Source organism: Ixodes scapularis, unplaced genomic scaffold, assembly GCF_016920785.2.
Source record: "Ixodes scapularis isolate PalLabHiFi unplaced genomic scaffold, ASM1692078v2 PGA_scaffold0__279_contigs__length_252992795, whole genome shotgun sequence".
Lineage (NCBI taxonomy): Eukaryota > Metazoa > Arthropoda > Arachnida > Ixodida > Ixodidae > Ixodes > Ixodes scapularis.
This window is the reverse complement of record NW_024609835.1, coordinates 239,692,524-240,269,239: the sequence shown is the minus strand read 5'-3', so window position 1 is coordinate 240,269,239 and position 576,716 is coordinate 239,692,524. Positions and strand designations below refer to the sequence as shown.

At 46.5% G+C, this 576,716-nt stretch overlaps 3 protein-coding genes and 1 long non-coding RNA gene across 4 annotated transcripts; 1 reads left to right on the top strand and 3 right to left on the bottom strand.

The window, feature by feature from the left end:
• Window positions 1-55,552: 55,552 nt before the first annotated feature.
• Window positions 55,553-61,595, bottom strand: LOC8034628. The gene is made up of 13 exons (XM_042291015.1): window positions 61,482-61,595; window positions 60,259-60,456; window positions 60,028-60,063; window positions 59,717-59,803; window positions 59,457-59,543; window positions 59,197-59,283; window positions 58,940-59,026; window positions 58,418-58,504; window positions 58,181-58,243; window positions 57,694-57,756; window positions 57,407-57,606; window positions 57,178-57,343; window positions 55,553-56,732 (listed from the first exon to the last, which is right to left on the bottom strand). The coding sequence occupies exons 2-13, from the start codon at window positions 60,380-60,382 to the stop codon at window positions 56,593-56,595; spliced, it is 1,227 nt and encodes a 408-aa protein (XP_042146949.1). The 5' UTR covers window positions 60,383-60,456; window positions 61,482-61,595; the 3' UTR covers window positions 55,553-56,592.
• Window positions 61,596-61,606: 11 nt separating this feature from the next.
• On the bottom strand, window positions 61,607-65,280 carry LOC120835954. Its single transcript, XM_040206627.2, has 2 exons — window positions 65,148-65,280; window positions 61,607-64,107 (listed from the first exon to the last, which is right to left on the bottom strand). The coding sequence occupies exon 2, from the start codon at window positions 64,060-64,062 to the stop codon at window positions 61,999-62,001; it is 2,064 nt and encodes a 687-aa protein (XP_040062561.1). The 5' UTR covers window positions 64,063-64,107; window positions 65,148-65,280; the 3' UTR covers window positions 61,607-61,998.
• Window positions 65,281-232,201: 166,921 nt separating this feature from the next.
• LOC8033550 (cubilin) lies at window positions 232,202-497,015 on the bottom strand. Its single transcript, XM_042291012.1, has 66 exons — window positions 496,949-497,015; window positions 468,930-469,056; window positions 460,080-460,127; window positions 457,968-458,060; window positions 435,860-435,904; window positions 435,759-435,797; window positions 434,082-434,183; window positions 433,537-433,640; window positions 431,056-431,182; window positions 424,776-424,944; window positions 417,015-417,146; window positions 414,329-414,415; window positions 408,472-408,641; window positions 399,995-400,184; window positions 399,446-399,558; window positions 398,422-398,662; window positions 397,669-397,853; window positions 396,744-396,912; window positions 388,258-388,448; window positions 386,200-386,356; window positions 380,231-380,412; window positions 373,656-373,824; window positions 372,765-372,984; window positions 372,123-372,253; window positions 371,391-371,577; window positions 360,884-361,044; window positions 360,642-360,823; window positions 359,526-359,685; window positions 356,868-357,052; window positions 351,652-352,002; window positions 345,869-346,040; window positions 341,296-341,477; window positions 340,718-340,874; window positions 326,489-326,599; window positions 325,980-326,198; window positions 325,786-325,918; window positions 325,522-325,721; window positions 325,276-325,454; window positions 315,513-315,705; window positions 314,031-314,249; window positions 301,261-301,440; window positions 298,896-299,071; window positions 298,506-298,646; window positions 296,301-296,506; window positions 295,409-295,605; window positions 292,066-292,284; window positions 291,840-291,986; window positions 291,612-291,781; window positions 286,275-286,431; window positions 280,430-280,618; window positions 279,544-279,663; window positions 271,766-271,896; window positions 270,996-271,209; window positions 270,098-270,285; window positions 269,879-270,041; window positions 269,649-269,804; window positions 267,930-268,118; window positions 255,691-256,056; window positions 253,911-254,101; window positions 248,715-248,868; window positions 248,451-248,647; window positions 245,529-245,688; window positions 237,819-238,015; window positions 237,142-237,540; window positions 233,336-233,447; window positions 232,202-233,249 (listed from the first exon to the last, which is right to left on the bottom strand). Exons 1-66 carry the CDS (start codon window positions 497,002-497,004, stop codon window positions 233,200-233,202), a joined length of 11,007 nt encoding a protein of 3,668 aa, XP_042146946.1. The 5' UTR covers window positions 497,005-497,015; the 3' UTR covers window positions 232,202-233,199.
• Window positions 497,016-509,231: 12,216 nt separating this feature from the next.
• Window positions 509,232-511,062, top strand: LOC115328720. Its single transcript, XR_003919985.4, has 3 exons — window positions 509,232-509,341; window positions 510,167-510,284; window positions 510,896-511,062. It is a non-coding gene; the product is annotated as an uncharacterized LOC115328720 (long non-coding RNA).
• The last annotated feature ends 65,654 nt before the right edge of the window (window positions 511,063-576,716 follow it).

The window sequence follows — 576,716 nt, the reverse complement described above, 5'->3', positions numbered from 1 at the left end:
TGACCAGCCTATACCAAGACATCACCAATATTGGAAAACTCTTGGCTTTGACAGTTTAATATTAACCAGCTTAAGCCAACATATATTTAATATCGGAAAGCCATTGGGCTCTGAGAGTTCAATATTGTACAGCTTATACCGGCGTATATCCGATATTGGAAAGCTATTGGCTTTGACAGTCTAATATTGGACAGCTTATGCCGGCGTATAGCCAATATCAGAAAGCCTGTGGCTTCGACAGTCCAATATTGGACAACTTATGCCGGCTTGTATCCAATATTGAAAATCTATTGGCTCTGACAGTCCAATGTTGACCAGCATATGCCGCCGTATCACCAATATTTGAAAACCATTGGCTTTGATAGTCCGTTATTGTCCAATGTGATTCCAATATTGGGAAACATATGGCTCAGTTGGGCCATTGTTGGACCATCATTTGCCACATCAAATCCATTGTTGGCCCAATACTGTGTGCTGCCTGGGAGCGCCTTGTTATACTTCGTTTCAGCTTCGGTCCAGACGCAGCCGATGCTACAAGCGCGAGCATGTGGCCCAGAACAGTGCTTGCACTGCACGAGCGCGCGCGCTTGGCAGGGATGCTGAAAGCCCGGAGCTCGCGCTTGTAGCTTTGGCTGCGTCTGGACCGAAGCTGAAACGAAGTATAGCGCTTCTTGTACGGCGGTTATTGCTGCGGATTAGCGCGTGCACTGCGGTTCCGGTTCCTGTGGTTGGGTGCATCAACAGTACTATGGCGGACATGTGGGACGCTGAAATAGAAACGCGACAAATGCTCTTACATACGCAATTAGTGCATATCTGTGTGGACGACTTAACGCCCAGAAGAGCCTTCTGGCTGCGCGAAATCTTGCGCCACAGAGATACCGACTGGTACCCGGCGAACCTTGTTCTTAGGCTGAGGGGCCGAGACACAGAGCTCTCTTGAAGGTGGTTTTGTTCTAACTGCGTGTCTTTGAAACCAGGGTTAGGCATATCGAATAGAAAGCGATGAGGTCATACCCAGACAATTAGTCGCTCAGAGTTCATGACACTGCATCGTCTGCCCTACCCTTTGCTTGGAGAACGGCTCTTTTACTTCCTCTTCTTTCAATGCCAAAGTAAAAACAACAACAGAATCGGCGTGCACGCGCTGTTCCGCAGCAGCAAGCACGGCACAAGGATAGTGAGAGCGCTCACACTGCGCTGCTTGAGCGCTAACCGAGCGCCTACTGAAGCGCTAACTGAGCGCTACGCCACACGCACGTCGGTGCCACATGAGCTCTGCTTCCAGCTAAAGCCCCTCGATATGTTTTCGTTTACTTCCAGCGCTCATGAGGCGCTATCGGTGGCCGATTTGGCGAGCGCACGAGAGCACGGAGCACGTGGAGCGAAAGCTCGCGCCGCAGAACCCAGGTGGTGGTGGTGGAAAACCTCTTTATTGGTCCTGCGAAACCCCTACCCCTCTGTCACCCCTTCACCAACACACCTACGCACAGTCTGCCGGTGAAGCAAGCGCCGGGTTCGCTGGACGAAACCCCTTTGTCCCTCCAAGTCCACACACATCACACCATCCTTGAAGTCCTCCGGCCAGTCCTGGGTCCCCGATGCCTCATGCCCCCGTTGTTCACAGTCCCACACAATATGCTGCAGCGTTGCCCGACTGTCCTTACATACCCTGCACAAGTCACTCTCAAAATTCCCTGGGTCCACATGTCTCCCCAACACACAGGGATCCTGGGTTCAGTCCTCACCCCTGCCCGATTCGATCTGGATGAGCAACGTACCGGCATGCGGTCGTGCGTTACAACTGCGTGGTACACGTTAAAGACCCCAGGTTAGCGCTTGTACTGCACTGGCCAAATTTCTCATCTACAGCTGGGAGACTCGTCGCCCGATGCGGCAGACTAAGTCCTAGGCTGTATAAACATACACACAACCCCATTTTTCAAGCGCTAACTGAGCGCTCCGCTGTATAGTAACAATAAAGAAGTCTCCAATTTTGTTTTGCTATTCTATCAACTCAGTATCGTAAGAAAATGTCACTTCTCATAAATATTTGGGCATTACCATCACATCTACTTTAAGCTGGTTTGTTCACTTAGAGAACATTATCGCGAAAGCGTCTCGTCAACTGTGGAGTCTTCGAAGGACTATGCGACATTGTACCCCGGAAACTAAGCTTGTTGCGTACACTACTTTCATTCGTCCATTATTGGAATACGCGGACATTTTATGGGATCCGTATTCACAGTCATTGATTGAATAACCTGAGGGAGTGCAAAAAAAGGCACTGCGATTTATATATAATGCGCGCGGCATGCATACGTCTGTGCCATCCCTTTATGCGTTATCCGGATTAACCCAGTTATCGACCCGCAGAAAAGTAAGGCGTCTGAATTTTTGGTATAAATTAATACACGATAAGATTGAATTGAAGTTCGAAAATTATCTTGTGTACAATCTCAGTCGAGTCACACGGCAGAAGCATGACACTCTTCTTCGAGAGTTTCAATCTAGAAAATACATTTTGAACTACTCTTTCTTTCCGTGAACTGTCCGAAACTGGAATGGCCTGTCTCACAACATTACAGGCAGTGCCACCTTCGACTCATTTGTCAGCGCCTTAGATGGAGTTTTAAATCCATTTTACTAATCATTTGCCAAGTGTTACCTCTGTTTATTGGGAAGTGTTTGCACTACATGCCTTTTACTTTTTCTCAACTATGTTTCTTGAAGCCATGTATAACTTGAGCTATGCTGTTGATATGTGACATGTGTACTCACATGCCTTGGCCCACAAAAGTAGGCCGGCATTTATCGGTCCTGCCCGCGGCACGAGCTTTTTCTACCTTCGACAGTGCTTCGGCGTTTCGTGAGCCTCTAGCGTGCACGCGCAGCCGAAGCACGGCGGAAGGCAAGGAGCTCGTGCCCGATGCCGGGCATTCGGAAGACACGCCCTGCCATTTCTGTCCTGGCGGTGACTACAACGAGGGTAGGGTACGCCGCGCTGCCTGCTGCCTCGGCGCCCCTTGCTCTTCCCGTTGAACGAACTCCCTTCGTGCGCTGCCTTGCATACTACTCACGCCACTCCTTTCATTGCATGCCGTCGATTTCATAACTGGAAACATGCCTCTGCAAATACAACGCCCCTCCCCCCCCCCCCCCCCCCATAAAAAAAATGAATATGTACAGTGATTTTTGTTATTGCAATAATAAGCAATGCATCGCAGAAAACTTATTCTCTCCCAGATGTAGCACTATCAGTCCGAACCAGATGCCCAAGTTTCAGCGCTAACCATCGTTTTATTCAATAGTTATCTGATTTTGTGTGAATTGCAATGAGACAATTAGGCCCATTTTCGCCCGTTTTCGGTAGTTGGCGCCATAAAGCTCTATCGGCCGCCATTTTCCCATTGAGAATGTGAGAGAAACACTTACAACCCTTGAACAAGATAAGTTAGTTAGTTAATGGTTAGTGCTGAAACTTTTGCATCTGGTTCGGTTCGGACCGTTAGCCCTACACTTGGGAGGTGAATGAGCGTTCGGCGATGAGTATAGTATATTATTGCGGAGAAAACGATCCCGCAAATTGTTTTTGACATTCTGTACACGGTTTCTCATGGGCCAGGAGGCGATCCTTCCAGGCACGTCATGTAGCTGGGTCCTACCTATACGCTTTCGCGGGCTCGAGCTCAAGCCCGCAGTATTATCTACGCTTCAAGTATAGGTATAAACCCGAGAAGTGGTATCCGTTCGTCGTCACAGCGTCTGTGGCGGTTAAATGGCGGAGCCCATAGGTCAAAGAGCAATCTATCACTGCACCTTGCGTCCACGGGCCACCCCCATCTTCCATCGCCAGGGAGGTTCAGTCGAAGGCCGTTGCAGTCGTCGGGCTATCCTAGGGTGCCTCCAAGTCCGTCACAGACGGTGTCCCCTGTGAAGTATACAACGACGCGACACCTGAATTCCAAGTTGCGCGGTTGGACCAGAAGACACCAAAACGCTCGTACCCTGAAAAAAAAAAAAAAAAAAAAGCGGGAGAGGCAGTTATGTTGGCCTGTCAACAACACCACGCGAAGAGAAGGTGGTCGCGTCTCGCGAACACGAGAAGGCAGCCCAGTCTCCCAAAAACTTCCGCACCCCGGCGGCTCCTTCGGCCGATGGCGAGAGGAGAGACTGCATGCCCTGTTGCTCGGCCGCTCAGGGACGGAGGCGGTGCCGGCAGGAAGGCGGTCCCAGCGGGGTGCCTTCTCTCGGAGGCGGCGCCGCTGTGGGCGCGGGCCCCGCAGAGCGTCGCCGGCGGCTCCCCGACACGGCCGTGTGATGCGAGCGATGGATGCACCCAAGCGGGTCCTCGGGCCTTTCTCCATCGAAGCCCTGATGAGCCCCTCGGTGCCCGCGGGGCCCGCGCTCCTCTGCAATCTGCTGTGGCCCGCCGACTGGAGGACCTGCCGGACGCCCGCGTCGAACATCGCGCGCGATGCAGCAGGTGAGACCGCACGTGTCCTCCCGAGTAACCAATCGGGGTGCACCACTCGCGCCCGGGGTCGAGTTCGAAATCTTCCGGTCTCCCGAAACGTGTGTCGTGTTGGCTTGACAGGGGCCATGGGTGCGCAGAAAAAGAAGCGTTACTGTAATGCAGCGACGCGACGAAAATGAAGGCGGTCCGTTCACCGGCTTATTTCTCTGAAATAATTGTGTTCGTTTAAACAGCCAAAGGTTAGCCACAGTCGGCATCCAATGTCTCCGCTGGAGTTGAAAAATTTAGCCAGAGCAGTACGACTGCCAGCCTGTGAGTTTCAACGTGCATCACGCACTGCAGTATTGAATAGTGACAGCATGCCGGTACGATGCTCATTCAGATCGAAGCGGGCAGGAAGTGGGGATGGATCTTTCTTTGTCAAATAAATGTCCAATTTAAAGAAAAAAAATTGTCTTTTGCGTGGAGCGTCGCTTATGTCGTTCGACGCCGTCTTCCTTAGCATCATAGACCTCTAAAGGGGCAGAAAACGTGGTCCTGCATTTATGAGATGATGAAACGGTTATAGAATTTATGTGAGACATTTCATGAGATTTGTTATATTTCCATTAGACAACCACGCAATTAAATTGGTGAATTTACTGCTCGCAAATGTCACTCTTCAAACTAGCTCAGGCCAAATTTCAGCCAGGTGCGACCGTTAATTGTCCACGTTCGACAGACGTTTTCAGCGAGCACTTTATCAGTTGCCAGAAAATGAAAAGAAAAATATCCAGTTGTGTTTAGCGATTAGACATTTTTATGTCGAAAAAGTGGAGGGTCGTACAAATCAAAGGCGAGTTGGATTTCGTTAATGGTGACCGTGCACCAGCCTTGAAGACTGTTTATGTATAAATGTCTCTAAATATGGCCCAAAACGTGCACCGAACAGCGCACTTCGTCTTCATCTTCACGACGGTCTTCGTCCCCATGACGGTCTTCGTACCCACGACGGTCTTCATCCCCGCGGCGGATATCGTTGAAACAAACCGTGGTATGTCTACAAAGCAATATTAAGTGAAAGTGAGGAATAATTGCACAATATCCTGTACCAAAAAATTGTACGTGTTTGTACGTGTTTGTGCGCTGTTTGTGCCGAACGTATTGGTGTGAACGACGAACGCTCGCGAAAGGATATTTGAATGCGGTGTTTGGAGGTGTTTAATCGCCATCGACGGGACGCACTGCGTCGATTTGTGACCGTAGATGAAACTTGTGCCGCGTAGTAATTAGGGCCTTTGCACCTCTTCGTTCGATTAGTCAAAATAAAGGTTGATTTACCAACTGACATAAAGTTAAGTCTTAGAATACACACTTAAGAAATTACACATCTGGGGGGAATACTTCTCACCTTAGGAAACTTTCTTGTTATCCTCCTCAATCACACCTTCAGCGGGTGCCCCGACCACAGCCAAAGTCGAGAAACAAAGGATCCACACAAAGGCGGCCGAGTCGAACTCCTCCAGAGCCATAAGGGGTTCCAAGTTTGCGAGTTAGCGGGTGGAAGACTCCACAGCCATAGGGGATCAGATGTGCAGGAGAGTCTCCAGAGGCAGGGTGACGTTCATAGCTTGGTATCCAGGCCCGAAGTCCTCTGCGGACCTTTGGCGGCTGCTTATATTGAGTTTCGCAGCATTCTGGAGCCACTTTGACAACCAACCACACAATATTTTCTTACAGCCAATCAAAAGGCTCAGAGCCCAAAGCAAATATGAGCATCCTAAAAACAAGCGCATACACAAGACCAAACACATTCCGAAGGAAGCTGGAGAGAGCAGCTATCAACAATGCAAAGCACATTCGTAGACCGATAAGTTATACGCGGAGAAAAACCACCTCCGAAATGGAGATCCTAAAAGCAGACATGCACAAGACAAAACATCTCCGACGCGGCGTTCTATCAACTAAGTGTACTGTTACAGTGTTCAGATTCGCCCCGACTTGGGTCCTCCCGACTTCGGTAGAAATCATAAGCCATGTCGTGGAGAGGAGCAAACCCTCAGAGAAGGTAAAAAGGTAAAGTAAGACTAATACTAAATACTCGCGCGAGCACAATTTGGCGATACTTGGGGTGGTATGTTGCGCTTTTTGGACTCCCAGGAGACTAGGGAGAGGGAAGTGACGTCAACGACACAGCAAACGCAGATTGGGTGTTGATTTCGTTTTCTTCTGTCAACATCCAATCTGCGTTTGCTCAAGTCGTTGACGTCACTTCCCTCTTCCAAGTCTCCTGGGAGTTCAAAAAGCGCAACATAGCCCCCTTGGATGCACCACCACACACCTGAATTGAAGCAACAGTGGAAACGGTGGGAACCACTTGGTGAAAGTACGCGAAGAATTCGAAGACTGTTTTGTCTGCGAAACGGTGTTGGCTGCTGTTTTAGAGAATAGTAGAGGAAGTATCCTTATCCTCTACTCCGAGAAGGACAATACAATAAGAGGCGCCACTTACTGAACGTTGGAGCAAAAACAAAAACAAACAAAAACAACACCAGGGTCCGCTTACAATTTCGCCAGGAGAACGCTGTGTGCCCCACAGATGAATCACCAGATAAACAAAATGGAATGAATTTGGCTTCGAACTGATTTCTCATCCACCCTAATCTCGGAACGTCACCCCTTGCGACTTCTTCCTTTTCTCCCGATCGGAAGTATTAGGAAGCTCTTATAGATCGTTTTACGGCTTTCGCTGGAAAACAGTATACTAGCTAGCGCTCTCTAATAATTCCGACTGCTTACATAGCGCTCGAGCAACAACCGGTTACTCATCGTCAGCAATTCTGGCAATTTATATTCTTAATATTTGATACGACGTTTCAAAGTGATTTAAGCCAATTTGATTGCAGTGTTAGCGAAACAGTTACCGCCAGGCACGCAGCGCATGGATTGTTTTTCTGGGAGAACGGAAGGAACGGCAGATCACTCATAGCACTGACGTTACAGCGCCGGCTTAGCCACTGTAGTTTAGGTGGATCGATCTGACCATCTGTTGTGATTGCGGTCCCAAAAATCTTCGTTATATTTCGTTTTGTTGAATACTTCTGAGACGCGAACCTGAACTTCGGTCTCCAGCTCCAGCTTGAACTTTCAGCAGAATTTCAGATAGTTCTCGGCACTATATGATAACTTTACTCAATGCGCAACATACGCAATAGAAACACACGCACTTACGCACATATATATATATATATACATATAGTTAGGAAGAAGAAGTGGTACCGCGGAGTGGCGCGCGCTCGACGAGCATTCAGAGAGCTCGGACTGTTTCCGGACGAATGTCACCCCTGCTATCCATCTTGTATCTAATTAGTCATCATTAAATCGCCCTATAATTGTCACCTGGTACTTGGTGGAGGTGCGGAAGAATCCCCGAACTCTCCAATCCGCTCATCTGACCTGGAGCTGCGCAGCTGCCGCTTCAGCTCTGCAACCATGTCCGATGAGAACGCCAATACAAAGGACCAGAGGCCTCCACCCATCAAAAATTACCAACGTGACCCCCCCGAATTTGCCGGTACCTCTGATTCTGACGGGCAAGACTGGTTCAAGAATTACGACCGCGTGAGTCAACATAATCTTTAGGACGACATTATCAGGCTCGCCAACGTCGTGTTTTTCCTAAAAGGCACAGCACTACAACGCATGGTTCGATAACCATGAAACCGAAATAAATTCATGGGAAGCATTCAAAGCCGCCTTTCCGGCTGTCTTTGACACACCTGAACGCCGCAGACAGCAAGCCAAGGACAAGCATTCCAAGCGGTACCAAGCCGCCTCTGAATCTGCGACCTCTTATATCGAAGACGTACTAGCCTCTGTGGCCGCGTCAATGCAGCTATGCCAGAGGACGAGAAATTCAGGCACTTCTTTAAGGGGTTGTCCCAGAAACTGTTTCTTGTCGTCGCGCCTAAATCGTCTCCGACCGTCTACCAGCTCATTGCGGAATGCAAGAAGTACGAAGAGCCCCAAAGCGGCCGGATCTTCAACGCTCGGTTTGAACGCCTCTCGGACGTGTCCGCCCCATCTACCATCGGTGAGCTTTCTACTCTTATACGAAGAATCATTCGCGAGGAATTACGTGAATGTGTGGCTTCCTTTCGTCCCTCCGGCGACATTTCACGCCCACAAACCGAGACTTCTAGTGTCCAGCAAGTCAACAAGGATGAACTTCGGGCTGCGCTTTACCCCGTCGCTTCGGTTCCTTGCCCTCACGTCCCGCCGCCTGCTTTCTCGCCGCCACTTGCGCCTTGAAGCACACATTCCCACACCTTTGCCCCGGGCAGCATTTGAATAACGTTTCCGCACCACCTCGACGTTACGGACCACTCCGAGGCACTGAGCCATATCGAACCAAAGATAACCGTCCGGTATGCTTCTGCTGCCACTTACCTGGCCACGTTAGTCGCTGCTGCCACCGCCGTATTGAGTCCGTGAAATACAATCGCAACCCCGCTTCTACCCCTCAGTTCAACGACCACAACCCCAGCCGCACCACCAATGACCGACGCCACTGGAGTGCTACCCTTTTTCCTGGTTCTCAGCGTGGCGGGTCCCTATCCCCATCCCCCTACCCTCGACGCCTCTCTGTCTCGCCGTTTCTTGACGCCACTGCCGCATCTCCACCATCAAACTCAACAACGCAGCCTGTCGTGACACTGGAGGTCGGGCTGCATCGCCGTCAACAACGCCAAATCCTCCTTCTGTTGGCCCTACCACTATCGCCGTCGAAATTAGAAAAGAAAAAGTCGCAGCTTTAATAGACACAGGTGCAGCAAAATACTGCATTTCTAATAAACTCAGCCGCCGTTTACACAAAGTGCTCACTCCACCATCTCCTGGACAGTGACGTCGTACAAACCTCTCGGTCACTGCACTATGCCGGTTCAGATCGGTGACACTTCATGCATAATTCTGTTCAGTGTACTGGAAAATTGTGTTGTCGACGTTATATATTGAGATGGGATTTTCGGTCACTGCACTATGCCGGTTCAGATCGGTGACACTTCATGCATAATTCTGTTCAGTGTACTGGAAAATTGTGTTGTCGACGTTATATATTGAGATGGGATTTTCTTTCGGCCACTGACGCGACCATTGACTTCGCCAGCCGGGAATTGCGCTTGAACTCTTCGCCGACTAATGACGCCACCAGTGAACTTTACCCCAGTTTTCTTCACGCTAGTGACGATTAGATCTTACCTCCTCTTTCAGCTACATGTATCACATTCGTGCCGAACCGTCCTCTTCCATGCACCTCCGGTCTTATCTAGCCCATCGCCAGCCTCGTCACAAAGTCCAGGGGCGGATGCAGGAATTTCCAAAGGGGGGGGGGGGGGGGGGGGAGGAGGAGGGAGGGGTCAGCTGTTGGTCAGCGTACCATATGTTTAGGAACCCCCTCCCCCTCTCTCTCGTTTCACGCCCTGAATTTTACACATGCAGAAATCAAGACGGCGGTCAGGACATAAGGACCTCCTCCCTCTAAATCCGCCTTTGAAGAAGCCTCTCATCATTCCATACTGCATCGCCGACACACTTCAAGGACACGTTTTTCTCTTTATCACCAACACCTTAGTTGAACCACAAATTCTTCCCCGTGGTGCCCGCTTGGCTACACTCACTACGTCATATGTACGACAACTTCGTACCCCTTTCTGACTCCATTAACATTCAGACCTTGTCAGCTCCTCCGGACACCAACATGCACGTTGCGAAGATGGTAGATACCCGTTTATTTGACGGCCAAAAAGAAGCTATAACCCAGCTTCTTCGAAGATGGCAGACGTTGGAGGTCTCCTATCACATCGAAACGGGCGAGGCCTCTCCCGTTCGAAGTCGTCCATATCGAGTTTCATCGGCCGAGCGCAAGGCCACCCACGAACATGTCACTGATAGCCTAGGCTTTGCAAGAAAACAATTGAACCCTCATCAAGCCCCTGTTCGTCACTTGCAGTCCTCGTAAAGAAAAAAAGATGGAACCTGGCGGTCTTGCGTAGATTACCGTCGCTTAAACAAAATTACCTTCAAGGACGTCTACCCTCTACCCAGAATTGACGACACTCTCGACACTCTTCAAGGATCGTCCTTCTTCTCTTCAATGGACCTTCGCACTGGCTATTGGCAGACACCCGTTGCGGATATTGACAAACCTAAAACTGCCTTCACTACATTCGCTGGCCTCTATCAGTTTAACGTCATGCTCTTTGGTTTGTATAATGCCCCAGCCACATTTGAACGAATGATGAACACTGTGCTGCGTGGACTGGCCTGGAATACATGCCTATGCTATCTAGACGATATCATTGTTTTTTCCAGTACATTCTCTCAACACTTGAACAAGCTGAAGCACGTGCTCGACTGCTTTCGATCAGCCCACCTACAGCTCAACTAAAAAAAAATGTCTTTGGAGTTCGCCAAATCAAGGTTTTGGGTCACATTGTCAGCGCTGACGGAATTCGCCCTGACCCATCCAAGGTTCCAGCCGTTTCCGAATTTCCAGTGCCCAAGCATTTGAAAGACGTGCGCGCCTTCCTCGGTCTTTGTACCTACTTTCGGAAACTCATAAGCGGATTCGCCCATGCCGCTGAACCCCTGAACTCACTTCTCCGTAACACTGCGATTTTCCAATGGAGTCGCGAAAGAAACGATGCCTACCAAGCCCTCAAAACTGCCTTGACAATCCTTCCAGTTCTTGATAATTTCGTCCCCGGTGCCGACACGGAGATCCGAACAGATGCAAGCGGCCACGGCATCGGCGTTGTGTCGGCCCAGTACGTCTCCGATGTCCAGCGTGCGATTGCCTATGCAAGTCGTACGCTTAAAAAATGTGAGCAAAATTACAGTATAACAGAACGCGAGTGTCTGGCCGTTGTTTGGGCAATTTCAAGATTCCGTCCTTATCTCTATTGTAAACCCTTTACTATCGTCACCGATCACCATGCATTATGCTGGTTAGCATCCTTAAAAGACCCTTCCGGACGTCTTGGACGTTGGTCCTTGAAGTTGCAAGACTACACATTTACAGTGTACTACAAATCTGGGAAACGACACCTCGACGCGAACAGTCTTTCAAGATGCCCACTTCCCCCTGTGTCGCAACGTCCACTTCCGCCGACGCCGACACAACGGGACTCCATCGACATTTCTGCCGCACAACAGTCTGACTCTTTCTTAAACCCGATCATTCACCACTTACTGGGCTTATATCAGAACCCTCCTGCGCAAACTCTACGCCGTTCCCGTCTATTCCATCTCAGGAATGGAGTCCTCTATAGGCGAAACTATGACGTGCACGGACGGGCGGGACTTTTGGTCATTCCCCGACAACTACAAAGAGATGTCATTCAAGCTCATTATGAAACAGCCGGACATCTCGGATTTACCAAAACGTACTTCCGCATAAGGAGTCGTTACTTCTGTACGGGCATGACCGGCACCATCAACAAATATGTTCGAACGTGTCACGACTGCCAGACGAAGAAAAGACCTACCATCAGGCTTTCTGGTAGACTACAACCGATCCCACAACCATATATCAACCATTCCCGCGTATAGGAATCGACTTTCTCGGTTTTTTTCTTCTGTCGACAAGTGGGAACAAGTCAATCATTGTAGCTATTGATCTTTTGACACGCTATGCTGAGGCAACTTCTGTAGCCGCCGCCAACGCCAATGAAGTTGCCAAGTTTTTTTTCTGCACTCCATTCTCTTGCCCGTCATGGAGCTCCCCAATTTATAATTAGTGATCGTGGCGCTCCCTTTCTCTCTCAAGTCCTCAAAGACGTCTTGCTGATTTCTTCCACGGTACACCAAGTCACAAGCGCCTACCATCCCCAAACAAATGGTTTGACCAAGCGCTTGAACCACACACTTGCTGACATGGTTTCAATGTATGTTGCCGATCATTACACCAACTGGGACATCATTCTTCCCTACGTAACGTATGCCTTTAAATTAATACGGCACGGCAGTCTACAACCGGCTACTCTCCATACTACTTCTTCTATGCCCGCGAACCGTTCACACCTCTTGACACCATTTTGCCCTTCACACCTGACACCTTGGTTCAGCCGTCCGCAGCAGAGATCACATCGAGTGCAGAGGACGCTCGCCAACTCGCCCGTATGCGCACCCAAGAATCGCAGCAGCACCAGAAGCTGCGTTACGATGCTTGCCATCTGCCTACCACCTACGACATCGGCGACGAAGTTCTCTTGTGGACTCCCTTGCACGCACCCGGCAAGTCTGAAAAACTTCTCAAGCAATTCGTCGGCTCTTTCCGTGTCGTCCTTCAACTTTTTTTCAACAACTACGAAGTTGTGCCTGTTACCCCGCCCCTTGATCATCGTTCCAGATCTTGTGACGTAATCTACATCAGCCGTGTGAAGCCCTACTATCGTCGCGAGATGCAAACCTCTCAAACGCACCAGATGACCGGTGCCCGCACCGACGGGGGGAATATTGTTAGGAAGAAGTGGCACCGCGGAGAGGCGCGCCCTCGACGAGCATTCAAAGTGCTCGGACTGTTCCCGGACGAATGCCACCACTACTATCCAACTTGTATCTAATCATTGCTCATTAAATCACCTTATAATTGTAAGCTAATAATATATATATATGGGTATATTTCCGCGAAAGCTACGAGCGAGAATACAAACTCTGTAGAAACGGCGATCCTACAAATGATAGCATTATGTGCGCATCAAATTATTTTTTTTAAATTATTTAAAGCGTTCATAAGGATTTACATAAGCGGAAGCAAATGCAATGCAACAAATATATTTATATAAAAGAAGACACAAGAAAGTTCTTAGTGTTTAGGAAATTAGGAAGTACATCTATGAAACCGGATGATTCCTGAATGGTGACAACATTATCAGGTAGACAATTTCCTTCAGAAATAAATAATTAAAGCGGTGAACATTTATAGGTTTGTCCTTGGTTCGATTAAGTGAAGTTTTTGAAAATTGTCAGTGCATAACAATATGTAGAATTAAGCCGAACAATACGAATCTCTCTCTGGAGTAGGCATTTAAGCCTGGATGCTTTCCTTCTCTTCGGGAAAAGTGAAAGATCAAGTTCGTCTTTTAGTTTCGTGATACTTATGCGTGTGTATTTTTTGAGAATAAAGCCAATGATGAGGCCTGGCATTTGTCACTTCCTTGCATTTCCACGCTCGTGAAAAGATGCAACCTTTTCAAAACAAACAATGGTGCTGGGCTACTTAAATAGTACACCCTTACAAAAATATGTATGGACACTTCTAGGACGTTCTATGGACCAGCGTCCATAGGGAGAACAAAAGGCATCTATAGGCAGGCCACGACCTCTGTTGCCTCCGTGAAGTCGTCCTATGGCTGACCTATAGAATATTGGCCAACGGACGTTCTATGGACGTCCTATTCTATGGATGATGTGTGGTCATCTTATACCCTTTCTATGGCAAGGCGCCATATAGAGTCCATAGGGACTCTATAAAGTGTCTACACAGGGTCTTTACAGTGTCTATAGGGTGCTTGCAGAAAACCCATACGAAGTCTACAAGGAGTCCCTAGGAGGTCCACAAGGAAGCCATACAAGGTCTACACAGGGTCCTCATGGGGTCTGCAAAAAGGCCATAAAAGGTCTACAGGGAGTCCCCACAGGGTCCGCAGAGAAGCCACTAAGTCTGCAGTGGGTCTGCTATGGGGTCCGCACTGACCAACGTTTCTAGATTAAGTCAGTTGGGAAACTGCTAAAAAGCTTGCTCTGAAAAAGCGGCACCGATCTGTACTCGAAAACCAAACAAATTGCGATCGCAACGCCACCATTCCACCCGCAGCGGCCACTCGGATAACTGCACGACTGCGTGTTTTGGTTTGGGACTATCGATATTCGACAGCATGTGACTGTTCTGCTTTGGCTTTAATCGGCCACTTTGGCGCCGAAACATATACGGTAGAAGAGGGGTTTCAGGGATGCCAACCCCCGTCTCCCAGGCGGACACGCCGCGAATTGCCACCGAAGTTAGGACGCACCAAAGTCGGGACGCTCTACCTGAGGTCGCCGGTGAGGCATGGCTGTAAAAAAAAAAAATATTAATTGTGCCGCAAAACCCTGTAAGCTAAAAGTGTTTGCAAACATCACGCTCTTGTCATTTTGTACTGATCTCCAATAAAGGATTCTACAAAAAGAGCTTTTCCCCATTCGTTTTTACGCAAAAACGTGCTCTGTAAAAGTCATTTTAAAGAGTGTAGGGTCCTTAGGGGTCTGCAAAGAAGCCATACAAGGTCTATATGGAGTACGTAAGGGGTTCACAGGGAAGCCATACAGGGTCCACAGGGAAGACATACAGGGTCTACACCGGCTCCTTATGGAGTCTGCAGAGAAGCCATACAAGGTCTGTACGGAGTCCCTACGGGGTCCATAGAGAAGCCACTTTAAGCGATGGTGGTACCGCGGTGTGAGAATCGCACTCCCTAGCTCCTAAATGATTGGCCTCATAATAAAATGGCTTGCCTACACATTCCTGACGTGAAAAAAAAATAAAGTAAGTCTCTGATACTGCGCGTATATAGCAAAACTACAATTACTTACGCGTCGCGCGCAGACCCAGCCTAGTATACCGCTTTTTAACGACGATCATCCAGATGACCGCAATTTTGATAGGCACCAGTGCGCCCCCTATGGGTTGTGAAAGTTGCGAATATCTACGGGGGCCGCAGCGACCCACATTTACCTACCTCCCACTGAGAAAATAAAAACATTATTCCGGCACATACTAAACACTTCCATCTCCACAATGAGTATACCCTGAAGTTGGATATGCCTCTAGACATCAATGTAACATATTGATACCCGGAACTTAATTAACAACTCTTTAACTCGGACACCTCACTACACCCAAAGAAAACGTCTACCCGGCATCACTTTATTAATGCACCAATATATAGCTCACACCATAGAGAGGAAATAGGATGACCATAGGCTCACCGGGACCATAGAACGGAAATAGGAAGGAATGAAAAACTTTTTCTTTCGCGAAGATCTCTATAGCGTTTTTGTGTCCATTCTGTGGCAAACCAATGGTACATAGACGGTCTAAGAACTGTCTACAGGAATCCATAGGATGGACAAAGAGGTAATAGAACGGCAACAGTATGGACATAGGACGTCCATACATATTTTTGTAGGGGCAGCTTAGCCGGAAAGGTGCTTTCGTGTAGGTATCTCGACGTGCGTTCACAGCAAACGACATTGAGATATCCACACAAGTGGATGTTTTTTTCAATATGAACCCCGCTGAAGGAACAGGATTCGACCTTGAGGAAAACATGTGTTGCACTGAGGCACCGTACAATAACGCACCCTTTCCCACTTTCCCAATGATACTATGCGAAGAAATAGACGCAGGTATTGCACAGGTTCTCTTGTGTAAACGTAGAGCCTATGGAGCATATTTCCATTCACGCTACGGCGATGATGATTAGGAACTCACTGCCCTGATCTCACGTCATCTGTTCATGTTCACGTTCCAAGACGAGTTTTGCGAGTTTCTCCTATACCGACATATGATGTTACCCGAAGATGCCCGTGTGTAGAACGTAGAGCGTCGTTCCAGTTCGTGTACTGGCCGAGAATGCCAGTAATTTATTTATTTCTCGTGTCACGAAGGAACGGCTTCACTGACATTATTATTATGCTCTTTCCTTTTTAACAGTAAAGTTATTATGTCCTAAAAATCAGAGGAAAGCTCAAGATAAGCGCTACTATTTATGGTGAGCAACGTTTCGCCGGATTTCTCGTTCACGTTGACCACTAGATCCTTAGACTGCCCTGAGCTGCGGACAAAGGCTGCAAGGATGTTGTGGCGGTAGGCTCAGGACGTTGTCTTCGAAAACCATCGTCGACAGGTGCATCATTAGAGGACTTCGTCAGTGGTCGTCCGTGCTTCTACTCGTTTAACAAAATACTTGGCGGGCACGTGCAAATTGTTTTTTGCTGACCCGTGGGGAATGTGATGCTCTCGAAGATGATCACCATGACTGCTCAAACGAGTGCTATCACTGAGTTTCTTCAACACAAATGACGAACTTGTTGGATGCAGCACATCTCCAGAAATCCAGAAAGAACCAGTCCTAAAATATCTGGCAAAAACAGCCTGCCCGGGCTGAGGAAGTGCTTCCTTACGCGCGCATCGATCACAGCATAGCTTCTGTTTCAACTGCTTCAAAAGTACTTCCCTCCGCATGTCCGGGTGCATCAAGCTCAGGGCTGTCTTTAGCTCTCTGCCCGTAAACAGCTCGGCTGGATGGTCTTTATCATCTCCACTCCTGGATGGCTTCATTGCAGTAAATTCAGCACTTGTTCTATCAGCTTTTCTGGAACGACCACTCTAGATCCTCAGAGCTAGCAGTCTTCCCGAACGTTGAGTTCAGTCAGCTATGCTCGAAACGGCAACCAGTCTCGTCCTCCTGGGAGGTTGCTACCAGACAGGCACGTAGCCAGGATTTTGTTTCCGGGGGGGGGGGGGGGGGGGCGCTAATGCAACACCTCCTAGACTAGGAAGGCCTCAGCGCTCTTCCCGCATGGGCGAGAGAAGAGGCCATCGGTGCCGCGAAAGAGAAGGCAACGCGCGGTGGTTTACCCTCAATGCAACGAGTTTCTTCATATCCTTAAATGCCAACTGTGCACACCATTTGGGTTAGGAACAGATTTTCTTAAACTAGCGAATTATTGTTGCATTAAATCATTGATGTAAAATGTAAGAACAGGGTAGGTGTGTATCGGGGTCTCGAGCTAGATAGAGTTTACTTTGAAGCACGTAACTGTAAATGATGTAATTATCCCCGCAAGATAAATTATTTATAAATAATACTTGCCAAAAATTACATGATAGAGAGTGATTAAAATGGCATTACACATCACAATGCTAACAAGGTTGATGTAGTAAACACAAGTATAATAAATGAATTTGTGCCTAAAACAAAGTGGTTTATTTAAAAGCAAAAACTAGTGGTCTGGTGTTCCTTTTCGCGTAGAGTTGTTATTTCGGCAAGGAATTTATACAAAGATTTTAATTTATTCTGAAGTAGGCTTTACCTCTTTTTGCAGCTAGAATTACCTGAAATCTTGTCATAAATCTTCTGATTTAAGGTTCCTAGATTTATCTTCTAATAAAAGTTTTTGAGCTTACACCACAGCGTTAACAGGATAAAACTACAGGGTCGTTAATCTCATGCCTGCAACAAAGTACTAAGATTTATGATAAGCCAGTAATGTAGTCATGACAACTGGGTAGTAGACAGAATGGTGTTCAAAATTTATTCTCTTTGTTTGTTTTATACAAGTCGCATCACATCAACTTATCTGTGTCTAGCAGCGATCCGTTCGACGAAGACTAAACATTTCTACAAAATATAGTACAAAACAGAGTGATCATTAATGGCATCTGGTTTAAGTAAGTCTGGGCAACATTGCAACCTTAGAAATCAATCTTCTTCGTGAATGCAAGCAGCTCAGAGAGCTTTTTGTCAAGAGCTACTCGCATCTACACTACAAATCAAGTTGAAATTGTGCTATATCTCACCTATGAATGCTGCGAATGAAATCCTGTGTATCCATAAGGAACGTTCCTCACACATCAAGTACGCGGCGTGTAGACTTGGTGTTGACGTACAAACGGAACAGTTCAAGGACGGCACAAATGTTTTGATTTAAATGTACTACATATCCCGGCACGTGAACAGGCGTGTGTACATCTTGCCGGAGGTCACCGTCTTGAGGAAACTTGAACACATGCACTTTTTCGGTATTTTTGTAGTTGCCGCGACATCCCGTAGCACAACATTTGTTCAGCATGTCGATCCGCCGAACAATCACTCGCGCGCGTACGTTTTAAAACAAGACAGGGCAGGCGGGGGTGGCGTCAGGTGAAAAAAAAACAAAGCAACAAGCCCAACAGTTGCGACGGCTCCTCCGATTTGAACAGCCACGCATGCGCAGTCAGCGGGTTGGCGGCGCTCCGCGCGCCACCACCGCCACCGTTGCTAGGCAACCGCTGGGCGCACGAAATTCGCCGACGGGAGCGTCGCCGGACACCGCCGCCCGCCGCAAAGGCCATGGCCTCGACCGTCCGCCATCTTTGCATTCCGACTAGCAAGCGCTGAGGCCTTCCTAGTCTAGGAGGTGTTGGCTAATGACAAAATGCTGTATGAAGGGGAGAGGGGAGAGGAGGTCCAAGCAAAATCTGAGATTTTGAGGGGGGCCCCCCTCCTGGCGACGTGCATGCTACCAGACCACAGTGTATCCTTCCCTGGTTACAATACTGGGTCGGTTTTGGTATGGTGGGAAACAACTGCAGCACAGAGAACCCGGAAGTACGCCCCTTTCAACTTGAAAACATCTGCTGGAATCGGAACCTGGAAGTTGTCTACGGGCAAAGGCAAATGACTCAAGGCATCTGCGTTGCCGTTGCTCGAGCGGGGCCGATAGACCTGCTTGTACATGTACGTTCCTAGCGTTACTGCCCAACGTATTACTCTTGGTGATCCTCTCTTTGTGATGAACTTGTCCTGGCCCAAAAGTCTAAGGAGAGGTTTATGGTCAGTGATGGTTTCAAACTAACTGTCCAAGAGGTACTGATGGAACTTTGTCACTTCGAAAACTAACTCCAAGGTTTCTTTGTCGAGCTGGCAGAAGACTTCTGGAGGCGAAGGCTATGGGCCCCTTTAATCTCGATGAGCGTGAACAGAGCCTATAAGAAAATCCCTCGCAGCTCAGGATGATATTCTTCCTTGGATCTAAGTGTTGAAGCGCTTGAGCAGATGTCAAGAGCTCTTTGCTCTTTTGAAATTGATACGACGCGTCCGAACGGAGACATGCTGGGTTGTGAACCACGTTTATTGTCAGGGACGTGATAATATAGGCAGCCGATGCTTCGGGTGCAAAACAGAAAGGCTGGTGATAAGAATGATAAGTACATTGGAGGATGATACAAAGTTTCCAAGAGTCATGACACAGCTCTGATACAGCATTCCTTCCCCCTAGGGGCTATAGCGATCTACAGGCTTCCTTTCTCTGGTTGACCTTCGCAACTCTGGCGGCTGGGTGGTGCTGATGGTTGGTTCTGCAGGTGTTGTATCTTGTACTGCATCTTGTCGAGCGCCTTGCGTTGTCTTTGCCGCTGTCCCTGGTACTTTGAGCGCCAGCGGCTCTCGAAAACGGATCTGGTCAATGTGACGTCGGACTTCTCCCGACGGTGTGTCCACTGAGACCATCCTTGCTCCGGTCGTTGTAGTTACCGTCCCTGGCAACCACCTTTCTCCTTCTCCGAAGTTCCGGGCCCAAACTGGATCTCCGGGCCACAGCTTGCTACGGGGTTCCTGCAAAGGCACCAATGAAGCACCAGGATACGGCAGGCAGGCGTCTAGACGAGATCTGATCTGGTAGCCTAGCAGTCGTTGTGATGGCGAAGAACCGTCAGCCAAAGGAGTTCGGCGGTACGCGAATAATATTTTAGCCAAACGCGTAGCAAGGTTACCATGCGTGACCTTTTTTAGACCATCCTTAATCGTCCTGACTGCTCTTTCTGCTAGCCCGTTGGACTGAGGGTGGTATGGAGCAGTGCGTAGATGTTCTACGTTATTTCCCGCGAGGAATCGAGAGAACGATTCTGCCGTAAATTGAGTCCCGTTGTCTGTCACGATAGTCTTTGGTATCCCAAAATGGCTGAACATTTCGCGCACAGCTGCTATTGTAGAATCGGCAGTCGAATTCTTCATGGCCACCGCCTCTATCCACGTTGAGTGAGAGTCCACTGCAATTAATATCATGGCGTCCGACACCGGTCCCGCGAAATCCAGGTGTAATCGCGACCACTTTTCTCCCGTCTCCGGCCACTTCACCGGAACATATGATGGCGGCATCGGCCGTGCCTGGATACACGCACTGCAACTCCGGGAAAGATGTTCAATCTCACCATCGAGCCCTGGCCACCAAAGAAGTGTCCGCGCGACCGCCTTCATCGCCGATGCTCCTTGATGGGTCTCGTGCAGCATTTTTAGCATCGCTCCACGTGCTGTCTGTGGCACGACGACCCGGTGTCCCCAGTAGAGCAAACCCTGGGCTACGGTGAGTTCCAACTTCCTGTGAAAGAAGGGTTGCATTTGTGGGTCGTCATCCTCTAGGTGCTTTGCCCATCCGTGCAGCACATAGTCTTATACCCTGGACAGTAGCGGGTCCTCCGAGGTTAGTGACCGCAATCGTTGTGCCGACAGAATAGTATCATCGAGTTGGTTAACTTAAAGCACATATCCTGGCAGCTCGTCCGTCTCCTTGTCAGGAACATTTATCGGTAAACGACTCAGTGCATCAGCGTTCTGGTTCTGGGGCCCCGGCTTGTATTCTATCTTGTACTGATATGCCCCTAGCAGTAACGCCCAGCGCTGAATTCTGGCCGCCGCCATGACAGGTGTAGGTCTGTCCTCCCTCAGCAACCCTACCAAGGGCTTGTGGTCGGTAACGAGCGTGAAGTCCCGCCCCAACAGATAATCTCTAAATTTGGTTACCCCAAACACTAGGGCTAATGCTTCACGCTCAAGTTGCGAACAATTTCTTTCCACCTTTGATAGCGTCCGGGACCTGAATCCTATTGGTCTGTCCACGTGTCCGAAACTATGGGACAACACAGCCCCTACCCCATAAGGCGATGCGTCACACTCGAGACGTAAAACTTTGGACGGGTCAAAATGCGTAAGAACATCTGCCGTACATAACACCCGCTTGGCCTTTCTGAAAGCATGCTCCTCTGCTTGGTCCCATTTCCAGCGTTGATTCTTCGCTAGAAGGTTGTACAGTGGCGCCAAGAGGGTAGCCATGTTGGGCAGAAACTTGCTGTAGTAGGTCAAAAGTCCTATGAAAGAGCGGAGTTCACTTACGTTCTTCGGGCTCCGTGCTTCCATTATAGCCGCCAGGTTCTTTTCCGTAGGGTGTAGGCCGTCCTTGTTGATGCGGTGCCCGAGATAGCAGATTTCGTCCTGCCAGAAGTTACACTTCCCTCTGTGCAGCTTGACTCCGTTCTCCTTGAAACGCTGCAGCACCTGCTTGAGCACGCTCCTGTCTTCCTTTCTTCTCTCCGAGACAATGACGTCATCGAGATACGCTTGTACGCCGTGTATTCCTCGCAGCAGGCTCTCCATCTTGCGCTGGAAGATAGCGGGTGCGGAAGAAATACCGAATGGCAGCCGGTTGAAACAGAAGAGACCACGGTGCGTGTTGATGACGGTTAACTTCTTGGATTCGTCATCGAGTGGCACTTGATTGTACGCATCTCGAAGGTCCAACGTACTGTACCTGTCGCCCCCATTGAGTGCCGCGAACAGGTCGTCGATTACGAGGAGTGGATATTGCTCGGTGCAGCAGGCTGAGTTCACGGTCAACTTAAAATCGCCGCAAATTCTTATGGTCCCATCCTTTTTTAGGACAGGGACAATTGGTGCTGCCCAGTCCGCGTGAGGAACCGCAGAGATAACACCGTTTTTGACAAGTCTGTCCAGTTCATTAGACACTTTGTCACGCATGGCGTATGGCAGAGGCCTGGCCTTGAAAAACTTGGGTGCAGTTCCTTCTTTCACATATAGATGCGCTGGCGGGCCTTTGAGCAAACCCAGTCCGTCACTGAACAACTCCTCGTATTCTGACAGTAGTTCTTTCAGCTCGACGTCCTGCGCGGTTTCGGTTGTCGCCGTTAACTTCAGAACAGGTGTTCCAAGACAGTTCAACTTTTGTATTAAGTCGCGTCCACATAAACTTGGACCTGCGCAGTCTAGGATTGTCAGTGTCGCCGTCACCTCTTGGTCACAATACTTGACGGCAAGCGTAAGCTTACCAGCCACCGGCAGCTTCCCCAGGTAGCATGACAACTTCAGTCTCGAACGTTCCATCTTCGGCCAGCCATGGCAGTGCCTGTCATATACGTCCCTTGAGATTACGCAGACCGGCGAACCTGTATCCACCTCCATGACGATGTCGGCGCCACCCCAACAAAATTTCCTGCGCACAGGTGCAACCAACTGTTCGTCTGTTGAGAGATACGACTTCAAGGTCAACAGCTGCAGTGACATGTCGCTCTCATCGCTGCTGGCTTCGTTTCCGTGTATCGCACAAGCTTTGGCTTGTTTCTTGGTTTCCGTGCGACACATTCGGGCTGCATGACCTTTCTTTCCACACTGGAAGCACTTCATGTTCATGAACCGGCATGTTTCCGTTCCGTGCGCTGCGTTCCCGCATCTTCCGCACAAGTTAGCCTGCACGCGAGAACCTTTATCCGTTTTCCGGAAGTTGAATCTTCGCATTTTTTCGGTGAGCGCGTTCAAGGCTGGGGCTGGTTCCTCTGTCGGCTCCGGTTGCTTAATTTCTTGCGCGCCGTGCGTGGCTGCTTCAGCGGCTCGCACGATTCTTTCAGTTTCTTGCAATGTCAGCTTCGGCTGTGCCAGCAGCAGCTTCCGAACATCCGTATCTCGAATGCCGCACACAATTCTGTCTCGAATCATCCGGTCTAGCATGTTTCCAAAATTACATTTGTCAGCTATGCGTCGGAGTTGCACGATAAACTCTTGCGCCGACTCCCCCTCTTTCTGGGTCCGGTGATAAACTTGAAACTTTCTGCTATTTCGTTTGGTGGTGGCGCGTAGAAATCTTCTAGAATTGTCACGACCCCTTTATAGGTTAATTCGCTCACCTTCCTTGGAGCACATCGGCCACTCAGTACTTCAATTGTTCTTGACCCGAGGGCGGACACCAGCAGGGCTCTTTTCTTGGCGTCCTCCTTGATTTCGTTTCCTTCGAAGTACGATTCAATCCGGATGGTGTACGAGGCCCACTTGTCTTTCCCATCGTCGAACTGCGGCACTTGATACGCCATGCTTTACCCAGGGTGGCAATACGCCACTACCCGCGTTGATTCGTTCTCGTCGCCACTGCTACGACGCGTCCGAACGGAGACATGCTGGGTTGTGAACCACGTTTATTGTCAGGGACGTGATAATATAGGCAGCCGATGCTTCGGGTGCAAAACAGAAAGGGTGGTGATAAGAATGATAAGTACATTGGAGGATGATACAAAGTTTCCAAGAGTCATGACACAGCTCTGATACAGCAGAAATGAAGTCTCATCTTCTTTTTGCCATCGCCATTTTGTGTTAGCAGTGATAAGGTAATACAACGCTCGAAGAGCTGAGGACAGGTTCGGAATAAAACGCCTGTAATAGGTGATACGCCCAAGGTTGCTTTGAGGTTGCTTGAGGTCAACTGGTTGCGGAGCGTTCATGACGGCTTCGACCTTTCGTGGCGTTGGTTTCAGTCTTTCCGCTCCGATTGCATGACCGAAGAACTCAACTTCAGGGACAAGGAAGGTAGACTTCTACAGCTTGATATTGAGTCTTGCTTAATCTAGACGCGCGAGTACTTCGTGCAGGTTATTCTAGTGGTTTTCGTCATCACGACCGGTCATCAAAATATTGTTGAAATACACGACGACATGGGTCATTTCCTCCTGCAAGTTTTTAATTTCTCTCTGGAAGATCGCAGGAGCGGAGGACACTCCAAATCGTAGTCGGGTGTATTGAAATATACCTTTTCGGGTATTGATGGTGACAAGCTTTTGGTACTTAGGCTCGAGTTCTACCTGTTATTATGCGTCCTTCAGCTACAGTTTGGTAAACTTGGCGAGTAGATCTTTTAATTTAGAAACTGGATACTTCTGAAGAATGGATGCAGGATTCACCGTGACCTTGAAGTGGAGTGAATGGGTGCTGCACTGCTCACTCCGATGTTCTTACAGGACGGATGATTTCGTCACGCTGGAGTCGCTGCAGTTCCTCAGCTGCCTTTTCCAATAGCGCAAACGGAATGGTGCGATGTTTAAAGGAATTTGGAGCTGCTCCCTCTTGAACTGCGATCTTCGCTTTCGCACCTGTAAGAGTGCCTAGCCCATCGCAAGAAGACTTCTCTGTGCTTTTCCAGCAGTGTGCTCACACTCGGAAAAAAACTATTTTTTTCCCTTCAACCGGGCTCAGTCTAATACCCGTGCCACACGGGCAACTCGAATGCCATTTACAACGAATGACATTCGTGGGATCAACGAATCGGCTGGCGATCTGTCGCGCGTGGAACGCCCCTCGCTCGGAGCAGGCTGATTGGCCAATCGTTCAAACGTCATTCGTTGTAAATGGCATTCCAGTTGCCCGTGTGGCACGGGTATAAGAGCGTTGATCAAGTTTCTTCCAAGGGATTTTGGTCACGTGCAACATACGAAGATAGCTGCACTTCTTTTTTGAAACATGAGACAGACACGACGACCTTCCCTTGAACTTTAGAAAGGTCACCGCGATAGCTTCATAGGATGACGTCCGAAGGTTCACATTGTAGGTCAGCGAATTGGTCCTGAAAGGCCTTTGTCAGAATAAGGAGACACTGGCTCCGGTGTCCACTCCCATTTGAAGCTGCTGCCCTGCCGCTTGAACTGTGGCTATGCAAAGAAATGATCTTCGAAGATTCTAAGGACCAGATGTCGTATGTCACGGGTTCATGACTCCCGAACGTTTCTTCTGAATTGTTAATGATATGTACGGTACGCTTGTGGTGGTCCCCTTGCTGTCCGGAACATCTGGATGACCCTTACTGCTTCTTATACTTTCACAGGCTCGCAAGGTGCCTCATAGTTTGCCATGCGTTGCATCTTCTTTTTGAATGCTTGCAAACAGACTCATAATGAGGTCCTCCACAGCGATAACAGGTGATACATTTTGACGGAGCTCGTGTGGCTACATTGATATTATCGACCTTCTCCTTTCCGTCTCTGGGTCTCTTTGGCCGGGTGCCGGCGCCTAATAGAGCTATTTATGTTGAAAGTCGAAAGATGTGCTGCTCTCTTTGTCCCTGTGTTTATTTTTAAATCTTATTTAACCCCACCAACGCGCTTACGTCGTTCTAATGCTCCTTGACCTGGCCTTTTTTTGATTAGCAAGTTGGAATCGTTCTTCGCGGGTTCCATCGGTAATGATTGCTGGATCGCAAAGTGGAACGTCGAATCAGGATCCCCAACTTTGCAAATACTAAAAAACTAATTGGTTCGGCGTATTCGTTTAAATAATAATTGCCAAACAAAGGTGGCGTAAAATGTTTGGAACTCACGAGTTTTCGCTTGGCGGTCTGGGACTGTCTGCCGCGTACCATGCGCTATAGAAGAAAAATGACAGAGTTGCAAACAAAACGCCTATTTTAAATCTTGTGATAACTCCTTACCATATACTCATAGTGATAAAATATAGCAGCGACCCCCTCCCCCCCTTCCCCCCCCCCTTTCCCTCCCCGATAATAAAAAGATTAAAAATAAAACAGCGAGAAGCAAGTAGAGAATGGTTCACAGGCAGAGCGATGTAGCCATGATGGGTCTATTTTAGCTTTTACTTTGCTTGGGTGGATGCCGTCACAGCCGCTACTCAAAGCTACGCTGTCTGCATATCAACCCCGAAATAACGCGAGACTGAGCACGATCGCTTCATCCGCATCTAACCCACAGGCTTTGTCGTCCGTGGGCCTTTTCAAGACTCAGTCACTTTCGGCGTCTTTATTCCTACCTCGGATATGTCGCGGATGTCATAATCACGCGCCCAACACCCAACTTGAGTTCTTGCTTGAACGAACAAATAACAGCAACGCTATCTGCATAGGCCAGTATATGCGTACGTCACACCGCCGTGGCGACACTTCGGACTGCACTTCAGATTGGGTGCGAGCAAAAAACGCCAGGTGAGCCTGATATTGCCATGCTGTTCTGGTAGAAACCAGTAGAAACCTGCCTTCTCGCCAAAATGCCGCGGACTTCTTTAGTATGGGGGTGCTACGAAATATCTGGAAAAAGGTGTCAAGATCAGTTTCACATGTTTCCTGCCTGCCCGATTCGTCCGAAAACGTGGAAAGGCGGAGTGAAATGATAAGTAGAGGCCGTCGGACCACGATCGCCTGTGCCAGAAGCACTTTGCCAAGGGTGAATTCACGGAGACTTGTCGCAAGAGTTATTTGTATTGCTTCAACGTGACCTTGGAAGCAGAGTCAAGTCGCATGACCACCAGGACTACATCCCAGCGTCTTCGCGTTCAAATAACAACTGCCCGTAGACCACGTCGACGGGTGCCGTGGACATGGGAATCGCGAGAAAAACTAACTGTAGTTCTCCAAAAACAGGTAAGCTTGAACGGCGCCTGGTGTAAATTGACTCGGCTTAAATAGTGGGCACAATGTGATGGTAATCCTAGTAAGCGATGGCAATCGCCGACTTGTATCAGATGGACATGATCTGGTTTTGTTTTTCGAGATTTTTATTTGCGGCGCCGAACACTTCGGCTTCCGCCCGCGCTTTTTTAGTACCACGAGCAATTCTTTACCTGAAAATCTCAATCCTAACCGCATCTTGTAAATCAGACCTTATCGTCCCATTTTGCGGCGTCCATATGCTGTGTAAATCGCCGTACGTTCACTTCATTCACGCGGATATGTGCTGTAAAACGAGCCTTTTTCGTTTCTCCTTGGCCACTTCAGGTGTCGGACATCGCCATAACAAAATAAGCAATCCCATTTCATAAAAAAAAAAAAAAAACACGACGATTTACATGGACGTCTGCAGCATAGCATTCGAATTGTTTTTTGGCGGGGGACGCTGCCCTTCTTGCCCACACCTCACGGCCTTGCTCGTAGCGGCAAGGCTGAGATGCCCTTACTTCTTGCCCACAGCGATGACGCATGCGCGGTGCTGCTAATGCCGACAGGGGTGCACCAACTGATTTGCATACACGAGTTTATGTATGCACGTTGTACCTGCGTCTAGATTCACTCGCTAAATATTCATGTCGGCCGAGGTTGTTTAACGCGGAAGTTATAAACATAATGAGGACAATAATGGGCGATTAACTACCCTTAACCTGATGATTTGACCTCTAATGTGTTGGTTTATGGTAGTTGAATAGTAATCGAGTGATTATGTGATTAATGTTCTTATTAAGAATCCTTAGGCGTAATGTTAAACTTTCCCTAAGGCGGAATCGCCGGACGAGAGAGAAAAAAAAAAAGTATGACAGCCTGTCCAAAGCTTTATGGAGGACTACATTGAGAAGCTCGTGGTGTTTTGACTGAGAGTAATAATGAAAAGATAAACACTTTCAGTACTGAAATGAGTCCTTCGGAATAACATTATTCACCGTGGAGGACGTTAGGTTACGAGTTTAAAGCGATAATTTTCGAAATAATTACCTAAAATTGCACTTTAACTCTTGAAATATTTGCCTTAGTTGGCGCATTCCCATTAGAGTTGTTTCCTCTGTCGTCAAGACGTACCATGGTTGTTCTTCAGAATACAGACAACTAAGTTCCGCGGCGCGTTATTCTTTGGAAAATCGAAGCCACGACGAGGGGAGCGAGATACCGAAACAAAAAGCGAGAGTGCGACGAAAGTCTCTCCCGGAATCGGGATCAGCCTCAGCAGCGGGAGCAGCGAGTCATCCCGAACCGATCGGACAGCGTCGGCTCAAGAAAGGGTTACGTGGTACGACGGAAAGGCCGGCCGAGGAGGAGGAAGCGGACGGAACGCTGTAGAAGAGAGGGGGAAACCTCCTTCTCTCTTTAGCGTTTCCTCTGCTTCCTCCTCCCCAGCTTTCTTCTCACTCGCCCTACCTTCTTGAGTTGCAACGGACTATGGAGAAGGTTTCTGTACGCTCTAATGGCCCGTTCACACGATGCATTTTTCTCGCGCATTTAGTGTCGCGAAACGTAGTTTCGCGAAATGGTTGCGCCGTCTGAACGAGTCCGAAAAGGATCCGCGTCCTTTTCGGACTCGTTCAGACGGCGCTACCATTTCGCGAAACTACGTTAAGCGACACTAGATGCGCGAGAAAAATGCATCGTGTGAACGGGCCCTTAGTGGTCCTCGGGCGCGCAGCATTCAGCGCTTTTTTTACCCCCTAATTTCTGTATGGTGGATCTTATGTACCCTAAGTTTGAATAGCGACGACAAAAAGTTTACATAATTACGGAAAACAATTCCGAGAGTAGGCTAAAAAAATGAAAGCCGCTTACAACTCCCTGTAACGCCGAATTAGAGCGCAGCTCTTGAGGAGGAGGAGGGAAGGGCACTGGGGGGGGTTAAACTAACCAGGGGGGGGGGGTCACGTTACCTTGGGGGTCACGTGACCCCCAATGCCGATGATGTCATCACTGACGTCACTGATGACGTCATCAGTGACGATGACGATGCGGGTACCGATGACGTCATTAGTGACGTCACTGATGACTTCACGAGTGATGATGACGATGACGATGCGAATGTCGGTGACGTCATCAGTGACGTCGCTGATGACGTCATCAGTGATGATGACGATGACGATGCGGATGCCGGTGACGACATCAGTGACGTCACTGATGACGTCATCAGTGATGATGACGATGACAATGCGGATGTCGGTGACGTCATCAGTGATGATGACGATGACGATGTGGATACCGGTGACGTCATCAGTGATGATGACGATGACGATGTGGATGCCGGTGACGTCATCAGTGATGATGACGATGACGATGTGGATGCCGGTGACGTCATCAGTGATGATGACGATGACGATGCGGATGCCGGTGACGTCATCAGTGATGATGACGATGACGATGTGGATGCCGGTGACGTCATCAGTGATGATGACGATGACGATGTGGATGCCGGTGACGTCATCAGTGATGATGACGATGACGATGCGGATGCCGGTGACGTCATCAGTGATGACGATGACGATGTGGATGCCGGTGACGTCATCAGTGATGATGACGATGACGATGTGGATGCCGGTGACGTCATCAGTGATGATGACGATGACGATGTGAATGCCGGTGACGTCATCAGTGACGATGACGTCATCGGGGGGTCACGTGACCTCGAGGAGGGGGCCACGTGACCTCAGGGGAGTCACGTGACTTCGGGGGGTCACGTGACCCCCCACGAGGTCACGTGACCTGGGTGGGGGGCTCGCGCGGTGCATTATGGGACATTTCCCATGATGCACCGCGCGGTTACGCCGACGCCGACGGCGACGGCGACGGCGACGCCGACGGCGACGCCGCTCAAGCCGGAAACGGGCCCCTAAGAGCTGCGCTCTAAAAGTTGAAAGACGCTTACATCTCCACGTAATGCCGAATTAGAGTGCAGCTCTTGAGGAGGAGGGGAAGGTGCGGAAAGGAGGGCACGCCCCTTCTCCTCCGTACCTCTCCTCCTCCTCCCCTCCTCTCCTCCTCCCCCTCGTCCCCCTTCCTCTCTTGCCCCTCGTGACGTCACTCGTGAAGGCCTTGTGAAGGTCGTGACCTTTGTCATCACGTTCGTGACATCACTCGTAACCCTCGTGACTGTCGTGACGTCACTTATGATCGTCGTGACGTCACTCGTGACCCTCGTGACGTCACGCGTGACGTCATTATGGGAACGTCCCATGATGCAACGCGCGGGTCACGAGTGACTTGCGCGTTGCATCACGGGACGTTTCCCATAATGGCGTCACATGTGACGTCACGCGTGACGTCTCCTGACTCTCGTGAAGTCAACTTGGATTACATCGAAAGATAAAACATTGAAGAAAAAACACAGAAACGTCACAGGGATAACCAACTTAGGACGACATTTGAAGAATTTTTCAACTCAAGACAGAAAAGGTTACTTTGGTAATGTCCTCATGCGGTGTGTGACGGAATTGCTTTTTTTATTTCCTCGCAGTAAGCGGCTTTACAACTACTTATAGTTAATGTAGAAGTTGTTTCTGGTCGCCTTAAAACTGTAGACAAATTTAACAAAAACTTTAAGCCTATTGTTACTGTGCCACATGACACGCTGGTAGGCTCTGCCAATGTCATAGACGGATCGCATACGCCGGAATTAGTTTCGTCGGAGAGTAGTATCTCCAATTTTTCTTTTGAATACCAGAAAATTATAAAGCGTCTAGACCAGATGTTATTCTGAAAGCATTCCTAAGAAGATATGCAGAGAGGATATCCCGATACGTACTCTTGATATTTGAGGCTTTGCTCCAACAGGGCAAGATAATGGCGGATTGGTTGTGTGAAAAAATGTGCCTGATTCCCAATCCCGCAAACAAGATGACTCTTCAAAATTATCGCCTTGCTTTGTATTTTTAAAAGCAACATGTTGCAAAGTTTTAGAATGCATTATGTCAAAACGTCTATAGATCAATGCTTTGAAAAAAAAACAAAAAACAAAAAAAACCTATTCTACAGACCAACACGCGGCCCTGACGTCAAGCAGCTGCGGTGGCGCTGTCGACGGCACTGCACATGCTCAGGCGCTTCACTTCACGAGAATGCGGTTTGTGCGCACGCGCAGTGCCCACACCTGGTGTGGGCAAACGCGGCATTGTTCGTAAACAGCGTGTAGGTCTATAAGCATCAGAATGGGTTTAGGCAGGGCTATCGAGAGTCACACAGCTACATGATTGCTAAAACAAATCTGCATCAATTAAAAATGGACGCTTTCAGGTCGACCTTGAAATGCTTTTCAAAAGCATTTGACGTGCGCGTCCTGCAAAATTAATGATAAATTGCTTAACACACTAGGTACATTTCTGGGATTGAATCATGGATTGATATTAAGAGCACGCTCCTACTTAAGTAGTCCAGTGCGAGTTGCTCCTTTCAATAATGCTTGCTCTGACCGTTGGCAGTTTACTCGGAAGCGCCCCAAGGATCAGCGGTTGAGCCATTACAAGCCGAGGGGGAAACGCGCTGTGTCAAAAAAATAATTGCACATAATACAGTTGAGGTTGAGCGCCTCAACTAAAAATCAGCGGAAAGTCGCCCTGATTTATGTAAATGATATAGCAACGGATTTGCCTCTTTTCTATTGAAGTTTACACAAAAGACTGTATGTATGTATCTTTTTTTAGTAGCCACAGCTTAGAATCAGGACCTGTTCTATGTGTTTCTAGGGAACATATGCTCATGGCGTAATAATGAAATACGCACTCCGTGCGACGCGACCGGCACCTTGCCGCGCGGCCGTTACGCAAGATAAGCTGTGAATACCTCAGTGAAACCAAACCATGCTGCGTAGATTGGTACGCATTGAAGTCCGAACGGTGCTGTTACGCCGGTACAGGAGTACGAACTGCTGCGTCGTTAAGTTCTCCCATAGTTGTGCGTCGTCTCTCGTGGCGACGAAGCTTCGTAATTTTTGAACTCGCCGTTGTTTTGTGGGGCAGCGACAACGATGTATGAACGCGTGCCGTGCGACGCGAGACATTTGGTCTTCCGATCATGCCTGCCGTTTTCTTGCGTTGTTTGTTTTTGAGTGACGCGTTCATATTTCAACGCCGGTGGGACTGACCGGAATCCCATACCGCACCCGCAGATATGCAGCGCCCATTTCTTTTGAGGGATGCCCTCTAGAGGCGTTTCGTTTTCTACGTACGTGTGGAGGGTATTTCCGGACCAGTATCGTGTGCGGTCTGCGCTACCCGAAGAAAAATTCACACGGTACAAAAGTTAAAAAAATTTATCCAAGAAAAAAAAAAAAACAAAAAAAAACGATGGAACTTGAAATTACTAGGCAATAGGCGTTTGTAACTGGCAGTTTAGGTGAGCTTTAGTTTTTAATTAACCTCGTTTAAGCCATGAAATTCGCCTTTTTTCACATTTGGGATTGCGGGTAAACCGCAAGAAACGGTAAAACAAAGCGCCGGAATTGTTTTTAATCAGAGTAAAGCGAGGTAACTTAAAACTTGGTAAAAAAAACAAACAAAAAAACAACAAAAAAACAACAACGTTATTTTTGAAATCAAATAATGTCTGTTTAATTCATGTAAAATATACGTAAATCAGATTTTGCTTAAAAAGAGTAATTCGGTTTTCCGTAGTTCTCTTGTTAAGCACAGGAAATTGATTCTTCGACTCGCCCATCACTCTGAAAGAAGTGTAGAATACACATGCAATGTAAATTTAATTTATACCATAAAATGCACTTGCATTCAATACTTTCTTCCTGATATAATTCGCGTTATACGAGACAAAAAGGAGCTTGATTTGTTTGGTTATTGAGAAATCTTCATTTACGGTAATACTTCAGCAAAACAAAATAAGAATCACTCTTCCCCCAACCCCCCCCCCCCCCCCCCCCCACGAAAAAAGAGAAAAAAGAAAAGCGCATGGAAACAGTTTTTTTTTTAATTTTTTCGCTTATTTATTTTATATTAGCTTCATGCATACAGAGTCAATGTTGCCATTGCTTGTGAGGCCGGTGCTGGGCAAACTATTACCGGATTTCAGGAGCGCAAAAAGTAAAAAGCGTCAAAATAATATATTAAACGACGTATAATTACTGCCTTTGAACTCGAGCACAGTTTCGCAGTTGTTTCATGAGTGCAACCTTTTCTCTTGGGTTTTAAACAGAGCAAGGCGGTGGTATAATCTTATAAAGAAACGACAAGCTTGTGTAAAACAAAACGGACATACCCACCTATGCAGGCGTACCATACATATACAACTCAGTCTGTCTGCTTATGCCTATCTCTTACAGTGACCCTCCCAACCGGTCTGTTGGCGCGTTCGTGCTCTCATACGTTCCTTGTTATTGTTTGTTTCTTTCGCATTATATTTGCTGGCATAAGACACATGGACATGAACGGCATCAAAATACAAACTGTGTACAAAAACGTAGTTGTAAAACTATCTTTGTGGGAAAGATTTTTTTTTTGTGAAAAAGGTGTTTTTGTGTGAAAATCATCATAGTGAAATTGGTCTGACCTAGACCACGATTTAAACATCTTGATTTTCATTTTTCACACTGAACTCAATAGATTCGGGGTAGATCAATTTCAAGTTGTAATTTTCTCGTTCTACTACTACTACTACTACTACTACTACTACTACTACTACTACTACTACTACTACTACTACTACTACTACTACTACTGCTACTACTACTAATAATCATCATCATCGTCACATTTATTAGCAAAACTTGAGGTAGTCTGGGTATGTCGCAAGGCTAGGCAGTTAGGCGGGGGCCTGTACGCGTGAGTGTGTGCTATTTCGTAAAAAGGTACAGTGGTTGCACCCTATCGACGCCGGGACGGTTTCTCGTCGAAGCACCTGTACTGCGATTAAGTGAATGAGTTAAACCTATTTCCTGGGAAATATAAGAAGCGGCGAACAGTTAGGTCAGTTTTGGCAGGTCTGCCCCAGCCCTCACGCAACGTCACCCTCATTGTGTCGGCTCGAAAAACCAAAGTTCTGACCGGGCGCACTTCCGCCGCCACAGCTTCGAAGGCGAAAACACGCCACGGACGGCTGAAATCGTCACACGGTTGAATGCCAGCTTCTCCGCGAGTGGCGTTACGCGCGGTTTTCGTATGATAATAATAATAAAAAAAAAAAAGTTGTGTTTCGCTTGCAAAAAAAAAAAAAAAAAGAAAAAAAAATTGTTTTTCAGTTTTGTTACAATATAAGCAGCGTGGAACTTAATAGAGTAGACGAATTTAGGTATTGAGGAACTAATTTTGTAGATTTCGATGTTGACACAGTCGTGTGAACCACATGCATCTCTGAAGCTAGCATTCTTTAGAAGACATATTAGACATGCGAATGAAGATATTCTATTAACCTGTGCGCAGGTTAGAGATAGAATCCATACAAAGAGCAGCAAGTCGCACTAATAGAGCTTAGGGGTAATATTGAACTTCAGTTAATTTTGTTTTCTGAACATACACACAAAGTCGGTTACTGCCACGAGGAATCAGGGGCGGCTTTGTCATGTAGACAAGAAAAAAATCAACGTTGAAATAATTGTACACTACACCAAATAGCCCGACAAAGGTGGATACTGAAATGTCAAAAGTCAAATTTATGGGTTTTAATTGGCAGATGCGAAACGCATCTGGCAATTAAAATTTGCTTGCACTTAAAACGATCCCCAGGCGGTCAAAATGATTAACAAGTTCTCCGCTGAGGCCTTCCAGATGCAAAAGCCTGGGCATCTTTTGACATGCAGCCCAATTTTCAATTACACGACGGCGCCTTCTGTGCATTAACCTCTGTCAAATTGCGGGAACCTCGGCCGGGATTCAAATCCACCAGCTGGGGATCCGTATTCCGGCGCCTTGCCTCGGAGCCACCGAGGCAGCGATACTGAAATGTACCTGTGACCTTAAAAACGCTCTCCCAGAAAACGAGAAACATTAAAGCAATTGCTCCTTACAACTACAGTGACCACTATCTTTCAATATTATGTTTCTCTCTGAACAATAACGGAGTGGAATAAGTAGGTAGGTATGCATCTATTTGGCGCCTTTTAAGCGCAGGTGCCACACAAACGTAGCTTTCCAGTTCAACAAGTGCTTGTGAGGCCTATCTAGAGGGTGATAATGTGTTCAGTATATATATATGAAGGAAGATGGCGAGATTATGAGTTCTGTCGTAGGTTCGCGCCAGCTTCATGGCAAAACTGCATGAATCTCGGGTCTGTCAGTGGCGGACATGCTAGTAATTTGTCTTGGTAGTGATCGGCACAGCCGCACCGCACGGAAAAGCCACGTGCCTGCGTGGCTTTTTGTTCGAGCTAAGACGGGCTCCAGTTGGCCTCTGCGTTTGTTTGTGAGAGGGACTGTCTTTAGATAATTATCGTGGGGTATCCCTGGTCCGAGTATAGCTGTCAGAATTCGCAGGGCGGCCATGTCTCGTCTGGTGGCGGAAGTTGTCCACCAGGCTGCTCTGAGGACTTACCTCGTAGAAATGTCCCTTGGCCTGACGCGAGGGGTTGGGGAGCCTCGGGCATATGGTGCAGCTTTTATTGTGTCCTCTCCAAAATGTCCCGCATTGATGTGGATGAAGTGGACCAGATCGGCGAGCGGTGTTCTAAGGTAGGTAGAACAAGGGAGGTGTATATTTTTTCATCACGATGGGTTTTAGGTCCTTGGTCACGCTTTGTATGAAACAAAGAAAACGCCAGGACCGTGATGCAATTGTTGATAAGGTTAATCGGTTGTTCAGGGTCACTCCAAGTATCTTGATATTGTCACTGCGGTTAATAGCTTGGTCGTTGATCCTCAGAAATGGAAGTGGCTGTGAGATCTTTCTTAGTTTTGTGAAGAATGTTTATTTGGATTTAGAAGAACCGAGGGGTAATCGTTTAAGGTGGTCCATATGTGTCACCTGTGAAGATCTTGCTGGAGGTCGTCATAGTCTTTGAGCGACTTGATAGGTCGGATAAGGGTAAGATCGCCTGCATATAGCACGAGAGTGAAGCTCACGTGCGGAACGAGGGTATTTATGAAGATGCAGATGAATGTGGGGTCAAGAACTCTACCTTATGGTATTCCCGATCTGAGATATTAAGGTTTTGATAGGGAACCGTTCATATATACACTTTATTGTCTGCTGAAGATGAAGTCGGTTAGCCCTACTAAGATTCAGTCCTGGAAACCAGCACGCTCAAGTATCTTCCGTTAGATGGTGTGGTAGACCTTGTAAAAGACTTTTGTGAAGTCTACCTGAATAAGTTCGCATGGTACAGTATTGTCGAGGCTGCCACTGATCTTCTACACTGTGGTAAGGAGGGAAGTCACGCATCTCCATCCAGGACGAAATCTATATGCTGTGCTGGCGGGAGCAGGGGAGGGGTGTCCAAGTGTTTGCGTATCTCCCTGTTCATTGCACGTTCCATGGTGCGGCAGACCACTGAGGTGTTGGAGATGGGCCAACATGACTTTAATTTTTGAGCTGGTGGTCTATTTTCCTTGCAGACTGGAGTGATATCGAATATTGCCTCCAGGTCATGATGCTCCAGGTCAAGTATCCTTGTACATATCCTATCTGAATTCACGACGAGAAGTACTTCCCCTCTAGACTTGTTTCGGCCTTTCCTATAGAATTTGAAATGGGAAAGGTCAACTAGCTGGCTGTGTTGGACCGAGGTATCCAACCGCGCTTCGCATGCCGCGAATATAGTGTCCAGTTGTGATTCGGTAAACACACGAAAGACAAGCAGTTTATTTTTTACTGTTCTTAGGCTCGAATACCAAATTTGGAACCTCGGTTTGGTTGTAGGATGGAGCATCCCGAGAAAGTTACTAGTTGTTGCAGTCCTATTTGAAATCTAGCGAGGAAATGCATTTCTTGGTTCAAACACGAAAATGTATGACTGCATATATTTTTATGTATTATTTTTTTCTTCCTGCAGACCGCAAGGCTCTCAATATGTCAAGATTGAAAAGAAAACAAAACAAAATATAATAAATTACTAACATATACATTGAACGCCAAACCAATCTTTAATTTAAACGTTTAAGATAAGGCGAGCATTGCAGGAATGTAATTAGGGTATTTTACTTGATTAGACTGCTGTTTATCCCTTCTAATTGTTACCCTGACGTCCACCGCTCTTGAAGAAGATTGTCCGAAGGAAGATATTATTTTTTAAACAATTATTTAACTATTTTACCTTGAATGAAATATATTCTACAGTTCTTATTCTATGGTAGCTTGTCGTGATTAATTCATCCTTTAACTGGTTAGGCTAACGGTCATATGTAACGAATCTTAACCCGCGTTAATATGCTTACTAAGACATTTTCGGAAATTTTCTAAGCAGCAGTTAATAAACCGAACTGCTGATTCCACTTGAACTGCTGACCATTGTAAGACGGCCTTTCGACAATGTGCACCGACGTGCTTCGTCCCTGCCGCTTCTGTTAAATCGGCGGGCCTTGATTCAGAAAGCAACAGAGGTATTTCATTTTAGCTGAATTTCAAACCAACTGTCCACCGAGAAAGTGGTCAAAGATCGGGCACGCCGGGGTTCAGCATGGCCAACTCAGTTGAGGCACCAGTTCCGGAAAAACAAGTTCTAAACACGATCGGATTACCCCTCCCTCCCCCCCCCCCCCCCCCCCCTTCCCGATCCCCCTCCCTCTGCGTTTTGCCGGGTCTCTTCCACATTTCCCCTTTCCTTAGAGTAGATTTATACCAAGACACGGTGTTCCCTTCATCGTAAAGCTTTCCCATCGCCCGCTGATTCTTACCATTCATCTGTGTCTTTCCGCAGGCGAGCAGTGCCCCTCTCCCTGCTCCCCGGCGTCCCCACCGTCGTCCCACCGGCCGACGTCCCGCTGCCATCCCGGCGCGGACTCCTCGGCCTGCTCAGACAGCGACGGCGAGTGCCCGGGCAGTGGCGCCGAAGACGCCAGCCAGCCGCCGCTCTGCCTGACCGGCCCTACGGGCGGAGTGACAAGCCTGCAGCGTCGCCGGCGGACGGCTTTCTCCAGCGAACAGCTGCTCGAGCTCGAGAAGGAGTTCCACTCCAAGAAGTACCTGTCGCTCACCGAGCGGTCGCAGATCGCGCACGCCCTGCAGCTCACCGAGGTCCAGGTCAAGATCTGGTTCCAGAACCGCAGGGCCAAGTGGAAGCGCGTCAAGGCCGGGCTCACGGCGGGGCGGGGACCGCACTCGCACCCGGACGCACCGCGCATCGTGGTGCCCATCCCCGTGCACGTAAACCGAGTGGCCCTCCGCAACCAGCAGGATGCCAAAGGGTACGTGCTGTCGCTCGCATCTCTTGTCCCCTATGTCCCGAACACGTGGACGTCTACGAAGACGTGACAAGAGCCAGTGACGTGTACCGCCACAGGCTGTACGGCGCGCAAATATGTTTCTGTTGAGATGTGAGCTGCGCTGGGACAATCAAAATCTGCGACATCAAGCTTAGCTTACCACACCACAGACCACCTTTTTCGAGGCAGGAACTTGTTTATACCTCCTTAGTGGTTAATATCCACGATCTATTTTCAGTGAATTGCTTTCCGTTTATTCCCAAAACTACTAGGCGCGATGTCGCGCTCTATTCCGCGCCGTCCAAAAAGCTGGACCTCAGCGCCTCAAACGCGTTTCCGACTGGTGTGTTGATTGTCCTAGTACCGGTCCCGAAGTGGCAACAAATGACGCCCCAAAAGCCGGCGTGCGATTCTGTCGGATGGCGCGATCCTGGTGGTTGGTCGCAGAAGTAATTGCAACAAAGGGGAGCGGATATGTGGGTTGCTATTGTCACAGCTTCCTAACTTGTGTCTGCTTTGATTTTCGCGAACCATGCGGCTGCAGAGCAAGCTGTGACAAAACAAGCGTCTGTCGTATACAACTCCGCTGCTGTGTTACCCCCAGCAACGCTCAGCAGCGGGCTAAAGCAAGACCATTTCATGACGTGACCGGACGAAAGTTCAGGGACAATAAATGAGGATGCGATGAACGTACTAGTCGGAGACGCGTTCCAGACACCGTGCGTACATATGCGGAGCGCAAGTTCGTCTGCTTCTTGCACAAGGGTCGCGATGAAGTAAGAACGGCGACCTTTTATTGGCTGACTGAAAAAAAAAAAATATAGTGGATAGACCTCAACGCATCTAGCATTGAGGTCTATCCACGATCTTTTCAAATCAAAGCCAATCAAAGCTCGGCATCACTCTGACGTCACCGCCCCTCCTGCGCAAGAAGTGGGTGACTCGCTCTCCGCATACACGGAGGCACGAAGGGAGCCACTGGCGTGCACGGCCGGAGGTTGTTACGACGCGAAAATGTGCCCCAATTCAAATGCGATATGCTCTAGCACAATCAGGACCTGAGAGTTGAAACTTTCCGTCCGAGCTCAGCGTGCATCTCTTGGTGGGAATTTTTCGTATACCTCGTTACAGGCGTCTCTTCTCAGCGAATGAGTGTCCGATTGGTACCACATAAAGTAGACGTGTGGGCGCTTTTCAAATTTATAAGCATGAATATTGCAGCCCTCGGCATATCTTGCAACTTGGACCACTCATAAAACGTGTCTCGGTGATCTACCGCGAAATTGAGTCATTAATTCGGGGGACAACTGATTTGAATTACCCATATTTCAAATTCACATTTCAAATTAACAGGCGTCAGATGAGAAATGCAATGGTCTCATCAACAAGAGCAAGACACTTTTTAAATGCGCATTTAAAAAGTGATGATAACACATTGTGATCAGCAGAAGTTTTCAGGTAAACGGAGCACGGATAATTTTTAGTCACCCTCGTATATTCTGATGAGACTGCGTCTGATAACGATGTTCAGTGCCTTGGTGACCTTTTTAGAAAATGAACTAAAGAGCGTGCTAGTGGTTTTCTGTAGACACAAAAAACAAAAACAAAAAAACAATCGTGACAAAAGGCGACGCAAGCCCAAGCTTCAATATTCAGCGAACATTCAATAGTTCGTAGAACGTGCCCTGAAGATAAAAGAAGGCAAAACCGTTCAAAGAAAGTAGAGAGAAGGGGTTTGCTAACAGTGTTTAAATGTTCGATATAAAGGTATCAAAGCTAAAGTAGAGCTGACTCAATAAAAATAGATCGTAAAATAGAAAGGGAAAAATAAGAAACAGCATATTGTTCCTTGCAATCGGTAGGCGAACATCAAAAGGTGTGTCAAGGCTCAGAAAAAAACATTTTCGTGCTAGGAGTTTTTTCTGTTTATTGTTTTATATGAGCATGGAGGGTCTAATATATATATTTAGCTTGAATATATGTCGCCATATTAGATACAAAATTAATAACGCTATTATACAAAACAATTTTACGAAAGGACAGAACGAGCGGGTTGGTATGGATAAATAAACTTGAGGAAGAAAACGAGAAGGGACGGACAAACACAAACTTCCAACTGGCAACTGGAAGTATGTGTTTGTCCGTCCCTTCTCGTTTTTTTCCTCAAGTTTAATTTTACGAAGGTACTGACTGTTTTGCTAGACAATAATAATCAAAACAAATCATCGACTGTGTTTTCCAAAATAACTTTACTCACTTCAGAAGGCTTTTTTTAAAATTTATTTCAAGGAATTTCAAGGTTTACAAAGGTGCTACGTATAGCGAAGTGTTAAAATTTTGTTCTTCTTGCCCGAAATAACCTTTATAATTTATATCAGCTCGTAATAATAGAGTAAAACAAGTGTCACCACCTGTGGAATCTGTTAGAAACAGATGCAAAATATAAAACACTCGATCAAATGTGCCTCATAAGACAACTACATCAGCAACTTGGAGTTCTTATCACCATATTTACTGATATTGAAATCATGTATCCCATACCTGCGGTGCAATTGGTAGTGGTATATTTTCGAACTAATTTTAAAGTAATGCTTTGTTCGAATAACCACACATTAAACACACTAAAACACTTAAAAATATGATATTTCTTTCTGTCATTTACAAGATTTTTGACCTGGTTTATAGAAGTTTTGGCAAAGTATTTGCCACAGAAGCAATCAGAAAAGCAGAAATAAAAGCAAGAAATAAAAATGTTCACATTCAAACATTTTATGGCAATTAGTGACAACATGCAACAAGATGTTGAACACAAAATTAAATTAAAGCGTTAAATTCATATACGATCGAAATTTTTGCTATGATTAATATTTGGGTGAGAATAATTTGAGATGACAGTATAATATAAAATTATGATAAAACAAAAAGTTGGCGTGAAAATTATCTGACATAACAATACTGTTATAGGATATCGTTTTGATATAATTATTTTTTTTTTGTGTGTGAACCGTTCAAATCTAGTCAGAAAATTATATGTTTACCTATTAGGGTTTTATTTTTAAACCGTTGACCATCAAATATTTTATGGTTGGACGACGATGGCCAGACACGATACTAAACCATATACAAAACGGCGTGAAAAGGCTCACCACGACCCTCTTTTTTAACTATCAATATGTTTTTGGTTATGCGTCGGCGGCTGAAGCACCCGAGGAAATGCTATAGTTGAAAACCTTACTTCATTGCATTACAACGCATACTTCCATTCAGAACAGCACATTTCTTGGAAACAAAACCACCAGGTTTCAGAAATGGCGGAAAACATACGGGAGTTTAATCAACTATAGTGCCACCATCGAAACCTTCGGTTGAATTTTCTCACCCGTTATAAATATGTTTCGACCGATTGGCAGCTGACTGACTGACATCATCGTCGATCAGCCAGTATAATGCTGTAAATCTTGTACTTCGTTCAAAACAGCTTTCTCCTTATGTTTAGCACTTCAGGGCTATAAAGTTAGCAGTGCACATTATCCAACTAAACAGTCTCCGATTTTCCCTGTATACTATAGGGCAGATTCCATCAGTTCCGTAGCCTGGAATTTTTATGGGGGAGGGGGCATCTCAAAAATAAGGGAAGAGAAGGGGGGTTGCTGCTCGCTGGCCATGAAGCTGGACGTGAAGACTTGGGAGGGTGGGACGTGACCGTTTCTCAGGGAGCGTTTCGACCCCAAACTATCTTCTCTCTCCCCCCTCCCTTATACGCCCCTGACAGCATCCTTGGCTCTCATGGATAGGGTGATCTATTATAATTTTGTTGTGGTTTGGGACCATGACCAGATACGTGAAAACAATATGAGAATAAATCAGAAAACGCTAGGCCCGATTCGCGGCCGACCCGCCACTCTCCTCCCTCCCTCTTGCCTCTGCTTACATACGTCTTCAAGTATTATCGATTTTGGATGACACGCTCTGTTGTTCATTGCAAGGATTCTTGTTTTTTGAGGTATTCAGGTTTGCTCGACCCTCGAGGTCCGCATGTTTGGTCCTTCCTATTCCATTTTTTACCGTAAAACAGCTCCTAAAAGCAGCTCAGCATTATTCAGGTAATTACACTCTATAACTCGCAGTCAATGAAGCATTTATTCAAAATAATATTACAAACGACTACAACTCTTCGATACGTTGAGCTAGCTGACGCGTGTTGAGGATCTAATATTTATGAAAAAAAAAAAAACATAAAATAAACTGCGAGAGGTGCACATTTGACCAATGTGCTGGGGTATATGTCCGTGCATGGTGGTGGTTAAAAATCGGCCCATTCTAACATTAAGTAAATAAAACGAAAAAATTATGTAAAACGATTCAGTGGAAGGAATAAAAACTTTTGCAAACTCGTATCGAAAAATACCGTGAATCATACCGCATTCAGTCGTGTAGCTGTTTTCTAAAGTACCTTCGATCCACTAGTTAGTTTATCCGTTTTCTGCTCTGTGTGCATTATCATTCTTGATACTGGAAGCGTCCCTTGAAAATTCGAAGAGAAACCTTGCGCCATCATCGCTCCCTAAAACACGCTACTGCCACTGAGCAAGGGAAGTACTCATCGAGGTACGAACGGCCGCTGCGTGTAGTATTCCATTCGACTGTTGCGATCAGTGGGCTCGATGATATTTTCGCCGTTCCTTCCTAAACAGGGAAGATACGTTCGCGCTCCTTCATCACGTCACCCCATCTGAAAAATACTATCAGGAGAAACCACAGCGCCAACGTCTATCATCTGTAAATTAGCTGACGATAAATGCCTCTAGTCGCGAGATACTCTTCTTTCAATTTTAGAAATACGACGAAAAAAAAAAAGCAGTATAGAGCGAAATAAGAAATCGAAGATGTTCCGAGCAACTGCCCTTTCTCAATTGGCAGGATTCGGAGCAGTCTGATAGGCAACAACGTGTGGGTTACAAAAGGGAGGAAGGCGAGGCCGGAAAGGGGGAGCGGGGTGCAAGAAGTCCAAAAATCGTGACCCCACAAGAGCGCATTTGGCACTTGAACGACCCGTATAAGTGAGATTGTATGCTTATAGAGGAAAAGGACAGGGGTTTGGAAGCTTAGATGGTGCACGATTCCTACGGGGCGTTTAAAGGGGCACTCGGGTAGATTCTGCGATTTTCTATTTATGGTGATAACTCGAAATACGAACTCTAAACCCCTAAAAAAATTACCCTAATAGGCGGATGATTTTGCTAATAAAAAACTAATCAGAGATCGATAAAGCGTGACACGCTACTCATTTTTTGTCTTGGAGCGGACACCAGGTGTCACGGTCGGTCGACGTTTTCCAGTCACGATTGCTGTATTACGCTCACCCAAATATTTGCTGTTTCGTCAAAATAGAGCGCACAACGCGCCTAAAAAAGTAGCCCTCCCAAGAGAAAATAGTTGCCCTGTATTTCCACTGCCCTGAGTTTATTAGGACGTCTTGGCGTCAACAACTGGTCCTTTTTATTGACTAAAGCCCAACAAGCAATACGCCATCAAAAACAAGCTTTTACGAAAAGCATTTGAGCGTCCCTTTAAGGCGACAAATACGGGGAAAATACTCGTTCGCTCACTAAGACGAAGAAAACGATGACCCTTTAGAGATGCTGCGTTGCACTTTGTTCTATTTTTGTGTGTAGTATCCGATACGCGGGCACAAACACGGTGGTACCCAACTTTTGAGCTGGCTGAAACTAATTTGCCTAACACGGTCACTGAATAGTTTCAATAGAGGATGTGTTTATGGGCTAAACTGTTATGCAAGGAGTGTCACGCTACAGTGGGACAAAAGACACGTTACACACAAGTCTTGGCAACATAAAATACCTACAACTGATCAGCCAAAACATTATGGCCTCCCACCTAATACCATGTTCATCCATTCTTGGCACGCAAAACAATTGCAACCCATCTTCACATGGATTCTAGAACTCCTTGGTAAGTGCTTTGAGTAAGATTGTGCCAGATTTGTAAGAACAAATCGCGCAATTTCTTTAGATGCCAAGAAGTTGGTTTGAGAGTTGTTAGCTGGCGCCCCCTCATACCCCACATGTGCAGCGTGCTCAATAGGATTGATATCTTACGAGTTAGGTGGCCAGGACATCAGATGGAAATTATCGTCATTCTCTCCAATTCACCGTAGCAGAATTCCGGCATTGTGATATATGGAGTGTTGTCCTGTTTAAGGTGCAACCCCACCCTGCATGACGCTTTCATGCTTTTTTGACGGCTTATAACTTTCTTTCTATGTGTCTTACATTTATAAATTTAATGTCAAATTAAAGATCTGTTTTTCAACGATACTTTAATGTCTCGATATTACGATTATATTTAGTGGTTAGTTATTTATTTAGCTTTTAATAGACCACAGTCTTTAATATTGAAAATTTTATTTTTCGAGTTATAACGTCCCATCGTCCACGATATTTTACGTGAGCGTTCGGTTGGATGTAATAAAGTAAAAACGTAAGCAACGAACTGTACAGATAATGTATATTTTAAAATAAAAAATAAAGTTTAAAATGGTTTTATTTTATGGCGCTATAAAAACGGAATCACGTCAACTGATCCAAATAACGAGACATTAAATTATGAAGCATCCTTCGATATTACAATTTCCAGAACTTCCATATTGATATATTACACGTTAATAATGTTATAAGACCTCAAACTTTTCCCATTCAGTTACGGAAAATTTAACTTTCTTATTATAAAATATAGATGACGACACGTGTTCAAGAAGAGCTTGATGTGCATTTTCCGTCGTGTGCCGCTTGGAACGCCACGTGAAAGACAGAAAAAGCGCCAGATGTCAGGGTGTCAGATGCCTGGATGCTCGCAGTGAGCGAGCCAGAGATGTCATAACAACAAGCGCGTGGCTGCGGGTGCACCACAGCTACTTTTGCGCGCGTTCTACTGTGCGTCGGTTCACATGCCCGACGCGATCCAAATGAAATGGGCGCCATGAAATGCATTCTGCCATCTCAGATTCCGCCACGCATGCGAAAACATTTTAATGTTTTTATCACTTGCAAAAATCATTTTCGCAATCAAGCTATGGTTGTCGGAATGGTTCGACTATATTATGTTTCAAAAACCAATTCGGTGGCTCTTAAGTAGCAATGATATTAAAACAAAACACAAAACATTAAATCGTCTCGGTGTCTCTGAGCCAACGTGCTGGCCCATGAATTCATATTTGTCGGATTTAAATATCGGCCGAGGTGCCCGCAATCCGACGGAGGCCAATCTGAGATTTCGGTTGCAGGTCAAAAGACCTCCAGTTAGTCAAAATCAACAAGCATTTTTTTTATTAGGCCGTGTTAAAGGGGCCCTCCGGAGCTTTCTGCGATCGTCTGTTTATGTTGTTATATAGCGTAGTAGGTGCAAGTTAATATGTATACAAAGTTTTAGATTACAAAACCGTTTATTAAGCAGATGGCAGAAGAAATATATCGGGACTACTTTTTCTTGGAAGACAATCCCCCATTCCCTGCCCATTGCTAAAACTTGATCAATGGAAATGCTGCATGCGAACGTTATTATTGCAACACTTTTTAAGCTTGTTGTAAATTAGAGTTTGAGAAAAACGTACACTGATTGTGGTGCGGGAAACATAGTCCGCAATTATCGCTTCAAAACCAGCGAACTATGTTTTCTCCCCGCAAGCGTGTTGCTAGGGGGTGATGCGTCGGCGCGTCGGCTCGCCTGCTTCCCGGGGCGCCTGCAGGCGTGCGTTTGCGGGACACGCGTTCCTTCTTCCCGTAGATCCCGACTCCGAAGCCAGCTTTGCGATCCTTCCACGTCAACGAGTCGAACTTCTCCTTGTCATCTGTGGAATGCGACTGCGTATTGCAGTAGCGGCGCGACGGTGCGGTGCGACGAACGACGACTGCCGAGCACAAAGTCCGGGCAGTCCGGGCTCCTTGACGACGGTCCGCGCGTGTTCGAGAGATTCGTCGGCGGTCGGCCGCATTGGTGACGCGCAGTGACGCCGGAATCCTTCGCTTGCTATTGGCTGACGCGTAAAGAGATGCCCCTCCCGTTTTCCGGGGTCATCTCAGAAAGGGGGGCCTGCCGGGGACTTTGATAGCAATTTTAATGGGGAAATCCGCCGCGCATGACCGTACTTTTATGATTTTTAGGATCCTTAGGGCCTGTAGATGGAGTTACCGCCATAAATAGACCATTGCAGAACGCTCCGGAGAGCCCCTTTAAGTGATTTTTGTTGGTTTGGCTTGTGAGAAACTAAGATCTGAAAATTTCCTTTGCTTTACCTTAGTTCGGAGCGCAGGCAACGCTACGGGCTGATGAAGCCACTGAAGCATCGCCAAGAGCGCGTGGTTAAGCTGTTCGTTATCTTTCTGTGCCTAGCGGTCGGGGAGCCACTAAATAAGCTAGGCTTCATACACATCTTGGTGGTTAAAATGATGGTTGTCAGTTATATGAAACTTTATCTGAAATCACAGGAAACGCTTTTACGTCCTCCACAAATGTTTAAACAGTTCGAGAAAAAGCAAAGCAATATTACGTGAGCTACCTGACACCGAATGCTGAGGAAGTCGCACTTTTGAATCATGACGATCGGCAGTTGCGTTTATTTGTTACTAACCAACAAGATGGCGGCGCCCACAACAATATCGGGGGGAAAAGTGCCGGTACTCTAAGCGTAGCTCATTTGGTTTACCTCACATGCTAAACCTAAAGCCCCTCTATCCTGGGAAAAGTGGCGCCATTCATTGTTGTAGAAATGCTCAAGGCACTTGCCGCACGCCACTTCTGGGAAATTCATGGCGTCTTAAATCTAGCTTTGTGCTGCGCTGTGCCGCCATGATCTTCCCAAGAGCTGCACGTTGCACCTGCCTCGTGTATCGACGAAGCTTGCGCTACTTTTGAAACATGCTAAACCAAGTGCGGTGGGGGATCGTTAACCGAGTGTGTTGTGGTACCGCAGACCAGAGCACGTGGAGAAATGCTCGAGCACGAGCTCCGTTCAGGGCACGGAGCTCACGCTGCAGAACCTGTAGGGACTAGATCCCCTCGATTCCGTTTGCGCTGGTCTTTCATGTAACCTCAAATGTGCCAGTACACGAGGCCCGTCTCTCGAGCAGCCCTTGGAGGCAAATGGCGGCGCAGCACTAAAATGACGGGCCCCTGAAAGAGATTGGCGGTGGAGCACCCACTCGTGGCACGTGTCTTGCGCGTTTCCACAACAATGGTTGGCGGTACTTGTAAAAAAAAAAACGCTTTTATCAAGGGGCTTTAGCAGGGACCCTGGGTTCAGTCGCCTATCTGCATCCTACCGTCGTGCGATCGTGTACCACATATACTGCGTAATGCACGTTAAAGACACCGAGCTAACAGTTGTACAGCACTTTTTTATATTTTTATAATCTTCAACGGGTAACAATGTCGCCGTACGAAACTTCTGCTCTCTAAAAAACTAACAACTAATTCTGAATGCTCCGTTACATTGCACTTTAATGTGTGTTCGCGTGTTCGTGTTTTTTTTTATATCTTTGATTATGCGGTTCTTACTTATGAAACAGACTGTAGTTGTCGGACTTCTGGAAAATATTATATAACTAAGAAAATGGCACGTGAAAGCAAAAGAAACAAAACATACACATAGGCGCACTTAATAAAAATAATTGAAATAATAGAATTGATTATAATTGTGTTTTCAGAGGTTTGAGCGCACCAAAAGCTATAAAAGCAAGCTCGATGCATTGGATGGTGCGCTTGTACACTGGAAGTGTAGTTCAGGGTAGTATGCTCGCACTTGTATGTTCCGCTTCGCTCGCACGATGAAATCAAATACTCTACTGGTAATGTATTTAGTGAAACAAAGCTACCTTCTGCATATGTGCAATGCCCTCAGTTTTCGCGTGATTACATGGACGCTTGTTTATCATTATTGTTTTTGTTTCCCACTGCGATTCATTTCGTGCTTTTTTGTGTGATACATGCCTTAGATACCAAGGTAACCCAAGAGCATTCTATTTCGCGGATTGTAAGAAAAGCCTATGCAACCAAACACGCGTGCCACAATCAATACAAAATATTCTATAAGCTTCACATGGTGACCGCTGGCCTGAGTAAACGTTGTTTGTCAAGAACAATTGTGATTGTATGAAATCACGTGGGAAAAACTCGTTCTAAGCACACGACCGTTAGCATGCAGTGAATACTCATAAATTCGCGCCGAGATGATTTTTAGCTGTCAGCGGGTGGAGTTTTTCTATCAACCCAGAGTTAGAATATTTCCATCTATCTGTTGTAAGCAAACAGGAGACAATTTACACCAAATCTTAGGGTAATAAAGTACTATGAACATTCAAACATTACTGCCTGAGCAGTATATGCGTGGAAGCTTTAGCTTTTGATGCACGCTTAACTTTCGATACGCTCAACGCTAGTGTAAAATGTAGCGCTGTTTCAGTCTTAATCAGCGTATCATGTGTATGCTTACACTGCATTTTATGCAACGTCATACTCTACCCGTTTGAATTTTTTTCACTTATGCACATCACTACTTGCGCGCATAAATCACCAAATTAAGATTGGTGCAGGATGTCACAAAAAACATTTACAGTTTTTTTTACCGCAAAATAAGCTACGCATTGCCTAACGCTCATTCTCCGCCCAAAGGTAGTGCTAGGTCACAACCAGATGCCAGAGTTTTATTCCGAACGGACACCTTATTCAAAAGTTATAAGTGATTTTCTGAAAATTTTCAATGGGAAAATGGAGCCCGTTTTTGCCCGTTTTCGGTTTCTGGTGCCATAGAGCCTCATGCATTCGAAAACTACGTCGGCCGCCATTTTACCATTGAACTTTTCAGAAAATCACTTATTTTTTTTAATAAGGTATCGGATCGTGCTTAAACTTTGACATCTGGTTGTGGCCTCTAGCGCTACCTCTGGGCGGAGAATGAGCATCTGGCGATGCCTAATTTATTCTTGCGGTAAAAAAAAAATCCTGCAATTTTTTTTTGTGACTCACTGTACATTGCTTAAACTCTGTGCAAACGCTATCCACAGGCCCAGAATCTTTGCCTGGCCAGTCCTGCATTTATCACTGGATTCGTATTAAAATTAATTTTTATAATTTATTGCTATGAATGAATTTTTAACTTCGGAGTTTTTTTTATTATGACTCCCGCACCAGTCCTACTTTAGGTTTACCAATCTCAACATCTAAACCTGAGTGTCATTTTTTTTGTGTTTTCCAGCCTCGTGGTTTTGGTCAAACTAAACACCCAGCTACCTAAATGAGACACCTGACCGATAGTTCATTTGTTTTGGTATTTTAGGTAGTTAATTCCTCAAGCTAGAATTTTGGAAACCCATGTCTATCACGTCATAACGTTTTCCTGGAAACCCACAAAGAGCCAAACATGCACGACAAAAGGGCCAGCCCGTCTTATTGCCGCCCACAGAGCCGGGAAAGCAACGATCGGTCACGGACTTCTAGAAGATTGGCGTTCATTCCTGCACCAGACTTAACTTTTGCCCTGCTTTCTTGTTCTTGAAAGTGCCAGTTCATCCTCGCCCCGAGCATGTGACACTCGAACCTTCTTTGCCGAACTTTCGAGATAGTGACGCACTGTAGATAAGCAGGTGCCCGCGACATTGTCGAGTCAGTCTCGCTCTCGCTCTCTATTACGCTGCCGAATCGCCGCCTGGTTTCTGCTGCCTCGACGCTCTTTCTATACTTTTTTTTGTTTATTTTATTTTTATTTTTCAGTTCACTGTTCGTCCTCTCGTCACCTTCATTCGTGACAATATAAATCTGATCACATTGAAATATGTGTAATTGGCCTCTGAAATCTCTGATAACGGCGCACGAGCAATTTTATATTTTTGAACACGTTGGTGGCTTTGTTATGCATGTGTCTCGCCATTTGGCTGAGGAAAATTTTCGCATTTTGTTCTACCCACATTTGCTGGAGACGTGAGCTCGGAGCGTAGGCAACTGGCCCCCTTGCACGAGAACTGGCGCAGCAGCGCCAGTTCCAAAAAAAGCTCGTGCAGAGAAGAACAAGCCAGGGACCAGGGATGTCAAATTCAGGATATAGAAAAATAGCCCACTGTATTGAAGCGCCACCACGCACGATTTCTTGCATTGATGTACAAGCCTGGAAGGCGATCCCACCGCCATCTATTGGTTCAGAATCACACTAACCAAGGGTAGGGTTGCACCTTAAAGGGATACTGAACCAAAAGAATTTAGTGCCCATAATAAGTGGCGCACGTTCTTTGCACGAGCCAGCAGCCGCCGGTGTGCGCGAGCACACGCAACGAATATGACGTCAAAGACCTCCATTCGCGGTTACGATGACAGTGAAATGCATGGGGTTCGGGCCAAAGGAGAATAAAGACAGGCTTTTCATCTCCACAAATGAAAGCTACCTGCTTGTTAGGCAATTAATCGCTTACCTTTTACACCAGACACCACTGTGTAGATGAAAAACTTGTCTTTATTCTCCTTTGGCTCGAAGCCCATGCATTTCACATTCCTCTTAAGCGCGAATGGAGGTCCTTGACGTCCTTTTCGTTGCGTGTGCTCGCGCACACCGGCGGCTGGTGGCACGTGGAAAGAACGTGCGCCACTTATTATGGACACTAAATTCCTTGGTTCAGTATTCTTTAAGATTCCACTTCCTATGAGAAAAAAAAAACCACAAATGCCTTGAACTGGTCAGAAATGACCTTAACATATGCATTATCTGTTGTTTCTCAAAGTCGCTTAAACCGGCAGCCTCTTCGATTACACGCACACATAGTTGACAAAGCAATCCCTCTTTATCCCCGGCATCCGTTATACCATTCGCATCAGCTGATGGTAGATAACGCAGATGGGGCATCACCTAGAGACGCTCATTCTTACAATATACGGGTGGCCAAAATATTTTGACTGATGTGTGTATTAGGCAACGCATAACTATTTACAGAGCACGCATTGTTAGTTATACGTAATCCTAATTAGGCGTAAATAATTACAACACGTGTTTCCTGAATGGGTGCAACATGTGTTCACCATCTTTGGAAAACAATATTAATACTTGAGTGGTTCAAAGAAAAGCAAACTCGCGAAGTGCTCGAGGCGTTTACCATCTTGGGTTTGGCCGATCGCTGCGTTAGTCAGCCATCAGTGGTTTGAAGTAAAAAAAAACAAAAAACAAAAAAAAAACCGCATCTCCACGTGGTGAATGATGTTGATTGGGGCGAAGCTCTGGTGGTGCTTGTCTGCGTAGACACTGAGCCGCAGCATGCCGAGCCTTTCATTCGTTTTCATCCATGTCACGCTGCGGTCAAATGCTCAAATGTGTATATAACCACGTTCCATACCGCACATTCTCTTTCTGACATCGATGAAAACGAACGAAAGGCTCGGCATGCTGCGGCTCACCGTCTACGCAGACAAGCACCCCCAGAGCTTCGCCCCAATCAACATCATTCACCACGTGGAGATGCGGTTTTTTTTTTTTTGCCGTACACGAGCACGGGAGCACGTGCTCACGTGCTCGTGAGTACGTGAGCTCACGAGCAGGAGCACGTGCACCCAAAGGCGGACAGACATACGGACATGGCTAGCCCCTAAGGAGCTCCGCTCCTAAAAGTTGACTTTCTGCAGTCATTTAGCTGCGACCACGGGCTGCGACTGAGCTGTATTCCCCCTGGTGTCGGTGTCCCCTGGCATGAGTCTTTCTTCATCTTTCTTTTTTTCATCTATTATATCAGAGTTGCGAATACACGCCTGTCTGCGTTCTGTGTACCCTTCCACTTTTGACCTTGTCTTTTTATACGCTATTTTTCATTACTTTCAACGTTTACCAACTTGTCCTGCTTACCACTTTACTAACCATACGCATGCATGACACACAAACAATGACACACAGCCGAGAAAAATGTTCATCTAATTATTGTTACTTTTGACAATACAGCCACCCGCTTTCACAATTTCAATGTGACGTTCTAGCTCCATCGTCAATGAAATGGTGGCATTATTCGTAGACCTTCACAGAGTCGTTTGTTAAAGTATGGTCTTATACGATTCACTATATTTCTGGAGTCGCAAGTTTTTATACTCAAGCATTCGACAATCCCCAGAGAGTGATATACCTCCATAAAACTCATTCATTAAAAAATATGTCACATTTTTATTTGCTGTTAAATGACTTAATGTGTATTGTGCCAAAGTGTATTGGACCACAACACTACGCTTCTTCCTCGGTCTTCTGCTCCCGCGTGTGCCGCATGAAGACGGTGCATGAACTCATAATGTATTGAGCTGGGTATGTTTACCTTTTTATTTCTGTGTGTACCTCCTAGCGGTACATCCAGCATAGTAAAACTATTTCTGTAACAGGTTGCTTGTCATCCGGTCGTGTGGTCCCTGAGAGGTGACTGACCTTGACGTGTACGGGATCTTCATTGGTAGCCGTTTGGAGATATTTCAAACGTCCCTTTAAGGCTGAAACATTGGTAGTCGAACACACTCACTTAAACGCTACGGGCTACGGGGCTACGGTACCCGGGGCTTGGCTACGGGGCTTGCAGGCCTGTAGCCAAGAATTTTTTTCAGGAAGGGTGGGGGGGCACCTGGCTAATGCCACATCATCTAAGCATTGTAAGATAGAGGGCCGGGGGGGGGGGGGGGGGGGGGGAGGAGGCGAAAGTGGATTTAGTAATAAAAGGGCATTTTAAAATTTATTGATACGTGATGCTATATAAATTTGATAGCATTTCTATCGTCCGTAGTTTATAGACTTTATTTGAGAGAAAGTCTATTCACTTTTTTTGTTTGGCAACAAATTCAGCGGCGCCGCCATTGGGTAGCCCTGGAGCACTTCCGGTCCGAGTATATTTTCTAATTTTTTACGCGACATTATTTCATCGCAAGAGTGAATTATGTGTGAGAGTGGCACAAGCGACCCCTTTCCCGAAAATGGCGCGTAGATTCGATCTCGCAAATACTGCGAAACCCGCCTTCTAGTCCATCACCGGAAGTGGTAGGGAGCTATTTGCACACTGGCGAAACTATTTTTCAACCCACGCGAGAAAGAGCGAATGGAAAGTCTATTAAAAATTGTCGGTACGACGTTAGTGAATAGGAGGTTGAAAAAGTCGTTAAATGTGAATAGTATTTCTGTAGACTGCCTGAAATATTTTTTGTAAGGGAAGGGTCTGTTAAATACTACGGCGTAGAGTTTTGAGCGCACACAGATACTGATTAGTCGCAGATAGCGAATTTCTGTTCGCGGACCATCAAAAGGCGCAGGCTCCGCGCTATGCTTCTTTCTCAGCACTCAACGTCGGAACTATTATGAATTTCGCGATACAAAATAGCATACCGGAAAGGGTAAAGGCCGGGGAGTCAGAAAATATAGTTAGTTGAGGTAGCTCAAAAATCGCCGGAGTACCCCTTAAAGGTGTATCCACACGACGGACCGAACTGCTCTTTTGGTCCGCGGGCCGCGCATCACGTGATCTTACGTCACCGGTTTTTGAGGTCCGCCGGCGGTCCGCGGCCCGCGCTTCTGAGAAATGCCAACTGACTTTTCTGGCCCGGACCGCGGCGGCGGACCGCGGCGTTTTTAGTATAATTGAAGCGCTAAGTCTGGCAACAAGCTGACTTTTGTTGTTTAGACTGGAATCCAAATGCAAAGTCGTTTTCTTTTGGCGCCAACTGTTGAAGACGAAGGAGACAAACCTTTTGTTGTGCGACGATGCAACTTTTTACTTCATCGCGCTCATGGAGCAATACCCCGCACCGTGGGACAATAGTCGCGACGACTACCCACATAATCATCTGAAGATGTTCCCCATGCCTTTTTCGGTTGACTTAAGTCGTCCTCGTCCTCAATATTCAACGCCAGGGCCACCGCGGCCAAACGTCTCTTTCGTTCAACCTCCATCTTGGCTCCTTACAAATAGCCTCAAAGCAGCTCGCTGCATGCGTTTGGCGGAGCTGTGAGGTCGAGGGTTAGACCGGCCCGTTCGCTCTGTCGTCTGCTCTTTTGGTCCGCCGTGTGGATGCTCATTGCTGCCGGGCGGCCCGCGGGCCGCGCATCACGTGATCAATCGGTCCGCGGCCCGGTCCGCCGTGTGGATACACCTTAAGGTGTATCCACACGACGGACCAAATTGCTGTTTTGGTCCGCGGGCCGCGCATCACGTGATCTTACGTCACCGCTTTTCGAGGTCCGCCGGCGGTCCGCGGCCCGCGCTTGTGAGAAATGCCAAGCGCTTTTCTCGGCCGGACCGCGGGGGCGGACCGCGGCGTTTTCAGTATAATTGAAGTGCTAAGTCTGGCAACAAGCTGACTTTTGTTGTTTAGACAAGGTTTAGATTGGAATCCAAATCCAAAGTCGTGTTCTTTTGGCGCCAACTGTTGAAGACGAAGAAGACGAACCTTTTGTTGTGCGACGATGGCGGCATGGTGCGACGATGCAACTTATTACTTCATCGCGCTCGTAGAGCAATTCCCCGCTCTGTGGGACAATAGATGCATGCCCTTTTCGGTTCACTTAAGTCCTCCTCGTCCTCAATAGTCAACGCCAGGGCCACCGCGGCCAAAAGTCTCTTTCGGTCAACCTCCATCTTGGCTCCTTACAAATAGCCTCAAAGCAGCTCGTTGCATGCGTTTGGCGGAGCTGTGAGGTCGAGGGTTATACCGGCCCGTTCACTCTGTCGTCTGCGCTTTTGGTCCGCCGTGTGGATGCTCATTGCAGCCGGGCGGCCCGCGGGCCGCGCATCACGTGATCAATCGGTCCGCGGCCCGGTCCGTCGTGTGGATACACCCTTAAGGGGTACAGAAACGAAACGTTTGCACTTCTACTTCTTTGTTTAGATGTGGTCCATGTTGTGCCGGCAGCCTATACTTCGTTTCACCTTATGTGCGAGCGAAGGCAAAGCTGGAAGCGCGAGCACGAAAGCTCCGTGCGTTCAGGCTTTGCTCGAGCGCGCGAGCTGGGGAGAAACGCAAAAAGCGCTGGTCTCGCGCTTCTACCCAGGCAGACAAAAATGGTTGGCAACATTATGGCCCAACATCCTTGGCCAATCCAAAAATCATTGGCCAATGCCTGGCCAAAGTGCATGGGCCATTCATGGGGATTGACACTGTCCTTTCAGTGGCCAATCTGTGGTTAGTGACTGGCAGGCTGACAAGGCCCAGCACATGGCCAATGTTGGCCCAGACCCATGCCGAACACAGGCAGCCAGCTCCAAAGCCTAGCAATATTGCTGGGCTTCGGAAGGCAAAATAATGTTCTAGCTTTCCCGAGCAGGACTAAAAGATTCCTTTCAAAAGTTTGCACTCTCCCGGCAGAGGTGGTAATACTGTATAAAGGTGTGTGCGAGACACTGTACAAATGAAAGCCCAGCAATATTGCTAAAAAATGAAGTGCTACAAAAATAATTGCTACACCTTTAGGAGTGCAATATTTTCAGCACTGTCAGGACAAGGCAGAATTTTGAAAGGTCTATAATTGGCTACAGTGGTAGGCACCTTCTGCAATAAGATATATCGACATTAGAACAGCAGGTGTCGACTGGACGCCTACATTTGCATATGCTGAAAGAACTAAACGCTGGATAACCACTACACAAATATTTTGCAATATTCATGGGCAACAATTGTTAGCTCCCTCAATACACGCTCACACATTATGAAAGACCCATTTGACAAGGCTGCAGGTGGCTGTGCTCGATTTGCTTTGTCCTGGATCACATTTCTTGAGGTGAGGAAACAAGTAAAAATCTGCTGTATCTACTCACTCAAAATAGAGAGAGTCTGGCCCATGTGGGCTTCGAACCACTGCATGCAGTTAATGGGTCTTTGATATTTGGGACACTGCACATCAAGAAATAAGGCAATAACGAGCAATGTCACAACCCAAACTTGTTTATTCATTCTAGAGACATGTCGAAAGAAATGGTGGACTAAACCAACAATAAAAAATAGTGGACTAAACCAACAATAAGAAATAGTGGACTAGACCAACAACAAATAAAATATTTTAAACAAAGCAATATCTGGAATGTTCAAAGTAATGGTGAGCTAAACCAGCAGTAAATAAAAAAAATTAAGATGAAGCAATATCTGCAATGTTCAACGAAATGGTGAGTTGAACCAGCAATAAACAAATTTAAAACACAATGTGATAATTGGAATGAAAAAATTAAAAGAAAGATGTCTTGAATATTGAAAGTAATGGTGAGCTAAACCAGCAGTAATTAAAAAAAATTAAAATGATGTTCAAAGAACTGGTAAGCTAAACCAACATTAAATAAAATATTCTAAAGAATTTAAGAGAAATGGTGACCTAAACCAGCAATAATTAAAAAAAATTAAACAAAACGATAAGTGCAACCTTCACTTCAGCGCATGGGAAGCCTTTCATTGATTCAATGTTCACTCGGGCGCACAGGAAGCCTTCCGTCGTCTGTTACGTCCCCCACGTCTGTCTCCCGCGCCTGCTAGCCAGGGTTTCACCACCTTCTTTACAGAGGTTAGTGTGGCAGTCCCGACACAGTCATGGTCCTTTACAGAGCCTGTAACAGTCATAAACCTTGTAAACAGCTTGGACTCAATAGCCTTGTCAGCCATCAGGCATTTTCAAGCAATCTATTTGCCCTCTGTGGAGTGATATGGACAACATGAGCTTGAAAGTAGAGCTCAGTCCTTCTAGAGCAGGGGTCTCAAACACGCGGCCTGCGACTCTCTGGGATGCGGCCTGCATCCTGAAGAAAAAAAAACTGCCATATGAAAATATCTTGAGTTTGAGACCCCTGCCCTAGAGCAATGATCTTATATAAATGTCAGTGGTTCACATACGTGGCTGCTAAGAGTCATCTTCAAATTGACTCATGCGAAACATAGGATCGGCCACAAGTAATTATTAATCAATGCTTGGCTTGCATTTAATTTTAAAGCCCGAGGAAACATTTAAGGTGACTATTGACAAGATGGCAATGTTCCCAAATTAGCAATACTTACTCAGTATGAGGCTCAGTATCTGTTCAAACTTCTGAAAGCTTCCTTTAGTGCCGCCAGACCCTTTCCAACTCAGCTGAAGGGCTGCTTCGTTGGCCACCAGATCCCCAAGAACCGCCCTGACGCAATCGTTGTGGTCATTTCCCCCTTTTTTCGAAAAGAAATGCACCTGGAACAGAGTGACAGCAACTTGGCAATCATACTGAAATGTCTTAAGAATTACTGCACTCACCAATGCCTCCATGTTGGATTCCTTTTCCAGGTACCTCTCAATGTCCAAGAGTTCACTTATGTTCGTTGCTGGGATTTTGGGGCAGTCCTCAGGAAGCCTGACGGGCTTCGAAGTTTTGCCGTGGGCCACTAACATCCTCCGAAATTGTTTAACTTCTGAAAGTATCTGGGCGTGGTTGTGAAGCACTTTCTCCTCAAAGGCTAAAAGAAAATAACAAATTTATACTAAAGTTACACATATGAAAGCTTGATTAGATTAGGAAACTCTGAAACATTTAGAATACACACCCAGCTGACGAGCCTGAAGCTTCAACAACAAATTTCTGATGCTGCAAGCGTTGTAATCATCACCTGTAAAAAGTAGCACTTTGGCATATATTTTCAACATTACACCATAACCTGATGAGGAATTGACGTCACATGGTTGCTGCCTTGCTTCAAATCTAGTTCCTACCAGTCTAAATATGTCTGTAGCTAGAATAAAACAGCAAAACGTTTGCAATGTACAAATCTCGTTGGGTAGCATATTGTAACATGCAATTCCTTTTACAACTGTGAGGACAATCAAAATAACACGTCTTTTGTTGATAACACACTTGAAGTTAACACATTGTATTTATCAACAGATTTTGTTCCAGCGCAGTATTCGGAGAGCACCATAAAGATCCAAGCTTTTTCATTAATCCTTAAGAGTGCTACAACAGAAAAAAAAAGCTATGACATCCAAGACCACCATTCTTAAATGTCACACCAGGGCTCTTATGGAACGACGCACCATGCTTCCTCGACAGGACTGGAGCACTTGAGTAGGTCGACATGGTCGGCTGGGAGTCTCTCTCTGCAAATACAGTGCCAGGCAACAAGACAACTTTATCAATGTGCTCTCTTTGAACGCTGCGTTTTAACAGCAGCACAGAATGAGGAGCCATGTTTTGTTTTAAGTGTTGAAGAATGGCACAACACAAAACAAAACCACAACATTCAAAATAAACATTCTCAAGTATTGTTGTACCAGAGCTCTCGTGGAACAACACTCCGTGCTCCCTCGACAGGGCCGGTGCACTTGAGTGGGCAGACATGGTTGGCTGGTAGCGTCGTTCTGCAAATACAGTGCCAGGCAACAAGAGAGCTTTATCAATGTGCTTTCTTTGAGCGCTGTGTTTCAACAGCAGCACAGAATGAAGAGCCATGTTTTGTTTCAAGTGTTGAAGAATGACACGACACAAAACAAAACTACAACACTTGTGATAAACATTTTCACGTATTGTCATACCAGAGCTCGCGTGTAACGACACTCCATGCTCCCTCGACAGGGCCGGTGCACTTGAGTGGGTCGACATAGTTGGCTGGGAGTGTCTCTCTGCAAATACAGTGCCAGGCAAAAAGACAGCTCTATCAATGTGCTTTCTTTAAGCACTGTGTTTCAACAGCAGCACAAAATGAAGAGCCATGTTTTGTTTCAAGTGTTGAAGAATGACACGACACAAAACAAAACTACAACACTTGTGATAAACATTCTGAAGCATTGTCATACCAGAGCTCTCATGCAACAACACTCCACGCTCCCTTGACAGGCCCAGTGCACTTGAGTGGGTCGACATGGTCGGCTGGTAGTGTCTCTCTGCAAATACAGTACGTGCCAGGGAACAAGACTGCTTGATCAATGTGCATTTTTTGAGCACTGCGTTTCAACAGCAGCACGGAATGAAGACCCATGTTTTGTTTGAAGAATGGCACGACACGAAACAAAACTACAACATTCGAGATAAGCATTCTCAAGTATTGTCGTACCAGAGCTCTCGTGGAACGATACTCCACGCTCCCTCGACAGGGCCAGTGCACTTGAGTCGGTCAACATGGTCGGCTGGGAGTGTCTTTCTGCAAATACAGTGCCAGGCAGCAAGACGGCTTTATCAATGTGCTTTCTTCGAGAGTTGTGTTTCAACAGCAGTATTGAATAAGGACCATGTTTTGTTTCAAGTGTTGAAGAATGACACGACACAAAACAAAATTATAACTTCCGAGATCAACATTCTCAAACGTTGCCATACCAGGGCTGTAGCGGAATGACACTCCACTCCCTTTCGACGGAATTGGTGCACCTGAGTGGGTCAACATGGTCGGCTCGGAGTGTCTTTCTGCAAATACAGTGCCAGGGAACAAGACGGCCTTATCAACGTGCTTTCTTCGAGCGTTGTGTTTCAACAGCAGTATTGAATGAGGACCATGTTTTGTTTCAAGTGTTGAAGAATGACACGACACAAAACAAAACTATAACTTCCGAGATCAACATTTTTAAACATTGCCATACCAGGGCTGTTGCGGAATGACAGTCCACTCCCTCTCGACGGGATTGGTGCACCTGAGTGGGTCGACATGGTCGGCTGGGAGTGTCTTTCTGCAAATACAGTGCCAGGCAACAAGACGGCTTTATTAATGTGCTTTTTTCGAGCGCTGTGTTTCAACAGCAGTATTGAATAAGAATCATGTTTTGTCTCAAGTGTTGAAGAATGGCATGACACAAAACAAAACTATAACTTCTGAGATCAACATTCTCAAACGTTATCATACCAGGGCTGTTGCGCAATGACATTCCACTCTCTCTCGACGGCATTGGTGTACCTGAGTGGGTTGACATTGTCGGCTGGGAGTGTCTCTCTGCAAATACAGTGCCAAGCAAAAAAAGAGAGCTTGATTAATGTGCTTTCTTTGAACACTACTAAACCATGTAGCGTTTTGTAGACACCACACAACACATCTATACATACCTTTTTTACTCGCAATTGTTTCATTCAAGAAACAGCACGTGTACCATTTTAACTGGAGTAGATATTATTAGAATAGAATAATCACCTGGTGGGCATGCGTAAGGTGGCGGAGAAGGCATCGGCCATAAGTCAAAGTCGTTGACTTCTTCACTTCCACTATCGTCGGATAGTACAATCCTTTTGCGCTTTCTCCTAGACCGCTTCTCCATTTCACTGTCTTCAGTTTCTAAGTCGGACGTTTGCTCAGCTGTGTCCAGTTTTTTCAAGGCATCTTCAAAAGTGTCTGTAAGAGCATAAAGATTTACAAGGCATTTTGTGAAATAAAACAGGGACCAATAAGGCCGTTAGTTCAGAGGAGCTGATGCAGCTAAGCCAAGGAATGCATAGGCATCAACAGATGATGCTGTAGAAGACATTGACAGCTTTCATGAACCAGCTTTTAACAAATGTTATTTCATTTTACTGGATGTCAACATTTTGATTACCGTAATTGCCCGATTCTAACGCGCACATTTTTTCAAGAAAAATACGGCTAGAAATGGAGTGCCCGTTACAATCGGATACGAAACCGAAACAAAACCGAAATCACGCTGCCGGCAGTCTCACTGTCATCGCTAATACAAGATGGCGGCGTAGCCTCTGCTCTAGCGATTTGCTTTGTTGTCAGTTGTCAGCGTTTGCGGAGCTGAAATGACCGCCGCACCAGCTAAGGCGCGGCGTTTTCATTACGAGGCCGAGACGACCGGCAACAGAGCCACTTCGCGTACTTTCGGTGTGCTCGAAACTTGTGTTCGTGACTGGCGAAGGCAAAGAGAAAAGATCTTCGCAGGCAAGTCGACCAGGAAAGGATTCAACGGGCCACGGACAGGGCAGCCACGGACAGGTGCTTTTTTGAGAAGTGCGGAATTTCGAACTCGCTGGACGGCACCGAGGACGACATGCTGTTGCACGTGGAGAGCGACAAAGAGCTGTCCGAAAGTGAGGACGAGTGTTATGCTTACGAGCGCAGTGCTTACATGTAGATGAACTTCGCTTGTTCTTTGTGCACAAGCACCGATTTTTCTTGCGCATGAAAACCGGGTGCGCGTTAGAATCGTGGGCACGTTAGAATCTTCATTTTTGGGCATGAAAACGGGGTGCGCGTTAGAATCGGGGGCGCTTTAGAATCGGGTAATTACGGTAACACCACAACGGTCCCCTCATTACAATATGGCTCTTATTCCACCTCAGACATACATTGTTGTGTGACGACAGGCCCTCCCCTATCGACTTCCCTTGAAGCAAAATGCATGAGAACCTAAAACTTACTTTTTGTGTGCAGAATCCTAATATCCAGTTGCTCCCATGTACTTTGAGTAGGGGCCTTTTTCTTGATTAGTTTACAGATGGTTAGTTTCGAAGCATCTGATGGCCATAAACAAGTTATTTTTTCTCCTTCATTTGCAGTCCACCAAGAGGGCACCACATATGTGCTCTTGTCTTTGAGAAATTCCACTATGTAGTAGCTGGAAAGTGGCAAAAGTCATTCAATAGCATTGTAGAAAAAAATGCTGTCGTTTAGGCAGCATGAGTCTAGTCTGCCAGGGCTCAGTGACATTGTCACGCGCTGGAGATGCGAAATTTCGCTAGAGCAGTGCCACCACTAGCCTAGGGTCTTCAATGTGCACCACGCAGTAGTGATTCCAGAAACATGTGCCAGTATGATGCTCATTCAGACTGAAACGGCCAGGGCTGAGGAAAGGCATCACCTTACGTAAAGTCTGTGTGTGTGTGTTTTTTTAACGTTGTAGACAAACTTTACGTTAGGCAGTGCCTTTCGGACAGCTCAAAGGAGATGAAGCAGAGGAAAGAATGCTTGCTTTCCTCTGAATGGAAAAAGCATCCCTTTGCAAAGAATGTCCGCAGAAGAGAAGGTTAGCAATCTGCTGTCTAGGCACGACACTAAGAATATTGACAGAAGGGAAGACCGACATGGATAGCGGTATAAGTCTTGCACATGTTTAAACTCATGTCCTACAAGCAGTACTTCATCCCTGTGTGTTAAAATGTTTGCAAGCACTACAACACGGCCTTCAGAAATTAGGACACAGTTGTCTCGCCCCTGGACATTCAGTTTAGAGCCCTTTAACAGTGCCTTGGTGAACTGCTGATCACAGCAGATCGCCAAGGCACCGGTGGGTCCACTCATGTGACAAGATGATGGTACCACGCAGAATTCACCCTGGGTGGAGGCAGCGGTATCGAGAGTGTGGCTTACAGCGCACGCCCTCTCCTCTAGGATCCTTCTGTGTAGCTGCTGAAGTGGCTTATTGCCTGATCTGACAAGGGTCTTCAGCCTCCCCAGGTAGTTCTCAAAAGGAAAACAGCTGAAGTTGTCAAGGGGTCCCAAGAGGCGACAGTCATTTGCGAGGTGAATGAGCAGATGCACATTGTACACGAGTGATGTCTTTCCATAAATTACAGAGCATTCCCTTACAAAAAGACGGAGCAGCTGCTCCGCATAGTCCAACATGTGCACCATCGACGGGGATACAAGAATGGCAATCCCCACATGAAGTAGAAGAAAATGTTTGTAAACTTCTGGCTTCACGACTTTTCTTATTGTGACAGGACCCGCATAAAGCAAAAAGAAACGAAACTCTGTCGCTTTCCAGCGATCAAACTCTTGGAGGCCTCGACATTTTCGCTGAAAATCCGTGGCACTGAGCTTCCCAAGTAGAGCAAGCTCACGAGACAGAGCTGAGACTGATGTTGAACCAAGTCGAACAGATAGGGGTCCTCTTAGCCACAAGCCTATCAGTTTTCGAACCACCCCGAGGCAGACACAGTGCATATAATCAATGGGAAATCTGCTGACCATGGACACCCCGATTGTTGCCAATGGAGAAGTCCCTTTGTGGTGCTCCTCTTGTAACTGAGCCTTGAATGAGTCGTCAGTACGCAGAGGAGCATTCAAGTTAGGAAAAGTCATGCGTCCATAATATACACCTGATGCGCAACACTTGTCACATCCATAGTACCCTCCATGACCTTTTGTGCACTTAACAAATGCTTTCGCAGGAGCATCACAGAGTACTGCTCGCACAGTAATGGAGTAATGCATCCCTTGAGAGTCCAGGCCACTCTGTAGCATGCACTCAAGTTCTTGAACAAATGGATGAAGATATTCATCCACAGAGCTTGGTTTTGAAGCCCCGCAAAAAAGGCCCACAACGAACACTCTGTCCAGCAGCTTATTTTGTGGGTGGTGAAGCAAACCTAACACAGGCCACACTTGTCTGCTACTACTCTTGAAGAGAGGAAGTCCATCCACATTAAAGGACACATCAAGAGTTCTGGTGTCCAGTGTGATAGATGGCCACATCTGCAAAGCATGGCGCAGGCCATCCTCCAAGCCGAAATGACAGTAGTCACCGTTTGACAAGGGCACAGAGGGAGTGCTTTTCGGCGTACCAAGCAGATTACGAGAATTGCTGGGAAGGCCACTTATGCGCCGTTTAAGAACTCCAAGAAGACCGTCCAAAGCTGCATGCTCAATGTTGAAAGATACTGCCCATGTACGAAGATCAGAAATAATATCATGACTGGGGTACTCCTCAGAGAGAGAAGCAGGTGACGTACCAGCTAGTTCTGGTTCGTCAAGTTCTTCTGATGCAACAGAAACATTAGTGAAAAAACTTTCTTCACTTGGTTCACGACGCAAAGCTGCTTGGTTTAGATCCGAAATAGGAGGATAAGAAACATGTTCAGTTCTCAGGCATGCGGTTTCAAGAGAGACTTCAGTCTCCAAAATCTGACTACGCGTGTCCACCTCTTTCATATATGATGAGGCAGCATACTTAATTAAGCGAAACTGGCGCCTTCTTTTTGAACTTAAATATTTTTCCATTTTTGTCACGTTACCTCATCACAGTGCTTGCATGTACTCCCAAACCTGAAAGGAATTAAAAATGGCTATGAGCAATGAATACTGGGGGCTAAACACATATAAGCCATAGGCGATTTTCAATAGGCGTCTGAAGGCATCTTTAAACTGACTCAATTGTTTCCTTATTTATAATTTCCACTCAGGTACACAAGCTTAACATGCTGATCGAGTATATGCGCCAGAAATTGGGGTAAGCATGGGGTGACCATATTCCTCAAGCTAGAAAACATGACATCCTAGCGGAAAAGGGGAGGGGGCAGGGGAGGCGCATTAAAGTTTGAGATTGGGAGAAAGATTTTAAAAAATTCTACATGCTTCTACATGTACAGCTACAGTACAAGCTACAGAAAAAGCTACACGATCCTACAACCGTGCAATATCCAGTAACAAAAAAAAATATTTCTACGCACGCGTCTTCGCGAGAGTTAAGATGTTTGTGGGCAAGAACAGTTCTAAATTTTACCCTCTGGGTAAAAATTTTAAGATACTTACGGTTATTTTTGGCAAATATACTTGTAACAAATAGACATAGTTTCGGTTTGCTTCTACTCGCTTGGTGCCTATTTCAAAACTATGTACTCCTGCGAAAACGGGACACGATTCTATATTGAAATAAAAAGACGGGACGGCAGAAGTGGGCATCAAAAACGGGACTGTCCCGGCCGAAACGGGACGTCTCCTTGCTACAACGTCGAGACATGCCGCAATATGGCTGACAAGCGTCGCGGTGTCTCAATATTCACGGACATACACCAATCCACGGCTAGCAATCGTACTTTACTAAATCGATCACATATAGCGCGAACCAACGTCACCACATCTCAAAGGCAGAGTGACCTTATGTAACCAAAATACGAGAAATTGGATTGGGCGTTATTGTGTCAGTTTCACATTTAGGCGGCAAGCTCGCGCCCAAATTCAATGAACGTGACGACGTAACGGCACTGCTCAACACTCTCGAAATGATGCAAGGCGAAAAAGCCTGCAGCCGGGAAACGCACTACTGGTGTGATAATATTCAGCTAAAAATCAAATTGAATACGCACCCCGGAGTTCGTTTTGGAAAACAGTGCGGAAGGAATTGGCGGGAACGACGACGAAACACGACGACACAACCAACACAACTGGCTTTCCAGGACAAGCTTGAGAAAACCATATACGGTAGAGCTGGTAGAGCCGTATGAGCCGTATATGATATACGGCCAATACGGTTCTGGAGAAAACCGGATAGACAAGTGGATGCTAACGGCTGTACCCTTTATATTAGGTGATAGCCTGTGCCACCTAGCTTAGCAACCAAAACAAGTTGCACATGTCCCTGGATCAACCAGAGCAAAGAAGTAGATAGCGCTAGGATTAGCGACACGCTCATACTTTAAGTAAAACACGCCTGCAAACTTTGCCTTTTTAAAATACTTTAGTCAAATAACATTGATAACTGCAAAAAAGTAGTGAATGCGGTTCGTTCTTTCTCAATTTTGTCCTAATTCAGAAACCGAAACTACGATACAGATCAGTGTACAAACGGCACGGGTATGGGTCCGCTTAAAGGACGCATGCAAAGGAAAAAAACTTTTTTTTTTTAACAGCTTAGATGGAAAAAGGATGTCATAAAACAATGTTACAACGAAGGAAAAAAACTTCGGAGCTATATTTACGGCGCTATACAAATTTTTAGTTGGCGCCGCGGAAAAGTGGCCCTTAATCTGGCCCTTATTTATCACGTGGTGCTCGCGCTCTTTCGGAAGCTAGAGCACTATATAGCTCCTTCGGAGCAGAGTAGCGCAATCTAGAACGCCGTCTCTCGGCGACTAGCGGCGAACGCCCGGAGGTTCCAACTGCGGTCAGAAATGCATGGAGAACGTGAGAAAATCGTAGTTTCTTCAGTTTTGTGGGGATGTGCGGAATGGAAATCATTTTTGACATAATAATGAAACATTTTGGAATAATATGCGATAAGTTTTGTGCCATACAAGGACGTAACTTTTTTTTAAAAAAATTGCCTGAGCGGCGTCATGCAGCAGACGACACGGCGACGTCACACCATTCACGTGACCCGCTCCGGCCAACCCGAAAAGCCCATCTCCGCTGCGAGCAAAAATCGTCTGCTCCAAACGCCATTGCCTTGGAAATTGCCTTCTCAAAATTTGCACACGCATCCGATATTATTAAAACTTTGATAAAGTGTTTAGCGCTTTACTAACTTCACGACAGGCTAGTTTTGAAAAATGTGAACTCGCCGTTAGTTTTTTAATTAGCCGCGTTATGTCGATCTCCATGTATTATCCCATAGGGCGGGCCGCCTCCTGGAACCCTGAGTACCACGTGACTCGCGCCGAGCCGCTCTGTCGGCCATGTTGTCGGCAAAACACGGGGTTCAAAGGATTGCGCTACTCTGCTCCGTAGGAGCTATATAGTGCTCTATCGGAAGCTTCGTATGGCGTCTAAAAGTAACTTATTCATCTTTGTTTGAAGTATAACAAAAAACTAAGATTAATAGGTAACTTTTAGAGCCCAAAAGAAACTCCTGAAAAAGCGAAAACAGACGTGATAGACCTGTGCGCCGGTCAGACGACGACGGCGGCGGCGCCCCGAAGCAGACGAACTTGTGCGGCGACGGCGGCGTGGAGAAACGCGTTGAAGCGGCGTTCGCACAACGCTCAGCGTGCGGCGGCGACGCAGCGCGGCGGCGCGCGGGCCTACCACGTGACCAGCGGCGGAATTTTTTTTCTTCGTTGGAAAATCGTGTTCTGACATCCTTTTTCCATCTAAGTTGTTTAAAGAAATGTTTTTTTCCTTTGCATGTGTCCTTGAAAGGGTGTAATAATCAGATGAGATCAACAAACATTCGCGCTTACTTCGGTTTCTTTCACGGTAAATTAAGCCCATTACAAAAAAAAAAAAAATTTTTTTTCCGTGTTTTAAGATTTATATTAAAATAAGTGCGCAATACTATATCTCAGAATGCCGATACGCATGTCATGCGATATGTTCAGAAATCGTCAACAGACAAATGTTTGGCAAGTCATGTTTGGCCAACCAATAGCCGATGTCTCATCTGGCCGGCTTTGGCCCGGATACATGCCAAACACTCCAGCCGACGATGGTTGGTGTCCCACGTTTTGCCAGGCCAGTGCCGATGTTGGGACCCAACCTACGTTGGGGGCCAAGCATTACCCAGAGCTTGGCCAATGGCTGGCCATTGGCCAGGTCTGCCTGGGTAGCTTTAGCTTCGCTCGCAGATAAGGTGAAACGAAGTATAGAAACACTAGCCTAGACTAGTGTTTCTTGGCTGCAGGCAGAAAAGTCAAGAAAATTAATTTTTAAACAAATGAACAGATTTCAAAATTGCGTCTGGTGGCGGTCTGTGAAGCTCGATGGAATGCCTTTATGTCATGAGTTTCTAAGAAGCAGCACCAGTTCGCGGCCGTGTTGCTCTCTCGTGGAGAAGCGAGGGGAGGAGGACACGAGATATCCTGACATCACGCGCCTCGTCGGTCTCGTTCAATCTCGACCTCTTTCTCCAGAAATACGGCCGTCCATTCAAGATATCGCCTTACGAGTAGTGTTGTAGAGATTGTAGTACAGCTCCTGCATTGCTTTCTGAAATCCAAATTTCGGTTCACCATCCCTTTAAAGGGATGGTGAACCGTTAAAGGGAAACGAAATGTTTGCACTTTTATTTCTTTTTTTAGATATGGTCCATGTTTTACCGGCAACCTAGAAACATTAGCCTAGAGTAGTGTTTCTGGGCTGGGGGCGGAGAAGTCTAGAAAACTAATTTTAAAACGAATGAACAGATTTCAAAATTGCGTCTGGTGGCGGTCTGTAAAGCTCTGTTGGAATGCCGTCACGCCATGAGTTCCTAAGAAGCAGCACCAGTTCGCGGCAGTATGACTCTCTCGTGGAGTTACTTGGTCCACCGTGCTTGGTCCTGACCAAGTAACTCCACGAGAGAGTCTTGGCGGAGAACACTCATAAACTGAGACTGCAGTCAAAGCTACAAGAGCGAGCTATGGTCCGCGCTGCTGGCTTTGACATGCATTTCTAGCGCGAGCGCTCGATCGTTCTCCGACACAACGCTTCAAAGCAGCGACCTCGAGCTCTCGTGGTTGTGGCATTGGCTGCAGTCTCAGCTCCAAAGGACTTCTGCAACGTGCCTTCTGCGACATCGAGATCGCCGTTCTTTGCAGACGTTAGGCAGTAGTAGCTTGATCGGAGGATGCGGGGACGTCTGTCAAGCGAACCATACGCTATTAGCGGCGAGATGTTTCGGCGGCGCCCTCGTTTGGTTACCTTTCGTGACGTCATTACCTTGTGAAGTACAAGTTTGATGGTGTTTGTAATGAGCATGGTGAAAGCCTGACATCGTAGCGCTCTCAAAGTAACACTCCGAACGCCGTCAAAATTGAAGTTCTTCCATTCCTCTTATTTGTGTCGCTGAAAAATCCTTTGCTAAAATCCTTGTCAGCATTCAACCAATTGGGGTGGGCCGACCACAGCGACGCTTTCGATCGCTCACGTTGGCAATTGCTGGGTACTGACGGCTATTTCTACTTACTGGTTTCATCGAGCCACTACTTCTGCGGTGTTAAACTACCACGGTGAAGCGAACGCTCGTGCACATAAAATACCGGCATGGCCGCCAATGATGTTACGAGCAAGCTGTGTATTAGCGGCGAGATGTTTTGGTGGCGCCCTCCTATGGTTCCCCCTTGTGACGTCATTACCTTGCAAACAACAAGTTTGATGGTGTTTGTAAGGAGCATGGTGGAAGCTGGAAATCATTGCACTCTCAAAGGAACACTGCCAACACCGTCAAAATTAAAGTTCTTTCATTCCTCTTACTTCGTCATTGATAAATCCCCTTTCCGACGTCATATTCAGCGTTCGGCCAATCGTGGAAGGCCGACCACAGCGACGCTTTCGGTCGCGCACGTCGCCAATAAGCCATAGGGTGTACAGTCCTCAGATATTACCACTAATCGAGATTGTCACACCATGACGCCAACAAGTGGCAAGGCTCGCAACTTCAACTTGAACGTGCGAGAACTATTGACGTCGCGAGCGCGATACGCATTGCGCTTCTCGCTGGCCGACATTGAAGTGAGGGGCAGAGAGCTCGCGCTCACGTCATTTCGTTTCCGTACCCCTCTAACCGCTCATTCACACTGGAAGCGGATCCGCGCTCGCGAAGCGGTTGCGAACGCGGTTGTATAAAGATCCAGTACAACTGCACGCGCACTCGATGACATCCAGTGCGCGTGCAATTGTACTGGATCTTTATACAACCGCGTTCGCAACCGCTTTGCGAACGCGGATCCGCTTTCAGTGTGAATGAGCGGTAAGGGTCCGAGAACGGGCGGCGTGTCATGTGATCGTGCTTTCTCTTTCACACTTGCTCTCATATTCGCGTGCGCTTGTTGCCGCGGCTCGGCGGTGTCGACACCACCAGATGGAAAGCCGTATAGTGTTGAATTTTTTATATCACCCTAATGCTGCGTAGGCGTTGCGCTGAAACAAATGTTCTCACTGTTAGAGTCTCAGGGGAACGCAGCCCTTGTGCCCGCTCCTTGACTCGCGTTGGCCTTCTTCGGGCGACGCCGACAATTTAGCACCGTCATCTCAGAGGTGTCGTGCCTCCTCATCTGGTGCTACGTTTAGTGCCGTGGAGAGGGAGCAGTGCAAAGGTGTCGTACCTAGGTGGTGTTGATTAGCCACAACTACGAGAAACTCGTGCCGACATCCGTGTCGCGGCTGAGTTCCACAGACCGAAACTTGGCGAGGTGATTTGTTATTGAAGAGAATTAAGTGTAGTCAGCTGCAGAAAGTCGACTGAGAAGCCGCCTCGCTTCAAAAGCTAAAGTCTGGCCACCGCGTTTCGAACATGCTTTGCTTGAGCGCCATCCTGGCAACCGTGGGCATGCCTTACCCGGATCCGTATATGTAGAGGGTTTGTCCATTTACTGGGAAGTGTAGGAGACAAATGAGGACGCGCCATCGGCCGAAAGTGGGCTGGGCGTATTCCAGGGCGTCTTCACAAATTCGAATGTAAACCAACCATAGCTGGAAATAATACCTTGGCGGTGGTCGCGAGAAACAAACTTAATAAGGGCATCGGAGTAACTCTCGGTCATTGAAATTATGGTGAACGTGATGTTTCAATCGCGGTCACCACTAATCATGGTGGAAGAGCACGACTTGCGCAACGATCGTCATAATCCGTACGCCAGGCACCGAGGGCCGGGAATCTGCCTTCCGAACGGTCACACTCTGTCCGATCAAAACAAAGTTCGAGCGGCACATTCGTTTCTTACATCTTTCTGCATGATCAAGATTCATGATCGACACATCACGTGCACCCAATTTTCAACCATGAAGGGTTATATTTACCTCTTACACGCTTATTAAAACCATATACCGATGATTAAAACTGTTTCTCGCTACCACCGCTAGGAGATTTTTGGGGGGCTTTTGGTTGGCCAAGGGAGCATTCCAAGCCTTCTTTCTGCGTCTGGTGCATGTCCTGGCCCTGACCGCGCCTCCCGTTGTCCAAACTCTCTTCACACACGGCTCTGGCTTTACCAGTCCTTGACTATCAGAAAATCTGCAGTCGCCAGCAGAAGATGGCGGCGGCCAAAGGCCGTATCTGCAAATATCTAAGTGGCGTTGGTCCTAGACTGCCATCAGAGGATGTGCACATTACGTAGATAAGGGCGGCCCGCACGACTGACCGAGAGTTCGGGCCTCCGGTGCGCGGTAATTTCCCGACCAGCAGCAGGGCACATCCGCGGTCCGAGCTGGCCTTCTCGAAGACTGAGATAAACGCGGCTCTTTCGATCGGGCTTTTTCGAACAGGCGCGAGGTGCGCCGTGTGGAGGTGGCAAGAGGTTTATTAGAGGCCTAATTGGACGGGGGCCGTCGACGGCCGCTTCGGCCTTGAGCTGTCAGCGGCCCGGCCGTTCAACCCGCCAATTACGCGGGCCTAACGACCCGCCGACAGATGGCCGAGGGTAACTCCGAAGAAGCGGGCCCTCCGAAAAGCGCCCGGGGATCAGCCGGCTGACCTGGGGCCCCCCGGACCCAGTCCGGACGGCCGGAATCCCTTTCGCCGATTATCGGCGGCCGCCACTCGCGAACGCCTTGTAATTTGGCCGCGCGAGAGGCATTTAACACTCGCGGAGACAGCGCTCGTTTTTCTCGGCCGCTGCCCGAGAGCCGTCGCCGGGCCGCCGCGCGTTTGCTGTGCCAACACGCCCGGCCCATTACGGCCGCCGTCGTCGGGTCCTCCGGCGGCCAAGTCCTCTCTCCCCGGCGTCGACCGTAGCACGGGAGCGGCTCCATACACGCGTCACAATGGACCATTAGCAGGCGCTGGGAAAAAGGCGGGCCCCCGGCGGTGCCTCGTTGTCGGCTCGTTGTCGGTGTCCATGGCTGGCTGTCGGGGGGACGTCCCCTGCGTGACCGCCCGATTAGCCGAGTCGCCTCGCCGGTCTGTGCTGAAGTTGGTCCTGGTGCTGGCTGCTGGCACCCCGACAAGGCGTCGTTGGAGCTAAGCGGGGATCGCACGCTTTTCTCGCGATATCAATTGTCTGATCCCAACAGAGGCTGCGAGCTCGTCGTTCTGTTCCATCAGCGCGTCTGCGTCAACGTCGACCCGGCGAGCATCAATGGAGCGTCGAGGGCGGGTAGCGCGAAACGGGCTTCGATCACTTCACGCCGCGCACACACCTGAACTCCATTACGATGCCGCGGTGTTATGATGTCTCCCGGCATTCTGTACTCCGTTCGCCCCTAAGCTGACAGCAAAGACCGAGCTACGCCCTCCCCGGACCGGTCTCGACCTTTTCATCGTCTGATGCCGCTTTCTGCGCTTGGGCACGATCACGTGTCGAAAGGTAGCTATATGATTGGTGCAACAAACACGTAACGTCCACCATACTGGCAGCTCAAAAGGAACCGAAATATAAGCGGTGGCACGAAATTGTTTGCTGGGAGCGTCCGCGATAAAATGAGAGGGGCAATGAAATGTCGCTATGGGTGCAGGCGTGCCGGTGACTTGCAGTCGAGTTTTCCGGGTTGTGGTACTTACGTGTGAAGTTGTGTTCCTCCGCAATCTCAACTTGCAGTATTCACTAGGTTGCTTAGCTGCATTCACTGGATCGAATCGTCTCACCGAGCCCCAATATCGCACTAGAAAAAAAAATTAACAGGAAAAGCAGACTTCTGTTTTTTTTTTTTTTTTAATTTAGACGTGTTGCGTTTTATTATCTCATATATTACGCTCATTTACCACGCTCATATTAACGAATGATCCATACTTTCCTTTTTTATTTTTAGTTATTCTAGATTAGTTATGTTGGGTATTTGAACAGTGAGCGAAAGTTACGAACTTAAACCAAAATAAACTTATGATTACAATCATGATCTTTAAACTTTGAGGCTGGGAAGCAGTTTTGAAGATAAGTAAGAAGGGACAATAGAAAGGGGACAGACAGGTGTTTCAAACTCAGCTAACAATCACGATTTTATCATTATTAATACGCATCCGCTCGCCTGCACTTTGACCATTTGTTTTTGGTTAAGGTTAGAGTTTGTAATTTTCGTTTGATGTCTTTCCCTAAACAGAATAGAGAGGTGCCGAACCCTTTATCTATTTCGACAGTAAAGTGAATACTTCTCCGCTTCGTGCTACCAGTTTGTGGCGCATGGAATGTTCCTGCAATGTTGAACACTATTAATTCGCCTCTACATATTTCCCCGTTCATGCAAGCATGCACTTCAATCCCACAGCGGTCATTGTCTCTGCCGGCACACCGTCACCGAACAGTGTATCATTGGCGGCAGCAGCCATTAGCGCCCTGTGCAGAAAGAAAGCTTCCATTGCGGTGACCGGTTTCATCTGCTTGCGAAAGTAAATTATTTCCCGATCGCTACCGTCGTTGGGCCCCTATTTGCTTGGCTTCAAACTCAGTAGCGCCGTCTATTGGGTAGCCCCCGCACCATTACTGGTTCACGTATATTTCCTATAAAATTTTGAATTTTTTACTCCTCATTTTTTTGTCATAAGAGCGAATTAATTCTGACGGTGCTATAAGTGGGAATTTACAGAAGATAGTGTACGTATCTCTATCTGATTTCGCAAATACTGCGTAATTCGGCGTCTAGTTCACGCTGCGCACTAAACGCGCTACAGGTTTTGGGAACATCATGTACTTCCTTGCCTCCGCAGCAAACTACTCATGGCGAGGAGTTAGAAGAGCGCATACATTGTCGTTATTTTCCGATGGGAGTTTTCGGTTGGTATATTGAAGGACTGAGGTTTGACTAGAAAGGGCGAAAGTACTCTTTTCCCGTTTGATTTTTTTTAATAGGTAATATACAGCAAAATGTACATTTCTAGCTAGGGGTGATCTTCTATATTAAATCAAGGACAGGTGACAAAAAAAAAAATGAAATCAGAATTCATTATTTTACTGCGTGTCTTAAAGGGATACTTCAACGAAATTTGAAATATTCCCGTCGTGTTCAAAAATATGTTGAATATGATCCACAATACCCGTAAATGACAATCGCACGTTTCTATTTTGAGCCTGGTGGCTATAGTTTTAGTTATAAATGGCCCACTCTGGCAAGCGCTCGGAGAAGGCCCAGCGGAGACCACGTGACATCCAACGCAATCGTGACGTAGGTCGTCTCAAGACGAGCAAAGCTACGGCGAGGCTGACGTCGAGAGGATGGCCTAGTCGTTCCAGCCGCCGAAGCGGCTGCTTTTGTACGAATTTTGAGCGACGGGTTAAAGGGATTCTTCAACGAAATTTGAAATATTCCCGTCGTGTTCAAAAATATGTTGAATATGATCCACAATACCCGTAAATGACAATCGCACGTTTCTATTTTGAGCCTGGTGTCTATAGTTTTCGTTATAAATGGCCCACTCTGGCAAGCGCTCGGAGAAGGCCCAGCGGAGACCACGTGACATCCAACGCAATCGTGACGTAGGTCGTCTCAAGACGAGCAAAGCTACGGTGAGGCTGACGTCGAGAGGATGGCCTAGTCGTTCCAGCCACCGAAGCGGCTGCTTTTGTACGAATTTTGAGCGACGGGTTCCAGGAGCTGCCAGGTTCTTTAAATCGACCGCGAAAATCGGTTTCGGAACCTATCGCGTACGGATTTTGTACACTGTTGGCCACAGGTGATGCATTTTTCTATAAAATTTGAGAAAGAGCCAACTTACACGAGGAAAAAGCAAAAAAGAAAACAAAAGTTTAACTCCTATGGAAACGCAGTGAAGCCACCGGTCTTCAAACCATACGGCCCTTTATGGTTTGAAGACGGGTGGCTTTGCTGAGTTTCCATAGGAGTTAAACCTTTTTCTTTTTTTTTACTTTTTCCTCAGATAAGTTCGCTCTTTTCAAATTTTATAGAAAGAATGCACCACCTTTGGCCAACGCTGTACAAAATCGCAACGCGTTTGGTTAAGAAACCGATTTTCGCGGTCGAATTAAAGAGCCTGGCCGCTGTTTGGGACACGGGGTATAGTTGCAGAGGCGGACAAGTTCGTCGATATCCGCTAAACGGATCGCACGGCGTTGCAGTAGCCTAGAGGAAGACATCCGCTTGCCCTTGCTTTGGGTTGCAAATCTCGCCCTTGTTACTTAATGTAAGTCTAAATTTCACCCAATTTTTTTTTTTTTTTATATATACTGGTGTGCCTATAAGCAGTTCCTGAGTAATACGAGAGAAAAATTCTTTTCTGCATCCGACCCCTGTCGCTGCTGCGCGCAGTTTCCATTATCGTAAATTTGGCGGTCATCAGAGAGGGTGCCGTGGCGGTTCCCTTTTTTTCTTTTTCTTGTTTTTTTTTTGTTGCAAAGTCTATGCCGGCCAATGAAGCGTCCTCCTCGGGCCCCGCGGCTGCCGACAGGTTCAACCCCGCTAATGATGTTTACGCGTCGCCCTGCTCTTTTGCTTTCCCTATATTTTTACGGAAAGCCTAACAAGAGTCGGCGGAATGTCCGAAATTGGCCCCGTGAATGACCAGTCATTTCTCTAGCTAAGCCGCCCTTGCTCTTCTGCCGGAACGTCGTCGCTGAACGACGCGACGCGTGACTGGCAACTTCTGAGTGAGGGTCATTTGCTTTGGGAAGAGTAGCCAAGTCACCGCGGTACTTATCCTGGTGATATTTGGTACCTAAAGTCTTTGATTAAGGTTGCTTGGCTTTGGTAAAGCCCAGCATCTAACTACTTGAGTAGAGGATGTCTCGGGTAAAGTTTGTGCTCGTGTTTGTTTGTCTTACCAGTTAAAGTTCTCCATCATCTATGTTGTAATTTGAGCGTGGTCCGTGGACGAAGATTCTGGTGTTTAGGCTTCGGAGAGCGCGGCCGTAAGTGAAAAAAGTAAAATGATAACATTTAATTTTTACTTTTTTTTTTTGGTTCGTCCGAATTGAGCCGAGTAAAAAAATATATCACGTTTAGAGCATGAACAAATAATTAATTAATTATTAAGTAATTATAAATTACTGTGCACTCTTTTGAGCGCTTTATAAAAGTGGAACTTCAGATTCCGTACATGTCATATCGTGCAATATGACATACATTTCTTAACAAGAAGAAATTTCATATCAATAGGGAAAACCGCGCTTGTTCACAGCGCGGTTTTATTTACCTTATTTGCTACACCAGCAAATAATATATATTTTTGTCCAAACATAAAACACTTTTTACACACTCGTATACACAAAAATGGGAGTCTAAAATAATTCAAGTAGACATTTATCGAATAAGGTTAACGCCGAATTAGGCTTACCGACGCTCTATACCCCGACGCCTAGCACCAGATTGCCAGCGGATAGCGAAGCAGAAGTTCGAACACGCGCTTAAATTTGGTTACAACTAGCCTTCCTCCAGCTCCTGGCCTTCGGCCTTCCACATGGCAACAAAGAATACAGCGATTGACCTCCATGGGAACATGGTTCCCGATCGCTACCGAATTACCCACATACAGGATCTCACCGCCACTTTGCACGCTGCTGAAATCCTGTATGCAAACACGATTTTACGAGCCTGCGTCCCTGGTCGCTACCCTATTCCCCACAAGTGGGGAATTGGGTAGCGCTTCAGGGACCGCCCTCGATAAAGTGGACCTGGTCAAAACATATCACCAAATCCGCGGTGAACGAACCGGCCAATGTTCCGAAGAACGCCATGGCCTTATTCGGTATGCGCGAATACCTCCGAATTTCGTTTAGCCCCCGAAATTTGGCACAAACCTTCCGAAGCTTCATTGACTAAGTACCAGATGGCGGGACCTTAACCTTTGCGTACATGGACGATATCCCTGTTCTTAGCGACAACTAGCATAAAGCATGGCACCTGCTTTAGCCCTTCGCTCGCCTCGAGGAATGTGAATTGGTCGTCCGCGCCGGAAAGTGTGCATTATAGGTCTGACGTTTCTGGGCCTCCGAGTCATGGCACACCACAACATCTTTACCACAGTGGGTGGAGGCCATTCGCAGGTTTCCGAAATTTCTAACAATAAATATCTTCGCCGAGTTTCTTGGGCTCGTAAACTCCTACTTCGTTCCTTGTCCTGGTGCCACCCCATAGCCTCTGCAGGGCGTCTTGCATGGAAGCCCAAGCAAGAACACAGTTCTGATCGTCCAGTTAGCGCGCGTTACTTGCGCGCTGACTGGTATGCCTGTCTCTTTCTCTCTCTATATTCTATTTTCCAAAGTTCAGCTGGCCTTTTATAGCATTGTGTTTACACTCTTTGAGAACCTTTCACGTCTCCTCGATTCGAAGCATGTCAACACCACATCCTATCAATCCATTTCAAGTTGAATGGAAAAATATATTACAGACAGGTTAAGGAACGACCGTGCTTTGGACGCAGATTCAATACCACTTATCATGCTGGGAATTCGAACATTTATGAAAAGTGACATGCAATGTAGCTCGGCAATCGCGGCATATGTAGGCCTCTTTGCATTCACTAGGAATTTTTAATACCAACCACCCTCACCGAACCCACCAGTGCTGAGGATTGCGCAAGCCGCCTGCGTTTCTCATTCGAGTAACTACGACGACCAAGCGGCAGTGGAACTTACGCAAGGTGTGTCTCATCCCAGTGTTGCCATGCTGTACACATACGTATTCTTGCGTACACACGCCTTGAAGGGACCATTGCGAAATAATTACCAAGAACCGTTCACAGTTTTAAACGATGGAACAGGCCCTTCATGCTTACTGTTCATCAAATGGCGTGAGGAGGCTATTTCACCTGACAGAATCAGCCGGAATATCTCGAACAGAATCAAGTGCACTCGACAATAAGCCCAACCACCGCGTGCGGGAGTTCAAACAAGACTCCTGATGTAATCACTCGTCTCATTGACCACCTCGCTACGAGGGGCACCTGTAGAGATCACAACCCTTGTACACGTCGTAGACGAACTGTTAATTGCCAGCTCATGGAGAGAGTGATCACACCGCACAAGCTCCACGGATCTTGTGGGTCGGTCACGCAGCCCACGTACCACTTTTACTTCTAATGTCCCCTTGTAATGCAATCCGCGGATGATTCCTCATGCCTGAAATCCGACAGGAGGAAACCAGAGCTGTTGCGAATTACCTTAGCGATTTCAATTTACGACTAATTTCTCGGAACCTCCTCCATCATAAGCTACCACAGGTGTGCTGACGCTTTCCTCGAGCTTTGATTTCGGTGTAAACGCCCGACCGGCGTCATGAACATGTGGTCTAGACTTCACTCGCCCGGACTTAAGAAAAGTGCGTTTATCAGGATTACCCTGTCAATGAGCACGGCGTATAAACGGTTAGGTCAGCCGGATTTCTGCGATACAGAGGCCAGATTCATAAAAAACCTCTTACCTACGACAACTTAGCTACGAAGTTCGTAAAGTTACGATCATCGTAAGACGAGGCGAGAACGGTATTCATAAACGCGTTCTTAAGTGAGAGGAGGAAAGTTACGACCTCTTACGGAGAAACGATGACTTCCGGTGCTGTTGCTATGGCAACGGCGTCTTCGGCAAAACGGACAACCAATTAGAGAGCTAGGCATAGTTCGGAGCACGTGGATTTTTAATAACAAACACAGGCTAACCACTCGTTGATAGACAGCTCTGTGTATGTCCTGTCCTGTCTGTGTGTAAATGTGTAGTGTTCAAGCTGATTCTCATAAACACGGGCGACCTTTCCACCACCGCTTGTCTGGGGTTCGTGTCCGTGCAGTGGTATATCGACGCTAACACGATTTAAACGCTTCGTCGACTGCTACAAACTCGATCGCTACGAAGTCAACACAACTGTCATCGTTGGTAAAAGCCCCGTGCCAGTCGTTTGCAAAGCGACGTAGAAGGAAACAAACCGCCGCGGTGTTTCTCGCGGCCTCGGAAATGCAGGAGTGAGCCGACGTTAAAAAAGATACGTTTGAACTACGAGAGTGTCAGCAAGAGTCACGCAAATACCTGTTCACACTCGGAGCGGACGCGTGCGTTTGATCGAAGTGCTGGATTCAGACTGCGTTTCGGTAAGCGCTTCGGGACCGATCTTCTACGATTGCAACTCGATACTGACGTGACACTCGGCAAAGAAAGGTTGGACCGGCGTCACGTAGCTCCCACAAACTGATACAGCTCGACAGTTAAAAATGGCATACTAATAACAAAGTGTACATACCGTGTTGCGAAGGTAATCCATACGGCGTTTATTTGGGCTCTATATCACACAAAACAAGGAGATAGAATCGAGGAGTCCCTTTTCGACGACAGCGTTCGTCACCGCTGCCTCGGAAAACAAGGTGATCGAGATGATAAGGGGAATCGGTTGATCTCTGAAATTTAGTTCAGCTATCAAACTATTCACACGGGGAGGGTCCACAAGGGTCGCGCGGGCATATTCCATTCAGCAAGCCAGCCGGTCGTGGGCAGACGGTCTTGGCCAAGGACCGTCTGCGGAGTGCCTGCTAGGCCTATATATTCTGCCGAGCTCGCTTGGTCGGTGGGATCGTCGCCTTTGTTGCCTTTTCCGGGTGTCTGGATCCAGCGTTCATGTTCGTCGTGGTCGGTTTCAAGTACTTCTTCATTTCTTTCTTGCTGCTTGAAGTCGGGACGCGCAAGAAGAGCAGGTAGAAAAATAAATGTCCGTTGGGTCGTCGCGACCGAGCAACCGAGCGACGTTGTCGGCCATGTTAATTTGATCGTAGAAAGTGCGTAAGACAGCTTCGGAGCTGTCGTAGGATTTTGTCGTAACCTGCGCAAAAGTTACGACAATTTCGTTTCGAGAATACGGATTTTCTCTCAAATTTGTCGTACGCATTTTTTTCGTCGTAAGTTCGCTTTGAGAATCTGGCCTCAGTTCTTCAGATGGGCTTACTTCTGGGCGTGAGAACGTGACGAGGAAAAGACTGAAAGCTAGCAACTTCCGCTTTACGGAGATTGGCTGCTTTCGGACGACTTACCGGTTTTTACGCAGGGTCTTAGAAAAAATTAGAGACTTTTAAAAAGAGTTGCACCACTACGAGCTAGCTGTCTGATTTCGACCATCTGGCTGTTGCAGTGGTAGTCACACTCGTGCATAACGCGGGAGCGCGTGGCTTTCTCCGGCGAGCGCTCGACTGGTGATACAACTGCCCTAGTCACGTGGGGGACCATGTAACAGCCGGCTCCAGGCCGGCTGTTACATGAGAGTTATGGGGAGTAATTTTCAATACTCAGAATTGCAATCTTCTTTTTTTCTGGATGGTGACATTGCTGACAAACCCTTGGGCTTTAGTTTTTGTTTCCTGTTGATAAGGCTTTATGACATTTTTGAGGAGCGTGATAGCAGCCTCCCTCGTCCGACGGCCCCGACAAAGCGGGCAGGATACCCCTAAAACTGGTGGCTTCATATTTGTCCACGTCACTAGATTTAGCTGCCGCGTATGCCACCAGTTTGATTACCACCATACATGGCATGTAAATAAACGAGAGTTCTACGAGAAATGCCGCGTCCTGACATTCATGTGGCCTGGGCTCGGTAGGGCTCGAGCCTTGGAACCTGCTCAGTCGCGACACCCTCAAGTGTAAACAATGTATATACATCGTTTGCAACTGAAACCGTTGCTATAGGCTCATCGCATCTGTGGCACTCCATCCAGTATTTTTGCCATTTCGGCCGCCATTCCGTTGTACTAGCTCATAGTATCACATCATGTACTTCGTGTGCGTTATTGACTGTGGCGGTTGCATAAGTTTCCTTTAACACCAGGATCGATGTTCCCCATATGTTTTGTACGATAAACACGTGAAACTCGTTTGAGCTACTTGCGGCAAGAGACATACTTTCTGAACTGATTTCCTTTCGTCGCATTGAGTTTATTCCCTTTCAGAATGTTCAAAATTTCATGTGCCACGAGTCACTTTGTTCCGAGTCACGAAGTTTCGCAACGACCGACCCCATCTCTGCTGCCCTGTCATTGGGAAACGAATCGATCGAAAACCAAAGTGAAGGGTTTGGCATGCCGCAGCTGCCGAACATGGTGGCCGCATTGTCGCCCGCGCGGCGGCTCGCTCGAGCCTGCGTCGAGGCGTCGCTTCTTTTTGGCGACACTATTTTTGTGCCGAAGACGGAGCGGGCGCGGGTCGTCCGGGGCCCCTGGGGGCGTTTGGCAACCCGGGTGGGCGGGGCAAGGCCTAAGCGAGGAAGGCGCTGGCGGCGTCAGCCGGCGACGAAGGCTCAATTAAAGCGCCGACCCGAAATGGGAGGGCTCAAGGGGTGCATGCCAATGTCCCGACGTCACCGGGCACCTGGGACGCCCGTCATGGAGCAGCCGCTCGTCCGGAACCGCCTTGTCGGAGGAGCAGAGAAGCCTGGGCTGGACCCGTGTTGGACACGTTCTTCTGAAAGGGGAACGAAAGCTGGTTCCTGGTTTCTTGTCACGGGGGAAACGAGTTCCTTTATCCAGTGCCAACGGTGTAAAAAAAGAACCACAAAAACGCGTTGTAGTTTTGCTTTTGCAGTTTGAACGTAGAGTTACGTTTACATTATATTTGTTTAGTCTTCGTAACATACTGCGCCGGGTTACATGTAGATGAAATGAAGGCAGATATGTTCCTTCTCTCTGACAATTCGAGTCATCTACTGCTATACACCAGGTGCTGTCAGCTTCGTCTTAGAATCAAGCACTCTGATAAGACATGAGAGACAACATGGCGTCCTCAATAGAAAGGTGAATGGCATCTGTGTTTTGTGGCAAATACATGCTCTAGGTTTTTGTACAATCCTCTCGCTTTCTTGTGGCAAGCTCAAACTGAAAAATAATGTCGTTTACTCCCACTCAAAGATGACTCCTTACCTCCTTTCTGAGAAATCTCAAGATGCCGCACATACGTTAGCATGTTAGCTATCACAGACATGGTATGGCGGCTCTTCCTCACCTTTCTTTAAGGTGCCTCGTTGAGTTGCTTGTGAACTATGTTCTTAGTGCCTTTTTACTGGTTCATCTTTCGGAGGGATCCTCGGGCCAGGATATTTTGGTCAGCCTGTGAGGCGGACTATGGCATGGAGTTGGTGTTCACGGTCCTTCTGGAGAGTTTTTTTTTTTTTTCCTGCTACCATAGCGCTCCATCATACACTTTTTTCTCAGAGGCAAATGAAGATCATCCAACAGGAGAAAAAGAAAACAAGAAAACAAAGAACACGGGTTAAAGACATGAGTGCGTCAACCATGGGGGAACTGGTTAAGTAATTGGACTCGAAGGGTTCTGTTTTCCCCCCCTTTTTTGTCGCAGGAAAGGTTTTAATCACTAGCTCCACTGGAATATAAAATGCTGTCATGGCTGCGTCAAATGGAATTTTTTCTTCATCTTGGAAAGTCGGGTTTTGGAGTCGTTTTTGAGGCTTTTAATGCGACAGCATTTTTAAGCTACTATGGTGTGAGATATACTCTTTAGGTGATGACTCTGCCCGACGCGGAGCTACCAGACAGAGTCCTCACACGATCGCAGGCGCGCGCCCCACAGCCCGCGACAAACTGGCACCGCTCGCTGGCGAAACGACGCAACTGTGAAAAAGATACATACATTATCTCTTTGCCTTGGTATTTCTCGTGCATCAGTCGCACATTCATGAGCAAGGAGCTCGTGCTCGTCTGATGCCATAGCAACGAGTTCGCCGCGGGAGGTTGGGTGCGCGCATGCGGTCGTGAGAGGTCTAGTCGATCACGTCTCATAGTTCCTCGCGCTAGTGTCCTCACCTAAAGAGTGTATATCCTACACCGTGGCTACTACTCACCGTTTTTAGCTATGTATATTCTGGCCTCGTAATGCCGTATAAGTATGCACCGCAGGCCAATTCAGCTCAATGTGCTTGCAGCCCGTTGCACCTCGTGTACCCGGAGCGGCAGTACGCACTTAGTCACATTCGCACCCTCTTCGAATAACCTGGTGATCTTGACGTCTTCCTAGAGGTCGCCCTTGAGGTCGCCTTAGACGTCGTCTTCAACGTCATCCCCTAGGGCGTCATCCTTGAAGTCGTCCTTAAGATCACCCCGGAGGTAGCCCTAGAAATTCTCCTAGACGTCGTCTTTGACGTCCTCCTCTAAGACGTCGTCCTCAACGTCGTCCTAGACGACGTTAAGGAGGGTGTTTAGGACGACGGCCTTGAGGACGACGTTCAGAGCGGTGCCTAGGACGACCTCAAGGATGACCACTAGGGTGATTTCAAGGACGACAAGGGTTTAGCGTCTTCCTAGAGGTACACTCTAGATTTACCGGACAAATTGACGTCACGACCTATACACCAAACCATCTTCATTAAATTTGGCGGTGCACAACGACAAATGCTATCGCATTCGTAGATAATCACCCTTGTGGTTTGTACAAACTTGCCTCGCCTATCAATTTGCAGCGCTGTAATTTTTAACCACGAATACGTCCTTAAATAGCTTTGTTTATGCGACCAGTCGAAAAGAAGAATTGCTCGTGATATTTTATTTTTACACAAAGTGGTTCACGGCCGTGTAGATAGTAATCTGTCGTCATCATTACAATTTCACGTGCCGGCTCGTGTTCCTATGCGTCCATGTATATTTTACCCATCTATCGAAGCGAAATTATCACGATTAGAAAGAATGCGGAACTGTCTGAACAGCCTGTCTCGTCATGTTGACGTATTTTCAGATTTCCGCGATCAAGCGCGGCGGTTTGAGGAACGATACTCTTTTCACTTAAAGCCTCACCGCAGCCGACACCGCCATCTGGCGGAGCCAATCAGGCAGCGTTTGCTATCGCCAGCCAAACCAATCACGAGCACTGAATGCGCCACGATCCTGCGTTTGTTTTTGTGCATGATTGGTATCGGCGACTCCATCGAAATCGACGGGCCCAATCTCCCAAAGGGAATGTGATATCCACAGCGCCTGACGGTCAACACACGAAGCCGTGAAAGTAGATTAAAAACCACGTGATCAAAAATCATCAACAACCAATAAACTAAAAAAAAAAAAAAAACGGTACGATGCATTTTTGACGCTGCTTGAAATGCGCAATCAGATCGTAGCGTTGACTGCGGTCGGACGTAGAGTAAAACGGTCTATAGACCAATTCTTCACGCCAATGCGGTGGCGCTGTTGTCAGTACTGCGCATGCCCAGACGCTTCACACCTCCCGAGTTTGGTTTCTGCTGACGCGCAGTGCCCACACCTGGTGTGGGCAAAGCGAACTTGTTTGTAAACAGTGAGTTGGTACATAGAGAGGCTATGTGGAGGTAAGAAACGAAGCGTATATCTATGCAAAATGAAGCACCTACGACCACTCCTGAAAATCATATTTACCCTGTTATAAAAGCTGGACGCGGTCAGTGTGTGCCGTGTTTTTGTTTTGTCCAATGCATGTGCATAGAACGAAAAATACATGTTCTTACTTATATAAAACAAAATGCCATCCCAATCTTCTCAATGCATGCATGAGTATGCACTTTTTTAACCTCCAACAGAGTGAGTTAGATTGTGCAGCATGACCCTAGCTGACTTTTGTCGAGAGGCAAGTCCACTAGGTCATCGAGGGATGCAGGAAGCAGAGAAAGCCGCCACCACAAAGGGTGTCCCACCTATAAAATGCTGTGTGTCTTTTTGCTTTCGATTTTATTTTCCGCAATTGAGAGAAAAAGGCAAATAACTCCTCCAACTGTTCTGACAACGGAAGTTGTCATGGCCACTTAAATGTCCATCAAATTCGTGCATAATGCGCGTACAAAGAAGAAAAAAAAGAACGGGGTTTTTTGTACCGTAGCTGAAAAAATATTAGGAGTTCCCATTTCAGTTCCACACCTGGAATGTCGGAATTTTCCCGTCTGTCCTAAAAGGAACGCTTTCGGTTCCGCGAAAGACGTCCGGCTCTTAAGAACGTCTTTCGGTCCGCACAAGGCCGGGTAGAATAGGCCACTTAATCACTATTTCAAAACTGATGAAAACCGGGCCGACTGTCCGGAAAGTTTATTTGTGCCGGCACGATCGAACGATTTATATTCGGGTTGTCTGGCGTTCTTAATTTTTTTTTTCTGTTTCTACTAAAATCTTTGCTTTCCAGACGATCGCCCTGTCCGGTGAAAAATCAAGGGTTAATTGTCGTTGACGAAGAGTGTAAGGTTGAAAAAGAAAAAAAGGAACAACAACGGTTTTCATTGTCGGATCCGGGCTCACCTTCCAGGGTGGCGTATCTGGGGGTGGTTGGGGGTCGGACCTTACAATTTATGAGTAAATGCAGAACAATCGTGTGAATTTGACATTTTTTTTCTTTTTTTTTCTTTTATCTTTTGAACAGAGAACTAGTTTGCATACGCATGCATTCCCTGCCAGTAGGTTAGGTTACTGCGCCTACTTTTTATAATATGAACATCATAAGGAATATTTAGTGAACTTTTAATGAAATCTGGAAAGGTGTTCCATGCTCTGTCTATTATCCTTTCACCTATTGATGCAAAAGCACATAGTATAGGTCTCTAATCAAACATTTCACGTAAAGATGCCAAAGTGCGTTTTTAATATAATACTGCGTATCTGATCACATGAGGCTCTTCTAGATCTAGGACTGACCACTTAAGGATACGCGGTGCAGGTATACTATATCTTTTCTATGGTGATCTTGAGCCACAAGTTTTTTTCGATTGGTTCCCTCCAAAGTCTATTTTTGTTTCCTGCTGAAAATGATTGCGAACTGAAATATTACCAAACACCTTGTCCAGAAGCTTAAGCCCAAAATTCGTCTGAGGCTTGTTGCACAGAAGGCGCCGTGTGACCGACATGTCGATATCACGTCAAAGAAGCCAAAGGTGGCCGAGATAAAACATCTGCCCTTCGCTGTAATGTGCCATATGCTTTTCATTGGTTTGGAACGTAAAAACCCAACTTTGTAGAAGCTTTATTAAAGAACTAACAACTTTCTATCGCTTTTTCTTCTTAAGCTGCTCTCAGAAAGTGGCGCTTCCTATAGCGCCATTTTAGAACGCAGCTCTTGGTCTCCCATTTCCGCGTTGAGTGGCGTCGCCATCGCCGTCGGTGTAACCGGCCCGCTAAATTTTGCGGGAAATTGAATTGGTGTTGAGGTCAGGTGACGTCAATTTTCCCTTTAAATCTAGCGGAGAAACTGAATTTGTGCACGGGTGACGTGACACGAAGTCAAGTGACGTCTAAATTTAGCGGGGAAGTTTTGGCTAAATTTAGAGGAAAATTTAGCAGGGAAATTTAACGAGAGGAGGAGAGGAGAAAGAATGGAGTAGGAGGAGGAGAGGGGGAGGAGAAGGAAAGAGGAGGAAGAGGAGGAAAGGAGGTAGAGGAGAGGAGGTGGAGTTGAGGGTACGAAGGAGGAGGGTCATACAGTATGACCCTCCTCCTCCGTACCCTCCCCTCCTCTTCCTCAAGAGATGCGCTCTAGATTGGCATTACAGAGATTTGTGAACGTCCTTCATTTTTTTTTAAATCTCAGAACTATTGCTGAAAGATCGTTGTCTTTGTGCAGGTTACTACTACCGTGCCCCGGATCGGCGACGTCCCGGCTGACCACGTCGCAGGGCACTGCCTTCAGCAGTTTGGAACCAGCCTGAGCTTTAAAACTCCCCCGTCCTAGTCAAGACACGGGACAGAGCTACGACTCTCTCCAGGGACACCTCCGACCAGACTCGCCACAGTCCATCTAGCAAGGACGCTTCCCTTTCCCCACCTTCATGGTTCATACCGAGTTCATCGTGGCCTGTGCGAGTACTGGATGATCCTCAGGCCAACACGTGACTGTGCACTGCGGCTGATGCAGCGGATATTATTGGCATGTGAAGCGGTCAGCGCCACCTACCAGTGATGGAAGGCTCAGCGCGGAGGACGGCCTACTTCTAAAGTGCCCCGGATTTCTTCCTGTGGAGGGTTCCAACCGCCGACAATGCCTCACACTGTGCCCAGTGCCCCTCGATCACTTCAGTGCGGACAATTATACTGGAGTCTGCGTACTGGCTGGGCCAAGCTTCGGTCTTGAGCGATCAGACTGAGCTCTTCGTGAGGCGATCGGGTTCACGACCGATTAGTACACCAGATTCGTTGTTTCCTTTGAACTCCCAGTTGCAAAGAACACCAAGTAAAGTTCAATGTTTTGTGAAGAGTACCCCGGTCACACTTCGAATGCTGTACGGGTTTTTTCTCTCCAATGAAGGATTGACTGCAATGTGAACTGAGAAAATTCTCTACCCCGCCGTGTTGCTGAAGGAAGCTTTCTTGTTGCGTGCTGTGTAATATACACATTACCTAAGCTAAGGCTGTGTGAACCTATCAGTTAATATTATTATTATTTATTAAGTTACTATTAAATTACATGTTATTTAAGCAAATGAACGAACCAATTTCCAACAGAGTGACGCGTGAAACCGAACGAATAAAATAAATATTCCTCGAAACCTGCGCACCTACTGTGCATTGTCCCATTGTTTTGCTACACCATCCTGTCTTGCTCCATAAGTTATCGTAAACAAATAAACAAGCTCTGTCGCTCGCGACTTCTGTAACTCTAAAGTGACGAAAAGGAGCCCTCGCGTCAGCGAGAGGATCGTCGACGACAATCTGCGATGTGCGTTCAGCTGCAGGTAAGTCTGTCACCTGTGCTGCTTAAGGAGCTGCTTAAAGGTAACACTGCAGCATTATCCACGTCTTTATACGGAAATTAACCCCACTGAGAATGCCATATACACACACGTGATCCATAACCACTATTACAATACGACAGGCCCACACGAAGAAAGGTGTGAGAAATAAGTAGTTCTATCAGTGGACATCACAATGTTAAGTAACTTAAGAGAACTTCCATTGTTTTACGCACGTATTATAGGCATAAAGCACAGAATATGGTCTGTGCTGTGCGCTTGCTCGATTTAATCATAATAATTAGGAAGTTTTAGACTAGCGCACGCTAAAGGAAGAATAGCGTCGTCGCCACTGCGCATACTCCGAACGCAAACCAGGTTTTGCGCTTTCCGTGCGCAATTTTAGCGTGCGCTATTTCTCAGAAATAGCGTGAGTAGGTACGCAAAGAGTCTTTGCGCTTCTCCAAGGAGGATTCGTGATGGGAAGTTGGCTAAAGCCAAGACAAGCAGAGTTAAAATATGGCGGCTTTCAGGATTATGTCGGCGGATATACGGCTGCCGCGGCTGCTTTGGCGGCGTCGTGAGTGCGACGTCGGCGGCATCTTGGCGACTACGATTCTCAATACGGGACGACATTGTACTCGGTTTGGCAACGATTACCGGCAACTTGATGCTTGCGACGCACGAACAGTTCTCGGCGAAGGTATCTACAATGTGCGAAGGTCAGTACACGAGACCTCTCTTGCCGAGGCGACGCAAGCGGACACGACTAATCAACCGGTCGCGTCGTATTCGCGTTTTTGAACAAACCTAAAATAATACTCCGGACCAAAGAACTTTTTTTTTTTCTAGAGTTACAGCATTTCGTGTGTGCATCTCGCAAGCGCGAGATGCTTGGGCTTTTGCGTCGCGACGGAGAAACGCTATTCTAAAACTCTCTTGCGTCGTGTGCGCTAATACAAGCGCTACATTTAGCGCTAGCGTGCGCTAAAATTAGTACGTTATTCGAAAACCCCCCTTTGAAAAATGAATAATATCAGGTGGGAGAAAACAGTACAATTCATCCGAGAAGGGAAGTGCTATAGTCTACTATGACCAAACATCAAATTGACTAGTGCGTTCTTCATTTAGAGAAAATTAGTGTAACATGCCGTTTGGTTATTTCATGTGGTAATAGATATAAGTGGTAGGGGTATACGTTTTTTAGTAGGGAACCAAAAAGGAATTTCTTGGGGGGCCTCAGAATGCCATGAGGTGTTCTACAAGGCGACATTGCTTTTGATGAGAGCCATATCAACTAAACTTCATTCTAAATGCACCGATTGAATTGTAACTTAAACACACAAAACTTGCAAACAACTGAAGTGGACCCCAAATATTTAAAGAAATTTCTCGTCAGTGTATAGAGATAGAGGGAGCAGAAGATGTCGAATTTTCTTCTCAAACAAATCAAACTTTCACTAAGGACGACCCTGACGAAAATACGTTATTCTTCGCAATGACAGGGCGAGGCCTACAACGAAGCGACGGAAGAATACCGATTTGAATCCCGATCATCTAGACAAATTGAATAAAAAGAAGTTTTAGACGATTGTGTTTTGGTTTCGGGAGCTGCCGCGACATCTTTATCATGCTTTGAAAACTGCGCCCACAGCAGGATCAAGCCCGTAAGAAAAACGATTTATTGAACTTAGAGCAGGCTTTGAAGGGCGCACTTCAAAGCCTCCTCTGCAGATGCAGATGATGTTTTCAAAGCTTCAATCTAAACCAATCTTTACTCTAGTATATACACGCGACTACGGATGGTTTAAGAAGTCGCATAGTCTTCTTTTAGCCCTTCCGCATGTGCTCGTGAGAGTTTTTCCGTTTTTTCATTAAACCAATGTTCCAGATTCGTTGTTTTCTTGTTTTTGTTTAAACGTTTTAGCGGGCGCTTATAAAGTTCTTGCGTATGGTGATCCAGGCGATGAAAAAATGGACCGGCTCTCCCCAGCTGCTGGCTCCCAAGATTTCCATGAACTGCATACGTGCTTTACATTTGGACTGCCAGACGGACCTGACGTTATTTATAGATGTAAACACTATCTAATAGTGTCGATTCGGAATAATTTACGGTATTAATGCTAGATTATGATATTGTTGTTCTGACAAAAATCGGGTACCGAACGTTTATAGAATTTGTTACAGCATATAATTTTCAGCAACATGTAATATTTGCTACACGGGGACAAATATTTTTGACTTTCTGTTATGCAACTTGACAAGCCTGCTCAGAAAAATAGTACTCGTGCCTGGTATTAGTGACCATGGCTGCAAATCTCTCAATTCAAAAGCCTACGATACAAAAAAAAAAAAGAGAGCTAGGAACATATATTTTCACATTCAAAGCTACTACAATGCTACATCAGCTGACCTCGAACGTTACATACTAATCGTTGACCCCAAATCAAGCTTAGATGATGTTCACTCCCTCTGGCACACCTACAAAGAAAACACAAAGCAATTAGTTGAAAAGTATGTACCAGGCAATATCATACAATATCATAAAATATGAAAATAGTAAAGTAAAGGCTGGGTCAACCGCAGTGTTATAAAAGCAATAGCCACTCGGAGAAGAGCCTATGAACGCTGCTGAAACAATAGAAGCTCCTCCAACAAAGTTAAACTTGCAACAGTGACCGCAAGCTTCAAAGAACAATTAAAAAAGTGCAAGGTGTTTTATTTCAAGGGACTGAACAGCAGCCTGACAGAAAATCAAAAGGATTGAATTCGTTAGGAGCAACAAGAAAACTGACACCTCTAGGCCGACATTGCTTCATGGGGATATTTTGGTTGGAGAGGACTTAAACACAACTACTATTTTTACAACCACTTTGAATCAGTTTTTATGACTCAAAAAGTCCTGTGAATGCACTTTTTTAACAAACCTGTTTATGACAAGATGACTCCAATTGATTTACAAGTAAACGAAACTCCGAAACTTCTTCAAGGAATAAAGACCTCCAAAGCAACGGGCCCTAACCTTTTGGCACATGTGCTGCAAAATTTTTTTGTGTCGTGGCTTGTTACTTATACATCATATTTGTGAAGAGTCTGGAAAACAGCTCATGTTATGCCCATTCACAAATATGAAGCTAAAGCTAATGTAGCGAACTTGGAGACAAACACAAAACACTACTAATCATCAACATGAATTTATAGCTGAGGCGCCATGTTAGACGCTGCTAACAGAATTTTATCATAATCTGTGTGTACCCGAAGGAAAAATCCATCAATGTAACCCTGTTTGGCAGTCAATGTTTTCTAGTGGACCGCTGACTGTGCCTGACTGTACGTCAAGCATGTCTGATTGGCCAACAGGTTACTCTGACCGACAGTCAAACTCCAGTCAGACCCCGCTAGTCGGCTTTCTGATGGTTTCCTGGTGGCAGTCGGCCGCCGCGAAATGCCATCAGGATGTCTTTGGTGGTGATTCTGATTGTACATCGATTGTCTCTGACTGTACGTCAGAAAGCTTTGACGTGCAGACAGACGTACGGTCAAAGGACGTAAAGTTCGGTCGGATACCACTGTTTCGTCAAATCTATGAATACGAAAAGTAATCTATGCACGAGAAAACGATTTCGGGACGTGAGCCCATAAAACCGCTGACGTTAGAGATATTACACGCAACCGACCGACAACCTTGATCAGAAGCCCGCCGAAGCGCCGAAAACGACACTTCGCACTTCGCTTCGCCCATAGAGGCTTCGCCGAGCTTTCATGAACGATCGCTCTCGACTCGTTTTGTTTTCCCGCTTGCTCCAACCTGTCGATCCTGCCCGGGCTCTACAATGTCTTATGTTTTAGTAGAATTTCTACTCGACAAGACCCAGCCTGTTGTGAGTTCCGACGATGTAAAGGACTTTAGCGGTGTAGTTGAAGACGACAAGGTGTACCAGGTCTACTGGGCCGGTGACGCGCGAACAAAAGGATCGTTCTACGACGCGAAAGTGCTCTACATGGCAGGTGAGTAGAACTGAAGTACGGCGAGTGATGTACGAGTGCTTTGCATAACATGCTGAAGTCTTAACTGCATTTGCAACGGAAGTATCTCGTATAAAACGGATGGTGAAATCTAGTTCTCTAAGGAGCGGCGTAGCATAGCGGTTGCCGTGTTCGATTTGTACGCAGGTGGTCGCGGGTTCGATCCGCGGTGGTCCTGCTTTTTTTTTTCTTTTTTTTTCTCGAACATTTTGTTTTATTGAGGCATTTGGCGATATTTATGAGTGCGTATAGCTTTACTCTTACATAAATGCTGCCCTTGTTGATGAAATTCCCTTGGCAGTGGCAGTCAGACGTCATCTGATGGACCATCAAGTGACGTCTGATGGTCCATCACGTTCCACCAAGGCTGCTGACTGGCAGTCAGTGTCCCAAATTACGTACCTTGATGGAATTTTCAATAGGGTAAGTGCTGAGTCTGGTAATGTGGCTGATTGATTTTTTTCGGACTTAAGCAAAAATTTTGATAAGGTAAGCCACCAGCTCTTGGTCAATCAACTATGGCAACTAAAACTTGGTTTCGATCTTACTCAGTTGCTGGAAACCTTTCTAACTGATCGAAGCCCGAAGGAAAAATCCATCAATGTAACGCTGTTTGGCAGTCAATGTTTTCTAGTGGACCGCTGACTGTGCCTGACTGTACGTCAAGCATGTCTGATTGGCAAACAAGTTACTCTGACCGACAGCCAAACTCCAGTCAGACCCCGCTTGTCGGCTTTCTGATGGTTTCCTGGTGGCAGTCGGCCGCCGCGAAATGCCAACAGGATGTCCTGGTGGTGATTCTGACTGTACATGGATTGTCTCTGACTGTACGTCAGAAAGCTTTGACGTGCAGACAGAAGTACGGTCAAAGGACGTAAAGTTCGTTCGGATACCACTATTTCGTCAAATCTATGAATACGAAAAGTAATCTATGCACGAGAAAACAATTTCGGGACGTGAGCCCTTAAAACCGCTGACGTTAGAGATGTGACACGCAACCGACCGACAACCTTGATCAGAAGCCCGCCGAAGCGTCGAACACGACACTTCGCACTTCGCTTCGCCCATAGAGGCTTCGCCGAGCTTTCATGAACGATCGCTCTCGACTCGTTTTGTTTGCCCGCTTGCTCCAACCTGTCGATCTTGCCCGGGCTCTACAATGTCTTATGTTTTAGTATAATTTCTACTCGACAAGACCCAGCGTGTTGTGAGTTCCGACTATGTAAGGGACTTTAGCGGTGTAGTTGAAGACGACAAGGTGTACCAGGTCTACTGGGCCGATGACGCGCGAACATAAGGATCATTCTACGACGCGAAAGTACTCTACATGGCAGGTGAGTAGAACTGAAGTACGGCGAGTGATGTACGAGTGCTTTGCATAACATGCTGACAGCTTAACTGCATTTGCAGCCGAAGCATCTCGTATAAAACGAATAGTCAAATCGTGTTTCTGTAGCGGTGGCGTAGCATAGCGGTTAAGGTGTCCGATTTGTACACAAGCGGTCGCGGGTTCGATCCGCGGTAATTCTGCTTTTTTTTTTTTTCTTTTTCTCGAGCATTTTGTTTTATCGTGGCATTTGGCGATACTTATGAGTGCGTATAGCTTTACTCTTATATAAATGCTGCCCTTGATGATGAAATTCCCTTGGCAGTGGCAGTCAGACGTCGTCTGATGGACCATCAAGTGACGTCTGATGGTCCATCACGTTCCACCAAGGCTGCTGACTGGCAGTCAGTGTCCCAAATTACGTAGCTTGATGGAATTTTCAATAGGGAGGCAATTTGTAGTTTTGAATGGTTGCAAATCAAACTCTGTATCACTTACATCAGGTGTATCACAGGGGTCAGTCTTGGAACCGTTGTTTGTTTTTTTTTCAAATTTATATTAATAGTATAGCTCAAAATATATCCTCTTATGTTAGACTGCTTGCCGATGATTGTATAGTTTATAAAACCATATGGGATGACAATGATCAACATACATTGCAGCATAACCTGTTCAGATTAAAAAAAAATGATTTACAGATGGGAAAATTTAACTGAACATAAACAAATGCCAACATATGCGTTCCCGAAGGAAATATTCATCAATGTAGCCCTGTTTGGCAGTCAATGTTTTCTAGTGGACCGCTGACTGTGCCTGACTGTACGTCAAGCATGTCTGATTGGCCAATAAGTTACTCTGACCGAGAGTCAAACTCCAGTCAGACTCCACTTGTCGGCTTTTTGATGGTTTCCTGGTGGCAGTCGGCCGCCGCGAAAGGCCATCAAGATGTCTTGATGGCGATTCTGATTGTATATCGATTGTCTCTGACTGTACGTCAAAAAGCTTTGACGTGCAGACAGACGTACGGTCAAAGGGCGTAAAGTTCGTTCGGATACCACTATTTCGTCAAATCTATGAATACGAGAAATAATCTATGCATGAGAAAACGATTTCGGGACGTCAGCCCATAAAACCGCTGATGTTAAAGATATGACACGCAACCGACCGACAACCTTGATCAGAAACCCGCCGAAACGCCGAACACGCCACTTTCGCTTCGCCGGCTTCGCCCATAGAGGCTTCGCCGAGCTTCCATGAATGATCGCTCTCGACTCGTTTTGTTTGCCCGCTTGCTCCAACCTGTCGATCCTGCCCGGGCTCTACAATGTCTTATGTTTTAGTAGAATTTCTACTCGACAAGATCCAGCCTGTTGTGAGTTCCAACGATGTAAGGGACTTTGGCGGTGTAGTTGAAGACGACAAGGTGTACCAGGTCTACTGGGCCGGAGACGCGCGAACAAAAGGATCGTTCTTCGACGCGAAAGTACTCTACATGGCAGGTGAGTAGAACTGAAGTACGGCGAGTGATGTACGAGTGCTTTGCATAACATGCTGAAGGCTTAACTGCATGTGCAGCAGAATCATTCTTTAGAGCGATGCGCTCATTGTCGGAATCTCGCGCTGCAATAGCAAAATGCTCCTGACTTGGTCCGAGAGGTTTGGGCTAGGAAGTTTATACCTTTCTGTCTGGCATCGGCTATTGGCCTTACGGCTGTGTCGCACCTCATTATTATTGCTTCATGAAGAGTGCAGACAAAAAGCATCCGCGAGCGTAGTTCAGATATGTCTGCTGCTCGCGTTCGTCCGTGGAAGCCAGGGCTGTCTGTCGTAGCACGCATGCTTGCTCTCTAGCTTCAACGGAGTCGCATAGGTTTTGGGAATTAAAGTGTATACGGTCGTCCTGAAAGGTTCAGACATCGAGGGCGTTTCTTTGAAACATGCTTACGGTGCATGTGGTCCCGTTTGGAAACGAATGTCCCTTTTGCCCGAAAAACGCAAATTTCAAAAGGGGGAAAAAAAAAAGGACGGGTACACACTTTTCCTGATTTTTGATGTCATGAATTACATTCATTTTAAGGATTTGTGAACCGTTTCACAGCCCTGCGAGAATGTCACCTCGGCTTGTGAACCGTTTCATAGCCATTGAAGATTGCCACCTCGGAAATTGAGCTTTATATAAAGAGTAAAGTTATACGCACTCCGGAGTGCACTCCGGACGAAAATGGCTATACGCACTCCGCTAAACTCGTATAAAACAAATGGTCGAATCGGGTTTCCTAAGCGATGGCATAGCATAGGGGTTAGGGTGTCCGCTTTGTACGCAACTGGACGCGGGTTCGGTCCGCAGTGGACCTGCTTTTTTTTCTCTTTTTTCTCGATCATTTTGTTTTGTCGAGGCATTTGGCGATATTTATGAGTGTAGCTGTACTCTTATATAAATGCTGCCCTTGTTGATGAAATTCCCTTGGCAGTGGCAGTCAGACGTCATCTGATGGACCATCAGGGCACGTTCCACTAGGGCTGCTGACTGGCAGACAGTGTCCCAAATTATGTATCTTGATGGAATTTTCAATATGGTTTCTCCAAAAAACTTGTAAAGTCAACACCTGGACGTCTGTGGATCCGTCGGCGTGCCACCAATGAGATAGCCAGACTGGCGCTGTCGACTATACGAACAGAGGTGGGAAGGGTTTACTTCCATCGTATTCTATACACGAACTCAACTCTCCTACGTCACGCCGCAGTGGTGGCGCGTCAAACGCACTTCTGGTCTGGGGCGGTGGGCAGAAGTCGCCTTGCGAGACATGCATTCTTGTGTTCTTTTCGAAAAAACCTGACAAAAACCTGCGTTCTCGTTAAAATGCTGCGACGGGGGCTGTACCGAAAGAGTCTGTAAAGGTTTGAAGATCAATTTTCATGTGTTTCTGCCCGCTCCATTCGTCCGAGTACGTGGATAGTAGCCGTGAAAAAGGTAAACCCGACGCTGTCGAACTACGATTGCTTGTGCGGGCAACACTTTGTGGTCACCCGATGTATTTGTTTTGTTCCAACACGAACGAGAGAAAACCGCTAAGTTGTCCGGGCCACCCGCGGGTTCAGTGCGTCTTCAAATTCACACGGCCGCCTGATCGTTCGAACTTTCGACTGCTCTTTTGAACTTGTCTGCTTTTTGTCGTCTGCTCGTTCAAACTAAAGCGGCCCGTAGGCCAAACTTTGACCCGGTGATTGCAATAAGAAGTAATTGCAGGCCTCAAACGACTTAAGTAGGCTTGGTGTAAACAGTACATACAAGATGTTGATCATTGGTACCAGTGGCCATCACCGACTTATTACGCTTGGTCTGTTACCGCTTCTGAATTTCAGTATTGACGTCGATCATCGCCGCTACCTTCTACATTTTTGCAGCACGAGCGACGTCGCGACCGAAAATATCTAAAATTCTCATCGTGGTTTTGGCGTCCATTCTGTGGCGTTCACGCGAATGAATCGCCGCACGTCAAATTATTTACGCAAAGTTTAGCGGTGTAACGAGCATTGATAGTTTCACTCAGGCGATTAAAGTGGTAAGACATTGCTATGAGGACGTAGAATCGACAATTCCAACGCGAAAGAGAGTATGCAGACTCACACAGACGCCGACAACGTGACATTCCAATGGTTTGTGGACGCGGGACGCGGTGCTTCTTGCCCGCACTCCATTTCGCATGCGTTCGAACTGTCGAGCTCTAGCTCTTTCAACTTGTCTGCTTTTTGTCGCCAGCACGTTCAAACGACAGCGGCCCGTAAACCAAACGTTGACCCGGTAATTGCGATAAGAACTAAGTGCAGGCGTCAAAACACTTTTGTAGGTTGGTTGGGGTAAGTAAGTTAAGTGTAAACAGTCGATACAAGAAGATGTTGATCATTGTTACCAGTGGCCATCACCAATTTGTAATGCCCGATTCTACATGCGGTTTTCAGTATCGACGTCCACCACCTCAGGTAGGGTCCACGCTTTTGCAGCCCGAGCGACGTCGCGACTGAAAATAGAGAGCAGAATCTCATCCTGGGAGTCAGGCTTTAGCGCCCATTCTGCGGCGTCCACGTGAAATGAATCGCCTTAAGTCACATTATCCACGCAAAGTTTTGTCTCGTTAATTTTGCTGAAGCCGCTCAAGTAGTTAGACATTGTTAGGAGGACGTCCAACGCGAGAAAGAGCACGGGGACTCCCACCGACGATGAAAACAACTTAATTCAATGGTTTGTTTATGGGCGACGGCGGGCTTCTTGCCCACCATCCACCGCGCATGCGCGGCGCCGGTGGCGTCCGCTAGGGGCGCTCCGGTTTGTTTGTAAACATGAGTTGGTGTATAGACCAGTGTCCGGAAGTGCTCTTCTTAGCCTCGACCGCAAGGAGCAAAAGCGTCCAATAATCTCGAACCCAGACGCTCACGGGGAGGGGGGCTGCTTCGGCCTGCGTCGGCCTGCGTCGGCTGTTTCCCGCCACGGGCTTCTTCGCTAATGTGACGACTGCTGTTTCGCCGGCATCGGTCTGTTTACCGCGATATGTGATTGTGAGTATAGTGCCCGTAATGTGAAAGCCGTTTGTCCATACGCCACTTTGCCGCTGTTGGTTTCCATCTAGCCGAGCCAGAAAACAACTCGCGACGATTTGACCGCGCCGCGAGTGACGAAGAAAAAGCAAACATGGCGACGGTTTGTACGATTGTTTTGGTGGCTCCGGTGTTGCGTGTCTTCAACGTCCTCGTGAGAAGATTGCCCTGCCCTTCGAAGTTATTGCAAGCTCCACGAGTGGCACGAAAGATGTGAAATCATCTTCTCAACTACAAATAAGCAGGCCTTCACGAGCAACGACAATGCCGAGCAGGCGCTCGGCACCGTTGTGTCGTCCGATGCTCTACAACACCGAGGTATTTTCATTTATCATTTGGAATGGCTTCAAGAGTGGGAAGTTAATCTATTTCGCGGATTGTTAACGCCGAAGCGAGTGCCCTCCGTTGCAGTGCCGTTGTCGCGCAAAGTGCAGAGAAAACCGGGTGGCGATGGCGGCGGTGCTCTTTGATCGCTTTGATCTTGCGCCGTCGGGTTCATGGAGTCCGGAGTAAACGCACATACGTGCGTCTGTTGGATCGGTGTTTTGGACTGCCTCAAAACTCTTCCTCATGCGCATTTACCTTGTGAAGCTTAGTAACTCATTACACCCCGTCGTCGACAGCGCTCATTAGACTATACGACGGACGAGCCTGCGTGATGTGAATTTCACTGCCTAAGATATTTGGTGTGCTGTAACGAGGGCTAATAAATTATCACCGCGAACTTCTGAACAAACGAGTCAAAGTTTCGTCTGTTATCATAACTGATCGCCTGTCACAATCTTAATCAGTAGCGTCCCTAGACTCCGCCCCCACAGGCACCCTGCTTCGTTGCCCGATAGTAGGTGTCTTCTGGTACCTCGTAGAATTCCAGCTCCCACTTCAAGTAAGTACCATCCTTTAGAACTGGCAATTTATAGTTTCGAACCCAGACGCTCGCAGCGTCTGTGTGTGGGGACGGGGGGACGCGTGTTAACATACTCGGAGCCCTCGTTTACGCCGCTTCGCGGCGGCAGACAATGCGGCACATTACAAATGAGAGCTAATCCGAGCTGTCTATGTAACTAGACCTATTCGCTAATATGAACGCCGCCATCCGCCAGTCATTCGATGAAACGTCGTGGTCTTGTTTTCATTCGCTAAAACGTCGTTCGATCAAGTAAACGCCTCCCACTTATTTCGGCTCGGGAGAGCTGCTTTGCCGCAGAAAGGCAAGCAGATCGCGAAAATCGGTCTCAAATGTGCCAAGAATGTAATGCCGTCTACAAGAAGCCAACAATCAACCATTTGAAAGCTACAAGAAAGCGGCAGCGAAATATTTATTACGCAATGAACCCGGACTGAAACGCAGATGTCAAAGGTCAGCAGACACCGAGAACATGTAAAACAAGAAAGGTTTTCCCTTGTTTTCTTGATCGAGATGGGTTCTCGAATGTTCACGACATCTTTTCTGTTGAAGAACGGGCCGCGGAGGCTTCTGGTGAAGACTTCCTTCACGATGTGTCGGTGCATTCAAACAGCCTGCCGCATCCAGCCCCCCAAAGCAACGCCGCCAACGCAGCCCCCCCCCCCCCCCCCCCTCCCTCCCTACTCCTGCCTGCCGGTTCTTTCCGCGTGGTGGCGTGAGCGTAGATAAACATGGCGGCGCCCTGGAATTGGCACGGACACTGGTCTATAGCCAAGCATAGCGGCCACGCAGGCCGCGTCACACAGGAAGAGGCATGTATAGATAACAGCACGGCAGCTATCACCATCGCGATTCAGTACGACGCATCCCCCTTTTTTAGGCCACAAGAGATACTATTATGTACAGCTCAAAGGCGATGATGGCACACATTGCTAAAAACTTTGTTCAAAGTTAGTTTTGTAGTCCAGACGCCGTAGGACAGCCGTTGCTCGTGTGGATCTTCTTGAGACCTGAGGTGTTGTGCTGGCGATGCCTGGAGACGTTTCGGGATTTTTATCGCACTGACGTCACTTCTTTCAGCATTACCGTAGTCGTCGATGTCGCTTTCGCCCGATGACTCTTGTTGGAAGGCTTCTGAGGCTACCAAAAGGTGCTGACGATTCCGCCGTAGTATTCTTCCGTTCTTTATGACTTTGTAAATTCTGGGAGCGGCAGTTCTAATCTGCTTAGCCTTGTGAGCCTAGGCCTGACTCCTCACTCGGACAGCCTACCCAGGTCGGAACTGGTGTTGTGACCGCCCTGCAGTCTTCATCTTGCGATGCTTCTTTACAGAGCACGGCGTCTGGTTGCTAAAGTCCTGCAGTCGCGAGCGCAGACATCTGCCCTGCAGGAGTTTTCCCGGCGCTCTACCATCTTCTAAGGGAGGAGAGCGATAACACATTAAACCTAACCAGAAGTCCGTATAAGCATCACTCTCATTAAAAAAAAAAATCCTCTTGATTATTTAAACGCCTATTTTTGCGAGGAAGCGGGGGGATAGACGTAATTGTTTAAAATCGTACCTGCCCAGAAACGCGACAAATTAAAAAAAAAAAAAAAAAAAAAAAAAAACAAAAAAACTGGGGATTTCCGTTTGTGCAAACTTTGAGAGGAATCCCGTATCTTGCAAATATGCGTTACGTCTGTCTATGACTGTGCATGCAGCTAAGTTGACATTCTTTTCTAACTCCGGGAAGTTGTAATACATGTCGAACACGGCAAGATACGAACATCCCGCGTAATAAAAAAGATCTGCGCCTACCTGGTACCATGTATGGTATGGAGTTTGACGCAGCATGCAGAGGATCGCTCGGCTGCCTGTACTCATATTTTAATCAAACGGCGCACTTCTTTAAGATAGCTTCAATGTCCCCACTGAGACCGGGCAAAAAAAAAAATATCGTCGTGCCCTTGTCTTACATTTGTAGATACCCAGATGGCCCTTGTGAATGCACCGAAACGCTTCGTGTCGTAGCTTCTTCGGAACAGCTACTTTACATCATTTCAGCAGAATTCCCTCTACAACAGAGAGCTCGGAAGCGACCGGTTTTAAATCCTCTTCGATGTTCTTGTGGCAAGGCATGTCTTTTTTACGATCGCCTGCAACTCTTTATCATTGCTTGTTTCCCGCGCAAATTGCTCTTTTGTTCCTTCACTTACTAAGAAGGAGAGAATGTTGACCCCGTGGTCAACATTCAACATCCATCATCAAAACCGGCAATGTCCCCTGATGCCGCAGGTCTCCCTCTTGACAGCATGTCCGCAAGGATAAGTTTTTTGCCTGGAATAAACTGTAACAGATAATCGTAGATCAGCAGGCGCAGAAAAAACCGCTGCAATCTTGGTGGCAACTCCACAATGTCTTTTGAGACAATAGCGTTCAATGGCTTACGGTTCGTTTCTAAAACCGGCGGCAGCAGCCAGGTGGCACCAGCAGGATGAGAGCCTACGGATGTAGCCTGTCTTGGTGTAATTTGTCAAAGGGTGAAAGATAAGGCCCACATTGTGTGCCAAAGGCTTCGATATACGCTACGTGTATACGAGCGCAACACATATTGGAGCTTGACGAGGCGAAGAGCCTGATACTTCTCCGCAGTAAAAGCGCGTTCCACTGTCACGTTCCAATTGGCCTGGGCCGTAGGTTCCACCGTACTTGCCTGTTATGCGATCACGGCTTCATAGCCTTCCAAGTATTTCTTGCTTCAGACACTAGGCTAAGCGGCGCCACCAGAGTAATAGCTCACGTTTGAAGAATGTAGCCGCCACTCCCCGACATACTCAATGTTTCTTGCTTCAGCCGCTAGATAGTGCCAAACGAAAGAGCCTTGCAGGCGGCCTATGAGGATACGTCGTCTATAAACAAAGTGATGGAACTTTTCGCAGCCATAAGCGATTCCCATGGATTCATTTGCAACCTGCAAATACCTTCTTTCCGCATCCGACATCACCCGAGACGTGTAAGCAACGGGACGCCAGTCAGTCACCATAATGACACTGCAGCAATGCAGATCCAAGGCCACCTTTTGATGCATCGGATGTTATTTTTGCTTCCTCCGCATGATCAGAAATGGCGATTTGCGAATTAGGGGGCCTTGCCGAGCGACTTGCAGATTTGAGTCCATTTTTTTTTACAGCGGAGCTGTTAAGGGCTAGTTTCCCCAGGATCGTGTCCCTCACAAAGAAATGTCGACACAAAACTCTGGTTGCCGCCGTCGCTCACAGATGGCGATAGCTGTCCAGAGTGTTGTGTTTGCCGGTTGTCTTGCCACCGTCGGTCATCGATTGCGGCAACATTTCTTTGGAGGAAGAAAAGCGGGAAGGGAATAGGGCGGCGAAGTGCGCAGCAGCGCGAATGGTTTTGTAACCGCCGGGAGGCTGCTAACGTCTAAAGTTTCACTGCGTCGAGCGCTCCAGATTCCCTTGGGAAAGAAGAGCAGATCGCTCGCCTGGAAAGCCACCGCCGAGAACAGAAGCTACAGCTCCGCTGCTCCTCCTTCTTCACTTTTTTTGGCTTTTTTTTGCATGGTTGTCTGTCCAGTTGAGCACCGTGTCCTTCCGTATAAGTTGACGAAGAAGCTTCGTTTTTTCCGTGACCGCGAGCAAATATTTCTCTAAATATTTGACCACCTCGAGTACGCGTTGCACAGCAAGCTTGTCGGTTTGCACGGTCATCTATCGCAAGCAGCTTACTGATGTAAGGCTGGGCAGACACCGTTCTTTCTAATTATATTGCCCAGGAGTGTTTTTTTCCCGCACACAATACTTGTACCTGGTCAAGTTGAACAATAAGCCCGCTCGTTGTGCTTCGTAAAGAGTGGCCTTTAGTAATGCGTCCTGCTCACATTTAGAAGACCACCCCCCCCCCCCCCTCCCACCAAAATGTCGTCTGTTTAGACCATGGGTGGCCAAGCTGCCGCTCGTGAGCGACATGCGGCGGCTCATGGCTCCCTCCCCCCCCCCCCCCCTCTCCCCGTTCGCACGAGCTCTTCCCCAAAAAGAGAAATGGAACGCGTTTTAAATAGAAAAAACAGGTTGCAGTTTGGTAATCTTGTGCTACTGCTACCTTACGTACGGTTGGACTGCTTTTGACTCGGTTAGATTGAAAGTAGTTGGAATTGCGTTTATTACTCTGGACAAAAGTTTGCTTCCCCCCCCCCCCCCCCCCCCCCCGTTTCTGCCTTCCCTCTTCCATGCGGCTCTTGGAAGTTTTTTGGTTTTGTTTTGCGGTTCTTAGGCCGGGTCAGCCTGGCCACCCCTGGTATAGACCTTCACCCCTGGCAACGTGTCAAACATTTCGCTCAGCATTTATTTTTTAATGACTTCGGGCGCCGACGAAATTCTGAGCGGGAGTTTAAGAAAACAATAGCCTCCGAGCGGTGTGCTGAACGTGCACTTCTTTTTATGTTTCATTATTCAGTGGAATCTGGTGAAATCCAGAGTTGTCATCGAGTTGGGTAAGAAACTTTGCTCCCGATAGCTCAGCCTGGATATCTTCGCGTCAGAGTATCTGGTAGTGCTCGCGCTTCGGGCTCACGTTGACGTTCCTCTGGTTAATAAATAGCCTGAGTCTGCACTCCTTTTTCTTTACAATAGCGAGAAAACTTACCCAATCAGGGGGATCAACCACTTTCAGGATGATTCTTGCTTGTTTTAGGCGTCGCAGTTCCTCCCAGAGAAGCCCCCACAACGTCAGAGGCACCCTTGTGCACGCTGGACCACCGCAACCGCGTCGTCACGTAGAACCATACGGTACTCTGACTTCACAAAACCCGTGCCTTCGAACAGGTTACGGAACTCCTCTAACATTGGAGCATTGCAGCCTGTGGACACACCTTTAACCGTTCGTTAGACTAGTCCCAGGTCCTCACTTGCTTCTAGTCCTAGAAAAGCCTGGCTTCGTTTGACGAGGAAGAATTTAATGCGGCATGGTGGTTGTTAATCGTCACCCCTATGTGATGACGCCGATATGTTTGATAACATTTCCGCTGTACCAACGAAGGACGGAGTTGCTTGGTTTTACATGCGGTTTGCTCCGCGATTTGTTATAGAAAGATAGAGGCAGCAAATTGGCCTGGAAACCTGTGTCCCCCTTCAGGAAAACATCTTGCTCCGCCAGGTGGGCCTTTCTCATCCAATCTATTTCCTTCTCAACGTAGCAAATGCTCATATCATAGATGTCTAAATCTTCGTCGACTTGATACTCTACTTCACCGACCTCCTTTTTTTTGTATCAAATTGCGAAGTGATTCTTTTCCTGACAGGAGCGGTAGGTTTTCCCAAAAGCGGGGCATTTACTTTGGGGCACCGGTATCACGTCGAGACAAGATCCTTTGGAAGCGACCGATTTCAGGTGCCCACACGCCTCTGCGAACCTCGCCGTGCCCAACTGCGCCAAAGTGCGGTATCGTTACTATTCCTCTTGTTGTGTATCCTCTGTATTCCCCAAGCTACTAAGTTTTTCTTGTATGCATCTTCCTCCTGACTTGAGACTGTGTCTGCATTCTGCTTTTATTGTTGTCACAATCTTATTAGCCTTTTATGAAATGTTTCTGGTGCTCTGTTTATCACGTGCCTTGTCTTTATCCTCCCGTCCCTGGAGCCCAACTACTGTGGGGCGTCCGAACCCTCGTTGGGGTCCGCGGCGAGTGCGCTTCCCCTCTCCCTTGGCACCTTGCCGTGGCACTAAGCATAGCGGCCACGCAGGCTGCTTCACACAAGAAGAGGCATGTATAGATAACAAGTCGGCTGCTATCACGATCGTCATTCAGCACAATACAACCTGTGCAAAATAAACAACTGTGTATCAAAAAGCGTGCCAAGCACGCTTTTTGATACACAGTCGCGGCTTGGGCATACTTTTTTTAAACTTAACTTGGAACTTACATGTTGATTGTCTAACTAAAAAAGCTAACAAAATGTGGGGGTTTTGAAAATAAACTTCAAGTATTGTAACAAAAAATCTAAAAACACCCCTTACGTTTATTTGATAAATTCTAGATTCTGCATGGCATTGTCGGGGACCCTGCTACAAACAATTTAATCGATAAAATAGAAGTACTAGAAAACCGCGGAGCGCTAGATTTGTATTAAATAATTACCAATATCGCCAAAGCTTTCCTGAAATGAAAGTTGAGCAGAACGGGCCATTATTAGATACCAGACCAAGGAACCTAAGGCTGGGGTTCTTTTACGCCATTTTCATAACGGGACAGTAATCAGAAAGAGAAAATACTTAACGAGCCCGCAATATGTATCCCACAGGCTAGCCTTTCAAAGTGCCAATCGCATCGTCATGCCAATCACTGTTGGTTTTTTCGTACAGGTGGAGACTGGAATTTGTTGTCATTTGCCACGTTTCCTGTGGCGTGTTCAACATGTGTGTTTTTCACCCGCTTATGTAACCCTCTCTCTGCAGGACCCAATGTAAGAAACTGTCAAGCCCATCCACTTCACGTGAAGACGGAGGACCAGCGAAGCAGTCATCTTTACGACAACTTTACGACAACTATACGATTTACACATGATTGCAACGAAGTCTCGCCTACGACTTCGTTGTTTAATTGCGTTTATTTAATTCTTATTGACTAAAGTGATCATTGCCTTATGGTCACTTATAGGCAAGTTCGAAACCCAAATTTTTGAGCAACACCTCGAGGACAGTTTTTTTTTTTTTTTTTTTTTTTGTGATTGAGCCCAGGTCTCTTGATCAGCATCGCGGAAGCGAAAGAACACAAGGTTAGATCGGCGCGTCTTGCCCCGAGCCTCGTCACAGCGCACTGTTAGCTGAGTCGGTTACCGTAGACGATAACAAGGTATATGGACCCCACTATCTACTAGTGCCAAGGAAGGCTGACTCACGCGGGCTGCCTCTTCTTTTTTTTTTTTTTTTTTTTTTTTTTTTTTGTTATACTTGCCACGACCGATCGGAGCGAAGGAGCGCCGTTCAAACGGGAGATTTTTTTTTTTGTTAACATCTATGTACGCATTTTTTTTCCAGACCCTAGCACCCCCCCCCCCCCCCCCCCATAACAGCTTCGCTGCAATAAATAAAATCTACTCTGACGATAATTAGTTGATTAGGGTTTTCCCACTGCACTAAGATAACAAGCAACTTAATTTTGAAATATGTGTTGACCTGTTCTGCTAACACAAATGTCACGATCAAAGGATGGGTTGAGCGAAACGACCAGATAAAGCGACTCCCATCAATCTGGCTGAAATGTATTTATGTAAAGCTTGAAAACAATACGATATGTCGACGGAACAAAAAAGCTAAATACGTTTTTATTTTGTGAAAATAAAGTACGCATCGTCGAAATTCATGCGAATTTCAACTGTTCTTGCGGAATTGGAGGCATGAAATCAAAGACAAACATTTTATACATAACTCAATTTCCAAAGAAACAATATATTTTATTGTGTGATGCAAATACAAGCCCGTTGACATTTATTATAAGTGAGTTCCCGATCCTGTCTTTTCGCTGGCTCACTTTCTTTATATCCTATAGGCTTTTTCTAATTAATATTTTCTTGGTCGTAGTATACCCATTCTATTTGGGTTTATTTGTTTAAACATGTTATAGTCATTGGAGGGGCAGTTTGGCAGACGCGTTTATTTTCTTTATGTTTGGCTCTCAATAAAAATATATATAGTCTGCTCCTGCGGCACAGACCAACGTTGCCAGGTAGCACGCAAGAGAAACGCATATTCTGGCATACGCTTGGCAATCCTAGGGTCGTAGCTTGGCCGCAATTCGGGTTTGCTCCACGGCCTAAGTAATGCCAGAGTACAGCTCTCTCTGGGGCTTTTGGCTTTTCTCTGGCTGCAGACTGCCAAACTTGAATAAAAATGCATTAACGAACCAAGGAACAAGCAGGGAAGTCTAAATCTGGCACTTGTTCGGCAATTTAGCCCCGAAGCTGTTACATAAGAACTGAACATCAAGAAGTGAAGCCTTACTCTGGTACTTGTGTGGTGATTTGATAGTAATATAGTAATAGTAATATTTGATGGCTTAGGAGAGTCACGGAACCGGGAAAAGGTGATAGCCGTACCATAGAAACCTAAGGTGCCGCGGCTGGTAAGGGTGAATATGGGCTGGTATAATATACGAGATGCATGGCAATGTAAAAATAGAGTTTGTGGGTGAGGGTGCGTGCTGATGTTGCGGGTGATGAGGGCTTCTTAAAGGGTCACTCAAGCGGTTTTTGGAGAAGCTACTTTTTGGTGCGATGGCGTTAAGGAAGTGTCAGTGAATGAGTATCTTCAGTTTTAGAAGGCAGAACCGCCTATTAATCACGCAGGAATAAAATACGTGCGGACTCTTTTCTGTACTTGCGATGACCAATGAAATTATCGTATGTTTGAAAATTTTGGCGGTCGTTGTAAAGTTTCGCTAAAGAAACAATTTTCAGTTCATTTAAATATGTTGTGCATGATAATTTCACAAGACGTAAAATATTTCTAGTTTAGAATACGCGATGCTGCAATTATCGTTTCACGAACAAGGAACTACGTTTTCTCCTTGCCGTCCTCCGCGGGGGGTGAATTTCCCGTTCCCCAGGGATGCGCGGAAACGCACGTATCTCCGGGCGTTGCAGGCCGGTCGGCTCCTTCTATCCGCGAACATGGCGTCGGTGGTGATCGTCGGCGTGGTCAAAGCTCATCGTTCCTCGTAAAAGCGCTATCCTTGACTGTGAAATTTCGTTGTGTGTCGCTATGATAGCCCAGCACGTACTAGAAGGGAAGATCCACCTACACGTGCGGCGACGTCGTGGCGGCACTCTCAAGACAGCAGAAACGCCCGCGCCGTCGTGTTCGCTTACTTCGACTACAGTGATGGTTTCTAAGCATTTGTGTCCTCGAACATCGCCCGGATTTCTTATTTGGCGCATGCGTGTGCTCAAGTTCAAGGTATTACTGGAGCGTACCGTATAAAGGATGCGAATTTTCACGCGTTTTCATCACCGGAGAAAGGTGATTAGTGTTAGCAATCCTGAACGCTCCGACGTCTATCTGATCACAAAATCAGATTTCTCCGTTGCTATATCGCTGCTAAGATTACATTGTAGTTTATAATCGTAGAAAAGGCGTGTGGCGAGATTTGTACTATTGCAAAGTCGTGTATCAAAGTCGTGATCGTCCAAGACGGCGGACGGCATATTTTTATTTTCTTTCTTTCATCCACTGCACCCTGCAAGCCTATCAAGAAAAGATAATAAATCTTTAGGCTATAGAAAACTGTCTGTTTATATTCTGTTACAGCGTTGAGTAGCAGTGCGTCCCCTTTTTAGAAGATGCGGTCGCCGTGCTGGCGACCCGCTGCGCTTGTTGTAGTGGTTGCAGGTGTGTGTACGCGCGGCGCAGAGCGGTCGTTCCGGTTGCTCCGGTTGCAACGGACGCAGTCGTAGGTACGCGCTCGTTGCACATGTCTGAACCAGCCTTCCCCCCGTCCTCCCGAGGCGAAAGTCAACGTGGCGACATCGTTTGACATCACGTACCAGAGGTAACGCTGCGATATCAAACGTTGGTTTGGTTACGACTTGCCCCAACCGCAAATCGAAGAACGCCCGAAAAGGTCTGCGTTTCGTCGTCTTCGGAACCCGAACATGACTCCGAAGCGCTGCTATCGTCCACATCGCACGTCGGAGTGGCGTCATAGGAAATCATCCCCAAGTTGGCTGTCCGCCGAAGAATTTCAACCTCTAACGGCGTCAGGTCCTCGAGCGTAGAGAACTCCGCCATCATCGAAGTTCGAATGACAAAGAGGTTCGGCCGATGCGGCTACCTCGGGATCACTGCGCCGACTGCGCGACGGAACGTCGTCCAACGCCATTGGCCCGAGATCCTTTTGATAAGCATGCGAGGACCAATGAGAGTGGTTTCGTTTTCGGATGAATCCGAGGTTTGGCGGCCTTCAATTACATTTTTATTAAAGAAATGATAACCGTATGACTCTACTTTTTGGTTTTTAGGGATACTTAGGGCGTCTAAATTCAGCTGTCATCATCAAAACACGAACTCAAAAACCACTTGAGTGCCCCTTTAACTGGATGTATTTGGGATGATGATGATGATGGGACAGTGAAGGACGTTAGGCCTAGATTGCCGGGCGAGGGCTCCCTGCGTGCACAGCTTGAAGACGAGCCGGCCGAATTTCCAGCGAAGCAAGGAGTCGGGCACTGCCGTGGTAAGGCTCCAGGGGTCTGCGTCGGTGTTGGCCGGGCGGCGCTATTCTCGAAAGAGGGCCCTGAAATTTCCCAGCTTGCGATCGAGCCTGTAACCGAGCAGCGCGTGCACCCTGTCGATCGAAGACATGGTGCGTGCCATGGCCCGGTTAGCTTTCTGAGAATGGAAAAAAAAAACATGTCTTAGCTGGCTTAGCTGGCTTCCTCTTCCATCATTATTTAAATAATTTAGACATAATAAAATCATTTAAGCTCCGAGATGCCAGCTGACAGCCGAAATGCCAGAAGTAGATTTTGCCACTTGGTTGGCAAATTAGGGCCGAAAGCCCCAGACTCTGGCCAAAAAAGGACAAGTTTGGCACTACCTTGGCTTCTTCAGGCTTTTAAATGGCTTAAATTTCCAGACAAAAACTAAATTATTGCCTAAAGGACCGTGCTACCTAAGCTTACCCAGCCCAGAATAATCAAGGCCTGGGAACGTCCTCCACTTTCTCCATGGAACGTCACCATAGTGGGTTGACACCAGCTTAGCAATTGGACTTGAGCCAGGTGCCGAACATCCATCGACGCGTGCAATGGACACAAAGCTCAGCCGAACCTTGACGCAGTACTCGTGTCCAACCTGTGTCTTTGCTAGATCTCACTGCGATGACGTCATAATTCGAATGCACGTGCTGTGACTATTATAGGTGGTTTTTTTTTCAGATGCCCCTCTCAGATTCTGTTTTGTAGATGTGCTTGCTCTGGTGCTTCCCGACGTAGTCCATCGACGTCACACCCCTGCAGTGCAGAAGCTGTCGGCTCCAAGGTGTTCTTCCTCCGGAGCGAGGTCTCCTTCTCGATAAGAGGAGAAAGGTACCCTAAATTCATCAGATTTGCCACACCACCCTCGTGACCCGTCCTCATCCTACCAGTTTACATAAGAGGACACTAAGAATTGGTGTTAATTGTTCAAGCAAGTGCGAGCTTTAAAAAGTAAGCTCACAAGGAAATGCTCAACTATCTTTTCTTGGCGCTGGAACGCCCTACAAGGGCGGAGTTCGAAATCCAATAGCCTACACTGACAATGCGTGATATCTTTACATCAGGCCTCCTTCAAGACGTTCCCACAGCCATTCGGAAGAAACCTCCCTAAGCTACAACTGCAAAAGCGTCTACACAACCCTAGATGCACAGTGGTCATCTTCGTGGTAGAAGGCCGTTTACCTGCGCGCCGACCCGGAAAGGCCGAACAAAAAGAAAAAAAGCTTTTCATTCTTATGACGCGTTTGAAAGAACAACTCTTTGCTACAATCGAAATGGCTCTTGACATGTGCGATGCCCTGCACGACCGGCCGGTAACAGCGCTTTTCGCCAGCGGCGTCTAATTTTGTGGAGTTGAGACCTAGACACTGCGGGGCACCATTCGAATCGTTGTGCATGAGGAGTTACCCAAGCTGCTCCCAACGGCACAGCAAGTTCAAGTGTTCTGCTAGTCCAAATTCATCCGGTAAAAGAAGCGATATACGTTCGCGGGCCTGTGTACATCCTCTGCCCCCGTCGGCAAGTGTCCTTACCTCACACCTTGCCGCCTTTCTCTCGTGCCACCTTACTTGCTCCTTCTGACGGAGTATCATGACGCCTTAATCACAGTCAATGTATCAAGTACATTGCAGGCAAAACGCTTGCGTTTAACACTTCCTTTTTCCCTACGCAATCGCCACCTGGAACTCCCTCCCGACAAAGTTGTGCTCATTACTGACCCAATAAGGTTTCGCCAGGAAATCTCCTTACACATCCACTAATCATGCCCATCTAAACCATATTGATACTTTGTGTTTTATTCTACTGCTAATTTGATTCTCTCCTTTTCTTTTTTTTTTGTCGTTTTCAAGTGTCAAAGTGCGTTCAAGTTCTCGTTTACTCCCCGCTTATGTAATGCTTCACCCGGGCCCTTGAGCATAAATATATGGAATGAAATGAACATCTGCCCTTTTGCAATGCGGCCCTCGTGCACGTCGGGGGATATCTGTCGCACCCCCGATCGCCACCCCTTCTGCTATCCCCGTGATGAAGTCCTTGCTGTCGACTTGAATTTCGAGATTTTCCCAGAGAGGTTTTACGCACCCAGACTAGAGAGCAACCACTAGAAACTGATCACTACCTGGTCGAGAGTGGGCGCCAACCTCGGCAGTTTACAAGGTTACTATCTTCTCGTTGAACTGCTTTGTACCGACAGGTCGTTACTCTCTGGGAGCAGCGAGGGGTATAGTCACCGAGAACCTGAAAGGAAAACTAAAAACATAAATGTCTGGAGACAGGGTATCTGTACACAAAGTCACGAAAATCTTCTGCACGTCTACACGCACCGGCGAAGCCGTGACCGGAGGAGCAATGCCATAGTTCAACAGGCGGCGAAGAAAAGCTCGCTGGAGAAATCACCACAAAACCGTCTGATGTGGAGAAAAGCTCACCTGCGTTTCGACATATGCTAAGAAAACCTCCCTTACAAAAATATGTATGGACACTTCTAGGACGTTCTATAGACCAGAGTCCATAGGGAGGACAAAAGGCATCTATAGGCGGACCACGACCTCTGTTGCCTCCGTGAAGTCGTCCTATGGCTGCCCTATAGAATATTGGCCAACGGACGTTCTATGGACGTCCTATTCTATGAATGATGTGTGGTCCTCCTATACCCTCTCTATGGCAAGGCGCCATATAGAGTCCATAGGGACTCTATAGGGTGTCTACACAGGGTCTTTACGGTGTCTATAGGGTGCCTGTAGAAGACCCATACGAAGTCTACAAGGAGTCCCTAGGGAGTCCACAGGGAGGCCATACAAGGTCTACACAGGGTCCTCATGGGGTCTGCAGAAAAGCCATACAAGCTCTACAGGGAGTCGCCACAGGGTCCGCAGAGAAGCCACTCAGTCTGTAGGGGGTCTGCTATGGGGTCCGCACCGACCAACGTTTCTAGAGCAAGTCATTTGGGAAACTGCTAAAGAGCTTGCTCTGGAAAAGCGGCACCGATCTGTATTCGAAAACCAAACTAATTGCGATCGCAACGTCACCATTCCACCCGCAGCGGCCACTCGGATAACTGCACGTCTGCGTGTGTTGGTTTGGGACTATCGATATACGACAGCATGTGTCTGTTCTGCTTTGGCTTTAATCGGCCACTTTGGCGCCGAAACATATACGGTAGAAGAGGGGTTTCAGGGATGCCAACCCCGTCTCCCAGGCGGACACGCCGCGACTTGCCAATGAAGTTAGGACGCACCCAAGTCGGGACGCGCTATATGAAGTCGCCGGTGAGGCATGGCTGTAAAAAAAAAATATCAATTGTGCCGCAAAACCTTGTAAGCTAAAAGTGTATGCAAACATCACGCTCTTGTCAGCTTGTACTGATCTCCAATAAAGGGTTCTACAAAAAGAGCTTTTCCCCATTTGTTTTTACGCAAAAACGTGCTCTGTAAAAGTCATTTTAAAGAGTGTAGGGTCCTTAGGGGTCTGCAAAGAAGCCATACAAGGTCTATAGGGAGTACGTAAGGGGTTCACAGGGAAGCCATACAGGGTCCACAGGGAAGCCATACATGGTCTACACGGGCTCCTTATGGAGTCTGCAGAGAAGCCATACAGGGTCTGCACGGAGTCCCTACGGGGTCCACAGAGAAGCCACTTTAAGCGATGGTGGTACCGCGGTGTGAGAATCGCACTCCCTAGCTCCTGGATGATTGGCATCATAATAAAATGGCTCTCCTACACTTTCCTGACGTGAAAAAACAAAACAAAAAACATAAAGTAAGTCTCTGATACTGCGCGTATGTAGCAAAACTACAGTTACTTACGCGTCGCGCGCAGACCCAGCCAAGTATACCGCTTTGTAACGACGATCATCCAGATGACCCAAATTTTGATAGGCACCAGTGCGCCCACTATGGGTTGTGAAAGTTGCGAATATCTACGAATATCTATGTGGGCCGCAGCGACCCACATATACCTACCTCCCACTGAGAAAGTAAAAACATTATTCCGGCACATACCAAACACTTCCAACTCCACCATGAGTATACCCTGAGGTTGGATATGCCTCTAGACATCAATGTAACATATTGATACCCGGAACTTAATTAACAACTCTTGAACTCAGACACCTCGCTACACCTAAAGAATACGTCTACCCGGCATCACTTTGTTAATGCCCTATTATATAGCTCACACCATAGAGAGGCAATAGGATGACCATAGACTCACCGGGACCATAGAACGGAAATAGGAAGGAATGAAAACCTTTTTCTTTCGCGAAGATCTCTATAGCGTTTTTGTGTCCATTCTGTGGCAAACCAATGGTACATATACGGTCTAAGAACTGTCTACAGGAATCCATAGGATGGACAAAGAGGTAATAGAACGGCAAAAGTATGGACATAGGACGCCCATACATATTTTTGTAGGGGCTCACCTGCAATTCTTTATATTGAACGTTCACTGAATTTCAATACGTCCACTTAATTGATGTATGTTCCGATGCCACATGCGCATCCGATGCTGTACTTCAATGGAAAACAATATATTTTTTAAGTATATTGTTATCTATATCACTAGCTCCCCATATCGGTTTGAACTTAACGAAATAAAGGCCAAGTACACAGGTCCAGCGCCATTCGGATTTCCACCACTCTACAACATATTTCATGTCCGCAACAAGAAAATTTCTAAGATATGCATTATGAAGATCGTCAGTTGCACAAAAATAACTAAATAAAATATCCTATAGCCGGTGAAAGTATAACAATCCAGGAACTACGTAAGCCGCAGGCCGCGGCTTACGTAGTTCCTGGGTTGTTATTGCATATTGACCTACCTTTCATGTAGTAGTTTAAACTGCATTTAAAAAGCTACATATTTGAACATTTAAGAAGGCACGCACCTAATTATAAGCTCATCTAATCGTCAAATAAAAGAAATGCATATAAACTTTCAAATACCCAATAAAATATTACAACTCACGTACAAACGAGGGCTGCAGAGAGCGCCTAACTTTGAAATGCTGCACATTTTGTTGTGCTGTACTGCTCTAAAACTTTCAACCCGGTCTCACAATACAGGAGAAAGTTGTTAACTTCATCAAATAGGTACCAAATCGATAAAGACCACCTTGCATAAAATTTATTTTAGGGTGAGGTTTTTTCCGGGAGGTTGGCCCTAGCTGCTTCATTATGGGCGGGTGGTTTGCAGTCATACCAAAGAGGTTACGACGGTGAAGTACACATGTGTGAAACCATCTCATAATTGCGATCAGACGGTGGACAGCGAGGGTTGAAATCCGGAATCACACCAATCCCGTACTGTGTCCGGCAATTATTTTCTTTGGAGCCCTGCGCTGCCATCGATATAAATCGAAACCTGTCACATTGTGCACGGACCGCGCCAGCCCGCCCAGCGTGCATGCGACTTTGCTCAAGCTGCTCGATCAGCACGTCACACTACCACTTCGTTCACACCTAACGCTATCGGTAGCAGGCTGTGTATCCACTGATTACGAGGGGGTCGTTGTTATTAACAGATATGCTGCATCGTGAAATATACATCGCGAGGATCATCGTTGGGTCTTGAATAATGTCATGCATACATTCCGCTGACAAGCTTCGCCGTCCCAGCACTTAAACCGGGGCACTTCACTTTCTTTATTGGCAGACATCGCCAAGGTTCAGCAATTATATCACTGTCGGCGATGTGCCGTCGACGGTCTCCATAATAGAGGAGGCGCCCCGACCTCCCAGGTAAATCGTGCGCTGCCCCGCGAAAACAAAGACCAGTTGCAGCACCAGGTCCTTCAACGCTATTACGACGGCTTCTGGTCTTCGCTGAAGATCTGACGAACCCCCTTTGCGAAGCATCGGACTAAGACAAAGATGCGCAACCCATTCGGCAATCTGATCGATTCTTGTTCCAGGAGAACTTCAACAGCGAGTCAGGAAGGTGCTTCCTGAAGGGTTTATTAGACCTTCATAAGACTCGCAAACAGTACCTGGTTCTCCTGGAAAAAAAAAAGGAAGTTTTAAGTTTATCGTATTGTAAAGTAAAACAGAAAAATGCAAAAAAAAAAAAAGAAACAACGTGTGTCTTCGGTTTCGAATACATGACGGGTTGAACAAACCTCGTCACTCGAGGAGTTATTGTTGGGCCTCAAGGGTGGATATTGGCAGAATGAAGTCGACAAGAAAAATCGGGAGAAGACGACAACTTTCATTGTCACGGACGGACTGTGTGATAAACTCACACAGTCCGTCATGCATTTTGCCTACTGCTTATTGTCATTAACGTTTCCAAAGACTAATTAACACTTTTTTAACAGAGCTGAAAGGCCAAACCCGTCTCGTCAATACTGACGGCGCCGCCTTTTTCTTTCTCCGCGGAATCATGAACAATTACAATTATAGGCTCAGTACGATGTATATGTGAAGTCTTAACTTTGCTAATCATACGTCGCAACAAATCGATAAAATACAAAAAAAAAAATTGAATATGAAGTGCGGAACACCGGGTCATGCAGGGTTTCACGTCTTCAAATAAAATTACGGGCGGAAGATGTTTCAATACAAATTACTCACGTTATTGGGGATGATGTGTTGAATTTACAAATTAGACGGTGTTGTGCAAATTTTACCTCTCAGAAATATCATTTTATTTTTGTAGAATATTATCATTTGTTTGAAATAAATGAATTATTCCTTTGTACATACATTTGCCCATTGTAGAATGCGGGGCATAATCAAGCTGCACTGTTGCAGCTTTCTCTTTTGACCCTGAACACCCATTTTTCATATGAGAGTAAATAAATTCAAAGCAATTAGTCTTAAAGACTAACGCTTAAGGCGGAGATGCGCCGCTTCGCTAAAAATAACTAGACTTTTTCGGCCACATCGTGGTGGGAGGGACGTTCACCCTCATCCACGACTGCAGCTATTGTGTGCTCTGGAGGACTCCTCTCAAATGAAAAACACGCCTGACAAGAAAAATAACGTCTTGCTTACTTGGGAAAAGGGAAACTGATGCATTTAAAGAAATTCAGCAGCGTCTACATTTCCCCCCCGCTATCGGCCCACTGTGAGCAGACCGCCGTACATCAGTTCATACCGATGCCAATTTTGTAGGCCTCGGCTCCATTCTCGTTTAACAGTACGATTAACTACGCTATTTGTTGCCTGTCTAGGAAATACCACTCCACGAAAAAAAGGCGGCATCGCCATCATATGGGTTACTTCTGAATTTCTTTCCTACTTTTATGGGATGCCGTTTAAGGTAATCACTGATCATAACGCCTTGTGATGAATCGCAAGTTTAAGATACCCTTCTGGACTCTTCACACAATTGAGCCTGATGCAACAGAAGTTTGACATCATGGTTGTGGGCAAGTCAGGACGGAAGCATTCCGACCCGACTGCCACTCGCTTACCCCCCCCCCCCCCCCCCCCTTTTTCACTAAAACAAAACAAAACAAAAAAAAAGTTAGTTTAGGTTTAAGCGATCTGATATTTACCTTGAGGGAAAAATTACCGCAGCCCAAAGATTCTTCAGCATTTTGTCGGCGAAATGACGTTCTCGGAAAACCGAAATGCATTTAATGTGACACAGTACATTTTAGTTGTCACGTCCGTCTCCCGTTTCTAAATTATTCTAGCACCACGTAATTGCCCAGCATCGGGACTCCTTGGATACACTCGTATTCTCGGAATGATTCAAGAATGCTAGTACGTGCCTGGCTTCCGACATCACTCACGTTTACGGACTTGCCGAGAAGGCCGACTCCGAGAAACTTCACCTAAAGATCCCGCTTGCCTATTCGGAGAGCAAGTCGTCTGCTTCTTGCGCAGAGGTTGCGGTGACGTCAGAAAGACGCCGAGCCGTTATTGGCTGATCAAAACAAATTGTGCGCAGACCGCGATGCAACTAACATTGAGGTCTACGCCCTACCCTTTTAATGAAAGCCAATCAGAGCTCGGTTTCGTTCTGACGTCGAGCTCCGACTTCCAAACGGAGAGCCGGAGCACTGTCAATACAAAGCGCTCGTGCCTGGAGACGCTCCTTCTCGCGCTTTAGAGAAGAAAGGACACGCACACACGCAAAACGGTGCGAGTAAAATGGGTTCTTGACACAACATTGTTCTCGCTGCGTTTAGTACTTTGAAGCATGACTTAACTGCTAGTTGATAGTCTTGGTGCCATTAAGGTTTCTGCCATGCAATGGAAGCTAGGAAGTGATTTCGGAGGGGCGGGAAGGAAAGCATTGCCTTTTAATTTATAATTAAAATAGTTACTCGTATCCTAATGTGTGCATAGCAACGATTTAGAATGAAATATAAGCTTGTGCCATGCATGCTTTTTTTTACTGCTTCAAAAGTAACTTTTGGTTTCTTCAACCGCTGCTTCAAAACGATGCAATCACATCGCATCACTATAAACTTTGCCATTAAATACTGATGAAATCATCCTGAAAGAAAAGATTTCATACTAAAAAATTGTATTTAATACATGAAAACGCTGATTTGTGAGCTTGATTGCAGCTTCTATTAAAAACGTAACTGAAGTAAAAGTTCGGACTTGCACAACTTATGATATGCACTCGAACTGTCTAACTACGAGCGGTGCTTGAGTTCTGAGGTCTGTTGGTCACAAGGCACATGCAATGTCGGTACTCACTGAGCCTTACCTACTTCAGGAGATGTTTTGCTTAGCCTGGTTTTCGACATAGGGGGATTCAGTGTAGCTAGATTGGCAAACAATGTAACAGACTAATCCAGGGGAATATGTCTGCAATACTTAAATATGTACTAAATAAATAAATAAATAGGGAAATCAATCAATCAATCAATAAAAGGCTTCTGACTAAAGAAGCAGAAATTAAAAGAGTTTATAATTTTCCCTATAACTAAACCCATTTTACATTTTAACATCTCATTTCTTGCAGACGACTCATGGGCATGAACCCGGAGGAGGGGTCCTGGCATTATTCACTGAAGGTGGCTCTGGTGCTCCCGAAGGACCAGGGAGCCCTTCAAGAACTTTCTAAGTGTAAGAAGTGGCAGGAGAGTTTAGCACTATCGTTTGATGCAACATAAGAAACGCAGGATAGGCTCCTCCCTTGACCAGAGCGAGCACTGCAGGGAGACAAGTGGAAAGGAGGATACCACTACTCATGGTAACCAGAGGGCTTTGTGGGAGGGCTTTGGGCCACGCTTCTTAACCCGCGACAAACTATAGGTCATATTTTTTATTTATATTTTCAATTTCTTTATGAACACAACTTGTACCCATAGGGAGATTTTAGTGTTGAACAGTTTTTGTTTGTTTAGTCATTAAGACAGGATTTTTCTGAATTTACTTTCCAAGGCAATTTCTGAGATGATAAGAGATTATCCTATCTAGCCAGCTGGTAGTATACATTTTGGAAAGAGACGTTAAGAATTTTGATGCAGTGAGCACTTGGCTTCTCTTCACAATGTGTTCGCTTTAATGGTTCAATACTATCAGGGGCCAATAATGCCTATTTCACCTTTCTCCGAATCTTTAGAATTTAGAAGTATATTATCCCCTTGGCATGCGGTCATATTGCAGGGTGCTACCGAAGTTGCTTGCTCAAAAGATGTGGCGTCCTCACACTGAGGAACTTCGGTTTCACCAGATAAATGTCCATCTATGTGTGACACGACAGGATCATAGAAATATCTTCACAAAATGGTACATGTTGCAGAACTGTACTTACAAAGCCTGTTTTCTGATACAAAAGATTTGTAGTGTTTTGTCACCGTAAAAGTAAACGATGCATTGCCAAATAATCAGTATACGCTCAAATGTAGCTCTAGAAGTCAGGAGCAGGTGCCAATGTTTCAGAACTAGCCACCCTATTAGAAAGTTATAAGTGATTTTCGGTAGGTTTCAGTGGGAAATTGAGGCCCGTTCCTGTAAGCTCATGCCATTTATCTTTATTCATTCGTGGACAACCGTTTTTTATATAAACATATCCGAATCACTTCTAACGTTTGAATCAAATAACGACAAGAAGTAAAACTTTGTCATGTGGTAAAGACTGCTCACGCTGAGTTTGGGTGCGAACTGAGCGTTCGACAATGCATAGTTTATTTTTCCAGTACAAAATCACAACATTTATAGTGAAACACCTCGTACAAAATGGTGAGTGTGCAGTCGCATGTAAAAATGGAACACGTGCTTAAATACTTTCCAACAGAACGTGTGCTGGTTTTGAACATATAATAAAAAATATATTTATTTTTGCATCTGTGTAGGTTAGAGACGCCAGAGCGATAGACAAAAAGTCGAAGAATGTTGACTTGACGGGGTCCGTGCCCCTTGCACTTTGAAGACAGGTACAGTTATAAAGCAAACTACGAAGATCTCGGCATAAAAAATAATACACACATGAAAGTGATAAAGGTTTCACAGCTTTAAATCTCTCACTATACAAAAAGTAGATACAATGATTTAGGATTTATGGCGTAAATATCGACGTTATTTATGCAATATTTATTGAGCACTGAGAGTGATTATGTTTTAAAGACTGGAAACTAGCATGTGCGAATAGGAAACACTTTCCATTCCTCGGGGCGGCGGGTGCGGTTGGTGGGTATATTTTTAATTAATCTTGAAGCTAACGAATTCAGGAGAAGAGAAATGATGCGACCGAGTCAAGAGGTACTTATAAAATCGATGTGTATTTATGATTTTGTAACGTTAAAATATATTTTTTATTTTTCTATTTCTATGAATATATTATTTCTTACGTCAATATATAAATATATTGAGCTAAGAAATACACGTTTCCAATAAAACACAGATTGTTTTTAATTATAATATTTTGTTACAATTTGCTTTTGTGGTCGTACCCCAAACAAGATGGCAATACGATATTTGGGACTTAAATAACGCATGATATATTTTTAGTTTTATTTCTTTTTCGGGGAGAATGGCTCGGCAACGTGCAATTCACCAACATTTTTTCATACTTTGCTAACGACTTAGTTTATGTGGTGATCCCACAACAGTAGACATTCTGAGAACATAGTACGTAATACTTAATTTTCTTTTACTAATTCAATCGGAATGAATTAAAAACGAAGAGTTTAATTTATATTTACACGTTTAATAAATAATTTGAATAAAATTGCCTTTGTTTTTGTTTCATTAGTATTTAGACTATTCGTTTTGTGACCACGAAAAGAATTTTGACAATATAAAATTTTCGTTGGTTATTATGCCATCCGCATCCGCATACTGAGGAGCAGACTGGTGTGAACGGCATAAAAGATAAAAAAGATGTTATCCAAAAATGTTAACAAGATAATTATCATAAATATTAAAGTGCAACGGACCACGAATTTCACCTTGTGGAACGCCGTACTTTATCTATAAGAGTGATCAAAATTAACCGTCGATGATTACAAATTGCTTACGTTAATTTAAGCAAGAAGACAACAGGGAAAGAAAGGGACCACGTACCTGCTTGGTTTGTCAAAAAGTATTTTGTGATTTAGGCAATCAAAAGCTTTGGGGAAATCTCCGAAGATGCCAAGTGTCAAACGTTTACTTTATATATTCTGTAATATGAATTAATTTTGTAATAAAAGCGCAGATTTGGTTGATTTGCCATTTCAAAAACCAAATTGGGATCCTAAGACTATGCTTGCAAAGAAAAGAAAAAAACTAGTAAACGATAAAAATTTGTATTTTCGACTCCCATAGACACAACATGCCAACAGAAATCGGTCTATAATTAGACATAACCTTTCTATCGCCACTCTTATAGATCACATACACATTTGCAAACTTTATTTTTTGTGGAACTTCTTTGCATGACAAACACGAATTAAAAATATGTAAAAGATATGGCGTTAATATATTAAGTATAAATTTAATGTGTTTCATTTGAAGATTGTCAATATCCCAACTGTTGCTGTTTTTAGGCTCATAAATACACGAAACACTTCATGCTTGTTTGTCGTATTAAGAAACAAAGCTTCGCTAATCCTCTTACATACGCCATTTACTGCAGCACGGTAATATGAGCTCGAAGCCAGGTTGACTAAAAAAGATTTAAAACACTCAGCCAGTGGGGCACCAGACGTACGTTTTCCATTGACCTGGAGTTCTATAGAATTTTTTGACTAGTTTTCAGCTACAACAATGAGTTGCAATCGTTTGCACAGAGGAATATGAAATTAGTGTACTAACTTTATATTTGTACAAAACAAAACCCAGACCAAAGTGTTTGCTTAGAAAAAGTTTAATGTCTTAAGTATATTTTAATGTGTACTTGGTATTTTAGAGGTGCTGTCCGTGCGTGGACCCAGTTTGGTAACATATAATAAATACTAAAAGTGTATTTATGCTACTTGTAAACGAAAACCATACTCTGAGTATACATTTTCAAGTGTTCGATAAACTCACAAAATTAGTACACGGAGTATATTACTTTTCACCAAAAGGAATTTAAACAAATCTGCGGGATTAGAAGAATGGAAACATGACGACAATCTTTCGGCTCCTCTTTACGCTCCGTCAAAACACAAAGTTTATTTGTCTGACGAGTCTAGCTAAAGGAGGCTTCTTTGCAGAAGAAGAAATGAGCGTGTTGACAGCTACGATGATTCCCGCCTCTACCATCCCTGGTACTTGGCACAGCGCGTTTGCGAGCTCTTTTCGCTTCACTCTCGTGTTGACAGCTCTCGAATTATAGAACCCACACATGCCTCAGCCTACAAATCAACAGCCTTTAAACGTTGCTTTGAAGAGGGAGCTAGGCCACAGTCGTCACGCACCCTAACATTTATTATGGGTCATAGGCCTGTTATTGAAGCGAATGTTCCTAAGGTTACGAAACTCCATTTTGTGGGCGGCGCAACCCCATCTGGGTTCCATTTGTCAGCGGAGTTTGTTGTAGGGCATTCTGAGTGGTCCAATTCGAATTCGCGGTGACAGGTTCTTGTACATAAACAATCGCTCGTACACTGATTTCTTTATACCCCTAAAATTGTTCACTGCATTCAACCAACGTTCAATCTTGATAGGTCTCTACAGAACTTACAGAAGAGACATGGGCGAAGTGCGCACGGGTTCACGCTGCACCCGCTTGAAGCCGTAACTCGCAGTGCTGAATTTCGGCAGTGGTGGCGGTATTAAAAGGTCACTTTTGCGGCAAGAAGAGATATGAAAGATAATTTTATTTCTGAACATTGGTTCAGTTAACAAAGTTTGATCAGGTGACTGCGGGCACCGATACAAATACGGTGACATTGTCGAGAAAAGATCTTTAGTGCGATAAAGCGTAACCGCGATCGATAGTTGTGTCAAATTCAGAGTGGGTCCAAAATTCCTAGATCCAACAACGTGACTGTACGCTCAACCGAAACAAAACATATCAAAAAGATTGTTGACCAACGAAAAAAAAAAGAAAGGGTACTCTAGAAGCTTATACCCAGCGGCTCTAACCTGATCGACGCCCCACTTTGAAGCGCAAGTTACGCGCGCTTGCATGCCATTTAAATATAAACTTCGGCGTTTTCGTGTTTTTTTTTTTTTTTTTGTTTTGGCATTGCTAGACTTTCGATTTTCATAGGGAAAGCAAATACTGTAAACAACTTATTTTTCGCGGGCTCAATGTTTCGCCATTTAGGTCAAAGCTGGAGTTTTGCAATAATTCGCGGATTCTAATTTTTGCGACGCGATGGGATCCCAGTATAGATTCCACTGTGTTTACATTTTGCCGGAATTGTTCGCGGGACCTATTTTTCGCGAATTGTAGGCGATTCGCGAAAGTCGAAAAAATTAGGTCCTCGCGAAAATTAAGTCGTTTACAGTATTTATCTCTGGATAAATATTGTAACATATTACATTTTTTTCTATGTTCCGAATATTGCGACTCGAACTGCTTATAGCTGGCGCTACTGATTTTTAAAGTTGACTGACATAGATATGGTCAAAGATTCGTAAAATATATTCCAGCCGCTGAAAATCTTTGGTACTTTGGACTCAATGAGCGACACAAATTATTCGCACTGCTACAAGAAACCTCAAGTATTTCGAGAAAGGGTACCTTTTCAACTGCGGCAGGACCGTAAGTATTGATTGAAAATGCGTTTATTTGTGCAAGGCGGATACGAACATCCCTCTTGCCCAAGGGCATGAGGAAGGAAGGGGTTGGGGAGTCAGGTTAAAAGGAAAGCCTTGGTATCACTAATACACAAGCTAACCTGTGCCGGCTTGATGTCCTCGTATAAAATGGGACGGTGCTATGAGTTCGGGAGCTGGGCCAGGACGATGGAGCGGTTTCGGGAGCTGGGCCAGGACGATGGAGCGGTGAGACGCTGTCGCCGGACATTTTAAGTGCACCAAGAGCACCGGTGGATCCCCGCTGGCAGAAAGCAGATATAGACGGCTCCCATGAAAGCAGCCTTGATTTAAAAGCAACTGAAGCCATGGAGAGCGTTTAACAAATGGCGGACGCCTCTGGCGCACATTGGTCGCAACTGCGCATGCGTTGCGTTGCCACTGCGTGAGGAGGACAGGGGGCGCAGGGGCGGGCAGATGATAAACACTTCCGACTCATCATAGAACCTGGTACTGCAAACGCAGTCCATTATCCACGTGACCCCATTCGAGCAGTTGGATACTCTGTAATTTGGGCCACAGACTGTGTCACATCCAAAAATCAGAGAGAGAGAGAGAGAGAGAGAGAGAGTTTTCTGGGCGTTACGTTGTTAAAGGGGGAACCACTGACCGAGTGATAGGTTCACGCTCTGGTAGAGAGTCTGACCAATGAAGGGAGACAGAGACGTAGGACGAAAACACAAAGGAAATTTTATTTGGTTGCAGTCGGAAATTTGGTTACACCGCATGCGCTCTGTACAAATTGCTTCAGTAATACTGGATATAACGCTTAAAAAAACAAGGTTCATAAATCTTGGTTTACTGATGCTTATACAATCACTAGTGAATCAACTACGATTAACCTAATCAAAATATGATAATTCCAGAAAGTAACGTCAAGTGCAGGAAGTCTCATCTGGCGTGTCAATGGGTGACGAAGTCTCCATGCCGGGTCCGTCCAAGGTAATGGAGTCCCGGCGGTTGACTGAAAGGAACTCATCAACCTTGGACATTTTCCGGCTAACAAGTTATGAGAAATGTACTTTATTTTTAGAGCTGAAACACCCTTTGTAAGCGCGATATTTTTTTCTAATGTATAGACTGCTATTTATTTCGGCACGGACATTATTAAACTGGGTTCATTTTAAGTCTAAGATGACACCCTTCTAGAACAAAATGATTTGTCAAAAGTATTTGAAGGTGTGATGGACGCTTGGGCGAGTTGGTGAACTTCTTCTACTTATCTCGTTCTGAAAATTCAACCCAGACGTTGAAGAGAAAAATGAAGTAGTCGAATACACAAGAGTTATAAGTTCAGCGCGTGTGCTTGTCTTCCTGAGCGTCTGGTGTAAGACTGTTTTTACCTGCGCTGTCACCGTCAAGTATTTGAAGATGACAAAGTACCCTCGTTGTATTTGTATCTTGTTTCTAATAACTCTTCTAAGAAGCGGAATTGAATTGGTAATAAAATGCATATCTGTCGAAGTACCTTGTGTTTGTATTTCAATACATTTTTGTAAATATTTTGCCCATCTGTGAGTACTATTCCCCTGATCTTACGTCGTTTCCGGCGGCTCTCCTCTTGATCTCTCTTCTCTTTCATTTCGGTTGACAAAAGACGCAGGTTTCCCAATGTCGCCACACTTTATTGAGTGCGCATTGGAATTAACTCCCGTATATTATGCAGGTACAAACTGAGCCACCTCGGTGGCTTCGAGGGAAAGCGCCGGCCTACAAATCCTCAGATCGCGGGTTCGAATCTCGGCCGAGGTGCCTCCTGGCCTCGGCCGAATCCCGGCCGAGGCCAGGAGAAGGTATCATGTAATAGAGCTTTCGCTTGCACGTCAAAAGATCCCCAGGTGTTCGAAATTATTCATCAGCCTTTCGTTGGGACGTTCCAGGTGTCGTTCTTTGCTCTGCACGTGTAACCTCCAAATTCGTTTGTTTGTTTGTTTCGTAAATATTGAGAGAGAGAGAGAGAGAGAAAAAGAAGGAGACAAGAGCACGTGTGGACGTCAAAGCAAAGAGCCTTGGTTGGAATAATTAAAGGTAGACGCAAAGCTGACCATAGGCGTGCGCAGGATTTTTTATTAGGGGGGGCGAGGTTTCCCCAAAGCGCCCCCGCCGCCCCCCCCCCCCTCCCCCTCCCCCCCCCCCCTTTCTATCAACGCACTCCCACTGATGTCCTTACGCTCATAGTGTAGTGCTGAGACGAGGTATGGTTATGAAACGTTAATTTTCAAAAATATTGAATTGTAACACATACAAAATATTATTAAGCAGTAGGTTTCACTTTCTCGTGAAACGTCCGCAAAGAAAGGCAGTCCCTGCGCAGCTGAGGCGTCAGTGACACAACGCGCATACAAAGAATTTTTGTTCTTTCTAAACTAGAGAAAGATACGACACATATGCCATCTTTAACAGCAAAGAATATTTAAAAATATTGCCTCACCGTGACTCTGCTAGTATGGAAAATATAGTATACAGGGCAAACGCATGGGTGCACCTACACATGGCGAAAGCTGTCATATGGCATCTGCAACGTCCTTGCGGAGGACGAAAAACGCCACCCAATACACAACGTAATAGCAACGCTTAAAAGCACGAGAATATACCGCAGATTAAAAATACGAGAAACAGCAAGTTACAATATTTAGTAATTATTGAAGATAAACGCTATGACATGCCATTTTTTTTTCTTCTGAGCATCCAAATGTACAGTTGATAATCTTACTTTTTGGCGCTTGATAGAAACATGTAATAGAAACAACAAGATAACACGCACGCGTTATGTGATGCTCAACAAACATTATACAAACTAATGGATATGTTATGTGACGGTAAAAATATTTTATGACTAGATTACTAAAAATGTGTAGCACGTGGGAGATATAGTACTTTTCACCAATCGTGAAAAGTCTAAAGCAAAATTCTACGCGATTTTGTCGCGAACTGTTCGATGACTGACTGCGTCACGGCGTCTTTTTATGGTTGTTTTTTTTTTTGGTTGCGCGCACTAGAGGGGCGGAACTTCGGCGTCGGTGTTGGCCTCCTGCGCTGCCCGGAGGGTGCTGCGAATGGGACTTGTTAGGACTTGTTTTCGGTAGTACAAATTTTAGCGTCTCAAACTGTCACGCATGCAGAAGCGTGCCTGCTCTGGTGCGGAGCGCGAGATCACGATGAAAATACAAAGACAGAACAAAAATTTGAACGCCGTCAAAACTAAGACGCTGAGAGCGTGAGCCAAGAGTTGCCGTTTCACGCGTTCCAAAGTAGACATCAAAAAGAAAGAAAAAAAAATTAAAGCGTCGCGACACAGGTGTTGTGACGTCACCACCCAGAGATAAGAGACGCGTGCCCTAGCGGTGGTGTCATGAATTTGTCACTTTCGATTCTCTTGCAACGTTGAGTTTGGCCGATTTGTGGCGTCCAAAAGTGTTTTTTCGTTCTTTAGCACCACACAGAATTGTAAAAGCTCGACCAACGTGCCGTAAGTAGTGCTATGCTCAATCAGGTGAGCTTGTACTACCCAAAATGATGGCGCTACAGTTTGTTCAAAGCTTCAGCGCAGGAGGCCGGCGCCGTCGCGCCTCGAGTCGGGCCAACTTTGCGCCCCCTCCTAGATGATTAGGGGGAAGGGCCGCCCCCCCTGCGCCCCCCCCCCCCCCCCCCCCCCCTGTGCGCACGCCTATGGAGCTGACTGCTTTTGCCTCTGTTCGAGCAGGTTCGAATGCGAACGCCGAACTCGTAAGCCGGTGATCGGCTTTCGAACGCGTTCGAAGAATGAGTAGGGACAACGGCAGAGAGCTTGGAGTCTACCCACCATAATTTTTCCAAATAGATCTCGGCACTCGGACGTCCTCTCCGTCAATTTGTATCAGTACCCTCTGTCAAGAACATCAACTATGACGGAGCCTCGGAATGGAACAAAGGTAGTAGAACATTGTGCTTGGGACGCGAGGAACGGTAACCCAATACACTCTCAAGAACAAAGGGTGTAAAAGGGTGTATTGTTACACCCGTTGTCCTTTATTATACACCCCAAAACTTCAATTCGAGGTACAGTGTCCTATAGTCGAACAGACGGCTCTAAATTTTACAAGGGGCTTGATCGCCGTGTGGTACAACTTATTATAATAGTTAATGTACGTGTTACTGATTAGAAAAAAAAAAAAAATTGGGTTTTCTTGGCCCTACTGTAAAAACTCGGTGTTTTCTTTATGTGGTCTTTGCTACGTACTTTAGCTATTGTAAAAGTTATATCGCACCGTTTTCAAGCCCCTTGTAAACTTTGGTGCCGTCTGTTCGACTGTAGTGCTCTGTACGTCGAAATGAAGTTTTGGGGTGTATTATATGGGACAAAGGGTGTAACAATACACTCTTTTACACCCTTTTTTCTTGAGAGTGTACACACACAGCTTTTGCCATGCATTGTCATGACACTACACATATTATACTCAATTCTAATGGCTACAAAATCAAGTTTTCATTTCTTTCATGACGTTTTGCTTTCTTATGCATAAAACCTTTGTTTTGCATTTACTCGATAACTGTGTTTACTTGACCAACTAGATTGTTGATACATTAATTTTTTTTGCTATTACTTTCTTGTTTTTTTGCTGAGGAATGTACAAAATTGGTGGGGTCTCGAAAGGTAATTCCTTTTTAACTTTTGCCCTTTCAACGGAACTGAAGAAGTGCAAATAAAGACTGTTACAAAGTGCAGTGTGCGATCTTTAGAGCCCAGCACGCAGATGTTCATCGATCAGGGGAGGGAACAAAGCATTTGCCCTACGCACGAACGCTGAAAATGACCCCATGCATCCAGAAGCCTTTTTGTGAAAAGGTCTATGCAAAACGGCCAGCAGGGAATCTGGCTATCGATGTCTGTACACGTACTCGTGTGAGCAAGCTCGTGCTATAGACTCATCCCACTAGCCAGTTTGGCTACGTCGCCGCCACCGCCACCGCCACCCCGATGCAGCGAGGGCAATTAAATCGTGAAACATATGTGTAAAAATCGCGGCGAGTTACGTCGCCGAGCGGCGTAACCGTAGTAACCGCCGCTGACGCTATGACATAACCGAATTCCGCGCCACCACGTCGCGTCATAGCGTAAGCGGCAGTTGCTATCTATAAACCGCTTGGTTTTCTCACATGCGAGCAACGAAATTTTTGTTGGCATGTGTTTCATGCTTTACGGCACCTCCGGTTTAGTCTGACCAGATCCTAGTTTTGATACCACAAACGGCAGCGCTGATGTGCAGTTAGCTGCTGCCCAGTGACTCTTCCTCCACCTTTCTGATGGTGAATTCCGCTCGCAGATTTGGCGCTCTTCAAAAGCGCCTCCTTTTGGAGCGCGCATATCCCACTCGCAGATCTGGATCCAGGTTTGTCATCTGCCGCTCGCAGATTTGTGACAACCCAAGCTCTGCGGAGCGCTTCCGACCGCGCCGCAACCGCTCCGTTCATTTCGGGAGATCTCCCCGGAAATCGACAGCAGCACGTCACTGGTAATGACTGCGTATGTGCGCCGCGAACCGAGCACGTCCTGTCTGGTCCGGTCGGTCGGTTCTTACGCGGGTGGTGACGGGCACTCGGTGCACCGTGACACTCCGTGCGACGCGACTGGCGCGCCGCCGCGCGGCAGGTACCGAAGGTAGGCAGTGAGAACCCCAGAGAAAACGAAACCGAAACCACGCCGCGTACGTTGGTACGCTTTGAAGTCGGAGTGGTGCGGTTGCGCTGGGTTCACAGCATGAAGTGCTGCCTGTGCTTCGTCATTAAGTGCTTCAATAGTTATGCGTCGTATTTCGTGCAGACAAAGTTTCACAGTTTTTCACCCCGCCGATGTTTTGTGGACAGCGACAACGATAGAGCCGTGCCGTACGACGCGAGAAATTTGGGCTCCCGATCATGTCTGCCGCTGTGTCGGCAAGGCTGACATATTCTACACTGCCGCTTTGCGCTCTGCGTTTGTTTCCGTACCAGTAACACCTACATGTGTCAGCGCCGATGGGACGAACTGAAATGCCATCCCATACTCGCGGGTATGCAGTGCCAATTTCGTTGGAGGAATGCCCTCCAAAGATGTTTCGTCCCCATCGGTGTCGATCATATTTCCGGACAAGTATGGCACGCAATCTGTACTTCACGAAGAAAGATTCGAACGGTAAAAAGTGACAAATATAAATCTAAAGAAAACAACAATGAAACTCGGAATCACTGGAGAATCGGCGTTTGAGTATGGAAGTTTATGTGGTGTGCTTTCTTTCTTGATCAGCCTCCTTTTGGATATGGAAACGCGGACACCCCGAGTTCTGTAGACAATTTTTTTCTCGGCTTTAGAGCCACCAATCGCAAAGTGGTTCGAACTGGAAGTACCGTCCACTGGTCCCTTCCTACCTGTAAATTGTGCATCTCCCACGATGAGTAGTATTATCTGACAGCCTTTGACGGTCAAAGCCAGTTCCCATTAAGTTACGCCGCCCAAACTAAATTTCCACCTGGTTTCGCTATGTCAACTCTTTTTGTTATAATAAGTGTTGTGCCAAGTGACGGTCATGTCAAAGTACCTGCGCGCCGAAAATTAGCACCTCGCACAACAGGTTATTACACAACAGCTGACTGCAAAAGCCCTTGGCGGCCAAACCGTGTGTTGGCCGACAACTTTGTTTTCTCGGCTTTAGAACCACCTTTCGTAAAGTTGTTTCAATTGGAAGTACTGTGCACTAGCCCCTTCCTACCTCTAAAGTCTCCACCTCCCACAATCAGTGGTATTATCTTGACAGCCTTTTCATGGTCAAAACCGGTTCCCATTGAGTTACGCCGCCCAAACCAAATTTTCACCTGGTTTCCCTATGCCACCTTTTTTTTTTTTTTTGTATAATAAGTGCTGTGTCATGTTACTGTCAAGTCCGAGCACCTATGAGTCCAAATCTGCACTTCGCACAGCCCGGTTATAACACAACATTTTTGGGTCCAATATTGGACCCAAAAATACAGCTTTATTTCTTTATTCGTTAGAAACATAACTTTCACACCTGCTGTTCTAAAAAAACTTGGCACTCTTCGTGCACAACTTTAGTGAACATCTCACTCGCCTCCAAATATCATCGTTCCAGCAGTCCTAGGTTTACAGCGACGAGCGAAATAAATTTCCCACTCAGAGCAATTATGGTGGCGGCCGTCTTGTTTTTTGGAAAATTGCTCCAACTCCTTTTCGACCGCAACTAGAGAAATTACCCCTAATAACGACTCAAACTCAATATATAAGAAGTGGAGAACAGCTAAATGCCCTTCTGCCCCAGCACTCATGCCACGTCACCCTCAACTTATCGGCTCAAAAACCAAAAGTTTCGTCCGTGCGCGCTTCCGCCGCCACAGCTTGGCATGCGAAAAGGCGCCGCAGGCTGCTGAACGCGCCTCGCAGTCGAACGCCAGCTCCTCCGCTAGCGGCGCTGCGCGCGTTTTTCAAAGCGCCCCCTATAGTTCCCGCACGGAGTGGATAGACGCTTTCAGCGAGTCAGTTACTCGAGCTGCCACCAGTCGGCGCGCCCTTCGCGTGCTTTCCGGGCCGCCATAGCCGACCTTCAGTTCCTCGCCGTTGCTCCGCGTTGTGTGCTGCACAGGCCACTACCGGAGCCTCGTTTTCGTGTTTTTTACGTTCCGCGTTGAAATCTTGTATTTTCTATAGGTCTTTTCTATACTAAGGACTTACATTTAATCATTTGATATTTATATTTCGACATAGCTCTTGTATTCCCTTAGTTATGGAGTGGAATCGGACAGCGAATGGGTCGACGATACAAGATTATGAGGCTTCAATGACCATGTAAGTTCATCTCATTCTTACGTTTTGGTCGCTAATAAAGGGAAGTCAACACTATTGCGACATATGCAAATTGCAACTGACGCAGTGAGGCTATCGCAGTCGTGCTTCTCGCTGCATGCGCACGCTCGTTTCTGTAAAGCCGACCCGCATATAAGCGATTTAGCGTGCGACGAGACGAGCAGCAGAGATTTTTCACTGTCGCCCGTCGCATTGCTCGGTTTTGGGATTTCTAGAAAACGTCGCTCACCGTCTTGGTCGCTTGCTCCGTCGCTTCCATGCGGTTTGCCTCGTCGCGCGACTGACTGAGCGACAGCGAAGCGGGTAGCCGTCGCTTATCTGGTCGCTCGCCAAATCGCTTACATGCGGTTTATATTCAATTAATTCCCATTCACACAGCACTGAAGCATTGGCGCCTTGATATTAAGTATAAACCGCATGCAAGCGATTCGGCGAGCAACGAGACACGCGACGGTGACCCGCTTCGCTGTCGCTCTGGCAGTCGCGCGACGAGGAAAACCGCATGGAAGCGACGGGAGCAAGCGACCAAGACGGTGAGCGACGTTTTCTAGAAACCCAAAAAATCGAGCGATACAACAGGCGACAGTGAGAAATCTTCGTCGCTGACTCTCGTCGTTGTCGCCGTCGCTCGTTTCGTCGCACGCTAAATCGCTTACATGCGGGTCGGCTTTGCAGAAACGAGCGTGCGCATGCAGCGAGAAGCACGAATGCGATAGCCTCACTGCGTCAGTTGAAATTTGCATATGTCGCAATGGTGTTGACTGCCCTTTATTAGCGACAAAAACGTTAGAATGGGATGAACTTACATCGTCTCTAAAGCCATAATCTTGTATCGTCGATCCATTCGCTGTCCGATTCCATTTTATAAATAAGAAAATACAAGAGCTAATGTTGACATATAGATACCAAATGATTAAATGCAAGCCCAAAATATCGAAAATACCTAAAGAAAACACACGATTTCAACGCGGGACGTAAAAAAACGCGAAAAGAAAGCTCCGGTAGTGGCCGGTGCAGCACACAACGCGGAGGAACGGCGAGAAACTGAAGGGCGGCTATGGCGGCAGGGTCACGTGACGCCAAGATGGCGGCGCCCATGAAATGTTGCCTGAAAGGGTCTATATACTGACAAACCCTGGCAGATTGCCACGAGAAGCGGCCGCCGAAATGGAAAAGGTGGAGCGGTAGACAACGGATGAGAGGAAAGCCACGTGACTGGCGCCGCGCTGCGGCGAGACGCCGAAACACACTTCTCCCGAGCGAACAAGTGTGTTTCGGGTCCTCGCCACTGCAAAAGCTGTGAGCTGACGTCCAGGTTCAACCGAGAAATGGCTCTTTGATGCTTTGTGCTACCAGTTCCTCGAGCTCCAAATCTGCGAACGGGCAGTTTATGGCTCCGTCGTCGAACTGCCCGGCTTTGTAAGTATAGAATTGGCTATGGCTATGGGCATTGCGCCTCATGCGTTTCTAACTGCATGGTTTAGGGGTGCCGAGGCAGGACAGCAGCGTGCCAAATAGTAAGCGCTGACATCTACCATCCAGAACGAGAACGAGAAAGAGCTCGGCAGACAGTCCGAAGAAGGGAGCAGACGCAAGATTAGACGTGTTCATTTTGCCGCAACTAACGGTTTACCTTCGAACACTGCATGCCGCCGGCGTCTTCTTGCGCAGTGAAGCAAGAACCAATTTTTCAACGACCGCGCAAGTGATGGTTTGCCACATCTGTCTGTTTAATGTCTTACCAGCGATCTGAGCTCCGCCGCTGGTAATGACTGCGTGACTCGCCGTTCCTGGGAGGCGAACGCGGATCTATTCCTTTCTGTTTGTTGCATGGTTCGAACCTGTGTCGGGTATTTCTTCTGCTGGTGGGCAGCAAGGGTATTGATTGGTTGTGGGGAATTTCATTCAGCTCGTCAAGTTCCAGCTCAGGCAAGTTCAAGCAGCGGCCATTTTGAACCACGGGACGGTTTCTGGCGGCTCGCTCCCTTAACGCGACTCCATCTTCCCCTCGTCAATTTAAAGCGGGTTCCACGGACTGGGGTTTCTCCTCCCTCGCGGATTTCGGTAACCGATCCGGACCTACCAGTGAAATCCACAATGAGCACTACAACCATAGGTGGTGTCATGCCTTACTGGAGAGGCGGTAAAGCCATGGTCACACTTCTTATAGAGTCTGTAGACACTGTCTGAGTTTCTTCCTTGGATGACAGTCACATTGGTCATACGAATACTGTCAGCAGAAATGTACGAAGCAAACATGGTTCGAACTTGCTTAAGGCTTGTTTGCAAAGAGTTAGGTCAGCGGGTCTGCAGCGAACAAGGTGTAAGCAGTGTGGGTGCTGCTTTAGAGAGCGAGAGTGTATCCGGCACGGTCGTGGTGGCCGGAATGGATATCCTCTCCACTGGCGGCTGCATTCGCCGCGAGAGTCTGAAATTAAAGAAACATTACCTCCCAGACTTTTGGCCCCCCGGCCCTTCCAAACGCACGGCTGCCGAGCACGAGAAGCGTAGAGATCAACTCGTCCAGTGTTACGTATATTATTAATAAAGTAAAAAAAAAAAAAAAAAAAAAAAAAGCAACTGGTCGAAACGGAAATTGAAGCTGGGCTGGGGAGGAAGAAGAAATGTATACACCAACTCATGTTACCGAACAAACCGGAGCGCCCCTAGCGGACGCCACCGGCGCCGCGCATGCGCGATGGAGGGTGGGCAAGAAGCTCGCCGTTTCCCATAAACAAACCATTGAAACGTGATGTCGTCGGCGACGGTGTGAGTTCCCGTGCTCTTTTTCGCGTTGGAACTCTTGATTCTACGTCTTCCTAACAATGTCCGACTACTTGAGCGGCTTCAGCAAAATTAACTAGGCTCGATACACCGTAAAACTTCGCGTGAATAATGTGACGTCCGGTGATTAATTTCCCGTGGACGCTGCAGAACGGCCGCTAAAGCCTAATTCCCACGATGAGATTCTGCTTGCTATAGCGTGGATAGTAGCTGAGATGGTGGACGTCGGTACTGAAAATCGCAAGTAGAATCGGACATTACAAGTCGGTGATGGCCACTCGTAACAATGATCAACATCTCTTTGTATCGACTGTTTACACTGAGCCTACTTAAACCAACCAACCTTTTTCTTTTTTTTTATTATTATTATTTATTTATTTCTGAACGAAAACATACAGATACGTACGGGCCCGCAAAAGCACGAGGGTGCTTGTGGGCGGGTCCCGACAGCCAACAGAAGTCAAAATTATACAATATCAAAATGCAACTGCACATGCAACCGCACACATATTAAAACATAACAAAGTCTGCACTGAGGCGCACGCACTGAACTAGTTAGTATGAGTAAGACACCAATATTTTAGGCATCTTTTAACAACACTGAATGACTGTAAACAAAATAGATCGTCAGGTAATTTATTAAAAAAGTATGGGACATAAATGATCTTACTCTTTTTCCGTAATTCGTAAAAATCCTAGGCTGAACAAACCGCTCTGTTTTCCTTAGTGTTCTTTGCTTTTTTAATGGTACCTTGAATGTGTCGTTGTAATAATGTTTTAGACAAACTACATAGATGTACAGTCGTTCAATTGAAAGAATTTGAAGAGACCTCATTCTTAAATCAGGATCTACACCGCTCCACCTTGTTCTGTACGCAATATTTTTGGACACATTGTGTAGAATATTATCTAATTTTGTTTTCAAAATTATCAAACTTTTCAAACTTAAAAGTGTTTTGAGGCGTGCGCTTACTTCTTATCGTAATACCGAGTCAACGTTTGAATTACGGGCCGCTGTTGTTTATTGAACGGGCAGACAACAAAAAGCAGACACGTTTGTAAGAGCAGACGACAGTTCGAACGCATGCGCAATGGAGTGTGGGCAAGACGCACTGTGTCCCGCGTCAACAAAACATGGGTATGTCACATTGTCGGCGTCTACCTGAGCCTGCGTATTCTTTTTTGAGTTGGAATTACTGATTGTACGTCCACATAGCAATGTCTTACCACTTTAGTCGCCTGAGCGAAATTATCAAGGCTCGTTACGCCGCTAAACTTTGCGTAAAAAGTTTGACGTGCGGCGATTCATTCGCGTGAACGCCGCAGAATGGACGCCAAAACCATGATGAGATTCTTCTAGCTATTTTCGGTCGCGGCGTCGCTCGTACTGCAAAAGTGTAGACGGTAGCGGCGATTATCGACGTCGGTACTGAAAATCGGAAGCGGGGACAGACCCAGTGAATCAGGCGTAACAAGTCAGTGATGGCCACTGGTACCAATGATCAACATCTTGTATCTAGTGTTTACACCGAGCCTACTTAAAAGTGTTTTGAGACCGGCAATTAGTTATCGCAATCACCGACTCAACGTTTGGTCTACGGCCGCTTTTATTTGAGCAAGCAGACGACAAAAAGCAGACAAGTTTAAAAGAGCAGACGACAGTTGAAGGATACGGCGGTTTTCCCTCGTTCATGTTGGACCAAAACAAATACATCTGGCGACCATATGTATCTGTGAATTCAACCCAAAGTGTTGCCCGCACAAGCAATTGTAGTTCGACAGCGTCTGGTTTACCCTTTTCACCGCCCCTATTCACGTTCTGGGGCGAACCGAACAGGCAGAAAACACACAAAAACTGACGTTTAAACTTTTCCCGAATCTTTTGGTACAGCCGCCGGGCGGCGGAGAAAAGCTCACCGGAGAAAAGCTCACCGGAGAAAAGCTCACCGGAGATAAGCTCACCGGAGAAAAGCTCACCGCAAAACCGGCAGATGTGGAGAAAAGCTCACCGACCTTTCAGCGGATTCGAAGAAATGCTCACCGTGTTTTTTTAGCTTAGCTTGATTCTGCGTCAAACGTGGCAATTGAACACAATTTGCATTCGTCACTGCATTAAAAATATGTCCTCGTTTTTGTAATATTGTTGAAGTTCATTGGGCATATTTACTAATTCCTCAGAAATTAGTAATCACCCATTCTGTAAATTAATGAAGCCGCAAGTATAAAATCAGAACATCGTACACCGGTAAAAAAGGCAACAATTTATTGACAGCTGAGGGTCCGCCGTCGGTAGCTCTGTCAAATAAAGAAGTTTGTTCTTTGTGAGCTAATATAAAGAGCGGTGTGTGAATCGCTTGAACTCCAAATATTGTATAGCGCCTAATAGATAAGGATGTGTTAGTTGTTGTAATCAGTGTCGGCTACGCTGTTTTCTTCCTGTTAATTTCACTAACAAAACTTTTGTTGCGAGAACAGCTTCGTTGTGTCGTGTTTGTTGTCTTCACTCCGTCGTCGTCGTTTGAGCGGCTTTTCATCATGTATAAAGTTTATCAACTCGCCCTATTCGCTACCTACCTACAAAAGACAAGCTCTTATATAGCTCACGAGTAACAACGGTGACAGTGTGCAGCTCTGAAGGTTGTGGGTGGCTCACCGTAGAAAGGCACTATTACACAAAGGGCACTATTACACAAAGGGAACGTGTGGAAACACCAGCACGAATGGCTAGAAAACGTGCATGTCCGTGGAAGAAAAAAGCATCAAAGAAAATTTCAGGCACCGCGCTGTTGCCCATGCACTTTTGAATTTTCGGCATTTACAGCTTTGATTTGTAGGCTTTAGGCAGTCATCATTAAGTTTTTTAAGTTTTTCCTGTTCTTCAAGTTCGTAAAGATTTTAGTTAGGCTTTCGTTGCTAGAGAGTAAGCCGCAGAAAGCACTCGCCCGCAATTATTAATTTGGGAGCAATATAGGACATTTTTTTTTTACAAAGGTGACGAATTTTAATGATAATAGATTGATATATGTTACGCATGATCCAACAACCTCTAAAAAAAAAAAATATCGGTGAGCTGTTCTCCGCATCCGCCGGTTTTGCGGTGAGCTTTTCTCCGGTGAGCTTTTCTCCGGTGAGCTTTTCTCCGGTGAGCTTTTCTCCGGGATTCGGTACAGCCCTCGTCGCGGCGTTTTGACGAGAAGGCAGATTTTTTTTTGTATGTCTGCTTTTTTCTAAAAGAACACAGGAACGCATGTCTTGCACGATGACTTCCGCCCACCGCCCCAGACCGGAAGGGCGCCCGACGCGCGACCACCGCGGCCTGACGTAACAGAGTTGAGTTAGGCAGTTACCAAAGTCACTTGGCTGTCGAACTTTTTTTTTTTTTTACAATCAACGTACTTGAAGTTTGTTAGACGCCACAAAAATGGGTATGATATTTTTGTCTATTCTTTTTGTACTGAGTGTGTGCCTTCGATGACCCACGACTTCGATTATCCTTGGTTGTTGTGTCTAAAACTCTAAACCATAAAAAAGGCACGTGAGCACAAGGAAGAGATTGAGCGTGATTCCAACGAGCCAGTTCTCGATCAGCGGTTTTCGGGCAAAGGGAAAGAAATTTCGAGCCGCAACTCCGGGTAGTTGGGCTCTTATATGTCACGTGCAAATAAAAACCCCGGAGAGCATAAATACCCCTTCAGTGTCCCTCTAAAAGATTTGTAACTCGGAGATGCAACGTGACATGCCCCTTTGAAAGAGGAACAGCGAGGCGCTGCTACGATGTCAACTATACGGCCACAATGTGCGCGCTCATGGATGCAGGATTCCCTGTCGGCCTACGAGTGGACTCCCGTCGGCGGGGTTCGGGCGCCGGCACTGGTGGGCGTGGCGCCACGCCCCCCTTCAATCGGACGCCTTGTCGTGGCCAGGATGCGGGCTCGATCGATGGCGTCACAAGGGCGCCTGTGCACCTAGGGCTGAGGCCGAGAGAACCAATCGCCCCGACCTGATCCAGGCTTTGTTCCATCTTACGATGGAGCGCAGCGGAAGCTACAAGCCATCGAAGCCAATCCGATGCAGTGTGATTGCGACGTGACCTCCGGGAGAAATGCAGTGACGCGCGGGAAGGTGGTAGCGTGGTCTATCGTCACGTGAAACTGGGTACGGCCGTCGACTTCTATCGGCTCCCGGAGGCAGCGAACAACGGAGACGCCACCGCATCTTCGCGGGAGTGGCACCGGTGACATCTCGGCAATACGACTCACTCCTTATCTCCCGGGTTCATAAAAACTGACCCCCAGTTTCTCGGAATTATGTTGACCTTTTTTGACCGGTCTTCAGGAGCGATGACCTGCGACAACTATTAACCCGCGCTCCAAACTTTGGGGCACTCAAACGACAACCAGCATGTACCATCGGGCAACTTTGTACCATGGAGGGGGGGGGGGGGGGGGGGGGGGGCGTGACATTACCAGGATGATGGCGCAATTACCGTTGCTCCGGTCGCGGACCTTGTTTTCGCTCATAGCTTCTACTGGCACCGCCTGCCGCATCCCAACACGATCGAGCAGCGGAAGATTCTCCGCCGCGCCCGCCAAATGTAGACGCATTGCTGCTCTTCCATTGGTTATATGAGGAGGACCTGCGCGGCAATCTTGTGGGACGTACACCAGCGGGACGGCACACTTACCGTTGTTGTACTTGCAGGTTACTTACTCAGACAACTGTACAGGTCGAGCGACTACTGTTTGTTCACGGTGTCATGCCCCTTTAAGAAAAAAAAACAAAAAAAACATTAAGAAGCGAATTTTTGCATTTTAGTGTTATTTGTCGTTTTTATTATTTTGTTTATCGCACCGACGGCTTTTTGAGGCAGGGGATGTAGAGTTTAACCCTGGACCCGGTACTCGAAGTGATATTCAAGCAACAATCTTAGCTACCGAAAAATGAATTGAAGAAAGTCAAACAAAAATCCTCAACAAAATAAAAAATGAAATAAACAGAAAACCACCAATTCAAAGCTGCAGGAGTTATCCGACGAAGTAGCTGCCATTGAAACCGAGCTTGCACAATTCAAAGCTCATTAACCCCCTTGTCTGCCGAAGCTATCCCATCACTCGAATCCAAAATTGGCAACGTGCAAGCTGGTTGTGATAATGTCGAAAACAGCCTTCGTCACTGTAATCCTATGTTTTACGAAACTACGGACTCTGAACGCAAGACGTCGGTCTTATCCGAGAAAAAAGATTTTGGACTTCCGCGTGCGGTAATTTAAACAAACAGTGCGTTCTGATTGTTTCCAAAGAGGCCAGCGCCTGGGACGGGTCTCAACGGAACAAAAATCGGATAATCATTGTGACAGTTTTCCTCTTCAAAGACAAAGATTTATCCTAACGTCGGGTCTGTCGACAAAAGAGACTCATTTTGCTGTTGGCGAGGATTTTTCTCTGGACGCTCGCCTTGCTAAGAAGAAAATGGTTCAGTTTGCAATATAAACTTTTCGTGCTCCGAGTGTGCGTAAACACAAGTGGATTCACAATATTTTCCGAAATATTGACATTACGGCAGGGTGCACAGCTTACAGAATTGTAAACTATAAACTTAATGCGAGGGCACATTATTAACACTGTACGGTGCTACCCGCGCACGACTCAAATTTTCTGCTATTTTGTTTGAATTTCCTGCGGACTGTTGCAATTTTATAAGGCCCCGAGAAAGCCGACCAGCGTTGGTTTTCATATTCTATATTGTTGTTATTTTTTTTTTTTAAATCCCCAGTCTTCTCACCGAGCTGCAGCACTACCCATGCATTTTTTTTAGAGCGGTGTAATGACACATCCTATCCCTTAAAAATTGTAGAGCCCTTCCAGTTCAAGTGAAGATGGAGAACCAGTGAAGCTGTTATTTTTACGACGTCTAGAACAATGCCTAAAAGGACGACTTCTTGGACGACCTCAAGGACGACGCCTAGAGGACTTCTAGGACGACCTCAAGAAAAACTTCTAGGACGACCTCGAGGACGAAGTTAAGGACTACTTCAAGGACTACTTCTCAGACTACCTCAAGGACAATTTCTGGGACGACCATGAGGACGGCACTTAGAGGACGACGCCAAGGACGACCTTGAGGACGACTCTAGGACAACCTCAAGAACGGCTTCTAGGACGACCTCGAGGACAACCTCTCGGACGACCTCTAGGACGGCGTTTAGGACGACCTTAAGGACGACTTCTAAGGCGACGCCTAAAGGAATTCATCCTTTCTACTCTGGTGAAGATGGAAGACCGGCGACGCTGTACTGGCTTGAGTTTTGTGCCGACACGCCGCTTGTCCGCGAACACGATAGTGGGGGAACTAGCCCCTAAAGGCCCTGTCACATTGAGGAAACACGGCGGAAACATAAACAAAACATGTTTCTCAACAGTCGGGAAACATGTCGGCTGTTGGCTCTGTTGCCCGACACCCCTGTCACATTGAGGAAACAGCAACGCAACATGGACGACAGCGACAATGTTGTCTCGGTGTGACAGCTTTTGGCAACGGAAACCTCGGCAACTTGTGTCGGACGACACGTGTTGCCCATTTCGGTGGCTGAGCGAATGTTTTTCCAGCAACACGGCAACATCTATATTTTTCAGTAAAGATAGTCGCACGAGAATACTTCAATAATTGGCAACTCCCCATTTCTCAGCAGCCCCATCAGTATTGCAATTACCACATCCCTTCTTGCACTGTGTAATTTGTCAGAGCGGTCGAGTCTATTCGATCAGTTCAGTGTTTCGCTCAAAATGCCGTCAAACCCTTGCTAGGAGATCCTCAAAGGAGCCGGTGTCCATCCGAATCCAACACCGGTAGGCCTCGGAATCTTCCCAAAGCCAGCTCCCACATCAAATTTTCATAGGCACCTTGTTGATGCACTCTTGCGAGCCACTCGCTGGTCCATTTTGAACGCGGCTTCTTGGGCGGCGGCAGGTGATCGTCAGAATCATCTGAATCGATGGCACAAAGAAGTACCAAAGCAGAAGCTGCTGCTGTGGCCGGCGCGTGTGCCATCCTGCAAGGGTCTAGCCCTGTAGCAGAACGCAACCGCCAAATCTAGAGAACACGAGATGGTTCGCTCGGCTGATAAATCGACTACGGTAGAGCGACGGCGATGAGACGACGATCCAAAATAGCAACGATTCAGGGGGCGAGCGGAGCCAGCGGATCTGAGCCTAGCCGCCTATACTTCGTTTTAGCTTCGGTCCAGACGCAACCGATGCTACAAGCGCGAGCATGTGGCCCAGAACAGTGCTTGCACTGCACGAGCGCGCGTGCTTGACAGGGTTGCTGAAAACCCGGAGCTCGCGCTCGCAGCTTTGGCTGCGTCTGGACCGAAGCTGAAACGAAGTATAGCCGAGCCGAGCCGGCCGGGCAGACGAGGGCGAGAGAGAGGCAGCGCGCAGGAGAGGAGACAATTTGTGTTCTTCTGACACGCTTTCCCGGTGTGACTGGATGTTTTCCGAGTGTCGGAGAACAAGTTGGGAAACATGTTTTTCGAACGACAGCAACATGTTTCCGGACTGTTGCTGTTTACGCAATGTGACAGGGTCCCCGAAAACATATTTTGCTCATGTTGAAGGACAAAGTTCTCCGACTGTTTCCGCAGTGTGACAAGGCCATAACAGCATCGCTGTAAAAACATCTGACCTAGCGCAAGCTGGACGAATCCTTTCAAAACGTCTGGCTTCCTTTAAAATATTTCATTTGTATCCTAGTTTTTTCTTGCTCTCTTTTCTCAGAGTTTATATGAATGGAGAAGTGTTGTAAGTTGGGCGAGTTGGTATGATGACATGGTGAACAGAACAGAGCACACAACGTCCTTTACATTGTCCTTGTCTTTTGTGCGCTGTTCTGTTCACCTTGTATGGATGGCTTTATTTTCTACTAGAACACCTTATCGGCCAGCATTGTTTCGTTTGGTTTCCTTTCTGATTCGTACATGACGATACCGGATACATTCTGGTAGAGAAGCTGCCCGGCACACACCCGAAAAGCGCGCACTCACCAACCTTTGACCACGCGAACGCTCTGTCGAAGATATGGCGACCAAAAAATGACCACCCGAATTAGTCATTAAACCAGTACAATTATACGTAAATCAAATCGCAGTTGACGCCATGACCCGATGTAACCCACGAAGCCGTGCAAAAAGTAACCGTCACGGCGCTTTTTTTTTCTTTTTTTTTTTGTGGATTTATTATTACTGGATACACAATTATGCAAGAAAAAATGGCCAGGACGACGGCGCCTTTATTGTGAGTGATTAGGTTCGTCCGTCATAACAGGTGTACCCAGATGGTTCATAAAGATGCACTTTTGGTATCTGCTCGATTTTCGAATTGTAGCGTCGGCTGCGCTCGAAGTTAAAGTGAAACAGACTTTTTGCTTTTTCCCGGGTGAGTTCAAACGTGGTGGTGCCAGCGTGCAAATAGCCCCCAAACCCTTCTGGCTCCCCCCTAGATGGCGGGTTTGACGGTGTTTGCGAAATTAAATCTAAGCGTTCTTATCGGTGAATGGTCGATTAAGCCACTCTTACATATAATTCCCCCTAATGATGAAATAATGATGCGTAAAATTTAGAAAATATACCCGGACCGGAAGTGTGCCGGGGCTACCGAGTGGATGGCGCCACTGAGTTTGTTGCCAACCAAAAGAAGGCGAGTAGTCTGCAGGTGAGCGTCGGTTCGCGCAGCTGGTCCCCGACTGCAAGGCGCTGCTCCCACTTGGACTCACAACATCACCTGGCGACTCATAACGTACCGAGGAATGATGCAGCGTTTGTATGCAGTCGGAACTCTAGACAAGGTCAGATTAATAAATAAAGTGGGCGATAAATTTCCTCTCCTGCGCGCGATTATTACTGTTACCAGAAGGGGTTACTCGCGAGCTAAGAGTAGTAAGAATTTAAAAACCCTAGACGCACCAACGGAAGGAACCAATTGAAATCTTCTCATTGAAGCACGTTCGGGATACACTCTACTCTCGAAAAAATGTAAACGCGTCTTTATCATTCTGCTAAACCCGGAGATCACGACAGTGCGACGTGTATGCGGCGCACTCGAAACCACACAGACCTCCCCGCAACCAAGCACAGAAAATCGCAACCCACGCATATTACACGCACGACACATTCTGTACTCCAGGCACGTAGCCAGGATTTTGGTTCGGGGGGGAGGGGGCCCGCCACGACAAAATGCTGTATGAGGGGGAGGGGGGAGAGGAGGCCCCAGCACAATGCAAGATTCCGGAGGGGGGGGGGGGGGGCGCCCCCCCCCCCCCCCTGGCTACGTGCCTGCTGTACTCACCTAATTTATCAGGGTGATCGAGGCTAGCTAAATTTTTCTTATGCGAGCCAACGAAATCGGTTTTGGTAGCCGAGAGACTACTGGCCGTGACGTCACAATTGGAAACATAAGAGAGAGAGACACCTCGTGCCAATAGGGGAGGAAGCGACGCTCGATATACGCGTGTTCCATCGCGGCGTAGAGAATCGACGTGAAAATGGCAGCATGCGCCGTTTCGGGAGCTGTCTCCAGAGCATTTTGAGGGAGGGTTGAGAACGAGTGTTATTTGTTTTCTCTGGAGGAACCCGCAATGATTCACGCGCCCGTTCTGTGGCTGGCGCGCGTGTTGTGTGTAGAGTCGCTTCTTGGCCGGACTGCCAAATATACTTCGTTTCTTCTTACGATGGACAGCAGCAGCCTCTCCGCCAGCACTCGGAGCCGACTCAACGCCTTGTGAGTGTGTCGTGACCTTTTGAAAGGAAGCAGCAACACACGGGGCACGTTGTCAAGTGACACGTACGCAGCACCTGATTGGCTGGGATAGCTCGTAGCGTCCGCTGCGGTCCATCGCAAGGTGAAATGGAGTAAGGGTGACTCTGCGCTAAACGGTGTACGAATCGAGGGCCGAGCGCAAGATGGCGCCCTCCGCGCAGGATCGCCGGGCGGCGGCGGCGACGCCCTCTGCCGGCGGCCCCGGCGTCTGGCGCAGGTGCTTGGCGGGGGCCATTAGGGGCCGTCGATCTCGGGGTCCGGCTGGAGCAACACGGCGCAACCTGTAATTTGGGCCGGGCGCGAAGCCGACGCGCTGTTTGCCTAACCGGGAGCTGTCGATGTGGCACCTCGGTCGGCGAGCGTGTAAAGGGCCGAGCCGGCCCATTTGCTCCCAAATTGCCCTGTCAGCGCCGGGATCCATGCCGACGCCCCCGGAGGCAAACCGGCCCACGGGATATCGTGCACTCGCACGGCCGCTCGGTCGGCTCACGCTGGCGGCCGTCCGACGGGGCTGCGAGGGGCCAAGCGGACAAGTGCTGCGGACAACCGGCCATTTGCCGAGGAGTGAAGCGACTCCGTCGGTGATGCTCGCGAACCCGAAGGTGCAGCTGTGAGAGGTAAACGAGGCATTCGGGAAACTTGCCAGCGCAAATACAGATGGACACGAACAAACCCTTCTCCGTGTCCCCGCCTCTTTGTGTCCCTCTCTTTGTGTGTTTTTCACGTTTCTTAAGCATGATGCACCCATTGGCCAAACAACACGCCTCCTTGAGCATCGAAATCGGGCGAACATAAAATAATTACATATTCGCAAACAAAAATTATGCATTGACCATGTAAGAACGAATTCAGTTAATTTTCATAGGATGGATGATTGGGCGAGTTGGTGAACCATATATTTGCGGTGACAGCGCAGAGAAACAAACAATCACCAGAAACTCAGGAAGAGAAGCATATGCGCTGAACTTACAACTCTTGTGTATTCGACTACTTTGTTCTTCTCTTCCATGTTTGGATTAACTTTCCAGAACGTGATAAGCTGCAGAAATAGCATAAAATCCAAGGGAAAAAAAAAGGCGCAAGACATGACAACAAAAAATGAGAAGACAAAAGAAAGAAAGAAATGGAAAAAGAAAGAAACGGAAACAAACATCTCCACGTGGTAAATGATGTTGATTGGGGCGAAGCTCTGGTGGTACTTGTCTGCGTAGACGCTGAGCCGCAGCATGTCGAGCCTTTCGTTCGTTTTCATCCATGTCAGAAAGAGAATGTGTGGTATGGAACGTGGTTATATACGCATTCGAGCATCTGACCGCAGCGCCCTCTCGTCTATAAACGTTGAGCCAATGCATGCAAAGTATGACGCGATTATATACGCATTTGACCGCAGCGCCATCTCCTGTATAGTCGTTGAGCGGCTACATGCAACGTTTCATCCATGACAGAAAACCCAGCCTTTGAGTTACTACCACATCTCAGAGCTCCCTACTCGTCCCGCAGTCGTGGCCGAGTGGTCAAGGCGATGAACTGGAAATCAATTGGGGTCTCCCCGCACAGGTTTGAATCCTGCTGACTGCGCAAAAATTTTTTCTTCTTTCATCTTTTTTTTTTCCCTGCACGAGCACGTGCGCTCACGATCACGAGCACGAGCACCACCAGCAAGATCGGACGGATAAGGCTAGACCCTAAGGAGCTTCGCCACTAAAAGAAACCCTTACAAGTATCCCTCTCCCTCACCGCTATTGTTTAGATAGGAATTGGAGCTTTTTGGTCGACTGCGCTATACAAGAACTACTTACACACTTGTTCTTCAGATGCTCTATTCTTTGCGCTTCCATTATTTCTCTTGTCAGTGGGTCTCGACCCCTACCTATTATGAAGCATTTTTCAAAATCTGCGACACAACCACAATCCCGACAGTGGATTCCCAAATGTCCAGCGACTACTCGGTGTGTGTTATAAAAATGCTCCCTTAAACGATCATTCAAACACCTGCCAGTCTGGCCTACATACACCTTACCACATGAGGGTGGGATAGAATACACGACTCCTTGAGTGCAGTTTACAAAGCTCTTTTGGTGCTTTTTTGAACAACCAACTTCCCGTTGCGCCAACCCATTGTCTTTCCTGCACAGGCTGAGGCTTATTTGGTGCTAAAAAAGCAACATTAACGTTAAGGCGGTTACCTATCTTCTTGAGACCGCGCGAAACTTTATGTACCGTATTTACTTGCATATTGGTCGATACGTCGTATAGGTCGACCCCCTAACTTCGGGACCCCCGAAAAAAAAAAAAAAAGTTGAAAAATATAATACCGGGATTCGCGTATTGGTCAACCCCCCAGTTTTGATGAGGCGATTTTTGAAAAACAGGTCGACCTATACGCGAGTAAATACGGTATATAGGGAACAACGGCCGTCCTTTTCTTTTCTGGATTTCGTTTAGGTAGTTTACTTCATCTTATTTTCTTTAATAAATCCCCTGCGACGTACGGCTATAAGTAAGGAACTATAGATATGCTGTTGACTTTAACCTGGCAATTCGAGCATCAGAGCTTACTTTAGGCGAATGACAACAAGACTTATTAAGGGCATTGATGAGACATAACTTAACAATGCCTCGCTCAACAAGCTTGTAGTGTGCTGACTGAAAATTAAGAGGTTTCTTCTCTCTCGGTTTGAATGACCAGTATGCATGATGCTCCGAAAAAAAAAATTAATCTAAGGTCGAAAAATCGCAAGGAACCGTTTGTGGATAGCTCATGAGTGATTTCTAGTGGATCTATACAGGATATTAGACAGGAAAGAACGTTAGAAAACAATATCTCAAAGTTATTAGCTGCACAATCTAGCATAATCAAAAAATCATCAAGAAAGTAAAACACCTTCACAACGGTAGAATCATCTAAGCTACTTGAAAGGATCCGGTCCCGATGCGCGAGATAAAGGTTGCTGAAAACTGGTGCAATACATGAACCAATGCTTACCTCTACTTGTTGCAGAAAGCTGTTATACTCCTTCATGGAAACGTAGATCTTAAATATGCGGTGAGCAATTCAAGGAAACTACTTCGGGAAATTGCTGACGCGGTCTGAAACGCAATAACACCAAAAGAGTCAACGCAGTTCTCCACACACTTCAACAGCTCATTCTGCGGAGGAGAGAAGAAGAGGTCCTTTATGTCCACTGAGAAGGCCTCGAGGTGCCAACGAATTGGTCGAGTGAAAGAGGGAGCTAGCTAGCTTCTAATCATAATCTACCTTTTCAAAGTAGCTAGCGTCCGCACCTCAGCTCTAAAATTAATCGTTCTAATTTGTAAAGCATCGTCATCTCGACCAAAGATGAAAAAAGAGCTTCCTTTTTTTTTTGGCTATACCTGTTATGTCGTACTAAACGTCGCGGGTGAATTCAGGACGAAGGAATTTTCTAGGATCACCCTATTATTGCCATTTGAGTTCAGTTTAGCCTTCAGTCATTTTAGTGCCAAATCATGCTCACTCAACACAGACGTCCGTTAGGACTGAGCACCGATTCAGTTTTATGGTATTCATCCGTGTTTTCTTGTAGATTTATTACTAGTTCCTTGCGATTAAAAATCGCAAGGAACCTTCTGTGGATAGCTCATGAGTGATTTCTAGTGGATCTATACAGGATATTAGACAGGAAAGAACGTTAGAAAACAATATCTCAAAGTTATTAGCTGCACAATCTAGCACAATCAAAAAATAATCAAGAAAGTGAAACACCTTCACAACGGTAGAATCATCTAAGCTACTTGAAAGGATCCGGTCCCGATGCGCGAGATAAAGGTTGCTGAAAACTGGTGCAATACATGAACCAATGCTTACCTCTACTTGTTGCAGAAAGCTGTTATACTCCTTCAGGCAAACGTAGATCTTAAATATGCGGTGAACAATTCAAGGAAACTACTTCGGGAAATTGCTGACGCGGTCTGAAACGCTATAACACCAAAAGAGTCAACGCAGTTCTCCACACACTTCAACAGCTCATTCTGCGGAAGAGAGAAGTAGAGGTCCCTTATGTCCACTGAGAAGGCCTCGAGGTGCCAACCAATTGGTAGAGTGAAAGAGGGAGCTAGCTTCTAATGATAATCTACCTTTTCAAAGTAGCTAGCGTCCGCACCTCAGCTCTAAAATTAATCGTTCTAATTTGTAAAGCATCGTCATCTCGACCAAAGATGAAAAAAAAGAGCTTCCTTTTTTTTTTTTTGGCTATACCTGTTATGTCGTACTAAACGTCGCGGGTGAATTTAGGACGAAGGAATTTTCTAGGATCACCCTATTATTGCCATTTGAGTTCAGTTTAGCCTTCAGTCATTTTAGTGCCAAATCATGCTCACTCAACACAGACGTCCGTTAGGAATGAGCACCGATTCAATTTTATGGTATTCATCCGTGGTTTCTTGTAGATCTATTACTAGTTTAATTGGCCCAAGGGGTGGAATCATAAATCTTCAAAATTTGAGAAAATCATTATGCATTAAAGGAATACAACTTATACAACTCGTACAGCCTTAGCGATTAAGGAACTGCCCGGTACAAAGAAGACGTTTCATTTCATTTATTGGTCTCTCTGGCATGTATCCAAAAGCCGTGTGCTAGTGACAAAAGTAAAAGAGAAAAGCAAAAATAAATGCTGTATATGCACGTTTTACTGACGGTACGTAAAAATATTTTTTTTACGTACCGTAAAAAAAGAAAATTTTTTTTACGCATGCCAGCAACGAAATCTTATCTCGGTCATAAAAAAACATGAGGTAGGTTTTACTTAACAATAACCTTTTGATTAAATTCAAATATAGAACTGCTAAACTAAAAATAGCAACGCGCTGCTTAAGAGGTACCTCACCCCGTGACTCTAGGAAGTAGCTACACGTCAAACGCAAGACAACGTTGATAAGAAGGAATGCACAACGGCGTAAAATAAGCTAGTATAGCTTTCAGACAAGTTCCCCTCAATATAATTTATTTCTGAGGAATTACTCTTTGAAGAATATAACAGACGACAAGTTTAATAACGCAGCTTTAGAAAGATAACTAACATCAAATAACAATTATTTATGCTATATCATTGTTTGAAATGATGAAAATGAATACCAGTGCGTACAGGCTTGACGAAGATGATGCTCATGACAAAGGTATAGAAGGGTATCTTTCACCGAATAAAGGGAACATAAATCCATCGGGGATTAATGCATCACTCGATTAGTTAATTGGTTAATCAATTTATTGTATAGCCCCAAGAATAATGCCAAATTACAAATTCTTTTTCACCTTTCAGAAAAAAACATGGAGAAACCATAACATGATATTGTTTCTTTCCCTATCTTTCTTAACTGCTTATTTCCTTTAATTTCATTCTCCACATAATTGTTCTACTCACTGAATGGAAAGAATATTTATAGAATAATGTGTTTTCTAAGCGACGGACATGCAACGATTGAATTGCGGCGTGAAACGATGGGCATTAACGATGATTTCAGGAAAACTGAACTCGCGATTGCTTTTCAACGAAACCCCTTAACAGAAAATAGGTTGCTGGTGAGCCCTGAAGGCTGTGGCAATACTCAAATTCTTTCTCTCGTTTTCGTTCTTCCTCGGTTCTCGGTTTTACAACTATATATGATTCTTGTCCCGTTACAAACAGGAAAAAAACCGATGGAACTGATTACCTAAAATCTTCGTCAATCTTGAAAAACTTTCTATTTTGGAAACAACGCCGATTTTCTAAATATAAAATCCAGCTTTATTTTTTTTTTTTGCAGTTTTGTGTAATTTGCAGATCAAGTACGTAGACATGCCGCAGTATCATCCGAGTCATTCTGTAAAATCCTGCGGTGATGCGCATAATTCCTTGCATGCAATATGGTGACCTGCCAAGCATGTATTGGTACGAGCGAGAAAATTTTAAATGGAATCAATCATCACCGTAGCTGAAAACCAAAACAGTGCTATGACAGCGCCACGTACCGTGACTCTATAATAGCACCGTTTTGACACAGCCCGAAGGGGTGTCAAATATTATCAATCGCCTTCAATTGGAAGTAATTAAAGCATCATGCTGCTGCCTAAAGGATGGGCTCATTTGCAAAATATTATCGTCAACAGAACAAGCATTATAAACCCTCAGCACTTGCAAGTAGTGATTGCGCATCAATTACCCAAATATACTCGATTTTTGTTTATATTGAAAATAAAGTTAACTTTGTCTCTAAATGAACGACTACATTTCTCATTGCAAAAAAAAAAAATACAAATGCTGATACCATTATAAGCATGTTTATTATGGTACTCGGCGATTTGGTTTTGACAACCGCTACGTGAAGGTATGAAACCTAAAATGAGTATTACACATTCGAGAGTGTCATTCTGGAAAATAAATGGGCGAGATGATTAGGCAAAAAAATGAAAGACGTTTACAATTCTTTGTAATGCGAAATTGGAGCGCAGCTCTTGAGGAGGAGGAGGGGAGGGCGCAAGGGGAGAGGGTATACCTCCCCTTCCCTCTATATCCCCGCTTCCAATCCTCACCTCCTGCCCTCCCATTTAGCGGGAAAATTTTTACTAAATTTCCCGCTAAATATAGGGAAAATATTCCCGCTAATTATAGCGGGGAAATTGATGAACACCAATTCAGTTTCCCCGCTAAATTTAGCGTGGAAACTGTGACGTCCCGTAATGCAACGCGCGCGGTTACGCCGACCCCGACGGCGACGCCGCTCAGCCCGGAAACGGAGCTGCGCTCTAGAAAGGTATCGAGAACAGGTGATTCCTTGCCGCAAGACGGGCGCAGGATGCATAAAGTATTTTCTCGCATATTGTCCCGCTTCTGCCTCGAACTAATGGCTATAGTACGCACCAGTGTTGCGGAATGGGCACCCCCATTCCATTCCAATTCCATTCCGGGGAATTAGAGTTTTCGATAATTCCATTCCTTTCAACTCCTAGGAATGGGGACAGTGAGCCCATTCCCACTCCTGGAATGGCTGAGTCGCTCCACTCCATTCCTCCAATTCCTTAACGTTAAAAGTGTCACTTGACAGCTGCATTACCTTGCAGGGTAGGGAAGAAATGTTCGGAAATGTATTTGGAAATACAAATACTGGGATAGATGAAAATAGTTGCTAAGATACTGATACTCAAGTCTCAAATATATCTATAAAAATGTATCGTGATACGTATTGGAAATACATTTTAAAAAGAGGCAAAAAGTCTTTGGAAATACAAATACAAGAATACATTTTAGGAAGGGCAGAAATATAGATTCTGATAATACAATACATTTTTCAAATTTCTTTGAGACGCCAACTGAGATGAGGCTTTAAGTTTGAAGTGGAAGTTTTTTTTTTTTTTTAGTCCCGAAATTTACTGTTCTTTGCTTTGACGCTTGTTTTTTGTATTGCATTTTTTTCTTTTGCGCATAAGTCTGGTAGGGCCTTACGCGGGTTCGCAGTTTTTTGCTCATTTTATTTCTGAACAACCGACTCCCTGACTGGCTCGGTATAGCTGAATGTAATAAATAAATAAATAAATAAAATATAAAAACCTGGCCCATTCCATTCCCATTCTGGGCAAAAGGCATCTAATTCCATTCCCATTCCATTCCCCTCACCGTTGCCACCATTCCATTCCCATTCCATTCCGGGGTCGCAAAAATGCGGAATGATTCCGGAATCATTCCAACTCCGGAGTGGCAACTCCGCAACACTGGTACGCACTCTCTCGATGTGTCTGTGGGACCGCTATCAAAAATGAGAACCGCTATCAAAAACGCTTCAGCAAGCGGGTAACTTCCCAGTCGGGTAGAAGACAGACAAGAGTGACCTTCCAGGCGCTCTGGGAGAAACGTATTTAGCGCTGCCATGTGTGTGCAATGTTTCTGCCAAGTTTCCACCATCTGCTGAGTATTTGAGCGTGGAGGAGGGTCCCCAGTAGGGCGGGTATTACGCGTCGATGGAGGCCAGTCTGTGCGGCTGACCGCGTCTTGCTCTGATGCTGTGCCTTAAAGGCTTAAAGTGCCCCTAAAAAAAAGTTTTTTTTTCAACACTTCAGTTGAGACACGCGTTTAAAAACAATTAATTTTATGTGAAAAAAAAACATGTTATAGACGGCGTGAGACGCTATTTAGTCGGTAGTCACCTTGTTTCCACCTGTTTTCTCTCTCGGCATTTCAGACGCGTGGAGGAGAGGTGGATCGGCTTTGCCTTCACGTTGAGGTGGAAAAAGCGAATTACCATCTCGTTGAGCGAATGATCATCCTGTGACGTCATGGACTTTGCACGCAGATTTTCAAATAAATCTCTCGCCGTCAATATTGCTCTCAAATTTTTTTTTGCTTTTTTTTGCTTAAAATTTATTTTTTGACACGCGTGTCCCAACCACATCGTTGAATAAAAGTTTTTTTTTTGTCTCAAGGGTCTTTTAAATGCTGCCCCTTCTACTCTACCTGGCGAACAAAACTGGATCAGCCGCTTGCATTGTTTACCTAGCAGGGAACAAGTTGCTGTTGGCCATTGACAGGTCGGGGCACTCATTTCTCAAAATGTCTCAATCGCTGCGTTTTTTTTTTTTTTTTTTTTTTTGTCCCCCCTGCCTTACCTGCCAATGCTCGGAATTCTGCGGGTAGGCTTCGTTGGCTTCTGGTTGCCAGATCTGGACGGCCTCCGACCAGACGCAAAATGAACGACCGATTACTTCTAGTGTACGTGCAATTTTCAATGAGGTACTTCAGCATTGCAGAAATTTCCTCAAGCCTTCATACCATGCATCGTCTCGATTGACTTAACGCTGATGCGCAATTCCTTCAGGTGGGCATCTGATAACATTCGGCTAGTTTTAAGTAAGCGGACCTTATCGACGAAGGGACTTCGCCCGAATGGCATTTTGTTAAATTCTAAGCTCAGATGAAACCAGGGTTCTATTCGACGCCGCTGCGAAAGAGCAAAAATAGCAGCAAATAGATAACTTTATGCTTGCCTAATCCGCAGTATATTCGCGCATTTAAGGGCACCATCTTCTTGCTATCCTACCACGCTGCTCCCTTTTCTACACAGAGGAAGGGGGCGTAAGAGCACCGTTTAACCCCCCCCCCCCTTTCCCGCTCCACAAATATACCCTCATCAATTTAAACCCAAGCCATTCGAGGAGGGGGGGGGGGTGGTTGGAGAAAGTTTAGAATACTTTTATTGTGTTGAGAATCGCCCACGGGCCTTGTCCACTCCGGAAATATATTGGGGTGATGTCGAGCAGAAATGCCATCTATGACAGCCCGTCGTGTCCGTACAGTGCATCCTCGCATGAGGTGCTCCGTGGTGGCGGGATCCCCGATCCCACACGGACTGCTGTCGCCGGTGATGAGCGGTCTTGGGTCGCCCGCTTGTCGGATTCGCTTTGTAGCGTCCAGGTTACCTTGCAGGGCTGGGGCTAGTGCCGAAATGGGGCGAGCATACGGCGGAGAATAATGCGGCCACCCCGGGAGTATTCCGCTGATAGTTCGCCATAGGGGCCACGGTGAAGTAGCCTATGGTGGTTTCACCCAAGGATACTCCCGGTAATCGCGCGTGGGTGGCGCAGCTTTGTCTGGTAGGGGTCGTGATAAAAGCGTCTGAATGAAATACATACTTTACATCAGTAATCCAATGTTTCTCAAAAAGATGCCCCCGAGCCATTAGAGTGAACAAATCTGGCACGACAAAACTTAGTAATGGCGTAATCACCTAATGACTGTAACACAGGTTCGTTGCCTTGCGCCAGGACCGTTACCGAAGCTGTATAGGCCGTGATCAACTCGAGAAGTTTTTCAACATTGCCGGTCATCTTGCCTGTGTTTTCGCGTTGCTATATTTAATTTCTAGCTTTATTCTTCTTTGGTTCCAACCTCGCTCTTCGTTGTACGTTTATGCTCTCGTTTATCTTTCAAACAAGACGCAGGGGAGACGCACCAAGAAGCCGGTGAGATGCTTCACCTCTCGAAATCCCGACCCAGTTCACACACCATTGAGTGCACTAACAACCGATATAGTTGTTGGTTAATCGAGATAATGCGAGGATATATTTGTTTAACTGTTTAGGTTACAATCGGTTGGTGTTACGAGAAGCGTCCTTTCAGGTCTGCGGCCTCGCGGAGCGTGCTTCTCCGTCTCGCCGCCCGGCTCTCCCGTCCCGGTGTCTCGGGTCGCATGGTTCGGGCTCAATAGGTCGTGTTCGCTATACACGCCGAACATGCGCATCATACACAACAGGTGTGAATTGACTCCGTATTGGTTTTGAGAAAATAAAAGATGACTTTTTTCAAGGTTGTACATTGTTAACCGGTGAACAATAAGCGAGCGATGTTTCTTGATATAAGCAGATGTGCGATCATTATAGCCCAGGAACTAGATGGATTGCTTTTTGTGGTTAACCAGAGCAATGGGCAGTAACGTAGAGGACAGTGAACAAGTGCATAGCAGACTTGGCAGTTCGGCCATGTTGATAATAAAAATGTCGATTCTTTTATTGTGCAAATTGATTTGCGTTCATACTCGGGCCTCAAGGCAATCCTCGTCTCCGGTTTTATTTATCTCTCTCTTACACACACAACGGTGCAGAACAGAGGAGCAATGAACGCGCACAAACATATGCGATACCCGAACAAAAGAGATACTATTTCTTTGTTATGATAAAGACCTATCAATGAGCAAATGATCCCGGAAGAGGTAAAGGCAAACGCGCGGTTTACAAGCAAGCCCACGATTGACCACAATAGATGTGTGCGCTGCGCATGCGCACAATCCAGATTCGCGTGAGGCGCAGAGTCTCTGCACGCGCGCGCCGTAGAGAGCCTGTGTTGCAGAGAGTTTCCAACTGTTCGGAGGTAGTCACGTGGTTTACGGGCTGCATTTTGCAATACGAGCTTCGAGGTGCTGACGAACGCGTTGATCGTTCGCGAACGTCTCCGACTTTCCTTCTGCTTTCTTCGTCGCCAAGCAAAACCACAACGCATGCGCAGCAGCCACCGCCATAGAGTTATTATAATGTACTCTAGAGGTTCAAGTGGCGCTAGTGTGCTGACGCAAATTGAAGCAGACAGCAACCAGTCGAAAATTGACTTCCGGTAATGCATTTCTATGGGAAAAAGTGAGTGCATTTTCTCCCTGCGCTCGATCATAAGAGCAAATATCCCAAATAATTCGTACGTACTAGGTAACTTGGAACATTTCTCAGTCAAGCCGACGAAAGAATTGGTCAGTTACGGCGTTTTTCTCTCGAATTCATCGAACTAAAAACGGTGCTATAACGGCTTCGTACGTGTATTTATGTGCACTGTCGGACACTGTTAGCGCGAACGCGGCGTCGGCGATTTCCAGCATGGGGGATATACATGCCAAACGAACGAAGGCCATCTGGAAAATCAAGAGCGGCGGCAAGAACTACGCAGCAACACCGGATCAGTAACTCGCAGTGCATGTACGATCAAAATAAATTGAAGGCCACGTAATCTATTCCGATTTTAAATAAGTGAGTACCGCTTTATTCTTTCTGTCCTGAGCGAAGCTGCGTGTTCTACGTTCAAAATATCACCCGCGCGCTAGACATCTTTGAGAACAAGTGCGCGATAAAAGCTGCCCGGCAGAGAAAACAATACGAAGAGACAACTTCCATATCCCACGGACTTTATTCTCTACGTTGAAGGTTTTTATCCGCTCATGCACGACGGGATCATTTTCATATGGTGACAGGACTGGCATATTAACAATATACAAGCGTCACCGGAATGCTGACGAGCCTTGAACACACTCTATATTCGTTTCGATCGTAATTTTGCTTTGAATCGTCGCTTGTTTTTACACACCTGCTGCGGAACACACGTTTGGGACTGAAATGCAGCGAAGTTAAACATTGCTCACTGATGAAGAAAAATGCACTAACTAAAGCAATTCCACTTTTACAATGTTAATTAAGACACATACTATTCGTTACGACCGAAATAACCAAAGTGTTCCGTGTTATTTTCCGGCGAAGAGACAAAATGCACGCGCGTTTTCCCATAGGAATGCACAGGAGCACCGCAAAAGTAGACTGGTTGATGTCTGCTTCAATTTGCGTCACGGAAGTCGCATAGACACTAGCGCCAGTTGAACCTCTAGCGTACATAATAATAACTCTATGGCCACCGCTCGCGGCAGTCCGCCATTAAATTTCAAACGTTCCCCGTGATTTGAGACGAGGCCTCTTCAATCTAGGCTCTCTAATGCGCCGTGCCGACTGCAGCGCCACCGCTGCGGCGCACTCTCAGAATATGCGCGTTGGTCTCGGGATATATATGTATGTTGAGTTTGAGTGCGTTTGAATGCGTTGCAACCACGCGTCAGCTGATACGACGATAACGTACGAGCGCCATCTATAAGGTAGCCCTGAAACGTTTTCCATCTACGTAGCCTATATAGTTTTCATATATTTGATGCATCATTCTCTCAACAAGGGGCATGAAACAATTCTGGCAGCGCTATGAGCAACCATTTGTTTTAGGTAGTACATTAATGTGATGTCGATATTACTGCAACATTTTTGTGAGAATTTTGAGTGACGTTCTAATCATCGAGGGAGAGATAAGTGACATAGGGGTTCAAAAAGAACGGTCCGAATAGCAGGGGAGATCCTCCTTCCACCCCTCCACAACTGCTAACGTTACACTCTCGCCCCTTTATCCTCGGTAACGCTTCGCGAAACCGGTGGGATAGGGATATAGAGGGAGACGCTGTGGCGGCAGTGTTTCAGGGCGTCCGGGTTTCGGTCTAAACAGAAACAACAGAAAGAGGTGAAAAAGAGGAACGCAAGTGGCGGTGATTAGCAGGCGGTCATTCCGGAGGATTCGTCCTCGGCGTCGCCCTGTGACTACTTATAAGCTCATCATGCAGCAACTGACTCCGCTACGGCACTGCTCTGGGACAGTCCATCCATCGGCTCAGATTCCTGCCGGTGCCGACGTCGCGCCAGGTGTAAACTGTTAGACGTGAGTCACTATACGACTGGAAAAAGACGACGCTGGCTGAGAAGTCTAGTTACAGGACGATGTTTACTTAATGTTAACTTATCCTTTTTTTAATCGTATTCTGTTTGCATGTTTGAAATAAAAAAAAAAAAAATATTATTTTTTATTTATTTTTATCTCTACTCCACTGATTTTGTGCGGCATTCCGGGCAAACCTGACGCTTTGAAAGTGTTGTACGGAACGGCGTTCCAAGCAACGACATTTCTAGAACGCGTTTCTCTTATGGGGAATGGAGGAACTTTGCCGTTCCATTTTTCGCCGTGGAACTGGAACGGGAATTCGTTACATCTTTGAGGAAATAACAAAAGGAACGGCGTTCCTTTTTGAAATTTTACTCGAGTTTTTAAGCATTTGGGTTCTTTGCTAGCGACTGATTGGTTGACTGATTCAAAACGCTTGGCGTTGTGTTTTCACAAAGCATGTCAGGGGACCATCATATTGAGTACTCGAAAAATTCATTAGCTAAGATTTTAGGTCTGGCATACGAGAATCGACATATATATATATATATATATATATATATATATATATATATATATATATATATATATATATATATATATATATATATATATATATATATATATATATATTTCTGAGGTAAGTTAAGTTATTACTGTATAAATCTCTATTTTTTGCTCATTTAAATTACTGCCACTTGCTTTGGGGTACTACCACGGCAACAACTCTTAAGATGAGACATTCCAAAAACGAATGTTACGTACAATTGCTAATGTGCCCTTCTGCTCGCATACAGAGAACCTGTTCAGAATGTATAACATATTGTCACGAATTAAGGCGACGAAAAGGCGAACAGTGAACTAAACAGAAAGTTTTAATGGGCGAACTTGTGCCAACCAAAAATAAGTAACGAAAGAGCGTCGAAGCAGCAGAAAAGCCGGCGGCGATCCGGCGGCGAATCAGAGAGCGCGAGCGAGACTGAGACTGACTCGACAAGGTCGCGGGAGCCGCTTATCTACCCTGCGTCACTATCTCGAAAGTTCGGCAAAGAAGGTTCGAGCGTCGCGCGCTCGGGGCGAGGATGAACTGGCACTTTCGAGAATAACAAAGCAGAAGGAAAGTTACGTCTGCTGTGGGAATGAGCGGGAATCTTCTAGAAGACCGTTACCAAGCGTTGCCTTCTCGGCTCTGCGGGCGGCATTATCCCCCTTTTAAAAGTGCATCGCCCCGATGCAAAACGAAAGGAAAACGGAAATGGCTAAAACAATTATGGCGAAACAAAACAGACATGCAGTTTCACAATCCTAACGCGCGTAGAACAGCTTGAGTCGAACTACGTGGACGACTTCGGGTCGTGGCTGGCGGCGTCCTGATGGTCGAGTTCCGTCGGGGAGCACCTCGTAGTTCAAGTCCCCAAGGCGGCGGATGACCTTGTAGGGTCCGAAGTAGCGCTTTAACAGTTTCTCGCTGAGGCCGCGGCGGCGAATGGGCGTCCACACCCATACCCTGTCTCCGGACTGGAACTCCACGTCGCGGCGGCGGAGGTTGTAGCGGCCTGCGTCGACACGTTGCTGGTTCTTTATTCGAAGACGGGCTAGCTGTCGTACTTCTTCTGCTCGTTGGGTGACCAGCCGGGCGTCGTCGGTGCCGTCGTCCGTTGGATCGTGGGGCAGCATGGCGTCGAGCATCGTCGTCACCTTTCTGCCGTGCACCAGCTGAAAGGGTGTAACGCCGGTAGTTTCTTGAATCGCCGTGTTGTACGCAAACGTGACGTAGGGCAGCACTTCATCCCACGTCTTGTGTTCCACGTCCACGTACATAGAAATCATGTCGGCGATGGTCTTGTTTAGTCGCTCCGTCAGCCCCTTGGTCTGCGGGTGGTATGCCGTGGTCCGGCGGTGGTCGGTGTGGCTCAGGCGGAGTATCTCTTGTGTCAGTTGCGCCATGAACGAGGATCCTCGGTCCGTAATCAGGACTTGGGGAGCGCCGTGTCGGAGGACGATAGACTCCACGAAGAATTCGGCTACTTCCACGGCGGTCCCCGACGGGAGTGCTTTTGTCTCGGCGTACCTGGTGAGATAATCAGTTGCCACGATTATCCACCGGTTTCCCTGCGCCGACGGTGGGAAAGGTCCGAGAAGATCCATTCCAACCTGCTGGAATGGTGCAGTCGGGGGCGCGATCGGTTGCAAGAGATCAGCCGGCTTCGTCGGTGGTTTCTTGCGTCGTTGGCATTCGTGGCACGAACGGACGTAGAGATGGACAGTCTTCGGAAGCTTGGGCGAGTAGTATTTTTCTCGGTTCCGTGCAAGAGTCCTACTATAGCCAAGGTGACCAGATGTTGGGTCGTCGTGGCAGGCTTGGAAGATCTCTTCTCGAAGACTAGCAGGAATCACTAGCAGCCACGTCGAGTTGTTGTCCACAAAGTTTTCTTTATAGAGGATACCTCTCCGGACGGCGAATCTTGGCAGGTCACGTGAGAAGGCTCGGGGAATCGTACCCCCTCGTCCCTCCAAGTGGTCGATCAATGCACGCAGCTCAGGATCGTCCCGCTGGAGCGCTGCCATGCCGTGAATGCTCACCGCGCCAAGAAAGTGGTCGTCGTCGTCGTCGTCCTCTTTGGCACATCCGGCAGCTGACTCGACAGGGGCTCTGGACAGGCAGTCGGCGTCGCTGTGTTTTCGGCCTGACTTGTAGACCACGGTTACGTCGTACTCTTGCAGTCGTAGGCTCCATCGAGCGAGACGTCCCGATGGGTCCTTCAGGCTCGCTAACCAACACAGCGAATGGTGGTCGGTGACCACCCGAAAAGAAGTCCCGTACAGGTAGGGGCGGAATTTCGTGATGGCCCAGACGACGGCCAGACATTCCTTCTCGGTCGTCGAGTAATTGCGTTCCGCGTTCGACAGCGTCCGGCTAGCGTATGCGATCACGCGCTCCGCACCGTCTTGTCGTTGGACCAGTACCGCTCCGAGTCCTGTATAACTGGCGTCCGTGTGGACCTCCGTTTCGGCTGATTGGTTGAAGTGGCCGAGAATCGGTGGTGACTGGAGCCGTCGCTTTAGTTCGTCAAATGCCTGTTGTTGTTCTTCACCCCAGTCGAAGTTCACGGCGTCTTTCGTAAGGTGCGTTAGCGGCGCAGAAAGCTTGGCGAAATCCTGAACGAATCGCCGGTAGTATGCGCAAAGTCCAAGGAATCTTCGGACGGCAGTTTTGTCGGTGAGCGGTGGAAAGGCCGCTACGGCGCGAGTCTTCTCAGGGTCAGGACTTACACCTTCGTTGCTCACCACGTGGCCCAGGAACTTCAGTTCGCCGTAGGCAAACCGGCACTTCGTCGGCTTGAGGGTGAGTCCTGCGGTCCTGATTGCCTCTAAAACGGCCCGAAGGCGTCGCAAATGCTCGTCGAAGTTGGCCGAGAATACCACGACGTCATCGAGGTAAATGAGACAGCTCTGCCACTTGAGGCCTGCCAGGACGGTGTCCATGACACGTTGGAACGTTGCCGGCGCCGTGCACAGTCCGAAGGGCATCACCTTGAACTCAAACAGTCCGTCGGGCGTGACGAAGGCAGTCTTTTCTCGGTCCCGTTCGTCGACTTCGATCTGCCAGTAGCCACTCTTAAGGTCCATCGACGAAAAGTATCGGGAGTGGCGCAGCCGGTCCAGCGTGTCGTCGATGCGGGGGAGCGGATACACGTCTTTCTTCGTGACCGCGTTGAGCCGCCGGTAGTCAACGCAGAATCGAAGCGTTCCGTCTTTCTTCTTTATCAGCACAACTGAAGAGGCCCACGGGCTGCTCGAAGGCTGAATGATGTCGTCGTTGAGCATCTCCTGTACTTGTTCATGAATGGCCTCTCGTTCCTTTGGGGAGACCCGGTACGGCGGCCGATGCACAGGGAGCGCGTCCTCGTTGGTAATGATGCAGTGTTTCGCAACTGTTGTCTGGCGCACCCTCGACGTCGTCGCAAAGCATTCGCCGAACTCGGCGAAGAGGTCTCCGAGCTGTCGTCGTTCCGTAGCGCTGAGCTTGGGGTTAACGTCAAGCTGTTGCGGCACTGTACTGGACGGCTGACATGGCGAGGGCTCGTCAGAGATCGCGGCGATTTCGGCGTCGGCCCGGAGTTCCTCGACGTGTCCTATAATGGCACCTTTCATTAGATGCTGCGCCTCCGGTCGAAAGTTCGTCACGAGGACCACACAACGTCTATCCTGCAGCTCTGCTACGCCCCTTGCGACGCCTATTCCTTTTCCGAGAAGCAGTTGGACGTTGCCTTCCAGAAGGACTTTCCCGCTGGCAACTGCGTCGGTCGCGACGGGCACAAGAACACTCGACCGTGGCGGCAGGTTCACGTGGTCCGCAATGACTCGGACGGCGGCTGGCGACGTTTTGGATTCCTCCGGAGGTAGCACGGGCTTTCGCAGCGTCAACCTGTTTGCTCCAAGGTCGATCACCGCACCGTACTCACAGAGGAAGTCCATGTCAAGGATGACGTCTCTCGAACAGTCTTTGAGGACGACGAACTTCACGGGGCAGGTCTCTCCGTGGATGTCCACGCGCGCAGTACACCTTCCCACTGGTGTGATGAGATGTCCGCCGGCGGTTTGTATTCTTGGGCCATCCCGCGGCGTCATCACTTTCCGAAGGCGGCCAGAGAGCTTCCCACTTAAAACGGAATAGTCTGCTCCGGTGTCGACGAGTGCCTTCGCGTCGTGGCCGTCGATGGTAACGTCGAGGTTATTCGACACCGTCACAGAAGCGTCGTTCCTATACGTCTTGTCGCTAGTGTGGGAGCCCTCCGACGTTTGTGGAGGATATTGGCGTCGTTCGTCACCGGCAATACCACCTCCCGGTATTGCCGCACTCAGTTTTCCCGGCGAGGCAGGGGGGACAGGCTTTCTCGGCGGGACCTACGATGAGGCGATGCAGGGCGTTGCGATGATGGCGATCGGTAACCGCGGCGGGGAGACGGTCCTGGGGATGGCGAACGGTGCAATTCGTCGATGTCCCTAGGTCGCTCTCCGTAGCGTGGTCGCGGGTCGTCGGGGTGGAAGCCTCGTAACCCCAGCTGCCGGTACGGGCAACGGCGGTAGACATGATCGGCTACCCCGCACCTCCACCAGAAAATGTCACGAATTAGGGCGACGAAAAGGCGAACAGTGAACTAAAAAGAAAGTTTTAATGGGCGAACTTGTGCTAACCAAAAATAAGTAACGAAAGAGCGTCGAAGCAGCAGAAAAGCTGGCGGCGATCCGGCGGCGAATCAGAGAGCGCGAGCGAGACTGAGACTGACTCGACAAGGTCGCGGGAGCCGCTTATCTACCCTGCGTCACTATCTCGAAAGTTCGGCAAAGAAGGTTCGAGCGTCGCGCGCTCGGGGCGAGGATGAACTGGCACTTTCGAGAATAACAAAGCAGAAGGAAAGTTACGTCTGCTGCGGGAATGAGCGGGAATCTTCTAGAAGACCGTTACCAAGCGTTGCCTTTTCGGCTCTGCGGGCGGCAATATTAAGTATCTCCAGCATGTGTAATTATAGGTTTTCAACAAAGTATAGAAATGAATTGTTCAGTAACCGTAGTTACGTAATTGATCTGCCTGGTTTAAACCAACGCGCTCCCAATTATCAATTTTGCAACCCTGAATTCTGGAATATACCTGCTTGCCGATTAAAGCTAGGAAAGGAAATTGAATCCTACAGATTACCTAAAGTGCTTAATTGTTTTATACTTAGCGATGTTCACTTAGATTCTATCGACATGAAAGAGTTGCATGCGTTGATGTGCCATTTTGTTATAGCAGACAGTGCTTTTGGTGTGCGTACGTGTTTTTTTAGTTCTCTCTCGCCCTGTCTGTGCTGTAAAATGCAATTCGGGGGCCGAGAGCTCGTCCAGCCGCTTCGTGCGGCTTTTTGTCTTGGCCTCCAGCACTGTAAATGGAAAAAAAAGATGTTATTATTGTAAGTTAAAACAACGAGAACTACTAGAACTGACGTTAGCAGTAAAGAAAGATGTGGTGGTCGGTTACAAGACAGTCCGGGGCAATGGCGAAGGGGCGGCAAGCAGACAGGGCATCACTTTAGTCCTCACAAGTTAATTTCCCAATTTAAAGAACGTAGATGCGACTAGGATGCTTAGTTTCAACGTTTCGAACGAAGGACAAGGGGACTCGGATGGAACGAGCAGAAATGGGAACCTTGCGGAGTTTCGAGAAGCAAAACCTGAAGAATGTGAAACCAAGGCACAGTCCGCCACTTGACTAGCCGGACATTTCGACCGGTGCCTTAAAATAGTCGGTGTGGACTAGACGTATAAAGCCCTCCGAGAATGAGTACTCAACGATCAGTTTCTACTGAGCTGTTCTAGTTATTTGCCCATGCCAAACGGTAGATGATGTTCCTTCCAAAGCTGGCCGACCTATTCTTGGAGTCCCACAGATCAAAAAATGCAAGCAAACCTAAGGCGGAAGAGCTGGTGAAGTATGACGAAAATAATCTTCACTTGACTTGTGCGTGACCGAAAAAATCCGCCTGGTCCAGGTATCGAACCCCGGACCTCTCCATTCCTAGTAGAGCGCTCTAATAACTGACCTAACCAGGGGTCAGACGTCAGTAGAGCGCACCAGTCACCTAGCTGTGTTCGGAGATTTGTGCTTGTCCTTTGCCCCTATTGGTCCCGTTCTCCAGGGATTATTTTTGTCATACTTGTTCAGCTCGTTTGCACCTTTGCATTTAATTGGATTATAAGCTGGCGAAGAATTCTACCTCGCCCGACACAATCACAAGGGCGGGTGGTGGAGGCCAAAAAGTTTTGCAATGGTTTATCTGCATTAAGCTTGACCATAAGTTAGAAAATTGCCGCTGCCCGCCACACACGTTCAGAAAAGTCACTCGCTGGATCCTGTGGCAAAACAGGATATCGAACGGAAAGTTGCCTAGAAGGACCAGAGGACCGACCCCAAGCTTTTTTTTATGTGAAGGGAACCGGGCGACGAGAGCGTGCCGAAATAGACGAGGCTTACGTCACATCTCAAAGCGGAACAAAAATCTCTGTGGCTAACGTTGCCGTGAGACGAGCGCCAAAATTTCCAGTAAAAATATACTAGTAGCGGAGACACATATAGGTGATGCGAAATAACTGTCCTTATTCATACTGTGTGCAACACTGTCGTACAAAAGGAGATGGTGCCTCCAGACGCATTCACATGATCGTCTCGTCCGTATTTATTTTGGGCAGGACTCTCCGAACTGGCAAAATGCATGATCAACCTCTCTGCAAATTTGTATTGGGCAACGAGTTAATGGCGCGGCGAGTCAAGGATTATGATCAAACCCAAGGTAGCACTAGTGCGTAGAGACGAAGCAGACCGAAGCGAAAAGGACGTACTGATCAAAGCAAACGATGAGAGCAATAAGAGGTGTTCCTGTAACATTGGTAAGGTCATCTCTATGCACGAAAGAAGAACGAAGTACAGGTTGTTGTAGAGGAGTTGTTTCCAGAGCTCTCGGAGGGTGACCGACTAGCTGGTTCTTTTAGAAAAGTTCAGACGGACAGTAGTCGCCATGGCACATCATGGCCTAATGTCTGTGCACTGGAGAGAAAACAACAACTCAATACAACCTGGTCGCGTATAAACTTTTCTAGTCAAGAATACCAAGGGAGATCCGAAGATATGTACGATTACGCGACACTTGCCAACGCACCAAGCCTTGGGCATCATGCCTACCACAGTGACACATTTCCAAAGGGTAGCTATCGACATCATTAGCCCCATTCTTCCACCCAAGAAAGATATGAGGGATAGGTGCATGCTATAACCATGATGGATGCAGCGGTACAATACCAGGACGCCGTAGCTTTGCAAACTATTGGGACATGAAAAGTGGTGAAAGAACTGATTGACATGTTTACGTTGTACAGCGTACCGGAGGAAATGGTCAGTGACCGAGGGAAAAGTTTTACCTCGGACCTGACGAAGGAGGTAAACAATTCGAGCGAAGCCGCTATGAGACATATTTCGGAAACGACTTGAACATGCAGACGAATTCGGCGGTTACCCGAGGCTCCAGAGGTATTCTAGGCAACGATCCCGAAAAACCTCGAGGAAAGACGTGGACTGAACTCGTGGACAGCCAGGTAGAGTTAGAGGTGGACCCGGCAGTGACCCGAGAATTCCCACGAATGAGGCGATCGAGCAACACGGATGCGGTGGTGCTACGAACAGAGGCTCCGGAAGTCTTTCTTTGGAGGGGGGGCTCGACATCTCCGAAATCCTTAAGGTTAGGTCGGTTTTAGGTTGACATTAATTGCCATGTTGGAATGAAAACATATTAATGCAGCGTGTTCGCATATTCACGCACATATCCATGGAAAACAAAGTAAAACGATGGTTCAGTAAAATAACAGTAAGAAGCTTGCACTGACAACTCATACAATGACTGGATAACCACTGATATCAGCCGCACCATCTGTTCTTTAATTTTTCTTTCCTATACCAACTTTTACATATCAACTGCAGCTGTGCCTATGCCAAATTGGCTATGTCTAAAAATGAAAACGTTCCTTCATTTAGGGATTCTCGGGGAAGCATGATGTATTAACGCAGACGTAGACAAAGAAGTGTTAAAAGTTTTCGACAAAACCCCGAGACTCGGGGGGAAAAAAAGGACAACACAACACAAAGTCTCATACACAGCAATGTTGCGCCATCAGATGTCTCAACTGGAGGCAGAGATTGCATACATCGGTATGTACCTCAGGGTCAAGTACATCGACCGTGATCGCTTCGGACTCCTGGCGTCAATGCAAGTTGGGGGGCATCACAAAAGGAAGGTGCTGAATGATAAGAGCTGTTTGAGACTTCGTGTTGTGTTGTCCTGAGTTTGTAAACATGTGTCGCCTAATACCTCACCACCCTGCGGGCACGACGCCGCATGCGCGCAAAGCTTTCGCCATCGAAGGCGCCTTGTCAAATTTGGGAGCTCGTAGACTTGCCTTTTCTAAGCACTCCCGAATTCCCACTCAAGCTCACCAGCACCCCCTCCCCCTCCTAATGATGGCCTTTAAGCGCCGCGGTAGTACCGCCTGCCTGTTTTGTCCGCGGGCCAGAGAAGCATCATGCATCTTCTGGGCTTCTTGCTTCCACACGGGGGAAGCAGACAAACGCTTGCGGACGTCGTCTTGTCGGAATCCATTCATTTCGCTGTCCCCTCTTAGTTCGCTCTAAACTGGTTGTCAAACAGGCTCATGAGTCCTGCCTGTCATATTCTTCTGGCTTTGACTTTTCAAGCAAGCCTCTCCGTCGCCCCGGTGCTTTTTGTGCTTGGCGGAGGTGAGGAGGGTGGTAGGTCAGCGTGCATAAAGGGTCATTTATTTCGGCTCAGGAGAGACGGAGGTACAGCAGATAGGCCGAAGGCCCATACCAAATAACCTGCAAACACACAAACTAAAAAAAAAAAAAAAGAGGGAGGGGGAGGGGGGGTTCGGCAGCTCGGTCCTGGGGACAGGAGGGGCTCAAGCCCACCCTGCCCCCCCGCTTCCGGAGCCCCTGGCTACGAAGCTGCTTTACTCTCGGCCACGACCCGAAGAGACCCCAGCCGGGACCACCGCCGGCTGTACCGGTTGAAGACGCCACATCACCTACGATCTTTGGTACATCGATGCTTCGACGATATGGAACCAACAACTCAGCCCAACATCCACTATTTCCGGAGCACGACTTGCCGAACTGGAACTGTGTTTACCATCAAAAAGAACGTTAGACTGTACCGAAGTTTGTGCGCTTCTAGATATTTAATTCAAATTCAACTCTTTTATTGATCTTTATTGATCCCCGAATTAGAGAAAGGAGGCAGAGAAAAAAGCAACTGACACGCTGCTTGACTAGCCTCCGCCCCCCGTAGCAGCCCAGGGAAAAACAAACATAAACGTGAAGACACTATAGCATTTGACATATTCATTATAGCATGGGAAAGACAACACCATTTATATTGCTAAAAAGGAAAATGTAAAAAAGAAAGAAAAAAGAAACGAAAAAGTATGTCAAAAGTAACAACACGTGCAAAACGCGTACAATCATGTTATACTAAGCTTTCTTTATTTTTTACATGGAAGTAACCATTAGAGAAAAAATGAACATATTTGTTTGGCGGACATACTGAAGATATCTTTATCGAGTTCATGAAAATGATTCAGAAGTTGGGGAGGGTACATTTTAATTCCCAGAGTTTGTTGCAGTGCTCATTCCCAAACTTCGAGTAATATAGCCTTCTCCACACCCTCAATTGCGCAATCTCTTTTTTATTATTTTTTTTTATTACAACGGTTGGCCCTGAACCAGTGCACAGGGTTACTTAAGAGACGGTGCCAGCGTACCAGTATATGCTCTCGAGTCTCGTCGGAAGCGGTTCCGACGCAGTCAGTCACGCTCAAACGCAAATCTGTCAACCAACTTTCCCGTGTGGCTCTTGTTGCAGAGACTTCCGACTAAAACCGGAACAACAAACGAAAGCGGCAAGCTGCCGGCTCAACCTCGGAGGGGACGACGTCGGAGCCGCGGTCCGGACCCCGCGTCGCTTGGCACGCCGCATGCCCTCTCCCCTCGGAACAGGGCGTCTCTGGTCCCGAGCGGGGCGTCGGCGAGCGACGGTCCGGCTAATGGCCGGCGCTGCATGTTTCGCGGGCCTATAATTTGGGCATTGCAGGGCACCCGCCCTCAGATTAAACGGCCACGGTGTCGAAAATTACCGTGCGGAGCCGAGAGGACGCCCTGCGAAATCCGATTTAATAAGGCCTCAATCGATGGCCGTCAGCGATCCCGCTTGGGAGCGTGCGCGCTAATCCGCTTCTCGTGATCCGCGCACAAAGCGGCCCCAGCTGGGAGCGGGGCAAGCGCCGGCCGAAGTCGAGAGCGCCGAGCAACGCCCCCGGCACCCCGCGCCTCGGTCGCATCCAGCCGACGCTGCGCGGGGCGCCGGCCGTTGGGGGGAGCAGTCCGACTTCGGTGATCTCTCCCCCCACACTCAGGACGGGTCGACTGACCGGGGGAGAAAGCTGCGTGCAAAGCGTCACAGAAAAATATTCGGAGCTCCGGAGCTGGCGACGCCACCCAGCGGAGAAGACGTAAAGGAGAGAAGCGGGGAAACCACCGCCAATCCGACTGTGGGTTGAGAACTGGTGCAGCCTGGCGGCCGAATTGTGAAGCAGAAAAAAAGAGATTGTGTGCACGCCGTTGAAGTCGCGAATACACTAGACGAGCGCGAGAGTACTTTTAGTGCATCGTTGGCTGTTTAAAAAGGTGTTGCAATGAATGTCCGGGGGACGTGTTTCAAGCCCCGAAAGTTCCGGAGGAATGACGCAATTCAACTTCTTTAATTGCTGAAAATGTATCTTCACCAAGGATAAGTTTATATTAAATTGGCAATTTGGTTTATGACTGAAGAAAATAGTATATAAGGCGCCAAACACAAAGATTAAGCAGAAGAGGTGGACAGGACAAGCCCTGATGTACAACGCCCCAACCACGTGAGGGGTTTTTCACGCGCCTCAGACGAGTCGGCGTCTCGTAAAGGAGAGGTGCAACGATTTTAAGAATAAAAGAATTTGCATCTCGTCAATTCTACGTTGTTTATCGTGTTCCGAAGTTTAAAGAAAACAACTCCTTCATTAAAAAATGTCGCGATTCCGCTGCATAATCGCAAAGCCAAAGTTGAGCTTTTTCCCCCACCTGCAGCCCCAAGTGGCAGCCGAAGGAACTACGGCGAAAAGATTACGTGACCTCACTCGGCTCTAAGCTGCAGCATAGCGTCCGCTAATGTCAGCAGAGAAAGGGAGAGGAAGCGTCCTCCGAGATAGCACGCGGGAAGCTACACGGCACCCCGAATTACGTCACTAGGAGGGGGACCAGGTGTGACCCTGAAAACTTGTAGAAAGTTGAGGGGTGCCAAAAATGCCATTTTTTTTTTTGCACAGCAATTAGGACACGCAGGCGAAATCGGTTTTCTGTTCTTTACTTCACAAGTTTCAGTGGGTAACTCCCGCAAATTTTTTACAGAAGTCCGGATATCGTAGCACCCCCCCCCCCCCCCCCCCCCTTTTTAAGGCTCGTTCACACATTTGCAACCGAGTAGGACCAGACCGGTTTTTAACCCTCTTGCAACGTCTTAGGACCAGCTCCGCTGCAGCGTATCCGGTCCTAAGAAGTTGTGAACGGCGCTTTACTCGGTTGCATATGTGTGAACTGCGCTTTAGCGTCGGATCGAGTCGCTCGAAGTCACACAGAAGAATGCGACGCGCACCATCTCGGTGTCTCGCCAGAAGTGGCTTGTCAGGCAGCGAACCAATTAGATTCACGCGGTGCAGAAGTGAGGCCGGGCGCGCCTTCTGGAACGTCCGAGTCAGTCTCCGTGCGGATGCGTGCAGCAGGCTGTACTACAATCTCGAGATTCACAGGTAAATTATCTGTAACGCGAAATAAAACGAGAGGTTTTTAACTTTTAAAGGAAACGTTTTTCAGTTGTAAATGAAATTCTTTACTGTAGCAATAATACAATGTAAGCAGCTGGTTGTTTCCGGCTGTCCGACGACTTAGGCCTAGCCGATCTGGCGGCACTGCGCAGCCCCCGACCGACGCGGGTTGGCGCGCGTACAGATGTGGTTGATCGCGCTTTCTGTCATGAGTTGCGGCTGACGCGGAGAGACGCGGACAACAACGAAACGCGCGAAGAACGACTTTCTGACTGGTTTTTATTCGCACCGAACCTGAGCGCATTGAACGTAGCAAATTAATGAAACTTTTTTTTTCTTCTCGAATGTCGCTTTATTTTAAAAGTTATAGGGAAATTAAAATAACAAAAACAAGCAAAAAATAACCTCCTCCATGACGTCCTTGGTCGTGGCTTGAGTGGCCGTGAACTAGAGGAGGGTAGTGAGCTCAGCGAGCGCGTACGGCTGGCACACTCCGTGTCGACGGCTCGAGAAGGCACCGCTAAAGCATGTGCTGGATAGGCTGGATAAAGCGGGCCGCCAGGGCGGCTCGCATTGCATTTGCTGCGCGACTAAAAACTAATTCGGCATGACACTTTACTGACCACAAACGACAGCAAACGCGGGGTGAAGATCAGTTCAGAACGGGAGCCACTTCGCGCTGCCGATTTGCCAAATGGTCAAACGCGCAAGCCAAAAACCTGCTCGCTGACGGCCTTCGGAGCGCTCGGAACCGGTCGGATCCTCGAGCCTATACTACCCTACACACTTAAAAAAAAAGTGTATTATTACACCCTTTGTCCCATTTAATACACCCCAAAACTTCAGTTCGACATACAGCACACTGACGTCGATCTGACGGTACTAACTTTCACGAACGGCTTGATAGCCGTGTGGTACAACTTATTAAATTAGCTAATGTACGTTTTACTAATTACAAAAAAGAAAGTCGAGGTTTTTCTGTTTTTGCTGCAAAAAACCTCAGTGTTTTCTTTCTGTGGTCTTTGATACGTACTTATACCGCACTGTCAGAGGCGTAGCGAGAAAATATTTTCGGGGGGTGTTTTATGTAGCTGATGCAATGACACACACAATAAAAAAAATATTTATATATATAATGAAGTCCGACTTCGGGGGGGGGGGGGGGGGGGGGGGTGCTACTGCCTGCGCACCGTTATTAGCCTCTCGTAAAATTTGGGGCCGTCTGTTCGACTATAGTGCGCTGTACGTCGAACTGAAGTTTGGGGGAGCATTATATGGGACAAAGGGGTGTAAGGTGGCATCCTTTTTTTAGAGTGTATAGCGCTGCTGCGTACATCCGGGATCTTACTACTCACGCGGCTCGTCGGCGCCTGATCCCACTACACCTTTCTATAGTATGCGCCGCCTTTTCCACCGCTTGTTGGTGGGGATATCCATGGGCGCTTTTCTGTTTCCGTATTTTATAAACTGTATTTGTTTCTTTTCTGACCAAAAATACTGAACAAAAACGATTTTTATAAATAATTGAAACAGTTCGCGCCACTTATATTTTATATTTCGACTAGAAAGAAGCTTTTAGCGGCTCTGACCAGTAGTAAGCCCAGCACCAAAGACGTCACATATCGCGCACTTTTGGCACCGCGGGTCGCCCCCGCAGGTGGAGGAGGTTTCCGTGTCGGCCGGTTAAAATATGACGCACTGACATTTTGTTACTCTCTCCGTGCCCTCTGCCTTGTCCGAACCCCAAGAGACGTAGAAACCGCAAAGAAGGTAGACGCTATCTAAGTATGATTGCAGGGCCCCTTTATACGGGTACGGAAGCCAAATTCTGGAGCTTATTTCTTTTGCTTCAGCATGACTTCAGCAGTCGAACCTCAAAAACATCAATATTTTGTTGGAAAACGGGATAAAATATGTTTTAAACAGAATTAAACGATAACCAGAACCGACCATGGTTGCTGGTTATGTAGGTTCAATGAAAGTTCGTGACGGCATCGGCCCCCGACTGCAGTGGCATGGGAAGTACGCTCACTAGTACCGATTACTTAGGCCAGAACGTAATACCGAAGGCTTGTTAAATAAAGCAAAAGCACAGTTGGCCACCTTGGGTTTAATCCGGCAGCCATTTGCGTCCACTCATTCTTTGATGTCACTAACCTCAAGGGCTGATAAACTGCACATTTCAACATGGCGCTCGCGACTTACAAAGTCGCTCTCGCCGAGGGATGCCGGACTCTCATAGCGACCCTGGTTTACGTCGCAGAGCTGCACCGGTATCCCCTTTTGTGTGAGGAAGTTTCTGCGCTACGATTTGAGAGTTGAGCGATCGTCCCGCCGTCCAACTTAGTCGCCGTCGATGTGCTAAGTGCGCCCGCTTGGACGATCGCATAAGCGACGAGGCCGACGAAAGCGGTGCCGATCGCTTCTCTTAATTCGTTCGGTGTTCGCCATTGAGACAAGTTGCGTTGCGAATTCGTGGCGATGCGAGCGTTTGTTCGTGGTATAGTTTTGATGTGTCAATGTGAGAATTGTAGTCATGTTTTTTGCGCTCTGTGCCTTGGCTCGGAAAATCGCGTCCCATTGAGACCAGCGCAAGCTTCCTCTACTCCGATGCTTTCTCTTCGTTCGTTTAGTGTTCTCAATTGTGACAAGAAATGTCGCAAAATCTTCGTGGTGTTCGCGTTTTTTTTTTTTTTGCGGTGGCGTGACAATGTTGCGGTCGCACCACTGTCGATGCGATAAGCTGCGTGAAATACTCGAGTGATGCCACCGCTGTACTGCCTCACCGGACTCGACCTCCTTCCCGCTTGCTTTAATAAACAAAGGATGCCAACTGGTATGGCATTTTGAAAGTGATTTTCATTTATCCGCGAAGCTGGTGCCCTCGCCGAGTCTGGTAATTTTGATCAGTCAGTGGTAAATCTGGTAAGCAGCAATAGGCCATATGCGATATGCACAGCGCCATCTAGTGGGGCGCCGTTCTTTGATCGAAGAGGTCTTTGAGGAGTGGAGCATATCTCTGACGTTTTCTTGCTTTATAGTAACTGCTAACGCTCGGAACTTTGTTTCAGCGATTTTCCAAACAGAGTGGGTGAACATTGCATGTTTTGCACATAATCTGCAGCTTTTCGTTCAAGATGCCAAGAAAGAAACCAAGGGGTTCAAAAGCATGTTCACCAAAGCACGAGCCATAGTGGGGCACTACAAAGGAAGCAGCAGTGCAAGGGCAAGACTGCAACATATACAAAAAGGATGGGCAGAGGAGTTCCTTTTGAGCTGGTATGTACCCACAAGATTAAATAGTGAGTACGCCCTTGGGGCACGCTTGCAGAAGCTCAAGGCCGCTGTTGCGTTTGATCTGGCAGAAACCGATACTGTTCAGAACCTTGACAATGAAGAAATTGCGACTTCTTTAAGCCTTGCTGTCAGTGCTGCAGCCAATTGAAGAGGCCACAACAGCTGCTTGTGCCGAGCCTTTCCCAACACACTCCATGGTTGTTACACTCGTTCACTGTATGAAGATGCTGCTTTCTGAGGGCGCATGTGGAACTCAAGACAAGACGTTTTCCCAGAATCTCCTCAGATCAGGGAAAGCAAGGTTCCTGGACGTAAGCACATAGTCATCTCATGACCTGGCCACCTTCCTTGATCAAGGACATCTGCTACAACAAGGAAAGAAAAGAGAATGTAGAGTTCCTACTAAGTACAATGCTTCAGGATGTACCAGACTCAACACAGCTCACGTCAAAAGGAAGTTGTGTCGAACTTCAATCCCAAACCAGTAAGCAGTCTTCAGTGTGGAAGTAGTGAACAACTTGGCATTGCCAAAGAAGAATGATGCACGGAGTTCTCTACTGCAAGACGTCTACAACTACTGTCAGTCTCCAGTTTTGCCACGCAGCGACAACCCATCCCACTGGTGCCAATCTATAATAAAAAAAAGTACAAAACCCCCGAATGTGTGGCGCGACAATACCTGGCAATTCTGGGAACCCAGGTTGCAAGCTAGAGACTATTGCAACGTGCTCAAACACTGTGACAAGCCGACGAGAGTCTTTTGCTAAAAAACACGTAAACAAGTTTTTTTTTTTTTTTGGCATGGGTATTATAAATATCTCAAGCTGACATAACAAGCCTCCTCATTTTTTTATCTGCAAAAAAAAAAAAAAAAAGATGTTTAGTGTATTTTCTCACCCCCCTCACGTATGGATCGTGGAAAGGAATCCAATAAGGCGTAAGATCCTTTTTTTTTTTTTAAGTTCCATGTGAACTGTGATTTGATGTTCAGCGTCCGCGTGAACCGTGATATTGTGTTCAGCATTCTAACATTTTAGTGGCTTTTATCTTCAACTATATATCGTTAGACCCTAGTCATTATCGTCAAATCTTGCTTTTTTACAATAATTTTAAGAAACATTTTGGAATAATAACCTAATTTTATAAGATGTACTCTTCTTTAGTAGCTGCTTGCTTACTATTCGAAAACTATTCGAGACGTGCTCGATTCGTATTCGTATTAGATTCGGCGCCGCAATTATTCGATTCATTTTCGATTCGGTTACAAAGATCACTATTAACACACCCCTATACAGAAGATATTCAACATTTTCCTAAGCAAAGTTTATTAAGAGCCACGTCACACTAGAGAGACAAACTCCGATAGCAGTCGTGCTAAATACTCCTTTTGGTAACGTTACCGAAAAACGTAATAGGGAAGAATTACAATTACTCTTTGTTAAGAAATACTCAGTTGGATTAGTCGATTACTTTAGAAGAAAAGTAATTGTTCGTTACTTCAAAAAGTTGAAGACTTTTAGAAATCTCCGTAATGCGAAATTGGAGCGCAGCTTTCGGAGTATTTTGACTTGCGATATACCGTACGGGAGACACAAATCGGAGTTTGTAATGGCCAGCCAGATTTACCCATCTTAATTTATCGAGGATTACGCTGCCAATGTGCTCCGCCCTCGAATGGTGCGGTTTTCGCCGTATTTTTCCTGCGGTATATATATAGCTTGCGCGATGCCAATCCTGCAGGAGTGTGGTCGATGTGTTGGGAACGCCGTCTCATTGGTAGATGAGGTTATGGCAGCACACACACATACGTTTGAGCGCTCTTATCTGGATGAATCCGACTTGAGTTTTAAATCCCTTCGACACATACGGTCGTATTTTCTTTTTTTTTTTTTATCTCGGTGAACCCGTCTTGAGTTACGAAACCCTGCTCTTTGAAACCGGAAAACTTTCCATCGGAGCCTAAAACCGGCTGCGCTCCGAGAAGCTTGTCAGGTCTCGGGTGGGGCCACGACCGGTAGCATCCGAAATAAAATTAGGCGTAATTGATTCTGACCTAATGCTCTTACCAGCAACTCTAAACGACATTTATATTTTTCCCGAGTTAACGCGCGCACGAATTGCTGCCTCCTTAGAGTTCGATCCATCGGTCCTCGACCGCGCCGTGCCCGAGGCTCGGAGAGGCGTCCCCGGGTTGCGGCGGCACTGCGGTCATCGGCGAGCGGGTCCCGACGACAGCGAGAAGCGCCGGAGCATCTGGGGCCTCTTGATTACAGCCCGTGTCAGCGGCAGCTCTACGCGGCGGCCCTTATTAAAGAGGCGGGAGCTCCTCGGCGCGTTTAATTAGAGGCGACGTCAGCTGACGAGCCGACGCTCCGCGAATTAATGAATAACGGGTGTCAGCGGGCTTCCTCGGGACGCGACAGCCGACGCCCCCCGATCCTGCGCGAGAAGGACACGGGGACAGGCGGCGACAGCGCTCCGCTCGCCCCTAAGCTGGCAGGGCAGTGGAAGCTATCGTGCAGTCATACGTTTACATTTCGTTACGTCACGACCACACTCCCGTTCTTATCAAACGAGCAGAAAGCTAGGTCACGTGACGAAAGGGCAGGCGTTTGATTGGTCCTTCGAGCGCGTGGCTCTGGCCCTGCACTGTCAGCTGAAGGGAGTGCGCGTCTCGGGCTACGCGCCACGCCGCCGCGCACAAAATGGGCCCTGGTTCGCCACGCGGGGCGGAAACAGTCGTGGGCTCCGGGGTACCGCTGGTTGCGGCCGGCACGGAATGACGCCACGACGCGAGCGCGGCTCTATGAATCACTTGAGACCCCGAGAGAGCATTATTCGGGCTCCCGGTCGCGGCCGGAACCCCCGGCGTCCTTGGAGTGCGGTGGGCGGGCGGCGACGGTCCGTTGGGTCATCCATCAGAGGGAGGCCGCAGTTGCGCGCGCGGGGCTCATTGTCGAAGCGGCACTGGTTCACTGGCGAAGCGCGCTCGCCTGCGCGGGAGACGCATTAGTGCCCGAGACCCACTCAGCGCGGACCCCGCGCACTGCGCCCTGGGTCCCGCCCCAGCGCCGACGGGAGCCGAGACTCGAGAGGGAACCGCGTACTGCTCGAGTGCGCCGGACGACGCCGAAGCTCTTCCTTTTTTTGTTGCTGTCGGTTCGCTTTTCGGGCGAATCCCAAAAAGCATCCCTTTCGTCACGTCGGTGTATTTCCTTACTCCGTTTCACTGTTGACGATGAATCGCCGAAGACGCTACGACCCATCCGAGTCAATCCAAAAAGCCTCGCGACTTTCGGGGTGGGAGGAACGATGCGCGGGAGAGCCTGGTCAGGTGGTGTACGGTCGCGGCTTTGGATTGGCTGGGAAGGCCCGTAGCGGCCGTCACGGTCCATCGGAAGGGAGAACCGAGTCGACAATGATTGCTGACGGAGTGAGCTGCAAGCAGTGACGTGCATCTCATTATCGTATTCTTTTAGCGCCCTCACACTTCGGTGAATCAAAAACAGCACGGCATCGGAAATTTCCGGGTTTCCTATTTACGGAGGAGGGCGTCGCGGGGCTAGAATAAACTTCCTTCATGACACGGTTCTGCCATTCGAGGGATAAGGCGGATTTTCACAGTCCCTCCCGCCTGGATAAAAACGAGCGCGAAAGGAATGATGCCTTTTTTTTTTCAGTAGCTAACTCCGATCGACAATGGGACGGCTAGTGTGTGAGCCATCCTTCGCAAAGATGGCGACATCGATCTGCGTTTTTTTACCGGTCGAGTTGTAATTTCGAGTAAGGTTTTCGTCGTGTTCGACTCTAGTCACTGACAGCCCTGAAGGCAGGGCGGGTCCCAAGCACATATACACTCTCAGAAAAAAAAAGGCACCCTTTGTCCCATATAAGACACCCCAAAACTTCAGTTCGACTTGCAGCGCACTGACGTCAAACTGACGAACCAACTTTCACGACCGGCTTGATAGCCGAGTGGTACAACTTGTTAAGATAACTAATGCGCGTGTTACTTACTAAAACTATCGGGGTTTTCTTAACTTTATTGCAAAACCTCAATATTTTTCGTAGGACTATCTGTTTAATAAGTAATATCGCACGGTTATCAACCCGCTCCTAAACGTTGGGGCCGTCAGTTCGATGCCAGTGCGCTCTACGTCGAAATGAAGTTTTGGAGTGTATTACATGGGAGAAAAGGGTGTAAAAGGGTGCTTCCGTTTCGGCTCTCATCTTTCGCGTATATATGAGCATCGAAACCACACTCGCTGCCTACATAATGGGTGTCCATGATGACCTGGGGATCAGCGTGAATGTGATTATACTAGCCTGCTCGTTGATTTTGCGACGTCGCCGCGCTCTGTAGGGAAAGAGGCGCAGGTTTTGGGTCCGGCCGAGTTGGCTCTACCGAAACACTGATGGACAGGTGAGTGCTTTGCTGCCCCGGCGGCGCTCCAGAGATGAAGGCTACTTTCGAGAGTGTCACCAAATCAACACGACATCCGTCCCAACACAAACGACATGCAACAAGTGCCACAGAGAAAATCACTTGTCATTCTGAATTTCTCTCCTGCAATTTTCCAGCGGTTGTTCTTAGCGTCCTTATCTAGGTAGTCTGGCTGCGTCTTGTCATATAAAAAGGTATACAGTTGCACAGCTTCGAGTAGCCGCTCCATTGGGAAAGGCAGTGGGAGAAATAGGGGTAGCAGACGAAACAATACGACGCAACTTTCCTTCGGAACATGAAAGACGCGTGGAGAACTGGCTTGTGCGTCGCCATGGCATCGCAACGTCACTATCTACGCCACTTCCCATTGGTTTCTCTCTTCTGCGGCGGGGAGCGGCGAGCTCTGAATCGCGCAAGAACCGGTTGGCTCTGCGGCGCTCTACGTCGTGCCGCTGAAGCCGAAAGCTGGTTTTGGTCGGCAGCCCCCGTCGCCCAGCGTCGTGCGGCAAGCCAAGGGCCCGCACTGCAAGCCCGATTCCCGGCTCCGGGAGAAGACCACTCAACGCGGAACCTGAAACTCTGACCAGCCGCCGCACCAAGGGGGAGGATCCTGAGTACGGTTTGCTGCTGGACAAGCCCAAGCCGAAGAAGACGACGATGGCCAACCAGTCGCAAGCCCCCGCCGCTTCTCCCGTCATCTACATGCCCGTCGCACCGCGGACGGCTGCCCCCTTCCACGGTGAACTCTACGAAGACGGTGAAAGACTGGATTGACCAGTATGAATGCGTTGCCAGCCACAATGGCTGGACCGACGAGCAGCGCCTGTACAACGTCTACTTTTCGCTTGAGGGGACCGCCAAGTACTGGTACGAGAACCATGAGTCCTCTTTGACGTCGTGGGACGTTTTCAAGACCGATCTGAAGGCTACATTCGTCAACTACCACCGCCGAGAAAGAGCCGAGGACCTACTGCGAACCAGGACCCAGGGCCCCAACGAGAGCGTCACCAGCTTCGTAGAGGACGTCCTGAGCCTGAGCGCCCGCGCCGACCCTCGGGCTACTGAAGAGAAGCAGCTACGAATCCTCATGCGCGGCGTGAGAGACGACATCTTTTGAGGCCTCGTACGCAACCCGCCGGCAACCGTCGACGCCTTCGTCACCGAGGCTACAAACATCGAGCGCGCCCTCCAAGCGCGCGCTTCCCACTACCAGCGACAGCCAAGCGTCACTGCCACCGCGCTGCTTAGCTGCGAAAACGCGCCTGGTACGGATATCCGTGAGATTATCCGGGAGGTCGTCCGGGAGGAACTGCGAAAGTTGCTGCTAACCACCGGCCGTCCGCCAACCATTTCCGTCGCCGGGGCTATCCGAGAAGAAGTGCATCGGGCGCTCCAACCAGAGGTTCCCGTCACCAAGGTGGCACCGGAGGAACCGATGTTGAGCTACGCCGCCATGGCCCGACGACTGCCGCAAGCTTCCCGCCAAGCCACGGCGCCGCCCCGAAGAGACGCCCCAACGCCGCAGTACCCCCGACGACAGGAAGATCAGGCGCACGTTCACCCAGAGCGACCTGCGCCGAGGAAGACTGACGTCTGGAGGACGGCCGACCGACGCCCGCTGTGTTACCACTGCGGGGAAGCTGACCATGTGTACCGCCGACGCCCGTACCGACGACTCGGGCTGCGCGGATTCCACCCGAACGACCCGTGCCCCCGTTATGGTGAACGACCTCGGGAGATCAACGAGTACCTGCGACGACCTCAGTCCCCCGAGCCTGCGTCCCGCCAAGAGTTCCGATCTCCGTCGCCACGACGTCCAGCTTCGCCGATGCACCGACCCCGACGTGAAAGCCTGTCACCCCTCGCTCTTCGCCGGGGAAACTAGGCGCGGCAAACCCTGGAGGTGGAGTTGCCGAAGACGACCGACGCCAAGATCCTCCACGAACGTCGGAGGGCCCCCACTCGAACGCTACCAGAGATCGAAACGACGCCCCTGCAACGGTGTCCAATAGCCACGACGCATCAGCGCTCGTGGACATCGGAGCAGACTACTCAGTCTTGAGTGGGAGGCTCTCCCGCCGCCTTCGAAAAGTCACGACGCCGTGGGATGGACATCAAATACGAACCGCCGGAGGGCACCTCATCACACCGGTCGGGAGATGCACCGCTCGCGTCGAGATCCACGGTGAGACGTGCCCTGTCAAGTTCATCGTTCTGCAAGACTGTTCGAGGGACGTTATCCTCGGCATGGACTCTCTCTGCGAGAATGGCGCCGTCATCGACCTCGGAGCAAACCGGCTGACGCTTCGAAAACCTGCTCTACCACAGGAGGACTTCAAAGGGACGTCATCCGCGGTACGAGTCCTCGCAAACCACGTGAACCTACCGCCGTGGTCAAGTGTTTTCGTACCCGTCGGGGTCGATGAGACTTTCTGCGGTGACGTTTTGCTCGAAGGAAGCCTCCAGTTGCTTCTAAAAAGAGGGATCGGCTTCGCAAGAGGCGTCGAGGAGCTCCAAGACGGACACACTGTCGCACTCGTAACGAACTTCCGACAGGAGGCTCAGCACCTTACGAAAGGCACCGCCGTGGGTGACGCCGAGGAACTCTCGGACTCAGCCGCAATCACCGGAATATTAGAAGACCTCTCTTCGTGGCCACCCAAGACAACGCCGCCTTCGCGGTTTAACATCGACCCAATCCTGCCTACCCCACAACGGCGACAACTCAGTCACCTGCTCGCCGAGTTCAATGAGTGCTTCTCCACGTCGTCAAATGTGCGCCAAACGTCCGTTGCGAAACACCGAATTGTCACTGAAGACAACGCGCTTCCTGTCTATCGGTCGCCGTACAGTGTCTCTGTCAAAGAGAGAGAAGTCATCCAGTTTCAGGTCCAAGAAATGCTCGATGACGACATTGTCCAGCCCTCAAGCAGTCCGTGGGCTTCACCGGTAGTCCTGGTGAAAATGAAAGACGGGACTCTTCGCTTCTGTGTGGACTGTCGCCGACTAAACGCCGTAACGAAAAAGGACGTCTACCCGCTGCCACGCATCGACGACACTGTGGACCGGCTGCGCCATGCCTGATTCTTTTCGTCGATGGACCTGAAGAGTGGGTACTGGCAGATCGAGGTCGACGAACGGGATCGTGAGAAGACTGCATGCCTTCGTCACGCCGGATGGACTGTACGAATTTAAAGTGATGCCGTTCGGACTGTGCACAGCGCCGGCGACGTTCCAGCGCGTAATGGACACCGTTCTTTCCGGCTTGAAATGGCAAAGCTGCTTCGTGTACCTCGACGACGTCGTGGTATTCGCAAGCGACTTCGACGAGCACCTGAGACGTTTGCGAGCCGTGCTACAGGCTATCCAGAATGCTGGACTGACACTAAAGCCGTCAAAATGTCGGTTCGCTTACGGCAAGCTCAAACTCTTGGGCCATGTCGTAAGTGCTCAGGGTGTAAGCCCTGATCCTGCCAAGACATCTGCTGTTGCCGAATTTCCGAAGCCATCAGACAAGAAAGCCGTAAGAAGATTTCTTGGACTGTGCGCTTACTACAGACGTTCCGTTCGCGATTTTGCGAAGATTTCTGCACCGCTCCCGCATCTGACCAAAGACGACGTGAACTTCCATTGGGGGGAGCAACAAGAACAAGCGTTCAACGAACTGAAGGAAAGACTCCAGTCGCGCCATATCCTCGGACACTTCGATCCATCAGCGGAAACGGAAGTTCACACGGACGCTAGCAACGCTGGACTCGGTGCGGTACTCGTCCAAAGACAAGACGGAGCAGAGAGGGTGATCGCTTACGCAAGCCGGGCACTGTCCAAGGCAGAGAAAAATTACTCGACGACCGACAAGGAATGTCTCGCAGTCATCTGGGCGTTAACCAAGTTCCGCCCGTACCTGTACGGGATCCCGTTTCGCGTTGTCACGGACCACCACGCTCTCTGTTGGCTCGCCAACCTCAAGGACCCGTCAGGACGCCTTGCTCGCTGGAGTCTGCGCCTGCAAGAATTCGACGTGACCATTTTGCATAAGTCTGGCCGCAAGCATAACGACGCCGACTGTTTGTCTAGGGCCCCAGTCGAATCTCCTCCCGAAAGCACTGACGACGACGATGACGCCCGTTTTCTCGGCGCAGTGACAAATGCCGACATGGGAGCACTTCAACGAGACGACCCGGAACTTCGCGCCGTGATCGAACACCTCGAAGGCCAAGGAAGCCTTGGCCCGAGACTTGTCAAGCTTCGTTCTGCGGCGAGGTGTGCTCTTCAAGAAGAACTTCGGAACGAGCAACCCTGCCTGGCTGCTAGTTGTTCCGGCCAGCCTGCGAGAAGAAATCTTTCAAGCATGCCACGACGACCCGACGGCTGGACACCTTGGCTACAGCCGGTCGCTCGCCCGGATTCGTGACAAGTACTACTGGCCGAGACTCCCGAAAACAGTCCATCTGTACACACGATCGTGCCATGAGTGCCAACAACGTAAGAGGCCTCCGACGAAGCCAGCAGGACTCCTGCAGCCGATACCGGCCCCGACTGGGCCTTTCCAGCAGGTCGGAATGGATTTACTTGGGCCGTTCTCAACATCGACGCGAGGAAATCGGTGGATTATCGTCGCGACCGATTATCTTACACGATACGCCGAGACGAAAGCCCTGCCATCGGAAACAGCCATGGAAGTCGTCAAATTTTTCGTCGAGTCCATTCTCCTTCGACACGGCGCACCTGAAGTGCTGATTACAGATCGTGGGTCATCCTTCATGGCACAGCTGACTCAAGAAGTTCTTCTGCTCGGTCATACCAGCCATCGACTAACAACCGCTTATCATTCTCAAACCAACGGGCTAACGGAGCGGCTCAACAAGACGATCGCCGACATGATTTCCATGTACGTCGACGTAGAGCACAAGACATGGGGCGAGGTGTTGCCGTACGTCACGTTTCCGTACAACACAGCGGTTCAAGAAACCACGGGAATGACACCGTTCCAACTGGTACACGGCCGGACGGTTACCACGATGCTCGACGCCATGCTGCCTCAGGTGCCAACCGGTGATTGTCAACGACGACGCTCAACTGATCTCCCAGCGCGCGGAGGAAGCTCGTCAGCTGGCAAGAATCAAGATTCAAGACCAACAGCGAGTCGACGCACGCCGGTATAACCTTCGTCGCCGGGACGTCCACTTTCAACCCGGAGACCGGGTATGGGTTTGGACACCAATACGGCGCCGCGGTCTCAGCGAGAAGCTTCTGAAACGCTATTTCGGACCCTACAAGATCATCCGACGCCTCGGCAATGTGAACTACGAAGTCCTTCCCGACGGAACGCGCCCATCTGCAAGACGTCAGCCACGACCCGAGGTGGTACACGTCGTCCGGCTGAAGCCATATTACGAATGAGAGAACTTGTCACTCTGGTCGACGAGTGAACTGTGAACTGTGAACTGCGGCTCGCGATTTTGCTTTCCTTTTGTTGTGGATTTTTTTTTTTCTGTCGTTATTAATGTTTTGTGCCGCATCGGGACGATGCACTTCTTTTTTTTTTTTTTAAAGCGGGGGATAACGCCGCGAGCGCACCTGACCGAAAAGATAGCGCGCCCATGGCCTAACGGTTATCGCGCTTACATTTCACGTAGAAGGCCAGGGTTCGAGTCCCGGCCGCGGCTACACATTTTTGTTGACACTAGAATGTGATGTTCTGGTAAATTCGAGAGCCGTCTTGGTTGATTCGAGGTTAGAATGTTCTACGCGCCGAACCTTTTACGCCGAATGCTCCAGAAACACACGCGTGTACAAATGCTGCTCCGCGTGCCAAGCCGGAGTAGTCTCGCCCCTGCGGTTTCGCCGACATCGACGCCCGCGACGCTCTGCTGTCTTCTTCTGTTTTCCTTTTATTAATTTGGGCACAAGTTCGCCCCCATTAAACGTTTAGTTTACTTCAGTTTCCGTCGCCTCATTACTTGTCATCCGTAGCAATATTGTGTATTCTCCAGGCAGGGACCCTATGCCTTTGAACAGTTTCGAAAACTTGGCTTCGATGTCTTTTGGTATTTTCCATATTTCATCCAAAAAGCCAACGATTCCCAAGGCTTTGACCGCAGGGAACCCTAGAAGAGGTGTGCACAAGTTTCGAGCGACGTGTACAGTTTGTCGTGAGTGCCTATTTTTCCACGTAATTTTTGTTCGAAATTTTCCGATGGCGCAAATTTTTGCACCGCTCGGTCTTCGAAAATTTTTCTGCTTCGTCACGAGAGCACGAGACGCCTGAAAAGCATCCGTCAACGAAGTCAATTCTGCTCCTGTGTAAACTTTCATTCGAAGTTTTTGGCCATTTATCTAGCGCTGTCACGAAATGCGCAGATAAAGTGTTCGGCGATTGCTCGAGGGTACCCAAGAAATGCTCCTTATCAGCTGCGGCGATACCGTCAAGTTTCCTGCCGTCGTCCTTTTTAATGCGGCACGCTTTTTCGAAGCGGCCCAACGTTTGACAAAAACGGCAGTTTTGTCGTTGGGCGGGACAATTTGTACTGGTATGTAGCGGACAAGCTCAAAAACTAGAAAACTTCTTGTCGTTTATGGGCTTTCGAGTAGCTAACCGTCGCTCTTTCCCGCTGCTTTTTTCTACTTGACGACCTGAATAAATACTTCTGAGTTTCCATACTCTTTCCCTATTAGTTCAGCTTGTTGTTTCTTCACGGCTTCGCTTGTACAAGATTTCGACAAAGCTATGTGTAACGTCGTTTTTGAATACATTTGAAGCTCCTCCGCGAGCGTTTAGTCTAAAAGATCGACTACGAATCGGTCCCTGATGAGACGTTCTCTCATGTCTTTAAAGTCACAGCGTTCTGCAAGTTTGCGTAGCGCTGTGGCAAATTGGTCTACTATTTCTCCCGGTTGCTCTCGGCATTGGTTGAAATGAGCACTCTCGTACACTATGCTTTGTGTGTGCACAAAATGCCCTTGAAACCTTGTCTTTATCAGGTGAAACGTTTTTAACTCTTCATCTTTCACGCCTACTGACCGCAGAATCTCCCGCGACTTTTGGCTCATCGTATGAAGAAGTGTTGTTACTTGAACTTCCTCGGGTTTCTCGTGTAGACCGGATGCTATTCTGTAGTCGTGAAACTAGTTCATCCAGGCGGGCCAGTCCACGGTGTTGTGAAAGTCGAACGGCTTCGGAGGCTTCAGTCCTGCCTTGTCGACGTGACGCCGGATGCTGCTGCGATGGTGAGGTCTGCGCTGCCTTCGTTGGTGCTGCGATGCCGAGGTCGGCGCTGCTTCCGCCGTTGCTGCTGCAGAAGCGCCCGTTCGTATCGATAGCGACATTCCGTAGGAGCCGGCCGCACTTTTGACACCATGTCAGACAACCAGAGAGCCAGCCGGGCCTGACCAAGAAGCCCTCTGTTTATTGATGCAACCGTGAATACACACAGATGAAACCGATCACATGACTTGTGATAACAGAAAGAAAAGTGCAGCTCGGCGCGTTATCACGATGACATGACACTCCGGACTTGGTATCCCGCCTGATAGAAGGTCTGCCTCGTCGGATGGCTGCCGTTGTAGACGCTGAAGGCGACTTCACAAAGTATTAATTGGCTCCTCACCAAGACGAGCTAGTGAAATACAACAAAAAAGCAAGCCGGCCCAGACAGCTGCTGCCGCGGCGCTGGCATAAACATATCATATCACGTCCACGCTGTTTCACTATTTTGCAAGAGCCACCTGCTCTAAATCCTTCACGACGACGTCTGCGTGGTTCTGATAACTGACGTCAGTCAAGCTCCACAGCTCTTCCGTTCACGAACGAACTGACTTAAGTTACTTTACACTCTTCTGACACACAGGGTTATAATTTAATGAGTGCGGTGAACGAGAGCCTGGCTGCCTGCAAAATGTAATTGACGAAGTAGCTGCGTTTCGTTAAAAAGTTAAAGAGTGGAGATATTCTTCTGATAGCCAATGACGAAGTAACTGCATTTCGTTAAAAAGTTAAAAAGTGGCGATATTCTTCTGATAGCCAATGAGCGTAAAGGGTAGGGCGTGCACGCGCTCGAGATGCCACTCGAGGCGTGCGAGGACGAGTTTCTCGAAAAGCTTGCCCATGCACGTAGTAAAAAAATTAGGTCTAAGTTTTTTTATTTTTTTTTTTTATTTCGGGGCTTTGTTTGGTTAGGGAATCATGGTGACGATAGCGTGCTTCCACTCTGCCGGTATGTCGTCTCTTTGCCAAACACCATTGAAGTAGTCTAGCAGTTGTTGGAGTTGTGCGTCGTCGAGGTTACGGAGAAGTGGTGGAGGGGTTGCTGTAATTGTGAAAAGTTGTATTCAAGCTGTGCTTTTAGATCAGATCGAGAATCATGAGAGCTTGTGTATGAAGCTGAATTGCTGGGGCAACAGCATTGTTCTCTACGCTGTGTATAGAGCTCCCAATTCTCCGCCTGACTTTCTAAATCAGTTATGTAACCACATGTCCTTGTACCGGAACAATAAGTTTGCAGTCATAGGTGATTTCAACGTCCCAGGCATAGATTGGACTCGACTGTCAGATGCTTCATGTCCCTTCATGTAAACGTTCGTTGCCATTGCCTCACTCTGAAAACAAAAATTTTTAAGGGTCAGTTATTTAACGCCATAGTCAACCTAACCCTAAAACGCCTGGGAAAAAAAAGAAGCAAACTTTTGTTTATATATTTTTCGCAGATGTGCGGCACAGAAAAAAGAAATTTCAACCAGCTACAGAAAACAAAGGGCATAATAAACAACATAAATAAAATCTCCAAAAACAAAAAGATGGTTTGCGCCGAAAAAAAAAAAAAAAAAGCCAGTAGTTTTGCACGCGACCGTGAAAATATAACGAACAAAAGAGTACGCCAAGGAAGTAAAAAAGAAAAAAATTTACTCCCGGTGCTACCGCTGCACCCTTCCCCTCTTTCCGCAGACGGCGCGACGCAGACGCAACGCGAACGCGCGGAGGAAAACAAACTTTTTTTCTTCTGCTCCTTTCCTTTTTTTTTTTTTGGGGGGGGGGGGGGGGGGAGGGAGGGGTTTGAATTAGAAGCTCGTCCACCCCCCCCCCCCCCCTCTCACATACATATGTGCATACACATTGTGGGTTTTTGCTCGCCTCTACCTTGAGAAAAAAGTTCATAATCAGTGCAGCGCTAGCCATGTCTACAATATAACGTTGCTGTGTAAATTGCCGTAATGAATTCTGAAGGCAAACAAACGCAAAATCGCCAACATTGTTTCCGTCAATCAACGCTCTCGGGCGGTCAACCTCAAGCATTTCGATTGCACACTGAGAAAGAAATCGACGAGCCAACTTTATGTTGGCTTTGCCTTAGGGAGGGTGATGCCATCCTTTGTAGTACCCGATGCCGACAGTGTACGCTCACGGATAAAATACAAGGAAATTGCCGGTAATAAAATGCCGGCGTAGTATAGTGCCAAAGCTAACAGCTCGAGCTGAGAGAAGAACGAACGCCCGTTCGAAATTAAAAAGTAGACAAAAGCGTCCGACAGGAAATGGTCTGATATCACCAGCCTAGGACAGACGCGTGCACATTGGGACACCCTAGCCCGCTAAAAGTGTTTTGTGCGAAAGACAGCCCTGCGGCTCATGGTAGGGAAAACGATTAGCGACGCTTTGTCCTAGCTGAACGAGCAGATCCTGGAAGCTACCGCGTCCGCGGACTACAGCTGAACACTCTCACTCTACATGCAAAGCTCGTGCATCTCACAGCCAGCGCGAAAATATTGATGGCTCGTTATTCCCACCCGCAATGCACCCAAAACAAAAGCGTCAATATAACAGGATTACTCACCCGAAAGAAGTCAAACGAGCAGCATGATGCTTGCGACTCTCCGGCCACGACCGTTTCCAGCTCTCCGTGAATTGGCGCGAAGCCTTAGCACCGTCTGAACACTTTGCTGTGGATTAGTGCCTCTGCCCCTCTCCTCTTGACCGAACTACATTGTGCCACTTAAGAGGGACCAGTCCCCTCTTAATATGAAGGGACACGCGTGAATCTTCCTGTCGGTCTTTCCTGCTCAGAGGGACCAACGGAACGGTTTCCTTGGTCTCTCTTAATATGTTGGTGTCCCTCTAGATGTTGCTATTTTATTTTTCTATTTCCCTCTTAAAAAGAGCTGTCTCCCTGAAAGCATTGTTGTCCCCTCTAAACTCAGAGGGACAGCGTTTTTTATGAGAGACCGGTTTTAGAGTGTACGAGACCGACCAGGCATTATCAGCCACACTTACTGGCACCTTACTTTGCTCGCACCAATCTTTTTTAAATTTTCTTTTTTCCCCAGGAAAATTAGTGACTGGAATTCTCTTCCCCCTCAGTTAACCGTTTCCTCCCAGTTCATGACTTCATAGGTCCTCACTGCTACATTTCCTTCTGCTGCTGGTGGCTTTTTATGCTCTGTATAAAAGTTATTTTGTACTTCCTGTCGAAGGTATTGCTTGTATATTGTCATGTATACGGTGTGTGATTTACTCTTGCTTATTCACTCCTGCTTGGACCATATTGGTCTGCAGTATGTTATAAATAAATAAAATAATATAAATAAATAAGTTAATATGTAAATTGGTCTTCGCCGGGTGATGTGTTTCCTTGGAGCGAGTCGAGTACCCGCTTTAGTTCGACGAGGGGGAAAGAGGCATCCATGTCAGATGGGTCAGGGAAGTGTGGGGGGGGGGGGGGGGGGGAGTTTTTGTGTGTGTGGTGTGTCGGTTGGTGGAGGGAAGAAGGTGTGGTTGTTGCTCGAGTTCAATTGGGGTAATTTTGTTGGCGAGATTGATGCGCGTGAGGGGGTCGCAGGGTTGGGTGGGTGTGAAGAGTGTGCGTAGGTTGCGCCATGCCTTTTTAGTTATTAGTTGGCCGTTGAAGGAATCGCAGAGGAGGTGTTTGGAATGTATGGCTTTCTTCCACCTTTTCACTTGTTTATGTCTTGTTTTCCATAGGTTGAGAAGATGGGTGTCAGTGTACGGGATGCCGGTTGTGGTTTGAGCTCCTTTGGTGAATTCGCGCTGGGTCTTGAGGAAGTGGTTGGCCCAGGCACTAGGGTCGAGTTTAGCAGGTGGAGGGTTGTCGGAGGTGTAGTAATGGAAGTGATCCCAGTTCGTGATGGAAGCGGTGTTGCAACTATTTTTTGTTTTACGATGGTGGTGAGTCTGAGATGGATGGGGCAATTATCAATTGCCACCTTGCTTTTCGTCAGATGCAGACCATTCAGGTACGGATGTCCCTCGATGGAAGGATAGGTCAGGATTGGTATCGCGTTGTACGCTGTTACCGGTTCGGGTGGGTTGTGTAGTGTCGTTGAGAAGGGACATGGAGGTTTGTGCGGTAGCTTGTTCGAGCAGGCGTCCATTCTAGTGAATGTTAGAGTAACCCCAGGAGATATTTGGGTTGTTGAGGTCTCCGAGAAGAAGGATGTCGTGATCCGTGTGGTGTGCTATGAGTTTGGTAAGCCAGGGCGTTTGATTTATAATCTTGCGGCACGGTTCCCAGTACGCATTCACAATGGTGATGGGATTGGGGCAGTTTTGTAGTTGAAGGGTGGTAATGGACGTGCTCTTGGTGAGCAGTGTTGATATTTTTTTTGTGTTGAGGTGTATCGTGGGGTATTGATCCGATCCATATGTCGTAACGAGCAGGGCGGTGTATGTGTTTTGCTTCCGGTCAATTTTGGTGATAAGGGGCATACTATGGGAGGTTGTGAGTGACTTGCGTGTCCTGTGGAAGGATGACGTCAAGTTTGCGGTCGATCGTGTTTAGGTAATAGTTGAGACTGGCTCGTTTACGCTGTAGGCTGCGGATGTTCCATTGTAGGATGTGTATGGATTGTTCAGACACCATTTTCGCCTTCATTTGAGGAGTTGTCGCCGTTTTGGAGGGGTATTCTGCTTTCATTGTGACACCGGTCGGGTGTCTTGCGTTTCGTGCGTTGTGGGCAATGTACTTTGAGGTCTGAGGGTTTGAGAGTTGTGAGGCGCTCTGGGATGTTCTGGAGAATGAGCTTGATTTGGTTCAGGTCGAAAGGGGCCTGGGAATCGGTGGGATGAGAGGGGGAAGTTGTGATTTCCATTTGTTGGTCGTCTGGTGACCGGTTAGCGACTCCTGCCTTTATCCCGTTGACTATGTTGGTGGTGTTTGGTGCGCGCTGGGCAGCAAGAAGTGCCTGTTTGTATGTGTCAGAGGCAGTTAGGGGTTGTGGTGCGGGTTTGGTTCGGCTTGTAGATTGGGGGAGAGGGGTGGGACGGAGTGCTTCTCTCACCTTGTTACGGCTCCGACTTCGGGCTTTGCGCGGTTGCTGGGTTGGGCCTTGTGAGGTGGGTGGTCGGCGATAATTTTCTCGTCTGGAATTGATATCGGGCGTCTAGGGGGAGGGAGGCGTTGGCTTGAAGCGTGGGGCAGGTGAGGTTTTTCCACTCGTGAATTTCGGTGCTGGAGGAGGGGCGCGCTGTTCGTGGGGTGCTTTGGGGCGCTGCTGCACTCGCCTTTTGTAGGCAGCGAGTGTGGCTTGTGCGTCGGCCTGCTTCTTGGCGGGGCAGTTCGGGTCTTTTGAGCAGTGTCTCTACAGTTGATGCAGTAGGGGACGCAGTTGTGAGGGGTGTCCGATGTGGTGTTTTCTTGGTAGCAGATGTCGCAGACGGTGAGCTTGCCCTTTGTGGAAGCCGAGGGGCAGCTGGTCATGGTTTATGTAAAGTTCTGAATGGTGAGATGACTGGTTTGAAGGAGCTTATCTTGGGCGGAGGGGCGGTAGGTGTCGGCGACGATATGTTTCGCACGTCGCGGATCTTGAAGTATGTCTCGTGTACTTCTCAAGGTGTGAGGTGGACGGCGGTGATGACAGCGTCACTAAGGAGGGTGGACCTGAACTCCAATAGGGAAACCCCGTCGGTCAGCTTCATGATCATAATAAAGTGATTTTGCGTCGTTTTTTTTTGTGTAATAGCGCACGGTAGCCCACGGTGTAGGGGTGTACGGAGACGTGGTAGTATGTGATCACTCTTTACAGGTTTCTAACATTTTTGTAACCACCACCTTCAAACTGAGCTCTGAACACCACCCCCTTCCCCTAAACAAGACCAGAGAATCATCGTCTTAACAGGAAACGCGGATTACTTTTTTCTCCAAGACTGCTTTCGCTTCTCCTACAACATTTTGTTAAAACAAAATGTCACTGAATATTGGCGATTGCACTAGATCTTGCGCAGACTCCCTGTTTCTGTACGAACTGTTTTCCTTTAAATACAACAAAGGTTGAATCCAGAAATTATGAGCCACTTCACTTTGTGAAAGTGGACGACCCGCGAAGCTGTTTAGCATGACGAGGACGTGGCACAGAATTTTGAACAAAGGTACGAACACAATTATTGTCTCGATCGGTGGTCATCGATCAAGTGCAAGTGGTCACCGACAACACGTCCGTCGTTTTGTCTGGTTTTTCGTTTGCTCTTGGCGTTTTGTGCACGATCTTCATCGGTGGTGTTTGCCGCCTGCCGCCGTCGCTGACATTCTCGTTGCCATTCCCGCCGTTGCTCTTCGTAGGCGCGTTACTCCTCGGGAGTCTGGACTATACGCGGCCTCCCTATTACGACGACAGAAGAGAAGTGAAATTGAAAATGAAGAACGGAAACTTGCCTTTCTGGGGTTTTATATACATTCGCGGGGACGATTATCGCAGCCCCGAGGAGCCGGAGGAAACTAGACCCACGCGACGGGACCGCCATCCGGCTGAAAGTAGACACGCGCAACGGGACCACCTTCCCGGGAGAGCGGAAGGAAACCAGGCACGCAAGCGCTTGGAACGACGACAAAAAGGGGGCGCTCCGAGTATTTGTTGGCGCACATGAAAAATCCACGAAACCCAAGCCATAAGCAGCTTTGCTGTAATAGACGCATAACAGTTCCAGTAAGCTTTCCACACTTACTCGGCAAGTATTTTGAATGGCGATTATTCAAGGATGTGATCTGCAAGATCTGTTCCGGGTGACCAGGGTCCCTAAACTCGCCAAACACAAAGTTGAAGACGAAAGTTCACGGAGTGCCGATGGGACGTCGGCGAAAAAGCGCGAAGTCATCGTCGTGATAGGCCAATCGGTGTGCTCTGTCAACTTATGCCCCAACTTTGTGTTTGACGAGTTTAGAGGCTAAGTTCAGAGTCTTGCAGAGTTTTTGAAGCAACTGAACCCAGGGTCGTGCGATGCGGTATCATTTGATGTTGAGGACCTGTACTGTGTGACATCACAAAGACTTGCTAGAGGCAGAAGGGTGGGGCAGGGGGGGGGGGGGGGGTTAGCCCAAACATTTGCCTGTCCTAAAACTGTTCCAAGTCTTTTCGGTTGAATCGGGGAAGCGTTCTGTGTAACGACCAACAATAGACGGAGCGTCCTGTTAAGCTTTACTGAGCTAGATTCGCTCGATTCGGGGCTCTTATGATAATATACAGACAATGGAGGAACTTTGCTCCCCTGCTTTCGGAGAAGAAAGTTTTTTTCCTTTTTGAAGAAACCGTAGGTTGCAAGATGGTTCATCCCTTTATGTAGAAACATATAGACCCCTTTTTGTTCTAAGAGTGTAGGGAAAGATGGTTCCATCCCCCTCCCCGAAACGACGCGGGGTACTTCTTTTTAAAGGTTGGACGACTCCAGCCGTTGCAGCTGTAACTGTATGGCCTGATTGGGGGAAGAAAGAGAACGGCTTTTTTTCACAAGTTTTAGTGAAACCACTCTTGGTATGAAATTACGGAAATCAGGAGCTACATCGCTGACACTTGGAGGTTGTTAAATTATTTCCCGACTCTAATTTATGGCCTGAAAGACCCACAAAGATATATTCGGACTGACGATGGTTCAAAGACGACTGACTGGTTTGCGTCTACACCGAAAAAAGAAACGTGCTGCAAGCTTTCTCGTCTCTTCATTTTTTATGAATCCTAAAACATCAAAGTGGCCGACATTTTTAAGTTCGGTTGTATTTAAAGAAAAAAGCTATTGTATTTTTTTTACACTTCGAGCATTTAAAGGTTTTGTGTCGAACACAGAACCGCTACAGTTCTTATTTTCCTCACTCCCCCTTAAAACAAATTGGTCGTCACTTGGAGCGCATACGCGGGAGGGTGAGGTCGCGTCCCGCTCTCCTTTTCACCCGCCTGCGCGGGTAGCGGAAGAGGGCTGTACATGTGCCGTTCACTTTTCCTTAACGCGCAAATACAAGATTCGGGTTGACGCACTCAATGAATGGGCCGCGGTCTTCACAATACCTCTCAAGAACAGTGTTGTACTCGTTACTCGGAAAAAAAGTAATAGATGACAATTACAATCAATCTCGGTTAAAAAGTAATAACTTGGATTACTTGATTACATAAGAAGAGAGATAATTGGTTGTTACTTAAAAATGAACCGTTACTTTTCTGATTACTTCCAATTTTCTAGAGCGACACGTTTTTCTACCGGTTTTAAAATAGGTCTTTCGCGCTACCCATTATGGGATCACCATAGTACGAGCTACTTATATCCTTTATTCTTCAAACTGCGGTGAAAGATTCTATTGACGGAAACCTGGTTTGAGGATATCTTGGTTGAAACAATGGGTGCAGTTAGAAAGGAGAGGGGGAAATGCTAACAATTAGAAGTAATTTTAGTAATTCCATAATTAATTTATATACTCTCGTGATTACTTTTTAGAAATGTCACATAATTAAAAAAATTACTTAACTAATTGAATACAACCAATTTGATTGCTTTTAATGACTACCGTACAAGTCTGCTCGACTGAAATTACTCCAAATTGCAAAATTACTCCAAAAAGTAATCTATTGCAAGTAATTTGGTGACTTGTAGTAGGTACCGACAAGTCCGCTCAACTAAAGAGGCAGCTGAACATTAGAGTCATTTTTTTTTTAGTATGACCGTGCTCGACGTGCCGACAAGGCACCGGGTAAGGGAGAGCGTCTTTTGACAAGCGTTAGAGGAGCAACACGAGCTCGGTCGGCTACGACGCAAGGTCGTGCGAAGAGAAGAGGATCTGATATAAAGTCACGAGAAGTAGCGCACCTATTTTCAGGGTTTTGCTTCGGTAAACATGAACATACTTTCAAAGAGCACGCCGTTAAGTGTCCGTTTGGTGTCGTGTGTGGAGTGTGCGATCGCCTTGACGTTTTGGCTTTTCTTTTGTACGTTGGATAAAATAACCCGTCGCCATGACGACGTTACATCTTCAACGGGCAAAAATGTATAGACAAATAAAAAAAAAAGTTTATTCAGTACATACGTATCAGAATTCACTGCTAGGCTAGTTGGTAATGCATTATAGAGGACAACAGCGCAAAAGACACGGAAGAGTAGAAGAACAGGGCAGGACCTGTTCTGTCCTGTCCTGTTCTTCTACCTGTCCATGTCTTTTGTTTTGTCTTGTCCTGTCCTGTTCTTCTACTTGCCCGTGTCTTCTGAGCTCTTGTCCTCTATAATAGAATACAGACGTGTGGCCATTTGATGCTCAGTCACTTTTTAAAAGGTTCTTCACAATTCAATCACCGTACTAAAACTTTCATAGACGACAAGCAAGACTAGACATATTCGGTATCGATTAAAGCAACGCAAAAACGCTGCCCCGTCTCTTTTTTTTTTTTCAACCATTTTTTGCTGTTGTAATCACTTCGTTTACTTTTTTTCCGACTTAGATGGTTTGTGGTGAGCTCTCTAGGATATCGTTACATTTAATTTCGCGTGTTTCAAGCACCGAACTCTTCTACGGCGAAACGCTTCAGGGGCGCACGTTCCTCCCGCGGAACGAAATTGCGGAATCCCGGTGTCCCACGCTGACAAAGGGCAAGAAAAACGGGCCAGGCATGTCAAGTGGGTCAGCACGTGTTGGGAGCAATGCAAAGGCACCATGGCACATAACACGGAAACGCAAATAAAGTTGGACCCAAACACTGCATTTGATTCGCGTATTCTGGAATACTAATATCGAGATAAGTGCATCTTACAGCTAAAATGAAAATACGGGGATGCATTTGTATTTTATGTAAAAAGATATTCCTGAGATACTTCTGCAAAAGCGGAAAAAAATTATTCCTGATTACATATACCTATTGATGAATAAAAAGTTAGGGAGCAAACAAGCTGGTGGTTAAACATTTGACTAAAAACCGCGAGGCTGGGAAAAGAAGAAACAGACAAACACAACGTTTCAACTTGAGACCTTGTGTTTGTCCGTCCCTTCTCCTTCTGGTCTCTGGAGTTTAGCCAAATGTTTATACCTATTGAATTACATTTGTTCCCAAACGGTGGTAGGTGGAAACGGTATAGTCCGTGGCGAACGCAAATAGAAATCAACGCTTGTGTTCCCCTTTTCGTTTCTTTTGATGCTCTTTCACTCATTTCAAACCCTTCATCTAGAGAAAAGTATCATGCCAAATGCGGCTAAAAACACTGTCACTTCCTGTGACTCACATAGTTACTGGAAGTTAATGACTGCTTGCCATATTGTCACGAATGAAGGTGACGAAAAGCCGAACAGTGAACTGAAAATAAAGGTTTAATGGGCGAACTTGTGCCAACCAAAAATAGGTAACAAAAGAGCGTCGAGGCAAGCAGAAAAGCGGGCGGCGGTTTGGCAGCACTACAGAGCGCTAGCGAGACTGAGACTGACTCGACAGGGGCTCTGGACAGGCAGTCGGCGTCGCTGTGTTTTCGGCCTGACCTGTAGACCACGGTCACGTCGTACTCTTGCAGTCGTATAGGCTCCACCGAGCGAGGCGTCCCGATGGGTCCTTCAGGCTCGCTAACCAACACAGCGAACGGTGGTCGGTGACCACCCGAAAAGGAGTCCCGTACAAGTATGGGCGGAATTTCGTGATGGGGGGCCCAGACGACGGCCAGACATTTCTTCTCGGTCGTCGAGTAATTGCGTTCCGCGCTCGACAGCGTCCGGCTAGCGTGTGCGATCACGCGCTCCCCACCGTCTTGTCGTTGGACCAGTACCGCTCCGAGTCCTGTATGACTGGCGTCCGTGTGGACCTCCATTTCGGCTGATTGGTCGAAGTGGCCGAGAATCAGTGGTGACTGGAGCCGTCGCTTTAGTTCGTCGAATGCCTGTTGTTGTTCTCCACCACATTCGAAGTTCACAGCGTCTTTCGTAAGGTGCGTTAGCGGCGCAGAAAGCTCGGCGAAATCCTGAACGAATCGCTGGTAGTATGCTCAAAGTCCAAGGAATCTTCGGACGGCCGTTCTGTCGGTGGGCGGTGGAAAGGCCGCTACGGCGCGAGTCTTCTCAGGGTCAGGACTTACACCTTCGTTGCTCACAACGTAGCCCAGGTACTTGAGTTCGCCGTAGGCAAACCGGCACTTTGTCGGCTTGAGGGTGAGCCCTGCGGTCCTGATTGCCTCTAAAACGGCCCGAAGGCGTCGCAAATGCTCGTCGAAGTTGGCCGAGTATACCACGACGTCCTCGAGGTAAACGAGACAGCTCTGCCACTTGAGGCCTACCAGGACGGTGTCCATGACACGTTGGAACGTTGCCGGCGCCGTGCACAGTCCGAAGGGCATCACCTTGGACTCAAACAGTCCGTCGAGCGTGACGAAGGCAGTCTTTTCTCGGTCCCGTTCGTCGACTTCGATCTGCCAGTAGCCACTCTTAAGGTCCATCAACGAAAAGTATCGGGAGTGGCGTAGCCGGTCCAGTGCATCGTCGATGCGGGGGAGCGGATACACGTCTTTCTCGGTGACCGCGTTGAGCCGCCGGTAGTCAACGCAGAATCGAAGCGTTCCGTCTTTCTTCTTTACAAGCAGAACTGGAGAGGCCCACGGGCTGCTCGAAGGCTGAATGATGTCGTCGTTGAGCATCTCCTGTACTTGTTCATGAATGGCCTCTCGTTCCTTTGGGGAGACCCGGTACGGCGGCCGATGCACAGGGAGCGCGTCCTCGTTGGTAATGATGCGGTGTTTCGCAACTGTTGTCTGGCGCACCCTCGACGTCGTCGCAAAGCAGTCGCCGAACTCGGCGAGGAGGTCTCCGAGCTGTCGTCGTTCCGTGGCGCTGAGCTTGGGGTTAACGTCGAGCTGTGGCGGCACTGTACTGGACGGCTGACATGGCGAGGGCTCGTCGGAGATAGCGGCGATTTCGGTGTCGGCCCGGAGTTCCTCGACGGTCTTATAGTGGCACCTTTCGTGAGATGCTGCGCCTCCGGTCGAAAGTTCGTCACGAAGACCATACAAAGTCCATCCTGCAGCTCTGCTACGCCTCTTGCGGCGCCTATTCTTCTTCCGAGAAGCAGTCGGACGTTGCCTTCCAGAAGGACTTTCCCGCTGGCAACTGCGTCGATCACGACGGGCACAAGAACACTCGACCGTGGCGGCAGGTTCACGTGGTCCGCAATGACTCGGACGGCGGCTGGCGACGTTTTGGATCCCTCCGGAGGTAGCACGGGCTTTCGGAGCGTCAGCCTGTTTGCTCCAAGGTCGATCACTGCACCATACTTACAGAGGAAGTCCATGCCAAGGTTGACGTCTCTCGAACAGTCTTTGAGGACGACGAACTTCACGGGGCAGGTCTCACCGTGGATGTCCACGCGCGCTGTACACCTTCCCGCTGGTGTGATGAGATGTCCACCGGCGGTTCGTATTTTCGGGCCCTCCCACGGCATCATCACCTTCCGAAGGCGGCGAGAGAGCTTCCCACTTAAAAGCGAATAGTCTGCTCCGGTGTCGATTTGCGCCTTCGCGTCGTGGCCGTCGATGATTATGTCAAGGTTATTGAACACCGTCGCAGAAGCTTCGCTCTGACGAGTCTCGTCGCTACTGTGGGAGCCCTCCGACGTTTGTGGAGAATATTGGCGTCGTGTGTCATCGGCAATACCACCTCCCGGTAATGCCGCACTCAGTTTTCCCGACGGGACGCGATGGGTGACAAACTGTCTCGGCGAGACCGCCGGAAGGGCGATGGCGAGCGTCGGGGGGATGGTGAACGGAATCCTCGGCGGGAAGACGACTCAGGGGAGGAAGAACGGCGGAGTTAGTCCTCGATGTCCCGAGGTCGCTCCCCAAGACGTGGTCGAGGGTCGTTGGGCGCAAACCCTCTTAGGCCCAGCTGGCGGTAGGGGCATCGACGGTAGATGTGGTCGGCTTCCCCGCAGTGGTAGCACAACGGGCGTCGATCGGCCGTTCGCCACCCGTCGGTCTTCCTGGGCGCCGGTTGTTCTTGCCGGACGTACTGAGGTCGATCTTCGAGACGTCGAGAGTACGGCTGTGCTGGTGCGTCCCGTCGTCGTGGCGCACGAGGTTGACGGGCAGCGGGTGGCGGTCGTCGGGCCATGGCGGCGTAGCTCACCGTCGGTTGCTCGAGCGGAGCGGGGTTGACAGGAGCCCGTGGTTCGATGGCTCTCTCGAGCTCGTCCCTCACAACTTCGGCGATGGACAGCGACGCCGGGGGGTCGGCAGCAGGCAGCAGTCTCTTGAGTTCTTCGCGAACGACTTGATGGATCATCTCGCGAAGCTCGTCGGTGCTGGTGCTGAACTCGGAGCTTGCCGACGCCAGAGTCGAAACGTCGTTGAGCCGACGGTAGTGGCGCGCTCGGGCCATTAGCGCCCGCTCGATGTTTTTACGCCTCTCATAAGGAAGCGCAACTTTTTCTAGTCAGTGGCTTGCGGGTCGGCGCGGCTGCTCAGGCGGAGGATGTCTTCAACGAAACTGGTGACCGTTTCGTTGGGGCCTTGAGTCCTCGCCTGGAGAAGGTCTTCGGCCCGCAGCCTACGATGCTGATTCATGAACGCCCGCTTCAGCTCCATGACGCAAGCGTCCCACGACGTGAGCGCAGCCTCTTGATTCTCGAACCAGTGCCTCGCAGTACCCTCCAACGAAAAGTAGAGGTTCTGCAAGTACTGCTCGGCGGTTCATCCGTTATGGCGTGCCACGCGCTCGTAATGTTGGATCCCGTTCTCGACGTCCTCGTGGATCTCCCCGTGGAAAAGCGTCGGGGTCCGAGGGGAGACGGGCAGGTAAACCACGGAGGGGGCTGCTGTGGTCGGCGCCGTCGAGGAAGCCATCGTCGTTACCGCTTGCCTTGTCCTCGCCGGGAGTGATCCGAGTTCAGGAGCTTGCCCTTGAAGACGGCGGCTGGCACGATGCTCCGAGTCTTCAACGGAAGGTCGTCGGGAAATTGTGCTTGCTGACCGAGTCCTTGTAGGGTTACGCTGCACGGGTTTCATACCCCGCACCTCCACCAGAAATGTCACGAAGGAAGGTGACGAAAAGCCGAACAGTGAACTGAAAATAAAGATTTAATGGGTGAACTTGTGCCAACCAAAAATAAGTAACAAAAGAGCGTCGAGGCAAGCAGAAAAGCGGGCGGCGGTTCGGCGGCAATATGCTTAACGAAAGGCCCAAATCGAACCTTGTTTTGCATGAGAGGCGTCTCGTACTCGTCTTATGCCCGTCTTAGCGAGCCAGAGTGGGGAGATTGGTCAACAGAGCCGGACCTGTCCACGCTAAGGCGGCCTGGTTTTCGTGGGACCTGCTGTAACATGAGAGAAAAAGAAGTCCCACCCAGAAGTTTTGTACTGTAGGTTATTGGTTGCTTCCTCTTTCCCCTTAAAATATAATACGATACAATACAATACAATGCAATTGGTTTTCTTTTTAGAGCGCAGCTCTTAGGCGCCCGTTTCCGGCTTGAGCGGCGTCGGCATCGCCGTCGCCGTCGGCGTAACCAAGGTCACCCCAAGGTCACGTGACCCCTAAGCCACGTGACCTCCCAGGTCACGTGACCCACCAGGTCACGTGACCCCCAAGTCACGTGACCCCCCAGGTCACGTGACCCCCACGGTCTCGTGACCCCCAAGGTCACGTGACCCCCAAGGTCTCGTGACCCCCGAGGTCACGTGACGCCCCGAGATCACGTGGCCCCCCAGGTCACGTGGCGCCCCTCCCCGAGGTCACGTGACCCCCTCCCCCGAGGTCAGGTGACCCCCCCGGAGCATATTAAAGAATGAGGGGAGGAGGAGGAGAAGGAGGAGGAGGTGTCTACCCTCCCCTCAGTACCCTTCCCTCCTCCTCCTCAAGAGCTGCGCTCCAATACGGCGTTACAGAGAGTTGTAAACGGCTTTCATTTTTTTATTACATTTTTTCTTTGTACGCACGTAAGCCAAGAAGGCTTGTCTATGGGACGCGGCAGTTGACTAACTAGAATATTTACAGTTTCAACTCATTCTATGAGTTTAATCAAACAAACAAATTATAAGAAAAGAAGCGGTTCGTACACACGTACACAATAACATGTAGCTATTTACTGAACCTCTCCAATTGCTGTTTTAATAATCAACACAATTCATACAGTGGTTACGTTCGTATGTTGGTAAAGCTTTTAGAGCGCATCTCTTAGGGGCCCGTTCCCGGCTTGAGCGGCGTCGGTGTCGCCGTCGCCGTCGCCGTCGCAGTCGCCGTCGGCGTAACCAAGGTCACCCCAAGGTCACGCGACCCCCAAGGTCATCCCAAGGTCACGCGACCCCCAAGGTCACCGCAAGGTCACGTGACCCCCAAGGTGTGACCCCCAGAGGTCACGTGACCGTCCCAGGGTCACGTGACCCCCCCCTGAAGTCACGTGACACGCCCCCCCCCTCCGAGGTCACGTGACCACCCCCAGGGTCACGTGACCTCCCCGATGACGTCATCGTCACTGATGACGTCACCGACATCCGCATCGTCATCGTCATCATCACTGATGACGTCATCAGCGACGTCACTGATTACCTCACCGGCATCCGCATCGTCATCGTCATCATCGCTGATGACGTGATCAGTGACGTCACTGATGACGTCACCGGCATCCGCATCGTCATCGTCATCATCACTGATGACGTCATCAGTGACGTCACTGATTACCTCACCGACATCCGCATCGTCATCATCCCTGATGACGTCATCAGTGACGTCACTGATGACGTCACCGGCATCCGCATCGTCATCATCACTGATGACGTCATCAGTGACGTCATTGATTACCTCACCGGCATCCGCATCCTCATCGTCATCATCACTGATGACGTCATCAGTGACGTCATTGATTACCTCACCGGCATCTGCATCGTCATCGTCATCATCACTGATGACGTCATCAGTGACGTCACTGAAGATGTCACCGGCATCCGCATCGTCATCGTCATCATCACTGATGACGTCATCAGTGACGTCACTGATTACCTCACTGGCATCCGCATCGTCATCGTCACCATCGCTGATGACGTCATCAGTGACGTCACTGATGACGTCACCGGCATCCGCATCGTCATCGTCATCATCACTGATGACGTCATTAGTGACGTCACTGATTACCTCACCGGCATCCGCATCGTCATCGTCATCATCGCTGATGACGTCATCAGTGACGTCACTGATGACGTCAGCGGCATCAGCATCGTCATCGTCATCATCACGAATGACGTCATCAGTGACGTCACTGATGACGTCACCGGCGCTCGCATCGTCATCGTCATCGTTGTTGATGACGTCATCGGAGTCCGCATCGTCATCGTCACTGATGATGTCATCAGTGACGTCACTGATGACATCATCGGCATCGTCACGTGACCCCCAAGGTCACGTGACCCCCCCCCCCCAGGTCACTTCACCCCCCAGTACCAACACCTCCTAGACTAGGAAGGCCTCAGCGCTCTTCCCGCATGGGCGAGAGAAGAGGCCATCGGTGCCGCGGAAGAGAAGGCAACGCGCGGTGGTTTACCCTCAATGCAACGAGTTTCTTCATATCCTTAAATGCCAACTGTGCACACCATTTGGGTTAGGAACAGATTTTCTTAAACTAGCGAATTATTGTTGCATTAAATCATTGATGTAAAATGTAAGAACAGGGTAGGTGTGTATCGGGGTCTCGAGCTAGATAGAGTTTACTTTGAAGCACGTAACTTTAAATGATGCAATTATCCCCGCAAGATAAATTATTTATAAATAATACCTGCCAAAAATTACATGATAGAGAGTGATTAAAATGGCATTACACATCACAATGCTAACAAGGTTGATGTAGTAAACACAAGTATAATAAATGAATTTGTGCCTAAAACAAAGTGGTTTATTTAAAAGCAAAAACTAGTGGTCTGGTGTTCCTTTTGGCGTAGAGTTGTTATTTCGGCAAAGAATTTATACAAAGATTTTAATTTATTCTGAAGTAGGCTTTACCTCTTTTTGCAGCTAGAATTACCTGAAATCTTGTCATAAATCTTCCGATTGAAGGTTCCTAGATTTATCTTCTAATAAAAGTTTTTGAGCTTACACCACAGCGTTAACAGGATAAAACTACAGGGTCGTTAATCTCATGCCTGCAACAAAGTACTAAGATTTATGATAAGCCAGTAATGTAGTCATGACAACTGGGTAGTAGATAGATTGGTGTTCAAAATTTATTCTCTTTGTTTGCTTTATACAAGTCGCATCACATCAACTTATCTGTGTCTAGCAGCGATCCGTTCGACGAAGACTAAACATTTCTACAAAATGTAGTACAAAACAGAGTGATCATTAATGGCATCTGGTTTAAGTAAGTCTGGGCAACATTGCAACCTTAGAAATCAATCTTCTTCGTGAATGCAAGCAGCTCAGAGAGCTTTTTGTCAAGAGCTACTCGCATCTACACTTCAAATCAAGTTGAAATTGTGCTATATATCACCTATGAATGCTGCGAATGAAATCCTGTGTATCCATAAGGAACGTTCCTCACACATCAAGTACGCGGCGTGTAGACTTGGTGTTGACGTACAAACGGAACAGTTCAAGGATGGCACAAATGTTTTGATTTAAACGTACTACATATCCCGGCACGTGAACAGGCGTGTGTACATCTTGCCGCAGGTCACCGTCTTGAGGAAACTTGAACACATGCACTTTTGCCGCGACATCCCGTAGCACAACATTTGTTCGGCATGTCAATCCGCCGAACAATCACTCGCGCGCGTACGTTTTAAAACAAGACAGGGCAGGCGGGGGTGGCGTCGGGTGGAAAAAAACAAAGCAACAAGCCCAACAGTTGCGACGGCTCCTCCGATTTGAACAGCCACGCATGCGCAGTCAGCGGGTTGGCGGCGCTCCGCGCGCCACCACCGCCACCGTTGCTAGGCAACCGCTGGGCGCACGAAATTCGCCGACGGGAGCGTCGCCGGACACCGCCGCCCGCCGCAAAGGCCATGGCCTCGACCGTCCGCCATCTTTGCATTCCGACTCGCAAGCGCTGAGGCCTTCCTAGTCTAGGAGGTGTTGCCAGTACCCTTCCCTCCTCCTCCTCAAGAGCTGCGCTCTAATTCGGTGTTACAGGGAGTTGTAAACGGCTTTCACTTTTTAGAGCGCAGCTCTTAGGGGCCCGTTCCCGGCTTGAGCGGCGTCGGCGTCGCCGTCGGTGTAGCCAAGGTCATCCCAAGGTCACTTGACCCCCCAAGGTCATCCCAAGGTCACGTGACCCCAAGGTCACCCCAAGGTCACGTGACCCCTCCCCAAGGGTCATCGGGGGTCACGTGACTCCCCAAGGTCACCCCAAGGTCACGTGACACCCAAAGTCACGTGGCTCCCCAAGTCACGTGACCCCCGGGGTCACGTGACCCCCGATGACGTCATCAGTGACGTCACTGATAACGTCACCGGCATCCGCATCGTCATCGTCATCATCACTGATGACGTCACCGGCATCCGCATCGTCATTGTCATCATCACTGATGACGTCATCAGTGACGTCACTGATGACGTCACCGGCATCCGCATCGTCATCGTCATCATCACTGATGACGTCACCGGCATCCGCATCGTCATCGTCATCATCGCTGATGACGTCATCAGTGACGTCACTGATGACGTCACCGGCATCCGCATCGTCATTGTCATCATCGCTGATGACGTCATCAGTAACGTCACTGATGACATCACCGGCATCCCCATCGTCATCGTCATCATCGCTGATGACGTCATCAGTGACGTCACTGATGACGTCACCGGCATCCGCACCGTCATCGTCATCATCACTGATGACGTCACCGGCATCCGCATCGTCATTGTCATCATCACTGATGACGTCATCGGTATCCGCATCGTCATCGTTACTGATGACGTCATCGGCATCGGCATCGTCACGTGACCCCCCTAGGTCACGTGACCCCCACCCAAGGTCACTGACCCCCCCCCCCCAGTACCCTTCCCTCCTCCTCCTCAAGAGCTGCGCTCTAATTCGGCGTTACAGGGAGTTGTAAACGGCTTTCACTTTTTTAGAGCGCAGCTCTTAGGGGCCCGTTTCCAGCCTGAGCGGCGTCGGCGTCGCCGTTGGCGTCGCCGTTGGCGTCGCCGTCGGCGTAACCGCGCCCCTCCCTCTCCTCCTCCCCTCCTCCTCCTCCCCCTCCTCCTCCTCCCCCTCCTTCTCCTCCTCCTCCCCTCATTGTGTAGTATGGTCCGGGCGAGTCACGTGACCTCGGGGGGAGGGGGTCACATGACCCGTTTCCAGCCTGTGCGGCGTCGGCGTCGGCGTTGGCGTCGGCGTCGGCGTCGCCCCTCCCCCTCCACCTCCTCCCCCTCCGCTCCTCCTCCTCCCCCCTCCTCCCCCGCCAAGGTCACGTGACCCCGGGGGGTGACTCCCCTCCCCCCGCCGAAGTCACGTGACGGCCCGCCCAAGGTCATGTGATCCCGTCCCCTCGAGGTCACATGACCCCCCGGACCTCTGCCCTCCTCCTCCTCCCCCTCCTCCTCCTCCCTTCATTGTCTAGTATGGTCCGGGGGGGTCACGTGACCTCGGGGGGAGGGGTAAAGGAGAGGGAGGGGGAGCAGGAGGGGAGAAGGACTAGCAGGCATGATCACGAGGGAGGAGGAGGAATATACCCTCCACTCCTCCTCCTCAAGAGCTGCGCTCCAATTCGGCGTTACAGGAAGTTGTAAACGGCTTTCACTTTTTTTATTAATTGTTACTGTTTTTTTCTCCCTCTGTTCATTGATCTATATTCTTGCTATTTTTATTGCATGTGGATTTTTGCAATTCATCAGCTTTTCAGATGGTTAAAACGTTTAGGCACATAATATTTTCTTGTAGTCTCTCCATACTTTGTCTTCATGAATGGTTCAAAATATTTCCTATTTGGACGTAACGTTCTTTCTTTAACAATTTCTATTTTGTGGTAATACATCAAAAAGGATTTTGTAATTACGTCATATTTCAATTGACCAATGAAGTAAAATATGCCTATTTATTTATGTTTGTCCTCTATTAAATCGTTTCCTTTTTTGATTTGGCAACCCACTCTTCTGAATATCTGTTTTTGGAGAGCTTCAACTTTTCTTTGGAGGTATTTGGCACAGTTCCCATAAACAGTTATTCTATATTGTATTACAGATTTTCCCAATCAGTTATAAACCATATAAGTGCAGAAGGGGGGATCATATCTTGAATGTGATATAAGCCATCAGTGTTTTTAATTTTCTCTCATACTTGCTCCATGTGAAAGTACCATTTAAGATGTTGGTGTAAATACACTCCAAGGTATTTTACATTTTTACATGTTCAATTGCTAAGCACGCACAGTTATTAAAATTTTTATTGTGCATTTTAATGGGTAATTAAGCTATCACTATTTTTCTGGCGTCTCTAAAGCACATTATTATGAGTTTTTGAAGTATTTACGATACTATGATTTTTACAGTACAACAAAAAATATTGTGAATGTCTTCTTGTACTTCTCGAAAGGCGACTTCATAATTTTTATCAGCGTATACGTTTACTGTATCATCTACGAACTGGGATAATTTTCTTGTTAGTTTTACCTGACCAATCTCATTGACATATAAATTAAACAGTAGAGGCCCAGAACTGTCCACGGCGGTACTCCTTGTTTTACCCTAATTGCCCTACTATATTTCGATCCTAGTTTCACTATTTCATATCTGCCTAGAAGATAATTTTGTAACAAGTCATGCACTTTTCCCCGAATCTCTATGCTGTACAATCGATCTAATAAAATATAGTTACTTGTTGTTTCAAACGCCCATCTAAAATCTATAAAAACAGCTAATACATATTTTGTACAGTCAAGGTTTTCAGTTTGTTATAAAAATTACAACAAATTTAACGAGGTACCTAAGTTTGGCAGAGTATCTCGATTCAAGCGATATATTGTAAATGTATTTCACTTCTCAGGTACAAACACGCTTTACAAGATGTATCACGATACAGAGATACAGATTCTCCAAAGTATCTCTAATATACTATCGCGATACATCGGTATCGCGATACTCTTCAGCCATGAAGTGCGACAGAATTAACGCGAACACTTCAACACTGAGTCTTCGCGTTTTACTCGCACGAAATATCTAAGACCGAATTTCGTAGTCCAAGTTGAACGCATTCAATCAAAGTAGAAGCTTTGATAAGAGTGTTTCCGGTGAGAGAAAAACGTTCGATGTCTTTTTCGCGTTAGCTGTCGGGCAGTGTAGTCCTTGCTTCGTCTTTTTATTTTCTTTAGCCCATGTCTCGCTTTTTCTAACGCCGGCCTTGGCTTACGAAGCTACAGACGCGTGTGATTTGCTGATACTCGCTTTTTTTCAAACTCCGATCGCTTAGGCTCTCGTAATTGAAGTGAGCACGAATGCTGCACGGGGATAAACATATCGTCTGACTAGCGTTGCGAATGCTGGCCCATGTTCAGTTTTTGTCTCCACTCTAAGTAGGGGATGAGGCCGAGTCGCCGAGGCCCGTCTCCCGCCGAGCGACAGGTGCGCGCCATGCCGACAACGCCGAGGTGGGAAAAGGGGGCGGTGCCGGGCGCCCATTCATCACGCGCTAACCGGCGTGGCAAATGGAATTACCCGGCCAGGTGCCCACCGGATGCACGTGTGACCGCATTTGGCGCCGGATGACGGCCCTCGCGTGTACATGTCACGACGATTAGCGAGCTTCGCGGAGGGCACGCAAGCCCGGGCTGCACCGCCCTGGCCGCCTTGGCGGACTGCCGGCCTTCCAGATGGTGGGGAGGCATTCTCTCGCTCCGTCATGTTGGCGGAGGGTGCTGCTTTCAAACGCGGTAGTAGACAAAAAGAACAAGTCTCTGCTTCGCTCTGCCTCCAGGCGGGTACTGGCAACAGATAGAGGGACACGAGAACACCAGCTCTGGCAATTGGCTCAGGTTTCTTTTGTTTAGTGGAGACGTCGAGGTAGATTGAATATTATCTCACATAGTTTAAACTTTTTAACATCTGTTTCTTGGAATACTATGCAAACGCAGTTTAATGTACACGGAATTATCACAATTATAAATATAGCGTTTAATGACGGCAAAAGATTGCACGTCGCGCGGTCTATGTCGTGTTATTCGTAATTGGTACACAACGCATACTGTTGTATTAATTTTTGCGAGTGACAGGTATGTGGTTGACAGAGCCGCCATCGTAATATTCTTCGGTAAATGGTTTCAAGAATACAGCAGCATCAGCTTTGCAAAGTCAGGGAATTAGGAACGTTTTTTTATTTTTGAAAAGTCGAAAAGTGAAAAGCAGCAATCCACTATTCACTGAGCCGATTCTTTGCTGGCGAACCCAAGAAATTTGCTTTCGAATAGAATCAACCCGCACCTAAAATATTTGAGACTAACAAAGTTTGTCGAAATCATAAAAACTCGCCCATCAGATACCTTTAATACTCTTTTTTTTATGGCTGACGCCTCTGACGAAACAGTGGCGCGTCTATCAGCAGTATATAAGGGTGTTTTCTAGGCTTTACAGATTTTTGAAAAATAAGATCAACCCACACAGGTGTGTTAAAAAAAAAACGTGAAAGTTACACTTATGCGGTTTGTGCAGGTGAATTATACGGCCAGGGGGGGCATTATGTGGCTGGCTAATCTTTGCGATAAGTTGGCTAATAAATTAAAATTCGCCAATTAACTTTTCAATTAGTGAAAATAGACATATGGTCCCAATTAGAAATTTACTGAGCGTCATGAAAAACCACTAAATTAACTTCTTTCAGAATGACTTGATGCTCGTGAAAAACTCAGGGGCGCACCAAAGTTACATCTCGTGAAGCAGGCGCAAAGCTGGCAGTGGCAAAACGCGGATGATTAGATTATTACCATGCTCCGTCACTGCCAGCTTAGCGCCTGCTTCACGAATGGTAACTTTGGTGCGATTCTCGTTCGTTTCACGTCCCGGCTTATTAGATATCAATGGTTCCAGAAGAGGGCTGTACTCAAAGACAACGCGTCGGTCATCTGGTTAATGGAGAACCTAACAGCACGAACAAACGGATGAATGCAATGGAAATACGTATCAGTTTGTTTACAGGAAGAGCGGAAGGATGTTTATCAGGAAGCAACCCGGCAACCGCCCTATTCTCATCGACCGCGACTGGCCTGGTCAAGATTGAGTAAACGTTTCGAGAATATAAAGCCTTTAAATAAATGAACACAACTACGACGCGCAATTATAAGAAACACTATGACAGCGCGTAATGCATTTGGTGCATTATAGATGACGTAATGACTGCAAAAACACAAACTCTTTCACCTAAACGCGCAAAGTTTACAAAACATATCTGATGGCGTATGTTTTTTCCTAGCTTCACTTTGTTCTCCACTTGATGTTCTCTGGGGAATCGGACATTGTGCAACTCAGAGACTATAAATGTGATATCTGCCGCGAATCTCAAGGTGGGGAGCGGTGTTGCCTTCTACTTTCAAAACAAACTCAACTATCACGTACTATAGATGATTTCACTTGTATGAATACTAATTTTGAATCTTTGGTTGTAAGTTGCGCAGGTTTTATAATAGGTATGCTTTACGTCCGCCCTCAAGTATTTTAACTGTTCTTTTTAATTTTCTTGAAGACTTTATTAAATATGTTTTGTCAATGAATCTCAAAATAATTTTAGTATGAGACATCAACATTAGTTTGTTGACTAACGCTCCTTCGAGTGTAGAATTCTTGGAAATCGTTCAAGCAGGTGGATGTGAACATATAATCAGTGTTCTGTCACGCATACATGAACGTAGAATCATTAATTGATATTTGTTGAACAAATTACCAAAATCGGATGTGTTCTGTGGAGTTCTGAGTGATCGCTTACCATTCTTCTGCTTCTTTTGCCACCATAATTAACAACACAAGCTCGCGTACGAAAACCCAATATTTTGCAGACGCATAGACACAACTACTTTGGAAGGTTCCTATAATCTTGTTTTGACAGAATACTGGGATCATGTTTTTAAGGAACCTAACCCAACAAAATTTTATAATGTTTTTATATCAAATCTAGAAGAATATTATAATCTAGCTTTTACGAAAGCGGTATGTAAAAATATAAAATGTCAAGGAAGCCATGGGTAATTCTAGAATTTTACAATGTAATTAAAGCATGTTAACAGATGTCTACAACATTTATCCAAGCTAAAAGTAAAAATGTACTTCTTGAATATAAAATGCAGAAACAAACTTGCTCTTGATATTAAAAATCCGAAGACAAAATTTTATAAATATACTATTTTTGATATTTATGAATACCCTTCAAAACTGAGAAATATTGTGAAACAATTATTGTCAATAAATCGAGTTTTATTTCCAAAATAGCTTAAACTAAATTTTAATTTTATTTCATTTATTTTCACCCTTAAAGGCCCGGGTAGGCCATTACTCAGAGTGGGGGGGGGGGGGGGGGGGCGAAATGTATAAAATAATACAATATTAACACGGAAACATTAACAAAATATACAAGAAGAGACACAGCAAAAGTTATATGTGTACTCAATTAAACTGGGCTAGTAGAATATTATAAAACTCCGCTGCATCTGTGATGCTAACGATGGAGGATGACAGCTTGTTGTATTCACCGATAATATTAGTGATAGGACGAATGTTTATCCGAATCTGAAGATTCGGAAAGATTCGGAAAAGTAGCCGAATCTCAAGCGATTCGGAAAAGTTCTGAAAGATTCGGAGCGTTTCCATGGTTGCCAAATCACGTTAATGTGTGTTTCAGCTTTTCGTGATATTAAATTCACTAAACTCTACAAAGTGCACAAAATAATATTGTAATAGAATATCACAGTAATAAATAGAATGCTCCGCTTTGTTTATATTATTTCGGATGTTTATCGAGAACGGGTAGCCAGACATCCCGGGAAAATTGGTTTCGGTTCTGGGTTACGACCCAAATAGGCATGCATGGTGCACGCACGTGGAAATACAAGCGTATGTTTTCATCGCCGCAAGAGATCGATGCCGTACGTGCTGTTCGGTACAGACACATTTCGTGCCCATATTTACTGTCACAGTGGCACACACCACACAAGTGAGTATGTTTGATTTGATTATCTCCAACGAGTGTCCACTGAGGTATTCCTATCGGACCGTGGGAAACAATCTGAAACTCCTGGTTAATGCTATCCAATTTAGTTAGTGTTTGCTTCCGAACAATGAAGTTGCGTTGGACACCCCTGTGTTATGTTTCTTTTTCATCAAATAAAGTTCACGTATACAAAACTTGCTGCCGACGACGGAGAAACGACAGTGCGACGTTTTTCTTTGGCACCGGTGCCGGTGCGCGATCGAAGTTGTGACGAGCAACATTCATCTCGCTCTCGAGCCTTACAGGTACAGGCATACGCAGCTCTAGAGAAGGACACGAATCATTTCCTTGCTTGAATATATAGTTATTGTGCGTTGGGCCACATTACGTATTGCGTTGCGCCACAGCGCTTTGCTACATTTTACTGATCACCGCGAAACCGCACAAAAAGCAAGACCGTGCATTGGTTGGGCCTACGTCAACCACACCGATCAGCTCAGCTGAACCTGGGCGCGTCCCGGGTTTAGAATGACAGTTTAGCACATACCATATGTTGAAATAAACAAGACGAAATCCGGTTATATGCAGTAACAGTACCTAAGAAAAGCACAACTGACCGCATTCGCAAGATTTACGACAAAGTTCATGCTGCCGCCTGCAACCAGCCACGAATTAGACGAAACTCCGAATCTGCCGAATATTCGTCGCGGGAAGTTCGGAAATTTCCGAATCTGTCCGAATCCGAATCTTCGATGATTCGTCCCATCACTAGATAATATAAGGAATGAATGGCGCGTTACACGCATTTTTATTACCGGACATTCGTTTAATTGGTCAAGAATTATTCAGACCGGATGATCTATCGGGGGGTGAGTGGAGGACGCTTTTTAGCTCTGGACTGTGGTACTAAATTTTATGAAGGAAAAAGCGAAGAACCTTCTTCCAGGTTTTTAATATACAAGTCTAAGTTTACTTTTTATATAAGAAATACTAGTGGTGTAGGTGTAGGATGATAAGATGAATCGGGCGGCTCGGTTTTGGGTTGACTCTAAATGGCTGATTAAGTAGACTTGATGAGGGTCCCAGATGGTAGAAGCATATTCTGATTTAGGTCTTACGTAGGTCTCGTAAGCCCTCTTTCGGACCGGAGATGGTACGTTTCTTATGGCGGATTCCACTGGTAGTTTTGAAGCGCGCCGGGATCCGTAGACCAGATTCGAGATGGAGCACGTAATCCGAACTGTGTCGCTCCGCCTCCGGATCCCCAGAGAACATGAACACTCCTACGGGATCGGCGGATACCTTTCCGTCATTGACCTTCTCGGAAATTCCCTTCCCGCGGTCCCGGATCTCGAAGCACATGTTTTGCAATCGCGGCGCTAACAACAGGTGTTCAACGCATGAACGAAATTAATCATTATGTAAAAAAACGCGTGTCGATAAGCGGCGATGTTCGTCAGCGTAGCGGTCTTGCTTCATTGGAATACTCGTGAACGGTGTCCAAGTACGTCTCGATTCTCGGCCTCTTCTGCGGAGGTCCCTAAAGGCAGTCGAATGTTTGCGGGACATCGATGTAAGACTCGTCCTCGCTGCTGCTCGAACCGCTGCGGCTGGACGTGCTGCTCGAACAAATTGGCGACGTACTGCCATCAAGCAGCAGCAGCAGTAAAGCGGACGGTGCTTCGCGAGCGGCCATTACGAATTCTTGTGAGGCAAAAGGCGGGATGCCCGGCGAGAGAGGAAGTGCCGTGTGCGTGCTGAGTGCTGGCCAGTCTAGCTTCCGGTCGAATCCGCCTAAATCGGCGGAGCGGCTTTTCTCGGATCCGGTTCGAGATCTGGAGTGAGAGCTGATCCAAAACGACGCGTGGAATACGTCCATCTCGACCCCGATCGCCCAGTGAAATAGTCGCGCTCCAGAAAAGTTGACCCCGGCGCGCTCCAAAGTGACCGATGGAATTCGCCATTAAATTACGTCGGATGAATCCGAGTGTCCGAAAGGCTTCTGCAGTAACGGCTTCGATGTGAGGTTTCCATGAAAGATTAGGCGTTAGCCTTATGCCAAGATATTTATACACTAGAACTGTTTAAATTGCGTCTTTGTCAATAGTATATTGAAAGGTCGGAGAAGACATTTTACGAGTGAATTGGATGAGTTTGCCCTTTGATTTTTACAGAGACATGAGCCATTTTTCGCGCCAGTTTTTAATTTTTGTGAGATCCCTTTAAAGCTTGAGATTATCGGTTTCCGATTATATGATGTTATAAATGACGCAGTCATCTGCGAATAGGCGTATTGTACAGGAAATGTCTTGCGGAAGGTCGTTAATAAATATAAGAAAAAGCAGCGGAGCAAGTACGGATCCCTGTGGTACTCCTGAGATGACGCTTGTAATGTTTGGTTCATGGTCGTTAATGACTTTGTAATGCGCGCGAGACCCAAGAAAACCATTAATCCATGAAAATGCACGTGTATCTAATTGCAGGGGTGATAGTTTAGAAAGAAGACGTTGTACGGAAACGCGGTCAAATGCCTTTTAAAGGTCAGGAAATATGGCACCTGTCTGTACATGGCATCCTATGCTGGTATGTAGCTCATGAACAAATTCACCGAGCTGGGTTTGGCAAGAGAAGCGCCTACGGAAGCCGTGCTGTTGACTAAAGAAAAAAGTGTTTTGTGAATAGGAGGGTCATTATATGAGAGTACAATATGTGCTTGAGAGGTTTAGATGCGGTGCAAGTTAGAGAGATGGGGGGATAGTTAGAAGCAGAGGACCGTGTTCCCTGTTTGTAGACTGGAAAGGCTCTCCCAATCTTCCAATCAGAGAGTATGCTACGTTCGGAGAAAGGCTGGTGAAAGATAAGCTTCAAATTTTCACTGAAAATACTAACTGTATTCTTTAGAATCTTAGCTTTGATATTCTCTTGTACTGCTGAAGAAGTGAGTTGTTGGTTCTAAATTAACTTAATGATACCAGGGGAGTAAATAGTAATGGAAGACGTGGGGTTCGTAGCTGTTTTGAGGAATGGTGGGAATATTATGTAGACATTCATTTGTAAGTATAGAAAAAAGTATTCATTTAGCACTTTAGGGCACTCAGTCTTTAAAACAGGTTCACCGGCACTATCCTTCAGGTTGATGTTTTCGAGGCCACTTTTAGGTGACATAAGCTTTCACAATTCGTTCGGGTTCTTGAGTAAGTTTGTAAACAGGTCTTGTGAGAAGTATTCAATTTTAGATAATTTAAGGCTTCTTGTATAGTTTCTTAGTGCAGTTCGGTATGATTACCAGACGCCAGATAAGTTAGTTCTTTTCACCTTTGCAGAGAGACGTTTTTTTCTTATTGGCTATGGACCGGAGTGCTTTGTTATACCAATCATTAGATGAGTCAGTCTTGATGCATAAAGTATGGATGTATGCTTGAAGCAGGCTATTAACTTTATTCTTATAAAGCGTCCAGTTTTTTTCGAGAGACCTTATCGAGAATTCCGTTACGTAAGTCTTCTGAAAGGTTAATTGTTCGTTTTTTATTGCTTCATAATTGGCTTTAGTATAATCGTGGATAATTTTACAAATTGGGTCGTTCACAGTTACCGAGGGTGACAAATGAATATGAAGGATCCTATGATCGCTCAACCCATCACAAAGCAGAATCAACTTTACGAGAAACGGTGATGTGGTTAAAACGGGAGATCAACGATGTTAGCGGAGCGTGTCGGTTTGTTAACCATTTGCGTTAGATTAAAGGCTAAACACATGTCGCTAAATTTAGTTGATGTACGCGACCCCTCGGGTGACAAGCTAACCTAATCGATTAGCGGAAATTTGATATTGCCAGAAAGCGATAAGTCGTGCTTTTGAAACCGGCCTTTTATCTCGATTAACACCGAAGAAAGATTACTAGTGAATTATGAATCACAGTCGGGAGGCTTGTAACACACGGCTACGATAACGTTACCGAATGGAGTGCAAATACATACAGCAGACAACTCAATGCTTCTATCTACAAGCCTTATACCAAGACACGAAATAATCTTTTTGTTTGCAATAAGCACGACATCCCCTCTGCAGAAACCCCCGTCTATCATGCCGAAAAATGTTCCTGTCGTCGTTATGAGGAAATATTTTCTTATCGATACTGGGACTAAGCCACTTTTCTGTTACTATAACAATATCGGATTCACTGTTTTCCACAAGAGCACAAATATCGTTGCGCTTGGGTACGACGCTACGAATGTTAGTAAAAAGGACACAATGAAGATGGTTTTTATCCCGCAGTTGAATATGACGTGTACTAATGGTCTATTTTCTTACATTTTTATTGTTCGCTACGTTCACGATTGGCAGGGTCCAACTTGAACCTCAACTTTTCGGAGCCAGAAAGGGAGCACTTCTTCTTCCTATTCATTCCAACGTTCAGACACAGTGTCGGGGCAGCCAAAGAATAACAAATTACGTCGTCGAAGTCGATTTTTATAATCGTTACATAATTTTTTAACATTGGCCAACTCAACACTATGTTGTTTATCGGAAAAGAGCTAGACACGACTCTTGCTTGCGCTTGCTCTGCCTCGATTGCATTAACTCACTGAAGCATTCGTGTTTTTCCTTCGTTTTCCAGAGCCATTACCATAGTAAGCATGTCACATTGAGCAGCCTCAATTCGCTGAAGAGTAGCTAGAAGGCTAGCGATAACCTCGCTATTAGTAAGAGGGCGGGGGTTGGATTCGATGTCGCCAAAAGCACTTGCGAGAGCGAAGCGACATAACAGAATTCGGCACAGCACTCAAAACAATAACGGCACATCAATCCCAGGTAGGAGCGAACGACACCGTTGGGGCACGACACCATACATGAACAGGAGGGGTATTTTCGACAAATGTTTCGTTTCTCATAAGAAGGAACGGAATCGACCGAAGTGACGATATCGCGTCTGATTCGCTATGGACTCAAATAACGAGAGAGGGAACTTTCGTCATTTGAGCCTCTAACCAATTAGACGCAATATCGTCACTTCCGTCACATCCGTTTCTTTTTGGGAGAAACGAAACATTTGTCGAACATAGCTCCCCAGGAATCGCTAATGAGGAAGCATGATACATAATAGTGGTAACTAACCTGAAGAAACAGACGGGTTTGGATCATGACTCGTTTGGCGAAAACGTGCCCCAACTGGCCCGTCGATGGAGGCTCCTTTTGTAGATCCCCGTCAGAAGACGTGCCCGGTTGCATGCTGAATTGCGCTGTTTTGTCCAGCTCTGGCATGGTAGGCGGTATAGGGGAAAAAATATCAGCTCCTACTTTGGGAAACAAATCCCGCGCTCGATGCCGCTACTTTCTTAACAGGTTGGTCAGGGACGCCATCGGGAGAACCAGTGCCTGGACCTTGTGAAGAAACATGGCTTGTTTGGTGGTGACGAGCCGTATATATGCAAACCTCATTGGCCAGACAAATTTAATACACATTTTGCGTCATCTGGCGTGTGTGAATCATTGAGCGTATATAATAAGAATTGCTCACCTCTTCCGATATTGAGCTCATATTTTTAGAACCAACAGATGAAATAGAAGTTTGCAATATACTAATGTCCCTAAAAATAACTTCTGCGCATGTGGTCTTGATGATATCAAGGTTACTCTTATTGAAGCAGGAATTGAGATAGCATTGCCTTTTTTTGTTGGCCTTTCTAATAAAATAATAATCTCTAATATATTTCCAGAAAAAAAATTGTTAAGGTCATCGTTATCCACAACGGAGGCTGTCACGTTTTGGGAATGTGATGAACCCCGAAATCAGTAAAACAGATCGAACAGGTTACGAACTTCAAACGTATATATTCGCAGAAATAAACAAAGCGGAAAACAAGACAGGTGTATGTACAGTTTCAATCCCTTAGACACACAATTTGTTTTTTCGTTCGGTACATTTACGACCTTGAAGTGTCCCTTCTTGTAGTCGCTTGTACCTTCTCCCAATGATGATTGTCCCCTTTGCAGGTCGACGGCGGACACCTCGTTGGTTCGCGGCAGACTCCCGGGAGCGGGCCACGGGGGGACTGTCTCTGGAGCGTGGCCGAGGTTGGCTCTGTCCTCTATCGAACCAATCCCTCCTCGTTACGTTTTTTTCCCTCGTTCCTCCTTTTTCCTTTCTTCGCCGTAGGTCCCAGCTTGTTCATCTTGCCATCTGCTTTCTTTGTCTTCTCCTGTTCACAATTGTGACAATGCAGGGGACTGAGACTCTATAGAAAAATAGGACAGATTTGTTCTAGGGTTGGTACGGGTGCAGACGGGCGTGTGAGGACAAAGTGCACCGAGGCGCACAGAAAACTATTGTCGCTTATGTTACGTGTCTCGTATATAATATTTCTTTGTCATGTAACATATCCCATGGGGGTCAAGCAGGACGATGATTGAGTGATAGGTTAGAAGGCCCTGAGGAGGTTCCTGAGATGGTCCAAATATGGCAATAACTCACTCTGCTGGCTCTCAGCATCTTAGAAATCCCCAAATCATGATGATACGCGGTCGATTTCCCTACTGAAAAGGAAATATATATATAAAAATCCCAACACAAAGAGGCCCTCTCAGGCGATGGGAGAAGCACGTTCCAAAACCAAGACCACTGTCAGCCGATAGTAAGCGAAGAATCCCCGCGCCTTCGACTGGTAGACCCGCGGAGTGATATTTCGAATGCGCGCGGCTCGTCGCCCCGACAGCCCGGACACCCGGATTTTGTCCAGCTGATTTAGTCAGTCGTACGTTCCTAGCCGACGCAGTCAATCCTGTACCATTGCAGCCACGCTTCATCGCGCCATGGCTCCCGCTGATCTGACGACGATGATTCAGCCTTGCGAGCGCGCGCTCGAGAGCAGACCAGCAGATACCGAACACATCACTCCTGTGAAAGACCAAAAAAGAAAAAGATGTAAAGCGTTTTTATTAAATCAATTATTGCTTAATTACGTTCTATTACCGCGAAAAATTAATATGTGTCTCATAATACGTTTTGCTGTTATCATCTAAAAAAGCATATATATAGATTTTTAATAACAGCATTTGCTATATTTACGAACTGTCTAGTTTTCATTGCTCACATGTCGTCCTAGCTGCCCAGGAACATGCTCCTCCCATCTCCAGATTTATGGCCTCAGTGTGCTTGCTTTCTGTAATTGTCGTTTTTGTTTTAATAAGGAAATCGGCCGTTTATGTTTGTCATTTTGGAATTTCTAGGATTTTAGAGTCCGCACAGGGAGTTGCCATATTTAGGCGATCTCAGAAACCTCCTTAGTGCTCAGTGCACCTTCAAGCGAGCATACCTATTCGCTCGTAGCCACAGTTGGTGGGTTTTTGCCACTTCATTGCAGTGATTAAGTGTTGGCCTGATCCTAGCAGGGTCACCATTCTTGGCGCAGGCAGAGCTTGGGTGACGAGAGAGATTATAGCGGATTTCCACATTTCGTGTCATAAGCAGTTATCTGTCAGTGAACCGTCAGTGGCACTGTCAGGAAAGGAGATGTACTTCCTGCGGGAAAATTAGTCACGTACTGAACGGGTAAGAAGGTAGATTACTGACGCGCTTCTCAATTGGCGAGTTTGGCTCTGTGTTTTTTGTTTTTTTTTAGAGCGCAGCTCTCAGGCGCTTGTTTCCGGCTTAAACTGCGTCGGCGTCGCCGTCGGCGTAACCGTGAGGTCACGTGACCCCGGTGACGTCACGTGGCCCCGGTGACGTCACGTGACCCCCGTGAGGTCCCGAGGGTCACGCGACGTGACGAAGGTCACGTCGCCTCACGATTACGCCGACGGCGACGGCGACGCCGACGGCGACGGCGACGCCGGCGCCGCTCGGAGGGAGAAGTGGCAGGCAGGATGAGAAGTTAAGGAGGAGGGAGGAGGGGGTATACCCTCCCCTCAGTACCCTTCCCTCCTCCTCCTCAAGAGCTGCGCTCTAATTCGGCGTTACAGGGAGTTGTAAACGGCTTTGTCCTTCGTGTATGTTCCGTTTTCGTCGTTCGTGGTTTTTGAGCTGTTTGCCCCATCACGGATACTTAATAATTTTAAATCTCATTTCGCACCAATAACATACGGCGTCCCGCAAGGTTTCACACTGGGACCACTGTTATTCCTAATTTATATTAACAATATTATGAATTTACCTAAATCGCGTGATGCTTTATATGCTGATGATCAGGGTGTTGGAACGAAATGTTTTTCGTTCCGTTTTCATTTTCGTTCCATACAAAAAAGTTCCGTTCCGTTTCCTCTCCGGAACGAAAAAATAATGCTCCGTAACGGTTCGTAACGGTTTCTTTCTATAATAATAAAAACAAAAAAATCGCAGCAAAAATTAAAAGGAACGTAACGTTTATTTTTACACAAAAATAGATAATTCAGGTGCTCTAGAGGAATCCGCGGAAACGACATTGCTTCTGGGATCATGTTCATTGCCTTGAGAATGAGATCATGATCAAGGCACCGAGCATGATCTCAGAAGCAGCATGTCATCAAGTGTGCTCGGTGAAAGGCAAGACCTCTGGTCCGATAAAATAAATTTCAGCGCCGAGAAGGCCCTGAAGGCCCATAGGGATGAAGAAGTACATTTTGCAACAGAGTCTCAGACTGCCGTATCCGTAGAAAAACAAAAGATGGACTTCTACAACGCCGGGTCACAAACTTCCCGCGCTTGCCGTGATCTGTTGTCTGTCTGTGTCGTCCGAAGAAAGCATGGAGGGAGAGGGCGCAAGAGCCAAGGAGAGCATTGCGAGCGTGTGAAGGCGTCGCGCCACCGCGCTCTCATTGGTGGGAAGCAATGGTGCCTTGCGTCATGTTTTTTGTTTCTCGTAGTAGTTTTTGTCTTTGTTTTTGCTATGCTTGTTCGCCCGGAGTTTAGACGCGGGGGCGATGCTTGTTTTTCTTTAATTATGGTACAAACCAACGGCAGTCTCTTCGCTGCGTGAAACGAATTACTGAAATACCTGATATTTTCCCTTGAACCGAAAACCGATAAGAACATTTTTCGGTTTCACTCCGGAACAAAATAATAAATAACGTTTCGATTACGTTTCCGTTCCGCCAAAAAATATCGTTTTTTTCGTTTTTCGTTTTTGGTTTTCGTTTTGTTCCGATACCCTGCTGATGATACCAATGTCCTTTTTTAGTGGAAATCTGGATCAGCTCGAAGAATTCGCAAATAGTTGGCTCAGAAAATTATCATTTGGCTAAAAAGTAACCAGCCTAAACTTAAAAGTAGTAAAGAAAAATATGTATTGTTAATATTAAAAAAAACGAAACCCACTTCACGTATAATAAATATTCTTTTGAAGGGGAAACACATAATGCATAAAATACCTAAAGTTTCATGGCGTGTGGTTTAAAGAAACATTCAGTCAAACTGTTCACAAAAAAAAAAAAAACACAAAAAAACATCAGGGTTGTCGTTTTAATACCGATAGGAACATTAAAAAATCAGAATTACTACCAAAAAGTTTGAAACTGCAATTATACTATTCACTTATCTACTCCCGCATACACAACTGCATATTAGCGCGGAGAACCCTTACGCAAACAAATGAACACAGATTATTCATTTTTCAAAAGAAAGCCGTTTGATTTATTAAGAACCTGAAGAGGTACGACCATTCATTCCCAATATTGAAAAACTATAACATATTAAATATAGAAAAAGTCCTGCTACTTAAAGGGATTGTCCGGTCAAATTTTGTATTCGAGAAAACAATTGAATATCATTGTTACTGCCTCGAGAAGCATCGTACGTACAATATCCGAATTTTATATGCTCCTCTGATTGAGTAATTGAATTTATAGTGCTCATATCGCATTCTAGCGTAAACGTTGTTTTCGTTGGCAACATTGAAGCTCTGACGTCACAAAACACAAAGCGAGCATTTTTGTCTCGTCGTTTGCCTGCGAGTGAACGCTTCAGCGTGCTTCGTTTTTGTTGTTGTGCTCGACTTGTTTCGTGGTTGGGTGAGATTTTTGTTGCGCGGTTGGGTGCCACAACGACCGGGCAGCACATGCGAGCCAAGACATGATGTTCCACACTTTTCCGCGAGACGTGCAGTGACGAGCAAAGTGGATCGTTGTCGTGCGTAGGGACTGGGTTCCCGTCCAGATCGAGATCCTGCTTATGCAGCAATCATCTCACAGAAGAAAGCTACGAGCTGAGCTCTCAGCGGACAGAAGGCTTGTAAGCTGAGGTGGGATGCTGTGCCAACGATATTAAACTACGGCCACCCACTCCTCGCCCAAATCGGATCAGTCAATTTAGGCCTGTTCGATTCGCCTGAACTGGCTGAACTAGTTCGGCAGTGCAGGAACTGGTGCATTCGATTCAACCGTAAGTTGCACGACCGCTGCACTGGTGCGTTCGATTCATCCCAGTTCTGAACGAGTTCAGACCCAGTTCCTCAAAATCTTGCACCGGCTCCGGACTCGGTTCAGCGTCCATGCAGAAGCAGACAGCGATAGCAGAACTCCTCGTCCGTCTCTGCTCGCGGTGCCATTTTTCGCAGCGCTTGCTCAAATGTGCGATGTTTTAACGCCGATACGGAGGTTGCATTTCCTCTCATTTATGATAATAACGTACCCGCGGTGGACGCGGAATTGAGATCCTAACGAAGGGTAGAAATTTGCTTGATTATGATAATCTAAAAGCGTTTTAGGCGCCTGCTCGCGTAGGTTTGGCTCCTGAGTGTTGAAATATTGGATCACGTAAATTGTTTCTTTTTGATGCTATGTGGGGATCCACAGGGTTGATATTCTTACTTACAGACACGGGAAAGGTATTGCCCTCTTGATAGTCTCCGCCTTCAGTTGCTCTTGGATGCATATTGACGACTCCGATACATTGCAGAGGTCTATGATTTAGTGCGTTGGCACTCGCATGTCCCCGTAGCTGAGCATAATACTGCATGCTTTGTCCGCTGGTATCTGTGGACGCCCACTAACGGGCCTGGGAAAAACACCGAGAATCGGCATTTTTTTGCCGATTCTCGCTTCAACTTGACGCCAAAGTTACGGTCGATAATTGTCTTGGCCAAGACGTACGCTATCGTCAGGCCTTCGTCTTCGAGGTGACCGGTATACCGACTGCGCGCTGCCGCCAGTGACTCCCTACGCAAAATCATCCTGATGCCGCGAACCTATCGTCGAAAGGCAGATTCCCTTTGAGAGGCATTTGCCGCTACCTCCTTGACTTGTAACCGACTATGGTTCAGAGCTTCCTGGCCAAATCGAACAGACCTTGATTATGCAGCGAAACCGAAACCAACAGCTTGGCCATCTCGAAATGATACCAGAAGTTGTATTTAGCACGCGTGCAGCCCGATATCTGTTTGAACCGCGTGTGAAAATGAAGCGTAGCTACAATTCACCAAGCTCGTCCAAGTCAATTGGTGACGAGTCGGACATGCATTTGAACGGTTCGCCGTTTGCCTTCGACCCGTGGACGTCGCCTCTGAGGGAATGACCCGCAGCCTCATCACCGATCTAGTGGATCCGCCGAAATGTGTACTCAGATGCCGCTTCGTGTACCTAAGTGCCGCTTCAGAGGCGAAATCTGCATCCTTTGCTTTGCAAGCGCCCCTAGTTCGATCGGCGTCTGTCGCAGTTGTGTTTGCGCGAAACGGCATACGTTTGCTCGAAGCTTATGGCTCTCTGCGAGTAACATCCTGCTAAAAGGCGTGACTTTTTTTGCACGTGCTTGGGAACTGCATTAAAAGAACCGTATTTCAGTACGGTACTGCCTAGGAGACTATATAATTCGAAACAAAATACAAGACATCCATCGACCAACGCTTCTTATCCCGACCATCCGACAAACCTTTGCGTTTTGTGACGTCACGCAGCACCTACGGATGTCAGCCATTGACACTGGCGAAATTCGGGGTGCAGTTTCGTACATAGGATCATGAAAGGTTTAATTAATAACTGGAGATCATATATCAAAATAAAAATGACGTTTGTCTATATGAAGGCTCCCTCGACGTAACGAGCGCAAGAACTTAAGTACTTCCGGTTTCGACCGGACAATCCCTTTAAGTTATCGTTTTTTTTTTTATTTTCAATGGAATTAAACAGAACACAACACACTTTTTTATATCTATCATAAAGCCTCTGCAAATTACAGTTTCAGAAACGCACAGCATATGAACCTTCAGTTGGATCTATCTACAGTACACATCACCTTACATATTTCGTACCAGATATATTCAACACATGTCCAAATATAGCGGAAACGGCCAAAAACACACATTTCGTTTTTTCGTAGAAAAAAAGAAAGAATTGTACAGTATATACTAAATCTCCCATGATTGGCAAGTGGCACAAAGCTAACGGTTATATGTTAATATATCTGATGGATTATAAAATCGCTGTATTTTTGCATAAATATTCTGTATTATATTTCAGTTTGTCCTCCGAGTAGTGTAGGAATTGGGGCTGGAGCCTCGACAGACGACAACTTGCACACTTTTGCCCCAGCTCCCAGACCCTTTTTTGTGTTAGAAATAAAGGATTTATACATACATACAGATAAGTCATCCACAGTTCGGTGATTTCAATTCAATAGTACGAAAGATCGGTTTTTAAACCGGTAAAAAATCAGTCTTTTTAAAGATCCTAAGTAATTCGAAAAGTAACGGTATTTTTATTACGTAATGGCCCATTACTTTTCTTCCAAAGTAATCAAGTAATCTAATAAAATGCATTAATAAACTAAGACTAATTGTTATTGGAATTAATTTCTTTTTTCGAGTTGCATGTGTAACACTGTTTTTGAAGATGTTTTCGCGAATAAAGACAGTACCGTTTCAATAACCCAATGCCCTTGTGCACTGCGTCTAAATGGATATTTATTTTAGAGCTACGTGCACTTGATACTGTCTGAAAATGTGTTGAACTTTTTTTTTAGTTTCTTAAATCATTCGCAGAAGCCGCAGAAACCACCGGTTCACTCGCGCTCAACTCTCGCAGACAGGTGCGATACTGAGTCAGGCATGTTCGATACCATGTTTGACAGCAGTACTTTCCTAATATGTTGTTCGCACTATATTAGAATTTGACATAGTGTTAGGTGGAAACGTCGAACATTATGTCCTGTCTAGCAGCGGTTCAAATGCTCAACGGGCCTCGGTTGTGTTTCCCGTAAGCCAGCGTTTCCCAAACTGTGGGCTGTGACCCCCACAGATACAGCATGTGGCCGTGGTTAAGCTCCTGAACTTGACGGTTTCTCTAGTGAAAAAGCCATTTGTAGGAGAAATTTGTTGTGTCCAATAAACACATATGACTATGAACATATAAGAACCATATAAGAACGTTATAAAACTATTTAAGATATATAATAACATATAAGAACCGTACAATAAATTTATAAGAAACTTCTCACAAGTTTCTTATATATAACAGGCTTGAGTTGAACTTGTTGGTTCATACTTCAGGTAAGGGCAGGCGAAAAAGAAAACAAAAACAAAAAGACATACACATAATGAAAAGACCATACACGCAGCTGAAAAACGAACTAGACCGGCGGTGTTTATGGTCTTTTCTTTATGTGTACGTTTTTTTTTTAGTTCACCTGGCCTTTCTTATATGGTTCTTATATGTTCTTGTATATCTTGTATGACTGATGTGTTTATTGGACACAAAAATGTCTCATACAAATGAGATTTTTCAATAGGGTCGCGAACTTGTCTTCTCTTCTGTAGCGTGGATGACAAAAAGAAAGGACTGGTACAAGAAAAAAATCATAAGTTATTCCACTCTGTGAAGGTTGATGACCGGCGAAGCTGTTTAGCGCACGACACAGACGTGACACAGAGTTTTGAACGAAGGTATGAACTATCGCCGCCCCGAGGAGCCGGAAAAAACTAGACACGCGCGACAGTACCGCCACCCGACGGATGGCATACACGCGCGACGGGACCGCCACCCCGGGAGAGCGGAAGGAAAGGAAACTACGCACGCAAGCGCTTCAAACGACGACAAAAAGAGGGCGCTGCGACCGTAGACATGGCCGACGCTCGTCGAACAGCGACAAATCTTTGAGAAACCTTTATTACACACCTAAAAGTTTACTGATTTTGAGAATACAGCCGATTGATAACTAATCTACAGAAAAAGGCATATCCAAGTGATGAGACGTATAAGTATTGCAAAGAATGAACTGATTTTGCATCAGATTTGGGACCTGAGTTTTTGTTGACGCACACAAAAAATCCACGAAACCCTAACCATAAACAGCTTCGCCGTAAAAAGAAAATGACTACGAAGAGCGCGGGCAAGTAGGACGCTGCGCTTTTTTCTTCCAGTTAATTTTGGCAATCTCAAATAAGAATGACCAGCCCAAGTAAGACACCTACGTCTGCATTTCGTCATTTGGCGACCTCTGCGATGTCTGTGCCTGGCCAAGTTTCAGGGGAATCTGAAGATCCAATAGACAAGAGCCACTTACAGCACCCACCGGGCTCATTGAAAGCCACTCCATTCAATGACGAATTCTCTGGAGAGGTTTACGATCCCCTGAGACCGTTCCGAAGTCCAATGCGCCGCAAATACACGAATGCCAGCTTAACATCAACCGGAAAGACCATAATTACAACGCCACGGCACGTGCATCGTCTCACGTTGATTCTAAAGCCCGCATACTTTGAGAAATGAATTAATAAATGGAAACACTAAAGACCTTTAGAAAACTTAGTTACCGCACCGGACGGTGTTATCTTGTGAGGCGAAACCGAAGGCGCAATCTTCTAGCAATCGATTGCAGAAGTGCAGAGTCAACGAAGGCTTTCTCTAATATCTCAAGCATCGGAGGAATTCCCGTAAACCCTACACACCACACCCAAAGGCCTCAGCCATGGGAGTGATCTACGGAGTTGCAAGACATCGCCGACATGCTTCTGGAATCAGCCGTACAAGCTATTTCTCCCGCTCTTCCCATCCGGCGTCTTTGAAGTCCGAAGTTGCGAAACTTGTTCTCAGCACAACTGTTCTACCAGCCTATGTCACTGTCGGGTGCACAAGGTTCAACATTCTTCAATACACTGAAGAGTTGAGACAGTGCCCGAACTGCGACGCATGGACGTATTCGTGGTACCTGCATGGAAGAAACCCGCTGCAGTTGCTGTGGAGGGGCTCACGACAGGAGAAAATGCGACGCGGATAGCCCAAATGCGCGCTCTGTGTTAAGAAACACGAATCAAGATTTGAAAACTCGAACAAAATATATACAACTACGAGAGCAACGCTAGAGCGGTTACAAGTGTGCAAGACCAGTCGTACTCGCATCAAAATAGCAAGCAGCAGCTAAGCCGCCTTAACGAACGCACTCCAGAAGAAACTATGTTTGCAAATGATCGCCCAGGATCGGGCCGTATGCAATGGAAATCCCAGTAAAAAAAAACAACAAAAAAACGTAATGAACCAAACCAAACAACTCCACACGCGTATCAGCTCAATGACACTGAAAATTTCCACCCCTTTCCACTCAAAACCACCCACAGACAGGACACAAAAAAAACAGAACACAAGAGAATAACACGAGAAACAAACTGCAAGAGTCCTCCCCCTTCGAGATTAAGAACAAAACTGAATACAATCACCACATTCCTTCGCAATTTTTTTTTTTCACTTGGAACTCTGAAAATAGCTTCCTTCCGCCTGCATAACAGCCATCCACTCATCTTGTTATGGTGTTAAGTTTACGAAAGGTACACGCCGAGGCCAGTATATCTACACCGTAGACCCATGCAGTCCGTTGTGGGATTGAATGCGAGAGGTCTACGTAATCGCTTGTCAGATTTATGCCAGTTCGTTATTAAATATCGTTTTCCCCTTATAGCAATATCAGAATCACGAGTAAATGTTAACACCAGGTTATCAGCTTATAAGCGTCTTCATGCCCCCCAAAACAACAGGTGAAACATCTTTTTACGTTAACGAATTTCTTGGTGAGGCCTTTGTTAATTAATACAGTTAATATTTTCCGAGTCAGCTTTTGTCCGGGTTCACAATTAAGACGGTGAGCTTTTGTGTGTGATAGTTTTAAAAACTGTTTATTAAGCTTATAAACGTGATGCAAGGAACGCGCGGAATGCGCGTTCCTTGCATCAATGCAAGGAATGCAAGGAATGCGCGGGCCTCGGAGGCAGGTTGGAAGTGCTCTCGCTAGTGATGCGCCTTCCGTTACATCTTCCTTTTTTATTGTTTTAGAGATTCATTCGAACTGGTGCCTTCACTAGCCTCCCCGCTCTTGTTACGGTTGTTGTACTGTGTCCTTTTGCTGACTGAGAGTCCGTTTCACTGCAGCTTGTCCCACTGGCTGGTGTGTATGGTCGATTCCTCTCTGGCTTGAAGCGTGTGGCTGTGCGACAGTGGGTACCGCAGTCTTTGTGTCCTGCAAGTCTGCTTTGTAGGTCTAATGAACGATATTTCCTCTGAAATTGCCCCTTGTTGTCTTAACAACGAAATACATTGGGTGAGGCGTTTTTTACACGATTGTTCCTGGGATCCATTTTCGGTGACTGCCGAAGACTTTGACGTTGGATACTTGACATCTGGAGCGGGTGCCGCATGAACGTCTGCATACACATTTTGCTCTCACCCAGTTTTTAGAATTTTTTTTTACGTTGTTACTTATTTCGGGTTCCAGGAGCTCTGCGCTGACTGGTAGTGTTGTCTTGGTTCGGCGACTAAAGTGCCTTTGTGTTGGTGATCCGAGCTTTTCGTTTCTTGGCACGCTGGGCCAGTTTAGTAATGACTTTTTTTTTATTTCTGTTCCGTCACTCTCTTATTTTTGTATGATGTTATTCACCACTTGCACCTCTCGTTCAGCTCGTACATTCGATTGTTGGTACCTGGGACTTAATGATTGGTGTTCAGGTACCCATTCCTTTTCGAACTCTTGAAGTTTCCTACTAAAAAGCAAGGTTCATTGTCCGAATTGAGTAGCCATTGGTGTCGAACCAGCACTTCAGTGTTTTGATGATGTCTACTGCTGTTCCATTTGTTAGCGTTTACAAGGGCACTGTTCGATGTGGGAAAAGGGCAAGCTTTCAACATGGAGTCAGGCACGCAAAAAAGCCCTTTATTCACTTCTTCCTCTTCCCTCGTGCCGGCCAACCCGATACGAGAGGTGAATTACCTCACACAGGCACCAGACCCTGTCCAGTCTCCTCATGGAGGCTTTTTGTCCGGTGTCCTCGGCACAATGTGGCGGAAATAAATTCAATTCCATTCAAAGTCGATGTAGCCTGATTAGCTGTATGCTATCACCAGGTGGTCGTCTTTCTCGAATGGTCGAAGAGATCTACTGCGACTATTTCCACAAGAGACTTGGTACTTCTTTTGGTAGTACTGGCTTCTTCTGGCGTGCTTGGCATATTGTACAACGTTCAACGAAGTCCTTGGTCTGCTGTGAGATTGCAGGCCTGCAGACTATTTCTTTGGATCTCTTGATGGAAGTTCAATTTCCAAGATGTTCTCGTGTATCTGCTGGAGCAGTCGTTTCCTCCAGGTTTTTGGGAATGATTATGCAGTTGCCCTTGAAGAGAACGCCCTCCTAGAGAGCAAGTTCGTCTCGGAATGGCCTAAAGAGCTTCATTGCTTCTGACAGTCCACTCGTTCTTTTTCTGGCCAGCCCTGATGGTACGCCATACAAACTAAAGTAGGTAGTAGTGCTAGAAGACCTCCATGTAGCAATTGCTTGTTTTAGGGAGTTTTCACTGACGTAATATTGCTCACCAATTTATTGTCGTAAGTTCTATGGCACGTGCTGAAAGCAAGTGTTCCTTAAATTCGCGTGGCACACTAAAATCGGTATTGCACGGAGGTTTCATAGCGCCTGTTTTTTTATCTTCTGCTAAATTAAATATTTTTTCCTCATTCCCACTAACAAAATAGCGAATTGACGTGATGTGAAAACACCATATTGAGCATGAGTCTCAAAACTAAATTCCTACAACCCGGGGGTTTCCCAGACTATCGTCTTGGGTTACACACGTTCCCTAAGTTCCTTGACTGTCAGCTCCCCCGAGTAAAGTGTATTTCCAGATTAAGCGCTGTTTTAGCAAATTTGAGTCACCCTTTGGGGCTTAACTATAGACCAATCACTCCCGATTTGTATGTAATGTTTAAAAAGTCTGCAAGTTTCTGTGCTGATTTACGGCATCAATACAGAGAATGGGAAGGGGTTTCCAAAGATCGAACAGTTTGAGAATCTCTGACCTACAGTAACGAGCAGAATGGTCAATCGCCAATGTTTCAAGTCATGTACTCTCCGTTCATAATTTGTAGTCAAATTAACTCACACCACAAAATGGGCAGCCTACTCGCTTTTGTTCGTTGTGAAAACTTAAAGGCGGCCATACTCAGAGACTGCTCTATTTCGTAGAATTCTTACAAGCACTCAGTGTTTTAGGATAACCGTGCAAATTTGTAGACGGGTACCTCAAAACACGACCTGTTAAGAAACTTCTACAAAATAAACCAGCCTTGGAATACGACTACCTTACAATTTTCAATATGAACACATACACTAGTTACAGTTAATAAAATGTTAAGAATAATTTTTGAATAGTTCATTGACGGCTATGTTTACAACTTTACTTAGTGGCCGATCTGGAGCATAACCTACTTGCGAAAACAAATTTCGCGTACCTCACAAAATCTTTTTTTTTTTCGCGCACATCACCTCATTTTGAGCACCCGGTAATTTGTGCAACTACACCTGATATAACAGGGCCCAGCAAGCGTTTGTTGCGGTAGAAGGACGATAACCAGCGGACCAGACAGTGACCGTGTTTTTAATAAGAAAGTGCGAGGGACAGTAATTTGCTCTCAAATGTTTTCCTTGAATTCATTAAATAAGTTGCCAAGTGCAGCCGGGAAATATGAATAGACAGTATAAATACGTGAGATTAGAGTTGCTGGTTTTATTCTAAGCAGGAAATAAACACCTTTTAGTTGTGGCAATAAAGATGTAATTGTAATTCTTAGCATCTACTAGTGACATCCAGTCCCCCAATCCCGAAAGTTTGTCCGTCCGTCCGCCCACCCGTCAGTACATTTCTGGCTAAATTTAGCGGGGAAATTGATGCCCACACCGGCCTATACACAAATTCATTTTCTCCGCAGAATTTCGCGGAGTAGATTGATGTCCCTTGACCTCGCGTCACGGGACCTACAGACCAATTCATTTTCTTAGCTATATTAAACTGTAAATTTAACGCCATGTGAGCTAAACACCAATTCAGTTTTCCCGCTAAATTTGACGGCAATGTCACGTGACCTGATGTCATGTGACCTCTAAGATATTTTAGTTTCTCCTCTAAATTTGGCTGGAAAACTGGTGACCTGACTTCACGTGGGCGACACATTAAATCAGTTTCTCCGCTATATATGTTGCGAAAATCGTTGTTGCATCGCCTGAGGTCACGTGACCTATGGCTCGTAGCCTGACGTCACTGGAACTATGCACCAGTTTAGTTTCCCTGTTAAATTTAATGGAAAGATTGACGTTCCGTGACCACATGTTCCCTTACCTACACATACAGACATATATATATATATATATATATATATATATATTGATGACACGTGATTGTATATAGTACGTCTTTCAAACAAATTAAGACGATCGCTTCTTAAACACTGCATTCCGTCATTATAGGAGTTTCTAGGTAAAGGCCGCTGCCAATCTTTTCACACTTTTGGGCCTGCAGCAGAAATGCTCCCCGACATCAAGTTCACCTTAAAACAGTAGTATGGTACATATCCGCCTATTTAAAAAGAGGTTTGGAACTGGGGTCCTTCGTGTTAGTTTTGGTTCTACAGTTGTTTAAAGGGAAGCTGAATAGGTTTCTGAAAGGAACGAGTTAGAGGTGAATTATAGCGTATTTTTGTCCCGCGAATGGGAATATCGCAATCATTGGACCAGAGCATATCCATAGACGCGAGAAAAACCGAAACACCAACCACCGGGTGCGACGTCCTACCTATAGGTCTCAGCTGCCTTGCGCGTGCCGCTTCTGATGGAACGCATACGGCACTTTTGACTGCTCGGGTGAAGCTTGGGGAAAGCGCAGAAATGTTCAGATCTCTGTTATATTCATCATCATCATCGTCATCATAATGCCTTTATTTGTGCCAATTAACAACCAACAAAGGTCTACAATGTGGCACAGTGAAAAAAAAAATTGCACAACTGTAAAACATGCTTAATTGATAAAACTAGCATGCAACAAAACACGACAGTACATTTTTAGCGACGGAAAATAATCTCATCTAATTGTCTACTGAGATTTACGTAGCTATCAAAAATATCACTTTTCATGCCCAAGATTGTTTACACTTGTCTGCATTCTTGTTGTTGGTGATGTCATGTGTTGATTGTGGGGATAAAAAGTGAGAGCTGTCCTATTTGAGCGAGTCGGTACGTTAAAGTTCACTGTGAACAAAAGTGTTGAGTCAATGTCCCCGTGAACTATTTTATATAAGAAGGCAACATCGCGCGATAATCTTCTGAGGGATAGACACTGTAGGCCAAATTTGTCGAGCAGGACTTCATAGTTGTAAAAATGCCTTCGGCCAAGGTATTTGTCATAGATTATGCGCACAAAACGTCTCTGAACTGACTCTATTTTAGCTGCATCACGTAGTGTCAGTGAATTCCACACCACAGAGCCAAAGTCTAATCTCGATCTGATAATAGAACAAAATAAACGAAGGAAACAAGCATAGTTCGCAAACTTTCTAGTTAATCGAGTAATCATTCCAAGTAATCTAAATGCAGAACAGGCAATATGGGCTACATGGCAGCCAAAGGACAGAGTAGTGTCAAAGTACACTCCTAGATCACGAAGCGATGATACTCTTAAAATGCACTTATCATCAATTGAGTATGAATAGTGTATAATTTCACGTTTTTTACTGAAAGACATGACCTTCGTTTTTTCTGGATTGATGATTAAGCAATTTTCCCGACACCAGTCTAAAATATGCGATGCGTCACTCTGAAGAAGGTCACAGTCATCGATCAAACTAATACTTAAAAAGAGCTTGATGTCGTCTGCGAATAACAGCACGTTTGAGTTTACTACGCAATTAGATATCTCATTGATAAAGATCAAAAACAATAGTGGACCCAAATTGGAGCCCTGTGGTACTCCCGATGACGGATAAAAAGGATCAGAGAAGTTATTTAAAATGCGTACGACACAACGACGGTCAGTCAGGTAGCTTTGAAGCCATAATAAAAGCACAGGAGAAACGCCATTACGTGACAATTTGTGCAGCAGCAAAGCGTGGTTCACCTTGTCAAAGGCTTTCGAGAGGCCAAAATAAACAACGTCAACTTGACCGCGATTACAAACAAAAGGCACTGAATAATCAACGAAAGTACAGAGGTTTGTCTCGACTGAGCGCCCCTTGGTAAAACCGTGCTGAAAAGAACTGATACAGCGCTTGAAATAAAAAGACAGACGGGTGTGCATCACTATCTCAAATACTTTTGAAAAAGAACATAGCAATGATACAGGGCGATAGTTCCCAACTTGCGAAGTATCCCCCGTCTTATGAATAGGAACAACAATAGACTCTTTCCACAGAGATGGAAATATACCCTTACTCAATGAAATATTAAATATATGCTCTAAGATAGGCGCAAAAAGATTCGAGCAACCTTTAACAATAAAGTTAGGCACATGATCTGTACCAGATGTTAGTTTCGGCTTCAGTTTCCTTATAGCCGCCAAGATCTCGCTAACAGTGACTTTGTCTACTGCACAAACATCAGAGTAGACAGGATCGTCAAGAAATGCACTATCTTTAGGAACATCGGAGGAACAACAACCACTGAAATGACTTGCAAAAAAGTTGGCGATATCCTTCGGGTTAGACAGATAATCAGAATTTCTTCTTAGACAGATACCGTGTGTACTGCCTTTTGTATGTTGTCTAGCAAATTTCCAAAACTTATCTGGTTTGTGAAAAATACTATTTTCTACTGCGTTTAAATGCACACACTCGTCATGAATAAACAACTTTTTAACAAGAGACCGATAAATGCTGAACTTAGCATACCACATTTGCGATCCATTTTTTTTGTACAATTTGTGACAATGTGATTTTTTCTTTATGTAATATATTAGATCTTTAGAATACCACGAAGGATACTTTCTAGGTTTCGATGACCGTTTTGGAATAAAGTTTTCCATTCCATTTCTCACTACCGTCGTAAACGACTTCGCCGCTGAGTCGACAGAATCGTCCTTCAAAATGGATGACCAGTCGTAATTTTCAAAAACCTATAAAGACCAAAATAATCGCCTGTGTTGAAGGAGTAATACGTCTGCTTTGGGAGAGCTGCAGATTTCAACGAATTATGGAAGGCAACAATAAAGGGTGGGTGAAAAGCGTCAACCTTAACAAGTGAAACATCGGCAAGAGTTAAGCCGATGATTGGCACATTTGAAAGAAAAAGATCAAGGACGTTCCCAGCGCAGTTATCAAACCCGTTTAATTGACTAAGGCCATTAAAATGTATGAAATTCAATAGGTGAGACGACTTGCTTGCTGTTATACTGTTTTGACTAGTAACAAATCCTGACTGCCAGTTGGCACCAGGTAGGTTAAAATCACCATAAATGTGCACCCTGAACTTTGAAAAGTCAATTTCTTTTTCCAATGTATCAAAGTGTTCATTAAAAATACGATTATCCGATAGGGGAGGGAAATAATAATTCCCAATTAGGTAGTTACAACCATCATTTGAAAGCAATTCTATCCAAACGCATTCTGGGTGGGTTTCAAGGTCTTGTCTACGATGCGAGGTAACTGACTGATTTACGGCGATTAATACACCGCCTCCGAATTTCTGGCGAGTTAAAGCATAATCACGGTCACGACGGTGGACGGTATAAGAAGGCGGAAAATAGTCTGCACTTGAAATTTCCTCGTTGAGCCATGTTTCAGTTAGACAAATTATATTAAAATTGGAAGAGACTACATTTGGCAGAAATGTGTCTGCTTTGGTTCGTAAGCCACGAGTGTTTTGGTAGTTTTCATATTCACAGTTTAGATTTATATGAGAGCTGGGCAGTCACAGAAGGCCAATGACCTATACGTTTGTTACACCTTGTTCTAAACGTAAGCTATACGAGTACAAAACATAGCATTATAGATACACGCACGCGAATATGAGGAAAAGATGAGACCTAATGAGTAGAGACTGTGCAACAGATAATAACGACGAAAGAAAAAGTGTCTAAAATACGTCATGATTCTCTCCTGGCATCGAACGGGACGGGAAGGAGGGGCGGGGCTTCAGCGTTATCTAGAATGCGCTGTTGTTGATTTGGCGCATCAATTATAATTTTGATATTCGTAATCATGGAGGCAAAACAAAGATGATTAAATTATTTCTTTTCGAATACAGAATTACATTATTTTCACTTTAAATTTTTTTCATTTTTTTTTTTCATTTCTCGAAGAAAAATGTTTTTAACTTCGTTAAGAAAACCAGCACTGCAATATTCAGCTATATATGCAAGAAATTATAAGCGAGGATTCTCTGATTGATCTTAATGCGAATTTAGAATGCACCATACAGTTTTATACACGAATAAGATACCGCTACTTTGTTGTAATGCTGTACCACATGAGTTGAGAGATCGAGGAACTTCTTAGGTTTCTAGCGATGAACAACTTTCGTAACAGTGCATTAAACAAAAGGAGCACAACAGTTTGACAGGTTTGCAAGCAATTTTATTACCCGAGAACTATTCATTTATTTATTTGACAATACTATCAGCCCCGCAGCGGGAACAATAATAGGAATGAGCTAAAATATTCTGGCGGGCTAGTTGGTTATACATAATTAATTTACAAATGTCCACTTCTTCGTCTGTCCTCGTCCTAGAGCTATTTGTAAATTAAATAGGAATGAGCATTTAGAAAAAAAACAAACAAAAATGCAACAGCATCAGCATTCAATTTCCAACATGCACACGGAGAACATCATAAATTGTTCTTTACATACCGCTTTAAATATACAGTCATTCTAATCAATTCAATTTGTTTTAAAACTAGACGACACGTTGAAAACGAAACTGTTTGAAGATAGCCATATGGTCCAATAGGAGGACCCGTTCCCAGTAATTTGGATTCGTAAAATGAGTTACGCGCACCGAAAAAGAATGAATGCTGCGACGCAATTTGAATAATTCAGCATATTTAGTTTCATAGTTTCTGCCATGCAGGGCAGTAGGTAAGAAGGGCGACGATGGTGGCGTCGAATGGCCCAGGTTACTAGAATTAGCGTGTCCTCTTCATTAACTCCAGGAATTCCGGGATGCCAAAAGTCGATGCCCCAGCAGAGGCAGAAATCTTTGTAGAAGTGTAGAGTTTTTGTTCATGCGAATTGGTTGGGTTGTTAACAACAAAAACTGATGCAGGCTGTGTTTAAGACTGAAAATAACTAAAAAAGGCACTTGAAAGTACGAACGATTTTGTTCGGTAAATGTACGTTATCGACTGCGGCGGAACTTTCGGATTGATTTGTCTGTCCTGATTTGCAGGCAGGCAAATATTGCGGCACGATATTCGAAAATGTTCTACCTACAGCGCCATGGGAGATAATGTTGCCTTTAATGTTAGGAAAAAGGGTGACAAAAAAAGAAAAGAAATGAGTAGTTTGACGCGTGCCCTGTCAGGAGAAGGGTCAGCCGCCTTGTCCAAGCGTCTAGAGGTTTGGCGATGCCGAAGAAACGAAGCCCACATGGCTGCGCTGATCTAGAAGAAAGAAGGCCGTGTTAGTGCCTCTCCAAACACTACAAGGTCATCAGAATCCACACAAGGGTAGAGGACATGGCACTCACCGACGTCCCGTGACGTGAACCTGGCGTAGAACCCGAGACCGTCGTTGTGCTCGTCGGTGGACATCTTGACGAGCATCCTTTCCGACGAGGACTCGATCACAGCAGGCCGGTCCTGCAACGAAGGTCACTTAGCTCGTTCTCGGGACTATAGTCCGTTGCAACTCAAGCAGGTAGGGCGAGGGTACGGAAGGCCGGGGAGGAGGAAGCAGACGAAACGCTGGAGAGATGGTAAAACGTCCTCCTTTCTGCAGCGTTCCGTCTGCTTCCTACTCCCCGGCCTTCCTTTCCCTCGCCCTTTCTTAATTTGCGACGGACTATAGTAATCCTAAACTACGGTGACTGGAACGCTTCATCGATAGCATGTTCAACGTCCTATCCCCCCTTGCATCGCAAACGGTCTCGAAGTGGCAACAAATGACGTCACAGAAGCCGGTGTGTCATCGCGTCTGATGTCGCCAATTTGGTGGTTGGTCGTAGAAGTTCCGGGAAAAAGCCACGAGAAAACGCGATTGCCGTGGTTGCCACGGTTTCTCGCTGCTGAAGCTTCCGTGGACTGTCAAGCTGGGAAGCGGCCTGCAGCAGAACAACGGTCTGCCTGCTACTGTGCCAACCTCACCACATCAGTGTTGCCAACTCAAAAATAAAAACCCACTGTAGGAATACCAGAAAACCGCTAAATTTCAGGCTCCCACAATTTATAGCTATAATAAGTCTAAACGGTTAAATAAAAAAAAGAAACCTTAGAAGGGAACTACATTGTTCATTGCAGATCGCTTCCATGCACAGAGCAATGTCCGTTGCGTGATCTTACTGTTACCAGGTGTGTTTTCTGTTATACCTCTTGACGTATATCTTTACCGTTACGATCTTTAGTGCAATATTCTGTGGCAGTTCAAAGGTTCCGTGATCAAATTCACATGTTTTGAAAAAAGCTCCATTTTAGAGTATCCGAGTGTCTAACGTCGCTTGGAGCTTCCAACAACCGGTCTCCTATAGTTTAGAATGGAACTGCCACTATGTTTTTTTTTTCTTTTACATTTTTTATGCATAGTTTATTGGGCCCATTTCATGCGTCGGACTTAAAAAAGGAAACGAATTCGCACTTTCACGTCAGTGTTGGACAAAATACTCGACAAATGTATTTAAGTTAAATTACTAAATACCTACTTCATAAAACATTTGGAATACTACACAATATACTTTCCCTGCAAAATAACTTGAGTAGAGTAAAAATACTTCAAAATGCAATTAAAGTACCTCGGAAGGTACTTACACATTGCGTAATTTGCTTCGGCTTCGCTGACACTAGAATGCTTTATTTGCAAGGGATAGATGCAAACCAAGCAAAATCACAGTGCTATTCTAAGCAGCCCCAGTACATGGATTATACATCCGCGGTACATGCTACAAGATAGCTTTTAGACAAACGAGAAAAAATTGGTAACTATACTTGTTGTCACTTCGCAGATAATCACGTGTTCTTGTGTGTTTTATAATGCAAAGCTTAGCCGCATCATTTTACAAAACGCCGCGAGTCACCACATCCGGAACTCACTTTATTGAAAGAAAAAAATCTATAATACGCAAAAGAATGATTGATTAACAAGATAGTATGCATGGCACTTGAGGCGCCTTCTTCAAGCCGGGTACCCCAAACGCTGCATTCAGAGATGACTAAACTTCAAAAAGAAAGGCTCAGATGGACACGAAGAAGCAGTGCTGTATTTCTCGCGGTGGTCGATTTTTTTTTTTTTTATCCTTTACACAAAGCTCTAGAAACGCCTTCAAAAAGGCGTACAACTTTGTGAGGACCAGGGATGGGCAAAATACATGCAAATATCTATCGCAATACAAATACAAAATACTTCGTCAAAAATGTATTTTATTACAAATCTAATTACATTTCCAAAAAAAGCATTTAAGTACAAGATACAAATACAATCAAATGTATTTCGTCTCCTCAAAATACTTTTCCAAATACATTCCTCAAATTTTGCGTCACCGACTTCAGGGCACCTGCAACGGGTTTCTGGGTATCTCATTTTAATTTTGCATCGCACACTCGGGAGTTAGTGTGCGAGGCTCTAGTAACGTTGCACGTCAAAAGATCCCCAGGTGGTCCAAATTAATCCTCAGTCCTCCGCTGGGGCGTGCCAGATGCCCGCCGTTGGTTTGGCTCGTAAAACCCTCAAATTTGACTTTTAGTAACGTAATAGAAATATAATCACGAAAAAATTTTAATCAGCTTGGACGTAATAGGTGAAAAAGTACAGAGCTTCAAGCAGCTTTTTTTGTCGATTACATTTTGGTATAGACCAACAAAGAACCGAGACGACCAAAACGCGCAGCACTAGCTAGATAATTTTTATTGTTGCAACTCGTACCAGTTACGAAAATCTGGACGAACCGCGCATTTAGAATGCAGGCAAAAATATGGATAGAAATCAGGCTGGAAAGCATCACAAGTTGTCACAGGCACTAATTTAGCCAGTCTGCCTGTGAACGTTGATTTCATCACTATTCTTGCCCTGGACTAGCACCGTAATCACAATGTCACTAAACGCTTGTGCTTGATTGAGAGACACTGCATTCGGTGCAGAACGTAGTTCTCTTCCTGCTCTGGACAGTGCCTTTAAAATAAAGCCGGAGGAGAAAAAGAAAAAAAGCCCCATGGCCGAATAAAGAATGGAGACTATATCTTACAACCACATGCATAAAAACAAGATGTATTTTCGCCCACAAAATTGTATTTAATTACAATTGTATTGGAAATACCCACGTTTTAGTATTTAAATACACACGTCAAATACATTACCCAATTTGTAATTAAATACAAATGCAAAATACACAAAGTATTTTAAATACGTATTTCAAATACTTGTATTTGAAATACTGCCCATACCTGGTGAGGACTTATTATTTGCATTTTGGAAGCTCATGTTGCACGCAGCTTATTTCCAGTCTTTTTGCAAGAGCTATGCTCATGATATTGTTGGGCTCTTGGGGTTCTTGCCATATAGGCATAAAAAACAATATAAAAAAACATTGTATTTTTTGGTGCCCCTACAATTTTCCTCTATTTGCTGTTTTGCTGGCATTTGAGCCTGCATCTTTGGTCCTGGCTTATTTCCTGTTCATCATTCGGTCGTTTGTGCTTCAAGTTTGCGATCGGCTCAACTCTGTGCGGGGGTGTGCGGATTATTATTCCCATTAGATATTCAAGCGACAATGTTTTGTGCAAAATGTATTTGAGATAATAAGTACAAGGGATACAGAGGAATGTAATTATAATAGAATAGCAAATACTTACGATAAAATGTATCTGCAAGGCATAGAATGACTTTCAAAACTTGCTGAAAGACAGAATCTTGAGTGGGGTATTTGAGATAGGCCCAAGTATGACATGCACAATTCAGTTCAAGGCATGTTTCGAGGTTTGCCACTGTAATGCCTTAATGGCGTCGCAAGCATTAGCGTCACTGGCAGGTTTGTTACCAGAAAGTAAAAGTGACGACTCGATGAGTTACCACAAAAATTAAGTAATTTATGATTCCCAAATTCATATTCGAGAACATTTAAAACTGTATAAAAACGATAAAACGCCCGTAAAACGGTAATTGCTCCCGCTCGACGACTCAGAAAATCGATATACCTACAGGGAAAAAGGCTAAATCGGCAACACAAACCACGGAAAGCAAGGGCATGCCACATTTGCGACGTAACCAACGGAAAGGAAAAAAAAAAAAAGTTAACGCCACACCAGTCGAAGAGGGTATCCAGGCACCTTACCCGCAAGGCAAACTCACCTGCCCGCACAGGCGCGTGAGCCTCTCCTCAGCCAACTCCCTGTGCCCGCTGAAGACGTCCACGTAGTTGGTGCTGCAGTTGCCGCCCATCAGCGAGAAGCTCTGAAAGCGAAGCGACAGCACCGCTCCCTTGTGCGCCGCCAGGAACCAGGAGCAGGCGCGCTTCTTCGGAGGCTGCGGGTAGCCCGGGCTCGACAGGGCGCCCTCAGAGGCCGTCAGGTTGCCGCCGCAGCCTCCTTCCCCGCTGCTCATGTACGCCAACAGAAACTTGACGAAGTAGTTGGAGTAGCTACTGCGTGCCGTCACGGTGATCCGATCGCCGGTGGAAAACACGGGGTTCGGGCTCACGTCACCGCACACGGAAGCCAGCACGCGGGCTCCGGGGCCACCGTCACGAACCTACGAGTGGTCAGGCTTCTGATTCTTCTGCGCGCATACTTTAGTCATTGGCAGGATGAGAACGGTAGGGGGGTCGTGCAGTTGTCCCGCCTCCAGGGCGAGCGTCTTATCCATGACGCTTGGGCGTCTCATGAGGCTCGGACGTGCACGCCCATCCAAAGCAAGACGTAGGGCAGCGGACGTGTGCTGGAGGCCGGAGATTCGAAAGAGACGTCCTGTCGTTCTCATCCTGACGGTGACTCGAAAAAGAGGCCATGACTCTGTTGAACCCTCCTCACCTGCATCAGCGTGTGAGGGCAGCTGTCGTTGATGAAGTTGCCCACGTGGAAGCGGACGAAATAGAGCGCCAGTGTGGTGCCGGCGGGCAGCCCCTCTGGAGCCACGGTGATCGTCACAGGCTTCATTAGCGACGACCAGTTCGGGTAGTCGGTGTTCATGATGACGCCGCTGGCTAGGCGGTACGTCTTATTGTGGCCTGCGGAGGAGAAAATCGGAGGGTTTGATGCCCGGAAGAAAGAGTCGGAAGTAGTCCCCATTGCCTCGAGATAATTTAGAAACCTTCGCTGTTTCCTTGCGACGTTGGGCTTTGTCACGGCAATTGGCCATGAATTGAAATGGTAACTTTTGTGGTCATTTGTAGGATGAACTGAAATAAACTGTACAGCTCGGTGAATAGAAAAAATGGCTCTATGTTTCAACAGGCAAATGTTTATGGCAGCCAGAACAAGTTTCAAAGGACATTCTCGAAGAACAAATTGTGCGGGAGAAGGGAATGGAGGAAGCCGGAAAGAGCCAAGGAAAGGGGAGAGAAAGCATCGAACATGGAGACGACAATTTCCCGAAAACATTTTCTTCAGAGGCTACCTCAACCAGCCCGCGTGACACTGAGCACATCGGCCACCGACTCCATCGCCACGTTGACTCGGATTGCCGGCCAAATCATGGACGCGGGCTTTCGATTCAACTCCGTGGTTCAAGCACGTGACACCTCACTTCATGCCGCACGACAATCGCCTACCATATAGGAAAAGATTGCCCAGCTGCTGTCAGGATGGATCAACTCACGCGTGAGCTCAAGGACCTCGGCATGTGTCACTACCGATCCTCAAGCGCAAGTAGATGAACCAACCAAGAACGCCGCCGGAGCAAGTCTCCTGCAAAACACCAGGTCTGCCTGCTGGCATCACTACCGTCACGGCAAGGACGCCAAGAAGTGCCAACCTCCGTGTTCCTTCTCGGGAAATGGCAGGGTCGCACACTAGAGGCGGAGAGTGTAGTTGGCCTGGAGTCCAACCGTCTTTTCTACGTAACCGTCTGAAACACCAGGGGTACCTAGTAGATACGTTGGCCGGGATTTGCGTCGTTCCGCCTGCGCTGGAAGATCGACGCATCGACCAAACACACCGCAACCTCTGCAACTATGTGCAGTGAATGGTTCATCAATTAATGGGTACAGACACAAGTCAATCACTCTCGACATCGGCCTTAGATGGACGTTCCAGTGGGTTGTCTTAATCGCCGACGTCCTTCGACCGATCCCGATTTTTTTCGACATGTCGCGCTCATGGTGGATGTAAAGCGAAAACTGCTTCACGACACTGAGACTCGCCTCACCGTATAGAAATATCCGCGAAGGGAATCTAAGGGACGCCCAGCCTCCCCCAAGTGCAGCCAACCTCCCAATGGAAGAATATCCTCGATGAATTCCCCAACGTGTTTCGCCCAACTTCAAGGGACATTCTGTTGAAGCACACGGTGACCCACCATATCGAGGCGAAGGGGCCCCCGGTGTTTGCTGGACCTAGACGCCTAGCTCCAGATTGCCTGCGGATATCGATACCAAGAAGTTGAGCACATGCTCGAGCTTGGCTACGTCTTGCTTTCCTCCAGCTCCTTGTCCTCGGCCCTCCACATGGCCTCAAGGAAGAGCGGCAACTGGCGTCCATGCGGGGATTACAGAGCCCTCAACCAGAGCACGGTCCCCGATCGCTACCCTATTTCCCACATACGGGATTTCACCGGCGCCTTGCATGGATCACCCATTTTTAGTAAGCTGGACCTTATGAAGCATGCCACCAAAGTCCTGTAGGACCGACTGATGTCCCGAAGACCGTCATAATAACCCCATTCGGCCTGTTCGAGTACTTGTGAATGTCGTTTGCTCTCCGCAGCGCGGCCCAGACCTTCCAAAGGTTCATCGACCAAGTCCTACGCGGCCTGACCTTTACTTTCGCATACATGGACAAAATCCTCGTTTTCAGCGATAACCAGGAACACCACGTAGACCCCCCGCGTTGGCTTGTCACGCGCCTTGAAAACTACGGATTGATCTTCAACCCTTCAAAGTGCACATTCGGCGTCGAAAGCCTGGAGTTCCTTGGCCAACACGTCGACAGTCACGGCACACGGCCGCTGCCACAGTGATTAGAAGTTATCCGTGAGTTCCCGTAACCTCCTACAACAAAGAAACTTGGGGAGTTTCTCGGGCTCGTGAAATCCCACAGGCGCTTTGTTCCTCAGTGTGCTACTATCCTCCAGCCCCTGCATGACCTCTTTCAAGAAAAATCAAGCAAGAACGCCATTCTGACTTGGACACCAACTGCTGACGCAGCGTTCTCCTCCATCAAGGAGGAACTTGCAGAAGAAACACTGCAGAACCATCCAAAGGCCGGAGCGAAAACATCAGTCATGGTAGACGCTACTAACTCCACTGTCGGAGCTGTCCTCCAGCAGAACATAAACGGAACGTGGAAACCAATGGCATTCTTCTCCAAGAAGCTGTCAACCACTGAGTACCGCTAAAGCACTTTACGAAGGGAACTTCTGGGAGTCTACCTTGCCATCAGACATCCGCTACTACCTCGAGAGACAATTATGTTTTGTGATGACAGATCACAAGCCGCTGACGTACTCTTTAACATCTAGCAGTGGAACGCACATGTCTAGAGAGATACGGCAAATTACTTACGTCATGAAGTTCACGAGCGATATCCGCTTTGTACCAGGCAAAGATAACTCCATAGCAGACGCACTCACTCGAACTGGCGTGAACACCTGCTCTACCAAGCGAAACGCTGTCAACAACGCAGGACTAGCATTAGCGCAGAGCACAGATACAACAATACCACATCTACGGGAAACGACGTCACTGAATGTCCAAGACGTAAAGATTCCGGAATGCAAACCAACATTGGTGTCCGATATGTTGAGAAAACAATCAAGACCATATATTCCCATAAAGTTCCGGAAACCTATTTTTGAAGCAATTCACTCACTTTCACACCCGGGAATTCGAGCCACACAACATATGTTAAATGCTCGATTCATCTGACCTAAGAACAACGCCTATATTCGCAACTGGATACGCATCTGTGTGCAATGCCAGCGCGCGAAAGTTGGTCGATACTTGACAACACCGCACGAAAACTTATTATCTCCGTTTCAGCAACATCCACCTTGACATAGTGGGACCACTCCCGCCAGCCGACAATTGCCGGTACATTTTGGCTTGCATCAACCGCTTCACGAGGTGGCCTGAAGCCACACCGATCAAGTCGATAACAGCAGAAGCCGTACACTCTCAAGAAAAAAGGGTGTAAAAAGGTGTATCGTTACACCCTTTGTCCCATATAATACACCCCAAAACTTCATTTCGACGTACTGAGCTATATAGACGCTTTACACACGCGCCAAATTACAGCCGCCATTGCTGACCTTCTCTTGTCTCATCGAGATGCCGAGCAACTGAAACGGTAGTTGACGATCCTCTACAAAGGCCGATGCTTTAGAAAGGGACACAGTTGAATCTAATATGGCAATAACGTGGCCTGCTATGGTAATGATGAAGTGAAATAAACGGAATAAGAGGAAACAAAAACTGAAGGTCAGTTATGGCGGCGTCCATGCACGGCTGCTGCAAAGCGTCTATAGTCGAAAAGACAGCCCCAAATTTTACGAGGGGCTTGATAGCCGTGTGGTACAACTTATTAAAATAGCTAATGCACGTGTTACTGACTACAAAAAAGAAAAAAAAATCGGGGCTTTCTTGGCCCTACTGTAAAAACTCCTGTGTTTTCTTTATGTGGTCTTTGATACGTACTTTAGCTATTTAAAAGTTATATCGCACCGTTATCAAGCCCCTCGTGAAATTCAGAGCCGTCTGTTCGACTATAGGGCTCAGTACGTCGAAATGAAGTTTTGGGATGTATTATATGGGACAAAGGGTGTAACTTTTACACCCTTTTTCTTGAGAGCGTAGCACGGGCCTTGATCAGCGTGTGGGTTAGCCGTTTTGGAATACCAACCACCATCACGACAAACAGAGGAAGACAATTCGAGTGTACACTCTTCCAGGACCTCTCACGGATCCTAGGTACAAAGCATATTCACACTAAATCCTATCACCCCATCTCCAACGGAATGGTGAACAGTTTTACACCCAGCTAAAGGCCAATTTGAAGACGAAAGGTACAACCGCGCCTTGGACGAAACTCTACCATTCGTTATGATCGGAATACGCACCTCACTAAAAAGTTACCTGAGATGCAGTGCAGCAGAAATGGTGTACAGCGGGCTTCTACGCATTTCTGGTGAATTTCTAACACCTTCCACCACCACTGAAACCACCACAGCAGAGGACTAGGCAAGCAGTCTACGTTCCTCACTCGAGAAACTACGACCTACACCCGCACGACAGGGGAAATCTCGCAAGGTGTTCCTCAGCCCAAGACTGTCACGGTGCGCCCACGTGTTCATACGCACAGACGTCATGAAGCGACCGCTGCAGAATCCAAATGAGGGACCACTAAAAATGATAAAACACGGCGACAAGAACTTAACCGTGCTCGCCAAGGGACGTGAAGATATAAGTTCACTCGAAGGGATAAAAAGAGCCCATCTGGAGCAACCCCAAGCACACACAACTCCAACCATAATACGATCTGTACATTTCAAAGGAACTCCTGGTAGCTCGTCTCCTGCACCTCCTCGCTAAAAGGGGAAAGGGGGGGAGGGTAAATGCAGCGGTACGCTACAGGGAGTATAGGCGACGAAAACCACCAGCACGAGAAAACGCCATAAATTACACGCAGGGGCTCGAGATGGCTACGCAAGAGGCTACGCAGTCCACATACCACAACCTTTAGATTTTGACTTTTTTTTTTTGTAAATAATGTAAAGTTATATTTTGTTAGCGAACGAGAATATCTTTCTTGGTACACAGCTTTACGGAAAATCGTGTTCTCAACCTCATTATTCGCTGTTATTTTTTTGTTTTTTTTTATGCAGAACGCGATGATTGGCTGTAGGTGCGCTCTCCAGAAAAGTGAACGTAAGGGCGTCGTTCATAACAAGTGCGGCTATTACTCAAGCAAATACGGTATAGTACACCGTGGGAAAGTGATAACCCCATCACGGATACCTTAGTATAGTCTCAGGCGTCCAAAGAGTGTGCGATTCAGCCCCCAAAAAGTTTAATCACAAAAAAGAAAAACATATAGCGTGGAAAAGAGGTGATCTGAGATCCGCGTCATTTTTCCCATATCCGGGCTCCTCCTCGCTTTTTTGTTTTCTATGGCGTAGAATGCGAAGGCATTTTTTGTTCTAAATTTAGAGGTGTCGCTAATTTCTTCTCTGTAATAATTATGAAGGTTTTTTTTTATTAGCTGCCAGTCTGCAGCACAAAACAGTACAACTTGTGCGCAAGGGTCGTCAAGGGATAGTTAAAACAAAGCAGTTACTCCTTGGACCTCTAGTCACTCAATGTTGTCAGAGTACCGAAACTACCAAGCTTCGTTTTAGAACCGAGTCGCGGCGCAGCAGTCGCGCTCCAACCCATCTCCAAAATAGCGAGGCCCTCTGCGGTCGAAGCGAGGCGCGTACATTGTGGCGTTCGTTCCCGGCGAGCTCTTCACAGCACTTTCCTTGTCTGTGGCGGCACTGGTTTGTTTTTATTAAAGTTATTTCCTTCGTTCCCAGCAGTCCGTGACTTATTCTTAGCTGTCTCGTCTCTTTCTCTCGCCTCGAAACACGTTCAAGTCGAGTGTTAGGCTCAACGCCTGAGGCCTAGAGTTTCAAACCGAGCACCAGCGCAACCTGAGCGAGCAAACGAGCCCGCAACTTTTTTTGGCGAACCCGATTAGCGGCTACTTAAGAAAAAAAAATCTAGAGAAAATTAATGCACCGTCCGTTCGGTCCTAAGTCATCGATGCTTAGGGCGGCTAACTCGTGAGTTCCCGCCGTAGCCTTGGTGACGCAGAAACGTTTTATAAACATTTGTTTGTTGTTTTTCTCCCGTCTTTAAAATGGCCGAGTAATAACTTCCGCCGCAGGCTAAACCAGCCAATCATAACTCAATTCTGCGGTATTGACTTCCGGTAAGTGGAGAGAATGGAATTCGGTACTCTGGGAACATTCAGTAACTCTACTTGGACCGAGTTGTCATTGGACATTGACTGGCTATTCCCGAATGGCAGGTATGCCACGGTCGTTAACGATGGCTGTTCCAAGTACCTAGTGGTGAGCATCTTGCAAATTTTTGCAGCATCAGAAGGCATCAGCAAGTTACGTTAAATGTCTGCCCAGTTTCAGCATTACAGCAATTTAAAGGTTGATAGTGGCCCAGCATTTCATGGCAGAGACTTCTCGACGTTCGCCAAAGAATTCGGATTTAGGCATCACCACATTACAGCAAGATTACCCGAAGCAAAGTAGAAAGTAGAAAAATTCATGAGGACACTCAAGAAACTTATCCTCGCGAGCATAATAAAAGACGAAGACTGGGACGAACGACCTTCAATCCTTTCTGCTAGCCTATCGTTCGACCCCACACGGCCCCACGAACATTATACCGTTTCAGATTCTCTAGAAGAGGACGGTGCGGAACCTACAACCAGCACTCCCAGGCGTAGATGACAGCAATAATGCTCACATCGAGGCACAAAGGAATAATGCAGCCAGGAAACGATACAACAAAGCATATATGTTGGCGTGCGGCGTCACACTCAGCATAACAAATTCGTGCCTTGTGAACTCGTGCTCAGTAGACAACAAGAGCTTACTTAACAAGCTCACTCCGTTCTACGACCCAGGACCATGTATTGTCGTAGCAGCACACGGCTCTCGCATCACAGCTGTTCACAATGGCAAAGTCACCACGTGAAACGATGGCTTATAAAGATGCTTCGAGAGTGACTGTTCCATCCGGACAGGAAGATACGGACCTCAAAAAGCCAGAGAAACTTCAATGAACACTCATACCAGTCAAACCTTACTGAATTTCAATGTAACTTTTTTGAAACTTTTTGATGAAGAGATTTTAGAGATTTTCAGTCTGGCAGCACAAGAAAAGGTAACATTGATCATGGCTTCCGCGTTAAGTATCTTTTCACGCAACCATCCAACATTGCAACTGATAGCCTATATTCCGTTCTGTTTTTGCTAACGCAAGTGTGAACGCGCAGGCACGCGCAATCAAAGTACCACGGAAGCCAGCGAGCTCGCGCTGAATGCGGATCTTCTAGTCTCAGCTGAAGAGTGAACGGAATATAGGCTCATTAACGTGCATCACCCAGTAGCGATCCACGACCACACGCCTGTACAATATTCGTCCAGATGGAGATAGGAATAGGTGCCGATTGAGCCCTGCATTCATTGGTTCTGCATCGCGAACTTCCGCAATTGCTTTAAGCAGCGGTGGGTTACCACACTCGACCAGCGAACCTGTTTTTCGTCTTAATTTGATGCATGTTAAGTTGCGCTCAAAGCTAGGATTACAAGGTTACGCGGTGAAAGATTGACAGATAGAGATGAGTTAAAATGTTGGGATGATTGCCTTCCTGGACCGCGGTCCCAGAGCAAATATTTCTATTCCGCCGTATATTTTGAGACATTTAATACCATGCTGATCAACCAAATAACATCGTCCACCGCGTTAGAAAGCGGTGGCGCTACATGAGCTTAGATGATGAAAGTGGCGAACGGAGACTCACCATCATCGAGACCAAATTTCACGGCCAGCTTGGACTCTGCCTGGACCGTGCCTGTGTCAAGGAGTAGCTTGACGACGCCCCACACCGAGTGGGTCTGTACGATCTCCAGAGGGGCACTGGAACCGCACAGTCGCTGCGGTGGCTTCGGCACGTCGCTCCCCTAAGGCAAATGTTTATAATGCGCTTAATAATTACCAACACGTAAGAAGCGAAAGCATGGAGATCAGCTGGACAGGAAACATTATATTTAAACCCTGAGACACGAGGAGATAAACTAACGAACGGATTGTCCGCTGCTTATCCTTGTCTCGGGGCTTAGATTATGATCAGAAAGCATTAGAAACGTCATCGAATCGCTCCGCGCACTAACCAGACAAGGCAGTTACCATGACGAGTTCCGTGATGTCAGCGCGCGATGAGCGCCTGGTTAGCGAACTATTTGTGCATCGCCGAGGAAGAGTGCTTGATGATAACGCGGACGTGGGAGTAGCTTCTGGCGCAAAATAATGTCTGGCTATATATAGCAAAGCATTTTAACAGTGCACACATAAAAGTTAGCAAACTATAGAAATGTGTTAATGACGCGTGGGCGCTCTTTAAACAGAATGTTATCAGGCTAACAGAAAACGTACAGCCACACTTTTGATGTACAGGGTATTTCAAATTGCGGCCAGGCTCTTTAAATCGACCGCAAAAATCAGTTTCTTAATTTATGCACTACGATTTTGTGCAGCGTTACCCACAGATGGTGATTTTTTTTCTATAAAAATTGCAAAGAGCGAATTACCAAAGGAAAAATAACAACAAAAAAAAAAAGAAGAAGAAAAGTTTTAACTCCTATCAAAACGGAGCAAAGCCAGCGGTCTTGGAACAGTAGGGCACCTTATTGTTTGAAGACCGAAGCAGGACGGAGGGAAAAGGCGGAGAGGGGTCGAGCTCCAAGTAAACAAAAATTGAAAGAGAAACAACAGTTTATCTACGTGGTTAAGTAGCCGAGTCTCTCTGCGGCACACTCGCATTTCCTTGAGGAGATACCTCATGCACTCTGGTTTTTGTGAACTCAGCATTTTAGCGCTGACATCATTAGCTTTCATTTCTTCATGTGACTACTATGGGCTCATCCCTGATGTGATAAGACGATTTAAAATTACACCGCGCCGCTAACGTGCTACGGTTTCTTAATGGAACAAGAGAGCAAGCGCACAGTTGCATTGTCGCTCAATTTCTTTTTTTTTTTTTTCGCGAATAATCGTATCGATTTAACATATCTCCAAAGGAAGAGAAACATTGTTTTGCTTGCCCGACTATCCTTACAGCAGCATTATAAGACAATACTTGTGTTTTAATGGTTGTCTTTGACTGCTAGAAACCTGAGCTCATAGCTTTATCTTTAAAAGTTACCTCTGTTGAGCAAGAGTTCACGCAGCCAATGCGCGCCCTAAAGACATAGTGCTTGTAGCATAGCAGTGGATTCTTGTACAGGTGTATAGCACAATAAAGAGCAGAGGAGCGAACATTAAGACGAAACATCACTTTGTTCAAAAGGAAGTGGGATAGAGAAGAGTATGTTAGTGCATTATAAGTGCAGAAGTGGTATGTTTCGAGCATAAATGAACCGACGGCATGAGACCGTTATTTATGACGCGTATCTAGTGCTCGGGACATGGGAACGGGGGATTCCCAGCCGCTTGAGTGAGGGCCGCGTCCCAGCGAGTAATGGGCCGCATGCGACCCGTGGACCGCCCGTTTGAGACACCTGCCTTAGGGATACTCGCAGGTTACAACTTTTTTTATAGTTAAGTCAAACACTTCAATACAAGATAAGCGAATATCAGACCGGCTTTATCAAAAAGCTTTCTGTGATCGGATGACAGTTGTTTCTCAAACTTTGTGTTTGACAGCTTGCCCCTTCCCCACACTCGCAAGGGACTCTCCGCAACGTCAAGAACCCAAATGAAGGCAATATCGGAAAGCGCATAACCAAAACATTCCAAATTTGTTAATTTCAAAACAATCCTCTCCGCCCATAAAAAGGGCGAATATAGTTAGTTACCACTTAGGTAATTGCAAAATGTAGTTAAGTTAGTGAACTAACTACTGACTCGTGGTACTATTTGTAAGTTACCAAGTTTTTCTCAAAACTAATGGTAACGAGTCTTTGAGCTACGTATACAGTGCTTTCTAAGCTTAAATGGAACGCGCAAACAGTGTCTTTTCTAATGGCTGGGATATCCTGGTTAATGCTGCACAGCGGCTTTGTAACGTTGCGCTTCGGAATGGCTCGTTGAGTGCTACGTCACAAGACCGTTATATAGCTTCCGTCAAGGTAGCACTCCCATAAGAAAAGAGACAGTTCGCTTGTTTCGTCTAAGTTTGGTGAGCACTGTACGTACACGTGTGCGCTAGAGTACTATAAAAAATTACACAAGCGATTTTATTGTTCTGTGTATGACTCAGCTGATTCGCGAACAATTTAATTTTCTTGCACGGTTTCGGCGACTGTTGTTCGTGTGCCAGATTGGTTCGAGTACGAGACAGCTAGAGCTTTTCAGACAAGCCCCTTCGTCATGTGCCGGTCGGTGTGATAGGTTCGGTGCTCTTCTAACTGTGCGCTGCCACTCGGTTACCCAAATATTTATCTATTTACGGGCTTTGGTTGGTTCGTTTGTGAATGTGAAAAGCTGAATATGTTTAGGCTACAAGGCAACACGGGACAGTACAGCAGCTGGAATGTCTCTTACAGGCCGTGAAAACTTCACAATGTAGTTTCCCCTGTAGGCCTAGGAATAGCCCAAAAAGGGCAAGAGACGAACTGTCTAAAGGAGGGTTTGAGTTTGAGAAGTACTGTACGTGTGCCGGAAGAACGGCGCGAGGAAATGATCAAAGGATTGTGTTGCCGGCTCTCTCGAGCACGCTCCTCACCTCGAATGACTCGAAGATGGTGAGTGCCGCCGAGTGGTCGCAAGGTAGTGAAAATGCGTCTATGCGCATCATCATGGTGCTACCCTCCGTGGGCAGCAACGTCCACAGACAGCGCAAGCCGGCGGGAGCTCCGGCAGGGTAGTCGGGACTGCGCAGCTCCTGCCAGCCGGTCACGTTGAACGTGCCTCCGCACACGGCTGTAGGTCCACGAAACACGACATTCGACAACCTTGCACGCAGGAATTCGATAACGAAAAGACTCACGTGGAATCTCCCGGAAGAGCGCGCTGAAGGCCGTGTCCTGGTATGCGCTGGATAGGTGCACCAACATCGCGTTGCCAGCCGAGAGAAGCAGCGCCGGGGGCCGGTCGCAGAGACGGACCATGGGCTCGTGTCGGTCGTCCAGGCTGTCCCAGACCTGAGAGTCACGTGGTACAGTGAGGTGCCAGTCCACGTATCAAACAGACCGCCCGCATATGCTCGAGGAGGAGCAACGAGTTACCCCGACCAGCGCAGTCGTAATGTCGTATGGCCTTGCGGTCAGCGCTGTACTAGCACAATCTCCTCGATGTGCGCAGCGTGCGCTTAACGGTGCGTCTACGCCCCCAAAAGACGTCTAGCTATTGTATAACCAAAATCTGCAGAGTGTTGTTGAGAGTTCCACGTTGTTATAGCCGTATAGCCTATAGGCCATGCAGTGTGATTCTGGGTGCTTTTTGGATCGGTGCAGGAAAATGCATCTGAAAGCTGTTACTGCTGTGACAGTATACCAAGAAATTCGATAGGCTATTCGTTCCCGTTCACACAAAACCTCCTTGTGAGACATCGCTTTGACGAAGTCGACGGCTGAAAAGGTTGTGTTTTACAGCGACAGCTGATACCGGCTCTTCCCACCACTGGAAATGACGTCCGTTGTTGACTTTGTAGTTAATGATGTCGTAGTTGGCGTTGTAAGGCGTAGGGCGTCCGTCCATGTTAACAAATCTTTGAAAAAGATCGCCCGCCGCCCCTCGAAAATCGAACATGGGTTTTTATGCGTCCGAAGCGGAGGCATCACCACAGAGCTACGCCAATGCTTTTTATAGTGAAGCTGTATGACTCATTAGTCAAATTTTTCGTGTCCGTCGACAATAGCCGACAAAAACCCATTCCATGAATTATAAAAATAAAAAGCTGCTTAAAAATTGCTTTGTTACTAATGCGGCGAGTGCTACGTGTCTCGCATTTTTCACGGGAGCTTTATCACCTGTCATGTGTTTTTGACACTTTTTTGTGTGTTTTTCTTACTGAAACAAATACTGAAGTGTGTGCATGCGACACACACCCTAGTATTTGTTTCAATAAGAAAAGCACAAAACAAGTGAGAAACCAGATGAGATGATAAGGCGCACGCTAACAATTCGAAGCACGTAGCGCTCCCCGCATTGATAACAAAGCAGTTATCAATGTCGTCAAAAAATAAGAGTTTTGGTACAGTGCATTTACTTTTCTTTCATCAATCACTTAGTATAGTCAGCCGGCAACAGACAGGTGGCGCCCGCAGGGTGGAAGCCCAAGGTTATACCCTGTGTCGTTGTAACTTGGCAAAGGGTGAGCGATAAGCCCCACGTTGCGTGCCGATAACTTCGATATATGCGCTAAGTATACGAGCGCAGCGCACACATATTGGAGTATGACACATCAAAAAGCACCATACTTCGCAGTAAAAGCGCCCTTCGGTGATACGCAGTCACGTTCGGATTGGGGCCGTATATAGCTTGCGCCGTACGGTCATGTTATGCGATCGCGACTTCCTGGCCTACCCAGTATTTCTTGCTTCAGCCACTAGGCTAAACGGCGCAACCAGAGTAATACTTCACATTTCAACAATGAAGCCGCTACTCCCAGGCATCCTCAATATTTCTTGCTTCAGTCGCCAAAGAGCGCCAAACCAAACGGCATTGCAGGTTGCCTATGGTGCAGTGGGCAATCGTTGCCGGCGATACCACAGCTTCGCTGGCCAGCCACCTTCAAAGCGTGGATTGGAGCCCAGACGCGTCTTTTTTTATTGCCCGGTATTGTGGAATGACACATAGCATCATACCCTCGTTAGATCATGACACCAAAATACATCAGGTGACTGGCTGAGGTCAGAGTCAATAAAAGTCCCTGTTGTTGGCAAACCTCTCAAGCAGTAGCAACCACTCAGGCTGAGGTAGCAGGGGCCTTGTACAACTCTTTTAGAAAACATACATCTCCAACAAATTACTTGTGCGCCGGACGCACATCGGCGTGACGCCCGGCCATGCGACACCGCCATGAACTGTGCAATCGTAGAAGCATGAGGAAGTCGTAGGGTACACTATCACCCTTTCCAACAGGTAAAAAAGAAAATCTCTGCGTGGACAGAGGCAGGTCTTTTTTTAGGTTCCCTGAAGAACGTCCCAAAAGAACTCTGCATTCCAGCAGTCTAAAAATACATGTTCTATTGTTTCTTGTCTTTTACCACAATAAGCATTTTCAGTCCACATAAAGAGTAATCCCTTTTCCGCCATCTAAGCTTTAACAGAAAGCTTCGACTATGCAGTTAAAAAAAAAAAAGATTTTAGTGCCTGCTGGAGCAACCATTCTCTTTACCCGATTTAGCACATATTGTTTTGGGACTCCACTCTACAAGGCACGGTGCAAGGAAGTCGGAAAAAGCAAACCTTTAAGGTCTTTCGTGAAACGTTTTCGCGAAGAGCTCAGTCAAATATTCACGCGAGAATCGATTGACTGAACATTTATAAGCCCTAATAACTTCTCTTAAATATCCGCAGACACAAGCACCAATGTCTTCGCTCGTTGATGCTAACAGTTCTGGCATAGCTCTGCACAACCTGATTTGAAACACAGAACGCAAAAGAGGATCCTTCTGGTCTCGAGGAAACATAAACCTGTTTAACAACTGTCTTAAGAACAGATGAGACAGGCCGAGACCACCAGCTGTTGCCCCAAGAAAAATATCTGTTGTAATTTGATAATGCAATTCAAGCAAAGGTGCACGCGAGCTGTACAAGAACTACGATAATAATCATTACAGTCATTTATCGTCATTATTGTCCAGCTCGCTTGCAGCTTTGCATTAATTGCCTTATCATAATACTCTTAAAACGCAGGCCGCTCATACTTGTTGGTGTTAGACTAGTGGCAGATGATAAGACTCGTTTGCTTTATTGCCGTATAACAGCTGGTTAACTAAGTTGACTGAGCGCTTCACTGGAAATGGAGAGGTCCCTGGTTCGACACCAGGACCAGACGGAGTTTTTCGGTCGCGCACCAGTCACCTAGCTGTGTTTGGGGAATTATGTTTTTCCATTGTTACCCTTGTTTGCCTTCTCCAGTGTCTATTATCGTCATCATTGTTCTACTCATTCGCACTCCTACAGAGCTGCAAATAAACACGGCGAAAACGCGGTGTATGCGTTGGATATGTTGACACGCGAACTGCGTAAAATCTGTACCACATATCGAACCTTGGCAGCAGGGTACGCGTTACAAACGGATGCGCGAGCCAATATTTACAGTCCATTGCCTCCCCACTTGTTCGCTCTTGCACGCAAAGCCTCGGTTTGATTGCGCCACTATTGATCATTGCCGCAGTAGTGATTCAGTGGTACGCCAAGATGACGTGTCGGCAAGTCGGTCCTAAAAAACCCGTTCATACACGGCAGGTTTTGAAGGCCGATTCCCGTGCACAAAACCAACACACTTTTCCCAGTTGACTGAGCTACTCGTGTGGTCACAAAACACCTGCGTTAGCTCAACTGCCTTTTTAACACTGTCTTCATCCACACAAAATATCACGACATCATTCGCGTAGGGACAAATACGAACTTTCGTAAATTGAGCTTTGACTAGAACTGCTGCGCATAATACTTAAACAAAGGGATCTCAGGAAAATACATAAAAGCAAAGACAAAAGGGGACATCCTTGTCGCACGGAAGTATGAACACGTTCGGGCACAGCCTTTTTTACAACAAGACGGGTGGTGGCAATTAATTTAGGCCATGCGTAAACCTTGGCACAAAACTAGCCCGACGTTCACGTGCTAAAAAAAACAACAACAACATATATTTCGTGCGACACACGGTCGAAAACTTCTGCTAAATCGATCTGAACGACTGCCACTCTTCGTTCAATACTATCACAACATTCTAAAATACTCCGTGCGACGTGGACGTTCGTGACAAGGCTTCTTCCGCTTATACCGCATGTCTGGTACTAGCCGACAGTAACGCTTATCACACTTTGCGAACGCTCAGCTAATACCTTCTTCAAAATCTCGTAATCCACGTTTGTGAGAGTAATCAGGTGATACGAGCTTGCATTACGGAGTTTAACATGATCTTCGCATTTTGATATAAATATCGTATGCGTACACAGAAACAAAGGAGGCAAAACGTGCTGGCGATACGCCTCGGTAAACACACACAGCACAAACGGGACAAGCTGATTCTTGAAAACGTTGTGAAATTTTGAGCCTAAACCGTCAGGGCCGGCTACCTTTCCCTGTTCTAAATTGTCGATGGCTTGTTCTATTTCGCACAATACTATCGGCTGTTCGAGATATATATATACTTTTTTAATGTCGTTTGCCAGCCTCGCAATTAACTGTAAATACATACTCCAAAAGCCATCCTTTTTTGGCACGAGGTAACCAAAAGTTCTTTATAGTATACTGTAAGGAACCTTATAGCTTACTATAAAGAACATGAAGGACTTATCTAAAAACGCGCGCTCAATGAAGTCCTTTTCACTAGAAAGAACCTTCGGTACGAAATTTCGCTATATTCATTCCTACCCGCGCTTTCTTTTTTTTTTTTTTTTGTGGTTATATTTTTGAGCGGCAACCGTTTCCATAGCGCTTGTACTGTTGGGTATTAATCGATTCCAGGCTTTTTTTAAAACGGATAGTTTCGTCAGAAAAAACGTCGGGCGATATGCATTCTTCCTTAATTAACTTCTGTAGTATAGACCATTCAACTCCCGTGTTTTATTATTTTTTTTTTCTTCGTGTTTCCATAAACTCGAGCATTGTAAAGCAATCATTTTGGCTTCCTGTTATAAACAAATCCCATTTCGCACCGAACGCTTCCCTTTCGGCGCTTGCCAAATCTTCGAGTTTTTGGCAGACCACACTTAAGAAACAATCTTCATTTAGTAGCTTCGTGTTAAAATTTCCCTAACTCTCAGGTGAAACTTTTGGGGGCTTCTTTAAGCCCACAAGAAAATGAGCAGTCCTGTGGATTAACAGAGGACTGCTCATTTTATCAAAAAAGTAATTATCAAAATGTGTCACTGCACATTCTAACGTTTTTTTTTATTATTGTTGATTTGATGTTTATCCATCGAAACAGCGTCAGGAACTGTGCACCTCTGTGTTGCGACACGCGCAGCTTTTCTTACTTAACAAAAACAAAAAAAAACGAGAGTCTTACCTCGAGAAAATCGCCGCATGGCGTCGAGGCGTTCCCCAGCGCGAGCGCAGTGACGTTCAGTTCGAGGCCGTAGCCCGAGCGTGCCACCAGCGTCCACACGCAGTCCAGGCGGCCCACGTAACCGGTTCTCTTGGGTGCGCTCAGAGAGCCTGACGCCTGGTGGACTGTGCCGCCGCAGCCCTGTAGGGGCCCTGTGTACACACACAAACACGCAGCCGGTCAAATGTCGTGCGGCTCCGTCACGCTGTATCCACACTGGCGGTTGAACCACCTTCACAAAGCGGTTGCGAACGCGGTTGCTTCAAGATCCAACAGAATTTTACTCGGGTTCGATGGTAAAAACGAGAGGATTCGCTTCGCGGTCGCCATTCGAACGCCAGTGTGGGCGCACCTTTTAGTCCCCCACACAACTTGCATCGACGTCAGATCATCTACCATTGTGGTTGCCTTGCTGCCGAGCGGGTACCTTCTATCGCTTGCATATCAAAGCGATTAGCTTTGTTAGGATCGTCAGGCCAGTTTGAGGTATGTTTACGGCCGTTTATTTCCCCCTAAATTTACCGGGATAAATGAAGTCACGCGACTTCATGTGACGTGACCTATACACAAATTCAGTTTCCCCGCTAGCAGAAACAACTAACGTCATGTGGCTTCTCCACCAATTCTACGCTAAATTTAGCGGAAATAAAGGACGTAACATGGCTTGCTGTCACGTGACCTACTGACAAATTTATTTTCCCCGTTAAGTTGGGCAGGAAAGTTGATACGTCACTGGCAGGTCCTTTTTCAGTTAACTCTACAGTTATCGCTTAATTAGACAGCATAGTTGGTTTTTCACAACCGAGTTTGCCTTTGTTAGTGAGGTTTCGCGGCAGAACCAATGTTTCGTGTGTAGGGCTGTGACGTCATATGACGTCATGTGAAACTGACGTCACGAGACTCTGCTAAATTTTGAGAAAAAACTATGGCGTCACATGACATGGCATCACGTAAAACTGCCACAGTGTCACGTAACACTGTGATTATGTGTTAAATTTAGCGGGGAAACTACGAGATCAGGTGACAATGACAACCTTAATACTCGTAATATTTATCCTTTGACATTAACAGTAAAATATATTAGTTTTTTTATTATTGTAGAGTGAATTTTCATGACAATGACTAGGTAAATATTGCACTCAGTGTCGCCATTTATAATTTGGAGTTATATCCGTTGAGAATGAATTTAGTGAATGAGTTTCGTATTATATAGTCGTCCTATATATCTAAGCCCTTGGATGTGCACTTGTTGCTTTTGTAGTCAACCGTCTGTTTAACAGAGCTAATTTATCTGCCACGTTTGAATGTTCTATATTGGATTACTGACCTGTGTATTTTTTACTTCGTTTGTTTATGAAGTGATACATAAATTCTGAGTTCTCGGCACCCTCCGCCAACTGGGGAGGGTGCCGAGAACTCGTCAAGCTGCACAAATGCGGTTTTATTTCTCAGTCCCCTTCCATCATGTACCTGTACTCGATGGGAAAATAAATATTAATAATAATATTATTATTATTATTATTCTTACAATTTTTACGTTTGTCCTATGTTGAGTAGTGGTGGAGAATGATTAAGTGTATTATGTGTGCAGCAAAATGCAGAGCCTTGGCTGTCGCCACAGTTAGGTTGTTTAGGCCAAGGCACCGGCAGCGTTCCTCGGCAAACAAGCAGGAATGTGTACCAGCAGGCTGTGATAACGTCACGTGCAACCCGTGCATAGAGGAGAGCGCATCATTCTCACCGAGGCTGCTACGGTAAGAAGCCCTGAAGCCCGTCCCGCCAGGATACTCGGTGAAGCTCTCGAGCAGCACCGTCATGGTGTTGCCCGTGCTCTTCGCGACTGGAGAGCTGGCGGAGCGCCCGCAGTACTGGTAGATGGCGGGAGAGTCGTCGGCGTCCCCGTCGAGCACTCGCAGCAGCGTGGCCGCGTTGTCCTGCGAGCAGTTCTGCACCCGGCTGCCCCAGCCCACGTCGAGCATATCCAGCCGGAGCTCGACCACGCGTTCTGGAGCCACTCGAATGTTCCAGCGGCAACGGCCTCGTGAAGGGACGCCCTCCAACGGCAAGCCGAAGTGACCGCTCTCCCCGGTTAGGTTACCGCCGCAGTCTGGAACCCCAAGGATCACTTGTCTGCCCTCAGTGTTGACCCGACTCCGTTGACCCCTCAGCTGCAGCGACGCCCTCGCCGGAACGATCAACCGCTTCGTCCCCTGACTACATTTTCTTTGCGTGAATAGAGAGTTAGTAGATCGTTCGGATACCTCCGATACCCATACCCGATAACGATACGATGTATGCAAAAGGCGGCGGCAGAGCTTCGGGTATTGTGATCGGAGTCATCGGAAAGATCTACTAAAACTCTCTCATGTGGGCGGGAACGTCATCACGTGGCGAAAGGTATGACAGGCCCAACGAGGACATAGCTTTCATCAACTCATGTTTACAAACATGCGCGGCGCCAATGGCTTGCCCAGCGGCAAGCCATTGGCGCCGCGCATGCGCGATGGGGCGTGTGTCATAAGCGCTGCGTAACGCATCAACAAAACAACGGAATGTGATGTCGTCGTCCGTGTTAGTTCCTGTGCTCTTTTCGCTTTGGAATTGTTGATTCCAAGTCTTCCTCACAATGTCTTACTACTTTAGTCACCTGAGTGAAATTAACGAGGCTCGTTACACTGCAAACCTTTATGTGAATCATGTGACGTGCGGCGATTCATTCCACCTAAGTGCTGGAGAACGGACGCAAAAACCTGATTCACATGATGAGATTCTCCCCGCTATTTTCAGCCGCGACGACGCTCGGGCTGCCGAAGCGTTGACGGCAGCTCCGATTTTTGACCACGATACTGAAAATAGCAAGCAGAATTGAACCCAGTGAATCAGGCATAGCAAGTTGTTGACGGCCACTGGCAACAGTGATCAGAATCGTCTTGTATCTACTGCTTAAACCGAGCATTCTTGCCCTAAACAATCTTCAAACTTAGAAGTCTTTTTAGGCCTGCACTTACTTTTTATCGCAACGTTTGGTATACTTGCCGCTGTCGTTTGAACGAGCAGACAACAGATTGAGTGATCACTCGGCCATTTAATAGTGAAGACGCACTGAACGCGGTTCTTGGGTGGTCCGGACAACCTGGCGGTTTTTCCACGTTAATGTTAAAACAAAACAAATAAATCTGACTACCACAAGTGATTCCCGCAATTCTGATTGGACGGTGTCTGTTTTTTCGTTTCCGTTTTGTGGCACTTATATCTACATTCTCGGACGAACCGAGCAGGCAGAAAATACATCAAGACTGATCTTCACACCTTTCCCAGCTCTTGTGGTACAGCCCCAGTCACGGTGTTTTGACAAGAGGGCAGGTTTAGTATGTTGTCTTCCAAAACAACAAAGGAATGCACGTCCTGCATGGCGACTTCCGCCAACACCCCAATAGCGGAAGCGCGCCCGAAGCACTACTACTTTGGCGTGAGGCAACATGCAAAGTTGAGTTGGTGCTTGATTGATGCCAACGTTACGAAAGTTGGTTGCTGAATAACTCAACTCTCTTACGCATGCCGCGGTCCTGGCGCTTCGGAAAACTTCCGACCTGGTGTGTGGGAGGATGGTACCATGCGGGCCGGGCATTGCTATGTTATTAGTGCGTTGGCATTCGTGCCTACATGAGAGGGAAAAGCTGAAGGCGTTCGTCTGTGGACAAAACAGTGGAAAGGGAAGCAAGATTCATTAGTGGATTCTTAGGCAAATACGTTAGCATGACTCTTGGGAAACGCCACACACGCCCCCTTTGAGTAACGCTAACACTCACGCCGTAACGAAGCCCAGAAGGGGCAGCGATAAATAGAGGAAGCTAAAACAGAAAAGTGGAGGGGTCAGCGGTTATCGTTTCCCAAAAGAGGACGTGTGTGGCGTTTTCCAAGGGTCATGGTAATGCATTCTTTAAGGATCCACCAATGGACCTTTCTTTAGCTTAGAAGAAACCAGACTAAAAACTGCCTTCTCGTGAAAACGCAGCGACTGTGGCTGCCCAAAAGAGCCGGCAAAGGTGTCAAGATCAATTTACGCGTGTCATTTCGTCTTCTTGGTTCGTCCGAGAACGTGGATAGGTGCCTTGAAAAGGGCAAACCAGATGACGTCGGGCCACGACTACTTGTGCGGGTTTCACTTTGAGTTGAATTCATGGAGAATTTCGGTCGACACATTTCTTTCTTTCTCTCCAACATGAATGCGGGAGAACCGTCAAGCTGTCTACTGCACGCGCGGACCACGTTCAGTGTGCCTTCGCGTTCAAACGGCCGCGTGATCGTTCCAACTGTCGTTGGCTCCTTCAACCTCGTCTGCTTTGTCAAACTGTCGTCGTCACGTTCAGACGACAACCGTTCGTAGACCACACGTTGACGCGGTAATTGCGATAGGAGGTAAGTTGAGGCCTCAAAAGACCTTTAAATTTGAAGGTTGTTTGGGGTAGGTAGGCTCGGCGTAAACAGTGAATACAAGCCCTACCGAAAAATCAGTTATAACTTTTCGCTATCAAGATTATGCAACCGGAAATCTATCTGGATTTTATATGAACCCTATCTCGAATTTAGGTTTTCAGAAATTATTCCTTTGTCTGCAATTTGGATTTCGGGTTTCCAGAAACAAATATCCGGTTTCATAATCCGGGTAGTAAAAAGTTATACCGGATTTTTCGGTAGGGAGGGTATGGTGATCATTGTTACCGGCACCCTTACCGACTTGTTATGCCTGATTTACGTGGTTTGATTATGCTCGCCGTTTTCTGTATCGACGTCCAGCGTCACTGGTAACGTCCAAGCTTCTTTTGTAGTCCGAGCGACGTCGCGACTAAAACAGCGATTAATCTCATAATGTGAATCAGGATTTAGCGTCCATGCTGAGGCATCCACGCGGAATGAATCGCCGCATGTCGCATCATTCACGCGAAAGTTTGTGGTGTAACGAGCCTCGTTAATTTCGCGAAGGCCACGTAAGTAGTCAGACTTTGCTAGGAAGACGTAGAATCAGCAATTCCAACGCGACAAAAAGCACGAGACTCACAGCAACGGTGACACCATCGCATTTCAAGGGTTTGTTGATGGACCACAGCGAGATTCTCGCCCACACCCCATCGCGCATGCGCAGCGCCGGTGCCGTGCCGCTAGGGGCTCTCCGGTTTGCTCGTAACCATGAATTTTTGCTGGACTTTCAAGGCCACCTACCGGAGGTCAGTGCGTTCGGCTGCTACTTGTGTTCTTACAGCTTGGACACCAGTCTCGGCCTCTAATCCATATAGTTCTTATAATGTATGCTAGAGGTCCAATTGGCGCTAGTGTCCATACGACTTCCGGGAGGCGAATTGAAGCAGGCAGCAGCCAGTTTATTTTTGCGGTGCTCCTGTACATTCCCATGGGAAATGCGCGTGCAAATTGTCTCTTCGCCGGACAATAGCACGGAACACGGACACGGGCGTTGTCTAAATGTCAGGCTAAGGAACATGCCTTAGCGCTATGGTCATCTCCTGCGGGACATTTTGTGGTGGATGTAAGAGACTGTGTGTGTACCCCACTCTTCGAGCACACGAAAGTACTCAAACGGTTTTCTGGTCAGAGAAGTAGAGGACTCTTCAGAGCACACATCATACTCTCCAAAGGCGACGCCTGCATCAGTGCTCCCTCAGTAGCCTTATCGGAAATGGAAAAATTTTACCTCAGCCTTCATTCCTGAAGATCCTACTCATTATTTTGTTACTGAATTATTTTTCTTCTTCCTCCCTTTTCTTATTTTCTTCTCCTTTCCTTTTCGTCTCCTTTCTTTAGGGGCGAAGCTCCTTAGGGACTAGCCTTGTCCGTCCGGCGTCCGTGCTCACATCGATTGCCATCCCATCTGTCTTCTTAAAAAAAAGAAAAAAATGTTTGCGCAGTCGACAGGATTCTAACCTGTGCGGGGAGACCCCAATGGATTTCTAGTCCATCGCCTTAACCACTCGGCCACGACTGCGGGACGAGTGGTGGGCTCTGAGATGTGGTAGTAAATCAAGAGCTGGGGATGTCATGAATTAAACGTTGCATGCAGACGCTCAACATCTATACAGGAGAGGTCGCTGCGGTCAAATGCGTATATAATCGCGTTAAACGTTAAACCATCAGCACCATCAAAATCAGCACCATAAGCACTACCTCAGGGGGTAAAGGTGGGTGAGGAGGAGTGGCAAATCCCGTGCGCCGACATCCTGGGTCCCGAGTGAAAGATCGCGAAACAAAGCAAAAGAACACGATAGAAACAAACCAATGTTGCCAGCTGAAGGACGACAGTCGCAATGGTAATCGCGAAGACTGAAAAATCTCAGCAATATAATTAGTGATAATTTAGCGTTGTAAACTAAATTTTGAGCTATTCTAACGCTTATAAAAAGCGGTATATTCATTACGCTGCATTAACTTCCCTTCTGTCGAAATCTCTGAAATCTGGTGGTTGCGCGGTTTCATATTTCTGGGGCGCAGCCAACCGCGAAGCCGGTGATCTCGGCTTTCTGGTTTAGTTTAGTGTTGACGGAAGGCCGTACATCTGCGCGCTATGGAAAAAGAAAGCTTCGAAAAGTACGCGAATATCTTTCCGCCGGTAAATTCGTGTATTGTTGAAGCTCATAAAACTGCTCTGATGATATAATTATATTTATGAAATCGAAGGCAGTTAGTAACCATCTGTGGGACCCCGATGGTCTGCCTGCATGCTCCGCTGCTTGTGGCAGCCAGAATGCACGAGAAAATAGCGGACCTTTTCCTCTAGAGTTAGTACGTATGATCTCTATGCACTACCTATGAAGAATAAAATCAGTATCATCCGCACCACCAGAGCTTCGCCTCAATCAACATCATTCACCACGTGGAGATGCGGTCATTTTCTTTTTCTCCTTTGCTTTTATTTTCTTTATCTTTTTCATTTTTTTGCATTATATTATTTTGTATATACTTACAAAAGCATCCTTCTGTTTCCTATCCTATCCCTTTTTTATCTTTCCTCTTCTTCTTCCATCTTCCTTTTTTGTCTTTAAATTACCTTACTTCTTATCGTCTTCTTTTCTCTTGCAAATAAAACGCCAGTAGTCAGTTAGCGCTCTTTCTTGTCTTCTCGTTCTTCCTTCTGTCGTCGTTGCGTTATTTTTAGTTATGTTTACCCAACTAGCCCAGCAGATGATTTTAATATATTTTAAAACACTTTTGTTATTTGGGTCGTACGGAATAGTATGTACATTTATCAAGATTGTAAAAGTGGACTTGCTTAAACTTAGCGCATTTTTCTTGATCAATGAACCATGTTTAACTTCGCTCTATTTCAGGCCCAAACCTGTGTTCCACAGCAGGTGTGTAAGCTCAAGCTACGATTCTAAGCCAAATAACGATCGAAAATAATATAAAGCGTGTTCAAGGCTCGCCAGCACTCCGGTGACACTTATATGTTGCTAATATGCCAGTCTTGTCACTAAATGAAAATGACCCCATCTTGCATTTTTACGAGCAGTTAAAAACATTTAAAACGTAAAGAACAAAGTAGGAAAGGCGTCTCTTTCTAATATTTTCTTTGCCGAACAGTCTTTATCGGGCACTCGTTTTCAAAAATTTTGAGCGTGTGGGTGATGTTTTGAAACGTAGAGCATGCATATTCGCACAGAGCAGAAAGAATAAAGCAGTGCTTATTGAAAATGTGACTGTGTTACCTGGCCTTCAATTTATTTTGATCGTACATGCGGAGGGAGTTACTGATCCAGTGTTACTGCGTAGTAGTTTTTGCCGTTTTAGTTTTCCAGGTGTCCTTCGTCCGTTTGGCACATATACCCCCATGCTGCAAAGCACCTACGTCGTGTTCGCGCTAACAGTGTCTGACAGTGCACATAAATACATGTACGAAGCCGTTTTAGCACAGTTTTTAATGCAATTAATTTGAAAGAAAAACGTCGTAACTCACCGATTATTTCATCGGCCTGACTGAAGAACGTTTCAGTCTGCCTAGTGCGTACGAATCATCCGGGATATTTGCTCTTATAATGGAGCGCAAGAAGAAAATGCTCTCAATTTTCCCTTAGGAATGCATTACCGGATGTCAGTTTTGGACTGGTCGCTGTCTGCTTCAATTTGCAGCGACACACTAGCGCAAGTTGAACCTCTAGCGTACATATAATAACTCTATGCTCTGATCTCTACGAAAATTTCTGGATCGCACTTCCCCGCTCCGCAGGTGCGGCCATCGGACGGCCATCTTGCATGCACAAAAATCGCGTATCTGGAGCATTGCTGATGCTGACGACACCGTACTGAAGACACGTTTTCTACTCGTTCGTCGTCATTTATTGACGAAGGTTTTTAAAACCTTCTGTAAACGTGCGGCGTGTTGTTGAGAACACGTGAATTTTTTTACAAAAGCGTAGTGCGGCAGGAAAAAGACACACCTCGCCAAAAGCAAGTTTCGCTGGTCTCGCGGCGTGATCAAACCTTCCTTGGCACGCCGAAGGGCTGCATCTCGGTGCCTTAGCACGCTTGGATACTGATCAAGGATCAAGGCAGCGGCAAAGCTTTAAAGGTGCGTCGCGTCCAGAACTTCGTAGCCGATCATATATCGGCTACGGAATTTTGGATCGTCCAGCTGTTCCGGCGAGTTGCTATCAATAAATGGGAAAACAAGCTTTGGGTTCCTATTACGCACTAGCAACCATGACTACGTTCCAAATATACTCGAATGGATCACATGGTAGCACAAATATAGCAACGCTGTGGAGCAAGGCACGTTTCTGAACACAAAAGTATGAAAAGGCGAGATAGCAAATTTTTTGAAACGCGGCCCATACTGTTGTGTCCATCCCGTCGCCGCCGCTGCCGCTGCACCCATTTCTCCCTTTTCCATCGCCACTGGATCAATCTCGCTTCTGAACCGAGAGGGCCGCGAGGTACAAATACGGTCGTCAAAATAAAGTTAAACGCTGCTCCAGACAAGGGAAGATTTACGAAAAGGCCTCTTTGCCCCCCTCCTTCCGACGCGCTTAAGCGGGATAAAAAAAAATTCTGAAAGAATGCCTCGTTCTTGGTCAAGTCGTGATTATTTTGTCAACAAACTAGATTTGTGGAGCCGAAGCAGGACAGTGAACTCGGCTAGCTGTTTTTATTTGGCAACGTCTTCGGTATTTCAATCAAAAAAGTGAAAGCCAACTCCCTGTAACGCCGAATTGGAGCGCAGCTCTTGAGGAGGAGGAGTGAAGGGTACTGAGGGGAGGGTAGACCCATCCTCCTTCTCCTCCTCCCCCCCTCATTCTTCAATCAAAAAAGTGAAAGCAAAACAACTCCCTGTAACGCCGAATTGGAGCGCAGCTCTTGAGGAGGAGGAGTGAAGGGTACTAAGAGGAGGGTAGACCCATCCTCCTTCTCCTCCTCCCCCCCCTCATTCTTCAATCAAAAAAGTGAAAGCAAAACAACTCCCTGTACCGCCGAATTGGAGCGCAGCTCTTGAGGAGGAGGAGTGAAGGGTACTGAGGGGAGGGTAGACCCATTCTCCTTCTCCTCCTCCCCCCCTCAATCTTTAATATGCTCCGGGGGGTCACGTGACCTCGGGGGGGGGTGTCACGTGACTTCGGGGAGGGGGTCATGTGACCTCGGGGAGGCGTGACCTTGGGGGACACGTGACCTTTGGGTGTCACGTGGGGATCACCTTGGGGGTCACGTGACCTTGGGGTGACCTTCGGAGGCGTCACGTGACCTGAAGGAGTCACGTGACCTGGGGGGACCTTGGGGGTCACGTGACCATGGGGTTATCTTGGGGGTCACGCGACCTTGGGATGACCTTGGTTACGCCGACGGCGACGGCGACGCCGCTCAAGCCGGAAACGGGCGCCTAAGAGCTGCGCTCTAAAACGAAAAAAAGAAAGAGTGATAAATGGACAGGTTCACGAGACTCGAAATGTACCGACGAAGGGAAAGCGGTGCTCCATAAAAGTTAAGAACGTAAGATGGCAGCTTAGCGGCACGGTGTAAGATGGCAGCTTGGCGTTCGATCCAACGCACGTTGGGTAAAAGTCACGACGCTTTTTTACAGTTCAAACAGAGCCTGGGGACCATCGCTAAAGTGTTAGAAACGGTTTCCCAGTGGCGAGAACAAAGCTCGGCTGCCAAGGCGAGATTCCCGCTTACCTCAGTCCTGGATGCCGAATTCGTCATCGCAACCCTAGTTCTGTACGACGTTTTCTCAGTCACGCTTGTCCTGAGTGGGGTGCTCCAAAAGACGTATCTCGAAATTAACAGTGCCTCGGACATCGTGAAAGACACGATCGTCGTCCTGAACAAAAATCGGAACCCCTTCAACATCGAGAAGACTTTCGAAAAACGTTTCGCACATGCAGAAGACATTGTCTAGAAAATGGGAGCCCAACTAGATGTGCCTCGTCTAGTGCAACAACAAATGAACTGCGAAAAAATTGCCTTTAGAAACAGCCGAGTCATACTTCCACGCACATGTCAAGATTCCTCATGTGAAATCCGTCGTGGAAGACCTCAAGCAGGTTTGTCGAAAGTGGTGCTGGAGGTGCACTGCCTCGACGCACTGTTGCCTAGCCACGTGAATGACAAAGAAGCTGAAGCAAAGCTTAGTATCTTGGCAGCGAAATACGGCGTGCTCCTCGAAATGGGAGACGTAGCATTGCAAACCATCCTCAGAGCCAAATTTTCACTGTGCGTGGTGAAATGAAGACGAAAACAAGAGAAGGGGTATCTTCCATTGACGGCTGTGGAGACACTTCAAGAGTGGGAGCCAGAGCTGTATCCCAACATCAGGACTCTGCTGCGCGTTCTCGCAACACTGCCAGGTAATGTTGCGACGAATGAGCGGTCCTTCTTTACCTTTCGTCGGTTTAAGACTACGATTAGATCGCGGTGTGGCGAAAAGCGACTCAATGGTCTTGCCCTCCTCAACGTCCATCGAGATGCCAACGTCGACCAGCAGAAGGTAATAGATTGCTACGCGCAGGGAGCACGACGACAGAAGGCGATGTTCGTGCTGTGAAGAACCCTTAGTTTGATAACTTGTGTAAATAATTATGTCTGTTTACTGTCCTCACAAAATGTAGGGGGTTGTCTTCTTCCTCTCATTAGGTAAACGTGAATCTGTTCAATAAATACTTTATATGTTTTTCCATTCAATTTGCCTGGGCACTGCGCGGAAGAACATTGGAGCTCGGATTTAGGGGCGAAGCACCTTAAGGGGTATTCACACGAGGGAGAAATCCCGGGGATTTCTCCCCGGCACGCGCATCCCGCGACGAAAATGGCAGGCTTCGCGAAGTGCAAAAGCCTCGCGTTTTCATCTCGGGATGCGCGCGTGCCGGGAAGAAATCCCCGGGATTTCTTCCTCGTGTGAATACCCCTTTATCCGTCCGGCGTCCGTGCTCACATCGATCTTGCTGGTGCTCGTGCTCGTGATCGTGCTCGTGATTTCACGTGCTCACGAGCAGGTGCTCGTGTAGGGAAAAGAAAAAAAAAAGAAGAAATGTTTGCACAGTCGACAGGATTCGAAGCTGTGCGGGGAGACGCCAATGGATTTCTAGTCCATCGCCTTAACCACTCGGCCACGACTGCGGGACGAGTAGGGGGTTCTGAGATGTGGTAGCAACTCGAGAGCTGGGGTTTCTGTCATGGATGAAACGTTGCATGTAGCCGCTCAACGTCTAAACAGGAGATGGCGCTGCGGTCAAATGCGTATATAATCGCGTTAAACTTTGCATGCATTGGCTCAACGTTTATAGACGAGAGGGAGCTACGGTCAAACGCTCAAATGCGTATATAACCACCTTCCATACCACATATTCTCTTTCTGACATGGATGAAAACAAACGAAAAGCTCGGCATGCTGCGGCTCAATGTCTACGCAGAGCACCACCAGAGCTACGCCCCAATCAACATCATTCACAACGTGGAAATGCGGTCATTTTTTTTTTGTTTTCTATTAGTCTCACGCTTTCATTACAAGACCATAAAAAATCAAACAGTTATTTTTGTTTGGCTGTATCTCGTAAAACACGTAGTCAGTGAGAGTAAAGTCGCTGAGGAACCCCACCCACTGTTTCCCTATTAGAGTTTAATTACTCCAATAAAATGTTCAAAATGCCGTCGCGTCACACCATTCTCAAGAACTGTGCATTTTTAAGATTGAGTCAATAAAATGAAAATTAAAAAATCAAGACATTTTGATCACGTTCGTCAAGGAATCAGAATGTCTATACATTATTCGGCCTTCCTACATTTGTCTTGTTAAAAGATCCTGTCTTCTCCGGTCTCCGTGGTGCTTTTTGTCTAAATTAATGTATCCTATTTGGTCGAGTCTCTGCGAAAGGTCTGTCACGCCGCGTGGCTCAATTGTCTGTGTTGCTTAAATGGAGACAGTCACTGTTCAGATGTAGAATATAGAACCATGCACACGTATGTCTCTCCCTCTCTCTCTCTCTTAGTACTCATGGTGCAAATCTTTGAACCACTGAAGCAGCAAGTGAGAGTTTATAAAATAGAACAAGAAACGAATAAAATTTTGTGGGCATTTTTAGGTTGTAAGAAATGTTAAACACGACTAATAGTTTCCTTTTTATATACTCTAAAAATTGCTATCCCGCGCAAACTAGAAAAAAAATTACCACCGCCGCTTTCCTCCTCCCCTCACCTCACCCCCCCAACCCCCCCCCCCCAAAAAAAAAAAAAAAAATCATAGCCATTAGTTTGTCCTTGGCTCCAGAGGCACATACGATTCGACGCACCTTGCTCTCGCGAAACACGTATATATGGCGTCGAATCTTGATCGATATCCACGCGTGCAAAGGCACAGAGACGCAACACTTTGGCATGCCAAGGATGCCTTGACCACGCCGCGAGACCACCGAAACTTGCTTTCGACGAGTTGTGCCGTTCTCCTGCGGCGCCGCGCTTTCGTAAAACTTTTTATGTGTTTTTAAAGGCAACTCTCACCGTTTTCAGAGGGCTTTAAAAAACTTCTTCGGCGAATAGTAACAAACGAGTAGAAAACGTGTCTTCAGCACGCTGCTTCCAGCCTCTGCAACGCTCCAAAATCGTTACTTTGCTGTATGCAAGATGGCCGCCCGTAGGCCGCACTCGCGCTCCAGCGACCAAGCGGGGATGCGGGATCCTGTAAATTGTCATAGAGATCAGTGGTCCCAGCCAGAGCCTTATATGTAGAGAGTTTGGCCATTCATTGGGACATTGCGAAGTATGGGAGACAAATGAGGAGGCACCATTGGCCGAAAACGGACTGGGCGTGTTCCAGGGCGTCTTTACGAATTCGAATGTGGCCAACCAGAAGCCGCAAATAATACCCTGGTGGTGGTCGCGAGAAGCAAACCTAATAAGCGCGTCGGAGTAACTCTCGGTGACCGAGAATATGGTGCACGTGATGTTCCAATCACGGTCATCCAAAAGCATTGTGGAAGAGTGCGACTAGCGGAACGATCGACATAATCCGTACGCCAAGCGCCAAGGGCTGGGAATTGCCGTCCGAGCGGTCACACTCTGTCCGAGCAAAACAAAGTTGAGTTTGAGCGGCATATTCATTTGTAACATCTTTCTGCACGATCATTATGGAGACATCACGTGCACTCTCTCTTCAACCATACAGGGTTACTACACCTCACTCTTACGCACTTATTAAAACCATTTACCAACATATACCTTTGATTAAAACTGTTTTTCGCTACCACCGCTAGGGGATTCATTTAGGCTTTTAGTTGGCCAAGAGAGCATTTCAAGCCCACTTTCTGCGTCCGGTGCACGCCCTGGCTCTGCCCGCGCCTCCCACTGACAAAACTCTCTTACACGGCTCTGGTCGCGGCCGAGTTGAGACAGCAGTCGTGTTCAATCTGCTCCGCGCTAGACTCCACTAGGTGGCGTAGACAGTTCGCGCCCTTGTCATCAAAGAAGTGTTGGTTGACCCATGCGCCTTACGTGATATGCGGTAGTGGAGTCGGAAGCCTTTGCCACCGATGCTCCAGTCGCTGCGGAACATGACCAAGGCGGAGGAGGAAAGCGTGTAGTTGCCAGGCGCATTCCGTCCACAGGCGCGCACCAGCTCGGGGTCTCGCATCAGCGTCCCGGAGAACACGGTCACGTTGTCGTAGCTGCAGTCTTCCGAATCTGCGTGCAAGGCACCCTTGGCTGCGAGACTGAACAGTACACCGGAAGCAAGACCTGCCACTGCCGACCGATCGCTAGGAGAGGGCTGCACGCGTCGCTAGCTCTGCTTGGGGCAGAATGCATTGCTGAACATTATACTGTTGGTCTTCGTAAAGGGACGGAAAACATAGGCGTCCATCATGAAGAAAAAGCAGCGCACGGGGACAAGGACACAAAGATGGCGATGTGTGTCTTAAGCCGCACTGTCCATACGTCGTACAAAGGACACGGCGTACGCTGTAGACGCGATGACAGGATGGTTGGCCAACATGCTTCAAGCTTGTTCGGTGCTTGTTTGCCTAACATATGCTCAGAAGGTGTCCACTTTTAAAACATGAAATGCTTTGTAACGCTGCCCCCAATCCCAATGTTCTGTCCACCCGTCCGTGCATTTTCCGCTAGATCTAGGGGTGAGAGTGGCGTCACGTGATCTATACACCTCGTGGAGGTTGACGGCAGGTGACCTATACGTGAAATCAGTTTCGACGTTAATTTTAGCGGGAAAATTCACGTCTTGCGGCCAAAACATCAATTCAGTTTTCCGCTAAATTTAGGGGAAAATTTACCGGGACCGTATACAAAACTCAGTCACCCGCTAAATTTAGCAAGAAAATTTACGTCTCGTGACCGAAACACCAATTCCGTTTCCCCGCTAAATTTAGCGGGAAAATATACGTCACGTGACACCAATTCCCATGCATGATAGAACTTTGATGGCAAACGTCGCTGCCAATGTTTTGCATGACCATTGTGAAAGGACCACCATACAAGGAAGAGACAAACCCCAGACATTGTTTGCAGACTGCCCTTTGTATGGTGTATAAAAGGAGTGTGAGCGCGGCTTTACGCGTTTCTTTGTCGTGCCTTTGTCTTCGCGCATTGCTTTTTTCGCCATCTGTTGTTTTCCAACTTGCCCAGCTTACCAGCCCATACTTGATCATAACTGTCGGAGATGCTTGCCTTTTATCGAGGTCAAGTATACATAGAAATGCCAAGAAATGTATTCGATAAAATATAGGGCGTTCAAATGAATCTCGTAATTGTTTCCAGTCAACTACGTGCCAGTTGCTCATACCGAGGCGGGGGAAACACTGTAAAAGCCTGCAGCAGCGATGTGACAAACGCAAAAAATAATGTATCGGAAGGCTGTACAAATAAAATAGAAGAATTCGGTAACCTCGGGTGCTTCTTTTGATTGCTTAGAACTTAGCAACGCTACTTAAACGGTAATACTGCCACGAGCATTCTGAAATTTTTGAGTATGAATTGCTTTTAGGAAATAAATGTGACCGAATTTTGTCGGCCAGAATTAGCATAAAAGAATAAAACAGGACCGTTAAACGACAGTTGGAACATCGTATGATACAACATTGTGAAAAACCCGAGGGCGCTTCTGAGCGGGACCAGGCAACGAAAAGGAGGAGCAATAAAAGACTCGAATGGTGGATGAAGGTATGAATAGTGTCAGGGGTGATTTAACGATATGCCTACCTTCCAAGTCGAAAGTGGGCGCGTCAAAACTCAACTCCAGATGATCTCCCGGTTGCACCACAATCAGGTAAGAGCAATTGAGGTTGTTGGCGTAGCTCTCGGGGAACCTGGGTGATGTGATGGTTCCCTCGGGCTCCGTGAACACGTCACCGCAGGCTGAAGAGAAAGATCACGCAGCAGGCTCGTGGGTGCGGCTACTGACCTCTGTCAAGACATCAATGCCCACACACCTTTTCCCACGACCATCTCGAATCCGTCACCCTGACGGCCATTGCCGTTCGAGCGGAACAACACGCGTGCTCGATGAGTGCGTGCTACTAGGGGCTGCGGGGCATGGAGCCCACAGAAGCGTCCCATGGAAGTCCAGGACCCTTCGGCGGTCTCCTCGAACACCTGGATCAGAAGGTCGGTCTGTTCGGGGCCGTATTTGAGGTTCACGCGACACTCACCTGAACGAAATCTGCACTGCAGTCCGCCGTTGTCTCGAGGTCGAAGCGACCTCGGAAGGCGATTCTGGCGCGGTGGCCCTTCTGGACGTCCAGTGTCCAGTCGCACTCCGCATTGGCCGGATAGGCGGCCGGACGGTTGGGTGTCGTCACTGTCCGGTCTCCCCGAGAGTGGACCAGGCCGCCACAAGCTGCGCCAAGGACGGTGCTCGGACGGATGCGAGGACAGCTTTTCGACACGCTGTTTTTATGCCTCAATAGGTGCCATACCGGTGGGACACAGTTTTTTGACCGACGTTTCGTCGACAGACTGTTTTGCATGCACTGCGATCTTTTATCGATAGTCCCTGTCTTCGAAAGCTCTCGCGTTCGTTTTGTAAACTCATCTTGTGACGCTTCATCGAAGACGTTTTTCTGTACACAACGAATCGGCCGCCGCTTGCCAGATACTTGGAGGTCACGACGAGGCTTGGCGAAAGCTTGCGCATGATATTATAATACAGTTTCTCCAAATGGACCGAAGCGAGGGGTGACCCTCCGTACCGCGGTCTAGTGTAAACCTAGGATTAGTGTTTGGAAATTCTTTTCGTGCTTTACCGAAACCGCTTCGGTGGCTCCGTTAGAATGCGGATACGCTTCAAGCAAACCAAATGAAGCCAACAGCTCCATCGAATTCACTTAGCACAAAAATATGATGTCAACGAAACGTCACAAAGAGCATCTGTCCACGGAACGAGTTTCCACAAAACGTCGAAGTGTCGACGAAACGTGTGTCGATGAAAAGTTCTTTAGAAAACTTGTTTTCACCCTACGGGTTTTGAGAAAACTATACGGGCCTGTGCTGTACAAGAGCGAGAGAAGGCGCCGCAAGGACAGAACGTTTCGTGGCCGTCATACCCACCGAGTCCTGAGACCGAGACGCTGACGTTGAAGCCCTTGGCCGAACCTTTTCCGTCGGAGTGAAAGAGAAGCGAGAAGGTCGGTCCCTGCAGCAGGCCGGGACCGCGCAAGCCGCAGTAGCTGTCCAGCGTTGGCGACAAGCTGTTGCTGCCGGTGCGAATCTCCACGAAGTCCAAGCTGCAGTTGTCTTCAAGCGCGAAGCTGCTGAAGTTGAGCTGCGAGCGCGTTCAAAAGTGGTAAGAGTTTGAGGAAAATCTTCTATGATAACTTGAAATGCAGATTGCTGACACCTTTTTTACGTATCTAGAGCACCCGTTGCTTGCCATAACCCCAAGTAGGATGCCTTCATGTGCGTTTTGCTTATATAGGTGGGGATATCTCGCCCTTTTGTCCTACACGTTTATGTTGTTGTTTTTTTCAGAAGCGCGTGAAAGAGGGTGTCCTGCACTTGAAACAGTGTGTTCCTGTCGCGTGAAAGAGGGTGTCCCTGTCTGCTTCTGCACGGACTCTGAACCGACTCCGGAGCCGGTGGAGGATCTTGAGGAACTGGATCTGAATTTCTTCAGTACTGGGATGAATCGAACGCACCAGTGAAGCGACCGTGCAACTTCCGGTTAAATCGAATGTGCCAGCTCTTGCATTGCTGAACTAGTTCAGCCAGCTCAGGCGAATCGGAACAGGCCTCATTGTTCGCGCTGCTTATGCCATGGACAAACCTCGGTGCACAGTTCGTCGAAAGCGCGTCCATCGCAACCTCCGCGTCTGGCTCACCTGCACCTGCGTTCCCCAGACCTCGGGAACGACGACCCAGAGGCAGTCGGTGTTGGCGGGGTAGTTGGACGGGTAGCCCGGGCTCGTGAACCACATGCTGCCGTCGGCGATCCTCAGCCGGCCGCCGCATTCTGGGGACCGGGGCAGACTTTCAGACACTCTACCGATGAACGAAAGGCAGCAAGTTTCAAAGCTGGCAGGCACCACGTTGCGAAATATTGGCGAATTCCGCAATCACGAATTATGCTTTTCCAATACGACTGTTCATATTGTCGTTCAAATGTGGGTTCCATTTTGATTTATCACATATCGCGTAATCGTTTTTTAACGCGATAGAGTTAAGGAGCTCCTGTCGCAGAAAAGCCAATGTCGGTGGCGTGACGCAAAAATCAAGGATTGGTCGAGAGCCACATGACATCGCGCGGGAATTTCAATCAACACTTACGTGAGACGTGACGTCACACATGTAATGAAGGTGAACAAAACATGACGTGTAATGCGAATGAAAGCTCACCGCATGTCTCAGATGATTTCAATTTACGAAGTAATCAATTTGCTTTAATGCAAAAGTTCAAGAATTTTAGGCGGGATGAACCCTTCGGTTGGGAGCCAGACACGCTGCTGACTAGGCCACGCATGGCACGCTTGCACGGCTTGGGAAAGAGTGGGAGTACATGTTTTGCTATCCTCTTTCACTCTTAAAGGGGCGGTGCAATGATTTTAACACTGAACGAATGTGCAGCTTGTATTTTTTATATTGTTTACTTCGGCATAAGTAAGAGAAAAAGTGCCACCGTACCCCAAAATACCTCTATTTTGCTGCGTAATCGCAGAAGAAAAACCCCTTTTTTTCCCAACCTGCGGCCACATGGTGGCCGCAAATGAAACCTGTGGTGTGGCGTCATTCGGAGTGGTTTTTGTAAGTGATAGTGTTAGGCAATTGTAAGCTTGATTTAAGGTTAAGTTTAAAAATCTTGTTGTTTAGGCATGCAGAAACGCTTCAAAAGCCTAATATTGCCGCTAAAAGGGTATGAACTCTTTGTGGCGCCATCTACCGCAAGTCAACAGAACCTGCCGTCGCCGTCATCCGTCGACGCCCGTGGCGCCTACGGCGGCTACACGAGCAACCCGGACGTTTTGTCTTTCCCTCGCTCGACGGAGTGCGTTGGTCGTGGTCCGTAGTATCGTGGTATCGTTATTGTTCCTGGTGTCTCGACCTCGACTTTGACTTCGACTGCCCACCGCGCCGCCATGTTGGTCGGGAATCGACGGGAGAGCGGGAGAGCGGCGAGCCTGGCGAGCCGGCGAGCGCTGGGGAAACGGAAGCCAGAAGAACCCAACCGGAAACCAACGCCACTCCGAATGACGTCACAGGCGAAGCTGGTGCCGCTTCAGTGTTGAGTTGAGGGGTGCCGGAGATACCAATTTCTTTTATTTTTTTAATGAAAACTAGGGCAAGTAGGAAATAATAGTTTTCGGTCCTTCCTTTTATATGTGGCCGGAATCAATTCCCGCAATTAATTAGCCAAAGTCCGCAAATTGTTGCACCGCCCCTTTAAAGTCGAAGCGTCCGCAATTTTCATTATGCTGCTTGAGAACTGCTGTAGACAGTCCAGAATGTTTTTCGTCGAGGTCCATGAAGTCTTTAATAACATTTAAAACCAATTAAATCTATTTAAAAAATCTGACTGGCTTCGTCCCGTAAACGGGTCTCCCACGCCGAATTAACGAGTTTTGTATTAGCATTACCGTATTTAGAATGTTTTGTTTTGTGTATGAACGTAATATCACCCTCGATCCTATTATGTTTGATAATGTTAATGGGAAACATTTGATCTGATATTCAGGAGCTAATTCGTCATATCACATTTGTGTGCACATTACCCCTGTATTCACATTATATCCAGTTTAAAAAGCGCGGGCCATTTATACTCCTTTCAACCCTAAGTTGAGACTGCGGCGGGAGCTACTTGCCCACCGGATTAATTATCCGCCTCCCTTTTATCACGTGATACGGCTCTCTGCGTGTGGGTACGGGTGGGAGCGTGATCACGTTGCAACAGACAGACGTACGTCCGGCCCAACGATGACGTACACCCGTGAGCGATTTGAAGGTGAACAGCCCTCTTCTTGTTTTTGACGCTCCTGCAAGTTTTGAACAAGCTCTGTTCCAGAAGAGGGCTAGTACGCAAAGTTTAGACCCCAAGCCACGTACCATTTGAAACGTTGAGAGTTAATATAGCTTTAGGGAGCCGTAAAACAGGCAAGAAACCAGGTAAGGTGTTCATATTGCCGGCGAGTGTACCTTCCACTGAAGTCTCAGCTTGGGGGAGACCCAAGTATACAGCAGCTGCTGCGCCACTTATCCGAGTTCGCCATTGTTTGGGCGCGTGCTCTCAGCATGTATGCAGCATGCAGCATGGATTGGACACGAAGGTTGCGTCGACGTTTGGCGTGAACTAGGCTGCTATCCGACGCTTTGTGCCCAAGAAGCGGCGACCTCCAATGTTGCTCGATGGGCTTTGGAAAGGATCTCTTGAAGTAGGCATATAACAGATGCGCGCCGTCGTCTGCCTTGGTTATACACGTAGCCACGGACGGGCAAGTGCATATTCGGCTCGCCCAAAAATACCACCGCATTTAGTATCACCTTCAACAAAAACTGAACGATCATATCCTCGCAACAACCTTCTTGACTCTATGAGTTCTTTGGTTCTTTTTTTTTCGCGGCTTCCAAACGTTCACGCTACATGAGGGTCAATCCTGTACTTCGTACTACACACTGCTCGGATACTTGCGTGTGATTTAAATCCACTTACTAGAGCAGCGCCAGTAGTTGGCTGCCGACGACACGGCCGCCCAAGAGTCTACGTAATGGCTCGGGTTGCCAGAAAGCCTACGGCTATGTCCTTGCGGGCTGTTGGTTTGTCGTGTGCGTTGGGAGATTTTCAGGCCCATATAGATGTCTCGATTTTTTTTATTCAAATCATTTGACTGCAAATTTCATTTAGCTTGCAACGAATCTAGAGCGGCGATAAGCCTGGAGTGGGTGGAGCGAATATAAGGAGAATGAACGAGGAAGTTCGCCTGGCGGCACGCTTTCCGCGCAGCATGAACAGCTCCGACACCGTGCGCAGACTGAATGGCGCTGGACAAAACACGTTGCTCGCTTGTATCATATTTGAATAATTTCTGCAGGACTATAGAAGTGCTCGGGAGAACATCTGCCACGTACATGCCGGCCGCCACGGGAACTGACAAACGATAACGGGCCGGATTTTGTGTAACAATTTCATTGAATTTCTGGCTGGCAGAAATATAAATAACACTAAAGGTAAAACACACTCAAACACATGTGCAAACATTTAACCAGAGAAAAAAAAATCATTACAAAAAAATCCACTGATGGATTCTTAAACGGCCCCTAAAAAGGAAAAAAATAATTAAAACAGTCTGTTCGGGACACGCAGGTCGAAAAATTATCTCTACACGAAAAACAAAAATGGTTTCAGAGCAATATTCACGGCGCGAGATTTATTTTAAAGTCTGCGCACAAAGTCCATGATGGCACGGAATGGTGATGCACTCTCTCCACCTCATTGTGATGGCCAAGCCGATCCACCTCTCCTTCATGCGCCCGAAATGCCGAGAGAGAAAAGAAGTGGAAAGGAAAACTCGTGGAAGAAAACTATCGACTAAATCGTGTCTCGCGCCGTCAATAATGCTCTAATTTTTTTTTCTTTTCATGTAAATTTGATTTTTTGACGCGCGTGTCTCACCCAGACTGTTTAAAAAAGCTTTTTTTTTTCTTTTCTTTCTAGGGGCTCTCTAAGAAATGCTTTAGCATGACCTTTGGAAGCGTCACACATGTCCCCCTTTGGGAAACCCTAAAGGCCGGTTCAGACACTTGCGTTTGAGTGCGTTTGACTGCGTTGCGTCGAGTACCGAAAGCGAGTCACCGGCACATCTGTGCTTCGTATGAAGCGTGGAATCCAATTCAAGGAATCATCTTGGCACCCGATATAAGCAGCAGGGATGTCCTGGTTTCTCGCTGCCGCAACGCAGTCAAACGCACTCAAACGCAACTGTCTGAACCAGGCTTAACGTTGACCCCATCACTTTCCTTTCTTACTTTCTCTTTGGCTTCCTCTTTTTAGCCTCGTTACGGAGTCAGTGTTAGCGTTTCCTAAAGAGAGACGCGTGTTGCGCTTCCCAAGGATCATGCTAACGGATTCCCGAAGAATCCACCAATTGATCTTCCGGTAACTGTTTCGCCCCCTTTTTTGTACTCTGCCTCTCACAGTACGTCGATGCCCTTACATGCGGTCATCCATATCACTCGTGGAAAGAGCCACATCCATACCTCTCGTGGAAGGAATTTCATCCACATCACTCGTCGAAGGAACCGCATCCATCGTTTTAACTACACACACCCATCACAGCCAAGGCACCGCTCCTACGGAAACCAAGAGTGAAGAACAACCGGCGACGACAGAGCGGCAACTGTGCATGCACGCCCGCATTCCACCGCGCCACGGCGCTACACCTCCGAGGTAACAATGCCGCAGTGCTTAATGAGATGGCGTGATCGGAGAAGGCCAACGCTGGGCACAGATTGGACACGACGATTGCGTCAACGCTTGGGTCGAACTTCACTCAAAGCCGGGCACTCATGCAGCACTCGTTTTCAATCTGTGCCCAGCGTTGGCCTTCTCCGATGACGCGATCTCATTCAGCACTAAGGCTTTGGTATCTAGGAAGTGTTGCACGGCGCCTCCTCCCCTCTGGCTCCGCGCCAGCTGTGCGTGTGACTTTGACGAAAACGAAAGGGCTCGTTTTGACGAAAACCCGTGGTTGTGTGTCTCTCAGTTTGTCAGCTCCGGGAAGAAGTGGAGAGTTTGACGCGTGATGACGTCAGCGCTTCGGGCCAACGGGAGTGTCGCACGCGTCACCATATCCCCCTCCCTCTCTAGCTCTCGTCTCTCTCTCTCCGTCGCTGACAAACTAAATACACCGCCGGGTTTCTGTCAAAACGAGCGTTCTGGTGCTGACGCATTGAAAACGATTTTCTCACTGTGCATTATTTTCCAAAAAATCGAAAAAAAGGAACGCAACATCGGTGGGCATTTATCGTCGAGACATTGGAAATAGGCTTTTCACAAGACCATGTGTCTAGATACCACGTTTCTTTTTTTTCTTCAGATAGCACGTTCTGAAATTTGTACGATGTTTTCTTAGCGGTTTTCGCGCATGAATTTGAGCCATAACGGCCACTACAACACCTGGCCGTGACTGAAGCTGTCCAATCAGCACGTCAGGAAAACACCAACTTGGCCCAAGTCTGGCAATCCTAAGGGCCTAATCTGCGCCTGATAATGTTTTGCTCTAAAGCTCAAGTTGAACTTGAAGTTCGAGGTTAATTTTCGCAGGAAAGGGGGCAAAGGAAGTAGAAAAAAAAAAAACAGCTTGACGAGATTCCTACCACCCTTAGTGTTCAGCGATGGACACGGCGTCAAAAAAAATCACCATGCGGAATTTAATAAAATTATTCAATATCTTCTACAGCATTGGATATGTTTAAAATAATACTAAACACCACTAATAATGACACTGCTATTTTGCTTCGCTACATAACTGTCAAAGTGCCAGACACGAACCAAAGATACCATGTACAAACCAAACAACCCACGGAGAAGCCTAATCTTGGCACTTCTTTTGCAATTTAGGCCCAAAGTTGGCAGGCGAAAAATAAAGTTCCAATAGTAAAGCCTAAATCTGGCATTTGCTAGGGAACTGAGGCCCAAAGAAGCCAGGTTACAACCGAACAGGTACCAACCGAACTCCTAGGAAGTGAAGCCTAACTGTGGCACCTAATTGGAAATTTAGGGCAAACATAACCAGACACTGTCCACAGAATATCAAGTTTTGTTATAACGGCCTTTTCGGGCCTTCATAGCCATGAACTACCAGACAAAAAATACAGTGCCCCAAAGATTTCTAGTTGGATGCTAAACGCTTGCGCAAACAGGAAAGAGGGCTCTTCTAAAGCAAGTAAAATGGGAGAGAATATCTCAGTACAAGGTCCTGGCAGCTACTTGCTCAGTTATCGAAAAACGCCTAGCAGTGTCACGAGGAAAAGAAAACAGCACCAGCTGAGTTGCTTTTGAAGTGGCCAGCTTCGAGCAAAAAACTAAAATAGTCCGCATCTGGTGTACTCATCACGCTCCAAGTTGTTGGCTCGCGAGGTTTTTTATGACTCAGTGATGAATAATAATCAATATTGCTTAAATTATCTTTGTGCCAGGAGGAGTATGCTGCATTTTTTCGGCCTAGCTTATTGTTGAGTTATATTTCGCTTGTCATGCTGTATTTGTTTAAAACAAAATTGGGCAACCTATTTATCATTTTTTATTGTTCCATTGTGCGCTTCTTTCTTCTCTAGACATTGCCAGAAACTTTGCGTACGCACTCGTATCATAGTTCCACGAGGGTCTGGAAATACAATAAAACTAATAAAAATAATAACTTTAGCCGCATTTTTTATTTTTCTAAAGTTGTGACCGATTTGGCGCCTTGCGTGCCATTTTATTTTTAGCCAAAAATTCTTTCAGAAACTTCTAGAAGTTGCATACCTCCTCCCATATTTCTAGCCAATAAAAAACTTCTTGGCAGATTCGCGGTAGTCGGCTATTTCTACCTATAGAATAAAGGCCTGAAAAAAAAAAAAAAAACAAAAAAAAAACAGCTGCAGTGGTGTGTTTTGAGCAGTTCTCGCGGACCCATACAACGGTCCGCTGGAAGCGTGCGGGAAATATGCAAAATATAAAATTTTTATTAAAAAAAAAGGACTGAGGGGAACGCCTGAAACTCACAACACTATCCAAAATTACTTATCTATCATATTTAAGGGAACAAATAACAACTATATAATACGCACAAAAATGTAAGCGGAAATATTTAGGGGTCATATTCTCAAAATCAAAATTATGAATGCGTTAGCACTGGTACCCACACGACAAGGAACTTTCTGACGGTGTCCGTCTCCGGTCAAAACAGTGGAAAAAGAAGCGCGCCGCGTAGAGAGGAGGAGAGCAGAGAAGAACAAAGGCGAGAGGGAGGCGACGTCCCGGGGTGGAAGCCAATCCGCTCCTGGATGCTGGGGCGAGTCCCAACTCACAACAGCGTGAGGCAGCGAATGCCGCTGCTAAGCGTGCAAGGGGAGCGAACGACACAGGAAAGCAGAAGCAGCGCCTAGCTCGGCTGTCCAAAATGAGGCGCCAAGAGGTGGCAAACCAGCGCTGGTCCGCGTGGGGTAGAAACCGGAAAAAATTAAAATAAGATCCATTGGCGGATTTTTAAGGAATGCGTTAGCATGACCCTCGGGAAACCCCACACGTCCCCATTTTGGCAAACCCTAACACTGACGCCGTAACGACGCCAGAAATGGGAAGCAAAAAATAAAGCGAAAAGGAAGAGTGAAGAGGTCAGTGTTAGCGTTTCCAAAGGGGGACACGTGTGGCGTTTTCCAAAGTTATTCTAACGCTTTCCCTAAGGATCCCCTAATGGATGTTCCTTAAAAAAAAAGACTATGTAAAAAATGTGTAAGAGAAAATTTAAGCATTTAGAAACTGTTTGCTCGCTGAATGACCATCACCCACTTTTCTGCGGGACGAACAGGGTAGAATAGAATGTTTCTCGCGCGTTCTATCTCACTAATGTTTTTAGGTACTTTGCGCAGTCCAACAGCGGCGTACGCGACGGTCGCCGGAAGCACCAACCGTTGATTCGGTACGCAGCGCTGAGTTGTCCCGAGCCCTGGGGCCTCTTCACGTAGTACACCGTGGTAGCCGAGTCGTCCGGGACCATCACCTCTCGGTCGCCGTGCCGGCACATCCGCCCTGGGACAGGAAAACGGTTCTTCCATATTCTGATGCACACTTGCTCTTTATGTGACCGAGGGCTACGCGGTGCGAGAGACGCATTGGGGAGTTTTCGTAGACCGCGCTTCCTCCCCCGCTAAGCGTTCCGCAACGAAGAAGACTGCGCCTGCGCGCCGATAGCCTCGACTGTGGAGTTCCCGCTATCGTAGCGGGTTGCGGAGTGCCTTGCGGGACGGCGAAAACGATCTACGAAAACTCGCTATTGACTGATTGCGCAGCGACCAGATATACCGAACAGTGCTACGTTTTATTGTGCTGTAGAGTGAGAATCTTCGAACACAGGTGGCATCGCGAGCACGCTGGGACAAAATAAACTCTGCGTATAAACTCAACGGAATCACTATCAATATAAAAGAAACAACTAATTTTTTTTTAATTGCCGCAAAAACTCGCAAAGTTAGGTATAACTTAAATCGGGAACGTGCTTATTTGAAGCGGAGACCTAAGCTGAACGGACTCACTCATTTCGTAGTGAATAAATTTATATATGCAATACAAAAATTCCTAAGCATGCACTTAATTATTTTTTTTAGAGAGGGACAGGAGGGAGTTTATTGTTTATTTGGTTCAGGAGGTCACTTCTCAAAGACGACTTGCAAAAAAAAGCAAATACTGCTCCGTTCACGTAGAATAAGTATAGTAAATGCCGCCAGTGCGCCAATTCCCGTTTCACTCTCCGCCGATGGCACGCCACCACGGAGCATTTCAAGCGCTCTTTACGCACGTGTGAGCTGAAAGTATTCCTGCTGGCAGCTGCCTGCGGCGGTGGCGTTGGCGCGGTCCACGGTCAGGGCCAGGGTCTGGTTGCGAAGCAGCGGAACCGCCCACTGGCAGACCAGGTGGCCACCCGACCTGAGCGAGTCCTCGGGAGCCGCCAGGAGCCCGCTGGTCTCGGTCAGCGTGTGCCAGCACGCTGCAACACGGACGCCCGCGAAGCTTAGCGAGGCGTCGCTCTTGGTAGAAAGTCGCCCTGCTTATTCCCTAGCCACGCATCGCGGGAACTTTTAAGTGCAGCTAAGTGCGACTGCCGTCAGACTTAAACGCCAATAATGATGCCCGACGGGCGCCCTAAACCGCAGTTGCGCCGAACTATGGTTAGCTGTTACTCTCCACTTTACCCTAACTATCGGAGCATCTTTAACCGCCATTAAACCTGACCTCAGTCACACTTCAATACTGTTAAGGGTCATCGTAAAGCTAGGGTACTAGACATTCCGTCAATGGCAGTGAAGGTGTGATAGCACTTAAATTATTTCTTTAACGAGCAGCACGTTTGACCAACATTTAGCCTATATATTTTCGCGCTAAATGCGGAGGTGAAATTGACGTCCCGTGACGTCATATTTTTACGTGGCGGTACGACATAAGACTGACTGAGACGTCAAATGTCCTGATGACTTTAACGGGAAAAATTAATGTCGCGTGACACTATGATGTCACGTGGGCTTGTGACGTCATGCGGCAAGGCCAACAGGAGCAGGAGAGTCCCCTGCAATGTTCCCACGTAATGCTATTGCTTTAAGAACAGTACACTAAGAGGACACTAATTGTATACTTTTGTGAAGCAAAAAGTACATTCTGAGTACATCTGTTGGGATGCTTTCAACGTCTGCAGTATTTTCTATTGTCTCTGATGAGATTAGAACGGCAGGACGTCTTTTTTGTACGACCGATCTCCGGCACGAGCTCGCTACCTTCCGCCGTGCTTTAATTTCGCGAGCACGCACGAGGCTCGCAAGACGCCGATGCGTTATCGAAGACAGAAACTCCTCTTCTCAATCTGTCAGTGGCTGGAGTGTGCTTCCTATTCTAGCGGCATGGTCCGCGCGCCGGCCCAGTCTGGAAGCTAATGTGTATTCAAGACAGAGACGTCCACATGCCATAATAAACTGTATTTACATATTGACAAAAGCAGAACATAAGAAGCGGTGATGCTGAGCGCTCCTGGTCGTTGGCCTGTTCTGCCGGTGCGCATGCTGCCGACCTTCTTTTAGTGTGGTGCCAGGGATGATGCCCCTTAGAGAAGTCTCCGAGTTCTTCAGATGCTCAGGAGACGGAGTGGTGATGAGGTTTAGTAAGTGGCGTTGGGTTGATGGCAGGATGGGAATGGAGACGAAGGCGGTAAGATCGGCGGTGCGTCTACCTGGGCAAGTTGCGAATGTTTCAGTTCCGGGTGTGCTGCCTTGAGACGGTCTAGTGAAACAGTGTCTCGTCGACAGTTGACATCTAGGATAAACAAAAAAACAAAAAAACTTGATTTAATGTTCAAGGGTCTTAAAGGGTCTGTCGTGAGGTGGTTGGAGAGGATGTACCACGTCATGAACCGCGCCCTGGCGAACAAAAACACGTGTCGCAACACTTAGGTCCTCAGAAACGTAGGTTGGAATGCGTTTGTTTGGTCTGGTGGGAGTAGCACGGTTCTTTCTCGTGACGTCGCGTAGCTGTATGGAGTATCTGGAAGGCTTGGAAACGGCACTGGCTGCAGGTGACTCGAAGAACGCACGCGGAAGGTGAAGTGTTGTTCCGTAAACTATGTCAGCGGCAGTGCACCCGAGGTCTTCTTTCAGGGCAGTGCACAGGCCGAGCAGTATGATGGGCAAGGGTGCACTCCAGTGATTTGCGTCGTCACGCACTTTGAGGGACGCCTTTAGTGATCGATGAAAACACTCGACAAGACCCTTGGCGGTTGGGTGATACGATGTTGTGCAAATTTGTAATGAGCCCAATAACGTCATGAGATCTCGGAATAAAGAGGATTCTAATTGTTCTCTTCTTTCAGTGGATATGGAGGATGGAACATCAAACCGGGCGATCCAGCCTGTTTCGAGGGTCCTCGCAATGATAAAAGAACTGATGTCAGGAATTTGGATGGCTTCCGGCCAACTTGTGCAACAATCGATGATGGTAAGCATATACGTGTTCCCATCTCACGGAGGCAGGGACACCACGAGTTCAATGAATGTTGCAAAGCGGGTGGTGAGTGTTAAAAATGAGGCGGACGGGGTGACTCTATAGCGATGCACTTTTGTGCGTTGGCACTGCAGGCAAGTGCCTGCCAAATCTGTGGCATCCTTGGTCATCCTAGGCCATAGAAAGCATTGGGCAATAAGGTGTTGAGTTGCCTGGGTGGGAAAGGTTGTGTAGGGAGTCAAAAACAAGGCGCTAAAGGGCGATGCAAGTCTGTGGAAATATCGCAACGTATTTCAGAATCAGACCCTGAGAGATGAAGATCCTGAAGAACCAGATTACCGTCTGTAGTTCACGTATCTCTGGGTCTCCTTGCTGTGCTTCTGCAAGATTGTTGAAATTGACGACATAAGGGATCGCGTTGCAGCGGCCAATGGGAGACAGAGCATTTGCAGCTGAGTTCTGCTTCCCGTGATGTGTCTGATGTCGCTGGTAAATTCAAATATGCAAGATAGATGCCGACTTTCCCTTGTGGAAAGTCGTTTCATGGTTCCTTACAGAGCGTAAATGGTTTGCTTGTGGTCGGTCAAGATGTAAAATTGACGACCTTCCAAATAATGAATGAAATGTTCGAGGTTCAAGTAAATGGCTAGCGACTCGCAACTCAATGCACTGTAGTGCGAGTCTGCTGGCGCCAGCTTATTGGAGAAAAAACCTAGCGGTTGCCACAGCCCGTTCACCCGTTGTTGTACAAGTCCGCCGACCGCGGCGTCGGAGGCGTCGGTCATGTCGGAGGGTTATGCATCCGCAACGGGGCGTGCTAGAAATGCAGCGTCAGCGAGGAACTTATTCATCAAATGCGCAAGCTTCGTTCAGCGTCCATTGCAGTGCGGTTGGTTCAGCCTCGCTGCCTCAAAGCAGATCGGTGAGAGGTCAGAGGACGGCAGCGGAATAAGTTAGAAACGTCGGTAGAAATTGACGAGGCCAAGAAACTCGCGGGGCTTCCGACACGAAGATTGCGTCGGAAAGTTCTTCACGGCCTTGATTTTAGATGGAAGAGGTTGGATGCCATGGGAGTTTTTGTGATGAACGAGCAACTCCAGCTGTGGCACACCGAACTCGCACTTCGCTTTGTTGATGGTGATACCATTGTCTGAAAGCCGTTGAAACCAGGTCTCAAGAATATGTTGATGCTTTTCAGCTTTTGTGGTTGACACAAGTATATCAGGACCCTGCGAACGCTCGGGGGAAGTCGTTGAATCACCCACTTCCGCAGCAGCGTCGCGTCGAAGGAAACGGCAATTACTTTTAGAAATCGTTTGGTTCATCCTAGCACTTGAATCCGTTTTCGACGTCCCACTACTCGGTTTTGGGAAGGTGCCAGAGTCGACGTCGACATTGCTCTGATGACGTCGTCTGATCGGCGAGCTCAGTTCTAAGCGTCTCGTAGGGGGAAACTTGAGGAGATGCGAGGACGAGGCCTCATATGTTTGTGGCGACTTCGGCTGGTAGTTCCGCAATTACAAGGTGGAATGGAAACACGCAACTCTCGTTTGCCTAATTGGGCAAACAAGAGTTGCGGGGACTCCAGAGGAAGGGGTTGAATGTACGACCACCGGAAGCTAAGGTTCTCGGAGCGCACGGTGAAGCCGGAGATTAGGCTGTGGTTCGAGTATCGTTTCAACAGTTTATGAATGGCAGAGACGTCTTGATGCCATAGTTAGCTACATTTACACATTTACAAAAGCAGGGGACCAAAAGGGGCCAAGGCAAACATCCCCGGGGTACTCCCAAAGTAACGGGTCGTCTATCAGAGTAAATTTTGTTATAGTGAACGTATTGGCCTGTTAAATAACCAGTTATCAAATTTAAAATTTGTGAGTTTCTAAGAATGTTTGAAAGCTTTACCAGCAATTTTGAATAAGATGCCCTGTCAAATGCCTTAGAAAATTCTATGCACATTTTGTTATTCTGTCCCCTTTCATTAATTGTTTCAGGTATTTCATGTGTAAATCTAATGAGCTGGGTTTTGGTCAACAGTAACTTTCTAAAACCGAGCTGATATTTATAAATTAGATTATGCTTATCTAGGTTAATAAAAAGTCAACTAAAATCCTCAAGAAAGTCAGGTGAAAAATCTGTTGACAATTTAGATCCCCTGATGACTTTTTTCAACAGTTTTTCAACAAAAACACACCACAGCTTTTGTAAGGCTACGTCAGGGGATAAAGTATTGCTTGTTAGGAAAGACAGAAATGCAGTTCGCTAAGGTATTTATGTTCGCATCGGTTTATTCATGTGTCGAATTCAAAAGATAAATTCGTTTTTTTTAAGAAAATAGTTACGATTCCAGATGCATTTTTCAGTCTTCCCCCGTATGCAGCTCTACGAATCAAAGTGCACAAAGAATAATTCCGGCAGAACCAACAATGTTGCTGTCTAATTAAAGGATTAGTCTTCTTTGTGATGAGACACGAACACCATGCTATTAAATTTATTTTCAAATTTTATTTTGTTCGTTCAGTGCACCCGCTAAATCTAGCAGGTAAACTAAATTTGTGCGTGGATGGTATCAGCCAACGTGGCGTCCTTTTCCCCGCAAAATTTAGCGTGGAAACTGAATTGGTGTTGATGTCCCGTGACGTCAATTTTCCCGCTAAATCTAGCGGGGAAACTGATTTTTTGCATAGATCATGTGACGTTATTCTTCCCGCTAAATTTAATGGGGAAACAGCCAGAAACATACCTCCAAGTGACCTGAAGATCCCAAGAGAGCTAATCACTTTATAAATGCAATATTTTATCAGGAATTATGATTTGATATAATCAAGGGAGTTCCCCAAAGTGGTGAATATTTACGTAAGAAGTAATTGACGTCCGTCTGAAGTGGAGCAGATATCGCTCCCTCTAGGTGAGTGGTGGCCGCTGGAAAATCCGCCTGGCCCGGTTTGATCCAGGGAATTCTTCATGTCTGGCGCAGCGTTCTATCAACTGAGCTAAGCAGGATCTGGCAGTGAGCAGCTGGTAGCCAATTGAAAGTATTTTTCAGAGAGGATAACTAAGACGCGCCATGTACAGATATTTAAGAATAAAAAAAAAAAACTTGTGCCTCATTAATAAACTTTTTCAAGGTATATTTATGTCAGATGCGATATGTTTTTAGTGTAGTACATCTTTTATAGAAGCGTATAAAATGTACGCTCTAAGTGCGCGGAACTATAAGTACACATATAGTAATTTATACAGTCGCAAAGATTCGCCACTTGAGGCAGTGCCGGCCCTCGCACCGAACGCATGGGCATAGCCTACTGTACACTTACAAAGCCTGGGTGAACGACGACGGGGAGTGCCCGCGGTCACAGATTAGAGCACGAGGATCTAGTAGCACAGAGCATCAAAGAGCCATTTCTCGGTGAACCTGGACCTCAGCACACAGCTTTTGCAGCGGCGAGGACCCGAAACACACTTGTTCGCTCGGGAGAAGTGTGTTTAGGCGTCTCGCCGCAGTGGGCCGCCATTCACGTCGCTCTCCTCTCATCCGTTGTACGCCGCTCCACCTTTTCCCTTTCGGCGACAGCTTCTCGTGGCGATCTGCCTGGCTTTGCCAGTATATAGAAGGCTATGACATCGGCGGCCGCCGCGGTTCAACGTTCATGACGTACGTAGTTCGACGTCGGTGCTGTAGCTGGCGCGGAACCCGTGTCCTCCAGCTAGCCGGTGGAACGTGTACGAGACCGCCAGGCGAGACGTGGCCGACTTGATCTCCATGGGGAGCGGATGGCCACACTCCAGGTTCCTCACGTGCGCCATCTCCGATATCTGCGAGGGAGGTCGTCCACATTGTAGAAACATACCCCGTACTCCGTTTCTAGTCCGACCGTAGCTGACGCTACTACCCGATCGGGTTGTAGGGTGGGAACAGCGCGAATAGGAGGAAGGACAACAAAACAAGAAGTACACAGACACAGCAGCTGACATTGAAGGACACAGAACCGGGCCTGATGTATAAGAAATGAAGTTCAAAAGGGTGAAGCTTTTACACATCGGGCCCTGTTCCACGCTCTTTAAAGTTAGCGCTGCGCCTGCGCGTTTCTTGTCCTTTGTCATATTTGCGCCTTTCCCACTTTGTGAGATGATCAACCAACTCGGCCAACTTTCCGCCTTGCATGGGCGTACCAACCGGGGGGGCAAGGGGGGCACTTGCCCCCCCAGTTCTCAGAGTGGGGGGGCAAGGCATGCGTTTTGCCCCCCCTGAAACGGCCGCCACTGGGCAGAGCAGACACAGGCCGGCGGCGCCCAAGGAATACCAAGGGCACTGCCCCCCGACCCGCGCGGGCATATTTTTAACGCGCAGGCGATACAAACCCTAGCAACGGTGCTCACGCACGCCGGATTGGCTGGTTCGTAAAGCCTTGCTCCACGAACAAGGCTACACGGTAACCTTACGGAATCCATCCGCGAGACATGGGCCGGACGGGCCGTCCAGACCAGGACGTAGGCCCTTACACAAAATAAAGTTTTGCTTGCTTGCTTGGAGATAGGCGCTGCCGCCGTCAACATAGGCAGCGGATGCAATGCGAGTTTCCGAAGAGGTAGCGTAACTTAGTGGTGAGATGTCTGCCTCATACGTGTCAGACCCGGGTTCTATTTATGGTGTGGGCCGGCTTACTTCTTTTTATTTTTTTTCTCGAACATTTTGTTTTGTCGAGGCATTTGGCGATATTTACATTTCTTTTTTACCATTAACACTAAAAAAACGAATGTTGTTGACGAAACATCGCTAAACTAAATCGTATCGACTCTATTTACGGAAGTGCATGGGGGGCAGCGGGGCTTGGGTTGCCGACCGGACGCCGCAAAGCGGCGTGTACGGGGGGGGGGGGGGGGGGGGGCTAGGTGGGTTAATAGATTTGTAATTAGCAGCCGCACACCGTCACCGCGAAGCGGCGTGAACGCAGGCGCGGGGGTGGGTTAACGCGCTTCGAGTGATACACGAGCAGCCCATCCGGCGTGATCGTCGTTGTTAGGGGTTCTATCGCCTGCACCGTAAAAGGAGCAGTGTGTCCACCTCCTGTAGTGGGCAAGAATTCCTACATTGGAGAGAAGCGGGGACAAGCCCTTTCTTCAAATGCGTCAAGTCTCCTTGAGCTTCGGAATACAAAGAAACGCCACTATTCGGAGCTAATCCCACAGTTACTCGACCTCTCTTGCGTCGTGTCTGCTCGCTCCCCGCGCCTCGTAGCAGTGTTGTTGAAGCGCGGGGGCTCGTTAAAATTTGGGTTTTTTTTGGACTATCTAAATCACTTTCTTCCTTCCCATCCCCCCCTTTTCTACTCCGCATGCTTCCCCCTCTGCAAATATCAGCTGACCTTCCGACCTCTGTTCTCTGTTGATAGGCAAAACAACCACTAAAATTAGAAAGTAATTTGTAATTTGAGTGGAAGTCACTCAGAAAAGTAGTTAAAGTAAACTACTGATTACTAGAATAGAAATGTAATTAAAAGTTACTAAACTACCCAGAAAAGTAGTTAAACTACAGTAACTTGAGTAAAGTAGTTGAACTACGTACAAGTCTGGCCTGGCAAGCGCTCTGCGTAAGTGTTTTCACTGATCTGCCTAGCCCCGCACACCATCACATGGGCCAAGAAAGGTGTAATTTTACTGCAGAGGAGAAATCAGCAGGGTCCAAGATGGTGACAATGGAAAATGGGGGACTGTTCCAGTGGCTGATGGCTTGAGAAAGGAATGACCAATTGAAAGCGTTCGTAGAGCCAGAAGTGTGTTTGATGGTGCAGACGTTGTTGAGGCGAGAAGATGTTCGGTCGAGGGGTAATAACAAAGTGGTTTTGAGGTCGGGAATGTGGTAGTAGATTTTGTGAATAAGGCACAGCTGAGAGACTTTCCTGCGAAGCTGCAAAGAGGACATGGTTAGTTCAGTTTTTAGCGCCGAGACACTGAAAGAAAAGTCATAAGTGGATGAAATGAAGCGAGCAGCTCTGTTCTGAACTGCCTCTACAGCGTATTGATGAGGTACAGTCGATGGGTATTCCAGATGGTTGAAGCATATTCTATTTTTGGTCTGACATACGTGTTAAAGGTTAGCTTAGGGACAAAGGGTGGAGCGATTTTTTAAGTTACGTCTGTTTAGTCCAAGAGTTCCAGATGAATTGGCGGTAATGACTTCAATGTGGTTATTCCAGGGAAGGTTAGATGTTAGTCTTACACCAAGGTATTTATACACAGTAGCGGTCTCAATTAGATCGGAGTCCAAGAAGTAATTAATTGACAGAGTGGTTTTTTTCTTGGTGAAGTGGATTAGTTTGCGTTTATACTTGTTTGGTGACATAATCCACTCTTTGCACCAATTGTTAATTTTATCTAGATCTTCCTGAAGCTGGTTATTATTTTGCACACAAGTTACTTTGTTATGGATGACGCAGTCGTCGGCGAAAAAGCGTTTTTTTGAAGAAATCCCAATGGGAATGTCATTAATAAATATTAAAAAGAGTAAGGGCCCAAGTACGAACCCCAGGGGGACACCAGGAGATACATTTATTAAGGAAGATTCATGATCATCATGGACGTGACCTGTACACGGGAAAAAAGAAAGTCACGAATCCATGCAAACGGTTATTGGTCGAGGCAAAAAGATGATAGCTTAGAAAGAAGGCGTTGATAGAGGACACGGCCGAACGCTTTGGAAAATAAAAACTACGTCAGTTTGGACGCGCCATTCAAGGTTAGTGTGCAAGTCATGGATGAAGTCGCAGAGTTGCGTTTCGCAGGAAAGTACCTTTTGAAAACCGTGCTGCTGTTTAAAGAAAAGAAATGGGATGATAGGTGCCTCATGATATTGGAGTAGAGGATATGCTCAAGTAGTTTTCAAGAAATTGAAGTCAATGATTTAGGGCGATAATTAGATGCGGAAGAGCGGCTGCCCTGTTTAAAGACTGGGAATTACCCTTCCCACCTTTTGGTCAGATGGAAGGCAGCTTTGAGATGAGGACTGAATGAAGATGAGTTTCAAATACTCACTAGAAATAACACGGGTGTTTCTTTTAAATTTTAGGGTTGATGTTATCGGTTGCAGCGGACGAAGTAAGTTTTAGTTTATCAATCAATGTTTTAATACCAGCGGAGTTAACGTTAATAGGATGCATGCGCTCGTAAAGCTCTTCAGGGAGAGTGGGGACGAAGTCCAAGCACTCGTTAGTAAACAGTAATGAAAAGTATTCGTTAAACACGGAACTATCATGCTCGACGTTACACATCCGACATTCCTAACTCTCCCCATCTTCCTAAACGTCCGTGTGTGTCCTAACACCAGAAACCGGAATTTTAAAGGTTAAAAACGGCACGTTGCGAATATGGAACGCGCACTTTCATGCAAAGCTGACGTCAAGTTACTCAAATCGAAAAACATGCATATTTACAGTATTGTTATCTCTTCTGGTGAAGGCTAAACAACCGTTGCATCCGTTTTCGCGCACGAAACGGTGACTCCCAGAGAAAGTAAGAACGCAGTGATTGTCTTTATTTTAACAATGTAAACACACTTGCAGGCGTGCGCTGATGAAGCCTCAAAATCAAAACTCTCGTAGTGTGATTCGTGACTGCTCCGGCTACTACCCAACCTCGTTGTCACGCCACTTTCTGCAAGCAAACACTAAAATTGCCAGTAAACACACAAAAGCGACATCGATACAATTATCTTGTAGAATATCACCTTATTTAATCATAACTGTTTCAATAGGCACTACAAGTTGTATTTATTTTAAGAAGAAGAAGCAAAATTTTTTTCGTGAGAAAAAACAAAATATTAATCCTAAGTCTGGTAATGTTGTAATTTTGCCGAATCATTGCCACATCTTTAAAAAAGTTCGACAAAAGTTGCGCCGAATTTTCGATTAAGGGGGGGGGGGGGGGAGAGGGTCGGGTTTGCCCCCCCACTCAAAAACAAGTCGGTACGCCACTGCCGCCTTGTTACCCGATAGAGCCAACAATCAAGCGGTGTCAAAAGTGTATGGTCACGGCGCTCGTTTTCTTAGTGGGGGTGCACTCAACAGCTAAACCTAACAAGCACAAAAAAGCAAGAGCAGGATTGCGGCGTATTCACTGTGATTGATTTAGTTGATGATATCAAAGGCGAAGAGTGCCGTGACGATTCATTTTGCGTGCTGCTTCATTGCCTCCATCTCACTGTAGCGTCGGCTGCGCCCAGACTTAAAGTGAAAGAACTATTATAGTTCTCTACATCACCAAACAAAGGCCAGCGGATACACGGTAGCGAGTGCTCCAGCAAGGTTGCTCTGGGAGGCAGCATTACGGCCGGGTTATCTATAGACCCTTTTCATGGCAAACGCCACCAGGCGGTGCTCCAGTCTTTGACGTCCCAGACAACTTCCGGTTTATAAAAAGAAAAGGCCTCCCTAACACCGCTGCTTGTAATGTATATGTAACGTTTAACCACCATGCATTTCTCCAGGTGAATGCCTAAAGAGCGAAGCGCGAGATCTGTTAAAATGTTTCGAGTATTCTTGTAAACCAAGTTGCGTCCTTCAAGATGTAATATTGTACAGCAGAAGGATCTCGTTAAATCTGCAACTTCGTTGTACGTGTAGTATTTATGCCTTCTAGCACTGTTGACATAAGCCCGCTTAGCAGGTTTGCAAAGACGGAGCGACCGGAATTCGCTAGAGACGCAAGCGGCAGTTCATGTGTCTAAACCAAAAGGCTCTATAGATGGCATGAGAACGGCAGGCCGCCTCTTTCCGATTTCCGACATCCAGCCCACGCCCGTGGCCTTCCGATCTATAGTATACATTGGTTGCGCGTGCACGCTGGAAGCTCACAAGACCAGCATTACGGCCGTAATGCTGGTCTTGTAGGAAGCCCGAATGTGAGACAACTGAAAGATTTCTCTGCCGTTTTCGTTTTGTCAGTGGCCATATAGGACGCGATCATTCTTAATACCAGCGGGCTAGAATGGAAGACAATACCATGACGACACCCGTGCAGTCGCTCAGGTCTCCCGCCGTAAAGCGGAGCGAGATACGCCGGCCCTCGGGTGCTTGGATGTTCCAGCGGCAGTGTCGCCGCTGAGTCACGGGCTCCGGGAAACCAGGGCTCGAGAAGCTACCTTCGGGAGTAGTCAGCACTCCACCGCAGCCTGCAATGAGTGCTCTCGTCATGCAGGCCGATGTGGACAAAGCCTCGGTCAGACTCACGCTGAACCTGGTACTGCCAACGCAACACGAGGGAAGGACTCTTTCGGGGTGATCCGGATCCGACCTTAGCGCGAAGATACATGGAGTTTTCTGAAGACTGAACATCAGCGGAGATGTTGGCGCCGCACCATCGTCCCAGCAGCTCTCCTGCAAGCAGACACGTTCACACACAAGGGTCATCAGTCCGGCGACAACGAAGCATGCTGGCAATGCCGTCTCTGCGTACCGGTCTTGTTGCCGTCGCGGACCTCGATGAAGTCGCTACCCGTGCAGGTCGGACTTTCGCGAAGGTCCAGGCCTTGAATGGTGAGTCTCACATTCGTCTGGTCTGTGGTGCGCAGCATCCACTCGCAGTCGAAGGCGACACCCGACAAGAGCTTTTCGCGAAGCGGCTGCAGGTTCTTGCTCGGGGCGCTGAAGGGCCACAGCGTGCCGCCGCACTCGGCTGCATGAAACGCCAAAGCATCCAGAGGGACGGCTGCGGCCGACTGTGTGTGAAGAATGTCCATTACTCCTCCCTTTTTCAGTAGATTCGGCTTCTTGGTACATGCCAATCGCAAAACATCAAAATTTGCAAAGAAATTGATATATAGTTTTATGATGTTTTTATAATTTTGAATTTTTATATTTGATGTATAAAATGTTCAATGACGATTAAGATCGCGAAATTAGTAAACTACGCATTTGAAGATCCCCAGGCAACCCAGAACATCATGAAAATGAGCCTTTTTTTTTTCTCCGCTGTTCTTGTGACATCACCCGCAATCGGATTTAAGTTGACAAGTAGGCCTATAGCCGTCTCCTCTCCATTGCAGTCCTCTGTACCTTGAATTCGTCAAAGAAATTTATTAACAAAGAATTATTTTCCGCACTGCCAATGAGTATTTATGCTAACATTCAAAAACGTTTTTCTCTTCATATACTTTTGGGGCATCTTCACATTTTTCCACTAGAACTTCTGTTCTCAATATTGCCCTATCACAACCAAAGTTTGCATGCTTATACCTTAAAGTATGTATAGTGCAAGTATCCTTGTTTAGTTTTAATGTTTGTTTTATTTATGAAAAAGTTTGGAAACTTTTGTTAGCCTCTTGAAATGGCTTTTTTTTTTCTATTTTTAAATATTCTAAAAGGAACGAAGTGTCACACACATAATTTGTGTTGTTCATGGCACTTAGTGGTTTACAAAGAGCGAATAAGTTTATTTACTAGGCCTTCTTAAGTGTGTTGCCATGGCTCACGTGTGCACAAGGAGATGTTTTTTTCAGTTATTCTTTGTTAAGAACTTAAGAAAACAAATTATATCAAATATAACACAAGATTTATAGAAAAAGATTACGAACCAATAACTGTAAAAACTTCACTTTCATATCATAAATTATAAAAAAAATCTTTGAGCCTTTCCACTCTGGGGAAGAAGGAAGACCAGCGAATCTGTACTTTGGTGGGAATGAAGTAATGGCCGGCCGCAAGTCGGCAAGCGAGAATGGTTGCCGCCATCTATGAGCGACTGCGGCAACCAGACAACCGGCTTGCCGGTTGTCTGGGCGCCGCCGTCGATCTTGGGGAAACTATACTTCGTTTCACCTTATGTCCGAGCGCGGCCGATGTTATGAGCCGAAGGGCCAATCGAAGAGCGCAAAAAGCGCAGCGTCATGGCGTGCTCTCTGCGCTTGATAGGACTAGCCGGCGGAGGAGCCGTGCACAGAGAGACGGGGAATAGACCCCTTTCAAAAAATCGGGCAACAGCGAAAATCCGCTGAACGAGTCCAACAACATTGGGCGGCCGGCGCCATTGGGAAGGACCCTGTTGCGGCCGGCATGGTTGTTTTGACTGTAGCGTTCTTGTTTCGTCGATCCCTTCGCCTCTGTATGGCTGCAGGTCGCGTTTTCCCGATCACGGGTTGGGTAAACGACCTTTCCCAGCTCCCAGCCGTTAAAGATGATGAGCTATATCGCTTCTTCAAGTGCCGATCGGACTCGGAACGACAATTCGACAGAAGTTACAACTTTCTCGTTGAGGGGTTCGTGGTCGCCGCATCTATAAAGGCCAACTACGCACGAAAAAGGTAATTACTAAGATCTTTGTAGTTACGACATCAAACATGTCATCAAAAAATGATAGGAACCGGTTATAATTTACGGGCTGTAGTTAGAAGTCGCCAGTACTCTCCGGATGTGCGACAAAACAGGCGCAGGGGTCCCGCTTCGCTGCCGCTCGGACGGTCGCGCGATGAAGCACACCGCATAAAAGCGACGAGCGAGCGACCAAGGCGATGAGCGTCGTTTTCTAGAAATCCCAAACCAAGCGACGCGACAAGCGACAGTGAATCATTTTCGTTGCTCGTAGCCGACTTTCGTCGCTTGACTCGTCGCTCGTCGAATCGCGTTTTTTTACTTGGAATTAAGACCTAAAATTTCAATGCGCATGTTAACCAGTAAAGGACGTATTTGACACAAGTTCCTACTTGATACGTCGAGTCCCTTTTTCTTGAGCGGGATCTTAGAGTTGGGAAATGTAGAGCAGCAAATTTTGCAGTGAAGCAGAAGTTGCAAGCGCGTGCATGTTGCTTTGCATAAAGCACGCGCTGCACAGATGTCTGCGCTACAGGCAGGTTAAAGCGTCAGGTCGTATGGCTTCATGCGTACCTAACATACAATTTACACGCGAAAGTTTGAGGCACCGCGAGCTCGTGCATACCTGAAGCTAGGCGCTCGCTAAGCTGTCACGTCCACAAGCGATACCACGAGCAACATTATATTTGTATTTGACGCCTTGATTTCTTCAAGCTATACTTCGTTTCAGCTTCGGTCCAGACGCAGCCAAAGCTACAAGCGCGAGCTCCGGGCTTTCAGCACCCCTGCCAAGCACGCGTTCTCGTGCAGTGCAAGCACTGTTCTGGGCCACATGCTCGCGCTAGTAGCATCGGCTGCGTCTGGACCGAAGCAGAAACGAAGTATAGCTGAAACTTGAAAACTCTACCTCCAAACGCAACAAAGTGAGATTAAAAACACCTGACTCAAACACCCAAGGAAGCGTAGCGTGAGAACGGTTCGTGTTCCGTTTTTGCACTTCAGCAGGGAAACGTTTGCGCGGCTACGCCGCCGTCAACCGATAACGAGTACATTTCCGAATACGTGCCTTAATGCCAGACTTGTCCAGATACCCACTCTGCTTACAGAGGGGTACGCAGCAGTACGTTGGCATCGTGGGCAGGAATTGACTAGCGTCTACGGCCAACGCAGCGTACGCAGCGGCGCGCGCTATCCTGCAGCATGGCGGCTGCCACTAGTTGCTGTTGCCTACGACAGGTGGCGCTTTTTTTTCTGATGGGTCTATACAGGCAAGTCCTATCAACTGCAGCGAAAGAGGCACAACGCTATGACGTTGTGCCTCTTTGGCTGTTTGATTGGCCCTTCGACTCATAACATCGTCGACCGCGCTCGGACCGAAGCTGAAACGAAGTATAGCCCTTAACAGCTCCGTTGTAAAAATATTTTCCCCTGGTGCATGTTCCGTGCTAAACTTGTTTGGGATTTGAAGGATGTGCTGGGATTCTGTGCCGTACCGAGAGACACGGTTGCCCTGAAGCCTAGATAGTCTCCTGCAGGTCCCGTCTGCACGTAGCGGACGGCCAGCAGGCTGTCCGAACTGATGAGGCTGTCTCCCCGCTCGCTTCCGCAAAACATCCCCAGGGAGGCTGCATTGGCTGTGCCGCCATCCAGGAACTCCACAAAGTCCTTGGGCCTTTCTTGGTCATGGCAGCTGGAAGGCGTCGGCAGCCATTAGCGCACCATTCCTCGATAAACACTAAAATATTTTACACCCTTCCCTAAATTGTGTTAAAGCACACCCTTAGGATGCTGGCGATCTTAGCAGCCCCCGGGGGAGAGTCTTTTCCCCAGCAAACAGGTTACAGGTAACGAGCACATTCAGTTCTCACATGCACAGATAAGCAAATACTTATGATGCAATGAATCACTCACGAGAGAGGAATCACGACCCTAGTGTGCACTTTACCGCCTGATATACTCGACAGTTCACAGAAACTCATTCGCAACTATAAGGGTCTTTTTTCGTCAATATTTCACGCAAAGCATAGCGGCTCTAAGTTCATGGCATGTATTTCTAAACAAAAAAAAGTGTTGGTACAACCATTGATTTTTTGACATAGTCGGTAAAACAACCTCCGCTACAGTTGTTTGAAGCGAGGATCAGTGCGGCGAACACCTTTCAAAAAGTACTCTCGTCACTTCACTGTAGACCCTCTTTCTGCAGACTTTATACAGGTGCCCTTTAAAATCGGAGGGTGCTCCAAGAAACAGCACTCTATAAACATACAAAAAGGGTTTATTCTCGAAATAATGGTACTGAAGAAGCAGAGTGATTGGTATAACTCTCTGGAGCATCCCTTTTACACCCTTAAGGGTGCACAGTTTCTTAGAGTGTGGGGGACCCACCCGTGTGGCATGTGAAAGGCCTCTGGAAAGTCGACACGGATGCGCCTGCCCGGTGGACCCTGAACGCGCCAGTCGCACTCCACCGAGTGGGCAGGTCCTCCGTGGGGGTTGCCCGGCGATGACACCGTCGCTTCCGGGGATTCTGCTGTCAGGGCCACAGGGCCGCCGCAAGATGTCGACGCCTCTTCCCAGCGGAGGCGGAAACGCTGTGAAGACGTCGAGATAGATTGTACGAACACTGGCGATGATAGTTTTATAGCTGTTGGGTCAACGCGGTCGTTTATTTTGACTCCAAATGTAAACATGAATGGGCCTCGAACTATGAAAACCTATCTGCCAGAATAAGGTGGTGCTTGGAGATATCCGTGTCTGGAGCTTAAAATAGCTTAAAAATTTCGAAAAAAAAACCTGCTATTCGCAAATTCCAGCTACGGTGTCGCCGCCCAGACGGCTGGCTTCGGAAACGCAAGGAGAGGGATATATTTCGTTTGTGTAGGCTCGTATACGTAGAGACGTAGATGACGGAGGCTCATGAACACCGCCAAAACTAATATTACGCGGCGATAGTACGATGAGCTGGTGACGTGATGTACTACAAAACTCCATCGCGACAATCAAGACGTCGAAGAAGGCGCAGCCTCCGTCCGTTCGTCACGGAATCCGCCGCGCAACGATGCTTGTTCGGTGACTCTACTCGACACTTGGACACGTCATTTTCACAACCCGTGTACTCGGCGGTAGGATGACCCTCGTGCACCTGCCTTCGCATAGGACAGTGACCGCGAATGCGTAAAAGTCGATGTGACCAGCGTCACTGCTTCCCGCTTGCCGATAACAGCAGACCTAAACAGAAGTTATGAAGGGCAACGGGAGGTATTGACGGACGGCCAATACGTGCTGCTGTGTACATTTTGAAGATTAGTTCTCTCAACAGAGGTGGGTTAAAAGTTTCTTTACTCGAGATATATCAAATGTAAATACACTGCATACATTAGGGAGATTTAATCGTGGTTTCAGTGAATGCGCATAGCGACCCTGCTCCATCGCTTTGTTCCGTAAGCGTATGGTTACCTTGGCAGTCGGCCTGCCTCTTCCAGTGCCATTCGCGATTAGCTACGTTGTTTTATAAAGCTGTTTTTTTTTTTCTCTTTTTTTGAGTATGAGCAGTGCACAGACATTTTGGTCGAAGTAGTGACCGACCGATCGCTGCTGCGCCTTGAGTTTTTCCGATATCGAGTAATACCGAGTATATCCTGAATAACGCCCTAGATTTTTGTGATGATTATGCTGCTTGACACCAAATAAAGTGTTATAAATTCAGAAAATTTGTGCCTGATATTTGTAAAATTGTGTAAAATGATTGCATATGATTGCGTGATATTGAGCAATATGTATGCGAATAATGGGGAGCCTCTCTAAAGCTCTACGTCTTTGAAGAATGGCAATGTGGAAACTCAATTTGAGTTCACCGTATTGTAATATGCCTGTAAACAGAAGTTTGGACCGTGTTCACTAACGTGCCGGAAACCTCGTCCGCTCACCCGGTTCGTTCGTTTCGTCATTTACGAACGTTGTTTGGCAGTTAACCTAAAAGGTAATTGGTCAAGCTTCGTTCGCTCGTCCCGCAAGATGTCTCCCACCGCTTGTCGTCTTCTATACTTTACTGTTTGCAGGCGATCAACGCTCAACATAATATACATTTCGTTTGAAGAAGTACATAATATGCATTTTGTTTGAATCTACTGCCCTACCAGACTTCGTTTCGGAAGACTGGACGATCTTGTAATTGGTCAAGGTACCACTATACCACAATACCCACAGCGAAACGATCCCCCTTTCGTCTGCGCCGGTGCCCAGTGTTTTCATATTTGCGTTGCGTGTGCCCAGAGAGCGCTGTCAGATGTTTGATTAGCTGCCCGTGCATCTTAAAAAGGGAAATAGTCAAATTTTGAAGTTGATCGCACAGTATCTGCTGTCGCAAAGCAAGTCGATTCCACTTAATTACGATGCTCACGGCGAATTCTCGTGAACCAATCCCCCTCTTGACCGCCATCTTTGGTTTTTGCAGCGCCCTCTATATTCCCTGGAACTTGCGTATAGGTTTTGCGGGTGACATTCTTTATTCAAGACACGGATGTTGCTACAGTTCATTTACGCTCCATTGAGTTCACTGCCGTCATGGGAACATATTGGTGATACACTCACGGCCTTAAAGGGACCTCGGACTCGGTACACGACGGTGGCCTGATGCGACGTCGTCTCGGGCAGCTCCGGAAAAGTCGACGAAGAGCCGCAAAACTTGCCCTGGCCGAGAGGCGGAGACTCCGGCTCGGCACCGTTGAGCACCTGCATAGAAAGGGATGTGCGAGTTAAAAGATTACCGTATTTTTTAGTGTATTTCAAAAGTGCTTGCTCTTTTGGAGCCCAAGTATCCCGTACTAATCTAACCGGGCTTCAGAATGTGATTCAAACCCGACGCATAAAGTGTGTCTAAGATTGACATCACGCAGCTGCATTCTAGCAGCTAGTGATTTATTTCAAGAAGAAAAAAAAAAAGAAAACACTGCGGTACGGTCTGCTATTGACAGTGCTCACCTGTAGGAAGGAATCCCTGCATGCCCCGTCTTGCGAAGGCATCTCCAAGAGTTCCAGGGTGATCTTAAGCTTCCGCCTTCTGTCCGACCGAAGAAGCCAGCGGCAGTTCTGCTCGGTAGACAGCACGTCCGTGTCAGCCAGTTGTCCAGACCCTTCCGTCAGGTTGCCGCCGCATTCTGGGAAGAGGCCACAAGTCTTACGACGCATCTGGCGGAGCATCTGAAACGGCGACGAGCTTCGTGCACCGACCCTTCTGAAATCCCGGAAAGCGCTAGGCTAAAGCTATCGGCTTGAGGACACTTCCATTACAGATACGATGCACCCTCGCGGACAATATTACTCTCTCAGAAATAGGGGGTGTAGTGGTTACACCCCTTGTCTCATGTGTAACACCCCAAAACAAAATTTCGAGGGTCAGTCCATTGACGCCGAACTGACTATACCAACATTTACGAGTGGTTTCATAGCTGTGTGATATAACTTACTAAAAAACTATGTACGTACCAAAAACTACAAAAAAAAAGAAGAAAACACTGTTTTTTTAGCACAGTTAACTAACGCTTGAGTGTTTTCCCGTAGTCTTTAACGCTTACATTAGCTATTTTATTAATTGCTGTATTACTTGACCATCGAGCCGCTCGTAAAAGGTGGCAACTTCGCTTCGACTTTAGTGGATTGGACGTCGAATTGTAACTTTTGAAGTGTTATCTATTTGACTAGGGGTGTAACTAATACACCCCCTATTTCTGAGAGAGTATATGAAACACTGAATCTGTTCCTCTCCTGAGCCTCTGGTCCCCGTAAGGTCTATAATTTTTTAATCTGTCCTATGTTTCTAAGCATGGGTCCACAACTTCGGATTCTGTTCGTATTTCGGAGCACATACCTCTCAAAAACTGGAAGGTACGCCAGGTAAGCCCAAATATCCGTTTCAGCTCATATTCTCCTGGATACTACTTCATTTCTAACCAACTGCTTGCTATGCTAGCTCTCGAAGACAGGCGTTTGTAATATAACGCAAGATAATAATGTATGTTTCCACATAGAAGAGCATATAAAACCCATACCGGTCGTTCCTCCAGAGTCTCCTATTGGATTCGGATCAGTTTTCGCACCATTCCTTCGCTCACTGTGTTTATGGTCGATCCAAACCGGCACATAATACTTGTACGTGCGCCTGAACACGCCTGTGACGCCTATGACATTTTAAGTATTCCGGTGCAAGCATACGGAGCGAAATGTTACAATTTGGTCTAGACAGCCATCCTGAGTGCGCAAATTTATTCCGGAATACCCGTTAACTTGGGAAAAGATACGCAGCGCGGCGCGCAAACGCGCAAACAGCCAGCAGCCAGCCAACGCCACCTAGAGAAAGGCCCGAAATGCTTTGAAAGAATGCGTCACCAATGTCACAATATGGGGCTTTGGAGACGGTACCCGGGCAGTGGCGTGGAGGAGTGTTTTGTCAATGCGCCGAAGTATAGTATTCTTAATGAGTTATAAAGCATGTTATTAATAGAATTTGACTACCAAATTGGCATTGGATGGAGTTTATATATTAAATACGTAAGATAGCGCGTAGGATAGGTTAAGAATACCAAAATGTATGCTTTGAGAGACGAACTCGCATGAAGGAATTAGCTCCTGACCGTCGAGGCATTTGAGCAGACAACGACTGTCTCTCCGGATGCTCGTGGCCGCTGTCTGGCTCAGCTCTTGCGTTCCCGTGTTTCCGCAGACTCTTGTCTTCGAAGTGCCAATCTTTCCTCCCGGGCGTCGGCGGTTTCGCGCAAACGGCGTCGTCGCTGCACCTCGGTTTTACGTTGTCGCATACGTCGCGTATACTGGGAAAGCGAAACCATGGGCCTACGCCAAGGTGTCATCGTAAGAGCACGCGGCAAATGTGGCGCGTCATTGGAAGCGTGCGGGAAGACTCTGTCCCTCTTGCGTAAGAGGGAAAGTGCAAGTAATGAACGAGCGAACGGAGCAAAAGAGTACCACGGGAACAGCGCCTCGACCTTACGAAACCAGTCTATCCTGTCCAGGGGTGTTACCTAGAGGAGGGGGGGGGGGGGGGGGGCTTATGGGGCAACAGTCCCTTCCCTCTCTCCCCCCTGAAATCCAGCCGACCTTATAATATACACATACGTTTTGACCCTCCCTTTTCCCCTCCGCACCCCAAGTCATGGACATCCCCAGCAACCTCAGCCCTCCCTCTCTAGAGAAATCTTTCCTGGCTACGCCACTGATCCTGTCCAGTTCAGACCGAAGACGGCTGCGAGCACCGGAGCAATAAATATTTTTTTAAAAATATGAAGGGTTCCAGCGAAGGGCGCAGAAATGCAGCCTTGTCAGGGTCACCCACCGGAGGTCAGCTTGGCGGAGAAACCGTTGCCCATGGCCTCGTCATCGACGCTCTGGAAGGTGCGCAGGCGGGCCACCAGGAAGCGCGACGAGCTTACCACGGGGTCCGGCAGGTCGCGGGAGCTCACTCGGCCGCACCATTGGGCGAGAGGACGCTGCTCGGGGCTCGACAGGGGGTCAACTGAACAGAGATGGCAGTAATGACACTACTGTGATAAAATTGCAATAATTGAATTGCTTTTTGTGGTAATGGGTAATGTAGTTAATTACTTTTCCAGGCTGGTAATTTAGTAATGTAATGAAATACTTTCAGGCAGCAATTTCAAAAATAAAATTACTCACTGCTTTTGTTATTAATTTGGTCTCAGATAGAGAAGTATGTTTGCAAGCTTTAAAAAAATGTTTTGCACGGTAAAATGTAGTGAAAGAGACCAGAGCAATGAAGGACGGGCCATCTGAGCCCAGTTTCGTACCAAAAACTCGACTGACGCGCAAAGGCGGACTGGAAAGGCGCTGGAGAAAAGCTTACGTGCAGGGACATCGCTGGAAGGCCACGCCTCACGAACTCGAGGCGAGACAGACTCACGGCGTCGCGTCATCAAGACGGTACTATACTCGTTATCCCTAAGCAACAGTACTGTGGTGCTACGAGCCCAACAGAAGAATCAACAGCCTTCCTTTGATCACCCAACCCGTCCCTTCCTCTGCGCGTGGGTATGAACGAGAGCGCGGTTACGGTGGTGGAAGGTAGACGTATGACTTTTCCAACGAGCACGTAGCTTCCACCTCACTGTCCCCTTAGGGATGAATGGCTTATAGGCTACAAGGCGAAGGGCACATCACCAGTGAGGCCAACACATTTTAAAACCTGAGAGGACAGAACAAGCAGATTTTTAGCCTTCTTCTTCTTTCGACAAACCAGTTCAAACCGTAAGCTTCGACCATTGTGAACAACGAATGATCGTAATAAATAGTGAATCTCAAATGCCTTTTCAAGACCCAGAACGTTTCGTGCGTATCCTTGGTCTTTTAAGTAAGTGTGATTTTTGTAGTCCAAAAAGACGAGAATCGAGCGAAGCAGATGCTGCTCGCGGTATGCCTGGCTGCCTTTCCTTGTGATGTTTATTGGGGAGGAGCATAGGAGCATACGTCGCCACCCGTTTGTTGGGAAAGTACAAATTTCGGAAGCGCCCGCAATCCCTTTCATTGAATGGCGACGCTTATGCCTAGCCCCTTTGTGTGACAACGCGCCATAACTTGGGCTTTTGGAGTGTTTTGGGAGCAATATTCATCGAGAGGAATGCCCGAGAATTCGTCGACTAGTGCTCTTGGGAGAATAGAATTAGATTGCATCCGAAGCGGGGAAGGAAACGTTTAGCGTGACGACTTCTTGTAAGAACAAGCTCCCATGGCCCGACTTAACATATACTGACACGGCCTATGACTTCTTCGAAATCGGAAAAACAGAAACATCTCACTTTTCAACTAAGGACCTTCACAGTTGAATGGACAGCGAAATCGGAAAGTCGACTGTCTCCGAGTAACAGTTAAAAAGGAAGCTATTCGTCATGTTGAACACTTTTGTCATGTGCGCCAGCAAGACGACTGTTCTCTATGGTTCACTTCTAAGAGTATAAGGCAGTTTCACTGTAAACAGTAAGATATGAGTTTTGGTACATATACTGTCAATAAAATTAGCACGAATTACTGCCTCCATGTATCGAAAAGTAATGTCTAAGTAATTTCATTACTTTTAGAAAGTAATTTTAATGTAATGTCATTACTTTTAATCTACAGCTATTTGTAATGTAATTTAATTACATTTTACAGCTTTCGGAAAATTAATTACTAATGTAACTTAATTACTTTTTTAACGTAATTCTGCCCACCGAACACAGGGGCACTCCGCTGTCATCGCACGTGTCGACCGAACGACCGCCGCGTTCTTCGATGTCACGCAGAGTTAAGGGGCACTCCAACTTGCGGCGTACTTTTCGGCGCATGATCAGAGCCGTTTATTCGCAACTCTCACGGCATATAGCTATGGTGTCTGGAGCGCGTCTCCGAGCGGTGTGTTTGTTTACCGCGCCGAAAAAAATAGTCTCTCGATTTCCGCGTGATGACGTCATAAGAGTGTCACGCTGTCGCCGGTCGCGATCCTGGCGGTGTTCCAGCAGCGGTGATGGATGTAGCAGACACCTGTTCTGCTGCAGGTAGCTCGCTGGTGTGACAGTCCACGGAAGCTTCAGCACCCAGAAGTTGGCACGCCGCGACGACAGCGACACTTGCGTTCGCTCCTGCTTTTCGCCAGTATTTCTACGACCAACCGCCAGGATCGTGACATACGACAGCATGACACTCCGGTTTCTGTGACGTCACTTGTTGCCACGTCTGGACCACGTTTGTTGTATGTGCGAGATAGGACGTTAAACACACCAGTCGGAGACGCGCTCTGGGCACAAGATTATAGAGGATACACTAGATCCTATCGAAATGGCTGTCATCTGAATGATTCCCGGGGATCAGGAGTACATTTGGCCCGGGACGCGTGAACTTTTTTTATTTCGTGAAATACGAGCCTTACCTGCTCGTTCTACATGAGGAAAATGTAAGTGAGTACTTCCATTTTGAGGCCGATCCTCCGGGAGCTAGGTAACGCGATTCTCACACTGCGGTACAACCATCGCTGAAAATTGCGAATATTCTCAGAGTTGGGCCCATGGGCGGAGCACGTGACGCGATAGAACAGACCGGCCGTGATATAACGAAATATAGTTTGTTATCTTATCGAGAATCGGTGTTGGTTTGTTATCCTTCAACAGCGCCAGCCGGCGGAGAAAACGTGCAATGGCCCGATCGTCAGGCTCGCTTAATCCGTCTATACTTCGTTTCAGCTTCGGTCCGAGCGCGGCCGATGTTATGAGCCAAAGGGCCAATCAAACAGCGCAAAAAGCGCAGCGTCATGGCGTGCTCTCTGCGCTTGATAGGACTAGCCGGCGGAGGAGCGCGCACAGAGAGACGGCGAATACCGGCTGGTCCTATCAACTGCAGAGAACACGCCATGACGTTGTGCCTCTTTCGCTGTTTGATTGGCCCTTCGGCTTATAACATGGGCCGCGCTCGGACCGAAGCTGAAACGAAGTATAGCTTCGTTCTGATGGAGCCGATGAAGTGGCATTAACAATTCATCGTCACGGCTCATGTCGTCTGTGTGTGTATGGCATCACTGGCTAAATCGCGCAGACAAAATGTAGGATTGCGGCGCATTCACTGCGCGTGATTAGCTTAGACCGTGATTTCATACGCACAAGAAGCACCGTGACGATGCGATTTCGGAAATGATTGACTGGGCTATATCGGTTCGCAGCGTCGGTTAAGGACGGGTTTAAAGTTAACGGAGTGTTGCCGGCGTTAGTAGAATCAGAAGTTAAAAGAGTAAACAGCCGAACTTTTCCAGTAGAAACGGCCATCCACGCGACACCATAAATGCAGAGCATGTACACTAACGCTTCGATGTCTTGCAAGAATAGGTTTCTTAATGTATCGTTTCAAAATTTGCTAGAAGTGCAGCTAGGTGGCCAAAGCTTGAAGGGAAAATACGAACGGATAAACTTGCCCCGTTCGCGAAAAAAAAAAAAAAAACCCCGCTTTGGTCTATCTGCGGCGGCATTCGCGTGCGAACGTCACGATCGTGCTTGAAACGGTGCGTTTTCAAGCAAGTGAGTGAGTCAAAATGAGTTCTCAAAGCTGGTGAGTGCTTTTGCAAACAGGATGTCCGTCGGTAACAGAGAGTTTCAATTTTCGTTATTTTCGACACTTGACTGCTAGCATAACTATTAATAACGCCATTATGCTTAGATGTGCAAAGAATAGCCTGGTACGTTTGTGTTTAAATTAGCATTTATTTTGAAGATTACACCATCCATTTTTCTTCAGTGCAATCGCATATATTGCTGAATGCCGTTCTGCAATCAGACTGCAGGGAGGTAGTTAGGGCAAAATCTTTGAAAATGCATTTGTTTGGAATTGATAATGCACCACAGCTAGTCTGTCGCTACTAGAAAAACCGCCAAATAGAAACACAAGTACAATAAAAAACCTAACAGGAAAGGCGCACTCTTGGAACTAAACTTAATTAAAAAAAATGCACACTAATAAAAAAAATATTATCATATTTATGCTGGCACGAGTCTTCTCGTAAGAAATCGAACTAAGACCGCGGTAGGGCAAGAGGATCCTCGCTAACGCAGTCACCCTTCTGCGTTCTTCGTACAGACTCATATGCTTCCCTCAAAGCCCTTTTTTTTTTAACATTTGCCATGATCACACTGTCATAAAATGACGGGGAATAAATGCATCTACCACAAAGTGAGCACGACGCGTTTGTAGGAGGAACACAAGGAGACGACTGCTTTATTGAGGCCTTTAAAGCACTTTTTAGCTTTGGTTGCGAAGAGGCGCTTTTGCTTTACGGATTGAGATTTTGAGCAATATTGGTATTAAAACGCATATCTTCAATGTTTTCTACGTCAGGAAGAGGATAATTGATGGGTTTTTTGAGGAAATCAATTTCAAAAATGGTACTTTTTGGTTTTCGCATAATATTAGCGTAAACATACCGCAAAGGATAATTTATACAGCCCAGCCATTTTATAATACATATAAAGAACGTGTTTTGGGCTCTCCGTGGACACAAAAAATATCAATGTAACCCAAGAAGATCGCCAGTAATTAATTGTCAAAGTTCGTCAACAATTGACCGAGGGGTCATTTTTGACATTTTTGCAGAAAAAAAGCAAAACGCCTAAGATTATTTTATGGTATTGGAGCCTTTTAAATGTGTCCCCAGAGTGCTTGAAAAAAATATAATATAATGTGGACTGAAAATCCACGGCGGAAGATCAAGCGAAACATACGACCCACGACGGGTGTGAAAAACACTGCTTTTCGCCGCGGCCTCTTTAAAAATTCATAAGTCGAGACCAAAAAATCCGACGGCGCCATAACATATATTTTTACATCGAAATTAAAAATTCGACCCTTTTTGCCTGCACGATTTGAGATTAAACCACCCATATATATATATATATATATATGTATATACTGTCTAGGTGGTGCTAGCCGCCACACTATGTAATATGTTCAGTAATATGCTTTCATTTATCCCCTGACCCCTTATAACAGGGGTATCAATCTCATTCGGGTGTGACGCCCAGATGGCGCATCCCCGAAAAAGTCGAGGGCCAGCGCTGGGAAACGAGGGGAGCATTATATTTTAGTACAAAAACCAAAAACTAAAACAGCAGCCTGTTTTAATGTTGTAATGTAGCCGTCCCTCTCAGCGGCACATCTGATATTTCCTTGTGCTCTTTGCTTTTCGCAAACTCCCAGTTTTACCTGTGACATCTTCAACTTTGATTTCGTCATCTGATTACTTTGGGCCCTTCTCCGATGTGTGATAACAAGATTTGTAACGACACAGAACCACTCACGTGCTTGCATTTTCCAATAGAACAAGAGAGCAAGCACACTGTTGCTTCTGTGTGACTCAGTTCACTCGGGAAGTATTCAAATTCAATAGATAAACAAAAAAAAAAGAGAAACCTTCTTATAAGAGCGTTTTCTTGCCTAAATATATTTTTAGCAACATTCTAATTTTTGTATTCAGCTTAATGTTTTTTTTTTTTTTTACAGCAAGAAAGAAAAGTTATTAACTTTATATTTGGAAGCTTCTCCTGCTCGCAGCATTGTACTGCGATTGCCTTACAAATGAGTAACACGATAAAGGGATGAAAAGCAAATATTAAGACGAAACAATACTCAGTCGAAAATGGAATCGACAGATGCAAGTGAGCATGTGTTATAAGAGCAGAGCGTTTCGAACGTAAAGGATTCGACGACAATAAATGAATATTTATGAGGCACATTGCGCTTGAGACATGGGAACGGCGGTAAGCGCCGGCTTAAAGGGGCCCTGCAAGGACTTTTTTTACTGGTTTTTAATTTGCACCGAACTTGAGCACAAAAAACGAAGTAATTTAATTAAACTTTTCTTTTTTTTTGAATTTTGCTCTATATTAAAAGCTATAGCCAAATTAAAATTACAAAAACAAGCAAAAAACAACCTCCTTCATGACGTCCTTGGTTGCTTGAATGGCCGTGAACTAGAGGAGGGATAGTCAGCTCAGCGAGCGCTCACGGCTGCCGCACTTCGCGTCGAAGGCTCGAGAGGCCACCGCTAAATCATGTTCTGGATAGGCTGTATGAAGCGAGCAGCCAGGGCGGCTGGCATTCTATTTGCTGCGCGATTAAACACTAATTCGGCATGACACTTCATTGGCTACAAACGACAGCAAACATAAGGTAAAGATAAGTTCTGAACGAGAACTACTTCGCGCTGCCATACCGCCAAACCGCCAAACCGCAAGCTAAATCTGCTCGCGAAGGCATTCGGAATGCTCGGAACCGGTGGGATCCTCGAGCCAGTATAGACCGTTTTACTGAAAGAGGGCGAGAGAGAAAAGGGGAAAGGGCTACCGCCGCTTTCCCCCTTTCTGATTGTGTAGAAAGAGTGAAAGTCCCGGATGAGAGGCTTCGCCGGTGTTGGGTGTCTGGTGTGCGCGAGCTTCGTTCTCGCTTTCTTTTCGGTTTTAAACTCGCAAACTTAATTAAAAGCCCGAGACTTCGATGGCAACAGTCGCCCGGTCACCGGGACACCATTGCTGGGTCGTAGGGTGCACGAATAAAAACAGAAAGCATAGAATACTGTCCGAAGACATATGTAGCTTGCAAGGAATCCAGCAAGGCGAGAGCGGCTGCAATGTCTTTGAACTCTATCGTTTTCCACATGAACCCTGTCTCCGGGGGCAGTGGATTGCGTCCGTAAACCGAAAAGGCGTTTCCTCAACGCCATCCTCTCGACTTCGCTCGGAACATTTCGTGAATGGAGCGCGCACCGAACGCTGTACCGCCGATGCACATGGGGTACGCTCTCAATGTGCGTGCGAGTTTTCTCATGATAACTGCTGTTTCAGCTTGTAAAATTTCTTAACTGAATTTATCTTAATAGTGATAATTTGCAGTGGTGACTGAATCGATTTTATCATCTACCACGCTTAGTAGAACGCTTATTTCCGCCGCCGGGTGAGGCTGGAAATTGTTGAAAACGTAGTTCTATTGTTCTTTGTTTTTTTGTTTTTTTTTAATCGCGATCTCTTGCGCGATACCAGAGAGCCGGCAAAAGCGCTCCTTGGAGTGCCGCTGGTGGGTTGTTTCCGTTGACTAAGGCGCTTTGAGGCGCTTGATAGTCGCTGCAGTGAACGTCTCGTGTGTTGCAATCTGCGTTTTCGAGGCCAGTGTGCACGTTTCTTTGTTTGGGTCATGGCATCCGCCAGTGTGGCGGCGGGGGGAACAGCGGCAGCGAACGTGCCAGCTATAAAAATTGGAGGTGAGTTCTCAAAATATTGCATCAAATAGTAAAATAAATCGTGGCTCCTTCGAGGCTTTCTGCGGTTCGATAAAAGTACATCTAGAGCGCCTTCGTCGTTCATTCACAAGGAAATATAAGAACAGGGACACGAAGATAAAAACAGCACAGCAAGACGATATGTAGCAGCTCCGGGCGTTTACAAAGTTAATTGAGGTTCCCGTTTTGTGTATCGCTTGTTGATTACTACTAAAAACGGCTACGTTGAAATAGGCCCATTATAAGCAAAAATGTATAAATGGTTCATCATTTCTAGTCATGCGGAAAGCAATGGAGCTAAAAAAACATTGCAGCCGTACTTGCCTTGCCGGATTCCATGCAAGCTACATAGGTCCTCGGGCAGTATTTGACGCTTTCTGTCGTTATTCGTGCACCCTATCACCCAGCAATGGTGTCCCGATGACCGGGGGACTGTCGCCATCAAAGACCATGGCTCTAATTAAGTTTGGGAGTTTCAAACGTAGAAGAAAGCGCGAACGAAGTTGGGGCACTGCAGACGCCCAACACCGGCCAAGCCTCTCATCCGGGACTTCCACTCTTTCTACACAATCAGAAAGGAGGAAAGCACCGGTAGCCCTTTCCCCTTTTCTCTCTCGCTCTCAAAATGGCGCTACCCACGATAAAACGGTCTATACGACCGCAGCGCCGCCGGGTACATACGGCAAGGTACTTCCGGTACCCTTCTACGCTCGCCGCTCGTCGGTGCCTGATCCCACTACACCTTTCTAACATGCGCCGCCTTTTCCACCGCTTGGTGGCAGGTATGTCGACGGGTCATTTCTTCTTTCCGTACTTTATAGAGTGCGTTTGTTTCTTTTCTGATCTAAAATACTGAACAAAGTTTACTTTTATAAATAATTGACACAGTTCGCGCCACTTATATTTTGTATTTCGACTAAAAAGAAGCTTTTAAGGGCTCTGACCAGTAGTAAGCCCAGGACCAAAGACCTCACTACCACGGGCTTTCGGCACCGCGGGTCGCCCCCGTAGGTGAAGGAGGTTTCCGCGTTGTCCGGTTAAAATATGACGCGCTGATATTTAGTTACTCTCTCCGTGCCCGCTGGCTTGCCTGAAATAAAAGAGACGTGGAAACCGCGAAAAAGGTAGACGCTTCAATATGATTGTAGGGTCCCTCTAATGCTTGGGGGCCACGTCCCAGCGAATCGCGGGTCGCTGCATTATTTAGACCCCTGCATTAAACCCTGGCTAACCCTTAGGTTATCCAGAGTATGATGTACGTTTGTGATAGCAGGAGGAAAAAAGTAGATGTGGTAGTTCACATATATACTAACAAGTTGGGATAGAGGCTTATAAAAAAATGAAACTATACACGAATTGAACTGCCTCTAAGATTAGAACGTTGTGGTTTGTTAAGGTCCTCCTTCCATTATTGGCGTAAGAGTGTCTGTCTGAGTATGTTACAGTTCATCCACCGCGTTGAAACGATTTTTTTAGGTTACCGCTATTATCTTTTAATCAACTCAAAAGAAGGTAAACACATCATAATTGAAAGCTGTGTTTTGAATCAATGAAGAGCAACCTTTTTCCCTACGTTGCGATGCGTACGACTGTCTGCGCCTGATATGTGCGCTTATCTGTTCAGTCATTTGTTAAACCACGACACCTTCATAGCAGCTCTCTGCATGTGAATAGTTTCTACGTAAAGTGAAAGTTTGACGGTGCGTTAATATAAATAAAGACCTCGAACAATACATAACAAACTATGCCCATTACGAAGTGGTGCAATTATTATCGTATGTGACTGGGGACAGAAGTGAAAGAGGTGCCACCATAGTGAATCTGTGCTTTACAAACTTTTTTAATGCGCAAACAATCATGTATTAGAGACAAAATATCGAGTAGAAGAACATGCCCGTAATCTCGCAGCCTGGTTTAAAAGGGCAGAGAGGTTCTGATTTACCATAGGACGATCGAGTGTCAGGAAGAACAGTAACCTTTAATGAAGCATAAGCTCAGCTGGGTTGAGAAAACAATATAGCCTGTTAATCTCGCCCCTCAAAATAAAAAAAAGTAAATTTTTTAAAATACTTGAATATCCGAGTGCAACTCCGGATCCCTTCAAGCAAAACTTAAATAATCACGCAGGAAAGATACATAATCGTGTTGCTAGAGATACGTTACAGGGAATTGTGATTTGAGAGCCAGTGTAACTGAACTGAAATAATGGCCACGTTGAAAATCTATTAGTCAGAGAAGTCATTGCACCCGTCGCAAATGTTTACATAATATTCTCCTAACAGTATACGTCTCTGTAAAAGGCAATATATTTTCGAACAGACTCATGTACAACAAAGAATAAATAATTAAAAAAATGCTTTGCCCGCTAAAGTAAAGTAAAATTACCCAGCGCACTCTTCGTGAACCAAAAGACAAGAACGCGGGGTAACTAAAACTAAAACAGCATAAACATAGTACATTTTATCTCAGCCAATATAAACTCTATCGTAACTAGTCGGTATCACTTTTAAGAAAACGTAAAAAGGAATGCTACTCTAACCTTATCTCTAAAGATTGCCATCAACACTAATTATTAGGAGAGACAAAAAAGAAAGCTCCTGATCAAATAGATAACTACACAGTCGAAGAGCTTAATAGCTTCTTCACTAACATGGGCCTACAGCTTTCCAATAATATTAGTGTGAACGGCTGTCTAATGACTCCACAGCCCGACTTTATCCGGAATACTTGCGTGATTGAAAATATAACGATTACAGAAATAGGAAGTGTATCATTTCTCAGATGCCTGCAAAGAAATCTGAAGTATCTGAAAAAATATCAATTAAAGTGCTATAATTAAATATTTACATACTGGATATTCCACTACAACATATGTTTAACCACTCTTTAACAACTGGGTTATATCTAAATTCATCTGTAAATAATTTTTTTGTAAATCAAAAATGACAAAAATTTGTCCTATTTTCACGGGTGGAAATATTAATGGTAACTACCCTCAGAATTATAGACCAATATCAGCTCTAAACAATATAAATACAGTATGCGAAAAGCTGATAGTGAAACGTATTAACGCCTTTTTGGACAAATTTCATGTTATAACACTCCTGCAACATGAGTTCCGGTCCAATAGACAGACACCGAGCGCTGTTCTTTCACTTCGTCATTTGATAATTGATTCACGTAATGAAAATAAAATAAAGTTTAGTGTTTTCTAGATTAAAAAAAAAGCTTTCGACACTGTTGATCATCTAATTCTACTCAATAAGCTAGAACAATATGGTTTTAGGGGCTCACCTTTATGTTTTCTTAAAAGTCATTTAACATCTCACTGTCGATTCGTTTTTATGTTCAATTAAAATCTTCTACTAGGCCAAACACAGCAGAAATTCTACAAGGATTCAAACTTGGTCCTGTAATATTTTCAATACAAGTCAACGATCTCTCCAAATTGCTTACCAATTCACAAATTATAGTGTATGTTGACGGCAGATCCCTTTATTGCTCCTATTTTTTTCTAGATAACATAAAGAGTAATTAATGAACTAATTCTTGTTCCAGAATGGTGCAACTATAACACGTTGGCTCGATCTAAATAAAAGCAAGACAAAATATGTCATATTTCACTCACAGAAGAAAACCTATGAACAATGATAACTGTCAAATTTACTTTGGTAATTCTGCAATAGAACAGGCAACAACATTTAAGTACTTGTGTGTTATTTTGGATTCTCATTTAGATTAGGAAATCATATTGCTTGTATTCGCCAACAATTATCATACGAATATTATATATTGCTGGACTCGGCAGTATTGTAACTTTCGCATAATCAAAATGATATATATCTTTATATTTCATAGTCATCTCACATATTGTACGGAAGCTTGGGGTACAACCTACGACACATATCTCACGCCCACAAGAATCACGCAGTTTATTTCACCAGCTCCGTATCCTAACATTTCGGCATATTATAAGACACAAAATTCCTACAATAGAATTGTAACTACATACAGCCCATTTCCAACCACATTACTCGTTAAAGGTTCTCGTCGAACTAGCGCAAGTTTTGCTGGGATTTTTGATCGTCCAGAACTCCACAGCGTATACTGGGAAAGACTAGTCCAATTCACTGGTACAAAAATTTGCAACTCATTGTCAGCTGTTCTTCGAAACTCGCATAAATTTAGTAAAGCACTGAAGCACGATTTTCTCTTTTCTCCCTAAACCATCTTCATCTCATGGTCACTCTTTCGTTTAGTTAATTAATATAGTTCGAAAGAAATTCTGTCCATGTTCTCTTAAGTTGCTTTTTATTTTGTCTTTTAATTCACATGGTAAAGGCTCTGCCTCTCAGGTAATAGTATTTTTTTTATGAACCCACACTAGCTAGTTGGCTATGAACCCATTTGTCTTTCCAATTATTTGTATATGCCTTCTGAAAAAACAAACAAACAAGAAAAACAGAAAAAGTACTGATGTGTTTAGGTGTGTTTTGTTTCACGGAATTGAAATTTGGAATAGTCTATTCAGAGATATAGTAAAAACTGAATTGTCATTGCTGTTTCTGAAAAAAAAAGTACAAGTGTATGTGCAAGTTGTTTTATATGTTTCACAATTGCAATATTTCTACTTTCAAAATCGTTGTATTTCAACTAAACGATTATAGTTGTGTTTTCATTGTTATGTGTGGTTTATTTTATGCAGCACCATCACTACTAAGCACTCTCTTGAGGCGATGTACGCATTCAAATAAATAAATATAAATAAACAAATACATAAATTAGTAAATACAATAATATCAATAATAACAATATTAAAGCCAAATAAACAAATCAATGGCGACACATCTCACATTTAAGCTGCCAGTTTTGATAAAGCTAAAAAAATGTGTCGCAAATCGCCCTGCAGTAGTGTTGCTGCGTGAAATGTTCTTGGTATAGCGCTAGAGGTACTAAGTCACTACTTGCCCGCTAAATTTAGCAGGAAACTGAATTGATCTTGAGGTCACGTGACGTCATATTTTTCGATAAATCTAGCGAGGAAGCTAAATTTCCGTATAGGTCACGTGATCATGTCACGTGACATTATTTCTTGCGCTAAATTCAGCTAGGGAACTGAATTTGCGTGTAGGTTACGTGACATGAAGACATTAGACGTAGTTTCTCCCGTTAAATTTAGCGGAACAATTCTCGGTTACGCTTTTAGAGGCTTCACTTCACCTGAAAACCTAGCTCCTAAAATTTCACGTTAAAAAAAAAAAACTGCGCGCGAATTTGTTGATGGCAGTCGGGACGGGGAAGCTTACCATCGAGTATGCTGATGACGTCATAATTGCAGGACTCTTGAATGTCCCAGTTCCTCATCTGCAACACCGTGACTCGGAGACGCAGCCGACGCCTGGCGGGGGCCACCAGAGTCCAGGAGCAGTTGAGGCCCTCGCTGTAGCGGGACGGGAAGCCCGGCGTCGTCAGGTTCAGCGTCGACGTCGCGTTCGCCAGCTCCAACCGACCGCCGCAAGGGAAGCCTGTAAGAACGCCGAGCGACGTCTTGGGTGGATCCCTCTCAGAACGTACTCAGTAACAAAATTTTTTTTTTTTGCTTTCATTTGCACGCAATTTTTCGGGACAAAAGTAGAAAAGACGGATAAACGATCAACTCTACCCGACGAGGCCCTGTCACCCTAGTACACTGCATTAGCAGGCAATGGTAAACACACGTATTGAACAACCAAAGCAAAAAAACTATTGGCAGAACACAACAGCACGGTATTATGAATCATATTACATTCACAAAAAAGTGCCTGTCATATTTTATGCGGTAATTATAGGGTCAATATATTTCTAAGAATCGGTCAAATAAATGGTTACTATGTCCTATCGCCAATGCTATAGACAGTGTATGTGGGTACAATTTTGGCAAAAAACTAAATTACTTCTATAATTCGTAAACAAATACACTTTTTTACAGCTTAAAGCGTTAATAAACAGCCCTTCACCAGACAGTACGAAGCGTAGGAAAAAATTGTGAACAGCAGGAGACTGATAACATCATAATTGCAGGACTCTTGAAAAAAAAACAGGCTCTGATCGAAACATTGAATAAAACCTCTGCTATTATTCACACTTTTTCCTACCTTTGATAGTGTAACACACTTTTTGTAGCCCGCCAGTGGATTCTAGCTTGAGCATTAGACATCTATAAGGGTTTAAAAACGGTCTTCTAAAAGCGTACAGCAAGTGCTTTAACCTCTTGCAGCCTTATTTCTTCTCTCTCTCTCTTTTATTTTTTCTCATTTGGAGTAAGACATTCATTGTAATCATAAATTATGGTTCTGTTGCATGTAACATCCTTAATTTTTTGAAAGGTGTTGGTCTCACCGAAACCCTTTCAGACGGCTTTAGCGGAAGTTCTAGCGACTGCGTTAAGTAATTATTGCCTGCACTAAAACTTTTCGCTCGGAGACCAATTCCTTGAGCTTAGAATGTGCTTTCCGTGAAATATTGACGAGAAGACAGCAACATACCTACTTGTGACTTTCGTAATTGCAAATATGGTCACCGGGAAACGAGTGCCTTTAAGTTGTCAAGTCCAGGGCGGTGATTTTTCTCCAGTGCGTGATTCATTGTGACTGTATTTGCAGGTAAGAACAGCAGGTGGAACTTGTATCTTGTAAGCTTGTTGTTCGTAAAAACCTTCCCTAGGGTGCTGCTATAATTTCCAGCATCGTGTTGCTCGAACATCCTTAGCATCCTTGGGCCACACTTTTGGTGCGGGGATGGACCCTCACCCGTGCTGAGAGTGGGCAGGGTCTGTATGAAGGTGGCGTTCACGGCCTCCCAGCGCATCCTCCAGCGGGCGTAGGCGTTGTTCGGCTCGAATCGAATCAGGGCTCCCGAAGAGCGCAGCAGCAGCGGCTCGGGCACCCGGTGACCGCAGTAGCGGCCGACCTCCGGAGAGCCTTCTTCCACGCCGTCCAGAACCTGCGGTATATAGTACGCCCCGCCACTGACGGTCTGCTATAACCTGCACCGTCTTTGTGCCACTGGACGCGCAGGATGTTAGAGCATCACACATACGAAAGACCCTTTTCAAAAACTCGTCACGCAACACTGGCGGCCGACATATTTGGGCATCACTTCCTGCGAGAAGCGTGCGATTGGACCCGAGTTTATGCCGAGCGCTGACGCAGAACTCGTGTCGAATACAATTGAACCCGAGTACTCGCCAAGAGCTGCCGAAGTGCTTGTGTTTACTTTTTATGTTCAAAGATCAACCCCCAAAATAAGCTGACCTCGGATAATCCACGCAGCAGCTACCGAAAGGCGCACATTTTTTTTAAAAGGGTTCATTCGAGATGACAGAATTGCGATGCGGGGCGTGCTCGTTATAACTAGGATGTTTTGTTTTGTTTTTGGAGTTAATTTGTTTTTGAAATTTAGAGTGGTGTTTTTTCAAGCTAATTTAAGCCCCACATTTGGAGCTTTTCAGTTTTTTTTTTTGCTAGATTAAATGTTTTTTTTTAGATTTTTGATGTTTAATTCTTTTTGTTCCGAATTATTCAATACTGTTGGGATGGAAAGAGCAAGGAGGTCAGAAAACCTGGGGAGGCCATGACGTCAGGCCCGTGGCTTCCCCAAGCCATACCCTCTCGACGCTCGCCCCTTTCTCGCGCTTTCTCACCCCCCCGTGCAAAGCGGTGGCTACAGACCAATTAGCTTTCTAAATTTTGATTATAAATATGGGCCCCCTGCTCGCTGCTCAATTCCGAAGTGTGATATCCTCGGTTGTAGGAGACCACCAAACTTTTTCCTTAAAAAAAAATAATCAAACAAACCTTCATATTGTACGGTTTCTATTAGAAATATGTGAAATAATTTGTGATACAGCTGCAATAGTGCAAATTGATTTTTCAAAAGCTGCTCGATTCCAAAGTGTGATATCCTCGGTTGTAGGAGATCACCAAACTTTTTCCTTAAAAAGAAATAGCCAAACAAACCTTCATATTGTACGGTTTCTATTAGAAATATGTGAAATAATTTGTGATACAGCTGCAATATTGCAAATTGATTTTTCAAAAGCCTTTGACAGAGTGGAACATCCTTTCCTTTTTACTCTTCTGAAGCATATACAAGTAGGGGAAACAATTGAGACAGGCGTGGAACTTTGTTGCAACGATATTACGACTAAGTGGGTTATTAACGGATCTCTCTCAAAGACCATTCAAGTTCAATGCTTGGTATGTCAGGATTGTCAGGGTTGACTTGTATTTGGAACCACTCTGCAGAAACATCATAAACAACAACACTAGTCGAGGTTTTCGTATCCGCGGTTGCAAGGTGAAACTCCTCGCATATGCAGACGATGTGGTGCTGGTCTGTTCCAATACACTTAGCATACTAAACGCAATGACATGTGTTTCAGATTTCTGTGCTACGTCTGGCGCTGCTATTAACAAAGACAAAAGTTGTGACTCTTGGTGTGGGGAGTGGGGACAATGCCACCTAGATCTGTAGACATTACATGATCAACAAGCAAACCAAAACTTTTAGGTGTACCTTTAAGTGCTATGGACAACCCGAAGTCTATGTGGGCAGGGTCGGCATAAGTGTTAAATCGACTGCGTGCATGTCGAACATGAGGTACCTTTCGATAATTGGTCGAGCTGCCATTTGCAACGTCTTTTTTTGTCGAAACTGACTAACATCCTTTAGGTCATACACTGTTCGAGGACGACGGTCAATATGTCCAATAGGGTATTTGCCACATTCATTTAGAGGTCTTCCTACGAACCCATGAGACGAACTGATTTATTTCGTTCTATCGAAGATGGTGGTCTTGGCTTAGGTCATATCCTTGTGAGGCAATTAATTGCCAGGTGGAAGTTCGTCCAGAAACCAGAGCACCCGTTCCTTGAACTTTGTAAGAAATAATTTTGACAAACTACAATAAACCAAAGAACCGACTGGAGGTCTCGCACAATTTTGGAAAGTTGCGAGTTTTTAAATAAAAAAAGTAGCAGACAGCGTAGATTTTCTAAAAGCTATATCTAATCAGGCCCAGGCCTTTCTAGAGTCATGCCCAAAAATAAGTCTTAAAAGTAAACATTTCGGCGGAACTCCGCCTGGTTAGGTAAGTAATAAGTTCAGGGTACTTAGTAGACTCTAACCAATTCCTTCACTGTGCCCGACGTTACGAAGCCGGCTTGGCTCCTTGAACACGGGCGACTGTATGTGGGCCCAAAGGTAGCAACCTGTCGTTGTTTTGTTCTTCTCTCTCTTAGCATTGTTTTCTTCTTTTGTTTTTGTGTGTGGCACATCGTAGCCCGTGTATACAGCTGCTTCGAAGCGTTCCGGTGGATCGGTTCAGATTGTTGTTAGTATTTTGTATGTAAAAACAATCAAATTATTACAAATATTTGAATACATCAAGGTATCTTTATAGTACCTATGAAATAATGGAGAAAAGTTAAAATGGTGTAGAAAAAACACTAGCGCCAACAGAAAGTGTCAAACACGTGACCTGCGACGGCAGGCAAAAACACTAGTTTCTGCCACTGCGGCTTCCACGCTTTGTAACTCGAGAACAAAAATCTGGGGAACATGAGGTTTGCGCCCTCCATTCGAGAAATGCCCCTAAATCACATATTTTTTTTTCGTCGAAATTGAGAATTAGGCTCTTTTAGCCTGCCCAATTTGAGATGAAATCACCCATATATATATATATATATATATATATATATATATATATATATATATATATATATATATATATATATATATATATAATGGTAGTGAGGGAAAATCGACGAGTGTTGCCGTAGTAATATTGTGAACGAAGGTGGGAGAGAGTGATTATTGAATTTATTTCATTAATGTTTGGGGGAGGGAAAGGCAAAGACAGCTGGCGAAAAGTTAGGCCAAAGGCTTGGATCAAACCCGCAACCTTTGCCTATCCGGGGCGACGCCATGAGCGATAAGACCATTCCGGCCGCAGGTTTCGGCGGACGCAACTTTTGACCAGCTCTCTGTTGACTGTTGGTTTCGAATTCACTCAGCTGGGTAGGCGACATTCATTGCTGATTTAATGCATATGTTAGTTTCGTGCTGCGGCAGTGACGTAGCACGTCATTTCAACTTGCAAATGTCGGAAAGGGTCCGTCTTCTAAGGTATCTGTTTCTCTTCCCCATGAAGACGAATAGGAGGACGGTCCGTTTCCGGCGTTGGCAAGCTGGAATGACGTCCTACGTCACTGATGCAACTCCGAACTAGCATGAACAATTAATCAGCAACGGCTGTCACCTACCCAGTTAAGCGAATTCGAAACCATCAGTCAAAAGAGAGCTGGTCAAAAAATTGAGTCCGTCAAAACCAGTGGCCGGGATGATCTAATTGGTCAAGGCATCGCCCCGGATAAGCGAAGGTTGCCAATTCAGCCCCCGCTCCCGGCCCAATATTTCGCCAGCGCTCTTTCTCTTTTTCTTCCCCTAACATTAATGCAATAAATTCAATAATCACTCTCTCTCCTCTTCGTTCACAATATTACCCCGGCTGCACTTGTTATCTTCCATCACTCCCATTATATATACGGTGCAGCCTGTCACGATGGGGAAGACTGGTTCCATAGATATCTTAGAAGACGGGCCCTTTCCGACATTTGTAAGCTGAGATGACGTGCTACGTTTTTGCCGCAACTCATAACTAGCATGGGAATTAAATTAGCAACCGCTGTTGCCTACCTAGTTCAGCGAATTCGAAACCAGTAGCCGGCAATGTCTAATCGGTCAAGGCGTGACCCCGGATAGTAAGCGCTTGCGCTAATTAAAAAAAAAATTACTTTTACAAATGATGTGACTATTCACAAACGATGGGACCACGCTTATGCTACGTTTTACTAAAGTCATAATGCGGCCGACACTGTGAGGAAATAGGACGAATCAAGACGTGCTGAAATCCAAACAATAGTAATGGTGTTTGTCAACTTTTTTTGTGCGTGTTATCATCTGCTAGTTCAATCGCAGAGAGTGCGTCGCGACTTTGCATTTTTTGGTCTACGCGTACGTCTTTTGTATTTGTTTCGCTGGATCACCGCGTAGGGGGCAGAGATAAAGGTGTGGTGCCTGAAAAAGACTCTGCTTCTACCATAAAATTGTGTAGGGACTTCCAATCTCCAACTTTGCACAGTGCCCTGACGTATGTGAAGAGAAGCCATAGAGTTGAGTGAGAGATAATGCAAATTGATTGAACTTTCAGGCTCCTAACATTTATCACGAAATGCTTGATTAAATAAAAACAAACATTACAGATGTGTTGAATAACGCTTCAGAGTCGCAGTTCACTAAAACTATTAAAGAGCGCTCAAAGTGTCGACGAATCACTTGGGATCATTTTGTCCTGAATCACATTGGGGACCATTTTGTCCGAGACAATTTCGGCTAAGAACATTTTGTCCGGGACAATTTCGCCCAGGATTATTTTGTCCTGGACCATTTTTTTCTTACAACCGTTTTATAACGTCACCTTTCTTTTTCTTTTAAGCTCCTAACGTTTTACTTACATCGTACGAGTGCCAGAATTACTTTGATTACACGTGAATATAAAATATCCAGTTTTCAGAATTTAAATACAATTTCAAATATAAAATAAAAATATAAAAAAAATATTGAAACTATCATATATATGTCTCTCCAACTCTCGCATTCGAAGTACTGCCGATCTTTGGCCCGCACTTGAAAATCGAAACCCGTCATTAAACTGTTCTGCAATATGTGTTCGGGTGCATTTGTACGATGCGCTATAAATTGTTGCTTTTGGGACTTACCTAGTGTGAGGAGTTAATTAGAGAATTTTAGAAAATTAATTTGCAAGACATACCACTTTACGCGCGTGCACCGGCTTTCACCATCGTTGCCGATGTACCGTTACTTCGAAAAAAAAAAATGTGTTCATTTTAAAACGTCTATTTTTAGAAACTACGTCAATATAAAGAAAAATAATTACCCAGCAAATATTTTTCTGATGTACCTGATTTATAAACCTAATTAGAGCAAGCCATATTCAACCTCTTTCTTTACATGACTTTCCTAGAGAAGGCACTTTTTTTAAAAAATTTTAAAAGCTTCAGTCATATAGTTGAAAAGACTAAATTTTATATTACTTCCTCTGTTTCATGTTGAATCCGTGCTTAGAATGACCTTCCTGATTTTATTGATATGATGGTTGTATACGAGGGGTAACTCACAAAGTAAGCTTCTCTAATTTATCAGTCCAAACGCCAAACGAACCCAGCCACTTTGCAATGTATGCCACCCGGCAGTTGCGCCGCCAGATGGCGCTCATCATTACTGGCCGTCGACCATTATCCAAAGCCCACCACCCACTGACAGACCACAGAGGCTACGTTCGATGGATCGTGAGAACGACGAAGCGAAGACTAGAAAATTGCTGGACCCCAAAATAATATAGTTTACAATGACGTCAACAGGTTTGGGCACAAAAATCAAAGGGGAGAGTCACAAGCATGATCATCATCATCAGACAAACAAAGCACATACGCTGCAACGCTTGGAAAAAGATGAAGCTACTGAGTAAGTGTTAAATGAATGAGGTGCCCTTATTTATCCAATTTGTTCTGGTGGAAAAAAAAAACTACAATAGAACCAGTAGAAATTTATAGATGGATTATGAAAGATGCCCGTCTGTCAAGCACGGAAATCGTGCCTTTATTTTGTAGATGCTCGAACGAGTGTGAAAGAAGGAAAAAAGTGGCTGTACGTCAAGTTCAACTGCATTGGCCAGTGATAGCCCTAACTTTGCACCGTCTAATTCATCCCGTTTAAAATTTAAAAAAAAAAAAAAAAAACGAAAAAAAAAACTTAAAACAAAAGTGCGGAGTAAGCGATTTTTGAGTAATTACTTGATCAGAAAGGTTATAAAATGGAAGAACTAGCACCATCAAAATTCTGATTGCCAGTGTATTAAAACAAGTTTTACACTACAATATACCCTTAAAGAATTCGGTGATTATTCTAAAAATAAAGCCAATGGTTCTAAAATAAAGCAAGGCGAATTATTTTTATCTTTCTCAAATAAATGAGAAAAACTTTCTTTTTAATTTAGCCTAGTGCCTTCCTTTTCCGCGAGTTTGAATTTTAGTTTTTAATTGTTTTTGCTTTAAATGCACCAGGATTTTTATTGGCTTTTTATGTGCACCACTAAGTGGCGAGACGTTTTAGGCCTTCTGTGGCATTTTTACGGATTCTTTGGGTTGCAGCCAACAAGACGTGACCCCAGAAGAGGAAAATAAATTGAATTGTTGGTGAAATTAGCTCATATAGCCATCCGTAATTAGACGAAATACAAACTCGCGTTATTTATATAAAAACTTTCTTTATAAAGATCATAATTTTACTTCAAGGTTTATAAAGTAAGACTGAGACTTGGAATTACATTGACGCAAGATTTTGCAAATCTAAAGTTCAAGCCAACCCATGCCATGCGTTGCACAGACGTTCCAATGTTCATATCAGTCCAAGTTTAGCTAATCGTCCAATATGCACTATGCATGGGTTCGTTACTTTAGAAAACGAGCGCATTACTTTTCAAATGTGCAAACGGTGGTAATCAAACTAGTATAAAAAAAATATATTTTGCAGACGCATTTGAAGTTTCTCTAGTCCCTGATAATTTGAAAAACGCAGGGCTCATTATGTTAGTATTTCTTGCTTTTTGATTCGTTCTTCTTTCCGGCTAATTCTGCAATTTCATCGGCTAAGCAGCGATGAGAGGATGCCTTGCCATGCCCAGCGTTGTTTAAGTTGTTCGTGACCATAGTTTGCAGCAATACAAGCTGCAAAATACCTTTCCATATGACTTGACAGAAAACTACCGGTTGGCGATTCTTTCTGTCAATCTGTGTCTTTAGCGAAGGGGGTGATGTCCTGTTTCCAAACAGTGACGTCGAGCAGTCGGAACGTCGAACCACCTAACATTTCTGCAGCAACGTGGTTCAACGGGCAGTCGTACAGGCACGGAGGTCCGAAGGGACGCCTGGCAACGGATGACCTATTGAGAGGGTGAAAAGGCCGGTGACGGAAAGAGGAAGAATGATTTCTGCTCACCTTTTTTCTCATACTTTCTTTTATGGATAAGAATGTTTCATTACCGAATGCTTACTCGGGCGTCTGTGCGGAGTTCACATATTCTTAGAAAGGGGGACATTTTTATGCAAACTTCCGTAGTGATAATTGTTGCAGAATGGACACGCCGCTACAAGCACGGCGGCGCTTGTCACATTATCTGTCCGCCTTCTCTCTCCCTTTCCCTCTCTCCTTCCCCTCTCATGTCTACGATATCAAGCGCAAGCTGCGCAGCAATAAACATTGTTGGCTACCAGTCGCCATCGTCATGTTTCCTGCGGCGCCGTATCAGTGGCGACGAGGATGGGATCGTAATCTTCGGCAGCTCTGCCCGGCAGACATGGCGAGCTATTCAAGCCCGCCGCTGTTCGAAGAAGCCGTCGACAAATGGCCCGCCTACAAGATCCGACTGGAGGCATTCTTCGAAGGCAACGGGGTGACGGACGCGAAGAAGAAACGCGCCTTGCTCGTCGCAGCGCTGAGCACGAACACCGTGGACGTCATCAGCGGACGCTGTGCTCCAGCAAAGGTGAATGAACTTCCGTACAGCGAAGTGGTCGATCTTCTGCAGCAACATTTTTCGCCAAAACTGAACGAAACGGCCCAGTCGTACAAGTTTTTCTCACGCAACCAGCTGCCGGGGGAACCGGTAAGAGACTGTTGTGACCGAACAACGGGACCCATTGGTTTCGTGAAGGTGCGGAAGTGTGTACAGGAAGGCTGGCCTTCTCGTCTAGCACAAGAGGACAACCGTTTAAAACCCTACTTTGACAGGAGAGACGAGATGACTGTTAGTCATGGGCTTTTGCATTGGGGCCATCGCGTGGTTGTGCCGGAAGTGGCCAGACCAGCAATGCTACGACTACTGCATGACACACATCAGGGAATGGGCTCCATGAAAACGCTAGCTCGCTCAATGCTGTGGTACCCGGGCATTGACCAAGATATTGAGCGACTCGTAAAGACATGCCATAATTGTGTGCAGGCCGCGCCGATGCCACCAAGACAAACACCTGTTCCGTGGCCAGAGACGGGGCGACGCTGGTCCAGATTGCGCATTGATTTTGCGGGACCAGTGGATGGTTTTATGTTGTTAGTTGTGGTAGATTCACACACGAAGTAGATTGAGGCGGTGCCCATGAAAAGTGCCAATGGGGTTACTACGGTTGAGGCATTGCGAACGGTATTTAGCACCTTCGGGCTGCCAGAAGCCATTGTATTCGACAATGGCCCACAGTTTACATGTGAAGAGTTTGGAAAGTTTCTGCGGCTGAATAACATCGCGCACCTCCGTACGCCACCTTACCACCCCCAATATAATGGGCTGGCGGAGCGCGCCGTCCACACAGTAAGACAGGGGCTTAAGCAAAACAAGCAAAGGTCGCTGCAGACTCGTTTAGCAAGGGTGCTGCATGGGTACCGTCGGACACCTTCCGCAGGTGGCAAGACCCCGGCCATGCAGCTAATGGGATACGAGCTGCGCTCAAGACTAGATAACGCAGTTGTACACCCCCCCCCCCCCCCCCCTTCACGGGTCGGTCATCGGAACGACACTTATACCAACGATCCTGTCCACACAGGGGAACCAGTATGGGTGCGAAATTTTAAAAGAGGTGAACCATAAACACCAGCTAAAGTGCAGTCTACGGACGGCGCACGCATGGTCACCGCCGACGGCAACGAGGGAAACGTCCTTCACAGACACCTCGATCAAGTCAGCCCCGGCTTCCCGAAAGTCCACCGGAAAGCGCTCCCAGTCCGCCACGTCTCCCGCAGCCGGAGGCGGCGCCAGGCCTGCAGCGACCTACTCGAACCAGGAGAGCCCTAGTACGGTTTTCCCCCTAGGAGGGAGAAGACTGTTGCAGATCGGCCTCGCCGCTACAAGCACGGCGGCGCTTGTCACCTTATCTGTCCGCCTCCTCTCTCCCTTTCCCTCTCTCCTTCCCCTCTCCTGTCTACGATATAAAGCGCAAGCTGCGCAGGAATAAACGTTGTGGGGAGGAAGTGGCCGAGTGGGCTAACGCGTCTCAGCTCGGACCGTGGAGCGAAAGCTTGCGCTGGGAACCTCCTGGGTTCAATCCCCGCCGCCCCCGCCCGTTTCGATCTGGATGAGTTTCGTACCGGCACGCGTTCGTGTGATCACTACTGCGTGATGCACGTTAAAAACCCCAGGTTAGCGGTTGTACTGCACTGGCTAAATTTCTCATCTACAGCTAAGAGACCGATTACCCGTTGAGGCGCATCTCCATCAAGGCTGTATAAACATAAAGAGCAAGCCAATTTTTTTAATAAACGTTGTTGGCTACCAGTCGCCATCGTCATGTTTCCTGCGGCGCCGTAACAATAATGTGGAGGATTCGCTCACGAGCCAAGCGAATCGGTTGCTCTCTGGTAGAGGTCGAAAACAGAGGGTACCTGAATATATCTGTTTTGGCAGTCTTCCGGGTAGATGGAGAGGCTGTTCCAGCTGATCCGTGGGTAAGTGCCGTCAGGAACACGTACGATCCACGCAAAAGAACCGACGAAGACGTCTTCTCGTGGGTAAAGCGGTGACTCGATCTCGCCATACGATCCTTCAAGCTCAACCTTCCGGGCTGCAAAAAAAAAAAAAAAGAAAAGATTTGTAAGACACGAATATTACTTTGCTGTAGAAGCGCCTACCGGTCTCAAATTGTGCTCGGAATCCAGCAGCAACGCCATCGTCATCCGAGTGGAACTTGATCCAGAAGCCATTGGCAAGGCTCAGGTTACCGGGCAGTGAGGAACCACAGAAGCGCCCGAAGAGCCTTCCTGCGGCGTTTTTCTCGCGAATTTCCACGTAGTCCTTGTTGCAGAACTCACTGTCTTCAAGCTCCCAGGATCTGCAAATAGAGACAGTAAGGCGAGAAGCTCGCATAGAGGATTGTCTTTTGGGCAGCGACTCACATGAAGCTGACGGACATCATGTTCCCTCTGGCGGCCGACAGAGTCCACACGCAGTCTCTGGAGCGCGGGTAGCTGTCCGGGTGGTCGGGGCTCGCGAAGGAGCCCGCCAGGGATGTAATGGTTGCCCCGCAGTCTGTAATTCGGGCGGTGCATCGGCCCCTGCCGCACTTTCAGATGTGTCCAGGACGGCTTACCGCTCAAGAAGGCTCCGTACGTGGCCCTGAAGACGGCCCGGTAGGCGTGCACGTGCAAGGCGCCTCCCCTGGATACGATGCTTGGAGGCACCTGGTTCGAGCAGAGGGTCTGCAGTAGCGGTGCCTCTGCTGTGTCCCCGTCGCGCACTGTCACGTTGAACTGGGTGCAGTGCTCCTCCGGCAGCGAGACGTGGGTCGGCGTGAGCGTGACTCGCTCGCCTGCGTGCGCCGCCCTCCCCCTGAGTACGCTATACTCTGTTCACCTCTAAGCTGGCCGTGCGGGGGAAGCTAAGTGTTTGTTGGTACGTCAATCTTTAGTCACGTGACTCCTGCTCGTACCCACGCACCGAGAGCAGGGCCAGATCATGAAAGGGAGGCGGCTGATTGGTCCGGCGGGCACGTAGCTTCCACCGCTCGGTCAACACAGGGGGGAATGGAATATAGGAACAGAGATGCAGTCCTGGCGAGCGCGGATGTAAGTGTAGGAAAAGGAAGCAGTCGATACTGACCAGTTTGAGCCGTGCGAATAATCCAGTTGCACGTGCCGTCGCCGCTGAAGTACGGATATCCCATGGTGGCGATGGCGCCGCCCTTGTCAGCATCCAACGTGGCCCCACACCCTGCGCATGCAGCAGTGCACTATAACAACGCCCTCGCTTATGGACTATGATACGTATTTGTCCTATGGAATGCTACACGGTAAGTACATTTACACGGACTCATCTTAGGTTGTTTCAGAGTTTTTAAGGTCTTAACTGACGCCCTTAAGTTTGTTCGACCAGCAGCGTTCAGATGGGATTCGCTAAAGTGAAATGCGAGTATACAGCTTGTTTGTTGTTTCTCTGTGCGGTCACTTTTTAAAGGCAACTTCAGAGACCCCAGGATAGCAGTCGTAGTGCGGCGGTAAAATTTCTTATGTATACAGCCAAGACAGCAGGGTCGGCTTTCTAGAAACAGCGTCTCTGCTAGGACAAAGTGAAAGAAAGCACTGCCAAAGCTAGAGCACTGGCGTTTCAAGTCGAGTCTCAAGCGCTTGCGGACACGAGGCTTGGCAAGCTTTCTTTTACGCTGTCGCAGCTAAGACGCTGCTTGTATAGCAAGCCGGCCAACGCCCTTTGGGGCTCACTAACTACCCGCTGAGTAAACATAAACACAACACAATTACTTCTCAATTGCAAGTACAATTTGGATAAAAACACATAACGTACAGTTTTGTCTACACTGAAACAGCACACACAGACGCCACGAAGCACGCCCGAAACTTATATTATAGTTTGTCGACTGATCGGCCTCGTTTTCCCGGTGACCACGTGAGCCATTCATAAAGTCAGAAATATGTTGCTTATCCTTTGCCTATAATTCGTAGAAAACAAAAATGTTTCGTGCTACGTGAGCTGCATCTCCTAGTAACAAGCATGCGTATAGAATAAATTATTTGACAGTCTTTAAAGGGCTCCCAAGTGGGCATTAGTGCGGCCGATATAAGTTAAAACACCAAGAAGCGGGGCGTGCGGTACAATCAGAGCTGCCTGTTCCACTGTTCTGTAAAACTACGATGCGCGCTGAAAAAAGAAATTCTCCCTCGCCATTTTGTTCAATATCAGAACATGCTTGGTCATGAATGCTAGTAATCTTACTTGCAAAACAAACAAAAAATTATATATATATATATATATATATATATATATATATATATATATATATATATATATATATATATATAAAACTGAGAAGTTTTATATCCACGCCTTCGGCCTCCCGCCACCATGCCCGTTATATCTATATATATATATATATATATATATATATATATATATATATATATATATATATATAAACAAACAATGAGAATGAGTGAAGACTGACAAGTGCAGCCGTTGTAATATTGTGAACGAAGAGGGGAGAAGGTGATTATTGAATTTCTTTCATTAAAGTTAGGGAAAGGGCAAAGGGAAAGAGAGCTGGCGAAAAATTGTTTCCTTTTCTCTTTGCCTTTTCCCTAACTTTAATGCAATAAATTCAATAATCATTTTCTCCCCTCTTCGTTCACAATATATATATATATATATATATATATATATATATATTGTTGTGGCGGTGCTGCGAATGAGAAGACGACGAAAAGGAGGACAGGAAGAAGGCGCGAGAAAAAGGACGCATGGCGATGAACGTTGAACGCCGAACGCTGGGATTTTAAACCGTCTTGATTTTCCTAACAATTGGTGTCTGAAGTGGGATTATGGAAGATCCCAACACCTCTCAGCCTGACCTGGTCATGACAGCGATCGGCACGCTACAAGCTTCGTTGGCCAGCTTGCGAGAGGAGCAGAATCGTCACCGAGGAGAAGACCGGCGAGCTTTAGCAGAGCTACGTCCGGAGGTTTCCGCGCAACTCCAGCATCATCCTGGGACCGAGTCATCACGCCAATTTACGGGACCTCGAGTAGCGCTGCACCCACCATCGCGGTCCGGCGAGACTACTGAAGGTACGAGCGAAAGCGGCACTGCTAGCGCGGCAGATCTCTCCTTGCAAGCCCCAGCAGAAACCGAAAATGATGACAGAGAGCAGATACTTCCTTCGGGGGATGCTAAAGAACAGCTGGCTTTGGCTTCACAGCAGATGATTGTCAAGCTCGACACCTATGATAGACGCAGCCCCTGGAATGCCTTTCAAGTGCATTTTGATCTCGTCGCGGACTTAAACGATTGGACTACCGCATCGCGAGGAGCGTTCCTGGCATCTACACTCCGAGGATCAGCTTTGGAGCTGCTTCAGAACCTTCCTTGTGGCAACCAGCGGGACTACAAGGCGCTTGAGGAAGCACTCGAAGGGCGCTTCGGTAAGAAGCACCTCGGGCGGCTCTACCACGCCACTCTCCGAACGCGGATACAAGGACGAAACGAATCGTTGTCTGAACTGGCCATTGGCATCGAGAGGCTTACGCGACTCTCGTATCAAGGCTGCACAACTGCGACACTGGACTCTGTGGCTGTGGAACACTTTTTAGACGCAATCGGAGACACTGAAGTACAACAGTTTGTCCGCCTGTCGTCACCTGCCTGCATGCGTGACGCTGTTGCACGAGCTATGGAGGTAGAGGAAACGACGAGGGCAGTAACAGCCACCCGGCGGGTCACTGTGCCAGGTGGTTATCAGCCAGGCACGTCGTTTGCTTTACATCCAGTGCCGCTTCTCAACACGGATCGGCACACTTCTCACGAGGCAACATGGATGCCACCACATCAGAGGCCATCTCCAACATGATGGCGCTGCGGCCAAAAAGGCCACATCCAGAGATATTGCAGCTGGCGTAGTAAAGTAAAAAAAGGCTATTCCAGTCCGGAAAACTAATTCCAGCCGAGCGTACCGGTCAAATCTCGGCTGAGAAAGAAAAGAAAGAGCCGGTCCCAACGCTGCAAGTTCAAAAGTTACAAGCTGACAAAGACGGGCTTTTTGTGGATGGAGAAATACAAGGTGTATCATGCAAGATGCTTGTTGACACCGGAGCCAACGCCACAATCGTAAGAACAGATGTATATGAACGAATAAAGACACCCGTAATATCTTACAAACGCCTTTCTGGGTGCTCACTGCGCACTGTCACAGGAGATACTGCGCCAACCACGGCGTGATGTGAACTTACATTTCTTTTTGGCACGCAAAAGTTTCTGCAAGTTGCTTTTGTGGCTGAAATATTTGAGGAATGCATCCTTGGACTCAATTTTCTACAGGCGAATGGTTGTTCACTGGATCTCAAGAGTCACACATTGGACGTAAGTGACGAACACGTCGTCTTGTACGGCCAACGAGCAATTTTAGAAAACGGCGGTGGATTCCTTCTATGCTCCAAGTCCACTTTGATTTCTCCACAAAGCGAAAACGTTATCTGGGTGACGGACGGCAATAACTGCTCGGATAATATTGTGGTCGCTGAAGGAGACGCCACGTGCGATACTGTTCCAGGAATCATTATAGCAAGAACGCTAATAGATTTTGGCAACGAAAAGGTTCCTATCCGTATTGCCAACCTAACGGATAAACCTATCCACCTGAAGAAGGGGTGTCGCATTGCGAAGTGGTCCCGTGCTGTGAGCTTTACTCCCCCACGAAAGGATCTTGTCCATATGACAAAAGAGGAATGCCGGCTTCCTTGCTGGATCTAGCAGACCGCTCCAAAGGCCACCTTGATCAAGCACAACAAACACATCTCCTGAGTTTACTCAACAAATACAGATATGTGTTTGCTTCTACTTTGGAGACCGGACGGACAGGTGCTGCTCAACACCGCATCGATATAGCAAATTCAGCTCCGATTAAGCAACAGCGCCGGCAAATTCCGTTGGCAAAACGTAACGAAGTCGGTCAGATGATCCAAGATATGCAACAACAAGATGTTATTGAGTCTTCATCGAGCCCGTGTTTGTCGCCGGTCGTCTTGGGAAAGAAAAAAGATGGCAGCACGAGGTTCTGCGTTGACTACCGACGATTGAACGATGTCACCAAGAAGGACTCCTATCCACTCCGTAGGATTGATGGCACATTCGACGCGATTGCGGGGTCTTCCTGGTTTTCCACATTAGACCTCAGGAGCGGATACTGGCAAGTTGAAATGGACCCAAGAGACCGCGAGAAGACGGCATTCTCTACTGGAGATGGTCTGTGGCAATTCAAAGTAATGCCAGTTGGCCTTTGTAATGCCCCTGCAACGTTTGAGCGTCTCATGGACCAGGTTTTAAAGGGCCTGCCGCTCGACGTTTGCTTGGTTTATCTGGACGATATACTTGTGCACGGCAAAACTTTACAGGGAGCACTTTGTAATTTGTCATTCGTATTTGACCATCTGAGAAAGGCAAACTTGAAGCTAAATGCCAATAAATGCGTTCCATTTCAAAAGAGAGTGCATTATCTCGGTCATATCGTCTCTGAAAAAGGAATGGAGACGGACCCTGAGAAGACAGAGTGCGTCAGAAACCGGCCTCAACCTCAAAATCAGCGCGACGTTAAAAGCTTCCTTGGACTGTGCACCTACTACCGGAGATTTGTAAAAGGTTTCGCCGCAATTGCCAAACCGCTGTACGCTTTATCAGAACAGAATACGGCGTTCGAATGGAGTGTAAACGCACAATATTCTTTCCTCACATTCAAGAATTCCCTTAGCGCCCCTCCAGTTCTTGGATTTCCTCGACCAGACTGCAGGTTCGTCCTCGATACCGACGCGAGTAACGTCGGTTTGGGTGCTATGTTGTCCCAGATTCAGGATGGCTCCGAAAAATTAATTGCGTACTATAGCAAAGTTCTAAACAGGGCAGAACAGAACTACTGCGTTACGAGAAGGGAACTCTTGGCAGTTGTAAAAGCCGTGACCCATTTCCATCGTTACTTGTACGGCACAAAGTTCCTTTTAAGGACTGATCAAGCATCCCTCACTTGGCTTTTAAACTTCAAGAACCCGGAAGGCCAAGTAGATAGGTGGGTAGAGCGGCTGGCACAATACGAGTTCAGGATTGAGCATAGACCCGGCACGGGACATGGAAACGCTGACGCACTTTCGCGGCGACCTTGCTTGTTTGGCAAGGTCGCCGGCATGGCAGGCATGCCATGCGGCATGCCTGCCATGCGCGACCTTGCTTGGGCATGGGCGACCTTGCTTGTCTGGTCACCCATGCCTGAAAAGCGAGCAGCGCCTTCCATTGGACTGCCAACCGTTGTCGTCCTCCCAAATGACAACGTGCCCTGCGATGGTAGAACCCCAGCAAGATGACCAAGACCCGACAAACTGGACTGCAGATGTTTTCCCTGTGCTTCAAGAAAACGACAGCAATTTGCAGCCTATTTTGCAGTGGAAGCGGTGGGAGAAGTACCCAGCTGGAACGTGATTGCACCATGCAACAGCGTCGTGAAAGCATACTGGACACAATGGGATTCCCTCATTCTACAGGATGGATTGCTGTGTCGTTGCTGGGAGAGCAAAGACGGAAGAAACAGCACGCTTCAGCCCATTTTACCTCAAGTCCGTGCCGACACCGTCTTGCGTGAACTTCATGACAGCCCTGCTGGCGGACATCTTGGGATATACAAGACCCTACAACGAGTTCGAGAAAGGCTCTACTGGGTTGGATCAACTCGAGATGTGCGCGAATGGTGTAAAAAGTGCGACCACTGTGCGCCGCGTAAAGGGCCACCATCACGAAGCCGAGGGAGGATGGTAACCTACAACGTCGGTGTCCCGTTTGAAAGAGAGGCCATTGATGTTGTAGGTCCACTACCGAAAACGACACAAGAAAATCGGTACGTCATAGTCATTGCTGAATACTTTACCAAATGGCCAGAAGTATTTCCAGTACGAACGTACGACGCAGACACTGTAACCTGGATCTTGACGGAAGACATCGTTCCAAGATACGGGGTACCACTGGAAATTCATTCTGATCAGGGTCGGACTTTTGAGTCGCAAGTGTTCAAGGGCATGTGTGAGACACTCGGAGTTAGGAAGACGAGAACCCCGCCCTTGCATCCTCAGTCGAATGGCATGGTAGAAAGGCTCAACCGCTCACTCAAGCAATGCCTTTCGCTCTTCGTCGAACAGCATCAGGACAATTGGGACACTCTAATTCCGTTCTTCCTACTTTCCTACCGGTCAGCCGTTCATACTGCGACAAGCTACTCGCCAGCGATGTTGTAAATGGGCCGGGAGCTAAGGCTGCCTGCGGACATCACTTTTAGCACGACAGTGCTTCCATCGCGTGAGACAACACGCAAATTCTTTACTCTGACTACTCCCGCCACCTGCGAACGAAACTGAACTGTGTGCACGATTTTGCACGAAGACATCTGCACCTGAGCAGTGAAAGTGCAAGAACCCGCTACAACCAAAGCTGCTCGGGTCGCATACTCCAGCCTGGAGACAAAGTGTGGCTGCACCAGCCACGCCGCACCACAGGTCGCTGCCCGAAACTTCAGCCCAATTGGGAAGGCGCCTACGAAGTTGTCAAGCGACTAAACGACGTCGTGTACCGGGTTCGGCACCTGCTAAGCCGGAAAGTTCACGTAGTTCATTTTGATCGGCTGGTTCCCTATCAACCTGACTGAATATTTTTTTTGCACCACCTCGGGACGAGGTTCATGTGTTGTCGGGGGGCAGTGCTGTGGCGGTGCTGCGAATGAGAAGACGACGAAAAGGAGGACAGGAAGAAGGCGCGAGAAAAAGGACGGGTGGCGATGGAGCGTTGAACACCGAACGCTGGGATTTTAAACCGTCTTGATTTTCCTAACTATATATATATATATATATATATATACATACATACATAGTGAGAAAAAAAAATGAAGCAGGGTGATACCGTTTGTGGTACGCCAAACGGTTCACTAAGCCGTCGGCAGAGACGTCAGATTGCATTTCTCGGGAAACAGGTTCGGGGCAATACCACCTATACTAATAAGAGACTGAGCTCTTTTACCTCGGTGTAACGTCATCCCGCTAGGATGGCACCAACTAAGCAATTGGGCCGAAGCTCAGTGTCCCTCAACGCACTGATTGCGCACCAGATCCGTCCGAGAACTAATGCAGCATTCGCGTTCAATCTGCGTCTGCTCTCGATCTCACTACGATGACGTCCAATGCACGTGCACGAATTTCTTTACAGTCGCTGACAGCATAATAATAATAATAATAATAATAATAATAATAATAATAATAATAATAATAATAATAATAATAATAATAATAATAATAATAATAATAATAATAATAATAATAATATTTATTGGCTCAGGAGAGCCGTGGCACCGTGGAAAGGCGACGGCTGGGACTAGAGCCACTTTATATGGCAGCGTAGCTGCCAGAGTAGCGACACGACGCAAAATTATCTAGATGCACGACGTGAGAAGCGCTGATAGTGATCTCCATTTTGGGCCTGGGAGGTTGCCATGGTAACCGTGCTTCTAGCGACGCCGGGCGGCAACCTTTGTAGTCTAGTTGATATCTCCATTCGTTCGTTGAAAAGTGGTATAAGACGCTTGGCATCGCGGTACGGCAAGGACCTCTGAAGGTGCCGGTGTTTTTCTGAAAAGTAAGACGATTTGCAGCCGGGGGACTGTCCGACGACGAGAGCTGCTATGGTATCGTAGGTGCACGGACAAGGCGAGTGGTTTTCGGCGCCGCCGGGAAGGCGGCCGTTTCGTGGGACGAACGCACCGTCCTAGTACTTTCGGACGTCGCTCCGATGGGACAAAATCCGATTACGCCGGTCACGACAGGACGATTGGCTCGGGACATGACTGCTGCACGACTGCCACATAGTGAGCGAGTATATGTTTAGCATCATACTTCTTCAAGACCCGATCATCCCTTCAAGATGAGATTTTCTCACCGACTGGTGAGGAGCGACGTCGACGGGGTTCAACCAAGAAGGACGGCATGGTGGTCTCTAGGGAGTCGTTGACGCCATCAAAAGAGACGGACGCCGGATATGAGGTGTTCTTGCCGACAGACCAAATGGTCGTTCCGAAGTTTACCGCCATTCAAAAAGTCAATATTTTTATTTGGTGTAGCACAGATATCCGTGTTAAAGGGGCCACTAAATTATTTTTAAACTTCTTCTTCCTTACCTGTAATCCTCAAATCAAAAGAGAACTGTGAAATCACGCAGTCGTGACATGCTAGGGCACCGGTGCGATGACCCCAAGCTTTCACCGTGCTTTTTAAGCACACCGTAGAACTTGGCATTCGCAAGTGATGATAAGTTTTGTCAGGACACTCATTGGGCCAGGAAAGCGAATTCAAATATCCATGGACGAATTGATTGCTGACGAGCGCATACATCCGAGCGACGCAGTTTTCGTGTCCAACGCGTGAGTTGGGGTCGGCTGACGTCATTTTGGCGTTTGTAGGCATTGTAAAGAGGATATTTGGAGCCAAGCACACTGACATTAAGGAGCACAAAACTGGGCCAGCTACAGAAAATAAAGATTACCCTCCTAAGAAATAAATACGTCTGTAACTTGTTAATTACAAAGATGAACACACCTCTGAGCATCTAAGTTTAATAGTATATGTTGATGCATTGTTATATAGCAGGACATTTCATATACGTCACTTGAGCAAACGCCAGTTTTTCACTTGAAAAACAAACCAGAAAACACTGCGATCAAATGCCAGCTATTGCAACGAAAGCAAGTTATATCAAAATCCTCAGAACTGCCAATTCGTAAAATTGGTGATTAGTAAAAAAAATTAAACATCGCAGGAGTTTCCTCGCTAAAAAGTGCTGTGATTATTCGGTAACCCAGAGCTGAAACAATTTCCCCTAGGCCGTACACGCGCCGTATAGCTTTTGTTATGATTCTCAGAAATTAAGACTTCCAAAGGAAGCTAGAAAAAGGCGCAAATTTTATCATAAAAGCTATGTGGAGCGCAGTTGTCTGCTTCTTTTTGCAGGGGTTGTGGTGACGTCAGAACGCCGAGATCTGAGTGGCTCCGATTGAAGGATAGTGGGTAGACCTAAAACCAAGCTGCCTTGAGGCCTGCCCCCTATTCTTTATTCAGAACCAATCAGAGCTTGGTGTTCTCAGGTCACTACAACCCCTACTAAAAGAAGCAGACGAACTTGCGCTGCGCATATCGTAAAATCGTTGATTAATATGCTTAGGAGTTGTGTGAATATTTATACAGCGTGTAGTTGGTCAGCCATTTCAAAGCTGCGACGAGTCACTCGCTGTAGATGAGCAATTTAGCCAATGCAGTATAACCGCTAGCATGGGGTCTATAGGTCTTTAACGTGCACCACGCAGTAGTGATACACAACCGCAGGGCGGTACGATGCTCATCCACATCGAAACGGGCAGGGGTGGGGATTGAACCCAGGTTCCCTGGTTGATTAGTACAAAAGGTAAACATCGCAGAAGCTTCCTCGCTAAAAGTTTGTGATCATGCGGTTACCTGGGGCAAAAACAAATTCCGCAAGGCCCAACATGCGACGCATAGATTTCGCATCGATTCTCAGACACTCCAACGTTCAAATAAAGCTAAGAGAATGCGAAAATTGCATGCTAAATGTCTTATCGATCCTCAAACACATCCGAAAACCCGAGCACCGCTAAGGCGATATTACTGACGCTGTCGCACAGGTGCTAATATCCAGAGCGATCTTGCCAAGAAAGGGTATAAAGTATCATTCTTTCATATCTTCACGTTATACCTACGTCAGAAAGCACGAAGAAGCCCTAAATCGTCGGCAAGCTGCGGCACATCACGACTCTGCGTACCGAACAAAGTCGCATCCACCAGCCCTGGGCGCTGCCATCTTACCGATGACATCACGGTTTTTGAGAGGTCACGTGACGAGTCGTCACTCGGTTGCTACTAGGGATGCCGCGAACTTTTTTCGAATCGAAGTTTCGATGATCGAATCAAGCGGTTCAAAAGGTTCGAAAGATTTCGATTTTTCGAATTGTCTATATCGTAAAATTCGACGGAGGTCGAATTTTCGAACTTGTTAAGCTAAGAAGTTCGACGCTTTTCGAACCGTCGAACTTATTAAGCCAGAAAATTCGATATTGTTCGAACTTTCGAACTTTTTGCGCTCCAAGGTCGATGCTTGTCGAACTTTCGAACTTGACTGACCAAACAATTCGATGAATATCGAACTTTCGAACTTATTTATCAAGATAATTCGAAAAGTTCCGAACTTTCGAATTCTGAAAAGTCAGAATTTCGACGAACTTCGAACTTTTAGGGTAAACGTTCGACGTTCGTCGAACTTGGAAAGACCGGCGGACCGTTTCATTTAATTTCAAGCAGTGGGGTACATTCGTAATTTTTTTTCTCGAACTTTTACACGCGGTGCTGCGTTCCTTACGAAAGACAATGTCGTTTATTTCAATGTTCTGGCATGCTTAGGTTTAAAGAAATAAATCCCCGAAGGGGCGAGGAAGGACGACGGGTTTTTGACGATTATCGTTTGTGCCAGATTTGAAGCACGCTGCAGCCGGAACTATTTATGGTAGATATGTTATACTTTTTTAAGAATGATCTATGTATAGCCTAGGTAAGTACCGTCTTAAGATGTGATTATTGTTATTCAACGTGAGTTTCGAAGAAATGTCAAACATGTATCTGTATGCAATTATGACCTAAACTTTATATTTATTTTCGTCTAAGTTGTTTGAGGTATCGCATTCAAATTAACACCACAGACAGTACATATCATTGCCATCTGCACAATACAAAATAATATATTTATTGTTTTTTTTTACGTTAAGGAATAAATTAACTCATGGGAGAAGATTTCTAATAGTGTTCAAGTTCAGCACGTCATTAAAAGAAAACTTTTTTTTTTTCGCTTCACGTTTTTGGGACGTGTTTCTTGTAGCCTGTACACATTTTGGTAAAAGAAACTTGTTTCGAAGTTCTGAACCTTTGAATATGCAAGAATAGAACACTTCCGACGAATTCTTGATAGTTTTTTTTTTCTCCTGCTTTTTACTCCCGCATTTATTCTTTTTTTTTTTTTTTTTTTTTTTTGCTATCGGCACAGGTTTTTAGGTCGAAAAGACAGCTTTGAACTTCCGAACCACTAAGCATGTGACGAGTAGTGCCTTCTGACAACGAGTTTCTAACAGTTACCATCTACGCAACCTTTTATGCAGTGAAGAGCGACAGTAGCTATGCATAAATAATTTCAGATCAAAATAAGCTCGACCGCGCCCTCTTTCCCCGTATTGTTTTCTTTAACAGTCTGAAATACCAGCAAGGAGGAGAAGGAAGCTGAAGCCCCCCCCCCCCCCCTCCCGCCGCTACCCTCTTTCCCCCCGTTTTTCCTCTTCCGACGCCACTTGTATGGTAGAACGCTCCTCGACCTCGAGTTGTGTCGGCTGTTTTGCTTTTTGCGAGGCGATTCCTCCGTCCCAGAAAATAAACCTCCAGGACAATTATAAACTTCACCGGATCGGATTATTACCAGCGTGCAAGGGGTGGCGAGGTAGTTTGCCAGGTCTCTTCAAGGTTTTTCTGAGCCTCAACCTCCTGCTCGCCCCTGACCGTTTCGAACTGGATGAGTCTCGTAAAACAGTGTGTTCGTGTAATCACTACTGCGTGATGCAGATTAAAGACCCCCCCCCCCCCCGGGGGCTGGCGGTCACAATTCTGCACTGGCAAATATTCTAGCACGTCCGGGACACTCGTCGTCTCATTTAATTGCCTGACCAACTTCGCAGAATCTAGATATCACACCCTAACTTTTCTAAACTTGATTTTGTAAAAACCAGTGAGTCGTGAAAACGTTATTTGAAACTGAAACTGGTGGAAAATCTTGGAAATCGGACTTCGAACTTTGAAAACTTAAATTAGAAAGAAATTCAAAATCTTCAAAGTTTATTTTTTTTTTTTTTTTTTTTTTAATTTAGCGTTAAAAGAGAATCGAAACCTTCGAACTTTTCGAACTTTATGCAGAAAGAAATTCGAAATCTTCGATGTGTTCGAACTTCAAGTCTATAAAAATTCGAAGCGTTCGAAGTTTTCGAATTTTTTTCCCAAAGAATTTCGAAATCTTCGAATTTATCGAACCTGAAGGAAAAAAATATTCGAAATATTCGAATTCGAAATTTTAGAAACCGTGAAAGCTTCGAAATTTTCGAATTCGAAACTCTGCTGTGGTCAAAAGTTGCGAATTTTTCGAATTCGAACCTTGGTCGGTACGAAAATATCGAAATTTTTCGAAATCGAACCTCAGTTCGCTTCGCAAATATCGAAACCTTTCGAAATCGAACCTACGGTGGTTCGCGACATCCCTAGTTGCTACGGGAACCGAGCCAGCTCAGCTCGTTGTTATGGTACCGCGTGTGACCAATCGCGGTGAGAGGCGGCACAGGGAAAAGCGTGGCGCTACTCTGGCAGCTACGCTGCCATATCGAGTGGCTCTAGCTGGGACCAAGAAGATCCGCCGTGCCTCGTCTAGTGATGATGATTATGAGCTAAGAAATGCGTAGCCTTTTACGTTCATGCCGCTTGCGTCATGAGCTTCGGCTTTCATATCGCGGAGAGATAACAAGATGCTCGGCGTTTTTGAAGCCGTCAGTGACGGCGAGGAGGTCGAACTATGGAGAACGCTCCGTCCAGCTCGTTTTCCCGAAGTTCCGTGTTTAGCAACACTAGGCAGGTGCAATGGATTTTTTACTTCATCTTTTTCGATCAAGCGCGGCGCAAAGATGGGGCACGACTCTGGTCCAATTTCCTGCAGCGTCCGCGTTCGGCTACCCCGATTGAACACGAGTCCCATCTGAACGGTCGCGCAACGTTCGGTTCGGCGACGTGGGTCGGGCGCTGCGTCCAAACACAAATGAAAAATGTTCATAGGGTCCCTTATGTTCCCCCTAAAGGCTGAACTCCATGGAACGAATTATGTGACTAATAACTGGTGAACGCCACCCGACGGCACGCTCGCTTTGCGCGCGACGTAGCAGCCACTGTGTTGATTCCACGCGCAGAGCAAAAGCCGCCGGACAAAATTCGTCGGTTATTCGCAGCATATCCGTCCCATGGAGTTCAGCCTTAAGACGACTGGAAGGCGAAAGGCCAAGCGCCGATGCGTTAGACAGACACCACTCTTAATGTGTCGAGTCATTCTTCTTACTGTGCTGAGTGATCCCTCGCAATGTGCTGAGTTATCCTTCTCAACGGGCTGAGTCAGTCTTCTCAATGTGCTGAGTCAGCCTTCTCAATGTGCTGTGTCATCATCCTAATTCACTTAGTCATCCAAATAATTCGCTTAGTCATCGAACTATTTCGCTTAGTCATCCACTTAATTCGCTTTAGATTATCCTAATTCAGTTTAATTCCTCTTAATTACCCTTAATTCTTCTTAATTTAGCTTTGTTGTCCTTCTTAATTAGCTTTGATTACTCTTTTCTTCTTCATTTGCTCTGTCATCTTTTTTAATTCTATCGCCTCTCATTCAATTCGCCGGAGTGGTCACGTAAATGTTTTGGTGCCTTTTGTTTCGCCGACGTCTTTTCGATCAAGGACTTCGAAGGTCAACCGAACGATGAGGCATATAAGGCTTTCGCCTTAATAATTTATGTTATTACGGTTAGAATTTGGCTCTGTCAGGCAACAGAAATCGAAAATGTACAAAAGCGGTTCATAAGAATTGTGTTTGACCGCTATATTGGAATGAGGTCTTTTTATTATTATAGAAGGCTACTTCACCGGTTTGCATTATATAAACTTGCCGTGAGGAGGCAGTCGAGAGATTTCGTTTTTCTTCATAAAGTTGTTCATAATCACGTCAGGTCAATGGGTTTACCACGATTCATTGACTTCCATGTTCCATAAGAGCCAGCCGGAATGTATTAACGTTTTATCTATCTTGCTTGTCCCCTGTATTCCCTTTTTCACGGATTCAATTGCCCGTCAATAAGGAACATGACCTGGATATTTTCATCTGTCTTCGGGAATTTACCTTGCTTGTTCGTGAATGGATGTCTCTCGCCTAGAATAAGATTTTTTTTGTGGTATTTCTATTGAGTATTTTAGTTTTTGCTGTATTGACATTTTAGTATTTTGCGCACCACAGTGGAGACTGAAAAGTTGTTTGTTGGCACAGAAAACAAAAAAATATTATTATTATTATTATTATTATATTATTATTATGTTGTCCCCACTGGCGCAGTTCTCAGTTTAGCCACTAGGGGATGGTTTTGATCTCCTTCCCACGAGCGTGTGGCGTTCTTGGCGTCTCACCGATAGTGTAGCGGGCCTTGAATCCTCGTCCAGCCGAGAAGCCGGAGGCCTTCATGCGGATCCTGATCCTGTTGCCCGCACTCGTCACGTTGGCCGGCAGCGAGGACCCGCAGTGGCGCAGCAGCTCCGGCTGAGCGTCTCGCACATCGTCGTACACCTGCGCAGCAGCAGCAGCAGCCTTGGAGCAGTAGGAAGACAAGGCCTGCGCAAGGCGTCATCGCCAGTGGATCCCCAACTCGCCCCACGACACGCCGAAGCTCGGCGGGAGACGCCGCAAAGCGGCAGACGCGTTCGTCTCGGTGTCGTCGCCAAGTCGTTTTCTTGGCTTACGATGCTCACGCAAGCTAGGGGGCGGTCCATAGGTCCACTAGCGATGACGTTTGAGGGGTGGAGCCGCAGGCCTCGTTTTCAATAGCCGGTGATAAATAAGGGCTTAGGGAAAGCTCCCCTTTCCACTTTAGCAGAGCGAACGGCTGAGTGGAGCTCGCATCTCCAGCGTTCTCTCTGCTAAAGTCGAAAGAGTTGAGAGGTTTGTAGCCACCAGTAGCGTACTACACCGGGGCAGCGAGTCAACGTACGGCCAGGTAGCTCTCGGAGCAGTTGACGCTTTGCGGCATGTCGAAGTCGAGCACTTGCAGGTTGATCACGTGGCCGGGGGCCACAGTGACCCTCCAGTTGCAGTCGTCCTGGGCGTCGTAGTTGGACGGGTAGCCCGGGGACATGAGCAGGGCCGACGTCGTGCTGAACACGCCTCCGCAGGCTGCATGCAGAGAAGGCGACTCGAGATGCGAGCTCATGCAATCGCCTGGTTTTAGACACTCTGTCAAGTGCAATACGTAGCGATAGCACTTGATGGGGATTTAATCAGCGGCATTTCGAAAAAAAGCCTCTGCCTCCACTAAATTCAGAATATGAAGTGCCAAAAAAAAAAAAAAAGAACGACAGGACAAAGAGAAAAGCTCCTAGACTGTTTTTTTTTTTTTTTTTTTTTTTTAATACGCCGTTCCAGCCCTGCTACGTAACCTCCGTTCCTAGGCAGTGGAGAGGCTGTGTATTCGAGCACTGCCTCCCCCCCCCCCCTCCCCCCCCCCCCTCTGCGCAGCGCAACGCCGTTGGTCGCGTGTGTTATGACGTGAGCAGCTGCTCTTCGTTGCCGACCCTCTTTGCCATTGCCTGGCTACGGTGCGACCAAGACCAAAACTAGTAAGCAATACCAGTCTAGGGTTCCCATATATAAAGGTCTCACTTTAAAAATTGGGTAGACCAACTTGAACACTTCTCCCAAGTTAATTGAAAGCCACTGCGTACGTCTCGTTAACAACGAATGGAACAACAAAATATTTGCGCGGCTAAAAACCTCGATCGCTGGTACATAAAAGAAAAATACGCGAGAAAGAGAGTAATAAATACTGCGGTGGAAGATGAAAATTGCAAATAGGTCAAGTTCAATAGATCGAGTTCACCAACCTGCTTGGGTATGACACCGCTGTCGTAGATGCACCGAAGGAACTCTAGTATTTTTGCACGTGTCACAACCTCGCTGGAGCTCTGCGCGTGTCGTGCACGAGACTTCTCGAGCACTGCCGCCTGCCTAACATGAGCTAAAATTATGGCTGATTCACGCATGCGCCGAACGCTTGGTGCGATCGGTCTATTTTTGTCGGGCTATGCACCCCGAAACGAATGAGTGGAGTTTTCAGCGGGATGGCTCGAAGGAATAAAGGAGACATTATGCCTCACAGTTCAGTGGTGTTTAACTTGCTGTCCGCAATACTGAAGACAATATTAAGAGTTCGGAGAAAACTTGAAGGCAAACGCTTAAAGGCCGATTCACACACTTGCATTGAGTCCGATTGAGTGCGAGGGTTGCTATGGTAACAGCTGCGTCGACACTAACAAAACCGGTTTTTACCCCGTTTTGTTGGAGCAGACGCACCTGTAACCTTAGCAACACGCGCAGTTGGTCAGACTCAACGCAAGTGTGTGAGTGGAAATAATTTTATTATTTCCACTCACACATTATAAATAATTAAGTGGATATTTTGGAGTGGAAATAATTTTCTCGTAGGATATAATTTTTTACGAACATTTCAAGGCTGCCTTTAAGAAAAAGGCTAATGCGCAGAATCTAGTCATAAACTACGATGACATTTAAATAGAAATGGGCGAATAGAAGGGTGTGTCTAAGATGCTTATGCTGTTCCCAATTCAATATACTGACTTAAGATGACATATAAGTATATTTCTTTCCAAGTCCAAACCACGCCACAAAAATGCCATATCCGGAATTAAATTGCTTACTGAGCCATTGATGCCCGTTCGTCTCCTCGGCTTGCATAAAGTTCAAGGCCTCGGAAGTGGAAGATGGCGGGAGCATATTTTTAACATTCGCTCGCTTCCTTAGGTAAACTGCATAAAGAGTCATTCTGTTTGCCGCAATACGAAATATTGAGACGTGTTGTGAAGTGATACAATGCGTCTTGCAACGTCCGACTTCCTAAGCGCAGCCACGGCTTACATCCACAGTAAAAGAAATCGAAATTTCACCGGTGTTCAGAACAAGCTTGACCGTGAATGCGTGTGTTGACGCATAAACTACGCTCAACTGAGAAAGGCAGCCGATGTTTCAGAGGAACGACCTTCTCACGGATTGTCCAAACAGTGCACAACAAATGCTTAAAAGAAAAAAAAAAAAGAAAAAGAAAGGCGCGCACGCTTTTCACTTAGAACGTGAACCTTGCGGCAAGCACGTACGTTTTTGTTGAGGACATCAACCACCTCGTTTCCTCCACCCTTCCTTTTCTTGTTTTCGGAGGAATATGGAGCCACAACAACAGCGGTCGCCTTGCCGACAGCCTGTAGAGCGTTTGATTGGCATTCCGTACCCACATGATGAGCACGCTCTAAACCCCTGTTCAACGATGAAAGCGTGCAATACATCTACACCCCCCCCCCCCCCTTCCTTCCCGGCCAAAAAAGAGAAAACGCTCTAGAACCAAAAAAGAAAAACAACATAATTTCCTAAAAAAAACATAGTGTGAACTGCTTCAAACATTTTTTTAATCCTTTGCATAAAACGTGTCCCGTTTTCGGACACATTTCTTCGTGTTTTTACAGCGGAGTTGTTAAGGGTTAGTTTACCTAGAATCGTGCCCGCCAGCAAACAAATGTCGACACAACACTCTAGACAGCTACCGCCATCTATGAGCAATGGCGGCAACCTTTCCAGCCTTTTCACTCTGGCTTGCCGACTTGCGGCCGGCCATTACTTCATTCCCACCTTAGGACAGCTCCGCTGGTCTTCCTTCTTCACCATGGAGTGGAAAGGCTGAATTTTTTTGTTTGCATAAAACGTGTCCCCTTTCGGACAGCCCCGCGGTAGTATTAAGGGCAATGTGCTGTGTTGTCGACCGCAAGTAAAATATTTAGCTGCTATCCGAGTGAGCAATGACTCCTGTACATACATCGGTAATATTTTTAGTAACGGATGCAGTAGGTACGAAAAAGGTTAGCAAAAGTGATTGACGGCCGGAACGGTAAAATCAAGGCACGCGGAGCCTTGATTTTAGGTCGACGAGAGTACACCGAGAGCGAGGATGGTTTTGGCCCTTCCCTCCTTTCTGTTTCGGGGGTTGCCTCAATAAATATTCATCGTTGGAGAAAAAAAAGATTGTTTTACTCAATCGATACTGTGAGTTTTGATATTTGCCAGTTCAGCTTCTTAAAAATAATTCCATTTTAATTATTGAAAGATTAATGCTACAAGGACTTTATTATCAAAAACCCTGCGTACCTCTAACATTCTCCTCATTGCAAATTTATGAGATGCGAAGTCGCCCTTAACGAATCTATGAGATGTGCATTAATACACCGAAATTTATTTCCTTAAAATCATACCATCGTAAAAAAAAAGAAAAAAAAAGGTTTACCCGATGCTTGATGAAACACTCTGCATACGTATTTGCTTTTGCAGTTTCTTGTTTTTCTTTTCAATATTATTTTTGCTTTTCTTGGTTTAATATAGCTACATTTTTCACTGCATAATGATTTAACGGAAGATTCAGAGTTCTAATAAATAAATCACCGTTAGTTTCGATGAGGTGCCAACGTGCTTTGTGTCGTCTACGTGCTCAGTAGTCAAGCAGAGATTAGGTGAGAAGGTCGCGGGACGTAGAGACCCCAATTCTTTAACAATCACGGCGCCCACCCTATTGAAAAACGTAATGCACTCCCACTACCAGTATAGTATAAACTTATGTGAAAGAAGCTATAATATATATATATATATATATATATATCAGTGTAGAACGCATAGGTAATTTTATGCTTGACCATGGCTGTCTACCATACTTTCCCTGTTAGATATCATATGAATGACATTGTTTTCTTCTACCTATCTTCATTCATATATTTATTAGGGATTTTTAAATTAATACCACGTGGTGCACAGCAACCGCCGATACACCGAACGTGATAATTCGTTTGCAAGATATGGGCGTACTTTATGAAGCACCTAAACTTGTAAAGTCTGCAAAATAAAATTGTTAAATTTTAAAAACAAAACTCTCCCATGGGTCTTGTTTATGATATAATGAATAGGCAGTATATTTTCCAGTGCATTTTTATAATAAATATCGTCGAACATTATTCGGTGTTTATTTTTTTTTATAATGCTGTAATTTGGCGACCTGTTTCGGGCGAACACAAATAAAAAACAATGACTACCGATGGAAGAACTCATGCAAGACAAAACTTTAAAGTCTAAGAAGGAAACGATTTGACAAAAACAGTCCGAGCTTAAGCAAACATTCCTCAGAATCGGTATTTTTATGTTCCAACCGATTTTATTTTTGGTATGAATAAATGTTGATTTTTTTTTAAATCTTTAACCGACGATGCATTTTTAAAATGTCGATAGGTCCTTTTTCAGGCTAAAGGCCGACGTACACACTTTCCACTGTTTCTCACTCCCCTCCTTTTCCATATCCTCTCCAGCCTTCAACTTGCCTTAACACTGCTCCTTTGGCGGTTTAGAAGATGGGGACGCTAACAGGATTATCTTTCCTGCAGAAAGCCGAGCTTGTACGTCGGGCTTTAGAAACGGAAAGTCTGCGGCCAAATTAGGACGAATGTATGTGCTGAAGTGCTCACCTCCGGAAGTGTCGAAGCGGTAGGTTGCGCGCAAGCCCTTGCCCTCAATGGAGCTGTCACTGCGGAAGTGGATGGTCAGCTCGTTGCCGTGTGACATCAGCTCGGTCGGGGTCGATGAGCTGGCGCAGATCTCCGAGATGACCGGCGACGTCAAGTCAGGACCGCCGTGCACCTGAGCCCGAAAGACACAGGGGCACAAGATGACGTCAGTGGCTACGTTATACGATACTCTTTATACGATCTCAGAGTGAGATACTCCAGTATCTCACTCTGAGATCACCCTCGAATATCTGGGACATCGGTCACTTGCGCCCTCTGTCGGCGGTGCTCAAAAAAATATCGCAAAAAAAAAATTATTTCAACCATAGATCAACATAATTGCCAATATTCCCCGGAAAAAAAATAATACAATATTAAATATTATTATTCAAACTTGGGAACTCACACTTCTTTATTCCTTTACCCAACATGTGGCCTTGATGGCATACCGAATTTTATAGTTAAGGGGTGTGTCGACATATTGGTTCCCATTCTACACCACATATTTTCTATGTCGCTGAAGCACTCTATCTTTCCGACCGCCTAGAAAAATGGCTTGGTAATCCCTCTTCCTAAATCAGGCACCTCAACGAATATCACAAACTATAGACCGATATCATTGCTTTCCGCATTTTCGAAGGTATTCGAAAAAATCATTCATAAGCATCTAACACACTGTTTTAAGCACTTAATACCTGAAATTCAACATGGCTTTTTGAGCGACAGGTCTGTTGAAACAAATCTTGCGTGTTTTTTAAATGATGTTGCCCCCAGAGTCTGTTCTCGAGAGCAAGTTGACGCAGTGTATTTTGATTGTAGCAAGGCATTTGATCGTGTAAACCACAAGTTACTGTTACACAAACTTTCTGTTTCTGGTCCTAGCGACGAGTACTGTTCTTGGTTTGAAAGTTATCTTTCTGCAACAGAAAACTGTGTCGGCTACGCAAATGTTAGGTCTTGTTTTTTTCCTGTGCCATCTGGTGTACTTAAGGGTTCCTATCTGGGACCTCTTCTTTTTAATATATTTGTCAAAGATCTCCAAGACATCATTCGCCATTCGAGCCTCTTGCAGTTCGCTGATGACCTCAAGATCTATAAAAATATTTCGTCATTAAATGATTGTGCTCTACTGCAGGAAGATATCAACGCCATCTGTCTATGGTGTAAAGATAACGGGCTTGATCATAACATTGGAAAAAACAAATGTAATATCTTTCACGCGTAAGACTAATCCAACTGACTTTCTGTACTACTTAGAAAATTCGTCGATTACTCGAGTTACTATTGTGAAAGATCTGGAAGTGATGCTAGACTCCAAACTCAACTTTAACTCGCACGCGACATACGTTGTGAGCTCTTGTTTTCGTCTTCTCGGCGCAATTTCAAGATTTAGTAAGTGTTTTTCAAGTGTTTGCCTTTTCTACGTACTTTACCGAAACATAGTTCTTCCAAAGCATGACTTCTGCACTGTGATTTGGAACGGCCTTAGTGCTACAGCTTCCAATATTGTGGAACGCGTACAGAAAAGATTTACCAAAACTTATCATTTTAGATCCCCATCACACGATCTATATGATTACAACGAAGTGCTTAGACAATTGCAAATCACTAACCTTGCATCAAGACGATGCTCGCGCGATATTTTATTCTTGTTTAAATGCATACATTCTAATCACGATATTAGCTCTCTGGTCACATCTATTAACTATCATATACCCGGTAGAAATGTTCGTTCTAGTCGCACTTTCCATGTCAATTACAGCGATTTCAAGTCACCCTCGGGCCGACTGCAAAACTACTTCAATCATCTGGAATCAGATGGCATTGACATTTTCAACCCTAACCAACCTCATTTTAGGAAGTGCGTGCTTCATGTATTGAAATAATGTTCATGCTTTGCAACTATTCAATTCCTGTGTTTTTCCTTTAGAGGTGTGTGAGGCGACCATATTTTTCTTGTTTGCGTTTATATGCTATCTGAAATGTTACTAACAAGTGCACCAATGTATAGGCTTTGGCCGTTTTGGGGCACTCAAAATAAGCAAACAAAACAAAAACAAAAACAAATAATCTTCTGAATTGGTTCTTCAGAACCACCTTTAGAAAATCTTGAATTTGCTCTTGAGATAAACTGTAAGGTGCCTGAGCTGATTGTTATTTTCGTCCGGAACGAAGTTGCTCGCTGTATCGAAGCAGGGCCCTGATGTCATGCAGCGGAGGAAGGGGGCATGGTGGCCGACTGGGCTAGCGCACACCTGCTCGGAGCACTTGGAGCGAAAGCTCCCGTTGCAAAACCCAGGGATTAATGATTCAATCTCCGCCTCTGCCCCCCGTTTCGATCTGAAGGAGCACTCGTACAGGCGTGCGATCGTGTATTACTATTGCGTGGTGCAGGTTAAAGAACCCAGTCTGGCGGTTGTACTGCACCGGCTAAACCGCTCATATACTGCTGAGAGACAAGTCGCCCATTGAAGCAGACTCATAGAGTTATTACAATGTACGCTAGAGGTTCAAGTGGCGCTAGTGTGCTGCTGCAAATTAAAGCAGACAGCAACCAGTCGGAAATTGACTTCCGGTAATGCATTTCTATGGGGAAAAGCGAGTGCATTTTCTTGCTGCGCTGGATTATAAGAGCAAATATCACGAATATTTCGTACGTACTGGCACATTGGAACATTTCTCAGTCACGCAAACATAATAAATGGTAAGTTACGGCGTTTCTATTTGAAATTCGTGTCATGAAAAATGGTGCTAAAACCGCTTCGTACATGCATTTATGTGCACTGTCGGACACTGTTAGCGCGAACACGGCATCGGCGCTTTCCACCATGGGGGATATACGTGTTAAACGAACGAAGGACATGTGGAAAACCAAGAGAGACGGCAATAACTACGCAGTAACACTGGATAAGTAACTCCTTGTGCATGCAGGCGATCAAAATAAATTGAAAGCTGCGTAATATAGTCCGATTTGCAATAAATGAGTACTGCTTTATTCTTTCTGCTCATGAATATGTGCAAAGATGCATGTTCTGGGTTCAAATCATCAACCGCACTCTCCAAATCTTTGCAAATAGGGAAGAGTCAGAGAACAGGCGCCCGATAAGAACTGCCCGACGTAGGAAATAATAAAAAGGCACACCTTTCGTAGTCCACGTACTTCATTTTTTACATTCGAATGTTTTTTAACCGATCGTAAAGATGCACGACGGAGTCATATTCATAGAGTGACAGGACGGGCATATTAGCAATATATAAGCGCCACCGCAATACTAGCGAACTTTGAACACGCTCTACATTCTCTTCGATCGTTAGTTTGTTTAGAATCGTCGCTCGTTTTTACATACCTGCCATGGAACATAGGTTTGGGCCTGAAAAATAGCGAAGCTTAACATCGTTCACTGGTAAAGAAAATGCTGTAAATAAAGCTATTACACTTTTACAAGATTAATAAATGTAAATACTGTCCGGTACAACCGAAATAATAAAAGTTATTCATGTTATTTTCCGGCGAAGAGACAAATTTCACGCACATTTTCCCATAGGAATGCACAGGAGCGCCACAAAAGTTGACTGGTTGCGGTCTGCTTCAATTTGCCTCCCGGAAGTCGCATAGACACTAGCGCCAGTTGAACCTCTAGCGTACATTATAATAACTCTTTCTGCAGACTAACTTCACGCTGTATAAGCATACACACATCCCAACTTTTTTGCAGCGGAGGAAACACTTGCGTCGAATCGACAATCCACGAATATTTATAAACTAACAGGGAGGTTGGGTCACTAGGAGTCGCCACATTTAATTGGAAAAGAACTGACGTCCTGGGGAACCTATCATGACAACGCAACTCTTTAACCAGCGAGTAATGAAAAAAGCCAATGTTACCGGAATCAACATGGGCTTTCACTGCCGGCGGCCTCGGATAGTCAAATATTATCTTTGCAGAATTTGCAAGCTCGGTTTCCACCGATATTTATAATGGGTGCCAGTGGGTTTTATTCTCTAAAAATCCACGCAAACGGATGTTTTTTCATGACCCTGACGACATCCGAAAACGGATGTCTTCAGGGCCAATAAAATATGACGCAACATTGGAAAGACGAAAATCAGTCCTTTTTCGGACAGATGGTCAGGCCGCAAGCATACATTTCGTCATATTAAAGCCGTCGCAGCCACTCCTTGCAAGGACTAGTATTCCCTGCACCCGGAACAACGTTGCTGGAGCGAGGAACGTACTGGTGCAATTGACTTCACAAGGTGCACAGCCCAGCTGAACTGGGAGGCAAAGTGAACTTAGCGCATCGCCAACTCTGCAGCAACTGCCGTTTTCAAAATGCGATTTTGAATATTTTTCTGTCGCTGAAGGTTCAGCCAAATAGAGGTATATAATTCGTTCGCCCTAAACACAGAACATAAAAAAAATATGTTAGTTTTTTTTTATGTGTGTTTTTTATTTGGAAATTTTATTTTTTCTACGCATTTTGCACTGTCACACTTTTCTTACAAAGTTATATTTCGGGCCGAGAAACACCTTTTCAAGAAGCAAATAGCGCGTGGCACGCCCCCTTTTTGAATGCGCTCCTTCGTTACCCAAAATAATTAAAAAAAAAAAACAACTAACACTTTATATAAAAGCATTTTCGGAATGAAAATTATCTTGCAATTATTCCAAAGTTTTTTTGTTCGTTTTTTAAACCAATACAATTCTAAGAGGTTGTGCACAGTGCTTCCACGTGTCTGCTTCCAAACACCTGTGTTTTTGAAAGACAAAATCGCATAAGTGGATGCTGTTGTTTCGTTTAAGGGTGGCAGCATCGCACGAACCAATATTTTGAAGTCCCGTAAATTTAAACCTAGTCGAACACCATCGAGGGGCTGAGGGTAGCCTACGTCACTCGAATATACTTGGCGGACCAAGTTACACGGCAAGTCACAAAAAGGCTCAGCAAGCAAGGCGCCAACCCGAAGAGCGAAGGCATGTCTCTAAGACTCTAACAATGGCTACTAAGCTGGCGGCTATTGAAGAAATGACTCTGAGGCTGTTGGCGCCAATAACAATTTGTTACTCACCTATCTTTTTTCTTTTAACTTAATTATCTCGAAACACTGTTTTCCAATATATAGGTACCATTATTTTCTTAATCCGCCAATATAGAGCGTCGCTTTTGTTCCTGCCACTTTCATAGGTGTTGAAAAGCACTGAACTAGAATGAAAAATATGAACCTAATAGATTTCCTGCTACACATTTTTTACTAAGTAAAAAAGCTAAAAGTTTAGTACTAAAAAAATGTATAGAAAATTCATTTTTCAGTTGGTTTTATCAATTCTAGTTCAGTGCGAAAAGCAAAATATTTCAAACAAAATATTATATACATATGACAAAAAGACTCACAATAATACAAAGAACTGCACCTCAACATCGCCTAAAATGCGTGGGTGAATAGTATTCAGTCTGTACTCTTAAGTTAATACTAGAAGCTCCGCCTTCAGCGCGAGCTCGCTGGCTTCCGCAGCCCATTGGTTGCGCGCGTCTGCGCGTTCAAAATTGTGTTGGCAAGGGAAGAAAGCTCGCGCTGAAGGTGGAGCTTCTAGTATCAGTTTAGAAGTGAACAGAGTATTGTCACTGACACTGCGCTGCATCATTTCTCGACGCAATGCAGTCAAACGGACCCAAACGCTCTTAAGCGCAACTTTCCGTAGGGGCTTTTACACTTTAAAAGACACTGCGTGCCGAGTACTGACCCGGACGTAATCGAAGGGGCATCCAGAGGCCGTCTCGATGTTCACGTCGACGAAGGCGAGGCGTACCCGCTGCCCTAGAGGCGCCTTGATGTGCCACAGGCACTCGGTGTTGCGCGGGTAGCCGTGCGGGTAGTTGGGCGTCTGCAGTGAGCCCCGGGGCTTGGTCAGCGTGCCGCCGCAGCCCTTCCAGGCGTACTCGATCCGGAAGCCCCGGAGCCGCTGGCTGCCGTCCGTCACGAAGTGCAGGTGCACCACGGGTTGCGAGGACACGATCGGTGGCGGAAGGGTGCTGGGCTCGCCGCAGAACCGCCCCAGATGCCGGGTCTGGCCGTCGGAGTCGGTCTCGTTCACCTGCGTGCGATTGGCCGCCCCTGAACCCTTTCTGCCCTCCTCCGCCGGGACTCGGTCCCTGAACCAGTCGTTGCAAAAAGTCGATTTCAACCAAACAACTGCAGACATCTTGATATTCACAAGTTATAGACGAGAATAGTACAATATGAATTAGTACAAATTATAACCTCAAGAAACAATTATATTAATTTCTAGGTCACTCTCCGTCGCCATCGCCAAGGTTCGGGGCCATTCATGTCTCAGCATGACTTCGTGAAAAAAAAAATCAGCCATACAGGAAAAATGTGTTATATTTATGCAAAAATAGGCATGAGACTAGTACGATATTAATTTATACTAATTAAAATCTTAGGAACCATATTGTTTTATTGCTGATCGACATTTTGTTTATATAGGGTGCTTCGACATTTTTTTAAAGAAAATTTCAATAAAACACGAAAAACAAACCAAAGCGGAGAGCAAGCCGTCTGCTTCTTGTGCATGAATTACCGTGACGTCAAAACAACAGCGAGCTCTGATTGGCTTTGATTGAAAGGATAGTGGGTAGACCTCAATGCTAGATTCCTTGAGGTCTCGCCACTCTTTTCTTTCAATCAGCCAACAATTAAGAGCTCGGCCTTCTGACATCATCGCAACCCCTGCAAGAAGCAGACGAACTTGCACTCCGCATAAGGATTGGGTAACATGACTTTGCTGGATTGCGAACCAGTTTGCCATACATTAGTCATCCTTGACTCCATCTTTCCTGCGAGTGGGCAGTTGCTACCTGGGCAAAGGATCTACCCATGTCTTTCTGGAAGAGCATTCAAACGCGTTCAGATAATGGCGCCCGTGACGATAATACCTCGTCTGCTACATGTTCCCCACTAAGAAAGCTAGAATCGCTGTTTTGCCAAAAGCACACGCTGAGACTACCTTGAAACCGGTAACAACTAAACGATGGACATTCTGAACTTGTAGGAACCGGATGGCCTCTAGAAGAGCCAGTTAATGCTCAAATATGAAGCGAATGAATCAACATATGTTGACAATCATTCTGGCAGGCCATGTTGTAGAAATAAATCTGAAAAGCCTTGCGCTGTAGCTGATCTTTATGTTGTCATCGATCGAACTTTTGGCAATTTGTTGTAAGAATCAATGGCAATGCGGTAGCGGCTTTGGTCAAATTTCGAGAAGTTTGTGCAGACGCAAAACCGCCGTGATTAAGATAAATTCCCCAACGTTACAAAAAAAACTTTAGTTTTGTTGTAGGAGGCTGATGCACCGTGCTGGATGCCCTAGTCAATCTCCAGCCACCAAACAAAATAAAGCGAGGTATTTTAACATTTTTTGGGCCCGTATGACCCTCAAGAAGCAGATTTAGCATAGGTTATCTGAACGTGTTTTATAATTACTGTGGGAGCATTTAATGAGATGCAACCCTTTGAAAACCCTGAAAGTTACCATTTTTGTTTGTGAAATGGCTGGCGTCTTGATTCGACAGCTTTCAGCAAGAGCGCCCTGTATCTTGCGGTCTCCTTGGCAATGTAACCTTTTTTGGTAAATGATTTCGCCCATTTTTTCTTGAGAAGCGCACGCACATTTTTAGGCTGAATATTGACAAAATACGCATTTTTGTATTTTATGATCAAATGCTTCAATCGATCAAAGGCTTCAAAGGCACGCCACGTCAAGCTTTATGATTCCCGAATTTCTTGTTGGGACATATTGGATGATGGCACTGTAAGTTTTTGGCTGAAGTGACGAGGAAGTCCTTGGTAGCTTCAAATATTGTCTAAGGCTAATTATGTGTGCAGGGGACAAGCGTATGTATCCACACAAATTATGAATCTTTCAGACACCAAAAATAATTACGTATTAATGATTTTAACTTGAAACATCTTCCACAAAATCTACAAATCCGATGGGACCACATTTTAAGCGGAAGTGCTTGGCCATCGCATATGTTGTGATGCCTGCTTATCCTTTTTGAGAAATGGCCGAGCGTTTCACGAATTTCACATCCTTATAAATTCGCCATTTGCGGTGTAAATTCAACAACTTAAGCAGAAATCGATTTGTCATCTCCACACTCTAAAAAAAGTTTGTGCGTCTACTTTCACGCACAACCCTTGGAGAGCCAATCACCGCAACTTACGGAGGCAGCTCAGCGAATGGCAATGCCGAAACATGTTTAGACCAAAAAACGTAGTCTGAGTTGTGACATTGAGCAATGCAAAGCGTCACGCTTGCATTGCTTAATGTCACAACTCAGACTGCGTTTTTTGGTCTAAGCATATATTTCGGCATTGTCATTCGCTGAGCTGCCTCCGTAAGTTGCGATGATTGGCTCCTCAAGTGTTGTGCGGGAAAGCAGACGCACAGGCTTTTTTTAGAGTGCAACTGCGTCTGGTTATTTAAGAACTTACGGACATTTATTAAAAGCATTGTTAAAGCAGTTTTACCAAATGAGATTTTTGTGTCACTGAGACATTAGTACCGAGCACTGGGTTCAACTGCGTTTACAAGACGCAAGGCGGCTGAGAAACCTCCCAATTCTGCGCCAGAGAGCAGCGCGACGACAATAAGACGCTCGGCAGTTTGCCGACGAGACAAACTGGATTCGAGTCTGAGTGCATAGGCGTCGCCGACATCACCGAGATATTTTGTATTGCTGCATCACACCAAGGCAGGCTCGGTGATACTGAAAAAGCCTTAGCTTTGCATATACCTATAAGAATATCCGGTGTAAAAGCAATGCTTTTTAATGGTAACCTCCAATCCCAAACTTTTGTACGTCCGTCCGTCCGTCTGTGGATCCTTCGTTTAAGTTAGCAGGGAAATTGACATCCCGAAACCTATAGACGAATTCAGTTTCTCAGCTAAATGTAGCGGGAAACTGAAGTGATGTTAATGCCACAGGATGTGTCAACTCAGTTCCCTTGGTAAATTTAGCGGGAACATTCACGTCTTGATGGCTAAACATCAATTCAGATTTCCCCCTACATTTAGCTGGAAATTGGCGTTACGTGAACTTTACATCTTTCGACTTCACGTAACCCAACGTCACTTGACGTATACAACCATTCAGTTTCCCCACCAAATTTAGCGGAAAATATACGTCACGTGACACACAAATTCGCTCCAAATCCCTGCAATGCATTCATGCATTATTGAACTTTCAAGTTAAAGGTCGCTCCCAAATTTTTTTTTCGTTTTGAAACTTAAAATTAAAATAAAAAAAATCTTAATTAAAAAACTGAAGTAGATGAGACTCACTATATTTAAATCGAAATTATTTGATTGAAATCAAAATAATTTAATTTAACTCACTATATCAATATATTAGTGTTTTTAATCGCTAGATACATTTTAAACAGGACAGATTGATTGATAAATACGTACGATCACAAAAAAATGCGGGAAAAAGTTACCGTAAATTTAAAGTCCAGTTCAATTAACAACATTTTATTAGATATAAACACTGCCATTGCAGTACAAAAGCAGCTTGATATTTTCAGGTTATTGGAAAAGCTTTATGAAGCTGTCTTTATATTTGGGTTTAGATTTGCTTGAAATAGGAGACTAATTTTATTGCGCTACTTTATTTCCAATTCTTATTTACTTGCAATTGCATGTTACGTAACTGACCAACTAAATTAGTGAAAGAAAGTTCAGCGTTCCGATTGTACAGAAGATCACTGTTTTGTGATCGTGTTCAATCTGATATAAACCTTTCTTGCTTCATGATTTCTTGATTTTCATGCAAAACAAATTCAGAAGAGAACATCAAATGAAAGACAAATGGTAAAAAATACCGTTGGATTATTTCTGACTGAAGAGGTTTGATTTCAATCATCATAGTAAAACCGGCCTGATTTAAATCAGGATTTAAATCATGATTTTATTCGTCTTGATGTTTGGTCCCCTTCCTGCTTGAAATAGAAAGGCTCACCAGAACAAGTGTTTTGGTGAAAAGGGGTCATTTAGGGCATTAACCCAAGGGGGTAACAGTAGGTTTCCGCCAATACTCCAATAAAATAAGTAATTAAAAAAAAAAAACTCGCAAATTTTATGTTTTCGCTAATAGTATCGCGTAGCGTACGTTTCGCAGTGCAACAATTACGAGCCCATGGTATTCGCGGTTCCGGCGTCGTACCAAGAGCTACACGATGAGGAGCAGACACCCGTTGCAGCGAAAATTGGAGAGATCAACGACCACACAATCGACGACCACAAGGCAATCATCTCGACTTAAGCAAAATATATCAGAGTAGAAAATTCACATTATAGACAAAATAAATGAAAAGCCTTCCCATCTGAAATAGCCAATGACTTGTTTTAAGATACTCAAAGAGAACAAATGGCCCAGATATGTTTCACATCTATCGAGAGCACATAAGCAGTAATGTTTTCATCTTTCATTATGACCATACTTTCATTTCATTCCATTAATTTTTCTCTCTGGGCACGAAGGCTTTCGTTCCTGTTCGTTCTGTTTTGTTTGTTGCTTGCTTTGTTCCTGTTTCTTTGTTTCCTTGAGTATATTCAAGGCGATAAATATGAAGTGTTTCCTTCCCCTGGTATCATGGTAAAATACAGCCTTTACACCCTCCGATGAAGTATTTTCCGCAAAAGGCCGCTAGGTGCTGTTCGAAGCTGTCAACTTATTCATATATTCAAAGGTCCAGTTTCAAGCATTGTCTTTTCGTATCAGGTTGTTAAGTGGTGAGAACACCTCGTGTGAACTTTTCGAAAACGTCAGTGTATTCATTACAGCGCCTGTAGCGTCGGAAATGCTCTGACATAAGGTGAAGCGAAGTGTGATTTATTTGGGTACTGTAATCGTAGTAAGCAGCCTTCACCCTTCGGGGTGCAGGCCTTACCTCGAGGTAGTCGTAGCTGCAGTTGGCCTCGTGCTCGATCTCCAGGGTGGAGAAGGCGAGCGAGATGTTGTGACCCGACAGCGCCTCGATGGTCCAGGTGCAGTTGGCGTTGCTCGGGTACGGCGCAGGGAAGTTGGGGCTCTCGATGACACCCCGCGGCTGGTGCCGGATGACGCTCGAGCACACTGCGGACCCCCGCGAGTCGCCATGGTTAGCGGACCCGGAGGCATAGAGTCATTTCCTCACGGTGTGAAACCATAGGGCGAATCCGGGGGCCCTGATTGACATTTTCTTCAAGCACATCACAAATGTGCACCCTCCGGCAACTAGAGACACGGCGCAGCGTCGGGTTCCTTTTGTGATCCACACGCTTCCCGTTGTTTACGTCGTAGAGAGAGGAGGCATAGGGGGAATGGATGCTGCTCGCGGCTTGGGAAAACAGCCGGCAGTGTTCTTTAATGCGTACACAGATTCTGTTTCGAAGACGGAAGACGCCTCGGATATATGCTTGCGTCATATCAACGCTTCTCGGTCTACTGTCACGAGCCGTCTTATCTCATACAACGACCGCGAAAGGGTCATGATAGCGCTCTGCTTGCGAAAAAGCGTGACTTTCAAATAGGTCGATCAGAGCCCTACCCTGGTTTTGCTTCGTTTTATGTCGTAATGAATTCCCAATACAGGGCCCGGAGGCCTCAGAAGTGTCCTTCCGGGAGTTTTGACTCAGTAGGACTTGACATCTCATTGGTAAGGCCGTTCAATATGAGGCGTCACATCTTTTGTGCCATGTTCTCAAGTTCAGTTCAGTTTCCTCGAGGCTGTAGCCCAGCCATGCTCTGCTTCGGCTTGCGTCTATTTCGCTTACGCCCGCACATGATCTTTGACATCCCTGAGAATGCTACACCTGTCTTGACAACGTAGCACTAAAACATTCCGTGTGTATGCAAGGCTTGAACGTGACATCCTTGCACCGTGCTAATAATGACTCCTAGTACTTCTCTAAAAAACGACGTTGATAGTGTGAAATGTGTACCGCAGAAGGTACTTTCTTAGCACCAAGGCCATCATAAAGGCCGCTGATGTGACGTCAGTGCAAGCCATGTATGCGGAACGCAAGTTCGTCTGCTTCTTTTGCGGTGGTTGTGACGTCAGAACGCCCAGCTCTGATTGGCTCTGACTGAAGAATAGTGGTTCGACCTCAAAGTAAGCTGCCTTGAGGTCTACCCATTATCCTTCCGTCAGGGCCAATCAGAGCTCGGCGTCCTGACGTCACCAGAAACCCCGCAAATTTAGCAGACGAACTTATGCTCCACATAGGTAGCTACCTACTCTGCCCGTTGGTAAGCCCACCCGTGGCAAAGCGAAGACAGAGAGGCGATCAATGACAAACACTTTCTTAAAAATTAAAGGAATACCGAGGTCTCTAGTTTCCACTTTAGTGGTTCTTGCGGTCTTTTAAAGTGATACTTGGCGTATAAAGAAAGCAAAACACAAAAAATTCCAACTATAAAACACTGCAATTTGCTCGTCATAAAAATCAAGTGAGAAAGCCCCATTTTGGTATAGATCTACATTTCCCAAAGGTTATTATTGTGGGTCAACCACGAGAAATCTTGTTAATTTTGCCCCGTGAGGGCATTCAGTCGGTCGTGTTCGGAGTACAAATTTCGCTCCATCACCGAATTAGTCATTTACCTTATGCAACAAAATAATTTATTAATCAAAAATGTTAAAACTTGTTTTCCATCCATCACTCCAGCTTCCATAGTCACCGGCAGTTGAGATCGGCTGACAAGTAGTTGCTGTGTTTCTTAGTGAGGGGAGGGCACAATCTTTTCATTTAGAACTAGAATACCTTAGAGGCCAGGCGAAGTTTTTATTCGAGTCTGAGCAAGCAGGTTGAAAACAAATAAGTTGGGAAAAAAAAGTATGTAATAAAAATATGTAAATGAATTTAACGGTGACAAGCATGGAGCCAAGCGACATCTAGAAGGTCCTGATACGTTGGCCTTCGTTTATATATTTTTCTCCGCGTTGTTTTACGGTTGCCACAAGTTGGTGTAGATTTCTTTTTGTTGTTACGTTGATGCAATGTGAATTTTAGGACAAACCAGCTCCTAGCACCCCTGAAAAGTCACAGATATCTTATTGTTAATTTACACTGCACTGTACACCTTGACCTATAAAATTTGTCTTTCTCCCGCGACTTAAAAATTTCAAGAATGTCCGTGGTTAACCCAAGTTCAGGGTAAATTTAAAATATATCCCTGGTCTGTTTATTATGCGCCGCAAAGAACGTCTTCTTGTATTTGACAAACTCTTCAGGGACAATTGATAAAGTGCTTGTTCTCGCAGTTATTAAAAAGAAGTACAAGCTTACAATGGTTTTTCTGTGCAAGCTTGTCAAAAATAGATGAAATTACTTTGCTCGTGAGTGATGTGGAAAGTGACTAATTCCAACCAGAGCTCGGCGTTCTGACGTCCACGGTCTCTCTTGCCTCTACCTCCCCCTTAGTTGCTCGGTGCATGAAAAGAACAACACTGGGAGGCACTTTCTGTTGTGGGAATCTGTTTCGAAGCCATTCTTGCCAGACTAAGTGTCAGCGGTCTTCGCACTCGGTCGTGGGACTGCAACCTGAGAAAGTGGGGAAGCCTTACGAGCCGTGTACACGACGTGGAAGCCTCTTCCAGCCCCAGATGCGTCGCTTCGGAACCTCAAGAATATGGTGGAACCACTGGAAGTAAGATGGCCGGGCCTCTGTTGGAGGTTGCACAGCCGCGCTTTCCTTTCTCCTCTTGCCGAGTCGCCGTCAAACACCTGGGCACCAGAGGGACGAAAGTGCACACGTTTAGGAGCCTCAGTCGTCACTGGTTACCACGCAGTTCTTAAATATCACTGAAGTCGGATTAGAGTGGGCCCGTACATGTGTGTTATTCTCAAAGCAATAATGAGCAGGTGACTGCAGGGCGTGAGCCGCTGCAGGATATCATCGGTCCTCTGTTGTAGGGTCAGCCTGGTCCTCTTAACATCACATGCTCGTAGCAGATACGTATAAATGGGCCTCAGTTTTTCGCCCCCACAATAAAGTCCCAGCTCTCGTTGCCGCACGTTTTTTTTACATTTCATAGGTAGGCAGTGACAATATTTGTTGAACTGAGGAGGTGGCATTAAAAGATACGGGTGTAAAGTGGAGCGCCGTACCCTGCTCCACGCCTTACTCCTAGTATTATTTTATAGGACTTCAGAAGGCGTAGTTAACAGTATATCTCTCGGACAGGCCGGTAACAGATAATCAAAATGCATGTGCACTGCGCGTCACTCTTAGCTCAAACACGATTTCGAGGCTTTCTTGTACTTTGCTTAGAAAGTTTTTTCACGGCCACCCCATTTTACCACTTTGAGTATTGTCCTGAATGAAGGCTTTCCGCAATGCTACTGATCGTTATGGCAACGTTCTATTTTAACAGATAAGCTAGAAAAACTGGCGGTCGCTCGTTTGCGCTAACAGTGTCGCGCTGTGTACTTATTTCATGCTTGATATTAGTACCAATCTTGATTAAAATAACCCACGAACAAAGACAGGAATGGCGGTGGACATCGGGTTTTCGTAGGTTTTTAAATGCATATGTTGAATTCCAAACTAACAAGAACCTAAGAAGGTGCCACTAAAAGTCGTGAGTCGAGCTGTGGGTGTCACCTTACTTAAAGATCAAGCAAGCAATTAAGTTCCATCGCAAGACCGCCATCGTTGGACCTCGACATGGCCAACTTGCCTCGAGCGCGTCATAGCCGCAGTCCGGCTGCTCTTCGATGTCCATGTCAACAACGGTGAGGGCGATCCTGGAGCCCTGACTGACTCGGATCAGCCAACGGCACTCAGCGTTGTGGCCGTAGGGACGAGGGTAGTTGGGAGACATCAGGCTACCAGAAGACCCGGTGAGGACACCGCCGCATCCTGCGCACCAGCCTCGCGTGAGACGGGGCGGTGCCCGTTTTAAGGGTGCTTCGAACTCACCTGTGAGCGCACTGTCGTAGAACACTTGGAACCCTTGGCCGAACATGGAAGAGTCACTGACGAAGCGCAGGCGCAGGCTGTTGCTGTCCGACACGAATCCCACCGGGGCCTCACGACCGCAGAAGGTTCCCGCCAAAGGAGAAGTCTCCTGGGCGCCGTTCCTGACACAGGCACCAAGCTTTCAAACACAAATTTCTGCCGGATCCCCGGCTTACATTGCATTACCATGCATGAACGTGGTCAAGGACTAGGACACAAACAAACACAAGCACACAAACTACAAGCGGAAGGTTATCGCGCAACCACTGCGGTTGATTAATTTAGCAGATGATGGTACACACAAAGAAAGTTTAGAAAGTTTTAGAGAGCTGTAAAGTTGCACTTCAGACAATGCTGCATTGGCCATATCGGCTCGGGTTGTAAGCAGCGCTTGGATCTAAGGTGAATCGAAGTATAGCGTCAAGTGCAACATTCTTTGCTCCTTCTGACGTAAAGATGCGTTAAAAAAAACAGTTCAGCAAGGAGGAAATGGGAATGGTGACGAGAACAATGTTCCTACCCTGCGGAAAGTTATTTTGTAGGTCGGCGGTTACTCTTCCTTTCAGGACAGCAAATATATGCTTGATGAATCACGTCTCTACTGTGAAAGGGTTTAGTGCTGACCGTATCTCCAGACGGTGCTGTGCAGAGTAGTGTAAGCCTAAGTTGAAATCGTTTTGAAATTGCGATTGCTAGCTTTGGCCGATGCTTTAATTGGGATAATGAATATTTTTAACGCAGTCTGCTTGCCCTGCTTCATTCGACAAACATTCTTAACATTTTAAATAAATTTTGGATGTTCGGCGGACATGAATTTACAACTTCAAATATTAAAATAATAGCCTATCCGGCGTGAAACAATTCGAGCACAACAGTGGTCTTGTATCACGAATAAGTAAGTGGACGAATTCGTATAAAAAAGCACGTTACAGGTCGGACACTCGACCATCAAATATCTGTTGCCTTGATGTCAGCAGAAACTTTGCTCAGCCATTATCATCAACAGGTCACGCGCGGAGGAGCGGTAGTCTTCCACTGGTAAAGCGGAGGATAAAAAGCTCCGCGCCGAATGACGAGTTTGTTTCGGATTTCGGTAATTGCCTCAAAACAACCAGTACAGCAGTCCTCCGCCGCAGCCGATCGATATCCAGCTCATAGCCCCACCGCACAGTCCCCGCCCCCCTGAACTGCCGCAGATGCCGAACTGTCGATGAGACGAATGTTCAAGGAACGGTTGCTACGAGAGTTTTAATGAAGGTGGTTTGGCTACCTGAAGAGTATTATGATCTTACGCCGCCAATTACTGTTCACGCAACAGGAATAATTAAACGTAGTGAAAATTTTAAACTTTCGTCCTCAGCAGGTCCCCACTATATCAATGCAAACATTCTTAAAATCACAGCTGCTATTTCCAGCAAACTTAATAATATAATCTTCTACCATGGCACTCTCCGAAAGCTGTCTACCTTGTGACTGGAAGATCGATGGAGTTGCCCCCCCGATTCACACACATGAAATTCGGTTTTCAGCCTCTAACTCTCACCTTACCTCATGCACCTCTTTATAGTCTAAACTTCTAGAGCATATCTTGTATTCGCACATCATGACTCACCTGTCTACAAACAATTTTCTCTTCAGACATCAGCATCGCTTCCGCAAGTGTTTATCTTGCGAGACCCAGCTGAACGAATTTGTACACGAGTTACATACTTGAATGTCATGCACAAACTAAAGCCGTATTTCTGGACTTCTCAAAAGCTTTCGACCCTGTTCCTCATCAGCGTCTTCTCTGCAAGCTATCGTCTCTACCCTTAGTACCTTCCTGAACTTCTCATTTTCTCGCGTATCGCTTTAAATACACAGTCCCTAACAATCACAAATTAGAGACTAACAAGCGTTATGTCAGGAGTTCCTCAGTTTTTCTTAATCGTCATTAACGATCTTCCGTGTAAAGTTTCCTTTAAAATACATCTTTTTGCACATGGTTGTGTCATATATAACAAGATTTCACCAGTTAACTACACGTAACAACTCCGGAATAATATAGAGTAGCGTTCTGCAAGGCATAGGCAGTTTCATCTGGCCCCCTGCACTACACCAGAAAAGCCCCCCCCCCCCCCCTTGCAGCTTCCTTACACAGAACATAGACTCAAGGACCACGTGAGAGTGTTGACATCATGATGACTTAAACAGGAAGAATAAGCACTTTCATTTGGCAGAGTACAGCAACCCAATACATGGACAGAAAACGTCATTCATTTCCATTTGCCCTGTCTTCGCCTGCCACCCCCCCTCCCCTCCCTCGCGACTACTTGCCGTCCGGCCCCCTCCGTGTCATCTTCGTGACGACTCGGCCCGCCGTTGCAAATGTTTACCAGCACTTGACCTAAAGAAAAATAGCCACTGGTGCGGAAAATGTCTAACTTCACTAAAGTAACCAAGTGCAAATTGATTTTATTCACCAGAAAAGAGTCCCTTGATAGCCATATCAGTTTACTTACTAAAACAACAAAGTGAATTAACCCGTTTCCATGTACAAATATCTGGGCATCAGATTAACTTCTAAGCTTTCTCAGAAACGCCATATTCAAACAATTTCTGGCATCCGAGACTCTCGGACTCATCAGGCGAACCCTGCGAGATGTCCCTCCACATGTTCGAAATAATGGCTTATGAAGCTTGCATTATACCTAAACTGGAGAATGCTGCAGCTATTTGGAACCCCCATCAATCATACCTAGGGTTCCGCGTTTCGGTTTCTATTTTTTCAAAATACGGCGTACTTTTTTCGGTGTTTATTTTAAAATTATATTTTCGGTTTTTTTCAGCTTATATTTATGCCCACAAAATTTTATCGGCTTTTTTCGGTGAATATAAAATAATCACCAACGGACACCGGGTCAGACGATCCTTGTAACTCTAATATTTGTGATTCCTCAAAGATTAACGGCACAGATACATTGAAAAAGAAATGGACACTGTATTTGGCAAATGCCTGCGACTGTAAAAGAAACAAGAAAAAAACACAGAAGCACGGAAAAGTCAGGTATGAAGCTTATGCCCAAAAAAACATGTAACTTCACCTTCCGTACATCACGATTACGCGATCTTATTATAGTACGCACACATGTACTTTCCCTGGTTCTCATCGTTGATCCGAACTCCTTCTTTCCTGTTAACATGACCCTGAGCTTCGAGAATGCCCTCTCAACGCTAATACTGGACACTGGCAGGCTGAGGAGATTAAGCGCTGCCTGAGCCGAAATCGGCAAATCAACCAATTTTGACCGCCGAAAAGAGACACGGTGCGACGTTTTGAAGCACAACACAACAAGCAGAGCTTGCACCATGTCAATCTTCCTTACAACGAGTTTTAAAACAAGCCCGTACATGGCGAAGTCATGCGGTATTTCGGAATTCACGTTCCGATCAATGATGCGCACATTAAACCAAAACGTCGTGATGGCATCCGTGTATCCCATTCATTCGGACACGTTATAAATTTCGATAGACACTGTCGTTTCCCTTTTTCGCCACGGCTCTGCGGTACGACTGGAAGGTCAAAGTGACCTTTTCCGGTTCAAATTGAATTTTAAAATATGGAATCGATGTACTTTTATCGGTTTTTGTCGGTTGAAATAGAAAATGCCGAACCTAAAAACTGACCTTTTTTGGTTAAAACCGAATTTCCGAACATGGATTTGGCGTACTTTTATCGGTTTTTATCGGTTTAAACCGAAAACTCCGAACCCTAATTTTCATACCTTGTCTACACATTAGAAGCAGTGCAAAACCAAGTCACACTTTCAACTTTCTTTCAACTTTACTCTTTCTCTCCAGCGGAGAGGGGGAGGAAGAAAACAAAGCAGTCTGTTGTCGCTTAACAGAGTTTCTCCTCCCCACAAGCAACGAGAGAAAACTATTTTACATACTAGTGACCCGTGGAACAAGGTTTACATAGGATCAAGACACACAACATTTAACAAAAAACAAAAACAAAAACAAATTTGACGTACATTACGAACATTTTTTGCAGGTCGGAAGTCACATCGAGAATAGGCACAAATAACACTAGAGAAACAATGAACGAATATCCTTTCTGCTCAAACTCGTCAAGTCCGAGCCGAGTCTATGTGTACTATTTATAACATTAGGCAACGAGTGCTGCAACATCTGGAGGCCGTAGCCTGTTCTCTAGCGATGCGTTGACCATCCGTCAACACAACGGCCTGCATATGCAGGCACTCTACGCTTCATATTGGCGATTCATAGAAAAACAGGTTGATTTTGCCTTACAGACGTTTGATATGTTAGAAGAAGTTTATAATGATAATGCTTTGTAATTGGAACGATATGAAGGTTTTTTAAAGTTGTAATGTCTGAGCGTTGAACTCCGCATTGCACATAATTCGAATTATTCTCTTCTGGAGAACATGCGAGTGATGCATATTTGTAGCCGTTGTGCTACCCCAAACAAGGAAGCAGTAATTATAGCAAGAGTAAAAGAGGGAGTTATAAAGAAGAATTAAGACAGAAATGGTAATATATGACGGGATTTATAAATTATGCCCACAACTTTTGAAAGTCTGCCAGCTATGCATTGTACTTCGGCGTCCCAGCTCATGTACTGATTAAATATCCCACCAAGAACCCTCACAATTTGTACAAAGTCAATATTTCGTCCTTGGAGAGAGTGCCCTTGAGTAGATGAACACACTGTATTTTTGTATCAAAAAAGTATTGCTTTCGTATAATCTGTAGTAATTACCAAAGAGTTTGAGAATGTTCTGTCACTTATCTTCTGCAAAGCGCTATTTGCCGCATATAAAACCTGGTGGAGGATCAGTGTTGTACACGTTTCTCGAAAAAAGGGACGAAAGCTCGTTCCTCGTTCCTTCTGATTGTTGGAACGTGTTCCCGTTACAAGTTCCATATGGGAAAAAGGAACTCGCTCCCGTTACAGTTTAAAAAATGGAACGTATCGTTACATATACGTTACATCTGTATTTCGCTAATTACCATAATTAGTTAAATCAAGCAGGGTTTTTTTATCTATCCCATTAATAGTCAACATACGATTTTGAATCCTGTGATGGAAGGGCACCAGGAGAAGAAAACAAGCGGAAACAGGGTTTCATTGGTAGATATATTTAAGTTAAAATCTCCGCTTTTAACCATATCCATGTTTGTAGTGGACGATTCAGACGAGCCGAATGTACTTTTACCCAAGATTTCACGAGCGCTTTAAAACAACCTCACACGTTTTAATTTAACCAAGTCTCTTGCGATAACTTAATAACAGTTGCTTCAAGATGTTGCTGTCCGTAAGACGAGCAAGGGAAGGAGAGGGTGGTGCTTTTGGAGGTCAGTTTTGAAAACTACAAATACTTCTTTGCGAAGGTTAAATTTGTTGTTCAGCTTAAAGTTGGGGGTCAAGAGAAAGAATAAAGGTTTTTTTTTGTGTATCTTTTAAGCGACCAATGTTCGGGATACAAGGGTGCGTTCGATATCTGGGAATCTGCGATCTTGTTGTAACTGTAGGTCTTCTTATGGAAGTTCAAAAATGGCTGTAGTCGGAATAAGATTTCTGGGTGTATGAGGATTCGTGGAACCAAAGAAAGTAGCTGAGTTTGAAACAACCCTTTTTCTTTATCGTTTCCTACGACTAAAAGTTTTCCTCTTTGTACCGCAGTTTCGGGCACTCAAAAAGGAATCAATGTCCACCAGCTCTCCTGCACCCGAAACTGTTAGCAAGCGACAAACACACAAAATAAACCATAAAATTAGTAACCAAAAAGTTAACGAGCTCCTGCACTTCGTAAAGATATTGTTTTTGTACTTCCAAAATTTGCCTGTTAGAAATGAAATAAAAATTACCCCACTAGATGAAAAAAAGGAACGCCGTTACTTTTTCCGTTCCAGTGAAAATGTAACGCGTTCCCGTTCCAGTTCCAGCGATGCAAAATGGAACGGCGGCGTTCCTTCGTTCTCCTAAAAGGAACGCGTTCCTAGAACGCCGTTCCTTGGAACGCCGTTCCGTACAACACTGTGGAGGACTTTCCCCGAAAAAAAAAACAACTGGTGTCGTCTGCGTAAATTATAATATCTGCACTGTCGTCTAATTTACTATATCATTGATGTATAAGTTAAACAGAAGGGGTCCAAGGATGCTCCCCTGTGGCACCCCTGACGTCAGTTTCTTTAAGCTAGAGCGCTGACTATCGATCACGACACACTGATGCCGATATTTTAAGAAACTCTCGATCATCGTTGAGGCTACTCCTCACACCCCGTATGCATTCGATTTTTGAAGGAGAGTTTTATGATTTACACGGTCGAAAGCCTTTGAAAAATGGACCTTTTCCAAATACCGACGGCACCAGGCGGTGGCTATACGAACTAAAAATAAAGGAAATGACCTACCTGCGCTACCAATCGATAATGGGAGCTACGCTACCAGTTGCTTCGCTCTCTGAGCTGCGTCGCGTGCCGAACGCGATTTTAAAAAGGGAAATCCGTAGCGTCCACCCAAACGTCGTGTTTTTCTTTCCGTCCACTTTCTTTTTTTGTGTAACACAATTATATATATGCTGCAATTACGTGTTCTACTCGTCGATCTACAGCCTCATTCCGAATTTCCTCGATTTTTCGTGCCGACTTCCACCGCTTGGCATCGCGCGCTCGCGCGTGTGCAGAACGCTTCTCGAAAAAGGTCCATTGATGAAGACCCCCAAGGTAATAAATTTTCTTTCGATGTTGTTTAAAATTAGTTCCTTTTGTTTTAATAGCGCGAGTTCCGTTGAATGCCCCTTCCAAAAATGAAACTGGCAAGATGTTAGGATAGAGTGTTTTTCGCAGGTGTATAATCTGGCATGTATTATTTTCTCTAGCCCTTTGAAAACACTGGGAGACCAAAAACATGACTATAATTTCTCAGGTGGTTTTTATCCCCAGACTTCAAAATAACCGTAACCTTTGCAACTCGCGTTTTTTTAGAAAAATGGCGATTTTGAAGTGCCAAATTAAACATATGCCTTAAAAGAGGAGCAATTTATTTAATTACATATAACTGCCCCTAATGTAAGCCCTAACTAATTAAATGAAAAATGAATATTTCTTGCGAGCAACAAGTTTACAAGCGACACGCACCAAGTGCATTGGTATTTACACCGAAGTTGCAAATACACACCTAACCAATCCCGCATGAGAGAAGAATCATGACTCTGTTTCGACTTATATACTCGACCATTGAAAGGCACTCATTTGGAGATACCCGCCTGTGCAATCACGAAACTTAAATATACGTTGATGTGAACTCGCCAATATTGTACATAAGGCAGAGTATATCTAAGCTCAAAGGATATATCTCCAATACAGGCAATAACAATTTCTTCATTGTCGCTAAAACAACCCCGCAAAATCTCTGTTTGCAAGTGATCCCCATTTGACCCTGTTCTTGTTTCGGCTTTGTCACTCGGACTTTCTCAGAAGGATCATTCTCAAAATGTCAATCTCGGTTGGGCACGCCGCATCTGGTTTGTTCTCGTTACATGCTTTGCGGTTCATCCACAAGAAAGAATAAAAATAAAATGGAGTGCTTTGAGGGCGTCGGTCAACGCAAATTCCTAAAAGCTCTTTTTTCAAGTATGTCTACCGCCCCCGACTCCCCTACAACACGCACGAGCTAACACCGGGTAGAGGAAGGTGAGCCACAATCCATAATTAGTTATAAGGGCATTACGAACTACTACAGGGCAGAGAGGCGGCGTTACCCCGATCCTTACAAAGCGCTTACCAGAGAAAAGCAAGGGTTTTGCAGGCAGATACAGGCAGGATCTTTTCCGCACCCTTACCTTCAAAACAAGATGCACCCGGAAAGGCACACGAAGGAATGTAATTTCTGCAAGAATCAGTTAGGCACGCGCCAACACGTCATTCGAGTATGCGACTTCGTTAAGCCAATCCCCCCATCACTTACCTTCCCCACTACCCCCACCCCATCCCTCATCCTCCCTTACCGAGTGATGGGAGACGTTGCTAACCATCCCCGTACTGGAAGACCAGCTCGTCCTGATCTCCAGGGGCCAGGCGGCTAAGGAAACATATGGGTCCTGTGACGAGGGAACCACTTCGATCGATGGCGTCTAAGAAGACGTCGTAATAAGCTCGGTTCAATAAAGTTGCTTCTCTCTCTCTCTTTCTCACACATATACACACACACACGTGCTTTGGTCCTGCGGTTTGGATAAAAATCTATGAGATACGTCTGTTCTCCTCTTCAAACATGCAGCGAAGGTAAGGACCCGCTCGTTGGGTTTTCTGGATGTGGTCGCAGGCACTAGCAAATGAAATACCAAAGTGCTACTTTGCGTGAAATAACGGCCGTGGGAGGTAGCACTAGGACTGGTTGCTCTCCATTCCGAACTATATTATTTAATTATTTTCTTAAAGTGAGCTGTAGCGCAAGACACATGCTGTCGGAGCAAACTCAAAAAAAAAAAAAAATTATTTTTTGACTTTCGTTTGAAAACGTGTTGACTTCTTGTTGACTCTGATTACTTCTTTTTAACTTTTACTTTTTGGTGAGATAGTCAACAGAAAGTTTGTTGAAATGTGTTTGTTAATTTTCTGTAAACTGGGTAAAAATAAAAGCTGTTGATTTTCTGTTAACTTGGAGTTGATTTTTTCTGCTGACCTCTTGTTGCCAGTGTCATTAGAAAGACTGCAGACGTTTTGTTTACTTTGTGTTCAAACTATTCAGTTGACTTTCTGTGGGCAGTGTGAACACAAAAGGCGCAAAATTTTTGTTGAATTTTTTTGTCATAGTATATATTTGACTATATGCTAGAGTTTCTACGAAGTTCCTCTGTAGTCACCGACAAGGTGATAAGGGCAGAAGAAACTTCAGCTGTCCGCCCTTTAGTGCGAGCATCCTATACTTGACAATACTTCAGAGTCACGCACACCTCGAGCGCGCGCGCGCAGTCAAATCGCGGCACAAGGTATGGAGCGCGTGCTGGAGGTCCGGCGTTCGAAAAACATGCCCTGTCGTTCTCAATCTGTAAGTTACTATAGTGACTTTGTTAACCCCATTAATCTAGTCAATTAGTAAAAAAAAATCAATAATAAAAAAGTGCAACTCTCTTGACTGTCTCATCCTGAATGGTGCTATGCAGAGAAGAAATAACATACCCTCTAGGCGCCGCTTTTTGTTGATGTTGTTTTAGCGACTGTTCCGAGAAATTATTGCTTGTACCAATACTTTCTAGTAAGAAATAGAGTCCACGAACGTCGAAGCGCTGTTTTCACTTTGACAAAGTTCAGAGAACAACATGGGGTATTCGGAACCTTTAAAAATCCTGTAGTGGTCACCGACCAACTGATTATACCTTTAAAATGTGGGGTAAGTCAGGCTGCGCAGCCAGCAGGACCGTGATTAGGGTGTTTTGAGTGCTTCATGATGTTTGCGTTCGCTCTGTTTGTTTGTTCTGTGTATTTTTGAGAGGCATGTAGTGCTTTCAGTTACTTTATAGGTACACAATTTCACACAAAAAGCCACAAAATTAAAAAAAGCTCGCAATTTGTTTACCGTTATTTTGCGGCAGTTAGTCAGGAGCAGAGTGAAGACCCGTGGTGAGTCTTCCAAAATTTTGTTGAATAAATAGCTAAGGTGTACATCATATTGTTTACTTGTTGGACGGCTGTACCTTTTTAAGCGAAACGCTGTAGGTTTTCAATTGCAAAGCTTTAAAAAAACATCTTGGAGTCAACGAAAATTTGTTGACTTTCCAATAATCAACAAATACTGGCCGATATTTGAATTTGAATATTGGGCTAATATTCCAAAGAAAGGGCGCAACAGAAAGCTATAAGACGCACGACAAAAAGCTGTTGACATATTTTATACCCTGATGACTTTTTTCAACATCTTTTTTGTTGGTTTTCTCGAATGCTTTTTAAAAGAAAAGCACTCGAATGTCTTGTAAGGTAATGCAGGGCTGATAACCACGTGCCATTCGGTCGTAGCGCGAGCGGAACCACATGTGAATTATCCCAGATGCGAAGAAACCGGTTTGGGTGTTTTGAGACGGTTCATGAATGCATTACTCGAAAAAAGTACGTTGAGAGGGTGTATATACACGGGTGTAAGTCACTGAGACAGTGTTAATATACCCTTAGGGGTGTAACATTAGTTAATGTGTACAATTTAGTTTTTTAAAAATCGACGCGCACTTAAATTTGCAGCAGATGACTCGCGTTATGAATAATAAGATACTGGTCACAGTAAAATGGGTGGATGGGAGCGCCTGCAAGAGCAAGGTACGTGGGAGAATCATGGCAGACCCCAGACGAAAAGAAAAAGTCACTTGGTTTGTCTTTGCTCCAAGCCAACGTAAAGTTTGCAAGTAGGTCAAACGCTTGCCGATGACTGTTGGAACCTTTAGAATGAGCGGCACTTTGACCTCACCGAAGCTCGAGGAAGTCGAAGGCGCAGATGGTACTGTTCTCCAGGTCGAAGTGCGTGAAGTTGAGCCTGATCTGCCTGCCGTCGGGGACGTGGAGCAGCCAGACGCAGTCCCGATCCGCCGGGTAGTGGCGGGGGAAGAGCGGCGACCGGACCACGCCCTGCGAGAGGAAGAACTCCCCGCCGCATGCTGGGAGAGGGAGCGGAGCAGAGCGTGAGCGGAGCAAGAGCGGGAAGCCAACAGCGCGAACACTTCTTGAATGGAGGCGCAGGAAGCGACTCAGGAAGCCAGCGCGGAAAAGCATCCCCAAAATAAATCAAGGCCCGCGCTTTAGCATTTTGACGTCATCACGGTAAGATCGAAAGTGACCACGAGTGCTGCTTTCGGCTGGTCTTGGTGTCCAGTCAATCCGTGAGACGACGCCCGGCGTAGGGCCCTGGCCCAGTGGCGGCAAAAATCATTTTGTGATTACGTTGCGCGGAGGTAAAGGAAGTCGCTCAGAGGCTTCGATCATTCTGAATGGCAGTGGCGCTAGGCACAGCTTGGACACGAGTGCGGCCTCAGCGTTCGGCTGAGACTCTTGTTCTCACTGAGAAATCACGAGTCTACACACGAGCGGTGGCGCAGCACACTCGCGTCTAAGCTGTAAGCCGCGCTGGCCCCCGGTCAGTGATGTCGAAACGTGCGGCCTCGCCACCTCGAGGATGCTGGATGCATGCGCAGTCGGCACGTACCGGTACGGCCGTCTAAGAACTCGAAGTGGGCGAGGAAGCCGTCCCGTGCGACGCTGTCGTCGGTGCGGAACAGCACGTGCAGCAGTTCGCCCGTAGATGTGATGGTGGGGGGCGCCCGACCGCCGCAGTACCTGCGTCGCCCAACAACATTTTAGCGGGAAGCGTGTATTATCTTTATCACCGTTAGCGGTAACACGAGAGCGTGTGTGGCATTTGGTAGCAATATATCACTTTAACGGTCCGGCGCGGAGCTGAAGCGCATTCGCGTCGCAGCAGTTGCGCACCGGGTCGTGAGAGCGATCTGTTAGTAGCCGAACGCACGGGCTCTCGTGTTCCCGCTCGAAGGTATAGAGCCGCTAAAGAAGCTCGAAATATCGGCGCTCCATTTCCCGGTTATATCGCGGGCGCCACCATTTTGGTGCGTGTGCAGAGAGGGCGCAATGGGCGATAGCAACGATTCGACAATGCGACTGCCTTTATTTACGGCGTCAGGAAGCCCAAGCGGTATCGGGCACCTCTGCCGGTGTCTGGCAGTTTGCAGGATGAGTCCTACTGCGAACGCGCAGAACGCGTCTCGCAACGCCGTAGACTCAGACGGTGGGATGGTCATTGGAACGGACCATAGAAGCGGAGGCCGCTTACCTTCCGACGCGCTCGTCCGAGGAGTCGTGAATTTCAACGTAGTCGTAGCTGCAGTTTGTGGACTCCTCGAGGGCGAACTGGGAGAAGCTCAGGCGCACCGTATGACCCGGAGGCGCTTTCAGGAGCCAGCGGCAGTGGGACTCGTGGCGGTAGCCTGACTGGGCGCTCTCGCTGGCGGGACTCTGGAGCCGACCGGGCTCGCTGAGCACTCCGCCACAACCTGCCGGACACGAGGAGTAAACAACGTCCACTAATATTCGCATCCCTTCCCCACAAACATCGTCCACAATGTGGGCCCTTCATAATATTGAAACAAAAATGCACGCATTCACACGGTTCGTCCTCGTAAATGGTGTATATACAGGGTGTTTAAAATAGCGGCCAAGGCATTTTACATCGACCGCAAAAATTAGTTTCTTCACCTTTCGCGCTACGGTTTCGTGGAGCGCTGCCCACAGGTGGTGCGTTTGTTCCATAAAATTTGCAAAGAGCCAACTCACCTGAGGAAAAACCAAAAAAAGGAAAGAAACCTTCACTCCCTTGCAAGCGCAGCGAAGCCCCCGGTCTTCAAACAGCGCCCTCTTGTTTGAAACCCGCTGGCTTCACTGCATTTTTATAAGAGTTAAGCCTTTTTCATTTTTTTTAACTTGTTTCTCAGGTAAGTTCGCTGTTTGCAAAATTTATGAAAAAATATCACCACCTGTGGGCAACGCTGCACAAAATCGTGGCGCGATAAATTAAGAAATAGATTTTTGCGGTCGATTTAACGAGCCTGGCCGCTATTTGAAACACCCTGTGTAAAGCGGGGAATTCATATAACCAGTGTTAAAGAGACACGACCGTATGGCCACTGAGTTTGAAACTGAACGTTGTCGTTGCTCTCTTTCTCACCGATGTCCAGCGCCGAGTAGTTGGCCAGGAAACCGCGGTGCTGAACGGAATGGTCCGAGTGGAACCGCAGACTCAGCCGGTTGTACGCCGACGTCACCGGGTCCGGAGGTACGGAGCCGCAGTAGCGTCCCCTTCGACGCTCACTGCCGTTGCGCCACGGTTCCCAGACCTGCGCGGAGGGCCCACCCGCAGTCCAAGCGCCTGCTTACAGGTCGGCCGATTTTCGCCATTCGCTTCGTATTAGTGGAATTCACGGTTCGAGATGAGAAGGCAGCAGGTGGAGCGGTCAGTATTGCTCAGTTAAAATTAAATTCCCACTACGGGCTTAATGATGCTCACACCGCGTAATTCGTTGTGAAACACTTCATTAGAATTCGAGGAGCCTCATCAGACTTCGTAAGTTTAACATCAGGGGGGCCACCGGAGTATGTGTTAGGACCGCTACTGTTTCTCCTTTATATTAAGGACGCGACGTCCGCCGACCAACTAGCGTTAAATCAATGTCTGGATTAGATTAGCTAGTGGTGCCTTCATTGGAAAATGGAAATAAACTTCAGGAAGTCATCACACCCACATCACAAACAAAAATAACATTTCCTCTTTTCGGTATCAAATTGGACATATAGGACTGGCTGAACTAGAAAGCTTTAACTTTGTAGAAGTAACACTAAGTGAAAATTTGAAACGACAATCTTAAAATTATATATATCTGTGCAGCAGCGTACAGCAGACTACGCGTGTTCAGACAGACACTTAAGGATGAAAATACAGAAGTAAGACTCACGTCATACAAAATTTTGATACGACCGACACTTGAGTAGGAAGCTGTTATTTTAAACCCCGTTACCGAGACCGACAATAAAAGAAACTTGAAAGAGTGCAAAAACAGTCTGCACTCTCTGAAGAATACAATCTGATTACCGATTGGTTTCCTCGGTTACGAAAATGTTAAACGAATACGTGCTTGAGCAATTGGGGATTGGAAGAAAAATAGCGGGCCTAAAGTTTCTGTTTCAAATTTTTCCTGCTCAGCTAAAATAGATCCCGATCTTTATCTTAAACCTGTTAACAACCAGTCGGCTCGTTTAAATATCTCTAAAGCATTACTTCAAGAGTTTCCTAGAATTTATGGGTTTAAATACTTTTCCTTAAAACAATAAATGACTAAACCAAACGTCCTGAACACATGGTTAGCTTTATTAACGTGTCTACATTTGAATATGTCCTTCGACTTTTTCATTCAGAATAAAACAGATGAAGCTTCCACGTTCCCTGCCATGACTGATGTATATCTTCAGCAATGTATTGCTTTTCTTGTAATGTTTTGTGTTTTTTATGAATTTGTTCTTTACATTTTTAAAATGCGACACACCAGGAAATGCCTTCAAAACGTGTTTCTTTTGCCATTGTATGTCCTTTTTCAGTGTTCAAACTGCGACGGATTAAACTTCGCTTCAAATAAGTGTTTACATTTATGTGAACGGATATACATTAATGATGTATGCCACATCTAGTGTATCTCCCTTTAATGGTCCATAAGACAGTATCTGAAAATAAATCAATAGATTATTAAAATAAATGTCGACTGAGGTAACTACAGTTGAGTCAATTACAGCTGAGGGAGATCGTGTAAATAAGGCATATTTTCGAACAGAAAGTCAGGAAGTCGCTAAGAATGAATCACCACTAATAATTGTCTCCAGACTAATTAGACTGGACTAACTATGACTTGCCGCCCATGGTCGCCGGTAGAGTAAGTATGCTGGACTACCCAGGTAGCACCCAATGTTGTGCGAACATTCTCTGGGTGTTCTGAATGTTGAAGGAACGTTAAAACACCATTCGGAACGTTTCAGGAACGTTCGTATGCGAACATTCCCAACAAGGTAAGCTGGTCAACATTCTAGAAAAGTTCGTTGGCGAACATTCGTATGCACAATGTTCTCGGAACGTTCCTCTTCGAACATTCATATGCGCAACATTCTTGGAACGCTCGCTTGCGAACATTCTAAGGAATTTGCTGGCGAAGCCAACTTTACGGAGCTCTCACGCAATCTGTGGTTCGAAGCGCCATCCACTATATGCCACTTTGTGCCACAAATATGCAAATTAAGTGGAGTTTCTGGAAACTGAGCATAAGGGATCAATTTTATCTAATATTCGTCTACCGAGGAATGTGATATGAGGTGCAGCAGAAAAACAACCGTTTACAAAACTTGATAATGCACTTGACACTCACTGCGTATGTAGAGGGGCAGTTTTGAATAGACCCGATTTTAGTATGAGAGTATAAGAATTTTGAAAAAGGCATCCCACCTGAATTTGGGATGCCATTTTTTTATCTGTTCTTAAGCTCGAAGGGATCGTTTACGTATACAGCACATCTTGAATGAATGAAGGTGACACGCAACAGGTAGGAGAAACTGTCATTAGTGTGTGCGCAGGCTGGTACGCGGGGAAAGCAGCTAGCTTATGCTTGCGCCTTTTAAAAATCTTCTTCGATTAAAAAATATCGCCCTCGTGAGGAGTTTCATCACAGTGCGCCTCATTGGGGCTGTAGCCTACACAAGCCGTAGTTGTGGAATCTTTGTAAATAGTCGTCAGAGAATGTTTCCTAAATGTTGCGATTTACCCACGCCACGTTCTGAGGAGGTTGAAAGGATGTCCCTGCATAAATTTGCAACATTTCAAGAAAGTTGCAGAACTTCTTTAAATGTTCTGAGAACGTTCTTAGAACCTTCTTAAGATGTTTGAATATTGATTGAATACCCTGGTAACGTTCTATGTCATTCTCAGAACGTTACAAGAATGTTTTTTAGAAAACATTCCCTGAATGTAGCGATAAGTGACTGCGCCACATTCTGACAACGTTGATAGAAAGTTCTTACGTAAATTTGCAACATTCCAAGAATTTTGCCTATGTTCTTTTGAACATTCCCGGCATGTTCTCAGAACGTTCTCGTGTTACGTGAGTAACTATCACTCGTCGCGGACAGTCGCGTGCTACCGCGGGCGACCATCGACGCAAGTCATACTTTGTCCAGTTGCTTGCGCTCTCGTTCGTCTCCTACTTGTGGCACCAAGCAAAATGTCGGACTGCGGATCTCCTTGTCGGGGTTAGATTCTCGCTGAGAACCTTGCTGAATATGTGATTTCGATTGCTTGATCTATGGTTCTGACCAACTAGTCACTTCTATTCTTAGGCTGCTTATTAACTGTGTGCTACGGGCTATGCATCCTTTTGCGTTGCCTTGGGTTGCGTGTAAAGCTTTTCCATAAACTCCAGCCCATAAACACATGCTTTCTTAAAAGTAAAATCTTCCGACAAACTGCTGTGGTTCAAATGTTGTTTGTCCCTCTACTAAGGTAAGCTGTGCATGCCGGCCTAGTGGAACACCTCCTCGATAACAAAGCTGTCGTGCTGATAGATATGTCGTCATCAGCGAAAGCCAACGCTGGTCACAGATCGCATGGACAGGACGACTGCGTTCAGCTCAAACTTGACTCAAAGCCGAGCGCTGATGCAGCACTCGTTTGCAGTCTGTGTCCAGCGTTGGCCTTCACTGATGACGCAAAAATGTCAGCACTACGGCCTTGTCTTCTAGGCGGAGTTCCCCAGTGACACGCTGACAAAGGTCACCTAAACATAGCACTTTCAAAATCGCAGCCCCTTTAAAATTGTGCACCAAGAAGGAACAGCGTCTATTTCTTTTTTTATTTACTACGTATTTCATTCTGCAAGAAATGAAAAGTCAACAAATATTTATCGTGTCAAAGGCATACGGAAGGCCTGTATGTCACTCCGACATGTCTACAAGTGGAACACCGGTTTTTAAAGCGTGCATTCAAATCTACTGATGCCACTCGCTCAGGCGGGGCTTAGATTTCGACGACACTGCATTTAATATCAGTGGTTGAACGGCTTTTACACGGAAACCGCCGTGTCCTTATCAGTAAAATGGCTGAAGAATTCAACATAGTCATGGCTCGGCGCACCCCATTATTCATGATGTTCTGCTCTAACACAAAGTATCCGCCTGGTGGGTGTCAAGACAAGTTACGCCATTGATTAAGGAGCGCCATGTGTCCGCGTGCGAGACGCCACTCCGACGCTATGAAGCTAAAGGAAGTTGTTTTGTTAAAGCACTGTCACGGGAGACGAATGTTAAATTCATATGCCTAGTCAGAGACCAAGCGGGCAAGCAAAAAATGGAAGCACACTTCGTCACCAAGACCTTTCGGGTAGCTTCGGCACAGCACGAGGATCGGTCTTCCGGGATCATAGAGGACCAATAGTCGAACGCTACATGCCAAAGGGACTCAGTGTCAACAGCACGTCGTATTTTGACCTGTTTGAGAACAATTTCAAGTTTGTGCTAAGGTAAAAGAATAGTACTTTTCTGACCTTTGGTGTGTTGCTGTATCAGGACAATACGTACCCACATACGGCAGGTACGAGAGCGTACAAATAGCAAATCCTTACGTCTTCAGTGCATTCCGCATCTGCCATACTCAAAGGACCTGGCACCCAGTGATTTTAACTTGTTCGGACCACTCAAACCAGCTCTCCGCGGAATGCAGTTCCGTACAGGGGAAGGGCTAAAAACGGTGGTGCATCCCTGGCTTGACAGTCACGCGCAGGGTGTTTCCTTTCGCGGCATCCACGCATTGGTGAAGCGTTGGCGCACATGTATGAAACGCGTAGGGGGAGAGGGGGGGATATGTTGAAAAGCTTTAAATTGATTTTAGTCCTGTTTCTAATATCATGCTGATAAAAATATATAGCGGTTACATTTTTACTTTGCCACGTGTATTGCCCATCAAGAATTTTCGCAAAATCTTTCTAAAGCACTTTCTAGATCTAGAAAGCGCTTTACTTACGCGGGTTACCTGCGCCTAGATCTAGAAAGCGCTTTACTTACGCGGGTTGTATCTCAAATAACGCATACTGCAAGGCTGCGCTTTCGTTCTCGTGACTTTGAGAGCACTGCCCACAACTTGTGCGGCAGAGTATGACTGCGTTTTTCTCAATGCCGTACATGTGCGCCTTTGTTGCAGATGCACGAGGTTCTGCAGTGCATACGTGGTATAGTATATTCCATTTTTGCCCAATTCTTTTTAAGCGAGGTGGGCTTTAGGCCGTATTTCCTTCTGATGTACGAATTTTCTGCGCTAGCATATTTCATGACTGCCTTGAACAGCTCTTTCAGAAAGTGCCCTTTCCTGAGCAGGTCTTGGTTCACATTATCTACGATCACTAGGTGTATGTGTACATATGTAGAAACGAGTGTAAACGATGAATGTAGGAAGCTCGCGGGCAACCTCCGTAAAGGGTTTCCGTCCGTTCATCCAGAATCGTGAATGGGAGACGCTGGCTTTTAATGAACACTGAACTATTTGTGAAGTTCAGTGAAATCTGAACGAGGGGAACAAATTTATTTTTACTACAGGATTTCATTTTTACACAGAAAAAAAAGTTGCAGCAGAAACCTTTTTTTTTTAGCATCAACTTGATCGTTGATATTTATTCTTATCAAGTATATATTCAACAATTTTAAAGCAGATAGATCCATTATTGTCGGTACAGCTTTAAGGAGCATATACCTATTACCACTGTTGTGCGTCAATGCAAAAGGTGGGTCTTTTTCATAAAAAACTGGCATTTTCCAGTGAACTATGATTTAATTAAGAAAGATTAAGATTAATTTGTATCGTTGTAAAAGTTTGCAACTGGCCCGCGCTGATGCATATCTAATATTGTTTTTTAAATCAATCATGTTGCGGACTCGCAAGTTCAGTAAGAACATAAAAAAAACTAAGTCTATTCCAGGTTTTTAAAGTTTCTGCATAAAGTTCAGCAAAAAATTAAAAAAAGAACACGCTACATATTGTTTGCCAAGCATGTGAGAAAAACAAGGGATAAGCATGCTAATAAAAGCAGTACCATTGCATTGGTCCATTGCAGTGGACAATTTTTATCGCGAAACAATGTGTGCTCAGGTAGTTCATCTTCGCGTAGCTACCATGAAACTTATAGTGGACGTTTGAGAAACTCTCAAACTTGCGTTTTTTGACCAGCATGGTTCTTTTTTAACGGTCCAGGCAATGATTCCGCTAGGTACAGTCAGCATGACCACGTAGTAGCACCATGCAGTTGAGTAAGCTTCAAAATGTTGCTTCATCCAGCACCACGCACTTTCCTAAAGACGAAAGATGCGAGTTGCCATTCCCGTTGATGAACCCTTCTCGCGGAACGCGATACAACGCGAACAACTGATCACGGCTATTTTTTTATAAACTGAAGACTGTGAATTAAGGAATTGAAGATTAATTTGAGGCTGATAAACTCATTATATTCGGTGCTTTTGTTGCAAACGGCGCTGTGTGGCTGGACAAGTTAAGCTCCCCATACACTCCGTTCACCTCTAAGCTTATACACAGCGCAGTGGAGGCTACGCGTTCGCAATCAAACGCCTCCCTCTCATCACCTGATCATCTGGCAGAAAATAAACGTGTGACTTATGCGACGAACACGTAGCTCCGACCGCATTCTGAGCGGTGCGCTTCCGACTCACCTCGACGTAATCGTATGCGCAGTGTCCGTCGTTCTCGATGTCCATGTGCTGCCAGTCGAGCTGCACTAGGTTGCCGGGGGGAAGCTCGATGGTGTAGTTGCACAACCTCCTTGCCGGGTACGGCTCCGGGTAGCGGGGCGAGGACAGCTCGCCGCGCAGGGACGTCCAGTGACCGCCACACACTGCGCGGGACCCCCGTGGGGCCGAATGACGAGTGCTCGAGGAGGCACACTACGATAAGCCTTTCGACAACATGCCAGAAGGCCAGGCGCGAAGCCAGAGCGATTTATGGGAGCCTCATGGATGTTCTCCCTTGCTTGTGCAACATATACCACGTGACACCGAAGAGAATGAGAGAGGAAGAGAAGGCAACGAGGTTGCTCAAATCGCTACAAATACTTTAGAAGGAAGAATAAATTCCACTCCGCTCATTTGCATGAGACAGCGTGCATGCGGCGCCAGATCTTTCCCTTTGGACAGCGCCCCTTTCAGAGAGAGCATGCGCTTCGCGCTGACCATGATGTCGCGCAGTCGCGTGGCGCCTAGAGAGAGGGCTGCCTCCGGCGCACTGAGATTCCAGTGTTGCATATCGCTAACGCGCAGGCGATACACACCCTAGCAACGGCGCTCGCACCGGACTGGCTGGCTCGTGGTGAGAGACGCTGCCGCCGTCAACATAAGCAGCACCTACAACAAGCGTAGTGGTAAGATGTCTGCCACCATACGCCAGCGGACGCGGGTTCCATCCACGGTGTGGGTCTACTTCTTTTTTTTTTCTGGAACATTTTGTTTTGTCGAGGCATTTGGAGATATTTACGACGTTTTTTTTTTTTTTTACTAATAACACTGAAAAAAAACGAATGTTGTCGACGAAACTTTACTGAACTAAATGGTATGGGACTATTTCCGGGGGTGCATAGGGGACACTGGGTCTTGAGTTGCCGGCTGGACGCCCCGAAGCGGCGTATACGGGGCAGGCTAAGTGGGTTGATAGTTTTGTAATTAGCAGCTGCATACTGTCGCCGCGAAGCGGCGTGAAAGCAGGCCGGGGGGGGGGGGGGGGGGGGGGGGTGCTGGTTAACGCGCTCCCGAGTGATACACGCGCCGTCCGTATCCGAAATTTAAGTTCCCGCGCTTTGCCGAGCAGCCAATCCGGCGTGAGCGTCGTTGCTAGGGGGTCTATCGCCTGCGCGCTAGAAATACGCTTCCGGGTTCATAAAATGAGTACAAACGGCTGTCTCGACTGGCGCTTAGCAAACGACGTCGGTCATTAACTGGTCATCGGCTGGTCTTCAATGAAGGGCAATACCGTGTCAGTAGCCCTAAGAGGGTCACGGGCGTAATGAAAAAAATATGGCGAGAATCTGTTGTGGCTTGGCGCGCAGTGTTGTATGGGTAGGGTTCGTGTAGAATAATAATATTTTATTTAGCGTAGTGGTCGTCAACGTACATGGATATCATTTATGATTGTGTTTGATGGGGAAATTCTCTCAGTCCATTGGTTCGTGAATGGTACGGACCGGCTACCTTGTGAACCGTGTTGACGAGGGGAAAGATTTTCTCAGTGAGCTTGGCGATGAATGGTGTGCCCTGATCACTGATGATAACTTAGGGTGCACTGTGTTGCAGTAATATTTTTAAAGAAAGAATTCCGCGGCTTCCTGTGCACTTGCTGGTGGGATGCACAAAGTCAGCGTAGCGCGCGAGGTAGTCGAAGGCAACGATAACCCATTGGTGGTTGTTAGTGGAATGTGGAAAGGGGCCCAAAAATCAATACACATGTTATGCAACGGGCTGAAAGGTGGTAGAATTGATTGAAAGAGTCCAGATTTTCTGGTTTCGCGACTTTTCTGTTTTTGGCAAAGATGACAAATGCGGATGTATTTCTTGATGGTGCGAGAAATGCCATTCCAAAAATAACGAGCCCGGATCCGCAGGTCTTACTATAAGTCTAAGGTGTCCATCTGTCGATCATTGTGATGAGTCCTTCTAATGTCATTTTGGAGTAGCACGGCAAAAAGCCAAAGACGTCCGTGTGGTACATAGTCTCTTCCGTAGAGGACTCTTTCGTAAAGTGTAAAAATGCACGCACGCCGTTGGAGCTGGAGCGTAAACTTGCTAGAGCGTCCAGACAGGTAGTGAACAATGGGCTGCTGCGAGTCTTAGTCTAATAATTGAATATCCGCTATGTCAATACTGTCTAAAACTCCTTAAGACAAAGGACGTCATCTGATTCTCGTGTAGAAGAATCAGTAGGAAAGGGACAGCGAGACAAGCTGTCTGCGTCCAGGTTACGCTTCACTGACTTCTAGATGATGGTGAAGTCATAGTCTTGTATTTTGAGGGATTCACGTGCTAGCCGATCAAGTGGGTCCTTAAGAGTTTTGAGCACACAAAGGGCAAGGTACTCTGTCACGATGCCAAAGTGATGCAGAGTATAAGTGTCAGCTAGAGCATACAGGCGAAAACACAAAGGGTAAAAAGGGGGCAAACACTCGGCTGCTTATGCCTTCCTCTCCTTTGTGTGTTCGTGTTTATGTTTTAGCTGACACTTATAGCTAACATGTACCAACTAACTCAACTTCAGACTTTAAACCAAAAGTGAATGCCGTAAATGTATGGACGAAATTTTTAAATTGCTTATAGGACTGCTAAACATTCATGTTCGGTTGTTGCGTAGTTCTGCTCCCATTGTGTGGAGGTTCCACCGTCATACGCAACTACTCATGGGGTATTGCCAATGTTTTGCGCAAGAACAGCACCTTAGCCATGACCGCTGGAATTTGTGCGAACTTCGTTTTCGGCGCCTTCCAAGGAATGGCCACTAATGGGTATAGAGACCAAGACACGTTTAATTGCATCGAATACGTCTACTTGAGGCGAGTCCCAGTGAAACACTTGACCAATACGAAGTAGCTGGTTGAGGGGTTCGACGAGGTTAGAGAAACCGGGTATAAGTTTCCGGAAATATATGCAAAGGCCTAGAAACCTGTGAAAATCTTGTAGATATTTAGGAACCAAAAATTCAGAGACGGCTCAAATCTTTTTCGGATCAGGGTGAATTTCATCGATGCTCACCAAGTGGCCAAGTACCTTCGTTTCACAAGCTAAAAAGTTTAACTTTTCTTTGAAATTAAGCTGGAGGTTTGTACTAAGAAAGCAGTCAAGCACTTGACGAAGTTGGTGAAGATTATTGTAAGATGTCCCAACGTGGTCAAGAGAACATAAACCAATGTTTCATGTGAGATCCCGGAGGAGGGGCATTACATAAGTCAAATGATATTACCATGAATTGGCAAAGACAATCAGGAGTAATAAACACTATTTTTGGCTTGTCTTCCTCAGAAAGTGGGATTGCGGCAATGGCCTCTGCGAAAATAAAACCGAAAATTAAAACGATGATCCCTGAAGCGCGTCCAGTGTGTTGTCGATTCGAGGCAACGTCTTGAAGTCCTTTGTAGTGGCTTTGTTTAGGCGGCAGTAATTGACGCAGAAACGCCACGAACCATCTCCTTTCTTCGCGAGAACTACAGGTGGCGACCAAGGACTGGATGAAGGTACGATTAGACCTCTGTCTAACACGCCGGCTACGTTTTTTTTTGTTTTTTTTTCGCTTAGCTGGAGTAATTTTGTATGGCCGGTTTTTCAGTGGAGTTGCCGAATCGGCGTCTATTGGATGTGTAACGGTTATCGTCTGAGTGAAAGCGTTCTGACTGAAGTCAAACAAGACGCTATATGCGGTCAGGAGGCTGTGGAGGGAGCGCTTTGTTTTCAGCAGCGGTCAGAGAAATCTGTATCATCTCGACGGGGTGCTCGCGCGCAGCGTCGGTGGAAGCGACGGGTAACGTAGTTTTGTTGCACCTATGGCGTGGTATGTGGTACAAAAAACATGTGCGCCCTTTTGTCCGTTGTACGTCGGGTGTTGCGTATAATATCCCTCTCTCCTGTGGAGGGTACTATGTGGGACAAACTGGCCTATCTCTCAATGAGGGGCAACGTGAGCACAATATATCCTTAACATCAACTGTAGAAGGCCACTTTTCTGTGCATTGTAAGAGGTGTACATGTTTTCCATCGGTTGACAAGACCTCAATTATTGGATGGTACGAAGAAAAACACACACGCGAGGTGCTCGAGGCGTATACCATTATAGGCTTAGGTGATAACTTCATTAGTCAGCCGTCGGTGGCGCTTGCCAAAAAAAAAAAAAAAGTTTCCTTTTTGCGGTCTTTTGGGCGTGACTGAATTTTATGCCCACGTGCCGGTGTCTCTGTCATCTTGTTTTATGGTTCTTTTCTTCACGCAATACATTTCAGTTGTGAGTACGCGCTTCCGTTCTCTTCTTACCTCGTCTGCTGTGTCTATTTGTGCGCGGTCTATCATCATTTTTAATCCTTATCAACTAGCCCAGCTTACTACCTTACTACAGTTGAATTCAAAAAGGTCACTTCACAAGATGTCAGAGACGCAGCTTGATAACAAAGTTCAAATGACAACATGCGGCCGCCTCCAGGAAGTATAGACACGGTTGAGTGATCGAGAGACTGCATCAGTTTCCCTTTGCGCAGGTGTAGCAGGGCGTCCATGAGGGAGTGTCAGCAATTTAAAGTAGGGACGAACACTTTCAGCAATGCATGACTTCGTGGCACCCGTATCGACCAAAGCTGTAAATGTATGTCCGTCAATTTCAACCTGAACCGTCGTTGGTTCGTCACAAGGATGATGTACGTGGAGTTTCGATAGTGCAGCCTGGCCTCCATTGTTAGCACAAGCTGCTGGGTTTAGTTTGATATCTCATTGGATTCGGTAACGGCATTGAGTGGCGACATAGAGCGCTGGCTGGCGAGGCTCAAGCGATGTAGATCGGCCCCGGCGCAAGTTGGGCGGCGAAGATGAATTTCTGGCAAGGTGGTCTCAGAAGGAATGGTGTCGTCGGTGTGGAAGTAGCGGGAGGGTCCCTCCAGAAAAGTCGGCAGACTGGGGCGTCTCTAGGTCGACGGCAATGATGTGCAATATGACCCGGCGTATGACAGTTGTAACAAATTGAGTGGTTGTCTTCCGTTCCTCAGACGTCCGTTCTGCGACGTGCGCCGTAGGTTCGTGGGGGCGTTTGGTTTTGGTGGCGGCCTGAGGTAGCGTAGGTAAGAGTCAGACGGCATTGAACAGAAGTTGTTGCGGCGGTGATGCTAGCACGTGTGTTAGAGTTAGTGGAGCAAGCTGTGACTGCCCGAATTTTTTGTTGCACAACTTTTTGCATAGATTCTACGTGCGGATGTTGATGTGCGACGTAGTGCCCATCAACATCCGCACTGTAGTGCCCATCAACTACGGCACTAAGTGGTGCCGTAGTTCGTCGCGGATGATGGTTCGGATCATTGTTTTAATGGCCGTGTTCAATTTAGAGGCACATTGTGAGTTAAAGGTGACTGATATTTCTGCACGTCGACCGAAAGAGAAGCATGTTTAGAAATAACTCCTACAAACACAGTTTTAACTAAAAGAAAATAAAAATATTAAGGAGTCAAATTGCACATGTTTGTAGGTATGAATGAAAGAATGTAATCAGGATGTAGGTAACGGTGTAAAATACACTTTTCGCCCCCAAAAAGCGCTATATCAGCGTTGTAAAATTACTTTTTTTGAGTGAGGATCAATTTCAGAACGTGCTCTCATTTCGGAAAGTCGTCCCTAAAAAGAGGCACAAAATGGAAGCACGTGACAATACTCAAAATATTTCTCTCAACCTAAGTATTACAATAAGCCCTTGAATTTCTTTTTTTTTTTTTTGTTGTTTTTTTCTTTTTTTTAGGCGGGGGGATTAGTGTTTTTTAGGGAGCACTTTACTGCGGTTGTTGTATTCATGCAAAGATTCTCGCAAGACTACATAGCCACGGTGGCTAAGCGGTACCACCGCACACAACGTTTATGAGGGTGTGAAGCGGTCAATTTCCCTGAACACCACCACTGACCCGCTTCGTAACTGGCGGAGAAGCCCTGCAGCTGGGTGCTCTGGTCCGTCCTGAAGCGCACGTAGAGGACGCTTCCGTGCGACAGAACGGCGGGCGGAAGCGCGGAGCCGCAGAAGCGGCCCAGCAGAGGAGCGTTGTCGTCCCGGCCGTCGTACACCTGCGCACAGCCAGCGCTGAGAGTCACCAGGCCGTTCTGAAGGACTCCAGGTACCGGAGGTCAGTGCAGGGTTCTAATTGGGCATCAATCTCGCGACAGCGTTTGGATGCGACTCGTGCCGAAACCGTGAGAACACGACGCTCAAATGAACCCAGCACGATGTGTCCATCCTCTGTCCTATCTTGTTAAAACACCCGAGACTGGGTGAGAAAATCTTAAAACAACCATAAGTATAGAAGAGACAGGGGAAAAATCAGCCAGACGACGTCCCGAACTCAGAAGTCATCTGACTGACTTCTTTCCCTGTCTCTTTTACTTTTGGTTCTTTGAAGATTTTCTCACCCAGTCTCGGCTGCTTTAACAAAATGGTAAGCTCACACCAGCTCACCCGCGCCCTCACTGCGTTTCCTTTGCGCCATGCTGGCGTACTGTAGATAGGCTTAAGAAGTTCATACAGAATTGTAATCTGGCTGTTGGGGTGGTGTACTTGAAGGAGGGAACTGGGTAAGTCGTGCGCCGTAAGTGATCCGCATTATTGGTGCGTGGCACATGCATGGGTAGGTTACTGAGAAAATGTATTTCAAGTACAAATACAATCACTCTGCTTCAAAACTAATAAAATACGGTTGCAATTACGTCGGCCGTCTTCGCCCTCAGAGCGCGCCGTTATGCCGCTGGTTACGTAGGCCACCTCGAGGCTCAAGAAGCGGGAGTGCGTATATTATTCGTTTGCCCGCGTTCCCTGCTAGGTCGTTCACATTGCACTATAAATGACGCTGAAAACCAACATGTTACTACTATACACTAATTTTAGTTTGTGATTAAGAGCGCCTTAAACATGGCACAACAACCATTTATAACCGCCTTATTTCTTGTCTCCTTACAAATGACCTATTTTGAGACGCTGGCATGCAATAAAAGTACTGTTTCGTGCTGTTTATAAAATATACCTTGTCCTTGATGCATTTTTTTTCGGCTAGGTTCTCTCGACTTTATATTTTCTCACACATATCTTCAATGTTCTCGCGTTTATAAGGAGGTTAACATTTATAAAAAAAAACCTAAAAAAATCTATAGTGGCAAAATGGGGTCTGTGTGCACCTTGTCGTCCGAACCCCGTAGCGGGCAAAGTAACCATCGGTTGGAAGCTATATCTGATGGCTTTAAAACCGGTAACCTTATTCGTAGTAATCCCGTCGAATTGACAATTCATATATTCACTCGGTTCAAAGTCAATTTTTTACCGATAAATACGACTTCTATAGCATAAAAAATTTAAATGGTTGAAAGACTTGACCTAAAAACAGAACCAGCCCATTAAAAAAACGAAAAAAAAAAGCCATCGAACTTTCCCAAACTTTCCTTTTTAATGCCGGGATAATGCACCCATGTGGACAGAGCTGGATAACGTCGGATAGCGCTCTGGCGTCGTCTGTTTTGTGCCTCACAGACGACCAAGTGGCGTTGCGATCTCAAGCAGGAAGAACGAACAATCTCCGAGAGGAATCTCAAAGTCCGATTCAGAGATCATACGAAGCTGGGAGTACGGAACGGTCATTGTTCGCGCGGTGTAGACAGATGTGTTCGCGGTAGTACAAAATAAAATGTTCCCAAAAAACAAAACAGCCCGTTGCTTACGTCGCGAGACTGATTTCGAATAAGGAGCGATTCCAAAACCTGCTTCAATTTCGAAACGTCGATTCCGGAATGGAAACACATTTGAGAATCGCTCGAGCCAATCTCGCCTCCTAGATAACGCGTGTTTTTTTTGTTTTTTTTTTTCTCCGAAGCTGTTTGTTTGGTGAAACGCGTGAGCTACATAAACCTCTCTTTCGAGAGTGTGGTGTTCCTCGAATGCCTCGGCAACTTCGTTAGGCACGTTTGGTAGATTGGCATCTCACCTCGAGCGCGTCCCACCGGCACGCCGAATGCTGCTCCAGGGTGAAGCTGTCGAAGGTGATCTGGAGCCTCTCCTCGGGAGCGGCGCGGATCTCCCACTCGCACAGCAGGCCGTTCTCGTAGGGGCTCGGGTAGGACGGCGACGTGAAGCGGCCCTTGGCCCGGGACAGCACGCCCCCGCATCCAGGAACACCTGTGTACGCCCGCCGCAAAGCATATCAAAATTGGGCCTGATGACGCACGGGCTTTATAGGCGCCTTGCACACGGGCCAGAATACAGCCGCCATCGCTGACCTTCTCATGTCTTACCCAGATACCAAACCATAGAAGCGGGCTTGGACGAGCCTCCACAAAGGCCAATGCTGGGTAGAGGGGAACAGTAAGATCTAAAATGGCAATGACCTGTCCTGTTATGGTAATCATAGAACGAAGCGATCAAAATAAGAGGAAACAAACATGAGCCATTCCTTTCTGCGAGGGTGGATGACCAGCGAAGCTGTTTAACACACGACACAGACGTGACACTGAGTTCAGAACAAAGGTACGAACACGTTTATTGTCTTGATCGGTGGTCACCGTGACGAAAGGTATTTACACACATGCCGAGGACTATCGCCGCCCCGAGGAGCCGGAGGAAACTAGATGGATGGATGGATGGATGAATCCGGCTGAGCACTTTGGATCGGGCGGTAGCTTACGCCACCTAGCCATTTTGTTTTACCATTTAAGCTTAGAATATTTAAATGTGAAGTCTATATTCACTCCGCACTGCAAAGAAAGTGAGGCTATAAAACCCTCTTGCCATCAGATAAAAAGAAAATACCTAGTTTTCTCTCGCTTTCTGCCACCATTCACTTAATCTTTGCTTGGTAATCTCTACAGTTTTGAAATCCACTCTCCCTTCGCTGTCTCTAATACCCAATGACTTTATTCAATCTATGTTGTCTTCGGTAGGCATAGGGTGAAGCCAACGTTACTAGAACAGTCAGTTGGGAAACTCGCCGTCGAGACTTGGGCTGCTGGCGTCCACCGAGACCGAGCTAAATACGACAGCAGCGCCACTCTTTATTATTTGTCTGTAAGGTGGTCACCTTGAGCTTTTAGAAAGCCTGTTTTTCCGTAAAAACAAACGGAAAAGACTCTTTTTGTATAAAATTTGTTGGAGTTTAGTACAAAATGAAGAACGTGTGATATTTTTAAAATCTTTAGTGTGCAAGGTTTTTTGGAACAATTAATATTGTTTTTATCCAACCATGCCTCAGCGGTCCTTTCAGGTAGCGCGTCCCGTCCTAGGTACATTTTAACTTCGGTAGAAATTCGCGGCGCGTCCGCTGGGGAGACGGGGGTGGCACCCATGTAACCTCTTCTGCTGTATCTGTTTCGGCACCACATTGGCCGATGAAAGCCAAAATAGAAGTAACATGCAGTTCCTCGCGTGGCCGCTGCGGGAGAATTGGCGGTGTTGTGTTCGCCATTAGCTCGGTTCTGGAGGACAGATTGGGGCCACTTTTTCAGAGCAGTCTCTATGGCAGTTTCCCAACTGAGTGGTTCTAGTAACGTTGGATGAAGCCCTTTACAGTAGAGTATCAAGTGCTCAGCCGTCTCGTCCTCCTGTCCACAAGCAGTGCACACTGTATCCATTTCCCGCGCGCGCGCGAAAACACACGCGCGACGGGATGGATGGATGGATGGATGAATACGGCTGAGCCCTTTGGATCGGGCGGTAGCTTACGCCACCTAGCCATTTTGTTTTACCATTTAAGCTTAGAATATTTGAATGTGAAATCTATATTCACTCCGCAGTGCAAAGAAAGTGAGGCTATGAAACCCCCTTGCCATCAGTGAGTAAGAAAATACCTAGTTTTCTCTCGATTTCTGCCGCCATTCTCTTAATCTTTGCTTGGTAATCTCTACAGTCTTGAAATCCACTCTCCCTTCGCTGTCTCTAAAACCCAATGACTTTATTAAATCTATGTTGTCTTCGGTAGGCATAGGGTGAAGCCCTTTACAGTAGAGTATCAAGACACGCGCTACGGAACCGCCACCTGGCGGAAGAAAAGGAAGCTAGGCACGCAAGCGCTTGGAAGGACAACAAAGAGAGGGCGATGCGAGCCTCCTTTGAGTTTTTGTTGACGCACACGAAAAATCCACGGAACCCTAGCCATAAACAGCTTCGCTGCAAAACTGAAGGTCGGTTATGGCGGTGCACATGCAGAGCTGCTGCAAACCGTCTATAGCTTCTCCCGTAAAACTAGTGTGTTTCGTTCACACCCACGGTGACAGTACGTTGCGAGCGATGCGCACTCCGGACCAATGAACCGCCTCGCTTTCATCGCCTGACACCGCCCTCTGCACGTGGGTATGGGCGACAGCGAGATCACGGGACAGAGGATAAATGTTTGAGCGCTCCAACGAGCACGTAGTTTCCACCACACTGCCAGCTTAGGGTCAGGAGGAGGAGCAAACGAGTTTTCTGAAAACGCCAACGAATCTTTTTTCAGCGGACAAGGCGATAAACGACGTCACACGCGCACTAAACGCCGACCTACATAGGACGTATTCTCACCATATCTACGCGCGTTTTAGCGGGCCTAATCACGGCATTTGGCGGTTACTTTTTTTACAGAATGGAACAGGAAAGGTTCACCAAACCGCACACGGCGCTTTTGGTCAATGTCTCCTCGGCGTTTCGTGCAGTGTAGCCCGCCTCTCGCTTTTCATGAAAGGACGCAAAATGTAGCTCGGCTGCTATATTATTGCGCTCCTCAAGGAGACAGAAATAACTAAATGTTAATCAACCACGAAAGCCTAAATTGCTAACGCCTGTTTCATGAATGTTGCTTACAATCGCCAAGTTGCCCACAAGTCCCGGCAGGAGGACGGCCGCGATCTCTGCTCAAAACCCTTCCTTTTACAGTTTTTTTTCTTAGATCGCCCGCAAGATAAATGGTTTGTCTTCTGTCTCAGTCGTTCGTCGCTCAATCCAAAACGATATAGCGTTTTCGTACAGTTTGCCAATAAAACAATGAAGGCGCCGAGCGAGATCTTTTTTTGGCGGCTGAGTAAAGCTAGTCAGCCGGCCGCATATTTATAGTCGGTTACAGGTCAAGAAGGTAGCGGCAAATGCCCCTCAAAGGGAATCAGATATCCCTCCGCCACCTCCGCATCCAATAGCGTCCCATCGTTTCCGTGACGTCCCGGCCAACGCGCGAGCAGGGGCTTGCTTTTCTGTGCATATTTGCTCTATCTCTCGACTTTGACTTAGCATTGTGGAAGCCACGAGAGGGATATTAAAGTTTTCCTTCTCCGATGAAAACAAATACGACTCTCGGGGGTAAGCTTCCCCCCCGATGGACACAAAGGCTGCCTTTCAGGGGTTCGGTCCCCCCCCCCCCCCCCCAATGATTACAAAGGTCGCTTTCTTAAAAAGGGTGATCGGAGACAAGTTGGAATCCATTGAAGCGGAACAAGGAGTGTTTCCAGTGAACTCCTCTTTCGACTGAGGATGGATTTGAAACGGGCGCATCAAGCTTGTGGGAGGAGCTTCTCCTACCTTCTTGACTTGTAACCGACTATAGGCAAGCCAATCCTCAAGCAACTTCCGGCTCTCAACTCGGGAGCTGATTGGCCGGCACCGCATCGTGCGCTTCCGGGTACGCCACGCCGAAATACGCCGAACCGCCCATATCTGTCTCGGTCGGATCGCCGAATATGCGCATATTTACGCCGACCTCGAGGCGGCGAGGAAGTGCTCGTCCCGGCGCCCGCTATACGTCGGTATTACGTCCGCCAAACCTCCTCGGACGGCGTAAATACGCGCGTATTCGGCGATCCGACCGAGACAGATCTGGGCGGTTCGGCGTAATTCGGTGTGGCGTACCCGGAAGCGTACGGCGCGGTGCCGGCCAATCAGCTCCAGAGTTGAGAGCCGGAAGTTACCCGAAAATCGGCTTGCTTAGCTATGCGGCCGGCTGGCTGGCTTGACACAGCCGCCGAAATGGGAGCTCGCTTGTCACGTTCCCCGGTTTATCGGCGAACTGTACGAAATCGCTATATCTCTTTGGAACGAGCGATGAACGACTGAGACAGAAGAAAATACCATCGATGTTGCGGGCGATGTGAAAAAAATTACAAAAGGAGGGGTTTTGAGCGGAGATCGCGGCCGTCCCCCTGCCGAGAGTTTTTGGCAACTCGACGTTTCCAACAAACTTTTCTGAAGCATGTGTTAGAAAATTGGGCTTTGGTTGCTTATTAATATTCCGTTATTTCTGTTCCCTTGCGGAACGTAATAATATAGCAGCCGATCTACATTTTGCCACCTCTCATGAAGGCGCGAGCCGGGCTACACTGCATAATACGCCCCTCTTCCCTTCTGTGAAAAAAGCGCCCGCCAAATCCCGCGATTACGCCCGCTGAAACGCGCGTGAATTCGTCGAGAATACGCCCTGTGTGAGCCGGCCTTAATAGCCAATTCACAAGACGGACGAAATCGCGATTTTCGTCCGCGGACGTGAGGACTGATAAATTTGAGCGCCATTTCCCTTTGGAATTTTGCCGGGAGACTGAGTTGAAAAGCGTTTAGTCTAAGCGGCGGCAAAAAGTTGTCTTGCCTTGTATTTTTTATTTTTTATTTTTTTGACAATTAAAACAAAATTAGCTCAGCGTTTTGTTTTGTCATTTTGTCGCGCGTTTCTTGGTCCCGCACGTGAAAGAAACTTTAGAAACTTTGTTCGGCTGAAGCAACGCAGATTCTGGTACTCCTCCGGGTCCGTGTCAAGAAGCTCCAGTCAAAACTCGTCTATAGCACGCCTCGATAATTCTTACACATCCAACCAAGCTTTCAGCGAGCAAGACCTTTCTTGTGGCTGTGGTGTACTTGAGTGTTGTGCACGAGCGCCGAGTGCATGAAGGCATTTCCAAACGCCCCTTCGTGAGCCCAGAACTTTCGTCGCTTGAACACCGAACCCTCCTCGAGCACGACCATGCCTGTGTTACTGTCATGCATGCCTTGGGTTAGTAAGGCTAGTATCGCTTCGCGCGAAGACTATCACGGTGTTTTGTCTCGATCTGTACGTAACAGTGGTGTACAATTCTTTAGAGCGGTACCAAACGTACATTTCTCTCTTGGACAACGGCGCCACGGTGCGATGTTGGAGTTTCGCGGCACTGTGGGGTAGCGAACAGGTTCGGTTCGTCCCTGCTGCCGTCTGCTCGTCGTCTCCCTCGTGTGGATGCGCTTGGGAGACGGACGAACCGCGGACATGTCGTCACGTGATCAATCCGTCCGCGGATCAGTCCGTCCTGTGAATCGGTCATAAATATGTCGCAAACACGCCCTATGCGGTTTGGCCTTAAGGGGGTACGTTAGTAGAACGCCATATTGTTGGTCATTGTTCTTAGCGCATGCGCAGGACTGGCTCCTGTTTATTTTCTTTCAACCACAAATAATAATAATAATAACAACATTAAGAATAATATTATATTTGCGAGACAGAAATGTGATCCTGGGTGGCGTGCAAAGCAGTGTAGAAATGTTAGAACCCGTACGTGAGTGCGCCTTCCAGCCCGCCACCCACATCCTGTCATGATTGGGACAGGATATGGGGTGGGCTGATTGGCCAATTCCTATGCTGATTGGAAGAAATGCACCCAATCAGGATCATTGTTCCTAGCAGAGGATAGACGCGAGTCGGTTTCCCAGTCCGAGCGTAGCGGACGATTTGTAGGGGTAAATCTAGCAGCACCAAAAATGCATCGTCACAGCCCTCGTCGTCTTTGTGCCTCTGCTACGCAATAAAGGAAATTTTGTGAGATTAAAGTATGTAGATGTAATTGAAAATAAAGGGTTTCCCCACAAAAATATTGTATACCTTTCTGATTTACAAACGGATTTTACTTTCTCCACGCGATTCGTGTAAACGACCGCTGGATAAAACAATCTGCGCATGAAGGAAAGTCTGCTTTCCGCCATTGACTGTGTTTCATTTTAGAGCGCAGCTCTTAGGGGCCCGTTTCCGGCTTGAGCGGCGTCGGCGTCGCCGTCGCCGTCGGCGTCGGCGTCGGCGTAACCGCGCGGTGCATCATGGGAAATGTCCCATAATGCATTGCGCGAGCCCCCACCGGGGTCACGTGACCTCGTGGGGGGGCACGTGACCCCCCCGAGGTCACGTGACCCCGGTGCATCATGGGAAATGTCCCATAATGCACCGCGCGAGCCCCCTACCGGGGTCACGTGACCTCGTGGGGGGCACGTGACCCCCCCCCCCCGAGGTCACGTGACCCCCCGAAGTCTTGTGACTCCCCTGAGGTCACGTGACCCCCGCCGATGTCGCGTGACCCCCAATGACGTCATCGTCACTGATGACGTCACCGGCATCCACATCGTCATCGTCATCATCACTGATGACGTCATCATCACTGATGACGTCACCGGCATCCACATCGTCATCGTCATCATCACTGATGACGTCACCGGCATCCACATCGTCATCGTCATTATCACTGATGACGTCACCGGCATCCGCATCGTCATCGTCATCATCACTGATGACGTTACCGACATCCGCATCGTCAGCGTCATCATCACTGATGACGTCATCAGTGACGTCACTGATGTCGTCACCGGCATCCACATCGTCATCGTCATCGTCACTGATGACGTCACCGGCATCCGCATCGTCATCGTCATCATCACTGATGACGTCACCGGCATCCGCATCGTCATCGTCATCATCACTGATGGCGTTACCGACATCCGCATCGTCAACGTCATCATCACTGATGACGTCATCAGCGACGTCACTGATGACGTCACCGACATTCGCATCGTCATCGTCATCATCACTGGTGAAGTCATCAGTGACGTCACTAATGACGTCATCGTACCCGCATCGTCATCGTCAATGATGACGCCATCAGTGACCTCAGTGATGACATCATCGGCATTGGGGGTCACGTGACCCCCAAGGTCACGTGACCCCCCCCTGGTTAGTTTAACCCCCCCCAGTGCCCTTCCCTCCTCCTCCTCAAGAGCTGCGCTCTAATTCGGCGTTACAGGGAGTTGTAAGCAGCTTTCACTTTTTTAATTGTAAGCGAGTTATTCGATTAGAATGAACTAAATCATGCTTTCACTCATTAATGACGCTCTAAAGGGAATACGGTTTTGAATAAAAAGAAGTGCGCTGAAATGTTTGTGACGCGAAGAACAAAACTACTGGCTTTCGCATACAGCGTTAAATCCGAACCATTCGTGCCTGCTACCTAATACCGATACCTCGGTATTTTGTTTAATCGAGCAGATTGCACCTGCTGCACCTCTGTCAAGTTCATTCCTCACACGGCCATGCGGAAGTTGTGGAATTTTGGAGCCAAACATCTCCCATCGGTAAAAGAAAGCGAGTTGAACATAAATACTTAAAATCCAAAGAATAAAACGCGGTAGACAAGCAGACGACAATCATGTTCTTCCACGATGGCCTTGAGTGAAAGAACGTGCTTGTCATCTGCTTGTCCTGCGTGTTCTGTTCTTTCGCTTTTAATTCTCCCATTGCACACCGGAAGAACAATTATATCTTTACGCAAGTATTATTTTTAAAAAAAAAATTTTGGTGTACGCGTACAGCAGGTGGGATACTCATGCCCAATAATTGACGCATCGGCTAAAAGCTGGGCACAAAAATAACTTATTTTCAATACAGTCGAAATAGTTCTAGGCTATCAACGTCAGAGATACATTTGTCGCCAGGATTACGTAAATTTGCAGCTGGGTGAAAAGTAAACCACGTAAGCATCTTTTTCATGTGGTTCGCGGGAATCTGCGTATGCATCGTCATCGTTACTCGTCATTTTACGGAGTTAGGTTCCCTATAGGAACTAAGGTCCCTTAAAACTTACTGAACCGATGTGCAGAACTGTATCGTTCGAGGCATTCTTTTTTCCAAACACAATAACCGATTGGAACACGCTTTTTGAAATTATTGTGGATCTGGGAGCACTGACTGCCCTTATTCACGTGCATCTAACGCATTTATAAATGAGGAAAAAAAAACATATTCTGACAAGAAATTTACAACGTGATTTTTCGCTGCTTTAGTTCATTAGAATGATCATATAATTTAATGATCTAAGCGTTCTCTGTATGTTTCAATAGCGGGAAGATCGTCTGCCCCAGCGGGCGTCTAGTGTCGCCGTTGTAAGACATTAAGCCAGTGGGTTACCGTACCGCTGCTGGCCTGGAGCCTTTAACATGCAGCACGCAGTAGTAGTGACATTCGACAGCATGCAGGGATGATGCTCATCGAGATCGAAACGGGCAGGGACCCCTAAAGAAACAAGCTATAGCACAAATAGGTTTTCTTTTTTTCCTGGAATTAAGATATCTAAGCCTGACACCTGTATGTACGGCTGCCTCCTCGGCAAAACACTATTCGCGGGCAAATATAGAAGCAAAGGCTCGAGCAGAAAATGCTTTCGAGCGGCGTTTTCCCACCTGGTACGGAAGCGTAGGTGGCGTGGAAGCCCACGTCGGTGCTCGAGTCGTCCGAGTGAAAGTGCAGCAGGGCCAAGTGGCTCGACGTGAGGACCGGGCGCGGACCGGGGGCCCCGCTGCCGCAGAAGGTCCCCAGCAGCTGGTCCCGCTCACTGGCGCCGTCGTACACCTGAGCCAGGTCACGAAAATGTTTCGTCGTCGAACATCTCGCTTGGCGCAGGAAGGGGGGGAGGGGGAGAGGGGGAGGGCGGCATTCGCGGACGGGAGAAATCCGACTGATTTTCCCGCGGAACCTGACCTTTTCGTCACATGAGAAAAACCTCAGGTTTCACGATGCCCGAAAGCATGTGCGCAGCCCCTCTTCTAGCTGTTAAATATCTTCATGACACTAGGATGTCGCAATTGGGCCCCAGCCTGACGTCAAGCGTCCTTCGACCCATTGACTGGGTCACGTAACCCAGCCGAACGGAGAGGCAGCACTCGTGTCGAATCTGTGTCAGCGCTAAAACTATCGCTATTAAGGCTTTAAGCCTTATATGCCTCGTCGTTCGGTCGACCTTCAAAGTCCTTGAGCGAAAACACGTCGGCGACACGAATGGTACCAAAACGTTTACGTGACCACTCAGGCGATTAGAGACAATGGAATTAAGAAGGATGACAAAGCAAATTAAGAGGAATCAAAGTGAATGAAGAGCAATAAAGGGAATTAAGATGAATTAAGTCGATGACTAAGCGAATTAACATGATGACCCAGCACATTGAGAAGGATGACTCAGCACATCAAGAGGGGTGTCTGTCTTTAATGCATCGGAGCTTGGGCTTTCGCCTTTATGTCGTCTTAGGAATCACATAAGAGACCCTGTGAATTCTTTTGTATGGTTTTTGATTAATCTGAGTAGTGCTGACCCGCCATGGGACTACTTGCCTTGAGGAAATCGAACGAGCAGTTGTGGTGGTGCTCCATCTGCACGGTGGCCAGGTGGATCTGGATGCGCTTCCCGGGAGGCACGGCAACGGTCCACATGCAGTCCCGCGAGGACGGGTAGTGGTCCGGGTAGCCCGGGGAGCTCACCGACCCGACGTCGGCCACCGGGAAATCCCTGCCGCACACTGCACAGGCCGATAGTGAAGCAGCATGAAATGCTTCGGAACAATCCCCCAAATGTGCCCGGCTGTCCACTCGCACGTTTACTTGCTAAGTGCTCCGAGGAAATTAACGTCACGTGACACCGATGTTTGACCCCGTGACGTCACGAGACAATGCAGACTTGGAGTGACTTCAGGTCTCGTGACTTCAGCTTCCAAGCTAAATCTAAAAGCGAAATTTAGGAGTTTTCTCAATGAATTAAGCAGGGTAATGGATCTCAAGTCATCTGAAGTCACGCAACTTTAGGTTACGCCATGGCATCTTCTGACGCTACGGTGTCAAATCGAGGTGTCTGTGATACCATTACTTCAAGTGAGGTAGTCAATTTACTTTATAGATTTGGCAGGAGCATAAGTAAACATTGTTTTTGCTTTTCATTCCCGAAACGAATGTTTAATATCCTCTAAGCAAATTTTGAACGATCGCTGTTTAAAAACTGCATATCAGGCATTATAGGACTTTAGAAATAAAGTGGTGATTTCGTTGTTGATTCGTCAGACACTGGAACACCGCAAGTGTGCGAGCACTCACCGGGATCCGTCGTGATCCAGTCAAGGGCAAAGCCGATGCCGGTGACGGAACTGTCCGTCTTGAACCAGAGGAAGAGGCTGTCGTGCGTGGACGCCAGGTTCTTTCCGCGGAGCGTGGTGCCGCAGTAGCGGCCCAGGGCCCGGCTCATCGACGTCGGACCGTCGTGGATTTCGAGGAAGTCGAATCCGCAGTCGGAACCGCCGTCTTCGAGGTGAAACTCTGAGAAGCTGACGTTCAGCACCTGCATGAAACAGCATCCCGCTGGTGATCGAACCTGTGTTATTGACTAGCTACGCTGACACAGCACTCGTGACCAATACGTGACCCTGGCTGGCCTTCCGCTGATGATGTAGAACATTTATCACTACGGCTTCTCATCTAGGTGGTGTTGCAGCAGACAATACCGCGACACTCATCTTGTTTTGTTTTTTTGTTTTTTTTTCTTGTGTGTGTGTGGCTATATAACGTGTGAATTTTCAATAAACATCAGTTGAGAGTGCGCCTTGTCCTGTTTCCCTTCGTATGTGTCCCTGTATTTTTTCGGCGCTTTTTGCTTGCAATGAACCAACTGGCCCAAATCTCCACTTTACTAGCCATCGCATACTACCAGAAACAGGTATCTATGCAATATGCCATGAGTCAGTTCGCCCACTTTCCTTTTTATACTGCTACGATTAAAAAAGATAACACATCTCTGTGTTTCCGTCCATGAGGTTTTCACATTGTTCAGAGCTCATGAGTTTGTTTTTAATCTTTTCTCATACTAATATTACTTCTACGTAAGGGTCGTGTGTCCTGCTCATGTCAAAGGTTCATGCACGTAACCTTTTCAATTACAATGTTTACATACTTATATTCGTTCGGCATCATCTTATGTATGTTCTAAGGCGATACCTGCTTTCGGTATGGAATAAGAAGCTTTGCTTTAGCGCTCCAAATGACGCGGCTATGCCACAGCATTAAACTAAGACTAAAAGTGCTCAGTATGCCGGACGAAGATGATGTGCTGTCTGAGGCTGCCTACCTTGCCTCGAGTCGTCCTCAGCACCCAGATGCAGTTCCGCTTGTGGGTGTACGCTTCGCCGGTCTCCGGGTACCGCAACGTCCCGTTGGTACCGTACAGCTGGCCCCCACACGCTGCGACGGAAAATGCGACATTTTACTAAGTTGGAAATTAATTATATAAGCGTAAGCTAGGCAGTGACTCTTCCAGAGTATCGTTGCAGGATTCAAGAGACGACTGAAGTTGCTCATTTGGCTTTTGTACCACCATTTGTAATGTACCATAGGGAGTACAGCCTCCCACTTTATAAAGGACTCGTTCGTCTGGACACTTTACGCCGCGGTGTTAACCACACCTCGGTTAGAGGCACATTGGTTCCAGAGGGAGAACAAAACAAAGGATTAAGAAAACCGTTACTTCTCACGCGGACCGAAAGTCATGATATAAGGTTACACGTTACTGTTCATCAATATCAACTTTACTCGGTTGCCAACAAAGCTGACCACATACACCTAGTGCGTTGACTATACAGATGCGCTTCCAGCATATGCAGTATGCAGAGAAGCTTACCCTGCCGCGGCTCCTCGCAGAGGGGCCCGGTCCACTCCGGCGTGCAGGTGCAGGCGACGCCCGTTGGTCCGTCGTTGTGGCACGTGCCGTTGTTCTGGCACGGGTCGCTGGTGCACCCGCCTTGAGCCTGATCGCAGAGCCGGCCCGAAAAGCCTGCCTCGCAGACGCACTGAAAGCTGTTGCCGAACGCCTGCGCCAAGAAGCCGGGTGGAGACCATGGCCTTTGTTCTGGCTCCCTCGCGCTGCACTGCCTCTTGCACGCCTATGGCCGCCATTGGTGCGGTTTTGTGGTGATTCCCGTGCGTGTACGTATGTAGTACTACAGGGTGCCTCGAATAGCAGTTAGGCTCTTTAAATCCACCGCAAAAATACGTTTCTTAATCTATCCCGCTAGGATATTATGTAGCGTTGCCCACAGGTGGTGCATTGTTTCTATAACATTTGCAAAGAGCGAACTTACTTAAGGGAAAAGTAAAAAAAAAGAAGAATGCCTTAACTCCGATGGAAACGCAGCAAAGCCACCGGTCTTCAAACAATAGGGCGCCCTCTTGTTTCTCTTTTATTATCTGTTTTCTTTCCACGCCGCCCCCCTCCCTCCCAACTAATGTTGACCGTCTGGCCTCTGGCTATCACATACACGTTACTATTTCCCAGTGTTGGCGGTAACGCGTTATTTTCTTCTGTAAAGTAGTAACCTACTCGTTACCTTTTCAAAACAGTAACGTGTAACGCACTCACGTTACTTATTTCGAGTACCGGATAATGTAGTTACGTTACTCCTTACATATTCTTCCCTAAAATACTGTAGACGACCTGTGTTTCGCGGGTTTAATATTTCGCGATTTAGGTCAAAGCTGAAATTTCCGAATAATTCGCGGGTTCTAATTTTTTCGGCGTGGTGAGATCTCAATATAGATTGAAATGTGTTTACATTTTACCGAAATTGTTCGCGAGACCTATTTTTCGCGAAATGTAGGCGATTCAAGCAATTCGCGAACATTGGGTCCTTGCGAAAATTAAGTAGTTCTGAGTGTTACACTTAAATTTATTCCGTGTTACTAGGTGCCAAGCCATGAAAAAAAACTGTGAGTGTGCAGGCGAGCTGGTGGTAGCTAATCATGTCGTTTAACACCTAAGACTGGGGTACAAAAAAGGAAAAAAAAAACTTTTGTTTCTTCAACTAACGTGTTTTTCTTTTCTGCCTCACAGTTTTAGGTGTTAAACGACATATATGATACGCCATGTGAAGTTTCTGGCTTTTGGCCTTTTGCTTTGCGTTTTTTCTTTTGCTTATTTTGGGTGAAACCGTAAAAAAGATAAGGAAAATATATTCAGTTTCTGCATGGGCATAATGTTTCTTGAAATATGGTGCTTATGCATATATCCAACGTCAAAACATTAAAGCATGCTATTTCAAAGTATTAAAACGGCTGCTCCGTTCCACGGTGCACGATGCGAAGACGTCGAAGACTAGATCGGTCAGTACAAACGCGCTGCCCGCCACAATGGCTGGACAAACGAGCAGTGCCTGCAAAACACCTATTTCTCGCTTGAGGGGACTGCTAGGCACTGGTACGAAAATCACGAGTCTTCTTCCCCATTGTGGGACGTCTTCAAGAACGAGCTGAAGGGGACGTTTGTCACCCCACACCGCCGAGAAAGAGCCAAAGACCTACTTCGAGCCAGAACCTAGGGCCCCACCGCCTTCGGGGCAGATGTATTGCGCCTGAGCACCCTTGCTGACGCGCGAGCCACAGACGTCAAGAAGTTGCGGTCCTCATGCGCGGGGTGAGAGACCATATACCTGGAGGCCTCGTCCGCTGCCCTTTGGCCAGGGTCGAAGTTTTGACACCGACGCCACGAACATGAAGCGTGCCTTGCAAGCCCGAGCCAGTAAATATCAGAGACTACCCATCGTCACTGCCCTTGGGCCGTCTAGCTGCGAGTTTTTCTCCAGCATCCAAGGCATTGGCGAGATAATTCACGACGTTGTCCGATAATAGCTCAGGAAGCTTCTGCTGCCTAAGAGCCGGCTTCGCGGTTTATAGCCGAAGTTGTCCGCGAGGACGTTCATCGGGCAATCCAAGAGCTCCTGCCAGCGTAGCGACACCCGAGGAGCCCATCCTGACCTACGCTGCAGTAGCTAGGAAACCGGCGCCAACTGCCCGGTAGTATTCGGCGCCGCCTCGACGTGAGCTACCAGTGTCGCAGACTTTCCGACGTCGGGAAAGGCAGCCTCAGCTCGTCTGCACCGAACAACCGGCGCCTAAGAAGACGGATGTGTGGCGCGCGGCCGATCAACGACCCCTGTGTTATCGCTGTGGCGAGGCCGACCAGGTCTAGCGGAGATACCCATACCGACAAGTGGGCCTGCGAGGTTTTGCGCCGAGCGATCCGCGACCTGCCATAGGGGGCGACCAAGGGACATCAAGGAGTACCTCAGACGGCACCTGTCCCCGGTGCTGACTCTACCACGAGGTTCTCGCTAACATTCACTTCGACGTGCGTTTTCGCCATTCTGTCGCTCTCGGCGGGGAAACTAAGTTCGGAAACGCCTGGAGGTGGCGTTGCCGAAGACGACCTAAGTAAAGAGCCTCCAACAACGCCAGTGCGCTCCCACACTCCCGACGCCACGCATCGAAACGACACTTCCGCAACGGTACGCAGTAACCTAAACGTTGTTATCGACGGCCACAACGCATCGGCATTCATGAACACCAGAGCAGACTACTCAGTCTTGAGAGGGAGGCTCTCTCGCCGGTTGCGAAAAATTACGACGCCCTGGGGTGGACCTCAAATTCGAACCGCCGGAGGAAACCATATTACGCCCGTCGGAATGTGCACTGCCCGAGTCGAGATTCTCGGCGAGACGTGCCCTGTGAAGTTCGTCGTTCTGCAAGACTATGTGAGGGATGTTATCCTCGAAATGGACTTTCTTTGCGGGTATGGCACCGTCGTGGACATCGGGGCAAACCGGCTGACGCTGCGAAAGCCTGTTCGTCCGCCGTTGGAGACCAACACAACGTCAACCACGATCTGAGTTGTTGCCGACCATGTTAACTGCTGCATCTCAGACATCATCTTTTTTCCGCTTGTGCGTCTGGTGTCGCACTAACGACGACGACAACCAACAGACAGTCTCGAGAACAACGCGCGAGCAATCATGGAACTGATGACCTACCCCAACTAGCTGCCGATGCCCGGTCTATACCAAAAGTACATCTCGTGTAAATACTTGTACATAGATTAAAGAGCACTAGTAAAGTCTCTAATGGCGAATTCCACTGGTCGTTTTGGAGCGCGCCGGGATCAACTTTTCTGGATGGATCCTATTTCACCGGGCGATCGGGATCAAGACGGACGTGTTCCACTGGTCGTTTTGGATTAGATCCCGCTCCAGATCTCGATCTGGATCCGAGAAAAGTCACTTCGCCGATTTCGGCGGATTCAACCGGAAACCAGCCGGACCAGCCCTCGGCGCACACACGTGACTTCCTTTCTCGCGGGGCATCTCGCCTGATCTCGCCCATCTCGCCTCAGAAGAATTCGTAATGGCCGCTCGGGAGGTGCCGCCTGTACCGTCCACCTTAGTAACCCTACTGCTGCTGCTGCTTGACGACAGCTCGTCGTCAAGTTGCTCGAGCAGCTTCCGGCATTCCGGCCATATTTGCTAGAAGCTCCTGAGCTATTCCTGCCGCTCGTGCGTCGAACACGTGTTAGCGCCGCGATCGTGAAAACGTTTTCGAAACGGCCACGGCGGCCGCGGAAAGGGGATTCCCGGGCAGGTGAATGACGGGAAGGCATCCGCCGATCCCGAAGCAGTGGTCATATTCCACGGGGGATCCGTAGGCGGCGCGACCCCGTTCGGATCGTGTGCTCCATTCCGGATTTTGTCAATTGATACCGGCGCGCTCCAAAACGCCCAGGGGAATTCGCCATAATAATGTGTAGCATTATCCTGACTCCGCGATCGAGTGTTTCCGTGACCGTCATAACCGACGCAGCCATGTGCGGTGAATCTATGCTGGGAGGCAACGTCGAACTGCTTTTTGAAATATGAATTGTCGTAGCACGAGGTGTAAGGATCTCCAAGAATGACGTACAACTGTTCTCGTAACAAACTTTCGAGAGAATCTACAGCACCTAGCGAAAGGTACCACCATGGGCCACGTCGAGGAGCTCCAAGCATTAGCCATGGTCACCGCAATCTCTGAGGAACCACGTCATCACAACACAAGAGCTCGTCGACGCCGCAGCTCGGCATTCACCTCGAGCTTCCAGCTTCAAAGTGCCAGAAGCTGGTTAATCTTTTTGCTGAATACAGTAACTGTTTAGCCACGTCGCCAAAAGTTTGCTGAAGGCTAGTGGGAAAACATCGCAGTGTTACCGACGACGACGTTCACCCCGTACACCAGTCACCGTGTCGTGTCTTTTTGAACAAGAGGAAAGTCATCCAAGAACAAGTTCAGTAAATGCTCGACGATGACATCATCCAGCCGTCAAGCAGTCCATGGGCTTCGCCTGTTCTGCTTGTAAAACAGCGTTTCCACTCTCGTGAAGAAGGAAGACCAGCGGAGCTGTACGCGATACATTGTCGTCGTCCGTTCTGCGCGCTGTTTCCTACAATAAATTCCCACCAACGCGCCCAACTATCCATTCTTCAATTAAAGCTGGAAAGGTTGCCGCCATCTACGAGCGACGGTGGAAACCATACTGGTTGTGTGCTTGCCGCCGTCGCTTATTGATGGTGGTAACTGTCAAGGTAGGTTTGTGTCAATACACACGGACACAATCCTGGGGAACCTAGCCCTTAACAGCTCCGCTGTAAAAGGACGGAACCCTGAGTTTTTGTGAGGACTATCGCCGACTCTGTGAAAAAGAAAGACGTCTTCCCGCTGCCCCGCATCGACGCTACTCTAGACCTTCTGTGCCACTTCCTATACTTTTCGCAGATGGACTTGAAGAGTGGCTACTGTCAGATCGAGATTGATAAACGGGATCGGGAGACAACTGCTTTCGTCACGTCCGCGTGAGTGTACAAATTGAAAGTGATGCCCTTTGTATGCACAGCGCCAGTGACCTTCCAGCGTGTCATATACACCGTGCTAGCAGGCTTAAAACGGCATATCTTTCTCGTCTACCTCGACGACGTTGTGGTGTTCGCTAGCAACTTCGAGGAGCACTTACGACGACTCCGTGCCATACCTCAAGCCATCAAGGCCGCTGGACTTGCTCTCAAGTCAACGAAATGTCGGTTAGCTCATGGTGAGCTCAAGTTCCTAGGTCACGTCGTAAGCAGCGAGGATGTACGTCCCGAATCCAAGAAGACGCGCGCCGTAGCTGACTTTTTCCCGCCGTCGGACAAAAACGCCGCAAGGGGATACCAGGGCCTCTGAGCCTACTACATCCGCCTCGTTAGAGATTTTCCGAAGCTTTCTGATTCACTGACATACCTTACAAAAGACGCCGTAAAGTTTCAGTAGACAAAAGAGTACCAGCGGGCGTTCGATGAGTTGAAACAAAGACTTCAAACACCTCCCGTCCTTGGCCATTTCGACCAGCATGCAGAAACAGAAGTTCATACGGACGCAAGTAACACGGGGCTTGGCGCGATGTTTATCAAATAAAGTAGGGAAGAGAGTGGCTAGTCGCCTATGCATGCCTGACACCCTCCAAGGCGGAAGGTAATTACTCTACGGCAGAGAGAGAATGCCTCGCCGTCGTCTGGGCCATCACAAAGTTTCGCCTGTACTTGTACAGAACACCGTTCCAATTAGTTACGAACTACCACTTGCTCTGCTTGCTTGCGAATCTGAAGGACCCCTCAGGACGCTTCGCCCGGTGGAGTCTCCGACTGCAGGAGTCTGACATGACCGTGATGCACAAGTGGGGCCGAAAACACAGTCAAGCCGATTGTCTGTCAAGTGCCCCAGTCGAGGCCGGTCCTGTCTGCACTAAAGACGCGACGACGAGTCTTTCCTCGGCGGAGTAACCTCAGTGACATGGCGGCACTTTAGAGAGATGATCCTGAACTGTGAGGACTCATCGAGCACCTAGAGGGACAAGAAGTGCGGTCCCCCCGTTTTTAGACAAACACTGCCAACCTTCTCCACCCGACAAGGTGTGCTCTACAAGGAAAATTTTAGCCATAACAACACGGTGTGGTTGTTGGTGATCCCTTCCAGTCTTTGAAAAGAGATATTTCAAGTATGCCACGATGACCCGACGGCGGGACATCTTGGATGAGGCAGGACGCCTGCCAGGATACGCGAGAATTTCTACTGGCCCCAAGCTTGCGAAGTCAGCCTATCATTACATCCGACCCTGCCACGAGTGTCAACGACGGAAGAGACCACTGACGAAACCGCCAGGACATCTTCAGCCTATTGCACCACCATCTGCCCCCTTCCAGCAAATCGTAATAGATTTACTAGGACGTTCCCACCATCGACGCAGGAAACCAATGGATAATCGCCGCGACCGATTACCTTACACGGCACGCCCAGACGAAAGCCCTTTCGTCAGGTGCGGCTGTTGAAGTCGACAAAATCTACATCCAGTCCATCGTCCTCCGGCACAGTGCCCCCGAAGTCCTCATAACTGACCGTGGATCATCGTTCATGGCCCAAGTGACGCAAGAAATCCTTTGTCTCAGTAGCACCAGCCACCGTCGAGCCACTACGTGCGTACCATCTGCAGACAAATGGACTAACAGAACCCCTAAGCAAACAATCGCCGACATGATCTTTATGTACGTGGACATAGAGTACAAGACGTTGAACGAGTTATTGCCCTACGTCACGTTCGCCCACAACACCGCGGTTCAAGAAACCACAAGAGTTACATCTTTTTAGCTGGTACATGTTCGGAAGGTAACGACCGTGCTCGAAGCGATGCTGCCCCACGAGCCAGCTGATGATGGGAGCGACGACGCTGCAGGTGGTTGCTCAACGGGCCGAAGAAGTCCGCCCGCGCGCTCGACTCCGAATTCAAGAGAAGCAACGTGTCGACGCTGGCCGCTACAACCTTCGTCTTCGGGACTTTCACTTCCAGCCCGGAGACAAGGTGTGGGTGTGGACAGCCATTCGTCGCCACGGCCTCAGACAGAAAATGCTGAAACTCTACTTCAGCCCCTACGAGGCAATTCGTCGACTCGGACTTCCGAGCTACGAGGTGATGCCTGACGGTTACAAGAACATCATCACGCCACCCACCATGACCTGAAGTCGTCCACGTCGTGCCCCTCAAGCCGTACTACGCTCGATAGGACCGTGAACTGTGATCACAAGCTACGCTCGACATGAGTGTTTTCTCAGACAGAGATAGGGTACCTCAACCTTGTTTCTTAATCTGGCTGATTTTCTTTATTTTTATTTTTCTATCAGTCCTAATTTTTCTCAAATAATTTTTAATAATTTTAAGTGGGAATACAATTGGCATCTTAAGTTATTAAATCTCCTCTCATTTTGGTCTTTCTCTTATCATGCATTAAACAAACAGTTGTTAGTAAGCACTTGTCCTGTTCATTCCGTGTCCTGTCCTTGTCCTTTGCGCTTTTGTAATTAAGATGTTTAACCAACTAGTCCAACAGTTCATTTTAATTCATGTTTATGATTTCGCAAGAGTTTAACAATTCTATCGTATTCGTGCTTATTTAAATATTTACTCTACATAACCTCAAGCGCTGAAGCACTGTATAGGGGATTGGGCGAGGGGGGGGGGGGGGGGGGCGGGGGAGGGAAGGAGTGACCACGAAAGTAAAGAGGGGAAAAAAGGGGCAAGTTTCATAAACACTGCAGTAATTGGAAACACGAATAATGACTTCTTGCACAAAGTGAAATAATTGCCCTGTTCATCTTCTATTAATTAAAACACACTAACTGACTATTTAATTGAAAATATTTTTTCTCACTTTTGAAGAAAGTTAGAGTCTAACGTGTCAGTTCTTCTAATGTGTCAGTGTTTTCCAGAGTTCCCCAGTCACGTTACAGTTTACCACGCCGGGGCACCTACCACAAAAACAGCTTTAAGCAAGATTGGTGACATTTAGCAAATTCCCACATTCTACTTCAGCTAAAGAGTCAAACGCAGGATAGGGATTGGACACGAGTCTCCACCGAGCGCTGACGCAGCAGTCGTGTCCAATGCTTGCCCCAACTTTGCCTTTTTAGAAGACGCTGAAAGATCACCACTGTGGCCTTGTTATTTAGGAGGCGTTGGACAGGCTAGCGGCTCGTAAACCTTGTCTCTAGTTTTTTTTTTTTTTTTTTTTTTTTTTTCCTCAATGTCACGTTGTAGATGTTACGGGGGAAGGAGCAGCATACATGACGCTATACCATGATTCATCTAGCGCTTCGCGCCCGATCTTTTTGAGATTTTCGCGAAAAGTTTGCTAGGTGTGTATTGGTCTTTTGCTGATGCTATAGGTCCGCCACTCCTCAGGTCCGCGGCAATGGGCGCGCTTTGATGGCCCCTACCTGACAGAAGCCGTGCCGGCAGGGCTGTCCGCTGCACGGGTCTGCGAAGGGCTGCTGCGCGGGCTGCTGGCCGTCTGGCCGGGGGGCTGCCGCCACGCAGCCGTTGGGTCCGACGCCGCTGCCGACGAAGCCCGCCGGGCAGCGACACTCGCGGAAACTGCCGGACCGGGCTGCGAGCACGCGTCCATTTGCGTTTGAACCGGGTAAACTGCGATGCAACCGCTTGCAAACGCCTACGATGAGAGATCACAATGGGGCCCCTAGACTCGTCAAACACAAAGCTTAAGCCGAAAGTTCGCGGAGTGCGTTGATTCGACTTCTGGCGTCAACGCCGCTCGAGTTCGATCGGCGCGCTCCTTAAACTTCCTCTCCTACTTTGGCTTTTACGAGTCAAAGGGTCTCAGAAGTCATGTATCAGGTATCGAGCCGGAACACTCTTGATCAGCGTATGTTTCACGTATCATGCTTTCACCATGCGCTTCGTTTGATGTCGTGTTCGCACGTACGTTCGACCTCGTAAGCACTAACAAAACTTGAAGTTCATTATTATGCTGCTCAGAAGTGTTACAAGCCGATGGCTTTGTCCCACATAAGACACTCAAAACTTCACTTGGACGTATAGCGCGCTGACGTGAAACCGACGGCACCAACTTAAACGAGCGGCATTTTTGCCGCTCGTTCAAGTTAAATAAATAATATGAGTATTACTGACCACAAAGAAATAATCGGGGTTTCCTTGGCCCTATCGAAAAACCTAGTGTTTATTTTAACCTGTAATTTTGATGCGTGCTTTAGCTGTTTGATTAGTTATTTAGCACCGTTACCAAGCCCCTGGTAAAAATTGGGGCCGTCTGTTCGACGTCAATGAGCCGAACGTCGAGCTGAAGTTTTGGGGCGTATTGTATTGGACAAAAGGGTGTAACGCTACACCCTTTTCTTTTAGAGTGGCACGCTATAAATAGCGTCAGTGTGCGAATGTGTGATCTCGTTGTAAGCAATTACGATCCGTCGTAACGCAGTCTATCACACTCAACACATAATTGCGCGAACCATCCTTTAGTTTATACAACAGCTTGGTCGATATGCGGAAGCCAGATAAATGCTGACACAAGATTGCAGTTCATACAAAAATATATTAATAAATAAATAATGAGGAAACAGGGGAGCTTAAGAAAGTAAAAATGTTGTCCATACCGAATGAAAGTCTTTCGGATTGTTCTCCAAGCGCCGAAATAAACGTCAACTTGCGCAGCCCCTTTGAGTTAGGCTGTTTTGAGATGACGTCCTCAAATGGCCAACAACAAAGTGAGGAGCAGGTTTTAGAACCTTTTTCACGAAAGAGCACGGACAAAGTAAATATGATTAAGAGAAAAGCTCCTACGTTTTTTCTTAGCAAAAAAAAAAAAAAACACTACACATCAAATTAAACGCTTCAAAGTGATATGACTTAATTCTCATAAAAGATGTTAGCTCGCCTGAAGGAGTTTTTCGAAATCATTTCCGCAAAACAAAAAATACTGCAGAATAGGTATCTATTTCTCTTTTTACAATGAACTAGCACCCGATTACAGACTCAAAGCCGGTATGCTGAAGGCAAGCTCGTCTGCTCCTTGCGCACGGGTTGCGCTGACGACAGAACCCCGAGCTCTGATTGGCTGATGGGAGGACAGTGGCTAGACCTCAATGCTAGCGGCCTCCAAGTCTACCCACTATCCTTCCAATCGGAGCCAATCAGAGTTCCGCGTTCTTACTTAAACACAACCCCTGTGCAACAAGCAGAACAACTCGCGCTCCGTATTGAATGCAACTCCCGCGTAAACATTAAGATATACGAAAAGGGGGACTCAAAAGTAAACGGAATGAATTCATGGAGGGTGAGCTGTTCGTAGTAACAACCTCCGCCACCTTTCAGCGGCACCCCTCTAAGTCAATCCGCAGCCCTGCGTCGTCGGCTGAAGTTCTAGTGGCATGTTGGGATTTCTTTCATTCCTCGCTTTTTGCAATGCCTGATTTAAAGAAACAGCGTGCGATCGTAAAATTGTTTTCTTTTCTAGAGAAAACGGTGGCGGAAACTTGTGTAATGCTTCAGACAGCTTAGAGTGAAAATGCTATGAAGAAATCGCAGGTCTACCAGTGGCTTCAAGGCGACCATCCTCGTTCAGGGCGACCCTAAACCTCCTCAACTGATGAAAGCATCGAGAGAATTCGGGCATTGTTCACTCTGAGCTTGTTCCTCCTGATGAAAGTGTTAATCAGGTGTTTTACCTGGTATTTTTGCGATACTTGCGCAGCTCAGTGAGTCAGAAACACCCCGATTTGTGGGAAAGGGGAAAGGGGGGAGGGGGGCTCTCTCTTGACAATGCCCCAGCACACACTGCCCTGTCAGTGCAACAATTTTGAACAAAAATAGCATGACACCGCTTCTGCACGCCCCTATTTAGCGGACCTCGCCCCGTGTGAGTTTCTTTTGTTGGCCCTGTGAAAAAAAGTACTGAAAGGAAAACGTTCTATGGAAATGAAATTTCCTTCAAATTACACTTTGCAAAGAAACGAGAAGTGATTTTTAAGAGCTTGGAGAAAAAAATTACAACGTGCCACTAGAACTTTAGGGGACGACGCCGGTCGGCATACTGACTCGGGAGGGGTAATGCTCAGCGCTGGTAGCGGTGGAAGCCGGTACTTTACTAACGGCCCGCCCTCCGGAAATTATTTCCGGTTACTGTTGGGTCCCCCCTCGTATTCTTCCATGCAGTACACCGACTGGGATTAATTACTTAGTCATATTGTTGCATTGAGACACTGATCTTTTTTTTTTTCTTTAGCAACTTTTATCGACTGCAAAGCTTTGTTTGTAGCTCTGCAACCGGGGTAGCAATATGCCTTGTTTAATTTTTTATGCAACTTCTTCGACTGATGTGCGTTGTAGCATACTTTGTTATATGTCTTTTTGTTTCAATTTTGTTATGACGCCCTGCTGCCGATTTTTTTTGCATGTTGTACTTTGATTTGGAACTATAATTAAGGTATTTTTTCTCACACCGCAATGGAAAGCGATTGCGCTTTTATTTACAATTCCCATTCCTATGTTGTAGTTTATGTGCCACTCTAATGTATTCTTCGCGTGAAATAAGTGTAACAGTAATTAACTAGTAACGAAGTTGGTACTAAATGAAACTACAGGATATAAATACGTAGCTTTTATTCTGCACATCACTCGCGTAAGTGCCGCTGTCCGGGTTGAAAAAAGGCAATGAAAAAGAGAAGAATACAGCGAAGTGCGAGGTGCGGGTGCGTGCAAGAGGCTTTTTGCTGGACAAGACAGTTTGTCTTCGGTTCTGCCCCGAAGCCACTACACCGACGTCTGGCCTCGCACCAGCGCCCGGCAAGCTCCTGTCTCGTCCCCGAAGGCGTTTCCGGGCCAGTTCATATGGCATAAGCCTGGCCGACAGCCATGGTTCAAAAGGAAGTCCGCTGGCCGATCACCTACTCTAACTCCAAAAGGACGTGTGTCAGGGGCTGTCTACCTGATATTTAAATTAAAAAATGTTTAAATTCGTTTTTTTTTGTTTTTTTTTGTTTTTTTCTAATCTTTAATCTGAATTTTTAATTTAAGTTTCTTTCCTTCTTCTTGTAAATATATATCATTTTCATTTGTCTCACCGTTTTTTCTCACCTTTCTTGATTTAGCGTACGATCGCGATTGAGCGTGACAGTGGCCATTTTATACGTCCTTTCGATGAACCTTCTGACGTCACTGAAGCTGCTCAAGTAGCAGACAAACCAAGACGAGTATAAAGCAAGTGTCGGCAACAACATTTTTACATTATTTGGGGGCTGTCAAGTTTTTCATCACGGTCCAATACTGGGCAGCTACGGGCAGATTGCTTTGCAGTCGGCGTAGTCTCAGTGCCAATTCTGGTGAACTCGGTGGAATCACTTTCCCCGGGCGACACTGGTAAAAGAGTTTCATCAGTCAGTCACCAGAATGGCCACAGTGTCCTCATTCTATTCCAGTCGGAGCAGGACGATTGTTCAAAATTACACTCGCGGTAGTGGTCGGTTAAAACTTGCGAGCGAAAGGAAATCACTTCTAGTGGGAACATTCCGCCTGAAGACACTTTTAGTTCCATAACTATACGAATTTAAAAACCAGCAAGATGAATTTAAAAAAAGAAAGCTCCAAGGAATTAGTTTAGAATGATTCTGGATTTTGACCTGTGATAGAACTCGTCGTCATCCGTCGTTTGCACTTACGAAGTGCGCGTTGGGAACAAAAAAAAAAGGATGATGTGACAATGGCTGAGGGGAATCTTTCGAACTCTACACGTGTCCGATGCAGCCACGCTTAAAGAAAATATACTGTCTCTTGTTTTTTTTTTTGTTTTTTTTTTGTTTAATTAATAATAGCCGTTCTAGCGCTAGCATTAAACAAATACCAAAAATACATAGGTCTTTCTAAAAAAGAAAAGAAACACAAATAAGCGGAAATGTGTTTATGATCAACGTCAAATATGTCTTCTAGTTATATTCGTATAATTAAAAATAATTTTCGCCTTCCACACATTTCATCGCAATCATTTAGATTTTTTTTTTTTTTTTTTTTTTTTTACAGCGGAGCTGTTAAGGGCTACACTCTCAAGAGAAAAGGGGTCTATCGTTACACCATTTGTCCCATATAATACACCCCAAAACTTCAATTCGACGTACTGAGCCCTATAGTCGAACAGACGGCCTGAAATTTTACGAGGGGCTTGATAGCCGTGTGGTACAACTTTTTAAAATAGGTAATGTATGTTTTACTGACTACAAAAAAAAAATAATCGGGGTTTTCTTGGCCCTACTGCAAAAACTCGGTGTTTTCTTTATGTGGTCTTTGATACGTACTTTAGCTATTGAAAAAGTTATATCGCACCGTTATCAAGCCCCTCGTGAAATTTGGGGTCGTTTGTTCGACTATAGGGCTCAGTACGTCGAAATGAAGCTTTGGGGTGTATTATATGGGACAAAGGGTGTAACGATAACTCTTTTACACCCATTTTTCTTGAAAGTGTATTTTCCCCTTGATCGCGTCCGGTACCAAACAAATGTCGACACCCGTGGTCGACACAACACTCTGGTTGCCGCCGTCGCTCATAGATGGCGGTAGCTGTCCAGAGTGTGGTGTTTGCCGGTTGTCTGCTTGCCGCCGTCCCTCATAAATGGCGGCAACATTTCTTAGGAGGAAGAAGAACGGGAACGAAACGAGCGGCGATGGCGCAGTAGCGCGAATGGTTCCGCAGCCACCGGGAGGCCGCTATCGCCTCAAGTTCCACTGCGTCGAGCGCTTCGAATTCCTTTGCGAAAGAAGAGCAGATCGCTCGCCTGGAAAGCCACAGCCGAGAACAGAACCTTACAGCTCCGCTGCTCTTCCTTCTTAAACAGAGTGAAAAGGCTAAAAATTTGTTGTCTCTAAATTACTGTTAGAGCGTATCAATTATTAGTGTATAAACGCATTTTTTGTGTTAAAAAAGAACAGTCATCCAGAATCAAGTGAAACTATCTTAAAAATAATACTGTTTGAAATCGTAATTTTTGCCAAATACTTGCCCGCAGTTTTTCTGCAAAATAAAGTTGACCGTTTTTAAACTATGGGCAAAAGTATAAGGCGTCGAAGTCGCTGGTTTTTTATATTCGTTTCGACTATCTGCTCGAAGCTTAGTTTGTCTCCAGTACCGTTCGTTTACAAGCTGAATTCCTTACAAAACGGCGGCCCTGTCGAAATGTGAAGAATGGTTTGGCGGGACCCAAATATCTTGGCGCCAGGGTCGACCTTTTTAGAACAACGTCGGCGCGAGATGCAATGCAACCCTGATCTTACCAATGCAGGTGGCGAGGGGGCTGCATCCACCGTTGTCCACGTTGCACAGTCCTAGGTAGGTGCAGGTTACACCATCTCCAACGTAGCCTGCGAGAGGCCCAACTCCGTGACTGTCTGCGCTGTGCCCCTATACATTCGGTGCTTAAAATGCGTTTCTGAATGGTGTGCTCACCCTCCTAAAAACCACCCACGTATCAAAAAAATATGGTCCCAAAATGGAAAGAAATTACTTCGCAGGAGCCTTGGTGTCATGCTGTCGGATGTCGCGAACCTGGCGGTTGATCGTAGAAGTTCCCGCAAAGCGTTCGAGGGAACACGAGTGTAGCCTTTTGGACGGTCAAGCTGCAGAAGAACCTGCACTGGAACAGGCCTCTTCCGTATCCGCTTCCGCTAGTGTGTTACTGCCGGGATCGCGGCTCGCAACAGTACCATACTTTATGACGTCATCAAGTGGAAATCTAGAGACTACTTTTGAGTACGCGGTCGAGGCGTAAGTTGAAACTCCGTTTCAGTCGTCATTGTTTGGGTGAAGAGTTTGGGCCGAGGGTTTTTTAATCCACTGTGCGGATTTGCGAGAGGATTGGGAGTGAATAAAAAACAACGAAAAGAAGTTAATAAAAACATCGCGCACATTTTGATGTAATTTAACGGATAGAAAATGATAGTGACTAGACAACGCACTTACTTTTACGAAGAAACTTGCGAAAAGAAGGATGGTAAGTCCTAGCTCATGAAGCATTCGGATACATTCACTAATAAGAGCGCTCGTCAGCATGAATATAGAACGCGAACTGAATATCTCTTATGGTATTATTTATAAAAGGCAATGCGTTATCCTTCTCAGCTGAAGCTGTAAAATGTTTTAAATATGTTATATAAAAAGTACCATCTATAAAAAAAATATTTTGTATGCATTTTTACAAAACAACAATTCTGACGATGCAAACTATTTTTTTTTTTTTGTTTCAACTTACCTTAAAAACAAGTTACAGTTAGTGGGCTGTAAAATTTAATAACTTATTGTGAATAAAGTTTTTTCGAAACTAAAATGAGACCTCAAACTCAAACATAGTATTAAATATCGAGGTGCTAAGTAAGAGTAGAATATTGCACGCGAACAATGGTGTCATGATAAATGGGGTAGGAAAATACATCTTACGTGGCCATGGACATGTCAACATCTAAAAAAAAAAAACACGTTCTGTTAGTGCTATGAAATGTTTACTTTTACAATACATTTTGTTTTTCCATCTTCACGACGAACAGGTGGACATCATTGAAGTAAGAGCTTTGTTGTGGAATAGTGTCGCTTTGGTAGTCGTGCTGCCAGCGCTGCCGGATGGCGACAAGTGCAGTGCGGTCGTTCCAGATTTCGGCAAAACCTTGAGTTCCCGATAGCAAGATCAGGATTGATAGCCATAGACATGAGTGAGTATCTTGCACTTTGTAGTTTTATGGGCCACGGTAAAGTTTGCATGCCAGCTCTAAGAAACGCGCTTTGCTTTATTGATTGTCTGATAGCTTTATTAGTACAAGCGGTACTAAAGTTTTCGATAAAGTTGACTCAACCAGTGTCTATGAGGTTTTCTTAGATTTTATAAAAAAAAAAAACTCGAGACACCTATTTCTACAAAAATCACTTAAGTACTACCGAACAGCTTGGAACCATAAATAAAATCACCACTAATTGCCTAAATAAAACTGAAACAAGCGCCATATCAAAATGTATCAATATAAAGCAAATCTAAATGTATACATCTAAATATTCTTCACAAATAAATGTAAGATTGCAAAAAACAAAAAACGTCGGGGAAGCAGCAGAGACCTTCGTTTAATGCAAACGATTCTGTGCCTAAATAGCGCGCAAAGAGAAATTTCCCATTTTGAAGATAAAAAGAAAAATCGAGCATATAAATAAATTGATGCAACTTTATCATGTTTGGTCAAATATGGGTAAATTGGACGCAGTGCGTGCCGCAACGTGGCAGACGAGAGTCACATAGCTGCCCGTTGTACGACGTTCCTAGCACGTGGTACTTTATACGTGTGCGTGGTGCATTCTCAGGTATTCTAAAAAGGACATTAACAATGTGCACCAAGCACACGTGGATAAATACACCTGGAGTAGGAAGTGTGCGTACCACGTACATAAAATATCACACCGCGTTCCATGGCCACCAGCTATAGAATAAACGAACTCCGACAATAGCCTACGCTACCTCCAAGTAACGTTATCCCACTCGGATGGCGCAAACGCAGCAATCGGCCCGAGCTCGAGGCGGGGCGTACCGAACTCTGACGTCACTGCTGGTAGAGCACTCGGGGCCAATCTGTGTCTGCACTCAATCTCATAGTGATGACGTCGAAATACTTGCGCAGGATGCATTTATTCTACGTCGCGTCGACTACCATGTAGTTACATGTGCCCGCAGATTGCCCCTGATTTAATATTTTCATTTTGGGTACATTCGTAACCGAGACGAAAACAGCCGAAGAACGCAACGGGACTGCGTAGTGGTAACTTTCGTACATGTGGGGCTCCTACTCTAATCTCGTGCTGAAAATAATAGTGGCTACATATTTTACCGGGCGAGTAGAATATGACTGGGCGAAGAGCGTAGGGCGTCTTCGGATGACGTGGTTCGCGCTCTACGCGAGTGCAGAGGCAGATGGCGCCGGAACCCACCAGGCGGGCAGGGTCCGCAGGAGCGTGAGCCAATCGTGTTGAAGCAGTCCACTCGGGGATTCTGGGAGCAGCCTCCGTTGTTCACCAGGCATTCGTCCACGTCGCTGCAGCTGTACCCGTCTCCGGAGTAGCCTGCGAGCGGGGACCTCAAATAGATAGAGCCATCTTCCGGACACGGTTCATACTAGCCCAAGGTTGTTTTCACTGGGGCCACGCACGTTGCATAAGGTTGCAAATTATCTCGGATTACGTGAGGGATGGAAGGTCTCGGGCAGTCTTTGACAGTCTTTGATAGGTCGTCTAACGTTTACTGCATTTAGTAATGCCCCTTTGTTGGCGGTAACGCGTTACATTAACGGTGTTACCGGTAACCAGTTACGCTTTGCGTTAACGTAATAATGTACTTGTCGTATTCTCAAAACTCTGATGGGTAACGTACTTGCGATACTTATTTCGAGTAACGTGTAACGTAATTGCGTTGCTCGTTATATATTCTTTACAAGACTTAAAAAATTACACTTACCTTTCTTTCGTGCTTTTAGGCGCAAAGTTATATATTTCTTTGCATTTTTAGCGTTTTTCTTTGCTTTTTTTCTGTATACTGGCAACTATGTTCAGTTTCTGCATGGGCATAATGTTCTTCAAAATATGGCGCTTTTATGTACCTTTTAACGTTAAAAAGTAAAACGTGTTTCTTCACAATTACAAATGTAACGAGGAAGTGATGTGCGTTACATTATAATGGTAAGAGTAACCGTAACGCGGTCTTTTTATTCTTAGGTAACGCCGGTCGGTAACACGTTTTGTTCTTTTTATTTGCAAATAACGAGTAAAGTATTACACTTTACACACAGCGCTGTGTCTGTGTTTCCTTTTACTGGTCCTTCGTCTTTTTTGCGCTGTTTTAATCCATTCAATATGACCATCAACCAACTCGCCCAACTTTACATCTTGTTAAAGTATTTCCCTACTTTTTTCGGTAACGCTAAGAATACTGGTAAAGCCTAACCGGATATCAAATTTCCTGCATGCATATGAGTGATTCCAGCCTATACATTAATACACTTACAGCTTCGCCTTCCTCGACTCGCAAAGGGGCCCACACCGCAGAAAACTACCACACCTTTAGCGACATCTCTCACATTTCGAGACCATTATTTAAGAGGGAGATCGTGCATGCGAAGAATGGGTTAAAGCCGTGGTTGCGAGGCGTTTTAGTCTTTTCACTGATATTCCAATACAACTTAAAAATATTTAAGCACTACGTAAAAAGAGTCTTAATATGTTTCCGTATCCATAATGTTATATCGTATGTAGAAACCTAATAAAATAACAGCCATTGGAAGGTTCATAAAAACCTAAATATATAATTCAAACGAAACACCACAAGTACTTGAAGTTGGCAGGAAGCATTTCAAAGGAAATCTCCTGGGACCTTCAGACACAGTGAGTCTTGGGTACTATCGCGACATTGTAGCTTGTTACTTAATTTGGAAACTTTTAAGTGTGACTCGATATATTTTTAGGTAACTGTAACGATAACCTAAATACTTGTCTAAAAAAGGAACTAAAATTATTGGCAAAGATGCAGATATTTTTTTTCCAAATTAACCCAATTTGTGAACACTACCGCGGGTTCGACCATGTTCGGAGGTTGGGCCCCAAATTAGACCGAACAAAATAAAACAAGAACTCACTTTTTTTTTTTGTCAAAGCAAAATGCCAAGGGCAAAATGCCAAGGGCAAAATGCCAAGGGCAAAATGCAATGCGCAAAGGGCAGACATCTTCCTAGTTTTATGTTTTTTTTTTTATTTTTAATGCGCAGATATGCGGATTTGGCATTTAGTTTATGTCAACCTTCTCGTGCGTGACTCTATCGCCCCGTGTTTACCCTTTCCGGCGTCATCGATCACCCCCGCCTCTTCAGCCAAGCGACAGAGCCACCTTGCGGAGAAACGCGTTGCCTAGACACCTAACGGTGAACTGTTTAACGCCGAACGAGAGCCTTCTTCGTCGGTGTCGCATCAGTCGTAACAAGCTTTCTTTGCAAAAGCGAGTCGCCGCCAGTAGACACTGTCTGACCTGGCCCACAGACGATGTTTCTACTGTCCGAATTGCCCTTTCACATGTAGGCGTCCTGAAGCCGTGATCCACGGTCGAGTCTTTTGTTCTGCGTTGCACAAAAGAAATTAAAAAGAAAGGCGAAACGCATTTCGAGTCGAGTTTTTTGTTGTTTTTGTTCGCTTCTTTCTTTACCACGTTTGATGCTAACGTTCTTTCCCACTTCATTCAATTCCAAATGGTTTAGCCTTCTGCTCCCCTCCCTAATATTGTAATGTAGCCCGTCGGTTAATTGGTATCTCCCTCTCCTGTCAGCTGAGGAAGCAGAATAAAACAACTCTTAAAGAAAGAAAACAGTTGAATGGTCACTAACCGTTATAGCTCAAACGAGAGGCTGTCATGAGTGACGGACGGCAGGTGTTACCGTGACCCGGCTATGAACTGCGCTTTGACGTCGTCGAATATGGTGGCGATAACTTCACTGTGCGCTGCGTACACTACAAAAACGTATACGGAGCCAGAAGGTTCTCTTCCTCCAACCTTCGCAAGCACCTCGGGGTGAGTTTCGACTTTCATTTCTGGACACTACCGCTAGGCATGATTACAGAACGATGGAAGCCTGAAACCTCGACAACGCTCTACGGCCTCAACGGCTTCCCCACCATTAGGAAAGTTTTCATGCGTACGAATACTGCACAGCCGTCCACCGCACCCTTTGAGCGCCTCTTTAGCAAGAGGTGGGATGTGTTCAGCATCAAAAGGAGAAAGTTAAGTGATCTTTAAAAAGCAGTTGCGGCTGCGTTCGCGCATGAACAAAATAATTTATTATTTAATTCATTTTGTATCCAAGCAACATACGCTTTGATTAAATAATGTCGCTCGACTTTAATAATGTCTTAAAATGAGAAATAAGAGTTTTCAGAGAGTTCCAAGATAAATATAAATTGTTGTCATTGCGTACTGTTACCAATGCCGTCATCACTAAATAAAAAAAGTATATTGAAAGTAACTATATTCCTATGACAAAGTAACTGTAGCTGTAACGCGTTACTTTTATTTTTTGAACTAACTGTAACTGTAACTTAAATATATTTTTCATAAACTATCTGTAACTGTAACAATTACTTTTTAAACATAGCTTTCCCAAGACTGGACACAACCGACATTTCGCTGCGAGAATGTAAATAAAAATTGACAGATTCAAAATCACTTTCCAGTTTTGTCTACAGGAAAAGGTTTCACTATAAATTATTATTTACAAAACAAAAACATTTTGACACGACGGCTTGTTAGCGCAGATAAAATTTGTGTGACTTGGAAAAAGGTTTTCTTTTGTCTTGGTCTTGATCATTGAATTAGGGCGGAGCTAAGTTTTTTTAGGTGAGTGATTGCATAGGAACAAAAATAAAACGAGCTCGTTCTTTCTTTCTTTCTTTCTTTTTTTTTTTTTGCCTTGCGCAGGAGGCAGGGAGACATTCGTTATTTCAGAAACGTGCCAAATATTTTTTTTCAGGTTACTGTATTAAATGATGCCGAATACGAACCTCGCTGCCCAAGCGGACATCTTGAGCTTTCCCCTAATCATGTTCGATAAAACGAAATCACTTCACTCTGGTAAACATGTTCCAGACTATATGCACTGGGCGCCTTAGCGAGTGACACCGACACCTCCAATCATAGAGTTATTATAACGTACGCTAGAGGTTCAAGTGGCGCTAGTGTGCTGACGCAAATTGAAGCAGACAGCAACCAGTCGAAAATGGACTTCCGGTAATGCATTTCTATGGGAAAAAGTGAGTGCATTTTCTCCCTGCGCTCCATCATAAGAGAAAATATCCCAAATAATTTGTACGTACTAGGTAGCTTCGAACGTTTCACAGTCAGGCCGATGAAATAATTGGTCAGTTACGGCGTTTTTCTTTCGAATTTGTCGCATTAAAAACGGTGCTAACCCGGCTTCGTACATGTATTTATGTGCACTGTCGGACACTGTTAGCGCGAACGCGGCGTCGGCGATTTCCAGCATGGGCGTTATACATGCCAAACGAACGAAGGACATCTGGAAAATCAAGAGCGGCGGCAAGAACTACACAGTAACACTGGATCAGTAACTCGCAGTGCATGTACGATCAAAATAAATTGAAGGCCACGTAATCTATTCCGATTTTAAATAAGTACCGCGCGCTTTATTCTTTCTGCCCTGAGCGAAGCTGCTTGTTCTACGTTCAAACATCACCCGCGCGCTCGATAGCTTTGAGAACAAGTACGCGATAAAAGCTGCCCGGCAGAGAAAAGAATACGAAGAGACACCTTTCATAGCCCACGGACTTTATTCTCTACGTTTTGAAGGTTTTTATCCGCTCATGCACGACGGGATCATTTTCATATAGTGACTGACTGGCATATTATAAATATACAAGCGTCACAGGAATGCTGGCGAGCCTTCAACACACCCTATGTTCGTTTCGATTGTAATTTTGCTTTGAATCGTCGCTTGTTTTTGCACACCTGCTGCGGAACATACGTTTGGGGCTGAAATGTAGCGAAGTTAAATATCGTTCACTGATGAAGAAAAATGCGCTAACTAAAGCAATTACACTTTTACAGTGTTAATAAAGGTACATGCTATTCGGTACGACCCAAATAACCAAAGTGTTCCGTGTTATTTTCCGGCGAAGAGACAAAATGCACGCGCGTTTTCCCATAGGAATGCACAGGAGCACCGCAAAAGTAGACTGGTTGCTGTCTGCTTCAATTTGCGTCACGGAAGTCGCATAGACACTAGCGCCAGTTGAACCTCTAGCGTACATTATAATAACTCTATGCCTCCAATAGAGCGAGGCAGTCGTGCAGGATTTTGTACGTCACCGGCGGAAACCAGCGCGGGGCACGGATTCTGCGTCATCGTTTGGCTGCAGGACCCGCATTCAATCAGTGAGTAGATGAGCAACAGCCAAAGGCTCACGTATACCAGTGGTGTCCAATGTGTGCACCGCGCTGGCCTACGGTACTCGACGTAGAAGATCCTGCATAACGGCCTTGCTATCGAAAAGGTGTTGCTGGCAGGGAGGACCGCCTTTTGGAGCGCTGAACCAACACTACCCAGAAGACAAGGCCGGAAGATTTCCCCGCCAAACGTCATCACCAGTGGATCCAAGCAGCGACACCTAGGTTTCGACTCAGCATCGCCGCCAGCTCGTGCATGCCTCCCCAACCAGCGGGAGGGTAGCACGCGACAACGCCAAGACTGACGCGTCTGAAACTTTGTTGTGACTCCAGCTGAGCCTCAGCGTTTTTGCCATTTGGGGCCAGCCGGGGATCCAGTAACGATGACGTAATGAGCAGGCCTTGTCTTCTGGGGGGGTATTGGCCGAACCGACTAACGAGGAACGATTGGCTGTCGCCTTGGGAAGCATCAGTTACTGCGGAGGATCTTCGATTCCTGCTCTTTTGTGACTTGGCGGTTCTCTAGACGGGGTAATAGCATGACCCGGCGAGTACTACACTAGCGGTCCCTGCGCACCAATTAATCAGTTATTAAAATGCACCGAAACGCCCATCTCAATGCCAATGAAAACGATTTCTTCGAATTTTATTCTCGTGCCCATTTCTGAAGCGTGATCTTTCTTTGCTTCTCCCGTTGTTCGCCTTTGTGACGTATTTATCCTGTGTTCTAGATCAGAAAATATGAAATGACCCTGCAATTTTTTAAAGTATCTTTCTCGTTGTCTTTGACTGGTGTTCATGATGCCCGTGAAATCCCGTGCCAATACAAGTTTAATTAAACCGCCATGCGGTTTTTATTCTAAGTATTGTATCGTTGAATATGTGCAATCTAGGGCTCTCTACGTTAATAAATTTCCTCATTGAATGCGACTTTAAAACTATGCAACACTTACAAATAAAATGCACTAACTGGAGTGGTCTTCATAGTTCCCGATTTGCCTGAGAATTTTCTAAATATACCAACAAACATCGCTGAAATAATAACCCACATGGTGGGCCAAAATAGTTTGTTTTCGACAAGTTACTGAATTTAAAATTTGGTTCTCACCGTGTTTTCTCAAAGTGAAAGACTTTACTGGTAACAATAAAAAAGCGTCGTGAGCGGAAGTCTTTGGAATATAGACGTTGTTTAAGACTAATTACAACCAGTTTCATGGTGTCAAATTAACGACCCCGAAGCTCGCTCCAGCAGCCGCGCAACAGCGTTAAACAAACGTTCGGCATAGTCAATTTTTAGACTGCCCAATCGACTATGGTCGGTGGCAGGTTAGGAGTTCGGGGAGAGGGAAAGGGAGGCTCGGGAAGAGGAAGCAGATGGATTGCTGGAGAGTAGAAGACATCACCCTCACTCCGGCTTGCCACCTGCTTCCTCCTCCCCAGCCTTACTTTCTCTCGCTTTAACCTGTTTACCTGCTAGTTCTAGTTCTAGTTAACTCGAGTGCGTGACGGACTATAATAAGCCAGCCGACCATTCATTTCACGGTACTGAAAGGCGCGGGTATATTTGAATATTGGTTTTCATATCATTTTCACCTGCCAATTTCACAATAACTATCCTGAATTGCGCGATACTAAACACCATACCGAAAAAGGTGAAGGCCGGTGATTCCGCAAATATAGTTAGTTGGGGCAGCTAAGAAATTGTGACAAGTACCACTTTCAGCCGACACTAAGGAACACAAACGGTGCATTACAACGACTGCATTAACAAAATTATTCCTGCGGGGAGTTATCCAAATGGCGATATTATCAAAAACTTCAACCTGTTTTTTTTTTTTGGTCATAGTTAACGTATTTTCATATAGAAGTATCAATCCGTACACTGGCACCGCTAGTTCTCATATCAAAACATGGGTAGAGATAACGGAATGCACCTGCGTTACCGAAGCGAGGCGCAGCTAATAAAAGTTATAACATTAGTTATAGCTTTATTTATAACATTTGTTATAGGGGCTGGTTGTTGGGCGAGTTGGTATGGTGCGTGAGAAAATTTGATTGCGCTTTAAGATAAGGACATTGGAAGAACAGACACAACAGAGCGCTAACTTTCAACTGATTGAATTCAAGGGCCTCAGCGTAGATACACACTGCGTCACCGCACCACGTCTCAACCGATCCGTGACCCCGCCACGAACCCCAAAGTAGAGTAACTTTTTTTTCCGCCCAGTCAGTTGAAGCCACACTGACACAACGCGTGCTGGAACTATTGATGGCGTCCGCCTCAGTTATCTCTCTAACAGTCCTATCTTTATGCCTAGTGAGAACAGCGGAAGAAGCAAATAATGGTTAGCACCCGCAGTCATGACAGTGACACGACAGGTGGCTATCCCGAACCCTGTTCACTTTCTGGTAGTGTTCTGTTAGCCGTACATTTAAACATCTGCCTGTCGGACCGACACATATCTTGCCACATGAAAGTGGAATCTGATACACCACCCCTTCCGTGCACGCGACAAACGGACTCCTGTGCTTCATTGTGGAGTCCGTCGGCTGCCCAATCAAGCACAGGTACCAAACCTTATACATTATTTTCGAGGACACCCTGGTATTTCGGAAATTTCCGAAGGATTTGCGGCATCAAAAGTTTCGCGAACTTGGAGAGCGTGCACGACACCTAAAGGTTCTCCTCGCCATTTTCATTCTGTCAATAGCTGAAGGTTTGGAGTACGAATGGGCGACGAGGGGAGGCGTACCTTGCGGGCAGGGTCCGCACCCGAAGCCTCCCGGGAAGTTTAGGCATGCCACGGGAGGATTCTTGGAGCAGAAGTGCCTTCCAGATGCGCACTCGTTCACGTCTTGGGAACACGACAGCTGACCGGGACCCGTCGTCCAGCCTTGGTCGCAGAGGCAACGGAAGCCAGGCTGCGAAACCACGGTTTGCGAAATGTCTCACATTGCAAAAAAAGGCCCTGAAAGGCACGTCCCGTTCTACCGTCCCATTAAGCAACGGGGTTAGAAATTGACGTCGATTAATTAAGGCTGAAAGAACACCATGTGACGTGACTCAAGTTCAAATTAGAGTCGGCATGCTGCGTCCCTGGAGAGTTCGTAGCGTTTTGTTTCATGCAGACACTGTCGAAATAGCCCCTGATCAGTTCTCTTTTGAATTGCCGTATTTATTTATTTATTTACGGAACATACCCTCAGCGCCCGAAGGCATTATGAAGGGAAAGCGCAGGTAAAAAAAAGATGGGACGAAAACAGTAACAAATTAGCGATAGTAATAATATAACAAACAAACAATCAAACTGGCCGGGGATCATTAAAAAAATGGTTAGTAATAGCATTTCAAAATAAAACAGGTTCAGTAATGGTACCAATTAAACCGGGGTTGGTCGGATGCGCACCGCAACGTTTGTTAGACGTGGGCTCAGGGCTGGTCAGAGATACTCTAAAATGTATTCCGGAATACAAACACTAAGATACACGTATACTAAGGCACAAATACATATACTGAAAAGGCATTTGTATTTATACACTGCAGCATGTAAACTAACACGTCTAACCCACTTTAGCTGGTCCTCAAAATTCGGTTTCGCAACGTTTCGCGCTGCTATTTCTTACAGAGGTACGGCTAGGTGGTGGAAGCTCGGAGTAAAAATGTCAACTAATGAACCCCCCTCGTTCAAGAACAAAAAAGAAAAGCCTGTTTCTGCCTATCTGCAGCGGCATTCGCAGACGACGTCATGAACGGGATCGCATAGGATGGCTCAACGAGAGACGCGAAAGATGGCTCAACGAAAGATGGCTCAACGAAAGATGGCTCAACGAAAGATGGCTCAACGAAAGATGGCTCAACGAAAGATGGCTCAACGAAAGATGGCTCAACGTGAAAGATGGCTCAACGAAAGATGGCTCAACGAAAGATGGCTCAACGAAAGATGGCTCAACGAAAGATGGCTCAACGTGAAAGATGGCTCAACGAAAGATGGCTCAACGAAAGATGGCTCAACAAAAGATGGCTCAACGAAAGATGGCTCAACGAAAGATGGCTCAACGAAAGATGGCTCAACGTGAAAGATGGCTCAACGAAAGATGGCTCAACGAAAGATGGCTCAACGAAAGATGGCTCAACGAAAGATGGCTTAACGAAAGATGGCTCAACGAAAGATGGCTCAACGAAAGATGGCTCAACGTGAAAGATGGCTCAACGAAAGATGGCTCAACGAAAGATGGCTCAACGAAAGATGGCTCAACGAAAGATGGCTCAACGAAAGATGGCTCAACGAAAGATGGCTCAACGTGAAAGATGGCTCAACGAAAGATGGCTCAACGAAAGATGGCTCAACGAAAGATGGCTCAACGAAATATGGCTCAACGAAAGATGGCTCAATGAAAGATGGCTCAACGTGAAAGATGGCTCAACGAAAGATGGCTCAACGAAAGATGGCTCAACGAAAGATGGCTCAACGAAAGATGGCTCAACGAAAGATGGCTCAACGAAAGATGACTCAACGTGAAAGATGGCTCAACGAAAGATGGCTCAACAAAAGATGGCTCAACGAAAGATGGCTCAACGAAAGATGGCTCAACGAAAGATGGCTCAACGTGAAAGATGGCTCAACGAAAGATGGCTCAACGAAAGATGGCTCAACGAAAGATGGCTCAACGTGAAAGATGGCTCAACGAAAGATGGCTCAACGAAAGATGGCTCAACGAAAGATGGCTCAACGAAAGATGGCTCAACGTGAAAGATGGCTCAACGAAAGATGGCTCAACGAAAGATGGCTCAACGAAAGATGGCTCAACGAAAGATGGCTCAACGTGAAAGATGGCTCAACGAAAGATGGCTCAACGAAAGATGGCTCAACGAAAGATGGCTCAACGAAAGATGGCTCAACGTGAAAGATGGCTCAACGAAAGATGGCTCAACGACAGACGCGAGGGTAATGCAGCACGTGGACCGATCATGTCACTACCGAAAACAGGCAGTCATGAGGTATTTAAATCTCCGTTTTCTTTCTGGGTTTACTTTTTATCAATAAATTGTCGCGCAGTTATAATTTAAAATTAGAAAGACGTTCCGGCATAGTGAAAGTGTCCGAAGATCGTCATTTAATTTGGAACCAGTGCAATCGACGCTTCCGTCATCTGTCGTTGCCACATTTAACTCCGCTATCTTGATCCTGGCGTCGTCTGCGAATGCCGCGGCAGCTAGCCCAAACAGTTCCGTTTTTTCTTTTTTTTTTCTTTTTTTTTTTACCAAGGAAAGTTTATTTGTTATTATTTTCACACCGTGCTTCCTCCGCGTGGTTGAACCCTTGTAGTAAATCGCAGCCTGACACGTTAAGAAACTGATTTTCCCGGGCCGCCCAGCGCATTAAAAGCGTTTGTTTACGTGCTCTATATTGGAATATTCTTGACATACGTCTCCAAAAGCGCTAAAAAAAGCATTAAGGAACACAGATACAGACACACACAAAGAAAACACTTTTCGAACACTAGGGGCAGAGGGTTATTTCGCAGCGAACGCAAATGGTTTGCATTGCTATTTTTATGCTTTTTCACCCACCGTATTTTAGCTTAGATTCCTCACCTACTAATAATTACAATGCCAAATGCCGATAAAAAGAAAACGAACAATTCTTGCCTCCAGGGAACTACAGGAGAGCAACGATTATTTGACATGCTTAAAAAAAGGCGTCTGTTGGAAACTAAGCGTACCTTGCTTTGAGATGCACCTCAAGCTGTCGTTTTAAGTGCTTCCGAGCCACACATGACACAGATATTGGACAACAAAGGTATACTAGTTTGCACGAAACCCGAGCAAGTTCAGTGCAGGTAAAGAGTTTGGAACGGGTTTCCGACGAATGTGTTAGCTTCTTATCGCCCCCATACATATCAAAAGTGGTCCCCAAAACAAACCAAACAAGCCAGAGTGTCACTCGGTCTGACGTCGCGATCCTGGTGCTTTGTCGTAGATGCTCCGGCAAAAAGCACTAACAAACGCGAGTGTCGCTGTAGGGTGTGTTCAGATGACGACGATCTGGGGTTGTGCCAATTTTATTTTTGTTTTCTAAAAAAACGTTTATATGGTGTAGCAAAACATGTCCACACAAAGTAACGTAACTTAATTTTGTCAAATGTTTTTTTTTTTTTTTTTTTTTTTTTTTCGTAAAACCAAAAACGCGTTTGAGAAGAGGGGGTACAACGATTTTCCCAACTGCACATAAACCAAACTTTGAGGTCCGCAGGAATAAAAGTTTGTGGACATATGTGTTTTCGATTGCCACTCATAGATGGCGCCATAATTTCACTGGTGTTGACATACTCAGTATCCAAGATGGCAGCTTCCACAATTTCCAGGTAAAGCACGAGCATCCTCGCAAAAGTGTCGTAAACTGTTGCAAAAACTTAGTACTCCTATGTTAAAGTTTTCATACCTTCGAGTAACTCTTGAGGTGTAATCTTTATAAATATGGGTGTCCAATAATTCTACATTGTTCAGTAAGTAATCTATATGTGGCTTGTCCACTCTGGTGGACACCATGAACAGCAGCATGGCGGGGCCATGAGCTATGCACAAATTGTATTTGGTCAGCAGCGCTGTAAATATACTGCGATGGTCCAATTTTCTGTTGTAATGAATAATGTGCCATAATTTTACATATTGTCACAAATGAAAAGTGATGAGGCGGCAAATAACTGAGTAAACTAAACGTTTAATCGGGCGAAATTGTGCCCAAAATAAAGAAGGAAACTAAAGATAACAGTAGAGCGTCGCGGGCGTCGAAGTCGGCGAAAGAGCAGAGTCGAACGCTGAGGCGAATCTGACACCGGTTCGCCACGCAGAGTGCCTTATGTACAGTCGGGGACAAAAGTCTCCAGAACGTGCGAGCTGCGACTGAAACGCATTGCTCTGCCATCTGCCGGCGGGTCGCCTGGTTTCGAGGTCACAAAAAAGCGCATGCGCGTCCTACTGTGCCTGCCAACATGTGCTCTTTCCCGCTCTTCTGCGGCTTGGCGCCTAAGTCGGAATCGGGCGCGTGGTACCGCCTCGGAGATAGCGCTTACTGACATGGCACCTATAAAGCAAGAAGTCACGGCAGCTCAACTGAGCGATAAGCTCAACTGGTTATAAAGCAAGGTGCGCTGACACGGCGAAATGCGGCGCGATGCCGCAGGCGGTATCTCCAGTTTCGTAATCTGTAGCAGACGCTCGTCAGCCACCAGCGCCATCTCTGAGGCGGTACCACGCGCCCGATTCCGAGTTACGCGCTGTGCCGCAGAAGAGGGGGAAAACAGACATGTTTGCTGGCAGAGTAGGACGCGCATGCGCTTTTGTGTGGTCTCGAAACCAGGCGACCCGCCGGCAGATGGCAGAGCAATGCGTTTCAGCCGCAGCTCGCACGTCCTGGGGACTTTTGTCCCCGACTGTACATGCGTAAGCTTCTGGACTAATCGGCGTAGAATGTTCGACGACTGGAACTTTCGGAACTCGATCAGACGAGAATGTTCTCGAACTCACGAGAACGAAATGTTGAAAGAATAAATAAAAGAGCATTCCACTGACTGGAATCGAACCTATACTTTCTGCGCGACAGTCAAGCGCGATAACCACTTGGCCACGCACGCGGTCGCTCGCCGACGAGCGTGGCAATATTCCAAGAAAAAATACTATTTTTTTTTTAGAGATACATGATTTGGTACCAAATCACCTTTGAGAGAAGCAGACATCGATGCTTTATAGGATATTCCAATATCTGACTCAAAAATCAGTGTCGTACTTGAAGACGGACTGCCGTCAGGAAGTGATGAGGATCCTTTAGGGAGCGGATGATGACATCGATAATGCCATAGAGGATGATCAAGGCAGGTGTGATGATTGCTGGGAAGATGCCAGCCAAAGTGATGACATTGATGACGAGTATCGCGACACGGAACCCCAGGCTCCACCACGAAGAAAAAAACGTCGAGATAAAAAAAAAAAAAGCCAAAGTTATTGTCATGGGACGAAAGGGATGTTGTGCCCCCAGCGCATGCTGTCCACTGTAGTTGGCGCTCTGTAAATAATAAACTACATTTCTCAAAGCTACGAAAAAAAATCCCGGGTCTCAACTCAATACCAATAGTTGCAAAAACGCAAAATGTTATGATTTGCATGGACGTTTTTGAAGTATGCAACAAAGGGATAAAACGCTACGAGACACATGTGCGGTGACGCGGACGCGAGCTAGTCGATGTTATATGGATCCATTAGTGATAGTGTGTGAGGACGAAAGGCGCTGGCCTTTGTTTCTACATGGGCTAGGCTTATATATCAGCGGTCCTGGATAGCACAATCAGATGTGTCTAGGTCCCTTTTCGGTTGTGAGCCATGACGCTCGCCCACGTTCATTGAAAGTATTAAAATAAAGCAGCAAAAACTAATAATGTGAAAGGAATTAATTCCAAGGTCAATATATTAGGGTCCGGTGAAATAGAAGACACCTCTCCCCCTCCCTTACCCTCGGGCGGCTTCTTCTACGTAGAAATAGAAAAGGGTATGCATGGGATGATTTTAGAAAGAAATGCCTCGTTGCTGGTGAAATCGCAATTTTCTTCGTTCGTGATGCCACGTCCCTCCGTTACATTAAATTTGCCCATGTCGTTACATCTCCTCGCCCCTCCCACTCCACACGCACGCACGCAAGCCTGACCCTTGAATGCGCCCAGAATTCATGTCTTTTAATAGAACGCTGTAGCCGCGCGTTGCACTGTTCTTTCGTTAATTTAAAAACAATCATTGGTTGTTGTTTTTTTTTTCAAACATTTTGTTAAGCCATGTGGGTAGACGCTGAAAGACGCTTATAGACGCTTGTATACCTATACGACCGTGGATCATATATGATGGGATATTAGGAAGCGGCTGTATTTGAGTACTAAATCGTCGCGTCTCGAGGACCGTGTGCGGAGGCCACATTGCTTCTTCCGTGGCCACGCCTTCCGGGCGCTCCAACGGTCCATTGCTGAGGCAGCTGTGACTGCGCGTACCTGTCCCGCGACGCGAGGCAGTCCAATGCAGGTGCCGTGGTCGCAGAGGGCACTCGCGCTGGCCAGGGAGCAGTCGTCTTGGCGTTCCGTGCAGTGGGCCCCGAAGAAGCCCTGGGTGCATTGGCACCTGCAACACGGAGTCTTCGTTATCGGGTAGTTAACGCGAAACGGGTGGCTTTCCCGGGGTTACAATGACAGAGATTTGGGTAGGTGCCACCGCCAGAAAAAAAAGGTGAGAAAAAGAAGGCTTCAAAATCAGGAAAATAGTTGCCAGTCACCGGGATATAGACGGGTGCGCAGCGAACGATACTTAGCAGAAATGGGCGACAGGACACGCTCGGGACGCGATCCCCAGCGCCGAAGACAAAGATAGTAGCTCCCAGGAAGCGATAGTTGCATGGCGTGGTCTATACTTCCCTCACAAAGAGAATACTTCGTTTCACCCAAGTCCAGACGCAGCCGACGCTACGAGCTCATGGGTCCACGCAGCGTCGAAAGCGCACCATGGTGCGCTTTCCACGCTGCTTGACGGACATCGTGATGCATCACGGTGTCCGTCATTGTTGTGTACATGTTCTTTCATCGCTGAACCAATTAGAAACAGGAAAGGCCCAGAGACTCGCCCTTTTAACACTGCTTAATTGATTCCATTAGCTCGTAGTGTCGGCTACCTCTAGAATTAAGTCGAAACGAAGTGTGCTGAAAACAAAATGACATAATAATCTAAACCCTGAGACAAGGAAACATAAAATAATGGACAGGACGACACAAATGTTTAGATTATGATGCATCCTAATCAGCTGGCCTGCATACGTTTGCTCCAGACAAAATTACTTGGTTTAGTTTTATCCTTTCCCCATAACACTCAAAGCAAATCTTAAACTATGAGTCATTCTACAGAGAGACGATCAGAATATCTAGATAATATCAATATATGTCTCGTCGTGGGTTTTATGCCATAATCAAACCGCCCGTTAAAATGCTCGGAATCACCAAACATTACGAAGGAAGGGTACTGCGCTTAAGTGTCTATATAACGTGAAAAATAATAACAAATTGCATTCGTTACTTTCGATTTCATTTGCCTAATGTTTCTCAGAAAAAAAAAATGAGCTAGTGATTTTTGTATGAAGTACTATTATTAACATTCAACTTTGGTCGTAATTCATTAGTAAAAAACACTGTGTCTTAATGCGCATAATTAAAAGCCGTAATGTCTTCGGTACCGACTATTCTTTATTGCATATCTTTTCCCGGGAATTTTGGTTTGTAATAAATAAATCAAACTTGCGTGTGTATGTTAATACAGCTTGAACTTATTTTTTCGCAACGGGCGACTTGTCTCTCAGCAGTAGATGAGCAATTTAATCAGTGTGGTACAACCGCTAGCCTGGGCTCTTTAACGTGCACCACGCAGTATTGATACATGACTGCACGCCGCTACGATGCTCATCCAGATCGAAACGGGCAGGGGTGGGGATTTAAACTAGGATCCTTGGGTTCTGCAGCGCGAGCTTTCGCTCCATGTACTCCGAGCTGGTGTGTGCTAGCCCGCTCGGCCACCGAACCCCCAAATCTTCGTTAGTATGAGTTGCGTTTTAGTGCGTATCGTAGTAATCATAAGGACCTTTTTTGTAAACGCATATTTGCTTCTGTACAGGCTCTTTCTGGAGCGGTTTATTTGATTAAAATCGACCGTTAAATAGTGGGAAGTTGGTCGTCGTCATTAGACGCTGTGGATAAGAATGTTGGTAGTCCTGATCAAACGTTACTAATAACTGATTTATAAAAAAATATATTTTATCCATTCAGTTTTGCTAACGTGGATCATGCGTTGCTCAGTGAACTTCCTTAATTAATTCGTCTAAGCCTGATGCTTGTTTGTTGAAGTAGAATTGGACGAACTAGTTTTTTCTTAATCTTCTAATGAAAGCGTCGCAAAGAGAACCTACTAATTTCATGGAAGATTACAGTTTGGTTGTACAAGCCAATTGCCTGGAGAGCAAATTTGTAGAGATGAAAAAAATCAACATCACAAATAAAAATATAAAAAAATATCTATAGACAGAAAGAGAGTAAACGTGGTAGTCTTGGAGTGAAACCAAAATATAAACGGTGGCCATGGTGTTCCCTAAGCTGTAAAAGGAACATATAAAATCGGCACCCGCATGAGAAAGCTTGGAAATTTGCCGATTCACCATTTAGGAAGTAAATTTTACATACAGAGTTAAAGAAAATTTGAGCTTTCTATGTGCAGGAGTCAATCGTTCGGGCAGGTTTTACTGCGTAGTAAACATTGTGAACACCCAATATATATCATACGCATCCTTCAATTTTTTTTTCGTAGTACCAACATTCAAAAATGAATCCCCCGCAAAGCGACGTAGCCAAGTCCAGCGTTTTAGCATAACTTTGCAGCACTATTCCGATGCCCGAACTAGGGCTTTAGTTATTTTCGACCCCATTTCATGGGCCCCTCACCTGTACGCCCCAGGAGTGTTGACGCAGGTAGCGCCGTTCTGGCAACCTAGGTCGCTGCCGGCCAAGTGAGCACATTCGTCCACGTCCTCTTCGCAGCGACCGCCCTGCAAGACCAGCACTTGGTTTAGGATTTGGAATGTCAAAAATGGTTGCCGAAGCTTTCCTTTTTGTCAAAAGTTGACTATTTTCCTAAAACTCGAGCAAAGTTGTTCTAAAGTTGAACCCTATGATAAGGTTCAACCGTTAAACAGTGTTGCTCGACAAGGCTCGACTATTGCACAATATTGCCCTACTTCAAGGCAGTTTGGAAAACATATTTCATGCGGCAGTTAATTTTTTGTTAGAAAGTGGTAACACAATATAAACAACAAAAAAAATATTTTTTTTAACTTAGGTATTTTTCTTCCCCCACCTGCTGGCGTCAGCTCGATCAACCATTTTCGCGTAGGCTCACAACAGTTGATCCTCAGCCTACTTTTTGTGGATCTTTGGGAGATTCACGACATCCTTACCTTGAATACCAGTCATGCGGGCCTGTATCTCACCTGCCATCCTGCCGGGCAAAGGCAGAGGTAGCCGTTGTAGCGGCTCACGCAAGTTCCGCCGTGTCCACAGGGGTTGGAGCTGCAGGCGTCCCGTCGCAGGTTCTGCAAGGCGACTGCGTCATGTACGTCCCCACGCACTGAGGATTGTTTCACGCTAAAGGGTGTAAAAAGGCGTTTCAGAGACTTGAACCTATAGCTACACCACTTCAGCGCCTCTATCTCAAAAAGTATGCCTTTTTTTATGTTTCACGAAATGCACTTATGTTTTGAAGGTATGCGAAAGCATGCCAAGGTGAAGTGAGGCGAACATACTTTTTCAAGGCTGTTTGCCAAACTACCGCCAGCTTCAAGCAACTGAAGCGGAGGTTGCACTAGCAACTACGTCAAATAATTTTTGACTACGGTTATGTTTCCCGCTGGGATATTTATTTCATGGACTTCGAAAGAGTATGTTCTACGTTAATTATTCACGAGAAGAAAGCAACATACTTGCAACCTTCGGTATTTTGGAGACGGTCGTACTCGAAAGCCTGTCCCAGTTGTCGAGGATACAAGACGGTGGAGCTATCAAGAAAGTCATATTTTCCCTTTCGAGCGTCATTCATTGCGTCGGTATTTGTCTTTTGTGAGTAACTCAGGACTGTGTGTAGTGTTTGTTGTTTGTAAACTTGCTGCTCAATAAAATGTCAGTAGGGGGCTCTTAAAATTGCCAACATTATATTTTAAGGTACTCACGAGCACTCTAAGGGTGTTACAGTCACACTCTTAATGGCGCTACCCATGGGATGAGCGAATGCATACCCTTGTCAAACGGGCTAATTTAGCGCACTTTAACCGAGTGCACCAGCTAACCGAATGTCACTTTAAGGGCTTCAGTGCCACGCCTGAAAAATTAGTTTCATTCGCAAATGATAGCTGTAACGATGGGTAAAGTACTATTAGGCACGGAAAATGTCAAAGTAAAGGCATAAATGTCACGGTTGTATTTTGCGTATTTACTAAAAACATGAAACAAGACAAAGTTACAGTAATGAACAATCTTTACACCACTTGGATAATTCTGATCAATTATCAAGAGCCAAGATGAAAAAAAAAATGGATCCAATCTTGGCGTTCCGCCTTGTCCCACTGAGGTCTACAAGGAGGCCCTGGCACTAGTCGTGATTACCGTGTTGCCTCCTGTAGCGACATGCTGAAACAAATGTAGGCTCTATCCTTCTCTGCTGACCAGGATAGCACTGGAATAACTGACTTTCTCATCGTATTTTATCGATTCACAGCCGCGCTAATCTTGATACACATCAGCCTAAACTGTAAGGTTAAGCCCACCCCACTATTTGTTTGCAATGACACTCATTTCTGTTCTTTCTCTCAAAATTTTCGAATTCCTTTGAGAACAAAAATAATGCTACGGTTTTGGTTTCTGTGTTGTTACGTTTTATTGTTTAAAAGAGCTGCTGTCGAGTCCATGCACTCGATCGAGTGAAGTGAGTTCGTCAAACTTACTTGAAGCCAGGTGTGTTCTTTAGGAAGAAACCGCGTGGCACACCACAGAAATGACACTAAAGCCGAAGTGCACTTGGTTGAAGGTCACTAAATTAATCAGTCTGACTTTGGTATTAAACTCTTGAGTGTGTATAATTGTTTATTGCGTAAATACTCATCACAGTAACTCACGTTTTGTAGCCTTCTCATGGCTGCCTTCAGGCGCAGGACCTGCGAAGCGAGGTGACTCTTCGGTGACTCTTCTTTTGATATCCCACTTTTCTAATACTTACCGGCATCTGTAGACTGCGAGTTAGGTTTCTTTTCGTCTGGCGTAGCTGCGTTTAAAGCAAAGAGGACAACGTCAATAAGGACTATAGGAATTCGCAAGCAACTAAACTTCAAAAGCTGGTTTGGCCATTGTGAATGAAAAATTAAACTTCAGTTCCAAGGCTCTCTTGGTATGCGTGTCTTATTTTACTGGTTCTCATCTTTTTATTAGTAATAATTTCATTTCATTTTTTTTCCATCGCAGCGATACATTATCTATGAGGGAGGCCGAGGAAAAAAACTGTTTATAGACAGCTTGATGAGCCCTAGGCCCCTTCATCAAACACAAAGAAGCATTTAAAAAAAGTACAAAAAGGCAAAAAGAGAAATATGCAGTCCAATTATAAACACTCAGCAAAAAATATCCAACAGCATATACACACACTATCGTCCTAGAAACAAGACAACATACGACAAAGATAAAAAAAAATCTAATTGTTTCTATATTTTTTCTCTCATCTAGATCATTCAAAAGCTTAGGAAGTGTCAACTTTAGCATTTAATACCCTTGGTATTTTTAGATCTAAGAAAACTACGACCAAGCTTGTAATTGTATAGTTTTTTTTTTAGTATCAAGAACTTGAAAACGTTCGAATAGTTGTTCGGTATGAGTATATTATGGAACACTTGAAATGATTCTTAACATGTTTTTACTGTAATAGATTTTTTTTTTAATTTGTGAAAGTAGTAGTGCGCCAAACCAGATGGCAATAGGTTAAGGGAGAATAAAATGAGTTTTAAATTGATACTTCTACAGTGGTTGTGGGAACACGATGCATATGACCATACCATATGTGTCCTAAAAATAACGACTAAAGTGTTAAAATAATTGATAATTTCTATTGGATATAAAATTAATACAATGGCTTCGGTTAAAAGCACCGTTTTGCACGTCGGTCGAAAAAGTACGGCTTAAGTTTTGCTATAGTCCGTTGCAACTCAAGAACGTAGGGCGAGAAAAAGGAAGGCCGGGGAGGAGGAAACAGACAAAACGCTGAAAAGAGAAGGATGTTTCCCCTCTCCCCTCCAGCGTTCCATCTGCTTCTTCCCCTCCAGCCTCCCTTTCCCTCGCCCTGCCTTCTTGAGCTGTACCTTACTACAGACTTATCTTCAAGCAACTGCACTGTGCCTAAGTATCACGTTGCGTTAAAGCCAAGTTCGAACTGTATACCAAAGCATTATCATTTGTACCTGGGAAGAAAATACAATTGTCATCCGCGTAAATTGCAATTTTTGACACAAATTTTATCTTGATAATGTCGTTCACGTAAATGCTGAAAAGGACTGAGTATGCTACCCTGCGAAACCCCGGATGTAATAGGCTTAATTTCAGAAGAAACTCGCGCGATAATAACGCTTTCGATGTTCCAAATCTAAAAGTCTTGGTTCCTCTAATGCCGTAATAGTCTAGTTTTTGAAAAAGAAAGGTGCCTCTCCCCCAATTTCCGCAGTATAAGTTCGTTCTCTTTAAGTAGAGCTCTTTTAGTTGACTTATTCTAACAGAATTCATACTGAGAGGTGCTCAATATACCGTGTTTATCAGAAAAACTTACTAAGCAAAAGTGCAATATATTTTATGCACATTAAAAAGAAACTGGTAAAATTGAAATAGGTCTCTATATTTGCTCATCGCGTTCTTATCTTTTTTTTTAAAGAGTACAAGTAGCTTAGCAATTTGCATTTTCTTGGGGAATATTCCACCACTTAGGTTACAAATGTGAGTCAGGCTTTAGTATCTCAAACAAACTTGACTGGTTTAATTTGAATATCGTCCGAGTACCAGCTGGTGCTATCTTTTTTTTTTTCTTTTTTAACGGGGAAATAACAGAAATTATCTCGGCGTCATCAACGGGATGAAAAAATATAGGATTGTCATTTCTATCTTGGAGACATTGATTAGCATCTAGCTTGGAATTGATATGTGTCAGGTTCACAAAATACTCCTTCAAAGCATTAGCTAACGAAAATTCGGCTAACCGCGTACTGTTGGGAAATATATGATTGATTTGGGGAAAACGCGGCTCTGAGCGGGCGGTTACAGGATTTAGTATTTTCCGTACACAATCGGTGCACCCAAACGACGCTTGAAAGAAATCGGAGAAGTACCGCGTTCTTTCATTTCGGATTTTCTTTGTCAGCTGGTTGCGATATGATTTGAATATTTTCAGGTCATCTGGGTTTCTTATTTTAAGAAATTCATCGTACACACCATTTTAAATATTGATCTTGTCGGGGACAATGAGCCGCGCGGCACGTGGAGGGACGGCGCCTCTAGCGGGGAAGAAGAGAAGGAAAAAGATGGTCGGGGCTCGTGGCAGGGAGGACACGAGCAATGGACTACTTCCAAAACCGACGCGCCCCATCGCGGCGAAATACCGCGCAGTGCACTCTGGGAACTAGTTGGCCACTCAGTTTCGGTTTCGACTGAGCAGCTTCACCTCATGCTATCACTCCGCGACCGAATGCGCTGCTTGCGTTTTCGATTATCTAACTTTTCACGAACGTACAACAGACTCATTCTCGAGCGATACAAAACGAAGACCGGGGCACTTTCCTTGGTTCCGAAACACCGGATATTGTGTGTGCGTATCCGAACGTAGTAAGACGTGGCTTAGTCACCTCACCCTACGAGTGCATGTTCGAGCTCAATTTCAATAATCCCGTCTAGTACCACTGAACTAGAACAGAAATTTGTTCATCGGGAGCCTTATACGCATTTTGTTTGCCAAACGTCCGTTTCTTGTTACTTCATTGGGCGAAAAGAAAGCCGCATCCTCACAGGGTATCAAAGTTGAGCCCAGCGTTTACGCATGAACTTTTAAGGAAACGCAATAAATTCGACCTCACTACTGCACAGAAATTATTATGATGTCTTCCTCGTGTCATCATATATCTCCCACTCGAATATTATGCTGGTAGAAGATTAATTTCTCGCAAACGCTGAGATCGGCTAGCTACGACGGAGGCCCTAACAAGCGTCCCCTACTCCTCGCTAAGCCTTTTTGGACGAGCTTTTACTGACGCCCAAGATCTGCGCCTGAACGGTGTGTCTGAAATTATCTTGGCATACTCAGGCAGGAAAAAAAACAAACACAAAACAAATATTATGGCTATTAGCAACCGTCAAACGCGCTTTGAATTCGTTCGAGCACTTGTGTGAAGAATGTCGCACCGTGCGACGGACGGGCATGAACCCCTATGCGGTGCGCATGGGGGTTCATGCCCGTCCGGCGCACTTCCGGGGAACGGTGCGACATTCTTCACACAAGTGCTCGACTTTTGCTTTTTCAAAACGGTCTGTATGTGCGAATTTGCCTATATGATTGCAGGATAACTTTATGTGCATACGCGATGTTCAATATTAATGGAATGCAAGCGGGTGGCGACTTCACTTCGTGCAGTGCTACGGGTCAGTACAGATAAGAGATAAGAAGTGTATCAAATTGAGCTTTTCAATGGCGCCTCCGAGTTTTACCTCGCATACTCAGGCATATTAAGAAATACAGTAATTACAAAAAGTAATATTTCGTCTATGGACGCACGAAACAAACAAACTTCCTGATCAACAACACTAATGTAAAGGCGCGAGCTCGATGTATGCATTCTTACTGGTTGCTACAGCTTGTTGATTCGCATACAAGCAAGATCCCCGAGCTTCACAGCGTCGAGATTCCCAGCACTGGCTCGTCCACATACCTCGATTGGAACGGTAACAGGAAGGTTCAAGTACAAAAATACAACAAGCATGTGTTAAGACAAGCTATACGTCTCAGGCTTGTGCTAAAGCTTCGAGGCCTGGCCATTTAGGTTAGTTTAGAGACCACAAATGACGCTCTCGGGACCAGAAAACCATCTCTTGTCGACGTGTCGATCGAAACCGAAACCATGCCACCCTCCTCCCTGGCCAACTAGTTCCCAGAGTGCAACGCGCGCCGTGTTGCATGCAGGGCTTTATGGAAGTAGTCTATTCGAAGGCTGCAGGACAACGGAAGAGCCGGTGCCCAGCAACCCCTCCAACGGCCGTGGCCCCCTCCTCATCGGACTCATACTTGAGTATCAAATAAACCTATCCTAATTGTAGTGTTTCCCGTGTGACTTCCTCGGAGCGAAATGAACTCCGTCTGATCGGGCGATACAGACAGACGACCCATTTAACTGGTGCTTCCAACCTCGACCCAATCAGTCTGCCGTTGTTTCTGTTCGCTCCCAGGGAGTCCCACGAATCGCAATTTCTAGATTTAGGTTTCCTTTTTTTTTCCTTAGAATTTTTCGTACCCCGCTAAGCACCAGTGTTTAACGTTCTGCCGCCATGTCCAGGTCTTAGAATAAGGCCGCCCTTCCCGGTCAGTGTCTGATATTGACTCGGAGGCGGGAGAAGGCACAAGTGGGCAAGCGAGCGTTGCGGCAGTGCTGGAGCCCCCATTTCCAGCGGTGAACACGGGAGACGTCAGCGAACTAATGCACGCCATGATGGTGATGTTCGCGATGTTTTCTAGACAGATGGGTTCGGCCCAAGGGGTGGTGAATCCCGCACCTACACCCGTGCCGCGCCTGGGGTTGAGCGTGCCGACGCCGACTTATTCGGGCTACTCCGACGGAACATCGGTACACGATTTTCTGCAGGATCTAGAAGCGTACATTGCCGCGTTGGGCGCGTCGGATAAAACGGCCCTAATACAGATCGTCCCAATAGCGTTGACGGGCGACGCAGCGCTTTGGAGACGAATGCAGAGGCCGTTCCCTTCGATGGCAGACTTCCGGGCACGATTCAAGGAGGCGTTTCTGTCTCCCGACTATGAGATGCGGATCAGAGATGAGCTAGCCAGCCGTACTCAACATCCGGACGAGAGCCTCGTAGAATACGTCCGCGCTCTCCAGGAGCTCTATTCCAGAGCCACACCTACAGCGTCAGACGCGGAGAAGGTAGCTAGGGCGATCCGCCAGTGTCACCCTAGATTTAAAGCCTACTTCCGCGTACGTGATTTCGCTGATCTGGAAACACTTGCCAAAGAGGCGCGCATCGTTCAGGCGAGCTTGCTCGCCGATTTGTAGTATCGCCCCCCTCCACGCGCAGAGGAATCTCTGGATCCGGGCTGCTCCTGGACAGGACGAGGCGCGGGAGCTTGCGACGACTCACGTATGCCGTACGTGGCCGTTAGAGAACATAGGAGTGGCGAAACTGCTGTGCCCCGCGCCTTGGATCCCTTCGCTTTTGAACAGAGGCACAGAGCAGCCAACGCGGGCTCTTCCAGGGCGCATCTCCGTGGGGGAGGTGGCGCAGCTGACCATTGCGGAGTCGCAAATCATCGCGAGGGTCGAGGAAACTACAATGACTCTCGGCGCGACACTGCATCGCGTGGTGGTGGCGGCAGACATTCAGCACATGATGGCAGGGGACAGCTCAGGTATTATATATGCAATCAGCTTGGGCATATCAAGCGTTAGTGCACATGGACAACAGCTTCTCCCCCATGGCTCACAGGGAAACGGGAGAGGCCGATGCCACTAATTGTACTTCCAGACTCATGGTTGCCGGCTGAGGCCCCTCATCAGTCTGCTAGCGGGGCTGGATTTGCGGTTGGCGACCGGTTGGTGTTTGCCCTGTCGGCATGTCGGACTCAGTGTGTGACATCTGAGAAGGGCCGTACGTGCGCGTCAAAATTTATGGTAGCATTTACTACGCACTAATTAGCACCAGTTCAACCCCTTTCTAATCGGGGTACAGAGTCTACGAAGACTGTCGTCGAAGAGCACTTCACGCGCGTGAAGTTTCCACCGCGCTGCGTTTAGCAGCTGGATCGACTAAGGCGCAAAGGGAATTACGGCTTCACCTTAGCCTCGACGGCAGACGAAGAAGGCAGCGTTTTCTTTCTCTGCCAGACATACAAATTCCTGTGATCTTAGGACAGGACTTCGTCTGCCGGGAGGGGATTAGACTTGCAAAATAACGGGTACCACTGAGTTTCGGTAAGGGCCTAGAACGCTCACTCTCCACATAACGAGAGGAGCAAACATTAGCTGCGTGAATCGTATCGGGAAACGTTGAAGCGATTGTCGCTGCTTACAACGGGCCGGTAGAACAACGGCGAAGACTAGCAGACGCCTCGCATCGACACGCAGCTATATTTACCGAGAGGCCGGAACTTACAAACATTTTACAACATAGAATTGACACAGGAGATGCTAGGCCATGGGGTTGTAATCCCAGACCGCTGAGTGCGCACGAGCGAGCTCTCCTAGATAAGGCTCTCGATGAGATGATAGACACGGGGGCCGTGCGGCCGTCACAGAGCCCCTAAGCTTTTCCGGTAGTCTTAGCGCCAAACAAAGACGGCACCGCTCGCCTCTGCGTTGACTACCGCCGACTTAATGAGATGACACCGAAGGGATACATATCCCTTCCCATCTCTTGAGTCCATCATGTACTCGTTGGATAGCGCGAGGGTTTTCACTACATTGGATTGTAGCAGAGGTTTTTGCAGAACCAGGTAGAACCAGAGGATGTCCAGAAGACGGCGTTCACCTGTCACAGGAATCTTCTTGAGTTTATCCGCCTTCCGTTCGGATTGTCTAACTCGCTAACGAGTTCCCAACGGTTGATGGACATCGTGCTGGAAGACGCGAGGTTCAACTTTTTCATAGCATACATGGATTATGTTGTTGTGTTTCCAAAGTAATTTGAGGAGCACCTAATACACCTTGAGATCATATTAAGGAGGGTGAGCATGGCGGGGTTAACGATTAGTCCAAAGAAGGTACAGCTCGCGACCTCAAGAGTCATCCTCCTGAGTTTTATTGTAGTTGATGGTACCTTGAGGGCCAAACGAGGATAATTTGAGGGCTCTTCGCGACGCGAAGAGCCTTCAAAGGTTTCTTGGAATGGTCGCTTTTTATCGGCAGTTCATTCCAGGCTGTGCTGGACTTCCACGGTCACTGAACCTGCTGCTCCACAAAGGCTAGAGATGGGTCTGGGGCCGAGAACAAGAGGTAGCTATCTCTTTCCTCACGAAGGCGATAGCAGCCGCAGCTAGCCTGTACCTGCCAGACCTTAACCGTCCATTCGTTGTACAGACAGGCGCGAGCGACTACGGCGTCGGTGCGGTTTTATTGCTAGAACTTGACGGACAGTTGCGCCAGGTGGCATTCACCAGCCGAACCCTTACACCACCAGAACGCAATTACAGTGTAGCGGAAAAGGAGGGCTGGCCGTCATGTTTGCTCTAAAAAAGTTCGACCAGTATTTAGGCGGGACCACTTTTGTTATTCAGGCAGACCACGCCACTCTAAGCTGGATTCAAATGTAGGAAGAGGCGGTGAGGAGGTTAGCTCGGTGGACACTTACCCTGCAGCGATACTCTTATACTGCTGAGTACCAAAAGGGATCGACCAACAAGGTTGCAGGCGCACTTTCTTCGGCGCCTCATGATAGTGGTTGGAAGGAGGGGACGCAACCAGGGGATTCCGAGAAACGAGCCTCCCGCGCGGCCGCTCATAAGCGAGACAGCGGGACGGAATCGATGCAACAGGAGCTCGTCGCAGTGTTAGCAGGCCGCACGAGGAAATAAAGGATCGTGACTTGGGGACAAGCGGTGAGCAAGGAAGAGCTTGTCGAGGCCCGAAAGGCGGACGGTTTTTGTCAGCGGGTGTTGGGGAAAATTGGGGAAATGGCAAGTAGCACCGGGTATGCTAGCGGTCAAGTTACCGAACATATTGATTCATACCTGCTGGCTTATTGCTCTGCTATATCCCAACAATCGGTAAGGAGGAGGGGAACGACTCTTTGTTCAGGGTGGTGATTCCCAGGAGGCTATGGAGGCGGTTTATTGGATACTTTCACCATTCGACTCTGGCTGGTCATGGCAGCGGCAGCAAGACTTGTTAAAAGTTATGTCTCGTCGCGGCCTGGTCGTGGATGAGACAGAACACACTCCAATACGCTCGTAGCTGGCCAGCCTGCCAGAAAGCGTAGCCGCGAGGGGTAAAGCCCCCACGCCTGATGCAGCCTGTAGTGAGTCATTACCGATGGGAGATGGTCGTTTGCCACATTATCGGCGCACTACCAAGGCGTTCCCGTGGGAACCAGTATTTAATGGTGATAACCGATCATTTCTCAATATAGGTGGAATTACACCCGCTGGAGGAAGCTGGTTTCGGAGCGCAACTGAGAGAAGTTGTTGGAAACTTTTATGCGCTTCGGCACACCCACATGTCTCATCAGCGATAACACTAGTTGTTTTACTAGCAGGGTGTTTATTGACTCCTGCTTGGCGCTATACATAAAGCACAAGAGGACGACATTGTACTATTCTCAGGCTAATATCACTGAGAAAATGAACCAAAACTTGAAGAGCATGCCGATCAGGCTATCAGAGAGACACAGGGACTGGGACGAACACATCGTCGAGATGGGTTTTGCAATCCGGACAACCGTGAACAGATTGACGGGGGGACGTCTGCGCCTCTGAACATGGGTAAGGAGCTATCGTCTCCGCTGGAAAACGGGTTACAAGATAACCAAGGTTCAACAGAGCGCCCATTTCCTAAGTACGCGATGGGTTAAAATAATCGCCTGTCAAGTGCGTTGCACGATGCAAGGGAGAATCTCGATGCCGCCAGGATCGAACAGACGGCCCAGAACGATAAGAGTCATCGTCACCTGGAGTACAAGTTGGGGGACCTGGTCCTCATGAGAACCCATCCTTTGAGTAATGCAGCGAGCGGATTTGCAGCCTTACTTGCTCCGAAGTGGGAAGGGCCCTCCGTGGTAAAGGCACGACTGTGACGTCTTACCTACAGGCTCGCTGGGAAAAATATGAACGAGGAGTCTGTCTCGGTCCACATCACAGGCCTGAAGAAGTACCAGCTTCTTCAGTTACGTTACGATATGATTTGAATATATTCAAGTTATCTGGGTCTCTTGTTTTAAAAAATTTATCGTAGAGACTATTTTAAACATTAATCTTACCAAGCTCTGGTGTGATCCATGGCTTACGAATGAGCCGCGATAATTTAGATTTCTTCTACGGAAAATTACGCTGGTAAATTACGCTGAAAAAAAAAACCAAAGAAAGCTTAATCAGAATCATTCAACCACCAAGCACACACAGACCGTAGAGACGATGTTCCCTGTGACGAGTAGAAGCGAGGCAGCGGAGCTTCTTGGTCGGCGGAACCAATGTCTCTGAACCGGCCAAACAATCACCATGGAGCGGCGGATCCGGTGACGAGCGGACGCTAGTCTCCGCCTCGTTATAACGATCCTCAGAGCAGTCCACGCCCAGGCACACACTCGTCCAGTCGAGCACATGAACATCAACTATGCACTCCACGCGGGAGCACGAGAACAGCACAGGACACACGGCCAAAACGACAGGTTGGGATCGCAGAAATGAGCGCCCCGCAAGCTCCGACTGGTCCCACGGATATGAATATGGGTGTGGTGGTTTAACTTCCTGGTATCGGGCGATCACAGTTTTAGTAATACTAAATGTAGCCAAAAAAACAACAACTTAAGTTTGATTGCCATGCCCACCCAACAGTCCTCCAATCTTCGCTTTGCGATTTCAACCACCCTAAGGACGCAGTCATCGTCACGCTGGCCGCGCTGGGCACCATGGTTTCGACCTTCATCTTCATCGACGGACATCGTATGCATCGTCTGCGTCGTCTATGTCGTCATCGTCGTCTGCTCCTGCCCTGTCGATGTTGTCGGTTCCAACCTCCTCAGCCCCAATGCAAATGCATAGTCCGCCAGGTCTGGTGGCATGGGCGGCCTTGGCTCTGGGCACTCCATTATGACATGTCCGGCTGTCTCCACCTGCCGGCCGCGCAGCTGGCACGTACCGTCCATCCCCGGCGTGTACTTGGACCTCAGGTAACCTGTCCTTCAACACTCCCTTTAGTGCCTCGCACAGCAGCCCACTGACCTTCGAATTGTCGACGAATTCCTCGCGCACGATGCTCTTCTCCGCACCGTAGACGACGAGGGGCGGCCGTGCGCCGACCGTGGCGATTCATCCGGTCGTTTCTATGTCCTTCACGCGTTCCCTGACCCGTTTCACCGTCCCCGGATATCGATCTCGTACAACAGCACCCGTGGCACGTCATATCACCCCATGAGCTGGTTCATCCTCTTTACCCATTGGGTGTTGATGCTTCGAAGGTCAATGTACTTGAACACCTGGCGAGCCCCTCGTTGTTCTGGTTATGCGGTGCATAGACGCCGCTCGAAAATCAGTTTGCTGCTGGCCTCACGGGCTTCAACGCAGGACCAGCCCATGTCGCCTTGGACGCACTCACTGGTGGTGTTTCGGTGTGTTCCCAGCGCCAGGCGACCCACTTCTCGTTGCATCAATTCCAGAAGTACTCATGTACGCGCCGACGGGCACAGCACGGCATTGGCGTACGTCAGGCCCGGCACCGCCACCATTTTTCACAGTGGCCGCACCGTCTCGTACCGGTAGAAACTCCACATTCCCCTGCATCTCAGGTAGCCCTTGCGTTTGTTCGCCGTGGTCCTCAGCTCGGTTTTATGTTGTTCCAGGTACTTTCGTCCCAACTGCAACGTCACTCACAGGTATTTACATTCGATCTTACACTCGACCTCTTGGCCCTGAATGTTAACCCTCTGCGACAGCTATGACGGGGCATCCTCTGTCCCCTGGGTGTCCCGGTTCTCCACCTCTGCCCCGAGGACTCAAGACTTGCTGGGGTTGAACGCTAGCCCCAGAGTGGTTCCCTCTTCTCCGCAGGCGTCCAGCTATTTCTGAAGCTCCTCCAGAGACCCTGCCATAAGCACCACGTCATCCGCATGGATTAAGGCAGGAATGCTCTGATCAGCTTCCCTCCCCTCTTCACTGCAGCCCATGTTGAAACCCTAGTGACTGCCCTCCAGTGCTCTCTCCATCCTTGCAACGTACAACGTGAACAGAAGTGGTGAAAGCGGGCACCCTGTCTTAGTCCCATTGTGGCCCTTATGGGCTCGGTGAATTCCGCCCCTCCACCCCCACTTTACCACAACACAGCCGTCTTTGTATATCTCCTGGAGTAAGTCCCTCCATTTCACAGGCATTCCTAACTGCTCCAATACTGTCCCCAGAAGCCCATGGTTCACAGAGTCATACGCCCTGGAAATGTCCAAGACATCGAGGTATAGAGGCCTCTGCTCATGGTTGTCTATCTCCATGGCTTGTGTAATCACAAACCAGTTGTCCTTTATACTCCTTCCCTTGTGGAATCAATTTTGGGTCTCCCCCAGTATTTTCTTGTGCTCTGCTCAGCCCTCTAGACGTTGCTTTACTACATGCATGAAAGGCCGGTAGAGCACCGAAGTCACTTTTATCGGACGGCATTTTTTCAGGGCCATCCTGTCCTCTTTCTCCTTGTACAGCCTCCTGACCCGGGAACTCCTCCATTCCTCCTGTATCTCCCCCGTTTTCTATCACACAGGAGAGCCCCTCTCTTAGCCGTTCCCAGGACTTTCTTCCCATCCTCGCCACAAGGCTTGCTGGAAGGTCATCTAGACCCGTTGCCATGTGGCCATCCATGCGTTGCATGGCCACATTCAACTCGCCCTGTGATATAGCTCGGCGCTGTTGGGTGCCTCATATGGTGTCCTTCAGGGTGTCACTCTGTCTTACTGCATCTCGTTTCTCGAAGCTCTTCGCCATTGCTAGAGCAATCTGCCTGATATATTCCAGTTCAGTCAGGACTACTACGTTCCTGGTATCTCTTATTGTTGTCGGGTTAGGCTCTGCCCATCTCTCCTCACCTCTGTCATGTTGCCAGAACTTTCCTAAGGCATCTTTGCCACTGCTTCGCGATTCCTTGAGCAGTTGTAAGTCCACCTTCTTCATCTTTCTCTGCACCACAGACAAGAACTCAATATTTCTTGCCTAGTATTCCTCCCATGCTTTCAGAATGTCTTCTTTCTGCTCCCTCATTTTAACTTCTTCACCGTGCCTCTTGCGTGCCGCTCTCCTCCGGTCTCTTGAATCTCCCAACTCTGTGTCCCACCATCCCCTTCTCTTTCGTAACTGCTTCCGGTGTCCGTTCCTTATTCCCTTCGCCTATGCAATCCGCTTGCGCATCCAATTCATAACGTCTGTGTACTGTCGGATGGGTTCGTCCTCCACCTCCTTTTCCAGCTCCTCCATCACACTCTTCACTTCTAAACTGGTCAGCCCTTTAGGTGTCGTTAGCGTTGGCGACTGTCTTGTTTTGTTTGCCACAAACTCTAATGACAGATGGCGGTGGTCACTTCCAAGACTCGCAGCGCCAGTCTCATCTATTGTTATTTCTTTTAGGCTTTTATATAGTGTTGGGGACATGACAGTAGTCTCTGCATGATGAACGTTCCCGAACTGCCCATGTGATCTTCTCTTTACATTTGATTGTTCCGTTCACCATCGCTAATCTCATTTTTTTTTCATGCAACGTAAGAGTTCCCGGCCGGTCTTGTCTGTCCTCTCATCTAGTTCTTCTATATACTCGTTAAAGTCGCCGAGTAGGATGGCAGTTAGGTTCAGTTCTTCCACGTCCTTCTGTACGCAGGTCAGTTGTGCCTTGTCTGTTTCCTGGGATTTCTTACCAGTCGAGAGATACACTATTCCGACCGCCACCTTCTTCTTTCGTCTTCCCTGTCATCTACAGGCGCTCCACACAGCTTTCTCTTTGCCTTTCCCATTCGCCTGTAGCCGCCCCCAGAAATCCCAAACCTCCCCCTTTTCGCTCTACGCCTCTCTCTCTGCACGCCTAAATTTTTAGGGGGAGGGGGTTGGGGGGGGGGGTCATTCAGAATACAGGAGTCGTTGCGAATTAAAGGGGTGCTGTTAAAGAAAGGACTAGAACCGCTCCGTACCGTTTGCGTCCATTTTATCTACAAGAACAACTCGATCGCCGGTGCGCCGGCTCGCGAGCCCGCGCTGTAGCCGGGCTCTCCTCTTCTTCTAATATTCAACATCCTCCCCCCGGCGGCGTTGCGGATGGTGTTCCCGCCTCGAGGAGATAGAGGCGCTGAACAGGGCGGCGCAGTTGCGAGCCGTTAGAAAGGCGTAGCGCGCATGCTCGAGTTACGCCGTCCCTGCCCGGGAACGTAGTCGTCACCCGACCAAGTTTCCATAGCAGAGGAGGTGTGCTGTCGTCCTCTACGATGACCACGTCGCCGATCTGTAGTCGAGGCGGTGATGTTGTGGTGCTGATGTGGGCGGAGCGTAACTGCAGCAGATATTCTTTTCTCCACCGCTTCCAAAGGTGTTCCAACGTCCGCTTCCACACTTGAGCACGGCGGCGAAGGTCCACAGGTGTCGAGCTCAGCGATGTAGGCTCTACTTCCAACGGTAGACTGATAGCGCGTTTTCCTAGGAGGAAGTGCGAAGGTGTCAATGCCTGAAGATCGTCGGGTTCGGAACTTAGATAAGTCAGTGGGCGGGAATTTAAAACGGCTTCAACTTCAAGGAGCACGGTGGTCAGTTCCTCGTATGACAGACTGTTGCGACCCAGACATCGTTTCTAGCAGTCCTTTACAGAGCGGATGACGCGCTCCCACCATCCTCCCCACCAAGGGGCTCGCTCCACGTTGAAGCGCCATTGAATTCGGAGTCCGCTTGTGTAGTCTTGTACTTCAGGAGAGGAGGCGAGGTTGAGGAGTTTCGCGGATTGGTGGAATGTTCGAGCGTTGTCCGAGTAGACTATAGATGGCAGACCTCTGCGAGAGACGAAACGACGAAAGGCGAACAAAAAGGCTTGAGACGTCGTGCGCGAAGTAAGTTCGAGGTGTATGGTTCGGGTGACCGCGCAAGAAAAAACTACGATGTAGGCCTTCGTATCAACCGCGGTGTTACGAACATATAGGGGTCCACAGAAATCGATGCCGACGACATTAAACGGACCTGTTTCTGTGATTCGCTCACGCGGGAGAGGAGCCATGGGTGCAGTTTCTGGTACGAGCCTCCGGCGCTTGCATGGTAAGCAGGTGTGCAAGGCCCTTTTTACGATCTGCCGTCCCCTCGGTACCCAAAATCTTTCCCGTACCTCAGTCAGGGTATCTTGTATTCCACCATGAAGCAGTCGGTTGTGTGCGTCCAACACTAATAGGTGTGTAAATCTATGCTTGGGCGGTAACAAATAAGGGTGCTTCAAATCTTGTGATGCATTCAGCTCCTGTAGGCGGCCTCCAACACGCATTGTACCTTGTGGTCCGATGAACGGAAGTAGACGACGGATGCCTGAGCTGGAAGGCAGGGGTCGATTCCCTTGTAGCGCTACGACTTCAAGTGGAAAGGCTTCGATTTGGACGACGCGAATCCAGTAAGTCTCAGCAGATATCAGTTCTGTCGAAGTTAAGGGTCCCGAGACAGAATTACGACTGGGCGACGCATTGTTCATGAAGCGTCGAATCCACGCAGTGAGACGGATGACGCGAGATAGCGATCCGTAATTAGACAACTCGAGTAACGGGCTCGTGTTGTTTGACGTCGTGACCGGAGCGATCGTGCTCGATGATGCTACCGTCTCTGGAAGAATGGTGAGTTGGTTGCGAGTTTCTTTGACGGGCCAATCTGTCGACGACTGGGTTAACCAGAGGGGTCCATTCCACCATTTCTGACTTTTGAGTAGAAAGGTAGCTGATACCCCTCGTGTGAGTAGATCTGCGGGGTTATCGTGACTCGGGCAGTGGGACCAAGGGAATCCTTCGGTGAGACGCTGGATTTCAGTCACGCGGTTGCGGACGAACTGTTGCCATCTTGCTGCGTCACCGGCGATCCAGCATAAAGCAATCTCGGAGTCCGTCCAAAATTGGACTTCCAGGTGGGCAATTCTTGTTGTCTTCTTTACGTAGTCGAAGAGGCGAGCTCCTAACAAGCAAGCTAACAATTCCAAGCGGGGTAGCGTCACTGGTTTAATGGGCGCGATGCGGGAGCGGCTGATTAGGATGTTTGTCGTGAATGAGCCCTGCTTGACGGGTGTTCGCAGATAGATTGCTGCACCGTAAGCGCGGGGGCTAGCATCGACAAAGATGTGCATCTCCACCGGCGTATCTCTCTCGATTGCTAAGGGTAGGGCGTTTCGTGGTAGACGCAGAGAGGAGAGCAACGCAAGCTCGGAATACTAAGATTCCCATTCCCCTTGTTCCTTGGGGGTAAGGACCTTGTCCCATGCGTGGTTGATAATCCAAAGTGTTTGAAACAGAAGTCGTGCACGGATCACGAATGGCGCAAGGTATCCTAGAGGATCGAAAATTCGCGAAAATGCCTGAAGGAGTGTGCGTTTTGTCGCTCGATGCGGTGGGAAGGAGGCTCCATTTGTGCTGATAAGGACCTCGTCAGCTGTGCGGTCCCATTCCAGACCTAGCACCTTTATCGCGTCTGTTTCCGTTGTCGCATTGTCGTACGAAACACCATCCTGCAGGAACAAACTCTGGAGGCGAGAAGAATTCGATGACCACTTACAGAGTTTCATCCCAGCCTTCGCCAGGATGGACGTGGCGTCGCGGTAAATGTGAAGGGCCTCCGTTTCTGACGCAGCACCCACAACGAGGTCGTCGACGTAGAATGAGTTCTGTAGCTCGGAAACGACTGAGGGGTAGTGATTCTTCATTGATTCAAGGTGATAACGGAGCGTTGCTGCCAGAAGGAGCGGACTCGATGACGCTCCAAATGGAACACGAATCATCCGCCATTCGACAATGGGAGGCTGAAGCCCATCTTCTGGTGGCAAGTGTTCGAACCAAAGAAATCTAAGGGCGTCACGGTCTTGTGCTCGGATGCCGATTTGAAGAAAGGCCTTGTGAATGTCAGCGGTCAGGATGACTGGACTGCTGCGGAACGTGAGGAGGAGTTGTACCAGGTCCGTGTCCAGTTTGCGGCCTTTGTCCAGAACACTATTCAATGACGGCATGTTCGGAGCGTGGGACGAAGCGTCAAAGACTACGCGAAGCTTAGTTGTGACTGCCCCCTTGCGCACCACGGCGTGATGGGGTAAGTAGTATACACTTTCAGAAGGAGTGGAAGAGGCTGGAATTCGCTCAGCGTGCCCTTCGCGAAAATACTGTCGGATAGCGTCGTCGTACTGTATCAGAAGTTCTGGATTGTGCTGAAATCGCCGAAGTTGAGCATGTAATCGAGTGACAGCTGTCAGGCGATTGTTGTCACTGATACCAAGTTCTGGGTGCTTGAACATCAGAGGGACTTCATAGCGGTCCCCCTTTTTAATGATCTGTTCTCTGAATTGAAGCAACGCTGGGTGAGTTGCCGGGTCGGTGGAGGGAAGGTCAGAGATTCCGATTGCATCCAGTCGCCACATCTCGGATGGATCAGGAAACGGTCCGGTGTTCGCTATTTCGTAGCTGATTAATGAAAGGGCTGTTGTGTTACTCCGGCAATCAGTTGAGCAATTGTAGCGGCCTTGTACCATCCACCCAAAAAGGGTATGGACTGCTGTCAGTTGTTCGGTTAGACGACGGATTTGTCCAGTTACTACCTTCCAGTAGAGGTCGGAGCCGACAAGTACACTTATCTCTGTGTCCGCCTGTAAACTCGGGGGAGCGACGTCACCCACAATCAGCCCTTCGGAATGTAGCTGATTCAAGATATCATTGTCGAGGCGAGGTGTTCGTACGGTACAGAGGTCGGGTACTTCGAGCGCCTCCATGGTAACCTTGCTCGTACTGTACTGACTTTGTAGTGTCAAGCTCACACGGCGGCAACGATAATTTGTCGGGTGTCTAGTGTTTCCGAATGTGTAGACTGTGAGCTCTTCGGTACCGAGGACTTCGCATTGAAGCCTCTCGGCGGTGTCTCGCTTTATGAATGTCCGTTGGCTTCCGGTGTCCAGGAGAACTCTTACCAGGGTACTGTCAGTGGTACCCGTAGCCCATGCCTTCGCGGTTTGGAGCAAAACCGATGAAGCTCCCGTGCTGCTAGTGGGAGCGCTGGTGACGTGGTTATCGGAGTCTCCTCTGTTCTCGTCTCTACGTGATTCGCTGAGCGGCGCAGCGAGGTTTGGTCTGGACTCGTCTTGAGGGAAGCGCCATACGTCGCAGAGGATAGTTATATGACGTCCGTTGCAAGTACCGCAAACCAGTCGTGTCGATGTACGGCAGTTACGGGCTACGTGGTTAATCTTGCCGCATTTGAAGCAACACCTTGCAGCCCTCAGTCGGTTCCGTTTCATATCTGGCGATATATTAGAATCGCAGTCCTGGAGTTGGTGTCCCAGGTTGCCACAAAGTAAGCACGACCCAGGCCCTGGCGTTATCGACGCAGTCGGCAGGGCGAGAGCCGATGGAGAACTGGGATGGGCGATTGAAGGTCGTGTCCCCCTTCGGTCTTCTTGTGGTGGCACAGACGAAGACCACTGACTCCCTCCTTGACTCTCCTCGCGACTTTCTATTTGTATTCGAAGAAACTTCAAAATCGTGGCAACTTCGGTTGTATCTGGGATGCTGATACCGGTCTGGTAAATGCCCGAGTCGTTCGGTGACTCCCTTTCCTTCAGGTTCAGTCTAAAGAGAATAGCGAGGTCATTGGGGAGCGATCTCATAAGAACGCGCTTGAGGACGACTGCGTACTGAGTAGATGGGACGCCTAAGCCTTCAAGACAGCTTGTGCGGAACTGTACAGAGTCATACAGATGTCGCAGCTGCGCAATGTTGTTGGAGCTGTGGACGGGTGCCAACGCTAGCAGTTGGTCGATATGCTCGTCTACCAGAATGCTGTTCCGTCCAAATCTTTCAAAAAGGCTTTTGATAGCGAGCTCGTACCCTTCTTCCGATAGCCTCACCCATTCAATTGCCTGTTTTGCTGGCCCAGTCAGATAAGTCTGTAAATATTTGAATTTTTCTATGCGTGGAAGTTCGACGTTGTCGTGAATCGTCGCTCGAAAATGATCCCAAAACCCTTGCCAGTCCCGGAGGTTCCCCGAAAAAGGAGGTATTTGCAGCTTCGGTAGAGCGACGGTACGCGGTGTTCGTTGAACGGGTGTGTGAGAGGGGCCTCCTGCTCCGGCAGAAACGGAGGCCCTGGTCGCCGATGACGGTAGCGTTGTCCGTGACTTGGGATGGATCGCTGGCGATATGGTTTCGAGCTAGAGCACAACGAACTCGGGTGACGGTGTGGCTGATGTTCATGTTGTACTCTAGCGTGCCGGCAACCTCGTTCTCCAGGCCGTCGTCGTCCACCAGATCGCTGATCTGCTTGTCCAGGTCTATCAGCTGCGCTTCTTTTTGGAGGAGGAAATCGAGGTGTACTTGCAGATCGGTGGAGTCGGGATCAGGGCCTCGTAGTAGATCGGTGAGCATGTTCAGGGTACGGGTAACGGCTGAACGGACGACGGCGCGTGTCCTCTTCATGCGGTCCATGAACGTCGGTGTTCGCGGTGAGGCCGAAGCGGTCCTTCAAAGCCTTCCCGGGTTTCGGCACCAGATGTTAAAGAAAGGAGTAGAACCGCTCCGTACCGTTTGCGTCCATTTTATCTACAAGAACAACTCGATCGCCGGTGCGCCGGCTCGCGAGCCCGCGCTGTAGCCGGGCTCTCCTCTTCTTCTAATATTCAACAGGTGCATTCAGAAAAACAAGGAGGGTGTACACCCCCTTACAGGGTGTGTAGGGAAATCACTGACCGGCGATGCAGCCGAGGCAGCAGATGCCGTCATATTGTCCGCGCCTTTGAGGTGGTAAATAGCTAGTATAAGGTGGTAACGGCTGCAGTTACTCGCTTTGAACTAGCCGTTTTTAGGATATGCCCCGCCATTTCGAAGCGGTCAAATGCATGGGACCTTTCACTCTAGACTATTAACTCTATTATCCCGACAGAAAAGCTTCGTACCCCAACTAAGGGTTTGTGTACTGCACTTTGTGCTAGATGAGGAACCTCTGCGATTGACTAGGACAAAAGAATATTCTGAAATGTGGTTATACAAAGGCGGTTCAATGGCTCTAAGGCACTGCTGGGATCGCGGTAAGACGCCGAATGTCTACAACATGGGGTCAGGGCACTGATAGCAGACGCTATCAGTGCCCTGGTTTCGACTTCAAACCTAACCGGAAGTGACGTCAGTTGCACGAAACTTTTTTTTTTTTGCGGACAACTTTTTATTTGAATCTTGATAGTAAATGGGATGCAATTAATCATGATTAAAATAATATTCTCCTTTATTATTCACCTTGCATTTAAAATATAGTTTTTTTAATATAATAAAGCTTTTATCCTTTAATTTTCGAAAAGCTTGTCTTAAAATATGCTACAGTTTATTCTTTATCGGAAGTTTAAAAAAAATATATAAATTAATTCAAATTACATGTGAACAAAATGCCACCAGTTTGATTGTATTTATAACTATGTACTGATATGGGCTGTGTTGCGCCTAGTTCTTAGTCGTGAGGTTCTTCTAGCCATTCAGACTTGTTAAAATACGCAAATGAATTTTAGATATTTGTTTAGAAAGAACATCGTATTTTTATTGCCGAATGTTTTATCATATCTAAATGTGATATAATTCACTCAAAAATAAGCTATCGTATTAGAGTTGGTCCTTCGAACACGTTCACACTGAAAGTTCAATCTGACACGCCCAAAATACCGCACGACGACACAAGTCTTGACCTGGTGCATAGAAGATATCTTGGTGTTTACTCCATTATGACTATGAGTCCATGTTTTTGGAGTTTATTTCTATTAAAATTCGGAGGATGTCCTACAGATTTTATTTTTAGGTAAAAGTTCGGTGACGGTGTGCATCTGAATTTATTTTTGTTAGATTTCCAGTTTCTGAAATTCATTGTTGACCTGCATTGTCTTCCCAATTTGTTTTAGATTAAAAAACAAAATACACGTAGTGCGAACAAAAACATATCAGCAACTTCGTAAGAACTGACCTGCCTCGAGTGATATTTTTGTAGTTGCATTTTGCATTGGCGCCCTTGCCATTGGTCATACCATACTATAACTATTGCTAAAAGGTGTTGCCTCAGTAACAGTTAATAATTTTAAATAACTAAACTTTAGGACGTAGTTGGTGAGAAGCATGGAATATTCAGCTTAACTCCGCTTCTGTTGAACTTTAAGGATTCATAGCATTTATTGTTATAAAAACACTACCCATCATTTCTGTAAGAAAAACAAATAGTACTGTTCAAACTGCAAACCTAAACAATGGCTTTTGTAGTGACCCAGAGGTCACATGTCTCGTCCTCAACGAACCTGGACGAGGTAAAATGTAGACACCCCTTTTCCAGTAGCCCCAGATTTCAAAGGAAACTGGAGTGGCTTCTCTTTAGGACTACTGGACTTTTAGTCGGACAAAATTTATTTGTGAAACACCGTCTTCTTTTTTTCGTTGTGACATTGAAATTTCAATTTTTCCGATAAATTCGAGCTGGAAAAATTGTGTGAGTAAGTGTTCTTCAGATTTCTTTATTTATCTGAAAATACAGAACACTAATTATAACTCATATCTATTTTCCACATCAGCAATACAGTCCATCAATAGTCATACAAGCAACTATTCTAATAGAAATCATCCGTTGCCAAAACACAGAAGTATAATGCCTGGATCTGTGCCTTGAGAATAGAGGCGACCTTACCGAACATGAAAGCTTGCTTTTGGAAATCGGTATTATTCCGTGCGGCATTATTCCTGTATTTCTCAAAAAAGCATGGAAGTGAATAACCTATAGTAAGATGGGTTTCCACCAGATCTGGTTTTATTGACCTCAATAATACCACTGTGGTGAAGCCAGTATGTCTAAGCCTGAGTTCGTAGTTTTGTCTAAACGATTTATTTAGGTAGTTGTCCAAACCATACCACAAGAAAGCTCATCCGACATTTGTATCTGGTAGTTCTAACACTATGACTTGTGTATGAAAAGAAAAAGGTTTTGTTTAGAATGACTACTTTAAATATATCAATTGTTTAACTCTATAAACTTCAGGAAAGATATAATATTGAGTCATCATTATCAATTATAAAATACACTGACAGATAGCTTGTTTTTAGGAATGCACTGATTGCGGAGCTAGAAATAAAAGTAATGTGTTAGTGTATTTTTTATATTATGAATGAGTACTAGAATTAGGTTGGTTTTTTTATATTTGTTTTAACCGACAGGTAAAGACAACATATTCAATGAAAAGTCTATGTCCGTTGAAGGGGAAAAAGACGACACAAACACTGAAAGGTTCGTGCCTTTTTTTTTTTCCTTCAGCATTTTTTGTTATGTTCAATGTACACCAGCTCGTTTGTGCACTCACATTCAGTTTAAAGGTATTTGAAGTTTATTTTACCGAAAATTATTTATTTTCTTCTATTCGATTTTATTGCAAGCTTTTTATTTCTTCGCCGGAAGGCGGGCTCTTTATATTATTTGTAAGTATAAAAATCACCCCTTCCCCGACAATTTTGGTCAAATTAAAATGAAACAATCATTGACAAATCAATTTATGCCACCTGGCATGAAGATGTTATCGTCATGTATTGAATAATTATCATAAATTGTGACCTCAGCACACAAAAACAAAGTATTTCACGAATCAAAAGGCAACACGCTGTTGACTGTCATGGATAAACAGTAATTTTTTCAACATTTTTTTATCTTCATCTAGACACATTAAAAATTGTAAAGAACAGTAAGGCCCTCCCCAACAACCGAAAAAGTGATTATTCCCCAAAAATTGTTTGGAACTTGGCCGTGAGAAATGTAAATCAATAGTAACCTTAAGATATGATAATGCATGTAGTTGAAAGAGATGTGTGTATACTGTAAATGACCAGGTTTTGTGTACATGAAACAACATTTTTATCGCAGTAAAAATAGTTACTGATCTTCACGAGAGGCAATTTGCCCACCCCTTCAATGCATCAAATGGTCAACGTCGTAGACTTGAAAATTGTTGTGAAACTTGGGTTGCGAGAGTCTGCAGTACTTATGTCAGGGTCACCCATAAATGACCACAGTACGGTGCTAAAATAATAATGTATTCCTAAATAAAAAGTTGAAACATATGCAAGTACTTAGAATTAAAGTGGTCTGATAATTACAGCCTTAACCAAACCAGAGGAACTCGTCGTCTTACCTGGTTGCGCAGACCATCGACATTGGTCTTGAGTTGGTCCAGTCTTTGCCGGAGCTCCTCGACCTTCACTACAGTGTCTGCCAAAGACTGCAGCTGTAAAATAGTCGGCCATTTGCAGCAGTTGGCACTAAATAAAGTGGGGCTGTTGTACATAAACCAGACCATTTTAAGTGGTAAATCCACCTAAAATTAAAAGAATTCGATTACACTTGAGCGGGGCCTAGTATTAGAAAATACATTTGTAAAAATAACTGCCGGCGTCCTACCAACGAACACACCAGTGATGCTAATCTATAACATTATTCACAACACCTAACCAATGCTACTTTTTTAAAGACCCCAAAAAATGTATAACGTCTGGTAGGTATTTTTGTAATTAACTAGTTTTATGACGAAAATCCCAGGAGAAGGAGAAGGAGGGGGACAAAGGAGAAACACAAATTTCCGAACACAGCTATACCCGTTTTCACCTCAAGAACCATAGTAAAAAAAGTTCGGCTCCTCGCGGAGCATGACTAGTTCCCCTCGTTACGCTGAGAATTGAGACATATGTAGGTGTATTTTAGATTAGATACGTGTTCTCTTATCAAGACGTACACGTTTCAAACGCCAAAAGCATCGCTTCTTCCTCCGACGACCAAATTTTGTGAGAACTACCTCGCGCGGCGTAGGAACATGGAGCAAAACTTCTTTTTTTCTTGAGGTGAAAACGGGTATAGGAGATTGGTGCGCGGCCGAATAAATCCGCCTGGTCCTAGAATCGAACCAAGGACCTCCCCGTTTCCAGTGGAGCGCTTTACCAACTGAACTAACTAGGAGTTTGACGTCACTATAGTGCGAACGTGTTTTATCAGCTGCCACCAGTCTAACGCCAACAACGGTGAACGGCCTGCATTTTTAAGTTTTGTTTTCTAAGTCATTATTGTTCAGCTCGCTTCCACCTTTGCATTTAATTGCATTATCACAATAAACTAGTTTCATATCAGAAGCATTTCTAGTTAATTCATGCTGCACACAACCCTTAATTGGCCCTTGAAGGTCACACCGGCTAAACATTATTTGTGCCAATAGTCTAAATTTATTTAGTTTGCCAAATCGGCACGTTAACTTAAGCGCTCGTGGCGTAATTACTCAATCATAATGATTCGGAGCACTAGAACTAATAAATACTGCCCTTTTGTCGAACTTATCTTACAGGAAGTGCTGAATCATCGTTCAAAATCAGTGTGCTGGCGTGTTCGCGCTAAATTAATCCGACGTTCCATGGAGAGGTCCGACATTGATTAGTTAGCAGTGATATATTTCTCCTGTATGTATCACTGCTAACCTATCAACGTCACATTCATGCTCGAATTACTTTGAGTAAAGGGGTGCGAAGAATGGAATTTCAACACCAAATGAATTCAAATCGAACAGTGACGAAAAGTTGTCAAAAAGCAAAACGTTGAACCAAATAACGGGCACTCATTTTTCATTTGCAATATTCACAGGGCAAAAGAAAAGGAAGCCGTATATATAAGGAAAAAGGCCCTACGTGTTTAGTTTCTTGCAGGACATGCGGAAGGGAGATAAGCTAGCACGAATGAAAGCGGTGTTAATGACCATATTTTAACGACGAAGAGCTGATGAAGGTGTCTCCTTATCCACGTCTGGATATACACAACGTGATGGGTAACCTTGCTTTGGCACCTTGTTGTAGTCGAGGGGAGCGACGGGTCAAAAAGGGCGGATGAATAATCTATGTGAGTTGTATATTGATAATCATTTTCATTATCTAATAAACATAGTATAAATTGCTAAACACAACATATAGTACACATAACATACATAAGAAGAAACACATTTTTTCAGGACCCGATTTCAGTTGATTCCTAACATCCATCAATTAACCTGATCCCTGCGAGGTACTGAAACCCATAATTTAGGAGATAATCCTTCTAGGTCTCTCTAAGAAAACCCGTTTTTTTTTTACTATTTTCCCGACTAATGGCCAACATAATTAATAATCAACTTTTTCCAAAACGTCAACAAAAGATAATGACAGGTTCGCACGCCCAACCTTGATGAAACCAAGATGGAGGTTCTAAACACCCCGAAGGGACGAGGACTTACCTGATCAGAAGTCGCCGAAGGAGCCAGCGTTCGAGAGGCCTCCGCAACCTGAAAATAAAAATAGGCATGTCTCTGAAATCTAAAACGATTCTAAGCGGTTGGGCTGCGATAAAACATTCTGCCACTTACATGAAAAACAAAAACACCGAACAGGAGTTTATATCATAGTTAAAAAACACAGCCACGTGGCTGGCTCGAAGGAATCGCTTAACTGATGTCAGATCAAGTGTCGATGACCAGGAACACAACCCTCAAGGCTTAAGCTCTCTGTAGCACAACAGAATTTGGTGGTGTAGATGTAAACAGTGAACACTCAGTGAAATATAATTTTATGGCTGCTATTCATAAATGATTACATTTCGGAAACTCGGCCGTCTTACTGCCTCGAGCGAATGCTTTTGCTTATTTTTCATTTCAAATGAAAAAAAACCACCCGGCTAAGTAATGAAACAATATTTTGGATATCTTAACGTTCCACTTCATAGCATCGCACAAACAAAAATATTTGTAGCATGCAGGGATGGGCAAAATACATGCAAATATGTATCGAAATACAAATACAAAATACTTCGTGAAAAATGTATTTAATTACAAATCTAACTACATTTCCAAAAAAACATTTAAGTACAAGATATGAATACAACCAAATGTATTTCGTCTCCTCCAAATACTTTTCCAAGTACATTCCTCAAAATTTGCGTCAGCGACTTCAGTGCACCTGCAACGGGTTTCTGGGTATCTCATTTTAATTTTGCATCGCACACTCGGGAGTTAGTGTGCGAGGTTCTAGTAACGGTAATAGAAATATAATCACAAAAAAAAAAAAAATGTAATCAGCTTGGACGTAATAGGTGAAAAAGTACAGAGCTTCAAGCAGTTCTCTTTGTCGATTACATTTTGGTATAGACCAACAAAGAACCGAGACGACCAAGACGCGCAGCACTGGCTAGAGAATTTTTTATTGTTGCAACTCGCACCAGTTACGAAAATCTGGACGACCCGCGCATTTAGAATGTTCCAGGCAAAAATATGGATGGAAATCAGGCTGGAAATCATGACAAGTTGTCGCAGGCACTTATTTAGCCAGTCTGCCTGTGAACGTCGATTTCGTCACTATTCTTGTCCTGGACTAGCACCGTAATCACAAAGTCACTAAACGCTTGTGCGTGATTGAGAGACACTGCATTCGGTACAGAACGTAGTTTTCTTTCTGCTCTGTACAGTGACAATAAATTTGAGGAATGTATATTCGCCCACAAAATTGTATTTAATTACAATTGTCTTTGAAATACCCACGTTTTAGTATTTAAATACACACGTCAAATACATTACCCAATTTGTAATTAAATACAAATGCAAAATACGCAAAGTATTTGAAATACGTATTTCAAATACTTGCATTTCAAATACTGCCCATCCCTGGTAGCATGTTAGTAGATTTTGCTATTGAGCAGAGACAGGTGAAAAACACGCGCGAAATGGAATTTGATGACTTGACGGCTTAGGCAACCTGCGTAAAGGTTGGTTCAGATGTTCGCGTTAAAGCGCGACCAACTGCGTTACAACTTTGTGCGTTCCACAACTATGCGTTAAGCTGTGCGTTCAATGATCAACGCTCTCCAGCAAACCTCTATGGTGCTCGACGTTCTTAAAGCACATACACCAGCGGCTACCTGCGATAACGACGAGCTTCGTTCGCCAGTTGCTGGGCATGCAGATATTTACGCGAGCGCATGTATGCTCCAAACGCTGGTGAACTGTTTGTAAGAAGAACTGTAACCCGACGTAAACAGCGAACAAATCAACTCGATAGTCTGCGTAGGCCGCATCAAGGGGCGAAAGCCGAATATTCTGCTGAAGAACTCAAGGGCTCTGAACTTCAAAACAAATGTCGGTTTAAAGTGCTCGGCTATGACACCTTTGTCGCAAAACAAAATTCAATCGATAAACAAATCAATATTTACGTCATGAGACATATTTTGTGTTAGGAGCGATCACAAACGTGCTTTTACCCGCATTTCAGACGTTGACTCTAAAATAGAATCATGTTTATAATGATTTTTAACGCTACCCTCCAAACCCAAAATGTACTCTGTCCACTCCGTCCGTTTTTCTGTCTCTCCGTCCGCCCGTACATTTTCCGCTAAATTTAGTGGTGAATGTGACGTCACGTTACGTCACCTTGCGTCACGTGACATCTACACCTCGGGGAAGTTGACGGCACGTGACCTATACGTCAACCTAGTTTCCCCTCAAAATTTGGCGAGAAAATTCACGTCTTGTAGCCAGAACATCATTTCAGTCTCCCCGCTAAATTTAGCTGAAAATTGACATCACGTGACCTATTCATTAATTCAGTCACTTGCGAAATTTAGCGGGAAAGTTCACGTCTTGCGACCTAGACACCAATCCAGTATTCCCGCTAAATTTAGCGCGGAAAATCGACGTCACGGGACCTGACGTCACGTGACCTATAACCGTTTAGTTTCCCCGCTAAATTTAGCTAGAAATTGTATGTCACGTGACGCACCAATTCGCTCACCAATTCCATACATGGTTTTAGATAAGATCTAAAACCATGTCCGGTGACCATTTTTTAATTTTTATGATAAAAATACATTTTGCTGGCTCTCATGCCCAGAAAAACAAAACCAATCCTTGTTTCGAAAAAACAAATTAGTCTTTGAGAAAAAAAAATTTGTAAGGACCCTCTCCGTCACGTGCACGTTTTGTGTATCGCGCGAAGTCGGTATTTCGGGCGACTTCCCCAAAAAAAATCTCTTCTGGCTACGCATCTAGAAATATTTACTGACAAATTAGGCAAAGTAATGATCGACAAAAAGTATTAATCACCGACTATTAGGTTTGTTATTTTGAGAAACAAAATCGCAAATATGACACATTGCGCCATAACGCTCTGGATTAAAGACGCTTTCTTTTTCTGTATTTATAAAAGCTAAAGTCTGGAAACGTTTACAGTGTGTTGCTCTTTATATAGTTCATCTGTGCATTAAGTATTGTTGTTCTGGTTAGCGGGAGAAATTTACAAAAATGTGCACACAGGGGCATTTAACTAAATGTGCATTTTTTCGAAAATCATTTAAAACAAAAGACCACACTCGATATTCCTTAAACTCTCCGAAATTAACGTTTATAATATTTACAAACAGAATCAGCAAAAACATAATGCAGTATTTGTGTGGCTTTTAACTTATAAAGCTAAAAATATGGCCAAATTGACGTTAACGCGGTTGCCATAAATGGGGCGTGCACATACCCGTTCTTCACAATTGCATTATTATTAAAAAGCGTAAAAACGTTACGGGTGGTCAGGAAAATACAAACTGACAGTACAGAGGTGGACGGTAGTTTTGAAGGGACAATTCCTAATACATTTTTGTATTAGGAATTGTCTTGTATTAGGAATTGTATTAGGAAACACCGAAGGACCTGTCCTTCGGTGTTTCTACTGAAAAACTGAAGGACAGGTCAGTGCTTTGCTGCCCCGGTGGCGCGCCAGAGATGAAGGCTAGTTTCGAAAGTGTCACGAAATCAACATGCCATCCGACACAACACAGACAACATGCAACAAGTGCCGCGGAGACACTCACTTGCAATCCCGAATTCCTCTCCTATAATTTTGCAGCGGTTGTTCTTAGCGTCAGTATATAGGTAGTCTGGCTGCGTCTTGTCATTTAAAAAGGAAAACTGTCGCACAGTTTCAAGAAACCACTCCGTTGCGGAAGGCATCGGGGGGAAATAGGGATAGCAGACGACACGAAACACGTCCTTCGAAACGCGGAGGGTCGGTTTGAACTTTGCCATGGTATCGCGACGTCACTATCTACGCCACCTCCCATTGGCTCCTCTCTTCTGCGGCGAGAGGCGCCGAGTTCTGAAGTCGAAAACTGGTTTGGGTCGGCAAACGGCAGCACCGACCGTCGCGCCGCAGGCCTCCACAACGCCAATGTGGTCGTGCCTTGATGCCCGCTTCAGACGGGGCAATTTCCCCCAGCAACTTGACGTCGCAACACCTGCAACACGGGCCGCCCGCGTTCACAAGCAGCAATCGAATTGCTACGACTTGTCATCACCATCTCAAAGGGTCTATTTCCAAAAAAAAAAAAATAATAATTTCAAACCAGAACCAAGCCTTTAGTTGTCGTCATCACCAGCACGGGCTAACACGTGAAGATGTTGCGTCCCTGATTGGCCTGCTGCCGCTTCAAACGTCTTCGAATTGCTCCGAGTTGCTCGCTTGTTTCGAGCCGGACCCGATCTCAGCAATTCGTGTCGATCTAGGGGAAGCTAGGGAACAACCCGCCAGCAACCTCAAAATTGCTGGAAAAGTTGCACCGTCTGAAGCGGGCCTCGGAGCTGGGTGTCGTGTGGCCCAAATCTGCCGCATGGGCCTGGGGTGGCGCCACCGGTTACAGCGGGGCCAGGAGCTCGTGGTCAGACAGCGTTTAGCGAGGCTGGCTTGGGGCGTCTTGGGGAGCCTATTTCTTTTTGTTTTGAGTAGTGTGAGAAGCGATAAAATATTGCGTGGCTGGCTAGCTGTGTCGAAGAGACAAGGGACTCGCGACGATGTCGATTGCGGCGAAGAAAAGACGGTGCGCTGGTGTTTCGTGCCAAGGTGCAACGTGGGTTTCAACACATGCGAAAAGAAACACTCCTTATTTCGGACGCTAAACGACACCTCTCTGTTCGCAAAATAAAATCATCTGATTAAAAAAAACTGTCATAGAGTAAAAATTTAGGCCTAAGAAGAACGTGTGACCGGTGTGAAATGCCTGAGAAAACAAATTCCCTCATGTGGGATTGCTCTTCAATAAAACCGCAATTGAAGTTCCTCACTTTATCTGGCCCCTCTTGATGTTTATCATCGCATGACGCGTGCTCACTAGATGAAATACATTCAGACATTTTCTGGTTTATAAGATTTGCCTTCGAATGCAGAAGTGAAGAAAAGCTCGCTTGCATTCATACACCAGAAAGAAAACTAGGTGCGCGAATGTAAAGCTGTTGAAAATTAGAAGAGCTCTGAAACTTAAGTGGAAAGGAATGCCCATCGCATCGCATACCATACTCAAGCTTTACATTCTTAATGCTGATATGTAACGTGAGGTAGACAAGAAAATAAAGAAGCGAGAATATGTAAGTAGCTGACCGCTCCTAAACGGCTTTGGCACTTGGAATATAAGGTTCTGCCGCTCGCGCAAGTCGCTTTGTTTAACCGGGTGTGAGATAGGCTGTAACGCATTCTTTCTCACAGAAGAGCGGACAGAAACAAAGAATACGACCATTTTCAAGCTGAATAAAGCGTCTCTGCTGCGACCGGCAGGCCCCTGTCAGCCGTCGAGCGGCCACGCAAGATTTTTGCAAAAAGAGCTTTCTGGCCGCCGCCATTTTGCGAATTGAGCGACCCCTATCCGAAAAATTTCTGCCACCGACCTGCGCTGTGGAAGCCCGGTCAGCGCGACTCCCCACCTGCATTGTGCATTCTGAGTTCATCGGCTTTTCTTGGAAGTTTTTACTTTATTCGCCGTTTGGGATGCTTATGCTTTGTTTGTTACCTTCCATTGTGAGAACCAGAGAATACCAGGGCTCATCATGTCGTATTACACCTGAGACTGCGGTGGAAGAAATCGGAAGAACTTTCAGTAGAAGGAACAGACACAGAGAACGTCTGTCTGTTCCTTCTACTGAAAGTTCTTCCGATTTCTTCCACCGCAGTCTCAGGTGTAATACGACATGATTAGCTACCACCAGCTCGCCTACACTCTCACCGTCTTTTCAATACCAGGGCTCGTAGCCTCCTTGGTCTTCGCAGGAAACGAACGAAGAGAGTGAACGTCAAGCAGCCCGCGACGCAGGCAGTTCGACGCTCTTGGAGGATTATTTTCGTTCAGAAAATCTCCAAAAGGCTTCCCGGCTATGTTCCGTGTCTTCACGAAAAATAGCTGATAGGGTTGGTTCCGGGGTGTGGCGACGGCGTAGACACGTTCGTTCATTTGTTTTGAAGCTGTGCAAAAAAGCAGCTCTCTTTTACATGTGCCCCAAAACACGCTGGATTCCGTCCGATCGTCGTGAAGTGACTATCGTCGACAATGTGCATTGGATATGCTGTGTTATTTGAGACCTTTCTCAAATCCTGTTCGGATAACGCGCCACCGTGGGGTACGTACAATATATGTTGTTCGATTGATGAGACTCGTTAATGTTCATGTTGTGGGCGGGGAATATCCATGCAGTTCGGATATCCTGTGTGGTCAAATATTTTCGACGGTTAAAATCTTTGTAGATTGACATGGCTGAGTATATGGTGCGCCGACGCAGAAAAAGAACAACATAATATGAAACCAACAGTCGCATTTGTTCTGTCGCGCACGGAGTCACCAAAACAGCTTTCATTTCGTTGTTTTTGTTCCCAAAAATAGTGCAATGCATTCTTAAAAATCCCAAGAAATTCTATTCGACATAGAACACAAAATGAAAAATAGAACGCGGCAATTTAGCCTCAACCAGCGTCCGGAAGTGTGCCTACGCAGGCTGCCACAGCCCACTGACCAGAAAACCCACAGCCCAGCGCAGTCGGGCAACACTGACGTACACTCTCAAAACCAGGGATGCGCGCTGTAAACCGCTTCGTTCGAGACTGCCGCTGCCAGAGTTGCGCGTCTGTTTTCCACGTGCCGCCGCGCCGCCACTCGCCGAGATCCGGTCACGTGAGGAGCCGGATCAAGTGCTCTGCAGGAAAGTAGACGTTGCGCGCGCCCCGCCTTACGTTCCCCTGCTTTTTAGCGCGACGAGCGCTTCGAACGCGCGGCGACGCTATTCGCCGATTTCAGTCAAGTGAGGAGGACGATCAACATGCTGTGCAGGAAAGGCTGCGCTACGGGGATGAGCAACTCGCGCAACTCTAGCGGGCCCTTAGCGCGCGCGCCCTAGGGAGCCTTCATGTAGCGCGCCGTGTTCCGCACCGCCCTCACCGGCGTGCTTGCACATCGCGACCCTCTCACGGCCGCCGGAAAGCACACCTTTCCGTTCAAGTACACCCTATCATGAATGACTGTTTCTGTCCTTGTCGTCGTCTTCCAAAGTGCCTGGTGTCATATTTATCCAAGTGTCTCTTGTCTGAAATCGCCGTGCGCGAGTGTTGCATTCCAAAGACAGGGTGTCTTCTGTTTCACTTCAAAGCTTATGGTATCTTTTGGTGTTGTTTTTTCTCGACGCTTCCCGCGTGACGCTTCTTATAAAGAAATGTATCTTTTGGTTGCGTTCCAGGGGGCCGGTTAACATTCTTTTGGGTGTTTTGAAAATACCAGGACTCTAAGAACATGCCTTTTCGGGAACTTATTTCTTCGTCGAGAATGATGGGGTATTGAGGATGATGGTGTGGTTTCTCTGCTCAGCATGATTGGCTAATCCGCTCCCCTGTGTCATTTTTAACATCATTCTGATGCCTGCGTAGTCGTTCCGGAGTTTTTAATCTCCCCAACGTACGACCACGAAATATCCTGTAAATACATCCCCGCATTTTTTTTTTTTTTTTGACGATTTTTTGGAAGTAGCAGACGACGGCCGATCGATAGTCGATACTAGTTCGTGTGTCATAGTGATGCCGTACTTCCGCATGAGGCGAGGAAGTGTCTCGCTTGTGCCCTTGACGTAAGGGATGCACGTACGGCTGAAAGAAGAAACGGTGGCTTCTGTTCTTGGATTTCAAAGTCTCCTCTAAGTCTTGTTCAAGAATCTGAATGGGTATCGGTTATTTTCGAGGTCCTGTTTGATCACAGTGATTTATTTTTTCAAAGTCTCTTCGATAGAGCAAACCGTGATGGCCTGCCTGAACACTGCAGAGGGCACTGACGACTTGTGTGTCATAGGATGGTCTGACATGAAGATCAGGTATGGGCCGGTGCGTTTTGGTTTTAGGCATACATTGTAAGTCAATCAATTAGACCACCTCACAGTACGGGCGTCCAAGAATGGCAAACAGCCTTGCGACTCGACCTTCATAATGGGGTTCCTTGAAGGGTGCAACGTAAAAAAAAGTTAAGTTTTCTTGCTGTCTGTATGGCTGTATTCTAGTTTGATATGTACTTTTGATACCTCTTTCTATCATATGTTTGTAACAATCAAACAGGAGTGACTAGTGTGTAATTGCGGCTTTTTTAATGAAAGCCGTAGCTGTTTCAGACGTCGTGTGTGGTTTCAATGTCGGAGTTAATAGGGTCTCAGGTTTATCATAGGCCACAATATGAGGGAACTACAATGAACCGGGCACGTTTGTCATCCAGACAAGGTTATTCACTGTCGCTAGTTGCGTAGCAATTTTGTATAACATGAAAAGAATAAGTTCGGGTTTGTCTGGAACATTGGCCCAATGATGTAGCAGCCACATTGCCTATACTGTGACTATCTTCCTAAATAAAAATAGAAGCATTCACTGCTATACTATGCGTAGCTAATGTAAGTGAGGGTAGCTCGAATTGGTACTATATAGACTTCATTTCTAGCTTTATGAATCAAATTATTATGAAGACGCACATTTAAAGAAGGCTCTTACAATATCAGATAGTATAATAGGAGCAGGGTATCTTTTTCGGACCCTAATTAGCCTCCAGCAAGAGCTCGGTGACTTTTGTTGTGCTTTGGCGGTTCGAAGTTGAAGAGGCGCCGTAGCGCTGTTGGAGGCAGGAAGCTCGTGCTGGAGGCGGGACCACTGAGACACCTCCCTGCCGTTTTTATACTGCAATTATTAAGTTATTATTGAAGTGCATAAAAAAAGAAGGATGCCGCAGCAAGACAATTTCGGTGGTGCAGAGACATTTGAAAGCCACGTACCGAGGCCATGGCGACAGCAAGGTCCTTGCCATTGAGAAGAATGCCTCCACTGCCGGACTGAAAGCTGATGTTTTTGTTTCGTGCGGCCTCGAAGACCAGGTGCCCGTCTTGCACTCGCACACGTGGCCTGTGAACAGAATAAGAAATAGACAGCATTACTTTTTTTATGCGCACTTGCTGAACAACAACAACAAGAAAAAAGGTTTAGTTAGAACCGGCGCCAAACATAAAATATTTTATATTACTGATTCAGAAACACCTATATCCTATATCTGTATATCCTATATATCAGAAACACCTAAGCACATATATTCCTGTTCGCACATTATCATCCAAAAATAATTCTCCTTGGTACAACACCAGACTTAAACGACTTTCCAATAAAAAGAAACGCCTCTTTCTTGTAGCCAAACTTTCAAAACAAGATAGTCATTTTAACGCCTATCACTGCGCCGAGCAGGAGTATAAACGTGCAGTATTAGAAGTAAAACGCAATTTTTTTTTTTTTTTTTTTGCTAACACGTTGCCCACAATTTTATCTACAAATGTTCGTCACTTTTGGAATTTAATCAAACTTAATGATAACCACGGTGATCTGAAGCTTAATAATAATAATAATAATAATAATAAATATTTATTTTCAAGTGCCCAAAAACAACCAACAGGTCTTTTCTTTGGTACACATAATAAATGAGGAATTAAAATAGCAGAGACATGGCAAAAATACACAAACGTTACGAATTGGCAACAAGTACTTTCCTTTTCATCGCGAACACCCGAGAGTCGCTAAATATATCCACTTCAGCATTGTTGATGCGATTAAAAAGCAGTTGGCAGCGTGATAAAGGCGAGAGGTCACAGACAGTATTAATGAAAAAAGTACAATGATTTCTAGTGGGTCGGGAGGGAACATTTAAATTAACATCACTTGAAAGCGATCCACAATCAGATACACCGTTTACTAACTTATGAAAAAAGGCTAAGTCACGTTCCGCTCTTCTATCGGACAAGTTTGTCAACGAAACTTTTTTAAGAAATTCATAATCAAAATAGAAGCGACGATGAGAGTATCGATCATACACAGTGCGTATTAACCTCTTCTGTACATTTTCAATGTTCAATGCCTGAGTTTTATTTAACGCATTCCAAGCTACTGAAGCAAATTCAAGTCTAGACCTGACTAGGGCACAAAATAACCGAACCAAGGAAGCCGGGTTATTAAAGTGCTTCGTAATACGAGATATAACGCCAAGCATTCCTGGTGCACTGCCAACGACAAGTGACACATGGGCAGTAAACGTTAGAACACTATCAAGGTATACGCCAAAGTCTTTTATAACAGAAAGACGTTTGATAGGCATCCCCTCTAAAACATAATCGCAGTCTATTATGGTGTGACGCCTTGAGAAAGATACGACTTTTGTTTTCAATGGATTCAGAGATAAGTTATTCGCTGTACACCAAATAGCAATCTGTGAAACATCATGCTGTAGAGCGTTGTAGTCGATAGAAGAGTGAATATTCATAAAAAGCTTGATGTCATCAGCAAACAACAATATTTTAGCGTTATCAACGTATGACGGCAAGTCGTTGATGAATATCAAAAACATTAACGGGCCAAGGATGGAGCCTTGTGGGACACCAGATGTGGAAAAGAAGTGGTCGGAATGACTGTTATCTACACGAACTGTGTTCCGTCGAGATGATAAATAACTACGGAAACAGTTACATAGCTATGGGCAACAACCATATGACGATAATTTGTGTAACAGCAATTCATGGTTTACTTTATCGAAGGCTTTAGACATGTCAAAAAAGATACAATCAACTTGTCCTCTGTTTGTAACAACAGGGGCAGAGTAATTTAAAAAAGAGCAAAGATTTGTTTCAACCGAACGTTTCTTCAAAAAACCATGATGACACTCTACAAACTTATGCCGAAAATAAAAAAGAATCCGGGAATACATAACCCGTTCAAAAACTTTAGAAAATCCAGATAGCAAAGATATTGGGCGGTAGTTGCTTTTCACAGACGCACATGGGGAACGAGTAGGTCAAGATGAGTGTGCATCATTGCTAAACGATATATTTATACAATCTTTTTCTTCCACCGATGTTTCTGTGTACCCCAACTTTAATGGCACTGACTTTTTGCCAATTAATCCAATATTAATATCATATGATGGTATAGCTGCAATAATTAATAACCTCAAGCTCTCTTCTTCATCCAGTATTGACATTATTAACTCAATCCTTAAAGAACACGAAGTCGTATTCATCAGGTATACTATCAATGATTTTTAAGCAATTATTGGAGGAAGGCTGCCTTTGCTAAGACTGGAAAGTTGGAAAGGTGACTCCAACTCATAAAAGTGGCAACCACTCCTCACCGAATAACTTCCGGCCAATTTTTTTTTACATCCATTCCTTGTAAGATACTCGAACATGTCATATATTCTAACCTCGCCTGTTTCCTAGAACCGAATTATTTTTTTTTTCACCCAACTCAACACGGCTTCCGCAAATCATTTTCCTGCGAAACACAGCTTATATGCTCTTCACTAATAAGCTTCATTCTGTCATTGACCGTGGCTCCCAGATAGACTGCGTTTTCCTTAATTTCTCTAAGGCCTTCGATAAAGTTTCTCACCGGCTACTCCTATTACAACTTACCAACCTCAACACGGATCCGAACGTGCTACGCTGGATAGAATCACTTTTAACTAACCGTTCTCAATTTGTGCATGCCAATGGTACTAACTCTTCAGTTTCTCCCGTCTGGAGTCCCTCAGAGTTCTGTTTTAGGTCCGCTACTTTTTCTCATCTATATTAATGATCTGTCTGAATGTGTCTCCTTTAATATTAGTTTATTTGCTGATGATTGTGTACCATATAGAGAGATAACAAATAACACCGACATCTCTGTTCCCCAATCTGATATTAACTATGTATCTAACTGGTGCGACAAGTGGTTGATGCAACTCAACCTTAATAAATGTAAATCCAAGAGAGTTTCCCGCCATACTAACATATGCTAGAATTACTACATTGACGACACTCCGCTTCAGCCTGTGTCCTCTTACAAATACTTTGGTGTTTATATAACCTCCGATCTTTCCTGGGAAACTCACACGAACTACGTAACTAACAACGCCAATCGCATGATTGGATGCTTGGATATCTCAAACGAAATTTTTCCCAGTCATCAGTGTCACTAAAACCCTTTTTATATACTACTTGAGTACGCACTAAACTTGAATATGCATGTTCTATCTAAGACCCCGGTCATAACACTACCATTGCAACATTGGAATCAGTTCAAAATCGTGTAGCACGTTTCATACTTTCTAATTACCATCGTACATCCAGGATTACTTCAATGAAAAATAGCCTTGGTTTAACCACACTAATGAACCGTAGACGCATTTTTCGCCTGACTGTATCTCATAACATTTACCATAAAAACCCTTTCATGCGCCGTGAACTTCTAACTCCACCTACTTATGTTTCATCCCGCGTAGATCACCAGTACAAAGTCGGTATCCCCAATTACAAAACTAACACTTATTATAACTCCTTTGTTCCTCGCTCTAGCTCTGAGTGGAAACGCCGTTCCGCTGACATAGCCTCCATAACCTGTATTGTTGATTTTAAAAATGCCTTCTTTTCTAGTTGGTATTACTGTTATAAATTGTGTAAATATTTTGAAAGTGTCTGAGCAAGCGTGCATTGTTTACTGTATTATAAATATCAACAACTGTACATTTGTCACTTGTCCCCTCCCACCCCCCCACCCCCCTTCCCCCACTCTCCTCTGTAATGCCCTTCGGGGGCCTTGAGTGTAAATAAATAAATAAAATAAATAAACCTCTTTTTCCAGGTAGCACAGTTCTTTGGGCTAACACTTGGCTCCTGTCCTCACAAAAGTTTTTCTTTGGTTTTCGCTTTGTTTTGGATAAATTTTGCCTCATATTCCTATGTTGTTTAAAAAAAAATAAAAAATGAAAAAAAACAGTAAAATTGTACACAGATACTAACTCTATTACTCCTTAACCTTGAAAAAAACTGTAGAAACGATGTTCATTTTCACACTATTGAACTTGTACTTTTTACTGAAACAAAATAAAAAAAAACAAGAACGAAGACAAGAAAATGAAAACTCAGGAACAAAAAAACATAATTACCGTATGTAGAAGAAAAGAGCACAAACATATTACTAGTTCTTGATCAAGCCCGCTTCCTTAGCTAGGGTATAGCTTTAAAGATCTAGTTTTATTTTGCCCCTCAATTGGTATTACTTGTCAAAAATAACATTTGGTAGACTCGCCACCTCTTTTTCAAATTGGCTCTTAAACGATTGTGCCTTCCTAGGTGGTACCGATCGAGGTATACTATTTTTAATTAATTTATCTTCTTCACTTTAATTTATGTCCGCAATTAAGGGTCCTGAACGCCCAAAAAAAGCCAAGATATAACCCGGCCAATTTCAAATTTGATATTCATTAAACAGAGCCTCGCTTTTTTGGGTTGTGCCAAAGTTAGACTTCGCTGCTTGGTTCTTCGGCTGCCACCTGAATTCATTGGACCTCAGTTACCAAGGAAACGTCAGAATTGGGTTTCCTTTCTGGTTGTTTGGCTTTGGGCTGAAGTTGCCAAACCAGTTCCAGAATTGGGCTTCACCACGTGTTGCTTAGCTGATACGTGGCATCTATGGCTTATGTCTGTGTGATGATGTGACTCAGTGTGCAAAAGAAGAAGTGCAAGTCAACCCATGGATCGGCCCGGAAGGAGAAGGAAGATGAAGAAGGAAAGAGATTGGTAGTGCGTGCACGGAGCGCGTGAAAACGACTGGCGGGGAGAACGTGCTGGGTGGGAAGGACTAGGAACGACGATCGGCCAAAGCAATTGGCGACTCGCTCCTACTGTCTGACCAGCAGCCTGTTCCAACGAGGCAGCGGATAAAAATCTACGCTGCCCGGCTTCCTACTGCGCGAGCACTTGATGCGGTGACTCTTGGGTCATCGACGGAAGCCAACCTCTCCCGCTCCTGACTGCCTGCCACAACCGTGGGCCGACAACGACAACTCCACACACAAGACCCGCTGCTACGCATGGTTGTTCCAAGACATGGCGACTGTTGCGTTTTCCTTTCTTCGATCTCTTTAACTAAGTTTTCTTTTCTTTTTTTTCTTTTAGTATAAGCCTATGAACTCTCTGATTTCTTTTGTAAATACATGTTTTAAGAAAAACGAAGGACATTGTATCTACAGGGTGCGGCCGTAAAAACTTTCACATTTGGCACGCCTAGCAAAAATCGAATTTCAAACATGCATACCTGAAATTGGGCACACAAACGTCGTTTATTCCACAAAGTGTTTTGCCTATTTTTTTCAGACGTCAACTCGGGAGTAGCGAATTATTAGAAAGATAACAAAAATGGCAGACGTGCATTTCCTATGGCCTATAGCTGCCCGTTCGCCGTCTGCTATCTGGTTCTCGACGCCGCTCCTAGGTGGCGCACTGAACGCAAAACACGCGGGAAACGCCGCACGAAAGGCTGGTGTCGAGTGAGATAATCGCGATAAAAAAGTGATTTGAACGAAACATATGAACGATTGTTGAAATTACCTGTTTCAAGTCAAGTTTTGACAGATGGTCGTGCAAGCAAGAGGACACCATGATGTGACGAGATCATTTATTTACAGCCTGGAATAGCAAGTGGTGCTGCTACCGTTGCAGACAAATTCGTTTTGAGTTGTCATTTCATTCTGATTTTTACAGGGACGCTGTAACACAGTTTTTTTTTTTTTTTCATACAGCTTGGGTATAATTAACACACACATTTCGGAAGACATATTTGTAAAAGAAAAAGAAATCATATTAACTGGAGCAATATTTACGACGCTGGAGTCATTTCGGTGGGCCGGTGACAAAACGGCTGTTATTTGAGAGAGATAGTCGTCTTTTTGCTGGTTTCCCATTGGTACCTCTATCAGCAGCCTCTACTTTGCTCTCCGCGCGTGGCAAGCAGCACGAGAGAAAGTAAGAGGGAAACTAATAGTTTAAATACCGTCAGAAAGTGGAAGCTGTGCGTTCATTCAATTGTTTATTCTTGAAAAATACATTTTCTGATACTATTATTAAATTATTTCTGTCACGGCGATTTGAAACAATGTTGATGCTGCAGCGGCCCTTTAAACGACTAAGGTTCGGTCGATTCGATGTGCCCGCCGTTTACAGACACGCAAAGCCGAATTCGAGCTTCGTACGCCAGGAAAGGCCATTCGCGCATCCCATCGTCGATCTCAAGGAACGCGCATTCATTTTTTTTTCAGCTCTTCGATGCTGGGGATCCCCTTCTTGTAGACAAGACCTTTTATAAATCCCCATACGAAAACGTCGCACATATTTAAGTCGGGGGATCGTGGAGGCCAGTCCATATAATCTGATTCCCGACCCATCCACCGCCGAGGGAACGTGTTATTGAGCCATGACCTCACACTCTTTGCGTTATGGGTAGCCGTCCCATCCTGCATGAATATACAGTTTTCTTTTGTCATGTGGTACCTTTCAAGCTCAAGCATTTCCGTTTTCAGCATGTCCAAGTAGGCATCTGCGTTAACGGTGCCATTGAAAAAGAAGGGGCCCCTATGCCTTCACGCCAAATCCCACTCCACACTGTCACCTTCGGTGAATGGAGATGCCGTTCGTCCATGGCATGAGGGTTATCGCGAACCCATATCATGCTGTTCTGGCGGTTCACACGTCCATCTAGGTGAAAGTTTGCTGCGTCACTAAATAAAAGAAATTTCAGGTGTCCCGGGTAGCTCTTAATTCGCAACAACTCCGCCTTGCAAAATGTAAAAATTCTAAACGTCGGACGTTGACGCCGTCGTGCAGGGCTTGGACAACTTGCATCTGGTACGGGCGCAAATTATTTTTCCGCAGAATCCGTCGTATGCTTTTTTCCAAAATTCCAAACAACCTGGCTGCTCGTCTTGTTAACAATTGCGGGCCGCTCTCGAAGACAGCAAGCACCGCTTCAATGACCTCCCCAGTTTTCAGCAGGCTCTCACGTTCACTGACTGCATTCTTTTTTTTTTTTTTTTAAGTCTTCTCCGCTCACAAAACGATCCGCCCAAGTAAAAATAGTCGGGCATGAAGGCGGGCCTTTATGAAATGCCGTGCGAAATTTTCGTTGTGCTGTGGCCACCGAGTTCCGCTCCACGCACCACTTGACCAGAGCCGTTACACGGCTCTGCACTTGAGTGCCTGGGCACACTCACTTGCCGAGTATTGCGGCATCGCAGGGCGGCGCGGAAAATATTTTGATAATAACTGCAGAAGATAGTGCAACAAAAGCAATAAATAGGAACTATCAAGATGCCTCAGCCGCGGCACTCTTGATTCCAAAGTTGAGCTTTCACCGGGAACGGACCCGTCAAGAGAAAAGCAGACGACAAAGGAAGACACACGTTCGTCTGCTTTAGAACATATGTTATTAAACGAGGGCGTCCGCCAGTTTCTAAATTTCAAGTAAAAGGGCATAATCGTTCACATATTTTGGTAAAATCACTTTTTATCGCGATTATCTCGCCCGTCACCAGCCTTTCATGCGGGTTTCCCGCGTTTTTGCGTTCAGTGCGCCACCTGAAGGCGGCGTCGCGAATTAGACAGCAGACGGCGAACGGGCGGGTATAGGCCATAGGAAGTGCACGCCTGCCATTTTTGTTATCTTTCTAATAATTCGCTACTCCCGAGTTGACGTCTGAAAAAAATAGGCAAAAAACTTTGGAATAAACGACGTTCGTGTGCCCAATTTCAGGTATGTACGTTTGAAATTCGATTTTTGCTAGGCGTGCCAAATGTGAAAGTTTTTACGGCCGTACCCTGTACTATCTTGTCGATTATTAACCCGAAAGAGCCTTGCAACAGTCTGGCACTTCGGCAATCATGTGGTCAAGAAAAGAAGCGCCATTAAAAAGTTTAAAAAGGTACTTGAGCAATTTGCCCTAAAGAAAAACCTTTTTAGGCCAAAGTTATGTCGCTAGGATGGGCGAACTTGGGCCATTTTAAGTGTTTCTTTGGCGTGCTGCTTGGGCATTATGAGCATGTTAACGACTCTTAGAAAAAAAATTACTGTTTTTTACAAAAGGAAAAAACACAAATGACTTATACTTAAAGTTTGCACTCGAAGGAAGTGGATTATCAGTGTTTATAACTTGCTTATGCATTTTTTAGAAATACATTTTGACTTTCGTACCGAGTACATTGATAAGACCTTGAATGGCGGGTTAAATTAATTTTATTTATTAACGTATTTAGTTTAAAATTAAGTAATAGGTTTATTTATTTATTATATATTTGTTAATGTATGTAATATAGTATGCATTTATTTATTTTATTTTATTTTATATATTTATATATATTGTTTCTTTTTTATTCTTTATTTTTTATATATTGTTTACTTAATTATCTTCTTTATCGTTTTAGTTGTTTTATATCACACTGCCGAGTTGAAATGCAACGCATCCCTACTTCCAGGTAACACAAGGTTCACCGGAACCAAGCATAACATATACTACAACTCGAGGAGGAGACGACGGGGAAAAGCAGGCGACAGGTACATTCGCCCCTACGATAGGAGCTCGTTTAAACCACAGTTCCGAGATGACCCACACCTCGATCGATTGCACATAGTCGCTTAAGCGGTCTTCTTCAATTTTTTTATATAAAGCGGATTGGTCAACCTGCGACGATATACGTCATTCCGTGTTGCTGTTACATACAGCACTGTTTCGCAAAACGCTTGGCGACATCGGGGAGTCAACGATTCCACTCTTCGTTCACAACGCACTGCGCTGCGATGGCGACGTTTTTGACAAGGGGAAATACAAAACCACGGCGACCGTCATTGGCGCTTGGTTACAGATAACAGAACCGAAAGTATAGTAGCAGGGAAGACGCGGTGGCACACGCTAGCGAAACGTGCCTGTCTTGGACACAAATTTGCCAGAACGCCGTTTCGGAGGGTCGTTGCGGAGATTGCGGGGTCCCGAAGACGGCCGTATTAGCACCCCGTGAACGCAGCGCTGCCGAGAATGCTCCGAAACTTCGATGCTTCCAACGGCTTCGTTTGCTCGTTTGACAACAATAGTGGTAAAAACTTCAACGCAACCAAAGTGCTCTGCGCAGTGGCGTAGGCAGAGGGGGGGTTTGGGGGGTCGAAACCCCTCCCGAAATGCCAAAGCTACCCCCCCCCCCTCCCCCCAACGGGGCCCGCTCATTCCCCTGCTCACGCAGTCGGTATTGCACGAGGCACCGAGCAACGGGGGAGCACGGACCATCTCCAACTTACAGGCTTTCGGAAAAAATTGTTTGTAGGGTGGAAAATGCTAAAATTAATAAAATATGCAATATTGCTTAATTCATGTTAATTCGATGGGATGCGAAACTTGATCTCAGATATATAGAGAACGGATATTTCGAAACATTTGTGGGCTGAAGGATTTCAATTTCAACACAAAATATGACAAACTATCCTCACTGAAATACACAGTTCAATCAAACCAATGTGAACATGATAAAACGAACACACGGTGATAATATAAAACAATGTCAGAAATGTAAGAAATAATAAATGAATTGTAAAAAAACAATCGCATTGTAAGCAATGGGTGGCGCTGCGCTCACGCACACGTTTTGTGATCAGAATTACGTGCTTTCGACTAGAAATTACCCTGAACAGTACAAGCACTGTTCAGGGCCACATGTTCACGCCTGTAGCATCGGCTTTGTCTGGAATTAAGCTGAAACGAAGTATAGACCGAGCAGTCGCTCACTCGAAGTGGGCGCTCTCAGGTACGTTTTCAACCGTCGTAGTGAAGAGAACGAGTGCTCAGTTTCCGCCATTGTTAAGGGCAGAGTCTGAAATAGGGCCTCCGGACAGAGGGCGACCGCCTGTATGCCGCGGACGTGACGGGGGCTTCACGTTTCTCCCTCTTGCTTTGGACGCCTAAAATTTCCCTATTTTTTTAGACGTTTCCCTCACTTTGCGAAAATCGTCGCTCACGGATGCGATGAAGTCCGTCTTGCTTTCTGCTTTGTATGTCAAGGTGGCATCCGATGCAATTCCTTATTACTATTAGCTTAATCTCTTCGTTGCACGGAACATCAGAAACTTGAAGAGACAAGCCTTCATATTCTCACTACTCTCAGGCGCAAGGCGAGCCAAGTTCCTTTCCACGTTCGGCGTGTAGTTTCTTTGTGGTGCGTCATGTCATTTCTCCGAGTGACGGAACGACGAGTTCAAACTGATGACTTCTCCTAACCCCCAGGATATGCTGCTGCCTTTGGACCACGCTGCAAGATAAAACGGCCTAGCAAAGATAACACTCTTTCCTTCGGCATCCGATTCTGTAGCACAAATTTGTTAAACCTTTAACAAATAATAGATCTTGGTTTTGTGATTGTTCAGAATTACCTTCACCCTCAAGGAGGTTCGCCCTAAATATGGGCCCCTAATGTTTGTGCGTGACCGGTTGCTCCAAATTTTCAGTGTAGAAAAAAAAAATTTTTTTGCTGTTTATTTTTTTTTATTATTATTATTTTTTTTTTCTGAAAGTATAGCTATCCTTTTGTTTTGTCTGGCCTTCACGCGTTGGTATTGCAGTGCTACTTCGAAAAGCGGAGGGAGTTGTGTGCTGTGAGAAAGCTTTTAAAGTTGGTGGGCCGCAATTACGACGACAGTAGAACAGTGAGCCACCCCACGCGTATCCCTGTAAATGAAGCCTGCTCCGTTTTGAAAAATGCAAATGCAGTGTTACCCGTTTTATCTTAACAATGCCTCCCTAATATTTGCCTGAGCGTCAGTGCCGGCGAGCTCACCTTCCGTCATTGACGGGGGGGGGGGGGGGGGGGAGAATGGATGGATGGATGCCGTTGAACCCCTCCCGAAATAAAGTCCTGGCTACGCCACTGGCTCTGCGTGCTTCGATTGGCAGATTGAAATTAAGGCGATCTTGGCTGACGCTAACGCTGAATCAACTCAACAGCGTTTATTAAAGAACGGTTGCGACGTGGTCGAAAAGAGAAACCGAAAAAAGATGACGCGGGAGGGCGGAACATTCCTCCTGTCTGCCTGGAGAAAGAAAGAAAAGGTCGCTTTCCTTCCCTCCTTCTCGTGTCCGCTTGGGGGCGCCTCAGTAGAAGAAAGAAAAAAACGCGCCATTGCTACCTCCCCCCCCCCCCTCCTTTTTTTTTTTTCTTAGAGTGTGCTTTGAGTGTGCACCCGCAGCCAGAACAAGTTCCCACGTCAAGCTTCTGAGGCTGGTTTGGCTGTCATCTAGCATCTTTAGGCCTAAACCTAAAAAGAAGAGTGCCGGAATCAGGCTTCACTTGAGGTTGTTCGGGTTTCGTGTGAGAAACTTGAGCCTAAACTTCCAAACAAATGCAAGATTTAGACTTCACTATTGACTCTTCGGTGCATACGTGGTATCCTTGGCGCAAGTCTGGCACTTTGGGAATTATGCGGCGAGCCAAAGAAGAGCCATGTAAATGCTAAAAAAATTCACCCAGATACTAACTAACACCTTGAAGTAAAACCATGCTAGTTACAAGCTAGGCCATAGGTTTGCCAAGCTTCTGCCAATATAGGAGTTTCTCTGGCCCTGGGGCGGGAGCATGACCAAAAGCTGAAGAAAAATTACGCGAAAATCCTCAAAATCGTGCTCAGATGGACGCGTGCGCCAGGAAACGACGCCGACGTATACAGCTGCGAGCCGCTATTGTGGCGACACATTTTACGCCAATTGCGTTAATGAACTCGGATTTTGTACACCTGTAGTTAATTTGCATTATATCGTCCTGAAGCTGAATGTTATCGTTCACCCATAAAATTTTGTTATATATATATATAACAAAATTATTTTCAAAAAGACGTATTTTAGAAAGTAAAAGCAAGTACCTAAATATTGGTGATAAAAGTTCTTCCAAGTCCTTCCTTTGTTATCGTACATTACACACCAACACGCTCAACCATCTGCAAATACGGAAGCCTGAGTTCCTTTTGTAACACTTGTTCAGTTTGATTTTGGATCGTTAGCGACTGTGTACCGAATGTGATATGCGAGAAGTTCTCACTAATTCTGGTGAACACAGGGATATAACTGCAGGAATAATAACAACAACAAAAAAAGCTTTCGTAGGTGAAAAAGAAAAAGAATGTGCCGCGATCTTTATTTTTGAAGTTTTATAATGCAAAAAATGCAGCATTTCAGGAGCTCTCTATTAGATTTGTTTAGAAGGCATTAAGCCGTCGTTTCTAGGAGGAAAGGACCTAAATTTTAATCAATTTTCCCGCCAAATGTAACAAAAAAAACTGACGTAATTTTTTTTTTTGCTAAATTTAGCGGGAAATTAATTTAGTGTAATAGGCCCAGTGACGTCGGGTCACGTGACATTAATTTTTCCCACTATATTTAGCGGAGAACCTAAAATAATTTATAAGTTTCGGGACATCAGGTCACGTAACGTGAATCTCCCAACAAAATTTAGCGGGGAAACTAAATTCGTATACAGGCCACGTGACTTCAACTTCACCGCTAAATCTGGCGGGAAATGCAGCGACGGACAAACGAACACAGCTTTGGGATTGCCGGTTCGTTAAAAATCATTTCATGCATTCAAAAGAAACAGCGGAAGTTGTAGAATTTAGCAGGCAATAACATGTGCGTGGCATCGATATGAATCTGATACTGCAAAAACTCTGCTAAAAAAAATAGAGATTACCCTAAAACGTATTGGCGCTGGTTTATATCAGTATGGGGTTGAGCACGAGTCAGATATGCTACAAACAACACTGGTCAAACGCCTGGCGTCCTTCTCCATTGATTGGGACATTTTTCTACCCAAAAGATATATTAACTTTCAAACAAAAAGCGTTAGTTTTCGTGCAGTATACGGTCTTATAAGTCCAGCTTCGGGGCGCCGCCATCTTACTGAGTTGTTGGTGCGCTTGGGCGCGGCCATAATTCAATTATGACACCTTAGCAAGGCTTCGTAATCGGATTATGGAGCGTCCCAGCGCACCCCAACCGAACAAGATGGCGGCGCCCAGAAGCCGGACTTACGAACGTGTATACACCAACTCATGTTTACAAACAAACCGGAGCGCCCGAAGCGCCCCTAGCGGACGCCACCGGCGCCACGCATGCGCGATGGGGGTGTGGGCAAGAAGCTCGCCGCCGCCCATAAACAAACCATTGAAATGCGATGTTGTCGGCCTCGGTGTGAGTCCCCGCGCTCTTTTTGGCGTTGAAATTGTTGATTCTACGTCCTCCTAACGATGTCTGACTACTTGAGCGGCGTCAGCAAAGTTACCGAGGCTCGTTACACCGCGAAACTTCGCAAAGCTTCACGTGAATCATCTGACATGCGGCGATTCATTCCGCGTGGACGCCGCAAAATGTACGCTAAAGCCTGATTTACATGATGAGATTTCGCTCGCATTTTTCAGTAGTGACGTCGCTCGGACTGCAAAAACGTGAACCGTAGCTGAGATGTCGACGTCGATACTAAAAATCGCAAGTAGAGTCTAACCAAGTGAATCAGGCATAACAAGTCGGTGACGGCCACTGGCAACAATGATCAACATCTCCTTGTATCTACTGTTTACGTCCAGCCTGCTTACCAACCTTCAAACTTAAGTCCTTTGAGGCCTGCACTTACTTCTTATCGCAAGTACCAGGCCCACGTTTGGTCTACGGGCCGGTGTCCTCTAAAAGAGCAGACGACAAGCAGAAACGTTTGAAAGAGCAGACGACAGTTCGAACGATAAGGCGGCCGTTTGAACTTGAAGACGCACTGAACGTAGTCCCAGGTGGTCCGTACAACTTGACGATTTTCCGGCGCTCATTTTGGAACACAATAAATAAATTTGATGACCAGAAGTATCCGTGAATTCAACCGAAATGCTTCCCGCCCAAGCAATCATGGTCTGACGGCGTCTGGTTTTCCCTTTTCACGGCACATATCCGCGTTCTCGGATGAACCGAGCGCATGAAAACTGACCTTCACATCTTTCTCGGCACTTTCGTTACAGCCCCAGTCGCAGCATTTTGACGAGAAGGCAGGTTTTTGTCTGGTTCCTTTCAAAACAACGCAGGAATACACGTCTCACATAGGCACTTCCGCCCACAGCCCCGGACCGGAAGTGCGTCCGACGCGCCACCACCGCGGCGTGACGTAACAGATGAGTTCGTGTATAGCTCACAAGATAAAAAAAGGTCATGAAACTTAGTGTTTTTTCACATGATGCATCTTGTTGGCGAATCCTGAGTCGCGAAACTGGGTTTCGGGAAACAGATGTTCTGTGAGAACACGACCGAAAAAGTGGGGCGCCCCCGAAAAAGAGTTGCGCGTGCTCCCCGCTTCTGGAGCGATATTTTGCTGAAACCTCCCCGAGGCCTGTCAATCACCTGAAGGAGAAACGCGGACGCTGCCAATGGCCGCTCGGCATTGCTATGACGTCTTACCTTCCAGGTGGAGCGAGCTTTTGGATGGGTCTGATTTCTGGCCGATCCCGTATCCGAGCCAAAGCCGAGAAGAGTAGACAAATATGGCGGCCAGAGACAAGCGGAGAAACAGTGCTTACGGTTTGCGTGCGGCCGATATAGGTTTGCAGTACGGGTTGGTGGCGTGGTGCACATTCATCAACAGTGGCGGCGAGTGCAAGTGCCCCATATAACCATCATGACTGGGGACGACTTATTGTTTTAGCGGTGCAAAAATGTCCGAAATACTTCGAGATCATCCGCCTGTACGTTGGCGTTCGCGGTTTTTAACGGGTTTCGCAGGCACAGTAAACCATTGAGCCGAATTTGATGAAGTCTACGGAGTGGTTAATCGAAAGTAGACTTTCTCTTTATACTGTGCATACTTAATATCACTTTGATGCGAAACGCTTGATGTTCCAGGTGCAGATGTCAAAGTTCGGCGCAATTCACGTGAGTCAATACGTCACGGATTTTGTGCGCCAGACTCCACGTGTGAACAGGCCAATTTTGCGAAATCTCGGTTTCGCTAAACCGTTGCGCGGTGAAAAAAAAAAAAAAAAACATCTTGTGAATAAGCCTTTAGAGAGCAAAAGTACCCCGCTTTTTTAAACCCAATAAAACAGCCCATATATATTTCAATAAAGATGGGAATTCCCGCCCGGTCCCCTCACAGAAGCAATGGAACGTTCCAACTACTGTGATTCGTCTAAAAAAAAAAATGAAGTGCCACTACTCGAAAGTAATTTCTTCACTGCGCGTTAGGCACTAAATTGTTGATAGTCGCGACTCCTGCAACCTTAGGGGGCGCTACTTCCTTATAAACATGGCGGCTGAGAACAAGTCGCATTCCTTAGGCCGGCGGGGCTGGCTGAACGAGAGATGTATTCAATTTAGCGGACGTTCTTGATTTAACGCCTTAATTTTTAGACACATAAACTTCTACGGTTAAGTGTAGTCTGCGCACCTGAATTACAGAGCATAGTTTTCTTTTCCCGGTACTGTTCATTATTTAGTATCAGTGTTTTCGTTCAGGAAAGTTGAGTCGAAACTGAAACGGGCTCGGCAGCCACGATAATCAGCTCTAATCAGCTTTGATCCGTTAATGATGACGGTGACGGCAACTCTATTGTGGCACTGGGCATGACGTTTACCTAAGTCGTATAAACCTCGATCGCGCAATTTTTTCGCACGGGAAATTGAGCCGCCGCGCGTGTCCACGACCAAGAAACAGCTCCAAACTTCGACTACAAAGAGCACAGGCTGCACGGAAATGACAACAATTAAGCCAGAAGATCTTCAGGAACAGTTGACCCGCTAGTGCATCGATACGCTACTGATGATCGCAATTTTACTTCGGCTTTGCTAGACATCGTGGAGTTATTTTGACGCATATCTGCTTGTTATGATTCTATTATGTAGCCAAAGTGTTACTAGTATTTTACTATCGCTTCAAGTTTGAGCGTAGTTACGTAGCTTTTAGGTCTACTGGAGCATAAAGGTCTATTAACGAAAGTGAACTTGTATTTCAACTTAGAAAAATGGTTCTCGCCAGCAGTACGGAGACGGCGGCAAATGTAAGGTGATGAGACTGAGTCTTCAGTCTCATCGCCGAGGATTCACACAGATCATCACTGCATCGAACTTGACTCCGAACTTTGAAGGGCATTGATGCGAATCACGCACGGATGACATTCCATGATCCGGCAACCTACAAAAATGAAGACGCGTTGCTGTTGGGACGCAAGGCATTGTGTGAATGTTAGAGGAGCAAGTAATTGCGGCGCTGTTTCAGCTTTGAGCTTTGCTAGACCACGCCCCCTGCTTTTTTGAAAGCAGACGCTTCTCACTGATCGTCAGACTTGTACCTATGTCAAATAGTCTACCCAAGATACTTTATTTCAAGTACTTTTTGATGTATCTTGGTATCTTGCAAATACTTTTGATCGAGAGTATTTGATACTGTATTTAAATTACATTTCTGAGTATCTTGTGATCATTATCTCAGATGCATTTTTGACATTCTGCCATTTTCCGAGTTTTTCGGTTTGAAGTGGGTATGGCACGAGCACACGTGAACACTCTCTCGGGCAATTTAATCCTGCCGCTAGCTCCGATAAGCTACAGTGACTTAAACGAGCTCGTGAAAACATCGCTTCTGTGCCGATTGTGACTCATATTTCACCCCAAAATTCGTACCATGAAGGTTTTACCCTCGCCTTCCCGAAGGCGCCTTTTGTTTCCTAAAATTTCCCCAAACATCATAAAAAATAAGGGTGGTTCTACGGAAGATTGCCACACTGACGCGGAACGCAGAACTGGAAACGAGTCATGACAAGAATGCAGACTTCAGTGTCAAGAAGATAACGAATCGAAGAAAAAAAGAAGTGGACAGAAAAATAATACTTTTTTGTGCGTGTTGTAAATTTTACCCCTCTACGGCAAAACGTTGATTTTTTTTTTCATTTTTTCGTCAGTTTGGCACTTATTGCTTTCGCGAACACTGTCTGTAAGCCAACATTCATAAGCAGAGAACAGGACAGGAAACGAACTACGAGTAGGACGAGCTCCCAAAATGATAATAAAGCGTCCCCCAAAGTTGAGTGCCTTTCTAAACGCAGCCTATTTGAAGAAGGTGCGACCAGTGGGGTCGCTATCATGTGGACTTTTTTCGCTATCAGTTTACTCATTTCCGTATTCCAATTTCGATTATAGTGAACTACCCACATAGGGAATATGGATTGTAGTAAACGGTGTGCCTAAGGAGCACCGCAGCACGTTATATTCGGCGATGTCACTGAAGCTGAAGCGACCTCTTTCGTTTTTTGTTCCAGAAATGTTCTGTAACATGTAACAGTGATACCCTGCTCCTTATAGTTGGACTGCATAGAATAGCCCTACGATTTTTTTCTTCGTTTTCTGATGTTGCGTGCTAATAAACGTTCCACTGTGGTAAACTAGATTTACGCAACAGTATAATTGTGTTTCTCACTGACGTCGATACAAATATCGCAATGCGGAAGTATCTTCAAAAGTAAGGGAATTACATTTCTATGTATTTGGTACTCTCCTTAAGATACTTAACAGTTTAAGTGACTTCAGTGGTATTTTAAATACATTATGAAGCTGGTATTTAGTAACTTAACTTGAATACTTTTATCGAGTATTTTGTCCAACATCGCTAGTCGTACACAGCGGGCTGGGTGCTCCAGGGCTGCTCGGACTCTGTCAAAATTATGTAATCGCAAAATGGGCCCAACTGTTCCGATGTTATCGAGGGGATTTTTTGATGAGAAAAGCCAACAAAGGAAAGAGCAAACGCGCCGATAGGCTTGGGTACTTAGAGCTTCGAGCTGACCGTTTACAACCCAATTCAAGAAAAGCTGCTATCAAGTTTAAACTTCAACTACATAGATACTGTCACTCTCACTCGACTGTTTTACAAGGTTATTAACAAATCAGTTATCAGCTACCAAGTACCCAGGTGTCATCTTGAAAGTGATTAGAGAGAGACAAGCCCTCAAAATAGTTTTCCCGACACCTATTCGAAAAATCAGAAGCCTTCGATCATATGTTGGCGTAAGCGGGATTTCATTAGCTGCGCCGTTTCAAGGAACAGAGCTGATAAAAGAAAATAATCTTTTGCCGTTCCACCACACTAATGGACACATGGGAAACAAGTGACGAATCTTCGGACTTCTGTTGATTTAACTTCGTTCGCCAGCGACGAAAACAGGGAACCGGGTTCCAATTATGCCGTTTTCCAGCTCATTGCACTGCGTAGCTTCTCAATGAAAGGGTCTACATCAAACCGGGATTTCTACAAGAATGTCTTTTGAATCAAACTAATTAAGACGCTATAAATATAAGATACTGTGGGAACATATATTAGTTTCTTTACCCCCGTGTGTTTCGGAAAAACCTCTGGTCTAAAATACTTCGACGAAGAAACAAACATTTTATCCAGAAAAACATGTTTTAGTTCGCAGGTATTCTTGAAATGCATGAAAATGATTGTTCCTACTTAACGACTACATACGGATTTTGAATTTTATGAGTAGCGGTAAAAATATAATGCATATCATTTCATTTTGTTTTTCATACGCAAAGCTTCTTTATTACTGCAATTTCTTCATGAAAATTCACTTATTCAAAATAGTATGTATTAAAGAAAATGTTTGTAACGCTCGGAAAAGTGCTTAATTCCAGTTAAAATATGTGCTTTTGTAAACATTTTGGAGATTGATGTGTACAATTTTAGCTCGTCATAGTTGAAAAAATGCAGTCCTCCGATTGCATGTTTTGAATGGGCACACAACGCCAGAGGAACATTTTTTTTAAGTCCCTGGAGAGGCATCTATGTGAAAAATAACCCTTCCTCGAAAACACTTCATAGCGCAGTATTTTGTCGGTGATACACTTGGTGAGTTAGGATTTGAGGCACGCTTTTAGTTCGAGACGCTGTCCAAAAAGAAAGAGCTTTGTTCGGAATCGCTCCTCACCTGAGATTTGTCGCGTGACGTAAATAACGCGCTAAAAGGTTTTTTTTTTTTTTTTGACACTTTATTTTATTAAATATGCGTCCTATTCAGGCAGTTTGAATATTTTTGGGAGCCTTTAAGGGATTCAACAATTGGCACTCTGGTGAACACGAACTCAGAGTGTACTGTTGTTGGACAAACGACCAGATAAAACTGAACGTGACAACCTCGAGCTCCAAAGTTGAAGGAAACATTGTTTTAAAACCGGTGTTCACAATCTTACGCGGCAATGGCTACGGAAACACGATGCGATTGGCTCGAAGTTCGACGACAATCTGGCAGCCTATCGACAGACAGAAACATGAGAAAAAATCTTATTCGTGAGTAACAATGCACAAGAAACATTCGTTAATATTAATTTTTTTTTCCTGCGTCTCTTTGAGATTTATGTTGTTGGCCTCGGAGTGTGGCAGGTATTGCTAGCTACGTTTATTTTGCTAAACTATTATGAATGTCTAACCATGACGTCGACTTATATTATTTGTAAAACGAACTGTGTGTAGTTTGTATTATATGTTTGCGTATATTTCATGCTTCGATGTCATATACTTCTTCGTGCCTTAACCAACAAAATTCGGTTGCGACTTTTTTTTTTTTTTTTAATCAATAAATAACAAACGTGTTTCCACCATTCCAAAGAACCCGGGGAGAGCGGAATTTGTCCAGCCTGCATTAGGATATGCTATTCACTGGGAGCTTTCGCTGGCTCCGGATGCGTTGCACGCACGACACACTTATTTCCTCGCCAAGGGATTCAGAAGTATTGAGACAAGATTAAATTTCTTTATGCCCCGAGCCAGCTTCTCTGAGTCACTCTCCACCCCACTGGCTGTCGCCAAAGCAACAGTTCTTAACGTAGCGGCAAGCGGACGCGAAGCGTCAAGCTTACACGCACAGTTGCGTTGACACGCAGTCAACCACAATTAAGAGCCAATAGGAACGGGTTCCTATTGGCTCGAAGAGCGCCGCTCCGCCCTCAGAAGCGTTCACACCTGAATGCGCGCATGGGCCTTTAGTACAGCTGCTTGCGCTCTTTTTTGACTCCTTCCTTGTGGCGCCAAGGAAAAGCTTCAGGCTGCAGATCGCACTGTTCGGGATTCGATTACAGCTCCGCCTCTTAGGAAATCTCGCTAATTATGATTAGTTATGATTATGTACGATTAATTAGGGCTAGTCATGCCGTCTAACGCCTCGATGCTCATGCATTGTTTTGCTATGCACGCTTTATTTATTCATTCATTCATTTATTCATTCATTTAATGCTTTATTTAAAAATTTGTTTTCAAAATACACAAAAGTTATTTGGACCCATAGCCGTTAAGGCTAGTCCGGGGTCCAATCGTAATATAGGTTCAAAACGCGGCAGAATACAATGGACTCATGCAATGCGCAAGAAAACAAAAGAAATCACGTTCTGGAAAGTAATTAGCTTAATTTTATAATTGTTAAATAATCTTTTTAAAGAGGGCATAAAGTTATTTTCTAACTTTATATTAATAGGTATTGCATACCAAACTAGAGACCATAAAATTCAATCAGCCTTTGTCCATATGCATTATGGCATGGAGGTAAATTAAACATATAATTCGCTGCAGCCCTTTTTGTCTTCTGCGAGATCGAAATAAATTCAAAGAAAGGGGTTCATTAGACTATGATTTTACGAACTTTCTGAGCAATTTTTTAATTTGTAAATACAACTGAATGGCAACACGTTTAGCGATTTGAAAAGAGGCCTACTAAGGTTAGTGTTTCTTGAAAATGTTATAAATCGTATCGCCCGTTTTTGCAACCGAGTTACCGGATCTAAGTATGTAGCGTAAGTATTACCCCGGGACTCAATACGATAAACCAGCTGACTGTGGAGGAATGCAAAATAGAGTACACGCAAAGTAAATAAATCAAAAGATTAGCGCGCCTTTAATAATGTATAAAAAACATATGCAATTTTTGAATGCATGTGGTTAATTTGGCTTTTCCAGTGCATATCAAAATCAAACAGAACACCTAAATATTTAAACAAGTAACATGTTGTAGTTCTGTATTATCTATCTCGTCGTAATTAATCGCCTTTTTCTTGGAGTGAAGCACTGTATACTTAGGTTTATTTGGGTTGATTGTAAGTTGATTGCTCGGTGAACCATGTCAGTACCCTAGTCAATTCTTCATTGATTTTATCCTGCAATTCGCCTACCGGATCCCCAACAAAAATCAGTGCCGTATCGTCGGCGTACTTCTGAATATTCTAAAATCAATGGAAAATCATTTACCTAAAGAGAAAAAAGAATAGGCCCAAGAAATAAGCCCTGTGGCACACCAGTTAACACCGTTTGGGGGGTAGAGATAAAATTATTTATTACTACGCAGTGTTTACGTTTAGAGAGATAGCCATTAAACAGCTCCGACGTTTTCCCCCGAAAGCCATACTGATGGAGTTTATAAAGCAAGGTACTATGATTAACTGTTTCAAATGTTTTTTTTTTGTTTTTTTTTTATACCTAAATATACAACAACGGCAATTTTACTTTCATGGAGGGCTCTGTTGAGATGTTGAGTTAGGACAAAAACAGCTGAGGACGTGGATCTATTTGGTCTAAATTCGTGCTGATTGCGGCAAAATATGGAGTATTTAGTTATAAAGTCCTTTACACGTTTGCATATTTTTTTTCAAAAACTGTGGTAATTGTACTTAGAACTGAAACTGGTCTATAGCTGGACGGTGCCGGAGAATCTCCACCTTTAAAAATAGGTACAACCTTAGCTATGCTCAGCTCGTTAGGATATATTACACTCTCTAACGTGTGATTAAACAGAATTAAAAGATGAATACCTAAAATATCAATACTATCTTTTAATGGCTTAATAGTAATTGTACCTAGTCCTGCGGTTTTACCTATTCTAAGATTCCCAACTACTGATATTATTTCATTAACTTCAAGTTCTTGCATTACAAAGCTATTTGTAATTGGTGTCAATGACTGCTAGGAATCAGGTACGTACGGCAACTTAGCTGCGGCCCTATATTAGTGAAATAATCATTAAAAGTGTCTGCCGTGTTCCGTTCGATTAAATCAGGTAATACATGTGTTTATTTGCACAAAGGCCAATAGCATCATTGACTGTGTCTCAAATTTTTTTAATGTTTCCGTCCGCTTGCCTAATTTTAGATGAGTAATATTCTTTCTTTTTCTCAGCATAAAAACGGATCTGTTCCTGAAATGTTTAAATTGGCTTAAATAGTAATTATTATTTTTATGTTGTGTTCATTTATGATACCATTTATCTTTTTCCTTTAGTACCCCTAAAATTTGGCTCGTCATCTAAGGACAAACCGGTACATTGTATTTATTAGACGTCGTTTTTACATCACTCAGTGTTATCGCGTTTTTAAGACTAGTAAGAAATTTTTGGATTCGATGTCAACGTTTTGATTATAAGTGGAGTATAAATCTAGTGGTTCTAGTACCCTGCGAAGCTGCGCATAATCTAGTTTAGTGCGCTGTTCAGGACGACAAAATTTTCTTTTATGAATTATTTATTTTTGTAAAACAAGGAAAAATGACCAAATGGACAGCTATTAAGCTTGGGTAAACACTAGCACGGACATCTGTATCAGTATTGCAAAGCGCATGATCAATTAATGTACTGGAGGTGCTAGTAATGCGAGTAGGTTCAGAAATGAAGTTGCGTAAGTTGAAAGATCCTAAAAGCAGCGTATATCTATTATAAGTATCACTATAGCCAGATCAATATTAAAGTCTCCAACGACTACCAATGTGATCATTCTATCCTTTAGACAATGCCGTGAGTACTGTCTCGAATTTTACAAGAAAATAGTTTACTAACGAACTTGGAGGTCGATACACTAAACCGACTTTTACGCCATAATCAAGCTTTATAAAAAGTGTTTCAATGACATCATCACTAAGAGTGGCAGGCGATAGAACCTGGAAAACAATATTTTCTTTTACAAAAAACGCGACGCCGCCACCTCTTGTATGCGTATCACATGAAAGAGATGATAAACTGTATCCGTGCATAACAACGGTTTCATTTTTTTAAACAAATTTCACTTACTGCGATTACATCAAAACCAGGCACATGCTGGGAAACATGCCCAACTAACGAGTTAGAATTTTTTTCGTGAACTGCGTACAGTGTGCTCAACTGTTAAACATAACGCGGGAGCGGTGGCCGAAGCTGATACCAGAGCTGTCTAGCGATTAAATCAATGACGCGGCAGAGAATAAGCCGGCTCTTCTTGGGGCCCTAATCTGGACACTTGGCGGAAAAGTCGGCGAGAAATTCGCCGGCTATGATTGGCCGGCGCCAAGGTCAAGTGTGGCGTTGACCAATCGCGGCCTCCAGATTTCTCGCCGTCGTTTTCGCCAAGCGTCCAGCTTAGGGCCCTTGGTGGGATTGTCGCCACTCCCCGATACAATTATCGCACGACCTCCTCGTTCCTTTCTTTATCACCCACGCTTTCATTTTTTACTTGTTTGTTTTGTTGTTTGTTACAATCTGTTGTCACATCTACGCATTTGCCATGCCGGGCTACCATATCTCGGTGATCTTGCAGTTTCTCTAATAAAAACCACCTTCTTTAAACAACAAAAAAAATCAAAAAGCGGTTTTTTTATTGCCGAGTCACGCATCGGTGATTGTTTCGGAGCTGGGAGTGTAACTCCAGAAAACAGCAGCTGCATGAGCTTCCAGAGTGAGCTGCTAGGTGGCGCATGCAGTCTTTCCGGCCACCGCTCCCGCGTTATGTTTAACAGTTGAGTATACTGTACATTGCAATGGAAACTCAAAAGCTTATCTTCGTTCTGTATCAGTTGTTCAACATGCTGATAAGTGAAAGACGCAATAAACGTGGTAACACAAGTCTTTGCGTCAGGTTCAGAACAGTTAAACCATCCTGATCAAATCCCCCTCACACGTGATCTGCAAGACAGGCGAGTTATCAGTCTTCCGCATAAGGACCTTGCCCTGTGACACCCAAACATAATTCCAGTTTTTCTTTCGCTTTGCCTGACAAGCTTTGTTTAGTAATACCTTTTTTTGACACAAAAATGTTCATTTATCTAAAGTGGATCATTAGCCTAAAATCCAAGGTGGGTGGTGTTTAACCTCGTCTTCTTAGCCGCTGATAGCAGCCTGTCACGCACCCCACGAGAGGCGAACTTTACCACAACATTGGGTTTCTTTTTGTCCCTCGAATGTACCCAATGTACAACGTCGATGTCACTCTCAGATGTCTCGGTTCCAAGACATGTAGCAATTGCCCTCATAGACGCTGTCAGGTCCTCATCTGCAACAACTGGAAGCCCTTTGATTTCGACATTCATGTTCCTACTGTATGGTTTCAGTTCTACTATTTCTTTTTTTTTTTTTTTTTTTGCTTCACTGAGCTCCTTGCCGAGCTTTTGGTTTTCCTGGAGTAGCCGAGAACTTCGCTTTTTTTTACTTCCGTTAGCTTTTGGCGGAAGCCCACAACATCCTTCTTGACTTGCTCAACATCCGCGTTCAGGAATGTGATCGATTCTTGTATACCAACGAGTTCGGCATGGATTTCAGTGTTCGAACTTGACACCTTCGCGACATCTTCTTTATATATATCTGTCGAAAAGGTATCTAGCAAAACTACTAGTTCGCTTAGAACTCTGACGAATCCCTTTGTGCTATTGGGTGACTTATGTTGTCTTGACCTGTGTTTAACGGTTTTGTTAGGATCAAGTGCAACGCTTTCGCATGAAATCAAGTCCTTAGACATATATCTACGTTATATAAAACAAAAATAACCGTGAAATTTAGAAGGAAAAAACAACAGATATTTGTGAAAATTGACAGATCAATTTCTGTTGTTGTGATAATTCAATGCGTTATAAACTCTAAGAAACAAACTTGGAGGCATTCATTTCGTTCCGTCCTTGATTATATCGCAGAGGGATAATCACAGTAAACAAAGTGTTCCTAAGGTTTAAAAATTTGTTTTAAGAAAGGCGTAAAAGCTGGGCTAAGGCGGTTTGTGTAGGTGAGTTATGCGGCCAGGGGGACATGGTATGAGGAAATAATCGTTATAATAAGTAGGTTAATTAACTCTAGTTTAATTTGTGCAACGGGCGCAAACCTGTTGCACGAATGGATTGCGCGACGTAAAAACCGGCGCGCGCGGTTCTTCCGCCTCGTATTATCCGCGGCATCGCAGCACTGTGCCCGTTGTACGAGTGGTAACTACGCCGCCATACGCTTCCCACGTGCACCAAACCTTTCTCAAGTTTATTTATTTAGTGGTTTTTGATAGCACTCTGCAAGTTTCCAATTGAAACACTGTTTCTTTTCACTAGTTAAAGCGTTAATTAACACATATTGGTTAAATATCTGACTTATCGAGATGATTGGCGCCTATGATATGTCCCCCTGGCCGTATAGCACACCTGCACAAACAAATTTAGTGTAGTTTTTTTTTCGTATTCTTTAAAACAAATCCATAAAGCATAAAAAACAATGTAGATTTTACTGTATCTTATATTAACTAATTAAAATAAGACTGCCTCTTTAATTATGATATGTTATAAAATTTTCCTCTTGGAATGCTGGATAATGCTGCTATTCTTTGAATGACTGACAGTGTGAATTATTTAATTAGCCGATAAGCAAATAAATTCATACATAACAAGAAAAATAGAGGAGATTGTGTCTACTTCCTACGCTCTAGAAACACGAACTCGAAGAAAAAAGTAACGGCGAAACGCAATCCTTTGTGGGTGTCGTCCACTTCTTCGTTCAACAGTCTCAAGTTTCCACGATGTTAAAATAAATGCAATAGCTTTATGAAACATTTTTTTAAATGCTCTATTTGAAATTCTTTTTACGTTTTATGCACCAAACGTTTTATCTGTTTTTATAACAACTGTGAAATGAAGTGCAGTTTATTGTTCAATACATGACGCTGCCACGAGTAAAGGAATGTATCTGGTAACGTCTTTATCTCCGGTAACATTTTTAACTAGCCACCAAGAAATGCGTTTTAGGGTTCTCTAAACTAACATCTTTTTATCAACAAAATATTGCAAACGAATTAATTTAGCTTGGGGGTGTACACAAACCAAGCAATACGAAAGACAATAGGTGCTTTGCTGTTGTTAATATAAATGTCTTAACCATGAGAATGATATACTGAATTTTATGTCTATATTGAGAAAACGCACAGCCCTTTTGTAAGGTAAAAATAATCTAACATCAGTCTCCTGATTTTCTGATACTAATTGTCGAGTTATGAATTTAGTTGTTGTATCGTCTTCCCTCTATTGTAAGCGTGATCGTTAATGATAATGACGCTGTTAGAGTCAATCAATTGAATTTTTTAATTTTTATTTGGAAAATCGCTAATAAATAATGGGAACCATGCGAAAAGCTATGAAAAATCAAATATGTACAAAATAAAAAAATGACTTTTGCCAGATGCACTCTAGTTTACAATGAAGTGGTATAAAAAAGGTGTGACTTCTGTCTAAAATATCTATCTAAAGATGCACCCAAAGTCACACTCCGTAATAAAAAAAAAAGCGTATTCCGTCTGCCGCTGCTCAGTAAAAAAACAATATCAAGAACGGAATAAGACCTTGCAATTTGATTATAAGTAACAGATTGTCCAACATTGATTTAGCAAAATTCCGTTAGGAATAAAATTTTGTGTTCTAGAATCGGGAAAAATATTCCCCTTCGGGCACAGGCAACCACCGGTGCACAATAGCATGCAAAAACACGGCAACACAATAAATGTACTTTCCCCTAGGGGTTCACACGAGCTTTCTTAATTAAAGTCACGTTATAACGTCAGCCCTTATATTTTCATCAAGCTGAGCTGCCTCCATAGACAAAAGATAGAAGGAAACAAACAAGCGCCGAAGGGGCGTTTGAGTTGTGACTAATTTTTGTTCCGTGAGTTCGCAGAAATAATGCTTTACTCTCGTCTACCACTTTCTAGAGCGCAGCTCTTAGGCGCCCATTTCCGGTTCGAGCGGCGTCGGCGTCGGCGTCGGCGTCGGCGTAACCGCGCGTTGTATTATGGGAAACGTCACACAATGCACCGCGCCGAAACGTCGCGTGAGGATGCGCGTTTCGCGCGTGAAAGGAGGGCGGGAGGAGAAGATGGTACGGATAAGGAGGGAAGGCATGCCCCCTCCTCCTCAAGAGCTGCGCTCTAAATCGGCGTTACAGGAAATTGGAAACGTCTTTAATTTTTTTTTTTCTTTTTAGGAAATTTTACAAAGATATGTTTTGTGACGTGAAGTGTTGACCATAAAACACACTACTTCCTTGGACTTTAAAAGGATACGACTTTTCGCCCCGTGGCAGGGCAATCACAGCTGCCCCCAGGATCTTCTTGGCCCCTTATCCACTTTACATACGCTGCTATGGGGAGCGGTTATCATTATTGTCGCGCACGACAAAATTCATGCCCTGTATAGAGGAGCTTTTAGCATGGCAGAAAATCCCTCCCATGGCTTCAGTCAGTAAGAGACGCGCCTGCACCGCGGCAACCGGCATTAAGAAGAGTCCTAACTTTAACCTGCTGTAAATGGGCTGTTACTCTTTGGGACAGCTCAAACCGTAGATTTTCTCCGCAAAAGATTGGGACCCGAGCAATGGTGCATGCTTCCTGAAGGGCCCCAGGGCATAGGGAAGTATCCATGGCGGACTTGCCGACAGTAAACGCGCTCCTGCTTCATGACAACCAGCATTGGCAGGTAGACTAGCTGAAACCTCTAAAAAACAAGTGTTCTTTTTTTTTCTTTGGGGGGGGGGGGGGGGGGGGAATTTTTGGAACGTGGACTTGGTTCGCGAACCATTGCGACCGAAGCAGCGATTCTTCTCGATCAGGTAGGTTCGAGGCAAAGGGGTATATCCATGCTGGGCTACTCACCGGTCCTGCAAAGCGTTCGAAGGGGCGCCCAGGACAGCGGCCAGGCTCCAGACCATGAGCGCGAGCATCGTGGCCTGTCCGAGCACGCACTGTCGCACCGCACGGGCTGCGGAGCTCACCGCGAGCGTGGGCGGTGGCAGGAGCAGCTGGCTCATGTCGTCGCGCGAAGGGACGGCCGCCCGCGCCTGGCGGTACGAGGCGGTACGCGCGCCGTCTTGCAAGGAAGTGTCTACTCGTTCAGGCGGTGCACACCGTGGGTCAAGGGCGAAAGGGACTTGCCATTTTCCTGCCAAACATTTATTTAAGCAAAAAAAAAAAAAGAATTCGGGAGGTAGAGATGTGTTCTAACATCATTCATTAGTATTCTTTCGTGAATACACACAAGGCCGATGTCCCATGGGCGCCGAATGGCGCCTGCATGTGCCGCACAAAGAGTTCATTGAAAGCGGCATAAGTCAGGTTCCTAACTTGTTCAGCTCCCTAGGAGCTCTGTCGCACGTAGCAGGTGCTCCAGGAAGAAGTATTCCGCAGAACCTGCTACGTGCATCCTTTTGGGGAGGGCGTGCTTCACGAAGAGGACGAGTATGTGTTATGTAAAAAAATAAGTTCCAAATACGGTCACTGCTAGCAAAAAACTACCTTGGCACGTAAGTTAACCATTTAATGATCTGACAAAAGCAGAAAATGTGAGTTATGCGTATTCGGAAATCTGTAAAGGGTCGGCATTAAGTTAATCCTTTACTTATAATGTAGCACGAGTGCTACATACGAAAAAGAAAACATTTCTGTATGTCAAATCAGGTGACTCCCTTTAAAACAAAGGGTTATAACAATATTCGTAAATACTCTAAAACGATGCGGTGCCACGTCTGCTATTTATTGTTGATCAGTCAAAGATAGAGACCAAGATTTTTGTCTGAGCGCAGTTATACAAGTAAGGTTGTTTTTAAGTTGATGTTATATAATAACTCCTTATTCGCATGATTCTTTTAATTAGTATTTTTTAAATGAATACACACATCTATCGAACTATGTCAATGAAGATCTGAAAATATCGGACCTGTAGTTACACTCATACTGTTGAATTTTGGTACGTAGCACAAGTGCAACGTCATGCAGGTGAAGTACTTCGTTTGACAAGATCTTCTGGCAGTTGTCACTTCCAGCGTTCGCATCGAGGACGCGTGCTTTTCTTGGTTTCCACAGACCCGAATTGGTTTGTGCTGTCTCTGGTGATTGCAAGCCTTTAAACAGTGTATTGCTCGGGTTATGGAGCAGAACCTGAGTATGCTGACAAGCGCGACAGATGGTAAATGTCTGTTTCATTTGTTTCTCCTTTTTTTAATGCATTGACTAAAGCGCATGTCCCTCTTTATAATATAATTTATCTTTCATATGGTTACCGCCAAAGGTTCCGAGGCATTCTATGAAACCCAAGCCGTGTGTCCCGAAAGAGCAAGGCCGCTCTCTGTCTGATAACGATGAGGAATGTAAGAAAAGGGTTTGGTCTCACATATTGAATGTTATTTCATGCGGACATTTTACATGAAAAACCTGGCTATAAACTTTTCAATCGGAAACAAGTGTTCTAAGAGAAGCTCAATTACAAGCAGAGGCACCCAATGGCGACTAAGCTACGTTTATGTATATCAGAATTCAAAGAAAAAGATATAAATTAATATATATATCACACCTCGGAAGAGATCAGGCCCACTGGATCGACAAACCTTCCAGTCAATATGTTGCAGCAGGATGCGCACCGTACCACTTTTGTAAGTTATTATTTCACGATGGGGTTCGCAACCACATTGAGCAAGATATGCTATTCTACTGCACAAAACGTTGTCCTGAGAACGCCTTTGAATTGCGGAAAAATTCACTTGGCTTTTTGCTGTGATATTTCTATACATGGTTCTAGTCAAGATGCAAAAACACCAAACGCTGGTTTACCTCGTTCTGCTTCAGCATGGCTGCTAGATTCACGAGTGGGAAACTGGTCGAAGAAATCACGCACCTCCCAAAAAGCAGTTTGGGAAGTTGAATGGGATAGCACGAAAGAGAATATTTCTGTCGACGAGCAAATCGTTCTTCCCGAAAGATATTCTTCTATTGTTGTGTATTTATATTCGACTGTACAATAAATGCATTCTGTTTATTACATTCTAATGCATTGGTGTTGTTTTTAATACAAGCTGTATCTTATCTACACGAAGTAGCATGTGTTAAATTCCTAAATTTACCTGGCCCCATGTAAGAATTCTGTAATTTTTCTGATGCACTTTGCTTGTTCTCATTAGTGTCATAAATAGTAGAAAATTTATATTAGCGCAAAATAGTAAAACATAAAATGTAGGGTTGAAGTATTAATATGAGACCCATGACGAACCCCAGGTCACTGCAGCTAAAATAGCTTTTAAGCCTATGATTGCATATAAATACAAAACAAAATAATTTCATGAAGTCGAATATGTTTAAAAGCAAATCATTAAGGGGGAGGTAAAACCATGTTACGTAATTTTATAATGATTAATCATTATTTATAAGAATAATAGGTTCGATACTATACCACGGGAAAGAGTTGAGCATGTTGGTTACACATATTTAGGAGACACCAGCTGAACAAACCAACCAAACGAATGTGAGGAGAACGAGAGAGACGTATTCAACCGCTGGACTACATTTAATTTAACATTTACATTTATTATTATAATCTAAATTTACATTTTCATATACAAAGTTTACATTTCATGAAACCATCGACAGGCTAGGATCAATCAAAACCACTGGATCAAAACCTAGCTCGCGTCACTTCTTCCTTTTTTTTCCTCATTTTTAAACTAGGGCATCCTGTTCGTCTTTCTACTTATGGGCGATACCTCCACCTCGCAAGAACGTCTTCTCTTCTCTGGTTAAAGTCACAAACGGTGAACTAACATGTATGTCCCCTTTCTCTTTTACGTTTAAAGCTTCCAACACCTCACGTGCGAACCGGTTTTGATGGTGCCCCATGATGGTAACTTTGTCTAAGTTTGCCTTGCACTTGCAGTCACGGCAATGCAGGGCTAAGTCACCTGCTGCCGTCAAGTTCTTTAAACTATCGGAATGTTCCCGAGTCCTATCGTTTATACACCGCCCGGTCTGTATGATGTAACAGCGGCTGCATGTCAGGGTATGTGGTATATAACCTCCTTGTCGCACTGGGCATAAACGGTCCTGTGAGTAATGCTGTTGCTGGTTTGGCCCCGATTGGCCATGCGGCACGGCGAATGGGCTTTATTTGGTGCCGAGCACAGCAATTGTACCTCTTGCCAATTTTCCATCTTTTTTAAACTATGTGTAATCCCATTAATATATGACACAACCACAAACGGTCTTCTTGTCTTCTTTTGCTCTGTGGAAGGGTCGTTGCGTTCGCGTGTCGTCTTGATGGTGCGGCCAATTCTTTCGCACACGGAGTCAACTACTTGTCGAGGGTAGCCCGCGTCCTCGAGTCTGGATATATGTAACTCAAAGCTTCCGGAAATCTGATGCTTACATGATCTGTTCAGGCTAGAAAACAGAACTTTGACAGCTACTGTCTGCTTAACAGTTTTGAATGCTGCGACAAGAAGGGGAGAAACCCTTTGCCTGAACGGGCTTGGTATCTTCAGCAAACATGACCTGCTCTGAACTCCAAAACCAAATCAAGAAACTTGATGGTCTTCCTGACTGGAAGTTCATGCGTGAAGGTGAGCTCCATGCATGACTGCTGAAAACTCCTCAGGATGTTGTTGAGGCACCCGTCGATATGATCGTCAACTTCTGTAGTGCATAAAATGAGGAAATCATCTACATACAAAAATATCGCCGGGATTCTCAAATTCTTAATACTTTCTTGGATGGCACGCCAACACGCTCAGAGGAAAAACTTCACACTGATGTGGGGCCACCTGGGGTCCTATGCATACGCGATTTCTCTGTACATAGCGGCGATCTTCGTAGGCCACCACCGTGGCTGATAGGTAATAGCGCGACAGTTCTAAGAAGGTATCCACTTGAATCCCTGCCGTATTCTGGAATGATGTGAGGCCTTGGTCTTCTATGATTGACCGAAGAACTTGTAGTAGACGTGCATGCGGGATGGAGTAGAACATGTCTTGAACGTCCTTGCAAAACCCAGACACGATGATGTTCCTTTTTTCTTTATGAAAAGATATCACATTTTCAGAATGGGAAATCCGGAAAGGGTCTTTGATCAAACGAGGGAGATTTTTTTGGAAAGAAATTTAGACGCGCAAGCTTCCCACGTGTTTCTCTCCGAAATTATTGCCCGGAACGGACTTCCCTCTTTCTGAGTTTTGGCTGAGAAGAACACCACTAACTGGTCAATCTTGGCTGCCTTGATCTTGCAGCAGAACCCACCATAATGGTTACTTTGTAATGTCGTGAGTATGGCTCTTTTTGTTGCTGTTGTTCTATTGACTTCAACCGGAACGAACTTCTTGTTTGTGGCTCGAAGGGTTTTTCTCCAAAAGCCCCTGAGTCAAGAACTACAAAACCTCCTCCCTTATCGGAAAGGCAAAGATTAAGGTCCTTGCTTCTCCGCTCTTGTATGGTAGGTTCAAAGCTCAGACGTGGGAAAGCTTGATGTTTAAGGTTCGCGAAAACCTGAATCCCTTGCTCAATGACCTGTGGGCTTCTTTCAAGTGCTGCTTTGGCAGCTATGTTCCTTACGAGCGCTACTTGGTCAACGGCTTCAAGCTTAGGTGCAATGGCATATTTTGATCCGTGCTCTAAAACATGTTTAGTCCGCACAGTTAGAACAAAATCCCCAATCAAATGTGATGGAGACATTTTTTGGATTCGCTTGGTTTTGGCAATGTAAGGACAGATGATGACGCCGTATCGGAAGAAAGCGAGAAATCCATACAGTCGAACCCGGATATATCGAACTCAAAGGGGATCGTAAAATAATTCGATATATCGATAATTTGATATACAAAAATATATTAAATTAAGCTCCAGTTGAAATTTCTGCGCGTCTCTGCCAATATCGAAGGCCGCGACAAACGGGATCTTACCTAATAGAGCCACTAAGAGTCACTAAATACAGTAGAGGTTAGTTGGGGAAGATAACAGTGTTTGCAATCGTTTACGTGCGCGCGACGCGCGACATTCGCACAGCACCAACGACACAACATGATTTAAAAAAAAAGAAAGAACGGAAAGAGCGAGCTGCATAAAAACAAACAAAAAGCTCGATCCATAAAGTAAAGCTAAGCAAGCAACAAAAAAGAAACCTCACTAAATTCAAACAACAACAACAAAAAAAGAAAAGCAAAAGAAAAACGCGCATCGCAAAAACGGCGAAAGAAAAAAAAAGGATAAGGCGTTCAAAGTGCGATTGCTCAACCGTGGTTGTCGACACACTCAACTTGACAGACTTTTTTTTTTTTTTGCTTTTATTTTGGGGTTAAGGAGAACTCCCTGCATTCCCTCGCGGGCGAGCCTTTCCCTTTGCCATACTCCACTTTTTTTCCTTTTTCTTTTTTCTTTTTTTTTTTTTTTTTACGGGCGCTTTTTTTTTTAGAACTGCTTTTTGTCGAGTATTTCCGTGCGCGTATGCTGGCTTGGCGCAATCTGACCGCGGGAGTTGCAAAGGGCCGCCGTGCTTCGTTCGCTATATCGAGTGTTCCCGCCATGGGAGTCCATGAAAGTTCGATACAAAAAGACAACGCTCCTATACAATTACATGCGATTTTCAAGGGGATGTTTGGACTGTTCGATATAAGCAATAATTCGAAATACCCGGTTGTGATATAACCGGGCTCGACTGTATATTGTTTAGAGTGTCGTTGGTCGTCTTTAGGTGATAGGAAAAGGCAGAGTGACTCGGGCATTTGACACGTAAAAAGTCAGTGAGAAGATGTACCTGCCGCCATTTTTCAGACCTAAGTATCTTCGAAACCCGCTGGGCGTGTCCCTGCGATGGCTTAACCGCTCCGAAGAAAGCCAGCACATCCTTTAGTATGATATTCTTCCGTATGCAGCGTGTGAGCAATCTTGCTTGGTAGATGTTGTTTGCGATGAGGAGGCTTAGCCCCGCAGAATTGATGGGGTGGAAATTGAACATGAAAGAACTCAGGTAATTAGAAAGAAAACTAACCACGGGAAAGAGTTGAGCACGTTGGTTACACATATTTAGGAGACACCAGCTGAACAAACCAACCATGCAAATGCGAGGAGAACGAAAGAGACGCATTCAACCGCCTGACTAACAACTGCATTTAATGAAACACTTCATCTTCATCGACAGGCTATAGGATCAATCAAAACCTAGCTCGCCTCACTTCCTTTTTTTCCTCGTTTGTAAACTACCCAGGTAGCACAAAAATGTGTTGTGTCTGGCCAGCCTTTGGCCAGCCTTTGGCCACTCCCCGGCCAGTTCCGCCACTGGCCCCCGGAGATCAAAAGATCACCGGCAAGCGTATGGCCACAGACAACTCAGTTTTCCTTTGGCCACTGGTAATAAAAAGATTATTGGCAAGATCAGGAAACAGACAACTAAGTTTATCTCTGGCCGCCGGTAATAAAAAAAAAAAAGAAAGACCGGCAAGCACCTGGTCACAGAACACTCACTTCTCTCTTGGCCACCGGTGTCCAAAAGATGATCCGTAAGCGCATAAGCGCCAACTACGGGGGGGCAGTGGGGCTCGTGCCCCCCCCCCCCCCCCCGGACGGCTTCACGGGGGGGCAGAGCCCCCCCCCCCCCCCCCCCCGGCCCCGGCCCGGGATTTTTTTTAAAGAGCTTGGCTTGGGTCTGCGCCCATCGACAGTGGGCTGTTGGCCGTCCTGACTGGCAGCTATTTCACAGGGGCCTGTTTATTCCCGCTTCTTATTTCCTTTCAGGCTTTTAAATGGTGGATCTCGGGACAGTGACAGGTCAGACATTCAGTGGAAAATTCCCCTCAGACGGAGTTAGATGCGCGGAATATGTTGTCTGAATGAACAGCTGAAGTGCCCGCTTCAGCTATGACAGGCTAAAAAAAGTCTTGAAAGCGTCGCGACATTTCTGTCGGTTTTTAGACAACAAAAATGCTTCTGAGAATAGGAAGCATCCCCGACACAGTGAGTCAGTGACTGATTCTGCAGACCTGCTCGCCAAGAAAAAAATTTTAATTTCTTGCGCGTCTACAAATGAATGCTCTTTCGGCCAAGAAAATATTGTACACGTTTTTGATTGGTCAGTGAAGGGCTTTACTACCAGTCTTGTCACCGAACAGCGACTCGAATACTCGTCCAGAAAACAACTTTTGGCGGAAAAATTTGTAACCCCAGCTTCGCACAAGGTATAGTGGTATCAAATGGTCTTTGCTACCGTCTGAGAATTATTTTTGGCCCTCTTAAAATTGAAGTCAGACGTATAATTAAAGCTTCTTGTGCCACCATTACCCCACTTTCCCCTGCTGCATGTGTTAACAAAATAAACAAAACATGACAATAAAATACACACCAGAAGCCAAATAACAGCATCGCAAAACACAACAAAAACAAAGGGACACTGCTTTGAAACAAAAGCCTGTAAGGAAGAGAGCGATTGGGCCTTCGGAGTCTCTACGAAGGCCAACTTTGGGGAAAGAATAATCATCATGCCCGATACGTGTTCCTTTTGTCATTTTTAAAACGTTTGTATGAACAGTGCGGCGCTAGGCGGCACAATCCGCTCCCCTTTTCCGTTTTATTCTGAATAGGCTTCACGAACATTCCCAGGGAAGGCATTCATACATATACGCCGCAAACAGTCAGTAGAATAGCAAGTGCTTGATCACTTCCTCTGAGGCAAGGTCACCGGAGCTTATTACCTGTGGAAACTATTTTATATTAACTCCCTGGGTTGAGGCTTATTTGACAAAGAGACGGAAGCAACTGAAGGATCGTGATTGGAGTCCCAGAATAACGAGCGGGGCCAAGCGAAGTTCAATTGAAACTTAAACCGTGAGCCGACACGAACACCGCAAATGGAAACCTAAACTCAGAACCCATTGACATTCTTGAAACGTAAGCCGTTCTCATAGGAAGTCGACTCGCCCAGTTCCGACTCGGCTAAGAACGTGACAGTTCGTCCGGTATCCTGTGTAAAAATTAAGACGAATGGCTCTCCGATGGGTCCCTGCTGTAACCAAAATATTAAAATATTTTGGTTACAGCAGATTCATTTTCTCCTGTTCACCATTTTCAAAATTAACACTTTTGGTGCGCCTGCGTATCCACTCGGGGAGTTTGGTACTATATGGGCATCTCAAAATACACTTTACACACAAAATGGCCCGCAAAATTTAGATCCTTGGTGCAACAAGTAGGAATATTCCTGAAATACGTGTTTTACTGGTCACATTTATGCAACAAAATTTTAGACCCGAACTACCCCTGCAGAAAAAAAAAAAAGATTCGCTTTTTTGTACTGGTAGTTTAGTCTTGCAATATGTTTGCATAAATGTGGCCAGTAAAACACGTATTCAGAGAAATTTCTACTGGATGCGTCAAACCGCTGAAGTTTCCGGGTCATTCTTTTGCGGAGCGTCTTATTTGGGGACACCAGGTAGTTAGCTGTCACAATGTCCGTGTCCGTTTGTTTATGTCCTTGTCCCTTTTTCTCCAGTCTCGGGTTTACCAAAATGCTCGGTAAAGGCTCCGACTGCTGCAGGTGACCCTTATGGGGAGAACCCACGGAACAAATAAAACAAGGACCTTCTCCTCCTCTCCCCCCCCCCCTTTTTTTTTTTTTTTTGAGCCACATTCCGGGTCTGCCCCCCCCCCCCCCCCCCCCCCCCCGGGAAAATGGAAACTCTACGCCGCTGCGTAAGCGTATGGCCACCGATGTATCATTTTTACTCGTCTACCGGAGACAAAAAGATGCTTTGCAAGCATCTGGCCCCATCGCACACTGTTTTCTTCTGGCCACAGGAGTTCAAAAGATGATCCAAAAGTATATGGCCACTGATGCAATATTTCTGCTCAGCTACCAGAGACAAAAAGATGTCTGGCAAGCATCTGGCCACAGAGCACTTTCTTTTCTTCTGGCCACCGGTCTTCAAAAGATGATCCGGAAGTGTGTGGCCACTGATGCTTTAGTTCTGCTCGGCTACCAGAGACAAAAAAATGTCTGGCAAGCATCGGGCCACAAAGCACTCTTTTCTTCCAGCCACAGCTCTTCAAAAGATGATCCGAAAGAGTGCGACCACTGATGCATTATTTCTGCGCGGCTACCAGAGACAAAAAAAAAAAAGAAATGTCTGGCACCACAGGGCACTCTTCTTTCTTCTGGCCACAGGTGCTCAAAAGATGACCCGAACGCGTGCGGCCACTGAATTATTATTTCTGCTCGGCTACCAGAGACAAAAAGATGTCTGGCAAGCATCTTGTTTCATGCCCTCAGCGTCTAAGCTTTGAGCCGTGATTCGACTGCGTTCGAATTGGTTTTTTGTATTTATTTTGTTATCTCGCGGTCCGCACTCGAGCAGTATACGCTCCTACATGAGTGGCAAAAAAAAAAATTGGTTTGCTCTTTATGTTTATACAGCCTTGGTGGAGGGATGCGCCTCAACGGGTAATCGGTCACTTAGCTGTAGATGAGAAATTTAGCTAGTGCTGTACAACCGCTAACCTGGGATTTTTAACGTGCGTCACGCAGTAGTGATCACACGAACGCGTGCCGGTACGAAACTCATCCAGATCGAAACGGTTTGGGGCGGCGGGGATCGAACCCAGGAGGTTCCCAGCGCAAGCTTTCGCTCCACGCTCCGAGCTGAGACGGGTTAGCCCACTCGGGCTAACGCGTCTCAGCCTCCCCTTACATTAGTGGCAGTTTCGGACGCTCAAATTTATACTACGCAAAGCAAGTCCTGACAAGTCCCATTTCGCGGCCCTCCCTGGGCAGTGCAGGTGGCCATTCAAAGCAGCAGAAGTAGATTAGATGCTTTGTCCAACCCCCTCTGACCGCGTCTTCTGATAAGCCTCCCTACCTTCTTTTGTGCTTTCGTGTGACTGTGAGCGAGTGCGAAGGTCACTTCCAGCACATCAGAGGGGTGGTGCGAAACATGTGACCGCTCCCCCGCAGGACCAAAAACGCTTGGACGAAAATTTGTCACGTGACTCGCTCTGACGGGCTCACTGGGGAGTCTTTACCCTATGCCAAGTTATGGTTAGATGTAGGGGCAACGTAGGTCCGGTTTCCAAAAGCGCCCGTCTGTGTTCCACTGATTTTTATGCGTTGCAGTCGCAGCCGTGGATTTTCGTCGTGAACGGCCGAAATACATTCATGCAAACTTTCCGGGAGTGGCCGTTTATTTCTTCGGAGTTTATGGAATCATAGTGCTGTGTTTGTTTGATGCCTTTTGTCAAAGAGCTGCTCATCGGCGGCCGCGAGACATCCGTTGAGTGTGATCGACCGCTGCCGGAATCAGATTATGCATCTATCACGAAAGAGAGTTGCTCATCGGCGACCGCGAGACTTCCGTTGATTGTGGGCGACCGCCTTCATCCTCGACGTTGTGTTTGTGAATCGTTCTGTGCTGCCCGAATCGGATTATGCATCTATCACGGATTACATGAGATCGCTGTTTTATTTGTAAGTACTCTGCAAGCATGCTTCTGATAGTAGTCCTGCTTCCATCTCAGTAGACAATTTCATTGTATACAAACATAAACTGCCGATTACGTCCCAAGCAAGACATAAAAAGGAAAAATAAAGGAAAAAATGCAAGTATCAAATAATTTTTTTTAGCTTTTTTCTTGAGCTCCCTTTTGAAAGAACTGGCTCTGGCTAAAAATGCATAACTGTTCTTTAGCCAAGATGGTTGTTCAACTTTGACCATAGTCCAGGCCTTTAGATGTCTGGACTCTGGTCAAAGTTGAAGGGCCTGAGCCTGGTCTCAATTGAATAACCTATCCATGGTTTTGTTTCTGAAATCGGCCGCACCGGCAAACGTTCGACAGCCTGGTTCTGGCCGAAACGAAATGACCTTACTTTGGCTATGGTTGAACAGCCATAACCTGGTCAATGATGGACGGCCTCAATCTGACCAAAGTTGCGCGGCCTTGATTCGGCCAGAGTAGGACGGCCTTCATCTGACCAAAACCGAACGGCCTTAATTTGGTCAAAGTTGAACGGCTTTAATTCGGCCAGAGAAGGACGGCCTTTATCTGGCCTACGACCTCTTCTAGGTCGTGATCTGGCCAAAGCTGAACGGCCTTTATTTGACCAAAGCTATATGGCCACAATATGGCCAGAGTTGAACGGCTTAACTGCGGCCAAGGCTGCGTGGCCAAAGGATAGCCAATTAAAACCAGCCAATCAAAGGCCACAGGCCGGCCATCCTTTGGTCGGTCACATTTTCAGTGTCCGGCCACCTTTCGGCCTCTTTTTGGTCCAGGGACGCCGCCAGGATCTTCATAATGGGGGGGGGGGGGGGCAGTGGGGAGGCGAACTAAATTGGGGGGGGGGGGCAAGGAGGGGGAGGGGGGGAGGGAGGGGAAGGGGGAGGTTGCTCTGAGGTGCTATTGCCCACGGGCTTATCGAAGATAGCCTATGCGGTGTGCTCATTGAAAAGGGAAATGTGGAGACACGAGAAGGAAGAAGGGGGGGGGGGGGGGTATCACAGCAGGGACCTCTGCTCCCTGTGCTCATACTCCCAACCAGGTTTTACTTCCCTTTCTGAGACAGTCCGGAATTCGCCAGGCTCCCCTTCGTTCACGTCTCCGGTCTCCGCTGAAGATAAGCACCGCAGAGCGGAATACGGAGAGAAAAGCCAGCAGGCGTCACAAAGGGGAGCTACTGTTTCTAACGCGCTTGATAGCTTACTCGCCCGCAGTGCGACTTCCAGTGGCTGGAAGTTAATAGAAAAAAAAAGGCATGAACGGCTCTAAAGTCTGGACACTCGTTACACTGGGTCTTTAAGGATGCGGTCCCACGGCAGCCATCTTGAACAAGGCGTTAGTTCAACCAATAGATGGCGACACGCACCCGTGGGGTGGCCGAAACATTGGTTCACAGTGGGATGGCTCGAGCATAGAGTAATATAGTAGAACGTAAAGAGTGGCCACTCGGACCCTATCGCGGCCCAGAAAGTAGGTTTCACGGCAGCCGCCAGCTGGCGCCATAGTGCCTATTTATTTACATATTTGTTATATTTGCACCGTTCATAAATTGTTCTATCTTAATTTAGAAGCTTTTAAAATTGTTAGTAGCTTCGAAGGTCAGAGAAAAATATTCCAATGATTGCGACTTCCGCTTGGGCAAAACGCCGCCATAACAGCAGCCTGCCCAGGCTCCCTGGGTGTTGGGCTCGGCGGCTCGGGCGGTCTGTCTGCTGTTCCTGTCGTCAACGATTTCTCGGTGTTCACTTCGTGGAAAAGGTGAGCCATTTCAAAACACTATTACGCAACCACATGACGAGTGTTTCACGTGTCTGTTGGGCGTCAGCGTCTTTCGGGCTCACCGCTTTTCTCTGTTCCATCAGATTTCATAGCGTGAAATGCGGCAGGGCAGAAGCGTCTGACGCTGCAAACACGTGCGCGTTGTCTTCAGCGGCGCTGATTCCTTCCAGCTTTCACTTCTCAAACGCGCGTGCATTACATGCTCATTTAAAGCGTCGAGCTGTCTCTCGTAGTTGTTTCTTTTTTGGCACTTACGGTGAAATGGAGCTGTGCACACAGTTTCTGCGGGGGCCGAGAGTCGGTGACGCCAAAGAGAGGTCCTTAGACGCTTCGCTCAATGTGGTGTGGTTTCTTCATCCTACTCGCACGAGTTTTTCCTTCTTTGCGTGAGGTTTTGTCCTTATTAATGTTGAAAGTACATACCGCAGCACCGTGCTTTTAATTTGATCTGGTCGAGAACAGCCAGCTCGGGGAAATGAAATCACAGGTGAGCAAGGCATCCGATTATCAGCGTAATTCGGTGCACCCTGCGCGCTGGAGTATGCTGGAGCACCATAGTGAACCATAGTATCATGAGGCGCCGAAGCATTGGTTTCACATCGTCCGAGTTGGTGTATACTAACATGTAATTCATCTTTTTATTTAAGGGCGCTGTTCGTGCACCGTGGTTACCTCGTGATTTATACAGTACGAACTTGACCTTGTGTTTTGTATATTAGTACAGTTTATTGCGTCATGACCAGCTCCCTTTTCGCAGGCATATCAGAATCTCACGGCGCCAATTCTGTAAATTGTTTTCTGCAGCGCACGCCGTCGAAATGCCCAGCTACGGTAGCTACTGCTGCGTAGCGTGGTGCTCTAACAACGGAAGAACGTGCAAGAAACCGGGAACAAAGTTTTTCCGGGTTCCACGGGACAGCAGGTAGCCATGGTTTTCACCTGTCTTTGTTCTAAAAACTTACTGGATGACTGTTCAGCTGTCAAAGCGAAAAACGGAACGTTTGTTTCTTCAAAACTAGTTTCAAAACTGTAGTAAGGGAAAAACTTGGGCGAGTTCTTTTGCATAGGGATGAATAAAAACAGTACAGGCGAGACGAAGGAACAGAGCTCTGGAGTACTCACAGTACCAAGTTTTGCTCAAACTACACTAAGGTGGTTAAGTAACACAGTCACTTACCAGCCGTGGAATTGTTATGTATTTCATTTTTCTTAAAACTGTACTTCGTAATCTCGCACATAGCCTGTACTTATGAGAAAATAATGTATAGGACACTACTGTGTGTTTGCCTTCACATCAGCACAGACGTAACACTTCACTGAATATATCATGAACAAAAATAGTTGTCATTGAAAATTTCTGCTGTTCTTTTTGTGACATCCTATAACTTCGAAGGAACAAATAAAATTATATATCTGTGATGAAGGGACAGAGGCATTCCAGTTAAACAGAGATGGCCTATGTATTAACCGCCTCTGGCACTTTAATGTCCAAGTCATCTTCAGGCATTTATATACCTGTACCACATGTCACAGGTCTAAGGCGTGGGTCGAGTACGCCAAGAGACATGACCTCATGGACAAACCGGCGGCGCGCCTATATGCGAGCTACTACGTGTGCAGCGACCACTTCACTGTACACGACTTCATGGACCCTGGACGAACGAGGCTCACAAAAACAGCAGTGCCCAGTGTTCGTCCCCAGGAACACTGGCAGTCTGTGATATGTCGTGGTAATGCTTTATTCACTTCCCGATGTATGCAAAATATATAAGTAGAAAAACTTGGCTTACATGTAACTCTACTTTCACTGCTTCGTAAGCTCTGACGTTACTCTTACTTCTATCTAGCATCAGTGGTATGGTCACGTTTAGGCGATCGTGTCATGTTTGCGCATCTCCATCACAATATCGTGTGTTCACTTAGTCTCAGTATCATTGGTTTTGGAGCTTCCCTAGCTCCAAACCTTCCCATCATCTAGGAATGTTTTGTTTTTGTTTCAATGTCCAGAACGTGTTGACTGCTGTGTTACACCCCCAACACTGCTGCTTTCGTATCCAACATTTTGTTAATTGCAGGTGACTTCATCTTGTTTTTTGCAGACCTCCTGGAGGCCAGCACCTCGCACGGCACGCCTTCGGACAGCCAGCCGGTTACCCTGTCCAGGGCAGCTCACGGTGAGGAATCGACTCTGTTTGAAGCAACAACTTGTTTCTAATAACCAACTTCTTGCAGATCTCGCGGAGGCCAGCACCTCGCACGGCACGCCTTCGGACAGCCAGCCGGTCACCCTGTCCAGGGCAGCTCACGGTGAGGAAGCGACTCTGTTTGAAGCAACAACTTGTTTGTGATAACCAACTTCTTGCAGATCTTGCGGAGGCCAGCACCTCGCACGGCACGCCTTCGGACAGCCAGCCGGTCACCCTGTCCAGGGCAGCTCACGGTGAGGAATCGACTCTGTTTGAAGCAACAACTTGTTTCTAATAACCAACTTCTTGCAGATCTCGCGGAGGCCAGCACCTCGCACGGCACGCCTTCGAACAGCCAGCCGGTCACCCTGTCCAGGGCAGCTCACGGTGAGGAAGCGACTCTGTTTGAAGCAACAACTTGTTTGTGATAACCAACTTCTTGCAGATCTTGCGGAGGCCAGCACCTCGCACGGCACGCCTTCGGACAGCCAGCCGGTCACCCTGTCCAGGGCAGCTCACGGTGAGGAATCGACTCTGTTTGAAGCAACAACTTGTTTCTAATAACCAACTTCTTGCAGATCTCGCGGAGGCCAGCACCTCGCACGGCACGCCTTCGGACAGCCAGCCGGTCACCCTGTCCAGGGCAGCTCACGGTGAGGAAGCGACTCTGTTTGAAGCAACAACTTGTTTGTGATAACCAACTTCTTGCAGATCTTGCGGAGGCCAGCACCTCGCACGGCACGCCTTCGGACAGCCAGCCGGTCACCCTGTCCAGGGCAGCTCACGGTGAGGAATCGACTCTGTTTGAAGCAACAACTTGTTTCTAATAACCAACTTCTTGCAGATCTCGCGGAGGCCAGCACCTCGCACGGCACGCCTTCGGACAGCCAGCCGGTCACCCTGTCCAGGGCAGCTCACGGTGAGGAAGCGACTCTGTTTGAAGCAACAACTTGTTTGTGATAACCAACTTCTTGCAGATCTTGCGGAGGCCAGCACCTCGCACGGCACGCCTTCGGACAGCCAGCCGGTCACCCTGTCCAGGGCAGCTCACGGTGAGGAATCGACTCTGTTTGAAGCAACAACTTGTTTCTAATAACCAACTTGCAGATCTCGCGGAGGCCAGCACCTCGCACGGCACGCCTTCGGACAGCCAGCCGGTCACCCTGTCCAGGGCAGCTCACGGTGAGGAAGCGACTCTGTTTGAAGCAACAACTTGTTTGTGATAACCAACTTCTTGCAGATCTTGCGGAGGCCAGCACCTCGCACGGCACGCCTTCGGACAGCCAGCCGGTCACCCTGTCCAGGGCAGCTCACGGTGAGGAAGCGACTCTGTTTGAAGCAACAACTTGTTTGTGATCACCAACTTCTTGCAGATCTTGCGGAGGCCAGCACCTCGCACGGCACGCCTTCGGACAGCCAGCCGGTCACCCTGTCCAGGGCAGCTCACGGTGAGGAAGCGACTCTGTTTGAAGCAACAACTTGTTTGTGATCACCAACTTCTTGCAGATCTTGCGGAGGCCAGCACCTCGCACGGCACGCCTTCGGACAGCCAGCCGGTCACCCTGTCCAGGGCAGCTCACGGTGAGGAACTAACTCTGTTTGAAGCAACAACTTGTTTCTGATAAACAACTTCTTGCAGATCTCGCGGAGGCGAGCACCTCGCATGGCACGCCTTCGGACAGCCAGTCGGTCACCCTGTCCAGGGCAGTTCACGGTGAGGAAGCGACTCTGTTTGAAGCAACAACTTGTTTCTGATAACCAACTTCTTGCAGATCTCGCGGAGGCCAGCACCTCGCATGGCATGCCTTCGGACAGCCAGCCGGTCACCCTGTCCAGGGCAGCTCATGGTGAGGAAGCGACTCTGTTTGAAGCAACAACTTGTTTGTGATAACCAACTTCTTGCAGATCTTGCGGAGGCCAGCACCTCGCACGGCACACCTTCGGACAGCCAGCCGGTCACCCTGTCCAGGGCAGCTCACGGTGAGGAAGCGACTCTGTTTGAAGCAACAACTTGTTTGTGATAACCAACTTCTTGCAGATCTTGCGGAGGCCAGCACCTCGCACGGCACGCCTTCGGACAGCCAGCCGGTCACCCTGTCCAGGGCAGCTCACGGTGAGGAAGCGACTCTGTTTGAAGCAACAACTTGTTTGTGATAACCAACTTCTTGCAGATCTCGCGGAGGCCAGCACCTCGCATGGCACGCCTTCGGACAGCCAGCCGGTCACCCTGTCCAGGGCAGTTCACGGTGAGGAAGCGACTCTGTTTGAAGCAACAACTTGTTTGTGATAACCAACTTCTTGCAGATCTTGCGGAGGCCAGCACCTCGCACGGCACGCCTTCGGACAGCCAGCCGGTCACCCTGTCCAGGGCAGCTCATGGTGAGGAATCGACTCTGTTTGAAGCAACAACTTGTTTCTAATAACCAACTTCTTGCAGATCTCGCGGAGGCCAGCACCTCGCACGGCACGCCTTCGGACAGCCAGCCGGTCACCCTGTCCAGGGCAGCTCACGGTGAGGAAGCGACTCTGTTTGAAGCAACAACTTGTTTGTGATAACCAACTTCTTGCAGATCTCGCGGAGGCCAGCACCTCGCACGGCACGCCTTCGGACAGCCAGCCGGTCACCCTGTCCAGGGCAGTTCACAGTGAGGAATCGACTCTGTTTGAAGCAACAACTTGTTTGTGATAACCAATTCTTGCAGATCTTGCGGAGGCCAGCACCTCGCACGGCACGCCTTCGGACAGCCAGCCGGTCACCCTGTCCAGGGCAGCTCATGGTGAGGAAGCGACTCTGTTTGAAGCAACAACTTGTTTGTGATAACCAACTTCTTGCAGATCTTGCGGAGGCCAGCACCTCGCACGGCACGCCTTCGGACAGCCAGCCGGTCACCCTGTCCAGGGCAGCTCATGGTGAGGAATCGACTCTGTTTGAAGCAACAACTTGTTTGTGATAACCAACTTCTTGCAGATCTTGCGGAGGCCAGCACCTCGCACGGCACGCCTTCGGACAGCCAGCCGGTCACCCTGTCCAGGGCAGCTCATGGTGAGGAATCGACTCTGTTTGAAGCAACAACTTGTTTGTGATAACCAACTTCTTGCAGATCTTGCGGAGGCCAGCACCTCGCACGGCACGCCTTCGGACAGCCAGCCGGTCACCCTGTCCAGGGCAGCTCACGGTGAGGAAGCGACTCTGTTTGAAGCTACAACTTGTTTGTGATAACCAACTTCTTGCAGATCTCGCGGAGGCCAGCACCTCGCACGGCACGCCTTCGGACAGCCAGCCGGTCACCCTGTCCAGGGCAGTTCACGGTGAGGAAGCGACTCTGTTTGAAGCAACAACTTGTTTGTTATAACCAACTTCTTGCAGATCTTGCGGAGGCCAGCACCTCGCACCGCACGCCTTCGGACAGCCAGCCGGTCACCCTGTCCAGGGCAGCTCATGGTGAGGAAGCGACTCTGTTTGAAGCAACAACTTGTTTGTGATAACCAACTTCTTGCAGATCTCGCGGAGGCCAGCACCTCGCACGGCACGCCTTCGGACAGCCAGCCGGTCACCCTGTCCAGGGCAATTCACGGTGAGGAAGCGACTCTGTTTGAAGCAACAACTTGTTTGTGATAACCAACTTCTTGCAGATCTTGCGGAGGCCAGCACCTCGCACGGCACGCCTTCGGACAGCCAGCCGGTCACCCTGTCCAGGGCAGCTCACGGTGAGGAAGCGACTCTGTTTGAAGCAACAACTTGTTTGTGATAACCAACTTCTTGCAGATCTCGCGGAGGCCAGCACCTCGCATGGCAGGCCTTCGGACAGCCAGCCGGTCACCCTGTCCAGGGCAGCTCACGGTGAGGAAGCGACTCTGTTTGAAGCAACAACTTGTTTGTGATAACCAACTTCTTGCAGATCTTGCGGAGGCCAGCACCTCGCACGGCACGCCTTCGGACAGCCAGCCGGTCACCCTGTCCAGGGCAGTTCACGGTGAGGAAGCGACTCTGTTTGAAGCAACAACTTGTTTGTGATAACCAACTTCTTGCAGATCTTGCGGAGGCCAGCACCTCGCACGGCACGCCTTCGGACAGCCAGCCGGTCACCCTGTCCAGGGCAGCTCACGGTGAGGAATCGACTCTGTTTGAAGCAACAACTTGTTTCTAATAACCAACTTCTTGCAGATCTTGCGGAGGCGAGCACCTCGCACGGCACGCCTTCGGACAGCCAGCCGGTCACCCTGTCCAGGGCAGCTCACGGTGAGGAAGCGACTCTGTTTGAAGCAACAACTTGTTTGTGATAACCAACTTCTTGCAGATCTCGCGGAGGCCAGCACCTCGCACGGCACGCCTTCGGACAGCCAGCCGGTCACCCTGTCCAGGGCAGCTCACGGTGAGGAAGCGACTCTGTTTGAAGCAACAACTTGTTTCTGATAACCAACTTCTTGCAGATCTCGCGGAGGCCAGCACCTCGCATGGCACGCCTTCGGACAGCCAGCCGGTCACCCTGTCCAGGGCAGTTCACGGTGAGGAAGCGACTCTGTTTGAAGCAACAACTTGTTTGTGATAAACAACTTCTTGCAGATCTCGCGGAGGCCAGCACCTCGCATGGCACGCCTTCGGACAGCCAGCCGGTCACCCTGTCCAGGGCAGCTCACGGTGAGGAAGCGACTCTGTTTGAAGCAACAACTTGTTTGTGATAACCAACTTCTTGCAGATCTCGCGGAGGCCAGCACCTCGCACGGCACGCCTTCGGACAGCCAGCCGGTCACCCTGTCCAGGGCAGCTCACGGTGAGGAAGCGACTCTGTTTGAAGCAACAACTTGTTTGTGATAACCAACTTCTTGCAGATCTTGCGGAGGCCAGCACCTCGCACGGCACGCCTTCGGACAGCCAGCCGGTCACCCTGTCCAGGGCAGCTCACGGTGAGGAATCGACTCTGTTTGAAGCAACAACTTGTTTCTAATAACCAACTTCTTGCAGATCTCGCGGAGGCCAGCACCTCGCACGGCACGCCTTCGGACAGCCAGCCGGTCACCCTGTCCAGGGCAGCTCACGGTGAGGAAGCGACTCTGTTTGAAGCAACAACTTGTTTGTGATAACCAACTTCTTGCAGATCTTGCGGAGGCCAGCACCTCGCACGGCACGCCTTCGGACAGCCAGCCGGTCACCCTGTCCAGGGCAGCTCACGGTGAGGAATCGACTCTGTTTGAAGCAACAACTTGTTTCTAATAACCAACTTGCAGATCTCGCGGAGGCCAGCACCTCGCACGGCACGCCTTCGGACAGCCAGCCGGTCACCCTGTCCAGGGCAGCTCACGGTGAGGAAGCGACTCTGTTTGAAGCAACAACTTGTTTGTGATAACCAACTTCTTGCAGATCTTGCGGAGGCCAGCACCTCGCACGGCACGCCTTCGGACAGCCAGCCGGTCACCCTGTCCAGGGCAGCTCACGGTGAGGAATCGACTCTGTTTGAAGCAACAACTTGTTTCTAATAACCAACTTCATGCAGATCTCGCGGAGGCCAGCACCTCGCACGGCACGCCTTCGGACAGCCAGCCGGTCACCCTGTCCAGGGCAGCTCACGGTGAGGAAGCGACTCTGTTTGAAGCAACAACTTGTTTGTGATCACCAACTTCTTGCAGATCTTGCGGAGGCCAGCACCTCGCACGGCACGCCTTCGGACAGCCAGCCGGTCACCCTGTCCAGGGCAGCTCACGGTGAGGAACTAACTCTGTTTGAAGCAACAACTTGTTTCTGATAAACAACTTCTTGCAGATCTCGCGGAGGCGAGCACCTCGCATGGCACGCCTTCGGACAGCCAGTCGGTCACCCTGTCCAGGGCAGTTCACGGTGAGGAAGCGACTCTGTTTGAAGCAACAACTTGTTTCTGATAACCAACTTCTTGCAGATCTCGCGGAGGCCAGCACCTCGCATGGCATGCCTTCGGACAGCCAGCCGGTCACCCTGTCCAGGGCAGCTCATGGTGAGGAAGCGACTCTGTTTGAAGCAACAACTTGTTTGTGATAACCAACTTCTTGCAGATCTTGCGGAGGCCAGCACCTCGCACGGCACACCTTCGGACAGCCAGCCGGTCACCCTGTCCAGGGCAGCTCACGGTGAGGAAGCGACTCTGTTTGAAGCAACAACTTGTTTCTGATAACCAACTTCTTGCAGATCTTGCGGAGGCCAGCACCTCGCACGGCACGCCTTCGGACAGCCAGCCGGTCACCCTGTCCAGGGCAGCTCACGGTGAGGAAGCGACTCTGTTTGAAGCAACAACTTGTTTGTGATAACCAACTTCTTGCAGATCTCGCGGAGGCCAGCACCTCGCATGGCACGCCTTCGGACAGCCAGCCGGTCACCCTGTCCAGGGCAGTTCACGGTGAGGAAGCGACTCTGTTTGAAGCAACAACTTGTTTGTGATAACCAACTTCTTGCAGATCTTGCGGAGGCCAGCACCTCGCACGGCACGCCTTCGGACAGCCAGCCGGTCACCCTGTCCAGGGCAGCTCATGGTGAGGAATCGACTCTGAAGCAACAACTTGTTTCTAATAACCAACTTCTTGCAGATCTCGCGGAGGCCAGCACCTCGCACGGCACGCCTTCGGACAGCCAGCCGGTCACCCTGTCCAGGGCAGCTCACGGTGAGGAAGCGACTCTGTTTGAAGCAACAACTTGTTTGTGATAACCAACTTCTTGCAGATCTCGCGGAGGCCAGCACCTCGCACGGCACGCCTTCGGACAGCCAGCCGGTCACCCTGTCCAGGGCAGTTCACGGTGAGGAAGCGACTCTGTTTGAAGCAACAACTTGTTTGTGATAACCAACTTCTTGCAGATCTTGCGGAGGCCAGCACCTCGCACGGCACGCCTTCGGACAGCCAGCCGGTCACCCTGTCCAGGGCAGCTCATGGTGAGGAAGCGACTCTGTTTGAAGCAACAACTTGTTTGTGATAACCAACTTCTTGCAGATCTTGCGGAGGCCAGCACCTCGCACGGCACGCCTTCGGACAGCCAGCCGGTCACCCTGTCCAGGGCAGCTCATGGTGAGGAATCGACTCTGTTTGAAGCAACAACTTGTTTGTGATAACCAACTTCTTGCAGATCTTGCGGAGGCCAGCACCTCGCACGGCACGCCTTCGGACAGCCAGCCGGTCACCCTGTCCAGGGCAGCTCATGGTGAGGAATCGACTCTGTTTGAAGCAACAACTTGTTTGTGATAACCAACTTCTTGCAGATCTTGCGGAGGCCAGCACCTCGCACGGCACGCCTTCGGACAGCCAGCCGGTCACCCTGTCCAGGGCAGCTCACGGTGAGGAAGCGACTCTGTTTGAAGTAACAACTTGTTTGTGATAACCAACTTCTTGCAGATCTCGCGGAGGCCAGCACCTCGCACGGCACGCCTTCGGACAGCCAGCCGGTCACCCTGTCCAGGGCAGTTCACGGTGAGGAAGCGACTCTGTTTGAAGCAACAACTTGTTTGTTATAACCAACTTCTTGCAGATCTTGCGGAGGCCAGCACCTCGCACGGCACGCCTTCGGACAGCCAGCCGGTCACCCTGTCCAGGGCAGCTCATGGTGAGGAAGCGACTCTGTTTGAAGCAACAACTTGTTTGTGATAACCAACTTCTTGCAGATCTCGCGGAGGCCAGCACCTTGCACGGCACGCCTTCGGACAGCCAGCCGGTCACCCTGTCCAGGGCAATTCACGGTGAGGAAGCGACTCTGTTTGAAGCAACAACTTGTTTGTGATAACCAACTTCTTGCAGATCTTGCGGAGGCCAGCACCTCGCACGGCACGCCTTCGGACAGCCAGCCGGTCACCCTGTCCAGGGCAGCTCACGGTGAGGAAGCGACTCTGTTTGAAGCAACAACTTGTTTGTGATAACCAACTTCTTGCAGATCTCGCGGAGGCCAGCACCTCGCATGGCAGGCCTTCGGACAGCCAGCCGGTCACCCTGTCCAGGGCAGCTCACGGTGAGGAAGCGACTCTGTTTGAAGCAACAACTTGTTTGTGATAACCAACTTCTTGCAGATCTTGCGGAGGCCAGCACCTCGCACGGCACGCCTTCGGACAGCCAGCCGGTCACCCTGTCCAGGGCAGTTCACGGTGAGGAAGCGACTCTGTTTGAAGCAACAACTTGTTTGTGATAACCAACTTCTTGCAGATCTTGCGGAGGCCAGCACCTCGCACGGCACGCCTTCGGACAGCCAGCCGGTCACCCTGTCCAGGGCAGCTCACGGTGAGGAATCGACTCTGTTTGAAGCAACAACTTGTTTCTAATAACCAACTTCTTGCAGATCTTGCGGAGGCGAGCACCTCGCACGGCACGCCTTCGGACAGCCAGCCGGTCACCCTGTCCAGGGCAGCTCACGGTGAGGAAGCGACTCTGTTTGAAGCAACAACTTGTTTGTGATAACCAACTTCTTGCAGATCTCGCGGAGGCCAGCACCTCGCACGGCACGCCTTCGGACAGCCAGCCGGTCACCCTGTCCAGGGCAGCTCACGGTGAGGAAGCGACTCTGTTTGAAGCAACAACTTGTTTCTGATAACCAACTTCTTGCAGATCTCGCGGAGGCCAGCACCTCGCATGGCACGCCTTCGGACAGCCAGCCGGTCACCCTGTCCAGGGCAGCTCACGGTGAGGAAGTAATTCTGTTTGAAGCAACAACTTGTTTCTGATAAACAACTTCTTGCAGATCTCGCGGAGGCGAGCACCTCGCATGGCACGCCTTCGGACAGCCAGCCGGTCACCCTGTCCAGGGCAGTTCACGGTGAGGAAGCGACTCTGTTTGAAGCAACAACTTGTTTCTGATAAACAACTTCTTGCAGATCTCGCGGAGGCCAGCACCTCGCATGGCACGCCTTCGGACAGCCAGCCGGTCACCCTGTCCAGGGCAGTTCACGGTGAGGAAGCGACTCTGTTTGAAGCAACAACTTGTTTCTGATAACCAACTTCTTGCAGATGTCGCGGAGGCCAGCACCTCGCATGGCACGCCTTCGGACAGCCAGCCGGTCACCCTGTCCAGGGCAGCTCACGGTGAGGAAGTAACTCTGTTTGAAGCAACAACTTGTTTCTGATAAACAACTTCTTGCAGATCTCGCGGAGGCGAGCACCTCGCATGGCACGCCTTCGGACAGCCAGCCGGTCACCCTGTCCAGGGCAGTTCACGGTGAGGAAGCGACTCTGTTTGAAGCAACAACTTGTTTCTGATAACCAACTTCTTGCAGATCTCGCGGAGGCCAGCACCTCGCATGGCACGCCTTTGGACAGCCAGCCGGTCACCCTGTCCAGGGCAGCTCACGGTGAGGAAGCAACTCTGTTTGAAGCAACAACTTGTTTCTGATAACCAACTTCTTGCAGATCTCGCGGAGGCCAGCACCTCGCATGGCACGCCTTCGGACAGCCAGCCGGTCACCCTGTCCAGGGCAGCTCACGGTGAGGAAGTAACTCTGTTTGAAGCAACAACTTGTTTTTGATAAACAACTTCTTGCAGATCTCGCGGAGGCGAGCACCTCGCATGGCACGCCTTCGGACAGCCAGCCGGTCACCCTGTCCAGGGCAGTTCACGGTGAGGAAGCGACTCTGTTTGAAGCAACAACTTGTTTCTGATAACCAACTTCTTGCAGATCTCGCGGAGGCCAGCACCTCGCATGGCACGCCTTCGGACAGCCAGCCGGTCACCCTGTCCAGGGCAGCTCACGGTGAGGAAGCAACTCTGTTTGAAGCAACAACTTGTTTCTGATAACCAACTTCTTGCAGATCTCGCAGAGGCCAGCACCTCGCATGGCACACCTTCGGACAGCCAGCCGGTCACCCTGTCCAGGGCAGCTCACGGTGAGGAAGCAACTCTGTTTGAAGCAACAACTTGTTTCTGATAACCAACTCCTTGCAGATCTCGTGCAGGCCAGTTCCTCGTACGGCACGCCTTCAGACCTCAGCCCAGTGACACCATTCTCCTCTGCCAGCTCTGAATCAGCCGAGGCTTGTAAGTGTCTAATTTAATTTGCTTATGTGGATGTCTCTATGCTTTTCATGAGTAAGATTCTTCTGTGCAAATGGAAAGTTGGTATTACTTCTGGATATCTTTAGTTAACAGGCATTAATGACCTAAAAGTTTAATACCCATAAATATAAGGTGGTGTTGATTTTTCACATTATATAAATATAATGCAGAGTTGAGTGGACAAGCTCAACTCTATGGCCACATATATTGTTTCTCAGCTGGCTAATATTGTGTTTCTTGGTTCCAGCTATTTCACGCGCCTCCACGCCCAGTTTCCGCAAGTCAGCAGTGAGACCTAAGGACGTCATAAAGCGTCTTCAAGCCAAGGTCTCGCGCTACAGGAAGGCCATCACAAGACTGCGGAAGCAAGAGCAGAAGGCGCCTCAGACAGCTACAGAAGCCCTCGCCATGATTCGCCCTCATGTCACTGAGGAGGTATTCCAGCTGGTGTCAAGTCATGTGAAACTGAGGTCGAAGGGCAGGGGGAAAAGATTTCCGCTGTGGCTAAAAAAGTTTGCCTTGCACCTAAACTTCTGTGGGCCGCAAGCGTACCGATTTTTGTCCACACACTTCACTCTGCCTTCTCGGCGCTCCCTGAGAAGGTGGCTGTGTAATATCAAAATGACACCCGGAATTATTCCAGGCGTAATGTCGTCTATCTCGACCAAGACGCAGTCGTGGAATGAACGGGACCGAGTCTGTACCCTCATCTTTGACGAGATGGTCCTAAAAAAGAACTTGGCCTATGATGTCACTCAGGATGTCGTTCAAGGATTTACGGACGATGGCATCGAACGCACTTCCACAATCGCAGACCGAGCCTTGGTTGTCCTACTCTCTGGTATTTCTAAGAGGTGGGTTCAGCCTGTCGCCTACACTATTGGTCATACATCGACGCCATCGACCGTACTTCGTAACTTGCTGACATCCCTGATCGAACAGCTAAATGACATCAGAATTACTGTAAAGGCTGTCATATGCGACCAAGGGGCCTCCAACGTCAGTTTGGCAAATCAGTTGGATGTGTCGGTCAGTCAGCCATATTTTACTGTAAAAAATGAACGTGTCTACTTCATTTTCGACGTTCCACACCTGATAAAAACAACTCGCAACTATGTGCAAGCGCACAGGCTTCACATCGAAAATGAAGTTGTGGATTGGACGTACATAGTACAGTTATATCATTCAACACATGAGATGCGGCTGCGATTGGCACCAAAGCTGACTGACCGGCACATTTACCAAAAGCCTTTCAATAACATGAAAGTCAAACGGGCCACACAGGTTCTGAGCGCCTCGGTATGCGTCGCACTGCTGTCCCTTGTGTACGCAAAAGAACTTCCAGAGGCAACCATGTCTACGGCATACTTTTGCGATCGGATGGACAAGCTTTTTGACTGTTTAAACAGTTCGAGGTGCAAAAAAACAGAGCAAAAGTTGCGACATGGAATTCGGAAGGGAAATTCTGAGTTAGTTGAGTTCCTTGAGAAGCAGCTTACTTGGATTGCAGCGTGGACGTTTGAGGGGAGACGCCAGTCACAAACCATCATAGGCTGGCAAGTCACTATTAAAGCCATTCTGCTGCTCTGGGAAGATGTTTCTCATAACTACGACTTCCAGTTTCTGCTGACCCGGCGTCTTCAGCAAGATCCGCTTGAAAACATGTTTGGGCGTATTAGGCAGAAGCAAGGCTGCAATACAAATCCCAATGTGTCTCAGTTCACTTCTGGGCTGAAGAACATTGGGATTCAGAAGCTTTTCAAGCTTTCAGAAAAGGGCAATGTCGAAGACGACGCGTCTGGGCTCCTTCAGGAGTTGTCGCCATTTTCGCTTCAAAGTGAATCGCTTGCAGACATTGTTGAATCTGTCCCGCCTGACAACTTTCCTCCGCTAGACAACATTGCAAAACTGGCGGCACATGACGACTCGCACATCATTGATGAATCTGCAACGTACTATGTCGCGGGATTTTTGATAAAACTTTTTGCTGAGAAGACTGCGCCTGGTTGTTCATGTTCGGAATTGTTGAACAATGAGCATGACACCCTGTACCATCCTCATCAGTATTTTACAATGCTTAAAGCGTACCACATCCCGGGGAAGCTTTTTGGAAACCTGACCGTGCCCTCAGAAGCTGCCTTCAGATATATCCAGCAGCTTGAGTTACACTTCCTTTCTGTCATTGAAAGAGTGGCGCACCTTCGTAATGTCTGTGGTATTTTGTATGCCAAACTCGTGGACGTTGGCAGTTTTATGTTTTGCACTAAGGAGTGCCATACGAAGTTTTTAAAGATGTTTTGCAGAGTACGTCTCTGCTGGCATATACGCTTTATTAACCGGAATTTAGACAGAGTTAGGCTCCAAACTTGCGTCTCTGGGGCACAACTGGTGAAGTTCAAAGGGTAGTATAAATTTAAACATGCGTTTAGCATTAGTTTTGCATTTTATTACATATGTGTTACAGGTGCGAAGAAAGCTTTATTTGAGCAGTGCAAACCGAGTGTCAAGCATTTTTGGTATTACTTTTTTAAGGCTGGGTCGCAGGCCACCTGGCTATATTAGTGTATGTCTAATTTCAAAATACTTTGGCCTTGTATTTTTATGTATGGCCATGTTGAATGGGAGAGTTGTCATTTTTCTATTATGCATAGTCCTGTACATTGGTCACGCAACTTGGATGTCATTGAGCCTTTCCTGGTCTTGTTCACGATTGCTGCTTTAGTTTGATGTGCAACTTGTGCATAGGCAAGAAGAGTCATATTGTTTGGACAATGGCCGCGGGCTAGTCATGTTTTGAATTGTAATTTTATGTTGTGGGGACAATCTGCAGGTGTGGAATATACCAGGATTTGTTTTTAGAAGATTGTTCCTTATGATAGATGCGACGGAATTTGTGGATAACGGATTGTTAAATAATGATTTGTTATGCTAACTCTTTTTGTGCCTTAATAATTGATACTAGAAGTTTTTGTACACTAACAAGGCAGGCATTTTATACAGCGATCTAGTTAGGGGAATTTGTTTGTGTGGGTACGCAAACAAATTTGTGTGGATTCTGAAGACTATACCACTACCCTGTGTGTGGACTATTATAGTCCGGAAAAGACGGTACTTAACAGAACGGTGCACACTGCACGCCGAGCAGTTCCAGGTATAATTTGTAATGACCAGGTTGCAGGCCAGCAGTCGACCAGTCTTTACGAGCGACTGCAGAACCACTTGATGTGTTTTTTTCTAGTGTGTTCGTGTTCAATGTTTCTTTATTGGTATGGATCTTCGTATTGGGTCACCCGGTTTTGGTGTCAGTTGTGAACTTTTAGATGTTTCCTCCCTCAAACCTGTACAAAAAGGCTGATGAGGTTTTTCTGACAAATCTTCTTTGCAATACGTCCTGAAACAATTAAGTGCAAAAATAAATTTCACGGTCTTTTGTTTCTGTTTTTTATGTAAAGTGACTATTTTTTATGGTTATCATCGTGGCCAAAATAAAATTTTTAATATTTGTTAATTGCTGCCTTCTGTTGGTTGTCCCTTTTTTCCTGTTCCGTGACATAGTTTTATATTTTATATTGGGATTGTACATGGTTACCTCATTACCTGTCTGTCCTGAAATTGCAAATGAATTTAAGCGTGCTTTTGAGTTGTTGAATACACAGATAAAACGCCCAAGTAAATTCTAATTTAGCAACCGTAACCAAATTTAAAATTGTAATTAAACTTGAGGAAGAAAACGAGAAGGACGGACAACCATAGTTGGAAGTTTGTAAGGTGTCCGTCCTTCTCGTTTTCTTCCTCAAGTTTAATTACCTCTTACCAACCCGCGCCGCTCGTTCTGTCCTTAAAATTGTAGTTAGTCACGACAGCCTAGGTGGCGCAAGCTACCGCACAATACAGTTGGAAGCACTAATAGTTATCCATTCATTTGACTACTAGTATTCTGTGACTCTATTCATGTTAAAAAACGAAACCGAAAGCATCCAAACAGGAAGTCGAGAAAAATTTCACGGCGGCCGCTAGAAGTGCTGGTAGTTGAGTGGGCCGCTGGGGTCTATGGGAGTGGCCACTCTTTACGTTTTACTATATTACTCTATGGCTCGAGCACCATCACGTTCCCCTCGTGGCCTTGCTCGCGCCGCTGCCAGCTGTGCTCAGCTAGCTCGAGTAGCGTGGCCCAGCAAACGGATGTATGCGCCAAGCGAGCCGGCACGCTTGGCGACATGCAGCTAACACTACTGTTGTTCACGCAGGTTCTTACGTCCCTCAGAGCAACTGCTCCGCTCGGCGCGGTCACTAAAGGGGATGCTTTTCCGTACGTACCCGAACCTACTACGACGGTTATCACCGGACTGCACGTGCCGCCGGGCATCGCCGAAGAGGATCTGCCAGTCATCACCGACTGCGACGGCTCCTTCGATAAGTCGATCGTCGTACTGGATTTGCCAATCTTCTTCGAGCAAGGGACACCACGTGTCTTCGTCGATGGCTACATAAGCGCACGGCACTTTGACTGCGTGGGATTTGGAGCCGGCACGCTTGGCGACATGCAGCTAACACTACTGTTGTTCACGCAGGTTAGTCCTTACAGTCCTATCTGTGTTCGAAAGTCCCTGTTTGCGTTGCCGGCTCCTCCCACGTCAAGTGCTGATACCTTCTGTGGCAGACGATTGAGACTGCGTATATCTCGCAAATATTTTCGCCTCTTTGCACATCGAGTACTTTACCTGTTTCTCTTGTTGCTACTTTCCGGGGATGTAGAACTTAACCCTGGCCCCCTTGACGCAGTAGAAATTGACCTTCTTAAACGTTTGCAGAGCGGTCAGGCTTCCATTATGAGTAAGCTGGACGCTATCGACAGTAGGTTTAAGAAGCATGAAAACATGATCGAGGAAATAAATAAGAAGCTTGTTGGTACGGAGGGGAAAATCGGGGTCGTTAATCAATTAGTAACAGAACAAGCAAAGCTAATTGAGCTTTTGGCAAGACAAATTAACGAATTGGAAAACAGGAATGTTGATCTAGAAAACAGAAGTCGTAGGCAAAACCTTGTTTTCTATGGTGTGGATGACACGAATAACAGAGAAACATGGAATGAATCTGAAAATCTCATTAAAAGTATCTGTAAAGACAAGCTCGGTGTGGACCTAAAAACGGTGCAAAGGGCGCACCGTGTAGGTCGCTATAATGAGAACTTTAAACGACCAATCATCGTTAATTTTGCCTCCTACAAGGAAAAACAGGATATTCTGTCTAACGCCAAAAAGTTCAAGGGATCAAACTACAGTGTAGACCAAGATTACTCGCCGAAAACCCGTGAAATTCGAAACTTTGAGAATATGCTAAAACAAAAAAAGCGGATAGTGGCAACCGTGTAAAGCTAAACTTTGATAAGCTCATCGTAAATGATAAAGTGTTTACATGGGATACGGAAATAGAACAAGTTGTTCCTGTCAAAAAAGACTGACGCCCCACGAAAAAAGGAAAAAAAAGAAAAGCGCGTTCATCGTGACCTAGTTGCTGTTGTAATAAACTGTAGAAGCATCGTAAATAAAGTTGACGAATTGGCAGGCTTAATCGACTCAGTAAAGGCTGATATCGTGTTCGGAACCGAATCATGGCTAGACGCTTCCATAAGTGATAGCGAAGTCTTTCCGAAAGGGTTTGTTTCTTATCGAAAAGATAGGTCACGCCTCGGCGGGGGCGTTTTCTTGTTGGTCCCTATTGGAAAAACGTACAAGAAACAAACCTGCCGCTTTTACAATTCTGGTATGACACCACCATAATTTCTTGGTATTATGTATGCAGCTAGTTTGGTTTGGCGTTCTGCATAACTGGAGATACCGGCACCGCTATGGCTCCGGGTCTGTCTATACTGGCAGCCAGTTTGCTTGTCGATATGATTCCGTGTGGCTGGTATGATTTTGCGTCCGATGACGTAGGCGACCGCCTTCTTTCCAACAAAACGCTTACACCACAGGACCACCGGTATAACTAAATCATACATGCAGAAAGACGACCGCCATCTTCCACCAAAAACGTCCATCGTTCACCACCCGTATCGTACATACACCATGTATGTCGAAAAAGAACATAAGCCGCGTTTACATGAATGCGACTTAGTCGCATTGAATCCAGTTGCCGCATTCAATATATGATCATGTAAACGGCATAATGCGCAAAGCGCATCGCATTTTGGAACGGGAAGGATAATCGCAGGGCGCTCGCTGCAGGAGCGAGTGAACAGCTGAGAACATGGCGGCGGCCAACCTCGTCAGCGGCGCGGAGAGCGGTCCCGCAATTTTTTTTCCCGAGAACAAACGCAAGCTTTTGTTGCGATCATAAGTAAGCGGAATATAGCGGAGCTGCTCGGTGAGGGCGGCCCCGTCCAAACCTTTGCGAAGTACGACTTGCGCGTCCGAAGGGGTCACAATGGCTTCAGTGCAAGCACGAATGACATCCGAGAGCTCCGAGCACTGTAGAGCACTGCATGGTAGCGCAGAACGAGCAGCTCCTACTTCGGTGCCGTTCCTGGCTGCGCAAGAGCCTCTCGGACTCGGGGTCCGGTTGGTCCTGTCGCGATCGGCGAGGTCTGGCGCGGCGAAACGCGGAGGCTTCCTCAAAGCGTGGGCACACACGTCGCCTCTCGTTCAGAGTGAACCGGCGGCCCGGCCTGGAGTCCTAAACGCCTTGGTTTTGATGCTTCTTCCGTCTCGCAACTTCTTCCACAGCACCGAAGACAGCGGACACGATCTTTACTTTCACTGAATGCGTCGAAAGGACTCCACGTGCGATGCACCGGAAAACGTGGTGCGGCTGGTGCCGGAACGGAACTGCGGAACTTCGAGCTTTGAGTTAACGTGCACGGCAAGAAACCGATCGTAACACCAAGCCGCGGATACCGCATCGCCGGTCGACAGCGGCAAACGGCCCGTTGCTCGTACTCGGCAAACTCGGCGTCTTTTCGTGGCCCCTCGCGTCCTCGCAACCAGCCACAACCTCACCAGCCCGCAACCGTAGCGACCGTAGCCGGCGTTGGAGGAAACCGAAACCGAAACTTAAGGCTTCCGCCCAGTGGCTTCGGTGCTTCCGCTGCCGCGGCTTTTCTAAGTTCGCGGCTTCCACTTCCGGTCGTCGCGGAGATGGCGAACAATGGCGAAGATAGCGCGATGTGGTTCGTTGGCTCGTTTACGGTTACGGGACAGATGTTTTGCGGTCCGTTTCTACTGCGTCTCTGGTTCTAAACTCGACGGCGCCTCTCATAGTTCAACCAGGTGTGGTCGGCCTGGGTCAGCGCGGTCGGCTCGCCTCGTCCGATCTCCGGATCGCCGGCGACTTCCGAGTTCTTTAGGCCTGGGATTCGAAGGCGTCTGTCTCCGTGAAACGGTAAGCGAATCTCGTCCCGTTTTCGTTCTACTTTTAAATTACGTTTGGTGCGCTACTGTGTAAGCATGCGTGCCAAGTGTTCGTGACAATTTTGAACTAGAATAATTGTGCTTCATTGCGGTTTGTCGTTTACCGCAAATGTAAATCGAGCAATGAACGAGGAGTAAATCGAGCAATGAACGAGGAGCCATGCTTGAAAACGATGTATGTACGATGTTAACTTCTACCTGTGCGGCTTTAAAGAAAGTCAAGACTGGTTACGGTTGGATGCGAGGCTGGTCCCAATGCAATGTTAAGCACTTAGAGCGCCTTTCTGAACGGCATGTAAGCAATATAGCGATCAACGAGACGAGCGACGGCGAGAAGCTACGAGTGCCGGCGCCGAGCGACGAAGATTTCTCACTCCCGCTGCTTGCGCCGCTCGGTTCTTGGGCTTCTAGAAAACGTCGCTCATCGCCTTGGTCGCTCGCACCAATCGCTTTCATAATGTGTGTGTCGTCGCGCGGCCGTGTTTATTCGAATATAAGTCGACCTTTTTTTTTCTTTTTTTTTTTCGGAAATTGTGATTAAAGAATTTCGACACCTGTATTCGCGACCAAATTTTGCGACCCTACCGGAGGCATGAAGCTATCGAGTCACCGAGCCGGCGTTGCCGTAGAGCCGCGCCGCTTCTTGTTTCAAAAAGCTTTTGGTAACCGAAATGGCTCGCCGCCCGCGGTGGCCCGTGCCGCTCCTCGGGCGTCGGATGTCGACATCGCGCCTCTAGCGTTCCCCTTGCTGGGCAACGGGGAAGGAGAGGAACGCGATGCGCCACGCACTTTACCCTCCAACCTTGCAAACGCGCAAAAAAAAAAAAAAAAAAAAAAAAAAAATTACTTTTGTTAGTTGCTTGAGGCGGCTCGGCTCGCGTGTTGCTCATGGCGACACGGCGGCTTTGCTTGCGTCTTTGTAGTTTGTCTTCCGTCGCTTCGCACCTTCTTTCGTTTCCTGTCGTCATTTTACAACGGTGTCAGTGAAGTATTGCTGCGAATACGCGAGGATGTCTACCCAGCTGAAGAAGCTTCGGACGACGATGACATGTCCAGAAGTTCTGACGGTGATGAAGTTTTTGGCATCGCCCCGTGATTTAGCTGAGAGTGATGTAAATAAAGGTTTGTTTCTTTATTTTGCCCAAAATTTCCCCTGTTCTTAAAAATAAAAAAAAAGTCGACCTATATTTGAATTACTTTTTTTTATTCTCTATGGACCCAGTAAATAGGGTTCGACCTATTTTCGAGTAAATACGGTAACTTTAATTTTTATTTTGGTTTACGTCGGACGCAACTCGAATGCTTGACAGTCACGTTGGGCGTAACTTTAATTTTTATTTCGGGTTCCGTCGGACGTAACGTTAGACACTCCGTTACACTTAAGGAAAATAGGGGCTGCTGGTTCATCATATAAACCAACCATTTGTGTTTAATTAAAATGCATCACTGACCTCAAAAAAAAAAAATGATACTGCTATCCTAGAGTTTATGCTATAGGAATGTAGCGCTTCAGATAAATTTGTTAATTTTTACTTTTAGTCCCTGCCCCCTCCAGATACCACATCTGGCCTAAAGCAGTGTTCCGGATCTCCTTCCAAGACCTCAGGCGGGTCGTCATTCAATCCATGAGTCGGCGGCGTCTCATGGGCGTGTTGCTGTTGCTTACTGGATGGTGCTACCGAGGGAAAAGTGGTCATGCTTGGGAAAGCCAAGTATGGCCGCCGTAAGTATACATATTGTCTTTACCTTTGCTGGAATCCACTTTTAAGAAATGCACAGTTCGCATGTGTGCATCTCTCAATGTTTCCACAGTCGGCTGTGTGTTTTTTCTTTTTTTTTTGAGTGCTCCAACTCTGCTAGTGCTAGTTTCTCTATCATGCAAATGGGATGCAACACTAAACCACATATGCTCTCGCAACAAGCAGTGCTGTGCAGAAGCACAGTGGAATTTACTCTAGCTTTATAATGCAGCACAAAATAGTTGACTCCAAGTATAGCTACTTTTGTGACTCCGTTTAACCAAAAGCTCTGCCGAAACAAACTTGCCGCCTTATAGGTAGTGCAAAAGAACCTCGCGTGCCTAACCTGGAGAAGGGCATTTTTTTTATAGGTCAATTTTTTCTTAAACCAATACCTTCAGCCTCCTTGAAATGTTAACATCATGTGACACACGGAAGAACAGTAAACTCTTTAATGTTGGCGAACCTTTAATTTTCGCGGCCTTTAATTTTGCAGAACTCAGTGGCTGCGATTATGTGCTCTGTGACCGATTCGAGAAGAAATAGGGGCCACGAAGATAAGGGGGTTTTACTGTACATCGGAGGAAAGAGGAAGTCACTTTTGTTTGTATGCAAGAGTAAAACCAACAACAACAATCATGGTGTCGACACTTTGTGAGCCTATCTGTGTCTATTGAATGATATCAATTTTGTTTTAGTTCGTTAAACATTGTTGCCTGTACACTGTGGGATGTCGTCTTCAACACGAGCAGTGGTTTTCCCTGAAGTAGGCAGCATGGACGCGTGCCGCAGCGCAACATAGTTCATTTGCAGGTGGTACCGCAGGTTGAAGGATGGTTGGCACAATATGGGGGAATCACAATTCAATGTTCTACCTCGGGCGTAGACAAGATTTGCTCATTCTAAATCATTTTGTCTAAAAATCGGGGATTTGCGATGAATGTACCCGCATGGTTGGAAGGGCCAGACAAGCCTTGTGAGCGCTTCGTTTTCTAGCGTCTCAGTCCTGAACCCACTCACGCACCTGATGTGTAGATGTTCCAATACATGGGACCACTTATTTGGAAAATGGTGAATGGCAACTGTTATCTTTATCAGACTTCTGTATTATGGTCAAAGTTGGACTGCATATTTGCAATACTTTTTCTCACTTAAAAATATGTCATACTAAAATATGTAGAATAGCCGATGACAAAAAGAGAATGGCTGGGCGTCCTCCAGCACGTGCTTGTGCTTTTTACCCCACTTTGGACAGATGTGCTCGCTCCAGGCTCATGAGGCGCTGACACGTCATCGAAGGTAGCAGACGGGCTGGTGGTGGAACAACGGAAACTTCTCCCTGCCTTCCTCATGCTGTCAGTGAGCGTGTACCTCTATACTCTAACTTAGCTTAACCTGCACAGAGCTGAGGAGAATAGGCTTGGCGAGTGCCCTTACTGCATATGCATTTGTACAGCTGAGGCACTTTCTGAATCAAGAACATTGTGTATCTTACCTTCAAAAACACATCATTTTGGGGGTGCAAGAGGAATTGTAAGGCATATCTTTGTTTGTATTGTCCTATTACGTATCGCAGGCACGTAGCCAGGGGGAGGCTTATGAGGCCCGGCCCCCCCCCCCCCCCCCGATATCTTCCATTTTGCATGGGTCCTCCTCTCCCCCCTCCCCCTCATACAGCATTTTGTTATGAGTGGGCCCCCCCTGAAACAAAATCCTGGCTACGTGCCTGACGCATCGACTCCAACTTAATGCGGAGTCGACCCACCTTGTTGATAAATTTAATGCCTGCCAGGTAATTTGTTTTGCATTCAGTTAATATATCAGTATTCAGTTAGGTATCCCAAGTCATTAGTCGTTGAGATGCAGTCTCTCTGTAAGTCAGTCATGTTTAACATTCATAAAACTGCTTGTCAAATAATGGCACTGTCGAGGACATGTACTCGGCTCGAGCAATCGCTGTCCACAAGCTGGTTGTGTGGATACAGGCAGCAAACATCCCGGTTGAAACGTCCTTCCTCGCAATGTAGCTCAAGACTAGGTCAGGGCCCCACTCACAAACGTCTATACTTTGCATCTCTTTAAGCTGGACCACTTTTTACACTACAAGCCATTGCAGCAAAAACAGTGTGACACATGACTATAAGCTCGACGTACCATGGCGTCCAACTTGAAGGTCACATGGCTTGCAGCTTCTGCCGTGGTTAACTTTAAACTGAGATAGTTTGGAATAATGCTCTTGGTTTTTAGTGTTGCCCGGCACGGTTAACAATTTGGTGATATAGTGCTGCATTGAAAAATCTGCATTCGTGACTGTATCACCTTATGAATGCATACTAGCTATTAAACTCTCCATTCTGCAGAGAAATGAAATGCACTTTGCTTCCAATTGCAGCTACTTCTGGAACTTCATGGTATGAAGCACCTTATGGCTGCAAGCTCTGACCGATCTTGTTCTCTGGTCTGCGCAGGCCCATTGCAGGGAGTCACTCCGAGAGCCTCACCAGAGGTTCCTGCCCGTGGTCGTTCTAAATTTTTTTCTTGTAGGTATGCATCCTTTCTGTCTTTCCCTAATGTACTCGGGCGTTTTCTTTTCATTGTCGCAGATTTGCCTCAAAATTGGTTCAGCACAGAAATGGATGCTGTACAACCGTATCCCGCATATTTTGTTCAAGATAACTTTTCTTTGCGAAAGCTAGATTTTTTTTATAAAGGTTAGTTTTTTTTGTTTTTATTTACAAATTTATTTGAGTTTCCATGGGCAACACTAAGACGTTATGCCAAGGGCAAGGACAAGTTCGCTGCTCTAACTTGTTCTCAACTGATTGCAAGAAATTTTGTTAATGTCGTGAAACCTCTTTCCAGCACTTGCTTTGCAGCATGGAAACAAATTATACATGGGACATACTCTTTTTTAGACTGCTTGCTCATTCTGCAGGTCTGCCTTCTATAGATGTCGTGCTACTGGAGAGCAGGCGAATTCGATTGTTGGTTTTGCCATTGCTTTTTTTTAGCTGTTGTCTTAATAGTTCTTGTAAATTTAAAAATTTTCCTAAAAAGCAAGTCGGCAAGAATATCTAGTTTGACTAGTTAGCTGGAAATAATGATCTAGTACCCTTTAGTCAGTAAAATAGATAGTGTGTGCCGCTGTTAGTGTCAAGTTGAGATGCACGCTTTTTAGGCATTTTGCGCAGAGTGGTACCCATTTTTATTGGTTAGCCTCTTGGTGCGCCAACTAAACTCTTTCTATCCAGACACCTGCCCTTTGCTTTTATTTGGCAGGCTCTGGCAATAAAATAATATAGTGTTATTCCTCGGTGGCTTAAAAACCTAAAGAAAGAAGTTTCTCCATGTTTAAATGCAAAGTTTTATAAAGGCAAAAATGAATTAAGCCAGTAGCAGACGACACATAGCCTCAACAGTGCTCCGCGCCAACAGCGTTGCGTCAAAATAGTGGTCGTCTCCTTTTTGCTGCCTTCTGTCTCCCTCCTTCGGCGCTCTCCTCCCTTTCCTCCTTTCCGCCACCTTTGTCACCACACCCACTGGCTAAACTCTCCCACTATACGGCTCTGCATTGCAATAGTAGTTTTTTTTATAGTCTTTAGAGTTAAATGTGAATATTTGACAGAAATCTCCCAGGTTGGGGTGAAAGAGGGTTAAATGAATGCATTTGATCATTCGCCTTAATTCAGTACCCATCATTTCAAGGCCTGTGTGGCCTTGTCCTGGGGTGTGTCTATGACTGTGGCTGTGAAGGAGCAGTTTTTTAATAGGTACAAGTACAAAGTCTAAAAGCAAAAGGATCTATGTGCTGATCACGAAAGAATATGCTAGCCATTCTAATGTAGCTCTGCCAAGTACTTGATTGTGATTTGTTTTTATTTCCAGCTACTTGGTTGCCTCAAGATCTGGGTATCCTAGTGGCCACAAGCTTGGACTCAATCTTCTTCTGTGGTCCGGCCAGGACCATGGGGGAGGTAATCCCAGCAACAAGAGCATCACAGTATCTCCCTGCCTGTGACTTTCGATTAGCATCACGACAAGGGCGTGCTCATGCCACCAAGTGTTAGGTATGCTACTCAAAATAAGCATTCTTACCTATTCTTGAAGTGAAACAGCAAAAGCACTGCTAAGCCTAAAATGCAAAAAACATTCAAATCTCGGGTTGGATGGAGTTCCAATTACAAAAAGGCGTCTGCAGACATGATTCACATGTGAACTTAAAGCCCACGGATGTAGGTTCGACGGAGTCACAGAAATAACTTCCTGCAGATGGCTTCGCTAGTGCTATACCCAAACAAATTCTTAAAATAATCATTGTGTTACGTTGGTGTCATCAATCTTATGTACCTACCCCACCCAGCAGTCGGGAGATTTGAAATATAAAAAAATGGGAACTTGCACATTGTCAGCTCTGCAAAGATAATATATTGAACCGAGCATAGCACGTTCAACTTAAGAAAGCAGTTCAGTGCAGGCCTAGTTTTAAGGTTCACATATTTGTTACTGCCCTTCATAATGAAGTAAAAACTGCTAAAGTTGTGGCCCACTACAGGCTTTCTATTAGTGTTAAAAAGTGTTATGGCAGTTTAAACAGCTCGCTCCAAATATTTTCTAGAAATGCATAGGTTTATGGAAATTATTATGTGGATGTTTGCAGACAGTCATGGTGAGACCAATCTTTAGTGCCAAGTGTTCCACTTATTCAGAGTTGGTTGAGTCTGTAAATATTGTAGGTCGCAAATTAAATTTTTATGGTATGCAATGGGCACAATCATACGTAATGACTAGCTCTACCTAGGGGAACTTTATACGTTTACTACGGCAAGATGGTTTCGCAAAACTAAGTATTTAGTTTATTCAACTCCTGCACTAACCTTATCTCTAGAAACTTTTTATATTCTTTACGATGCTGAGTTAGGATTCTGGAAGTAGTTTTTCTAGAACTACGCTAGACATTTCCAGTTGATAATTTTTCTCGCAAAGCATTCGAGAGAGCCAAACCCTATAATATACGGATGGAGTTCCAGAATGATGCGACTGGCAGTTTGAAACATTCGGCACTGTAACAGTAATAATGCCATGTCATTTGCCTATGTAATGCTCATTTTCGCAGATCAAACTGCTTTTTCCGTCTGCACTCATTTTCAGTGGACTCATTCAGCGAACTCGCACCCGAGACTGCAGCGCTGGGTTCTGCGAAGTAATTTGAATGAATATAGATGCAACAGGTTTCTTTGAGTGTGCGTCTAACACGTATTCTTCACATTGAATCTGCTACTGTATTTATGACCGTGTCCTTAAATGTATCCACATTCCAGCTTATTTTTATTTTGACGTTTGAGTTTTCTTCAGTACTTTTCTCAACATCTGTGCTTGTTGAGCCGTACTCAAGACCATACATCTTGTCTTTTCCTATTACATTAATATATAAAACTGTTGATGCCGAGTGAGAATTCAAGGTACCGAATCTGTCGTGCGAGTTAAATAAGAACCAATAGAAAGCTCTACAAAGGAAATTTTGTTAAAGGAGGCTGTATAAGCATTAAAATAGCACATGCCATGCTAAAAAAAAAAAATACAAATTCTTGTTAGGTATGCAAGGATGACACTGCTGTGCTGTTTCTGATGTGTCACAAAAAAAATCAGTGCCATACAGTGTTCCTTATGGAAGTACAAACTGTCGAATTCAAAGCCCAGAAGTTTTATTCAAGAATGTTCCTCAATACAAATGTATTTAGAGATCTGAGCCACTGACTCATACATGACTATGTGGCGAACATTCATTTTCATGTGCATTATAGTTTACAAGGTCAAGTCTGCATTGATTTATTGCATTCATGCTGAAACTGGGAGGGGTTCTCTGGGTATGAATAAAGATATAAACATTTCTTAAAATCAAAACATTTGAGAACAGACTATACGGCTCTGCATTGCAGTAGTAGTTTTATTTGTAGTCTTTACAGTTGAATGTGAATATTTGACAGAAGTCTCTCAGGTTGGGGCGAAAGAGGGTTAAATGAATGCATTTGATCATTCGCCTTAATTCGGTGCCCATCATTTTAACGCCTACGTGGCCTTGTCCTGGGGGGTGACTGTGACTAAAATAAGAGGATCTATGTGCTGATCACGAAAGAATATGCTAGCCATTCTAATGTAGCTCTGCCAAGTACTTGATTGTGATTTGTTTTTATTTTCAGCTACTTGGGTGCCTCAAGATCTGGAGATCCTAGTGGCCACAAGCTTGGACTCAATCTTTTTCTGTGGTCTGGCCAGGACCATGGGGGAGATAGTCCCAGCAACAAGAGCATCGCAGTATCTCCCTGCCTATGACTTTCGATCAGCGTCACGACAGGGGAGTCCTCGTGCCACCAGGTGTTAGGTATGCCACTTGAAATAAGCATTTTTCTTACCTATTACTAGAACAGCAAAAGCACTACTAAGCCTAAAATGCAAAAAAACATATTCATATATTGGGTTGGATGGAGTTCCAATTACAAAAAGGAGTCCGCAGACATGATTAACATGTGAACTTAAAGCCCGCGGATGTAGGTTCGACGGTGTCACAGAAATAACTTCCCGCAGATCGCCTTGTTCGTGCTTTACCCAAACAAATTCTTAAAATAATCATTGTGTTTCGTTGGTGTCATCAATCTTATGTCCCTACCACACCCAGCAGTCGGGACATGTGAAATATAAAAAAACAGGAACTTGCACGTTCAGCTTAAGAAAAACATTCAGTGCAGGCCTATATTCATGGTTCACATATGTGTAATTGCTCTTCATAATGAAGTGAAAACTGCTTAAGTTGTGGCCCACTACAGGCTTTCTATTAGTGTTAAAAAGTGTGATAGAAAACATGATTGCGCTTGGAAGATGGGGACATAGGAAGGACAGACACAACAGAGCGCTAACATTCAACTGATTTAATTCAAGAACCTCAGCGTAGAAACAAACTTTGTCACCACACCACATCTCAACCAATCCGTTCTGCCACGGACCGCAAGTATGCCAACTCCTTATCCGCCAAGTCAATTGACGCCATACTGACACAACTTGTGCCGGAACTATTTATAGTGTCAGCCTCCATAATCTCGCTAACAGTCCTATCTTTGTGCCTCTCAAGAACAGTAGACGAAGCAAATTGTTTGCACCCTCAGTCATGACAGTGACACGACAGATCATCACTGCGAGTGCAAACCATTATTTGCTTTGTCTACTGTTCTTGCTAGGCACAAAGATATGACTGTTAGAGAGATTATGGAGGCTGATGCTATAAATAGTTCTGGCACGTGTTGTGTCAGTGTGGCGTCAATTGACTTGGCGGATAAGGAGTTGGCGTACTTGCGGTCCGTGGCAGGGCCACGGATTGGTTGAGATGTGGTGCGGTGACGTAGTGTGTTTTTACGCTGAGGTTCTTGAATTAAATCAGTTGAAAGTTAGCACTCGGTGGTGTCTGTCCTTCCTATGTCCCCGTCTTCAAAGCGCAATTATGTTTTCTAACGTACCGTACCAACTTGCCCAACAATCAGCACTCGTTAAAAAGTGCTATTGTGTTTTAAGCAGCTCGCACCAAATATTTTCTTGAAATACATAGGTTCATGAAAATTGTTATGTAGATGTTGGCAGACAGTCATGGTGAGGCCAATCTTTAATGCCAAGTGGTCCACTTATTCAGAGTTAATTGAGTTTGTAAATATTGTAGGTCGCAAATTAAATTTTTATGGTATGCAATGGGCACAATCATCCGTAATGACTAGCTCTACCTAGGGGAACTTCATACGTTTACTACGGCAAGATGGTTTCGAAAAACAAAGTATTTAGTTTATTCAACTCCTGTACTAACCTTGTCTTTAGAAACTTTTTATATTCTTTGCGATGCTGAGATAAGATTCTGGAAATAGTTTTTCTAGAACTACTCTAGATATTTCCAGTTCATCATTTTTCTCGCAAAGCATTCGAAAGAGCCAAACCCTGTAATGTACGGAGGGAATTCACAGAATGATGCGACTGACAGTTTGGAACATTCGGCACTGTAACAGTAATAATGACATGTCACTTATGTAATGCTCATTATCGCAGATCAAACTGCTTTTTCCGTCTACACTCATTTTCAGTAGACTCATCCAGCGAACTTCCACCTGAGACTGCAGCGCTGGGTTCTGCAAAGTAATTTGAATGAATAATGATGCAACAGGTTTCTTTGAGCGTGCGTCTAACACATATTCTTTATATTGAATCTGCTAACTGTATTCATGACCATGTCCATAATTGTATCCACATTCCAGCTTATTTTTATTTTGACATTTGAGTTTTCCTCAGTACTTTTCTCAACATCTGTGCTTGTTGAACCGTACTCAAGTCCATACATCTTGTCTTTCGCTATTACATTAATATATAAAACTGTTGATGCCGAGTGAGAATTCAAGGTACCGAATCTGTCGTGCGAGCTAAATAAGAACCAATAAAAAGCTATACAAAGGAAATTTTGTTAAAGGAGGCTATATGGGCATTAGAATAGCACATGCCATGCTAAAAAAAAAAAATACAAATTCTTGTTAGGTATGCAAGGATGACAGTGTTGTGCTGTTTCTGATGTGTCACAAAAAACAAAAAAAATCAGTGCCATACAGTGTTCCTTATGGAAGTACAAACTGTTGAATTCGAAGCCCAGAAGTTTTATTCAGGAATGTTCCTCAATACAAATGTATTTTGAGATCTGAGCCACTGACTGATACATGACTATGTGGCAAACATTCATTTTTATGTGCATTATAGTTTACTAGGTCTAGTCTGCATTGATTTATTGCATTCATGCTGAAACTGGGACGGGTTCTCTGGGTATGAATAAAGAGATAAACATTTCTTGATATCAAAACATTTGAGAACGGACAAAAGGAAGGATCTGAGAACGGTATCTTAGATTCTCTTCTTTTTCTTACAGTATATCTAATGTTCACTTTATTTCACCTGATGCATTTAGTTTTTAGCGCAGCTGTTAGCACCCGTTTCCGCGTTTCGCGGCGTCGCTGTTGGCGTAACCGTTTAACTAAACTTGGCAGGAAATTGAATTAATGTTGTGGTGATGTGACGTTAATATTTCCGCTAAGTCTAGCTGAGAAACTGAATGTTTTTATGGATGACGTGACACGGTCATGCGACGTCATTTTCCCCGCTACTTTTAGCGGAAAAACTGCATTTGTGTTGAGGTTATGTGACATCAATTTCCGCGCTAAATTTATTGGGAAACTTAACCCGCTAAATTTAGTGGGGAAATTTCCCCCTAAATCGGAGGGAGCAGAAGAGGAGGACGGGAGGGGAAGGAGGGGCATAACCTCCCATCTTCCTCTTCGAGAGCTGTACTGTATTTTCTCATTACAGAGAATTGTAAACGTCTCATATTTCATCTCATGTTTTTTCAACTTTTATATTGCAGGTGCGCTTGCAGCACAAATCTGGGTTGTGCTGATCCTCTACGCACAAGTTAGGAACTCCTGAGTGACAAGAGTGGGAGTTTGGTCTGACAGCTCAAGGGACACCATTGTTCAGTATTGAATTTTTAATTATCTTCTTTTGAGCAAAGTTAAGCTTTGCTGCATGCAGTTCTTCTAAAAATAAATACCTGCAACCAAATTTACCAGGTCACGACATTTTGCCTCTGCTCTTAGTGCTCCTGGTGAGCCTCAGATAAGAGCTTACTGGTGTGCAAACATCATAATTGTTTGAAACCACTCACTGATGTAGAGACTCATTGACATCCGGCATTCCAATGAAACGCTGGATATCCACAAGTCTTTCTTGAACAATGCAAGCGAGAAAGGAAGCATACAATCATATTGTATTGGGGGACATTCTACAGAGTGTTTTTTTTTGTATATTTTAGATTTAAAAAAAAAGCTGTAAAAGCTACATTTACGCAGTCTGTACATGTGAGTTATATGGCCAGGGCGGCATGGTATAAAAGGCTAATTTGTAATGATCAGTCGGCTTATTACAGAGATGTGCCAGACTTCTTTCAGAAAACTAGATGGAGGTTCATTCTCGCGTGGTTTTATCCCGCGAATTTGAATATCCCGTTCGTTTTCCACAAAGATATAACTAAACGTGAGAAAACACAAAAAAAACATCCTACCAATAGTGACATCGTAAGAAGACCTTTCAGCCGCCAAGTGTGTGTCGCTTAAGGGCCGCGCGTCCAGTCGCAAGTTTTCTAGGTATATTCTCCCACATTGGCACCAGTCGTGACACATTTTTCTGCCCCTTTAAAAAATAGCATGTGCGTGCATAGCTTTCATAGGCGTATTCGCAGCAATACTTCACTGACACCGTTGTAAAATGACGACAGGAAACGAAAGAAGGTGCGAAGCGACGGAAGACAAACTACAAAGACGCAAGCAAAGCCGCCGTGTCGCCATGAGCAACACGCGAGCCGAGCCGCCTCAAGCAACTAACAAAAGTAATTTTTTTTTTTTTTTTTTTTTGCGCGTTTGCAAGGATGGAGGGTAAAGTGCGTGGCGCATCGCGTTCCTCTCCTTCCCCGGGTCCATATCACAAGAGCGAATGACATTTTAGCGAACGGCGACATTTGAGCGAATGGTCGTTTTAGCGAATAACGGGGGCGCGCGTTAACCCATCCGTCGCGCTGCGCTTTACGCCGCTTCGCGGCGACAGTCTGCGGCAACTCATTACAAAAATATGAACTCACTTGGCCCACCCGAAAACGCCGCTTCGCGGCGTCCGACTATTCGCTAAAGTCTCGTTCGATGAAACGTGGGCGTTCGCTAAAACGTCATTCGATCAAGTGAGTGCCTCCCCACCGCGGGCGGCGAGCCATTTCGGTTACCAAAAGCTTTTTGAAACAAGAAGCGGCGCGGCTCTACGGCAACGCCGGCTCGGTGACTCGATAGCTTCATGCCTCCGGTAGGGTCGCAAAATTTGGTCGCGAATACAGGTGTCGAAATTCTTTAATCACAATTTCCGAAAAAAAAAAAAAGAAAAAAAAAAGGTCGACTTATATTCGAATAAACACGGCCGCGCGACGACACACACATTATGAAAGCGATTGGTGCGAGCGACCAAGGCGATGAGCGACGTTTTCTAGAAGCCCAAGAACCGAGCGGCGCAAGCAGCGGGAGTGAGAAATCTTCGTCGCTCGGCGCCGGCACTCGTAGCTTCTCGCCGTCGCTCGTCTCGTTGATCGCTATATTGCTTACATGCCGTTCAGAAAGGCGCTCTAAGTGCTTAACATTGCATTGGGACCAGCCTCGCATCCAACCGTAACCAGTCTTGACTTTCTTTAAAGCCGCACAGGTAGAAGTTAACATCGTACATACATCGTTTTCAAGCATGGCTCCTCGTTCATTGCTCGATTTACTCCTCGTTCATTGCTCGATTTACATTTGCGGTAAATGACAAACCGCAATGAAGCACAATTATTCTAGTTCAAAATTGTCACGAACACTTGGCACGCATGCTTACACAGTAGCGCACCAAACGTAATTTAAAAGTAGAACGAAAACGGGACGAGATTCGCTTACCGTTTCACGGAGACAGACGCCTTCGAATCCCAGGCCTAAAGAACTCGGAAGTCGCCGGCGATCCGGAGATCGGACGAGGCGAGCCGACCGCGCTGACCCAGGCCGACCACACCTGGTTGAACTATGAGAGGCGCCGTCGAGTTTAGAACCAGAGACGCAGTAGAAACGGACCGCAAAACATCTGTCCCGTAACCGTAAACGAGCCAACGAACCACATCGCGCTATCTTCGCCATTGTTCGCCATCTCCGCGACGACCGGAAGTGGAAGCCGCGAACTTAGAAAAGCCGCGGCAGCGGAAGCACCGAAGCCACTGGGCGGAAGCCTTAAGTTTCGGTTTCGGTTTTCTCCAACGCCGGCTACGGTCGCTACGGTTGCGGGCTGGTGAGTTTGTGGCTGGTTGCGAGGACGCGAGGGGCCACGAAAAGACGCCGAGTTTGCCGAGTACGAGCAACGGGCCGTTTGCCGCTGTCGACCGGCGATGCGGTATCCGCGGCTTGGTGTTACGATCGGTTTCTTGCCGTGCACGTTAACTCAAAGCTCGAAGTTCCGCAGTTCCGTTCCGGCACCAGCCGCACCACGTTTTCCGGTGCATCGCACGTGGAGTCCTTTCGACGCATTCAGTGAAAGTAAAGATCGTGTCCGCTGTCTTCGGTGCTGTGGAAGAAGTTGCGAGACGGAAGAAGCATCAAAACCAAGGCGTTTAGGACTCCAGGCCGGGCCGCCGGTTCACTCTGAACGAGAGGCGACGTGTGTGCCCACGCTTTGAGGAAGCCTCCGCGTTTCGCCGCGCCAGACCTCGCCGATCGCGACAGGACCAACCGGACCCCGAGTCCGAGAGGCTCTTGCGCAGCCAGGAACGGCACCGAAGTAGGAGCTGCTCGTTCTGCGCTACCATGCAGTGCTCTACAGTGCTCGGAGCTCTCGGATGTCATTCGTGCTTGCACTGAAGCCATTGTGACCCCTTCGGACGCGCAAGTCGTACTTCGCAAAGGTTTGGACGGGGCCGCCCTCACCGAGCAGCTCCGCTATATTCCGCTTACTTATGATCGCAACAAAAGCTTGCGTTTGTTCTCGGGAAAAAAAATTGCGGGACCGCTCTCCGCGCCGCTGACGAGGTTGGCCGCCGCCATGTTCTCAGCTGTTCACTCGCTCCTGCAGCGAGCGCCCTGCGATTATCCTTCCCGTTCCAAAATGCGATGCGCTTTGCGCATTATGCCGTTTACATGATCATATATTGAATGCGGCAACTGGATTCAATGCGACTAAGTCGCATTCATGTAAACGCGGCTTATGTTCTTTTTCGACATACATGGTGTGTGTACGATACCGGTGGTGAACGATGGACGTTTTTGGTGGAAGATGGCGGTCGTCTTTCTGCATGTATGATTTAGTTATACCGGTGGTCCTGTGGTGTAAGCGTTTTTTTGGAAAGAAGGCGGTCGCCTACGTCATCGGACGCAAAATCATACCAGCCACACGGAATCATATCGGCAAGCAAACTGGCTGCCAGTATAGACAGACCCGGAGCCATAGCGGTGCCGGTATCTCCAGTTATGCAGAACGCCAAACCAAACTAGCTGCATACATAATACCAAGAAATTATGGTGGTGTCATACCAGAATTGTAAAAGCGGCAGGTTTGTTTCTTGTACGTTTTTCCAATAGGGTATCTGACTGATCGTTACGACTAGGTCCCTATACTACGTACGCCTGGCCATATAACTCGCCTGCACAAATTGCATTAATTTAGCTTTCACGACCTTTCTAAACATATATGTAAAGCTTAAAACTAAATTGCCGTGTACAACAGTGAAAAGGCGAAACCACCATGTTGGAGCCATATGGCTCCAACATGCCGGTATCGCCTTTTCGCTGGTATAGGATGTCCCATATTACGTTATCCATGTATGGTTCCGTCCGCCTACGTGGTTCCGCCATAATCCACCACGCCGGTATAGGACGTCCCATAATATGACACGCTTGTATGGTTCCGCCTACCTGTATCGTTCCGCCGTAATCCACTATACTGGAGCTGCCTTTTCGCTTGTATAGGATGTCCCATATTACGGTTACGCTTGTATGAGCCTTTTCCATCATCTTTCCATCATCGATATTTTCCAACAGGGCGTTCATTCATCGCTGAGATCATCCCCACTCGAACTTGGTCATGACGCTATTGAATCAATCTGGTGTACAGTCACGTTACCTGGTAGCTCTTCCTATGTTCTTGGTACGTATTACCGACCACCGAATTCGGATCTTAGTATAATCCGATCGCTATACGACATTGTTTCTGAGACCTCAAACCAAATTATTCTCCTTGCGGGAGACTTTAATTTGCCTGACTTAGAGTGGAGGGATGGCACTTGTGTATGCACGATTGGTAGCCGAAATAATCTTGAAATGAAAAACATTGTGGATACGATTGGGCTTCAGCAGTATGTGAGTGAACCAACAAGGAATAATCACATTTTAGACCTCTTGTTTTGTAGCTCTCCCTACCTTATTAACACCGTTAATATTATCCCTGGTATCAGTGACCATCACGCTGTTGTGGCAAATATCCAAACTGAAATCAAACGAGTAAATTCATGCGAATCGAGGAAAGTCTTTTTCTTTGAGAAGGGCAATTACTCTGGGTTTTCTGAAGAGCTTCTTGACCGCCTTCCCTTATTTGAGTGTCTTTCTGAGGAATATGATGTCCATAATTTATGGGATGCTTTCAAGAAAATGTTGCTTCAATTAACGGATAAATATGTTCCCTGCATAGATTCTAGAAAGCTAAAAAAACGAAGAAAACCATGGGTAACTTCAAGTACTCTTAGGATAATTAAAAAGCGAAGGAGAGCATTTGATAGATATAAGAAGACCAAAAGTAGTAATCACCTTGAAAAACTGGCTGAGCTTACGCGTGAATATAAAAGGAGCATAAAGGGTGCTAAGGAACAATATCTTAATACACTCAATGACAGATTAAAAACCAACCCCAAGCTTTTCTGGAAGTATTTAAAGGGATGTGGATCGGATGCAGTAGGAATAAGTGAAATTACATATAATCAACAGACAGTTTCGGATGATACAGAAAAAGCAACGTGCTTCAATAATTACTTTCAGTCTGTCTTTTTGCCCAAACACAACTATGTTAATCCATCCACTGTTAGTACGGTGGAATTAATGCAGCCAGTTGAGCTTGGCATGAGTGGTATTGAGAAGGCGTTAAAGAACATAGATGAAACAAAAGCAACTGGACCGGATGGCATTTCTCCGCGTGTACTAAAGCGATGTGCTTACCCAATTTCGGTTTACCTTTATTTAATTTTTTCCAAGTCACTGGACACAGGACTTTTGCCAGATGACTGGAAGGTAGCTCATGTCGTCCCTATTCATAAGGGGGGGCCAAAAAAAGACGTCGTAAATTATAGGCCCATTTCATTAACTTCCGTCTCATGCAAAGTCATCGAACATATTTTATATTCAGAGGTAATCGGTCATATGATAAGAAACAACTTGCTGATTAATGAACAACATGGTTTTCGTAAGGGGTTTTCATGTTCATGGTTTTCGTAAGGGGCAACTTGTTGAATTTTATCATGACCTTGCATCTGATGTCGATGAGGGAGGGCAAATAGATTGTATATTCTTGGATTTCAGAAAAGCGTTTGACACGGTCTCACACTCACTTCTTCTCAACAAACTAAGAATGTTAAATCTAGACTCGGCTGTGCTTAGATGGATAGAAAATTACTTGTTCCAGCGTCGTCAATGTGTAGTACTGAATGGCAAGAAATCTGATTACGTTGATGTAACATCAGGAGTTCCACAGGGCTCTGTCCTGGGTCCACTTTTGTTTTTAATTTATATTAATGATATTTCTGTTGGAATTTCCTCTTGTATTCGACTTTTTGCTGATGATTGTGTAGTGTATAGAAAGATTAAGAGTTCAGATGATGTCGCCCAGTTGCAAGCAGACCTTGATCGTATTCAAAGTTGGTGCTCTACGTGGAAAATGAATTTAAATCACAAAAAGTGTGTTAACCTTTGTTTTACAAAGAAAAGGAAACAAATTGAATCTCAGTATTTTATAAATAATAACCCTATAACCAAGGAACTTACTTACAAATACTTGGGTGTCATATTGTCATCTGACTGTTCATGGAATGCCCACATAGAGGAAGTAGTCTTAAAAGCTGGCAGGGCAATGAATTTTATCCAACGTAACTTAAAATGCTCACAACCTAACTTAAAGACAACTGCTTATTTAACATGTGTTAGACCCATTTTAGAGTATGCATGTGCTGTCTGGGATCCAGCCCAAAAAACGTTGATAGATAAGCTGGAGAAAATACAAAACAGGGCGGCTAGGTTTGTTCTTGGACGATACGGGAGGAAAGAAAGTTGTACAGAAATGAAAAAAATGTTAAACTGGGAACCACTTTCCGTACGTCGGGAAAAACTGCGACTAAAATTTTTATACTCAATAGTTAAAAATAAAACGGGAATAAATAGCGAGACTTACTTAAAAGAACCCTATTATGTTTCTAGTCGTAATGATCATAGTCTTAAAATTATAGAGTACCGCGCTAGGACATGCATGTTTGCAAACTCCTTTTTTGTACGAACAATTGCACAGTGGAATCGGCTGTCTGAAGAGCAAGTGTGCTGTTTCAATGAAGACGTGTTCTTTTCATCCTTGTAACCCCCCCTGCTGTAACGCCCTCGGGCACTGCGGGGTAATCATTGAATGGAAGTTAATAGAAAAAAAAGGCATGAACGGCTCTAAAGTCTGGACACTCGTTACACTGGGTCTTTAAGGATGCGGTCCCACGGCAGCCATCTTGAACAAGGCGTTAGTTCAACCAATAGATGGCGACACGCACCCGTGGGGTGGCCGAAACATTGGTTCACAGTGGGATGGCTCGAGCACCATCACGTTCCCCTCGTGGCCTTGCTCGCGCCGCTGCCAGCTGTGCTCAGCTAGCTCAAGTAGCGTGGCCCATCAAACGGATGTATGCGAGAATGTCAGGCTGGGTATAAATTGTTCTCTGATATAGGGACATACGGTTCGGCGGTTGTAAAGGGCTTTCGCAATAAATCTTACCAAGAAGGAATCGAATGTTGATTGACGTGTCAATATTCTATCAATGAAAATTTCCTCTGCAGGAATGCACGCTTAGTAGACTCAACCAGTGGAAGCGGACGTCAAGTAAACTGCTTTGCGATTTACGGTACTTACTCACCATTTTAATGACGACTAAAATAACGTCACGAAATATTGTGTTTTACGGGGTCCGGAAGATGTTGCAAAGGTTGTTACATTATAGTTCCCGGAAAACAAACACCGTTGCAATATTTTCGGAAGTACCAACACACATAATGTTGTAAGTACAGCTTAGGAAAACCATCAGAAGAAATAGGAAGACGTCTATTTGCAATGAAGACGCTATGAATGAACGGCGTCTAGCGACGGCAAGTTATGAGCGTTCGGGAATTTATAAGTTGACGTGATTGCTAACTATGGACATGCGAACAATGAAGACTAGTATTGTCGGAAGATGGTGTTGCGGTGATGACCTGATATCGGACGACTCATGGCAGACGAACAAGCAAGTTTCTTCTCAGCGAATGGTAAGTGTCCAGTGTCAAGCACAACACTTGGCTACCGACGTTGTCGACGTTTTGAACACTTACCGCTTTCGACAAAAGTCCTGGCACCTGGGCTAACTTTGTGGAAAGACTCGAAGTCTTCCTTGATTCCAACGCCATCATGAACAGTAACTGAAAACGATCCACTATTCAGTCGGTGGGTGGCGAAACGTATCCGCATCTACGGAGTCATGGGCGATGCGTGCTCTAAGTGGTTGGAAGTTTACACGGTGCATACCACTACATCCAAACACGTCATTGACGTTCTGCGGTCTCTTTTACCTACTTTTGCCCTACCGAAAATACTTTTCTCTAATAACGCGCAAAATTTTGCTTCAAATAAAATAAACAAGTTTTTGAAGAAAAAAAACCGGCATGAGGCATCACATTAGTGCACCATACCATCCTGCAACTAACGGGCAAGCAGAACAGATGATGTGCGAAACGAAAAAAAGCCCTTTTGAAGCTTTGAAGCAGTTCAGTGAAGAATCGCCAGGTTCTTCTTCCGGCAGCACGCGACAATCTCATCTTACACGAAAAAAAAAAAAAAAAAAAAAAAAAAAACGCCGAAGCAATATTCGGCGGACGAAGAGCCACACCCCTCGATCTCATAATACTGTGGCCTACGAACAAAGATCGAGAGATTCCCAGATAGAGAATAATGGCAGTTTAATCGGTCAAACAACTCGTCTACGTTAGGAATTTCAGCGGAAGTGGGGCCTTCCATATAAAACTTGAGTAGAAAAGGCTCTATTTTGGTTGACCAGGAGGTGTCATCTCTCTGAATACGTTGGATATCAATGCCCTTCAGTGTAAATATAACTAAATCACAAAACTCTCTTGTGTATTATGTAACTGCCCTTGTATTTGATAGTAGAAGCTATGGTGGTGATTTGGACCTTTCACACCAGGCTCCTTTTTCTTATTTTTCGCCTCATACTCCTTTGCGGTTTAAGTATGCTTCAAGAATCTTTTGTAACGGGGACACTTTACGTCAACGAGGCCATTTGTTCCAAGTAGTCAATCAGGGAATGCTGCTAGAAATCCGTCCCTCATATTAACGAATAGGCCGCACTTCTGCACAGTGCAGTCTTCCTGTTCAACGTACAGTTGTAAAGCATGCATCCTCATTGATTCTACCTTATACTGTTGCGGGTGAAGAAAGTCTGGGTACACGATACTTGAAACAAGTCTGGTACTGTACGTTCTGGTTCGACACCCACTAATGTCGTCGTCCTTATGGAGCCTCATCAATTAATAATTACCTCGTCACTTCATATTGCTCTTCATCAACAGTAAGTACAATAAGCTACCGCCATATTACAATCCAAGCATTGAAAAAATTTAGTCGTTCAGACCTTCAACAAGTTTATTATTTATACATTGTTATTACGTTACATTACCTCGAGACGATCGACGTCCATCGTCGATCTTCAAATACTTATACCTGTATATAAATTAGACGCACAAGGGGGGGGGGGGGGGGGGGGGGGGGGGTCGGTGGCCGAGTGCATGGTCTAGCGCACACCAGCTCGGAGCACTTGGAGCGAAAGCTCGCGCTGCAGAACCCACCTCGCCCCTGATCGTTTCAATCTGGAAGAGCATCGTACCGGTGTGCGGTCGTGTATCACTACTGCGTGGGGCACGTTAAAGACCCCAGGTTTGCGGCTGTACCGCACTGGCTAAACTGTTCATCTACAGGTGAGACACCAGACGCCCACTAAGGCAGACTAACTTCCGGCTGTATAAACATACACACAACAGTTTGCGATTAGACGCATAATAACAAAGAACACAGCGTGCTGCATCTTTTCTTTTGATGCCTTTTTTTTTTTTTTTTAAACCAGCGCAAGCTCGTGCGTTCTTTCTTTTGAGACGGTTAGAACGGTCGCGCATAAAACCCGCGTTTCTACTACCCGCCCGCTTCCTCCTCTCATTATGTGTATTTTGTTATAACTAAACAAGCTATAATAATGGTGTGTTATTCATATTTACTTTCAGTATCAGTCAGGGAAAAGGAGTTTCGCGGTAACTAGAGCCAATCAATGAGCTGCGCTTAGAATATCGGCACTCTCTTCCCCGACAGTGTTGTGAACGCCGCCATTTTGTTGCTTGTGCAGAGCAGGCGCAACTGGCGATCGTCATGATTCAGAAGTGCGACATCCTCAGCATTGGATTTGTTGTTAGGAAGCTCATGTAATGGTGCTTTGCTTTGTCGAAAACTGTTTAAAGTGGAGGACGGAAAAGCGTTTCTTGTGATTTCAGATAAAGCTTCAAATAACTGGCAACCATGATTTTAAGCCACAATAAGGCCAAGTGTCGCTACTGTGAAGCGTAGCTTATTTAACGACACTATTCATGCTCTTGTTCAAGAGGCTTGTAATACCTGGAGGGGCCATGACGTAAGCCCCGTGGATTCCACAAGCCACTTCCTTTTGACATCTTCCTCTTCTTCATTGTTCCCGTTTGTGCCAGTAAATTAGCTGCGGTTCCGAGTAACGACACTTGGCTTAAAATTGTGGCTTAAAATCATGGTTGCCAGTTATATGGAGCTTTATCTAAAATCACAGGAAACGCTTTTCCGTCTCTCACAAATGTTTAAACAACCCGCGACAGAACATTTCAATATTGCATCAGCTTCCTAGCACCGCATCTAATGCTGAGGAAGTCGTACTTTTGGATCATGATGATCGGCAGTTGCGTTTGCTCTGAGCAAGACCCAAAATGGCGGCGCCCAAACCAATTTTGGGGAACTGAGTGCCGACACTTTAAAGCTCATATCTAGGCACAAAGTGAACTCGAGTGGATTATTTTCCTCTTCGTCTTTATTGTTTATTGATTTCAATCATATCGAATAATGAACGCATTATATCACGCTACGCTTGTGTAATTATTTGTCTTAGATTTATTAGCCTGACCCAGTACTTAAACCATTAATTTATCGATAGTAAATCTTCCAATATATTTTTTTAAATGTGAAGGTAAAGAGCAACGAGGTAGAGGGGCTTAGAGTGATAAACCGGAAGTTCGGAAGTGGCACCCCCCCGGTTGCCGCCATATTTTACGCAAATGTGACCACTCGTCACGTGACCTCCCAAGAGCCGTGACGTCACAGGTAAGATGGCAGCGCCCAGAGCTGGCGGATGCGGGTTTGTTCGGCGCGCGGTAGCCATGATGTGCAGCTGCTTTCCGACAACTTCGGGCTTCTTCGTGCTCGCTGACGCAGGTATAATGTGAAAATATGAAGGAATGAGACTTTATACCGTTTTTGCGCAAGATCGCTCTGGATCATCTGGATATTAACGCCTGTGAGACAGCATCAGCTCTGCATCGCCGTACCGGTGCTTGGATTCCGGGATGTGTCCGAGGATCGATAGAACTTTGAGTGCTTTTAACATGAAATTTTCGCATTCTCTTAGCTTTGTTTGAACGTTGAAATATCTGAGAATCTACGCGAAATGTATACGTCGCGTTAGGGCCTAAGGGAAGTTGTTTCAGCCCTCCGTCACCGAACAACCATAGCAACTTTTAGCGAGGAAGCTCCTGCGATTTTAACCTTTTGTGCTAATCCACGATTCTACATTCGATCGCTTTTCTTCCTTTTTTTTTTTGTGTGTGTGTGTGTGAGTGCGAAGTGCACCCTTATTTTTAGCTACGAGGTTGGCGTTTTATTGAGTATGGGGAAGAATAAATCGTTGCAGGCACCTGCTTCAAAGCTATTCGACTTGCTATAAGAACAACTGTTTTGTTGCATGCATAGATTAACTGCGCATTTTTTCTGTTTTGTAGGATTTATTGCAGCTATACTCTTTTCCATCAAGAGTGCATTGTATTAGTCGGTCAATTATTTAATTGTTCTAATTACCTGGATAAGATGATTCATATTTGTGTTCATCCCTTGCCTGGAGAGCAGTCTTGTTGAAAAATGTTGACTACCATTCCTTTCGGTCTCTTCAATAGACTCTTTTTAAAAGTGTGGGCTGTCTATACTTCGCATCACCGCAACTTGGAAAAGGCCAACCGCCACAGCCCCCTCGAGCCAATCAGAGAGACGGAGCGAAGGTGTGTGACAAATCTGTGCAGACGAGCACTCTGGTGATATGCTGTCATGTGCCTCTCTCCAATGTGTGTATTGACTCACCGAGACCGTAGCCTTTGCCGTCTGCCAAATTCTGATGAAACAAATTACAGTAGCTACTACTGTAATTACCCCAGGCTTTCATACTTTGGGTATTTGTTCGACAAGAATGTTATGTCCGCCATCCCTGTGAATTCGGCTCAGCACCTATTGGACTCGAATGCTGCATTGGCGTTCGACGTGAACTGGGGCCCATTCGTGTGCTTTGCGCCGAAAAAAATGGTGACGGTTGTGCTGCTTGATAAGGTTCTGCAAAGGGTCTATTGTGTCATACATATAGGAAGTGTCATGCTATATAACAATGCATCAGCACATACTATTAAACTATATGCTCAGAGGTGTGCTTGTTTTTCCAATTAACAAGTTACAGCAGTGTGCTTTAATGCTATTATCATGTGTGTAGTTTTAAGTATCCCTCTGCAATGCCTACGAAGGCCCCTGGAAGGAATAAATTAATAAATAACATTTTCACATCACTGGAGTTGGTTTTCGGATGCACCACATGTTCAGGAAAGGTTGAACGAGTGCAGCCCCTTGCAAGAAGTCTGCCAGTCTGGTATGACCCCTTAATTAATATTGAAGGGTCAGAGAAGCGAGTGTCCTCGTAAGGTCCAGAGCGTGCAATGGACACAATTCTTGGTGTGTAGACTCTCAATGCATGAAGGCAAGCGGAAATATGTTTATCTGGTTAGTGTATCAAATATGTTTATTTCCACTTGATTACATAATTATTGATTCCTAGTAAATGGTTCCATAACGAGTTCTTTCTGCGACAGTCTCGTGTCAGGCGTTCAGTCGTAGTACCTGTGGACCTTGTTGTCGGATGACGCTCCTGGCACGTCGGTGTTCAGTTTGGTCGAGTGGCAACTTTGACCGACTGATGCTGTCTTGTAATCATACGTCATGTGCACTGAAGCTGCAGGGCTGGCTTCTAATCCGAAAATTTTCCTGGTAGTTTTCGGCATTAATGTAGCAAGCTCGGGCATGTATTGCTTACGTGGCTGTGCCTTTTGCTGTACCGTTGACTTGAAAGCTGGCAACAATTTTTGTTTGCTATCCAAGTCTGGTGATGCTTGCAGTTCACTTTTGAGACCAACCGACCATTCTATTCCTTCAAGTCACTCAGGGGCATTCTCCCTCAAAGTTCGAAATTGTGTGCTTCGTGGAGTGGACACAAAAAATTGGTGTCAGCAAATTTTTAGGTATTGTCCTTGGACGACAACCGACACCAAATCCACTGTCACTGCATCGCCGCTCACCTGCTTTGTCGTGCTTACCTCTTGTTGAGGTGATGGACATGAGGAGCTTTGGGGTAATCAGGGATTCAGAATCTTCGATTCAGCACCTTCGGCATCAGGGACAAAGGTCGCCAAAGGTAATCCTTAATCTCCCGTGGTCGCTCCTCGAGACGTAATCGAGGGTCATTTGGCACGAACCCTCGCCGACCAATTCATTGGTACGGGCTGCTTTGGTAGGCATGGTCGGCTTCATGCAGTGGTAGCAAAGTGGTTTTCGGTCGCACATTCGCATCACCTACGTTTTCCTCGGTGTACTTTGTTGAGCACAGTCCTACACACGATGTCGGGAATGCTTCGGCGTGTCTCATTGAATTGGCATTGAATACTAAGGGGCAGCCGGTGGCGGTCGTCGTGCCATTGTGGTGTAAGTTGCCCTTGGTTTGTCAGATGCCGCTTCGCTCGCAGAAGTCTCGGTTGAAATACCTGTCAAACTTGTTCCGAAACAATCTCGGCAATCAAAATAAAAGCCGGGCAACTGATGGCAGGAAGTAGCTTCCTGATCTCCTCCCAGACAACGTCGTGGGTGATGTCGTGGATGCCTGGGAGTCTGGCGTCGAAGTAGTAGCTGGACAACTCGAGTGTCGAGACGCCGGGAAGTTGTTCATAGTGGCAGGCTCGGGCATGCAGTGCACATTCTATGTTGGAAGCCTCAGTGATATGAACACTTCGACTGTTGTCGGGGGGTTGCGGACAAGGCTGCCGAAGGTGTTGTCCCTCACGTGAGGCGCATGGGATTCTTAGGTTCTTGACTTCTGTAGCATCAAGGTCGGCGTGGGCGTGGGCGCTCGATCAAGCGCAAAACATCCTCCACGAGTGCGGTGGCGCTCTCATTGGGGCAGTGTCCTGGACAGAATCAAGAATGTGGCTCTCTTTCGTTGATGTTGGCTGACGGATGCGCGCTTCAGCTTGATCTTGCAAACTTCCCATGACGTTAAGGAGGATCCATGGTTCTCAGACCAGCGCCGGCAGTTGCTTCCACGAGAAGTATAGGTTCTGCAGGAGCTGGTTGTCTGCGACACTGTCATATTGTTCAATCCAGTCCTTGACGTCTTCATACAGCTTGCGTGAAAAAGCGTCGGAGTGTGATTTGCGACGGGCATGCAAACAATGGTGTGAGGGGACACGGTTTGCTGCTACAGGTTTGTCATTGTTGGCTTAGTCAGCTTCGGATTTTCTGACAGGAGACCGAATTCCGGTGGTTTTTCCTGGTAGCAGCAACTGGCTCGGATTTCAGGTGCTTCGTGGTGTATTTCTGAGGTTACTCCTTGTGGTACTCGGTCGTCTTGCGGTTGTTCTGCCAGGCTCGGGTCAGGACTTTGCCTACGGCTCGACAGGAGTATAAGACGCAGAATAGTCCGCCAGCCGTGTCCCATTATCGGGTAACTCGGCTGAAGAGCCGCCGGGTTCACACAGAGTGAAGGGCTACGGGTAAAGTGCCCAGCACCTCTAACCTGAACACACGATTACAGCTGAGCATGACCTGCAGTGTCCCAGAATAGTGAATATTGATAGAAGATAGGACTGGAACAAGGATCCGTGACAGTATAACAAAACTAGCAGAAGAGAATCTATCCTGACCACTGAAGAAGCTGCATTGCTTTAGTGGCATTCTGTCCGAATAAATCCTCTCCTTCGGGGTTTGCCGACTGCCGTGGACGAACTGAACTGAAATGGATGTGGGACCACTTTTCTGGTAATGAGCCACTGCAGACTGTTGCCACAAAGCGGCGTGAGCTGGGTACGTAACACGCTGGGTGAAATGTCCGGACAGCTTGCAATTCGCGTAACGAGTGTGGATGAAACGTTTGTGTTGACGAAACGTGCGACAGACCAGCGGGATCAATGCCAACTGCAACACCTGTGCTCCGTGAAAGTGCACGTCTACGCCGGAACAATTTGTAAGCAGCACAGCATCATTCAGCACGGCACGGGAACTACCAGCTTCAAGGCAGCCTTCCGGTGCGCCGCACAACCGAAGTGAGCCCTCGGTCATTTGATCGAAGCTGCACCACGATTGCACACCGCCAAGCACGACTCACGCAATTTCCGTCGCTAAACTGTGTATCCAAATATATTGCACACGCTTCACTGCAAACCTCGAAGATTCCGATGGTCAACGGGAGCACAGAAACGTCGCCTTAAATTTTATCCTAGCGGTATCCGAATCAATCCGAGGTCCGAGCAACGTAGGTCAGATTGTCTCTTCCGTGGCAATATCCCGGTCGGTCACCAGCGAAATGCACACCGTTTCTCCGTATTTTCACGTTATACCTACGTAAAACACCACGCTGAACTCTGAACTCGCTTTCGACCGGCCTCATATGACGGCTTCCGCGTCTGAAATCAACTCGCCGAGACGAACGACAACCAACAAAGCATCCGACAAGCTCCGGCCCAGCTGGGGCCAGCCGCTGCATGGGCGCTGCCATCTTTCCTGTGACGTCACGTATTTGGTTTGGTCATGTGACGTGTGGTCAAATTTGCGTACAATCCTCCTTATGGGGGTCACTTTCGAGTGCAGACCGGAACCCCGGTTTATCGCTCTAAGCCCCTCTACCTCGTTGGTAAAGAGACACGGGCTATGTTCCAAATCTTACCCGAGTAACCTGCCTCCTACGTCAGCAGGTAATACCACGTGACATCGCGAGTAAACGATCCGCGACTCGATTTTGGAACGGCCAGGATAATCACCTGGATACTACGCGGATTGGCTTCGTCTTGGGCGACGGCAAAAAGAAAACAGCAGCGATGGCAGAAAATAGCAGACGATCCTATTGATCATGGAGAAAGCACCCGAAGAACGGTAATGTTAATGACGACGCGGTGTATTTTGAGGTGGATCCACCAGCTCCGTTTACTCACCTTCGTTTTGAGCTGTATATTGAGATCAAAATTACTTACTCCTTACAGCTAGACATAAAAAATGTGTTTTTATTAATCAGCGCGATCGCTGCAATTCTAGTCACGGAGCCCTAAACGCATATATTCCACGCATTGTAATTTGCACCGATTATGTTTTGCAGAAATATATTCCACACGGTGTAGCGGTGCAGCGCGAGGGTGCTTTCTCCAGAATGATATAAAACTCACGTTCGCTTTGACGCGAATGTGATTACAGTGAAATTTTCGAAGCCTTCACTGCTTTACAAACGTTATCCTCTCATTACACACACTCTGGAGGAAACAAAAATATTACATTATCATATACCGAGTTCAAACATTTTCGGCCTTGAACGTGAGATTACGGCATTCCCCCAACGCCGAGGACGAGGATGCGGAGAAGCTCCTGTTTACGCTCGCACTCAGATAATAACAAGTACACGTTCCCGGGGAAGGTGGACGGTCTGGATGTAATGCAGTCAATTCCTGCGTTGACAACAGCAAATCGCAATAACCACACATGCTGCACCTAATTCTTTGTCATTTCGAACGTCCGCCACCAAAACCAACAGAGCAAGCGAGCTTTGACGGCTGTAGGCGCAGAAAGCAGACGACGAACAGATCACGTGACGTATTTACTCGATTTGATCCGACTTTACCCCCCGATCGAGGAGGGTAGCGCGAGTAATTACTCCGGAGTAAACAACCCGCTTCTGGAACGCGAGTTCTGACGTCATCGAGTAAGCTCGAGTAAGTTTTGGAACGCCGCGGTACGAAACTTTTACTCCGGAGTCGGATCGGGTAAATTTTGGAACACAGCCACGGAGATTGATGATGATACAGACGCCAACGCCGCCCTCGGAAATTTTTTGAACACTAGAAATCAGCAGTTTGTCTACCATCCGCCAGGTAGAGCAACAAAACACCCAAACAGTTTTTAATTGTTTTTAAAATTAGCTAAGCTTTACACCTATTAAGAAACCAAAGCAAGGTCATTGTGAAAGTTTAATACATCGCAATGTATATCTATTCCAAACAATAAATGTTATTAAATGCCAATAAATCTGTTTGATGTCCAAAACAGATATGCGTCAAAAACAGGTAAGTTTGAAGGGCTCCTGGAGCGTTATGACTTTGAAAATGAAAAAACGCCATCGTCCACCTCTTGGGCAACCATTGTAGCTCTAAATGTTATAAAATTTTTTATCATAGTTTAATTATTTCTTCAGCGGCATTTGAACTACCATGACTCGAAGCACAAAAAAGTGCTACGTTTGATATAAAATATCTAAACAAAAAAATTTTACACAACATTAAATTTTTTTCTGCATAATACCAATTATAAGCACTACATCTGTAGCTAATTTCATTGCCCTAGCGTTTGTCATTAAAAACATATTTGTGCTGAAAAATGTCAATTTTAGGGCAATATTTGGAGGGATGAAAAAAACAAAGTAGTGCAGATACCAAAAAAGTGTATCGTTGGATTCTGCTCCGACATCATCTTAACAAAACTGCTATATTGAAACCGTGCTATCTTTAATGGATTGTTCATAAAACATGAACTAGCGGAGCAAGTGAGGGTCCACGCCATCATATTCGCAACGCTACAAATGCGCATGAACAGTAAAAACCAACTCATACATAATATTAAATGAAAGAGGATTGCGTTGCCTTTCGAATTACATCAATCCCACAAAACAGTATTTAAAAGGAGATTAGTAATGGCCTGCCAGAAAGTACCTAAACAGCCACATTCAGTGGGACCGTGGCCTTAAGCCGACGTCGTAGGCAATTATTTGTGTACAAAGCTGCTTCCTTTTGGGGTGGCAGAAGAAATGTTAGGGGAGGCGCCCGCTACCCCTCGCCTCCCCTTGGCGCCGTCCCTGTTTTGGTCAGAGTTTGGCCGTTCTACTTTTACTTGGCCAAATGACCATGTCAGAGAATCTTTTGAACATATCTGGTCGGAGACTGGCCAGACAAAAATAAACGGCCAAAGGATGAATTGCCGAAGATTGGCCAGACGGTTAGTGCTGCCTGGGTAGGGCATCCTGTTCATCTGTTTACTTGTGGACGGTACCTCTACCTCGCAAGAACGTCCTCTCTTCTCTGGTTAAAGTCACAGACGGTGAACTAACACACATGTCGCCCCTTTCTCTTCTATGCTTAAAGCTTCTAACACATCACGTGGAAACCTTTTTCGATGGTGCCCCATGATGGTAACTGTGTTTAAGCTTGTCTTGCACATGCACTTGCACTTGCAGGCAAGGCAAACTTAGACAAAGTTACCATCATGGGGCACCATCGAAACCGGATTGCACGTGAGGTGTTAGAAGCTTAAACATAGAAGTGAAAGAGGACATGTGTGTTACTTCACCGTCTGTGACTTTAGCCAGAGAAGATAGGACGTTCTTGCGAGGTGGAGGTACCGCCCACAAATAGGCAGACTAGCAGGAAGCTCTAGTTTAAAAATGAGGAAAAAAGGAAGAACTGAGGCGAGCTAGGTTTTGATTGATCATATCCTGTCGATGAAGATTAAGTGTTTCACTTAATGCAGTTGGTAGTCTAGCGGTTGAATGCGTCTCTCTCGTTCTCCTCACAATTGTATGGTTGGTTTGTTCAGCTGGGGTCTCCTTAAAATCGATATAGTGAGATACAACATAGGAAAGACAGTACGAGGGGGAAAAGGGCGCGCGAGATAAGCCAATATGGAAAGGAGGTCGCTCCTTTCCACTTGAGCTTTCCTATAGTTTCCGCCCATTTCCCCTGGCACTCTCTTTCTTGTGTTTTATTTGGCTGCATGATACATGATGTCAATGTGTTATTTCGGAGATTCCACCCAGGCAACACTCCGAGGGACATTCACCTTCCAGTTTTAAGCTAATTTATTTGCAATATTTACTGAGTCTGAAATATTAGCCGTTTCCAGCTTCTACTGCAGGTGCTGTCGTGTAACCTGGGTCACGTGGATGTCGTGCCGCGAATATTGCTCAGGCTTTTTTTTTTTCTAGACTTTTCACTGTTTCGAGGGTCGCGATGTTACAAGCGTTGTTGACGTTGTGACTGTGAAGGAGTGTTCAAGAACCGTTTTCTAATGCCTTATTCATTAGACGATTTCCTTTTAGCCGTTGAATGACGGTGCGTTGCATATTGTATAAGGGTCCATTCTAGAGAGTTAAAAAACAAAATATTTTCCGCCAGGGAGGCCAAATTAAGGCCCTTTCACACACTTGCAACGGAGTGGGATGGACTGAGGCAAGACCTGTTTCTAAAGCGCCGTTCACACTCTTGCGACCGAGTACGACTGAGAGAGACCAGACCGGTTTTTAAGCCTCTTGCGACTTCTTAGGACCTGCTCCGCTGTAGCGCATCGGGTCCTAAGAAGTCGCAAAAGGCTTAAAAACCGGTCTGGTCTCTCTCGGTCTTACTCAGTCGCAAGAGTGTGAACGGCGCTTAAGCCTATTGCTACGGCCTAGGACCGGATGCACTGCTGCGGAGCTGGTCCTAAGCCATCGCAAGAGGCTTAAAAACCGGTCTTGTCTCAGTCCATCCTACTCCAGTGTAAGTGTGTGAATGGGCCTGAACTGTGTATTTCAGTGAGGATAGTTTGTTATACTTTGCCTTGAAATTGCCATCCTTCACAAATATTTCGAAATATCCGTTCTCTATATATCTAAGATCAAGTTCCGCATCCCATCGAATAAACATGAATTAAGCAATATTGCATATTTTATTAATTTGAGCATTTTCCACCCCACAATTAATTTTCCCGAAAGCCTATAAGTTGAAGATGGTCCGTGCTCACCCGTTGCTCCGTGCCTCCTGCAAAACTGACTGCGTGAGCAGGGGAGCGAGTGGGCCCCGTTTGGGGGGGGGAGTTCGACCCCCCCCCCTGCTCTGCCTACGCTACTGAATGGGGGTGCCCATTCCGCAACACTGGTTGAGAGGCGTCAGTCGAGAACAGGAAGGGGATATCATAAATACCATCTACTCACATTCGTGGGTCTCGAGGAAAACGAAAGGGCAGGTCCTTTCCCTACGATCCGCGGTTCTTGCTGCCGTCAACATAACATTAACACGTTGCCCATCGGCGATCAAAATCTCACAATCGCCCGAGCAGAGCGGCTCGAGCTGCGCGTGTGCTTACTCCGATCCCCGGCACGGCGAGGCGTCCAAACCGCAAAGGCCTGTAGGCGCGGTAGGCGCGCCGTCTAATGCAAATGGGTGGGGTAGGTTCCATTCAGGGGCGGATGAAGGAATTATCTGGGGGGGGGGGACAGGTGTTGGTCAGCGTACCATATGTTTAGGAACGCCCTAAATTTTACACATGCAGAAATCAAGAGGGGGGTCAGGACATCCGGACCTAGGGTGACCACCTTCCTGCTAGCGAAATGCGGGACACAGGAGGGGGGGGGGGGGGGGGGGGGGGGATTTATTAACGCAGCACGCACCACGAACCCAGGCTCTGTTAACACATTTAATATTCTGTGCTGTTTATACACCTGCTAATTGTACTGCAGCAATTAAGCTCAATTAATTTTCCCTCCCTGTGATATATTTTTGTGCTAAATTTGCTATTAAATACGTCGAAGTTGAAAACTTAAATATCGACTGCAGCGGAACTCAATGCATCAAATCGAAATAAGAAAGACTACATTTTTTGGGGGGTAATTGTTTCCCGTCAACGCTTATTTTTACCGACATGATCCTATACAGATTTTTAACATTATATTCTTCTTCGACCGTTGCGAGTTGCATGCTTTTTGCCTTGTATGGCTGCCTACACTAAAACAAAAATCCACAGCAGCCCTTCGCATTGACAGAGCCATTTCAACATAATGACAATATTTTGGTGAGCAATTTTTCTTAGAATATTTTGCCACCAAGGGGAGAGGCACAACGGAGCATGCGCGTCGCTTCTCCTGCAAGAACAACGGTTGCTTCCCGCAATGCTTGGATAGAAAATGCTGTATCACTGCGATTCACACGATTACCAGCGACCTCCGCGCTTCCCCGTGTATCGTTTGTTCGGCAGCGCCATGAGTTGCAAAGTAAATTTTACTACAGTTTGAAATACGAGACATTTTGAACATTTGAGAATTTTTTGCGGGACGCGGGACACGAGCCCTCAATGCGGGACAGTCCCGCGAGTCGCGGGACGGGTGGTCACCCTATCCGGACCTCCCTCTAAATCCGCCCCTGGTTCCATTTCTCTTCAGTAGAGGATTTGGCTGCAGTTTGAGATTCCCGCCCTACACCCCTCTCCTTGATGATGATGATGGTAATGATAATATTGCCAATATTGCATCGCCGCACCGTTTCCGCGCCGCAGCCGGAGGAAAGAGCGCCGGCGCGCTGCCGCCGACCATTTTTGACCTGCGCGCAGGTCTAGCTGCCAATCGCCGTAACCGCCCATTTATGCATCCCTCCATTTAATGACACTGTAAATCAATAAATCAATCATCCGTACATGGTTTTATTCCGCTATGACGAAGATGAACTTAAATGCTGAAGTCCAGGTGGCGCAAGCTACCGCCTATCTATCGTAGGGAAAGTTTATCAGCGATCTTTCCCGCAGCTTCCTCAGCTGCTCCCGCTACTCCCGTAGTTCCCGCATATGCTCGTGCTCCCCTCCGTCGTGTCGCCACGCTGCCTGCGCGAGCTTCTTTCGGCTTTTTCACGTGCTAGCGCCTGGTCGGCAGCACCAGCGGTGTCCCGTGTGGCCACGATGAGCTTCCAACCATCCCAACTTCCCGGCGGCGCGTGAGGACCGACTCTGGAGAACAGCGTATGTTCGGCTGACTCACCTGGAGGATGCGCTTTAGTACACCGTGCTGTGTGACCACCGAGTCCTCCTTCCAGCACCGACAAGCTCGGCCGCGATTTTCGCAGAAACTGTGCGTACCGGCACCTTGTCGTCGGGATAAGATGCTTATTCCCGGCTAATTCCCCTGCACGCGGGTGCCGCACATGTGGCTCGCCCCTTCCATCACCGTCTTGAAAGTTAGCGTCTTTGGGATAGAACATCTGCGTACACATTGCTACACATTGCTAAACCATTTTGGGAACCGAGCTGCGTCGTGTCTCAAGCACCTGCACACCGAGCTGTTCGATCAGTTCCACCCAACAGGTTCTCTCCTTGAATGCTCGCATTGCCCTGTTTGGACCCTACACCTTCTCATTTAATACGTAACATCATACCCCACATCACATTTTGTGCCGAAATCAGTTTTCTAATGTACTGCCTTCTTTTATAATGTGCAAAAAGTTTGGGGGGAAATCGCCACGTCACCAAGGTGGGTTCATTCTAAACAGCAGTAAGCATTGCGTATATCACCGATAGCTGATAACTCAAGAGCAGCCTAACTACTAACTGAAGCCAAGCTCTCTCATTAGTCACTTGCGAAGACAAGTGAAACACTGCAAAAGCCACAAGAGTCTATGAAACACGGGAAGAATTGATGGGTGCAGTGAAGTATCCGGAAATTTTTTCGGGGAAGGGCTAAGATGTCCAGGGTTCTGGGATCGTTAGGGGCAGGTGGGTGGGGGCACTATACATGTGCATATTATAGAGTCGGCTGCATTTTGAAGAAGCTGTTCTACTACTGGATGGATGGGTATATATACGAATGAGGAAATTGAATTCTCCCACAGCCATGGGTCTATGGGTTAATGTTGAATATCTCCAAAGCTAGCTGTGTCACTTATGTAAATGAGCCAGTGCATTTTATTTTTAGTGTTTCAATTTTATTATGAGGCTGCTTTGGATTACATTATCCATTGTGGTCCCAAATTGTCCTCGTCATGTTAGAGTTGGCACTTTTTTCTAGCTTATTAGTGGTGGGTAGCTTATCGTGGAGGCCATCCTCTGTCTTATAGGGCACTATATTCTATATGAAATTTTGGTATCTGTGGTGTTATGCATCTTCTATGAACGCACTGCTGAGGAACCAAAGCAGACTGCCCAGAAATAAGCATATATTAACTTGTTTTCATTAAAAGTAGCCAAAAGTATAACGAGAACTTCTTATATTCCGTAAGAAAGCCTAGACTAGTAGAAACTGTGAGAATACTACGACAGTCCGTTGCACTTTCCCCAATGTGAGGCCTTCGCTTCAACCCGACGCCCGCGGGGGCCGGCGAGCGAGAGACCGACCGGGGGGATGGTTACAGGGGTTCCCAAGGATGGGGCGCCAGGAGGAGTGCCGTCAACTGCTGCCCGAGGACGAACCCCGGCCGCTGCTGGCGCCCAAGCGCCGGCAGAGGAACCAGCTGCACGCGCGGGTGCTCCGGGCCAGGGGTCCTCACAGCACCCTCGGCTACGGGGCCCTTGCCCTCGCCGCCACACTCGGTGAGTCGCCCTGTGTCCGACCGGTGTGTGTGGCGTCGCAACTGCCCGTGCGTCCAAAGTGGTCCCAAAGCACGGAGGAGGGGTTAGCGTGTTGGCTTGTCACGCGTCACGAACCTGCTGGTTGGTTGTAGGAGCTCCGACAAGAAAGATGAACGCGATTCCCGCTCAAGCTGGATAACAAACTACAACGGAGTGGGTGTCTGCCTCTATCCAGAACCGTAGATAGAGGAAGGGTTTGGCCATTTATTGTCCTCGGTAACCCCTTGCTGCCCCTTGGCTCCTCTCCCAGGAGTGACGTCGCACTTGGAGATGCCTTGTGAACGATGCACGCGTGTCTGCCATTACCGTTCCCCTTCCTCCCCCCCCCCCCCCCCCCAAAAAAAAAGAAAAAGTAAAGTAAAAATAAATTTTGTAGAATACCGCGCATCTGCCCCATATTCCACACGAAGCACCCATTCCCAAATCTGTAAGATTTGAGAAAATATGCACAGTACATTGATATGTAAAATTAATGACCAGACAAGCGGCCATTCCCCATTTTTTTGCCATTATCTATAAATTTTGAGTGGGCGCTTGCCCGATATTTTGCGGTAGTTCATGAAAAATAAGCGATTACCCACGGCAGGCTCCCGACTTTAAAAGTTAGGAAGCTTGTTTTGACTTACAACTTTTATTTATAGATTAAAGCTGTCGTTAAAGGGCCCCTGAAAAAAAAAAAAAATGTTTTTTTAAACAATGTGGTTGGGACACGCGTGTCAAAAATAAATTTCACGTGAAAAAGCATTTTTTGTAGCAATATTGACGGCGAGAGATTTATTTGAAATTATGCGCGCAATGTCCATATGACGTCACAGAATGGTCATTCGCTCTTTCCACCTCAATGTGAAGGCGAAGCGGATCCACCTCTCCTCCATGCGCCCGAAATGCCAAGAGAGAAAACAAGTGCAAAGGAGGGGGCCACTGATTAAATCGCGTCTTGCGCCATCAATATTGCCCTAAAAGTTTTTTTGGGTTTAGGTGAAGTAATACAACAATTATTGTTTCAAAACACCGACCGATGGTACTCCCTGGTGTCAGCTCCCAGGCACAGAAAGAGGGTTGTAGCACGAGCATTGATTACATTTGTAATGGGCAAATCGGCCGCCCATGAGTGTAAGTTTTTTTTTCTTGTAAAATTAATCTTTTTTTTTTTACGTGTGTCCCAACCAGACTATTTAAAGAAAACATTTTTTTTCTTTTCAGGGGCCCTTTAAAGTTATCATCATATGAGTACGGGTTTCTAAATAATGGTCGGTATATAGCTTCGATCTCGTGGCACAAGCTCTTCAATTAGCTGCTCTTCCATGAAGTTATGATGCTGATCCTCTCCTGACCATAATGCAACTATTTGTGATGGGAGAGGGGGACGTCCAATGCTACACACTGTGCAGATTATTTTCCCTGCCATCCTTTTCAAACCGCGAGGTGAATTAGGTATGCAAGTTTATGCATGAAAAAGCTAATTTGTTGATTTTTGTCTCGTTAATTTTTATGCGCTGATACGATGATGGACGCTGGGATCTGAGCCCTGTAGGCAGGGCCAATCAATTGAATTCAAACTTATTATTTCAACACGAGCTAGTTTACTATTTGCAGAAAGTCATCTACTCCTGAGTTGCTCGAAGTTTATTTAGTAACCTTTTCCTCGAAGGTGCTAAGGAAAGAAAATCTCGTTGACGAAAGACCTCGATTGAGGCCAGCTGTAGGCTTTCACGGCTTGATCATCCCATTTCAGGATCCTTGCCTCGATCAAGCATCCTTATTGGACACACTCACACATAATTAAAGGGATGCTGAACCGAAATCTGGATTCTACAAAACACGCGGCAAAAGCGTGCAACGGGATGCTACAAACACCAAGACATCACTCATACAGCGATATCTCGAGCGGATGACTGTATTTTACAAAAGAGGAGGCACATTTGGCTGAGGTGTTGACGTCATGTTTCTCCGAGAAGGAGAGGGAACGGCCTCGCGTCTCCTTTGTGCCGCCGTCTTGAGGGAGCGAAGCGAAGAGAGGAGGAAACTAGGTATCTTGACGGTCACGTGCCTCGTTGGCCTGGTTCAATCTCGACCTCTTTTTCCAAAAATACGGCCTTCCATTGGAGATATTGCCTTACAGGTAGTGTTGTAGGGATTGTAGCGTCCCGCCTACATCTCCTGCATTGTTTTTTTTAAATCCAAATTTCGGTTCACCATCCCTTTAAGATCCTTCATTTTGGGTTTTATATTTTTTAAAAATCCAGGGATAAAAGTCGGACGCTTTGCCAAAATGGTAACCTGGGAGAAATCATGTTTAATTAATTAATTATAAAATTTGGCGTTTTCAGGTTATATTTAGAAATTACAAGTATAATTAACTATTGATCGGTTTGAATACATAGATTAATACTAGTGAAGTACCTTAAACAAGATAGCATTGACCATGGTAAAAGCTTACATGGGCTTCTGATTTTCTTTATAAATGCTTCTTGCTTCTATAATATTCTCCCTGTGCACAATCTCTGTCTTCATCCTAGGCCTGTCTGGTTTTTGGACATAGTGTCTGAATCAGTGGCGGATCCAAAGGGGGGCGGTGGGGGCGATCGCCCCCCCCCCCCCAAACGCCTAGCCAGGCAACCCCCCCCCCCCGGGGTTCTTCGACAGCTCGAAGAAAAAACGTAAGCAATCGACGCGAGAAACAAAAGATTATAACAGCGGTGGGTGGACGCGCCTGCTGGGCGCTTCCAAAGTGGGGTTTATCTCCGTCAAGGTCATGGTACGTCTTCCCGAGAGGGACGGCGCCAGGAGTTTCGAAGTGGAGAGACAGTGGGGAGGCGCACCAAATATCAGGGTCCTCGACTGCAGGCACACTTCCAAACAAGGCCAGCACGTCGAGCACGGGGGGAAAATACCTTCAACATATCTAGTCCCCTTTCTCTCTCTCTCTGTCTCCCTCTCTCTCTTTGGGGGTTGTCTGCGAAACATTTGTGCCCTGAAAGCTCCCAAACGCAGATGTCAAGCAGCCTTCCTCAAGGGTAGCGGATTATCCTTCCTCTCTAGCGGCCGCCTTTTCATCACTTTTCGTTTGATGGTTTCTTCGTGGTTCTGGGCTTCTCTTTTGGCATGCCTTTTTTGGCTTGCTTTGAGATGCTGTCATTCACGGGCTCACTAAAGGTATCTTATTGGCACGGTGTGCTCATTGCCAAGGGAAGTGCGGAGGGGCGTACCGGGAGGAGACGTTCCAGGGGGGGGGGGGGGGGAGGGAGGGAGGGGGGGGAGGGGAGGGGAGGGAGATGCAGCTTGTACAACCAGGAGACCAATTGCTTTTCTTCTCAACTGAGAGAGTAAGCAAATGCTCTGGGTACAGTGTAGTCTGAGTCTGAGCTTCTCCTGAAGACGCTCCGGACTTCCCCTTGATTTTGGCTTAAACATAAGCCCTCTTTCGCCCTCGCCTCCATCCCTCACTGAGGATCAGCGCCGCAGCACGGAATACAGAAAGAAGCCGACGAGCGCCAGAAGGGGGAGATGTTTCCTCTAATGGGCTTCATACTGCCTGCGGTACGACTTCTCATGGCGGGAAGCTAATAAAAGAAAGATAAACGGTACGAGCACTCTAAAGGCTGGAGGCTGCTTACACGGGGTCCTCAAGCCGACGCCACAGGCATTTATTTGTATACCATGCCGTTTCAACTTAGGGTGGCGGGACATATTTTAGGAAAGGCGCCCGCTACCCCTTGTCTCCCCTTGGCGCCGTCTTTTCCAGTTAAACGCGGCTTCTGTGGATTGACGCAGAGCTTTCGCGCGGCTTTGCAGGAGTGAATATATGTGTGTCGAACGGACTTGGGGAAAACGAGGCCCTTTCAAAGATGCGGTTATACATAAATTAAATAGACAGTGCCTGTGCCCATTCGAGTGAATACCGACTCCCAAACATCCATGATCCAGTCGTGATCGGCCTTTAGCCCAGTTGAAATTCGCCGATTTTACAACCGCTCTGCCCTATCATATCTCTGCACCTGTCCTCTCGACCCTGACGAATGAGCTAACTACCCAGAAACAAGTAAGTGTTCCTTTGTTACAGAAAATATCCAGACAAAGTGCAATTGAATATAATTTGGAAGGATCCATTGCTGGTTTAAGGTCTTGTCTAAGTTCAAAAGTTATAGTTGCCAAACTGCAACATGCTTTCAAAAATATTCAACAATTATTCGCTTTCGTTCTCTCGAGTTGCATCCAGAACACGTGAAAACACGAGAAAACAGGAAATATTGGGTTTGACTCGAAAACAAAGGACCCTACGTATGATTGAGAGGAAATGCCATTAGGCAGAAACAAAGTTCTGTAATACTAACATCTCTAGCAAATGGCTTTAGCTCATTTTACATTCCAATGTACAATTTTCTTAGAAAACACTCCAGAAGATCTCGGGTGAGGACGGCATTTTGTAAGTGTAATGCATTGACCGCATGTCCACGCTTGCCGACCCAAAAATTCTACCAAAAGTTTGTTTGCTGCAAATTAAAAGTTGTCATTGTGCCCCATTAAAAGAAACAAATTAGCTAAAGACTGAAAAAATCTCCGAGCGCATTCAATGCGCATGATAGGGCTGATGTGGCGCACTTATGGAGGAAAAATTGACGAGGTAACCAAAAACTATCATACTCTAGTTGCTGAATAACCATGAGACAGCATGAATACTGCCAACAATTGAACTGAAGCAGAATCAAACAGCCGTACGTTGAAGGAAACTGAGATCCAAGCACACAGTCATAGGTCCTCAATGTCGGCTGGGCTTGAAGATGGCAGACTGGGGCATGGCCGTGGCAATCGCGTGACGTGTCGGTGACGAAGTCGACGAGCTGGCCACGCTTGTTGGCCAAACTCTTCCCCTATCTATGGCTCTGCCTGTACCCATATTTGCGGCTGTGCCACCGTCGAAATCGTGTCAGGCAACGGCACGACACTTTAACAATGTCATTGGGCAGAAATCGAGGGACCGCAAATGCAGACGTGGTAAGCACACCGGTTGGAGGTGTGTTAGGGCAGTGCGACGTGGTTGCGAGCACACATAAGATGGAGGCCGTCTCCGCAGCGGTGGTGGGCCTGGCGACCTTCGTGGTGCGCTCCCTGCTGCCCCAAAGGCGCCCTGCCCGGTCCCCCGAGGAGCCTTGCCCGCGAGTGGAGGACGTCTGGCACCGAACGCTGCCCATGCTGACCACTGAGACTGCCTTCCGCCACCTGGACGTCAACCAGGACGGCACCCAGGATGTGGTGTTTGCCTTTGGCACAGGTACCACCGCGGGCCCGGTGCCCACTTGAGTTGCACCATTCGAACTAAAAAGTGTTTAGGCTAAGCTGCCAGGACCACCAGTTTGTCCCGGCCGACCCGTCATAATTGTCCTGTCTGGGACTGATAGGCCAATCCTAGTGGTCAGTCTCGACTTTCAGGACTGACTACTAGGAGTACTTGGCCACTAAGTAGAGTAGAGTACTAAGTATGCTACTCTGAAAAGTGTTTGAGTAGAATGCTAAATATGAAAAAACAAGAGTAACTAGTTACCTTCAATGTAGTACTCTAAAGCGGGTAATTATTTTCCACAATTCAGTCGAAAAATTAACTACAGTATGTAGGAAGTAATACGCATCAGCCAGCATGGAGATTCGAACGAATGATCTTTTATGTCGTGCGCTCGTGCTCAAAACCGTGGCACCGCTGGGAGACATGGCGCCATCTATTGCTGGTTACCACATCTCTTTTCTCTGGAAAAGTCAGCGTAGAGCGTCACCATCAGCATGGTTGGGGTATCGCTGCGGTGGCCTTCTTTCCCTTGTTCCTCTTCGTGGCTGCGGTCCCGGGTGAGGCTGACTCTGGTTAAAGTCACTGGGACTCTGTACCGTGCCGGCTGTGTCTTTCCCCGTGGAGGTCAGCTCTCGTCGAGAATCCGTTGCCATTCGTAAGTGTTCACGGGTTCTTCGGTGGACCCGACCCCCTGGGGTTAGAATGTCGTAAGACCTCGGCACTGGATGTCCCACGACTATGGCAGATGACCATGTGCGCCGCAAGGTGTTGTAGACGGTGACTGTAGAACCCGTGTCAATGTTTGGCAGCGTTCTTGAGCTTCTATCGTAGTTCGCCTTTTTGTTGCCGCCTTATTTCCATGAGATGACATGTGACAGCCCTGGGTGGCACAACAGCGGGCAAGTAATGTTACAATCGCACAGGTAACAGTGTTCTTGTGAGTCCATCTAGCACTTCGTTCATGACACTCTGAAAAACTTCAGGTGCTGTGCTTATTCCGAAGGGCATTCTCTTAAACCTGTACCTTCCATACGGAGTACTCATGGTGCACAACTTTGAACTCTCTTCATCAAGTCCGATCTGCCAGAATCCCGAGGATGCGTCTAGCACAGAGAACACTTTCGCTACCGCGATTCGAACGACAATGTCATCCATTGTCGTCATCGGGCAGTGTTCTCTCCTCAGGGCTCGATTCAAGTCAACTGGGTCCATGCAGATGCGCACTTTGTCCTTCTTTGCGACAACTACCATGAAACTGGCCCATTCTGTCGATTCCTTTACTTTTGTCAAAACTCCCTGGTTCTCCATTCTTTGAAGTTTGCACTTGACCTTTTCTTGCAGTGCCACAGGCACCTTCCTGGCTGGGCAAACGACGCCTTGTGAACCTGGCTTCACCTTCATGTTGTACACAAATCCCTTGATCTTTCCCAGTCTGCGGAAAACGTCTGCGTATGGTCTGGCAGGGTCACAAAGATTTGTACCTGCTGCATTTGTGTCTTCGTGTTCTCTTGACACTGAAGCCAGACGCTTGATCATTCCAAGTCTTTCACTCAGTTCTCCTCCCAACGTCACCGGTACCTCTTCCCTTAACCACAAAGAACTCCTCCTGGAAAGTTCTGGCTCCATTCGGCACTGTCAGTGCTGTTCTTCCACATGCTTTTTTCTTGTGGCCAAAAAACGATGACAGTGTGGTATCGCACTTCGGGCTTTTTTGTTGATCTGTACTTTGGATCTGTACTGCACCAGTCTCTTCGGAGGCATGGGTTCGGATCCCACCACTGCCACCATGTAGGAAGCAATACGCATCAGCCAGCATGAAGATTCGAACGAATGATTTTTTATGTCGCGCGCTCCGCGCTCGTGCTCAAAACCGCAGCACCGCTGGGAGACGTGGCGCCATCTATCGCTGGTTACCACACAGTAAACAGATGTAAAACCGTTATTACAATAGAGCCTTATTTGTTTGCATAACAGCTGTTTCCCAAAATTTGTGTCCGGCAGCTTGTCTCTTTTCACACAAGCACTGGACTGTCTGGAATATCAAAGGCAAAATGTATGCATTGCAAAGCAGCTAGCTAAATCAATTGGAAGTTAAGTATTTTTTTAACCATCCCCCTCCCATAGGGAAGGATGGAAGTAAGTTTCGAATAACTTAAAAAAAATGCTTAACTTAGAAAAAGAATTTTTTTTTCCTACCTGGTTAGGACAGGCATGTCCCAAAATGAATGTTCGTCGAAAAAAAAGGAAAAATATTTTATTTACATATACAAAAAGAATTTTTCAATTTGTGGGCGATACCAAACTGTACCCCAGTGAGATGATGATGATGATGATAGCATTTGTACCCAGCTAGTGTGCGCTCTGAAGGCCCGTTCACACACTAGCAACCGAGTACAACCGAGAGAGACAAGCCCGGTTTATAAGCCCCTTAAGACGTCTTAGGACTGGATGCGCTGCTACGGAGCTGGTCCTAAGACGTCGCAAGAGGCTCAAAAACTGGTCCTGTCTCTCTCGGTCGTACTCGGTTGCAGGTGTGTGAACAAGCCTTGAGGTCTAGCGAACTCAGAGCGCGCACTTGCTGTGTACAAATGCTATCATCATCATCCCACAGGGGTACACTTTCAGTTTTGCCTGCAAATTAAAAAGGCCGAGTCTACATCCACGCGCGGGGACGTAGCCAAGTCTGGAGGAGATAAGGCTAGGGGTGTCGCAAACTTTTGTCGAACCGGATTTTTAGGTCGAACTTTCGGGGTTCGACTGGGTCGAACCGGTTCGACGAACCTTCAAACTTTTCACCAAATTCGACCGGTTCGACTTTGTGGACAGTGTGGCCAGACCTTGAAACAAGCATGTCTAGGTTTGGAGAATTTTTTTTTTTATGCAAAGGGTTGTTTTATTTTATTATCAGTTGGAATTAAAAGAAACCAATTCTAATCAATGAAGAAGTTAAAAACTTAATTGTTTTATACTGTATTAACTGAAATAACCAATCAGCGCTTCCCTTAATTCATGCCTTAGCCATCACCATCCAATCCGAAGCCAACTGGCCAGCCTGTCGCGCATGCGCGCACGAGTCGAACCTCAATAAAAGGTTCGTCGAACATTCCACTAAAAGTTCGAAAAAGTCGAACCTGGTCGAACTCGAACCTCGGCCGGTTCGCGACACCCCTAGATAAGGCTCCATCCACGCAAAAGGTCACGTGACTTATAACATAAAGAGATAATTTGTTTTTATGTACATATTATGCTTTCTTACAAGTAAATATAGGATCTAAAAATAAAGAGGTTACATTTTATTGTTGTTTTAAAGTTAATATATCACGTGACTTTACAAATTCTTAGATAATTTATCAATGTTTCACTGTTTTCTAACACTGATACGAAATATCATGCGTCATAAAAATAGTATCCGTAGATGTCTTTATATTTATGTTGTCCAGGAGTCACACACACGTGTGGGCAGCGTGCGTGCCATCCGTGCGTGTGGGCGTGCAGCCTGCAGCCATGTGGTGTGGGCTTGGTTGGCTTGGCGCGGCTGCGGCCTCTGGGGCCTTCGCCCTTGTGCACATCGCTGCCGAGGCGAGGCGGCGAGGCTTCGCCGTGTATGTGATTGGCTCAATTCGTTTAAGGCGTTTTAGTGTGAGCTTATGTGCATCGAAGGGGACAAGTGCGAGCACACGCTTCGTATGTTCTTGACTTACGCGCACGCTCGCTATCTCACAAAGATTGTGCGAGAAGGGAAAGCATGCATTAGACTCAGTAATAACAAACCTATTGAGAGCATTCAATCGAGAAAACTGGGTAAAAGATTCCAGAAACAGTTTATTTCATGACAAATAAAACAGTAGCCGATGCACAGATGCCACTCATCCACGAGATCACCGATGAACACGAAGCCCTTCTTGCGGCAGAACTCCTGCAGGAGCCAGTTCACTTCTTTGTGCCGATCATTCTACGCCTGGATCACTGCACTCTGCCTACGCTGACACTCCAACGAAAAGAACCTGTTCTCCCAACTCGGAAGAAAAAGCGATCTGCGTCGTCGGATTGCGTTCCAAGATCTGAGCGGCCAGCCGACGGTATTTGTCAACGTACGCGCAGGCACAAACGCTGGTGTTGTGTGTGCCAAAATCGAGCAGGGCGTCAGACACTTCGAGAAGCAAAGCCTTGATCCTAATGTTACTAAACACCCGCACTTCGACAGCCACCCGGTTATTCGATGTGAAATACTGGGACAAGTATTTCACCATCGAATCCCCGGCAACCAAAACTGGAGGCATATCAGAAGCGCGACCGTGTGAATACACAAAGTTTTCTTGACCAAAAAAACAATAAAAAAAAAAAAAAAAAAAACTTTAGATAAACTTGCTTGGGGATTGGGGAAGACCAGGCAGGAACAGCAGTCCGCGCACGGCAGGAACGCAAGGAGCAATGGCCACCGAGCACAAGGCAAAACAATGGGAGACAAGACCGTAGGTTGATTGCTGCGTGGACGGAGAGAAGACGGAAAAAGAACTGCTTCCGTCCACGCAAAAAAGTGACGTGGGCGCCGGAAGTGACGTAGTGCGTGGATGGAGCCTTATCTCCTCCCGACATGGCTACATCCCCGCGCGTGGATGTAGACACTCCCAATTAAAAAAAAAATTGTATTGTAACATTTTCATTGGGCAAAAAAAAAAAAGTTTTTTTGCCCATTCAAACATTCCGCAAACAAAAAACATGCCAATCCTTCCCAGGTAGAAAAAAAATTTTTTTTTCTTTGGTTCAGTGTTTAAGAAGTGGGTATAAGTTACACAAAAAAAGTGTTTAACTTAAAGTACTCAATACTTACTTTTGAAAGTACAGTCTAAGCTCATTATAACAGGCCTTGATTTGGCCAAGATTTCGGTCTATTGTAAAAGGAGTATGTTGTATGCAAATATGAATTTGAGTCAATGGTACGTAGAGGAAAACCAACCAAACTTCACAAATTGCTATGTCATATCCAAATGTCTGTTCTAACTAGGTCTGTTATAATGAGCTTAGTCTGTATTCGTAACGTACCAAGCTACTCCCAAAACTATTTGGGGTAGAGTAACTCGACTCAAGTGTGTTATGTGCAAGTCCGGTCCCCCGTGCTACCCACAGGAGCGGATGCCCTGCGCTACCCGCGGGTCGTGTGCGCCGTCTACTTCCCGGGCTTCGAGTGGTGCGGCGGGGGGGTGGCGGCGCTCAACGGGCTCACGGGAGAGGAGATGTGGCGGCTGTACGTGGCCCACGAGCTGTTCGCTCTCACCTGCCGCGCCGACCTTGACGGCGACGGCGTCACTGACTGCGTGGCCGGAGGGCGCATGGCTGTGAGTCCCGTGCGCCGGCGTCCAACGTCGCCATGGTGCCTGGAACGCCTCTTCGACCAACGCATTTAGTGTCCCATGGCATCCGGCGTGTCGTACTGTCGGATGTCGCCATCTTGGCGGCCGGTTGCAGAAAAAAGACGAATGAGCGCGAGCATCGCCTTCATCGTGGCATTTCACCTCCTGGCTGTCGAACCTTCCATAAGCTGTCGAGCTGGAAAGTGACTTGTAGCAGAATGGGCATCTACCGCATCTTCTTCCGGCGTGGTGCCACTGCCAGCGACTGGGAGGTGCACGATACTTCTGTGATGTTGTAGGATGGAAATCGAGGAACCACAAATGAGGACGCGGTAAACTGTTGGGCACGCATTCCAGGCACCGCGACAAAAAAATGTCTGTCTGTCGCGCTCCTGGGATAACGGACGTTACGGGGCGCAGGGCCTGTACGCCGTGTCTGGCCGCACGGGGGCACTCATCTGGAGCGTCTCCGGAGAGGCGCTGGCCCTGGTGGAGGAGTCCAACATGTACACGGCCCAGCTCATCCGGGACGTGGACGCCGACGACGTACCCGACTTTGTCGTCGCCCACGGCGGGGACCCGCTCAAGGAGCCAGGTGCGAAGGGACCGGGCGGTCCGAGGTTAGAAAACGTGGGGCACCAAACTCTGTTGTGCGGCAGCACGAAAGCTTAGAAGCCGGTTCGCTTTCAAAGTCTAGGCACAGCCGTCGAGACCGAGATTCCCCCATTTGCTAGCCAGGTTCACCCGCACTAGTGACAAATGTGTGCGCACAAGCGACAGGCGGTTGTCGAAAGAGCACGATGTAACACTCGCGTGCTACAAGCCTTCATCATCTTCCCGCGAGGCACGACGGTAGCAGCAGCAGCAACAAAAACATAAGCCTGATAAAGTTCTGTAGAGGAATACCCAGACACTATGTCCACCATACACAGTCGTTATGTTTTCCACATCCCTTCTCTGAAATTGAAATAAAAGAATTTTTCCACTGTGCAGCCATGGGCATGGTGCCCTTGTTTTAGTTCTTCTCTTTTCAGCTGCCTCTGTTGAAGCAGCTTGTAGTTTGATCATCATATTTCTGGAATTCACAGGCCACGAAGGTAGAACCCAGGAAACATGGGCATCCATTTCAGAAAATCATCATTGCAAACCTAACTTTAGAGGCCTTTCTTCATTGAACTCCTTTTGGTAGGGAGTCAATTTAGAGGAAAATAGGGATGATACTACTTTAATTGATTTCTTTTTAATAAAAGGTTGCAGGTCCTTATGCCTGGCAGTATCGGTACTACCATAAAATAATGGTAAAGCGCCTACCCTCCCCACTTTCACTGAACACTAGGTTTCTAGACTTGGGCGCTTTTCCGGTCGAATCAGTAATGACCAATATGGCAGTCAATAAAGATCTTTAAAGGCAGGGTGAATGGAATCTGAGAAACAAAATTTATTTTTTCGCAATATCCCCGTCATCGCCGCTGGCTGTCTTGTCGCCGCCGCAGCGGGGTGAGTATTTTCAACTGATGCTGGCACTTTGCAGGGGGCGGGCGCTTAACGTATAATTTTCGGAATTCTCAAGTTTGGGAAATGTTTATAGTGGACGCTTCTGCTGTATTTTACGGTATGTAGATAGATAGTGATAAATAGTAGATTGATGTAGATCGGCCCGCCAAGTTTGTTTCTGCATGTTCAAGGATGCAGCTGCCTTTGATAAAGACGGTGTTCCTTAAAGCACGGTGAATCCCGCAGGCTCCCAGGTCCGCCTTGCCGGACGCTTGCTGGTGGTGAGTGGGCGCAGTGGCAGGGTGCTGCGCTGGTCGCTGGTGCCGGACCGCCGCGAGAGTTACTACTCACCCCAGCTGCTGCGGCAGCCCGACGGTAAGGACGGTGCGAAGCACTCCGGAGAGAACGATCCGGATGTAGTCTTTGGAACGTGTCTCCAACTGGTGCGTTTGCCGCATCTCCAAACCCTTTGATTTTCGTCCGACGACTTTGTACAAATGTCCTGCTGTTGACTGCCACAATCCTGGCGGTGGCTCGGTAGCAAATGTGGCAGACGCCCGTTCTGCTGCAGGTGGCTCTCCAGCTTCGCAGTCCACGAGAGCTACAGTCAGACGCCTTACAAGGAAGTGCATAGGACCGGCAAACTTTTTCGTAGTACAGGTAACTGTTGTAGTAGTCGAGAACAAAAAAATCTATCATGCAAAACCAAAGTTGTGGTGTGGCTTGTCGATGTATCTGCACAACGTTTGAGGTGTTTTAGGAAACAATAAAGCGCCAAATACGATATGAGCAATGTCACAAACCAGATTTTTTTAACTCTGACAATCGACTTAACAAAAGGGGAACGGTGGTCGAGTCTCCTAGCTTATTGCAGCACAGAACACTTGAGGCGGAAGCTCGTGCTGTAGAATCTATACCCGTTTCCACCTCAAGAACCGTTGTAAAAGAAGTCCGGCTTCTCGCGGAGCATTCCTGATTTCCCGCTTTATGTAGAGAATTAAGAGATATGCAGGTGAATTATAA

What these genes read in the sequence shown, in the direction of transcription:
- LOC8034628 (XM_042291015.1), bottom strand. Translation starts at nt 60,382, where the DNA reads ATGGAGAAGCGGTCTAGGAGAAAGCGCAAAAGGATTGTACTATCCGAC. An exon ending in ACCTTACGCATGCCCACCAG is followed by an intron (nt 60,064 to 60,258) that starts GTGATTATTCTA and finishes CTGTATTTGCAG; the next exon opens with AGAGACACTCCCAGCCGACA. An exon ending in ATCGTTCCACGAGAGCTCTG is followed by an intron (nt 59,027 to 59,196) that starts GTACGACAATAC and finishes CTGTATTTGCAG; the next exon opens with AGAGACACTACCAGCCGACC.
- LOC120835954 (XM_040206627.2), bottom strand. Translation starts at nt 64,062, where the DNA reads ATGGAAAAATATTTAAGTTCAAAAAGAAGGCGCCAGTTTCGCTTAATT.
- LOC8033550 (XM_042291012.1), bottom strand. Translation starts at nt 497,004, where the DNA reads ATGGTCTGGAGCCTGGCCGCTGTCCTGGGCGCCCCTTCGAACGCTTTG. An exon ending in TTTGCCCGGCAGGATGGCAG is followed by an intron (nt 433,641 to 434,081) that starts GTGAGATACAGG and finishes CTGGTCTTGCAG; the next exon opens with GGCGGTCGCTGCGAAGAGGA. An exon ending in GCAGCTACGACTACCTCGAG is followed by an intron (nt 352,003 to 356,867) that starts GTAAGGCCTGCA and finishes AATCGCACGCAG; the next exon opens with GTGAACGAGACCGACTCCGA.